Raw genomic sequence first — 484,123 nt, 5'->3', positions numbered from 1 at the left:
TGCTGCCCCCGTGACCCAACTCCGGATAAAGCGGAAGAAAATGGATGGATGGATGGATGGACCTTCAACTGCACCACAGACTAAAACAGTTAAATGTGGTATATTAAACATTAGGTCTCTCTCTTCTAAGTCCCTGTTAGTAAATGATATAATAATTGATCAACATGTTGATTTATTCTGCCTTACAGAAACCTGGTTACAGCAGGATGAATATGTTAGTTTAAATGAGTCAACACCCCCGAGTCACACTAACTGTCAAAATGCTCGAAGCACGGGCCGAGGGGGAGGATTAGCAGCAATCTTCCACTCCAGCTTATTAATTAATCAAACACCCAGACAGAGCTTTAATTCATTTGAAAGCTTGACTCTTAGTCTTGTCCATCCAAATTGGAAGTCCCAAAAACCAGTTTTATTTGTTGTTATCTATCGTCCACCTGGTCGTTACTGTGAGTTTCTCCTGTGAATTTTTCAGATCTTTTGTCTGACTAGTGCTTAGCTCAGATAAGATAATTATAGTGGGCGATTTTAACATCCACATAGATGCTGAGAATGACAGCCTCAACACTGCATTTAATCTATTATTAGACTCAATTGGCTTCGCTCAAAATGTAAATGAGTCCACCCACCACTTTAACCATACTTTAGATCTTGTTCTGACTTATGGTATGGAAATTGAAGACTTAACAGTATTCCCTGAAAAACCCCTTCTGTCTGATCATTTCTTAATAACATTTACATTTACTTTAATGGACTACCCAGCAGTGGGGAATAAGTTTCATTACAGTAGAAGTCTTTCGGAAAGCGCTGTAACTAGGTTTAAGGATATGATTCCTTCTTTGATATGTTCTCCAATGCCATATACCAACACAGTGCAGAGTAGCTACCTAAACTCTGTGAGTGAGATAGATTATCTCGTCAATAGTTTTACATCCTCATTGAGCACAACTTTGGATGCTGTAGCTCCTCTGAAAAAGAGAGCCTTAAATCAGAAGTGCCTGACTCCGTGGTATAACTCACAAACTCGCAGCTTAAAGCAGATAACCCGTAAGTTGGAGAGGAAATGGCGTCTCACTAATTTAGAAGATCTTCATTTAGCCTGGATAAAGGGTCTGTTGCTCTATAAAAAAGCCCTCTGTAAAGCTAGGACATCTTACTACTCATCACTAATTGAAGAAAATAAGAACAACCCCAGGTTTCTTTTCAGCACTGTAGCCAGGCTGACAAAGAGTCAGAGCTCTATTGAGCCGAGTATTCCTTTAACTTTAACTAGTAATGACTTCATGACTTTCTTTGCTAATAAAATTTTAACTATTAGAGAAAAAATTACTCATAACCATCCCAAAGACATATCATTATCTTTGGCTGCTTTCAGTAATGCTGGTATTTGGTTAGCTTCTTTCTCTCCGATTGTTCTGAGTTATTTTCATTAGTTACTTCCTCCAAACCATCAACATGTCTATTAGACCCCATTCCTACCAGGCTGCTCAAGGAAGCCCTACCATTAATTAATGCTTCGATCTTAAATATGATCAGTTTATCTTTATTAGTTGGCTATGTACCACAGGCTTTTAAGGTGGCAGTAATTAAACCATTACTTAAAAAGCCATCACTTGACCCAGCTATCTTAGCTAATTATAGGCCAATCTCCAACCTTCCTTTAATCTCAAAAATTCTTGAAAAGGTAGTTGTAAAACAGCTAACTGATCATCTGCAGAGGAATGGTCTATTTGAAGAGTTTCAGTCAGGTTTTAGAATTCATCATAGTACAGAAACAGCATTAGTGAAGGTTACAAATGATCTTCTTATGGCCTCAGACAGTGGACTCATCTCTGTGCTTGTCCTGTTAGACCTCAAGTGCTGCTTTGTACTGTTGACCATAAAATTTTATTACAGAGATTAGAGCATGCATAGGTATTAAAGGCACTGCGCTGCGGTGGTTTGAATCATATTTATCTAATAGATTACAATTTGTTCATGTAAATGGGGAATCTTCTTCACAGACTAAGGTTAATTATGGAGTTCCACAAGGTTCTGTGCTAGGACCAATTTTATTCACTGTATACATGCTTCCCTTAGGCAGTATTATTAGACAGCATGCTTAAATTTTCATTGTTACGCAGATGATACCCAGCTTATCTATCCATGAAGCCAGAGGACACACACCAATGAGCTGAAACTGCAGGATTGTCTTACAGACATAAAGACATGGATGACCTCTAATTTCTGCTTTTAAAAAAAGATAAAACTGAAGTTATTGTACTTGGCCCCACAAATCTTAGAACATGGTATCTAACCAGATCCTTACTCTGGATGGCATTACCCGGACCTCTAGTACTACTGTGAAAAATCTTGGAGTCATTTTTGATCAGGATATGTCCTTCAATGCGCATATTAAGCAATATGTAGGACTGCTTTTTTGCATTGTGCAATATCTCTAAAATTAGAAAGGTCTTGTCTCAGAGTGATGCTGAAAACTAATTCATGCTTATTTCCTCTAGGCTGGACTATTGTAATTCATTATTATCAGGTTGTCCTAAAAGTTCCTTGAAAAGCCTTCAGTTAATTCAAAATGCTGCAGCTGTACTGATGGGGACTAGAAGGAGAGAGCATATCTCACCCATATTGGCCTTCTTCCATTGGCTTCCTGTTAAGTCTAGAATAAAATTTAAAATTCTTCTTCTTACTTATAAGGTTAGAATAATCGGGTCCATCTTATATCTTTGGGACCTCATAGTACCATATCACCCCAATAGAGCGCTTCGCTCTCAGACTGCAGGCTTACTTGTAGTTCCTAGGATTTTTAAGAGTAGAATGGGAGGCAGAGCCTTCAGCTTTCAGGCTCCTCTCCTGTGGAACCAGCTCCCAATTAGGATCAGGGAGACAGACACCCTCTCTACTTTTAAGATTAGGCTTAAAACTTTCCTTTTTGCTAAAGCTTATAGTTAGGGCTGGATCAGGTGACCCTGAACCATCCCTTAGTTATGCTGCTATAGACTTAGACTGCTGGGGGGTTCCCATGATGCACTGAGTGTTTCTTTCTCTTTTTGCTCTGTATGCACCACTCTGCATTTAATCATTAGTGATTGATCTCTGCTCCCCTCCACAGCATGTCCTTTTCCTGAACCTCTCCCCTCAGCCCCAACCAGTCCCAGCAGAAGACTGCCCCTCCCTGAGCCTGGTTCTGCTGGAGGTTTCTTCCTGTTAAAAGGGAGTTTTTCCTTCCCACTGTCGCCAAGTGCTTGCTCACAGGGGGTCGTTTTGACCGTTGGGGTTTTTCTGTAATTATTGTATGGCTTTTGAAAGGTGCAGTTTTATCACACACACACACACACAAACAAAAAACCAACAAACCAATTTGGAAGGCTTTGCTTAGAACTTTTTCTTTTCTTGTCTTTTGCTCTACAAAATATCAAATTTTTTTTGGCCACTTGATATTGCATCAAACAAACAAACAAACAAACAAGCAAAAACACTCTGACAACTTTGTTCTGTTGCACATGAACATACTTACAGTGTGCTTCTTCTGGAAGTGCTTCAACACAAACAGTCCAAAAAATATCACTGTACAATGAAATGTACATCATCGGTCTCAGACACACGGAAACACGCCACAATGCCCGAAAACATTCATCGATGTAAACACGTATTTAACACAGTCTAAAGCCCCAGTCAGGCCCACCGTTGACCTTCGTCTCCATGGAAACAGGTTTCAGATCAGCGACTCGTCCCGTAAGCTTTGGCAGGAATCTTGGATTCTCTGTGTGCGAATCGACGGCAAGCTTTATGTTACATGTTGTAGCGGATGTTAGCTCAGTGCCATCACGGCAAAATATATTTTATACACATGGAAAGAAAAATTCACTCACTCATCGAGTGCTGACATATTCAGATGTGATGTAACCTAATGTGAGAAGGATATGAGCATATGTACTACCCTTGAGAAGATGGCGCCCAAGAACGCTGCCAGAGACACATGAGCAGATTATTTGTTAAAGTGTGCCAATGTTTTTTTTTTTTTTTACATTACTTTTATTGTTACTTGTCAAACTTCAAAATAAAGCGTTGAGTGGCCACCTGAAAGGAATGTCAAAATAATTTAAAAAATTGAAAAAGGACATTTCCAATGGCACCACTCATCAAAACAAGCAGAAAATATAATGCATTTTTCTGACTGACTGTAAAGTAATGACAAATAATTAAATACAAAACTACACACATATATTAATTATTTTATTATAAATATATTCATATTTTATATGGTTTAGATGCAAAATGCTGTAAGTCCATTTATCTGAAAAGGGGAAAAATGCAATTGAAAATGTGAATTCAGAGCAAAACACATTTACATAAATAAAATAAAAATTCTGGTTTCAAATGATTTAATATTTTGCACACTGACAGCAACTGAAGCAGTCAAGTGCACTTTGTGCTTTTGGACTTACAGTGCTCTGCATGTAAACTCATAATAAAATCGTGCAGAGATACATTTACACAATTGCAAAAATGATGTTGAATCTTTAGAAATCCCAGAATGTAGAAACCACCTCTTGTACCCATAGATTAGGTTCTCTTGTATGTTTCAGGGCAAAAAACAGCTGCGGGTAAAAGCTGTCCTATTTTGATCATTATCACCCACAACAGGATGAATATGTTTGTGATTATTAATGACGTGGGTGGGCACTACAGAAATGCTGCACCTCAGGGCTGCTTTTGGTTAACACAGTGGAAAGAATTATGGGTAAACTGATACCCTTATGGGTATCAGGTAAAAGCTGATTGGCTGATTTTACACTGCAGTCAGGATAGGTTTGAACCACAACAAATTGAAGGAAGTTGATATTTATGCCAAGCGTCAAGAAATGCTAATAAATTCAGCAAACAAAAATGTCAGCTAAATGATTTCTTTTAGATATCGGAGACAAAAGAGAATTTTGCACTTAGTAATGACTGTAAGTGAAAAATGAAAATGAATAAGCCACTTGCAGCTTTGCATCTTGTACTCTGTTATGCACAAACTGTGCCACATAACTGAGCGTGTTCATGTGCTGGCAATAAAACAAATATGTCTGCTATTTCAGACATTTAATTTTAGTACCACCAACGGTATTTAAGCAAACATGAAGAGTTAAGCTGTGTTCTGCCAGTGGAATGCACAGAGGCATTTGTTATTAACAAAACAAACACAATGTAAACTGTTAACTCTTTAAGTATACCTAATGTTTAGTTTTTTTTTATTTAAATTCTGTCTGTGAGGAGGCGGCGGCGTCTCAGCTGCTGAAACAGCAGTCTGTGAAGCACAGTAAATTAACACCCCAGATTCAGGCATGAAAAATACAGATGCAATCAGAACCTGCTAAATTTCCTTTTGGTCATAAATGTCATATATTAACATGTTTGCAGCCATAATTTTGCACACTCAGGTGGACACACATATGCATATTCATGAAATGTATGAGTGACATGAACAATACGCACTATTTTGCACATTAGGAAAATGCAATAGTCCGTGCACAGCATTGGTAAAGCAGCATGCACCTTTTAGTTTTATTTTTCTGTGAGAGCTGTGGTGTTTGTACTCATTTTTACACATGCCGACCTTACTGGCCTGTGCGCATTGGTGACGACCGCGTTGTGCAGCATTGCTGTAGCAAGCCCGACTTTAAGGTTCCTAAAATGTCTGTTCACAGCTGTGAAGTAACTTTGCATATTTAAATGTCACAATGCAATCAGCCTGCAGTCTTACAGCTCATGTCTGAAAAAGGGCTCCAAAAGAACAAAACAAAAAACAAACAAAAAACACAAGGTCAGAGAGCAACACAAACTGAGACACAACATGGATTTGGATTTTTTTTTTTTTTTGTAAAGGCTGGTGTTTTTTGTTCCTCATGACACTTGCATTGGTTCATAAATGTGGAAATGCACACAAGCTTCACATACTTTTCCCTTGTCCACTTTTTCAAATGGAGTCTGCTGAATGCAGCAGGAGGGAGAAGCTCAGCCTGTTTCATGCTCATTAATCTGCAGATAATTGCCAGAAGAGGTCACAAAAAACAGGCAGTGGGAGGAATATTTGTTGTGACTACAGATGAAGAACAAATGAAAAGAAAGGAGACTCAAAGTGGTTTTGTGTCTCAGAACAAACGTGTGTGGCCAAACAGAAAACTGTGTTGTTTTGTATCCTGACTGTGTGCATCTCTGTGGTTTTTAACCATTTTTTGTGACTTCTCCACAAATCAATCAGCCCTTTTCTCATCCTGATGAATTTATTCTCTCCATGTTTTCAGATGATACTGTCAACATTATTAATATTTTTGCTACAGCAGGTTGAATGTTTTATGAGCAAATAGCTGCTTGATTTATTTGACTGTTTCATTAATAAGTGTAATTTATCTGTTGAACAAAAAGATAAACTAAATTTTCTACCTGTTATTGTAATAAAGCCTCACATCTGGCAAGCTTTTTTTTTTTTTTGGTCAGATAAAATTATATGATAATGTCAACTCTGGGAAATTTGATGTTTTGTCCTGCCATTTTTTCAACTAAATCATGAATTGATAATGGACATATTTGTAGCTTCCAGCCCTGGGAATTACAGTTGTATGCAAAGGTTTGGGCACCCCTGATGATTTCCATGATTTTCCTTTGTAAATCATTGGTTGTGTGGATCAGAAATTTCAGTTAAATATATCATATATCAAATGAAGACACTGATATTTTAGAAGTGAAATGAAGTTTGTAGGATTTACAGAAAGTGTGCAATAATTATTTAAACAAAATTGGGTAGGTGCATAAATTTGGGCACCCATGTCAGTTTATTGATTTGAATACATTTAACACTAATTACTGGAACACGAAATTGGTTTGGTAAGCTCATTGAACCTGAATCCAATCATGAGAAAGTGTATTTAAGGTGGCCATTTGCAAATGTTTCTCTTCTTTGCATCTCTTCTAATGAGTGGCAACATGGGAGCCTCTTGAACAACTCTCAAAAGACCTGAAAACAAAGACTGTTCAACATCATGGTTTAGGGGAAGGATACAAAAGCTATCTCAGAGATTTCAGCTGTCAGTTTCCACTGTGAGGAACATAGTGAGGAAATGGAAGACTGCAGGCACAGTACTAGTTAAGGCCTGAAGTGACAGGCCAAGAAAAATCTCAGATAAGCTGAAGCGAAGGATGGTGAGAACAGTCATAGTCAACCCACAGACCTGCTCCAAAGACCTGCAACATGATCTTGCTGCAGATAGTGTCTCTGTGCATCATTCAACTATACAGCGCATTTTGCACAAGGAGATGCTGTATGATGCTGTAATGCAGAGGAAGCCTTTTTTGCATACACGCCACAAACACAGTCACTTGAGGTATGCTAAAGCACATTTGGACAAACCAGCTTAATTTTGGAATAAGGTGCTGTGGACTGATGAAACTAAAATTGAGTTATTTGGACATAACAAGGGGCGGTATGCATGGCTGAAAAAGAACACAGCATTCCAAGAAAAACACTTGCTACCTACAGTAAAATTTGGAGGTGGTTCCATCATGCTGTGCGGCTGTGTGGCCAGTGCAGATACTGGAATCTTGTTAAAGTTGAGGGTCACATGGATTCTAGTCAATATCAGCAGATTCTTGAGAAAAATGTTCATGAATCATTGACAAAGTTTAAGTTGCACCGGGGATGGATCATTCAACAACGACCCTAAATACTGCTCAAAATCTGCTAAGGCATTCATGCAGAGGAACAAGCACAATGTTCTGGAATGGCCATCTCAGTCCCCAAACCTGAATATCATTGAAAATCTGTGGTGTGATTTTAAGTGGACTGCCCATGCTTGGAAACCAACAAACATGAGATGTTTTGTAAAGAAAACTGATCCAAAATACCTTCAACCAGAATCCAGACTCTCATTGGTAGCTATAGGAAGTGTTTAGAGGCTGTTATTTCTTCTCAAATTTATGCACCTGCCTAATTTTGATTAAATAATTATTGCACACTTTCTGTAAATCCTATAAACTTCATTTCACTTCTCAAATATCACTGTGATTGTCTCCTATATGATATACACTCAACAAAAATATAAACGCAACACTTTTGGTTTTGCTCCCATTTTGTATGAGATGAACTCAAAGATCTAAAACTTTTTCCACTTACACAATATCACCATTTCCCTCAAATATTGTTCACAAACCAGTCTAAATCTGTGATAGTGAGCACTTCTCCTTTGCTGAGGTAATCCATCCCACCTCACAGGTGTGCCATATCAAGATGCTGATTAGACACCATGATTAGTGCACAGGTGTGCCTTAGACTGCCCACAATAAAAGGCCACTCTGAAAGGTGCAGTTTTATCACACAGCACAATGCCTCAGATGTCGCAAGATTTGAGGGAGCGTGCAATTGGCATGCTGACAGCAGGAATGTCAACCAGAGCTGTTGCTCGTGTATTGAATGTTCATTTCTCTACCATAAGCCGTCTCCAAAGGCGTTTCAGAGAATTTGGCAGTACATCCAACTAGCCTCACAACCGCAGACCAGCCCAGGACCTCCACATCCAGCATGTTCACCTCCAAGATCGTCTGAGACCAGCCACTCGGACAGCTGCTGAAACAATCAGTTTGCATAACCAAAGAATTTCTGCACAAACTGTCAGAAACCATCTCAGGGAAGCTCATCTGCATGCTCGTCGTCCTCATCGGGGTCTCGACCTGACTCCAGTTCGTCGTCGTAACCGACTTGAGTGGGCAAATGCTCACATTCACTGGCATTTGGCACGTTGGAGAGGTGTTCTCTTCACGGATGAATCCCGGTTCACACTGACCAGGGAAGATGGCAGACAGCGTGTGTGGCGTCGTGTGGGTGAGCGGTTTTCTGATGTCAATGTTGTGGATCGAGTGGCCCATGGTGGTGGTGGGGTTATGGTATGGGCAGGCGTCTGTTATGGACGAAGAACACAGGTGCATTTTATTGATGGCATTTTGAATGCACAGAGATACCGTGACGAGATCCTGAGGCCCATTGTTGTGCCATACATCCAAGAACATCACCTCATGTTGCAGCAGGATAATGCACGGCCCCATGTTGCAAGGATCTGTACACAATTCTTGGAAGCTGAAAATGTCCCAGTTCTTGCATGGCCGGCATACTCACCGGACATGTCACCCATTGAGCATGTTTGGGATGCTCTGGACCGGCGTATACGACAGCGTGTACCAGTTCCTTCCAATATCCAGCAACTTCGCACAGTTCAGTGCAGCTGCATCAATGAGGACAGCAAACATTGGGCCTCATTCACGAACTGTTCTTAAGAACAAATTTGTTCCTAAGTCCTGCTTACGAATTTTTTAGGAATATTGTGGCATTCATGAATGTTCTCCTATCCTTAGGAAATAACAAATCCTACGAAGACTCAGGACCACTCTTACGCACATTTCAGTGCTGACATGTCACATTGGTTGCATTGTGTTTATGTAAAGTTCACTAAAATACAATATTGCAGTGATATATCTGGGATATCTCTGTTCATTATTATATGTTATGTTTTGGTCATTTATATTTTTTAATAATGTACACTGTAAAAAGTGATAGCCACATTAACTTAAGTGAACTTATGTCTTCGCATTTACTCTACTTGTAATGGCAAGTTTATGATATAGCACTCAAGGTTATATGTTTTCAAAATCTGAACTTAAAGCTATCCATTGTCTTCACTAATTGCGAGATGAAACTAAGCTTATCTTTAAGGTGAGTTAACTGATATTTAGTTGCCAGTGAACTTCAGTTTTTACAGTGTACCAGCACTTTAACATTAATCAAGTGGAGTAGCAGCCACACGGGCGGGGAGGGTGGAAGCGTTGCCTTGGAGCTCAGGCCTGTATTCAGACACTCAGTAAATGGTACTCCTAAAAAGTAGGGTGGGGGAAAATTAAATATAAATGATTCACATTTTTCCCATAGCCTACCTGAGAGTGCCGTCTTCCCGATGACAGCCCTGATGCGCTGGTCCAATTCAGACAGCCTTTGGGTGCCTGGTGTTCCCCCTCTAGTCTGCTGCATCTCCCGTTGAGATTTTTAGATGTTTTTTGGTGTTGGATTTCAAATCGAATCATTTCTTTTTCACAGATTTCCTGCAGCAGTACCTCCACCTCTGAACTGTGATAGTTATTTTTGCTTTTTGCATTTTGTTTCCTCTTTATGAAATCTGTGTCTGCTCACGGCCATGCAGTTCCATGCCCTTTTATGGGAACTGAATTGCAATAGCAACAAAGGTATTCCTATTCTTCCTTTATTATCAAAAGCCACCCATAATGAGCGGATATTCCATCCAGGCACATTAATTTGACTATATTTTTACAGTTCGACCAATGGCATTCAAGACTCAGTGTCGATGTAACCTTTGAGATGATACTGAAGCTTGACCTCTGTCGCAATGTCCGTGATTTAAATGGGAGCTGTTGCTCTTTGACTTTGGAGTTCAAAAATGAATCGAAGGGAAACCTGAGAGATTTGAGCAAAATGACTATGAAAAATAGGGCAATTTCTTCAGGCAATGGAGATGTAGTGTTTGGCATTAAACAAAGAGCAAAAGTTTAAAAATCTCTTCAGATGTCTTTGTGGAAGATGTTCCAGTGTGGTCAAAGGTTTCTGGGTCTGTCTTTGATTTATGTCCAGATGAATTGGAGTTTGGCGGTAGTGATGTTCCCTTCATCTTGAACTGACCATACAATACACAAAGACATAAAATGGACAGATGCCCATTGTGTATTTTTCCTGTACTGTGTCAAATACACATCTTACACAAACCATTTTGTTCCCCGTAATGTAAAATAGACAGAAAATGGGCTAAAATATTTCGACAGGATAACCAATATGTTGAGCTGTCTGGTTCTGAGTAAGTCTAGGCTTCATCTTGTGAGATTTAATATCCCAAAGTGAGATGACCCACCCCTGCCAGATATAAACAGCTGAACTAAGCTTCTATTTAACATGATTAAATCTGCAACTTGAACTTCACTTGAAATTTCTGAAAATTAGACTTTTGTGCAACAAGGCAGATTCTTCTGATACATCAGGATGAGAAATTCCTAACAACTTCCAAACTGTTCAAATCTGTCACCCATACAGCAGGTTGGTATTAAAGATAATAAACCCTAAGTTTAAAATGTTAAAACCAATTTAAACAGGTGCATAAAGTGCCAAGTAAGTGCTTGTTTGTTGGGAAACACTATGAGCACATTTTGTTTGATGGTGGTTTAGTCCAATGTGAATGTTAGGGGTGTGAATCGGAGTTATTGCGCAATGGTTGGAGGGTTGGTTTGGGCCAGTATTAGTTTACGCTGCACCGCCAGCTGAGTGCATCTCCTGCCTGAGTGTTACAGGTCCAGTGGGTGGTCTAAAGTGTCGTTATTGTCCTCTGTCTCCGTGTTGGCCATCGGGTTGCGACTGATGACCAACTCCAGTCTGTCTCCAGCCTCCGTGATCAGAGGCACAGCCAGGCAGCAGTCAAAGTCCCTTGTCCTCACGTGGTTCACCTGAGCAAGGCAATACAGGATTACTGTGTTTATTTCAAGGCTGCACCAGAGTATAAGTCATATTTTTTTCCTGTATGTAGAATAACACCAGATTTGCATGGTGAAGCTCAGTGAAGCACATGTGCACACCACAGCGTGTAGTGTTACTTAACATAAGTAGTTTTAAATTCAAAATATGTATACAATGGACAACATATTGGATGTGGACAACAGAAATTATCCGATGGACACGGATGGAGAAATGAACAGGAGATTTTGTAGGAAGCCCTCAGCTTGTGGTGTGTACCATAGACTTTTACACGGATGGAGAAATGAACAGGAGATTTTGTAGGAAGCCCTCAGCTTGTGGTGTGTACCATAGACTTTTAAAGTCCAAAAATAAGCAAGGCAGACAAATAAACATGTGATGGAGAACACAATGGTTGTTAGTTGACCCAGATGAACACTAATGGCTGACCCACAGCATTGCAAATACTACAAAAAAACATGAGCCCATTGTGCATTTAGTGTGTGCATTGTTGCAGTGTGCTTTAATTAATGGAGTTCCTTTTGTTTAATGCACTGATTCCTCAGAAAGCACTATAAAATAGTTATTATTATTATTAATGAATGCATGGTTTTTTTACGTATGTGAGCACCACTGGAGAAAAACTTACAGGATCTCCCAAATTTGAAAAAACAAACAAACAAACAAAAAACAAAACTCCTGCAACACTGAAGAATTTCTGCATTTCTATAGTGCGTTTTCATCTCACAGGTGTTAAAAATGGTTGACACCTGTGACACTCATGACACAAATGAGACACTCACCTGTTTCCAATTAGGTGTTCTTTGAGCATTCATCAACTTTCCCAGTCTTTTGTTGCCCCGTCCCAACTTTTTGAAATGTGTTGCAGGCATCCATTTCAAAATGAGAAAATATTTGCACAAAAAGTCTATCAGTTTGAACATTAAATATCTTGTCTTTGTGGTATATTCAATTGAATATAGGTTGAAGAGGATTTGCAAATCATTGTATTCTGTTTTTATTTACATTTCACATAACGTCCCAACTTCATTGGAATTGGGGTTCCAGATTAAAGTGTCTTGTACAAGGATATAAATAGGTAGCAAGAGTAGGATTTGAAGCCAGGTCTACAATTTAGCAGGCTACCTCCTGAACATACTCCAGAAAGTATATGTTTTCAAGACATTACTGTCAAAATCAAACTTTATTGTTCACTCAAACACAAGTAACAACAAGTAATAAGAAGAATATAGTAAAAACAACACATGGTATCTGAGAACAAAACAGTGAACTCTCCCTTGGCCCTGGAGTCGTGGCAGGTAGCCCTTTCACAGAGGCTGGTACTGCACCAGGGTTTTTTAATTTGACCACTACTGTTGCCTCTTGATTGGTTTAGGAAGAATGGTGAATGTCTGTGACAGTACAGAGTACAATCTCAACCTGCTCCACATGGAAACTGATTTGAGGATCTTCTGATTGATGTGTAATAAATGAAATATATTGGATTTGGAAATGGAAATATGTATTCTCAGATAGTGGTCACCTGTTTTAAGCAGGCTTTTCTCAAGGACAGACCTCTAGCTTAATGGGGAAAAAACACTTCCATAAATCAATTCAATAAAATAACATTTTGGACATCTGAATGGCTGGTGATAGGATGTCTTCATGTTGATGCAGTGTGACATTAAATAACACTGTGAATGTGTCTGCTGTTGGTACCTGCAGGATGCGGTCGTACGGTCTGAGCCCAGCTCTGTCAGCTGGTCCATCAGGTCGGATCATGTTAACGTAAACTCCTTTCTCCAAGAAACCATCTGACACACTGAAACCAAAGTCATCGCTCTCTGGATCCTTTATAACTGTTACCTACAGTGGAGGAAATAAACAAAACAAAAACAAATGTGCTCCACTACCAACAACAACAAATTTCATATTACACCACAGTTTGTCCAAAGACTGAGGACATCAAAGCACACTGCATCTAGGACAGTCAACACTTATTTTCATTCAACAAACAGATTGCTGTATTTTCAGGAGTCATCATCATAGCAATCCCTCAGTGATGAGGAAGATTGTCTGTTCATATCGATTCTCAGATGGGATTGGGGGACATACAGGGTTGATCTAGAGCTTCCTGTGCCTGTGTTTACTTAATGTGGGAATGCTGTTGTACACTGACAAACACATGGTCCTTGACAGATCCTTAGCCTGGTCCATTGGCTAGGAAATCCCAGACAACTGGGGTCTGAGGACCTGCTGCAGCCTTCATCCACATTCACAGCTGTTGAGTTACATGCAATCACCTCCTCCACCTGATCCACTGTTGAGGATTTCTTATTTCAGCAGAGCCCCATTAGCCATCTCGTGTACATCATTCCTGCTGGGCCTTCAAGGCTACCATAGGGGGTTAGGGTTAGTGCACACAAGGTCCCCACTATATTTCAACTCAACAGGTAATCCCATACTCGAGCCGTTACCCCTGTGTGAGGACGTGGACAAGGGCTTGGATTTTGACACCCTTTTCAGGAAAAAGTAAGCTGCATTGAAGCGTTTCCCTGTGGGGGAGTTTAACAACTGGCAAGAACTCTGTTGCACATGTGCACACCACAGTATATGCTCTTACTTAACATAAGGACTTTTAAATTCCAAAAATAAGCATGACTGACAAATAAACAAGCATTGGACAACATATTGGCTATTATTTGACACAGGTGAACATGAATAGCTGATCCACTGTGTTAAAATACCACAGTAAAAATGTGAGTCCATTTAATTACTTTTTGAATCAACTTTTTCATTTGTGATTTTGGTGCATTGTTGTAGTGTGCACTTAACTCAGCCACATGGGGTGTGCAGCCAGTACATTCTGAGTGCCAGTCCCAAGCCCGGATAAATGAGTAGGGTTGTATCAGGAAGGGCATCTGGTGTAAAACAAGCAAACCCAACCATGTGTTGGGGAAGTGTCGTGACACGGACCCACAACAGGGGGCGTTAATGAAGGGACAATGGAATAGCCAAAAGGTAACAATTTAATGTTGTGAAGGTGCACAACGTGATACAGACAGATACAAGTATGTGTTATATCAATCCAACAAAAGGTGACGTGTGGCAGGCTCGAAGATAGGAGACGTCCGGTGAGAGAGAAGCCGGAACCCACACAAGCCTCACCACCAACGGACCTGAAGAACACCGGAGCCGCCAAGCCCTGCGCCCCAGGTGGCCACTGTCTTCAGCAGTCAGACCCGGTACTGCTGGCAGAAAACAGAAACAGTTCTGGATGAGTGTGAGTCAGCACACTCAGTAATCCCACAGTCTGTGTTCAGTTAAGGAGGGAGAACCTCCACCTCCAATCACACACTCGTGCAGCTCCTGAATTAACCACTTATCTGAGTGGGGTGTGAGGCGAAGCCCTCGCAGTCCACACCAAACGCCAACTCCGCAGATAAGGCACACCACAGGAAAACGGCTGCAAAAAGAGATCAGACTAATACTCAAAGTTTAAGTCAGCAGAGAAAATTACCTGTATGGTAGACGATTTCTCGGCGAGGAGGTGGAGTTGCAGTCCGGTCTTTATAGTGGTGGTGATGGGTGACAGCTGGTGTTGATTGATGACAGCTGTCACCTCCAGCGGCTCCGACGCCCTCTCGTGCTTGGAGCCCGCACTCCAAGCAGGGCGCCATCTGGTGGTGGTGGGCCAGCAGTACCTCCTCTTCAGCGGCCCACACAACAGGACCCCCCCTCAACGGGCGCCTCCTGGCGCCCGACCAGGTTTATCCGGGTGCCGGGCGTAGAAGTCGGCCAGGAGGGTCGGGTCCAGGATGAAGCTCCTTTTCACCCAGGAGCGTTCCTCGGGACCATACCCCTCCCAGTCCACCAGATACTGGAAGCCCCGACCCTTGCGACGGACGTCCAGAAGCCGACGCACGGTCCACGCCAGCTCCCCGTCGATGATCCGGGCAGGAGGTGGTGCAGGTCCAGGGGTGCAGAGTGGTGAGGTGTGGTATGGTTTGATCCGTGACACATGGAAAACAAGATGGATCCGCAGTGAAGCTGGCAGCCGTAGCTTCACTGCGGCCGGGCTGAGGACCTTGGTGATGGGAAAGGGTCCGATATATCTGTCCTTCAGCTTGTGTGATTCCACTTGAAGGGGGATGTCCTTCGTTGATAACCATACCTCCTGCCCAGGCTGGTATGCAGGGGCCAGGGAACGCCGGCGGTCTGCATGGGCCTTGGCCCTCGTCCGGGCCTTCAACAGGGCAGAACGGGCGGTCCGCCACACCCGGCGGCACCTCCTGAGGTGGCCTGGACTGAGGGCACACCGACCTCACCCTCCACAAGCGGGAACAATGGGGGCTGATACCCCAAACACACCTCGAACGGGGAGAGGCCGGTGGCAGATGACACTTGGCTGTTGTGGGCGTACTCGATCCAGGCCAGATGGGTACTCCAGGCCGTCGGGTGCGCGGAGGTAACGCAACGGAGGGCCTGCTCCAACTCCTGGTTGGCCCGCTCTGCCTGTCCGTTCGTCTGGGGGTGATACCCGGACGAGAGACTCACGGTGGCCCCCAGTTCCTTGCAAAAACTCCTCCAGACCTGAGAGGAGAACTGACGGCCACGGTCTGAGACGATGTCCGCTGGTATCCAATGCAGACGCACGACGTGGTGGACCAGGAGGTCTGCTGTCTCCTGGGCCGTAGGGAGCTTCGGGATGGCCACGAAGTGGGCCGCCTTGGAGAACCGGTCCACTATCGTCAAATTGGTGGTGTGGCCCTGGGACGGCGGGAGGCCCGTGACAAAGTCCAGGCCGATGTGGGACCAGGGGCGATGAGGCACCGGTAGGGGTCGGAGGAGTCCTGAGGTCCTCTTGTGGTCTGCTTTGCCCCTGGCGCAGGTGGTGCAGGCCTGGACGTAGTCCCGGCCGTCGGCTTCCATAGACGCCCACCAGAAGCGCTGCTGGACTACTGCCATGGTCCTACGCACTCCAGGATGACAGGAGAGTTTGGACCCATGGCAGAAGTCCAAAACTGCAGCTCTGGCCTCTGGTGGGACGTACAGCTTGTTCTTCGGGCCGGTCCCCGGGTCCGGGTTCTGTGCCAGGGCCTCCCGGATGGTCTTCTCCACATCCCAGGTGAGGGTGGCCACGACAGTGGACTCGGGGATGATGGTTTCTGGGGGGTCTGACAGCTCGGCCCTGACTTCCTCTTCATGCACCCGGGACAGTGCATCTGACCGTTGGTTCTTGGTCCCGGGGCGGTACGTAATCTGGAAGTCAAAGCGCCCGAAGAACAGTGACCAGCGGGCTTGCCTGGGGTTCAACCGCTTGGCGGTCCGGATGTACTCCAGGTTCCGATGGTCCGTGAAAACCGTGAAGGGCACCGTCGCTCCCTCCAACAGGTGTCTCCACTCTTCAAGAGCCTCCTTCACCGCCAAGAGTTCCCGATTGCCGACGTCATAATTCCTCTCAGCCGGGGTCAACCTGCGGGAAAAATAGGCACAAGGGTGGAGGACCTTATCGGACTCCCCGCTCTGGGACAGCACGGCTCCTATCCCTGAGTCAGAGGCATCCACTTCCACTGTGAACTGGCGAGTAGGATCGGGCTGCACCAGAACTGGCGCAGTCGAGAACCGGCGTTTCAACTCCCTAAACGCGGCTTCGCACCGATCCGACCAGGTGAAGGGGACTTTAGTGGAGGTCAGGGCTGTCAGGGGGCTAACTACCTGACTGTAGCCCTTAATGAACCTCCTGTAGAAATTTGCAAAGCCGAGGAACTGTTGCAGTTTCCTACGGCTTGTTGGGTGGGGCCAGTCTCTCACCACCGCAACCTTGGCCGGATCAGGGGCGACGGAGTTGGAGGAGATTATGAACCCCAGGAAGGACAAAGAAGTGCGGTGGAACTCGCACTTCTCACCCTTCACAAACAGCCGGTTCTCCAACAACCGCTGTAGGACCTGACGTACATGCTTGACATGAGTCTCAGGGTCCAGAGAAAAGATGAGGATGTCGTCTAGATACACGAAGACAAACCGGTGCAGGAAGTCCCACAAGACGTCATTAACCAAAGCTTGGAACATCGCGGGGGCGTCTGTGAGGCCGAACGGCATGACCAGGTACTCAAAGTGACCTAAGGGGGTGTTAAATGCCGTCTTCCATTCTTCTCCCTTCCGGATCCGAACCAGCTGGTACGCATTCCTAAGATCAAGTTTGGTAAATATTTGGGCTCCATGCAGGGGAGTGAACACTGAATCCAACAGAGGTAACGGGTATCGGTTGCGAACCGTAATGTCGTTCAGCCCTCTGTAATCGATGCATGGACGGAGTCCGCCGTCCTTTTTACCCACAAAAAAGAAACCAGCACCCATCGGGGAGGTGGAGTTCCGGATCAACCCGGCAGCTAACGAGTCCCGGATGTAGGTCTCCATTGATTCACGTTCCGGACGTGAGAGGTTGTACAGCCTGCTGGACGGGTACTCAGCGCCCGGAATCAAATCAATGGCACAATCGTACGGATGGTGAGGGGGCAGCGTGAGTGCCAGATCCTTGCTGAAGACGTCAGCAAGGTCATGGTACTCGGCTGGCACCGCCGCCAGATTGGGGGGGACTTTGACCTCCTCCTTAGCTATCTCACCGGGTGGAACCGAGGATCCTAAACACTCCCGGTGGCAGGTTTCGCTCCACTGCGTCACAACCCCAGACGGCCAATCAATCCGGGGATTGTGTTTCAACACCCATGGAAAACCCAAAATCACTCGGGAGGTAGAAGGTGTTACAAAAAACACTATCTCCTCCCTGTGATTCCCAGACACCACCAAAGTCACTGGCTGTGTCTGGTGTGTGATTAATGGAAGAAGAGTGCCATCTAGTGCTCGTACCTTCACAGGGGAAGGCAGAGCCACCAGAGGGAGCCCTACTTCCTTTGCCCATCTGCTGTCCAGCAGATTCCCTTCTGACCCCGTGTCTATAAGTGCTGGGGCGTGAAGGGTTAAATCCTCACAAAGGATTGTGACTGGGATTAGTGCTGATTTTCGGGGTTCCCCCGCGTGTGTGTTATGGCCCACCCTTAGCCCAGTTTCTAAGGACGGGCGTTGTAGTTTGACCGTTTGGGACAGTTCCTCTGTATATGACTGTTAGACCCACAGAAAAAACACTCCCCGCGGGCCTGCCTCCCTTGTCTGTCCTTTGATTTTATTTTGGCCCTGCTCGTGTCCATAGCTTCGTCAGCAGGGGGAGCTGTAGCTACACGGGGCCCTCTGGCTGTGGAGCGTGGGGACGACGGCATCCTTTCGGACCCGGAAGGAAGAGGGACGGCCCGTGCCCGGTCACGCCCCCCGCCCTGCTCCCGACGGTGTTCCTCTAACCGGTTGTCTAAGCGTATAACCAGGTCGACAAGCCCGTCAAAATCCCGCGGTTCCTCCTTAGCCAGCAGGTGCTCCTTCAGGACCGGAGACAGTCCGTTTATGAAGGCGGCGCGGAGTGCAACTGTATTCCAGCCGGACCTCGCAGCCGCGATGCGGAAGTCGACTGCATACTCGGCTGCACTCCGGCGCCCCTGTCGCATTGACAGTAGCATGCTCGAAGCAGTCTCGCCTCTGTTGGGATGATCAAAACCTGTTTCAACTCCCTTACAAACCCAGCGTATGACGTTAGGAGCCGTGAGTTCTGCTCCCAGAGCGCCGTAGCCCAGGCGCGTGCCTCTCCTCGAAGCAAATTGATGACATAAGCCACCCGGCTAGCGTCTGATGCGTACATGACGGGACGCTGTGCAAAGACGAGCGAGCACTGCATCAGGAAGTCAGCGCACGTCTCAACACAACCTCCGTACGGCTCCGGAGAGCTTATGTATGCTTCAGGGGATGGTGGGGGGGGGGGTCGTTGAACGACCAGTGGAACGTTTGTGTCTGACAAAGGATCAGCAGGAGGAGGTGCTGCAGCAGCGCCTTGATCGCGCGCCTCCACCCTGGCAGTGAGAGCCTCCATCCTCTGATTGAGGATAACGTTCTGCTCAGTGACCAGATCCAACCGAGCAGTGAAAGCGGTCAGTATTTGCTGCAGCTCCCCTAACACGCCTCCTGCTGGTGCCTGTGCACCTTGCTCTTCCATTGGCCGTTCAGGCTCGAGTTGACGCCCCTCGGGATCCATGACGCTGGCCGAGAAATCCTGTTGGGGAAGTGTCGTGACACGGACCCACAACAGGGGGCGTTAATGAAGGGACAATGGAATAGCCAAAAGGTAAAAATTTAATGTTGTGAAGGTGCACAACGTGATACAGACAGATACAAATATGTGTTATATCAATCCAACAAAAGGTGACGTGTGGCAGGCTCGAAGATAGGAGACGTCCGGTGAGAGAGAAGCCGGAACCCACACAAGCCTCACCACCAACGGACCTGAAGAACACCGGAGCCGCCAAGCCCTGCGCCCCAGGTGGCCACTGTCTTCAGCAGTCAGACCCGGTACTGCTGGCAGAAAACAGAAACAGTTCTGGATGAGTGTGAGTTCGCACACTCAGTAATCCCACAGTCTGTGTTCAGTTAAGGAGGGAGAACCTCCACCTCCAATCACACACTCGTGCAGCTCCTGAATTAACCACTTATCTGAGTGGGGTGTGAGGCGAAGCCATCGCAGTCCACACCAAACGCCAACTCCGCAGAGAAGGCACACCACAGGAAAACGGCTGCAAAAAGAGATCAGACTAATACTCAAAGTTTAAGTCAGCAGAGAAAATTACCTGTATGGTGGAGTTACAGTCCGGTCTTTATAGTGGTGGTGATGGGTGACAGCTGGTGTTGATTGATGACAGCTGTCACCTCCAGCGGCTCCGACGCCCTCTCGTGCTTGGAGCCCGCACTCCAAGCAGGGCGCCATCTGGTGGTGGTGAGCCAGCAGTACCTCCTCTTCAGCGGCCCACACAACACCATGCAGATTAAAAATCTAATTTCCATACCAGATCGACTGAGGCCCGGGTTAAAAACGACCACCACCAGTACCTACTGTATGCCCAGCAGGGTGCCAGCGGAACTTGTGCTACTGCTGGTAAAAGAAGAAGAAGAAGAGGAGAACATGTCTACAGACAGTGGAAGAAGAGGAAAACTAGAAGGGTGGAAATGAGAGTAGGGACTTTGAATGTTGGTAGCATGACTTGTAAAGGCAGAGAGCTGGCTGATATGAGGGAGAGGAGAAAGGTGCATAGGAAGATAAATGGTGTTGGAGTCAATTTAAAGGAAGCGTATGTTAAGAGTGTGTTGGAGGTTAAGCGAGTGTCTGACAGGATGATGAGTGTGAAGTTGGAAATTGAAGGGGTGATGATGAATATCATAAGTGCATATGCCCCACAGGTAGGTTGTGAGAGGAAAGAGAAAGAAGATTTCTGGAGTGAGTTAGATGAGGTGGTGGAGAGTGTGCTCGAGCATGAAAGAGTGGTGATGGGGCGGACTTCAATGGGCATGTTGGCGAAGGGAACAGAGGTGATAAGGAAGTAATGGGTAGATATGATATCAAGGACAGGAAGGTGGAAGGACAGATGATAGTTGATTTTGTAAAAAGGATGGAAATGGCTGTGGTGAACACCTACTTTAAGAAAAGGAAGGAGCACAGGGTGACATATAAGAGTGGAGGAAGGTGGTGGTGGGAGGAGAGAGTGTAGCTAGACAGCATAGGATGGTAGTTTGTAGGATGACGTTAGATGAAGAAGAAGAGGAGAGTGAGATACAAAGTATCAGATGGTGGAAGCTGAAGGAGGAAGATGTGTGAAATTCAGTGAGCAGGTGAGAGAGGCACTGGATGGAGGGGAAGCAATTTGGAAAAGTAGAAGAAGAATTTAAATTTAATTTAATTAGCTTATAATGCACCAAATCACAGCAAAGCCGTCTCAAGGTGCCTTACATGAAACAATTCAACATAAAATAATTAAAAATTTATAAAAAAAAATCAAATACATGATTAAAAACAGAAGTAAAAGAATAAAACAGATTAAAAAATGAAAACTATTCATAAGAAAGAGAATAAAAATAGGTTTTCAGTCTTGACTTAAAAATGTCCGCGAACTCCGACCGCCTCATGGTCGCAGGAAGACTGTTCCACAGGGTGGATGCACGATGCGAAAAGGCTCTTTGACCTGCTGACTTCTTCACCCTGGGAACACAGAGAAGTCCCACATCCTGTGACCGCAAAGCCCGGGCTGGCACATAAAATTCCACCATATCAGCCAGATAAGATGGTGCCAGTCCATGAACAGCCTTATAAGTCAATAACAAAACTTTAAAATCTGCTCACAGAGACACGGAGCCAGTGCAAAGATGCCAAAATGGGTGTGATATGTTCAGACCTTCTGCTACGTGTCAGAAGTCTGGCGGCAGCATTCTGAACCAGCTGAAGACCCTTGATGCTGGACTGCGGTAACCCTAAAAATAGAATATTACAATAATCTAGTCTAGAAGAAACAAAAGCATGAATCAAGGTCTCAGCATCAGCCATAGACAGGATGGGGCGGATCCTCACTATATTTCGCAGATGGAAAAAAGCAGTCCTAGTAACATCCCTGATGTGGAGGTCAAAAGACAATGTGGGATCAAAAATTACCCCAAGGTTCCTCGTTTTGTCCATATAATGTATGACACACGAACCCAGGCTGAGCGCCAGCTGGTCAAACTGATGCAGATGTCTCGCTGGACCAAGAACCATCATTTCAGTCTTATCAAAGTTTAAAAGTAGGGAGTTAATAAACATCCAACTTCTCACTGATAGAAGACAGACCTCCAGGGATTTTATGGGAGTGAGATTTCCCGCAGTTATCGGCATGTACAACTGTGTATCATCAGCGTAACAATGAAAGGCAATCCCAAAACTCTGCAGTATACGCCCAAGGGGTGCCACATACAGGGAGAAAAGCAAGGGGCCTAAAACGGTTCCCTGTGGAGCCCCAAATCTCATATCACCAAGGTCAGAGGTAGTGCCATTATACAAGACACAATGAGAACGACTGGACAGATATCATGTCAACCACGCAAGGGCACTTCCAGTAATCCCAAAAAGATTCTCCAACCTATCGAGCAAAATATGATGATCCATGGTATCAAACGCAGCACTGAGATCTAACAACACCAAAACCATAGTTCTGAGTTCACTGCTCGCAGAAGATCATTCACAACTTTAGTGAGTGCTGTCTCTGTGGAGTGATATTTCCTAAAAGTAGACTGCAGCAGCTCAAAAACATCATTCTCAGTGAGGTGGTCTACGGGCTGCCGTGAAACCACCTTTTCTAAAATTTTGGAACAAAATGATAGATTTGATATCGACAATGATTTCTTCTACATCCAAGCCTTGTCTGGGAGTTCGCATTATGGGTCCTAACACTTCGGATGCCTGGCATCCGCCGCACCTGACAATGACAAGGAGAAAGAGGATGGTGAAAAAGTTTTGGGATAGTCAGAGAGATGAAGAAAGTAGACAGGAGTAAAAGGAGATGCAGCATAAGGTGCAAAGACAAGTGACAAAACTAAGGAAAGGGCATTAGTGAGCTTTACAAGAAGTTGAACAGTAAGGAAGGAGAAAAGGACTTGTACCAACTGGCCAGACAAAGGGACAGAGCTGGAAAGAATGTGCAGTAGGATAGGGTGGGAAAAGATGTACATGGTAATGTACTGACAAGAGAGGAGAGTGTGTTCAGACAGCCCAGTCTCACATTTTTTTTTCTTGCTCCCGTCACGAAATGAGTCAAATTTTCATGACAGGGTTTTTTTAAACTCACTATTACTAACCCTACTCCTATCCCCAACCCTAACCCTTTTGGAAACCTACAGATAATTTTAAAATCCTGCCATGTGAACCAGGCTTAAGAAATGGTGGCACAAAAAAGAAAACATGGTCATGATTCTGCAACTGAATTAAGACCCAAAGTTAATCACATGACATTTGTACATTTGCCAAATGAACTGACCAAAAGCACTTATTTCTTTCTTCTGATCCAGTTTCATTAATATTACTAACGTGGTAAATATTAAACCATTACTTTTGAAAGGGTGGTATGACTGTTTCCGACTTGTCAACAGGAACTCTTTGAACTCACTTTGTGCAGCTCCAGAGGTGTTGGGGACAGAATTCCCTGCATTTCCTCTTTGATCCGACGAGATTCCCACGTCCTCTCTGATGCTCTCAGTGAGGCCTTGGGTTTGGGCTCCTGGTGCAGGACAGGGGATTGGGTCTCTTGGTGCATGTGGGCCCCCTGATGCAGGTGGAGGTCCTGGTGCAAATGTGACTCCGGGTGCAAGTGCGTCTCTGGAGGTAACAGTTTGGCTTTTAAATGGCATTTCAGACAAAAACACAACAGCAAATTGAAAGATTTCAGATCTGTACCCCAATCAAAAAGTTTTTGTCAGTTTAATGCTGGTAATTACACTTTTTTATGTACTATATGAGACTGTCTTTATGTGCCAGTATGTGTATCTAGGACTTATTTATGTTCATGTTGAATGGTTTACTGTGAAGGGCACATGCAATCTCACTGTAGTGACAATGAAGACATTTTATCTTATCCTAGCTTATCTTAATACAATTCATCAGATCTGCAAGTGTATCACCTTGGTGGAGAAGGGACTCTTCGTGGACGTTAGCCTCTTCATGCAGGTGGGCCCTGTGGAGGAGGTGGGCCCCCTGGGGAAGCAGGTTCCCCTGGTGAAGGAGAGAATTTCTCCGTAGTGGACTCATCCTGCTGTGGCTCAGTATAGGCTCACCCGGAGGTTTGTTCATACCAACTACACCCAGGGTGATGGACGTGCCAGTCATGATGGACGCCTGCAACACACACTACACATGCTTGTGACCAACAGAATTCTAAGAAAAACAATACTAACCATCTTTTGGGGTTGGCACGAAAACCTGAACCAGATTTATTTGTCCCACTTTGGGTTTAACGAGCAAATAGGCAAAGGTGAAAAGTATAAAGTAAGGCTGTCGACACTGGACAATGGCAAGAAGAAATAGAACCAAACCCACAGATACAACATCAAAACAGATGTTTGCACCAAAATCCTGTTTTAACCAACACATTCTCACTCCTAAGTCATTACATTTTGATGCATAACCGTTGATGTAATTGAAGGTCAATAGGTTTTGAGTTGGGTAGCCCCTTTATGCTATTTAGTGACACGCAGGTGTAACTGAGGCCAGTAGATGGTACTGTTTAGAAGTTAAGTAAAGTTCACTCAGGCCAAATGATGCTCGAGCTGCAATTAGGCGAGAGCCCATTTGTTTTAGCCTCATGGTTGGAGCGTCTGCCTCTCATCCTGGGGACCATGAGACCAAACCCACTGAGGGATGAAGTGACACAGGTTATACAAGGAAACGCTAAGTCCTAATGCTAACGCTCTCACTAAAGGGGTGAATGACCTTCTGCTTGCAATGGACTCAGACACCTCTACGGTTTTGGTGCTGTTAGATCTCAGTGCTGTGTTTGATACCGTGGATCATCATATTTTACTCGACAGACTGGAGAATCATTTTGGGATTACTGGGAGTGCCCTTGCATGGTTGACATCATACCTGGCCAGTCGTCCTCACTGTGTTTTGTACAATAACACTACCTCTAACCTTAGTAACATGAAATTTGGGGCTCTACAGGGATCCGTGTTAGGCCCCCTGCTTTCTCCCTTTATATAGCACCCCTTGGGCTCATATTGCGGCATGGGATTACATTTCACTGCTATACTGATGATGCTCAGTTATGCATACCGATAACTGCTGGTAATCTCATCCACATAAAATCCTTAGAAGATCGCCTTGCATCAGTGAGAAGTTGGATGTCTAGAAACTTCCTACTTTTAAACTCTGATAAGACTGAAATGATGGTTCTTGGTCCAGTGAGACATCGGTATCGATTTGGCCAGTTAACACCTAGGCTCATGGGTCATACATCACACTGACAAAGTGAGGAACCTTGGGGTAATTTTGGATCCTACATTGTCTTTTGGCCTCCACATTAGAAATATTACGAGGACGACTTTCTTCCACTTGTGAAATATAGCGACGATTCGTCCCATCCTGTTTATGGCTGATGCTGAGACCCTGATTCATGCATTCATACATTTGTCTCTTCTAGATTGGACTATTGCAATGTTCTATTTTCTGGTTTGCTGCAGCCCAGCATTAGGGATCTCCAACTGGTTCAAAATGCTGCTGCCAGACTTTTGACATGAAGCAGAAAGTCCACATTACATGCATTTTGGCATCTCTTCACTGGCTCTTCAGATTTTAAGGTTCTGCTACTAGCCTATAAAACTGTTCACGGACTGGCAGCGCCCTACCCAGCGGACCTAATTAAACCCTACATACCGGCCCGGGCTTTGCGTTTGCAGAATGCAGGACTACTTTGTGTCCCTAGGTTGAATAAAAAGTCTGCGGGTCACAGCTAGTTTTCTCTTATTGTACCCTTGTTCTGTGGAATGATCTCCCTGCATCAATAAAACTGTCAGATTCTGTAGAGACTTTCAAGGCCAGACTTAAGATGCACTTATTTTCCCTTTCGTATGGCTAGCATACTGGCATATTATGTTCAATTTTTCAATTCAACTCAATTTATTTTCATTTATATACTGCCAAATCTTAACAGAGTTGCCTCAAGGCGCTTCACACAAGTAAGATCTAACCTTACTAACCCACAGAGCAACAGTGGTAAGGAAAAACTCCCTTTGAAGAAGAAACCTCAAGCAGACCAGACTCAAAGGGGTGACCCTCTGCTTGAGCCATGCTACAGACACAAATTACAGAACAATTCACAAAACGAATATACAGGAAATGCTGTTGGTGCACAGGACAGGAGGGTCTTCAGCACAAATACAACTCCCATCTCTGGATGGAGCTGCACCTTAAACAGAGAGAAAAAAACAGAATCAGGCATCAGAAAGACAAGAAATACTGTATAATTTGCCAGCATTAAACAACAAGAAAAACAGAAGAAATACTAAGGTGATCGCCGGTCACTAGCCCTAAGCTTCAATAAAAGATCCAGTATTTAAGTAAAGTTTAGGCCGCGGCACGCTCCATTTCTTAATAAAATTAATTACAAGAATAAAAAGTGTAAAACAAATCTATACCAGTATGCTAGCCATACAAAAGGGAAAATAAGTGCATCTTAAGTCTGGACTTCAAAGTCTCCACAGAATCTGACTGTTTTATTGACACGGGGAGATCATTCCACAGAACAGGGGCACGATAAGAGAAAGCTCTATGACCAGCAGACGTCTTATTCACCCTAAGGACACAAAGTTGTCCTGCACCCTGAGAACGCAATGTTACTATCAGTGTTACTATGAATGTTACTATGCTTTTTAATCTTTCAATTCATTTTATTTTGTTTTCTGAGTTGTTTTGTGTGAAGCCTCTTGAGGCGACTCTGTTGTGATTTGGTGCTATATAAAATGAATAAAGTGAATTTAATTAACTCAAATACTAACCATAACCAAAACATTGATAAATGTTTGCTGATGACATGGTAGTTAGGCACGATAGTTCTGCAAGTTACTGCAGAGAAATTACACTACGGAATAGCAACGTGCTACCCCACGTGCAGTGGTAGGCACAGCTAACCAAAAAATTAGCTTTGATAACAGATAATCAACTAACTGAAAAGTTATCTTTTATAAAGCTAAACCGATAAACCACCCAAGAATTTATCGGAAGCTACAGCTAACCGATAACTTTCAGAATTGTCTCCAGTACACTTGCAGCTACTAACAAGCTGATTTTGAGTTTTAACACCACGATCGCTTGTGTTAGCATCAAAGATGACCACAGACCCAAACACTGAGTCAGCACTTCTGTTTCTGTGCGCCCTGCCCACTGCTGGAAGCTCCTGTTTACTACATAGCTTGTAGCAGCGAAGCAGTTGAGAGGCACAGCAAAGCTCAACTCTCTACTCAATAGCAGTGTCGCCATGAGGTGGAGGTCTTGGAAAATAAAGCCATGGTGACTTATGGTTTGATTTATAAATAAAATTAATACAGATAGAATAGCTGCAGCTGGTCTGCTCTGTGTAAGCCTGATCCCGTAAGCAGAGCAGGATCTGGTTAGTACTTGGATGGGAGACCTCTTTGGAACACCAGTGGCTGTGTGTGTTTCTCCAGGTAAAACTGGAGTTGCGTCAGGAAGGGCATCCAGCGTAAAACTTTGCCAATTACCAATGTGGATCTGGCTGTATCTGCTGTGGTGACCCCGAACAGAACTGGGAGCAGCCAAATGGAAAACAACAATGAATAGAATTAATGTCAATTCTGTCATTTGTACAAAGTTAAAATATAACACATATCTTTTAATTTTAAATAATAATAATTCTGAAGTTTTGTAACAAACCCAGACAGATGCCAAAGGGATTATGGGTAAATGAGCCTCCACTAACACTGATTGGTTGACTCATTCATTCTATGTAAAAGCCAACACATTAATGTGATGTGACATGTGTGTTGGTATTTAAATGTGCTTTTGTAAAATATGCCATTTTAATTATATGTTAAAAAAAAAAACAATTTGTAAAAGCCATAACTAAGTCAAGTTGTGATATGACAACCGTCTGATGTAACTGGGGTCAAAATGCATAGAACACTGCCATCTACTGCCACCCAGATGCTCAGACCCTTACCCATAATCCTTTGTGTACAGGGTTTTTTTTTTTTTTTTTTTAGCACCAGAGAGTTCTGTGGTTTAAACAACAGAATTCACAACCACAATTGTAAATAAACATTATACAACCAAAATATATATATTTTTTCTTTAGCTGCAGCAAGAGGCTGCAACAACTATCAGGCGCGCAAAGAATTATAATTTATGGGCTATCTCAATACTTAGGGCAAATACTGCCATGAGCACTACTGACCAGTAGATGGCAGAAGAGACCTTAGAACAAACAGGAAAATACTGGAGAAACAACCTGAGCTGCTTCTGACATTTAAAACAAACAAAATAACAAGTAACAATGTCTATAAACCCAGACAATATATCCATGAGAGGTTTAGGCACAATATACAAAGAGTTTAATGCTGTTGTCCATGTGGAGCCTGATCAGAGTGTCTTAAATGCATTTCTCCTGTCGTGACTGTACCGGGATTACCCATAATGCATTGGGCACAGCATGTCCACACTAAAACCTTCAAAATTAGTGCAGTACTTTAAAACTAAAACATATAGCTGATATTTTCACCTTATAAAACTTCAGAAGTGACGTTAATTTAAAAAACATGTCCAAAATTAGTTTTGTTAAAATTTTAACCATAAGTTAAAACTGTATCCCTCTGGATGACTTGAGTGATATTGCTGGTGAGTTGTTGTAGTGTTGAGAGGAATTATCTTGACCAGTTAGAGCAGTTTCTCCTGAAACCAGCTCTTCTCTGTTTACAGAGAACAGAGCGGTTATTCTGCTACAAAACCTTTAACAGTTCAGTGCTAAAATCTTTAATATCAGACTTAACAAAGGTTTTTAACTATTAATGCTTTATTCACTTGACTTGCAAAAACATATTAGCAATCTAAAAATTATCGGACCATAATTTATCGGAGGATAATTGGTCTGATGATGCTTTTCAAAGTTATCTGAAAAGCTAATCCGATAATGAAAACATTAGCTTTGATAATTAGTGGTTAGCGGAACTGTGCCCACCATTGCCCACGTGTACTAAACGACACGAAGAGGCCCCCTAACTCATCACGTACTGACACAAAGGGTCCACTGACAAAGCATACATATGTGATGAGTTGGGAATGAGAATGCGTAGGTTTGAACATGAGTAACATCATACTAAGAAACTTAAGATGCAGCATGGTTACTCTACATGTTGAAATTGAATGAAATCTGACCTCTATTTCTCTGAGCAGTTCTGACTGACCACAGGTCTCCAGGTCTTCCAAAGCCTGACACCAGAAACTGTCTTCAGGATCCAACAGAATGCCATCTGGTTGTTGACCAATAAATCTACACACAAACATATACACAAATGAAGTGACAGAGCTCAATGCTCAAACATCCATATTTTATAATATAAAATACGACAGGCAGTACCTTTGCACCGTACATCTGTCTGAATACAAATAACTATGTACTGAGATTATTATGGAAACTACAACTTTTATTTCAGAGCTGTAAAACGTTTCTATGCCCTAAAAACAAAGCTGGAGCCAGCGTGATGTGACAACTGTTATTGTGTGTGATTTCCTTGCATGTTCCTTAGGCATTAGTGGTCTACTGGAATCAATAAACCTAACGTGAACATCGTGCCAGTACAGGAAAAGACTATTTGCTCTGATTCAAACCAACACGAGCTGGATGCACATGAGTGTCAGGATTAATTCCCATCCCTCACCATGGTTACATAACTCCTCCCAATGTTGATATCGTGTTTGGACTCCTGACTCCTGACTCCACAGCAACAACACAAACACAAACTCTGCACATGAACCGGTCAAAGTGTTTGTGAATAAAGTTATTGGTTCTTGACTGGCACGTATAGTGCATCCGGAAAGTATTCACAGCACCTTTTCAACATTTTGTTATGTTACATCCTTATTCCAAAATGGAGTAAATTATTTTTTTCCTCAAAATTCTACTCACAACACCCCATAACGACAACATGAAAAATGTTGGGGGGTTTTTTGCAATTAAAAACAAAACAAAAACTAAGGAATCACGTGTACATAAGTATTCACACCCTTTGTTCAGTACTTTGTTGAGCTACCTTTGGCAGCATTTACAGCCTCAAGATTTCTTGAATATAATGCCACAAGCTTGGTGCACCTATATTTGGGCAGTTTTGTCCATTCCTGTTTGCAGCACCTCTCAAGCTCCATCAGGTTGAATGGGGAGCGTCGGTGCACAGCCATTTTCAGATCTCTCCAGAGATGTTCAATCAGATTCAGGTCTGGGCTCTGGCTGGGCCACTCAAGGACATTCACAGAGTTGTCCTGAAGCCACTCCTTTGATATCTTGGCTGTGTGTTTAGGGTTATTGTCCCGCTGAAATATGAACCGTCGCCCCGGTCTGAGGTCAAGAGCGCTCTGGAGCAGGTTTTCATCCAGGATGGCTCTGTACATTGCTGCATTCATCTTTCCCTCAATCCTGACTAATCTCCCAGTTCCTGCTGCTGAAAAAGATCCACACAGCATGATGCTGCCACCACCATGCTTCACTGTAGGGATGGTGCTTGGTTTCGTCCAAACATGACGCCTGGTCACTGTTGTCTCATCAGACCAGAGAATTTTGTTTCTCATGGCCTGAAAGTCCTTCATGTGCCTTTTACTAAGGAGTGGCTTCTGTCTGGCCACTCTATCATACAGGCCTGATTGGTGGATTGGTGCAGAGATGGTTGTTCTGGAATGTTCTCCTCTCTCCACAGAGGAATGTTGGAGCTCTGACAGAGTGGCCATCGGGTTCTTGGTCACTTCCCTGACTGAGGTACTTCTCCCTCAGTCGGTCAGTTTAGACAGTCGGCCAATGGTCCTGGTGGATCTGAACTTCCATTTACAGATGATGGAGGCCACTGTGCTCATTGGGACATTCAAAGAAGCATAAATGTTTCTGTACCCTTCCCCACATTTGTGTCTTGAGACAATCCTGTCTCAGAGGTCTACAGACAATTCCTTTGACTTCATGCTTGGTTTGTGCTCTGACATGCACTGTCCACTGTGGGACCTTATATGTAGACAGGTGTGTTTCTTTCCAAATCATGCCCAATCAACTGAATTTAGCCCAGTTGGACTCCAGTTAAGCTGTAGAAACATCTCAAGGATGATCAGTGGAAACAGAATACACAAGCTCAATTTTGAGCTTCATGACAAAGGTTGTGAATACTTATGTATGTGAAATTCCTTAGTTTATCATTTTTAATGAATTTGCAAAATCTAAAAAAAAATCACCTTGCCATTATGGGGTATTGTGTGTAGAATTTTGAGGGAAAAAAATAATTTCATTCATTTTGAAATAAGGCTGTACCCTAATGTGGAAAAAGTGAAGCGCTGGGAATACTTCCTGACTAAACTGTACAACCATGAGATGAAAATGACACAGTGACATAATGAGTTCCACCAGTACAAATAATGTTCAGCTCTTCATCCTGCAGCTCCTCTTGAGGGACACCAATGTGTTCCAAAGCCAGATGGGCTACATACTTGGACATGCCTTGAAAACCTCCAGAGGGAGGCACCCAGGAGACACGTGACTCAGATACCCAAAACCAGTTAGCTGACATTTTTTAACATTGAGTAGGAGCAGGAGCTCACCTCTGAGTTCTGACCCCAAAAGCAAGTCTGCAAATTTTCCAAAAGAAAATAATTTCAACCCCATATATCTGCATTCTTTTGGTCATGACCCAAATATCATGACCATATTTGAGGATTGGACCACTCTGGTGACAGCTTTCACCATCATGTCCCCATAAGAACAAGACAACTCAATGGAATGCACACCTACTGATGTCGGCCTCTGTTCCTGTACATTCAGAAAACACCTGCATTCTGTTTAAACTGAGTGTTGCAGATGAGAATAAATACCAATAATGGCTGTTTGAGACTATTTTGTACCTCTAAAATCACAACAAAGCCTCAGTTAGCTTTTCGAACATAAAGACCCTAGTGATAAAAATAAAGGACCAGAATTTTAAAATGAGCACAGCAGACTTTTAGTCCTCAATCTGTAACATGTAACTATTGGTTGCATAGTTAAATACTGTAGAAAAAAAATTCATATTCATAATACAATATTATTTTGAAAGTAAAGTTGGTTGGTTTCTTACCCTGGCGCTTTGTCCCAGTCATCCTCACTGAAGCCTCCGTCACTGAAGGGGTAGTTCTTTCGGCGTCCGGGAGGGGGTGTGGTGCTGTGCTGTTGCTTAGCACTACGCCACTCATGGGGGTGGAGGGCAATACCCGCGGCCTGGTGGCTGAAAGTACCTTTAACCCACAAACTGCATATCACCAAAAAGTCTATATTTCATCATCATTCAAGTTTTCTGAAGTTATAACCAATGAATTCCAAGAAGAGAGCGGCACAGTGCTGCAATGGTCACAAGAAGGTGTACGTCTTTAGTTGCACCAGGAAGAGCAAATTTTGCAAAATCAGATCCCTGAGAAAATGACATCACCCAAAAGATGCTCAGCTTTTACCTTGACTCCCATAGCCAGCGTCCACCCCCGAGCCATCCCATGACTCCAATGCCGAGTCCACACTTGGTATTGTGGTGGAGTAAAGCTCTGACAGCTTATTGGTCTGTTGGTTGTCTGTCAAATCATCTTCTTCAGGGTCACTGAGCTCATTCTCCGTGTTGTCCTCTGCCTCGGCCGCCTTCCTTTCCTCCACATCTGGAAAAGAAGACACTTCAGGTATCTTCTCTTTCAGTGATCAAATTACACACACACACACACACACACACACACACACACACACACACACACACACACACACACACACACACACACACACACACACACACACACACACACACACACACACACACACACACACACACACACACACACACACACACACACACACATATGTATACACATATTATAATAGCCAAGTGGCCTGTGTATGGCTTCAATCATGGAGAAACTGGGGAGAGCTGAAATTTTCCATTTGGTATGCTTATGTATTTTGGGTCAAGGATGAGCGCTGTGAAAACAGAAAGTTGATAGTACTAATCTTTTTGGAGAAATCAGTGATTTTATCGAACAACAATGAATAATGTGGACGTTGTGTTGCAATGCACCCTGGGAGTTCGGGGTTTTGGGATTTTATATGTTGTTATTGTGGTTCACGTTACTTTAACTCTGTTGTTAGTGGTACTGATGTATTATGTTTTTGTAATTCAATTGGTTTCGTCAGTTAAGTGTCATGTTGCCGTTACCATGAGTGAAAAGTGGAGTGCGTTTGTTGTCTTCCGCCACCGTCTCTGTTTGTGGGTGTGTAAAAATAAAAGCATGAATGCAGAAATGGTAAATGGACTGCATTTGTATCGCGCTTTTCCATCTGCATCAGATGCTCAAAGCACTTTACAATGCTGCCTCACATTCACCCCGATGTCAGCATGCTGCCATACAAGGTACTCACTACACAGCGGGAGCAACTAGGGGATTAAGGGCCCTTAGTGATTTTCCAGTCAGGCTGGGATTTGAACCGAGGATCCTCTGGTCTCAAGCCCAACGCTTAACCACTAGACCATCACCTCCCCATGCAAAAAGTCAAAAACCTCTGTGTGCGTGCGTATACCTTCAATCACAGACAAACTGTGGAAACTTGACATTTTCTGTTTGGTATGCTTATGTTTTTGGGTCAAGGATGAACGCCGCCAAAACGGAAAGTTGATAGGACTAATATTTTTTGGAGAAACTATGTATTTTAGCTAAAAACACTGAACAATGTCGTAGCTGCATTCTGGACTCACATGCCATTCCAGCAAGGAGTGGTAAATCATCTATTTATTAAAAGCGTGCATGCATGCGTGATTTTATTTAGTAAGTTCAATGTAAGTACATAATATAATTCTAAATACGTTAAAAATAAACAGATGACATAAGAAAGTGACAAAATTTATTTACATTGTAGTCCATTTAAAAATCAAATGGCAAATAGAAGTAATAATAAAATCAAATAATACTAATGCTGATGATGACAATAATAATAATAATAATAATAATAATGTGTATATGAGTATTTGATAACAAGAACCTAAACACTTTATAAATACATCAAGACAATAAATTAACATAAAACATATGTAATTAACAGGAAATAAAAGGGTTCCAACTCATTACAGAAACTTTCCATAATTCATAACCACCCTTGAAAAATGTCAGCTACCTATTTTATAAACAGTACCCAATCTATCTTTGGAAACCCTTTTCTAAATACTTTAGCCACTTAAATTAGGTTTGAGCCTTTCTGAATCAAAGATATAAAAAATAAGTGCAATGGTGGCCATTTTGGATGCCATCTTCGATTTTGAAAACATGGACCTATTCTAAAAATTTCAGCTTCTTCTGCCAAATTTCCATTTTTTATGCTGAAACTTTTGGACAACAAGGTCCATAAATGTGTCCTCGCTAAAGCACAACTGATCACTTTGAGAATTTGCTTTCAGAAAATCTGTCCCTTTAGAAAATCCTGAATGTTAAGAGTTTCCATGCTCACTGTCAAGTTGTTTCTTTATTTTGAGGGTGACGGTCTCTCCGGCCATCTGCAGCAGGTGGATAGCTTCGCTCAGCGGTTTGCCTTTCAGACTGACACTGTTGATGGCCAGGATTCGATCCCCGACATGTATTGCCCCTGTCCTGGACACACACATACGCACACATGCACACGGGAAAATATATGTAAATCAACCAACATACACTTCAGAAAAAATGAGGTGAAAATAAGTTTGCACAATCATTAGATTTCATTTTTTATGTCCCACCTGCAGTGGCGCTGGTACTATCTGGATTCAGTTCCTTATCAAACTGAGGTTATTTATAGAGTGCTTTTTGCCAGTAGCTCTGAGGTAAAGTGCTTTATGAACAACTGTTTTAGAAGAATCACTAACTTGGAGAAATGGGTCAGCGCGCACTGTGTCATTAAGCTCTCACTTTGTGACAGTTTCTGAAGGTTTAAACGAGCTACTGTGGATGGCGTGTTTGCAGTTCTTCCTCTTCCTGTGTGGCTGATGTGTCACAGCCACGCTCCCTGAGGTTGTTGTCTTCAGGGACACTTTGTTAGGTTGATGCTGATGGATTTTAAATTGGGAAAACTGTTATATCATCTTGAACAATATTTGAAGGAAATGGTGATATTGTGTATGTGTAAAAAGTTTAGATCTTTGAGTTCATCTCATACAAAATGGGAGCAAAACCAAAAGTGTTGCGTTTATATTTTTGTTGAGTGTATGTTTGTGAAATTATTTCACTGGTTACTCAGGCTGCAACTAATTATTTTTGATTAACCAATCAATTTTCTTGATTAAAACATTTCTGAAAACTTTTATTTTAGAGAATAAATGATGCAGAAAACCACTTTGGCTGTTGGAAATGATGTCATTATGTGGTTTGTCCAGCAGAGGGCACCCTAACACCACTATGTATAATTTTTACATGCACCGCTGGGACCCTATCACCCCTTGGTTACTTTGTCTAAAAAGATGGGTCCTGGGTGTACCCTGCCTCGCAGTCTATGACTACTGGGATAGGCTCCAGCCCCCCGCGACCCTTAATTGGACTAAGCAGTTGAAGATGAGTGTGTGTGTGTGTGTGTGTGTGTGTAAAGCGTCTCTCCCTCAACTTTATTTAAATTCTAGGTCTGTTAGTGAAGCTTAGGGCTCGTGGCCAGCGATCACCTTAGTATTTTCTCTGCATCCCTGTTGATTTAATGCTGATAAATTATACCTTAGGTGTAGTTTTCAGGCCGATTGATTCTGCTCTTTTTCTCTGTGTCCGAGGTGCAGATACCATCACATTGGATTGCAGGATTGATGGGTACAGACCACAGGGTGCTGGATTGACCATGAGACACCATGCCTGAAACTGATGCAGCACACTGCAGTCTGCATTTGGAACAGTCTTCTGCGGGAACAGACCCAATGATGGCACTGCTGAGACCTTCAGTAGATGCTGGCCTGGCACCCCAGGGCGCTGGACTGACCTCAGGATGTCCTGCCTGTTGCTCCAATGACTGACTACATGTGTTGGAAGCCCCACGTGTTGTGCAATTGGAGGCATTAAGATTAAAGATCCAAAGTGGACTGTTTTTCAGTTTCGGTTAAAAACGGTTTGTGTTGATCTGATTTTTTTTTCTGTTTCTTGTGTTTGTTTAAAAATCCTTGTAAAATTTGTAAAATCCTTCTAACTGGTAGAATGGCCTAAGCAGTGGGTCACCCCTCTGAGTATGGTCTGCTTGAGGTTTCTCCCTCATTATCATCAGAGGGAGTTTTTCCTCACCACTGTCACCTGAGTGCTTGCTCAAAGGATGAGTGGTAAGGTTAGACCTTACTTGTTTGCTTTGTTGCGATTTGCGCTATATAACCAAAATAAATTGAAATAAATTGAATTGAATGTTTAAACTGCAAAAACATCAAACCTCAATTACATTTTCTCTTTTCTTAAGGGCTTCATGAAATGTTGGGAATCATTGTCACTTTTAGGTATATATCAGCAGATATATTGGTGTCACAAACCTTTTATATTGGTATTAGCCACCCCCCCCAAAAAAAATCCATATCGGTCGAGCTCCACTTATTTGATCCATAAAATCTCAAACAATGGTGAATCATGTTGATCAGTATTATCCAAAGCCCAAAATGAAGCCATCAGTTAACCTCCCTGAGGAAACATGCCCTCTGGAGGAAGAAACCTCAAGCAGACCAGACTCAATAATTTAATGAGTTCATCCTCATAATAACGTAATCTGCTGATTTGTTTGATTCTTCCACAGAGTTTAATATGTCAAAGGGGCGAGACTTTCTGAGGAGATGTGCGTGCACATGCGTGTACCTCTCAGCCAGACCTCTCTTGGTGAGGCCTGATATGGTGATGGGGTCAAAAGGCTCCTCAGTGCCGGAGATGGTGATACCCAGAGGGCCTCCGTACCGCTTCAGCTCCACTGTGTAGATGATGCTGCCCGACGTCTCCTGCTCGTCTGACACAGACATGGACACGTTATTTTGACATTTCTGTGACACCATGTGATACACAGCTAACTGCTGCTTCACCGACAAAAACCCACACGTACAAATACATTAGAAAATGGGTCATGAAATGAAACTCATCTGAAAACCCCCACTAGTGTGGGAGACAGTTTACATGGTAACCACGAAGAAGGCTGCCTTGTCATCATCTAGCACAAGCACATAATCCCTGCATTTGTCAAACCAAACGATTAAAGCCTGTGGGTCATAATCCAGCAGCACTACACAAACCTGCATGTATGTGTGTGTTTGCATGTGTGAGGGTATGAGTCCATGTGTGTCTGCATGCACCTGTGTGCACATGTGATTGACTGCATGTGTGTGATCACGTACCTGTGTGTGTGTGTGTGAGTTTATATACATGTTTGCATGTGTATGGGCTGGTGCACATCCAAATGTGTGAATGTTTGTGTATAAGTTCATGTACGTATGCACAAACGTATTTGGGCACCTGTGTGCATATGTGCATGCATGCGTGTGCATATATGTGCATGTGTGTGTGTACACGTTTGGATATGTGTGTGGGACTGTGGGTGCACATGTTTATATGCATGTGTGTGCATGTTTCTATGCACGTGTGCATGTGTGTGCGTGCATGTTTTAAACTGCTTTATGGGGACAGTTCTGCTGGTCTTTAAGGTTTAGGTTTGACAGTTGTGTTGAGGCACATTGGTGATAAGAGTTCACTCACAAAAATAACAGCCATCACAGAGGCATTGTGCTGAAAGTGGTGATGTATTATTTTCTGGTCGAGGGCTGACGTTGCATCAAACTACTATTCAAACTGGTCATCTTTAGTAAAAGTAGCAATACCACAGTGTAGAATAATGCTGGTAGTGACGGAAAAGTACAAAAAATCTTAGCATCAAAATCTTCACCATATTTACAAAAGCCTGGATATGTACCCTGTACACAGCAAAGAGATGAATGAATGAGTCTATCTGGTACAGTCTAGTAGACCTGCCCAAAACCTGCTATTGTGTACTGGCAACATGAATTGAACAAGTAACTCACAACTACAGCTGTCAAATAAATGCAGTGGAGTAGAAATGTGCAATAGCAGGAAATAAAAATACTCAAGTAAAGTACAAGTACCTCAAGTTTGTACGTAAGCACAGTACTTGAGTACTTGAAATGTTAGTTATTATATACCACCACTCATTTGAAAAAAAAAAAAAACAGATAGAAATAGAACTGGTTGTATAAAATTATATATATATGTATATATAATTATTGTACTATGTGTTGACATAGACACACAGAATGGGACAATCTTTGCAACAGTTTCTTCAGCTTTCACATCAGGCATATTAAAAACCTTCAAACACCAGGGTTCTGTCAGTTTTAGACAACATCATCACCCAGTGGTCACACCCTGCCAGTGCATCTTTAAATCTTTAAATGTAGCACTTAGAGTAGCACACATGAATGAATGAATGATTTTATTCGGCACACACATACTTAACAATCTTGTGAAACAAAAACAAAAAACTCATAAACAATTTTCCAGTTTTGTGTAGCCGAAAGGGTGTAGGCAGAAGAAAACGCTTACAGACACCCACCCCTTTTACCATTTGCTATACACACACACACACACACACACACACACACACACACACACACACACACACACACACACACACACACACACACACACACACACACACACACGCATAACAATAGTGCACAATGCACAATCAAAAAAAGTAACAAACTCAGTTATGCTAATTCTTCATACTGTCACAAATAATCATATTGTTTTTATAAAGTCTTTTTAAGTCAATTAAAGTACCAGATAATTTGACGCTATCAGAACAGTTATTGCAAATTTTTACACCTTTTATGGAAACACAATAACACAATGACTTTTTACAGTAGTTCAAGTCTTTAATTTATCAAATACTAATGTTCCCTTCAGATTATAGCTGGACTCCTTCATTTTAAACAGATCCTGGACACGTTGAGGCAAAGGTTTATTTTTAACTTTATACATGATTTGTATCGTGATATAAACAACCAAGTCCCAGAATTTCAAAATGTGTAAACAGACAAATAGTGGGTTTGTTGGTTTACAATATGGTTTATTACTGATAACTCTTATAGCTTTCTTTTGTAATAAAAACTTTGGATTTGCATTTGTTTTGTATGTGTTTCCCCAAACCTCAATGCATTAGGTCATATATGGGACAAGTAATGAATGATATAACGTAACTAACGAAGGATGGGAGAGGAAATCTTGTGCTTTATACAGAATCACGATGGCTTTTGAGATTTTAGATTTAATATAATTAATATGAGTTTTCCAGCTTAATTTATCATCAATAAAAACGCCAAGAAATTTGGTTTTAGTTACAATTTTGATTTCAGCATCATTTTATACTAAATTTCTACTTAAATTCCTGTCCTTATTTCTGAATATAATACACTTTGTTTTACCAAGATGAATAGATCATTTGTTTGAATCAAACCATTGTTTGAAATTCAGTAGTTCCCTCTCCATCATGCCCAAGAGCTGTCACAAATGATTTGATGTTTGAAATTCAGTAGTTCCCTCAACATCATGTCCAAATGCTGTCCCAAATTTTCCCCACTACAAAACACAGTCATATCTTCTGTAAACAAAATACAACTCACAGACTTAGAAACCAAACCTATATCATTAATATATAACCGAAACAACAATGGCCCAAGGACTGAACCCTGAGGCACCCCACATGTAATCTTCAAAAATTCAGAGTTTATCCCACCAATATGGACACAGTGACACCTGTTGTGCAAATAGCTAGCTACCGAATCATGAGCTAATCCTCAAACACCATACTTCTGTAATTTATCCAATAGTAAAGTGTGATCTATAGTATCAAATGCTTTCTAACCTCTACAGTGTATTGCTTATTCTCAAATGTATTTGTAATTTGTTCAACAAAATCAATTAGAGCTAGTGAGGTAGTACAATTTTTTTCTAAATTCATACTGTTGTTCACTGAGTATATGATGTTTAGATATGAAATCGTTTAACCTCTTTACAAATATCTAGCAAGCAGCAAGCCCTGAAGTCCCCACGCCTCACGCTATCCATCCCCCTACCTGCTTGATGAGGATGCGGGGTCACCAGGTGGAGGTCACTGAGGGAAGCACCGAGATGCCACGCCCCTCTAATAACTAAAGCTGTGTTGATTTGCAGATGGAAACATTCACCTGAGTTGTCTTCATCTTTGCGAATCTTGAGTTTGACGAGTTCCTCGCATTGCTGGAGGATCTGCTCTGCATCCTCTCTGGAACAGTTCTCCAGTCGGATGTTATCGATGGCCAGCAGCTTATCGCCAGGCTCCAATGTTCCTGTTCTGATGGAAGGACACAAGGAGGCAGGAGGAGGAAAAGGTGAAGAAGGTAAGAACCAAAAGTTTGTAAGCAGTCGTATAATATGAGCAAAGCATCGCACAGCGGTGCTGTGCAAAGCTCACTCATGGTACAGGGCATCCTAAACAGGAAGTGCCAAAATTCAAGTCCACAGTAAAACAGGAAATGTTCAAATGTCAAACACTTCCTGGATTGACAGACAAGATCCCATGGAATCTCACGGGAACTCAGTGACAAGCTTACACTCAAACAGGAAGTGCAGAATTCTCAGTCACAGTGAAACAGGAAATGTTGAACACCTCCTGGCATGGGTGGAGCTAGAGTGGGGGCCGGGGTTTCACTGGACTCCCGTGAAATCTGATTGGACACAGATGATTGACATGTCACGGCACAACATGTCTGTTTGAAAGAGCTGCATTTTCAAATCAGTGAGTCACATTGACTGCTAGGTTCCTTCTGTCCAATAGTTTGTGCTGTGTACCACAAAAAGTTCTAATCCACCTTAGTAGAAAAAGAAAAATGTTTGCTTCAGATTTGAACTGAACACGTCATTTGAACTATGGACTTCTAATCACACCAAATTATACTGGTGACTAACGACTGTATTTTATGTCAGAAATGAGGTCCAGGCTGTTAAAAAGCAGCATTTCTCCTTTAATTCAGGTTGCCATGTCTGTCTGTTAGCTGTTTAAGAGTTCAAACATGTTTAAGGTAACAGACAGCAGCTGGTTCATGCTCAGTTGGCTTATTAGTGCAGCAGATAACTGAAACAATCCTTCAAATGGTGATACAAGCATCAAATTCAACACAAATACAGCTGGAGTAAAATTAATGGAGCAACTTTAACTTTTGACCCCTGTACAAACTGAAACTGACCTTTGTCACCATTCTTATCATTTATCATTCTCATCACTTATCATGTTTCCATACCTTGACTTGTCTAATTCTAAGTCTTATTCTCTATTTTTTGTTTTTCTTGTATTTAAAATGGCATAAACAAATTAAAATGTGTGAAATTTCAAGTGTTCCAATACATTTGGAGGGCACAGTATCCTAACCTTATGATGAGTGCAAAATGAGTGTGGTATTATTAGTGTTTTGTTTAAGAATGTTTAATATTCACTGTTGCTGCACTTTGCGTCAAATCATAGTCATATCATATATCATATTGATATGAAAATTCAGTAAGGTATATCTTTTTATTATACATTCCAAATCCAAGGTGGAACTCTACTAGTGTTTACTAAGGTACACCTAAATATCTTTAAAGAAAAAAAAAAAAGAGAGTAGAGCCACTTAGGTGCCTGGTCTTGAGAACCAGGGATAGTAGGTTGAAAAGCTTTTTTACCCCATGGGAACTCTCCCTACCCACCTAAACGGCTCAAGAATATGGACAGCATGTATATAAGTGACATTTACATGGCAATTTATATGACAATATTGAGATACGATAATTTGGCCATATTGTACAGCCCTACTGTCAACTAACTGAAAACTTTGAATATTAATTTACATTTAAATTAAAAAATGCTTAAAGTGGCAGGGGGTTAAGAGGGCTGTAATTAAGGGGGCAGAGCCCCTCCAGAAGCTGAAAGGCAAAATAAGGCAGGGGGTCTGGGGGGGTGGAGCCCCCCTCCAGAAGCTGAAAGGTTTTAGTCATGCTAATGCTCCCAAGAACAATTTTACTGAAAATGTCTGAAGGACCTAAATAACATGGTTAGATGGTGAGGAGCTTTTCCAGGCATGTGAGAGGCAAATAAAGAAAATTGCTTAAAAAGGTGGGGGGGGTGGGGTGGGGTGGGGGGGGGCAGAAGCTGAAAGGTTTTTGCTATGCTAATGCTCTGCTGAAGCATTTACTCAAAATAAAGTCTGATGGACCTAAATGACATGGTGAGATGCTGATGAGCATCACTCATTCATGTCCACAACGTATGCATATTAGTTGTAATAGTTGGAAATACAAATTTTGTCCCCTATTTCAATAAATCAGGCCAATTTTCTTTAATTTTGGAACTTGGGCCCAAAAATCATCATCTGATGACCACCCTAAGAATCAGAATGAAAGAACTGAGCCAAACTTAGCGGTCAGCCATGATGACAGTGGAAGGTGTACCTGTGTGCCATGCTGCCCTTCTTGATGTCAGAAATAATCAGCGGCTCTCCTGGCTTCTTATTGGCTGCGGGGAGAGATGACATCATCACAAGCAGCAGCAATAACGTCAACATTTTCACAAGTTCCTATTCGTCATAACGAGTCAACAGTCAGAAACCAGCTGATGGAGTGAGCATGTGACCAGCCTTTCTCTCGCGTGACACACATGCGAGAGATATTCTTTGATGAGAATGACCATTTTTAGTACTTTTTGATACCGAATCCAAAAATTCTGATTTTCTGTCTGATTTCAAAGTGATCTCCTGGTCTGACCCTGACAGTGTGACCCTGTGCCTACTGGACCCTGGACTGGCCTTTGGACCCTGGAATTGATGTTGTGGTTTCTGTCCCAGGGTACATGGACATTTCTGGCACCTGCTGACCAGACGGCCTGGAGGTCCCTGTAAATGCCCAGTGAAGACGCCTGTGGTCCTGGACCTGCCTGATGGCTGTTAGACCTTTTGATCCGAGCATGGCTGTTGTTTTGAATCATCAGATTGGGTGTGACGTCTCTAGTTTTCTGGATATATTCTATTATTGTTATGATCAAAGAAGAAGTAAGTCCTGAATACACCCTGAGGCCCTTTGGTGCCGACGCTTATCTTCAGATTCCATCGCATGAAGAAGATGTTAGTCTATGACCACCCCTGAACATGATGCCAGTCTGATACAGGTTACTTCCCCAGCAAAGGCTGGTAACCATTTACAGCTGGGAGTATAATGTCCAGGGCTCACATCTGTATAGGTGTCCAACAGGGGACAGACACATATAAGGTATATTACAGTAAAGTTACTTTTAGTATTAAAGTGGTGTGACAAAGTTAACATGTGTTTGAAATCAAATCAAATGTAACTTGTCCATTGAGTTTCATAAAATTTTCAAGTACATTTTCAAGTGTAATTTTTTTTAATTATTACTCCTCATTTATCGCAGTGGTGCATGAGTGCACACACAAACACACACACACACACACACACACACACACACACACACACACACACACACACACACACACACACACACACACACACACACACACACACACACACACACACACACACACACACACACACACACACACGCACTTAGTCACTCTTAGTCACTTGCTGCTTGGGGTTCGGTGTTGGTGACCCTGGACTCATCATCAGCTGCTGCTGGAGTTCGGTGTTAGTGACCCTGGACTCTTAGTCACTTGCTGCTTGGGGTTCAGTGTTGGTGACCCTGGACTCTTAGTCACTTGCTGCCCAGGGTTCTGTGTTGGTGATCCTAGACTCAGTCACTTGCTGCCCAGGGTTCTGTGTTGGTGACCCTGGACTCTTAGTCACTTGCTGCCCAGGGTTCTGTGTTGGTGATCCTAGACTCAGTCACTTGCTGCCCAGGGTTCTGTGTTGGTGACCCTGGACTCTTAGTCACTTGCTGCTTGGGGTTCGGTGTTGGTGACCCTGGACTCTTAGTCACTTGCTGCCCAGGGTTCTGTGTTGGTGATCCTAGACTCAGTCACTTGCTGCCCAGGGTTCTGTGTTGGTGACCCTGGACTCTTAGTCACTTGCTGCCCAGGGTTCTGTGTTGGTGATCCTAGACTCAGTCACTTGCTGCCCAGGGTTCTGTGTTGGTGACCCTGGACTCTTAGTCACTTGCTGCCCAGGGTTCTGTGTTGGTGATCCTAGACTCAGTCACTTGCTGCCCAGGGTTCTGTGTTGGTGACCCTGGACTCTTAGTCACTTGCTGCGTGGGGTTTGGTGTTGTTAATTGTGGTTACTTTCTACAATTCCAGTTAAACAGACACACCTGCACACAACTGTGTGTGAAGGATGTTACATGAATGTAGCTAAAGCAAATCTCTCTCTCTCTCTCTCTGATAGATATCAACAAATGTATGGGTGTGAAGTTAAATCTAGCTTAATATAAGGTTGTTTGTGAGCTTCTTTAATTTCCAAAACCCAGGTCTTTTGGGGTTTTGTAGCCACCTCCCAAAAACATCCAAACACCTACATACAACATCTAAGGTCAGAGGTAATCATTAGAAAAAGAGCGGTACTAAAACCTGAGGTCCTATAATGAGTCGAGTGACATTTACAAGAAGATGGCCTGATGATGAGGGTGGCATGGGGGCTTAGTGGTTACAAATGTTGCCTCATAGCAAAAAGGTCCTGGGTTTGTTTCAGACCTTCCTATGTGGACTTTGCATGTTACTGCTTCGTGTCACCCTAAATCAACTGAACAATGAAGTCTGACTCCAACCCGAATGTCACTTCGCCGTTTTCCCAAAGGCTACAGTTAGCCGGAGAGACACTCGGCCGCGTGCACGACTCGTGACATATAAACATTCTGCCTGGAGACCCTGAACACAAACAATAAATCAGGTGTGAAGTGTTTATACTGTGGGTCCTACCGCTGATGGTCAGGCCCAGCTCCACGCCTCTTTTCTTTGGCAGTTTGACGTGGAATGTCCCACTACTTGGCACCACCGATTCTGGAACACAAACACACAAAGACCATAAATGTAAAAAAAAAACAAACAAACAAAAAACTAGAAACAAGTCTTATTCTGCTTAACTTTTGAAATTAAAAGGCATTTTACTGTCCTCCTTATCTTTGAATAACTAAGGGACTTCAAATCCTCAGTTTGTCTCGTGTTTATTTAACATCAAAACTAAGAACCAAGAACTAAACACGAGTGGTATTTAGTCAGTCGATAATTAAATCAACTCAAGTCTAAGAGAATGTGCTGGTGAAGCTTGTGCAGGATGGCAACCATCCAAGGAGACAACAAGTAATTGGAACTGAATCGTATTAACAATAATCCTTGCAAGCACCTTCCCTGGCACACGGCAGTGTGACAGCCCTATAGTTGTTACAATTGATGTGATCACCCTTTCCTTTCTTGACTGGGACAACAAGTCCTTTCTTCCAGCCCATAGAGATGCCCATCTCCTAGACTGAAACAAAGACTCTTTGCAGTGGCAAGAGAGGAAAACCATCATCACCCACCTGGAGAATGCTGCAAAAACTGTCCTGCTCAAAATAAGCAAAAAAAAATAAATAAATAAATAAACAAAACTAAAAACAAAAACAAAAAACAAAAATCTGCCAATGAGGTAAGAAAAATTTACTTTGACTTCTCAAAACTAGCAAAAAGTGTAGGCACTGAATAATCAAAATGTGCCTTGCAACTAGACAAATTCTTATTTTAAGATTAGCCTCTGTCTGAAAATAAGGAAAACAGTCTTGTTCTTTTGCTTGGATTATTTGAAATTGCCTTTCCTTATACAGCTTGATAATAGCTGGAAAGACTTATTAAGAAAAAGTGAGATATGTTTTCTCAAAATAAGCCATTTTTTCTTACGTAAAAAATGTTTGACAAGATTATTTTTCTACTTAGACAAAAATTAAGCCAAATTTTCTTTTAAGTCTTTTATTAGTTTCTTCACCTCCGATGCCACAGATTCCTCTGAGCTTTCCCCGCCCTCAGCTGTTTCATGGCTTTTTGCGGTAATTATACCAATAAAAAAGTAGCACAGTAAGGAGAGCAAAACTGGTTCCCTCTAAAACTCAACACCAACCTGCTACATCAAATTCAACGTCCAGTGTGACCTTATTGGTCAATGCTGCGTCTCGCAGAAGCTGATTGGCCTCCTCCAGTGTTTCCGTCTTCTGTCGGTATCCCATTGATGGAGAGGAGACGGTCTCCCACCTGCAGCAGACCACACCTAAAATAAGAGACGATGCGGCAATTAGAAATCATGATCCCATTTACGGGAAGATCTGACAGAACAGAGTCTGGTGCTTTGTCATTCACCCACGTGTGACTGTTGAATTTTATTAAGTTAGTAAACAAGCAAGTTGTCCGTAAGGTCAGGGGCACAACTGTAAGTTGATTTTTGGCTGTCAGCCTGTCTTGATGCGAAATGTCCTCACGTCAAGCAACCCAGTCCAGTCGAAGATTCAAGCTTCTCTACTATATCAGCCTGTCAAGACCTTGCCACACATTTGAGCAGCTTTTGTCGCCACCTAGTAGGCAATGTGAGCATTTCAGGGCTTCTGGTACATTTCATAGTTGAAACCCAACATTCAGTAAAAAAGGTATTTGAAAATGTTAGAAATGCATGATTTTTTTTGACAGGAAGAGCTTTGACTTCCCAGTATTAATGGATACAAATTTTGATTTTGGAAGTTTTATGGTTCTTGAGTTTTTGGACATGGAAGATTTTACCATACGGAAGGACAGAAAGGTGGACAGAAGAACAGCAATTTCCCTTGACAAGCACAACTTATAGTTGTGAAAAAACAAGGTGCACAGTATGAATGTAGCCATTATATGATACCATATTTGGGTTATACTTAAGTTGCAGTTTTTTGTTTGTTTGTTTTTGGGTTGGGTTTTTTTTTTTTGGACTATTTTAGAGGTCCTGTAATTTATACACCAATGTGACTTACAATGTGTTTTAGATGTTTTTGTAATTTCTATCATGCTGTAAAGAATTATTTTCACTTTGAGGTTAAGGAACACCATTTTTTAAATGATGTCATAAAGACGCTTGAAGGTTGTTGGATGTAATTCAGCGGGTTCAGGTGAACACAGGAAGCTGTCCTTAGTGATTACAGGGAGTCGTAGAGTTTTAAAGTGTGTAAGTTGTGGTAATTCGGGCTGTTTATTTGGATCCACGATCTGAAGCGGAAAGAAGGTACTTATAGATTCTTGCGGCGTGGGCAAGGGGAAGCTGGCTAATTAGTGTTGTTAGTGTGGGTGCTAATGGAGGAGGGAAGTGCGGCCTCAGGGTGCAGAAACACAGCCAGCACTTAGAGAAGCTGTTAATACAGCGGAAACATCAATCAGCGCCGCACACAAACAGCCTCCATTCAGCGTCCATGCATGAACAAACGTGCACAGAGTTCAACGTGCACCCACACACACTCACATCATGTTTGTACGCCCACACTGAGATGATAATACACACTCGTACAAACCCACTCTTAAAAAAAACAGACAGCAAAAACAGGCTCATGATGCTCCTAATGCAGCATGTGCACAAGCGAACAACCTTTACACAAAACATGCAACACGTTATTCACAATGACACATGCCCACTGACACCTGAAACCATGTGACCAACAGAAAATCAGCGCTACAATTTGCTAAACCAACTGTGGAAATCTTATGTCTAGCCAAAGTGACAGGAAGTGTTAGAGGACAAGTTGGGACATGCCTATCTCGGCTTTCAGTGCTTACCAGTCGAGTGAGTATAAGAGAACTTGTGGAGAGCTGGACATGTCCCAACTTGTCCTCTAACATTCCGAAATGGAGGTGTTCCTTTGTCTCGCTTCCAAGGCGAATCGGTCGTGACGCGCGAAGCCTCCACACGGCTTTCCATGACAAAATCTCTTGTTAAAAGTGAAATCTGCCAGAAAATGGCTGATGTCCAGCTCTTGTGATAACCAGAGAAAGAGCACACGATGGTCTCATATCCACAGAGCCATCAGCTTAGAAATGATCCAGTGGTTTGTGCCGCGTCGTCGCAGCTCGGAGCGTGGCGCACCAACCGTCCTTAAAGGGGTCCTTAAAGCTGTAGTTAAAGTCCTTATTCTCTGTGAAGCCCGTAAAATTTTCATCGAAAGCCAGATAAATTTTATGAATGGTTTCCAGGTGCCAGTCTCTAACAGCTTCTGAAAAAAATTCTGATGGAAAAAAAGTCCTTTTCATTCCGTCATTTCCAGACAATGAAAATCCGACGAGGGGGCTGGACCACTCCTTCCACAAGACGTGCTCAAAGGCGAATGACGTCACCGACAGGCGTGGAAAAACCCACGCATGCGCACGAGGGTTCAAGCAAGTCTGACGTAAAAACATATGAATAAAATCCATATAGTTTTTGAAAAAAAATAAAAAAGACTGTTACTTTATGGACAGACCTCGTACTTTTGTCATTTTTGTTACATCAGGTCGTTTAATCAGCCATGTAATTGGTCTGTTTCATAATGGTTGGATTTCCACAGGAGTTCCAGAGAAGGTCTTGTGTCGTATATGACTTGGTTATGTCATTTGTTGTTGTTTCCATTTCAATAAACTTTTATGTAGCAGTGACTCAAGGGCAAGAGTGGAGCAAATCTGTCACAAACCCTCATCTTTAATCTCTTTATTCAATCTCTTAATATTACGAGAAACATTTTATCTTGATTATGACATCACAGATATGTGATGTCACAAATGTAGAAGGTTTTATCTTGACTATAATGTCACAAAGATCTGATAAGTATGAAAGTCAAAGGGTTTATCTGGAATATAATGTCACAAAGATCTGATAAGTATGAAAATCAAAGGGTTTATCTGGACTATAATGTCACAAAGATCTGATAAATATGAAAGTCAAAGGGTTTATCTGGACTATAATGTCACAAAGATCTGAGGAGTATGAAAGTCAAAGGTTTTTTTATTGATTATGATATCACAAAGACGTCCTGAGGCTGATGAGGAAGAGCAAAGTGGAGCAGAAGGAGTTGGTGGCTTCTATCGTGCCACCATTGAGAGTGTGATGACACACTGGGTCACAGTGTGGTTCGCCGGAAGTACAGACATGGACAGAAAGGCTCTGCAGCGAGTGATAAACACCACCCAAAAAAATCACTGGCTGCCCCCCCATCAGAGGAGATAGTCACCCCCCGCTGTCTCAAGCAATCCAGATCCATCCTCTCAGACCATTCTCACCCAGCACATCACCTGTTCAGCCTGCTCTCCTCAGGCAGGAGATACAGGTCAATCAGAGCCCAAACCTCCACGATTACAAACAGTTTCTTTCCCTGGGCTGTGAGAACATTAAACACTCATGTGCAATTACTCTATTATATGTGCAATAACTGAAATCCCATGGACAATACTCATACAAATATGTGCAATATGTGTAATCTAATTTTCTCTGTGCCTTATCTAGAATGTCTATCTTATTGTTTCAATAGCTTGTACATATCTTCACTTATTTGCATACTCACAGTTTTCACTGGTCCTGCTAAGTTAGTTATTTACGAGTCATAGGCGATAGCCTCTTTTTTGTCTTTTTCTTATTCTCAAACTCAGTTACAGAGGGCACCCGAATATTGTGTATGTGTACAATGACAAATAAAACTTCTATTCTACTATGTTCTATTATTCGTGCCTGAAATGTTCTTCACGCATGTTCTTTTTCAAACACCTTTGATTATTAAAAATTACAAGTTTAGTACACACACTGAACAACTGTTTGCATTTGCGTCCATGTTGATGTATTCCTTTATTTTTTTTCACTGAGTTTAATTTTTGGGAAAACACTGCCAGGCAAAACACGATTCGTTTAAATGGACTGTGTGTGAAGGTCGTTTTCTTAACCTCTCTGCTGAGCTGTCTGGCTCGATGAATCGGCGATGAGTGGTGGAGCAGAAAGGGTTCGGTGGCAAATATCCTCCCTGTAGTGGACACCCAAAGCCGTTGAGTGGATCACCGGACAGGACCACTCACAGGTTCTACGTGAAACCACCTGACCGCCTGGACCACTGAACTGGATGACAAAGACACTAAACAGAAATACAGAGGTTTAGCAAGGACAGGGCAGAATTGGCCAATACAATCTGTTTCCGGACCAGATCCAAACTTTTAAAGTGGTCCAGAATTTGGGTCCGGACTATAGCTTATTTGAGGTCAGAACTCAAGAAGGTCTGTAATGCATGGAGTATGTGAGACACTTAAGTTGTTTTTTTGTGTATAGTGGGGGGGTAGATCATGGCAGGGTAGAGCACTTATTGACAACAAAAACCTCAACAGACTGTGAAGCACAGGCGGCGCTGGCTGGAAGCCCCTCCATGTGTCTGGTAGAGTGAGCTTTTCACAGGGACACCGGATGGGAAGCCACTGCGGAGAGTGTGTGGGGGCGGAGTGAGCTAGTTGGTCACAGGAATCAACAGATGTAGCAATTGTGAGTCAGCCACAGGCACTACCTACCCCACCACCAGGTAGGTGAGACCCAACACACATAAAGCAAGTCACTCCCACATAGTCACCACATATAGGAAGAACGAAAGGTTTACAGGTGGCTAAGTCTGGCAGTGGAACAGCAAAATCATAAGGCTAGCTTAGTGCCATCACAAGGCCATTTCAAAAATATAATTTTAGCCACCTCGATCCATTCCATAACCAGTTTTAATGTGTGTTTGGGACCAGTGACCAACTGACACACCAACTTGTGTCCATATTTCAACTCTCCACATAAAAGGCTTGAGGTTTTGCCAAAAAACTGAGGTTTTCGTCCTTCAACATGCATCCACTTTGTGCAACACCAGTCCCACTGGCAGAAACAGACCCAGATGATGTTGGTCAAATCCACCAACTAACATCTGGCTACAGTGTTCTTATGGTTGAATGCCTTGTCTTTTATCTGCTCATTGTCAAAAAAACAACCTTTGCCTTTTCTCACCAAAAAATCCTCCCCCAATTAGTTTTTGGTTGTCCATGTGGTCACTTGTAAACTATTTTCAAGCTTGATGGTTGTCCATTTGGGAGCCAAGAGCTTCTTTCGTGGACAGCAGCTTCTTGGCATGGTGATGTCAAACTGGCTTTCACTGTTGATGGAAATACTGGTGCTCCAGCAGCTTCCAGGTCATGGCAGCCCTTTGCCTTGGTGGTTTCTGGATTGTTCCTGACCATCTAAAACAATTTCCTCTGAGTTGATGGGGACAGTTGGGGTCTCCTTCGAGAGTTTGGAAAAGTGGCTCCACATCACTATAACTAGTACTTATGTAAATTGTTTGAATGGATGATTTTGTAATTTGTATACAAATGGCTATACAATTGTATACAAATCCACAATCCTCTTTCTGATATCTGTACTGAAACTCTTCGGACCTTCCATTGCACTGGGTGTTGGTAAAGCCAATGACTAACAAACCCTTTTTTATGTTGTCACAGAGAAGCTACCAGCTATAGTCATCTATCATCACTACCAGAAACTTAAAAGAGTGTTGGGAAGTTAAGGTACTTTGGAATTTTCAGCATGACTGAATTATTGATACAAGGGGTGCACATACAACACCAAATCAGAAAACCTGTAAAATTAAAAATAATAATTCAACAGTGATTCTATATTTATTTTGATTTCTCTCATTTCAAATAGTATTGAAACCAAAATATTTTGTTTTATGGTAATCACCTTCATTTCATTTGTCATATACCATCCATTCCTGCATTTCAGGAATAAAATGCAGGAATGGATGTAGTTTTTAAATTAAAACTACATCCATTTTTTTTTTTTTTAAATTAAATTTAAATTTTGATTTTATTTTTTTTTTTAATTTTGCATTTTCCAAATCATCCCAACTTTTTGTGATTTGGAGTTCTACAGAAAAAGACAACTTACAGGAACTTTTGTGCTCTTTCTTCCTCTGCCGCCGTTTGAGCAGCGAGTTGCGGGGGCTCATGGAAACGGTCGGCCGGGGCAGCGTGCTGGAGCTTTGACTGCTGGGACCTGATGTCGTTGTGGAGCTCGGAGAGAAACTCGCCGACACCAGAGCTGCAGAGACGGACGAGAGAGAAAGACAACAAAAAAATGATGTGCTCGCTGTATTATTAATGCAATAAGGAAAAGATGAAAGAAATCAGGAGGAAGAGAAGAGAAAGAACTAATGACATCAAAAGTGAGGAAGTGAATGATTTAATCAAGAAAGACGAGTTAAGTGTACTTGAAAAGTTATATTTGTCTGATCGATCGACCAAAGCATTTCAACAAATTACTTTAATGAAGCAATCGGAGCAGTGTTTGTTTACCAACCATTTAAGAAGCTTTGTTTACCAGCGCTCTATAAATAAACAAATAAACTTGATTGTTATTACTGCTTTCCTATAAGATTTGCAGCCGCAAGTGCTTTATGTTGCGAAATAATCATTAAAACACAATCAGCAAAATTAACCCTGCCACCAAAACACTACTTTAATCATTAATGTAGCCGCCTGTTGTGAAAGTGTATGGACACGGACCCACAACAGGGGGCGCAAGTGAACGGACAATGGAATAAGTCAAACTCTAACAATTTAATGTTGTGAATGTGCACAACTGAAACAACAGACAACACAATTTGGTACAGCAGTCAATTAATCAAGGTGACATGTGGGCAGGCTCGAGGATAGAAGACACCTGTCCAGAGAAGAGCTGGATCCCCACACGCTTTCCACCACCAATGGATCTGGAGCGCCCCGGAGCAACCAAGCGTAGAGTCCCCAGGTGGCCACTACCTCCGGCTGTCAGATCGGGTACTGCTGGCAGAGAGAACAGACAAGTGATGGTGGGTGCGTGAATACCCAGCAAACAGTCTGAAGAGGGTGGGAAACACCTCCACCTCTTAATCACTACAGTCCAGAGATACGTGCAGATACTGCTATTATACTTAAATAGTCACCAATCCGAGGAGCGGAGTACGCCAACTCCCCAACACACGACTATTCCTCTCGTATAATCAGGTACGTCTGCAAAATCAACGTTAGACAACACCACAACAGAAGTAAAGACGTACAACTGTTGTGTCTTTCCCAGCCTGGGCTGTTTACCTAATGGTAGACGATTTCTCGGCAGTGAGGTGAAGATGCTGTCCAGCTTTTATGGCAAAGTGATTGTAGAGAAGATGAGTGACAGCTGGTGCTGTTGATGAGGGACAGCTGTCACTCCCGGTTGTTCCGGCGCCCTCTCGTGCCCGAGCCCGCACTTCAAGGCAGGGCGCCCTCTGGTGGTGGGCCAGCAGTACCTCCTCTTCAGCGGGCCACACAACAGGACCCTCAACGGGCGCCTCCTGGCGCCCGACCAGGTTTGTCGGGATGACGGCGGTAGAAGTTGGCCAGGAGGGCCGGGTCCAGGATGAAGCGCCTCTTCACCCAGGAGCGCTCTTCGGGTCCATAACCCTCCCAGTCCACCAGATACTGCAACCCCCGGCCCTTTCGATGGACGTCCAGGAGCCTGTGCACGGTCCAGGCAGGCTCCCCGTCAATAATCCGGGCAGGAGACGGTGCCGGTCCGGGGGTGCAGAGTGGTGAGGAGTGGTAGGGCTTGATGCGGGACACGTGGAAGACAGGGTGAATCCGCAGTGAAGCTGGAAGCCACTGCGGCTGGACTGAGGACTTTGAGAATGGGGAAAGGTCCAATGAATCTGTCCTTGAGTTTATGGGATTCCACTTGCAGGGGGATGTCCTTGGTGGATAGCCAAACCTCCTGCCCGGGCTGGTATGCAGGGGCCGGGGAACACCGGCGGTCTGCATGGGCATTGGCCCTCGTCTGGGCTTTCAGCAGGGCAGAGCGGGCAGTACGCCACACCCGACGGCACCTCCTGAGGTGGGCCTGGACAGAGGGCACCCCGACCTCTCCCTCCACCAGGGAAACAATGGGGGTTGGTATCCCAGACACACTTCAAACAGGGAGAGGCCAGTGGCAGATGAGATTTGGCTGTTATGAGCGTACTCCATCCAGGCCAGATGGTTACTCCAGGTCGGCGGGTGCGCGGAGGTCACGCAGCGGAGGGCCTGCTCCAAATCCTGGTTCACCTGCTCTGCCTGTCTGTTTGTCTGGGGATGGTACCTGGAAGAGAGGCTTACGGTGGCCCCCAGTTCCCTACAGAAACTCCTCCAGACTTGCGAGGAGAACTGGGGACCACGGTCTGAAACGATGTCGGATGGAATCCCATGCAGACGTACGACATGGTGGACCAGGAGGTCTGCGGTCTTCTGGGCCGTCGGGAGCTTTGGGAGGGCCACAAAGTGGGCCACCTTGGAGAACCGGTCCACTATCGTGAGGATGGTGGTCATGCCCTGGGACAGCGGGAGGCCCGTGACGAAGTCCAGGCCAATGTGGGACCAGGGGCGATGAGGCACAGGCAATGGATGGAGGAGTCCTTGTGTCTTCTGATGGTCCGCCTTGCCCCTGGCGCAGGTGGTACAGGCCTGGACATACTCCCGGACGTCGGGTTCCATCGACGCCCACCAGAAGCGCTGCCGGACCACTGCCACGGTTCTTCGCACCCCTGGGTGACAGGAGAGCTTGGAACCGTGACAGAAGTCCAGGACTGCAGCTCTGGCCTCTGGTGGGATGTAGAGTCTGTTCTTTGGGCCGGTCCCTGGGTCTGGATTCCGTGCCAGGGCCTCCCGGACGGTCTTCTCCACGTCCCAGGTGAGGGTGACCATGATAGTGGACTCGGGGATGATGGGATCCAGTGGATCTGACAGTCCAGTTTTGACCTCCTCTTCGTGGACCCGGGACAGGGCGTCAGATCGCTGGTTCTTGGTCCTGGGGCGGTAGGTGATCTGGAAGTCAAAACGCCCGAAGAACAGTGACCAGAGGGCTTGCCTGGGGTTCAGACGCTTGGCGGTCCGGATGTACTCCAGGTTCCGATGGTCCGTGAAAACTGTGAATGGTACCGCAGCTCCCTCCAACAGGTGTCTCCACTCCTTAAGAGCCTCTTTCACCGCTAGGAGTTCCCGATTGCCGACGTCATACTTCCGCTCTGCCAGGGTCAACCTGCGGGAAGAATAGGCACAAGGGTGGAGGACCTTATTGGACTCCCTGCTCTGGGACAGCACAGCTCCTATCCCTGAGTCAGAGGTATCCACTTCAACAACAAACTGGCGATTGGGATCGGGCTGCACCAGAACTGGTGCAGTCAAGAACCGGCGTTTCAACTCCTTAAACGCGGCGTTGCACCGATCCGACCAGGTGAAGGGGACTTTACTGGAGGTAAGGGCTGCCAGGGGGCTAACTACCTGACTGTAACCCTTAATGAACCTCCGGTAGAAATTTGCGAAGCCGAGGAACTGTTGTAGTTTAATACGGCTTGTTGGCTGGGGCCAATCTCTCACCGCCGCAACCTTGGCCGGATCAGGGGCGACGGAGTTGGAGGAGATTATGAACCCCAAGAAGGACAAAGAAGTGCGGTGGAACTCGCACTTCTCACCCTTCACAAACAGCCGGTTCTCCAACAACCGCTGTAGGACCTGACGTACATGCTGCACATGGGTCTCAGGATTCGGGGAGAAGATGAGGATGTCGTCCAGGTATACAAAGACGAACCGGTGCAGGAAGTCCCGCAAGACATCATTAACCAATGCTTGGAACGTCGCGGGCGCATTGGTGAGGCCGAACGGCATGACCAGGTACTCAAAATGACCTAACGGGGTGTTAAATGCCGTCTTCCACTCGTCTCCCTTCCGGATCCGAACCAGGTGGTACGCATTCCTAAGATCCAATTTCGCAAATATTTGGGCTCCATGCAAGGGTGTGAACACCGAATCCAACAGAGGTAACGGGTATCGTTGCGAAGCGTAATTTCGTTCAGCCCTCTGTAATCGATGCATGGACGGAGTCCGCCGTCTTTCTTGCCCACAAAAAAGAAACGTGCACCCATCGGGGAGGTGGAGTTCCGGATCAATCCGGCAGCTAAAGAGTCCCGGATGTAGGTCTCCATTGATTTGCGCTCTGGACGTGAGAGGTTGTACAGCCTGCTGGATGGGTACTCAACGCCCGGGATCAAATCAATGGCGCAATCGTATGGCCGGTGCGGGGGAAGAGTGAGTGCCAGATCTTTGCTGAAGACGTCAGCAAGATCGTGGTACTCCTCAGGCACCGCCGTCAGATTGGGGGGGACTTTGACCTCCTCATTAGCTGTCACACCGGGTGGAACCGAGGATCCTAAACATTCCCGGTGGCAGGTTTCGCTCCAATGTGTCACAACCCCAGACGGCCAATCTATCCGGGGATTGTGCTTCACCATCCATGGAAAACCCAAAATCACTCAGGAGGTAGAAGGTGTTACAAAAAAACCCGATCTCCTCCCTATGATTCCCAGACACAACCAATGTCACGGGCTGTGTCTGGTGTGTGATTAATGGGAGAAGGGAGAGCCACTGGAGGGAGCCCAACCTCCCTAGCCCATCTGCTATCCAGCAGATTCCCCTCCGACCCCGTGTCCACCAGTGCTGGGGTGTGAAGGGTTAGATCCCCACTCAGGATCGTCACTGGGATGCGTGCAGATTTGCGGGATTTTTCCTCGTGAATGTTATGGCCCACCCTTAGCCCAGTCTCTAAGGGCGGGCGTTGTAGTTTAACTGTTTGGGGCAGTGTTTCTGTATATGTTCACATGAGCCACAGTAAAAAACATTCCCCGCGGGCCAGCCTCCGTTGTCTGGTCATTAGATTTAACTTTGGCCCTGCTCGTGTCCATAGCTTCGTCAGCAGGGGGCGCTGTTGCCACACGGAGCTCTCCGGCTGTGGAGCGTGGGGATGCGGCACCCTTTCGGACCCGGAAGGAGAGGAACGGCTCGCGCCCGGCCATGTCCTTTGCCTCGCTCCCGACGATGTGCTTCCAACCGGTTGTCTAACCGTATGACCAGGTCGACAAGCCCGTCAAAATCCCGCGGCTCATCCTTAGCCAGCAAGTGCTCCTTCAGGACTGGAGACAGTCCGTTTACGAAGGCGGCGCGGAGTGCAACGTTATTCCAGCCGGACCTCACAGCCGCGATGCGGAAGTCGACTGCAAAAGTGGCTGCGCTCCGACGCCCCTGTCTCATTGACAGCAACACGTTTGAAGCGGTCTCGCCTCTATTGGGATGATCAAACACCTGTTTAAACTCCCTTACAAACCCAGTGTATGTGGTCAGGAGCCATGAATTTTGCTCCCAGAGCGCCGTAGCCAAGGCGCGTGCCTCTCCTCGAAGCAAGTTAATGACATAAGCTACCCGGCTAGCATCGGACGCGTACATGACGAGACGCTGTGCAAAGACGAGTGAGCACTGCATTAAGAAGTCCGCGCACGTCTCGACACAGGCTCCGTATGGTTCCGGGGGGCTTATATATGTTTCGGGGGGGGGGGGGGATCATTGAACCACCACTGGAATGTCTGTATCCAGTGCTCGGTCAGCAGGAGGAGGTGCTGCAGCGCGCTTCCACCTGGGCAGTGAGAGCCTCCATCCTCCGATTGAGAATAACATTCTGCTCGGTCACCAAGTCCAACCGAGCAGTGAAGGTGGTTAAGATTTGCTGTAGCTCACCTAACATGCCTCCTGCCGACGCCTGTGCACCCTGCGTTTCCATTGGTGGTTCACTCGATGGTTGACGCCCCTCGGGATCCATGACACTGGCCGAGAAATCCTGTTGTGAAAGTGTATGGACACGGACCCACAACAGGGGGCGCAAGTGAACGGACAATGGAATAAGTCAAACTCCAACAATTTAATGTTGTGAATGTGCACAACTGAAACAGACAACACAATTTGGTACAGCAGTCAATTAATCAAGGTGACGTGTGGGCAGGCTCGAGGATAGAAGACACCTGTCCAGAGAAGAGCCGGATCCCCACACGCTTTCCACCACCAATGGATCTGGAGCGCCCCGGAGCCACCAAGCGTAGAGTCCCCAGGTGGCCACTGCCTCCGGCTGTCAGATCGGGTCCTGCTGGCAGAGAGAACACACTAGTGATGGTGGGTGCGTGAATACCCAGCAAACAGTCTGAAGAGGGTGGGAAACACCTCCACCTCTTAATCACTACAGTCCAGAGATACGTGCAGATACTGCTATTATACTTAAATAGTCACCAATCCGAGGAGCGGAGTACGCCAACTCCCCAACACACGACTATTCCTCTCGTATAATCACACACACAGAAGTAAAGATGTACAACTGTTGTGTCTTTCCCAGCCTGAGCTGTTTACCTTAATGGTAGACGATTTCTCGGCAGTGAAGTGAAGATGCTGTCCGGCTTTTATGGCGAAGTGATTGTAGAGAAAATGAGTGACAGCTGGTGCTGTTGATGAGGGACAGCTGTCACTCCCGGTTGTTCCGGCGCCCTCTCGTGCCCGAAGCCCGCACTTCAGGCAGGGCGCCCTCTGGTGGTGGGCCAGCAGTACCTCCTCTTCAGCGGCCCATACAACAGCCGCCAACAACTTTTTCTACTTAAAGATGGAGCAGTGTAATGGTGTCCTGTGTAGAAGATGAAGCAATCTGTGTGGTGTAATCTGAGTTTTTCTCTTCATTGTTGGCATTGGCATAGAGGCTGCACATGCACATTTAGTGCATGTCAATGTTGCTGCATATCGCTGCCCCTCCCCACACCAATATTGTCTACAAATATAAATGGTTGATGTGGTGTTGGACATGTGTATGTGTGTTGTTTTTGTCGGAGATGCTGCTGCTTGACTGTGGCATCTAGTGACACTAAATAACCGGGCAGGTGATGGTCCAGAGGTTAAAGCCATGAGCTTAAGACCAGAGGATCTTTAGTTCAAAGTTCCCTGCCAGACCAGTCAATCACTAAGACCCTTTTGGTCCCCAAATTGTCCCCAATGTGCATTTGAGTGCCTTGCATGGCCACACTTTGACATTGGTGTGTGAGTGTATGGGTGAATGTATGGAATCATTGCAAAGCACTTTGAGGATGAAAGCATGACATAAATGCCGTTCATTCACCATTTAAATCATTTATACAACCTTTAAGAAAATAAATTAAACAACTGATGCCTCAACCACATTTTTTTTAATCGACCAAAAGTCTTTCAGGTTTTGTCGAGGTGTTATAAATTTCTGGTTTATATCTGATTACGAGTACAGTTTGTCCAAATTAGTGCACAGGAGTCTGATCATGAGATGATGATATACACAACTGTGCATCATCAGCATATAAAGCTGGTCTTCCACTGTCAATTTGTGGCTCAGATTGTCATCCCGATTCCAAAAACGAGGTAATCTGGTCCAATTGTCCACTACAGCTGTCTACACCTATCACCAGATTACAAGCAGCACTGAATGTAGCACGATGTGGCTCACAATGGTACTGTGCGCATATGCGCTAATGCATGTGGACAAGCTCCAGGGTACCCAGCCTAGCCATGCTAATCTGCCCACACTGCCCAAGTGCACAGTTACTGCACACCTCAGTGCATGATCACTGCCCACTCAAGTCAATGAAATCTCTCTGCCACAAAACAAAACAATCTGCATTATATTTTAATTTCAGCCTCTAATGTTAGCTTGGCATCAAAGTGGCTGTACAGTCAAATCCATGTTCAAACAGAAACAATTTATTTCATGATGTAGTAATGAAATAAAAAAAAAACAAAAAAACAAAGCCATCTGTAAAATCAAAGCATATTAGCCCCTATCTGCACAGACTACAATCCAATAGTTCACTTTTGTGGATCATGATGAGTCATGGCATCACAATAATTTTGAACATGTTTAAAATTTTTGGGATTTGTTGCAATGTTCTAAAATGCCACTATGAGCCTGTTGTTTGGTTGCTATAGTAACCAATCGGGTCCATCAATTTGGCATTGGGAGACTGGTTTAAATAAAAAGACACACAGTTTGAATATAAACCTGAACAAGCAGGAAGATCTACAGATTAAGAAATCCAAGGATTAGACCTTGTGTAACTAGATGACCTCACAGGCTTAAAATAGCCAATTAAAACACGATGACAGCAGCTTGTACTCAGTCATATGGGCAGCAGCAACTTACACTTGCAGTAGTCCAGGCTGTTGATGGTGTTGTTGTTCGAAGCTGTCCAGGACTTGTTGAGGGTGGAGTTTGTGTTGCAGAGAGTGGAGTTTGGAGGCTGACAGTAGTTCACACAGGGGTCCCAGGAGTGGGGGTGGTCCGACTTCTGAACCTTCACTGAAACATACAAATGTAAGAATAATTTAGGAGGACACTTTTTTAGGGGAGGTGATGGTCTAGCGTTTAATGCTTTGGGCTTGAGACCAGAGGATCCTCTGTTGAAAACCCAGCCTTACCGGAAAATCACTAAGGGCCCTTGGGCAAGGTTCTTAATCCACTAGTTGCTCCCGGTGTGTAGTGGGCGCCTTGCATGGCAGCAGCCTGACATCGGAGTGAATGTGAGGCATTGATGTGTAAAGCGCTTTGAGCGCCTGATGCAGATGGAAAAGCGCTATACAAATGCAGCCCATTTACTTTTGTGAATTAGTCCAGCATTAAACCCTAACTTAATTATAAAACTGTAAATCACTTTGGCTGTTCCCTTGTTTTCTCTTGGGATCAACACATCAGATTCAAGGTGGTTTGGCACAAGTCTTATGCAGGATGCCCTTTCTGACACAACTCCACATTACATGGAGAAATGTGGCAGGAGTGGGGTTTAAACCAGGAAACTTCCACACTGAAACCACTTGGCCACCACCCATGTTGTACTGAGTAGTAATTGATCTTTGAGGGAAACCGTTTTCTTTTTTAATTCTGAAATGTGAGCCAAGTTTCCAAACTGTGGTGTTGATTTATATTGAACATGTACATACTGTTGAGTCTAAAAGATAATCTTGTCAGGCTTACTGACAGGATTCAGATGATGATAAAACAGGGTGTAATAAAAGTTCAGGCAGAGTCCGGTACACAGGTAGGCAGGCAGAGGTAAACAATAGGATCCAAAGCATTAGGCAGAGACGAAGCAAAAAAACAACAACAACAACAACAAAAAAAAAAACAGGCAGGCAGGTCAAAAACATGGGCAGGCTTAACAAGGACAATATGCTCAGAAGAAAGGTGCTCAAAAGTGGCTCAAGGCTCAACAGTCTCCCAACTAGGTAAGGTGAAAGGTGTGGCTTAAACAGAGAGAGTGATCAGCAGGAAATGCAGGACAGGTGTGTGTGGAAAGATCTGGAAAGGGGTGTGGCAATCAGGAGAGAGGACCAAAGGGAAATGCCCATCTCCAAGTAGAAGACAGCAGACAAGAAAAGTCCATCCACCAAAACCCCAAGCACACATAACAGTGTCAGAAAAATGGCAGAAACAAAATAAAGAAAACCAAAAGACATTCCTTACACCCACCAATCATGACATCACCCCTCCCCCATGGCTGACTCCCATCGGCCCAGGCGCCCCGGGATGTGCGGCATGAAAGTCACCCATGTACGCTCTTCTGGGCCACAGCCCTCCCAGTCCACCAGGCACTGCACCCCTCCTGACCACAGCAGTGAGAAAAAAGAAGGCAATGAACTGAGAAAACAGGACTGCCATCCACAAATGGTGGGATGGTGGGAGCCTGGCCGGAGGACAAAGAGGACTGAACCTGGCTGGCTTAACCCGGCTGACATGGAAGGACGGATGTACTATAAGAGTCCTAGGCAGATGAAGACAAACTGCCAGATTGATGACCTTAGAGATGGGAAAACGTCCCATGAACCTAGAGGCTAGTTTGCAGACAGACCCACAAAGAGGCAAGTCCCGCGTCGAGAGCCACACTCTTTGACCAGGAGCATATGATGAGGCCGGGGTACGTTCACGGTCAGCTGCAGAATTGTAGGCTGAGGAGGACTTAAGCAGGGTCCAACAAGCCTGTTCCCAGGTCCTATGGCAACGCATGACCTGGGCCGAGGTGGATGGGACAGATGAGTTCAAGTCTCTGGAGGGGAAAAGAGAGGGGTGATAGCCATGGACAACCTGAGATGGAGAGTACCCAGTTGATTAGGAAGGCAAGGAATTATGCGCTAACTCCACCCAGTGAAGTTCTGGTCCTGATATTTAAGAACAAGCGAGATGTGCAGAGCTGCAGTAACTACAGAGGCATAAAGCTGCTCAGCCACAGCATGAAGTTATGGGAAAGTGTAGTGGAAGCTAGGCTAAGAAAACAGGTGAAGATCTATGAGCAGCAATATGGTTTCATGCAGAGAAAGAGCACTACAGATGCAATGTTTGCCCCGAGAGTGCTGATGGAGAAGTATAGAGCCAGAAGGAGTTACACTGTGTGTTTGTGGATTTAGAGAAAGCTTATGACAGGGTGTCAAGAGATGAGATGTGGTATTGTATGAGCAATTCTGGAATGGCAGAGAAGTATGTTAGGATGGTGCAGGATATGTACAAGGACAGCATGACAGTGGTGAGATGCACAGGCGGAATGTCAGATGCATTCAACGTGGGGGTGGAATTACACCAAGGATCAGCTGAGTACTTTCTGGTTTGCAGTGGTGATGGACAGTTTGATGGACAGGAGTCTCCATGGACTATAATGTTTGCAGATGACATTGTGATCTGTTTTGACAGTAGAGAGCAGACTTGCCTGGAGAGGTGGCGATATGCTGTGGAAAGAAGGGGAATGAAAGAAGAGAACATGCATGAATAAGAGGGAGCCCATTGTAATAGTGCAGCTACAAGGAATAGAGGTGATTTACATAGATGGGTTTAAATACTTGAGGTCAAGTGTTCAAATTAATGTAGAATGTGGTAGAGAGGTGGAGAGAAGAGAATGCAGACAGGGTGGAGTGGGTGGAGAAAGGTGGCAGGAGTGATTTGTGACCGAAGGATATCTCTAAGAGTGAAGGGGAAAGTTTACAATAAAGTAGTGAGACCAGCTATGTTGATGTCTTAGAGACGGTGACACTAACAAAAAGACAGGAGGCAGAGCTGAAGATGTTGCAATTTTCTTTGAAAGTGATGAGGATGGACAGGATTGGGTACTAACATATCAGAGACACCACAAGTAGGTCAGTTTGGAGAAAAAGTCAGAGAGGCGAGATTGAGATGATTTGAATATGTGCAGAGGAGGGACCCAGGGTAGATAAGGAGAAGGATGCTAAGGATGGAGCCACCAGGCAGGAGGAGAAAAGGGAGGCCAAAGACGAGGTTTATGACAGAGGAAGATGCAGAGGACAGGGTGAGATAGAAATGGATGCTCTACTGTGGTGCCCCCAATGGCAGCAGCCGTAAGAAGAAGAAGAAGTAGAAGATGTGGAAAAATCTCAGATTTTCATCTTGGAATGGAGGAAAATGATGAAAGCAGTGCAGCTCTAAGGTCTTTGTCTGTAAACCCGGCTCATCATGTTTGTTACACATGTTGAAGAGGAATATTTAATGTCAGTTTGACATTTCAAAGTTTCTGCAGTGCATAATTTGCTCGCAGGGAAGATTGAAAAGTCTTGTAAAAACAGTGAATGTACGATCCGCCAAGACGACCTCTATACACGCATGCAATGTCACACGATGAGATACAAAGATCCAGTTCTGATTGGACTTTAATCATGGTGCGTCTATACATAAATCAGAGGAAGGCTGAGGACCATCAGCGCCTTAATGTGCTGCGTTCACCTCCTCACTCACACAACCCTGATTAAAAACACCAAACTGTGTTTCTCACAGACAATCCACAGATATAAGAGACAAGATGGTGACCTTTACTGAGCCCATCAGCTGCTTCAGATTTGTAGCAACAGTCGCTTTCTTCAAGTGGAACAGAACAGCAGGAGATGCAAAAGACTGGAGGAGCTCAAGAGGGATCAGGAGAAACGAACGACACTTGTGGAATGTTGGCTTCTCACCATATGTTTTTGCATCCTGATGGTGTTGAGACCGTAGAACCACACCAGAGTCACAAGGAGTTTGTGTGTTCAGATGGTCCTGTTGCCGATTTTTGGTCCCAATTTGAGATGAGATTGGATTAGATGGAACTTTATTAATCCCCTGGGAAGACTCTGACAGGGAAATTGAGGTTTCAGCAGGATTGTACAGCAGCACAAGGGTAAGAAGCACACAGAGCATCAAAAGTGAAAGTTAAAAAACAAACCAAAACCCCCCTCAGATTTCAAATTTTAAAATAGATAAAATTCCTGTGACATACTATTTTGTATTTGATGACATACAAGTGTCAATGAGTATTGTATAATACACCCAAGTACATAAATGGACTGCATTTATATAGCGCTTTTCCATCAGCATCAGACACTCAAAGGGCTTTACAATAATGCCTCACATTCACCCCAATGTCAGGCTGCTGCCATACAAGGCAGTTCACTACACACTGGGAGCAACTAGGGGATTAAGGACCTTGCCCTAGGGCCCTGAGTGATTTTCCAGTCAGGCTGAGATTTGAACCAAGGATCCTCTAGTCTCAAGTCCAACGCTTAACCACTAGACCATCACCTCCCCTATGTGAGTACGTGATTCCCATTCCACCGGCGCATAGGCACGTTACTTCAGTGTTTTCCCACACTTTTCCAGAAAAATAAAATGTCTCTGTTTACATCTAAAAACTCTCTTCAGTAGGTCCTGATTACAGCACAGTGCACTTGAATGTGTACTTTCATCTACTTTTACACAGAAGTACCCTGGCTTTGCACCAGTTGTGAAAGTTATCACTCACTCACTTATGTTCAACTGCTTTACTGGGTTCGGGTCGTGGAGTTGTGAAAGTTATATGGAAAATAATTTAACGTAATGTCACAAATTTTTAAAACAGGTTTAAAAGTTTCCTGATTGCTCACAGTGTTCTACCATGCTGATTTACCATAGATTACACCCGAGTTCAGGCCCCTGATTGGATATCTGACAAACAGGCAGTGGTAGGCACAGTTCCGCTAATCCACGAACCACTAATTATCGAAGCTAAAGTTTTTTTAGCGGATTAGCATTCTACTTAGTGTCCCGAGGGTGAATAAAAATCTGTGGGTCACAGAGCAGGAATTGAAAAGCCATCTTGCATCACAACAGGCCATTTTCAGCCGGCCAAATAACACAAGTAAGGCTGCAACCATAGCTTCTTATCGTGTCAGCTGTGTTCTGGCAAAAAGAAAGAAATCTTTCAAGGATGGTGAGATTGTGAAAGAAGCGTTCATGAAAGCTGCAGATGCGCTGTTTGCCAATTTAAAAAATCAGAAGGAGATTGTGTCTGCTATTCAGAATGTGCAGCTCTCAAGAAATTCTGTTACACGAAGACGCGAGTTAATGGTGGAGGATATTGAACGGCAACTGAGGAATGATATTGAGGCATGCAAGTGTTTTTCTCTGCAATTCCTTGAATCCACTGATTCTGTGGACGTGGCTCAGCTATGTGTTTTTATTAGAGTGGTTTTTGACAACATGAATGTAAAACAAGAGCTGAAGAAGAGCCTTTGAAAGGGCACATGAGAGGCACAGATATTTTTCAAGTTTTTATGGAATTTGTTAATAAAAGCCAGCTGCCCCTCTACAAACTCATTTCCATAACCACTGATGGGGCTCTAGCGATGGTTGGACGTACTGCTGGGTTCATCGGATTGTGCAAACAGTGTGAATCTTTCCCAGACTTCCTGAATTACCATTGCATAATTCACCAGCAAGGGTTGTGCGGGACAATTTTAAATATGGAAGATGTTATGGATGTGGTCAACAAAACTGCTTGTTCTGTTCGAGCCAGGAGTCTGCAGAGGAGATTATTTTGTGCACAGTTGGAGGAGACAGGTGCAGAACACACAGATCTGCTGCTGCACACAGATGTTCCATGGCTCAGCCAAGGGAAATTTCTGGAACTTTTTTTTCAGTTGTTGCCTGAAATTAAAGAATTTCTGAAATGGTCAACTCATGCTGAATATGCACAGCTAGAAGACAGTTAGTGGCTCTTGGATTTAGTCTTTCTTACTGATCTGACTGACAAGCTCAATAGCTTGAATCTAGAACTGCAGGGTAAAGACAAGCACATCATCAACATAATCAGCTCCGTGAACACATTTAAAAGCAAGTTAGACTTGCTATCGAGTAGGTTGCAAAAGTGTGATCTACGGAACTTTCCACACATGGACGCAGAACTTAAGCATCAAGGCAAAGACTGCGCGGAGCTTGAGAGTGCATGTTATGCTGAGCAAGTGCAGAACATCTTGTCAGAATTTGATAGGCACTTTACTGATTTTGCTTCCATTGAGCCTGTTCTCAGTTTTCTCTGTTTTCCATTTGGGGAAAATATTGATGTGGACTGTCTAACATCCAAAACACAATCACTCTTCAACCTGGATAGCTGTGCTATTGAGAATGAGATCCTCACACTGGAAAATGACTGCTGCCCCCGCGACCCAACTCTGGATAAAGCGGAAGAAAATGGATGGATGGATGGATGGTTTTTCCATTGACTCTGTATTATTCTTTGATTTATCCATATTTGATTTACGGTAACATAATCCTTAAATTCTTAAAATTTACACACTGCTGAAATGTTTTTTAAGACTGGCAACTTTTTCTAATTCAACAGAAGCTTCTGCATCACTTTTTAAAAAAGTCAAACTGCCGGTCACTCTGGTACTGCCACATTCCGATCTAATGGCTGCACTTACATAAGAAAAGGTGACCGAATGAGTTGCCATTTGGCACCACCTTGGTCACGAAAGGAAGAAGTGCCATTTGGCACCACAACTTGGTTGTTACGTCCAATTTTGGAATCTAAAACAGAAAGAGAAGTAGCCCAACCTCAGACAAACTGCACAGAATTTGACTGCACTTTTTGGATCAACTTATCTGTGTGAATCTGCCTTTTCACACATGAAAATCATCAAGTCAAAATACAGATCCACCATGACAGATGACCACCTTGTGGCCTGCTTACAGCTGGCAGTCAGCTCCTACTCTCCGGATTAAGAGAAACTAGCTGCCTCCTCTCATTGCCAGAAGTCCCACTAAGGTAGGGAACAACTTTTCCAACCTGAATTAAGGATTGTATTATTCGAGTTGTTTGTTGTGTTGTTACAGGTCAGTCATAGGCCTGCTTTTGCTTATTCTTTGCACTAGCTACGCACATCTATTGCAGTAATGTATTATTACTGTTAAAACTTTATATTTGTGCCAGAAAATTGTGTAATTATATTGGTGCACAATAAATTGTGGCTATGCTATGGCGTTCAATATGGCTTGGTAGATCTCGATACACTGTCAACTTTAAAAGTAGATCTCGGTTCAAAAAAGGTTGGGTACCCCTGCTGTAGAGACTTTCAAGTACAGACTTAAGACGCACTTCTTTTCCCTTTCATATGGCTACCATACTGACATAGTACGTTTCTATGCTTTTTACTCTTTTAATTCATATTATTAGGAAATGGAACAGGCCGCGGCCTCAACTTTACCTAATTCTCGGTCTTTTAGTGAAGCTTAGGGCTAGTGGTCGACGATCACTTAGTATTTCTTCTGTATTTCTTGTTGCTTAATGCTGACAAATTAAACTGTATTTGTTATCTTTCTGATACTTGATTCTGCTTTTTTCTTTTCTCTCTCTTTGAGGTGCACAAAACCAACACACGTTTCAGTAACTTGAGTTTTATATACTGACCAACCACTGATGACAGGAAACTAATTTTCCCATAATGCATTGCGGCATGCGCATCTGTAAATGCGCAAACCTTTGAAATTAGTGCATTACTTTAGTTTTTAAAACTTTTTAACCATAAGTCAAAACTGTCTGCCTGTGCATGACTCCTGTGATAGCCTGCAAGACTGTATGGTGTGAAAATAAATTAGTTTTCTTTCTTTCTTTCTTTCTTTCTTTCTAGTCACAAGTTCTCTTTAGCTGAAAGAAACCTTATCTGAGACAGAAGCGGTGGCTCGTTGTTGTGTCAGTAGCTGCCAGTGTACTGGTGTCACTATTAAAAGTTATTGGTTTAGCTTTTAGCTGTAACTTCCGTTAAATTTTTTAGGGGTTTATCGGTTTAGTTTTATAAAAGTTAACTTTTCAGTTAGCAGATTAACAGTTATCGAAGTTAACTTCTTGGTTAGCTGTGCCCACCAAACAGGTATCAAAAATCAGCAATGGGATACCGTCCGAAGACCCCAATCAGACTGCAATCCGGCTCAAACAAAATTTGGCCCATATCTGGCTTGCCTAACTTTTTTTATGAATCTGAAGGCTGTAAACTGGATTTAAGATATATTGTTTTCTATTTCAGCAGGATTTGAGTGGGATTTGACTAAAGTCTGAATGCATATATGACTGGAATCCTGCTAGCTCGGAGATCATGACATCAAAATTCCTCACGTCGTCCGTGCACCCACAGCGTCATTTCCACTGTGGTGGCACTAAGTAAAGCAAACAATCTTTCTCTGTGGTGCCTTCTCACCAATAAAATTCACCAGGTGTGCCCTGACATGCAGATGCCCCCCCCCCCCACACACACATATACAATGCTTGAATTCAGCTCGAGCTGGCTTTAGTTTGGACATGTGTGTAGGATGATCCAGACTTGAAAAACGTGTCTGAATGGTAGAACGCAATCTGGATTAAATATGGCTCAAATTAGATTGCAAACCCCAGTCTGAATGGGGTCTAAGCTGCACTTGCATTCTAAAACAGAAACTCATTGAGTGGCAAGCTTGGTTTTTCCAAGCAAGGTGTCTCTACTATAGAGATGAATAAAGACTAGAAAGAACATCATCACTCAATGAAGAAGCCAGTAACAAGTAGCTTGGACGGCCATTTTGGAAGAGGGATTGAATGTAAACAAAGCAACATGCTCGCTGTTTACGCCACAACAGTAGCTGAAATGTTATGTGGCTATTTTATGTGTGATTAGGAGATAATTTTTTATGTTTAAAAATGTAAAAAATAACTGTGGATAAACAGCAGTTAACACAAAGATAACTCTGTGTCAGTTCTGTGAAAACCTATATATTAGTGATTTAAAAACTATAATTCCATTTGCACTGTATAAAAATTATATAACTAAGAGTAGAAAATAAATAATGAACAAATAATAAATACATATATTGCTGTCAGGTCAGTAGTGGGTAACAAAACTGTGGCAATCCCTCTCCCAAGAAGGCAGACAATATCATTGCAGAAAGGAACGCAATGTCCCCTCTAGTGTTTAGATATTTCTGTGGTCACTATATTCCCCAATATCTGAATTACCAAATAAGCTAAAGCTAATACAACCCCAGTTCCAATGAAGTTGGGACGTTGTGTAAAATGTAAATAATAACAGAATACAATGATTTGCAAAGCCTCTTCAACCTATATTCAATTGAATACATCACAAAGACAAGATATTTAATGTTCAACCTGATAAACTTTATTGTTTTGTGCAAATATTTGCTCATTTTTAAAAGGATGCCTGCAACACATTTCAAAAAAGTTGGGACGGGGCAACAAAAGACTGGGAAAGTTGATGAATGCTCAAAGAACACCTGTCTGGAAACAGGTGAGTGTCATGATTGGGTATAAAAGGAGCATACCCAAAAGGCTTAGCTGTTCACAAGCAAAGATGGGCTAACAGTTTAAGAACAATGTTTCTCAATGTTCAATTGCAAGGAATTTAGGGATTCCATCATCTACAGTCCATAATATAATCAGAAGATCTGGAAAAACCTGGAGAACTTTCTACACATAAGCGGCAAGGCTGAAAACCATCATTGAATGCTCGTTACCTTCGATCCCTCAGGTAGCACTGCATTAAAAACAGACATCATTGTGGAAAAGATCTTACCGTGTGGGCTCAGGAACACTTCAGAAATCCATTGTCAGTTAACACAGTTCATCGCTACATCTACAAGTGCAAATTAAAACTCTACCATTCAAAGTGAAAGCCACATCCAGAAATGCCGCTGCCTTCTCTGGGCCCGAGCTCATTTGAAACGGACAGACGCAAAGTGGAAAAGTGTGCTGTGGTCTGATGAGTCCACATTTCAAATTGTTTTTGGAAATCATGGATGTTGTGTCCTCCGGACAAAAATTGGAAAACCAGAGCAAAGTTCAAAAGCCAGCATCTGTGATGGTAGGGGGGTGGGTCAGTGCCCAACTTACACATCTGTGATGGCACCATCAATGCTGAAAGGTACATCCAGGTTTTGGAGCAACACATGCTGCCATCCAAGCAACATCTTTTTCAGGGACATGCCTGCTTATTTCAGCAAGACAATGCCAAACCACATTCTGCATATGTTACAACAGCATGGCTTCGTAGTAAAAGAGTGTGGGTACTAGACTGGCCTGCCTGCAGTCCAGACCTGTCGACCATTGAAAATGTGTGGCACATTATGAAGCACAAAATACGACAACGGAGACCCCGGACTGTTGAACACTGAAGTGTACATCAAGCAAGAATGGGAAAGAATTCTACCTACAAATCTTCAACAATGCTTATTGAGTGTTGTTAGAAGGAAGGGGATGTAACACAGTAGTAAATATACCACTGTCCCACTTTTTGAAACATGTTGCAGGCATCCATTTCAAATGAGTAAATATTTGCACAAAAACAATAAAGTTTATCAGTTTGAACATTAAATATCTTGTCTTTGTGGTGTACTCAATTGAACATAGGTTGAAGAGGATTTGCAAGTCATTGTATTCTGTTTTTTATTTACATTTTACACAACGTTCCAACTTCATTAGAACTGGGGTTGTAGGTTACACTTGGTTCGGATGTTTTATTAACACCTATTTTTGGAGACTGGGCAATGTTTTTTGTGATGGGCGGCTTAGGTGCAAGTATTAAATATAACAGATAATTTATTGTCTCAGTAACCATGAAGTCATAGTGGGGCAAACACCATCAAGTTATGATACCATCTATCAGTGCTAAAGGTGTGCTGGCCTGAAATACTACCTCCTCAACCCCACCACGAGTGAGACACTGTCTGAAGCCTGGGGATAGGCTCCGACCCCTCCTTGTTCCAACAGCAGGATTCAAGAGCTACGTACGCCTACACTGTGGAGACCAGGACCTCCGCCAAAGACCTTTCCCAGATGTGAAACGGAGGAGGACCTGATTAGTATTTGGCTCGGAGACCGCTTGGGAACAGGAGGAGCCTTGAGGAAGTTTTCCTATACAGAACTGGTGTTACATCGGGAAGAAAATCCACCAATAAAGATGTGCCGAATCTAAATATGGAGCTGTATTATCTGAAAGCAAAATAAATAAACATATAATGTTTTCCAAGCTGGCCTGAAATCCTCATGGAATCCCAGGAGGAGCTGGAGGTTGCAGCTTGGGAGAGAGTGACTTAGGCAACTTAACCTGATGATTCCATGCCCAGATCTGGATAAGAGATGGAGTGATTCAAGCCACTGTAATATATTTGCAATATATTTCCATATAATAATGTGCTAAGTGTATTTATATGATAATTTTTATAATGCTGTAAAATCTGCATAGGTATTTCTTCCAGACGGTATTTGTCCCTAATGGATGCATACAGAATATCTGAGCAACTTACAACCCATGGGGCTGGGTTCAGAAAGAACCCTGAAATGGGATGAGGAATGAAAAACACGCCATGAAGATCACAGAATCCCAGACAGGGAATGCAATAAAGAGGGAAAAATGTACAAAATAAAGAACTGACTGAGGATATTGTTTCATGGTACCTGTGTAACACTGATCCCAGTGCAAAACAACAAAACACAACTGCATCATTACTGTAACTGCGGGACAAAGAGAGAGAAGGTGTGTCTTCAAAGGAATGGGTGAAATTTCAACTACAGTTGGCTCAATGGCACCAGGGCCATCAAGCCTGTTTCATCCCGCCATGATTCCGTACTATAGGAGATGATAGAATACGAAAAATATGCACTGTGCATAGTCTCTCACTCACAGCCACAGAAGCCTATAACTCTTTCAGAGATGTCTGGGTGTCATGGTGGATTCCCTCACTAGTGTCCTTGCATGTTCACTGCCTATTGCAGACAAATTTACTTTACAGTACTTAATGAGACATGGAAAAGAAGCCTCAGACATATTCAATAACCTTAAAATGTTCATGTAGCCATCCCTTGACTCTATACATTCACAAAACAGAGGCAATAATAAGACTGCACGTGAAAACTAGAAGAATCAATTTGCAAGCTTCCTGTTAATCACAAATGTCAGGAAATGATTGGATTGTTTCACTAAATTATGTGCTCCAGTTTAATATTTTATTAACCAACTAACTACAGCCAGACTGAAATATTGGTTGGCCTGTAATATCGAGCAAAAGGAACATTTCCACAGATATCAGCAGCTGCGCTATTTTTGCAAATGTGAAAACTTTTATTTTACAGAATACACAATGTAGGCAAAACACTTTAGCTACTGGGAAAGTTGTCATTACATAGGTTGTCCAGCAAGGGGCATTCTGAAAGCACTGTTTATAATGGTGTAAAGCATGGCTGGGACCCCCATCACCACTGGGTCATATTAGCTACAAGAGACAGAGGCAAATTTTCTATTCAATTTATTTTCATTTATATAGGGCAAAATCACAACAGAGTTGCCTCAAGGCACTTCACACAAGTAAGATCTAATCTTACTAACCCCCAGAGCAGCAGTGGTAAGGAAAAACTCAATCTGAGGAAGAAACCTCAAGCAGACCAGACTCAAAGGGGTGACCCTCTGCTTGGACCATGCTACAGACATAAATTAAAGAACAATTCACAAAACAAATATACAGGAAATGCTGTTGGTGCACAGGACAGGAGGGTCTTCAGCACAAATACCACACCCATCTCTGGATAAAGCTGCACCTAAAACAGAGAAAAAACAGAATCAGGCATCAGAAAGACAAGAAATACAGTAGCCACTAGCCCTAAGCTTCACAAAAGACCCACAATTTAGGTAAAGTTGAGGCCGTGGCACGCTCCGTTTCCTAATAAAAATGAATTAAAAGAGTAAAAAGCATAGAACTATATTATGCCGATATGTTAGCCACACGAAAGGGAAAATAAGTGCATCTTAAGTCTGGACTTGAAAGTCTCCAGAGAATCTGACTGTTTTATTGATGCAGGGAGATCATTCCACAAAACAGGGCCACAATAAGATAAAGCTCTATGACCCACAGACTTCTTATTCACCTTAGGGACACAAAGTGGGCCTGCACCCTGAGAACGCAAAGCCCGGGCTGGTACGTAAGGTTTAATTAGGTCAGCTAGGTAGGGAGGTGCAAGTCCGTGAACAATTTTATAGACTAGTACCAGAACCTTAAAATCTAATCTCACTGGGACAGGAAGCCAGTGAAGGGATGCCAAAATGGGTGTAATGTGATCGAATTTTCTGCTTCGTGTCAAAAGTCTGGCTGCAGCAATTTGAACCAATTGGAGAGCCCTAATGCTGGACTGTGGTAAACCAGAAAATAGAACATTGCAGTAGTCCAATCTAGAAGAAATAAACACATGGATCAGGGTCTCAGCATTAGCCATAGACAGGATAGGACCAACCTTCGCTATATTTCGCAGGTGGAAGAAAGCAGTCCTCGTAATATTTCATATGTGGAGGTCAAAGGACAATGTTGGATCAAAAATTCCCCTGAGGTTTCTCACTTTGTCAGTGTGATGTATGACTCATGAGCCTAGGTGTTAAATGGCCAAATTGATACCGATGTCTCACTGGACCAAGAACCATCATTTCAGTCTTATCAGAGTTTAAAAGTAGGAAGTTTCTAGACATCCAACTTCTCACTGATGCAAGGCGATCTTCTAAGGATTTTATGTGGATGAGATTACCAGCAGTTATCGGTATGCATAACTGAGTATCATCAGTATAGCAGTGAAATGTAATCCCATGCCGCAATATGAGCCCAAGGGGTGCTATATAAAGGGAGAAAGCAGGGGGCCTAAGACTGACCCCTATGGTACCCCAAGTTTCATGTCACTAAGGTTAGTAGTAGTGTTACAGTACAAAACACAGTGAGAACGACCGGTAAAGTATGATGTCAATCATGCATGGGCACTCCCAGTAATCCCAAAATGATTTTCCAGCCTATCAAGTAGAATATGATGATCCACGGTATCAAACGCAGCACTGAGATCTAACGGCACAAGAACCATAGTGGTGTCCCAATCCATTGCAAGCAGAAAATCATTCACCACTTTAGTGAGAGCCGTCTCTGTGGAATGACATTTTCTAAAAGCAGATTGCAGTGGCTCAAAGAGATTATTCTCAGTAAGACAGTCCACAAGCTGCCGTGACACCACTTTTTCCAGACTTTTAGAGCAAACTGATAGATTTGATATCGGCCGATAGGTTTTCAATACACTATGGTCAAGATTAGGTTTCTTCTTCTTCTTTGTCTTTCAGCTGTTCCCGTTAGGGGTCGCCACAGCAGATCAATCGTTTCCATCTCACCCTGTCCTCTGTATCTTCCTCTGTCACACCAACCACCTGCATGTCCTCTCTCAGCACATCCATGAACCTCCTCTTTGGTCTCCCTCTTCTCCTCCTGCCTGGTGGATCCATCCTCAGCATCCTTCTCCCTATATACCCTGGGTCCCTCCTCTGCACATGTCCAAACCATCTCAATCTCGCCTTTCTGACTTTGTCTCCAAACCGTCCCACCTGAGCTGTCCCTCTGATATGTTCATACCTAATCTTGTCCATTCTTGTCACTCTTGTCACAAGATTAGGTTTCTTAAGTAATGGTTTAATAACTGCAGATTTGAAACATTTAGGAACAGATTCAGAAGTTAATGAGAGATTAATAATTTCCAGCACAGTCGGCCCCACAGTTGGTCCTTAAACAGTTTTGTTGATATAGGATCAAATAAACAGGTTGTGCTTTTTGTTGATGTTATGAATTTCATCAGCATGCGTACAGAGATACACTCAAATTCTATAAATATAGGCCATAAATAATGGCACCCACCTCAATAGTAGGGTGTAGTGGCTGGGTTAAAGCATCCTGGGATGTGTTTAACCTAATGTCTTCTATTTTATTCTCAAAGTAATCCAGGAAATCTTGTGCTGTAAAAGGACAGTGACTTACAGGTGGTTGTCCATGAATAAATGTTGCCACCGTGTTAAACAAGAATTTTGAGTTATGCTTGTTTTTGTTGATCAAATCAGAATAATAGGTCCGCTTTGTAGCCAGTAATGCATGCTTATCGTCTAAGATAGAGTCATGCCACGCAAGGTGGAATACTTCTAATTTTGAACTATGCCATTTCCATTCTACACCTCTAGCCTTATGCTTGAAGTCACGCAGGTAATCATTGAACCAAGGTGACTGTGTTTTGGGGGAGCACAGTTTTAACAAAGGTGGCACAATCATGTCGAGTGTAGTTTGAGGACTGAGTTTAAACTATCCACAAGACTGTCTACTGATTCAGTATCTGCCAAATGCAAAATGAAAAGCTGCCATTCAGTTTACACAGAGTGGGTCTCTACAACTAACTATTGCACCGTTTCATCTCAAGAGATAATTAAAGTCATCTTATTTTACCATAAACGTATTTTAACATATTAGGCAGACACAGAGAGAGAGAGGGAGGGAGACAGAGACACACAGAGAGAGAGAGGGAGGGAGACAGAGACACACAGAGAGAGAGAGGGAGAGAGAGACACAGAGAGAGGGTGAGAGAGAGACAGAGAGGGAAATATGAGTGAAAGGACTGATTTTTTTCTCATTTTCAAAGGACACTAAAACTGAATAGTGAAGGTCATAAAAGGAGGTGATACAAAAATAAGTGATGGAGGAGACGTGGAGGTGGGAGTGAGGAGACGAGGAGATCTGACTCGTCTCTTGACTCTTCTTGTCATTTCTTTCCTCCTTCATTCATCACTCGTCTTTTCAACTTTCTCTCTTCTTAACCTTTTCTTTGTTCAAACAAGGCTCTGACTCTACTTTCTGTAGTATGTGAGAAGTCATCATCCTCAACTTCTATTTGTGGATATGAAATGGTCGGAATGAGACGATATGCTCACAGTCAACGCACTGAACATTCTGATGCAGGTGTCGTGGCTTTGCTCTACCTTGTGTTGTGATTTTGACTCCTCCCACTCGCTCACCTCGGGACACGAAGTCACGATCTCCAGCATGGGAGACGGCCTCTCTAACGAGAAGGCTAAAACCCAGGCTTTGGCCTTGTGGCCAGAGATTTCTTTTAGCTGTTGGGGAGTGAGTTTTACTGACTACTATTGCACAGGGACTCCACACAGGCTTCATGATGCAAGATTCAAATACAAGAAACACATTGTGTGTCTGCAACTTTGTGTATTTATACATCTCCTAACCTGCTAACCTTAAGTCTTTGCCACCTAAGTGGTGGCCCTGCGAGTAGACAATGAGGCATTTCTAAGAGGAATCTGTGATAAGGTGACACACTTTCTGTGGTATAGTGACCCTCAACTTGCTTATAGGGGAAACAAAGCACTTTGTTTCTCCAAACCTAAACCTCATCCCACTGCAGTTATGGACCAAGATGGTTCAGTCCTGACAGATGCCCCTGATGTATTATGATATTGGACTGGATACTATGAGCAGTTGTAAAAGGCTGATCCAGGGTTCTTGTGGCTTATTCTCTAGTCAACTGCAAACCACCAAATCCAAGTAGATGACAAAATCCATGAAACAGCTGAAGGCAGACAAAGCTCCAGGGATCAGCGGCATCTGACCTGAGCTCCTCCAGGTGAGTGGAGATGCTCTTCTGGCACTGCAAACAATCTGGGAGATGGGTATCATCCCTATAATCAACACATGGTTTCAAGACCTGTTTTAAAACGTTGTTCCAGAGTCCAAAACAAAAGGAAGCCATGATGAACACCAGCACCTACAGTTGTGCTCAAACGTTTACATACCCTGGTAGAATTTTTGCTTTTTTGGCCATTTTAAGAGAATATGAATGACAACACAAAACTTTTTTTTCACTCATGGTTAGTGGTTAGGTGAAGCCATTTATTGTCAAACAACTGTGTTTCCTCTTTTTAAATCAAAATGACAAGAGAACTACCCAAATGACCCTGATCCAAAGTTTACATACCCCTGTTCTTAATACTGTGTATTGTTCCTTTAACATCAACAACAGCTTGGAGTCTTTTGTGGTAGTTTTGGACGAGGCTCTCTGATGGTAAAGCTGCCACTGAATATGTTTCGGACTTTATTTACATTAATTACAAAGAAATACAAACAGTATGGCACTTTATGGTAAATCTGCATGGAGTAGACAGTTCTCAAAAACTGCGTGACTGTGAAAGAAGGAGAAGAGTGAGGAAAGCCACCAAGACACCCAGGCAACCCAGGAGAAGTTATGGGCTTATGTGGCTGTGATTGGAGAAATTGTGCACAGTGCAAGCTTTGCATTTTGTATCACTACTCTTAGCTTCATAGTGGAGTAGAGCAGAGAAGGATTTTCTTTCACCAAAACAGATCAAATCCAGGCTTGCATCTCAGATATACCTTCTGGCAATTTGTAGCTAAACTTTCAGGTCTTCTTTTTAAGAAAATCCTCCTCTATACCACTTCATCATGAAGATGGATAACTGGTGATACAAAATGCAAAGCTTGCACTGTGCATAATTTCTCCAATCACAGCTACGTAAGCCTATAACTTCTCCTGGGTTTTCTGGGTGTCTTGGTGGCTTTCCTCACTCTTCTCCTTCTTGCACAGTCACTCAGTTTTTGAGAACTGTCTACTCCATGCAGATTTACCAAGGAGTGCCATATTGTTTGTATTTCTTTGTAATTGATGTAAATAAAGTCCGAAACATATTCAGTGGCAGCTTTACCATCAGAGAGCCTCGTCCACAACTACCACAAAAGACTCCAAGCTGTCGTTGATGGTAAAGGGGAAATACACAGTATTAAGAACAGGGGTATGTAAACTTTGGATCAGGTTCATTTGGGTAGTTCTCTTGTCATTTTGATTTAAAAAGAGGAAACAGTTGATTGACAATAAATGGTTTCACCCAACCACTAACCATGAGTGAAAAAAAGTTTTTGTGTTGTCATTCATATTCTCTTAAAAATGGCCAAGAAAGCTAAAATTCTGCCAGGGTATGTAAACCTTTGAGCACAACTGTACTTTGTGAGTGTGCATTAAACAATGACTACTGTATGTGCTCACAGTGCACACAGTCAAACTCAAGTTTAGCATGAGTACATCCAAATCAGGTTTAGGAACGGTTTGGAGTCTCTCACTAATAAGAGATGAACAGTCATCAGATTGTTGGGCCATTTCAAGTCCACTTTTATTTGCTCATTTTTGAATGAATTACATCTGCAGACAAAAGACGACAGCTGACATCAAGAGTTAAACCTGCATGTTAACATGTTAAACCAGCTGCATAACATTTGCAGTGTAAGACAATAAACAGTTTCCACGTATGTGTTAGTGGCGCCTTTGATGATGAGATTCAAAATGCAATACAGAGTTGTTTTTTTTATTGTGAAAAATTCCGAACAAATCAAAGGACATTTGTGTGTTATGGAAGCATTTAGTGAGTGTATGAATGTGAGTGTAATGGAAACTAATACAATCACACATCACGTATATTCACACTGCTTGCACGTGTCACTGTGAGGGTGCACACTTGTCATATTTAAACTCCTCCACGGTGAGCATTAACCTGGGATAATGAAGCAGCTGCTTTCCCCTGAAAATCCACTGGCACTAATTCTCCGGCTGATGGAAAGCTGCCGCATGGCTACGGAATGCTCCTTCAATTACTTGAAAACAAAGTTGTCATCGGAGCCAAAATGCTCCTCAGTCAGTGCTCAGTGAGACAGGGTGATCGACAGGAACACACAAGGAAGAGCAGGATATCTTTTCTCTCTGATCTCCTAAATAAATGGCAAATGGTAAATGGACTGCATTTCTATAGCACTTTTCCATCTGCATCACACGCTCAAAGCGCTTTACAAGTAATGCCTCACATTCATCCCAATGTGAGAGTGCTGCCATACAAGGTACTCACTACACACCGGAAGCAACTAGGGGATTCCATGCTAGGATTTGAACCAAGGATTCTCTGGTCTCCAGCCCAACACTTTAACCACTAGACCATCACCTCCCCATAAGAACTCAATGGATCTTGGTGGAATCAATGGAACCTCTGATTGTGGCACTTGAGAAGATGAGGGAGGAATTGAAATGTCTGCATTAGTGATTGTCCTGGATCAAGACCAAGATTCAGGTTTTCAGTGATTTCCTAGACTCGACCATCAGAAGTGCATCCGTGTATGGTGATAATTTTGAAGTTGTTGATCAGCTTTAAAAGTGCTCAAGGAGTCATGGGTCACTAGACATAAGTGTCTGGTGATGGTGATATCTTTGAAGAATAATGAAGGTCCAAGTCTTTCAAGCAGGGGCATTCAACTCATTCCAGAAAGGGCCGAGAGGGTGCATGTTTTCTTTGCACCCACCCACTCCACCAGGTGATTTCAGTGATTAACTGATTTTATATAACGACTGAGAAGATCCTTGTCATTTGATTGGTGCTTCTTATGTCACATGACAAGGATTATTCATCCCATTTGTGTTGCATTTCATTTAGTATGCAATTTGGTTCCATTTAGAGTGCAAATTTGGTTCCATACGTTTGGTACCATTGCACTCTGCACGCACACACACACACACACACACACACACACACACACACACACACACACACGCACACACACAACGCGCGCATGTACACAAAAGAAATCCACTGCACTGTCTGGAGGCTGTTAGCAGGAAGTTAGAATGAAAAGTTGGACTAATTTCTGACGTGATTTGTTTTTCTCGCTGCACTGAGGATGTACACAGTCTTTTTTTGTAGTACACGCGCGCACAATCGCCAACCCGGTTGTGTGAGCACGCGCACACACATGGGACAACGACACAAGTGAGATGGCGATTTCATTGAGCTAACTGATGGTGCTAGTTTTTGTAACACACACACACAAAAATCCACTCCGCTGTAAGCCATCTGGATGCATGAAGAGCTGTTCAGATGAAAAGCTGAAAAGCTGATGTGATTTTTGGCTGGACTGAGGGACTACACTAAGTCACTAAGTTTTTTTTAATGGAAGTCTGAAGTCAGTGCACAGCATCACTGGACTACACGTCACAATTTGGACTTTAGCAGCAGTGGCACACCAAAATGTAAGTTTCTTTTCTGTTGTTTATAAATGAATAAAATATCAAATGACAAGGATCTATTTTAGCTGTTATATTAAACAAAAAATGAATGTTTTTACATTCTCTCAATGGAACGAATATTTAATTTGGTGAAAGCTGGAACAAACCATTCAACTCAGCTTTGCCTCATTGAATGGTTTGTTCCAGCTTTCACCTCATGAAATATTCGTACCATTGAACTCATAAACATTCATTATTTGTATACCATCTGCTCAAAGTGATGTTGAAACCTGCACCCTCTTGGGGGTTTCTGGAATGACTTGAATACCTCTGCTTTAGAGTCCTGGCGCTTCCTGACTTATTCGATGGCTGTGAGACTTGGACTCTAACCCGTGAATTAAGGCAAAGACTAGATGTCTTTAGTACCAGAAGATCCTTGGGTTCCGCTGGAATGACTTTGTGTCAAATGAATGGTTACTTAGGGAGACTCAGATGAGAAGTGTCACATGCACTGTGAGAGACCATCAGCTACGACAAGTGGCCATGTGGTGTGTTTCTCTGTACATGACCCAGTATGTAGGTGTGTCCGTGTCGAGGACCTCAACTGAAAAAGGTCAGGATGCACCCATGGTTCCCCTGGCTGCGGCAGATATATAGTTTCTTAAGTATGGGGGGGGTTGGGGTTGGGGGGCTGGTTTGACATCCAGGGTGGTTCAGTGGTGTGGTAGACACAGTGATTGGCACCTGATCTCTGAATTCTTGTTTTTGACCTCGGTGGTAGTAACTCTGCAGCCACCAACCATCAGAATGTGTGGTACACGCATTATGAAATGGATGGGGTTAAAGCCATTTGGAGCCTCATCTTTGGAAAAGACAAAACCACAAGGCAGTGCCAAGTGTCTTGTTTCTGGAGCGTGGTGGCTGGTGCCATGATGAGAGATTGCCCACTGCATGGTGGTGTGGTACGCCAATTCAAATCTGAGTTACTGTTTTGGGTGGGGAGCAGAAACATCCTTATCCCTGAGCAAGGTTGACCATCTAACACATTATGGCATGACACAAATTGTAATACTGTATGAATCCTGACAAAGAAAATGGAAAACAGCCCAGTTTCTGGATGAGTTGACAGGGCAAAGGTAGCATCGTTTCATTTATTTACCTGAACATTTATTTTTGGTTGGCGAATAGAGATGATGATATAGAGTAACTTTGATTTCCAAGCCAGTTTAGGATACTCTGAAGAAGCTACTTGGATGAGCGGCGAAAGGTCTTGAAAACCAAAAGATGTCCAGTTGCTTTTGTCTAAATCTGTAGATTCATATTATTGCTGCATATAATAGGAGTGGTGGGCATTGGGGAGCATTGTCATGTTTACAGCAGTAATGGTTCTGTACACACAGTCTTATATTACATTATATTATACACCCTGTGAGTAGAGCTGGGTACCGAACTTTGGTTCTTTTGTGGCACCGACCGAAATGCTTTGGTAGTACCGAGTATCGAAACATGCCTCATCTTTCGGAGCCAAGTTTCGTACCCAGAGGTTAATCACGTGTGGTCATGAGTGGTCCGCAGCCATCCTGCTTTCAGCATTCAATTCCGCCTGTGGATGTTACGGAGCACGAGCAGCCTGATTCAAAATCTCAACCACAGGACCGCTTCAACTGCAACTTAATACGTGCATCGTTTTGAAGTTTGAAGCAATGAAGCACTGTTCCGACCCACTGCTTCGGATCTTTGTTTCGCTGCCTTTCAGAAATGGCAAATCCGCTTCTTAACCCCTCTCAGAGCCATTAAAATATGTCAATCGTGAGTTACTTTTGTGCGGATTAAAGTCACTAACTGGGAGTCCTGTCGTGTTCTGAGAAACAAAAAAGTTCCATTCAAACACCTCCAAAAGCTGCGCGGCTCTCTGCCAAGCGAGTCATGTTAGAAAGACAGAGTCCGGTCGGAATTAATAACTTCAAAGCAACTCACCATTTAAATCAAATGACACCTTTTTCCAAATGTTATAATACAAACAATAAACTGCAATTGATCAAAAGTTTTTTTTTGAGAAAATGAGATGTTCTGCACTGACGTGCAGGAGCTGAGCTCAGCTCAGATTCTATGGAGAGATATTCATGCCAAAATGTCTGAAAGGAAATGCTTATGACAAAAAATACAGAGTGTTTTCAAGTGTTCTTTTACACTGGAAGTTATTTGTTACTTATTTTTTCTGTAAGAAAACTGCTTTAAGTGGAAATTTACCAAAGCTGAAGAACAAAATTCAAGATTTGTACTATGTGTAATGTAATTTTCTTTTTGTTAGAATTGATCTTATAATCAATCAATCAATCAACTTTTTTCTTGTATAGCGCCAAATCACAACAAACAGTTGCCCCAATGCGCTCCACATTGCAAGGCAAGGCCATACAATAATTATGAAACACAGTCTACGTCTAAAGCAACATAACCAAGGGATGGTCCAGGGTCACCCGATCCAGCCCTAACTATAAGCCTTAGCGAAAAGGAAAGTTTTAAGCCTAATCTTAAAAGTAGAGAGGGTATCTGTCTCCCTGATCTGAATTGGGAGCTGGTTCCACAGGAGAGGAGCCTGAAAGCTGAAGGCTCTGCCTCCCATTCTACTCTTACAAACCCTAGGAACTACAAGTAGCCCGCAGTCTGAGAGCGAAGCGCTCTAATGGGGTATATGGTACTACGAGGTCCCTAAGATAAGATGGACCTGATTATTCAAAACCTTATAAGTAAGAAGAAGAATTTTAAATTCTATTCTAGCATTAACAGGAAGCCAATGAAGGGAGGCCAACACGGGTGAGATATGCTCTCTCCTGCTAGTCCCCGTCAGTACTCTAGCTGCAGCATTCTGAACCAACTGAAGGCTTTTTAGGGAACTTTTAGGACAACCTGATAATAATGAATTACAATAGTCCAGCCTAGAGGAAATAAATGCATGAATTAGTTTTTCAGCATCACTCTGAGACAAGACCTTTCTGATTTTAGAGATATTGCGTAAATGCAAAAAGGCAGTCCTACATATTTGTTTAATATGCGCTTTGAATGACATATCCTGATCAAAAATAACTCCAAGATTTCTCACAGTATTACAAGAGATCAGGGAAATGCCATCCAGAGTAACGATCTGGTTAGACACCATGCTTCTAAGATTTGTGGGGCCAAGTACAATAACTTCAGTTTTATCTGAGTTTAAAAGCAGGAAATTATAAAACTGGTATCAAAAAAAGCATCGCTCAGGAAGTGAAGGTATCGAAATTGGTATCAGTATCAAAAATGTTTGATTGATAAACATAATGCAGAACCATCTTTCCCAAGTGTGAGCTCCACTTGGAAACATTCAGCTGTAAGTCACTGGCAAGTTAACAACATGTCATGCTAAACTTAACTCAAGCTGACTAGTGTTTGACACAGTCAGTCAAACTATGATGAGTGCAAATGACACACAGGAGCCAGAAGACCATCCTACTTCTTTCAACTCTTTGGGAAAGTTTGAGGATCCCACTGAACGACAGCAGCAGTGGTGAGTGAGCGGTGTGGATCAGTCAAGCACAGGTGCCGGTGTTGCTCGACAGCTCAAAGGTATATGTGTGGAAGCATATCAAATACATCATTAACCGCATTAGATGTACCACTGTAATTAGGCAAAACAACAAACAAATGAAAATCCAACTTCTTAGCCCTGCTGCTCTTCCTACACTCTACAGCAGGGTACTCCAGGGCTGGACAACAGTGGACATGAAGGGCAAAGTCAGTGCAGGATTTTCTTTGGTCTAAAACAAACTACCAGCAGGCAGGACAAAGTGCAACTTGCACTCGTGTCTGTTCAAAATAAAAGACGATAAACTGAGATTATGCATGGTTTGTCGTTGCTTTTTCTCGTTGCACCAAACCATAAACTGAGCAGTGAGTGTATTCTGTAACACCCCTAGAACATTATAAAATCTGCCCTTTGAGTAGCTATCCTCCTTCAAAATGTACATCAAAAGGATTAAATCAGTAAAATCAAACAAACATCACACAATCAAACATTTTTCCAGCCATCAGGAAATGGATCTGAGGGTTTCTGCCTTCAACGATGAAAACACAACACTGGAATTTTCTGCAGTGATGAAGCTCCAGTGCAGCAGCAGCAGTTTGGCAGTCCGTCGACTGTATTACTGCATAGCAGCTGGCCAAGATAGATATTTAATTTTGGGGGGAAAGTGAGGGATTTTATGGCTATAAGCACTACTGAAAAAACTGACACACACACACACACACACACACACACACACACACACACACACACACACACACACACACACACACACACACACACACACACACACACACACACACACAGTCTGTGTGACAGACTCTGGATTTAAAAACCTACTTGACAGGCAAAAGCTCCAGTGACAAAAAGAGATTAATTCCACTCGTTATTAACTTTAACTTTAAGCCGCAAATGCAGAATTCTCTTCAGAGAGATCACGGTCAAATAAATTCTTTAAATGTGAGTAAATTAAAAGCTGCCCACCCGTGTCGTGCTGCTTCCCAGTTAGCCTTGTTTGGTGGGACGGGAGTATTTCCAGTTTGACCAGTTCTGTGGTACTGGCTAACAGCTGCATTGCTTCCAGAACTGTGCAGTGTTCTGTGGATGTCCCATCTATGGACAGCAGATGATCCCCAACGTGCAATGCTCCACATCTGGGAAAACACAAACAATGTTAAAGTACTTTTACGGTACAAATCTTTGGACACTAACAAAATTTTATTTATTTTTCTCTACCACAGCATATTAGAGTTGAAAGCAAATGAGGAATAGCAACACATAACGGAGACAACAACTTGAATTTAAGAGATGCTTCTCATGGCCATTTCTGTGTAGACCATGGTAACCTAGTGGTGGGTTTGTGACCTTGGACAAGACATTTAGTCTAGATTGTCTCAGTCCACCCAGCTGTAAATACTGTCTCAGCTGGGGAAGTAACCTGCGGCAGACTAGCGTCCCATCCAGGGGGAGCTGTACACTCTCATCCGCTTGACACTACAGAATCTGGAGATAATCACCGGCAGCAAGGGGCCTCGGGGTCTACAGTATATCTGACTACTTCATGGTACTACAAACTTGCTTGGCCCATGGAGGAAGTTTTTTCCTTGCACCTCTGCTCTTAAAATAAAGTTGCATGACTAAGTGACAGGATGTCGTTCTTCACACTCCACCTGTTCTTTTCACTGTGTTTCGGGCTTATTTCACTGCTGACACAAGTTCAAGTGCTTCATGCATTTTCAGAAGCAGCCTGGAGGCTCGTGCTGATTCCTGTCTGCTTATGTCTGTGGTCACCGAGATGCACAAACATGAACTGCTGCTTCATGGTAACACGTGCACCATTTATTCCAGATGAGGTCAGATTGGAGCGCGGTCCTCCACCAAAAACACCATAATCCGCACTACCTAATGAGGGCCTTACCAGTTTAAAATGACTTTTATGGTGGTTTCATACTGACCTTGTTTGGTCTGAAACAAAACAGCGGTGTGAAAGCTGTCTGGGACAACAATCCAGACAAAAAGAAAAGCAAAATCTGGTCCGGCCAAAGAGGTTAGGTTTAGGGGTACTCACTAAGGGGAAGGCTGGACAAAATTTCACAAAATTCACTGAATATTTTTTGAGAAAATCAGCAGAGGGCACTTTTCTTACCGTTCTCAGTGGGCACGTCAGCCTTTAGAATGACATCAGAATGTCAATGAAAACTTTTTGAAAGTTGTCAATGATTGAAGGAATCTATATAGTGGGGAAAATAAGTATTTGACCCCCTGTCAGTTTTGCAGGTTTTCCCACCTACAAAGAATGAAGAGGCTGTAATTTTTATCGTAGTACACTCAACTGTGAGACAGAATCTAAAAAAAAAAAAAAAAATCCAGAAAAATCAGATTGTATGATTTTTAAATAATTAATTTGCATTTATTGCATAAAATAAGTATTTGATCCCCTACCAACCAGCAAGAAGTCTGGGTCTCAAAGACCTGTTAATTTTTCTTAAGAAGCCCTCTTATTCTGCAACTCTTTACCTGTATTAATTGCACCTGTTTGAACTTGTTACCTGTATAAAAGACATCTGTTCACACACTCAATCAATCACACTCCAACCTGTCCACCATGGCCAAAACCAAAGAGCTGTCTAAGGACACCAGGGACAACACTGTAGACCTGCACGATGGACTACAGGACAATAGGCAAGCAGCTTGGTAGAAGACAACATCTGTTATGATTATTTATTAGAAAGTGGAAGAAACACAAGATGACTGTCAATCACCCTCGGTCTGGGATTCCATGCAAGATCTCACTTTGTGGGGTAGGGATGAGTCTGAGAAAGCTCAGAACTACAAAGGAGGACCTGGTCAATGACCTGAAGAGAGCTGGGACCACAGTCACAAAGATTACATTAGTAACACATGATGCTGTCATGGTTTAAAATCCTGCAGGGCAGCAATGTCCCCATGCTCAAGCCAGCACATGTCCAGGCCCATTTTAAGTTCACCAATGACCATCTGGATGATCCAGAGGAGGCATGGGAGAAGGTCATGTGGTCAGATGAGGCCAAAATAGAGCTTTTTGGAATCAACTCCACTTACCATGTTTAGAGGATGAGAACAACCCCAAGAAAACCATCCCAACCGTGAAGCATGGGGGTGGAAACATCATACTCTGGGGGTGCCCTTCTGCAATGGGGACAGGACGACTGCACCATACTGAAGGGAGGATGGATTGGGGCAAACAACCTCATTCCCTCAGTAAGAGCATTGAAAGATGGGTTATGGCTGGGTCTTCCAGCATGACAATGACCCCAAACACACAGCCAGTGCAACTAAAGAGGGGTTCTGTAAGAAGCATTTCAAGGTCCTGGAGTGGCCTGGCCAGTCTCCAGACCTGAGCTCAATATAAAATCTTTGGAGGGAGCTGAAACTCCAAACCTGAAAGATTTGGTGAAGATCTGTATGGAGGAGTGGACCAAAATCCCTGTTGCAGTGTGTGAAAACTTGGTCAAGAACTACAGGAAATGTGTGACCTCTGTAATGGCAGACAGATGTTTCTGTACCAATTGTTAAGCTCTGTTTTTCTAGGGGGTCAAATACTTATTTTATGCAATAAAATGCAAAGTAATTATTTAAAAATCATACAATGTGATTTTCTGGATTTTTTTTTAGATTCTGTCTCTCACCGTTGAAGTGTACCTACGATAAAAATTACAGACCTCTCCATTCTTTGTAGGTGGGAAAACCTGCAAAACTGACAGGGGGTCAAATAATTATTTTCCCCACTGTATGCAGATTTGTAGAAAAAGTAGTAATTTCCAGCAATAAATTGACAAGTGTCAATTTATCAAGTGTCAAGACAAGTGTCAATTTAATGATTTTTAAATCATTTTGGACCATTTTGGGAGCCCTGGGGGCTCTAAGGATGATTCAAAGACAATTACATTTTTTTTAATTTATTTTTGCCATTCGAAGAGTGTGAAAGCTTTTTTTCTTTTCCCTTCTTGGGGTCCCTGGGGAGTCCACACACATTCAATTAGGAATTCCAACTTACCAGCCAGTACCCCAAGGAATGTATGAACCAAATTTCATAAAAATTGAATGAACAAATATTCTGAAATAAGTAAAACAGTGTGTACCATGAGCAGACAGTCTGGCCAAGGATCATATGCACCATATGTCAGAAACATTCTTCAGACAATTAGTCAGAAAATCATTGGAGGCTGTATTGTCCGTCCCGTATCGCACACTGGGTGCCAACCTTGACAGTATTGGCATAGTATTCAAAGTCTGGAGGACTAATAAATAGAATTTGTGTTTGTTTACCTGTCCACCACACTGCCAGGTTTAACCCGGTCAATGACGATGACCTGCTTGTTTCGATGATTGGCGGACGTCAACGTGATACCCAGCATTGCTCCTGGCGATTTGGCAATTTCCACTAGTAGAGGACCAGAGGCATTTGTCACAGTGTCTGGTTGGTCAGAAACAGATTTAGTTTTAATCACGTGTCCCTATAAGATGTTTCTTTTGTTTAAGAGTGTATGAAAGAAAACCAAATTCATCTGGAATTTTATTGTACGTTTCTGTTCGGTGCAGGTTTGATTCATAAGCATGCGTATTGTCTCACCCACCCATGATAGTGACATCATACTCTATCTGGAACAGAGCTTCCTGTCCACACTGAGCCAACATGTTGAGGGCATCACTGTGGCTGGCGTTGTGCAGCGGTACACCATCTACACTGAGCAGGCGATCACCAGGGCGCAGCGTGCCTTCTCTGGACAATCAAAAACAAACATCACATGAAAATACTCATACAAGTACTCTGATCAGAGGCCTTGGTGGAAAACAGTTGAGATCCTCCTTTTGGTTCATAGTTGAGTTTTTGCCAAAAAGTGAACAATTCATGTTACATGGTGCCATGAGTGGTGAGAAATGGTGCTGTGAGATTGACAGGTTGATTGGAGCGGGGTCAGTAGTAATCTATGTGGGTGATGTGCTGCACTGTTTAGTGAAGACTGTGCTGAACTGGAAGATGAAAATCTGAGATAAGAATGAATATGTTTGCAAATGCTAAACATGATTCTGATACTTTGTTAATGACGACAGGATGTGATCAAGAACTAAAGCCACTAAACACAGTAACCTCCATAGGATGAGCACTTCCTAACATCCAGGACAACAGCATCAATGCCTCTGCTCCCTCAGGAGCATGCTGGGAAACATGATTAAGATGTCTCCTGGGCTTGTCTTTCTGTATTTCTGGGGATGTCCATTTGGGACAGTATACCAGACAGACCTAAGGAGTATCCTGTATGACTGAGAAAACATCTTGTGATCCCCCAGGAATGTAGGTTGGGACGACAGGGTGCTGGATGCCTTGCTTGGCCTGGCTGACTCTGTGCTGGTAGAAAATGAATTGATGGGGTCGGTAGAACCTTGGGTTTTGGTCATAAATGAGGACAAAATTGGAATGAGAAACATGGAAAGGTGGCAGATTCAGCAATGAGAAGGTTCCTTTGCTGCGTTTGTGGTGCAGATGGAGGTGATCTGAAAGTGAAGCACTATCTTCAGGATTCTTGCTGTTATTTATATCAGGGGTGGGGCAGCGTTGCACCATGAAGGGCCACAGTGCAGGGTTTCAGTGCACAGATGATTAATACTTTAATCTTAAGGGTAACAGCTAATCAGTAAAACTAACCTGCTGAGTTATAACTTGCTAAGAAACACTACACCATCTTCACCATCGTGAGACACTGTTGCTCTACAGGATGCTTACACTGACATATGTGCTGCGGTGGTTTGAATCATATTTATCTAACAGATTACAATTTGTTCATGTAAATGTATAACTCACAAACTCGTAGTTTAAAGCAGATAACCCGTAAGTTGGAGAGGAAATGGCATCTCACTGATTTAGAAGATCTTCACTTAGCCTGGAAAAAGAGTCTGTTGCTCTATAAAAAAAGCCCTCCCTAAAGCTAGGACATCTTCTACTCATCACTAATTGAAGAAAATAAGAACAACCCCAGGTTTCTTTTCAGCACTGTAGCCAGGCTGACAAAGAGTCAGAGCTCTATTGAGCTGAGTATTCCATTAACTTTAACTAGTAATGACTTCATGACTTTCTTTGCTAACAAAATTTTAACTATTAGAGAAAAAATTACTCATAACCATCCCAAAGACGTATCGTTATCTTTGGCTGCTTTCAGTGATGCCGGTATTTGGTTAGACTCTTTCTCTCCGATTGTTCTGTCTGAGTTATTTTCATTAGTTACTTCATCCAAACCATCAACATGTTTATTAGACCCCATTCCTACCAGGCTGCTCAAGGAAGCCCTACCATTATTTAATGCTTCGATCTTAAATATGATCAATCTATCTTTGTTAGTTGGCTATGTACCACAGGCTTTTAAGGTGGCAGTAATTAAACCATTACTTAAAAAGCCATCACTTGACCCAGCTATCTTAGCTAATTATAGGCCAATCTCCAACCTTCCTTTTCTCTCAAAAATTCTTGAAAGGGTAGTTGTAAAACAGCTAACTGATCATCTGCAGAGGAATTGTTATGTGTCGGACGCAGCTCGGAGAACCGACCAGCGTTTGAAGGACCCAGTATGAAATAAGCAGAGCACGGTACAAAGGCTAACTGAATTTAATACATAACAGTGATGTGATACAAAACAACAAAAGAATGTGCGGTCTGGCGTGGTGGTGATACGGTACGCTCCCAGCAGCGCTAACGGTCCGGAGCCAGAAGCCGTTCGGACCCAAGGACCCCGCCGACACCCCCCAGGTGGCCGCAACAAACCGAGTCTGTGAGAGAAGGAACCATTATGTGAGTCCACACTCTACACACAGAGAGACCACTCAAAGGTGTACATAAACAGCAAACACTTCCTGGCTTAATTACTAATCAGCTTCCCAACCTGCAGGCATGGAACATCCAGTTCACAAAACTCCACTGCAGTGGAAGCCGATACATGACTAACGTACAGCTCAATATAATAAGGTGTGAGGGACACCACATTTACTGACTGTATAAACGTTAGTCACAAAATCTAATGTACCTCAGGAAGTGTGCTGACGAGAGTGAGACCTCACCCCCTCCTCTTTCACAGACCGTGCATCAAACCCTGGACGTTCTCTGCATCCACTGATGATGAGATGGCTCCCGAGACGACGATCTCACCCGTCTGGTCACAAGGTGGAGTCTCTGGCAAATACACACTGTATACTCCAGTCTTAAATGCCACCATGTTCCAATCCATATAGATGCACCACAGCTGTGAGTCCTGACGAGCCGCAGGTGATCAGGGTGAGGTCCTGATAACCTCAGCAACACAGCCACTCAGTCCCAAATGCAAGCCACCTGGAAGGAAAAACAAAAGACAGAAACAAAAAGGCAGCCAGGCCCCCCAGCCATACAACAGGAATGGTCTATTTGAAGAGTTTCAGTCAGGTTTTAGAATTCATCATAGTACAGAAACAGCATTGGTGAAGGTTACAAATGATCTTCTTATGGCCTCGGACAGTGGACTCATCTCTGTGCTTGTTCTGTTAGACCTCAGTGCTGCTTTTGATACTGTTGACCATAAAATTTTATTACAGAGATTAGAGTATGCCATAGGTATTAAAGGCACTGCGCTGCGGTGGTTTGAATCATATTTGTCTAATAGATTACAACTTGTTCATGTAAATGGGGAATCTTCTTCACAGACTAAAGTTAATTATGGAGTTCCACAAGGTTCTGTGCTAGGACCAATTTTATTCACTTTATACATGCTTCCCTTAGGCAGTATTATTAGACGGTATTGCTTAAATTTTCATTGTTACGCAGATGATACCCGGCTTTATCTATCCATGAAGCCAGAGGACACACACCAATTAGCTAAACTGCAGGATTGTCTTACAGACATAAAGACATGGATGACCTCTAATTTCCTGCTTTTAAACTCAGATAAAACTGGTTTTACATAATTATTGTATGGCCTTGCCTTACAATATAAAGCGCCTTGGGGCAACTGTTTGTTGTGATTTGGCGCTATATAAAAAAATTGATTGATTGATTGATTGACAATTTGTTCATGTAAATGGGGAATCTTCTTCACAGACTAAGGTTAAGTCTGTTCCACAAGGTTCTGTGCTAGGACCAATTTTATTCACTTTATACATGCTTCCCTTAGGCAGTATTATTAGCTTTATCTATCCATGAAGCCAGAGGACACACACCAATTAGCTAAACTGCAGGATTGCCTTACACACATAAGGACATGGATGACCTCTAATTTCCTGCTTTTAAACTCAGATAAAACTGAAGTTATTGTACTTGGCCCCACAAATCTTAGAAACATGGTGTCTAACCAGATCCTTACTCTGGATGGCATTACCCTGACCTCTAGTAATACTGTGAGAAATCTTGTAGTCATTTTTGATCAGGATATGTCATTCAAAGCGCATATTAAACAAATATGTAAGACTGCTTTTTTGCATTTACGCAATATCTCTAAAATTAGAAAGGTCTTGTCTCAGAGTGATGCTGAAAAACTATTTCATGCATTTATTTCCTCTAGGCTGGACTATTGTAATTCATTATTATCAGGTTGTCCTAAAAGTTCCTTGAAAAGCCTTCATTTAATTCAAAATGCTGCAGCTAGAGTACTGACGGGGACTAGAAGGAGAGAGCATATCTCACCCATATTGTCCTCTCTTCATTGGCTTCCTGTTAATTCTAGAATAGAATTTAAAATTCTTCTTCTTACTTATAAGGTTTTGAATAGTCAGGTCCCTTCTTATCTCAGGGACCTCATAGTACCATATCACCCCAATAGAGCACTTCGCTCTCAGACTGCAGGCTTACTTGTAGTTCCTAGGGTTTGTAAGAGTAGAAATGGGAGGCAGAGCCTTCAGCTTCAGGCTCCTCTCCTGTGGAACCAGCTCCCAATTCGGATCAGGGAGACAGACACCCTCTCTACTTTTAAGTTTAGGCTTAAAACTTTCCTTTTTGCTAAAGCTTATAGTTAGGGCTGGATCAGGTGACCCTGAACCATCCCTTAGTTATGCTGCTATAGACTTAGACTGCTGGGGGGTTCCCATAATGCATTGAGTGTTTCTTTCTCTTTTGCTCTGTATGCACCACTCTGCATTTAATCATTAGTGATTGATCTCTGCTCCCCTCCACAGCATGTCTTTTTCCCGGTTCTCTCCCTCAGCCCCAACCAGTCCCAGCAGAAGACTGCCCCTCCCTGAGCCTGGTTCTGCTGGAGGTTTCTTCCTGTTAAAAGGGAGTTTTTCCTTCCCTCTGTTGCCAAGTGCTTGCTCAAAGGGGGTCGTTTTGACTGTTGGGGTTTTTCTGTAATTATTGTATGGCTTTGCCTTACAATATAAAGCGCCTTGGGACAACTGTTTGTTGTGATTTGGCGCTATATAAATAAAATTGATTTGATTTGATTTGACATATCACACACTGTGCATGTCATCACTTTGGTGTGTAAATACTTTTACTTAATTTAGTTGTAGTAGTTAATAGTTTAGTTAACAAATACAAATGTAGATCTTTTGTGAAGAAGGAAGTAGTAGTAGTATCATATTTTCTGGAGTGTAAGTTTATTTATTTGTTTTACTAGTTTAGGATTATCTTGTAATTTATACTCCAGTATGACTTACAATATATACCTCAAGATCATGCATTCATTATTAATTACAGTTATTATAATAATTATTTACACACGGCTGTCTCAGGAACTTTAAAAGTAGATCTCGGTTCAAAAAAGTTTGGGCACCCCTGACATAATTCTTCAAAGCTTATATAAAGTGAAATCTTGATCCAGAATGTGGACCCACAACACCTCCAAAATTTAATGAAGTTTTCCATGGCCTAATATCTATCTGTGGTGACGATTTCGTCAAAGTCTGTGCAGTAGTTTTGATGAAATCCTGCTAACAGACAGACAAATAAATAAATAAAAAACGCTAATGATTTTATTACATCCTTGGCAGAGGTAATAAATAAATACCTAAAATCATACACTCATTATCAGTGTTGCCACAGTTACTTTGAAAAAGTAATCCAATTACTGATTACTGATTACTCCTTGAAAAAGTAACTTAGTTACTTTACTGATTACTCAATTGTAAAAGTAACTAAGTTAGATTACTAGTTACTTTTTAAGTTACTTTTCCCAGCTGTCGACAACAACCCTCTGCCACCTCAACATGACAATGATACCTGTTTTGCCAAAATTCACTTTATAGTCACCCTTTCTTGACTTCAATGAAAATAAATACTTGTTTTATAAAAAGTAAAATAAAGACCTCTTTCTTGACCTCATATTTAACTGTTGACAGCACTGTAACAGTAAAACTTGCAATTTCGAACCTACATTTTTTATAAATGTAACTATTAAATTCTAACATTTTTCTAACATTTAAATTCTCTCTAAACATTTTACTTGTCGAAATTATTATTATTTTAAGCAATATTAGTAGTTGTAGTAAAAAACGGCTTCAAAACTGGACCTTTAATCTAGGGGTGTTGGGGGGGGCACATCCTTGCCCCACGCCCCCATTCCATCTGGATTCGCCCCTGCTTTGGCGTTTGAGCACAAAGAATGGATTACATTTATTTATGCAGAAAACATGACCAGATTTACAGGTAAGAAAGTTTTATTGCGTTTTCACATCATGTGGTCCTCAGAAAGAGAGTTTAGGTGCATTTGAGTGGAAAATAGTGTTAGTTGTTGACACGTCGCGGAGGCTCAGCTGTTTTTAATGACCAGATAAAGAGCGGCTCAGCTCAGAATTCTAAATAAAGGAGGAAAAAAAAGTATAAAAATGTCTTTGTAAAGCTCAGTGCAGTGTTGCTGATCACCGCGCTTTAATGAGTGAGGACGAGTCGAGCAGCTGCAAAAAAAAAAACGCGGATGAAAAGCTCACAGCTCACTTTAAGTGGGCAGTCAGTCGAACCCGACCCCCTGCCCACGGACCAAGTTTATATGCTGCTGTCGACCCACAATGAAAAATAATAATAACGCACAGTGACATGGAGAAGTAACTTTAATCTGATTACTGATTTGGAAAGATTAACGCGTTAGATTACTCGTTACTAAAAAAAGTGGTCAGATTAGAGTAACGCGTTACCGGCATCACTGCTCATTATTAATAACAATGATTACAATGACTATTTACGAGGGCTGTCAATAAAGTAACGGTCCTTTTTTTTTTTTTTTTCAAAAACTATATGGATTTCATTCATATGTTTTTACGTCAGATATGCTTGAACCTCGTGCGCATGCGTGAGTTTTCCATGCCTGTCGGTGACGTCATTCGCCTGTGAGCACTCCTTGTGGAGGAGTCGTCCAGCCCCTCGTCGGAATTCTTTGTCTGAGAAGTTGCTGAGAGACTGGCGCTTTGTTTGATCAAAATTTTTTCTAAACCTGTGAGACACATCGAAGTGGACACGGTTCGAAAAATTAAGCTGGTTTTCAGTGAAAATTTTAACGGCTGATGAGAGATTTTGAGGTGATTCTGTCGCTTTAAAGGACTTCCCACGATGCGAGACGTCGCTCAGCGCTCTCAGCCGCCGTCGTCAGCCGTTCAAGCTGAAAACCTCCACATTTCAGGCTCTATTGATCCAGGGACGTCGTGAGAGACAGAGAATTTTCAGAAGAAGTCGGTTTCAGCCCTTTTTCTGGATATTCCACTGTTAAAGGAGATTTTTTTAATGAAAGACGTGCGGACGGATCCGCGGCGTCGGGGACGCAGCCGACGCGGTGCGGCGGCACAGGAAAAACACCTCCGTGTTGATAACCATTTGTAAAATCCAGGCGGCTTTTGATGGCTTTCAGTGGAGTGAGTATATGAGAAATTGTTTAACAGGCAGGACATGTTCCAACTTGTCCTTAAGGCTTTCAACGGAGGTGTGAGCGTCGCGGCGGCTGCATCCTGACGCGCGGACCCGTCCGCACGTCTTTCATTAACAAATCTCCTTTAACAGTGGAATATCCGGATAAAATGCTGAAACCGACTTCTTCTGAAACTTCTCTGTTCTCTCACGACGTCCTGGATCAATAGAGCCTGAAATGTGGAGGTTTTCAGCTTGAACAGGCTGACGACGGCGGCTGAGAGCGCTGAGCGACGTCTCGCACCGTGGGAAGTCCTTAAAGCGACAGAATCACCTCAAAATCTCTCATCAGCCGTTAAAATTTTCACTGAAAACCAGCTTAATTTTTCGAACCGTGTCCACTTCGATGTGTCTCACAGGTTTAGAAAAAATTTTGATCAAACAAAGCGCCAGTGTCTCAGCAACTTCTCAGACAAAGGAATTCCGACGAGGGGCTGGACGACTCCTCCCACAAGGAGTGCTCATAGGCGAATGACGTCACCGACAGGCGTGGAAAAAACTCACGCATGCGCACGAGGGTTCAAGCATGTCTGACGTAAAAACATATGAATGAAATCCATATAGTTTTTGAAAAAAATAAAAAGGACCGTTACTTTATTGACAGCCCTCGTATATTGGGCTTTCCTCCAAATCAAAACTCTTCACAAAATATAAATCAAATCAAATCAAATCAATTTTATTTATATAGCGCCAAATCACAACAAACAGTTGCCCCAAGGCGCTTTATATTGTAAGGCAAAGCCATACAATAATTACAGAAAAACCCCAACGGTCAAAACGACCCCCTGTGAGCAAGCACGACAGTGGTTAGGAAAAACTCCCTTTTAACAGGAAGAAACCTCCAGCAGAACCAGGCTCAGGGAGGGGCAGTCTTCTGCTGGGACTGGTTGGGGCTGAGGGAAAGAACCAGGAAAAAGACATGCTGTGGAGGGGAGCAGAGATCAATCACTAATGATTAAATGCAGAGTGGTGTATACAGAGCAAAAAGAGAAAGAAACACTCAGTGCATCATGGGAACCCCCCAGCAGTCTAAGTCTATAGCAGCATAACTAAGGGATGGTTCAGGGTCACCTGATCCAGCCCTAACTATAAGCTTTAGCAAAAAGGAAAGTTTTAAGCCTAATCTTAAAAGTAGAGAGGGTGTCTGTCTCCCTGATCCGAATTGGGAGCTGGTTCCAGAGGAGAGGAGCCTGAAAGCTGAAGGCTCTGCCTCCCATTCTACTCTTACAAACCCTAGGAACTACAAGTAAGCCTGCAGTCTGAGAGAGATGCGCTCTATTGGGGTGATATGGTACTATGAGGTCCCTAAGATAAGATGGGACCTGATTATTCAAAACCTTATAAGTAAGAAGAAGAATTTTAAATTCTATTCTAGAATTAACAGGAAGCCAAAGAAGAGAGGCCAATATGGGTGAGATATGCTCTCTCCTTCTAGTCCCTGTCAGTACTCTAGCTGCAGCATTTTGAATTAACTGAAGGCTTTTCGGGGAACTTTTAAGACAACCTGATAATAATGAATTACAATAGTCCAGTCTAGAGGAAATAAATGCATGAATTAGTTTTTCAGCATCACTCTGAGACAAGACCTTTCTAATTTTAGAGATATTGCGCAAATGCAAAAAAGCAGACATGTTGATGGTTTGGAGGAAGTAACTAATGAAAATAACTCAGACAGAACAATCGGAGAGAAAGAGTCTAACCAAATACCGGCATCACTGAAAGCAGCCAAAGAGAACGATATGTCTTTGGGATGGTTATGAGTAATTTTTTCTCTAATAGTTAAATTTTATAGGCAAGGAAAGTCATGAAATCATTACTAGTTAAAGTTAAAGGAATACTCGGCTCAATAGAGCTCTGACTCTTTGTCAGCCTGGCTACAGTGCTGAAAAGAAACCTGGGGTTGTTCTTATTTTCTTCAATTAGTGATGAGTAGAAAGATGTCCTAGCTTTATGGAGGGCTTTTTTTTTTTATAGAGCAACAGACTCTTTTTCCAGGCTAAGTGAAGATCTTCTAAATTAGTGAGACGCCATTTCCTCTCCAGCTTACGGGTTATCTGCTTTAAGCTGCGAGTTTGTGAGTTATACCACGGAGTCAGGCACTTCTGATTTAAGGCTCTCTTTTTCAGAGGAGCTACAGCATCCAAAGTTGTCCTCAATGAGGATATAAAACTATTGATGAGATAATCTATCTCACTCACAGAGTTTAGGTAGCTACTCTGCCCTGTGTTGGTATATGGCACTGGAGAACATAAAGAAGGAATCATATCCTTAAACCTAGTTACAGCGCTTTCTGAAAGACTTCTACTGTAATCAAACTTATTCCCCACTGCTGGGTAGTCCATCAGAGTAAATGTAAATGTTATTAAGAAATGATCAGACAGAAGGGGGTTTTCAGGGAATACTGTTAAGTCTTCAATTTCCATACCATAAGTCAGAACAAGATCTAAGGTATGATTAAAGTGGTGGGTGGACTCATTTACATTTTGAGCAAAGCCAATCGAGTCTAACAATAGATTAAATGCAGTGTTGAGGCTGTCATTCTCAGCATCTGTGTGGATGTTAAAATCGCCCACTATAATTATCTTATCTGAGCTAAGCACTAAGTCAGACAAAAGGTCCGAAAATTCACAGAGAAACTCACAGTAATGACCAGGTAGATAACAACAAATAAAACTGGTTTTTGGGACTTCCAATTTGGATGGACAAGACTAAGAGACAAGCTTCAAATGAATTAAAGCTCTGTCTGGGTTTTTGATTAATTAATAAGCTGGAGTGGAAGATTGCTGCTAATCCTCCGCCTCGGCCCGTGCTACGAGCGTTCTGGCAGTTAGTGTGACTTGGGGGTGTTGACTCATTTAAACTAACATATTCATCCTGCTGTAACCAGGTTTCTGTAAGGCAGAATAAATCAATATGTTGATCAATTATTATATCATTTATACAAAACAATTATATTATGATAAAACAATGATATAATAAAAATATTATATCATATATTGGCCTCTCTTCATTGGCTTCCTGTTAATTCTAGAATAGAATTTAAAATTCTTCTTCTTACTTATAAGGTTTTGAATAATCAGGTCCAATCTTATCTTAGGGACCTCGTAGTACCATATCACCCCAATAGAGCGCTTCGCTCTCAGACTGCAGGCTTACTTGTAGTTCCTAGGGTTTGTAAGAGTAGAATGGGAGGCAGAGCCTTCAGCTTTCAGGCTCCTCTCCTGTGGAACCAGCTCCCAATTCAGATCAGGGAGACAGACACCCTCTCTACTTTTAAGATTAGGCTTAAAACTTTCCTTTTTGCTAAAGCTTATAGTTAGGGCTGGATCAGGTGACCCTGAACCATCCCTTAGTTATGCTGCTATAGACGTAGACTGCTGGGGGGTTCCCATGATGCACTGTTTCTTTCTCTTTTTGCTCTGTATGCACCACTCTGCATTTAATCATTAGTGATCGATCTCTGCTCCCTCCACAGCATGTCTTTTCCTGGTTCTCTCCCTCAGCCCCAACCAGTCCCAGCAGAAGACTGCCCCTCCCTGAGCCTGGTTCTGCTGGAGGTTTCTTCCTGTTAAAAGGGAGTTTTTCCTTCCCACTGTAGCCAAGTGCTTGCTCACAGGGGGTCATTTTGACCGTTGGGGTTTTACATAATTATTGTATGGCCTTGCCTTACAATATAAAGCGCCTTGGGGCAACTGTTTGTTGTGATTTGGCGCTATATAAAAAAAATTGATTGATTGATTGATATATACAAAACAATAAAACTACACAACAACAATCCACAGATATCAAGTTTCACTTTATATAGGATTTGAAAGATTATGTCAAAACTACTTCACAGATTCTCACATTTTCACCATGGGTACATATTAGGTCATGGAAGTCTCCATTAAATTTTGGAGGTGATCTGGATACGAATCCGGATTCTGGGTCAAGATTCACTTTATATAGGCTTTGAAGGATTATGTCAAAACTACTTCACAGATTCTCACCAAATTTTCACCATGGATACATATTAGGTCATGGAAGATTCCACTGAATGTTGGAGGTGATCCAGATCTGGATTCTGGATCAAGATTCACTTTATATAGGCTTTGAAGGATTTCTTCAAAACTACTTCACATATTCTCACCAAATTTGCACCACAGATAGATATTAGGGCATGGAAGACTCCACTGAATTTTGGGGTGATCCGGATCCGGATTGATGGACGTCAGAAATCTTTGATTGCTCTTGTTTCAAGTGAAAATTTCCCCTTGTTGGTTAGCTCAGATCCTTGTATCACCCTCATGGGCATTGAGAATGAAACCAGAACAAACATATAACAATACTGTGCGTCTGCACACTCCATCTCATGTCATTCCTTTTCATTTTGGGTAAGATTCTTACTTTTACACTCTGGAGGCTCCGCATTCTGGCAGCAGTCAGTGGCAATTTTGTTTCTGTAAGAAATGGAAATGCAGCCTTTTGATTTGTGCTGCATTTGAGCTACTCAGTGTGGTGGTCTGGGAATCAGTCTGGCTCCCGTTTTGTTTTTCTCCCCTCCTTCCTGTGTTTCCTGCCAGTGGAGCTGATCAGCACCAACACCTATGGCTGCGGCACACCAGCAACAAATTAGCGGCACCTACATAAGCCTCAGATGAAGTGAAGGACGCCACCAGATAATTCCATTTCATGGAGTGGTAACACTGGCCTCCAGTAGTTTTCCATGTCTTTTTGAAGGAATTCTTGACCTGTCAGCTTTTGTAGTGAATTCTAATTTTGGCCTTGTTTTGTGCAGCCCACAGCCACCACCAGTTCCACTGGAAAGCCTGGTTTTCCCGCTCCTGCAGCACATCCTCCAGTGTCTCCGTCTCCTTGTCTCCATCATTTGCAGTATCACTATTTGGTTGTCCAGCTGTATTAAAATAAACCGTTTTTCTTTAACACTTGTCTTGCAGCATCTTGAGTCCACTTCTAGTTCCTGGTATCACCACAACAGAATTACCTGGCCAACATGGACTCAACTGGGGCAGGCCTGATCCACCACACACTCTCCTCTCAGCTTACGTGGTCAACACAATCAACAGATCCAGGAACTTCGTGACAGCAACCAACATCTACAGTTGTATGTAAAAATTTGTGCACCCCTGATGATTTCTATGATTTTCTTTTATAAATCATTGGTTGTCTGGATCAGCAATTTCAGTTAAATATATCATATAGCAGACAAACACAGAAGTGAAATGAAGTTTCTAGTATTTACAGAAAGTGTGCAATCATTATTTAAACAAAATAGGGCAGGTGCATAAAATTGGGCACCCTTGTCATTTTAGTGATTTACATTACATTTAGCTCTAATTATTGAAACACAAAATTGGTTTGGTAAACTCATTGATCCTTGACCTCCTTACACAGGCAAATCCAATATTGAGAAAGGGAATTTAAGGTGACTAATTACAAATGTTTCCCCTCTTTGCATCTCTACTAAAGAGTGGCAACATGGGAGCCTCTAAACAACTCTCAAATGACCTGAAAACAAAGATAGTTCAAATCATGGTTTAGGGAAAGGATACAAAAAGGTTTATCAGAGATTTCAGCTGTCAATTTCCACTGTGTTTAAATAATTATTGCACAATTTCTGTAAATACTAGAAACTTCATTTCACTGCATCAAATTAGCAGCATCAACTTAAGCCTCAGCTGAACAGAAGGACCCCACCAGATAAAATTCTGTTCCATGAAGCGGTAATACTCGCCTTCCGTGTCTTGCAGTATCTTGAGTCAACTTCTAATTCCCGGTACCGCCATAACACTCAGCTGCAGCAAAGACCGAAGTATTTCTGAATTACTGCATAGTTACCTCACCCCGGAAGGTTATGTGTTCACTCATTTGATAAATGATTGGCTGTTTGATAGATGAATAAGGAAAAACCTTTTTGGCTGACTCACAGAAACAAACAGGAGGGGTCTTAATGGACACCGGGGCCCTGTCATTAGCAGCGAGTCTTCATACATCACATTAACTGAATAAGCCCAGACACATTCCACTGTGGCAACATCCCTGTATGAATAGACAAAATAATAAACCACTAATTACTATGTTCAAAAATGCCAACATGACCCAAACTACGTTGGTTCTCTTTTCCTCACCTGTATCTGTCAGAAACCAAAATCTTCAACATGCAGAGTTACTGATGGTCCTTCTGGGGACCCACTATCTCACTTCCTTACTGATCATGTGTGACTGACTCAGTGAGTCATCCATAATCAGTGAGTCAGTCACTTAGTCTGTTACAAACAGAGTCAGTCACTCACTGACTCAGTGATTATAACTGACTCACTGAATGACTGACTCTCTAAATGACTGACTCACTGAGTGACTGATTCACCAACTGATGCAGTCACTAACTCAGTGATTATCACTGATTCACAAGTGACTCACAGATTATAACTAACTCACCGACTCTGAATTACTAAGTCACTGTGACTGATTCACTCACTGACACACCTGCTAACTCACTGATTAGAACTGACTCACTGGCTATGACTAACTCGGTGAATGACTCACTCACTCACTCACTCACTGACTCACCAAGTGACTGACTTACTGACTTGTGAAATGAATTTTACACCAAGTGAATGATTCAACAATGGATTGATTCATTGATTGACTGACTGATTCTATACAATTATAGACTTTTGATGAGGTGTACCCGTGATTACGTGGACCTGGTCAGGATGGGGTTCACCGAGGCCTTGAGGTGAACCCCATCCTGACCAGGTCTGCGTAATCACGGGTACACCGAAATTAAAAGTCTATAACTGTTTTATTATATGGTAAACAAGAAAATTGGGAGTTTGTCAAACATACTAAAATTGAAAAATCAATCTCAAGTTTCAGCTCTTTATTATAAGAAAATTGGGAGTTTGTCAAACATACTAAAATTGAAAAATCAATCTCAAGTTTCAGCTCTTTATTATTACTGTCATACTGCACCAACAGGTCCAAAATACTTCATGAGCACAATCTCTAAAGGCCCTTTCACACCGGGGCTGCCTCGAGTTTCCTATGGTGTCATGACCATGCAGGAATGTCTGCGTCAGGTGCGCGCAGCAGGGGGCAGAGAGAGGGTGAGAACGCAGTCTGCAGGTTCTCTGCACAGAGGAATTAGAGTGCAGTTTGGCTGCAGACAGACTGTGCACTCTGATTTATCTTCTAGATTATATTTGTGCTGAGCTGCAGGTCTGCACTCTGAGTTCTGTTATAGTTTATCTTTCCTACTTTGACCGCGAGATGCGTGTGTGAGCTGCGCATGCTCGTGCGTGAACGAACCATCTGTGAGTAAATGTGGAGATGTCTGGAGTTATACTTGATGTGGACATGTCCTGTCTCTGGCAATAAGTTTGTGAGCAGGACTTTTATGGACTGTATTTAAACACATTTGTGAGAGAAGACTGACGAGCTGCTGCAGCCAGCAGCGTTTTTTTTTCTGTGCCCTTAGTTTTTACTGCATTGTGTACACGGCGTCGACATGACTCGAAGCGGGCCAAAGTAGGTGTTGTATCGCGTTATCTGATTGGTCGTTATTGATAGAATGCATCACTCCATTGGCTAGCACTACACTGTACGCGAGGTGTACTCGGCTGTACCAGCAGTGAACTCGGTTCCACCAGTGGTCAACTCGGCATGTGGTACAGCTCAGAAAGTGGCAAATGGGCCAATCAGAAGTTGGCAAAATCACATACCATATAATAAACCAAGTGATTGACTTCCCAACTGACCAATTCACCAATTGACTGACTGATGCAATCAGTCACTGACTGAAGGTTATGCCTATGCTTGCAATACTAATTGCAGAGAAATCGAGGGTAAAAATTGATTATGGGATGAGGAAGCACTAACTAAATATAGGTGATAATTCAGTTCATCCATCCATCCATCCATCTTCTACCGCTTAGTCCAATTAAGGGTCGCGGGGGGCTGGAGCCTATCCCAGCAGTCATAGGGCGTGAGGCGGGGTACACCCAGGACAGGACGCCAGTCTGTCGCAGGGCCACAAATAGACAAACAAACACAGACACACCCACACGCACACTTAAGGACAATTTTAAAGATTCCAATCCACCTAACCCGCATGTCTTTGGATGTGGGAGGAAACCAGAGCACCCGGAGGAAACCCACGCAACCACGGGGAGAACATGCAAACTCCACACAGAAAGGCCACGGGAACTGAACCCATGACCTTCTCGCTGTGAGGCAACAGTGCTAACCACTAAGCCACCATGCTGCCTAATTCAGTTCAATTCAATAAAAATAATATAGCGCTAAATCACAACAAAGCTACCTCAAGGCATTTCAAATGGGTATGGTCTAATCTTACCAACCAGGATTCTTGATCCAGGATCATTTCATGCCTGCTTTCTTCAACTTTGAGGAAAAGGGCACTGTTCTAATAGTTCATTGTTTTTTTTTTTTTTCAAAAACATATCAATTAATCTAAATCAACTGGGGAAAAAACAAAACAAAACAAAAAACAAAACAGGATCCCGGTCAAGTGAATTATAATTTACAAAAAAAACAAAAAAATAAATAATAATAAAAAAAAAAAAAAAAAAAAAAAAAAAATATATATATATATATATATATATATATATATATATATATATATATATATATATATATATATATCCACTGGCGCCCTCTCCGCGGTGCTGGTATAGCCTTTTGTGTAAAGGTTGCTTAGTCTCACCTATGTAGTGTTCGTTACAGTTTTCCTGACATCTGATAGAATACACTACATTGCTTTGTTTAGTGTTTTTTTAATATATATACGAGGGTAGGCTGAAAAGTTCTAAGGCTCACTATAATGCAGTTAATGCATTACTCCTTCATGGGGAGCCTTAGAACTTTTCAGCCTACCCTCGTATATATATATATTCCCTCAAATATTGTTCACAAACCAGTCTAAATCTGTGATAGTGAGCACTTCTCCTTTGCTGAGCTAATCCATCCCACCTCACAGGTGTGCCATATCAAGATGCTGATTAGACACCATGATTAGTGCACAGGTGTGCCTTAGACTGCCCACAATAAAAGGCCACTCTGAAAGGTGCAGTTTTATCACAGCACAATGCCACAGATGTCGCAAGATTTGAGGGAGCATGCAATTGGCATGCTGACAGCAGGAATGTCAACCAGAGCTGTTGCTCGTGTATTGAATGTTCATTTCTCTACCATAAGCCGTCTCCAAAGGTGTTTCAGAGAATTTGGCAGTACATCCAACCAGCCTCACAACCGCAGACCACGTGTAACCATACCAGCCCAGGACCTCCATATCCAGCACGTTCACCTCCAAGATCGTCTGAGACCAGCCACTCGGACAGCTGCTGAAACAATCGGTTTGCATAACCAAAGAATTTCTGCACAAACTGTCAGAAACCGTCTCAGGGAAGCTCATCTGCATGCTCGTCGTCCTCATCGGGGTCTTGACCTGACTCCAGTTCGTCGTCATAACCGACTTGAGTGGACAAATGCTCACATTCACTGGCGTTTGGCACGTTGGAGAGGTGTTCTCTTCACGGATGAATCCCGGTTCACACTGTCCAGGGCAGATGGCAGACAGCGTGTGTGGCGTCGTGTGGGTGAGCGGTTTTCTGATGTCAATGTTGTGGATCGAGTGGCCCATGGTGGCAGTGGGGTTATGGTATGGGCAGGCATCTGTTATGGATGAAGAACACAGGTGCATTTTATTGATGGCATTTTGAATGCACAGAGATACCGTGACGAGATCCTGAGGCCCATTGTTGTGCCATACATCCAAGAACATCACCTCATGTTGCAGCAGGATAATGCACGGCCCCATGTTGCAAGGATCTGTACACAATTCTTGGAAGCTGAAAATGTCCCAGTTCTTGCATGGCCGGCATACTCACCGGACATGTCACCCATTGAGCATGTTTGGGATGCTCTGGACCGGCGTATACGACAGCGTGTACCAGTTCCTGCAAATATCCAGCAACTTCGCACAGCCATTGAAGAGGAGTGGACCAACATTCCACAGGCCACAATTGACAACCTGATCAACTCTATGCGAAGGAGATGTGTTGCACTGCATGAGGCAAATGGTGGTCACATCAGATACTGACTGGTATCCCCCTCCCAATAAAACAAAACTGCACCTTTCAGAGTGGCCTTTTATTGTGGACAGTCTAAGGCACACCTGTGCACTAATCATGGTGTCTAATCACCTGTGAGATGGGATGGATTATCTCAGCAAAGGAGAAGTGCTCACTATCACAGATTTAGACTGGTTTGTGAACAATATTTGAGGGAAATGGTGATATTGTGTATGTGGAAAAAGTTTTAGATCTTTGAGTTCATCTCATACAAAATGGGAGCAAAACCAAAAGTGTTGCGTTTATATTTTTGTTGAGTGTAGTAGAAAAAGCTTGAATCTTCGACTGGACTGGGTTGCTTGACGCGAGGACGTTTCGCTTCAAATCACAGAAGCTTCCTCAGCTAAAATTCTTGCTCTGGTGGTTTGAATTCTGTCTTGACTCTTGTAGAGAAGAATAATCAAGAAGTCACAAAAGCTGGAGTTTTTAACCTAACCAGACCCCTCCTACCGAGAGGCAGACTGCTATAGGCCAGTGACTAAACAATAGCTCTAATTAGCACCTATTGTGCTCTAGTTAGCACCCTCCTAATGACAGGGCAGCTGTCCCTCCTAATGATGGGAGGGACCCTCTCCTGATGGCTCCCTTGACGACTCTGCTGATGATGTGAATGACTCATTATCATGAACAAAAGACTGAAACTGCTTTGACCTGAGTATCCCATTGTAAACAGGGGATAACGCGTGTCTCAGACCCCCTCCCCGGTTAAGGCTGGGTATCAAACGTTTCACAAAGAATGCCTCCTTGACCCCTCTCTCAAACCATTTCTTCTCTCTGGCTAATATTTTAACTTCCTTGTCCTCAAACGTGTGGTTAGTGTCTTTAAGGTGGAGATGAACTGAGGACTGAGGTCCACTGGTGCCCTCTCTGCTGGTATAGCCTTTTGTGTAAAGGTTGCTTAGTCTCACCTATGTAGTGTTCATTACAGTTTTCCTGACATCTGATAGAATACACTACATTGCTCTGTTTAGTGTTGTAGTGTATTCATTCACATGTAGTGTATGGACTTACAAAGGTTCAGTCTTTTAAAGTGTGCACTTAACCATAATTTTATATAAAAAAATGTAATTTTGTCAAACTGGAGTCAAGGTAAAATATTCTGCCACTGACTGATCAAAAACAAAATGACGCTTTAGTGAAGATTCTCATAATTACACGAGCAGAAAACAGATTTTTGTGGTTAACCCTCTGGGGTCCGAGGGGATTTTTTGGACAGTTCACTCGCCTGGCATAAATGTTTTATTTTTGCTGTTAACAGCTGTCCCTGCATCCCACAATCAATTCAATTTCAATTTATTTTCCTTTATATAGCACCAAATCACAACAGAGTTCAATCAAGTTTTATGTCTCTTTTTTTGAGTACAGCCTGTGCTTTCAGAATATATATGTTTTTGTTGTGTTTTATAAGTGTAATAAAGGTTTACAATCAAAAATAGGCAAGGAAAAAATAAAGCGAAAAATAATTTTTCACACACATTTATTCAAAACACACAGCAAACTATAATAAACAACTGTTTTGACACTTTATAAAGGTAATTTGAGGTCTTGTGTGAAAGACTGCACAACAGAAAGGTTCAAACAATAAACACAAATGCACAACTAGTAATGAAAACGATCTTTGGCTTTTCACGTGAGGTGAATTTGCCCTACAATTGGATTTTGGAAAACCTTGTGACGGTGAACCAATTCCGAGTGGACACTCACATTGCACACGTCATCACACAGCTTCTATGAGGAGTACAAAGCTGGCTGATATCTGGCTCGAAAGTCCATGGAGTTAACTTTTCAGCAAAAAAAAAAAAAGTAAGTTTCTATCTCATATCATTCAAAAGTTATTTAGATTGCAGTAAAGCTTGGTCGACCCCAGAGGGTTAAAATGTGACTAAATTGGGTCACATTTATTAAAATAACAGGTAAAATTTGTGTTTTTTACCCCACAAGTTCAGCATTGTCATGGTGACGGCTGTATACATACCACCCGATACTAATGCCAACATACGAGGGCTGTCAATAAAGTAACGGTCCTTTTTATTTTTTTCCAAAACTAAATGGATTTCATTCATATGTTTTTATGTCAGACATGCTTGAACCCTCGTGCGCATGCGTGAGTTTTTCCATGCCTGTCGGTGACGTCATTCGCCTGTGAGCACTCCTTGTGGGAGGAGTCATCCAGCCCCTCGTCGGAATTCCTTTGTCTGAGAAGTTGCTGAGAGACTGGCGCGTTGTTTGATCAAAATTTTTTCTAAACCTGTGAGACACATCGAAGTGGACATGGTTCGAAAAATTAAGCTGGTTTTCAGTGAAAATTTTAACGGCTGATGAGAGATTTTGAGGTGATTCTGTCGCTTTAAGGACTTTTCACGGTGCGAGACGTCGCTCAGCGCTCTCAGGCAGCGTCATCAGCCTGTTCAAGCTGAAAACCTCCACATTTCAGGCTCTATTGATCCAGGACGTCGTGAGAGAACAGAGAAGTTTCAGAAGAAGTCGGTTTCAGCATTTTATCCGGATATTCCACTGTTAAAGGAGATTTTTTTAATGAAAGACGTGCGGACGGGTCCGCGCGTCGGGACGCAGCCGACGCGGTGCAGCGGCACAGGAAAAACACCTCCGTGTTGATAACCATTTGTAAAATCCAGGCGGCTTTTGATGGCTTTCAGTGGAGTGAGTATATGAGAAATTGTTTAACAGGCAGGACATGTTCCAACTTGTCCTTAAGGCTTTCAACAGAGGTGTTTTTCCTGTGGCGGAGCGCTGCGGCGGCTGCGTCCCGACGCGCGGACCCGTCCACACGTCTTTCATTAAAAAAAATCTCCTTTAACAGTGGAATATCCGGATAAAATGCTGAAACCGACTTCTTCTGAAACTTCTCTGTTCTCTCACGACGTCCTGGATCAATAGAGCCTGAAATGTGGAGGTTTTCAGCTTGAACAGGCTGATGACGCCGCCTGAGAGCGCTGAGCGACGTCTCGCACCGTGAAAAGTCCTTAAAGCGACAGAATCACCTCAAAATCTCTCATCAGCCGTTAAAATTTTCACTGAAAACCAGCTTAATTTTTCGAACCGTGTCCACTTCGATGTGTCTCACAGGTTTAGAAAAAATTTTGATCAAACAACGCGCCAGTCTCTCAGCAACTTCTCAGACAAAGGAATTCCGACGAGGGGCTGGACGACTCCTCCCACAAGGAGTGCTCACAGGCGAATGACGTCACCGACAGGCGTGGAAAAACTCACGCATGCGCACGAGGGTTCAAGCATGTCTGACGTAAAAACATATGAATGAAATCCATTTAGTTTTTGAAAAAAATAAAAAGGACCGTTACTTTATTGACAGCCCTCGTATTTGTGAGCTGCACAGAGCAGTTAGTGCATACTCTCACGCGTGCCACGAGGTTATGGCAAGCTAAAAGTGGACGCTCTTGTTTTGGCTGAAGAACTATACAGTTTTTGTATATTCTGTGTTAGTGCACCCGCGCAGTCAACGTGCTTGAGGAATTCCTGTGCAAAAAGTAGTTCCCAAACAATGCTGTATTTGTGATGACAGTGCGTATTCATGGGTAAGAAAAACATAAGGCGTATATTTGGCACAAGAACTCATCTCGTGTGTTTTTACGCCTAAATGATCGTAAGTCAATATACTCACACTCATCCAGCAGCATCTTCTCATGTTGGCAAATTCAGAACTGGGTCGTGTAAAGAATAAATGTAAATATATGTTATTTTACTCATAATTAGCTTTGCATGCTAACAATGCTAAAAGTTACCAAACTGAATAAAAGGTTTTGTGTTCATAATTTTGTGAGGGCATATGTACTGGTGACCTCTGCGCTCAGGGTCATTATCAGATCAGTTTCCATCACATGTTGGACATTTATTCACATTTTTGTGCTCAGACCAAGGACATGTGAGAGTGGATATGCAAAAATCTTTTAATAATGCCACAAAACGGATACCCACAGCATTGTGCAGCAAATGAACACTCTTCTTTTCAAAAACAAAGTTTTTAAGCTTTCAGTCCAGAAATCCTTTTGGAAGGGGTATCTAGTCTCACATGTCCTTGGTCTAAGTGCAAAAATGTGAAAAAATGCATCGTCCAACGTTGTGATGGAAACTGATCTGATAATCAACCTAAGCGCAGAGGTCATCAGTACATACGCCCTCACATTGTCTTCGCGACAATGTATAACTCATTAATTAACGCAGATCAGTGTTAAGGAGTCACTCTCTTCAGCTTATTGTTACAGCTCTGTATGAGGAAAGGTCCATGAGTTCAGTTCACAGCGACGTTATTGTATTCCTCCAGACACTCTCAAGGTTGGCTCAGATAAGAAATAATACAGCCATTGTTTTCCCTCTGGGAGCAAAACTCTTTCACACCATCAAAGTATGAGATCATTCACATTTTACAGAATACAGCAAGCAGCAATTAATTTTGAACAGCACAATCATTCAACTGCACATTATTGATCAGCATAGTTCAAACATGAATGTAAACCATATAAACCATTTGATTATAAACAGAGGTAACAATATTATTTGCAGTACACATCTTGACCTCATGACCTTTGAACATGTCATGGAACATCATGTCAGGCATTAGTCATGAATTTATTTCAAATGGTCAATGCGTGACATGTTAAAACAGACATGTTACACCTTACTTCTAAGCATATCTTATTTTATGAAAACCGTAAACCAAAATGCTTTACTGATTTGAGAGTCAACACACCTGTCAGCAGTTCCACATGTTCAATATAATTCATCATAAGAACATATTTCAATCATTAATCAAACTGTATAATATTATATCGTTTCAAAACCATCATAAATCAATTGAACACCCATCAAAATACAGGCATACACATAAAACCCTTAAACACATTATGGCACAAGAATACACTCTATTCAACTTTATTCATTCCATACACAGCCCAGTGTCACCTTTTTTTTTCATGCTCCCGTGACAAAATGAGTCAAATTTTCGTGATGGGTTTTTTTTAAAACTCACTATTACTAACCCTGATTCTATCCCAACCCTAACCTTAACCTGATGCAGTACACATCATAGTGGGGGACATTAACCATGTACTGAAATGACATCAGTACTCTCCAATTTTTTTTACCAGCAAGTTAGATGTGCAACAAGGGGTGTAAACACACTGGACAAAGTCTATAGGAACATTCAAACTAGCTATAGAACCAGACATTTACCACATCTGGGTCTGTCAGAGGGAGGAGGAGCACTCCCTCAAATGTAAAGACTGTGAAAACATGGCCAGAGGGGGCACTACATCGGATGCAGGACGGCTCTGAGGGCACAGATTGGAGTGTGTTTGAACATCAGGACCTTGAGGAGTACACCACATCTGTTGACAAAAATCTACGGGTGCATCCTAATCAGAAACCCTGCATGACTAGGGAAGACTAGGTACTGCGGAGGCAATGTGATGTCGCTTTCAGGGCTGGTGATGGAGCACAGTGCAGTGTAGCCAGAGCCAACCTGTAGACAGGCATCAGAGAGGCCAAGATAGCATATAAAAGGAAGATTGAGGACCACTTCTACATCAACAACATGTGTCATGGGAATGCGTGGAAGGGAGAGTGTGGCGGGAGTCCAGCACCTCAGCAATTTTCAATTTCAATTTATTTTCATTTATATAGCACCAAATCACAACAGAGTTGCATCAAGGCGCTTCACACAAATAGGTCTAACCTCACTAACCCCCAGAGCAGCAGTGGTAAGGAAGAAACCTCAAGCAGACCGGACTCAAAGGGGTGACGCTCTGCTTGGGCCATGCTACAGACATAAATTACAGAACAATTTACAAAAACGAATATACAGGAAAGGCTCTTGATGCACAGGACAGGAGGGTCTCCAGCACAAATACCACAACCATCTCTGGATGGAGTTGCACCTTAAACAGAGAGAAAAAACAGAATCAGGGATCAGAAAGACAAAAAATACAGTATAATTTGCCAGCATTAAACAACAAGAAAAACAGGAAATACTAAAAGACCCAGAAATTAGGTAAAGTTGCCACTACAAGTCCAGAAAAAAAACCCATGATGACTGAGGGTGATGCTGAGCTAGTGGAGGAGCTGAACCACTTCTTCACATGCTTTGAGGTGAAAAGACCCGAGACAGCCACAGCGTGATCACTGAACTGCAACAGCCCTAGTTTCACGGTGCAGGAACATGAGGTGAGGTGTACAATGAAGGCGGTAAATCCCAGGAAGGTTGTAACATTGAGAACTGCATTGAGATGCTCTGATTGGGCTGCACTTTAACCGTTGCACAGGGACAACACCATTAACATCGCAACATAAAACTATTTTTATACTGTGCCTAAAACTCTTATGAATATATTCTCTGGGTTTATAGACGTTGTTATTGCGTTTGTTTTATGTAAACATGCAAGAATCACAGTCTGTCTCTCCATTATTTTCAATGGGAGCTGCTGTGAGCTACAATCGCTTCTTGATCATGTCGTTTTGGGACAAAGTGAAGTTTGCTCTTTAACGTCTTGATTATTGTTCTTTACAACACTGTCTTCTTTGTTCGAGACTTATATAATATGTCTGAATTTTGGTTTGCGTTTATTAAATTCCACGCAGATTAAACGTAGCAGACACGGATTTTTCGTTATAATTGTTTTAGGGTATCATGCATGCAGTCTCTTATTAACATGATGAAAAGCATACTTTATTTTTAATAAATTTGCAAAAGTCTAAAAAAAATTATTTCAAATTGTCATTATGGGAGATTGTGTGTAGAATTTTTAGGAAAAAAAATGAATTTCATCCATTTTGGAATAAGGCTGTAACAACATAAAACAAATGTGGAAAAAGTGAAGCGCTGTGAATACTTTCTGGATGCACCGTAAATAGGCTCTCACATTCACAGGAGACCAGAGAAGTGACGCCAACACCGGTGTGATGATCATCATTGAATAAAACTCTACGGCATGCTTATGACTCTTCTCCTGCGTTTGTTCAAAGCACTCTGCAAACATCCAACTGTCACTGTTATTATGCTTCTCTGCAGCTGCAGAAATGTGTCTGTCCAGAGTTCTTCGCATCGTCTGAAGAATTCCACAGGCGCATGCAGTTTTTGACTTTGATCTGCATGAGTAAAAGTGATTTAAACTTGGAGTGTGAGGCTCATAAAAATGGTGGTTGGCCTTTGCGCTGTTTGCAAAGCAGAGTCGCAGCAAACACATCACCAAAGATGAAGGTTTTAACCAAACAAAACACGCATAAAAATAGCAGAACGACAACTATAAGTCAGATGAGGCAGAACAAATTGCAAAGATCTCAGTGTAGCACTGAGACGAACTGAGAGGGCCATGGAAAGTGATCAGTAACAGGAACACAACAGAACCTTTCAAAATAAAAGAACAGGAAAACAAATCTGTATTTTCAGTCTTTATGTTGATAAAAATTGCTGCATGTGGAATGCATGTGGATTTACGTAGTGCAGTCATTGCTACCTGTCTGAAGGGCCTCCTGGTCTGACGTAGGTGACCACTAGAGGGCGTGACTTGTGCCAGTCTTCGTGAATACCGCCTGCAAGAAAGAGCAGGTAAGCGTGAATAGCTACAGAGATAAAAATAGAAAAAAAGGTCTTATTTATTATGAAAATAAGTGAAGTGTAAAAAAAATCATACTGAGCATTTTTAGTCAGATTATGTCATCGGAATAATAGTGTCAACAGGGATGATTTAATATAATACAGGAGTCATTTGTCCATTAAAGAGATTAAAATAATATTTCAAGATTCCTTGTGTTTGATTTGAGTCTGAGAAAATGTTCACATTTTAAAAAATGGAAATAAATCAGGGATGCTGGAAGTAGGGGTACTAAGAGGTGTACCGCACCCCTATTGGTGAGGCATCTGAAAGGTTTCTTCTGCTGATGAGTGTGGTATGCTTTCAGTATTAAAGATATAGCAACCAATTAAACTTTGAAAAAAATGTGAGATGTAGCATGAGATCAACACTTTAGTGGTCAGTCGTTTACCTGTCGACCTGCACTCCTACCTTCACTGGTTGACATGAATTTTGGGTTGTTAAGTCAAGTTATGTCAATTTTATTTGTCAATTCTGCAGTGCATACACAAACATATTGAGAATTTAAATTCCGTTATTCTCAGTCTCCCAGACAACACAGTAGAACATAAAATGAATATATAAATACGATAGACAGTAGAATGTGGTCAGTGAGGTACCTGGTGGTGGCAGTATGTCTTGTGCAAATTGAGCAGTGATTCAACATTGATGAGCTTATTCAAAATAATTTAAAGTGTGTGTCGTGCATCAGCAGTCCTTGGAGATATGTTCAGTGTTTGTGAGGTGGGGGTCAGGACTAAAAAGTCAGTGACTTGGGGGTGGGGGGGGGGGTCTGCTGCAACCAGAGGGGGGGCGGGTAACGATCAAAAGCACAAGGTTGTGGATATAAGCCCAGGATATGAGATTCATCCGCTGGGTATCTGGGCTTGCTCTCTAGGACAGGATGAGAAGGAGGAGGGACTCTGAGTAGAGCTGCTGCTTCTTTGCACCGAAAGAAGTCAGTTGAAGGGTGGTTCAGGCATCTGCTGCGGATACCCCCTAATCGTCTCCTGAGGGAGGTCTTCCGGTAACGTCCAACTAGGGAAGTCCCGGGACATACTGGAGGGGATTATATATTCCCTGCTGGACAAGGAATGTCTCGGGATCCCCCAGGAAGAGTTAAAGGACTTGGCCTAGGATAGGGAAGTGTGGGGTGAGCTGCTTAGTCTGCTGCAACGTGGACGCGGATAAGCAGCAGAAAATGAATGAATAAATGAGGCAGTGAATTAGTGATTTCAGGCCTGTTTGGCTCTGGTCAGCTGGTCTGGTTCCTCTCTCGGTCAGTGACCTGAATCTTGTTCATAAAGGGATGAGAGGCTGGTTCCACTGATTAAAACTTTGGTTATGTTTCAAAAACGGCTGCAGACATGCACAGGAGCTGAATACATTTGTAATTACAGTAGATTTTGTTTTGTGCTGGGTGAATGTGTTATGGTGGTGCTTACATGAATTGTGTGTGGCAGCATTTTAACCGAACCAGAGAGTAGCTGAGTGCAGAACAAAGACAAATGCACAAATTCCTGCTGCTTGGCTGCTTTTCTTTTGCAATGATTTCATGGGCTAAACAAATCCGACTCAAAGATAACTGTCATTTTATCAGCATGGTCTTTCATCTCCTCACAGCGTAGATGGTCTTCTGCTCAGAGCTGGAACATATTGCACAGTCTTTGTACTCTATCAGAGAAAACGTGTGCAGAGTCTGAGGGAAGAGGATTTTGCAACTCTTGCACACTTGTAAAAAATACATGTGAACACAAGCACAACAACAACAACAAAAAACATCTGCATAGACATGGTGCACACATTTTCACAGATGCATAAAGATTACCACTGTCTACCTCATGTGGTGCAAAAAAGTGCAAAATGCAGCACCAGTGCATCGCTGAGTAAGCATTTTATTTATTTATTTATTTATTTATTTAATGTATCTAGTCTGGGAGGTCCTACAACATTATACAATGGTACAACTTATACACTGAAAAATCATGTGGTTGTTAGTATTACAACTATGACTACTAGTTATTACTATAATTTATATCAGGCTTTCCCAGGAATAAACTCCAGTAATAAAAGAATAAATGTGTAGGTGAATAAAACCACATTACAACAATGCACTAAATTTCCAAATGAAAAAGCTGATAAAAACAAATATGACACAATGCTAAAATACCCTCGCTGTATGACCATTGTGTTCTTCATAATTTGCAGTTGTTTAATGAATTATTAAGATCCTATATTGTCTTACGTACAAGCCTCTCTATCAATCACTCACTCATCTTCATCCGCTAATCTGGGATCGGGTCGCGGGGGCAACATTTCCAGCATGGGACCCCAGACTTCCCTTTCCCGTGCCACAATGACCACCTCTGACTGGGGGATCACGAGGCGTTCCCAAGCCAGTGTGGACAGATAATCTCTCCACCTAGTCCTGCGTCTTCCCTGGGGTCTCCTCCCAGATGGACATGCCTGGAACACCTCTCTAGGGAGGCGCCCAGGAGGCATCCTTACCAGATGCCCGAACCACCTCAGCTGGCTCCTTTCAATGCAAAAGTGCAGCGACTCTACTCTGAGCTCCCTACGGATGACCAAGCTTCTCACCTTATCTCTAAGAGAGACACCAGCCACCCTCCTAAGGAGGCCCATTTTGGCTGCTTGTACCCACGATCTAGTTCTTTCGGTCATGACCCAACCCTCATGACCATAGGTGAGAGTAGGAACGAAGACTGACCAGAACATCGAGAGCTTTGCCTTTTGGCTCACCTCCCTTTTCATCACAACGGTACGCACCGCTGGACTGATAGTATTGTACACCGGCCATTTGCCCGCTGGCCTGATGGCCTACTGGCCTGCGGATTTTTTTTTTTTTAAATGAAGCATAATATATAATATAATAATAATTTAAAACATAACGCTATAGGTGGATACCGGTATATAAACCCTCCTATTGGTGCATAAACTGGTAGATCGGCCCTTTAGTCATGATTGATTGTGGCCTGGACCAATGAGGTGAGGGGCAGGCCAATTAGCCCTCCATCTCGAGCCTCAGTTGGGCTACACAGTGCGCCAGTGCCAGATAGAGTGATAACGAGCGATATGGATGGTGGAAAGAAGAGGAAAGGTGGCGCTGAAGAGCCAGGGATCAGAAGAGAGTAGCCCTTCAGGCAGATGCTGCAAAATGTCTTAAAATAACAGACATGCTTGCTTCGCGTGGATGCGGAGCATTCACATCTGCAGCAGCCTCAGCAAGTGGCGGAGAAGAAGTTCAACAGGTGGCTGAGGCGGGGACCACTATGGCCATGATGGTAAGTGAAGGTTAACTTCAGCTATTAATTGATGAACAGCAACCTAACTTGTTCATAAATCAGACATCTGTGTGTGAGAGAGACATTCTGATCTTCTGGTCTGAAGTAAAGTGCTGTCTAACTGGGTCGCTCAGATATGAATTAAGGTTGGATATTATTTTCGTTCGTGCTAACTCTGCCAGTCACGTAACCTAGCCTAGCAATGTAACCTGTGCAAATGGTGTGCATGGCTAGCTACCATGCTGCTGCCGCCAGGTTGTTTCTTTATTCTTTATTCTATTTGTGTGACGGTCGTGCGCAGCGTCGGTCATACGAAGTATGCTGTTATGCACAGTCTGCGGTGCAGTGGCATGGTATAACGGCATCCCTGTGGGCTTGCGTACAAGTACCTGCTGACCCTCTCCCTTACTCAGGTGGCCTGTGAACGAACCTTCTCAACGCTCAAGTTTATGGGCGTTTATGCTGATGGCCACTGAAAAGGACATTCTCATGTCTCTGGATATTGATGTGGTCATTGACAGAGTAGCTGAGAAGAGTGAGCTGATGAAAAAGCTGCTTTTGTAGCCTGATGAGGTAAAATAAGACACTGACTTAAAACGCTCATAATGTATCAGATCAGATTAAATGAAACTCCATCATTGCACAAAATACATTGCAAAGAAAACATTAAGCAGCATCTACCTTTAGTGCAAACGAGACCTTATATTAGAATCACTGTAATTTAGAATTAAAACATATTATGTCTGCACACACATTTACTGTGTCACTGTCTTAGAACGTTTTTCTAGAGTAGAAATGCAATTACTATGATCACCTGTGTCATTTTTCTCACCTTTCTATCTATCTTCTGTCTTTTCATTTTTTGAAGATTCCCATGTTTAAGGAGTTCTGAGTGTTGCTGCTGGGAAGAGGCAGGATGGGACAGAATCTCTCTCACTTGTTGTTGGTTTGTGTGTGCGTGTGTGTTTCAGGGTCCATTTTATCTCATTGGTCTGCATGTAAGTTACCAGTTCCTGTTGCATTTTAATGTTTGTTTTATTGATATTCATTTTCTTAATATATAATTGTGTATTTAATTTAGTATTTTATTTTGTACAAAGTAATTATTGATTCATTACAATAATAAATGATAATCATATCTACAGATCTCTGTTGAACTTCTATTATTATGTGAATCATCCCTTTTTATTTTATACTCTAAATTAAATGGATGAAACAAATCCTATTCTTTCCAAGTCCTGGCATAATTTCATATACCTAACATTTTACTTTAAATTGAGAGTCATTCTCTAAGTTGATTAGCAACACAAACTGGTAATAAAAGAAATCCTTGATGTTACTTGTAGCTTGTAGTGAGATAGACAACTGTCTTCATCTTGTGGCCTTTTTGTGTATTGCAGTTTCAAAAGTTCAACCTTTGTATCCAGTCATTGGTCCAGTCATCCAGTCATTTCTTGCTTTATATGGTAAATTGTATCACACAAGTAATGATATATTATTTATAGTATAGCCTACAGTATTTATATAACAAATGTTTTTATATAATTTCTATTTCTAAATTTAAGTAACAAGGCTGAATGAAATGACGGCTTATTATGTCTAAAAAGTAATGTGACCTACTGTCAATAGATCGTACTTTTGATAAGCCTATGATAACTGTATTTCGGGAGAACTTTTCATAATGCTTCTTATAGTGTTAAAATGTGTGTGTCTCCTGGTGCACATTGATTGGTTAAGGGACCAAAAAAAAAAAAACACGCTGTCACAGCAGGCTTAATTTTTTTCCCCTTCGATACCTGGTGGTGGCCTGGTCTTGGTTAAACATGCCCGGCCTGAAAAATTTCCCCAGTCCAGCCCTGACAGTACGGTAGAAAGAATGCAACACCTCTGCTGCACTGATTCTCCAGCCAATCTCACGATCCATTGTCCCTTCAGTCGTGACCCCAAGGTAGCTGAACTCCTTCACTTGGGGTAAGACTGCATTTCCTACCCGGAGTAGGCAATGCATTGGTTTCCTGTTGAGAACCATGTCATCAGATTTAGAGGTGGTGATACTCATCCCAGCCACTTCACACTCGGCTGCAAACCGATCCAGTGAGTGGTGGAGGTCACCGGCCGATGAAGCAAACAGGACCACATCTGCAAAAGGCAGTGATGGGACCCTGAACCCATCATACTGGAAGCCCTCCTCCCTCCAACTACACCTTGATATCCTGTCCATGAATATCAGAAACAGGATTGGTGACAAGGTGCAGCCCTGGCAGAGGCCAACCTCCACCAGAAATTAGTCCATCTTACTGTCAAGCACCCGAACATCACTTTGTGAGTACAGAGATTGGATGGCCCTGAGAAGGGACCCCCTCACTCCATACTCCCACAGCACCTCCCACAGTAACTCCTGGGGTACCCGATCATACACCTTCTCTAAGTCCACAAAACACATGTAGACTGGATGGGCATACTCCCAGGCACCCTCCATGATCCTTGTGAGAGTGAAAAGCTGGTTGGTTGTTCCACGACCAGGCAGAACCCACATTCCTCTTCCATCAGAGATTTGACTATCAGCCGAACCCTCCTTTCCAGCACCCTGGAGTAGACTTTAACAGGGAGGCTGAGTAGTGTGATGCCCCTGTAGCTGGCACACACTCTCTGGTCCCCCTTTTTAAATATGGGGAGCACTAACCCAGTTTGCCACTCCTTAGGTACTGTCCCAAACCTCAACCCAATGTTGAAGAGATGTCTCATCCAAGACAGTCCCTCCACACCCAGAGCCAATTGAGGTCAACAGAGTCCCATCCTTACTGTAGACAGCTTGGATGGTTCCCCGTTTTCCCCTCCGGAAATGCCTCATGGCCTGCAATAAGCACCATGGTGCCAACCGAAAGTTGTTACTCTGGACTCCACTCACACCCGCTGCTTTGCCTCCCTCACAGCAGAGGCTGCCGCCCTTCGGGGAGTTCGAGGGTTGCTGCCCATTGAGGCACCTAAGACCTTCAGGCCACAGCTCTGCACTGCAGCTTGAGCAATGGAAGCTTTGAACATTGTCCAATCTGGTTCAATGCCCCAAATCTCCACAGGGATGCTAGAAAAGCTCCTCCGGAGGTGTGAGTCGGAGATCTGTCAGACAGTGGGCTCCTTTAAACATTCCCAGTTCATCCACACTATCGGTTTGGGCTTACCAGATGTGACTGAAGTCTTCCCCCACCCTCTGATCCAACTCACCACCAGATGGTGATCAGTTTTTCTTTCAATTTATGTCCTTTATATAGCGCCAAAACACGACAGAGTTGCCTCAAGGCGCTTCACACAAGTAAGGTCTAACTTTACTAACCCCCAGAGCAGCAGTGGTAAGGAAAAACTCCCTCTGAGGAAGAAACTACAAGCAGACCAGACTCAAAGGGGTGACCCTCTACTTGGACCATGCTACAGACATAAATTACAGAATAATTCACAAAATGAATATCCAGGAAATGCTGTTGGTGCACAGAACAGGAGAGTCTCCAGCACAAATACCACACCCATCTCTGGATGGAGCTGCACCTTAAACAGAGAGAAAAAAAAACAAAATAAGGTATCAGAAAGACAAGAAATACAGTATAATTTGTCAGCATTAAACAACAAGAAAACAGGAAATACTAAGGTGATCGCCGGCCACTAGCCCTATGCTTCATTAAAAGACCCAGAATTTAGGTAAAGCTGAAGACACTCTGTTTCCTAATAAAATGAATTAAAAGAGTAAAAAGCGTAGAACTGTACTATGCCAGTATTCTGGTCATACGAAAGGGAAAATAAGTGCGTCTTAAGTCTGGACTGGAAAGTCTCCACAGAATCTGACTGTTTTATTGACACAGGGTGATCATTCCACAGAACAGGGGCATGATAAGAGAAAGCTGTGTGACTTGCAGATTTCTTACCCCCCCTTTGATACAAAGAAGTCCTGCACCACAAGAACGCAAAGCCCGGGCCGGTACGTAAGGTTTAATTAGGTCAGCTGGTAGGGAGGTGGCAGTCGGTGAACAATTTTATAGACAAGTAGCAGAACCTTAAAATCTGATCTCACTGGGACAGGAAGCCAGTGAAGGGATGCCAAAATGGGTGTAACGTGGTCAAACTTTCTGCTTTGTGTCAAAAGTCTGGCTGCAGTATTTTGAACCAAGTGGACACCCCTAATGCTGGACTGCGGTAAACCAGAAAATAGAACATTGCAGTAGTCCAAACTAGAAGAGATAAACGAATGGATCACGGTCTCAGCATCAGCCATAGACAGGATGGGACGAATCTTCGCGATATTTTGCAGGTGGAAGAAAACAGTCCTCGTAATATTTCTAATATGGAAGTCAAAGGACAATGTAGGATCAAAAATTACCCCAAGGTTCCTCACTTTGTCAGTGTGATGTATGGCACACAAGCCTAGGCTAAGCATTAACTGGCCAAATTGATACCGATGTCTCACTGGACCAAGAACCTTCATTTCAGTCTTATCAGAGTTTTAAAGTAGGAAGTTTCTAGACATCCAACTTCTCACTTTTGACAGCTCTGCCCCTCTCTTCACCTGAGTGTCCAGAACATGCGGCTTCAGATCAGATGATACGATCACAAAATCGATCATCGATCTTTGGCCTAGGGTGCTCTGGTACCATGTACACTTATGAGCATCCTTATGTTCGAACATGGTGTTCATTATGGACAGTCCGTGACTAGCACAGAAGTCCAATAACAAATGACCATTCGGGTTTACATCAAGGAGGCCGCTCCTCCCAATCACACCTCTCCAGGTGTCTCAGTCATTGCCCACATGTGCGCTGAAGTCCCCCAGCAGAACAATGGAGTCCCCCACAGGAGCCCCATACAGGACTCCTTTCAGGGAGTCCAAGAAGGCAGAATATTCCAAACTGCTGTTCAGTGCAAACGCACAAACAACAACAGTTTTACCCCCCACCACCCGAAGGCATAGGGAGGTGACCCTCTCATCTACCGGGGTAAACTCCAACGTAGCAGGCGCCTCACACCCTGTTCAACTCCAGAGAAGGATAAGGTCCAATCCCTATCAAGGAGAATGGTTCCGGAGCCGAGGCTGTGCATGGAGGTGAGGCCTATCAGAGTTAGCTGGTAATGCTCCACCTTCTGCACAAGCTCTGGCTCCTTCCCCCACAGCGAGGTGACATTCCACACCCCCAGAGCTAGCCCTCGACTTTCACTACCACCCATGGGACAGCACAACTGACACCAGCGGTTCCCCCTGCGGGTGGTGAGCCCACAGGGTGGAGATGGAAGGTCCATGTTGCCTTTTCAGGCTGTGCCCGACTGGGCTCCATGGCAAGATCAGCCACCAGGCACTCGCTGATGGGCCCTCCATCCAGGCCTGGCTCCAGATGGGCCCCGGGCTTCCTCCGGGCTGGGTCACATTTCCTTTGCTTTGTTTTGTCATGGTATCTTATGAACCATTCTTTGTCTGGCCTCTCGCCTAAGGCCAATTTTCCATGGGAGATCGTACCAGGAGCACAAAGGCTCCAGACAGCACAGCTCTTACGTTCATAGCGGCACACAAACCTCTCCACCACGATAAGGTGATGGTTCCCGGAGAGCTCTATCAATCAATCAATTCAATCAATCAAAAAAAACCTCCCAATATTTTCGTTTTAATGGCATCTGCAGGAGGCCTTGCATGAGAATTTACCTTGCATGAAGAGCGGGGATGCTGTGCAAATCAAGGAATATTTGTAGGTCACTCACTGTGCATTAGCAGGTATTAATGAGACAAATTTAACTCCATAGAAGTTAGCTTTGAGTTAGCGGACATTAACATGCACGCTACGTCCGCAAATTGTCTTGTAAATCAGTTCAGAAGTGTTAGGTTCCAAAATCAGCGCTTTTAGTTTTTGAAGTGTTTATTTCTCGCTAGCTTTAACATAATATATGAGAAAAGTGTTATTTCTAATGATACAACAAAGACATGCACATCCAAAACACATAAAAAGGCATGCAGGACCAAAAAACATACCAAAAATAAAAATACAAACCAAATGATCCGCACAGCCACAGCGCTCCAACACAAAAGAGGCTCCATTTAACAAAAAACGTAACATTTCGGGCACCAGCCCTTCATCAGACAACCTGCTCAATGTGGCACACCTGTTGCGGGAGTGCACATATGTGAGCCTTTGAGAAGAGCGGATGTTGTGTTGGGTGTTTGACTCCTGCCTATATTGAGCTGACAGAGGAGGATTACTCCCGCAACAGGTGTGCCACATTGAGCAGGTTGTCTGATGAAGGGCTGGTGCCCGAAATGTTACATGTTTTTTGTTAAATGGAGCCTCTTTTTGTGTTGTAGGGCTGTGGCTGTGCGGATCATTTGGTTTTTATTTTTATTAAAGGTGTTATTTCTCGCCAAAAACAAAGTGATGTTAGCAGCTAGCGAATTCAGGAAGTGACGTCAAAACCTCAAAAATCTACAAAATGTTCTGTAAATCCTTCCAGAGGTGTTATCAGGTTACACAAACAACGTTTTCAGTTTTGGAAGTGTTTATTTCTTGCTAGCTTTTACATAATATTTGAGAAAGGTGTTATTTGTAGCCAAAAACAAAGCAAAGTTAGCAGCTAGCGACACAAGAAAGTGACAGCACCATGCTAACGTCTGCATGATCATACCATAAAGTTAGGTACAGAATGTGACTTTTTACCCTCTGAAAATATACCTTGTTAGAACAGGTCAAAGTCAGCCATCTTTGAACTTGCCCCAGTCTGTGTCCCAAGAATGTTCCCTGTTCCCTGTGATTTGAAGCCTCTGGCAGTAATAGGATTGGATTTACGCTGAGCACAGACAGATGAACAGATGGAGAGACAGATGGACAGACCAATGGACTGATGGACGCAAAGCCTTTGCAATACCCGATGGCCATTTTTGATGGCCTCGGGTAAAAATCAAATGGACTCAAGTTTTTAATTGGCGTGTTTCCAATGCTATGGGGTAGCACAGCCCAGTCTCACATTTTTTTTCATGCTCCCGTCACGAAATGAGTCAAATTTTCGTGACAGGGTTTTTTTAACTCACTATTCCTAACCCTACTCCTACCCCCCACCCTAACCTTAACCATAACCTAATCTTACTCTTTCCCCCACCCTAACCATAACCACACCCGACGCCCCCATTTCACTTTTAATTTGTGCAGCCATCACGGAATGAATTAGAATGAATTCGTGCTGCCGTGATGAAAATGAGGCACACTTCGTCACAATATCACAAACCAACAGATCAATGTATATTTCATGCTGCTGAATCATGACATGCCGTGAGACCAGGTTGGGTAGCAATATGTGTTTATGTGCATAAAATAACTTCAAATATGTTGTCATTGCATGTTTTATTTGTCCATCTTGGTTATTTTTTTGGAATTTAAACATCCTTATACTACACACCGCAATCTGGGGTCTTCCTCCATAAATCCACTATTCACTTTTCCATCCTTGTCCTATGTGAAATAACATCAATGTGAAATAATATCAAAGTCAAAGTCAAACTCAGCTTTATTGTCAAATATGCTATACATGGTCGACATACAGCAGAGATGAAATTTCAGTCCTCTCAGACCCACGGTGCAGAGTATAGAATAAAAACTACTACTAAGCTAAGTAAAACATTTACCTTAAACATCACTGATTTACAAAATAAAAATAAAAATAATATAAAACAGTATAACCAGTGTAGGTCGTGTAAGTATGATGCTGTTGTGCAAATGGCAAAAGGGTACTATTGTAAACAGTATGACATTAAATACGATGCAATGGATAACAGTGTAATACAGTATAGGGGTGATTCTTTAACTATGGGCACTACTGGCCTTGTAAATGTAATTTCCACCACTCCATTGCCTTACAATATAAAGCGCCTTGGGGCAACTGTTTGTTGTGATTTGGCGCTATATACATGTGCTCTGATGTCACTGTTTATCTCCATAGAAACTACCCAAACAATCTTTCATACAAACTGTTTAAAGGGACATTACAGTGTTGTGGTGGAAATTATGGCAATAGTGTGGGACAACTACATTTTGTTTAAAAAAATCACAACAGTTGTATGACATTGAATACCCCAATTTGCAGGTGAGGCGGGTGTGGTAGATGTCCAGCAGAAAGGGGAGAGGAACACTGATGATCTTCCCAGCTGCTTTCACAGTGCGCTGCAGGGTTTTGCGGCAGGATACGGTGCAGGCACCGTACCACACAGTGATGCTGCTGGTCAGGATGCTCTCGATCGTACCCCTGTAGAAGGAGTACATGGTGGGGGTCGGGGCTCTTGCTTTCCTCAGTTTCCGCAGAGTCACTGTTGGGCTTTTTTGGCCAGATATGTGGTGTTGATGTTCCAGGACAGGTCTTGGGAAATGTGTACACCCAGGAACTTTGTGCTGCTCACCCACTCCACTTCAGCACCATTGATGGTTAGTGGAGCATGCTGAGCGGGCTCTCTCCTGAAGTCTACGGCAATCTCCTTCGTCTTCTCCACGTTCAGGTGGAGATTGTTGTCCGCGCACCACGTGGCCAGGCAGCTCATCTCACTCCTGTAGTTTGTCTCATCATTGTTGTTGATGAGACCCACCACAGTCATGTCGTCTGCGAACTTGATGAAGAGGTTGGAGCTGGATGTAGGTGTGCAGTCGTGGGTCAGCAGAGTGAAGAGGAGGGGGCTCAGCACACATCCTTGGGGGGCTCCTGTGTTCAGCGTGATGGTGCTGGAGGTGTAGCTGCTGACCTGAACTGCCCTGTGGTCTCCCCGTCAGAAAGTCCAGCAGCCAGTTGCACAGGGAGATGTTGAGTCCCAGCCGGACTAGTTTGTGGATGAGCCGATGGGGGATGATTGTATCGAATGCTGAGCTGAAGTGGATGCAACAGCATTCTGATGTGCAAGTCCTTGGTCTGCAGGTGAGTGAGGGCTGAGTGGAGGGTAGTCAGTCGAGTGGTTGGACCGATATGCAAACTGGTAGGGGTCCAGTGCGGGGGGGAGGGCAGATTTGATGTGGTCCATGACTAGCCGCTCGAAGCACTTCATAATGATGGGAGTGAGTGCGACCGGGCGGTAGTCATTGTAGCAGGAGGGAGACGACTTCTTCGGGACCGGGATGATGGTGGTGGCTTTGAGAAATGTCGGGACAACAGCTTGTCTCAGCAAGATGTTGAAGATGTCTGTGAAGACATCAGTGAGCTCCTCAGCACAGTCTCTCAAGACCCCACCAGGAATATCGTCGGGACCAGGGGCTTTCCTCGCGTTGATCCTCCTGAGCGTTCACCTCACGCTGTCTGAAGGTATTGACAGCACCTGGACGTCAGAAGGCGGAGGGATCTTCTGTGCTGGAATGTTGTCTGCCTCAAAGCGAGCAAAGAAGTTGTTCAGCTGATTCAGCAGAGAGGGGGAGTTGTTGCAGGTCTGCGGGGTGGGCTTATAGTCTGTGATGGTCTGAATACCCCACCATAGAGAACATCCATTATGTTGTCCAATGCACATTTATTTGTTCATGTTGCTTATTTTTGGAATTCAAAAGTCCTTTTATTAAGTAACAGTACATGCGGTGGTGTACATATGTGGTCATCACGGAGTTCCTATCCATTGTTAAACTTGTGAAACATGTTAAAAGGTGAGTTCCATATTAGGAAAAAAGGTTGAAGGTCTATTCCATTGTAACTTTGATTTCTGTGCAATTTTTATTTCTCCAGGAAAATATGGCACCAAGTATAATTGAGCTCATTTGTTAAATTTTGAAATTTTGAGCTGTGGTCATGTGACCTTATCCTTCCATTAATTCAGGCATTTGTGTGGAAGGTACGTCTCCATGAACCAGATGCACCTAGCGTGCCTGGTGTAGGAACTGCTAGTGGTCAATGAAGACATTCAGCAATTCTGAGAATGAATTCTCACACTTGGCTGCACCAAGTGCTAAATTCACACCTCACAGCAGACACTACACTTGGCAGGCTTCCAGGCTTACAAGATTTTGTGGCACCTTGTGACAGGAGTATTTGTGTTGTTCACATCTTCTTTGTCTGCTGCTATTTCACCACATTTATAGCAACAAGCCACATGCTGGTGAATTACAGATTGTAATCTCACTGGTTTATGACATACCATGTGATTAAATATGTGATTAAAATCAACCCGTTTGCACACTGCACACAACTCAGAATTTCATTCATTCCTCCTGTTGTGTCTGTCCATGTCTGTGTCTTATGTTTTGTCTGTTACTGGATTTGAGGTGTCCTTCTGTTTTGCACACCTCAGTTTTTCTTAAGCTCCACTTTAATTTTCAACCATTGTTCCTTTGGTTTGTATTCAGTCAGTTTTTGGTTCCCTTGTAGCTGGTAATTAGTTATGGATTGTAACTCACCCTCAAATCCATGACAAAATCCCAACAGACAATATCCCAGTGGACAGAATCCCAACCGCTTATTTCAAAAATGGACAAAATCCTAGTTTCATTCCAAAGTCCCCTCTCACTTGAACCTTAACGCTAACCCTACATTAATGTAGTACACTATCCCTAACAATATTATATTTTATATTTATTCATGAGCCTGGGATTTTGTCCACTTTTATCTTTGTGCTTTAAAGTTTCATTCTGTCTCTGTCCGTCCCTGTGTGTGTTTGTACAACCTCAATTCCAATGAAGTTGGGATGTTGTGTAAAATGTAAATAAAAACAGAATACACTGATTTGCAAATCCTCTTCACATTTCAAATTGTTTTTGGAAATCATGGATGTCGTGTCCTCCACAGCCCTGAACCCCATTTTCAAGATATGTATCTGCTGAAGAAGGTTGAGTTTTGTGTGTTGCCAACTGTAAATGTAAATTTGTAAATGTAAATTTGTTTGGTAGTAATCGGATTGTGTCCTTTAAGCTGAAGAGTCTGAAGTGGTTGAAAATGGGAGTGGGAATAGATAGTTTTTCCCCCCCACAACTTTTGAACTACATAATTTTATTTTTAGTTAAAGGGGTAGGCCTTAATAAGCTTTGCTTCTGCCTATACCCTTTCAGGCACATGGATGCATTGTAATCCATTTTCTTTCTTCATTGTAAGTTTTTTGTTGTTGTTTTGGACTGTGTGTGCTGAATAAATTCATTCATTCATTCATTCAAAAGAGTGCGGGTACTAGACTGGCCTGCCTACAGTCCAGACCTGACGCCCATTGAAAATGTGTGGTGCATTATGAAGCACAAAATACGACAATGGAGACCCCAGACTGTTGAACAACTGAAGTCGTACATCAAACAAGAATGGGAAGGAATTCCATCTACAAAGCTTCAATAATTAATTAAGGGCCTTTCACACTGAATGCGTCAGATGCATCAGAAGCATCAAAAATTGGTCTAAAAGGCATTATTTTCAATGAGACGCGTTGCTTTTTAGACGCGTCAGAAGCATTGCTAAAGCCGAGCTAAAACGACACTTCGGACGGGAGCGCGCGTTGCTGCTTGTCGGCAGGCTGACGCAGTCAAAGTTCAATCCAATCCAACTTTCGACGTGCTGAGCCATGATGTAGCTTTGCGCTGTCCAATAGGAACGGCGTGTTGCGCCAAAACATGGAAGACTAGTGGCAGTAACCACTGATCTGTACAGAAACAGAAACGTGTCACAGGACTGCTCATTTATAGAGCAGTTTTCTGAAGAAAAATCCTTGGAAATGCTTTTTTGTTGTTTGTTACCTCAGAATTTCTGATTACTGTTAAAAAAAGTTTAGAACACTTGCAATTAAAATAGCTAAATAAATGGTTCTTTAGAAACCTTTCATCTGTAAATTAAGACCACCTGTTATTTCAGATTAGATAATTTCTTGTTTAACATAAGGAACCTTGACATTTATTTTTAGACAAATAAAATAACATGGAAACTTGTACATTTTTAAAAGTCTGTTAGATTATTTATATCTCATTTCAACCAGAAAAACAGACACTGTAAATAAATACAAATGTTTATTATAAATGTAACAGGAAATAATGACTGCAGTGTGATTGTAAAGTAGGATTTCTGTGACATAAACCTCATGATGAATTTTTTAATGGCCATTTAAACTTGTAACTTCGCCAAAATATGTAATTGCCTTTAATGTTGTTATCAGGACAGAGTCATTTCTAAAATATGAATTTGAGCACAATAAGGGGCGAGCTTCTACCTGTGCAAATGTCTTTTGACTTTGATTCGTGGACATTTTTAATGATTCGTTCATTGATTGTTAAAATATAAAATGAAACAGCTTTAAAAAAAAAAATAGTTACTGTTGAAAGAGCCTTTTATTTAGAAGCAGGTGACGTTAGGCTGGATTCATCGGGACCAGATGAAGGTCTCTTCTGCAGCTTTGAACTCTGGTGGTGCTGCTGAAGACACTTTTGTCCTATTTTGAAGAGCAGAGATGTTTTCTTTTGACTGGACTTCATGGTGTTCAGCTCATCAATGGAAGTTTGGTTGTCTGCACAGCAAATGTTCCTGATTGGGACAAATAAAAATATTTCTTTAAATATAAGAAACACTAAAGAGTTTATACACTCAACAAAAATATAAACGCAACACTTTTGGTTTTGCTCCCATTTTGTATGAGATGAACTCAAAGATCTAAAACTTTTTCCACATACACAATATCACCATTTCCCTCAAATATTGTTCACAATCCAGTCGAAATCTGTGATAGTGAGCACTTCTCCTTTGCTGAGATAATCCATCCCACCTCACAGGTGTGCCATACCAAGATGCTGATTAGACACCATGATTAGTGCACAGGTGTGCCTTAGACTGCCCACAATAAAAGGCCACTCTGAAAGGTGCAGTTTTATCACACAGCACAATGCCACAGATGTTGCAAGATTTGAGGGAGCGTGCAATTGGCATGCTGACAGCAGGAATGTCAACCAGAGCTGTTGCTCATGTATTGAATGTTCATTTCTCTACCATAAGCCGTCTCCAAAGGCGTTTCAGAGAATTTGGCAGTACATCCAACCAGCCTCACAACCGCAGACCACGTGTAACCACACCAGCCCAGGACCTCCACATCCAGCATGTTCATCTTCAAGATCGTCTGAGACCAGCCACTCGGACAGCTGCTGAAACAATCGGTTTGCATAACCAAAGAATTTCTGCACAAACTGTCAGAAACCGTCTCAGGGAAGCTCATCTGCATGCTCGTCGTCCTCATCAGGGTCTCGACCTGGCTCCAGTTCGTCGTCGTAACCGACTTGAGTGGGCAAATGCTCACATTCGCTGGCATTTGGCACGTTGGAGAGGTGTTCTCTTCACGGATGATGTGAAGGAGATGTGTTGCACTGCATGAGGCAAATGGTGGTCACACCAGATACTGACTGGTATCCCCCCCCAATAAAACAAAACTGCACCTTTCAGAGTGGCCTTTTATTGTGGGCAGTCTAAGGCACACCTGTGCACTAATCATGGTGTCTAATCAGCATCTTGGTATGGCACACCTGTGAGGTGGGATGGATTATCTCAGCAAAGGAGAAGTGCTCACTATCACAGATTTAGACTAGTTTGTGAACAATATTTGAGGGAAATGGTGATATTGTGTATGTGGAAAAAGTTTTAGATCTTTGAGTTCATCTCATACAAAATGGGAGCAAAACCAAAAGTGTTGCGTTTATATTTTTGTTGAGTATATATAAAAAAAGAAAAAAGAGGCAAAAAACGATGGAAAAAAGGCCTGAAAAAAGTTATTTGAAGTTGAAATTTGTGGTCTCCGAAAAAAGCTGTAGCTTTATTTGGTCAAAATAAGAAAGACTGAACCATCTACAAATTAAAGCGTTCACTCAGATCAACTGTGCTAAAAAGCTAAGCTAGCTGATCAATAAACCTTCACAGCAGTGCAGAAACGTCACGTTTTACCTTTACGTTATTCTCACCTCAATAAAGCTGCAGAACTAACCTCCGTTGGGCAAACTGGGACTTCGCATATATCCAAAAAGTGGGAGATTTCGGACTGAGTGGGTTTGCTCCATCCCCCCAGCTGCCTGCCTCGGTCTGCCCAGGAATGATGCCTGAAGGCCGGCTTCTCCTTGCGGGTCGGCCCGCTGTCGCGGTTCGATCGATAACCCACCAAGTCGTCAGTCCTCCCTCAGTTGGCGTCACTCCGAAAAGTAGCTGAAAAAAGCTTCTCCCAGCAGGGTGATGGGAGAATCGTTCTACTGCTGTTTTTTTAAAGCTTTGTTGTGGTTCAGGCGACCCAAATTCAAGATGGCGATCGCTGAACTTTTTTCATGTTGTGGAAACAGCCAGAGTGTGACGTAGCCGCAATCTCCGTCCCCTTGCCGCTTCCGAAGCGATGTGTCTGACGTCACGATGCGTTGGAAACGCATCGGCCTGGTGTTATGACGCGTTGGGAAGCGTTAAAGCGTCGTGCTGACGCTTTCAATGTGAAAGGCCCTTAAGTGTCCTCAGTTCCCAAACGCTCATTGAGTGTCGATAGAAGGAAAGGTGATGTAACACAGTGGTAAACATACCACTGTTCCAGCTTTTTTGAAACCTGTTGTAGGCATCCATTTCAAAATGAGCAAATATTTCCACAAAAGCAATAAAGTTTATCAGTTTGAACATTAAATATCTTGTCTTTCTGGTGTATTCAATTGAATATAGGTTGAAGAGGATTTGCAAATCATTGTATTCTGTTTTTATTTACTTTTTACACAACATCCCAACTTCACTGGAATTGGGGTTGTAGACGGAGACATTCTGAACATGAACTTGAGAACAGGGCTTTGGTCTCCTTTCCTAAAACTGGACTAAGTCGTCACTGCAGCATGATTCAGTCTGTGCATCCAAAAACATCAACACAGCCAAAAATGGTGGAACACAAGCATTATTGATTATCGACAGACAGAAAGAAAGAGAGAGAGAGTTTGAAATAAAACAGCATGACATAAAACTGGACTAAACCATCTTTGCACCTGACTGTCGTACTTTGATGTGAAATACGGGAACTAAGCTACAGGTTTAAAAATGAAGATCTCTTTGGTTTTACCTCTCATGACGAAACCAAAGCTGCTCCCTTCTTTGTGCAAACAGATGTCGATTGTCTTTGATATAACCCCTGAGGTGCTGTCTGGTGCTTTTAAGAGAGAACAGGAGGAGAAGAAAAATCACTACGAGTGAAAGAAAAGACGGAAGCAAATGTATAGAATAATTTGCTGTTGTTGCAGCTCTAATCAGTCACACAGAAGATACATAATTACTCAGTTCAAGAAACAGGTACAAAATAAGCAAATGACATGAGAACAATAGCAACATCCCAGATGATGTCCAGTGTTTTAATTGAACCCCAAATCAGAAAAAAGTACGTGGAACATGCTAATAAAAATCCCACAAATGTTTCTGACTTCTGTTTCATTTCAGACAGTATGTTTCAAGATGTTTCATGTTTTGTGTGGTTATCTTCATTTCATTTGTTAATATTTGTTCCTCCATTTCAGGACTGCAACACTCCCCTCCCCCCAAAAAAAAAGCTGGGAAAGGGGGAAATTTAGGGTATGCAATAAGGTGTAAATAAATAAATATGTTACATCAAACAGGAGATTGTAATGATGATTTATGTAATTTATGTAAGGATGTCAGAGGATCTCCAGTTTGTGATTAAAGAAATGAAAAAAATTATGTTCTCCGAAAAAAGGTATATTAATTTAAATTTTTTAAGGAAATCTTTAGGAATTTCAGTGTGGAAAGGGCAAGGGGGAAAGCCTAAGATGAACAGCTGAAATCTCCAATCCCTCAGACAGCACTACATTAAGAACTGTCATTCATCAATAGCTGATATAACCACATGTGCAAGGGATTACTTTTGGAAATACCAACTTTTTTAGAATGGGTTGGAGGCCTGAAGTACAGGGATGACAATGCAGTCTCACACTCGGGTTTTAAGGCAAATGCTTCATTTTGACCGAATGCCAATATGCGATGAGTTGGGTTCCCCTGCTGCATCACTGTGACACAAAAGGAAACACTAAAGCCTAGTTTACACATAGACGGTTTTGTCGGCGGGCACCCCTAGTGCCGGCGTTAACAACAGCGTGTGATCCTTAAGACGGCCAAAAACTCTTCTGGGACGCTTCCGGGAGCTCTTACCGTCTATGTGTAAACGGGGCTTAAACCCAAACAATCCACTTAACCATGACCATAATCACAACCAAAGCATAGATGAATGTTTCCTGATGACGTGGAAGTGAAGTAGATAGTTCCGCACCATATCAGAGAAAAATGATGCAGAATTTTATATATATATATATATATATATATATATATATATATATATATATATATATATATATATAGTCAAGCATGTCCTGTGAGACTTCAACACGAAGTTGCTTTTGCTCCGCCGCCACTCTTTTCATGGCCAAATCTTCTATCACAATGGAATGTGCCGAAAAAGTGCTGATGTCCACCTCTTCCGCAATTTCTCAGACAGTCACACGACGGTCCCGCATCACCAAAGCATTCACTTTGGCAATAACCTGGTCATTTCAGCATGTTGATGGCCGACCGGAGCATTGCACGCTGTCCACCATTGTGCGGCCGTCTTTAAACCGGATGTACCACTCCTTAATCTGTGATGCACATAGCATCGTCACCGAACGCCATCTGAATCTTCCGAATGGTTTCCACCTGGCTGTTGCCCAGTTTCTGGCAAAATTTGATGCGGCGCTGCTCCAGTCGTTCCATCATTTTCTTTGCAATGAAAAACCAGAGAGAGCACTACACACGACCTCACACAAATGCTGCTTGCCAGCAACTGACGAAATCGACAGGTGTGAAAAAATTCACGCATGTGCACAAAGGTTCAAGGTTCAAGGTTAAGCAGGCTTAAAAAAAAATAATAATAAGGTCAGATACTTTTCTAACACACACACACACACACACACACACACACACACACACACACACACATATATACGAGGTCTGTTAGAAAAGTAACGGACCTTTTTATTTTTTTCAAAAACAATATGGATTTGAATCACGTGTGATTGCATCAACCAAGCTTGAACCTTCGTGTGCATGCGTGAGTTTTTTCACGCCTGTCGGTTGCGTCATTCGCCTGTGAGCACGCTTTGTGTGAGCAGTGGTCCACCCCTCTCGTTGGATTTTATTGCGAATAAATGTCTGAACGATTTGGAGCTTTGCTGCATCAAATGTTTCCTGAAACTGTGAGAGACCTCCAGGTGGACACCATTCGGAAAATTTAGATGGCTTTCAGTGATGATTTTATGGGGATTACACAGATTAAGGAGTGCTCCAGCCGGTTTAAAGACCGCCCACAGCGTCTGAGAGCACGGTGCGCTCCGAGAGCCGATTGACAGGCTGAAACCCCGCTGAAACAACCAGATCATTTCCAACATGAAGGCTTTGTTGATCTGGGACGTTGTCTGACTTTCACAAAAAAGGCAGAAGGCGTGGACATCAGCACGTTTTCGGCACATTCTACTGTTACAGGAGTTTTTTCATGAAAGAGAAGCGGAGGATTGCGCCACCGTGCCGCTCATGGCACGGGACAAAACCACCTCCGTGTTGGTCTCACAGGACGGCTTTCAGGTGGCTGTCAGATGGCTTCCGGTTGCTTTTCATTCGTGACTATCCGAGAAATTGAGCATGAGCTGGACATGCCCCAACATGTCCTGTGAGGCTTCATCACGGCGTTGCTTTGCGCCATGCGGCTCTTCCGCGACACGCGGAATTCCTCCGCTCCTCTTTCCATGACAAAATCTCCTGTAACAGTGGAATGTGCCGCAAAAGTGCTATGTCAAGCTCCCTTGCCATTCCTGTAGTAGTCACACGATGTCCCGGATCAACACAGCGTTCAGTTTAGAAATGATCTGGTCGTTCCAGCCTGTCGATGGCCGCTCGGTGCGCCCTCCGCCGTTGTGGGCCATCTTTAAAAAGGTTTTAACAGTCCTTAATCCGCATGACGCCGACAGAATCTTCACTGATATCCATCTGAATCTTTCGAATGGTTTCCAACTGGCTGTCTCTAACAGTTTCTGAAAAAAATTTCATGGAGCAAAGCGGCAGTCTCTCAGCGAGTTCTCAGACAAAAGAAATCCGACGAGGTGGGTGGACCAGTGCTCACTCAAAGCCTGCCCACAGGCAAATGACGCAACCGACAGGCGTGAAAAAAATCACGCATGCGCACGAAGGTTCAAGCTTGGCTGATGCAATCACACGTGATTCAAATCCATATAGTTTTTGAAGAAAATAAAATGGTCCATTACTTTTCTAACAGACCTCGTATATATATATATCTATATATATATAATTATATGTATATATATATATCTATATATATATATATATATATATATATATATATATTAGACCTCTACAAAATGTCAATTGTTACAAAATCTTTTGGGCCACATGTTGTTCTTGTTCCACGAATAAAATAAAAGATCTGTGCCAAATTTTACTGTAATCGGACATTGTTTAGGGGTCCCCCACAAAGCAACAATTTTCACCAAACAAGCAATGTAGTAATCCAATAATTCCAGTAATGTTCTCCTCTGGGTGACCAAACAACCACCACTTTTTGCGATTAGAAGCCATCACATGTACCTGTAAAAGAAAAATAATGGCATCAGAGTCTTATCCCATTAGGGTGGCGTTGCTTTGCAAACGGAGGAAGAGGAAGGAGTTCAAATTTGGTCTGCACCTATAAAACCCCAAGTGGTACAAAAACAACATGTGGCCTGAAGTCTCTCTCAACTTCTGTTTTTTCACCATATAACATGAACCTCCCTAATATATATATATATATATATATATATATATATATATATATATACACATATATACATATATATATATGGGGTGTGCAGCCAGTACATTCTGAGTGCCGGTCCCAAGACCGGATAAATGAGGAGGGCTGCGTCAGGAAGTGCATCCGGCGTAAAACAAGCCAACCCAACTATGCAGACCAAGAATTGAATTTCCATACCGGATCGGTCGCGGCCCGGGTTAACAACGTCCGCCACCGGTGCTGTTGCCCAACAGGGTGTCGGTGGAAATTGGGCTACTGCTGGGTGAAGACGACAAAGAAGAGGAGGAGAACATTTCCACAAACAGCGGGAGAAGAAGAAAACTGGAAGGGTGGAAATGAGAGTGGGGATTTTGAATGTTGGTAGTATGACTGGTAAAGGGAGAGAGCTGGCTGATATGATGGAGAGGAGAAAGGTAGACATATTGTGAGTGCAAGAGACCAAGTGGAAGGGAAGTAAGAGCAGTAGCATCGGCGGTCGGTACAAGTTGTTGTACCATGGTGAGGACAGGAAGATAAATGGTGTTGGGGTCATTTTAAAGGAAGAGTATGTTAAAAGTGTGTTGGAGGTCAAGCGAGTGTCTGACAGGGTGATGAGTGTGAAGTTGGAAATTGAAGGGTGATGATGATCATCAGTGCATATGCCCCACAGGTAGGTTGTGAGATGAAGGAGAAAGACGATTTCTGGAGTGTGTTAGATGAGGTGGTGGAGAGTGTGCCCAAGCATGAAAGAGTGGTGATATGAGCGGACTTCAATGGGCATGTTGGTGAAGGGAACAGAGGTGATGAGGAAGTAATGGGTAGATATGGTATCAAGGATAGGAATGGGAAAGGACAGATGGTAGTTGATTTTGCAAAAAGGATGGAAATGGCTGTGGTGAATACCTACTTTAAGAAAAGGGAGGAGCACAGGGTAACATATAAGAGTGGAGGAAGTGCACACAGGTGGACTACATTCCTTATAGGAGATGCAAGCTAAAAGAAATCAGAGACTGCAAGGTGGTGGCAGGAGAGAATGTCGTTAGACAGCATAGGATGGTGGTTGTAGGATGACTTTAGAGGTAAAGAAGAAGAAGAGAGTGAGAGCTCAACAAAGGATCAGATGGTGGAAGCTGAAGGAGGAAGACTGTTGTGTGAAATTTAGCGAGCAGGTGAGAGAAGCACTGGTTGGAGAGGAAGCAATTTTGGACAACTGGAAAAGTACTGCAGATGTGGTGAGGGAGACAGCTAGGGCAGTACTGGGTATGACATCTGGACAGTGGAAGGAAGACAAGGAGACTTGGTGGTGGAATGAAGAGGTCCAGGAAAGCATAAGGAGAAAGAGGTTGGCGAAAAAGTTTAGGGATAGTCGGAGAGATGAAGAAAGTAGACGGGAGTACAAGGAGATGTGGCGTAAGGTGAAAAGAGAAGTGGCAAAAGCAAGGGAAAAGGCATATTGTAAGCTGTACAAGAAGTTGAAAAGTAAGGAAGGAGAAAAGGACTTGTACCGATTGGCCAGACAAAGGGACAGAACTAGAATGGATGTGCAGCAGGTTGGGGTGGTAAAAGATGCACATGGTAATGTGCTGACAAGTGAGGAGTGTGTGCTGAGAAGAATATTTTGAAGAGCTGATGAATAAAGAAAATGAGCGAGAGAAAAGGCTGGATGATGTGGTGAGAGTAAATCAGGAAGTAAAGAGATTAGTAACGAAGAAGTGAGGGCTGCTATGAAGAGGATGAAGAGTGGAAAGGCAGTTGGTCCATATATATAAAATATGTATTTTCCATACTGTCACAGCTTCCTCTGATTTGGGGTTGTAAATAAGATCTTACAAACATTACTCTCACGCCGTTTGTTTTTTTTTTTAACTGAGCCACACTCCAGTCCACATGGTGGCAGTAATGCACCTATAGGCTGGTTTCCCAATTACCAATAATCAGAAAACAGCAGAAGCTACATGATCAGTGCTACTGACTGAAGTGGTCAGATGTGAGCACTTTTTCTTTCCCTGTGAGAAGGTCTGCGATTGAAACCCCATCATGCTTATTCCTTTTGTACATTAGGAGCTGCACCAGTCAGGGTATCTGTTGTCATGACTACTACAAATCTTGATGACGGTAATTTGGGAAAGCAGGATAATACCTGTGGGTGGTAGTTCATATTCCACCTCCAGCAGGACTCTCTCTCCCACGTTCTTCAGTAAACTGATGATCTCCTCATGGCGTAATTTGGTCAGATTGATGCCGTTCACTGACTTGATGTAGTCGCCCACGTTTAACTGGTCACTCCTGCACAAACACAAACAAACACACTAAAAGTCAGCTCCTCTGCACAGAGTCAGTTCTCGAGGCATTTTTTCTGATGTTTTTCTGTTCAGTCTACCTGGCTGCCAGCCCTCCAGGCCGTAGGTTCGATACCCGCGGTTTCCCATCCTTGTCAGTTCCTCCTGAGATGGTGAGACCAAGTGTGCTGCCTTCCTTCTTCACCAGTTCCACCATGGTCACCCCCCGCAGAGCTTCTACCCCAAAACACACACAAACATAAAGACACAACGAAAAACAAGATATCCAGACACACACACACACACACACACACACACACACACACACACACACACACACACACACACACACACACACACACACACACACACACACACACACGCATGACAGACAGAGTGAACAAGATACACACGCGCACACACCAAATGAACAAGATGTACACACATGCACACACCGAACAAACAAGATATACATACACACAATGAACGAACACGATACACACACAGAACAAACAACGTATACACACAAACGCACACACGCCAAACAAACAAGATACACACACTCACGTGCACACCAAACGAACAAGATACACATATGGCCCACAGAACGAACAAGATATATATACACACACACACCGACAAACAAGATACACACACACCGAACAAAAATGGTACCATGGTTAGCAGCTGCTCACTCTTTTTTCCTATCTTTTTAAATTGTTTGATTTAGTCTTTAAAAAGTAATCAAAAATGCCAAAACATCTATTTTGTGTCGCAAAAACTAGCATGTTAACATTACCAAGTTTACAGAATACACTGTTTCTTCACAAATTAAATTCAAAGTTCATGCTAACTCACCAATATAGCTGCAGTATGCTATGCTGGCTAGCTAGTTAGCAAATATCTCAGCCAGATTATAAATAAGATGATATTTGAATGGGATGTGACACCTTTTTTTAAATATGTTTTGCAAGGTTTTACATGTTGTTGAAGAACAATATAAAGTGACATAACATGACACAGTTAGCTTCAATGGCTGCTTCCGCCAATTTAAGATTTTATATGTTGTTGAAGAACCATATAAAGTCACATAACATGACACAGTTAGCTTCAACGGCTACTTCCGCCAATTTAAGATTTTATATGGTGTTGAAGATCAATATAAAGTCACATAACATGACAGCTGCTTCCGCCAATTTGGACACTGATCACTTTGATGTCAATAAGAAATTAATGAATTCATTAATCCTGCTAATAAACAAACAACCAAAATCAATCAAAGGATTGTGTAAATAAAGTTATATATATATATACACTCAACAAAAATATAAACGCAACACTTTTGGTTTTGCTCCCATTTTGTATGAGATGAACTCAAAGATCTAAAACTTTTTCCACATACACAATATCACCATTTCCCTCAAATATTGTTCACAAACCAGTCTAAATCTGTGATAGTGAGCACTTCTCCTTTGCTGAGATAATCCATCCCACCTCACAGGTGTGCCATACCAAGATGCTGATTAGACACCATGATTAGTGCACAGGTGTGCCTTAGACTGCCCACAATAAAAGGCCACTCTGAAAGGTGCAGTTTTGTTTTATTGGGGGGGGGGATACCAGTCAGTATCTGGTGTGACCACCATTTGCCTCATGCAGTGCAACACATCTCCTTCGCATAGAGTTGATCAGGTTGTCAATTGTGGCCTGTGGAATGTTGGTCCACTCCTCTTCAATGGCTGTGCGAAGTTGCTGGATATTGGCAGGAACTGGTACACGCTGTCGTATACGCCGGTCCAGAGCATCCCAAACATGCTCAATGGGTGACATGTCCGGTGAGTATGCCGGCCATGCAAGAACTGGGACATTTTCAGCTTCCAAGAATTGTGTACAGATCCTTGCAACATGGGGCCGTGCATTATCCTGCTGCAACATGAGGTGATGTTCTTGGATGTATGGCACAACAATGGGCCTCAGGATCTCGTCACGGTATCTCTGTGCATTCAAAATGCCATCAATAAAATGCACCTGTGTTCTTCGTCCATAACAGATGCCTGCCCATACCATAACCCCACCGCCACCATGGGCCACTCGATCCACAACATTGACATCAGAAAACCGCTCACCCACACGACGCCACACGCTGTCTGCCATCTGCCCTGGACAGTGTGAACCGGGATTCATCCGTGAAGAGAACACCTCTCCAACGTGCCAAACGCCAGCGAATGTGAGCATTTGCCCACTCAAGTCGGTTACGACGACGAACTGGAGTCAGGTCGAGACCCCAATGAGGACGACGAGCATGCAGATGAGCTTCCCTGAGACGGTTTCTGACAGTTTGTGCAGAAATTCTTTGGTTATGCAAACCGACTGTTTCAGCAGCTGTCCGAGTGGCTGGTCTCAGACGATCTTGGAGGTGAACATGCTGGATGTGGAGGTCCTGGGCTGGTGTGGTTACACGTGGTCTGTGGTTGTGAGGCTGGTTGGATGTACTGCCAAATTCTCTGAAACGCCTTTGGAGACGGCTTATGGTAGAGAAATGAACATTCAATACACGAGCAACAGCTCTGGTTGACATTCCTGCTGTCAGCATGCCAATTGCACGCTCCCTCAAATCTTGCGACATCTGTGGCATTGCGCTGTGTGATAAAACTGCACCTTTCAGAGTGGCCTTTTATTGTGGGCAGTCTAAGGCACACCTGTGCACTAATCATGGTGTCTAATCAGCATCTTGATATGGCACACCTGTGAGGTGGGATGGATTATCTCAGCAAAGGAGAAGTGCTCACTATCACAGATTTAGACTGGTTTGTGAACAATATTTGAGGGAAATGGTGATATTGTGTATGTGGAAAAAGTTTTAGATCTTTGAGTTCATCTCATACAAAATGGGAGCAAAACCAAAAGTGTTGCGTTTATATTTTTGTTGAGTGTATATATATATATATATATATATATATATATATATATATATATATATATATATATTATATATATTTATTTATTTTTTTAACAGCTCCATATGTTGTTGAAGGTTTGATGTTTTAACAAAAAGTAATTAGAAGTGGGGGGTCAAAAAAGGACTTTCTTAAAAAAAATCCAACATGACTTTACATGAGTTACTTCACAGGTCATCAACAACAAAATGTGATACATCCTTCACCATAAAAACACACACACACAAAAAGAACAAATATGAATAGAATAGAGCCTTTATTGTCATTGTACATGTATACATACAACAAAACTTGTCCTCTGCATTTAACTCATCCTAGTTAGACACAATCTAACCACAAAGAGCACTGGGCAGCCACAGTCCAGCGCCCGGGGACAAACTCCAGATATAGATGCTGCCTTGGTCAGGGGCAGAGAAAGCAAGACCCTAAATAGGCATGTTTTTGATTGTGGGAGGAAACCAGAGGGCCAGAGGAAACCCACACAGATGCGGGGAGACCATGCAAACTCCACACAAAAAGGCCAGGAATTGATCCCACGACCTTTTTGCTGTGAGCCACCAGTTGCTAACCACTTATCCACCGTGCCACTCATTAAAAACAAAAACAAAAAAGATCATTTATGCAATCTCATAAATATTGAAAATACTATTTCATAGCCACACATTGCACAAGTCCATAAAGTAGTGGAGCAGTGAGAGAGGTACTGCACAGCATCTGTGGTCCAGAGCTGTTGTGCTTAAAATATTAATAGACCCAGGCATAAAAGAGTTCTTAGACCTTTTCAGTCCACGGTTAGACTCTGTGTAATGTGCCTGCCAGAGGGTAAAAGCTCATACTCAGAGACAACATGGGGCAGGACGGGATTTTTATGCTGCTTCTCTGCTTGTAAATAGACTGTAGAGACAGCAGAAGACCCGGCACAGACCCAGAAGACCGGGGTCAAAGACTGCAACATCAATTTATCAGACACTTTGACTATAATTCCACCATCTGCTATTTAACACCAACATAAATAACAGCATATATAACACCAACATAAATAATTTTTATTTTTATGGGCTTCTGCTTTGTGTGCTGGAGTTTCAAAAGCAAAAACTAATGCATTATGTAATACAAAACATTGTGTTCCAATCAGTATTTTTACAGTCAAGACGAAATTTTTGTGTTCAACTTCAGACTGGTTCATGTTTTTTTTTTGTTTTGTTTTTTGTCCGAGATAGAGTTTAGGTGCATTTGTATGGAAAAAAGTGTTAGTTGTTCACGCACTGTGGATCAGCTGTTTTTAGTGAGGAGACACACAGAGCAGCTCAGAGTGTTAAATAAAGGGAAACAAAGAGTAAAAACATCTTTGTAAAGCTCAGTGCAGGTGTGCTGTCATCACCATCGCTTTAAGAGATGACAACTGTTTTTTTCAACTCAGAGCTGCTGCAGAAAACTGCGGATTAAAAGCTCGCAGTTCACTGAAAATGGATGAAGTGGGCAGTTCAGTCGAACCTCTGACCCCCTGCCCATGGGCCAGTTTCATGCTGCGATCGAACCGCAATGCAAAAATAACAGTAACACACAGTGACTTGGAGAAGTAACTTTAATCTGATTACTGATTTGGAAAGATTAACACGTTAAATTACTAGTTACTGAAAAAAGCGGCCAGGTTAGAGTAACATGTTACACATTACCGGTCTTGCCGACCGACTGGTCCCCCTAAAAATCAGTTCACCCTGCCTTCACTGCGCCTGCATCATCAGCTGGTTCACGGATTATCACCTCATTTCTGCTTCAAACTGCACTCCAGTCATCATCTATCTCAGCGACAGATATCTGAAGGTTTTGTACAACAATCATTTCCACATAAATTCATCATTATTTTATCATAAAAGACAGATGAAATGATCAGAGTGCCATGGCTACATGAGCTGCTAGCTGATGCGTTCACTGTGCATAGGTTATTTCAAAGTTTCACCTCGTTTCTGCTTAAAACTGACTTTAGAATTAGATTTAAGAGCTTTGACCTTGTCTTCTGATGGTTAATAATCACATTATTCCCTTTGATCGCTTTGGGTGAAGAGAGTCAGACTCAGACGAACAGCTGTGGTTCCAAATGATGCATGCACAGTGGAGGCAGGGCAGACCGATTTTGAGGGGGTGGGGGGGTGGGGGGGGGGGTGAGCATTCAGTCTGCGACACCGGCATCACTGTAGTTGTCTATAGACTGACTGTTTGCAAAGTTTTGTGAAAATACGCTCCAGTGACACCCCCATTTTGTTCTTTAAATAAACACTTTGTTCATTATTCTGGCTCTGACCACATAATTCCATTTTGAAAAATTGTATAAACATATTTCAGAATGTTGGCAACCTTTAAAAGATGAATATACGTATCATGGTTCCTGAAATGTTGGGTGTCACACTATCCTGCTCAGAAACCATCTCATCACCATTTTAGGTTCCAATCATCTTCTCATAATCTCGTTGCCACATTTTCTGCTCAGTATTATAGGTTAAAGTACGATGTAACTGCCAGAAGTGTGTATACCTGGTATACTGTGTCTTCTCGAGGCCACAGTGTTTTCTGGTCCAGAGAGGTCTTTTGTCTTTCCATACGGCCCATCATCTGCAGACGACAGAGACACGCAGTGGGGATTAGACAATATAATCAATAAATAACAACAGGTAATGCTTCCAGCAGTTGTTGGCATCAAGCTGTGCAGCTATGACAGGTCGTCACATCATTAGCCTGTATATGTTCACTTTATCAGGCAACGCATCAAGAATAAAACATGCAGTCCAAGTCTTAGCACAATTAACTTTTGTGATTGTTCCCTGCAGTTTACAATAAATAATCTAATCATGTTTTTGTTTTTTTTTGCTATTGCGCTTCATCCACTGAGTTGCCACAATGACTTCCTAGACCATAAGGTGTATGGTTTTGTTTTCTTACTACTTTTGGAAGAGTTCCTGTGACATATAGTTTGAAGTGACTTACAGTATATGTGAACAAATACTCCATTGTCATCTATGTCTACAAAACTGTGCAGCCTACACATGTGACAAGCTGCTTCTGTATACTGAATGAGGTTATGTGATTCACACTGCATAGCAGAAGGTGGCAGAAAAGCATCAGTAAGCTAGATGCCAACTGCCATATGTAAAAAAAGAACAATATCTGACAGACAGGCATTCTGTGCCTTAAACAGTGAGGAAATTTAAGAAATCATGCTCTCAAACTGAAAGACCATGCTCCGGCATTTAAAAAAGGAATATAACTTTCATACTACTTGGTACTCCACTTGTTTGGAATGTGAGAGACAAGAACAGCAACAGTAGGTTGGCAAGTCCAAGCTAACTTAAGTATTATCTTTTAAAAATGTTTTACAAAAGTGTTCAAACTTAAAATTCCATTTCATGATTACCTCATTTATGAATGTCTGTTCAGTGGTGACAAGAAGCAGTTTACTTCTATTTTGTGGCTCACACAGTAGCATTAATTTGCTTGTTAAGTTCTGCTCACTAATGCAGTGTTTGTATTTTGCTTCTTGCTGGATAAAACAGTCGCACCATGTTTCAGAAATAAATGTGACTTATACAGTAGTGTTCAGAATAATATTAGTGCTATGTGACTAAAAAGATTAATCCAGGTTTTGAGTATATTTCTTATTGTTACATGGGAAACAAGGTACCAGTAGATTCAGTAGATTCTCACAAATCCAACAAGACCAAGCATTCATGATATGCACACTCTTAAGGCTATGAAATTGGGCTATTAGTAAAAAAAAAAAGTAGAAAAGGAGGTGTTCACAATAATAAATAGTAGCATCTGCTGTTGATGCTACAAACTCAAAAACTATTATGTTCACACTGCTTTTTTTTAGCAATCCTGTGAATCACTAAACTAGTATTTAGTTGTATAACCACAGTTTTTCATAATTTCTTCACATCTGCGAGGCATTAATTTTGTTGGTTTGGAACCAAGATTTTGCTCATTTACTAGTGTGCTTGGGGTCATTGTCTTGTTGAAACAGCCTTTTCAAGGGCATGTCCTCTTCAGCATAAGGCAACATGACCTTTTCAAGTATTTTGTTGACATATCCAAACTGATCCATGATACCTGGTATGCGATATATAGGCCCAACACCATAGTAGGAGAAACATGCCCATATCATGATGCTTGCACCACCATGCTTCACTGTCTTCACTGTGAAATGTGGCTTGAATTCAGAGTTTGGGCGTTGTCTCACAAACTGTCTGCGGCCCTTGGACCCAAAAAAAACAAAACAGTTTTGCTCTCATCAGTCCACAAAATATTCCTCCATTTCTCTTTAGGCCAGTTGATGTGTTCTTTGGCAAATTGTATCCTCTTGTGCACATGTCTTTTATTTAACAGAGGGACTTTGCGGGGGATTCTTGCAAATAAATTAGCTTCACACAGGTGTCTTCTAACTGTCACAGCAGTTACAGGTACACAGAAAAAAGTGAAACATCAGTGCACTTGTTGTGGGCTGGGGTGTTTGGCTGGCTTTGTTTTTGTTTTCTGTTTCTCCCACAAGGTGGTATGCATTCAGGACTGAGTGGCTGAGCATTAGGACCTCACCCTGAACACCTGAGGCTTGTTTTCACGTGCAGGTCATCAGGACTCACAGCTGTGGTGTATTCTGTCTTGATCGGAGATTGCTGCATTTAAACCTTGAATGCACAGTGTGTGATTGCCAGAGACTCGACCTTGTGAGCAGACGTGTGAGATCGACGTCAGGAGAACAATCTCACCATTACGGACGCAGAGACCGCTCCAGGTTTGACGCCACAGTCTGTGAAGGAGGATTGGGTGAGGTCTCACGCTCTTCAGCACACTTCCTGAGGTAATTTGGTTTTGGTGACTTTTATGAAGTAATGACAGTGGATTTGGTGTCCCTCACACCTTGTGTTATTGAGCTGTCACGTTATGCTAATTGTCTAATCAGCTTCTGCTGCAGTGGAGATTTGAACTGAGTTGTTCCGTGCCTGCAGGGTGAGAAGCTGATATATATATTTAAGCCAGGAAGTGTTTGCTGATTGTGTGCACCTTTTGAGCTGTGTCTCTCTGGGTGGAGAGTGTTGGACTCACCTCATGTTTTATTTCTTCACAGACTCGGTTTGTCGTGGCCACCTGGGGGGTGTCGGCGGGGTCCCTGGGTCCAAACTGCTGTGGCTCCGGACCGTTTGCGTTGCTGAAAGCGCGCCGTGTTTTCACCTCACCAGACCGCGGACATTTTTGGGTGTTTATCACTGCACTCATTATGATTATTAAATTCTGTTATCTTTTGAACCATGCTCTGCTTATTTCATGCTGGGTCCTGTCAAACGTTGGGTCGGTGCTCCGACCGCGTCCGACACATAACAGCACTTCATTCAAAGTACTTATTTACATTGGTCTAATGGAAAATTGTGGTTTCCAGTTTAAATCTGCTGGAATCACTTTATCAAATCATAAATATACATTGTGAAAAACTAAAAAAAATTATCTGTAACAAATTATATCAATTTTTTTTAAGTTGATCCAAAGTATAATTTTTTTTTGTAACTACAGACTGTCTTTGATCATCCTGGAGCTGATCAATGGGTGAGCCTTTGCCATTCTTGTTATTCTTCTATCCGTTTTGATGGTTGTTTTCCATTTTCTTCCACGCGTCTCTGTTTTTTTTTTATTTTTTATCCATTTTAAAGCATTGGAGATCATTGTAGATGAACAGCCTATAATTTTTTGCACCTGCATATATGTTTTCCCCTCTCCAATCAACTTTTTAATCAAACTACGCTGTTCTTCTGAACAATGTCTTGAACGTCCCATTTTCCTCAGGCTTTCAAAGAGAAAAGCATGTTCAACAGGTGCTGGCTTCATCCTTAAATAGGGGACACTGTTGTGAAAGTGTTGGAACACGGACCCACAACAGGGGGCGCAATGAACGGACAATGGAGAAAGTAAATAACAAGATTTACTACTGAACAAGCAAGAGTAATACAACAAACACAATTTAGGGTCGAATCCGCTGGTGTCGTGTGGGCAGGCTCGAAGGTAGGAGACGTCCGTCTCAGTCGAACCGGAACCACCCAGATCTCCTCTGCCACCGAACCCTGGAAATACTGGAACCGCCAAGTCCCGACTTCCCAGGTGGCCACTGCCTCCGCTCGTCGGATCCGGTACTGCTGGCAGGAGAGAGCAACAACACACAGGAGTGGATGAACGCACCCAGTGACAGAGAGGGGAGAAGCCGCCTCCACCTCTTGACAAAGTTCAGCAGGAAGGTGAGTACTTATCCAAGGAATAAGGTTCTTAGTAGTCACCAGTCCTGAAAAACGGTTTTGACAGTCTTAGTTAATAATGCAAAGTATACCTGCAGAGAATACTACCTTGGTCTTAGGTGATATCTCGGCACTGAGGTGGAGACGCCGTCCTCCTGATATACCTCGGTGCTGAGTGGAAACAGCTGTGTTTGGTGATGGGTGACAGCTGTCACCCAGATTACTCCCATGATGCGGCAGCGCCCTCTGGTGCCTGGAGCCCGCACTCCAGGCAGGGCGCCCTCTGGTGGTGGTGGGCCAGCAGTACCTCCTCTTCAGCGGCCCACACAACAGACACCTGATTCACACCTGTTTGTTCCACAAAATTGACGAACTCACTGACTGAATGCCACACTACTATTATTGTGAACACCCCCTTTTCTACTTTTTTTTTTACTAATAACCCAATTTCATAGCCTTAAGAGTGTGCATATCATGAATGTTTGGTCTTGTTGGATTTGTGAGAATCTACTGAATCTACTGGTACCTTGTTTCCCATGTAACAGTAAGAAATATACTCAAAACCTGGATTAATCTTTTTAGTCACATAGCACTACCATTATTCTGAACACTACTGTACAGCTCCATGGAGTGGACATAGTGTGGATTTTCCCTTAAGGTGTTCCTCCATGAATCAAATTCCTCCAGGGAGGGGCACGGGGCCCCCAGATTGAAAGCGTCTGGCTGGGAGTTCTTCTGGAATCAATACCTTCAAAAGGAATCGCTGTTTTAAATCAAATGACACCTCTTTCCAAACGTTCTACAACAGACCAAACCATTTTTTCCCCAAAATGAGACGTCCTCCATTCTTTGTGAATTACACAGATCTTGACATTCAGCTGGCTGAAAGGAACCATCAACATTTACTTATTATTACAATTTTTATTCTTGTGTTTATTTCAAATTGAAAGATGCAAGAAAATCCATTGACAGTCCTGGTCTCTGAAACACAGGAAAAACAAAAAAAGAAACGCGCCCTCAAAGATGTTCTTCGAGGGCCCGGCCAGGCTTAAAACGGCAGCGGTGACTGATATCATTGGTGCTTCGCCACCTGGTGGTTAGTCTCCACACAAGTAGAAATCGCTGCATGCATATGTGGATCTTCCACAGCAGAAATGTAGCAAAAGTCAGTGTAAGAACACATCCAATCCAGTGGCCTGATTTTCACAGACACACGGTTACACACACACACAGATTTTTTTTTTTTTACACATTTGTGCATCTAGCTACACATTTGTGGATCGAAATGCACATTTGTGAATACTTTTGCTACAATAATGGCCTCATACTTTTTTATTGTATATCAAATAATGTCTGTGCAAAGGTTGGTGCCTTTACTATAAAGTGCACAGTTGTAACAATATTTTACACATATCTGTTCCACTAAATTGTTGCTAACTTAGTATTCAGTACTTGAGGCAAATTTGTTGTGATTTGGCGCTATAGAAATGAAATTGAAATTGTTCAGAATTATTTATTGCATATCAGTCAGATTAATTATAATTAAGATATAATTATGAGATATAATTAAAATAATATAATAATATAAGATATAATTTTTTGCACCTGCGTATAAGTTTTGCCCTCTCCAATCAACTTTTTAATCAAACTACGCTGTTCTTCTGAACAATGTCTTGAATGTCCCATTTTCCTCAGGCTTTCAAAGAGAAAAGCATGTTCAACAGGTGCTGGCTTCATCCTTAAATAGGGGGCACCTGATTCACACTTGTTTTTCCAACAAAACTGACGAACTCACTCACTGAATGCCACATTACTATTATTGTGAACACCCGCTTTTCTACTTTTTTTACTAATAGCCTGATTTCATAGCCTTAAGAGTGTGCATATCATGAATGTTTGGTCTTGTTGGATTTGTGAGAATCTACTGAATCTACTGGTACCTTGTTTCCCATGTAACAATAAGAAATATACTCCAAACCTGAATTAATCTTTTTAGTCACATAGCACTACTATTATTCTGAACATTACTGTATATGTGAACAAATGCTCCATTGTCATCTATGTCTATAAAACTGTGCAGCCTACACATGACAAGCTGCTTCTGTATACTGAATGAGGTCATGTGATTCACACTGCACAGCAGAAGGTGGCAGAAAAGCATCATTAAGCTAGATGCCAACTGCCATATGTAAAAAAAGAAGATCTGACAGACAGGCATTCTGTGTCTTAAACAGTGAGTAAATTTAAGAAATCATGCTCTCAAACTGAAAGACCGTGCTCCGGCATTTAAAAAGGGAATATAACTTTCATACTACTTGGCACTCCACTTGTTTGGAATGTGTGAGACAGCAACAGCAGGTTGGCAAGTCCAAGCTAACTTAAGTATTATCTTTTCCAAATGTTCAAACTTAAAATTACATTTCATGATTACCTCATTTATGAATGTCTGTTCAGTGGCAACAAGAAGCAGTCTACTTGTATTTTGTGGCTCACACAGTAGCATTAATATGCTTGTTAAGTTCTGCTCACTAATGCAGTGTTTGTATTTTGCTTCTTGCTGGATAAAACAGTTGCACCATGTTTCAAAAATAAATGTGACTTATAGATTGGTGCAACTCATATACTTTCTCCCCAACTTTACAACGCATTTTTGGAGAGATTCAACTAATACTCTGGTGCAATTTACATTTGGGAAAATATAGTTTATTCTCCAGTACAGCATGATTTCATAAAACAGATTTTGTGACCATTTGGAAAGTTCACCGTTTGGCCATTAGCATAAATTCATATGTCAAATTTGATCAACATTCATCTCAACCTGAGTTCTAATAACACTGCTCATATGAATATAATGATTAATGAATGGATATGTGCTAATTTGGGTGTTACATAATCACAATCATTATTAATACAGGATCAAACGACCAACAAATTCTTATGGTCAAAACAATAACTGGAGCACCTCTTCATTGTTCAAAACTTAACTATAAACTGTTAACGTTTGTCTTTTTCATTCCGCCATTTCCAGACAATGAAAATCCGACGAGGGGGCGGGACCACTCCTTCCCAAGGCGTGCTCACAGGCGAATGACGTCACCGACAGGCGTGGAAAAACTCACGCATGCGCACGAGGGTTCAAGCATGTCTGACGTAAAAACATATGAATGAAATCCATATAGTTTTTGAAAAAAATAAAAAGGACCGTTACTTTATTGACAGACCTCGTATTGTGGATTTAGCAGATATGTATTTGATTCTTTTTAACACCAGAAAGCCCTTTTGGGACTTTGGCATTTAATTTTTTCTGAGGTAAAAATTTGTGGAATTGGAAGGTAGTGTTGGCGGAGGTTTGCACTCTATGAGCATAGTGCTCTAATTGATTATGATTGTTTCATTATTGAAACAATCCACATAACTTCAGCATTATGAAACATTATTTATTATTATTGTTAGTATTATCATTGTTATTATTACTATTATTATTATCATTATTACTACACTGTCATGATGCAAAAACAAAGAATGCTATGTAGAATTTCTATTGCTTACAGCAATGTGGAATAACTTTGTACCTAATGGAGACAAATGAGATGAAGATTTTATTCTCATTTCATTACATTGTCAGAACATGATGCATCACACAGTGTCATTGTATAAAGTAATTTGCTAGTTTCCAACAGTCTCAGTTTATGAAACATTTTCCTCTAATAATCTCCAAATATGTCACAAGTTTGCAGTGGGAAAATATGCAGCACTTTCCCACTGGCAAAGCTTAGAAATGACTTATTTTCCCAGCAGTGACAGAGGAAAGGAGGCCATTGTTGGTCTGTTTCAAAGTTTCGCCATCGTCGGGGAGGTGTAATAGGTTTAAGAATTCATAAGTTGTGCATTCTGTTTAGCTTTAAACCACTTTCATAAGCTGTCTGGCACTCCGGCAGTGGGGCTGTCACCGGAATAATGGACCCCAGAGGCTGCACATCGACACAAACACCAGCACGAGATACACCAAATAACCACCGACACCCCAACACACGAACAACGTGCGATGAACATAGTCCACAAAGACACAAACACTTCAGATCACTCTGTCACCGTCGGGTCTCGTACGTGGATAAAGCAAACTGTCATTCACACTTTCCAACAAAGCCTGTGAAGAATCCGCTCTCCTTCTCTAAAAAAAAGTATTTATCTCAACAATAACGACCGATACAGTTCCTTTTATGGTCTCTTTCTTCCAGCTCAGTCTGATAAATTAGCAGCTCCCGGAGAACAATTGGAATGTGATGAGGCTAACGATGGCCGGCGCCGTCAGCAGCTGAACAGGTTGAGCTACAGATAAAGCACCAGCACAGATTTTCCTCCTCCACTGGAAGAGCTGGCAAAATGCTTACAGCATAAAAATCTTTTCAAGCAGAGATGATAAAGACTCCAGCAGGGTGGCATCTGGCACACGAGACGATTTCACTGGCAAGACCTCACAGACTTTTTGTTCAAAAGTTCAACTTCAATTCACAGTGACCTAAAATGACTGTTGTATGAACAAGATCAGTCTGAGAATGCAGACTCTCAACCCCGAACAGATTCTGATTGGAAAACATGACAGCATTGTATCCATATTAGTTACATGACAGACTGAAGACAAAATGTAAAAAATCTCCAAATAGGGAAGAATTGTATTTAAAATAATGTACACTACAGGATCAAGGTACTAATTCCCACCCCCCAAAAAAGTCCATAGCAAGGTATCTGACCTGAAGTAAAAACAAAGTAATATAGTCTAGGCCCACACCCTCTAGGCCAAGTCTTTGACAATCAAGGCCAAGGTTCTGAACCCTGAGGCCAAGGCTTTGACCATCAAGGCCAAGCCAAGACTCTGAAGCCCAATGCTGAGGCTATGACCTTCAAGGCCAAGGCTTTGACTGTCAAGGCCAATGCCAAGGTTTTCCAATCAAAGATGAGGCCAAGGCTTTGACATTCAAGACCAAATATATTACTCCTAAGGCCAAGGTTCTGAACCCCAATGTCAAGGCTTTAATGCCGAATCCAAGGCTTTCATTGTCAAGACCAAGGTAAAGGCCAAAGGTTAGACCATTAACCTGTTCATGCCCAGATTTTTTTATAAGTGGAAAAAGTTGCATTAGTACCTTGGAGATTTTTTTTATTGTGAGCCCAAAATGACAGTGATACACTTCGGCAACAATTGTTGCCAGTGGGGCAAAACACAGATAAAAGGTCGAGCCTTTGATATGCAAGGACAAGGCTTTTACCTTCAAGCCTTATGCACATAGGAGGTGTGTAGAGGCCCATAATAAGACTGTGCATTTAAGATTTTTTGACCACAGTTAATACAGGCAGTCACCTCGAATAAAAGCTGCTTAAATGACATGAGACTGTTTTATTTGTAACTGTATCAAAGTGACGCTGCTTCATTAAAGAAGAGACACACTACTGTTGAACAGTGCTCAATGGAAAAGAGAAATGCACTCAGCCTGTTCAGTCATTTGAATAAAGTGACAGTGATTCACACAAGTAGGCGCCACAATACGAGAACTGCTGAGATAAATACAGAAGCAGCTGCTTGTTCACAGCAACAACACAAAAACCCTCTCATGATGCCTCCAAACAGAAAAGGCATCAATTTATATTTACCGTCTGCACTTTGATCAAAGCGTGCTATGACAAGACCATATTGTGATGCAGGTTTTGTCTGAAATACAGCAGTTTGTGAAGAAAACTGTGATGTCATTCATTCATTTGTTCTTAGAATGTCATTATCTGCAGAAATCAGCCACAGTATGACATCATGAGACTGTCAGGGCAGGTCACGTCAGGTCTGGGAGCACGTGCTTATGCCACGTGTCACCACGTCCACTGCTCTACAGAGCCACCCCCACGCGCCCACCACTCTGCAGAGCTGCCCCCCGCATTAAACACTCTACAGAGCCGCACCCATGCATCCACCATTCTACAGAGCCGCCCCAATGCATCCACCACTCTGCAGAGGCGCCCCCACGCATCTACCACTCTGCAGAGCCACCCCCACGCATCTACCACTCTGCAGAGCTGCCCCACGCATCCGACACTCTACAGAGCCGCACGCATGCATCCACCACTCTGCAGAGCCGCTCCCACGCATCCACCGCTCTACAGAGCTGCCTTCATGCATCCACGACTCTACAGAGCCACTCCCATGTCATATAGGTAAATACGACCACCCAGACAGACAGTTGCTCCATCCCCCTATGATGAGCATAACCATCTATCTGTCACAGCCCAGTAAAACCTGGGTGTGTCCTTGGTCTTTTCCAGCCACTGAGATCCTCAACACTCCATCACCTGCACACTGGGTCACGCACAGAGCAACGTGCCACATGGCCAAAATGTGATAGCTGATGCTCCTTCAAAAGGCAAAAGATATGCCTCAACTTAGGCCCAATCCCAATATCAATTCCACCCCTACCTTAGCATCAAGACAAACAACCATACGGTAAGACAGGAAGCACCAGGACCCGAAACGACTTGGAATTTGTTCTCCTGTGAAGACCTCGGCATCACCAAACACCTCTGTCCAGCAACCTGGAGATCCTGTAAACTCTTTGCAGGTTTCTTTCAATCTCAAAAGCAAAAGACTTAGCACATTAATTAATTAGCACATTAATTAATTAGCCACTAATTACACTAAACAAAAAAATAAATGCAACACTTTTGGTTTTGCTCCCATTTTGTACGAGATGAACTCAAATATCTAAAACTTATTCCACATACACAATATCACCATTTCCCTCAAATATTGTTCACAAACCAGTCTAAATCTGTGATAGTGAGCACTTCTCCTTTGCTGAGATAATCCATCCCACCTCACAGGTGTGCCATACCAAGATGCTGATTAATCAATCAATTTCAATCAATTTTATTTGTATAGCACCAAATCACAACAAACAGTTGCCCCAAGGCGCTTTATATTGTAAGGCAAGGCCATACAATAATTACAGAAAAACCCCAACGGTCAAAATGACCCCCTGTGAGCAAGCATTTGGCGACAGTGGGAAGGAAAAACTCGCTTTTAACAGGAAGAAACCTCCAGCAGAACCAGGCTCAGGGAGGGGCAGTCTTCTGCTGGGACTGGTTGGGGCTGAGGGAGAGAACCAGGAAAAAGACATGCTGTGGAGGGGAGCAGAGATCGATCACTAATGATTAAATGCAGAGTGGTGCATACAGAGCAAAAAGAGAAAGAAACACTCAGTGCATCATGGGAACCCCCCAGCAGTCTAAGTCTATAGCAGCATAACTAAGGGATGGTTCAGGGTCACCTGATCCAGCCCTAACTATAAGCTTTAGCAAAAAGGAAAGTTTTAAGCCTAATATTAAAAGTAGAGAGGGTGTCTGTCTCACTGATCCGAATTGGGAGCTGGTTCCACAGGAGAGGAGCCTGAAAGCTGAAGGCTCTGCCTCCCATTCTACTCTTACAAACCCTAGGAACTACAAGTAAGCCTGCAGTCTGAGAGCGAAGCGCTCTATTGGGGTGATATGGTACTATGAGGTCCCTAAGATAAGATGGGACCTGATTATTCAAAACCTTATAAGTAAGAAGAAGAATTTTAAATTCTATTCTAGAATTAACAGGAAGCCAATGAAGAGAGGCCAATATGGGTGAGATATGCTCTCTCCTTCTAGTCCCCGTCAGTACTCTAGCTGCAGCATTTTGAATTAACTGAAGGCTTTTCAGGGAACTTTTAGGACAACCTGATAATAATGAATTACAAGGTTAGACACCATGTTTCTAAGATTTGTGGGGCCAAGTACAATAACATCAGTTTTATCTGTGTTTAAAAGCAGGAAATTAGAGGTCATCCATGTCTTTATGTCTGTAAGACAATCCTGCAGTTTAGCTAATTGGTGTGTGTCCTCTGGCTTCATGGATAGATAAAGCTGGGTATCATCTGCGTAACAATGAAAATTTAAGCAATGCCGTCTAATAATACTGCCTAAGGGAAACATGTATAAAGTGAATAAAACTGGTCCTAGCACAGAACCTTGTGGAACTCCATAATTAACCTTAGTCTGTGAAGAAGATTCCCCATTTACATGAACAAATTGTAATCTATTAGATAAATATGATTCAAACCACCGCAGCGCAGTGCCTTTAATACCTATGGCATGCTCTAATCTCTGTAATAAAATTTTATGGTCAACAGTATCAAAAGCAGCACTGAGGTCTAACAGAACAAGCACAGAGATGAGTCCACTGTCTGAGGCCATAAGAAGATTATTTGTAACCTTCACTAATGCTGTTTCTGTACTATGATGAATTCTAAAACCTGACTGAAACTCTTCAAATAGACCATTCCTCTGCAGATGATCAGTTAGCTGTTTTACAACTACCCTTTCAAGAATTTTTGAGAGAAAAGGAAGGTTGGAGATTGGCCTATAATTAGCTAAGATAGCTGGGTCACGTGATGGCTTTTTAAGTAATGGTGTAATTACTGCCACCTTAAAAGCCTGTGGTACATGGCCAACTAATAAAGATAGATTGATCATATTTAAGATCGAAGCATTAAATAATGGTAGGGCTTCCTTGAGCAGCCTGGTAGGAATAGGGTCTAATAGACATGTTGATGGTTTGGATGAAGTAACTAATGAAAATAACTCAGACAGAACAATCTGAGAGAAAGAGTCTAACCAAATACCTGTTGTGTGGGCCGCCAGAAGAGGAGGTACTGCTGGCCCACCACCAGAGGGCGCCCTGTCTGGAGTGCGGGCTCCAGGCACCAGAGGGCGCAGCCGCCTCACAGGAGCAGCCAGGGTGACAGCTGTCACGCATCACCTGCAACAGCTGTTACCAATCATCCGATCGGCAGGAGTATATCAGCAGGACGACGTCTCCACCTCTTTGCCGAGATATCGTTTCTACCGAGAAGGTAACGTACTCAGCTAACTGATTGACAGTGATCTTTGTGACTTGTGCATTACTCTGAGAGAACTTCCCAACGAGAGGTGGAGGTAGCTTACCTGTCGTTCGGATTCCTGGGTGCGAACGCGCCCTCCTTTAACTGTTCTTTATTCCTCGCCAGCAGTACCAGGTCCGACACGCGGAGGCAGTGGCCACCTGGGAGTTCGGGACTTGGCGGCTCCAGTATTCCCGGGGTCTGGTGGCGGAGGAAACCGTGTGGTTCCGGTTCTACTTTGGAGAGGCGTCTCCTATCTTCGAGCCTGCCCACACGACACCTGTGTGAATTTGACTTTGTCCTTTATTGTGATCTGTTGTCCTTGTTGTGCGTATTCACAACAGTAAAGTGTGTTATTTGACCTATTCCATTGTCCGTTCATTTGCGCCCCCTGTTGTGGGTCCGTGTACTTACACTTTCCCAACAATACCAGTATCACTGAAAGCAGCCAAAGATAACCATACGTCTTTGGAATGGTTATGAGTAATTTTTTTCTCTAATAGTTAAAATTTTATTAGCAAAGAAAGTCATGAAGTCATTACTAGTTAAAGTTAAAGGAATACTCGGCTCAATAGAGCTCTGACTCTTTGTCAGCCTGGCTACAGTGCTGAAAAGAAACCTGGGGTTGTTCTTATTTTCTTCAATTAGTGATGAGTAGTAAGATGTCCTAGCTTTACGGGGGGCTTTTTTTTATAGAGCAACAGACTCTTTTTCCAGGCTAAGTGAAGATCTTCTAAATTAGTGAGATGCCATTTCCTCTCCAACTTATGGGTTATCTGCTTTAAGCTGCGAGTTTGTGAGTTATACCACGGAGTCAGGCACTTCTGATTTAAAGCTCTCTTAGATTTAAAGCTCTGATTAGACACCATGATTAGTGCACAGGTGTGCCTTAGACTGTCCACAATAAAAGGCCACTCTGAAAGGTGCAGTTTTGTTTTATTGGGGGGGGGATACCAGTCAGTATCTGGTGTGACCACCATTTGCCTCATGCAGTGCAACACATCTCCTTCGCATAGAGTTGATCAGGTTGTCAATTGTGGCCTGTGGAATGTTGGTCCACTCCTCTTCAATGGCTGTGCAAAGTTGCTGGACATTGGCAGCAAGTGGTACACGCTGTCGTATACGCCGGTCCAGAGCATCCCAAACATGCTCAATGGGTGACATGTCCGGTGAGTATGCCGGCCATGCAAGAACTGGGACATTTTCAGCTTCCAAGAATTGTGTACAGATCCTTGCAACATGGGGCCGTGCATTATCCTGCTGCAACATGAGGTGATGTTCTTGGATGTATGGCACAACAATGGGCCTCAGGATCTTGTCATGGTATCTCTGTGCATTCAAAATGCCATCAATAAAATGCACCTGTGTTCTTCGTCCATAACAGACGCCTGCCCATACCATAACCCCACTGCCACCATGGGCCAATTGATCCACAACATTGACATCAGAAAACCGCTCACCCACACAACGCCACACACGCTGTCTGCCATCTGCCCTGGACAGTGTGAACCGGGATTCATCCGTGAAGAGAACACCTCTCCAACGTGCTAAACGCCAGCGAATGTGAGCATTTGCCCACTCAAGTCGGTTATGACGACGAACTGGAGTCAGGTCGAGACCCCGATGAGGACGACGAGCATGCAGATGAGCTTCCCTGAGACGGTGTCTGACAGTTTGTGCAGAAATTCTTTGGTTATGCAAACCGATTGTTTCAGCAGCTGTCCGAGTGGCTGGTCTCAGACGATCTTGGAGGTGAACATGCTGGATGTGGAGGTCCTGGGCTGGTGTGGTTACACGTGGTCTGCGGTTGTGAGGCTGGTTGGATTATACTGCCAAATTCTCTGAAACGCCTTTGGAGACAGCTTATGGTAGAGAAATGAACATTCAATACACGAGCAACAGCTCTGGTTGACATTCCTGCTGTCAGCATGCCAATTGCACACTCCCTCAAATCCTGCGACATCTGCGGCATTGTGCTGTGTGATAAAACTGCACCTTTCAGAGTGGCCTTTTATTGTGGGCAGTCTAAGGCACACCTGTGCACTAATCATGGTGTCTAATCAGCATCTTGATATGGCACACCTGTGAGGTGGGATGGATTATCTCAGCAAAGGAGAAGTGCTCACTATCACAGATTTAGACTGGTTTGTGAACAATATTTGAGGGAAATGGTGATATTGTGTATGTGGAAAAAGTTTTAGATCTATGAGTTCATCTCATACAAAATGGGAGCAAAACCAAAAGTGTTGCGTTTATATTTTTGTTGAATGTAGATTTGTCTGCATGGGTTCAGAGTGTGGGAGGAAACCAGTGTTTATGGACAGAACCCACACAGTCTCAACACGCAAGGTCCGCACAGCTGGGGTCAAACCACTGGTCCTCCCACCCAAACTGAGTGAGCAGATTGTTTTCATATGACGATGGAGACTTTGGAACATGTTAAAAAACACTTCAAGCTTGTGTGACACTCACAAACATACAACACACCAAGTTACTGAACATCAAACTGACTGTGTGTGGTCATTATGTGGCTGAAGGCAGAGAAGATGTGAAATTAACTATCGTCCTCGGCAACGCAGAGACAGTGGGCAAGGTGAGAGAAGACAACATCACTATCACCTACACTAGTGTTCAGAATAATAGTAGTACTATGTGACTAAAAAGATTAATCCAGGTTTTGAGTATATTTCTTATTGTTACATGGGAAACAAGATACCAGTAGATTCAGTAGATTCTCACAAATCCAACAAGACCAAGCATTCATGATATGCACACTCTTAAGGCTATGAAATTGGGCTATTAGTAAAAAAAAGTAGAAAAGGGGGTGTTCACAATAATAGGTCAGTGAGTTCGTCAATTTTGTGGAACAAACAGGTGTGAATCAGGTGTCCCCTATTTAAGGATGAAGCCAGCACCTGTTGAACATGCTTTTCTCTTTGAAAGCCTGAGGAAAATGGGACGTTCAAGACATTGTTCAGAAGAACAGCGTAGTTTGATTAAAAGTTGATTGGAGAGGGGAAAACTTATACACAGGTGCAAAAAATTATAGGCTGTTCATCTACAATGATCTCCAATGCTTTAAAATGGACAAAAAAAAAAACAGACGCGTGGATGAAAATGGAAAACAACCATCAAAGTGGATAGAAGAATAACCAGAATGGCAAAGGTTCACCCATTGATCAGCTCCAGGATGATCAAAGACAGTCTGGAGTTACCTGAAAGTGCTGTGACAGTTAGAAGACACCTGTATGAAGCTAATTTATTTGCAAGAATCCCCCGCAAAGTCCCTCTGTTAAATAAAAGACATGTGCAGAAGATGTTACAATTTGCCAAAGAACGCATCAACTGGCCTAAAGAGAAATGGAGGAATATTTTGTGGACTGATGAGCGTAAAATTGTTCTTTTTGGGTCCAAGGGCCGCAGACAGTTTGTGAGATGACCCCCAAACTCTGAATTCAAGCCACAGGTTCACAGTGAAGACAGTGAAGCATGGTGGTGCAAGCATCATGATATGGGCATGTTTCCCCTACTATGGTGTTGGGCCTATATATCGCATACCAGGTATCATGGATCAGTTTGGATATGTCAAAATACTTGAAGAGGTCATGTTGCCTTATGCTGAAGAGGACATGCTCTTGAAATAGGTGTTTCAACAAGACAATGACCCCAAGCACACTAGTAAACGAGCAAAATCTTGGTTCCAAACCAACAAAATTAATGCCTCACAGATGTGAAGAAATCATGAAAAATTGTGGTTATACAACTAAATACTAGTTTAGTGATTCACAGGATTGCTAAAAAAGCAGTTTGAACATAATAGTTTTGAGTTTGTAGCATCAACAGCAGATGCTACTATTATTGTGAACACCCCCTTTTCTACTTTTTTTTTACTAATAGCCCAATTTCATAGCCTTAAGAGTGTGCATATCATGAATGCTTGGTCTTGTTGGATTTGTGAGAATCTACTGAATCTACTGGTACCTTGTTTCCCATGTAACAATAAGAAATATACTCAAAACCTGGATTAATCTTTTTAGTCACATAGCACTACTATTGTTCTGAACACTACTGTACATGCAAAATACAAAAAGTCTTCAGAAATATGAAATGGAAAGAAAACACACACACACACACACACACACACACACACACACACTTTTTAAAATCAGTCACCCACACATATAGAGCAGCTTGCGCAGGACCAAGCAGTAATTAGGACACTTAATGGCTTCTGTGTTGTGGTTAATTGCAGCCTGTATGGTTTTGCTGGAGGTAGGTGGTGTGTGTGTGTGTGTGGGGGGGGGGGGGGGGGGGGGCGTGGCTGGGGGAGTGAGTGAGTGAGGGGTTTCGGAGAGGCGGTGTTACAGTTTAACTGTAATCATCGTGCTTTCTTCTTATACCCTCCATCACTTTTGTGTCACACAATGCTTCAGGTTCACTGACAATGAAACAAGTTTCAAAATATACTGAGCTGAAGGTGCCACTGACTGAAAGCCTTCAAACTAGAAACACTCTCCACGACCAACATTTTTAGATATCAACTGCTAACCATTGATCCTGATCACTTAACTTTTACCCCAATCTATGACGCTCAGTGGTGACCTTTCATCCTAATCTTAGATCCTGAATGGTGACTTTTGAATCTGAAATTTGTTCCTGACAAATGATCTTTGAGTGTGATCTCTCATTTGTGATTCTGATCTCTTTCCTGATCTTTTATGCTTTATCTTGATCATTATTCATGACCACTTAACATTGATCTTGATCTTTGATCATGAGAGGTGTCCTTTGATCCCAATCTTAGATCCTGAATGGTGACTTGATCCTGACGTTTGTTTCTGACAACTGATCTTTGACCCTGATCTCTCATCTGTGAGCCTGATTGATGACCTTTGATCCTGATCTTTGTTGTTGATCACTTAACTTTAATGTTGTTCTTAGATCCTGAGGGGTTACTTCTGTTCCTGATCATTCATGCTTGATCCAGTCTGTGGAACTTTGATCCTGATATTTCTTCCTGGTCACTTAACTTTGATCCTGATCTTAGATTGTGAGTGGCAACTTGTGTTCCTGATCATTCTTCATAGTCACTCATCTTTGATTCTGAATGGTGACCTGTAATCCCTCGCCATTGTTCCTGGCTATTTTGATCGTGATTTGTGTTCATGTGATGTGTTGCAGAATGGTTTCTAAAATGTGCTTCAGTCCAGCAAACAAAATGGAAAAAGACAGGTCGGGATTAAATGTTTGTTGCTGAAATCAATCAATCAATCAATCAGTCCTGCAGATTTAGTTGACTAAAACCTTATGATATTTATTAAACCACTAAAACTACTAAATTTAATGAATAAAACTAGACTACAACAAAAAATTCAGATGACAAAATCATGACTGAAACTAAACAAAAATATTCAGACATGACCACTGCAGGATGGTGTGGAGACGTTAATGCATTTTCTCTTTTCCACTGAACCACACTTGTTTTTAATCCATCATCAATCCAGCATCTACAAACCATCCAACAGGTGGCAGTCTCATCTATGTGATATTACACTGGCCAAACACAGTGGCCTGTTAGATTTGTCTGGTGCATTAAAGTTCACCACATCTGAAAGAGCATCGTGTTAAACTGGAGGGCACGGCGATCTATCAATTCACTCACTGCATCCCACAGGCTGCTGTACTGTGTGTACATGCCCGTGCACTCAGTACACACGCATGCCCGTGCACTCAGTACACACACATGCCCGTGCACTCAGTACACACACATGCCCGTGCACTCAGTACACACATGCCAGTGCAATCAGTACACACGCATGCCCGTGCACTCAGTACACACATGCCAGTGCAATCAGTACACACGCATGCCCGTGCACTCAGTACACACGCATGCCCGTGCACACAGTACAGCAGGTGTTGACGAAACAATCCTCCAACAGCCGCCTGACAGCGAATAACACGACTCTCCCTCTCCAACTGCGACACGCACGATATGTCATTAAATCTTCTCATAATAGGATGCAAACCTCTGTGGAAACAGGACAAACAAAAGGAAAGGCAGTTTTTGAAAATGAAAGAAATGTCTCAAAGCTGAAGAGAACAAGGTACGTGGAGACAACAGTTTGGCAGCTGCAGGAAAAATAAGACATCAAAACCTCCTTTGAAGTTACAGTTTAGCTTCTGTTTGCCAACAGTTTGATGTCGTGGATCCGACATGAAGCTCGCTTAACAAGTTTAAGAGGGGAGAGTGAGATGAACAATGAAAACAAGCGCTAAGTGGGTCACGTGGTCTGGTCCTCATCAGCTGCTGCATGCGCTGCTGTGCACCTGAGTTCTGTTCAGTGGGAGTTTCTAAAAATGTCAATGCCTGAATGAAAACAGACGGAAGCGCATGAATTGCACATCACTGTGTGCACATTTGCAGTCGTATCACCGTCACGCTCGTAATCATAGTAAGGATGCCCTCCTGGAGGATTACAATTTCAAAACGCTGAGCAGAACGCAGCTTGCAGTGCGCGCTGCAGAAGGAGGACACGTCACACGCATGGCTGAGGATGACATCCAACACGTTCGCTGCCTCCGCCGTCATAACCTCACATCAGGTCAGCGAAGCTCAAAGAATAAAGGAGGCTGCAGGCAGCAGATATTCCTTATTTGTCCGGCTTCACTGCGTTGTGCATTTCAAAGGATTAAGCAAATTTTATGCAAATATATTAACAGTCATGCTGCAACATCACATCCATTGAGCTCAGTCTGTAATTGTTGAAGATGGGTTGCACCCTGTTGAACTTAGCCACCTTTACAGTGACTGTAAAGTCTGTGAATGGCAGTCCCTGGAGCGGTCACTGCAAGTGAACTCTGAAGGCTTATTATTGTTGCTCGGTGATGCCTCCCTTTTCTGAAGTTTTCGGACCCTTTGCTCACAGTGGACATCCTCGATTTGCTTCACACCCTTCTTAATAGGTTGCCCACAATGTGAGCAGTCTGTGGATGCCTCTTCCCAGATCCACATGTCAGTGTGGGTAGGTGTCTTTGTAGTGTGAGAAATGCAGGGCCTTGTGACCACTTTCCATCTTCAAGTTGACCGTACATGAGATCCTTGGGCATAGGCCCAATTCCCATGTATTTTACATGTCCTAGCCACCATTGAATAGTGAAGATTGTTGTGGGCTTGGCCTTATGGAAGACATCTGTGTTGGAGATCTTGTCATACCATTTAATGGCCGATATTATTCTAAGTCATCTCACATGTAAAATATTGACCCTAGCCTCCTGGCATCTGTATGTTGTTCCATGTTTCACTTCCATAAAGGAGGATACTAAGGATGCAGTCTTGGCATACCTTCATCTTCAAGATCCTTTACACAATGATGTTGGTTTTTAATGTAACGCTGCCTGAGGAATCGAAGGTCATGGGCATTCAATGTTGGTTTTCTGCCTTGCTGCTAATGTGTAGAAAGTTCCCCAGATTCGCTGAATCTTCTGATTATATTACGGACCGCAGGTGATGGAATCCCTAAATTCCTTGCAATTGAATGTTGAGAAACATTGTTCTTAAACTGTTGGACTATTTTTTCATGCAGTTGTTCACAAAGTAGTGATCCTCGCCCAGTCTTTGCTTATGAATGGCTGAGACTTTTGGGGATGCTCCTTTTATACCCAATCATGACGCTCACAATTAGTGTCCTCAGTTCCCAAACAGTTATTGAGAGTTGTTAGAAAGAAAGTTGATGTAACACAGTGGTAAACATACCACTGTCCCAGCTTTTTAGAAATGTGTTGCAGGCATCCATTTCAAAATGAGCAAATAATTGCACAAAAATAAAGTTTATCAGTTTGAACATTAAATATCTTGTCTTTGTGGTGTATTCAATTGAATATAGGTTGAAGAGGATTTGCAAATCATTGTATTCTGTTTTTATTTACATGTTACACAACGTCCCAACTACATTAGAATTGGGGTTGTAATTCTTGTAGTGATTTCTGTGTCCAGTGTCAAGTTATTGCTTATGCTGGAGCCCAGATACTTGAAAGAGTCAACAGCTAGATGTGATCCACTGATGGCAATTAATCTGGGATATGGGGAATCCTGAGCCATGAGCTCAGTCTTCTCTATGTGGATTTTCATGGAAAACTCTCTGCAGGCACAGGTAAACCTGTCCATGAGTCACTGCATAGTTTTTTTGGTGTAGCTGACCAAAGCAGCATCGTCTGCAAACAGCAATTCCCGTAACAGGACACCGGTGATGTTTGTATTAGCACATATTAGCAGTTTGCCATCATATCACAAATCAATATTAAAACCATCTGTTGATGACTTGAAAGCAAGCATGAGGACAGCAGAGAAGAAGATGCCAAATACACTCAGTGCAAGGACACAGCCTTGTTTAATTCCACTGAGACTTGTGAAGGGCTCGAATGACTCTCCATCAAAACTAAAAGTGCCTATCATGTCTGAGCGGAAAGACTCAATAATATGAAGTAGAGTTCATCCAATCCTTTGCAAGATCTTGAATGAGGTGCTTCGGCTGACCAGATCAAAGGCCTTAGGCAGGGCAACCAATTACCATTAGACAGATCATGTCGATTGTTGACGGCTCGGATCATAAGCCACACTGAGAATCAGGGTAAATCCTGCTGGCTAATACTTGGAATCAGTTGACAACTTGGGCATAGACCAACAATGCTGAAGAGAAATGAATGCATGAATAAATAAATAAAAACAGTCAAGCTGCAACATCTACCCTACATGAAATATCCATGGAGTAAATATGAACTTCCACCATTAGGTACTCTTGAGTAATCAGGATGCACATTTATTCACAGCCCTACAGGTTAGGATGCATCAGGTCTAGGGATACAGGAGAAGTCAGCCTGATGTGAACTCGGCCTCAGGTGTGAACTGGACCTGTGGCTAACCCTACCTCTACCCCGAACCCTTCCCCTACTCCTAATCCTAACCCGAGTTGTTAACCCAAACCAAATTCTCCTGGGGATGAGTTCTCTTGTTACCAGGTCTCGTCCAGGAGCATGAGTGCCATGCATTGCCACATCAACCATGCTATGGAATCACCAAGCACCCAGGCTGATCTCCAATCCATCCCAACATCTCCAAACTAGCCATCTATCTACTTCAGCTATGTGAAACATGGGTGTCCCCTCTGTGTTCTCCAGCTGCCGGGGTCATCAACATGAAGGCACCTGCATGGCGCATTTACACGACAGATTGATATTAGGCCATGGAAGACTCCACTGAATTTTGGAGGTGATCTGGATCCAGATTCTGAATCAAGATTTCACTTTATATAGGCTTTGAAGGATTACGTCAAAACTACTTAACAAATTCTCACCAAATTTGCACCACAGATAGACATTAGGACATGGAAGACCAGTGAATTTTGGAGGTGATCCGAGGCCCTCAACATGAAGACATGCATGCTAGTTATGACCAGATAAACGCACCACATGGTGGCAAAAATGTCCTGGATGATCTTCCCTCACAGTGCAAATGATACTACTTATTTCAGTCTCCTGAAATAACTGCTCGTTCATCACAAAGTAATTCCAGTGATACTCAACAATCCCCCAAAAAGATGCAGTACCATCCACTTTCCAAGGCATCCAGTCTCACAACCATACAGGAAGACAGAAAACCAGGAAGCACCAAAATCCTAAAGCCTTGAACCTTCATACTCCTGCAAAGATATCATCATCACCAAATACATCCAGGTGCAGGTCTGATGGCCGAGTCCAAGACATGACCAGCCCCATCCGCTTCTTAAGTGCAACCTACAACGTCCATGAGGTCTCAGTGACTCACAAATGTTATTGTATCATCCCCTGACTTTCAAAAGAAAGCTGGCTTGAAAAAATGTTGATTTAATTGCCATATTAAAAGGGGGTACAAGGAATAGAAGTGGCTATTTTATGATTTCTATTAATTTTGAGATGAAATAGCATATATCAAACTATTTTACAGTAAAAAATGAACAAGATGAAAAGCGTGAACACTTTATCTGCACTTTTCTGAAGAAAAACACAGATATGAGTGTAAATAAGGAGAAAATTAGACCTCTCTTTAACCTGGCTGATCTCTAAAAGTGTCCTTGTAACTAGTGTTTGATCTGTATGAGAATGACGCTAAAGTCTTGTTATCTCCGTAAAATAAAAGCCGCTTCCTTCCACATTTATATGACGGTTATCAGTTTAGTCTCTGAGGCCTCTGCAGAGAACAGAGCTCCAAATATGCTCATTGTTGCATGAAATAAGATGGAGTTCACCTTATTATTACCCTGATGCATCGACAGTTCGCTAACAGAACCGCATATTATGAAAGAAGTCATTAAATCTTCGTGATAGCACCATGATTTCAAGCCGTGCCCAACAGTATGAACTGTTTCCTGAGGAGAGGTTTGAGAAAAGTTACCCGAAACAAAATCTGAACTGAATAAAAACAATGACAGACATCAGAGGCTGATGCACACACTGTCCGGGCTACACACCACTACATAAACACACAAATAAATATACCTATGTATGTAATGGCTTTTTGGACTATGTAGTATGACTTAATCTTGTGACATCTGTGTGACCTCTGTCATGCCAACCAATCACAAATATTTTGCTGATCAATATGCTTTAGATCAGGGGTGGCCAAGTTTTTCATTGGATTCAGGTGTGTTGAGCAGGGAGACAACTAAGAGTGTCAGGAATGTGGCTCTCAAGGACCGAACTTGGCCACCCCTGCTTTAGATCATTCAGCCAGGCTTTTTTGGTTGATGATTTACACACAAAAAAAGTGTTTTTCGGATCAACTTGTCAAGGTTTTGACATTGATCTTTGACAAAATGACTCCAAATGCTAATCACATCCAGATATCTATCCAGGTAATATTCCAACCAAGGTTGATCCATCTAGGCTTCTTGGTTGTTGAGATATACAAAATAAAGTTAGTTTTCTTGATCTTTGACCAAACTACTGTAAAATCACCATTAGAAGTCTATCCAAGTCACATTCCCACCAAATTTCAAGGAAATCCATCTGCCATTTTTGGATTAACTTGTCCACAAACACATGCCAGCAAAAACAATACCCATCAATCGCTGCATTGCTGAGTCAAGTCCAGTCTGGGAACACGCACTGCTGCTGTGCTTTGCCACATCCACAACACCACCCAACTGCCTTGGATCGTGGACAACCAGTCCATTCTCACATCTCTAAAGTAACCATGTGTCTGCTGCTGCCAGGTGAAATGTGGGCGACCCCCTGGCCTTCTCCAGCTGCTGGGTTCCTCAACACTCAGGCACCTGTGTGCTGGATTATGCACAGAGAAACATGACACGTGGCCAAAATGTAGCTGACACTCCCTCTCTTAGTAACCGCTTGCTTGATACATTCCAGCGGGACCTAAGGATCCTTCAAAGACAGACATCCAGTCATCACTTTAGGTCACTGGCTAGTTTCTATGTGTCCCAACCAAACAGCAAGACAGGTGGAACCAGGACCCTAAAGACTTGCACCTTTGCCTGACATGGACTTACCTGATGTTTTAAATTCACTTCCAAACAAGTGTAACTCATTTCTGCTCAATACACCAGTATGCAAGATTCCCAATGCAGGACTGTTGTTTTTGGGTTTTTCCCCACAGACACACTCCAAATAGCTAAAATGCCTGTGTTAATATCTCAAAAATGTCTTCTGTTGAAAAATCAGAAATGAGAGACTGCATTAATCGTTGTAGCCCTATTCACCGGCAGGGGGTGCACCACAAAATTTCAAATTTCAATAATTTCGTGGTACAGACTGAAACACTTCAATACTACTCCACACTGACAATTTACTTGTCATTTGATAAGAAATTTTGATATCCAAGCAGTAGATCTCAGGGTCTGTAAGACAATATGAGCGTGCTTAAATAAAAAAGTAAGGATGCTGGTGATTGACTGGCTATCGTATTGTTACACAAACACATCACACATATATGTAGTAAATATTTGGACACTTAAAGAACTGGATCACTTGTTATTTTTGAACTCTAATACTGTGGTGTCTTCAGGAGCTCCTGTGGTGCTTAGTTACATGTTTTTAGTCACTGAATCAGAATGATGAAGGTCATCATGGTGATTTCCAGTTTTTGCGTTTTTTTGGAAATGATGAAGTATGTTACTGCATTATGTATTACAACATACACAACGTCGTAATACATCGTCGTAATACGTCCAACGTCTGGCCTTTGGACATGCCAGATGTTGCCATTTTTGGAAACTCATGCACAGGTACATGATCACATGGAGGTCACGCTCAATCAGTCACACCACCAATGTTATTAATTTATTTTATGTTTGCCAGTGTTCAAGTTTGGTAAATAGATTTCTTATTTATACTGAGTAGAAAATGACAAATTCCTGAAATTTATAATTTGTGTTTTTATGTTAGGAACTTGCTTTGGACTCCACCCCCCCGCCCACACACACACACACACACACACACACACACACACACACACACACACACACACACACACACACACACACACACACACACACACACACACACACACACACACACACACAAATGAAGCAAATAAACAAACAAAAAAGAAAACAACAGGTTTGTACTGTAATATGTAATGTAATTTTTGTTAAACTACATAAAAAATACATGAGTATCAAAATGTATCATTTCAGAACTGGTATCAATGTTATGGTATTGGCACTGGTCCAGATATTGGAAATTTTTGAACGCTATCCATCTGTCGACCTGCATAATTATTACATCTGAAAGAGCATCTGGCACAAAACATCTGCCAAATCAACATGCGGACACACAGCAGATCCGCTGGGGTGACCATGAGCAAAAGAATCACACGCGCCCTCACCCACACCTTTACAACATGTCACAGCACCGTCTAGTGGTGATTGGATTGAACTACAAATACTTCAGTGGAACCAAGGCCATACATTCTCCGAGCAGACAAAACAATTTTTGCAAAAAAGAAAAAAAAAAGGTGTCAAATTTTCAAAACAAAAGCTTACACAATTTTTTTGGCAAGCAGGTGAATTCTGGGAATTGTAGTTCAGAACAAATACAACAACATCAGAAACAAACACTCTGCACTCACCTACAGCGTTTGCCCCAACATCCCTCCTCAAGCCGCAAAACATGACGGCAGACATGGAATTTTGTTTTCTTTCTTTTATTTTTTTCTTTATTAGTGCAGCATCCACACAGGAAAAGAAAGGCAGAAAGATGGAGTGAAGGAAAAAAGACGACAGAGAAAAAGGCAGAGGGAGAGATGCGGTCTGCAGAGCGCTCGGGGAACACTCGGGGATGATGAGAGATGACTGGTGCTTACGTTATGACCGCTCAACCCCCCAGAGAGAGAGAGAGGAAGAGAGAGAGAGGGATGAAGCAAAAAGAGTGTGAGTGAATGACAGAGGGATGAACTGAGAAGAGACTGATTCTAGACATCCTCCTCTTTTCTCCTCCTTCACATCCTCCTTTACATTTTATTGACAATCTTCTCTGCAGCAGCTTCAAACAGAATCAACGTTCAGCATCGCCTCCAACCACCGGCAAACAAAATGAAAAATAATTAATTTAATGTATTTTCCAAACTATAAGTCGCACCTTGCTTCTGTATTATCAGCTGTTTAATTTGTTAATTTGGGATTTTTCTGCATTGTACTTATATTATTGGCATTTATTCATTGCTATTGGAGTTTATTTTGTTAGTGCTTTGATTCCTGGTTAAGCTGCATAAAAATAGTTCTTTTTTTTATTATTATTCATAACAAATGTGACTATATATATATATATATATATATATATATATATATATATATATATATATATATATATAAAAGATGCACCAGGGTGTTGTGTGGGCCGCTGAAGAGGAGGTACTGCTGGCCCACCACCACCAGAGGGCGCCCTGCCTGGAGTGCGGGCTCCAGGCACCAGAGGGCGCCGCCGCCTCACGTGAGCAGCTACGGTGACAGCTGTCACCCATCACCTGAGACAGCTGACGGCAATCATCTGTGGGGTATATCAGCAGGACGGCACCTCCACCTCATTGCCGAGATATCGTTTCTACCTACGAGGTAACGTATCAAAGCTGACGGAGTGTATCCTTTTGGATTAGTGTATAGCTTGTGGATTACTGTTCCAACGAGAGGTGGAGGTAACTTCCCTGCTGTTCGGAGTCTTGGGTGCAAACGCGCCCCCATCTAACTGTTCTTTGTTCCTCGCCAGCAGTCCCCAGGTCCGACACGCGGAGGCAGTGGCCACCTGGGAGTTCGGGACTTGGCGGCTCCAGTATTTCCGGGGTCCTGTGGCGGAGGAAGCCGTGTGGTTCGGGTCTTACCTTGGAGAGGCGTCTCCTATCTTCGAGCCTGCCCACACGACACTTTTGTAAATTGACTGTTGTCCATTTCGTGATTGGTTGTATTCGTTGTGCACGTTCACAACAGTAAAGCCTTGTTATTTGACTTTCTCCATTGTCCGTTCATTTGCGCCCCCTGTTGTGGGTCCGTGTACTGACACTTTCCCAACACCAGGGTGTAAATTGCAGTACTGCCCAAACTAGCAAAGCAAAACAAAACATATCCTGGAAAATATGGTAATTGCCAAGAATAAGAAACTTCAAGTCACATCTTACTGTTTTCTGTCAGGTAATGTTACAGTCACCTCAAAACACCCATTTCACAGCAAACACAGACCTATCATTGAAGCATTCATATTCTATACCAGCTTAATCCAATTGTGTCATAGGACATGTGGTGGGGTACACCCTGGACAGGATGCCAGTCTGTCACAGGGCCACATATAGACAGACAAACACATTCACCCTCTCACTCACACCTATGGGCAATTTTGTATTTTCCAATTGATCTTACCTACATGTCCTTGGAAGTGAGAGGAGGCAGAGAGCACCTGGAAGGAACCCACACAAACAAGGAACATCTTGCCAACCTCACAAAGAAAAGACCAGGTGAGAAGACGTATCATTACTATTTTTACTTTTTTATGTTTCATTCATCATTCCTCTTCAACCACTTATCCAGAATTGGGTCGCGGGGTAACAGCTCCACAGGGGATCCCAGACTTCCCTTTTCCTGGCCATATTAGCCACCTCTAACTGGGGGATCCGAGGTGTTCCCGGGTGTGGAGATATGATCTCTCCACCTCTGCCTGAGTCTTCTCTTCCCAGATGGATGTGCCTGGAACACCTTTCTAGGGAGGCACCCAGGGGGCGTCCTTACCAGATGCCCGAACAACCTCAGGTGGCTCCTTTCAACTCGAAGGAGCAGCGGCTCTACTCCGAGCACCCCACGAATGAGCTTTACTTCACATTTGGCTCAGCTCCCTTTTTGTCACAACAGTACAGTTAAGCAAATGCAACACTGCCCACTGCTGTGTCGATTCTCCGTCCAGTCTCATGCTCCATTGTCCCCCTCACTCATGAACAACTCCCTGAGGTACTTGAACTCCTTCACTTGGGGCAAGGCCGCATTCCTTATCTGGAGTAGGCAATCCATTGGGTTCCTGCTGAGCACCATGGCCTCAGATTTAGAGTTGCTGATCCTCATCTCAGCTGCTTTACACTCGGCTGCAAACCGATTCAGTGAGTGTTGGAGGTCACTGGCTGATGAAGCCAACAGGACCACATCATCTGCAAAAAGCAGTGATGAGACCCTGAGCCCACCAAAGTGGAAACCTTCCTCCCCCCAACCACGCCTCGATGTCCTGTCCATGAATTTCACAAACAGGATTGGTGACAAGGTGCATCGCTGGTGGAGGCCAACCTCCACCAGAAACGAGTCCCACTTACTGCGGAGCACCCAAATACAGCTCTCGCTTTGTGAGTATAGAGATTGGATAGCCCTGAGAAGGGACCCCCCTCACTCCATACTCTCGCAGCACCTCCCACAGTATCTCCCGGGGTACCCGATCATACGCCTTCTCCAAGTCCACAAAATACATGGAGACTGGATGGGCATACTCCCAGGCACCCCCCCAGGATCCTTGTGAGAGTGAAGAGCTCGTCGGTTGTTCCACGACCAGGATGGAACCCGCATTATTCCTCTTCAATCAGAGGTTTGACTAACGGCCTCCTGTCCAGCACCCTGGAGTAGACTTTACCTGGGAGGCTGTGTAGTGTGATGCCACTGTAGTTGGCACACACTCTCTGGTCTCCCTTTGTAAACCCCAGTTTGCCGCTCCTTAGGCACTTTCCTAGACTTCAACACAATGTTGAAGAGATGTCTCATCCAAGACCATCCCTCCACACCCAGAGCCTTCAGCATTTCTGGACATATCTCATCAACCCCCGGGGCCTTGGTACTGTGGACTTCTTTGACTACGTCAGTGACTTCCACCAGGGAAATTGATGATAATCCTCCATCAGCTTCCAGCTCTGCCCCTACTATAGAGGGCGCTCCGGTCTGATGCAGGTGTTCCTCAAAGTGTTTCTTCCAGCGCCGGATTAAATCCTCAGTTGAAGTCAACAGAGTCCCATCCTTACTGTAGACAGTTTGGATGGTTCCCCATTTTCCCCTCCTGAGGTGCCTCACGGTCCGTCACAAGCACCTTGGTGCCTACCGAAAGTCATTCTCCATAGTTACTCCTAACTCCTCCCTCACCCGCTGTTTTGCCTCCCCCACAGCAGAGGCTGCCACCCTTCGGGCCTGTCGGTACCTTACAACTGCCTCCGGAGTCCTTGGAGATAACATATGACAGCCTCACATCGGGGTGAATGTGAGGCATTGATGTGGTAAAGCACTTTGAGCGTCTAATGCAGATGGAAAAGCGCTATTATATAAATGCAGTCCATTGAACCATATCCCGGAAGGACTCCTTCTTCAGCTGAACAGCTTCCTTGACCACCACTTTTTTAATGTTTCTTAAGAAAAAAAAAATCTAAAATTGCTTTCTACTTGCTGCCGCTAACCAGTGTTGAACATGTGTACCTTGTCTTCTTCTTCATCAAGTTGACTGGTGGCTGGAGGACTCAGTGGTGATTTAAGCCCATTCCATGCACAATATGGGCCAATTCACGCATATGATGCAAAGAGGCTGATTCTCAAAAATCTCCGTGAAACACCAGAGAAGGCTCACTACAGTCATCCAAATTTCCTTTCTTCAACACAGGCTGATGAAGCTCAGCAGGGGGCAGTATTGTACTAGTGGAGCTTGGTGTTTGGCAACAATCCACTGACTTGCTATAGGATGTAGTTCAACTGTTGTCAACGGAGGGTGGGTGCTTTGGTAGCACACGCCACGGAGTGGAAACTGATTGTTGACTCAACATTTGTGACGTCAGGTGATGCAGCCCCGACAAACTCGACATAAGGCTGTGATTGCATCAGTGGTGCATTGTTGAGTCAGGTTCTACATATTCCCTCATCTTTCTACATATCGGCAGGGGCAACATACTTACTGGAGCAGTAACATCGTGTTAGCGGAGGTGAAGTATTGGATATGAAGCTAAGCTACTGCCTGCATTTTAGCATGAACGTCAAAGATATTAACCCCTTAACGCCCGAATTTATATAGCTGTATATAAAAAAATGTTTTGTGTGTGTTTTTGCCTTTAAGTAGATGGTAAATAATGTTGAGATTATAATTTCACTTCTGCACAAAAACTAGATAGTAATATTGGGTATTCTGTGACTTTATGTTATAATGTTATAATAATAATGATGGTATGTTGCAAATTTGCGACAACGGGCATACAGGTCAATTTGGTAAGTTGCATATTTGAGTCAGAAATTGTAGCATATATGCGACGATGGGCGTTAAGGGGTTAAGCATGTTGAAATTTTTTCCAGGAACAGGATAAATGCCGCTGGGCTAATCATCAGAGTGTGAATGCATCATAAATGCTCTGTGGGTTTTATTTCATTGTTGTTTATATATTTTCTACAGTTAGCATGTTAAGCTGCAGTCACTCCGGCAGGAAAAACAGATGCTGTGACAAGGGGAGCTGCACCCCCAGCAGCACCCCACTGCCTCCTCTGCTGTTTTCAAGCACCCGTAAAAATGTGAGGTTGACACTAGGGAGAGCCCTAACATCGTCCCACAGCACCAACGCAAACACGTCCACTTGTCAGACGTAACTGCAGTTGTCTTTTTAAATTGTCTCTTGAGCACAGACATCGACCAGGTCCAATTATCTCAAAATTCAATTAATCGGACAATAACTGTCCATGATCTACCATTTGTTAAACCTCCATGCACATACAACAGTGACACGTGAACATATTCTTGATGCTTTCATGAGTAGAATGCACGTGTAAAACAGGCATTTTTTTCTCGTTTACTCGTGTGGTCCACGCTTCGCTTCTCCTCTTCTTCAAATGGCCAAACTCAACAAAGTGAGCCACAGAAGAACGTACACACTTGTACAGTAAATGCACGTGCCCGCGCGCACACACACACACACACACAATAACTCATGAAAGGCTGAAAACGCACACACAAACCCAATGTGTCTGCTGCACGGCTGATGGGGCGAGACACTAATATCTCAAGTTATTCCTCTCTCTCTCTTTTTTTCTTTCTCTCTCTCTCTCTCTCTCTTCATCATGATCACTTCATGGTGGAGGTTGCTTGCCGTGCGTTGCCTGACCTAGATTTATTCCAAACAGCTCAGCCTCACATCTTTACTTTAACAGAGGCTCTGAGTCACACAGCTGCATTGAATCCAACCGCAAATTACTCAGTCGGCGTCAGCAATGTGCACAATGCTGCCGCAGCCACCGCTGCCCACCGCTGCTGCCGCCAGAAGCCTTCTGTTTGTTTAGCATCAACAAAGTTACAGGTGCCACCAAACGACAGAGAACACAAGAGGTTCTGGGAGACATTCCAGTAATATTTTTAATGAGAGATGAGCACGGTATCTGAGTGGCACCACGTGTCAGAGTCCATAGGCATTCACGATTTCTTTGCCTCTGACAGTCTTGGTTTTTTGATGATGGGTCCAGGGTTTTGAAATAGTATTTAACTGTAATTCAATATTCTCCTGTTGCCATGGTGAATTGTCCTTGTTTGAATTTATTTGTTTATCATAGCAAGGCAACCATGGGTCCATAAAATATTCAGACATCGGCCCATTCCACTCTGTTTGTTACGCAAAAGGTTGCTAGGTGATTTTGATCTTGACTGATCAACGTCGCTGATGGCCCAGTCCCACGGCATCAACCACACTGCTGAATGAAGGGAAGAAAAAGTAAAAAAACTCACAAATCGTTGAGAAAAAGGTGGACGAAAGAGCTTTATCACCGAATAGACTGTGAATCAAGAGCGCAAAAGGAACAAAAGAGGACAAATGAAGCCAAAGATAACACTGATCTCCACGCTTTAAACGAAACGCGCCTGGAGCCAAGGCTTGAGCAGTGTGTGTCTGCATCCTGCTCTGTGTTCCAGCTGCAAAGAGAAGCTCATGATCTGACCCACCTGTGGAGATCTGTGCGCACATCGGAGGATCCACCTGCTCTGGTTCCTCGTCCAGAACAAAAGAAGGATCATCTCCTTCATCAGAATCCTCACTGTCTGACAACAAGCTAGTGCTACATCTTGCTCCAATAAAAAAAAAAAAACTCTAGTGTGCCATGGTGTTGATCTATCACTGTATTACGTTACTAAAAGCCATATATATTGTTTAAACAGAAACTGAATAATATAAGTGTAAAGATGATTGAATATATCAGAAGAGTAAAATTGATCAGTCCCGGTTGTGGTTATATCCATCAGCTGATCACTGATCCACAACGTGAATTCTGCCTTCCTGAACAGCTCTTTATATAATCTCTGAATCATCTACCTGTTGCCACTGTACAGAAGGGCTGGAACTGTCATTCCTACACTCCTATTGTTATATTAATTAAAAAATAATAAGCGCACACAGAGGTGATGACTGCTGATGCTGCGTTCAAGTACTGTTGGAATTACACAACTTTTTTGTTGTTTCAAATTCAGCAGTTGCTTGTGGCAGGAGTGTGGGTTTTCATTTTATTTTTGGTAAAATCATTGTATTCACACTAAAGATTAATTCTGGCCCAGATAAGGTGCCTAGCCCAGTGAAGCAGACATCCCACCAGATTAAAAAAAAAAAATCCAAGCAAACAGGCCGAGTTTGCCCTGTAATTTCTGATGGTACATGAGCGCAGCAGCAGCACTCAGAAATGGCTTCTGCACTGTATGAAAACATTCAGCTGGTCAAACGAAGTCAAATTAAACGCCGACAGTACAAAAACTAGCAAACGATAAAAAACCGTCAAGAACGACAGCAAAATGAAATATGGAAGAATTGAGGTTTTCGGGTGGCATTCGTTCAAATTTTTCAACAGTTTAAAAATCCTGACCAAGCGCCAACCGCAGGAACAAAGCTGCATGAAGGTTAAACGATGCCAACAAAAGTCACGAAAGTCCAGATTTCTTGTTTGGTTTGGGCTTCATTCCTCTTCATTAAGTGCCATGTGACTGGGCCTTAAGACGCTACAGTCTTTGATAAAAGCCATCAGTGGCATCAAAGATGGAACTGAGTCACATTAAAGCTGGCTTTAATCTTCCTCACTTAACTTTGAGCTTGAACGATTAATTCTTTTGTGATTTTAACATTAGGAGCTAATGTTTAGGAATTTGCAGGCATGCAAATATTAAGGAAGGAAGTAGGAAGGAAAGGGATCAAAGAAGGAATGAGGGATGTGTGTTCATGGGGGGTGTATTTGTTTTTTCGGTTGTGTATCCGTGTGTGTGTATGGGGGAGGTGTGCAGGGGGCATTGCCATCATTGCTGCTCAGCACGTGGCAGTAAAAGCTTGATATACACACACACACACACATACACACACAGGACGAGGTGATAGTCTAGCAATTAAGCGGTGGGCTTGAAACCAAACTATCCTTGGTACAAATCCCAGTCTGACCAGAAAATCACTAAGGGCCCTTGGCCAAGGTCCTTAATCCCCGAGTTGCTCCTGGTGTGTAGTGAGCACCTTGTATGGCAGCAGCCTGACACTGGGGTGAATGTTAGGCATTATTGTAAAGCGCTTTGAGTGTCTGATGCAGATGGAAATGACAACATATTTTATATATATATATATATATATTGGAAATCACATGTATATCAGTATTCACAGCCTTTGCTCAAGACTTTATTGATGCACCACTGTCTCATCAGACCAGAGAATTTTATTTCTCATGGTCTGAGAGTCCTTCAGGTGCCTTTTGTCAAACTCCAGGTGGGCTGTCATGTGCCTTTTACTAAGGAGTGGCTTCTGTCTGGCCACTCAACCATACAGGTCTGATCGGTGGATTGCTGCAGAGATGGTTGTCCTTCTGGAAAGTTCTGCTCTCTCTACAGAGGAATGCAGGAGCTCTGAAAGAGTGACCATCAGGTTTTTGATCACCTCCCTGACTCAGGCCCTTCTCCCCTGATCACTCAGTTAGCCGGGTAGCAGCTCTAGGAAGAGTCCTGGTGGATCCGAACTTCTTCCATTTACAGATGATGGAGGCCACTGTGCTCATTGGGACCTTCAAAAGCAGCAGAAATGTTTCTGTACCCTTCCCCAGAATTGTGCCTCAAGACAATCCTGTCTCAGAGGTCTACAGATGATTCCTTTGACTTCATGCTTGGTTTGTGCTCTGACATTCACTGTCAACTGTGAGACCTTATTTGTTGATAGGTGTGTGTCTTTCCAAATCATGTCCAATTAACTGTATTTACCCTAGGTGGACGCCCAATTAAGCTGTAGAAACATCTCAAGGATGATCAGAGGAAACAGGAGGCACCTGAGCTCAAATTTGAGCTTCCTGGCAAAGGCTGTGAAAACTTATGTACATGGGATTTCTTACTTTTTTGTTTGTTTATTTTTACCCGAGGCCAACATACAGGCATCGGGTATTGCGAAGACCTGGCGTCCGTTCATAAGTCCAGTTCTATTACTGCCACAGCCTTCAAATTCACAGGGAACATTCTTGGGACACAGACCTTGGACAAGTTCAAAGACAGCTAACCTTGACATATTTTAAGTGGTATTTTGAGAGGTTTAAAAACTCACATTCTGTGTGAACCTGTTCTGTTTAGTTTTTGAGTGGCGGGCGTGACAGCCAATCAGAGTAGAGCTGCACCGTGACATCAGTCGCTGGTCTCTCCAAACCCGCTTTGTTTTGTGTGTTTATATGCATGCTTCTCCTATATTATGTAAAAGGTTGCGAGAAATAAACACTTCTAAAACCGAAAACGCCATTTTTGGAACTGAGTAACACCTCTGAGCTTATTTTGTGGACGTTAGCTTGGTGATGTCACAGGCTATTAGTTTGTGTGTAAATATATCCTCTTTGTCATATATTATGTACAACCCCAGTTCCAATGACGGGACATTGTGTGAAATGTAAATAAAAACAGAATACTTCCTTCAGACAGACATGAGTGATCACACAACCATCACCATTCCTCAAGATGTTCTCCAATTTGACTTTCTCTAAATGCTCCTCTTGGTGGTCATTTCACACTGACATCTGTTTGTTGATGGCTGCTGTCCTGCTGCTGGTGTGTTCGCCGACTGTCCGCTGGCTGCCTACTCGCTCATCCACACGCACCGCTGACTAAATTTGGCTTCCAGTTCCATTTGAGATACATAATATCAGAAACAGCTAAGTTCTCGTAGCATGAGTAGAAGCAGTGCATTGAACACTCCGTGGAGCCACCATGGGTCTTGCATGGTAAAACTCTACCTCTTTAAACATCTATATTTGCCACTTCCAGGTAAAAACAAGCATGTGCCCTTCTTCACAAGGACTTGACATTTCAGCATTGAAGTATAAAACTGTATCAGAGAGCTACCATGCTGATGAACAGCACAGATTCATCGCCAAATCTGGTCTGTGTGAAGCTAAAGAACAAACTCAGATGAATCCTATCAGAAGATAAGTGAAGCATTTTCCAAAAAAGCCATTAAAACATCTTGGAGTTGTGTCTTGAGGTTCTGCTTTGCACAGGCTGATGCACACGCTGTTTCTACGTCACACGCGCAGCACTACTTCCATCATTTATACGCCAGTGTTGGTCTCAAGCTGCTGCACGACTCTTTTGTACAAGAGATATGTGTTCACCATATTTTAAGGGATTGTGACAGACTGTAGTTTTTTGAGCGGAACATGCTTGTTCCGCATCATCAGGTTTTCTTGTTTTTATAAATCTGTTTTTTTTTCCACTAATCCGATTAAAGATCACTAAATCTGACTGTGTGTGTGTGTGTGTCTAACACATGCATGCGTGCATGCACATCAGCAGCGCAGCCCACACTCTTTGTGTCTGCAATATATGTCGCACCGAGAATGTGCAAATCAGTGTGTAGAAGTGGGCCAGAGGAGCGTGCACGCATTGCACGTGCTGCATAAGTTAGTGTGGGTTTGTGCACAGCAGCGCTGATGTGAGCTTTCCCCAAGACGGAGAAGGAAAGAGTGAGGAAAAGAGAGAGAGAGAGAGAGAGAGAGAGAGAGAGAGAGAGAGAGATAAATCATGTCAGCTTGCTTCTCCACACGAGGCGTCCAGATCACATTTTCTGTTGCACATGGTCGCAGTTTGTCTCATCTCGTTTTTCCTCTCTGCGGGATCCAAGTACAAATCACTCCGAGGATTATGGGTAAGTACTTTGAAGTGGCAAATGATGGCCTCCTGTTGCTCAGCGCTGGAGATGCACGTACACACTCCAGCATCGTCACATGCAAATGGAACGACCTGCACATGAACTCACGCTCATGTGCACACGGCGACCAAGACCTCAGCTTCAGGGATCAAAGGACATCTCCAGCATTTATTCCAATGATGCTTCACTATGACCAGAGGTTCATGGAAAGTGTTGCTGCACCTTCCTCCTCTAGCACAAGTAAGTCTGGTCCATAAGTATTTGGACAGTGATTATTTTCTAGTTTTCCCTCTGTGCACCAACACAAACTCTTTCTACTACTCATGCTGTCATTAATATTCAGCTACACCAGCATTCTGGCAGAAAAAAAAATGTGAGATAAAATTTCAATAACAGGAAACAAGAAGAAAACAAGACAAGATAAAATAAATAAATTAAAAAAAAGAAAATACATGAAATTGTTAATCTAAGGGATGCTTCCAGAACATCAAGTCACAAAATGTCTCCCAAACATCTGAGGGGCAAACAGCCACCCTAAGGACAACAAAATGCCCAGCCAAAAAGTCCAGACCACCAGGAGCCCCGGGTTCCCAGGAGGCCCCCAGACCCAGACCCAGACCCCCCCCCACACACAGACACACACACACACACACACACACACACACAACACACACACCACACAACACACACACACACACACACCACACACACACACACACACACAACACACACACACAAATCACAAATCCCCAAATAACCCATCTGTCAAGAAAAAACACGTTTCCAATCTGGGTTGAATCGCTACTCTCGACCACTGAGAAAACAACACACACACACACACACACACAAAATGAGATTTCAAGATGAGACCTAAATCTCAGTGAAATTTTCTTTATTTCCAATATTTCTTACATTTATTTAGTATTTTCACACAAAATGCTTTTATTGTAAATAAATATCAATATTTAGTAGATTAATTAATTAGTTGCAGGACTAAATAAATAAATGAATAGAAAGACAGAAAGAATCGTGAGAAGGGGGAAATGCTTGTGTTTTCTTCTTCCTACGCCTTTTCAAACATTGTTTCATAGATGACATTTTTTCTTGTGGAACAATTGTAATAACAATAATACGAATTATTAGTATTATTACTGTTTTATTTTCTGTTTGACAAATTTCATTCATTCATTCATTCAGAAAGAAGGAATGAAAGAAAAAAGGGATGGATGGAATGAAAAAGGGAAGGAATAAATACATTTAAAAGGGTATAAAGAAGGCGGGAGTGAGGGGAAAAGAAGGGAGAATGGAAGGAAAGAATAATGAATAAAGGAAAGAAAATGGAAGGGAGGTAAAGGAGGAAATTCAAAAAGAACAGAAGGGAAGGGAGGCAAGAAAAAGAAAGAATACAGAAGAATGGAAGCAGAAATGAAAACAAGGTAGAAAAAAATGGAAGAAAACAAGGATTTAAAACAGGAGGCCTGATAATAAAGAAAGAAAGAAAAAAGAAAGAAAAAGAAAGAAAGAAAATGCAATTAGAAAGCAAAAATAAAACTAAATGAGGGATGTACAGAGACAACAATGAAAATAAAGAAGATAAAAACGATGCCAACTAAGAAGGAAGGAACGAAAACAGATAAGAACAGAATAACGAAAAGACAACGAAGAAAGGAAAGAATGTAAAAATGCACAGAAACAAGGGAGGAAAGAGACAAGGAAAAAGGAAGAAAAATGTAAAAGGGATTTAAAAAAAAAGGTTCCATGGTGAAAAAAGATCACAGGAACCCAAAAGAAAGAAAAGAATAAGAAATGAACTTGGAGATAAAATAAGATGAATACGAAATTGAAGTGCAAATCTGCAGGTTTGTGACATCACAGGCTGCAAATTGATGGAGTTTGAAATGCAAATTATACCAAATGTTTTTCCTGGTTTGGTGTGTCCCAGCTTTAACTCAGCCACATGGGGTGTGCAGCCAGTACATTCTGAGTGCCGGTCCCAAGCCCGGATAAATGAGGAGGGTTGCGTCAGGAGGGCATCCGGCGAAAACAAGCCAACCCACTATGCAGACTCAGAATCGAATTCCCATACCGGATTGGTCGCGGCCTGGGTTAACAACGTCCGCCACCGGTGCTATTGCCCAAAAGGGTGCCGGTGGAAATTGGGCTACTGCTGGGTGAAGACGACGAAGAAGAGGAGGAAAACGTTGCCACGAACAGCGGGAGAAGAAGAAAACTAGAAGGGTGGAAATGAGAGTGGGGACTTTGAATGTTGGTAGTATGACTGGTAAGGGAGAGAGCTGGCTGATATGATGGAGAGGAGAAAGGTAGACATATTGTGAGTGCAAGAGACCAAGTGGAAGGGAAGTAAGAGCAGGAGCATCGGCGGTGGGTACAAGTTGTTGTACCATGGTGAGGACAGGAAGAGAAATGGTGTTGGGGTCATTTTAAAGGAAGAGTATGTTAAAAGTGTGTTGGAGATTAAGCGAGTGTCTGACAGGGTGATGAGTGTGAAATTGGAAATTGAAGGGGTGATGATGAATATCATCAGTGCATATGCCCCACAGGTAGGTTGTGAGATGAAGGAGAAAGAAGATTTCTGGAGTGTGTTAGATGAGGTGGTGGAGAGTGTGCCCAAGCATGAAAGAGTGGTGATAGGAGCAGACTTCAATGGGCATGTTGGTGAAGGGAACAGAGGTGATGAGGAAGTAATGGGTAGATATGGTATCAAGGATAGGAATGGGGAAGGACAGATGGTAGTTGATTTTGCAAAAAGGATGGAAATGGCTGTGGTGAATACCTACTTTAAGAAAAGGGAGGAGCACAGGGTAACATAAGAGTGGAGGAAGGTGCACACAGGTGGACTACATTCTTTATAGGAATGCAAGCTAAAACAAATCACAGACTGTAAGGTGGTAGCAGGAGAGAGTGCCACTAGACAGCATAGGATGGTTGTTTGTAGGATGACTTTAGAGGTAAAGAAGAAGAAGAGAGTGAGAGCTCAACAAAGGATCAGATGGTGGAAGCTGAAAGAGGAAGACTGTTGTGTGAAATTTAGTGAGCAGGTGAGAGAAGCACTAGTTGGAGAGGAAGCAATTTTGGACAACTGGAAAAGTACTGCAGATGTGGTGAGGGAGACAGCTAGGGCAGTACTGGGTATGACATCTGGACAGTGGAAGGAAGACAAGGAGACTTGGTGGTGGAATGAAGAGGTCCAGGAAAGCATAAGGAGAAAGAGGTTGGCGAAAAAGTTTTGGATAGTCGGAGAGATGAAGAAAGTAGACAGGAGTACAAGGAGATGCGGCGTAAGGTGAGAAGAGAAGTGGCAAAAGCAAAGGAAAAGGCATATTGCTAGCTGTACAAGAAGTTGAATAGTAAGGAAGGAGAAAAGGACTTGTACCGATTGGCCAGACAAAGGGACAGAGCTGGAAAGGATGTGCAGCAGGTTAGGGTGGTAAAAGATGCACATGGTAATGTGCTGACAAGTGAGGAGTGTGTGCTGAGAAGGTGGAGGGAATATTTTGAAGAGTTGATGAATAAAGAAAATGAGAGAAAAGGCTGGATGATGTGGTGAGAGTAAATCAGGAAGTAAAAGAGATTAGCAAGGAAGAAGTGAGGGCTGCTATGAAGAGGATGAAGAGTGGAAAGGCAGTTGGTCCAGATGACATTCCAATGGAGGCATGGAAATGTCTAGGAGAGATGGCAGTAAGTTTCTAACCAGATTGTTTAATAAAATCTTGGAAAGTGAGAGGATGCCTGAGGAGTGGAGACGAAGTGTGCTGGTTCCTATTTTCAAGAACAAGGGTGTGCAGAGCTGCAGTAATATGGCACAACAATGGGCCTCAGGATCTTGTCATGGTATCTGTGCATTCAAAATGCCATCAATAAAATGCACCTGTGTTCTTCGTCCATAACAGACGCCTGCCCATACCATAACCCCACTGCCACCATGGGCCAATTGATCCACAACATTGACATCAGAAAACCGCTCACCCACACAACGCCACACACGCTGTCTGCCATCTGCCCTGGACAGTGTGAACCGGGATTCATCCGTGAAGAGAACACCTCTCCAACGTGCTAAACGCCAGCGAATGTGAGCATTTGCCCACTCAAGTCGGTTATGACGACGAACTGGAGTCAGGTCGAGACCCCGATGAGGACGACGAGCATGCAGATGAGCTTCCCTGAGACGGTGTCTGACAGTTTGTGCAGAAATTCTTTGGTTATGCAAACCGATTGTTTCAGCAGCTGTCCGAGTGGCTGGTCTCAGACGATCTTGGAGGTGAACATGCTGGATGTGGAGGTCCTGGGCTGGTGTGGTTACACGTGGTCTGCGGTTGTGAGGCTGGTTGGATTATACTGCCAAATTCTCTGAAACGCCTTTGGAGACAGCTTATGGTAGAGAAATGAACATTCAATACACGAGCAACAGCTCTGGTTGACATTCCTGCTGTCAGCATGCCAATTGCACACTCCCTCAAATCCTGCGACATCTGCGGCATTGTGCTGTGTGATAAAACTGCACCTTTCAGAGTGGCCTTTTATTGTGGGCAGTCTAAGGCACACCTGTGCACTAATCATGGTGTCTAATCAGCATCTTGATATGGCACACCTGGTGGGATGGATATCTCAGCAAAGGAGAAGTGCTCACTATCACAGATTTAGACTGGTTTGTGAACAATATTTGAGGGAAATGGTGATATTGTGTATGTGGAAAAAGTTTTAGATCTATGAGTTCATCTCATACAAAATGGGAGCAAAACCAAAAGTGTTGCGTTTATATTTTTGTTGAATGTAGATTTGTCTGCATGGGTTCAGAGTGTGGGAGGAAACCAGTGTTTATGGACAGAACCCACCAGTCTCAACACGCAAGGTCCGCACAGCTGGGGTCAAACCACTGGTCCCGCCACCCAAACGGTGAGGCAGATTGTTTCATATGAACGATGGAGACTTTGGAACAGGTTAAAAAAACACTTCAAGCTTGGTGTGACACTCACAAACAGACAACAGAAACCAATTACTGAACATCAAACTGACTGGGTGTGGTCATTAGGTGGCTGAAGGCAGAGAAGATGTGAAATTAACTATCGTCCTCGGCAACGCAGAGACAGTGGGGCAAGGTGAAGAGAAGACAACATCACTATCACCTACACTAGTGTTCAGAATCATAGTAGTACTAGTGACTAAACAGATTAATCCGGGTTTGAGTATATTTCTTATTGTTACATGGGAAACAAGATACCAGTAGATTCAGTAGATTCGCACAAATCCAACAAGACCAAGCATTCATGATATGCACACTCTTAAGGCTATGAAATTGGGCTATTAGGTAAAAAAAAGTAGAAAAGGGGGTGTTCACAATAATAGGGTCAGTGATTTCGTCAATTTGTGGAACAAACAGGTGTGAATCAGGTGTCCCCTATTTAGGATGAAGCCAGCACCTGTTGAACATGCTTTTCTCTTTAAAGCCTGAGGAAAATGGGACGTTCAGACATTGTTCAGAAGAACAGCGTAGTTTGATTAAAAAGTTGATTGGAGAGGGGAAAACTTATACACAGGTGCAAAAAATTATAGGCTGTTCATCTACAATGATCTCCAATGCTTTAAAATGGACAAAAAAAAAAAAACAGACGCGTGAGATGAAAATGGAAAACAACCATCAAAGTGGATAGAAGAATACCAGAATGGCAAAGGTTCACCCATTGATCAGCTCCAGGATGATCAAAGACAGTCTGGAGTTACCTGAAAGTGCTGTGACAGTTAGAAGACACCTGTATGAAGCTAATTTATTTGCAAGAATCCCCCGCAAAGTCCCTCTGTTAAATAAAAGACATGTGCAGAAGATGTTACAATTTGCCAAAGAACGCATCAACTGGCCTAAAGAGAAATGGAGGGAATATTTTGTGGACTGATGAGCGGAAAATTGTTCTTTTTGGGTCCAAGGGCCGCAGACAGTTTGTGAGATGACCCCCAAACTCTGAATTCAAGCCACAGGTTCACAGTGAAGACAGTGAAGCATGGTGGTGCAAGCATCATGATATGGGCATGTTTCCCCTACTATGGTGTTGGGCCTATATATCGCATACCAGGTATCATGGATCAGTTTGGATATGTCAAAATACTTGAGAGGTCATGTTGCCTTATGCTGAAGAGGACATGCTCTTGAAATAGGTGTTTCAACAAGACAATGACCCCAAGCACACTAGTAAACGAGCAAAATCTTGGTTCCAAACCAACAAAATTAATGCCTCACAGATGTGAAGAAATCATGAAAAAATTGTGGTTATACAACTAAATACTAGTTTAGTGATTCACAGGATTGCTAAAAAAGCAGTTTGAACATATAGGTTTTGAGTTTGTAACATCAACAGCAGATGCTACTATTATTGTGAACACCCCCTTTTCTACTTTTTTTTACTAATAGCCCATTTCATAGCCTTAAGAGTGTGCATATCATGAATGCTTGGTCTTGTTGATTTGTGAGAATCTACTGAATCTACTGGTACCTTGTTTCCCATGTAACAATAAGAAATATACTCAAAACCTGGATTAATCTTTTTAGTCACATAGCACTACTAATTGTTCTGAACACTACTGTACATGCAAAATACAAAAAGTCTTCAGAAATATGAAATGGAAAGAAAACACCACACCACACACACACACACACACACACTTTTTAAAATCAGTCACCCACACATATAGAGCAGCTTGCGCAGGACCAAGCAGTAATTAGGACACTTAATGGCTTCTGTGTGTGGGTTAATTGCAGCCTGTATGGTTTTGGCTGGAGGTAGGTGGTGTGTGTGTGTGTGTGGGGGGGGGGGGGGTGGGGGGGCGTGCTGGGGGAGTGAGTGAGTGAGGGGTTTCGGAGAGGCGGTGTTACAGTTTAACTGTAATCATCGGCTTTCTTCTTATACCCTCCATCACTTTTGTGTCACACAATGCTTCAGGTTCACTGACAATGAAACAAGTTTCAAAATATACTGAGCTGAAGGTGCCACTGACTGAAAGCCTTCAAACTAGAAACACTCTCCACGACCAACATTTTTAGATATCAAACTGCTAACCATTGATCCTGATCACTTAACTTTACCCCAATCTATGACGCTCAGTGGTGACCTTTCATCCTAATCTTAGATCCTGAATGGTGACTTTTGAATCTGAAATTTGTTCCTGACAAATGATCTTTGAGTGTGATCTCTCATTTGTGATTCTGATCTCTTTCCTGATCTTTTATGCTTTATCTTGATCATTATTCATGACCACTTAACATTGATCTTGATCTTTGATCATGAGAGGTGTCCTTTGATCCCAATCTTAGATCCTGAATGGTGACTTGATCCTGACGTTTGTTTCTGACAACTGATCTTTGACCCTGATCTCTCATCTGTGAGCCTGATTGATGACCTTTGATCCTGATCTTGTTGTTGATCACTTAACTTTAATGTTGTTCTTAGATCCTGAGGGGTTACTTTCTGTTCCTGATCATTCATGCTTGATCCAGTCTGTGGAACTTTGATCCTGATATTTCTTCCTGGTCACTTAACTTTGATCCTGATCTTAGATTGTGGAGTGGCAACTTGTGTTCCTGATCATTCTCATAGTCACTCATCTTTGATTCTGAATGGTGACCTGTAATCCCTCGCCATTGTTCCTGGCTATTTTGATCGTGATTTTGTGTTCATGTGATGTGTTGCAGAATGGTTTCTAAAATGTGCTTCAGTCCAGCAAACAAAAAGGGAAAAAGACAGGTCGGGATTAAATGTTTGTTGCTGAAATCAATCAATCATCAATCAGTCCTGCAGATTTAGTTGACTAAAACCTTATGATATTTATTAAACCACTAAAACTACTAAATTTAATGAATAAAACTAGACTACAACAAAAATTCAGATGACAAAATCATGACTGAAACTAAACAAAAATATTCAGACATGACCACTGCAGGATGGTGTGGAGACGTAATATGCATTTTCTCTTTTTCCACTGAACCACACTTGTTTTTAATCCATCATCAATCCAGCATCTACAAACCATCCAACAGGTGGCAGTCTCATCTATGTGATATTACACTGGCCAAACACAGTGGCCTGTTAGATTTGTCTGGTGCATTAAAGTTCACACACATCTGAAAGAGCATCGGTTTAAACTGGAGGGCACGGCTATCTATCAATTCACTCACTGCATCCCACAGGCTGCTGTACTGTGTGTACATGCCCGTGCACTCAGTACACACACGCATGCCCGTGCACTCAGTACACACACATGCCCGTGCACTCAGTACACACGCATGCCCGTGCACTCAGTACACACATGCCAGTGCAATCAGTACACACGCATGCCCGTGCACTCAGTACACACATGCCAGTGCAATCAGGTACACACGCATGCCCGTGCACTCAGTACACACGCATGCCCGTGCACACAGTACAGCAGGTGTTGACGAAACAATCCTCCAACAGCCGCCTGACAGCGAATAACACGACTCTCCCCTCTCCAACTGCGACACGCACGATATGTCATTAAATCTTCTCATAATAGGATGCAAACCTCTGTGGAAACAGGACAAACAAAAGGAAAGGCAGTTTTTGAAAATGAAAGAAATGTCTCAAAGCTGAAGAGAACAAGGTACGTGGAGACACAGTTTGGCAGCTGCAGGAAAAATAAGACATCAAAACCTCCTTTGAAGTTACAGTTTAGCTTCTGTTTGCCAACAGTTTGATGTCGTGGATCCGACATGAAGCTCGCTTAACAAGTTTTAAGAGGGGAGAGTGAGATGAACAATGAAAACAAGCGCTAAGTGGGTCACGTGGTCTGGTCCTCATCAGCTGCTGCATGCGCTGCTGTGCACCTGAGTTCTGTTCAGTGGGAGTTTCTAAAAATGTCAATGCCTGAATGAAAACAGACGGAAGCGCATGAATTGCACATCACTGTGTGCACATTTGCAGTCGTATCACCGTCACGCTCGTAATCATAGTAAGGATGCCCTCCTGGAGGATTACAATTTCAAAACGCTGAGCAGAACGCAGCTTGCAGTGCGCGCTGCAGAAGGAGGACACGTCACACGCATGGCTGAGGATGACATCCAACACGTTCGCATGCCTCCGCCGTCATAACCTCACATCAGGTCAGCGAAGCTCAAAGATAAAGGAGGCTGCAGGCAGCAATATTCCTTATTTGTCCGGCTTCACTGCGTTGTGCATTTCAAGGATTAAGCAAATTTTATGCAAATATATTAACAGTCATGCTGCAACATCACATCCATTGAGCTCAGTCGGTAATTGTTGAAGATGGTTGCACCCTGTTGAACTTAGCCACCTTACAGTGACTGTAAAGTCTGTGAATGGCAGTCCCTGGAGCGGTCACTGCAAGTGAACTCTGAAGGCTTATTATGTTTGCTCGGTGATGCCTCCCTTTTCTGAAGTTTTCGGACCCTTTGCTCACAGTGGACATCCTCGATTTGCTTCACACCCTTCTTAATAGGTTGCCCACAATGTGAGCAGTCTGTGGATGCCTCTTCCCAGATCCACATGTCAGTGTGGGTAGGTGTCTTTGTAGTGTGGAGAAATGCAGGGCCTTGTGACCACTTTCCATCTTCAAGTTGACCGTACATGAGATCCTTGGGCATAGGCCCAATTCCCATGTATTTTACATGTCCTAGCCACCATTGAATAGTGAAGATTGTTGTGGGCTTGGCCTTATGGAAGACATCTGTGTTGGAGATCTTGTCATACCATTTAATGGCCGTATTATTCTAAGTCATCTCACATGTAAAATATTGACCTAGCCTCCTGGCATCTGTATGTTGTTCCATGTTTCACTTCCATAAAGAGGATACTAAGGATGCAGTCTTGGCATACCTTCATCTTCAAGATCCTTTACACAATGATGTTGGTTTTAATGTAACGCTGCCTGAGGAATCGAAGGTCAGGGCATTCAATGTTGGTTTTCTGCCTTGCTGCTAAGTTGTAGAAAGTTCCCCAGATTCGCTGAATCTTCTGATTATATTACGGACCGCAGGTGATGGAATCCCTAAATTCCTTGCAATTGAATGTTGAGAAACATTGTTCTTAAACTGTTGGACTATTTTTTCATGCAGTTGTTCACAAAGTAGTGATCCTCGCCCAGTCTTTGCTTATGAATGGCTTGAGACTTTTGGGGATGCTCCTTTTATACCCAATCATGACGCTCACAAGTAGTGTCCTCAGTTCCCAAACAGTTATTGAGAGTTGTTAGAAAGAAAGTGATGTAACACAGTGGTAAACATACCACTGTCCCAGCTTTTTAGAATGTGTTGCAGGCATCCATTCAAAATGAGCAATAAGTGCACAAAAATAAAGTTTATCAGTTTGAACATTAAATATCTTGTCCTTTGTGGTGTATTCAATTGAATAGAGTTGAAGAGGATTTGCAAATCATTGTATTCTGTTTTTATTTACATGTTACACAACGTCCCAACTACATTAGAATTGGGGTTGTAATTCTTGTAGTGATTTCCTGTGTCCAGTGTCAAGTTATTGCTTATGCTGGAGCCCAGATACTTGAAAGAGTCAACAGCTAGATGTGATCCACTGATGGCAATTAATCTGGGATATGGGGAATCCTGAGCCATGAGCTCAGTCTTCTCTATGTGGATTTCATGGAAAACTCTCTGCAGGCACAGGTAAACCTGTCCATGAGTCACTGCATAGTTTTTTTGGTGTAGCTGACCAAAGCAGCATCGTCTGCAAACAGCAATTCCCGTAACAGGACACCGGTGATGTTTGTATTAGCACATATTAGCAGTTTGCCATCATATCACAAATCAATATTAAAACCATCTGTTGATGACTTGAAAGCAGCATGAGGACAGCAGAGAAGAAGATGCCAAATACACTCAGTGCAAGGACACAGCCTTGTTTAATTCCACTGAGACTTGTGAAGGGCTCGAATGACTCTCCATCAAAACTAAAAGTGCCTATCATGTCTGAGCGGAAAGACTCAATAATATGAAGTAGAGTTCATCCAATCCTTTGCAAGATCTTGAATGAGGTGCTTCGGCTGACCAGATCAAAGGCCTTAGGCAGGGCAACCAATTACCATTAGACAGATCATGTCGATTGTTGACGGCTCGGATCATAAGCCACACTGAGAATCAGGGTAAATCTGCTGGCTAATACTTGGAATCAGTTGACAACTTGGGCATAGACCAACAATGCTGAAGAGAAATGAATGCATGAATAAATAAATAAAAACAGTCAAGCTGCAACATCTACCCTACATGAAATATCCATGGAGTAAATATGAACTTCCACCATTAGGTACTCTTGAGTAATCAGGATGCACATTTATTCACAGCCCTACAGGTTAGGATGCATCAGGTCTAGGGATACAGGAGAAGTCAGCCTGATGTGAACTCGGCCTCAGGTGTGAACTGGACCTGTGGCTAACCCTACCTCTACCCCGAACCCTTCCCCTACTCCTAATCCTAACCCGAGTTGTTAACCCAAACCAAATTCTCCTGGGGATGAGTTCTCTTGTTACCAGGTCTCGTCCAGGAGCATGAGTGCCATGCATTGCCACATCAACCATGCTATGGAATCACCAAGCACCCGGCTGATCTCCAATCCATCCCAACATCTCCAAACTAGCCATCTATCTACTTCAGCTATGTGAAACATGGGTGTCCCCTCTGTGTTCTCCAGCTGCCGGGGTCATCAACATGAAAGGCACCTGCATGGCGCATTTACACGACAGATTGATATTAGGCCATGGAAGACTCCACTGAATTTGGAGGTGATCTGGATCCAGATTCTGAATCAAGATTTCACTTTATATAGGCTTTGAAGGATTACGTCAAAACTACTTAACAAATTCTCACCAAATTTGCACCACAGATAGACATTAGGACATGGAAGACCAGTGAATTTTGGAGGTGATCCGAGGCCCTCAACATGAAGACATGCATGCTAGTTATGACCAGATAAACGCACCACATGTGGCAAAAATGTCCTGGATGATCTTCCCTCACAGTGCAAATGATACTACTTATTTCAGTCTCCTGAAATAACTGCTCGTTCATCACAAAGTAATTCCAGTGATACTCAACAATCCCCCAAAAAGATGCAGTACCATCCACTTTCCAAGGCATCCAGTCTCACAACCATACAGGAAGACAGAAAACCAGGAAGCACCAAAATCCTAAAGCCTTGAACCTTCATACTCCTGCAAAGATATCATCATCACCAAATACATCCAGGTGCAGGTCTGATGGCCGAGTCCAAGACATGACCAGCCCCATCCGCTTCTTAAGTGCAACCTACAACGTCCATGAGGTCTCAGTGACTCACAAATGTTATTGTATCATCCCCTGACTTTCAAAAGAAAGCTGGCTTGAAAAAATGTTGATTTAATTGCCATATTAAAAGGGGGTACAAGGAATAGAAGTGGCTATTTTATGATTTCTATTAATTTTGAGATGAAATAGCATATATCAACTATTTTACAGTAAAAAATGAACAAGATGAAAAGCGTGAACACTTTATCTGCACTTTTCTGAAGAAAAACACAGATATGAGTGTAAATAGGAGAAAATTAGACCTCTCTTTAACCTGGCTGATCTCTAAAAGTGTCCTTGTAACTAGTGTTTGATCTGTATGAGAATGACGCTAAAGTCTTGTTATCTCCGTAAAATAAAGCCGCTTCCTTCCACATTTATATGACGGTTATCAGTTTAGTCTCTGAGGCCTCTGCAGAGAACAGAGCTCCAAATATGCTCATTGTTGCATGAAATAAGATGGAGTTCACCTTATTATTACCCCTGATGCATCGACAGTTCGCTAACAGAACCGCATATTATGAAAGAAGTCATTAAATCTTCGTGATAGCACCATGATTTCAAGCCGTGCCCAACAGTATGAACTGTTTCCTGAGGAGAGGTTTGAGAAAAGTTACCCGAAACAAAATCTGAACTGAATAAAAACAATGACAGACATCAGAGGCTGATGCACACACTGTCCGGGCTACACACCACTACATAAACACACAAATAAATATACCTATGTATGTAATGGCTTTTTGGACTATGTAGTATGACTTAATCTTGTGACATCTGTGTGACCTCTGTCATGCCAACCAATCACAAATATTTTGCTGATCAATATGCTTTAGATCAGGGGTGGCCAAGTTTTTCATTGGATTCAGGTGTGTTGGAGCAGGGAGACAACTAAGAGTGTCAGGAATGTGGCTCTCAAGGACCGAACTTGGCCACCCCTGCTTTAGATCATTCAGCCAGGCTTTTTTGGTTGATGATTTACACACAAAAAAAGTGTTTTTCGGATCAACTTGTCAAGGTTTTGACATTGATCTTTGACAAAATGACTCCAAATGCTAATCACATCCAGATATCTATCCAGGTAATATTCCAACCAAGGTTGATCCATCTAGGCTTCTTGGTTGTTGAGATATACAAAATAAAGTTAGTTTTCTTGATCTTTGACCAAACTACTGTAAAATCACCATTAGAAGTCTATCCAAGTCACATTCCCACCAAATTTCAAGGAAATCCATCTGCCATTTTTGGATTAACTTGTCCACAAACACATGCCAGCAAAAACAATACCCATCAATCGCTGCATTGCTGAGTCAAGTCCAGTCTGGGAACACGCACTGCTGCTGTGCTTTGCCACATCCACAACACCACCCAACTGCCTTGGATCGTGGACAACCAGTCCATTCTCACATCTCTAAAGTAACCATGTGTATGCTGCTGCCAGGTGAAATGTGGGCGACCCCCTGGCCTTCTCCAGCTGCTGGGTTCCTCAACACTCAGGCACCTGTGTGCTGGATTATGCACAGAGAAACATGACACGTGTGCCAAAATGTAGCTGACACTCCCTCTCTTAGTAACCGCTTGCTGATACATTCCAGCGGGACCTAAGGATCCTTCAAAGACGACATCCAGTCATCACTTTAGGTCACTGGCTAGTTCTATGTGTCCCCAACCAAACAGCAAGACAGGTGGAACCAGGACCCTAAAGACTTGCACCTTTGCCTGACATGGACTTACCTGATGTTTTAAAATTCACTTCCAAACAAGTGTAACTCATTTCTGCTCAATACACCAGTATGCAAGATTCCCAATGCAGGACTGTTGTTTTTGGGTTTTTCCCCACAGACACACTCCAAATAGCTAAAATGCCTGTGTTAATATCTCAAAAATGTCTTCTGTTGAAAAATCAGAAATGAGAGACTGCCATTAATCGTTGTAGCCCTATCACCGGCAGGGGGTGCACCACAAAATTTCAAATTTCAATAATTTCGTGGTACAGACTGAAACACTTCAATACTACTCCACACTGACAATTTACTTGTCATTTGATAAGAAATTTTGATATCCAAGCAGTAGATCTCAGGGTCTGTAAGACAATATGAGCGTGCTTAAATAAAAAAGTAAGGATGCTGGTGATTGACTGGCTATCGTATTGTTACACAAACACATCACACATATATGTAGTAAATATTTGGACACTTAAAGAACTGGGATCACTTGTTATTTTTGAAACTCTACTACTGTGTGTCTTCAGGAGCTCCTGTGGTGCTTAGTTACATGTTTTTAGTCACTGAATCAGAATGATGAAGGTCATCATGGTGATTTCCAGTTTTTGCGTTTTTTTGGAAATGATGAAGTATGTTACTGCATTATGTATTACAACATACACAACGTCGTAATACATCGTCGTAATACGTCCAACGTCTGGCCTTTGGACATGCCAGATGTTGCCATTTTTGGAAACTCATGCACAGGTACATGATCACATGGAGGTCACGCTCAATCAGTCACACCACCAATGTTATTAATTTATTTTATGTTTGCCAGTGTTCAAGTTTGTAAATAGATTTCTTATTTATACTGAGTAGAAAATGACAAATTCCTGAAATTTATAATTTGTGTTTTTATGTTAGGAACTTGCTTTGGACTCCCCCCCCCCGCCCACACACACACACACACCACACCACACACACACACACACACACACACACACACACACACACACACACACACACACACACACACACACACACACAAATGAAGCAAATAAACAAACAAAAAAGAAAACAACAGGTTTGTACTGTAATATGTAATGTAATTTTTGTTAAACTACATAAAAAATACATGAGTATCAAAAATGTATCATTTCAGAACTGGTATCAATGTTATGGTATTGGCACTGGTCCAGATATTGGAAATTTTTGAACGCTATCCATCTGTCGACCTGCATAATTATTACATCTGAAAGAGCATCTGGCACAAAACATCTGCCAAATCAACATGCGGACACACAGCAGATCCGCTGGGGTGACCATGAGCAAAAGAATCACACGCGCCCTCACCCACACCTTTACAACATGTCACAGCACCGTCTAGTGGTGATTGGATTGAACTACAAATACTTCAGTGGAACCAAGGCCATACATTCTCCGAGCAGACAAAACAATTTTTGCAAAAAAGAAAAAAAAAAGGTGTCAAATTTTCAAAACAAAAGCTTACACAATTTTTTTGGCAAGCAGGTGAATTCTGGGAATTGTAGTTCAGAACAAATACAACAACATCAGAAACAAACACTCTGCACTCACCTACAGCGTTTGCCCCAACATCCCTCCTCAAGCCGCAAAACATGACGGCAGACATGGAATTTTGTTTTCTTTCTTTTATTTTTTCTTTATTAGTGCAGCATCCACACAGGAAAAGAAAGGCAGAAAGATGGAGTGAAGGAAAAAAGACGACAGAGAAAAAGGCAGAGGGAGAGATGCGGTCTGCAGAGCGCTCGGGGAACACTCGGGGATGATGAGAGATGACTGGTGCTTACGTTATGACCGCTCAACCCCCCAGAGAGAGAGAGAGGAAGAGAGAGAGAGGGATGAAGCAAAAAGAGTGTGAGTGAATGACAGAGGGATGAACTGAGAAGAAGACTGATTCTAGACATCCTCCTCTTTCTCCTCCTTCACATCCTCCTTTACATTTTATTGACAATCTTCTCTGCAGCAGCTTCAAACAGAATCAACGTTCAGCATCGCCTCCAACCACCGGCAAACAAAATGAAAAATAATTAATTTAATGTATTTTCCAAACTATAAGTCGCACCTTGCTTCTGTATTATCAGCTGTTTAATTTGTTAATTTGGGATTTTTCTGCATTGTACTTATATTATTGGCATTTATTCATTTGCTATTGGAGTTTATTTTGTTTAGTGCTTTGATTCCTGGTTAAGCTGCATAAAAATAGTTCTTTTTTTTATTATTATTCATAACAAATGTGACATATATATATATATATATATATATATATATATATATATATATATATATATATATATATATATAAAAGATGCACCAGGGTGTTGTGTGGGCCGCTGAAGAGGAGGTACTGCTGGCCCACCACCACCAGAGGGCGCCCTGCCTGGAGTGCGGGCTCCAGGCACCAGAGGGCGCCGCCGCCTCACGTGAGCAGCTACGGTGACAGCTGTCACCCATCACCTGAGACAGCTGACGGCAATCATCTGTGGGGTATATCAGCAGGACGGCACCTCCACCTCATTGCCGAGATATCGTTTCTACCTACGAGGGTAACGTATCAAAGCTGACGGAGTGTATCCTTTTGGATTAGTGTATAGCTTGTGGATTACTGTTCCAACGAGAGGTGGAGGTAACTTCCCTGCTGTTCGGAGTCTTGGGTGCAAACGCGCCCCCATCTAACTGTTCTTTGTTCCTCGCCAGCAGTACCAGGTCCGACACGCGGAGGCAGTGGCCACCTGGGAGTTCGGGACTTGGCGGCTCCAGTATTTCCGGGGTCCTGTGGCGGAGGAAGCCGTGTGGTTCGGGTCTTACCTTGGAGAGGCGTCTCCTATCTTCGAGCCTGCCCACACGACACTTTTGTAAATTGACTGTTGTCCATTTCGTGATTGGTTGTATTCGTTGTGCACGTTCACAACAGTAAAGCCTTGTTATTTGACTTTCTCCATTGTCCGTTCATTTGCGCCCCCTGTTGTGGGTCCGTGTACTGACACTTTCCCAACACCAGGGTGTAAATTGCAGTACTGCCCAAACTAGCAAAGCAAAACAAAACATATCCTGGAAAATATGGTAATTGCCAAGAATAAGAAACTTCAAGTCACATCTTACTGTTTTCTGTCAGGTAATGTTACAGTCACCTCAAAACACCCATTTCACAGCAAACACAGACCTATCATTGAAGCATTCATATTCTATACCAGCTTAATCCAATTGTGTCATAGGACATGTGGTGGGGTACACCCTGGACAGGATGCCAGTCTGTCACAGGGCCACATATAGACAGACAAACACATTCACCCTCTCACTCACACCTATGGGCAATTTTGTATTTTCCAATTGATCTTACCTACATGTCCTTGGAAGTGAGAGGAGGCAGAGAGCACCTGGAAGGAACCCACACAAACAAGGAACATCTTGCCAACCTCACAAAGAAAAGACCAGGTGAGAAGACGTATCATTACTATTTTTACTTTTTTAATGTTTCATTCATCATTCCTCTTCAACCACTTATCCAGAATTGGGTCGCGGGGTAACAGCTCCAACAGGGGATCCCAGACTTCCCTTTTCCTGGCCATATTAGCCACCTCTAACTGGGGGATCCGAGGTGTTCCCGGGTGTGGAGATATGATCTCTCCACCTCTGCCTGAGTCTTCTCTTCCCAGATGGATGTGCCTGGAACACCTTTCTAGGGAGGCACCCAGGGGGCGTCCTTACCAGATGCCCGAACAACCTCAGGTGGCTCCTTTCAACTCGAAGGAGCAGCGGCTCTACTCCGAGCACCCCACGAATGAGCTTTACTTCACATTTTGGCTCAGCTCCCTTTTTGTCACAACAGTACAGTTAAGCAAATGCAACACTGCCCCTGCTGTGTCGATTCTCCGTCCAGTCTCATGCTCCATTGTCCCCCTCACTCATGAACAACTCCCTGAGGTACTTGAACTCCTTCACTTGGGGCAAGGCCGCATTCCTTATCTGGAGTAGGCAATCCATTGGGTTCCTGCTGAGCACCATGGCCTCAGATTTAGAGTTGCTGATCCTCATCTCAGCTGCTTTACACTCGGCTGCAAACCGATTCAGTGAGTGTTGGAGGTCACTGGCTGATGAAGCCAACAGGACCACATCATCTGCAAAAAGCAGTGATGAGACCCTGAGCCCACCAAACTGGAAGCCCTCCTCCCCCTGACGACGCCTCAATATCCTGTCCATGAATATCACAAACAGGATTGGTGACAAGGTGCAGCCCTGGTGGAGGCCAACCCCCACCAGAAACGAGTCCAACTTACTGCTGAGCACCCGAACACAGCTCTCACTTTGTGAGTACAGAGATTTGATGGCCCTGAGAAGGGACCCCCTCACTCCATACTCTCGCAGCACCTCCCACAGTATCTCCCGGGGTACCCGATCATACGCCTTCTCCAAGTCCACAAAATACATGGAGACTGGATGGGCATACTCCCAGGCACCCCCCCAGGATCCTTGTGAGAGTGAAGAGCTCGTCGGTTGTTCCACGACCAGGATGGAACCCGCATTATTCCTCTTCAATCAGAGGTTTGACTAACGGCCTCCTGTCCAGCACCCTGGAGTAGACTTTACCTGGGAGGCTGTGTAGTGTGATGCCACTGTAGTTGGCACACACTCTCTGGTCTCCCTTTGTAAACCCCAGTTTGCCGCTCCTTAGGCACTTTCCTAGACTTCAACACAATGTTGAAGAGATGTCTCATCCAAGACCATCCCTCCACACCCAGAGCCTTCAGCATTTCTGGACATATCTCATCAACCCCCGGGGCCTTGGTACTGTGGACTTCTTTGACTACGTCAGTGACTTCCACCAGGGAAATTGATGATAATCCTCCATCAGCTTCCAGCTCTGCCCCTACTATAGAGGGCGCTCCGGTCTGATGCAGGTGTTCCTCAAAGTGTTTCTTCCAGCGCCGGATTAAATCCTCAGTTGAAGTCAACAGAGTCCCATCCTTACTGTAGACAGTTTGGATGGTTCCCCATTTTCCCCTCCTGAGGTGCCTCACGGTCCGTCACAAGCACCTTGGTGCCTACCGAAAGTCATTCTCCATAGTTACTCCTAACTCCTCCCTCACCCGCTGTTTTGCCTCCCCCACAGCAGAGGCTGCCACCCTTCGGGCCTGTCGGTACCTTACAACTGCCTCCGGAGTCCTTGGAGATAACATATGACAGCCTCACATCGGGGTGAATGTGAGGCATTGATGTGTAAAGCACTTTGAGCGTCTAATGCAGATGGAAAAGCGCTATTATATAAATGCAGTCCATTGACCATATCCCGGAAGGACTCCTTCTTCAGCTGAACAGCTTCCTTGACCACCACTTTTTTAATGTTTCTTAAGAAAAAAAAAATCTAAAATTGCTTTCTACTTGCTGCCGCTAACCAGTGTTGAACATGTGTACCTTGTCTTCTTCTTCATCAAGTTGACTGGTGGCTGGAGGACTCAGTGGTGATTTAAGCCCATTCCATGCACAATATGGGCCAATTCACGCATATGATGCAAAGAGGCTGATTCTCAAAAATCTCCGTGAAACACCAGAGAAGGCTCACTACAGTCATCCAAATTTCCTTTCTTCAACACAGGCTGATGAAGCTCAGCAGGGGGCAGTATTGTACTAGTGGAGCTTGGTGTTTGGCAACAATCCACTGACTTGCTATAGGATGTAGTTCAACTGTTGTCAACGGAGGGTGGGTGCTTTGGTAGCACACGCCACGGAGTGGAAACTGATTGTTGACTCAACATTTGTGACGTCAGGTGATGCAGCCCCGACAAACTCGACATAAGGCTGTGATTGCATCAGTGGTGCATTGTTGAGTCAGGTTCTACATATTCCCTCATCTTTCTACATATCGGCAGGGGCAACATACTTACTGGAGCAGTAACATCGTGTTAGCGGAGGTGAAGTATTGGATATGAAGCTAAGCTACTGCCTGCATTTTAGCATGAACGTCAAAGATATTAACCCCTTAACGCCCGAATTTATATAGCTGTATATAAAAAAATGTTTTGTGTGTGTTTTTGCCTTTAAGTAGATGGTAAATAATGTTGAGATTATTAATTTCACTTCTGCACAAAAACTAGATAGTAATATTGGGTATTCTGTGACTTTATGTTATAATGTTATAATAATAATGATGGTATGTTGCAAATTTGCGACAACGGGCATACAGGTCAATTTGGTAAGTTGCATATTTGAGTCAGAAATTGTAGCATATATGCGACGATGGGCGTTAAGGGGTTAAGCATGTTGAAATTTTTTCCAGGAACAGGATAAATGCCGCTGGGCTAATCATCAGAGTGTGAATGCATCATAAATGCTCTGTGGGTTTTATTTCATTGTTGTTTATATATTTTCTACAGTTAGCATGTTAAGCTGCAGTCACTCCGGCAGGAAAAACAGATGCTGTGACAAGGGGAGCTGCACCCCCAGCAGCACCCCACTGCCTCCTCTGCTGTTTTCAAGCACCCGTAAAAATGTGAGTTGACACTAGGGAGAGCCCTAACATCGTCCCACAGCACCAACGCAAACACGTCCACTTGTCAGACGTAACTGCAGTTGTCTTTTTAAATTTGTCTCTTGAGCACAGACATCGACCAGGTCCAATTATCTCAAAATTCAATTAATCGGACAATAACTGTCCATGATCTACCCATTTTGTTAAACCTCCATGCACATAACACAGTGACACGTGAACAATATTCTTGATGCTTTCATGAGTAGAATGCACGTGTAAAACAGGCATTTTTTTCTCGTTTACTCGTGTGGTCCACGCTTCAGCTTCTCCTCTTCTTCAAATGGCCAAACTCAACAAAGTGAGCCACAGAAGAACGTACACACTTGTACAGTAAATGCACGTGCCCGCGCGCACACACACACACACACACAATAAACTCATGAAAGGCTGAAAACGCACACACAACCCAATGTGTCTGCTGCACGGCTGATGGGGCGAGACACTAATATCTCAAGTTATTCCTCTCTCTCTCTTTTTCTTTCTCTCTCTCTCTCTCTCTTCATCATGATCACTTCATGGTGGAGGTTGCTTGCCGTGCGTTGCCTGACCTAGATTTATTCCAAACAGCTCAGCCTCACATCTTTACTTTAACAGAGGCTCTGAGTCACACAGCTGCATTGAATCCAACCGCAAATTACTCAGTCGGCGTCAGCAATGTGCACAATGCTGCCGCAGCCACCGCTGCCACCGCTGCTGCCGCCAGAAGCCTTCTGTTTGTTTAGCATCAACAAAGTTACAGGTGCCACCAAACGACAGAGAACACAAGAGGTTCTGGGAGACATTCCAGTAATATTTTTAATGAGAGATGAGCACGGTATCTGAGTGGCACCACGTGTCAGAGTCCATAGGCATTCACGATTTCTTTGCCTCTGACAGTCTTGGTTTTTTGATGATGGGTCCAGGGTTTTGAAATAGTATTTAACTGTAATTCAATATTCTCCTGTTGCCATGGTGAATTGTCCTTGTTTGAATTTATTTGTTTATCATAGCAAGGCAACAATGGGTCCATAAATATTCAGACATCGGCCCATTCCACTCTGTTTGTTACGCAAAAGGTTGCTAGGTGATTTTGATCTTGACTGATCAACGTCGCTGATGGCCCAGTCCCACGGCACACCACGACTGCTGAATGAAGGGAAAAAAGTAAAAAACTCACAAATCGTTGAGAAAAGGTGGACGAAAGAGCTTTATCACCGAATAGACTGTGAATCAAGAGCGCAAAAGGAACAAAAGAGGAACAAAATGAAGCCAAAGATAACACTGATCTCCACGCTTTAAACGAAACGCGCCTGGAGCCAAGGCTGGAGCAGTGTGTGTCTGCATCCTGCTCTGTGTTCCAGCTGCAAAGAGAAGCTCATGATCTGACCCACTGTGGAGATCTGTGCGCACATCGGAGGATCCACCTGCTCTGGTTCCTCGTCCAGAACAAAAGAAGGATCATCTCCTTCATCAGAATCCTCACTGTCTGACAACAAGCTAGTGCTACATCTTGCTCCAATAAAAAAAAAAAAACTCTAGTGTGCCATGGTGTTGATCTATCACTGTATTACGTTACTAAGCCATATATATTGATTTAACAGAAAACTGAATAAATATAAGTGTAAAGATGATTGAATATATCAGAAGAGTAAATTGATCAGTCCCTGTGTGGTTATTTCCATCAGCTGATCACTGATCCACAACGTGAATTCTGCCTTCCTGAACAGCTCTTTATATAATCATCTGAATCATCTACCTGTTGCCACATGTACAGAAGGGCTGGACTGTCATTCCTACACTCATATTGTTATATTTAATTAAAAAATAATAAGCGCACACAGAAGGTGATGACTGCTGATGCTGCGTTCAAGTACTGTTGGAAATTACACAACTTTTTTGTTGTTTCAAATTCAGCAGTTGCTTGTGGCAGGAGTGTGGTTTTCATTTTATTTTTGGTAAAATTCATTGTATTCACACTAAAGATTAATTCTGGCCCATATAAGGTGCCTTAGCCCAGTGAAGCAGACATCCCCACCCAGATTAAAAAAAAAAATCCAAGCAAACAGGCCGAGTTTGCCCTGTAATTTCTGATGGTACATGAGCGCAGCAGCAGCACTCAGAAATGGCTTCTGCACTGTATGAAAACATTCAGCTGGTCAAACGAAGTCAAATTAAACGCTAACGTTACAAAAACTAAGCAAACGATAAAAAACCGTCAAGAACGACAGCAAAATGAAATATGGAAGAATTGAGGTTTTCGGTGGCATTCGTTCAAATTTTTCAACAGTTTAAAAATCCTGACCAAGCGCCAACCGCAGGAACAAAGCTGCATGAAGGTTAAACGATGCCAACAAAAGTCAACGAAAGTCCAGATTTCTTGTTTGGTTTGGGCTTCATTCCTCTTCATTAAGTGCCATGTGACTGGGCCTTAAGACGCTACAGTCTTTGATAAAAGCCATCAGTGGCATCAAAGATGGAACTGAGTCACATTAAAGCTGGCTTTAATCTTCCTCACTTAACTTTGAGCTTGAACGATTAATTCTTTTGTGATTTTAACATTAGGAGCTAATGTTTAGGAATTTGCAGGCATGCAAAATATTAAGGAAGGAAGTAGGAAGGAAAGGGATCAAAGAAGGAATGAGGGATGTGTGTTCATGGGGGGTGTATTTGTTTTTCGGGTTGTGTATCCGTGTGTGTGTATGGGGGAGGTGTGCAGGGGGCATTGCCATCATTGCTGCTCAGCAACGTGGCAGTAAAAGCTTGATATACACACACACACACACATACACACACAGGACGAGGTGATAGTCTAGCAATTAAGCGGTGGGCTTGAAACCAAACTATCCTTGGTACAAATCCCAGTCTGACCAGAAAATCACTAAGGGCCCTTGGCCAAGGTCCTTAATCCCCGAGTTGCTCCTGGTGTGTAGTGAGCACCTTGTATGGCAGCAGCCTGACACTGGGGTGAATGTTAGGCATTATTGTAAAGCGCTTTGAGTGTCTGATGCAGATGGAAATGACAACATATTTTATATATATATATATATTGGAAATCACATGTATATCAGTATTCACAGCCTTTGCTCAAGACTTTATTGATGCACCACTGTCTCATCAGACCAGAGAATTTTATTTCTCATGGTCTGAGAGTCCTTCAGGTGCCTTTGTCAAACTCCAGGTGGGCTGTCATGTGCCTTTTACTAAGGAGTGGCTTCTGTCTGGCCACTCAACCATACAGGTCTGATCGGTGGATTGCTGCAGAGATGGTTGTCCTTCTGGAAAGTTCTGCTCTCTCTACAGAGGAATGCAGGAGCTCTGAAAGAGTGACCATCAGGTTTTTGATCACCTCCCTGACTCAGGCCCTTCTCCCCTGATCACTCAGTTTAGCCGGGTAGCAGCTCTAGGAAGAGTCCTGGTGGATCCGAACTTCTTCCATTTACAGATGATGGAGGCCACTGTGCTCATTGGGACCTTCAAAGCAGCAGAAATGTTTCTGTACCCTTCCCCAGAATTGTGCCTCAAGACAATCCTGTCTCAGAGGTCTACAGATGATTCCTTTGACTTCATGCTTGGTTTGTGCTCTGACATTCACTGTCAACTGTGAGACCTTATTTGTTGATAGGTGTGTGTCTTTCCAAATCATGTCCAATTAACTGTATTTACCCTAGGTGGACGCCAATTAAGCTGTAGAAACATCTCAAGGATGATCAGAGGAAACAGGAGGCACCTGAGCTCAAATTTGAGCTTCCTGGCAAAGGCTGTGAAAACTTATGTACATGGGATTTCTTACTTTTTTGTTTGTTTATTTTTACCCGAGGCCAACATACAGGCATCGGGTATTGCGAAGACCTGGCGTCCGTTCATAAGTCCAGTTCTATTACTGCCACAGCCTTCAAATTCACAGGGAACATTCTTGGGACACAGACCTTGGACAAGTTCAAAGACAGCTAACCTTGACATATTTTAAGTGGTATTTTGAGAGGTTTAAAACTCACATTCTGTGTGAACCTGTTCTGTTTAGTTTTTGAGTGGCGGGCGTGACAGCCAATCAGAGTAGAGCTGCACCGTGACATCAGTCGCTGGTCTCTCCAAACCCGCTTTGTTTTGTGTGTTTATATGCATGCTTCTCCTATATTATGTAAAAGGTTGCGAGAAATAAACACTTCTAAAACCGAAAACGCCATTTTTGGAACTGAGTAACACCTCTGAGCTTATTTTGTGGACGTTAGCTTGGTGATGTCACAGGCTATTAGTTTGTGTGTAAATATATCCTCTTTGTCATATATTATGTACAACCCCAGTTCCAATGACGGGACATTGTGTGAAATGTAAATAAAAACAGAATACTTCCTTCAGACAGACATGAGTGATCACACAACCATCACCATTCCTCAAGATGTTCTCCAATTTGACTTTCTCTAAATGCTCCTCTTGGTGGTCATTTCACACTGACATCTGTTTGTTGATGGCTGCTGTCCTGCTGCTGGTGTGTTCGCCGACTGTCCGCTGGCTGCCTACTCGCTCATCCACACGCACCGCTGACTAAATTTGGCTTCCAGTTCCATTTGAGATACATAATATCAGAAACAGCTAAGTTCTCGGAGCATGAGTAGAAGCAGTGCATTGAACACTCCGTGGAGCCACCATGGGTCTTGCATGGTAAAACTCTACCTCTTTAAACATCTATATTTGCCACTTCCAGGTAAAAACAAGCATGTGCCCTTCTTCACAAGGACTTGACATTTCAGCATTGAAGTATAAAACTGTATCAGAGAGCTACCATGCTGATGAACAGCACAGATTCATCGCCAAATCTGGTCTGTGTGAAGCTAAAGAACAAACTCAGATGAATCCTATCAGAAGATAAAGTGAAGCATTTTCCAAAAAAGCCCATTAAAACATCTTGGAGTTGTGTCTTGAGGTTCTGCTTTGCACAGGCTGATGCACACGCTGTTTCTACGTCACACGCGCAGCACTACTTCCATCATTTATACGCCAGTGTTGGTCTCAAGCTGCTGCACGACTCTTTTGTACAAGAGATATGTGTTCACCATATTTTAAGGGATTGTGACAGACTGTAGTTTTTTTGAGCGGAACATGCTTGTTCCGCATCATCAGGTTTTCTTGTTTTTATAAATCTGTTTTTTTTCCACTAATCCGATTAAAGATCACTAAATCTGACTGTGTGTGTGTGTGTGTCTAACACATGCATGCGTGCATGCACATCAGCAGCGCAGCCCACACTCTTTGTGTCTGCAATATATGTCGCACCGAGAATGTGCAAATCAGTGTGTAGAAGTGGGCCAGAGGAGCGTGCACGCATTGCACGTGCTGCATAAGTTAGTGTGGGTTTGTGCACAGCAGCGCTGATGTGAGCTTTCCCCAAGACGGAGAAGGAAAGAGTGAGGAAATGAGAGAGAGAGAGAGAGAGAGAGAGAGAGAGAGAGAGAGAGAGATAAATCATGTCAGCTTGCTTCTCCACACGAGGCGTCCAGATCACATTTTCTGTTGCACATGGTCGCAGTTTGTCTCATCTCGTTTTTCTCTCTGCGGGATCCAAGTACAAATCACTCCGAGGATTATGGGTAAGTACTTTGAAGTGGCAAATGATGGCCTCCTGTTGCTCAGCGCTGGAGATGCACGTACACACTCCAGCATCGTCACATGCAAATGGAACGACCTGCACATGAACTCACGCTCATGTGCACACGGCGACCAAGACCTCAGCTTCAGGGATCAAAGGACATCTCCAGCATTTATTCCAATGATGCTTCACTATGACCAGAGGTTCATGGGAAAGTGTTGCTGCACCTTCCTCCTCTAGCACAAGTAAAGTCTGGTCCATAAGTATTTGGACAGTGATTATTTTCTAGTTTTCCCTCTGTGCACCAACACAAACTCTTTCTACTACTCATGCTGTCATTAATATTCAGCTACACCAGCATTCTGGCAGAAAAAAAATGTGAGATAAAATTTCAATAACAGGAAACAAGAAGAAAACAAGAAAAGATAAAATAAATAAATTAAAAAAAAAGAAAATACATGAAAATTGTTAATCTAAGGGATGCTTCCAGAACATCAAGTCACAAAATGTCTCCCAAACATCTGAGGGGCAAACAGCCACCCTAAGGACACAAAAATGCCCAGCCAAAAAGTCCAAGACCACCAGGAGCCCCGGGTTCCCAGGAGGCCCCCAGACCCAGACCCAGACCCCCCCCACACACAGACACACACACACACACACACACACACACACACACACACACACACACACACACACACACACACACACACACACACACACACACACACACACACACACACACACACAAATCACAAATCCCCAAATAACCCATCTGTCAAGAAAAACACGTTTCCAATCTGAGGTTGAATCGCTACTCTCGACCACTGAGAAAACAACACACACACACACACACACACAAAATGAGATTTCAAGATGAGACCTAAATCTCAGTGAAATTTTCTTTATTTCCAATATTTCTTACATTTATTTAGTATTTTTCACACAAAATGCTTTTATTGTAAATAAATATCAATATTTAGTAGATTAATTAATTAGTTGCAGGACTAAAATAAATAAATGAATAGAAAGACAGAAAGAATCGTGAGAAGGGGGAAATGCTTGTGTTTTCTTCTTCCTACGCCTTTTCAAACATTGTTTCATAGATGACATTTTTTCTTGTGAACAATTGTAATAACAATAATACGAATTATTAGTATTATTACTGTTTTATTTTTCTGTTTGACAAATTTCATTCATTCATTCATTCAGAAAGAAGGAATGAAAGAAAAAAGGGATGGATGGAATGAAAAAGGGAAGGAATAAATACATTTAAAAGGGTATAAAGAAGGCGGGAGTGAGGGGAAAAGAAGGGAGAATGGAAGGAAAGAATAATGAATAAAGGAAAGAAAATGGAAGGGAGGTAAAGGAGGAAATTCAAAAAGAACAGAAGGGAAGGGAGGCAAGAAAAAGAAAGAATACAGAAGAATGGAAGCAAGAAATGAAAACAAGGTAGAAAAAAATGGAAGAAAACAAGGATTTAAAACAGGAGGCCTGATAATAAAGAAAGAAAGAAAAAAGAAAGAAAAAAGAAAGAAAGAAAATGCAATTAAGAAAGCAAAAATAAAACTAAATGAGGGATGTACAGAGACAACAATGAAAATAAAGAAGATAAAAACGATGCCAACTAAGAAGGAAGGAACGAAAACAGATAAGAACAGAATAACGAAAAGACAACGAAGAAAGGAAAGAATGTAAAAATGCACAGAAACAAGGGAGGAAAGAGACAAGGAAAAAGGAAGAAAAATGTAAAAGGGATTTAAAAAAAAAAGGTTCCATGGTGAAAAAAGATCACAGGAACCCAAAAGAAAGAAAAGAATAAGAAATGAACTTGGAGATAAAATAAGATGAATACGAAATTGAAGTGCAAATCTGCAGGTTTGTGACATCACAGGCTGCAAATTGATGGAGTTTGAAATGCAAATTATACCAAATGTTTTTCCTGGGTTTGGTGTGTCCCAGCTTTAACTCAGCCACATGGGGTGTGCAGCCAGTACATTCTGAGTGCCGGTCCCAAGCCCGGATAAATGAGGAGGGTTGCGTCAGGAAGGGCATCCGGCGTAAAACAAGCCAACCCAACTATGCAGACTCAGAATCGAATTCCCATACCGGATTGGTCGCGGCCTGGGTTAACAACGTCCGCCACCGGTGCTATTGCCCAAAAGGGTGCCGGTGGAAATTGGGCTACTGCTGGGTGAAGACGACGAAGAAGAGGAGGAAAACGTTGCCACGAACAGCGGGAGAAGAAGAAAACTAGAAGGGTGGAAATGAGAGTGGGGACTTTGAATGTTGGTAGTATGACTGGTAAAGGGAGAGAGCTGGCTGATATGATGGAGAGGAGAAAGGTAGACATATTGTGAGTGCAAGAGACCAAGTGGAAGGGAAGTAAGAGCAGGAGCATCGGCGGTGGGTACAAGTTGTTGTACCATGGTGAGGACAGGAAGAGAAATGGTGTTGGGGTCATTTTAAAGGAAGAGTATGTTAAAAGTGTGTTGGAGATTAAGCGAGTGTCTGACAGGGTGATGAGTGTGAAATTGGAAATTGAAGGGGTGATGATGAATATCATCAGTGCATATGCCCCACAGGTAGGTTGTGAGATGAAGGAGAAAGAAGATTTCTGGAGTGTGTTAGATGAGGTGGTGGAGAGTGTGCCCAAGCATGAAAGAGTGGTGATAGGAGCAGACTTCAATGGGCATGTTGGTGAAGGGAACAGAGGTGATGAGGAAGTAATGGGTAGATATGGTATCAAGGATAGGAATGGGGAAGGACAGATGGTAGTTGATTTTGCAAAAAGGATGGAAATGGCTGTGGTGAATACCTACTTTAAGAAAAGGGAGGAGCACAGGGTAACATATAAGAGTGGAGGAAGGTGCACACAGGTGGACTACATTCTTTATAGGAGATGCAAGCTAAAACAAATCACAGACTGTAAGGTGGTAGCAGGAGAGAGTGCCACTAGACAGCATAGGATGGTTGTTTGTAGGATGACTTTAGAGGTAAAGAAGAAGAAGAGAGTGAGAGCTCAACAAAGGATCAGATGGTGGAAGCTGAAAGAGGAAGACTGTTGTGTGAAATTTAGTGAGCAGGTGAGAGAAGCACTAGTTGGAGAGGAAGCAATTTTGGACAACTGGAAAAGTACTGCAGATGTGGTGAGGGAGACAGCTAGGGCAGTACTGGGTATGACATCTGGACAGTGGAAGGAAGACAAGGAGACTTGGTGGTGGAATGAAGAGGTCCAGGAAAGCATAAGGAGAAAGAGGTTGGCGAAAAAGTTTTGGGATAGTCGGAGAGATGAAGAAAGTAGACAGGAGTACAAGGAGATGCGGCGTAAGGTGAGAAGAGAAGTGGCAAAAGCAAAGGAAAAGGCATATTGCTAGCTGTACAAGAAGTTGAATAGTAAGGAAGGAGAAAAGGACTTGTACCGATTGGCCAGACAAAGGGACAGAGCTGGAAAGGATGTGCAGCAGGTTAGGGTGGTAAAAGATGCACATGGTAATGTGCTGACAAGTGAGGAGTGTGTGCTGAGAAGGTGGAGGGAATATTTTGAAGAGTTGATGAATAAAGAAAATGAGCGAGAGAAAAGGCTGGATGATGTGGTGAGAGTAAATCAGGAAGTAAAAGAGATTAGCAAGGAAGAAGTGAGGGCTGCTATGAAGAGGATGAAGAGTGGAAAGGCAGTTGGTCCAGATGACATTCCAATGGAGGCATGGAAATGTCTAGGAGAGATGGCAGTAGAGTTTCTAACCAGATTGTTTAATAAAATCTTGGAAAGTGAGAGGATGCCTGAGGAGTGGAGACGAAGTGTGCTGGTTCCTATTTTCAAGAACAAGGGTGATGTGCAGAGCTGCAGTAACTACAGAGGCATAAAGCTGATCAGCCACAGCATGAAATTATGGGAAAGAGTAGTAGAAGCTAGGCTTAGAAAACAGGTGAAGATCTGTGAGCAGCAATATGGTTTCATGCTGAGAAAGAGCACTACAGATGCAATGTTTGCTCTGAGAATACTGTTGGAAAAGTACAGAGAAGGACAGAAAGAGTTACATTGTGTGTTTGTGGACTTAGAAAAAGCTTATGATAGGGTGCCAAGAGAAGAGTTGTGGCATTGTATGAGGAAGTCTGGAGTGACAGAGAAGTATGTTAGGGTAGTGCAGGACATGTACAAAAATAGTGTGACAGCGGTGAGATGCGCAGTCAGAATGACAGACTCATTCAAGGTGGAGATGGGATTACACCAAGGATCAGCTCTGAGTCCTTTCTTGTTTGCAGTGGTGATGGACAGGTTGACAGATGAGATCAGACAGGAGTCCCCATGGACTATGATGTTTGCAGATGACACTGTGATCTGTAGTGAGAGTAGAGAGCAAGTTGAGTCTAGTCTGGAGAAGTGGAGATATGCTTTGGAGAGAAGGGGAATGAAAGTCAGTAGAAGCAAGACTGAGTACATGTGTGTGAATGAGAGGGAGCCCAGTGGAATAGTGCAGTTACAAGGAGTAGAAGTGGTGAAAGTAGATGAGTTTAAATATTTGGGGTCAACTGTTCAAAGTAATGGAGAGTGTGGTAGAGAGGTGAAGAAGAGAGTGCAGGCAGGGTGGAGTGGGTGGAGAAAGGTGGCAGGAGTGATTTGTGACCGAAGAATATCAGCAAGAGTGAAGGGGAAAGTTTACAAAACAGTAGTGAGACCAGCTATGTTGTATGGTTTAGAGACAGTGGCACTAACAAAAAGGCAGGAGGCAGAGCTGGAGGTGGCAGAGCTGAAGATGTTGAGATTCTCTTTGGGAGTGACAAGAATGGACAAGATTAGGAATGAACATATCAGAGGGACAGCTCAGGTGGGACGGTTTGGAGACAAAGTCAGAGAGGCGAGATTGAGATGGTTTGGACATGTGCAGAGGAGGGACCCAGGGTATATAGGGAGAAGGATGCTGAGGATGGAGCCACCAGGCAGGAGGAGAAGAGGGAGACCAAAGAGGAGGTTCATGGATGTGCTGAGAGAGGACATGCAGGTGGTTGGTGTGACAGAGGAAGATACAGAGGACAGGGTGAGATGGAAACGATTGATCTGCTGTGGCGACCCCTAACGGGAACAGCCGAAAGACAAAGAAGAAGAAGAAGAAGAAGGTGTGTCCCAGCTTTGTGCTGTGACAGCGACTCCATCTTGAATTCACTCGTTCCTCCCTCTGTGCGGCCTCCTTTGTCTCCGCCACAGCACAGGAAAGTTTTCCTGATCTCATTAAAGACTATGTGCTCCAAGAAAATCCTGCAATACCCCAAAGCTACCTGTAGTGTGTGGTCATATCTCCTATTCTGAATCATGATGTCTGTTGGAATCAGCACAACCCGTTACACAATATTAAATTAGATATAAAAATTTCATGGATTTGTTCTTCATCAGGTTTCACACCGGGTCTGGATTTTCGACCTGTGTGCCAGTTTGGTTGTCATCCAGATTGCACAAAAACTACCAAGTGGTTTTCATGAAACCTGGTGGAAGGTGGAGTGGGGGTCAAAGAAAAATCCACCAAATTTTAGAGTGGCTTTGGATCAAAGTACAGATCCAGTAATTCCGGAAATATTTCACAGAATTATTTATGGTGACATCATCATTTATTTCCAACTTAGCACAAATTAGGGCTCGACATTGTTTTGCTAAATTTGATACGATACATTGGAAATCTGATACTTGATACATATCATGGTATCGATACATTTATGCTCTTAATACTGATTTTATTGAAATGCATTCATAAATAATAGTATGTGGTGTTAGTGCGTAACCCAGCTTTTTAATACTGCGTAAAGTGTGTTGTATTTGTAGTTTGCACATTTTCGTAATTGACATAACCTACGTGTGTGTTTAAGGAGATAATCATTTTCATACTTATGGCTTCCCAAATTGTAAGTGACCTGATTTTTAAAGCTTGAACCCCAAACAGACCCAGTTCTGCCCGAGCGTATACATAAAAACTGCTTTACATCCCACATTAGTTATGAATAAAAACTTAAATTAAGTAAACATATTTTTATATGGCTCACAAATTAAACTGCAGAAATGTAGTAAAATGTAGGCTGCATGTCATTATTAAACTCATACAAAATATTATTAATTATTTTTATTTGTAGTAGCAGTATATGAAAAAAATGTAGGAGGGTTAGTGTAAGTGGATAGTGCCCTTGGTTTCAGTGCAGAAGGTTCTTGGTTCAAACACCACCCCTGACACATTTCTCCATGTAATGTGGAGTTGTGTCAGCAAGGACATTGGCGTAAAACATGTACCAAAAATTGTGGCGGCCTGAGTGAAGTCAAGAGCAGTCCAAGGAACGTAATATATGAAAAAATGTCTTAAAAAGTGGACATTTAATCTAAAGATATTGTTGGGGGGGGCTGTTACGTCAGCTTTCTGTCTGGATGAGCCCTAACCTGAGCAGGAAGAATGAACTTTTGTATTTATGTGGAAAGTCTGACCTAATTGACAGATAAGAAGGTTTATTCTGTGCTTTTATCTCATGCTAGCCTCAGAAAGAGACCCTGTGTGTTTGGTTGTGGGAATAAAGTAAAGCATTTTTTTATTTTATTTTAACTGACTGCAGGCATGCTGCTGTTTTCTGTTTTGAGCTGCTGTTTTAGCTGTGCTAAAACAGCCAGAGGACATGCACTGACTTTGAAAGACAATAAAGCATAAATGTGTTTATAAAACTCAGCATGGATGTGCTGCTCTTGTTCACTGCATCGCCACCACTCCGGGAGACACAAGGAGTTGATGCAAAAATGCTTTTTCCAGTCAGAGCTGCTGCAGAAGGAGTGGACTAAGGGCTTGAAACATTCAGGGGAGGTGATAGTCTAGTGGTTAAGCGCTGGTCTTGAGACCAGAGGATCCTCGGTTCAAATCTCAGTCTGACTGGAAAATCAGTAAGGGCCACTGGGCAAGGTCCTTAATCCCATATTGCTCCCGGTGTGTAGTGGGCACCTTGTACAGCAGCAGCCTCACATTGGGGTGAATGTGAGGCATTGATGTGTAAAGCGCTTTGAGCATCTGTTGCAGATGGAAAAGCGCTATATAAATGCAGCCCGTTTACCATTTATCAAGCTCTGCTATATCGACAATATGGGGACGGGATTACCAGTACACACCTCGAATGTCTGATACTAGTACTTCTATAATACAAGCAAAGCGGCATGCAGCGGCGTGAAGCTAGCTCATGGTACACTGTGTCACAAACAGGAAGTGCCAAATTTTGAGTCCACAGTGAAACAGGAAATGTGAAATGTTGAACACTTCCTACAACACTTCCTGGATTGACAATAGCCGAGATCTGATGGAATCTCGTGAGAATTCAGTGGCAAGTTCACACTGAAACAGGAAGTGCCAAATTTTGAGCCCACAGTGAAACAGGAAATGTTAAATGCTGCCTGGTCGCTCTGCAGGCTTCCAGGGAGGTGGGTCAGGTGCTGGCCCGTGCTCCTTTCCGGCTCCACTCTCGCAGGGCATGGGTGTGCCTCCATGACGGGGCGGGGGGGGGGGGGGGGGGGTGCTGGGCAGCAGTTTGGTGTGGCTGGGAGGGTCCACAGTTGGTGCGGTTCTGGGGTGCCCCCTTTTGTGGGCCTATGCCGGTGCCCCGTGTGCTTCCCCCTGTTTGTGGGGTTGCTTCCTGTGCCTCCATATGTGGTGTGGAGGTGCATTTTGGCTCCACCTAGGCCATTCCCTGGCGGCTAGTCAGGCTGCCCCGGTGGCCCTGGTGGTGCCCTTCCTGGCCCCTGTGCTTTTTCTTGTTGTGTATATCTACATCTCGTTGTATATATATATATATATATATATATATATATATATATATATATATATATATATATATATATATATATATATATATATATATATATATATGTTTTTTCCAGTTATTTTAGATTAACAAAGCTAACAGACAGCAGATGGTTCATGCTCTGGTGGCTTATTAGTGCAGCAGATAAATGAAACAATCCTTCAAATGGCAATACAAGCATCAAATTCAGCACAAATGGACCTTAGACATTATAAATTTGAATAAAAATGACTAGCCACTTGAATTTTCAATAGGCAGCTAGGTAGGGGTCAACTGAAGAATTACACAGGGGTTGAAATTTAAAAATGCTCCAATCAAATTGAAACCTACACCATGTTACTTGTCTGATCATAAAGATTTCAAAACAATATAGTTTGGACTATCTATGAGTGAATGTTATGCAGTTATGGCTTAAAACCAGCAAGAATGGTGACAAAGGTCAAATTCAGTTTGTACGGGGTCAAAAGTTAAAGTGGCTCCAATTTTTGTATAAAGTGATGCAAATTATTGGTTGCGCTAATAGGATTAATAAATGGAATAGTTTTGACAGTGTTGAATGTTTGGTCTTGGTCCATTGGATTACACATGTGACATATGTTACCCTGTAACATGAACTAAGCATGACATATGGTGCAAACTGTTACTTTGATTAACTCAACCAATAATTTGCTGCTTAAAATAATTTGCTGTTTTGCTGAAGAAAACTGGCAATAAAACTGATTATTATTTACAGGTATTATCAAGTTTTAGAGATTTGCTTTCAGTTTGAGTTTGAGGAAGATAATTTTAGAAATTTTTATTCTTTGTATTTTTTTGTATTTCTTGTATTTGAAATGGCATAAACAAATTAAAATGTGTGAAATACCAAGTGTTGCAATACTTTTGGATGGCACAATATCCTAACCTTATGAGTGCAAAATTAGTGTGGTATTACAACCCCAATTCCAATGAACTTGGGATGTTGTGTAAAATGTAAATTAAAAACAGACTACAATAATTTGCAAATCCTCTTCAACCTATATTCAATTGAATACACCACAAAGACAAGATATTTAATGTTCAAACTGCTAAATTTTAAAAGCTGGGACAGTGGTATGTTTACCACTGTGTTACATCACCTTTCCTTCTAACAACACTCAATAAGTGTTTGAGAACTGAGGACACTAATTGTTGAAACTTTGTAGGTGGAATTCTTTCCCATTCTTGCTTGATGTACGACTTCAGTTGTTCAACGGTCCGGGGTCTCCGTTGTTGTATTTTGCGCTTTATAATGCGCCACACATTTTCAATGGGTGACAGGTCTGGACTGCAGGCAGGCCAGTCTAGTACCTGCACTCTTTTACTATGAAGCCATGCTGTTGTAACACATGCAGAATGTGGCTTGGCATTGTCTTGCTGAAATTATCAGGGACGTCCCTGATAAAGACGTTGCTTGGATGGCAGCATGTGTTGCTCCAAAACCTGGATGTACCTTTCAGCATTGATGGTGCCATCACAGATGTGTAAGTTGCCCATGCCATGGGCACTAACACACCCCCATACCATCACAGATGCTGGCTTTTGAACTTTGCACTGGTAACAATTAGGGATGTGCCGATACGATCACATGATTGGAAATCGGGCCCGATCACGTGGTTTCAGCATCAAAATCAGACGTTGCATCCCGAGCAGGAATCCAATATAGATTTTATCCTCATTATTTTGATCAGCACTATTTCAAGATCATTATTGCAGATTAATGGGCCTTTCACGTGTCGGAAGCGTCAGAGGCGGCAAGAATCGGTGTAAAAAGCATTATTTTCAATGAGACGCTTTGGTTTTTAGAGCATCGCGTCAAAAGCTTAGCTAAAGCCACACTTCTGACGAGAGCACGCATTGCTGCTTGTCGGCAGGCTGACGTGGTCAAAGTTCAACCCAATCTTTTTTTTTAATTGAACAAAAGAAAAAACAAGTTCAATCCAATCCAACTTTCGATGCTCTGAGCTGTGACGTAGCTTCACGCTGTCCAACAGGAACGATGCGTTGGTCCAAAACACGGAAGACTAGTGGCAGAAACCACAGATCTGTACAAAACGATTGGTTGTGAGTATTATACAGTAGAACAGCTGAATAGTGAAAAAATTGCAGAAGATACCCTGTCACTCATACATATAAACAGTCGAAGCTTGTATTGTAAAATGTCACAAATAAAAGATTATTTAAATCAGTTTAAAAATAGATTTAGTATTGTTGCAATCACTGAATCTTGGCTTAAAGATGATCTCATGGATGAAGTTCAAATGGAGGGATATGAGCTGTATTTTGTAAACAGAAGATATAAAAAAGGCGGTGGTATTGCTCTGTATACAAAAACAGATCTGATGTGTACAATTGTTGAAGAAATGACAATTATGAATGATGTCATAGAAATTGTAACAGTGGAACTTGTACATGAAACATCTAAGAATATTTTAGTTAGTTGTGTATACAGAGCACCAGATTCTTGTGTTGTGAAATTTACAGATAAAATAATTGAATTATTCCATCAAATTAAAAACAAAACGCTTTTTATGTGTGGGGACTTTAATATTAACATAGAAAGCTCCAGCTGCCAAAGATCAAGTGATTTTGTGAATACAATGTATAGTTTGGGATTATTCCCCTTGATAACAAAACCAACCAGAATTACATCGCAAAGTGCAACGGTAATTGATAATATATTTACAAACAGAACAGATGAAATTATCAAGAATGGGATCTTCAAGACAGATATTAGCGACCATTTACCAATTTTTTCAATATTTAAATATAAAAATAGGTACAACAAAAAAACTGATATAAACTTTAAAAGAGATAAGTCAGTAAAAGCCTTAGAGGCATTAAAATATGACCTTAAAAATCAAAACTGGGAAGAAGTTTATGTCAGTGATGTTAATGTAGCATATAACTCATTTATGAAAATATTGATGAAATCATACAATAAAAATTGTAAATTAATTGAAATTAGTAAGAAAAGAGTAAATAAACCATGGCTGACAAAGGGAATAAAAAATGCTTGTGCAAAGAAAAACTATTTATACAGGTGCTTTTTAAAATTGCAAACAAAGGAATCAGAACATGAATACAAAAAATATAAAAATAAACTATTAACAATAATTAGGAAACAAAAAAAAGATTATTACAGTGAAAAACTAAATAAGAGTAAAGATAATATGAGGGTAACATGGGGAATTATAAAAAGTGTGATTGATAGTGATGGAACGAAAGAAACTATTCCAAATTACTTTGTTAAGGAAAATAAAGAGATATATGATATAAAAGAAGTTGCAAATGGGTTTAATGATTATTTTTCAAATGTAGGGTCAAGTCTGGTGGGAAATAAACCAATAATAGAAGATAAATTATGTACATTGGTAAATACGGTCAATAGTATTTTCCTGGACAATGTGGAAAAAGATGAAATAAGAAATATTGTAAAAAACTGTGTAAGCAAAAGATCAACTGACCATGAAGATTTAGACATGATGACTGTAAAAAGTATAATAGAAATTGTTATTGAACCATTTACTTATATTTGTAATCTGTCTCTGTCAACTGGGGTTTTTCCAGATGAAATGAAAATTGCTAAGGTAGTCCCATTATATAAAAATGGAGACAAACATAATTTTTCTAATTACAGGCCAGTATCATTGCTTCCACAGTTTTCTAAAATTATGGAAAAAGTTTTTGTAACAAGATTGGATAAATTTATTGAGAAACATCATATTTTAAATAATGCTCAGTATGGATTCAGAACAAAACATTCGACAGCTATGGCAATTATGGAACTAATAGAGAAAATATCAACAACAATAGATAATAAGGATTATTTTGTAAGCATTTTTATTGACCTGAAAAAGGCTTTTGATGTTATAGACCACTCAAGATTGCTCCACAAGTTACAACAATATGGAATAAGAGGTGTTGCACATCAGTGGGTAAAAAGCTACTTAGAAAATAGAAAACAGTTTGTTCAGATAAATAATACCAAATCAGAATTGCGTAACATTATTTATGGAGTACCACAAGGATCGGTACTTGGACCCAAACTGTTTATTTTGTATATCAATGATTTTGTGAATGTATCCAATGTGCTTGGCAGCATTTTATTTGCTGATGATACAACGCTGTTTTACTCTGGATCAGATATACAGGAAGTAGCACAAGTGATAAATACAGAGTTGGAAAAAGTTAAACATTGGTTTGATATAAACAGATTGTCACTAAATATTAATAAGACAAATTTCATATTGTTTAATGATAGAGCGAAAGAAAATAATGTGTCATTACAAATAGATGGAATGGATATACAAAGGGTAAAAGAAATGAAATTTTTAGGAGTCATGATTGATGAAGATCTTACATGGAAGTCACACATAAATTACATAAAAGGAAAAATAGCGAAAGCCATTGCTGTTTTGCATAAAGTAAAATATTCATTAAATAGTTATGGTTTATTAACATTGTACAATTCATTGATTGTCCCATATTTAACTTACTGTGTAGAAATCTGGGGATCAACATATACAACCTATATACAACCTTTATTTATTTTGCAGAAAAGAGCTTTAAAAGTGATTAGTAACAGTGGTTTTAGAGATTCATCTAATCCATTGTTTATTAAGTATAGGGTACTTAAATTTCATGATTTAGTTGATTTGAAAATATTACAAACGATGTACCAAGTTAATAAAAATACTTTACCAACAAACATTCAAAATATGTTTGAAAAAAGAGTAAGTAGTTATAAATTGAAAGGAATAGAAGTCTTTAAAAAACGAAGATTTAGAACCAAAGTAAAGGAAAGGAGTATTGCAGTAAATGGTGTCAAATTATGGAACAATCTTAATAAAGAAATTAAAGAATTAAGGTCGCTTAAATTATTTAAAAAACATATTAAATTAGATGTATTAAGTAAGTATGAAACTATGAAGTAAGTCAGTGGGCTGCAAGAAAGTCAAAAAAAAAAAGTAAACTGTTAATAATGTTTGGAGTGTCTTAAGTTTAAATGTAACCTGTCAGTGATGTAATCTATTAATTAATGGTCATAATTATGAAATGGGTCAGTGGTATGTGACAAGTTAAAGAAATGCAATCTGTTAAATAATGTTGACTATGATGCTGTATATTGAAAGATTGTATTGTTAAAAGGGGCAGAAATCATAAGACTTGTTCTTCTTTCTGCTCCTTTTCATTCTGGTATTGTGGTGGTTTTGTTTTTTGCTTTTCTGTTTTTCTTTTAAATGAATGAAATAAATATTAAAGAAAAAGAAGAAAAAAGAAAAACACATCAGTGCAGAAACCACAGATCTGTACAAAACAGATTGGTGCAGAAACCACAGATCTGTACAAAACAGATCGATGCAGAAACCACTGATCTGCTCATTTATAGAGCAGTTTTCTGAAGAAAAATCCTTGGAAATGTTTTGTTGTTGTTTGTTACCTCAAAATTTCTGATTACCGTATAAAAAAAAGTTTAGAACACTTGTAATTAAAATAGCTAAATCAATAAATGGTTCTTTAGAAACCTTTCATCTGTAAATTAAAACCACCTGTTATTTCAGATTAGATAATTTCTTGTTTAACATAAGGAACCTTGGACATTTATTTTTAGACAAATAAAATAACATGGAAATTTGTACATTTTTTAAGTCTGGTAGGTTATTACAAGCTACCTCAAGGAGAAGTGCACTGTTTAAGTGATAAATAATAAAATAAGGTGATTAAAATGAAAATATTATATATTTAGCATTTGTTCATTGTTCATTCAGTTTTTTTAAAGTATCGAATCGGGACTTGGTATCAGCAGAAACTCAAAATCAGATGACTCGGAATCGCATCGGGGCCAAAAAACCTGATCGGGACATCCCTAGTAACAATCTGGATGGTCTTTTTCCTCTTTTGTCTGGAGGACACGACATCCATGATTTCCAAAAACAATTTGAAAAGTGGACTCATCAGACCACAGCACACTTTTCCACTGTGCGTCTGTCCATTTCAAATGGACAGTAAAGGTGATGTAACACAGTGGTAAACATACCACTGTCTCAGCTTTTTTGAAACGTGTTGCAGGCATCCATTTCAAAATTAGCAAATATTTGCACAAAAACAATAAAGTTTATCAGTTTGAACGTTAAATATCTTGTCTTTGTGGTGTATTCAATTGAATATAGGTTGTAGAGGATTTTCAAATCATTGTATTCCGGTTTTATTTACATTTTCCACAACGTCTCAACTTCATAGGAATTGGGGATGTACAAACACACACAGGGACGGACAGAGACAGAATGAAACAGCAAACCACAAGACAGAAGTGGACAAAATCCCAGGCTCATGAATAAATATAAATATAAAATATAACAGTGTTAGGGTTAGTGTACGACATTAAAGTAGGGTTAGCGTTAGGGTTCCAGTGAGATGGGACTTTGGACAATCTGGATGGTCTTTTTCTCTTTTGTCTGGAAGACACCACGTCCATGATTTCCAAAAACTATTTGAAATGTGGACTCATCAGACCACAGCGCACTTTTCCACTTTGCGTCTGTCCATTTCAAATGAGCTCGGACCGAGAGAAGGCAGCGGTGTTTCTGGATGTTGTTGATGTATGGCTTTAGCTTTGCATGGTAGAGTTTTAACTTGCACTTGTAGATGTAGCGACAAACTGAGCTAACTGACAATGGTTTTCTGAAGTGTTCCTGAGCCCACGCAGTAAGATCCTTTACACAAACATGTCGGTTTTTAATGCAGTGTCACCTAAGTTCTCCAGATTCTCTGAATCTTCTGATTATATTATGGACTGTAGATGATGGAATCCCTAAATTCCTTGCTATTGAATCTTGAGAAACATTGTTCTTAAACTAGACTATTTTTTCACGCACTTGTTCACAAAGTGGTGATCCTTGCCCCATCTTTGCTTGTGAACGCCTGAGCCTTTTGAGGATGCTCTTTTTATACCCAATCATGACACTCACAATTAGTGTCCTCAGTTCCCAAATGCTTATTGAGTGTTGTTAGAGGGAAAGGTGATGTAACACAGTGGTAAACATACCACTGTCCCAGCTTTTTTGAAATGTGTTGCAGGCATCCATTTCAAAATGAGCAAATATTTGCACAAAAAACAATACATTTTACCAGTTTGAACATTAAATGTCTTGTCTTTGTGGTGTATTCAACTGAATATAGGTTGAAGCGGATTTGCAAATCATTGTATTCTGTTTTTAATTTACATTTCACACAACGTCCCAACTTCAATGGAATTCGGGTTGTATTAATGTTTTGTTTAAGAATGTTTAATTTTCACTGTTGGTGTACTTTGTGTGAAATCATAGTCATACTTTGTTCTGATTGTTCTGTCTGAGTTATTTTCATTAGTTACTTCATCCAAACCATCAACATGTTTATTAGACCCCATTCCTACCAAGCTGCTCAAGGAAGCCCTACCATTATTTAATGCTTCGATCTTAAATATGATCAATCTATCTTTGTTAGTTGGTTATGTACCACAGGCTTTTAAGGTGGCAGTAATTAAACCATTACTTAAAAAGCCATCACTTGACCCAGCTATCTTAGCTAATTATAGGTCAATCTCCAACCTTCTTTTTCTCTCAAAAATTCTTGAAAGGGTAGTTGTAAAACAGCTAACTGATCATCTGCAGAGGAATGGTCTATTTGAAGAGTTTCAGTCAGGTTTTAGAATTCATCATAGTACAGAAACAGCATTAGTGAAGGTTACAAATGATCTTCTTATGGCCTCGGACAGTGGACTCATCTCTGTGCTTGTTCTGTTAGACCTCAGTGCTGCTTTTGATACTGTTGACCATAAAATTTTATTACAGAGATTAGAGCATGCCATAGGTATTAAAGGCACTGCGCTGCGGTGGTTTGAATCATATTTGTCTAATAGATTACAATTTGTTCATGTAAATGGGGAATCTTCTTCACAGACTAAAGTTAATTATGGAGTTCCACAAGGTTCTGTGCTAGGACCAATTTTATTCACTTTATACATGCTTCCCTTAGGCAGTATTATTAGACGGTATTGCTTAAATTTTCATTGTTACGCAGATGATACCCAGCTTTATCTATCCATGAAGCCAGAGGACACACACCAATTAGCTAAACTGCAGGATTGTCTTACAGACATAAAGACATGGATGACCTCTAATTTCCTGCTTTTAAACTCAGATAAAACTGAAGTTATTGTACTTGGCCCCACAAATCTTAGAAACATGGTGTCTAACCAGATCCTTACTCTGGATGGCATTACCCTGACCTCTAGTAATACTGTGAGAAATCTTGGAGTCATTTTTGATCAGGATATGTCATTCAAAGCGCATATTAAACAAATATGTAGGACTGCGTTTTTGCATTTACGCAATATCTCTAAAATCAGAAAGGTCTTGTCTCAGAGTGATGCTGAAAAACTAATTCATGCATTTATTTCCTCTAGGCTGGACTATTGTAATTCATTATTATCAGGTTGTCCTAAAAGTTCCCTAAAAAGCCTTCAGTTAATTCAAAATGCTGCAGCTAGAGTACTGACGGGGACTAGAAGGAGAGAGCATATCTCACCCATATTGGCCTCTCTTCATTGGCTTCCTGTTAATTCTAGAATAGAATTTAAAATTCTTCTTCTTACTTATAAGGTTTTGAATAATCAGGTCCCATCTTATCTTAGGGACCTCGTAGTACCATATCACCCCAATAGAGCGCTTCGCTCTCAGACTGCAGGCTTACTTGTAGTTCCTAGGGTTTGTAAGAGTAGAATAGGAGGCAGACCCTTCAGCTTTCAGGCTCCTCTCCTGTGGAACCAGCTCCCAATTCAGATCAGGGAGACAGACACCCTCTCTACTTTTAAGATTAGGCTTAAAACTTTCCTTTTTGCTAAAGCTTATAGTTAGGGCTGGATCAGGTGACCCTGAACCATCCCTTAGTTATGCTGCTATAGACGTAGACTGCTGGGGGGTTCCCATGATGCACTGTTTCTTTCTCTTTTTGCTCTGTATGCACCAATCTGCATTTAATCATTAGTGATCGATCTCTGCTCCCCTCCACAGCATGTCTTTTTCCTGGTTCTCTCCCTCAGCCCCAACCAGTCCCAGCAGAAGACTGCCCCTCCCTGAGCCTGGTTCTGCTGGAGGTTTCTTCCTGTTAAAAGGGAGTTTTTCCTTCCCACTGTAGCCAAGTGCTTGCTCACAGGGGGTCGTTTTGACCGTTGGGGTTTTACATAATTATTGTATGGCCTTGCCTTACAATATAAAGCGCCTTGGGGCAACTGTTTGTTGTGATTTGGCGCTATATAAAAAAAAAATTGATTGATTGATTGATACTGTATATCATACTGATGTGACATATAACTTTATCATTAACATATAACTAAATATGATAATTTGGCCATATTGTATAGCGTTACTGTCAACAAGCTGAAAACTTTGAATATTAATTTACATCTACATTAAAAAAATGCTTAAAGTGGTTGGGGGTTAAGAGGGCTTTCATGAGGGGGTCTGGTGGGTGGTGCCCCCCCAGAAGTTGAAAGGCAAAAAAGAAAAATACTTAAAAAGGTAGGGGCTACAGGGGAGAGTAGAGCTCCCCAGAAGCTGAAAAGTTTTAGCCATGCTAATGCTCCCCTGAAGCATTTGCTCAAAAAAAGTCTGAAGGACCTAAATGACATGGTGAGATGCTGAAGAGCTTCACTCATTCATGTCTGTGACATACATATTACTGCAATGTGGTATTGACCCAGAGCTCAAATCCAAATAAAACTTTGCATTTTCATTTGTGGAAGACGGCAAAGAATAGAGCTGTTTTGTCTGTGGTCAGTGCTGAAGTGTGGATTCATAGTTTTGTGTCATCCAATTTTGTGTCATGACACTATCAGGATTTGGCTCAAATTCAGGGATGATATGAGGCAGGTGCCAGGTGGAGGAGACGTTGACAGGCCAATTACTGCAGAAGTGGTGAGGGAAGGTGCTGTGAGTGACATCTGGACAGAGGAAGGAAGACAAGGGAACATGGCAGTGGAATGAGGAAGTACAAGACAAGGAAGCCGAGGTTGGTGGGGGGGGAGGGGAATGGGATAGTCAGAGAGACGAAGAAAGTAGACAGGAGAATAAAGAGGTATGCTGTAAGCTGAACAGTCAGGTGGCAAAAGTTAAGGAGGAGGCATGTCATGAGGTGTATGTGATGTTGAAGCTAAGGAAGGAGAAATGGACTTACACTAGTTGGCAAAACAGAGGGACTGAGCTGGATGTGCAGCAGGTTAGTGTGTTAAAGGAAGCAAATGGAAAAGTGAGAGAGGGTTTTGATATGGTGGAGGGTGTACTTTGAGGTGCTTATGAATGAAGAAAATGAGATGGAGAGAAAGCTGGATGATGTGGAAAGAATAAAACAGGAAGTGAAACAAATTAGTAAGGATGCGGAAAGGCAGCAGGTGGCTGGTACAGATAACATAAAGTGAAGTCCACCCCCGTTTCTACTTTTTTTTTTACTAATAGCCCAATTTCATAGCCTTAAGAGTGTGCATATCATGAATGCTTGGTCTTGTTGGATTTGTGAGAATCTACTGAATCTACTGGTACCTTGTTTCCCATGTAACAATAAGAAATATACTCAAAACCTGGATTAATCTTTTTAGTCACATAGCACTACTATTATTCTGAACACTACTGTATGAAGGAAATACAACTTCAAAATGAACAAAATCCGTACAAACAAGAAACAATTTTGCATTTCATTTTGTGGGGTAAGACTGTGGAACAGTATGAATGAGGAGTTAAAGCAGTGTCCAAACATTCAACAATTTAAAACAAAATATAAAGAATGTGTTTTCACGGGATACAGGAATGAAGTGGAGAGTGAGAATCACAAGGTTTTCACAGGAAACTTTTATTGATTTTATATATATATATATATATATATATATATATGTTTTATGGATTTATTTATGTTCATTGCTAGCTGGGTCTGTCTTTTCTGTTGTTTTGTTTTGTCTGGTTCTTTTTGTCTTTGTTTCTAAAATTGTACTGCATCATTTATTATTATTGTTACGATTATTATTGTTGTTGCTGTCTTTTTGTCTTTGTCTCTTTCTAAAATTGTATTGCATCATTTATTATTATTGTTACGATTATTATTGTTGTTGCTATTATTATTATCATCATGATTGTCAACAGTAGTATTTTTAAGGAAACAGTGATTGATATATAAATCATTATTCAGGAAGAAGGGTTGGGATTCGATACGTTTTGACGTCTTGTCACTCCTTGAACTAACTTTAATTTTACATTGTTGTTTTATTTTTTCTTTTGTTATGTTTAAATAAGTCTTCTTCGATTCAAATTCAATTCATAACATAACAAAATGGAATGTGACATTAATATAATTTTAATTGCTCAAACAGGAGCATTTTCTATGGAAAAACTGATTTTTGATAAGTCAGTGGTTTTGATGTCCAGCTTGTAAATGGTCGCCATCTTGAATTTTCAAGTGGCCAGTCGGCCAGATATGCGAAATAAAATAATGAGAATCATCATGCCAAATGTGGTGCTTGTACCACCAAATACAGAACGTTTCCATTGTCTGCTCCACTAATTTCAATTGCATTTTATTTTCATTTATATAGCGCCAAATCTTAACAGAGTTGCCTCAAGGCGCTTCACACAAGTAAGGTCTAACCTTACAAACCCCCAGAGCAACAGTGGTAAAGAAAAACTCCCTCTGAGGAAGAAACCTCAAGCAGGCCAGACTCAAAGGGGTGACTCTCTGCTTGGGCCATGCTACAGACACAAATTACAGAACAATTCACAGAAACAATTGACAAAACTAATATACCGGAAATGCTTTTGGAGCACAGGACAGGAGGGTTTCCAGCACAAATACAACTCCCATTTCTGGATGGAGCTGCACCTTAAACAGAGAGAAAAAAACAGAACCAGGCATAAGATAGACAAGAAATACAGTATAATTTGTCTGCATTAAACAACAAGAAAAAACAAAAAAAAACAAGAAATACTAAAGTGATCGCCGTCCACTAGCCCTAAGCTTCACTAAAAGACACAGTATTTAGGTAAAGTTGAGGCCGCGGCACACTCTGTTTCCTAATAAAATGAATTAAAAGAGTAACAAGCGTAAAACAAAACTATACCAGTATGCTAGCCATACGAAAGGGAAAATAAGTGCGCCTTAAGTCTGGACTTGAAAGTCTCCACAGAATCTGACTGTTTTATTGACGCAGGGAGATCATTCCACAGAACAGGGGCACGATAAGAGAAAGCTCTATGACCCGCAGACCTAGGGACACAAAGTAGTCCTGCACCCTGAGAACCCGGGCCGGTACGTAAGGTTTAATTAGGTCAGCTAGGTAGGGAGGTGCCAGTCCGGGAACAATTATATAGACTAGTAGCAGAAGCTTAAAATCTGATCTCACTGGGACAGGAAGCCAGTGAAGGGATGCCAAAATGGGTGTAATGTGGTCAAACTTTCTGCTTCATGTCAAAAGTCTGGCTGCAGGATTTTGAACCAATTGGAGACCCCTAATGCTGGACTGTGGTAAACCAGAAAATAGAACATTGCAGTAGTCCAGTCTAGAAGAGATACAGTTGTATCTAATTGTACAGTAAATCTGTCTGAAGTAGGCACTTCTCAAAATGTGAGTGACCGTACAAGAAGGAGATAAGTGAGGGAAGCCACCGAGACAACTCTGTGGATGAGATTGATGAAAATGTGTATAGTGCAACTCCTGTTTGTTGCATCTCCACTTACACAGCTTCATGATGGAGTGGAACAGAGAAAAAAAAAACAAATGTTCATCGACTGTCTGCCAGAAGGCATATGCAAAACTCAAGCATAGATCTGATCTGTTTTATTGCGTGAACATCCTGTGATCTGCTCCGAGAGTTTTCAGCCTGAAAGTGTCGACAAACGCAGTATTCCTTCCGTCTGACTTCAGGTGCTTCTTTACCAATGTCGGAAATCTGTCATCAAACCTCAGCATGTCGCGATTTACCGTTAACAAACGGGAACGCTCGTTTCTGCCATGTGACCCAAAGGTTGCGCAGATCTCATTTCATCTAGTCTTTCAGCGCTCTCATCCATGTTGTCTCTTTCTAAATATGACTCCCCCTTTTATCTCCCCGCTCGAACCCCTTTGCTCTGTCTCCTAACCCGGCTTTGACATAATGAGGCCAGCGTTCAAGAAGTGCCTCACTTCCTGAGTTGTCCTCTCTTTGGCTTTTGTTTGCTCTGTATGTGTGTGTGTGTGTGTGTGTGTGTGTGTGTGGGGGGGGTTATTGTTGTCACTGGCAGAAGAGTAAGGGAGCTGAAAAAGGCCAAACACTTTTTGAAAAGGTTTCATTGACGGGCTTCTCGAAGGCGTCAACCCGTCACTTATCTGCCTCCCAGCGGTGAATACAGCCGCTGCTCAACCCTGGCTTCATTCTGTACCCGTCACCTCTGCCTTCATTTCACTCTCTCCCTTCCTCCCTTTTCATGCTTGTTCTCCCTCTTTTCCACCACTTGTTTTGTTCTTTCATGTGCCCTCCAGGCTGCAGTACCTCTTGTGGCTTCTGGGACATTTCTTCCAGCTCCTAACTGTTCCACCTGTTTGCCTTCATCCTGTTTTTCCTTCTTAATAACTGATGCACATCAGAACCCGCGTACCTGATCTCCAAGATGGACTGCTGGGCAAACTGTCAGCTTTGAAACACGAGCTTTAAATGTAAACACACTCACAGACTGATGCAAAAACCACAGACTGTGTATATGCTGGGCTAAGCCTGCGTGACGGCACCCGGGCATTTACTATAGAGACCAGGTGTTGCCGACAGAACAGTTCCCCCTAAAAATCGGTCTGCCTTTTGCATCTGCACAGTCGTCATTAGCTGCAGTTCACGGATTAAAACCTCATTTCTGCTTCAAACTGCCTCGTGTCATCATCTATCTCAGCGACAGATATCTAAAGGTATTGTACAACAATCATTTCCACATAAATTCAGCATTATTTCATCATAAAAGACAGATGAAGTGATGAGAGCACCGCGGCTAAACAAGCTGCTAGCTGATGCGTTCACTGCGTGTTGGTCATTTCAAAGCGTCACAGAATGTCGCAGAGTTTCTCCTTAAAACTGCCTTGTTTCTGCAACACCAGAACAGACGATATGAAACTGTCTGGGCTTTGCCGTGTTGGCAGCAGCTGCCGCACTTATTTACGATGAACTCATTAATGCATAAAGGGGCGGAGGCATGATTGGCTCAGTGTGTGATGAAAAAAGCCTGAACACACACCTGTCTTTGAGTCTGAACAGTTAAGCTTACGGGCTAACCTTGGTTCAGGTGTTTGCTAAATCACATTTTTGAGGACTGCATGGTGGTTCTCAAAACAATTTACTTTGTTGTGGACATTAAAAATTAGGAGCCGCTTATTTTCTCAGTAATCATGCATTAACAGAACTTAACGCCATAATCTTACAACATGAATAAATAAGAAAGAACAGTAATCTACATCATTTCATCACTTCCTGGTGTATGTCTAGGGGGATGCTAAATCAGCTCTTTATAACAGGAATTAAGTTTAATAAATTGTGGTGTTTTATTATTTTTTTTTTTGGTCCGCTGCTGTGTGCGTGACTTTCCATGTGCTCGCACTGTGTTCATGTGCGTGAACACGAGCATGCACAATACCATCACCGACCGTGTGTCCCTCCCAACAGCAGGTGGGATGTTTCATGGTTCTCCATTTCGCTTTTGGTTTGCAGATTTTCTTCCAGTTTCTGCGTCTTTGGTGTTATGTGTGAAGGGGCCATAACCAATGTCATCAGTATGTTTAACAATAAGGGTGATGTCTTTACTCACTGTTTGCGGTCATTTTAATAGACTGTTTTATTGACCCCTAATTGTCCCTTAATCGCAGTCAGTGGGTATAGAAGACGGGTGGATAGATGGAGGTTTTATAGACCTTTTGGTGAGAAACCTTGTGTCACATAAATCACTGTAAACTATCTGGATCTTGTTCCTCATACTGGACATTTGTGTTGATCAGTTGACAATAATGATGTTGTCCATCACTTGTTTATTTGTTCATCTTTATTATTTTTTGTCCTATTAAAGTCCAGATGTTGAACACGGCCTCCTGTAAAAATCCACTGTTTACTTACTCTGAATCCACGTCCATCTGATGTTTTCTGATGTTCAAAATGCTGCAAACATCCAGGATGTTGTCCATCATGTTTATTTGTTCATTTTCCTTATTCTTGGAATTTAAGTCACCCCAGGAGAAGCACTGTGCTGAAAAGTGCGACTTATACACAGGAAAATAAGGTAAATAGCTGTTTCTGTCCACATTTTTCATAAAACTCCAGCCACTGTAAATAGAGTCAGTGTTATACGGTGTAGTGACACTGCGATGATCTGTTAGGATGTTTCACCACGCAACAAGCCAGATTACTCCAGGTGTTTGAAATAAAATACCACAAAATGGCAGGTACAGCCTCCACAACAGCTGGTATCGAGTGGACACTGAGCTAAAGCTGCTATGACAGTCTGGATTGGCTCAGGCCCCTGTACAGTTGTCATGGAGGAGGAAACTATCTACAGAGACCAAAACTGTTTTTTTTTTTGTTTTTTTGTTTTTTTTTTTGTGCCAGGCTGTAATCATGTTTATTTCTACTCTAAAGTTGTACATTTTAACATGTACTCCTATGGGAATGTGCTCGCTTTTGGTCCCAGCCTCAAGCTGTTAGTCAAGGAACTGCAACTTTTTCTTCTTCTGGCTTCATCTCATACTATCGAAGTTTACTGCTTGGTAAAAACACCACTTTGTAAATATTCTACTTTAGATAGTGTGCCAAAACTTTCACATAGATGACATGTGACAAAGCAGGATCAAGGAAGATGTTGAAGTGTATGGGATTAAAAGAGACTCCCTTTTGCCACCACAACAGCCATGGCCTGTGGAGGTACATACTCCACAAGACCTCTGAAGGGATCATGTTGTATCTGACACCAAGACATTAGACACTGGATCAAGCTTCACACACCAGCTTTGGCTCTCCACACTCATAGTGAGCCTGAGTTTCTGGACCAAGGTTAAACCTGAAAGAAGCAGTGTGAGACATTTTCCTTCTCTGCCTGCACAGAGGACAGCAGCTGTCAGGTTTGTTATCTGTCAACAGCAACAGCAATTCTGATACGAGTGCAACTCAAGACAGTAAAAAACTGAACTCAGTGTCAGCGCAATGTTATAAAACTTTAAGAGCCAATATTTTTAAAGTTCAGGCAGGTTTACATTAGGGTGTGATTCAAGCTGACTTGGATTTCAACAAAACTTGGCTCAGAGATGGAATGAACGAAAAAAAAAAGGGGGTATCAAACCAGTATAAGTGGAGCCCCCATGTTAGATGTTAGTTTATCCACTCCTGCAAATTTCATTAAAAAAAGGCTGATGGCACGGGCAACCAAGTGGCGCTAAACTTCCTCAAATTTGGGCAAGGCAAGTACTTTGGCACCCCCGGAGGCCAGCACCATCAAGACCACGAAGCCTCCGCTCCTCTTTCCATGACAAAAACTTCTGTAACAGTGGAATGTGCCGTTCATTTCCAAACTGGACGCTGTGTTGTATTTTTTTCCATTTTCTTTTAATTGCTGTTTATGCACCAATTACGTCTTACAGAAGTATTTTTTCCTTTTCATTTTATCGCTGTTCATGCACCAATGACACCAGATCAAATTCCTTGTATGTGAGAACTTACTTGGCGGTAAATCTGATTCTGAAGGTGTCCAACAGTACAGGGTTGTCACTGTTGCACTTATGTTGTTTCAAAACTCTCCACACTTTCACTACTGGGGAAAGGTCAGGACTGTAAGCAGACCAATCCAGTATCCGTCCCCTCCTCCTCAGCAACCATGCCTTTGTGACGTGTGCAGAATGTAGTTTTGCATTGTCTTCTTAAAGACTGCATGGACAGCCCTAGAAAAGATGTTGTCTCGAAGACAGTATCTCTTCTCAGTGTACTTCTCTGTATTAATGCTGCCATTAGAGTGTAAATTACCTGTGAAAAGGCCACTGACATAGCCCCAGAACATGAGAGACCCTGGTTTTGGGACTTCTGCTAATAAGAGTCTGGATGGTCCTTTTTGTCTTTAGTGTGGCACACACAGTCTTCATTTATTCCAAAAAAAAGAGAAAAAAAAAGAAAAGAAATGGTCTAGAATAATGATTCATCTGACCACATTTACAATGTGTGATCACCCCAGAGAAGTGAATGGCACTAAGGCTTCTTTTTTGCATGGTAAAATTTTGAGTGGCATTTCTGAATGTAAATCTTAATTGTAGTGTTTGACAAAGGTTTCCCAAAATAATCCCTTGCCCATGTGATTATATCAGTTATTGATGGATGTCTGTTATAGATGTTCAGTTTAGGCTTGCACCCTCGGCCTTTATATGCTGAAATTCTTCCAGATTCCATGAATCATTCAATGATAATGTGGAATGGAAGGAGAAAAATAAGCAAATTCATTCAAATCTTTCTTTGAGGAACATCGATTTTAAATATTTCTGTAATTTTCTGACTTTTCTTGACAAACTGGAGATCCTCTGCACATCTTTGCTCCTCAAAAACTCAGCCTTTCAAGGATACTGCTTTTGCACAAACTCATGATTACAATCACCTGTTGAAATGACACATTATTATTATTTTTAACCTCCTTACTAAGTTGCGCTGTCTCAACTTTTTTGTGTGTATATGTGTGTTGCAGGTCTTACATCCAGGAATGGATGGATATTAACGGATGAAAAGCAGTTGAACACACAAAACATGAAATATCTTTGGGTTCATATTGTCTGTAATGAAATAGAAGTTAGTGATTTTCGAATTTCTTTTCTAATTTGGGTTTATGCGCTAAACATTATACTCGTTCTACAACTATAAGGAACCAATTCATTTTGTAGATGTTCTTCTGTGGTATAGTTGCAGGATACAATTTGCATTATTTTTAGGAGCTTTTACTCTTGAATTTCCAATTTGCACCAATGATGTTGTACCCACGAACAGCGTTAAACCATTTATCAAGTCCAGGAGCCTGAATCAAGCAGTTCTAGATCCGTGAGAAAACAACAGACCTGACGCTGCTCACGAGGTCTGCTTCCATTCCTACCAAACATCCTGGTGCATCCATATTAAATTCAACACAAAGTTTTCTTCTTTTCATGTACTTTTCAGTTTTGTGTAAAAGCTCGGGTCCCCGCTGGGATTCAGGTGGACTTAAAATCTGACAGGTTTGTTCTCATTTATTTATTTATCCACATTTTTTCTTCCAGACTGTTTGACAAATTTTTGCTCCATGTTCACTGTAATCTGATCAAAACTAGATTTTATTTTATGGTCTATCTAAGTTGGCTCGTCAATCCCTCTTTGTCCCTTTGCCTTCATCATCCCTCTGGCACTCGTCACCCTTCTTCTCTCTTCATCCTTCTCTCTGTCCTGTCACTTTTCTTCTTCACACGTTATACACTCCTCTTCCTCCATGTCGGCTTTAATTTCTTCAACTCTTAATTCAGGCATAACGTCCTTCTCATCTTTTCTGTTAACATATGACTTTCTCATCCTTCTCTCTCTTATATCCTGATGTTCTTCTCTTTCGTCCACCTCATCTTAATAATATGAGAATAAATCAAGTACATGAGACTAAGCTGCTGGGTGTTATTGTAGATTCAAATTTATCATGGAAAAATCATATAAATAATATTTTCGTAAAAATGGGCAGGAGTATATAGATTAGACATGCAAGGTTTTTAAGTTGTCCAACACTGAATTATGCCATTAAAGCATTATTATTAGTATATCTGGACTATTGCCGGCAGCATGGTCAAATGCCTCCGGAGAAATGATACAGTAGTGTTCAGAATAATAGTAGTGCTATGTGACTAAAAAGATTAATCCAGGTTTTGAGTATATTTCTTATTGTTACATGGGAAACAAGATACCAGTAGATTCAGTAGATTCTCAAAAATCCAACAAGACCAAGCATTCATGATATGCACACTCTTAAGGCTATGAAAGTGGGCTATTAGTAAAAAAAAAGTAGAAAAGGGGGTGTTCACAATAATAGTAGTGTGGCATTCAGTCAGTGAGTTTGTCAATTTTGTGGAACAAACAGGTGTGAATTAGGTGTCCCCTATTTAAGGATGAAGCCAGCACCTGTTGAACATGCTTTTCTCTTTGAAAGCCTGAGGAAAATGGGACGTTCAAGACATTGTTCAGAAGAACAGCGTAGTTTGATTAAAAAGTTGATTGGAGAGGGGGAAACTTATACGCAGGTGCAAAAAACTATTCATCTACAATGATCTCCAATGCTTTAAAATGGACAAAAAAAAAACAGAGACGCATGGAAGAAAACAACCATCAAAATGGATTGAAGAATAACCAGAATGGCAAAGGCTCACCCATTGATCAGCTCCAGGATGATCAAAGACAGTCTGGAGTTACCTGTAAGTGCTGTGACAGTTAGAAGACACCTGTGTGAAGCTAATTTATTTGCAAAAATCCCCCACAAAGTCCCTCTGTTAAATAAAAGACGTGCAGAAGAGGTTACAATTTGCCAAAGAACACATCAACTGGCCTAAAGAGAAATGGAGGAATATTTTGTGGACTGATGAGAGTAAAATTGTTCTTTTTGGGTCCAAGGGCCGCAGACAGTTTGTGAGACGACCCCCAAACTCTGAATTCAAGCCACAGTTCACAGTGAAGACAGTGAAACATGGTGGTGCAAGCATCATGATATGGGCATGTTTCTCCTACTATGGTGTTGGGCCTATATATCGCATACCAGGTATCATGGATCAGTTTGGATATGTCAAAATACTTGAAGAGGTCATGTTGCCTTATGCTGAAGAGGACATGCCCTTGAAATGGGTGTTTCAACAAGACAATGACCCCAAGCATGATAGTAAACAAGCAAATTCTTGGTTCCAAACCAACAAAATTAATGCCTTGCAGATGTGATGAAATCATGAAAAACTGTGGTTATACAACTAAATACTAGTTTAGTGATTCTTCAGGATTGCTAAAAAAGCAGTTTGAACATAATAGCTTTGAGTTTGTAGCGTCAACAGCAGATGTGAACACCCCCTTTTCTACTTTTTTTTACTAATAGCCCACTTTCATAGCCTTAAGAGTGTGCATATCATGAATGCATGGTCTTGTTGGATTTGTGAGAATCTACTGAATCTACTGGTACCTTGTTTCCCATGTAACAATAAGAAATATACTCAAAACCTGGATTAATCTTTTTAGTCACATAGCACTACTATTATTCTGAACACTACTGTACATAAATGACAGATTATTCAAAATAGGGCTGCTCATATAGCACTTAAGTGCAGTTATAGGACTAACATCATTACAATGCATAAAAATTTAAAGTGGCTGTTAGTTAAAGACTTTTATATTCACGGATTATTTTTACCAGAAAGATTATACAAGTTACTGTTATATGGCTGGGGGGGCCTGGCTGCCGGTTTGTTTCTGTTTTTTGGTTTTCCTCCCAGGTGGCGTGCGTTTGGGACTGAGTGGCTGTGTTGCTGAGGCTGTCAGGACCTCACCCTGATCACCTGCGACTCGTCAGGACTCACAGCTGTGGTGCATCTGGATGGATTGGAACATGTTGGCATTTAAGACTGGAGTGCACAGTGTGTATTTGCCAGAGACTCGACCTTGTGACCAGACGGGTGAGATCGTCGTCTTGGGAGCCATCTCATCAGCAGCGGATGCTGAGAACGTCCAGGTTTGATGCACAGTCTGTGAAAGAGGAGGGGGTGAGGTCTCACGCTCGTCAGCACACTTCCTGAGGTACGTTAGATTTTGTGACTAACAGTTATACAGTCAGTAAATGTGGTGTCCCTCACACCTTATTGTATTGAGCTGTTTGTTAGTCATGTATCAGCTTTCACTGCAGTGGAGTTTTGGGAGCTGGATGTTCCATGCCTGCAGGTTGGGAAGCTGATCAGTAATCAAGCCAGGAAGTGTTTGCTGTTTGTACACCTTTAAGTGTTCTGTGTGTAGAGTGTGGACTCACATAATGGTTCCTTCTTTCACAGACTCGGTTGTTGCGGCCACCTGGGGGGTGTCGGCGGGGTCCTTGGGTCCGAAACAACTTCTGGCTCCGGACCGTTAGCGCTGCTGGGAGCGCACCACGCCAGGCCGCACCTTCTGTTATTATATTATCACTGTTATGTATTAAATTCAGTTAGCCTTTGAACCGTGCTCTGCTTATTTCATACTGGGTCCTTCAAACGCTGGTCGGTTCTCCGAGCTGCGTCCGACACATAACAGTTACCTTGTATTTTGTTTAGGAATTTTTCTTTCAGTTCAGAAAATCATAGATACATAACTAGACATGCCATGGTGGGAAACTTGACGCTACCCGTGGCCAGGACTAATGCCATAAAAAACACTGTCATATTCAGCGGTATGAAGGAATGGAATTTGTTACCTGACTGCATTAAACTCATTTCAAATGAATGTTTTTTTTTTAAGGCGCGTCTAATGGGCCTTTCACATTGAAAGCGTCAGAGCGACGCTTCAAAGCTTCAAAAACGTGTTGTGACATCAACGCTTCGATTCGGAAGCGGCAAGGGGGTGGAGATTGCTACGTTACACTTTGGCTGTTTCCACAATATGAAACAAGTTCAGCGATCGCCATCTTGAATTTGGGTCGCCTGAACCACAAAAAAGCTTTAAAAAACAGCAGTAGAACGATTCTCCCATCACCCTGCTGGGAGAAGCTTTTTTCAGCTACTTTTCGGAGTGACGCCAACCGAGGGAGGACTGACGACGTGGTAGGATATCGATCGAACCGCGACAGTGGGCTGACCCGCACGGAGAAGCCGGCCTTCAGGCATCATTCCTGGGCAGACCGAGGCAGGCAGCCGGGGGGATGGAGCAAACCTACTCAGTCCGAAATCTCCCACTTTTTGGATATATGCGAAGTCCCAGTTTGCCCAACAGAGGTTAGTTCTGCAGCTTTATGATGGTGAGAATAAAATAAAAGTAAAACGTGACCTTTACTGAACTGCTGTGAAGGTTTATTGATTAGCTAACGTGAGCTTAGGCCTTTAGCACAGTTGATCTGAGTGAACGCTTTAATTTGTAAATGGTTCAGTCTTTTTTTATTTTTACCAAATAAAGCTACAGCTGTTTTCAGAGACCACAAAAGCTCAACTTTATATAACTTTTTTTACGTGCATTTTTTCCATCATTTTTTTTTCCGTTTTTTTTTTCTTTTTTTTTTATATATATAAACTGTTTAGTGTTTCTTTATATTTAAAGAAATATTTTTATTTGTCCCAATCAGGAACATTTGCTGTGTAGACAACCAAACTTCCATTGATGAACTGAACACCACGAAGTCCAGTTGAAAGAAAACATCTTTGCTCTTCAAAAGTCAATTGTCTTCTGGGGGCCAGAGCAGGCGACATTGAAGGAAATTTGAAACTGCTGGCTAAGGCTAAGCGTAAATTTGGTAAGATTGTAATTCACGTCGGCAGTAATGACACCCGGTTACGCCAATCGGAGGTCACTAAAATTAACACTGAATCAGTGTGTAACTTTGCAAAAACAATGTCGGACTCTGTAGTTTTCTCTGGGCCCCTCCCCAATCGGACCGGGAGTGACATGTTTAGCTGCATGTTCTCCTTGAATTGCTGGCTGTCTGAGTGGTGTCCAAAAAATGAGGTGGGCTTCATAGATAATTGGCAAAGCTTCTGGGGAAAACCTGGTCTTGTTAGGAGAGATGGCATCCATCTCACTTTGGATGGAGCAGCTCTCATTTCTAGAAATCTGGCCAATTTTCTTAAATCCTCCAAACCGTGACTATCCAGGGTTGGGACCAGGAAGCAGAGTTGTAGTCTTACACACCTCTCTGCAGCTTCTCTCCCCCTGCCATCCCCTCATTACCCCATCCCCGTAGAGACGGTGCCTGCTCCCAGACCACCAATAACCAGCAAAAATCTATTTAAACATAAAAATTCAAAAAGAAAAAATAATATAGCACCTTCAACTGCACCACAGACTAAAACAGTTAAATGTGGTCTATTAAACATTAGATCTCTCTCTTCTAAGTCCCTGTTAGTAAATGATATAATAATTGATCAACATATTGATTTATTCTGCCTAACAGAAACCTGGTTACAGCAGGATGAATATGTTAGTTTAAATGAGTCAACACCCCCGAGTCACACTAACTGCCAGAATGCTTGTAGCACGGGCCGAGGCGGAGGATTAGCAGCAATCTTCCATTCCAGCTTATTAATTAATCAAAAACCCAGACATAGCTTTAATTCATTTGAAAGCTTGACTCTTAGTCTTGTCCATCCAAATTGGAAGTCCCAAAAAACAGTTTTATTTGTTATTATCTATCGTCCACCTGGTCGTTACTGTGAGTTTCTCTGTGAATTTTCAGACCTTTTGTCTGACTTAGTGCTTAGCTCAGATAAGATAATTATAGTGGGCGATTTTAACATCCACACAGATGCTGAGAATGACAGCCTCAACACTGCATTTAATCTATTAGTAGACTCAATTGGCTTTGCTCAAAATGGAAATGAGTCCACCCACCACTTTAATCATATCTTAGATCTTGTTCTGACTTATGGTATGGAAATTGAAGACTTAACAGTATTCCCTGAAAACTCCCTTCTGTCTAATCAGTTTTTAATAACATTTACATTTACTCTGATGTTTCATTACACTAGAAGTCTTTCAGAAAGCGCTGTAACTAGGTTTAAGGATATGATTCCTTCTTTATGTTCTCTAATGCCATATACCAACACAGTGCAGAGTAGCTACCTAAACTCTGTAAGTGAGATAGAGTATCTTGTCAATAGTTTTACATCCTCATTGAAGACAACTTTGGATGCTGTATCTCCTCTGAAAAAGAGAGCTTTAAATCAGAAGTGCCTGACTCTGTGGTATAACTCACAAACTCGCAGCTTAAAGCAGATAACCTGTAAGTTGGAGAGGAAATGGCATCTCACTAATTTAGAAGATCTTCACTTAGCCTGGAAAAAGAGTCTGTTGCTCTATAAAAAAAAAGCCCTCCGTAAAGCTAGGACATCTTACTACTCATCACTAATTGAAGAAAATAAGAACAACCCCAGGTTTCTTTTCAGCACTGTAGCCAGGCTGACAAAGAGTCAGAGCTCTATTGAGCCGAGTATTCCTTTAACTTTAACTAGTAATGACTTCATGACTTTCTTTGCTAATAAAATTTTAATTATTAGAGAAAAAATTACTCATAACCATCCCAAAGACGTATCATTATCTTTGGCTGCTTTCAGTGATGCCGGTATTTGGTTAGACTCTTTCTCTCAGATTGTTCTGTCTGAGTTATTTTCATTAGTTACTTCATCCAAACCATCAACATGTCTATTAGACCCCATTCCTACCAGGCTGCTCAAGGAAGCCCTACCATTATTTAATGCTTCGATCTTAAATATGATCAATCTATCTTTATTAGTTGGCTATGTACCACAGGCTTTTAAGGTGGCAGTAATTAAACCATTACTTAAAAAGCCATCACTTGACCCAGCTATCTTAGCTAATTATAGGCCAATCTCCAACCTTCCTTTTCTCTCAAAAATTCTTGAAAGGGTAGTTGTAAAACAGCTAACTGATCATCTGCAGAGGAATGGTCTATTTGAAGAGTTTCAGTCAGGTTTTAGAATTCATCATAGTACAGAAACAGCATTAGTGAAGGTTACAAATGATCTTCTTATGGCCTCAGACAGTGGACTCATCTCTGTGCTTGTTCTGTTAGACCTCAGTGCTGCTTTTGATACTGTTGACCATAAAATTTTATTACAGAGATTAGAGCATGCCATAGGTATTTAAAGGCACTGCGCTGCGGTGGTTTGAATCATATTTATCTAATAGATTACAATTTGTTCATGTAAATGGGGAATCTTCTTCACAGACTAAGGTTAATTATGGAGTTCCACAAGGTTCTGTGCTAGGACCAATTTTATTCACTTTATACATGCTTCCCTTAGGCAGTATTATTAGACGGCATTGCTTAAATTTTCATTGTTACGCAGATGATACACAGCTTTATCTATCCATGAAGCCAGAGGACACACACCAATTAGCTAAACTGCAGGATTGTCTTACAGACATAAAGACATGGATGACCTCTAATTTCCTGCTTATAACTCAGATAAAACTGAAGTTATTGTACTTCGCCCCACAAATCTTAGAAACATGGTGTCTAACCAGATCCTTACTCTGGATGGCATTACCCTGACCTCTAGTAATACTGTGAGAAATCTTGGAGTCATTTTTGATCAGGATATGTCATTCAATGCGCATATTAAACAAATATGTAGGACTGCTTTTTTGCATTTACGCAATATCTCTAAAATTAGAAAGGTCTTGTCTCAGAGTGATGCTGAAAAACTAATTCATGCATTTATTTCCTCTAGGCTGGACTATTGTAATTCATTATTATCAGGTTGTCCTAAAAGTTCCCTGAAAAGCCTTCACTTAATTCAAAATGCTGCAGCTAGAGTACTAACGGGGACTAGAAGGAGAGAGCATATCTCACCCATATTGGCCTCTCTTCATTGGCTTCCTGTTAATTCTAGAATAGAATTTAAAATTCTTCTTCTTACTTATAAGGTTTTGAATAATCAGGTCCCATCTTATCTTAGGGACCTCATAGTACCATATCACCCCAATAGAGCGCTTTGCTCTCAGACTGCAGACTTACTTGTAGTTCCTAGGGTTTGTAAGAGTAGAATGGGAGGCAGAGCCTTCAGCTTTCAGGCTCCTCTCCTGTGGAACCAGCTCCCAATTCAGATCAGGGAGACAGACACCCTCTCTACTTTTAAGATTAGGCTTAAAACTTTCCTTTTTGCTAAAGCTTATAGTTAGGGCTGGATCAGGTGACCCTGAACATCCCTTAGTTATGCTGCTATAGACTTAGACTGCTGGGGGGTTCCCATGATGCACTGAGTGTTTCTTTCTCTTTTTGCTCTGTATGCACCACTCTGCATTTAATCATTAGTGATTGATCTCTGCTCCCCTCCACAGCATGTCTTTTTCCTGGTTCTCTCCCTCAGCCCCAACCAGTCCCAGCAGAGGACTGCCCCTCCCTGAGCCTGGTTCTGCTGGAGGTTTCTTCCTGTTAAAAGGGAGTTTTTCCTTCCCACTGTCGCCAAGTGCTTGCTCACAGGGGGTCGTTTTGACCGTTGGGGTTTTTACGTAATTATTGTATGGCCTTGCCTTACAATATAAAGCGCCTTGGGGCAACTGTTTGTTGTGATTTGGTGCTATATAAATAAAATTGATTGATTGATTGATTCAAAATAGGACAAAAGTGTCTTCAGCAACACCACCAGAGTTCAAAGCTGCAGAAGAGACCTTCATCTGGTCCCGAGAATCCAGCATAACATCACCTGCTTCTAAATAAAAGGCTCTTTAACAGCAACTTTTTTATTATTTTTTAAAAAGCTGTTTCATTTTATATTTTAACAATAAATGAACGGATCATTAAAAATGTCCACGAATCAAAGTCAAAAGACATTTGCACAGGTAGAAGCTCTCCACTTATTGTGCTCAAATTCATATTTTAGAAATGACTCTGTCCTGATAACAACATTAAAGGCAATTACATATTTTGGTGAAATTACAAGATGAAATGACCAATAGAAATTTCATCGTGGGGTTTATGTCACAGAAATCCTACTTTACAATCACACTGCAGTCATTGTTAAATTATTTCCTGTTTCATTTATAATAAACATTTGTATTTATTTACAGTGTCTGTTTTTCTCGTTGAAATGAGATATAAATAATCTACCAGACTTAAAAAATGTACAAATTTCCATGTTATTTTGTCTAAAAATAAATGTCCGAGGTTCCTTATGTTAAAAAAGAAATTATCTAATCTGAAATAACAGGTGGTTTTAATTTACAGATGAAAGGTTTCTAAAGAACCATTTATTGATTTATTTAGCTATTTTAATTACACGTGTTCTAAACTTTTTTTTAACAGTAATCAGAAATTCTGAGGTAACAAACAACAACAAAAAACATTTCCAAGGATTTTTCTTCAGAAAACTGTTCTATAAATGAGCAGTCCTGTGACACGTTTCTGTTTTGTACAGATCAGTGGTTTCTGCCACTCGTCTTCTGTGTTTTGGCCCGACACGTCGTTCCTATTGGACAGTGTGAAGCTACGTCACAGCTCAGCGCATCGAAAGTTGGATCGGATTGAACTTTGACAACATCAGCCTGCTCGGCTTTTGACGTGAAGCAACGCGTCTCATTGAAAATAATGCTTTTTAGACCGATTTTTGACACTTCTGACACTTTTAGTGTGAACGGCCCATAAGGCTGCATCTGTTGGTATGATAAGCATTCTGGGTTTGACCTTTAAACACATATAGAAATGTTTTTTGTGTATATAGACTGACCATGTGTGATGATTCATTTAATTTGATTGGCATTTGTTTTATTTTTTCTTCCTCTTTTATTTGTCTTTTTTTTTTTTGTCTTTTTATATATATTTTTGAATGTATTTTGATTTGTGTTTGTAAACTTGTGTGGACCCCAGGAAGAGTAGCTGCAGCGAATGGAGATCCAAATAAATAAACAAATAAACAAAAATCTTAATCGACTCTCTCCCTCTACGTCATGTCATCATTTGTCTCTGCCTTATTAACATCTGTCCTTTTCTTGTTTCCCTCTATTCATGTCTTCTGTCACTTCTGTTGTCTTTCCTTGTGTTTCCATCACATGTATCCTTTTTTGTCTTTCCGATTCTGTCTCTCCATCTCTCTCTCTCTCCATCTCCCCCCACTGGTGGTATAAATAGGGCTCCTAATAAACTGCTAATTAATCTCTGGTGAGAAAATCAAAGAAAACACATCTGCATTGCTGAGAGGAGTGAAGGAAAGAGGGAGCGAGGAAAAGAGGGGAGCAGACAGGAAGAGAGCGGGATGGAGAGAAGAAATGCAGATTGGCAGACGTAAAGAAAAAACAAATGCAAAGAGGCTTCAGACGTTTTGTGTGAAAGCCTTGAAAAACTGATTGGATAGATACGTGCAGGATAACACTTCAATTATCACTGGCGGTTACTGCAATCAGGTACTAGTTACTGAGTAAAGTACTAGTTCCAGCGGTGCAAACATTCCTCATATACTGCGCATTTTAAAATATATTCCAACTCTACCAACATCAGCATACTGTTTTATCACAGTACATCATTTTTAACAATTAAATTTTCTTCAAACATTTTTAAAATAATACTCTTTAGTGAAGTGGCCCACTTTGAAATTTAATATTCTTCTGCTGCCCACAAAACCTTTCATCACAATTCTGACTGACAATTATTTACACATACTACATTTTATGTTCAAGTCCAGATAAATGAATAATGACACACAATTTAAATCTCATGTCTTTGTTGTAGTAAGTTAAAAAAAAAAAGGGGAGCCATATTAAGCTTTATGATAAAAGTCTATTCCAGCGCTCACAGGGCGTGAGGCGGGGCACACCCTGGACAGGACGCCACTCTGTCACAGGGTCACATATAGACACACACCTACAGACACCTATGGTCAATTTAAAGTTTCCATTCCATCTAACCTGCACATCGTTGTGGTCAGTTTCATTATCATGCTGCATTCACATTTTGGCGGCATTCAGCTGACGGTAAACCAAAAAGAATATCACGGAAAATTCAGTTATGTTGAAAGATGGGCAGAGAGGGATTCAATGTTTAAGTGTAGAGACACTCACCTTCATAACCAGCTCAGTCTAATTATTTTTCATGATGTCTTCATGAAATGTGTCACATTTTGGTGACGTGGTCAAGTTTCAGTCACTGTTTTTGACATTACGCTCTCCCCAATCCTAGCCCCAACTATAAACCTCATGCACCCCCCACCCCCCCACCTCACGCCAAATTTCTTATTACACCAAAATGTAATACGTCGTGATGGTATCACAAAATAATAGATTAAATCACGTTGTGTGATGCCATTTTATTTTATGGATTTATTTATGCTTAATGTTAGTTGGGTCTATCTTTTCTGTTTTGTTTTTTTCTAAAATTGTATTGTATCATTGTATTGTTGTTATTGTTACTATTATTATTGTTGTTGTTGCTGTTAGTATTATTATCATGATTGCTAACAGTAGTATTTTTAAGAAAACAGGGACTGATATATAAAATCATCAAACAGGAAGAAGGGCTGAGATTCAATAAGTTTTGACTTCTTCTCACTCCTTTTTGATCTAACTTTAATTTAGCGTTGTCTGTGGTTTTATTTTTTCTTTTGTTATGTTCAAAATAAATCTTCCTCAATTCAAATTCAATTTTACTTTGTCTGTTGTTGTTTTATTTTTTCTTTCATTATGTTCAAAATAAAACCTTTAAATCAAATTATTAAATTGTGTGAGACTGGGTTGTTATATCAGATAACCAGGAACTGTTTCTATGAATATAATCTGTGTACAAAAAGGTTAACTTTTAAAGCAACAATCAGAGTGAGAGCTTCATGGTCCAATCCAATGCTGTGTACAACCTTACAATGCCGTACATGGTTCCAGTAAGTTACTGTTCCTGTAATTAACACTGCAAGATTGCTCCACCTCATGTCATCATCCCTCAGACGGCAATTCTAGCATAACAATCAATTTCCTCCATCAACATGTGAATGCAGCACAAACTGCATAATGAGTGAATGAAAAGTGCTTATTAGTGAAGTGGTTTAACTGAAAAGTATCCCAAATACATGTGTTGTGGTCAAACCAGTAAAGTGTAGATGAAAGAACATAGGCAACACAGGGACAATGTGATAAAAACCCCTTAATGCCTGAATTTATATAGCTGTATATAAAAAAAAATGTTTTGTGTGTGTTTGTGCCTTTAAGTAGATGGTAAATAATGTTGAGATTATTAATTTCACTTTTGCACAAAAAATAAACAGTAATTTTGGTATTAATTTATGTTATAATGTTATAATAATAATACTGGTATGTTGCAAATATGCGACAACAGGCATACTTGTCAATTTGGTATGTTGCATATTTGAGTCAAATATTGTAGCATGTATGCGACAATAGGCATTAAGGGGTTAAAACTCAGAAATGGATAAGTCAGTGAATACCTCGACGAGTTCAGTGAAACTAATTACTAACGAATGTAACGCCCCGAGGCCTGTTGGTGCTGGTGGATGAGAGTCTACGACTCCCCCTGGTGACTGTAGTCAGTTTGGCTGATATTTTGTCAAACACACACAGACACACAAACTGATAACCAGCAAAATTTGCTCAACTTTAGACCTGAAAAAAATGATTTTTAAAGTGTGTGTGTGTGTGTGTTTGGGTTCACATGGATTAAAAAATAAATAAATTAAACCACATTAATGCAACACACTGAAAAAATGATGATAATGAGTATTGCTGATAATGAGTATTGCTGATAGATAAAAAGGGTCCTACACGTGGAACATCTCTGAAAAAGTAACAGCTCAGTGTCAGTGTAATATAGAGTTGGATTCCCTCAGGTGACTTCAAACGAGCTTCACTCCAAAAACCTCCAGAATGTTCAAGCTTCATTTTCAACTGTGTAGCGATTCAGAGGAGGAAAACCGTGAAAGTCATGAAAGTGAAGTGGGGGGCAGAGAAAATCATGCATGTGAAGAGAAACTGATGATGGAGCTCATTCCTCCAGGAAACCGAGAGTCAGACACAGAAGCCTTGACGTATGTGACAGCGGACCTTCACCTGAGACACCCAGAAAATCATCAGCAGAAAATCACTAAAAATCATCATTATAATAGTGATAATTATCACCTCAATCTGCTGTTCTTTGGATGTCTGAGTAAAAAAAGGTCTCAACAACTGCCATATTTTTTTAGAGTACAGGTTGTGGGTTATTTACTAGATTGTGAAGTCCTGCAATTTATATTCCGATGCAACCTGTATACAGAAAAATCAGGCATTTGTTATTATTATTAATAACAACAACTACTACTACTGTATTTATATCTATTTTCCCAGGAGTCAAAGCACTAAACAAACTAAACTCTAATAATAGAGTAAATACCAATAATAAAAGTATATATGACAATACACAAAGATAGCGGCGGCTGCCAGTGGCACCCTGAGCCTTCATGGTAGTGAATTCCCAAGGTGAGAGAATTCCTGGGATGTTAGCAAGATCTTTTAGCCACACTCATGAGAAAATCTGCAAATTTGACGAGGTAACAGTGGGGTCAGAATGAGGTAATGAGGTAACAATGAGGCAATGCTAAATGCTCATCAGGACGTGCTGAAAAGTTAACATAGCGTAACGTGCTTTTATCCTAAAAGTTCTTTAGTCAGTGTCACTTTTGAGGCAGAGAGGAGCTGCAGCCCCAACAGCACCCCCTGATCCCCTCTGCCCTTGAAGGCAAACATTAGCTCGGAAATCAGGGTCCAATCAGACACCAAACGTGCGGGGTCCCTCTGCACGGGTAAAAAAGGACAAAAACCTCTTCAGTCTTCACAGCATATATAAGGCTGTTCGGAGTTTGTGCTGGAGTTGGCGTGAAGTTATAAAATGTGTGTCTCTATGGAATGGGCACACACCCCGAGGACTTGTGTTTTTGGTGGTCATAGAGCTAATGTGCAGAACAACCATCAGCTGCCTGCAGAGACGAGATGCTGATTTCAAAGCCACTATCACTTAGTTATTCCCCAAGGTTCCCAGCATTAATAGGTTTTATGCCACTTCAGAGGAAAACCTGCAGGTTTTGGAATTAAGTTTCAGAGGGAGACCGAGGACACGGCGGGGGGGGACCCGGATGGGACACCAGTCCAGGGACAGCTGGGTGGACTGGGACTTTGCAGATGAAGTGTCTTGTCCAAACAGAAAGGGACTGTCTGTGTCCTTAACCCTGAACCCTGAGTGTCTCGCATCATTCAAATAATAAGCGAAGTGTGCAACGCATCTGCGCATGTGTGGGTCAAACGGGGGCAAAAACACCAACGACCAAACTCACACCGCTCCCACTGAATTTCGTATACAGTAGCATTAGCGGACTCTAAAAGTTAAGGCTTACAGGGATTGTTTCAAAGGCTTTAAGTCTTAATGACAGGTGCGCATTGTCCTGTTTTCAAATGCTTGAATGGAATTTTGCTAAAGCTTATAGTTAGGGCTGGATCAGGTGACCCTGAACCATCCCTTAGTTATGCTGCTATAGACGTAGACTGCTGGGGGGTTCCCATGATGCACTGTTTCTTTTTCTTTTTGCTCTGTATGCACCACTCTGCATTTAATCATTAGTGATCGATCTCTGCTCCCCTCCACAGCATGTCTTTTTCCTGGTTCTCTCCCTCAGCCCCAACCAGTCCCAGCAGAAGACTGCCCCTCCCTGAGCCTGGTTCTGCTGGAGGTTTCTTCCTGTTAAAAGGGAGTTTTTCCTTCCCACTGTAGCCAAGTGCTTGCTCACAGGGGGTCGTTTTGACCGTTGGGGTTTTACATAATTATTGTATGGCCTTGCCTTACAATATAAAGCGCCTTGGGGCAACTGTTTGTTGTGATTTGGCGCTATATAAAAAAAAATTGATTGATTGATTGATTGATTGAATTCATAGGCTTGAAAGTTGGCTGAAAACACACGATTGCAAAGCTCCGCCGAGTCCACACAAAGATGGAAAGAAGAAGAAATGTGGTTGTAAACCTCCGTTCATTCTACACAATTTCCCCACAGAAAAGATCCAGACGTAAAAGACAGACTAAAATTGTAAGTTTCTTGCACACATTTATTTTGTCAATATCCTGAAACTGTGCCGAATTATAATGTGGTTGACGCTGTTTTCGTGCATCGGCTTATGACTGTAATGTCGCGCCATGAATGACGTGGCGCGTAATATTGACATGTTCTATAAACAAACTGCATGCATGCACACCACATTATGTTTGTCAACTTATCAAAACAAACGTGACACCAAAGAAGTTATGTGTGAGACCCACCTTCCTTGTAGTCACTATGAAGCCGGCGGAGTAGCGATTTCGCATCCCTGCTTAGCAAATATTCTGCAGTATCCACAGTTTCAGACCCTGGACTTCGTCTAACCATCCGTCAGTTGCCTTCAAGGGGTCAGAAATTTGTTTGTCTCCAACTATCAACAAGGACTGGTCATTTTCGACAGCAGCTCTCTACTTCCTTTGTTGGCACCAACGGTAGTTTCTGTACCGATGCAGCGTATGCAAAGGCAGCCAGCTCTTCTTTCCATTTCTGTCCACTGCCGTACATAGTCCTGGTTGTAACAGGCAATCCACGGAGCTTACAAAAACGCTTTAAATCGTCAACTTTCCAGCGGTTGAAATGATCCAAATCACAGAACTCACTGCTTTCCGCCGTCATAGCTTGTGGATTGGTAGTTGAAAAATTTAGCCTACCCATAATGCACCGCGCGGTCCGAGATGTGCACTTCGCTTATTCTGCTATAATGCGTGGTATGATGGGTTTTTCTATCATCAACATGTGAATGCAGCACTTATAACTTCTTATTTTTCTCTCATTCATTTTTTCAGGACTGAAAGTATTTTTTTAAAATCAGCTGATTTAATTTCATTCTTGCTTCATGACGTCGTCACTCAGTAATAATGACCTCTCTGAGTGCGCTGCTAGTTCGGGTTGAGCAATAACAGTTGCTGGAAGCTGCAACTAGGAGACGATAGAGATAATTTACAGTGTGTGCACGTGTCCCACGTGCCTCGTCCAATATAACTTTTCTTCATCCAATATTTCTCTATGTTGGACTCCTTACCATCCATTATTTTTATGATATATAAAATAGTGGTACTACATTTTGTTGTTTTTTATTTTCTAAAAATAGCACAAAAGCAGGGACAGCACAGTGGCTTAGTGGTTAGCACTGTTGCCTCACAGTGAGAAAATCATAGGTTCAATTCCCGCCTGTGGCCTTCCTGTGTAGAGTTTGAGTGTGCGTGGGTTTCCTCCGGGTGCTCCGGTTTCCTCCCACATCCAAAGACATGCAGGTTAGGTGGATTGGAATCTTTAAATTGCCCATAGATTTGCAAGTGGGTGTGAATGTGTTTGTTTGTCTGTTTGTGGCCCTGCGACAGACTGGTGTCCTGTCCTGAGTGTACCCCGCCTCGCACTCTATGACTGCTGGGATAGGCTCCAGTGTGTGTGAGTGTGTGTGTGTGTGTGAGAGTACAAAAGCAGATTGAATTATGCAGGCGGTTTCCAAAGTCAAAATGTGCACGTCATATGAGAAGCGGGTTTCATTTCAGAACAGGTTACATGATGAGATATTACATTATATTATAAAATATTCTTTTAATATCTAGAGGCAGCTAGATGGTGGAGTACTGTAACCAAAGGTTAACGACAACACTTGTTTTAGTATTACTCAACAACCAAGAAGCCAAGCTAGGTGATCTAAAACATATATTGATCAGCAAAATATGACTAGAGCTCTTGGCAAAATTCTACTGTACCTTCATTAATGGTAAATGTCCACCAGGTGGAGATATTACTCCATTTCGAGAACTTTTGGACACAACGACAAACCTATTGCTTATAGTAGCAGATTGATTGGTTTCAAAAAGTCCATAATGATCCCACAGGAGTCACATGATGAAGTCAAACAGTCAAAACAACAAAAAAACCATTACAGACATGTATAGTTACTTGTACATTTATATCGTGGTGTGTCATATGCGTAGGAGTTCCAACATCTAATGACGTTCATTAGAAATTATTTTTACTCATCTGGAGGAGCTGTGACACTTTCAGAAGGAAACCTGTGATAGAACCAGCCATTTAGTGGAGAACAGAGACATCTGTGAGGAGGAAGTCCTGTGAGACTTAGACTGTTATTGCAGTGTTAATCCCCGTGTGGGGTGCAGTGCACTGTGACAGGCCGATAGGCAGCGTTTTGCCCCCCTTTTCCTCCTTTTCCGCTGCGTCTCCAGCCTTCACTTCAAAGCAATAGATCCCCAAATTCATAAATAAGTCAGCAAAAAGGGGGCGAGGGAAAACTAGAACATCTCTGTCTCCAATGACTACAGACAGAGAGCTAGCCGTGATCTGCACACAGGAAACCCAGTGAGGTTCAATCGCCACAAAGACACCGTGAAAAAATAGTGACACGGAAACATCCTGGCTAAAGATGCAGAACAACGGAACAGCAAAGAGGAGCCAGAGGAAGATAAGATGAAGTCCTTTGATTTCAAGAGGGATGGACACTGACTGACTTGAAAATGAGTGTGAGCATGTTTTTGAGCAAGTCACCATTTGCTCCGTCTGTGCAGGTCATAAAGACTTAATGGAATCATGTGTGAATCCTCAACCTGTCGGAGATTGAAATGAAGTACGAGTTCAAATTAATACTATGGCAGTAAAATAATGTCAAATGATCTCAGCTTGGATCGAAAATAAGCATGTTGCATGTAAAAAGTGATTGCAAAAATTCAGATTCAAAAATATGAAAAAATAAAATAAATCAAGTAGACATTTGGGCAATCAAGTAAAGATTTACCAAAAAAAAAAATATTAGTAGAATAAATGTTGACTTGAATTTTTACAAACTGGGTTCGCACAATTTTTTAAAATAAGGTAACCAGGAGGTTAAAGAGGAGGGGAATACACACCGAGTTGCCTTTGAGCAACGTCCGTGTTCCGCAAGTTAGTCCTGGTGCAGACAAGCACCGATATCGGCATGTGAGCGGGTGTGAGCTGATCGTGTGAGCTGATATTGGCGTGTGAGCAGATGTGAGTTGAGCTGATATCGGCATGTGAGCTGATATGCGCGTGTGAGCAGGTGTGAGGCGATGTCGGCATACGAGCTGATATCGGCGTGTGAGCAGGTTTGAGCTGATGTCGGCGTGCGAGCTGATATCGGCGTGTGAGCAGGTTTGAGCTGATGTCGGCGTGCAAGCTGATATCGGCGTGTGAGCTGATGTCGGCGTGGGAGCTGATGTCGGCGTGTGAGCAGGTTTGAGCTGATGTCGGCGTGGGAGCTGATATCGGCGTGTGAGCAGGTTTGAGCTGATGTCGGCGTGCGAGCTGATATCGGCGTGTGAGCAGGTTTGAGCTGATGTCGGCGTGGGAGCTGATATCGGCGTGTGAGCAGGTGTGAGCTGATGTCGGCGTGCGAGCTGATATCGGCGTGTGAGCAGGTGTGAGCTGATGTCGGCGTGCGAGCTGATATCGGCGTGTGAGCAGGTGTGAGCTGATGTCGGCGTGCGAGCAGGTGTGAGCTGATATCGGCGTGTGAGCAGGTGTGAGCTGATGCCGGCGTGTGAGCAGGTGTGAGCTGATATCGGCGTGTGAGCAGGTGTGAGCTGATGTCAGCGTGCGAGCTGATATCGGCGTGTGAGCAGGTGTGAGCTGATGTCGGCGTGCGAGCTGATATCGGCGTGTGAGCAGGTGTGAGCTGATGTCGGCGTGCGAGCAGGTGTGAGCCGATATCGGCGTGCGAGCTGATATCGGCGTGTGAGCAGGTGTGACCTGATGTCGGCGTGCGAGCAGGTGTGAGCTGATATCGGCATGTGAGCGGGTGAAAGTGAAGCTTCAGTTTGAAGCACTGAGGTTCTGCCGCTGATGGAAAAGCATTGTAGGAACGCGACTGGATTTGAGCAGAGTAGTCCAGGCTGTACGAATCAAGTCAACTTTGAAAGCAGATGCTGGCATCCACCAGACCACGGAGCCATTTTCGGTTCTGGATAGCAACCAGACAACTGGTCCATTTCTGCTTCCAGAAGGTAACCATCCATCTGCTGCAGGCAGGTGAAAGGTGGATAAGTCCTGCACTGTCTCCAGGTGTGAGAGCCCTCAACACTGAAGCTCATGAACAGACAAACATGCCGCATGGCCAAAACGTCGTCCCCTCACGGTGTGAGTGATAACTGTCATCAGAGTACTGTACTCGTTTTACTAGGTCCTGTGACTTATACACTGATGCAACGTATAATTCCAAATAAATAAATAAAATAATAAATCATGCATTTGCTAATAATAATTTTATATGGGACTTTATCGGCAATCAAAGCACAGAAACACTCAATAAAATAATAAATGCCAATAATAAAAAGTACACAACAACATGCAAAAAAACTAAAAAAAAAAGGTGCAACTTGTATTTCTGGAAAATACAATATGTACGCAACGTGAAATTTCAGATCTGGATTTGAGGTTTTAAACTCAGAGTATATTAGAAATTTATCTCATTGGGGCACCGTTTGAACTCCGTATATGTGGCTTTGGCTTTTCAATTTCAGGTTAGAACTGACTTAGATGCATCAACCCCCCCCCCCCCCCCCCCCAAAAAAAAACACAAAATATCATTCTTAAATACTCACAAACCCTGAAAACAGAGAAAAACAGCAGTTAAACAAACAAACAAACAGATAGTAAGCTGTGACATTAAATGCCTCATTAAAAATCTCACACACTCACTCACTCACCTCCGGTTTTAGTATGATTTTCAGGTCATGAAAATTAATCTTAAGATTGCAGCTTTTGAAGGGATTCTTTAACCCACCGAACAAATATGTGATTTTGTACAAAAACAGTTGTTGTTGTTGTGATGCTCAACAACACAAAGAGTGAGACGTGTTTGAAAGGAAAATATTTAGCCGTCTGCATCCCGCTAAAGCATGAACGTCACCACAAATCAATCAAAAAGCTGATCGATGACAGCAGAAGAAAAGTAGCCTGAAGCAGTTTGAGAAGAACCAGGATACAGAAATATCAGAAGAACCGAGAATCAATGAGAGAAAATATCAAAAACAAATACCTTTTTGCAGCAGCCTTCGTTTCAATATCGCCTGAAGAAAAAGCATTTTCCCCCGTCTGAGCTTCCAGACTGGATGAGTAAATTTCTCCTCACAGAAGAACGGAGGAGATAGAAGTTCTGGCTGAACCCCCCCCCTGCTCGCCCACTCTCTCTCTCTCTCTCTCTCTCTCTTTCTCTCTCTGAGGGCCCCCTCCCTCCTGACACCAGCTGAAGTGCAGGCGATGTCCGGACTTGTATCGTGGGTCAGAAGAACGCACGACACAACAATCTGTCCCAGTAATCAACATTAATCAGGTTTGTTCTCAGGCTGCAGCTTCCAGCTGATATCTTCTGTCATTTCACGTGTCCTCCTCATCCTCCTCCTCCTCCTTCTCTCCTTTATGCACTAATTTAATTACAGCTTCCTCGCTCTTTCTCTCAGTCTCAGTTTCTATCCTGATTATGCACAAAAATTGTAGCTCAAAGCCTTCGGGACTTCTGATGCCCTACTTTTTTTCTTCTTCAGAGTCTCTGTGTTGAGCGGCGGGGAAGTGCAGCAGGTACTCTGTGTTTGTGTGTGTGTGTGTGCGTGTGTGTGCCTGAGCGAGCAGAGACAGAGCAAGTGTACCCAGAAGATGAAAGCGTCAAACTGGTTCATGACGTATTTCTCGGCTCTGCTGTCAGTTGGTGATCACAAGGTGACGAACACTGCTTGAGGCGTCATGAAATCAAGAAAAACTCTTTCTTCCCATGACCAAATCCATCAGATCCATCAATCCTGCTTATTCCCAGTGTGCCAGGACCATATCCCAGCATGCACTGCAGAAAAATCAGACATGCCAGTGAGGTCACTGTTGGAGGGTGAAGGCGACAGTCACGCCACAGGAATCCCCCCCCCCCCCCCCCCCCCCCGCTCACTGGGAGAGCAGTCCATCGGGGGGATATTAGAGATGTTGGTGTGTCCGTGCGTCCATCTGGAGCTAGATGTCACAAAGCCCTCAGTGGATTCCCGGCGGTGTTCGTGCTGAACCCCAACCATATGCTTGTCACATCAAAATTCAGACAGATGTCTCTGACAATTTTATGGACAGAAAATGCAATTTCTCAGCATAGGTTTGGAGAATTTCCTTCAGGTCTGACATGCTGCTGGGCGTCTGACCCTGCTGTGCAGACATCATGACAGAAACCACTTCAAAGTGGCCATAACACCAAATTATTACACCCATAAAATATTTAAATTTCAGACCGTCAATTTTGATGTGGACATTTATCACCAAGTTGTCTCCATGAATTCTCGGCCTTTGAGTTGGAGCGATGCCTTAGAAGAACGAATGGAGTCATGAGATCAGTGGACAGAGGTGTGCTCAGCCAATCAGGAACAAGCCAAGTCCCAACCTCCAGCTGTTAAAAATGAGGCACACTGAGAAGATGGAAAAAGTTGCAGTTACTTCAAAAAGCTGACTTCATACTAAACAAAATGGTGCCAAATGAGCCATTTGGCACCATTTTTGTTTGGTGTGTTGAGGCTGGTTCCAGAAATGTGCAGATTGCCATAGAAGCCCATGTTAAAATGTCCAAATTTTGAGCAGAAAAACTGTTACCAGCCATGTTCTTTGTAGCTAGTTTCCACCTCCATGACAGCTGTGTACACCAGGGGAATCCTTTTATATAACGCCTTAGTGTAAGATGTTTTAAGCCATAAAGTTATACATAATTAGGGGCGTGGTCCCTTTGAGTGACACCTAGTGTAGCACCGCTGAGCAGAGCTCTGACTCAGAGCTGCACTAGCTGCAGCTGCTAGCGGTTGTGGAGGATGGTGTCTCTCTCGTCTGAGAATTTTATTTCAAATATATGTGTTAACACAGCTTGTTGTGTGGTGAAATGTCTGAATGGATCATGTAAGAAGTCTGTGCTCCAGTATTTTCATCAAGTGAATTTTTTGTTTCATTTAGAGGCATTAGCAACCTGTGACAGACTGGTGTCCTGTCCAAGGTGTACCCCAATTCACACCCTATGACTGCTGGGATCGGCCCTAGCACCCCCCAACCCGTAAGTGGAGTAAGCGGGTATAGAAAATGAATGACTGAATGAATAGAGGCATTAGGGCTTTTAGTGTCTGTCAGTAGCGTGATGACATTAGGTCCAGGTAATCCATGATTACATGATATTTTTAATGCCCACATCAAAGCCACCCATTAAGAAAACCACTGCCCACTTCCCCAAAATATGATTAATAAAACACCTGATCTTAGGTTAGCCTGTTAGTAGTTAGCTTGGTAATTCTGAGATGCAGGCATGTTCAGGCTTCACCTGTACCGCCCAGGTGATGCAGGGTCTTACCCACATGCCACCTCTTTACCCATTTAAACACTGGCCTTGATGTAGGCGGAATAAGCACCGTCAATGTGATGATGCCCAGAGTAATAAATTTTACGGCTTCAAAACGGCTCTTCTGGGTCTCTATAGAGAACCTGCGAGTGACCTACCTAGGGTTTGTCCAGTATAGATACAGCTTGGGGAGCAAGCAGACACCTGAGTCAGCTGTTGCCAGAGCAGGGAGAGATGGAAAATGTGCAGGTTTGGGGGTCCCCAAGGACCAGTTTTGGGAAGCACTGCATTAGACAGAGAACTTTGTGTCCTGACCTCCAAGTTGACAAACCGTGTAACGCCACAGTCACAGCAGAAAATGGAAAAGCAGGGCAACGCTGAGAACAAGCATTTCCTGTCACTGTCAATGGCATAACACGAAGGCTTAAAGAAAAAAATTCACCAGGATTCTGTAACACATGGAAGATTTGCAGCACTCAGCTCCCAGAACTGTCACAGAGAAAAGTTTTTGGACTTTCTCATGTCTACAAATCAGCAGTGACAATATGAGGTGAGAAGATAAACTCAGAAAGATTACATTATATAGATATCATCAGCATTGCAAAATGATAGAGAGGAAATGATTTTTAGTCAATAGAATGCAAACTGAAGTCATCTACTAACCTCAAAACAATGGAATGTGAGAATTTTGAAGGAAAAAAAAAGCCCGACCAACATAGAATTTTTGTGGCCTGATACTGATACCAATAATAGGGGGTAAAGCATCCAATTTCAATTTATTTCATTTTATATAACACCAAATCACAACAAAGTTGCCTCAAGGTACTTCACACAAGTAAGGTCAAACCTTACCAACCCCCAGAGCAACAACACAGGCAACAGTGGTAAGGAAAAACTCCCTCTGAGGAAGAAACCTCAAGCAGACCAGACTCAAAGGGGTGACCCTCTGCTTGGGCTATGCTACTGACATAAATACCATAAAAGTATGAAAATATACAAAAGTGTTTATTTATGGCTGACCTTTACAGAATATAACATTGCCTTCACTCAGATGAGCAGATGTTGCTATGTCGCATTGCTCAGCATTCAATCTCAAGCTTGTCAATTTGGTCCTGCCTGGCTAGTTGCATACCGACCACTTGTCTCTTGTGGCTGTAAAATGACCACTTTGAAAACAAACAACAGCTCATCACTTTGCCTTCGTCTCTTGTGGCAAATTTTACCAAGTGGTGATGGAAATGACCCCTGCTGGACAAACTATGTTGTGACACAACTTCCAACAGCCAACGTGTTTTTCCTGCATTGTTCATTTGGTAAAATACAAATCTTCATATGTGCAAAAATAACATTGTTGTGAAAAGTTAATATCAACAGATATCATCTGCCTACTGCTATATTGGCCAGACACTAGGTGAGACATAAGAAATATGTAGATTTTACCTTTTATTTATTTATTTTTACAACTGGATAAAAAAAATCAAAATTCCACCTCTATTAGTTTGTGGCCCAGTGGGCCTTGTTTGTGTGGTAGAACATTCAAATGGATCCAATCTGCACCCTGGGAGGAGGAGCGATTTGAAGTAAAGGTTGGGAAATGACGATGGAGAATCTACCATAAGATTCACAAATGACCTTTGATCAGCAGAACTTGACAAATAATCTGAATGATATGCAATAAATAATTCTGAACAATTTCAATTTCATTTCTATAGCGCCAAATCACAACAAATTTGCCTCAAGTACTGAATACTAAGTTAGCAACAATTTAGTGGAACAGATATGTGTAAAATATTGTTACAACTGTGCATTTTATAGTAAAGGTACCAACGTTTGCACAGACATTATTTGATATACAATAAAAAAGTATGAGGCCATTATTGTAGCAAAAGTATTCTCAAATGTGCACTTCGATCCACAAATGTGTAGCTAGATGCATAAATGTGTAAAAACAAAACTGTGTGTGTGTAACCGTGTGTCTGTGAAAATCAGGCCACTGGATTGGACGTGTTCTTACACTGACTTTTGCTACACTTCTGCTGTGGAAGATCCACATATGCATGCAGCGATTTCTACTTGTGTGGAGACTAACCACCAGGTGGCGAAGCACCAATGATATCAGTCACTGCTGCAGTTTTAAGCCTGGCCGGGCCCTCGAAGAACATCTTTGAAGGCCTGTTTGTTTTTTTGTTTTTCCTGTGTTTCAGAGACCAGGACCATCAATGGATTTTCTTGCATCTTTTAATTTGCAATAAACACAAGAATAAAAATTGTAATAATAAGTAAATGTTGATGGTTCCTTTCAGCCAGCTGAATGTCAAGATCTGTGTAATTCACAAAGAATGGAGGACGTCTCATTTTGGGGAAAAAAATGGTTTGGTCTGTTGTAGAACGCTTGGAAAGAGGTGTCATTTGATTTAAAAAATTTGTTTTGAAGGTATTGATTCCAGAAGAACTCCCACCCAGACGCTTTCAATCTGGGGGCCCCGTGCCCCTCCCTGGAGGAATTTGATTCATGGAGGAACACCTTAAGGGAAAATCCACACTATGTCCACTCCATGGAGCTGTACAGTAGTGTTCAGAATAATAGTAGTGCTATGTGACTAAAAAGATTAATCCAGGTTTTGAGTATATTTCTTACTGTTACATGGGAAACAAGGTACCAGTAGATTCAGTAGAGTCTCACAAATCCAACAAGACCAAGCATTCATGATATGCACACTCTTAAGGCTATGAAATTGGGCTATTAGTAAAAAAGTAGAAAAGAGGGTGTTCACAATAATAGTAGTGTGGCATTCAGTCAGTGAGTTCGGCAATTTTGTGGAACAAACAGGTATGAATCAGGTGTCCCCTATTAAAGGATTTAGCCAGCACCTGTTGAACATGCTTTTCTCTTTGAAAGCCTGAGGAAAATGGGACGTTCAAGACATTGTTCAGAAGAACAGTGTAGTTTGATTAAAAAGTTGATTGGAGAGGGGAAAACTTATACGCAGGTGCAAAAAATTATAGGCTGTTCATCTACAATGATCTCCAAAGCTTTAAAATGGACAAATAAACAGAGACGCATGGAAGAAAATGGAAAACAACCATCAAAATGGATAGAAGAATAACCAGAATGGCAAAGGCTCACCCATTGATCAGCTCCAGGATGATCAAAGACAGTCTGGAGTTACCTGTAAGTGCTGTGACAGTTAGAAGACACCTGTGTGAAGCTAATTTATTTGCAAGAATCCCCCGCAAAGTCCCTCTGTTAAATAAAAGACGTGCAGAAGAGGTTACAATTTGCCAAAGAACACATCAACTGGCCTAAAGAGAAATGGAGGAATATTTTGTGGACTGATGAGAGTAAAACTGTTCTTTTTGGGTCCAAGGGCCGCAGACAGTTTGTGAGACGACCCCCAAACTCTGAATTCAAGCAACAGTTCACAGTGAAGCATGGTGGTGCAAGCATCAAGATATGGGCATGTTTCTCCTACTATCGTGTTGGGCCTATATATCGCATACCAGGTATCATGGATCAATTTGGATATGTCAAAATACTTGACGAGATCATGTTGCCTTATGCTGAAGAGGACATGCCCTTGAAATGGGTGTTTCGACAACACAATGACCCCAAGCACACTAGTAAACGAGCAAAATCTTGGCTCCAAACCAACAAAATGAATGCCTCGCAGATGTGAAGAAATCATGAAAAACTGTGGTTATACAACTAAATACTAGTTTTTGTGATTCACAGGATTGCTAAAAAAGCAGTTTGAACATAATAGTTTTGAGTCTGTAGCGTCAACAGCAGATGCTACTATTATTGTGAACACCCCCTTTTCTACTTTTTTTACTAAAAGCCCAATTTCATAGCCTTAAGAGTGTACATATCATGAATGCTTGGTCTTGTTGGATTTGTGAGAATCTACTGAATCTACTGGTACTGCAGCAGGTTAGTGTGTTAAAGGAAGCAAATGGAAAAGTGAGAGAGGGTTTTGATATGGTGGAGGGTGTACTTTGAGGTGCTTATGAATGAAGAAAATGAGATGGAGAGAAAGCTGGATGATGTGGAGAGAATAAAACAGGAAATGAAACAAATTAGTAAGGATGCGGAAAGGCAGCAGGTGGCTGGTACAGATAACATAAAGTGAAGTCCACCCCCGTTTCTACTTTTTTTTTTACTAATAGCCCAATTTCATAGCCTTAAGAGTGTGCATATCATGAATGCTTGGTCTTGTTGGATTTGTGAGAATCTACTGAATCTACTGGTACCTTGTTTCCCATGTAACAATAAGAAATATACTCAAAACCTGGATTAATCTTTTTAGTCACATAGCACTACTATTATTCTGAACACTACTGTATATAAGAACTAGAGAGTGCAGTCCCACTGCTGAAAACTAAACGAAAACGTTCCTTCATGGACAGCGACATGGCGTCTCCTTACCGGGCAAAATATTGATGCAGTACCCGGATGTTAATGCATTTTCAATGGAGACCCGTGACTGAACACTCTCAGAAAAATGTTTGCAAAATATGTGTTAAAATGCCATTTTGACCAAGATATCGAGCCAGTAAAATTAAATTACATTAAATTATGTCAGGAAAGTATTACTCTTTCTCGGACACACACACATTCCCAAATATTAGTGTTGAAAATTCGGATCTGCGCAACTACGCTGCTGGGCTGAGCTGCTGCTGTGTTCAACACAGTGCGGCTCCTAAAACCATTACAATACATGTATACATATATTATATTTTTACACAATTATCCTTTAGTGACTGAGTTTCATTCATGTAGTCAGTGGTGTGGGTACACATCTCTATGTGTGGGTGTGACTGTGAGCAGCACAGCGCGGGTCATTATAATCTCATTATTTTAAGGTGCAAATTAAAAAAAAAATCCCCAGTCTTGTCGAACAATTTTAATCACTAGCGACAAGTATTTTAACTAGACATTGGTCTAGCAGTGGAAAATATCAACTAGACATAAGTGAAGAGTTAATGGTCCGTGTCATTGGGCGACACGGGTAGGGCAGGAAACATACAGCTGTTTATCATCCAAATATCATGGACAAAGTGACAAGAATAACCAAAACTACTTACTTATGGAAGGAAATATTGTCTCCCTTGTTCCTCCGTTTGTGGCTTTGCCAACATGCACAGCTTTCCAGCATATTCCACCTGTTTCTTGACAAGACTAAGTGAACGTCTATGCACGCAAATCACTAACTTGCCCGGAATTAAAATGGCGCTCACGCCCCCTTGTCGGCACACTGCTCAGTGCGACTACGCTGTCTAGTTCTTATATACAGCTCCATGGTCCAATCACAGTGTACTATCATCGGCTAACCTTAGCCCACTGCTGGCCCCCCTCCAGGCTTCCAGCTCTCGTAATTATGAGATCAGGATTGTTTTGTTTTTTAATCCAGTGAATGCAATTGACTTCCATAGGATACAGTACTATTTGTGTTAACATTTTCTTATTATTACCATTTTTATTCTTGTGTTTATTTAAAATTAAAAGATTCAAGAAGATCCATTCATGGTTCTGGTCTCCGAAACACAGGAAAAACAAAAAATGAAACATGACCTCAAAGATGTTCTTCGAGGGCCCGGCCAGGCTTAAAATGGCAGCGGTGACTGATATCATTGGTGCTTGTGCCCCTTGGTGGTCAGTCTTCACACATGTACAAATCGTGCACGCATTTGTGGATCTTTCACAGCAGAAGTGTACCAAAAGTCCCATGTAACAACACATCCAATCGAGTGACCCGATTTTCACAGACACACGGTACACATGCAGATTTGTTTTACACAACTGTGCATCTGGTTACACATTTGTGGAACGAAATACAAGTTTGCAAATAGTTTTGCTACAATAATGGTCCCATAAAAAGGAGGTACCTAAATAAATGAATAAATAAACATGAGCATACCATGACAAGCACATGCAAAATAAATAAATAAATAAATATAAATCTATGCACACTACTAGTCAAACATTTGGACAAACTTTCCCTTTCAATTGAATGTAAAATGGATATATTTTTATGGCAGTGACCTGCTTTATTTTTTTTGGATGTAGAAATTTATAGCCATTGTGGTGTTTGGACAACATGCTCCCATCTTCGCCGAGGCTCATGAGCTTTTGGTTATTGACTGCAGTGACTGCATGGGCACAGACTGCTGTGCCCGTGTTTGTGTGGGTTCCTTTAGGGAGCTCCACCTTCCTCTAGTCTACATCATCCTGTCGGGCCTCGCAGAGCCTCGTTCAGCCTGATGAACTCCGATCGAACGCACCCTGCAGTTGGGAACTCTCCATGTCGGGTCAGGTTGATTAAAGCAAATGGAGCATCGGCAGGAGCTCATCATGCACGGGTTCATGCATGCGCGCACACACAGTTCTAGTTCATGCCGACAGATCAGAGCACGTCCTTGTGCACATGCACTCACAGGCTTAGTGTTATTGGACCATCAGGAGCCGAGTTCTAATCGAATTGGACAAGTGAGACCGGAGTTACAATTTAATTAGGCAACTTCTTGTTAACATCGAGTGTAGACCAGAACCCAGAACAGGGATGTTCAAAGTCTGGTTCAGGACACAGTTAAGGGTTCAAAAAACCTGGTTTGGTCAGGAAATGTTTTTTTAGCTTAATGTGAGACTAAAATGATTCAAGCATGATAGGTTTTTTTTCTGAATCTGAACAGATTCAGATTTAAGGTGGAAGAGGGTTAAACCGGATGTGAGCCAGATTCACAGAGATCTGAACGCAAATGTGGCTTGAATCTGGCTAGCTCGGGATTTATGCCAAATTCTGACGTTAACTTAGCCCAAACTTTGTGTAAAGTTTTGTTTGTCTTTGTTAGTAGCTGGCAGTGGCCACGAAAGAATCTGGAGACCAGGAAAAGAAGTTGGGCACAGTGTACTGTGTCGGAATCAGACCGTATTCAAGGACATCGCTGTCGCACGAGTAACACATGGGTACAAGTAGGGGGCAAGCCAGTGTCGTGGCAAGACAAAGAACCTCAAGGCCACGTACCAACACGTGACGGATTACACAAGAGGCAGAAGAATTTGGCTTGAGCTGGATTGAGTTTAGACGCATGTGTAGGATGAGCTGGATCTGATAACAGGTCTGAACTCTGTCCGACTAGAAAGCAATCTGGACTCAATCTGACTCAGAGCTCAGCCTTTCAGCATCATAACTTCCTGCTCCTCTGAGCACGTCATACACACTTCTGTTCAGCAGCATTTCCTCTTCTTGGTTCAGTTCATAATTCTCTGCTAATTATATAAAAACTCAGTCAATTATTTTCATTATTTTACTTAATTTGTTGCTGGTCAATAACAGGGCAGCCATTGACATGTTCGCACTATATTCATGATAATCTGGCAACGTTCTCTGGGGACATTCTGAATGTTCTTCTTTGTTTATTGTTCTTTACTGTAATGATACTGACACATTGCTCATTCATTTTTGCAATAGGTACATTATGCAATATAACAGCATGTGAGTATTATTATTATTATCCAATGTGATTTTAAGCATAAACAGTTTGGTATCATAGGCAGTAGCACTGCACCTTTATACACATTACTGTTTTTTTTTAAAAGAAGACTAAACATTAATGAATAGATCATAGCAGATTTGACAACATTTTTATAATGATAACGTAGGCTTCCGTATGTTAGCTAGTCTTTTTCCCCCTCCCATCACTGATACATATCTGTCAATAGCTGTTATTTGTAGTTAAAACTGGAGCTGTGAAATGCTGCTTTGGACAAGAAAGGGATTTTATCCGCTGCACAAAATGCAACGCACACACTGGAGGACGACAAGAAGCTGGCGGTGTGTTTGGCTCCGTGCCCATAGGAGGAAAGTCCCGCAAACCGCGACTTCCTGCAGGTGGTACGCTGCACACAGGACATTTTCATCAATCAATCAATCAATCAATTTTATTTATATAGCGCCAAATCACAACAAACAGTTGCCCCAAGGCGCTTTATATTGTAAGGCAAGGCCATACAATAATTACGTAAAAACCCCAACGGTCAAAATGACCCCCTGTGAGCAAGCACTTGGCGACGGTGGGAAGGAAAAACTCCCTTTTAACAGGAAGAAACCTCCAGCAGAACCAGGCTCAGGGAGGGGCAGTCCTCTGCTGGGACTGGTTGGGGCTGAGGGAGAGAACCAGGAAAAAGACATGCTGTGGAGGGGAGCAGAGATCAATCACTAATGATTAAATGCAGAGTGGTGCATACAGAGCAAAAGAGGAAAGAAACACTCAGTGCATCATGGGAACCCCCCAGCAGTCTAAGTCTATAGCAGCATAACTAAGGGATGTTCAGGGTCACCTGATCCAGCCCTAACTATAAGCTTTAGCAAAAAGGAAAGTTTTAAGCCTAATCTTAAAAGTAGAGAGGGTGTCTGTCTCCCTGATCTGAATTGGGAGCTGGTTCCACAGGAGAGGAGCCTGAAAGCTGAAGGCTCTGCCTCCCATTCTACTCTTACAAACCCTAGGAACTACAAGTAAGTCTGCAGTCTGAGAGCAAAGCGCTCTATTGGGGTGATATGGTACTATGAGGTCCCTAAGATAAGATGGGACCTGATTATTCAAAACCTTATAAGTAAGAAGAAGAATTTTAAATTCTATTCTAGAATTAACAGGAAGCCAATGAAGAGAGGCCAATATGGGTGAGATATGCTCTCTCCTTCTAGTCTCCGTTAGTACTCTAGCTGCAGCATTTTGAATTAAGTGACGGCTTTTCAGGGAACTTTTAGGACAACCTGATAATAATGAATTACAATAGTCCAGCCTAGAGGAAATAAATGCATGAATTAGTTTTTCAGCATCACTCTGAGACAAGACCTTTCTAATTTTAGAGATATTGCGTAAATGCAAAAAAGCAGTCCTACATATTTGTTTAATATGCGCATTGAATGACATATCCTGATCAAAAATGACTCCAAGATTTCTCACAGTATTACTAGAGACCAGGGTAATGCCATCCAGAGTAAGGATCTGGTTAGACACCATGTTTCTAAGATTTGTGGGGCCAAGTACAATAACTTCAGTTTTATCTGAGTTTAAAAGCAGGAAATTAGAGGTCATCCATGTCTTTATGTCTGTAAGACAATCCTGCAGTTTAGCTAATTGGTGTGTGTCCTCTGGCTTCATGGATAGACAAAGCTGGGTATCATCTGCGTAACATGAAAATTTAAGCAATGCCGTCTAATAATACTGCCTAAGGGAAGCATGTATAAAGTGAATAAAATTGGTCCTAGCACAGAACCTTGTGGAACTCCATAATTAACCTTAGTCTGTGAAGAAGATTCCCCATTTACATGAACAAATTATAATCTATTAGATAAATATGATTCAAACCACCGCAGCACAGTGCCTTTAATACCTATGGCATGCTCTAATCTCTGTAATAAAATTTTATGGTCAACAGTATCAAAAGCAGCACTGAGGTCTAACAGAACAAGCACAGAGATGAGTCCACTGTCTGAGGCCATAAGAAGATCATTTGTAACCTTCACTAATGCTGTTTCTGTACTATGATGAATTCTAAAACCTGACTGAAACTCTTCAAATAGACCATTCCTCTGCAAGTGATCAGTTAGCTGTTTTACAACTACCCTTTCAAGAATTTTTGAGAGAAAAGGAAGGTTGGAGATTGGCCTATAATTAGCTAAGATAGCTGGGTCAAGTGATGGCTTTTTAAGTAATGGTTTAATTACTGCCACCTTAAAAGCCTGTGGTACATAGCCAACTAATAAAGATAGATTGATCATATTAAGATCGAAGCATTAAATAATGGTAGGGCTTCCTTGAGCAGCCTGGTAGGAATGGGGTCTAATAGACATGTTGATGGTTTGGATGAAGTAACTAATGAAAATAACTCAGACAGAACAATCGGAGAGAAAGAGTCTAACCAAATACCGGCATCACTGAAAGCAGCCAAAGATAACGATACGTCTTTGGGATGGTTATGAGTAATTTTTTCTGTAATAGTTAAAATTTTATTAGCAAAGAAAGTCATGAAGTCATTACTAGTTAAAGTTAAAGGAATACTCGGCTCAATAGAGCTCTGACTCTGTCAGCCTGGCTACAGTGCTGAAAAGAAACCTGGGGTTGTTCTTATTTTCTTCAATTAGTGATGAGTAGTAAGATGTCCTAGCTTTACGGAGGGCTTTTTTTTATAGAGCAACAGACTCTTTTTCCAGGCTAAGTGAAGATCTTCTAAATTAGTGAGATGCCATTTCAGGATCAGGATGAAAGATGAGGCTCACTGCACTATGCCTCAACAAACCACTGAATAAAGGTATCGATATGCGGCCGCTTTTATCAATGTCATATCAGGAAACGTTTGCGAGTGAATATGGTGATTCTGTTTTCTTTGAGAATCATTCATGTGCAAACGGTGCATCATTATGGTGTCGGCATGGCGATGTAGCACAAGAGGCTATTCTGTGCCCCCTAAGTGCACAGAATAATGTTAACATAAAATACATAATCTCAATTATTTTTTAAATTTGGAAATAACCTGGAAAAATACACAAGTCTGAAAACTGAAAAAATATCCACATTGTGAGTGAGTGTGTGTGTGTTTTTAATGTGCACAGCATCTGTAATTTGTACACTTGCCTAATGAAGAGATACGTAAACATCTGTGTTGATGTCAGAGAAGCTGTGCTGCACTTAATAAGCATCCTGAATGCACACACACAGCATCCTACTGGACTGAATTTAGATCAACACACACGGACTTGCACATGTGCGGCATATGCATGGGTTAAAAAACAAAACGCACACATTTGTGTTTATGTCTTTGTGATTTTATCCAAACGCGCCTCAGACCGACAGCGAAGAAGAAAAACTCCTGAACACGAGGTTCTACACCTGTGTTTGCTGAGGATTTGTTCAGATCTTCAGATTTAAAAACAAACAGGGCAGACAGTAAAATACCAGGCGACGTTTGGAGAAGGTTCTTTTAAAAGTACATGTTGTGGATAAACAAAAAACAAAACAATAGATGTAATACAAACTTTTGCTGGAGGTGATTATTTGTTTAACTAAAGTGCACAAGAGGAAGAAAAATAAAAAGTGCAAAAACAGTAACAACATTTCTCCCATCCAATTTATGGGAAGCTTGCATAAATAGAAGCATCAGTGTTTTTGAAAAGTGTCCTGTGATGAATTTGTTCTGCCAATTCTCCCAACCACCTGCAGGTTTTTATGTACCACCACAGGGGGTGTACTATTTGATTTTGTCTGAATTTTCGTACGTTTGCCAACGGGTGTATCTCCAGCTCCGCCTCCTTTGTAACCCGTGGTGTATTCAGGGAAAAAAAAAAAAAACTTTTGGATTACCACAAAGTATTAATAATTATAAACCCTGAAAGACGACTGCATCCTGCTGATCTTACTCCTTCTGTGATCGCACACAGGAGCCATACAGATTATCATTTTTCACATGACTTAACATGTAATCTTATCATCTCCTTTCGATACATCCAAGTCCTACAAATTCCACATCACGGTTGGTAAATGTCCACTATAGCCGCCATCTCATCTTGTTTGTGTTGCTTGATTCTTTTGTGTGTCCGTCCACGTACTATAAGCAGGTAACATCGTTAATATGAACCACCAGAGCCGCCATCACCTGCCGTCACTTGCGTTCGGACTTGTCGTGGTCACACTTCTCCAAACTCAGGCACACTCATGCGGCTTTCACTGCGAGACTCAGCGGCTCCCGGTGTAGTTTTGTTACTGCAGGGAACACAGTAACACAGCAAGACTTATTTTCAGCTGTGGGACCGTCGTTAGCATGGCACTGCAAAGCGAAAACCATGACTGCTACCACAAGGGTGTGGATCTGCTAAAAACTAAAACAAAAAAAGTGGATGTCTGAAGATGTAATACATTCTGGCCTGATGCTATTCTATATTCGGTAGTTGCGGCATCTCCCAAAGTGGCAATAAAAAAGCAAAAGCTGAATTTCAGTCATATCAATTCCACCATAACGTCATGTCAAAAAGCTACGCTTACATGATGTCACGGTAGACTATTACTGCAGTGATGCTGATTGGTCGAAATCTAACTCTGTGGAACATGCCGCACAGTTCACTGGCATAATTGTGGCAGGACGCCCTTCACATGCACACTCAGATATACACAGATCCATGGATTCTCATGCCTGCAACTTCAAAACCAATGTATGACATTTGCAGTACCACAAGCAGCCACTAGTTATGAGTCAAACACGTGGGGCCTGGGATCAGGTTGCGAGGACATGAGGAGGATAAGTGACACTAGAGCTGTTTCATACCTGAGAGCACTCTAAATGTCATCAAGAGGTGTTACAGTGGATGATGATGATGATGATGATGATGAAGACGATAAAGAAAATGAAGAAGAAGTAGGAGTAGTAGTAGTAAGGCCTATATAGGCCTTGGGACCTGTTGGTGCCAGTCTTCTGGATTCTGTAGAGTGAAGTGGATGAAAGCAAACCAGTCTCACGTTTTTTTTTTTTTTTTCGTGCTAATGTGACAAAATGAGTCAAATTTTCATGTCAGGTTTTTTTTTCTCCTAACCCTACTCCTACCCCCGACTCTAACCTTAACCTAATCGTACTCCTTCCCCCCACCCTAACCATAACCACCCCGACCTCCCCACTTCACTTTTAATTTCGTGCAGCCGTCACGGAATAAATTAGAATGAATTTGTGCTGCCGTGACAAAAATGAGTCACTTTTCGTCACAATATCATGAACCAATAGATTAATGTATATTTCATGCTGCTGAATCACGACATGCCGTGAGACCAGGTTGATGAAAGTTCATCCTGATGGAAATTCTTGGCTCAGAAAGCTGCCTGTAGTGGCCCTGAGAGGCATTTGATTGAGGAATCTGTGATCAGGTGAAATACCACCTGTGGTCTAGTGACTCTCAACCTGCTTACAAAGGAATTAAAGTACTTTGCTCCTCCAAACCTAAACCTCATCCCACTGCAGTTCTGATGGGAAACTGTTCAGTCGTGTCAGATGTGTGTGCTGTATTGTCATGTTAGGCCAGTGACATTGAGCAGTTGTATAAGGTCGATAGCTCTCCTGGGATGTCACACAACTCCAGTGCCAGGGTTCTTGTGGCTGATTCTCCAGTCAACTGCAAACCACCAAACATTGGTGACATTGCACAGGCTCAGACAGAGCTGAGGGCAGGGAAAGGTACAGGGATCTGCAGCATTGGAGCCAAGTTCCTCATGGAGGGTGGACATGACTGTAAAACAGTCTTTGTTTTAATTTGGGACGTGGGTTTGATCAACACTGGTTTGATCACACAGAGTGCAGCAAAGATAAGGAAGCCTCGTATAGTTTGGAGTGAAGCTGTGCTGCTCGTAGCTGCTTCAGAAATAAAACAGAATGTATGTCCAGATAAAGCTGTGCTCATCGTCATTTTTTTATTCCAGTGCTTCGACGTGACTTTGGAGGCACATTAAAACCCTGGAAATATCAATAAAGAACTTTATAGCCTCTAAGCTGTGAATCAGTAAAATGTGCACACGGAGTAACTCTGTGTGTGTGTGTGTCCTCAGTGATCCTCTGCTCACAGACACTTTTCTCAGCTTTTACAAGCAGCATCAAGTGACTCATATCTGCTTCCCCAAAAAATGTCTCGTAACGAGAGCAGAACCTCCGCTCGGAATTTAAACTCAAACGGCTTCAAAACAAGAGTCACTGGCTGCAAAATGATCTCACTTACTCTAAAGTGCAATCAGAGTAATTAAAGAATCATTGGGATTATTATTGGACTGAACATTTGCTCATTTACTAATGATTATAGCTCTTAATCTCTTCATTCTTGGACGCTATTTCTTCTTTCTCATCACATCTTTCTAGAGAGTCATTTTCCAGAACCCACTGTGGTTAAAAACAGATGACTTTTTGTTTCCCCCTCTCTGTGTTCAGGGTCCTAACAAATATCTTAGTGTGTGTGTTGTTAGGCACCATTTTTGCTGTTGTAAAATCATAAAAACCCGCAGTTACATCAACTGCCGTAAAACCGTCTTCACACTGATCTCAAACTATCTGCTGAGTTGTGAACCTGCCTCCCACACAGACACGCAAAAACATGACTCAGGATTTCCATTTAACACATATATGTAGCCCCAACTCAAATAAAGCGCATCCATGCAAGAAAATGTAATTTCATGTAGTTGGCACCACATATATTTATTCGATGGAAACCCTGCTCAAAATTGAATTGACTTCATCCATTCAGTTTGAGCGCACATGCATGCAAACATGCACAGTAAGAATCATGAAAAAAAAAAAAACAATGTTTCACAATGCTCAAAATTAGTGAAATGAACAAACAAACAACAACAAAAATCAGATTTGCTGGTGTTTCTGCATGAAACAGGTTTGTCACTCGAGGACTCATCTGTGCTCGTTTCAAACTAAATCAGAGCCTGATTCAGTGGCGGATGGGGGGGGGGTTGCAGCTCCCCAGCACTGAGCCGCTGACCATAAATTGGCATAAAATATATGAAAGGTTTTGCATAAAGAAAGACTGACTGATGAACACTCCTTCATGTAGAAATATTTTCCAGTGTTGTAGATTAAAAATGTTGACGAGTGTCAATATTTAACTCCATAGATTTTTCCGTACCTCCATCCATTCATTCTACATTTTATCACATTAACCATATTTACTTATATTCTAATAATTTTGTTCAGTTTATTAATTTCACTCAACAAACAACAACAACAAAAATAATATTAATAATAATAACAAAATATAATAATAATAATAATAATAATAATAGTAATAATGTGTTTTATTTATAGGCACCTTTCTCAAAACTTGAGGACACCACACAGGAAAAAACAAACAAAACAAATAAAAAACAATGAATTAACAAATTTGAAATAATACACGAAAAGTAAAAACAGATTAAGATTAGGCCATGCAAGTGGTCAGACAGAGAAAGCTGTCTGAAACAGATGGGGTTTGAGTGTGGGTTTGAAAAGTGGGAGAGACATTATAATTTTCTTAAAAAGAAGACCTGAAAGTTCAGCTACAATTTACCTGAAGGTACATCTGAGATGCAAGCCTAGATCTGATGTTTTGGTGAAAGAAACCCCTCCTCTGTTCCCATCCATCATGAAGCTGTATAACTGGAGATACAAAATACAAAACATGCACTGTGCACAATTTAACCAATCACAGCAAGAGAAGCCTATAACTTCTTATGGGTTGTCTGGGTGTCTTGGTGGCTTTCCTCACTCTTCTCCTTCTTGCACAGTCACTCAGTTTTTGAGAACTGTCTACTCCACACAGATTTACCATGGAGTGTCATATTGTTTGTATTTCTTCATAACTGATGTAAATAAAGTTCAAGACATATTCAGTGACTTGGAAATGTTCATGTATCCATCCCCTGACTTGTCTGAAGAAAAGTGGCAATAAAACTGATTATTTACGGGTATTATAACAAAGAGGCCCATTACTTATGCAACCCATCATCTTGGCTTTTTTTTATTTTTTTTTATTAATTTATATAAAGTTCTAAAGATTTGCTTTCACTTTGAGTTTAAGGATGATCATTTTAGAAATTTTTATTTTTGGTATTTTTTGTATTTGAAATGGCATAAACAAATTGAAGTGTGTGAAATACCAAGGGTTCCAATACTTTTGGAGGCCACTGTAGGTGGAAGTATGCAGACTGGGTGATGTTACTCATGTGGGATTGGAAACACAGACTACTGTGGAGGACGACCCTCAGAGTCTTAACCTGTGGGGACGGGGAGAGAGAGAAGTTGTCAATAAGTAGACAGAGATGATTTGGTCCCAATGAGGAGAACCTCTTTTTTATGGCTGTTTAATTTGAGGAGAACCAGACTGGGACTGTGTGAGTTGAGCTTTAACAAACACAAACTGTCCACACTTACACCTGTTTTGTCTGGTGTCCAAAGCCAAAGCTGTGAGACTGGGGGACTCAAGGTTTGTAGGGTATGAGCTCTGACTTAGGAATATTTGTCCAAAACTGCTCTTCCTCTTGGGGCCAACGGAGCATGGTGTCTCCAGGAGGGGGTCTTTATTTTTTTATTTCTGGGCTTCAGCTTTGTTTTTTCTGTCTTTTGTCTGTTTTGCTTTTTGTCGTATTTTATTGCTTTTTATCTTTTTTCTTTTAGTCTTTTGTCTTTTTGTTTGTTTTGCTATTTGTCCTTTTTCTTTTGGACTTTTGTCCTTTTGCTTTTTGTCTATTTTTTGCCATTTGTCTCTTTTTTTTGGGTCTTTGGTCTTACTGCTTTTTGTCTGTTTCTTTTTGCTATTTGTCTTTTTTCTTTTGGCCTTTTGGCCATCTTTTTTGTCCTCTTGAGATATATCTTGTGATCCAGGAAGACAACAATTAATATTTAAGAATAACATTTAAAAATGACTATGAATTAACCAAAACCTGCCATTAAATATATAAATTATTAATGAGCATGGCACCTATTTTGTGTGCAAATTGTCTCCTGCATCTGTTTGCAGAGGCAGAGGTTTAGATGTAATGCTTTGCACAAGGGCAACTGGATGGCAATCGTCTGAAAACGAGACGCATCAAAGTTTTGAACATCCTCAGGATGGTGTGATGCTTGCACTCATCAGCAGAGGGCAGTGACGGCACAGAGAGAGGAAGAAGAGAGGAAGGAAAGGATGTCAAAGGAAAACAGACAATGAGAAATAATGAACAGAGGGAGAGATGATGGACAGTGAAAAATGAAAAAGATGATGCTAAATGTGTAGGACAGAAGAGGTGAAGAATGAGAACAGAAGGAGATGACTGATATATCTGTCTATCTATAGATCCTTCTGCTCATGTTGATAAAATTAAACATTCCACCTTTAAAAATATTCTGAAGAATTTATTGAAACATAAATAAATAAACAGACAAAAAAACATGCAGCATCCCATGTAAGAAGGAGGCAAATGAGGGGAGCCACCAAAGCATCATGATAACTGATGAAGTTCTAAGTGTTGTGGTTTGCCCCTGGTCCTGCTTGGTCTGCTGGCTGCCTTTGTCTCTGTATTTTCAGGTGAAGCTGAGGTGGAGCTGCTGGATGAATTTGCTGGTGTTTGGTCGGTCTGCTGTGGGTGACGTTAGGGCTCTGCTTCTGGCTGTCAAGCTACACTTGGGCTCCGCCCCATCTGTCAAATCAGCACGTGGAATTGACAGAGCGGCGTCTCATGGCTGATCGACATTATCACTGAGTGGGTGCTCACAGCTGATGCTCATCCCGTCTCATCACCGCTCCTGGTTTAACCCCGAACCCATGACAGGTTCGGGGCCAGAATCTTTTGCTACGACAGCTACAACTGCTTACATCTGCTGCTGTCCTCCTGAAGAATTTCCGCGTTCCTCTGGGTTGAAACCAGGTTGCCACAAGTTCCCAGCTGTGCCACGCCATTGCTCTCAGCTGATAACCTGGTCTTATGTTTTGTCTTAGTGTTCTTTGTTTTGCGTCCCGCCGCCATGGATGAAGCTCTCTGAGTTTTTCCGCTGTGAGCCTCCGAGCTCAAACTTTTCCTGCTGTGTTTTTCCGGACTGGAGTCTTCGAGCTTTTACGTTCTGTCATAACTCCTCCGCTGTGGGCTCCCAGGTTCACAAAAGTATTTGCTCGTGTTTTTTTTTTTTTTTTTCCACTGCCGCTTCCATGTGCAGTATGTAACTCGTCGTGTTTTTTTCTCCCGGGGTTTTCCAGGTTTTAGAGAGCACTTGTTGAGTAGAGCTCCTAGGCCCTGGACTTAATTAATGGTGAGTTCCCTGTTAAGCACTCAGGCCTAATTAAGCCTTTATTTCCTCTGCGAATTTTTCTGGTTCAGATATAACTGTCTGTGTATTTCTTTGAGCTTTTGGATTGCAATGTTTAAGTTATCAATCAGTGTTCTTTTGCTGTGTGAGTTCCTGCTGTAAACATGACTTTTGTATTTAAAGTGGGTCATTCGTGCTTAGTCTAGTACACATGTCTAGTACATATGAAAAATTGACAATAAAAACGACTTTGACTTTGACTTTTCCTTGCAACTGAACATTGAGAAACATTGTTCTTAACCCTGTGGGGCCGACGCCATTGTATACGATGGCTGAGACCAAGCTTTTCTAAATTCTAAATAACTTTTTAATAATATGAGATAGAAGCTTACTTTTTTTTGCTGAAAAGTTAACTCCGCAGACTTTCAAGCCAGCCATCGGCCATCTTTGTACTCCTCGTAGTGTGATGACGTGCGCAATGTGAGTGTCCATTTGGAATTGGTTCACCGTCACATTTTGTTTTCCAAAATCCAATTGTAGGGCAGATTTACCTCACGTGATACACCAAAGATCGTTTTTAGGAGTGATATGTTACTAGTTGGCCCATTTGAATAGCCCCCTGGCTGCTTGCTCCAATGCGGCCTGTGCCATTACGCACAGCGATCAGTGAAAATGAGGAGATGAAGCAGGGCCTCTGATGACAATCTCACGCGCTCAAACACAAAGTGTGTGAGTTTTAAAGATGCTCCACTCCTCATTACCTGTGAATGTTATTGAATAAACCAGTGGCAAGCTCTCTTGCTCCGGCATAAAACACTGTTTACCATATCAATGGAGCAAGGGGGGAGGAGCCACTCCTCAGAGTGTAAATGGGCCAAAGTGTCAAAGCTGCTTTCAAAGCAAGACAGAACACTCCAAAACACAGTAGAAGTAGAAGTTTGTGATGTGACTTTTGTGTAATAGCAGACAGAAATTGCTCTGAGATGAAGACAAACAAAACGCATAGACAATTTTTATATACTGTTCAAAATGTGCATTTGTGTTTATTGCTTGAACCTTTTTGTTGTACAGTCTTTCACACAAGAGCCCAAATTACCTTTATAAAGTTTCAAAACAGTTGTTTATTATAGTTTGCTGTATGTTTTGAATAAATGTGTGTGGAAAATTATTTTCCGCTTTACTTTTCTTTTCTTATTTCTGATTGTAAACCTTTATTACACTTATAAAACACAAATATAGCATATATATTCTGAAAGTACAGGTTGTCCTGAAAAAAAGACAGAAAACTTGATTGTGGGATGCAGGGAGAGCTGTTAACAGCAATAATAAAACATTTATGTCAGGCGAGTGAACTGTCCAAAAATTGCCCACGGACCCCTGTTGGACTATTTTTTCATGCAGTTGTTCACAAAGTGGTGATTCTCTCCCCACCTTTGCTTGTGAACAGCTGAGATGAAAACTTCCTTTTCTATACATCATCTCATTTCTCTCTCCTTTTTTAAAAATATATTTATCTCCTTATTGATTTTAGGCATTTTACACTCCTGTTGTAAGACAGGGACTGTAGCGCAGTGGTAAAGTTTCCGTATGTTAATCAGAGCTTTTATAAATTGCTGGTTCCTTTGTGTGGCATTTATTTTTTATTCAACCAGGGTTATTTAACTGCAGGGTTCTGTATTGGGTCCCCTTTTATTCATTATTTATATCAACCCAGTGATTTTCACTAATTATACACCAATATCTAATCTATCAGTGTCCGGTGATTGTAATAATTATTTATATACCCGCTGGACATAATGAGAATGCACTGCTTCATTCATGTCATTTCATGACTGTACGTCTGTGACCATGGGTCATATACAGAGGACCATACTTGTATTGTCCACTTGATAAGAGGGATTAAATATTGGACATTGTGGTGTTTATTTTATGGTGTGTAGGGTTTTTTTTTATCTCCACAGCTGCAGCGCGATGTGGTTCCACATGTTCCAGCTGCTTGCACTGTGTTTGTGCATGTGCACGAGTGTGCACGAAACTGTCGCAGCAGGATCATTCACGCCTGCCCGACTGTGTGTCCCTCCCGATGTCGGCTCGATGGTTTCGTGGTTCGCTCATTTGGGCTGTTTTGCTGTGATTCACCCTGATTCCTACTTATTCGTCCTATGTGTGAAGGGGCCCTTAGAGATTTGAATGTTTCAGTATCTCACCAGTTTCAGTCAAAACTGACTTTTGACAAAAAAAAAAAAAAAAAAAATCACATATGTCAAAATAAATAAAAAAAATAAATAAAATTTGAATTGAAAATTATGTGGCAAATGATGGCAGGAAAGCAAAGTGTGTCTAAGATTATGTCATTTTATATTTGCAAATTTTACTTTTCCATGATGGTAAATGCGCCCCAGCATTTGTTGTTGTTGTTTTCGAAACACTTGGCCTTCATTTTACACAGCTGGCATGTTAAACTGATCCTATTAAGCCCCTTCTTACCATATTCTACTATAGATATTATAGAATCCAAAGTGTGCCAAATGACTGCGTTTAACGTTGATGGAACGGGCTGAATGTGTAGCTGCTCCATGCTAATGAGCGGAGCTAACATGCTAACTTGGTGCAAAATGTTGTACAGAAGCTGATACAGATGTGCAACAGCAACTCTACATTCACAGGAGTGAGGCGAAACTGAATTCAAACACAGACAATATTTTTCAACATTTTGAATTGATTGTGAATCATTAAAGATAAGAATCGCGATTCTGATGTAATTTGCACCCCCCATCACCCCTACTATTGGTTGTCGAGATACAGCAGAAAATGTGCTTTTGAATCATGTTTTTAGTGACCTTGAATTTGTACGATCTCTAAAAGTTAATCATCTCGAGATATCTGCAAAGACTGGAGACATTCCATCCACCTGTTTTTTTTTATCTTGTTCACAGACAACACACACACACACACACACACACACACACACACACACACACACACACACACACACACACACACACACACACACACACACACACACACACACACAGAGGACCAATTACAATTCCCACTTGTGCCGCTTTGCTCAGTAACAGTAAGCACTGGGATGCCAACGAATGAACTGTGGGGATTCCAGTTGTTCTACTTTAACATCACAGGAATGTTTAAATTGTCCTAAACCTTCAGACATAATTAGGCATCAGTCAGTCCAAAGTTTTAACGTGGATCGGGCTGTTTGTGGGGAGGCGTGGAGCACACTTCAATTAGTTCGGGTGTCCATGTGAGACGAGACTCTGAGCTGCTTCATGAGTCTGAATCAAATGAAGACAAATTCAATTTAGTGCAAGTCCCAGTGAAAGAACTCAACAGATTCATCAAACACCACACATGCAGATTAGCAGCAACATTTGGATCTGGAAGGAGGTTTATTTGGTTCCTTTAATTAACTTTACCAAAGATAAAGTGACTTCACAAGTGTATTTATACTTTTTGTGTTTCAGTACTGAAGATGAAAATGAAAGTTAGCCCACCAGACAGTTGGCAACATGGTGACGTAGTGTTTAGCACTGTTGCCTCACAGCAAAAAGGTCATGGGATCGATTCCCACCTGTAGCTGTTCTATGTGGAGTTTGTATGTTCTCCCGTGTTTGCGTGGGCTTCTTCCGGGTGCTCTGGTTTCCTCTCACATTTAAAGACAAGCAGGTTAGGTGAATTGGAAACTTTATAATTGTCCAGGTCTCCCTTGCAAAAGAGATCTCAATCTCAATGGCACTAACCTGGTTAAAGGTTAAATAAAATTTTAAAAAATTAAAATACCCTGCATACTCTGCACACTCAGATTAATGATACAAAGTCATGTCAACAGTGGCCAACGAAGCGCCAAAGAGACCTGGAACTAAATCCAGTAAAGACATTCAGTTCTTACCATACATTACCAGTTAGCATCCAACTCCCTCAACCACACAGTAAAGCACCTGTCACACAGTGCTGGATCAAGGAAACACATAAGGAACTGATACAAATTTTTGATATCACTTTGTGTTCATTTTTGTCCTGAAAAGTCCTTTTCTCATTGGCTAAACGTGTTCCTTGTCAGCTGATGTCCGCTGAGTCCATTGAAAAGTTTTGTGCATGTTCAAAACTTCGGACATTCAACGGAGATCTTTCCCAGGGGTTTGTTCATAGTTTTGTCCTGTTCTTGCTTGTTACTTATGATACTCATGCATTCATATCCTGTGGTTGTCCAATGCTTCAGATTGGGCTTCTGATTGGCCAAAGCTATGGCGCGAGATGTGAATTCAGCACCAGGGAGAGGTGCTGAATGTTGACACAGCAACAAGTAGCAAAGTGGTTCATTTAACCATGTCATTGGCTGTCCTTGTTGTTGCAGTCACAATGAATGCTGCCACAGAGGAGAAGAACCTGTCAGTGTACAAACATAGTGAGGAGGTATGACATCATGATCCCTGAGCGAGCTGGATTATAGCCACATTTGCGTTCACACCTTTGGTGAATCCCGCTCAAATCCAGCTCCCTCCTGCGCACATACAAATTTTAATATACAAAGCCTGAATTTTTTGTTTTGTTTTTTGATGTCCTAAAAAAATGTAAAATCTAAAAGATGTAAAAGCTCAAGGAGGCAAACACTTTTTCACACCACTGAATCTGTGTAGAAACCATGAAAATCATTCTGCTCAATGCGGCTCTTTGTATTGTCAGTGGAACTGTGACATCATCCATCCATCAGACCCCCAAATTCACTGGAGACAGATGGATTAAGTGGTGCTTGCCCACCGGACAAATTATTTAAATCTATTACTATTCAGTTTAATCAATCTGTAAAAGTGTGACAACACCTTAAGACGAGAAGCACCAGGACCCTAAATACTGCAAATGCACCAGTATCATCAAACTCTTACCGATGAACACATAAGATCTTCCCAGGTGCCTGTGCAAATAGAACAATTGTGCCAAAATCTTACAAAGCTGTTTGATGTTGGTTATTGCCAGACAATAACTAAATTAAAGTGCCCTCAACATTATGAAGACATGATGCCTGAACATGATCGTTAGCATTTCTCTTCAGTCAAAAAACAAACATGATGATTGTCCATCAAATGGATGTGAAGCCGACATTTGCTCTGATACATTTTAATGTGTGGCCCGTCACCTTGCGCATCTGACTTTTGATCTCTGACCTCATGTACACCCGGTCCGAGGTGCTGCACATGTCACAGGTCCAGTCACATAAAGAAGCAGTACAGCTGTGGTCAGTGTGCATGAGGGCTGAAAAAAATAAACCGTGCAAAAGCTGAAGTGATATGAGTGTGGAGGAGGTGTGAGGTTATAGGAAGAAGGCAGTGAGGTAACAAAGAGCTTACACACAGTCTATAAAAAGGACTGCGGCAAACATAATGACTCCAAAAAAACATTAACTCCACTGAACAATAAAACAGAAGAGTCACAGTTATAACAAAGTTAAAAACCACACACACACACACACACACACACACACACACACACACACACACACACACACACACACACACACACACACACACACACACACACACACAGGAGTAGCGAAAATAAACTGTGCCTGCATTAATGGCAAATGCCCACCAGGTGGAGACATTGCTCCATTTCAAGAACCTTGGAGCACAATAAAGACCAACCTCTTGCTTATAGCAGAAGAAATACATACGAGGTCTGTCCAAAAAGTATTGTACCTTTTTATTTTTTTCAAACACTATATGGATTTGAATCATGTGTGATTACATCAGCCAAGCTTGAACCTTTGTGCGCATGCATGAGTTTTTCCATGCCTGTTGGTTGCGTCATTCGCCTGTGGGCAGGCTTTGAGTGAGCACTGGTCCACCCCTCCCGTCGGATTTCTTTTGTCTGAGAACTTGCTGAGAGACTGCCGCTTTGCTCCATGAAATTTTTTTCAGAAACAGAGACAGGCAGTTGGAAACCATTCAATAGATTCAGTTGGATATCAGTGAAGATTCTGTCGGCGTCACGCGGATTATGGACTGTTTAAAGACGGCTCACAGCGGCGGAGGGCATGCGGCGCACCGAGTGGCCATCGACAGGCTGAAACGACCAGATCGTTTCTAAACTGAACGCTGTGTTGATCCGGGACATCGTGTGACTACCACAGAAATGGCAACAGAGCTGGACATAGAACTTTTGTGGTACATTCCACTGTTACAGGAGATTTTGTAATGAAAGACGTGCGGAGGATTTCGCGCGTCGGCACGAAGCAGCTCAGGAAGCGCAGCAAAAAAACACCTCCATCTTGGAAGTCTCACAGGACATATTGGGGCATGTCCAGCTGTTACACAATTTCTCGGATACTCGCTCGACTGAAAGCCGTCGAAAGCCGTCTGAATCTTCTGAATGGTTTCCAATACGGAGGTGTTTTTTTTTTTGCTGTGCGTCCTGAGCTGCTTTGTGCCGACGCGCGAAATCCTCCGCACGTCTTTCATTACAAAATCTCCTGTAACAGTGGAATGTACCACAAAAGTTCTATGTCCAGCTCTGTTGCCATTTCTGTGGTAGTCACACGATGTCCCGGATCAACACAGCGTTCAGTTTAGAAACGATCTGGTCGTTTCAGCCTGTTGATGGCCGCTCGGTGCGCCACGCGCCCTCCGCCGCTGTGGGCCATCTTTAAAAAGGTTTTAACAGTCCATAATCCGCGTGACGCGGACAGAATCTTCACCGATATCCAACTAAATCTATCGAATGGTTTCCAACTGCCTGTCTCTAACAGTTTCTGAAAAAAATTTCACAGAGCAAAACGGCAGTCTCTCAGCAAGTTCTCAGACAAAAGAAATCCGACGGGAGGTGTGGACCAGTGCTCACTCAAACCCTGCCCACAGGCGAATGACGTAACCGACAGGCGTGGAAAAACTCACGCATGCGCACGAAGGTTCAAGCTTGGCTGATGTAATCACACGTGATTCAAATCCATATAGTTTTTGAAAAAAATAAAAAGGTCCGTTACTTTTTGGACAGACCTCATACATACCTACACACACACACACACACACACGGCTGAGTAATAATTGCAGCCCCAAACGTTTGTGCGGAGTGCACATGCACCACGCACACACACCTCCTGTGCACTCGTGCGCACGTGTGCATGAGGAACACAGCGCTCCGGTCCCGTGTTTGCCATCCAGACATTTGGAGATTGGGTAGTCTGCAACACCTTTTATGGCCATCTTAGAGCGGTCTGTGTCGTCTACAGCTCCCTGTTGTACTTACAGCATACTGTTGTACCCGGGGCAGAGATCAAGCAGGAATCAACACAGTCCAGCATTCACCAGCAGCCAGCAAGTGCTTTGAATTGATATCTTGCATGATGTCCAACTGCACCACAAACATTGTCTCCACATAGATCACTAGGTTCACACCATGTTGTCTTATTACATTTGAATTTTTGCACTTTTGTTCTCAAAATAAAGTCAATTAGAAAGTTTCACTGCTACAATTTAAAATTTGCTATTTATTATGAGAATTACACTGGCCTTCTGTTGCTGATTTTTGACAGCTGAATGTGTACTCTTTTTTGAAAAAGAAAAAAAGAAAAGAAAAAAAAAACAATCTGATACTCAGTTGTGGCATGAAAACACTGTGTAACACAATTTTTGTTCCTGGCTTCTAAGTGTTATATTTCAACTGCTTATGTCTAAAGTCTATGGAAAAATGACTACATTCAGCACAAACTTTGATTTTATTTTTTTTAACGTTATAGAAAGTTCTAAAAGTTTCTTGAAATTTCTAGATAATTCTGGAAACTTCTAGAAAATTCTGGACAGTTCTAGCAGTTAAGGAATATTATAGAAGACTACTCAGTAGTAGTGAAGGTGAATCAAGAATATTCTTGAAAACAGACAAATTTCAAAATATCATTGTCCTGATCACAGAGGCAAAGTTTCTGTGGAATAACAGCTATTTTCTATTTATTTAAGGCATAACAGGTTAGGAAAACACACTGTGTACCCAGGAACAAAACAAAAAAATAAAAATTTGTTACATAGTGAAATGTGTGCAATCTGCAGTAATAGTGGTGTTGTAGAATGCTGTGACCAATCTGGAAGTTTACATACTGTACACACACACACACACACACACACACACACACACACACACACACACACACACACACACACACACACACACACACACACACACACACACACACACACACACAGGATTGCTCCATTTCAAGAAGCATGGAGCACAATAAAGACCAACCCCCTGCTTATAGCAGTAGAAATACATACATACATACACACACACACACATATACTTGTATATATATATATATATATATATATATATATATATATATATATATATATATATATATATATATATATATATATATACAAGGTCTATTAGATAAGAAACCGACACTTTTATTTTTATTTTTAACTATATGGATTTGAATGACGTGCGATTACACCAATCATGCTTGAACCCTCGTGCGCATGCGTGAGTTTTTTCACGCATGTCGGTGATGTCATTTCCCTGTGGGCAGGCCTTGAGTGAGATGTGGACCCGCCCTCTCGGCTGAATTCCTTTGTTTCACACGCTGCTCGAGACGGCGCGCGTTGCTTTATCAAAATTTTTTCTGGACCTGTGAGGAATATCCGAGTGGACACTATTCGAGAAATTAAGCTGGTTTTCGGTGAAAAGTTTAACGGCTGATGAGAGATTATGGGGTGTTTCTGTCGCTGTAAGGACTTCCCACGGAGTGGGACGTCGCGCAGCGCTTCCAGGCGCCATCGTCGGCCTGTTTCGACCTGAAAACATCCTAATTTAAGGCTTAATTCACCCAGGACGTCGTGAGAGAACAGAGAAGATTCAGAAGAGGTGGGCATGAGGACTTTATTCGGACAATCCACTGTTTAAGGACATTTTGTAATGAAAGATGTACGCGCAAATTCGCCAAGTCGTTTCCGTGACGACTCGGCGAATCTGTGTGCGCCGCGACAGGAAAACACCTCCGTGTTGAAAACCATTTGTAAAATTCAGGCGGCTTTTGATGGCTTTCAACAAGTGAGTAACTGAGAAATTGTTTAACAGCTTGGGCATGTTCCAACTTGCCCGTTAAGGTTTCCAACGGAGGTGTTTTTCCTGTCGCGACCCCCCGCGGTCGGGTCCGACCCGACATGCGCCCGCACGTTCTTTCATTACAAAATGTCCGTTAACAATGGAATGTCCGAATAAACTCCTCATGCTGACTTCTTCTGAAAGTTCTCTGTTCTCTGACGACTTACTGGGTCAACAGAGCCACAAGGTTCTGTGCTAGGACCAATTTTATTCACTTTATACATGCTTCCCTTAGGCAGTATTATTAGACGGTATTGCTTAAATTTTCATTGTTACGCAGATTGTTATATGGCTGGGGGGGCCTGGCTGCCGGTTTGTTTGTCTTTTTGTTTTCCTCCCAGGTGGCGTGCATTTGGGACTGAGTGGCTGTGTTGCTGAGGCTGTCAGGACCTCACCCTGATCACCTGCGACTCGTCAGGACTCACAGCTGAGGTGCATCTGGATGGATTGGAGCATGTTGGCATTTAAGACTGGAGTGCACAGTGTGTATTTGCCAGAGACTCGACCTTGTGACCAGACGGGTGAGATCGTCGTCTTGGGAGCCATCTCATCAGCAGCGGACGCTGAGAATGTCCAGGTTTGATGCACGGTCTGTGAAAGAGGAGGGGGTGAGGTCTCACGCTCGTCAGCACACTTCCTGAGGTACGTTGGATTTTGTGACTAACAGTTATACAGTCAGTAAATGTGGTGTCCCTCACACCTTATTGTATTGAGCTGTATGTTAGTCATGTATCAGCTTCCACTGCGGTGGAGTTTTGTGAACGGGATGTTCCATGCCTGCAGGTTGGGAAGCTGATCAGTAATCAAGCCAGGAAGTGTTTGCTGTTTGTACACCTTTAAGTGTTCTGTGTGTAAAGTGTGGACTCACATAATGGTTCCTTCTTTCACAGACTCGGTTGTTGCGGCCACCTGGGGGGTGTCGGCGGGGTCCTTGGGTCCGAAACAGCTTCTGGCTCCGGACCGTTAGCGCTGCTGGGAGCGCACCACGCCAGGCCGCACCTTTCTGTTATTACATTTTCACTGTTATGTATTAAATTCAGTTAGCCTTTGTACCGTGCTCTGCTTATTTCATACTGGGTCCTTCAAACGCTGGTCGGTTCTCCGAGCTGCGTCCGACACATAACAGTAGTCTCTGGCCAAACATCACGGACCCAGCGGTAGCAGAGACGGTAACGCGCCGGGAAGGCGGCAGCAGACGTTCAGTGGTTATCCGGATCAGTTGCGGGGCTCTCCGCCCGGAAGGTGCGTGTTTGAAACCCATTACTGGATACTAATTTGTGCTCTCTTGCAGCCGTGTTCCTGTGTTGTGCCTTATCCGTGGGTCGTGGTGGAGTGTGACTGGCGACGGCTTCGCGTCACACTCCGACCGGATAAGAGGTGTAAACGGGAGCTGCAAGAGTGCGTTTGTAATGGGTTCACGCGCACGGCGGAGCTCTGTTAGCACGGGTCGCTGGGCTTCCTGTGTTACAGTCATAGCCCCGTTTCCCCGGAGAAAGGTAACTACTGCGTCTGTTGTATCAGCTCCGGCGTTATTTAGTTGAGCACATTTTGGTTGTGTGTTGCACTCAGCTGCGCACACAAAAGCAGCTCGTTTGTTTTTTTCTGTCGCCCAAGGGGTTTTTTCATTTTTAGCACTCTGGTTCCCCCTTGTGGTGACTGAAGCACGTTACCGTCAAGCTCTTGAGTAGGAACAGGTGTGTTCCATTTGGTTGAGCTTGACGGTATAACTCACTGATTTGTTTTGTGTTAGTTCATTTTGTGTGGGTGTTTTTTGAGTTGGTTTTTGTGTGGGCTTTTCTTTTTTGTTGTCCACTATTTGTCTGGGGGTGTGACCCTGTAGCCTTTGCAAAAAACAAAAAAAACACAAAGAGAACGGGGACCCAAACAACTGTGTGTTGGTCTGTTTTTTTTTTTTTTCCTTTGTTTCTTTTTGTTTCACATCCCCAGGGTTGGATGGTACGGTCCCCTGGGGGGTGATGGGGTGGTCTTTGGGTTGTTTTTTCTCTTTGTTTTTTGTTATGCCCTCTCTTCTCCTCTGACTCCAGCCGGGTGTGCCGTAGTGTCGGCATTGCTGGAGGGGTGCAGTTAGGTTGTGCTGGGCGTTTCCCAGGTAGCCTCTGCACCTGGGAGGAGGGGGGGGGGGGGGGGGGGGGGGGGTTGGGGTTTTTTTTTGTTTTCCCTCCCCCAGTTTCCGCCCTCAGGGTTTGACTGTGGTGTCCTCTGGGGGAAAACGGGCGTTGGGTCCATCTAGCCGTGGACGGCCGGGGCTGGGTCCATTAGTCATGCGGGGAGGCGTCTCCTGGGGTTGACGAGTGGTCCTCTGGGGGGCGCTGGTGGTCCCCGTGGTTGACGTTGGATCCCAGAGGGACCTCGGCCGTGGTTATTACTCCTGGAGCTGGCGGGTGGCCCTCTGGGGGGTGTTGGTCCCTACGTGTCGTTTGGGGGGGAGGAGGGGGGGGTATTTTGGCATTTGTTTGTGTGCTTAAATTTGGATTGTTTTTCTTTTCTCCCCTTCCCTGGGGTTTGATGGGACGGTCCCCTGGGGCGGGGGGGATGTTTTGGTTGTTTTGTTTTCTGACTAATCACACATGTTTGGTTAAAGGCTGACCGCACAGGTGTAGGAACTCCTGGCCACACCTGTGCTGAGACTGTCAAACAAGGGCAAAGATGCAGCCAGTTCAACCAGTCTGTTGGAGGACGAACGCAGACGCGGTTTCCAGCCATGGTCCCTGGAGGGGGGGTGTTTCTCCTGGGCCAGGTGTGTGTGGTCGCCGGGAGGCTTCCCGTGAGGGTGGGGTACTGTTATATGGCTGGGGGGGCCTGGCTGCCGGTTTGTTTGTCTTTTTGTTTTCCTCCCAGGTGGCGTGCATTTGGGACTGAGTGGCTGTGTTGCTGAGGCTGTCAGGACCTCACCCTGATCACCTGCGACTCGTCAGGACTCACAGCTGAGGTGCATCTGGATGGATTGGAGCATGTTGGCATTTAAGACTGGAGTGCACAGTGTGTATTTGCCAGAGACTCGACCTTGTGACCAGACGGGTGAGATCGTCGTCTTGGGAGCCATCTCATCAGCAGCGGACGCTGAGAATGTCCAGGTTTGATGCACGGTCTGTGAAAGAGGAGGGGGTGAGGTCTCACGCTCGTCAGCACACTTCCTGAGGTACGTTGGATTTTGTGACTAACAGTTATACAGTCAGTAAATGTGGTGTCCCTCACACCTTATTGTATTGAGCTGTATGTTAGTCATGTATCAGCTTCCACTGCGGTGGAGTTTTGTGAACGGGATGTTCCATGCCTGCAGGTTGGGAAGCTGATCAGTAATCAAGCCAGGAAGTGTTTGCTGTTTGTACACCTTTAAGTGTTCTGTGTGTAGAGTGTGGACTCACATAATGGTTCCTTCTTTCACAGACTCGGTTGTTGCGGCCACCTGGGGGGTGTCGGCGGGGTCCTTGGGTCCGAAACAGCTTCTGGCTCCGGACCGTTAGCGCTGCTGGGAGCGCACCACGCCAGGCCGCACCTTTCTGTTATTACATTTTCACTGTTATGTATTAAATTCAGTTAGCCTTTGTACCGTGCTCTGCTTATTTCATACTGGGTCCTTCAAACGCTGGTCGGTTCTCCGAGCTGCGTCCGACACATAACACAGATGATACCCAGCTTTATCTATCCATGAAGCCGGAGGACACACACCAATTAGCTAAACTGCAGGATTGTCTTACAGACATAAAGACATGGATGACCTCTAATTTCCTGCTTTTAAACTCAGATAAAACTGAAGTTATTGTACTTGGCCCCACAAATCTTAGAAACATGGTGTCTAACCAGATCCTTACTCTGGATGGCATTACCCTGACCTCTAGTAATACTGTGAGAAATCTTGGAGTCATTTTTGATCAGGATATGTCATTCAAAGCGCATATTAAACAAATATGTAGGACTGCTTTTTTGCATTTACACAATATCTCTAAAATCAGAAAGGTCTTGTCTCAGAGTGATGCTGAAAAACTAATTCATGCATTTATTTCCTCTAGGCTGGACTATTGTAATTCATTATTATCAGGTTGTCCTAAAAGTTCCCTAAAAAGCCTTCAGTTAATTCAAAATGCTGCAGCTAGAGTACTGACGGGGACTAGAAGGAGAGAGCATATCTCACCCATATTGGCCTCTCTTCATTGGCTTCCTGTTAATTCTAGAATAGAATTTAAAATTCTTCTTCTTACTTATAAGGTTTTGAATAATCAGGTCCCATCTTATCTTAGGGACCTCGTAGTACCATATCACCCCAATAGAGCGCTTCGCTCTCAGACTGCAGGCTTACTTGTAGTTCCTAGGGTTTGTAAGAGTAGAATGGGAGGCAGAGCCTTCAGCTTTCAGGCTCCTCTCCTGTGGAACCAGCTCCCAATTCGGATCAGGGAGACAGACACCCTCTCTACTTTTAAGATTAGGCTTAAAACTTTCCTTTTTGCTAAAGCTTATAGTTAGGGCTGGATCAGGTGACCCTGAACCATCCCTTAGTTATGCTGCTATAGACGTAGACTGCTGGGGGGTTCCCATGATGCACTGTTTCTTTCTCTTTTTGCTCTGTATGCACCACTCTGCATTTAATCATTAGTGATCGATCTCTGCTCCCCTCCACAGCATGTCTTTTTCCTGGTTCTCTCCCTCAGCCCCAACCAGTCCCAGCAGAAGACTGCCCCTCCCTGAGCCTGGTTCTGCTGGAGGTTTCTTCCTGTTAAAAGGGAGTTTTTCCTTCCCACTGTAGCCAAGTGCTTGCTCACAGGGGGTCGTTTTGACCATTGGGGTTTTACATAATTATTGTATGGCCTTGCCTTACAATATAAAGTGCCTTGGGGCAACTGTTTGTTGTGATTTGGCGCTATATAAAAAAAAATTGATTGATTGATTGATTGTGTTTCTTCCACTTTCTAATAAATAATCATAACAGTTGTTGTCTTCTACCAAGCTGCTTGCCTGTTGTCCTGTAGTCCATCCCAGTCTTGTCCAGGTCTACAGTTTTGTCCCTGGTGCCCTTAGACAGCTCTTTGGTCTTGGCTATGGTGGACAGGTTGGAGTGTGATTAATTAAGTGTGTGAACAGGTGTCGTTTATACAGGTAACAAGTTCAAATAGGTGCAATTAATACAGGTAAAGAGTGCAGAATAAGAGGGCTTCTTAAAGGAAAAATTAACAGATCTGTGTGAGCCAGAATTCTTGCTGGTTGGTAGGCGTTGAAATACTTATTTGCAGCAGTAACATACAAATAAATTATTAAAAAATCATACATTGTGATTTCCGGATTTTTTTTTTTTTTTAGATTATGTCTCTCACAGTGGACATGCACCTAAAATGAAAATTTCAGACCCCTCCAAGATTTCTAAGTGGGAGAACTTGCAAAATCACAGGGTGTTCAAATAAATATATATATATATATATATATATATATATATATATATATATATATATATATATATATATAGCGCTGGGATACCAATTAAACAAGTGCAAATTATAAAGAACACTATGCTCATACATCTGATGGTATTTTAGGGTGGGATTATTTTTTTCTTATACAGAATGCCACAGTTGGCAGCATGATGGATTAGTGGTTAGCACTTTTGCCGCACAGCAAGAAGGTCATGGGATCAATTCCCACCTGTGGTCTTTCTGTGTTGCGTTTGCATGTTCTCCCTGTGTTTGTGTGGGTTCTGTCCGGGTTCTGCTTCCTCCCACATCCAAAAACCTGCAGGTTATGTGGATTAGATTGTCTGAAGGTGTGCATGCAGGTGTGAATGTGTTTGTTTGTCTATATGTGGCCCTGCAACAGACTGGCGTCCTGTCCAGGGTGAACCCTGTCTCAGGCCCTATGACTGCTGGGATAGGCTCCAGCCCCCGTGACCCTTAATTGGAGTAAGAAACTGAAAACAAGTGAGTAAAATTCACAATGAAGCTTTTATTTGATAAAATTGTGGGTATAGTTATCACCAGCATAAAAGTAAATTTAATTTGTGCAGCTGTGACATTTAGTGTCCAAAATAAAGTAAAATAACAGCATTTGTTACAAGTATTTAAAAATTGCAGGTTTTTCAAAACAACAACATATTTATAGGAAATTATCACAATTCTCTCAGATAAAATGTTTGAGTCTCTTCTATGTTAGCTCGTCTCTTAGCAACATTTTCAAATGTCACATGGTTATTTTTTAGGCAACGTGTAAAATTAAAAGGTGTTCAGTCAACAAAAGTATTTTTAAGTACTTTATAAATCTCATTGCTCACAATGGAGGCACTCAGTCAGCTCATGCTAAGATTAGCCTGTTATGCTAGCGGGTTTTCATGCAAATATTACCCCATTTGCATTGCTAACCAGCTCACCTTAGCATATATGTTTTATTATCAAGTCCATTGTTCACAGTGGAGGCACTCAGTCAACTCATGCTAACATTAGCCTCTTATCCTAGTGATTTTCATGCCAACCTTAACCCTTTAGCATTACTAACTAGCTAGAGTTAGCATGTATGCATTTGTTATAAATCCCATTGCTCACAAGGAAGGCACGCACTCTGCTCATGCTAACATTAGCCTGTTATGCTAATGAGTTTTCCTGTTAAAATTAGTCAGGTCAGATCACTAACTAGCTACCATTAGCATGTATATATTTATTGTAATATGACTTTCTAAGGAAAGACAAATGGTCAACATATTATAGCCAAATTTATTAGCTGTAATGATAAAGTACATTTTACTCATGGGCTCATACTTGATAAAAACTGTGACTAAAGAAACCTACAAATAATAGCAATTGTTATTCAGGAGATGTTACATCCTCTACACATTTAATTCAATTTTTTAAAAGATATATTTTAAGTATTTTTATTGTGGGAAATTTCAGACAGAGTGGATTCATCCACATGGACGGTCCTAGTGGTTATAATTCAGTCCAATACTTTAGTGAACTGACACTGTAAAAATAATTGAAGCAAGGCTTTTGAAAACATTTGAAAACAAAAACTGTGATGACAAAACATTTTTTTGTTTTGTTTTGTAATTTAGAAGGCTATCACAGTGCATAGCTCTGTAAAAATGTAGCACGTCTTTCATTGCACTGAATTATGGGGGCGCTATTTGTAATTGTAAATGACCGTGAGGCAGGATTAATGAAATATTAGCTCAAAAGGATCCTGGATCCTCATCACCCTCAAATTTAGACAACCCAGGTCTAATCTCACCAATAAACTTCAATTAAATTTGAGATATTCTGTTTACAGGCAAAACAACAAACAAACAAAGCCCATGTTAGCTCTGTTGTTGTCCCAGTTAGCAACAAATGGCTGTGTTCCAAAAACGTTAAACATGAACTTTGATTTACACAAATGCATTAGTTTTATTTTTTAACTGTACTGTATTTGGCACCAGCAGCCATCGAACAGTCAATATTTGACCATCAGCCTTGATCTCTCAAAACGCAAAGAATAGATTCCGATTCATTTTGTAGCAAGGTGATTCTTCCCATCGATCTCCTACTTTAACATCAGAAAATATGGTGTTTTCCTAACAATTCTAAATTCAGAATTACAAACTTGTATAATTTTTATAGAATTACCAAACAAACATTAATTTTCACTGTATCTTGGAGGCCCTTCATTAAAAACTAATGAAAGTTGGCCCTCGGATAGATACAGTAGAAGGAAATATTACCATGGCAACAGTGACCTGATTTGCATATTAATTAAGTCACAGAGTCAGTGAGTGTAAAATCCTATTTTGGCTCATAGAGATTTTCAAAATTGAACTCCGCACACAACTGTTCAACAGAGCCTATAACTGACACTGCTAGAGGACAGATCACGAAATTTACAGTTTTTTCATAGCATCTTGTTTAGACTGTCAGTAGCCACTAGGGGGCGATAATGATGGTTTTGCATCAATTTAGCTGACTTAGCTGCTGCTGGTGAACAAGCGTTTAAGGAATAACACTACAAAAAGTACAGATTTTTTTTTTTTGAAGCAGTGAAACTTGATTATCAGCCTGGTTTTAATTTAATAAATCACATGCTGCCGTTAAATGTTCTCATTTTCCTCAACAAAGCCCAGAAAGCTGAAGACAAATGAATAAATTCCCACAGAGGTGTTGCAAAGATGCAGAGATGAGTTGCGGCTTACAAAAGAAATCCTTGTGAATCAGAGTGCAAGTAGACAGAAAAATGCAAAGCTGCAGCTTCCTTATTAGACTCATAACATTAATCCACCTCAGCGACTACACGCCGTCCCCTCCGGCTCTCCTTCAGAGAGCCAGACGCCACGCTTCCTCTGGAGCTCAGTGGGTAGAACAAAGTACCAACAGCGGCTGAGTTAGGGGTTCAATTCCCACTGGAGAGTCACAAGTTAAACAAGGCAAAGAGCTTGCGGTGCAAACACTCACACAGCAACTCGTACAGCTGAAATAAACAATTTACTTCAACAAAAAGGTCAATGGACGGAAAGAAAAAAATAAATGTTTTCAATACATTTGCATGACACAGCATTTATCAGAAATTCAAGCAGGAAAATATCACCAAACTGACACACCAACTGTCCAAACTGCTTTTTGGACATGTTTGTTTGTCTTTTAAATGTGTTATATATTTATTTTTTGCATGTTTTTGGTAACAGTTTTTTTTTTTTTTTACATGCTTTTCTTTTTCCTATGCTGTTGACTTTTTGTTTTGTTCTCTCTCTCTCTCTCTCTCTCTCTCTCTCTCTCTCTCTCTCTCTCTCTCTCTCTCTCTCTCTCTCTCTCTCTCTCTCTCTCTCTCTCTCTCTATATATATATATATATGTGTGTGTGTGTGTGTGTGTGTGTGTGTGTGAGAGTGACATACCTCCCCACAAATACAGTAATACAAAGTCTTGGTGGATCAGCCAAGTACACACTGATGCTAAATATGAACGAAATTGGTCAACAGGTTCTTGAGATATCGTGCTAACAAGCAAAAAATGGACAGGCAGATGGACAGATGGATGGACATGCTGACTGCTACTCATACCAAAAGGTATATTGTTAACCCTCTGGGGTCCGAGGGCATTTTTTGGACAGTTCACTCGCCTGGCATAAATGTATTATTATTGCTGTTAAAAGCTCACCCTGCATCCCACAATCAAGTGGTATGTCTCTTTTTTTGAGGACAACCTGTACTTTCAGAATATATATATGCGATAGTGGTGTTTTATAAGTGTAATAAAGGTTTACAATCAGAAATAAGAAAGGAAAAAATAAAACGGGAAATAATTTTCACACACATTTATTCAAAACACACAGCAAACTATGATAAACAACTATTTTGGCACTTTATAAAGGTAGTTTGGGGTCATGTTCAAAAGAATATACAAAATAAATGTTCTAACAATAAACTCAAATGCACATTTTGAACAATATATACAAAATGGTCTACGCATTTTGTTTGTCTTTATGCCACATCTCAAAGCAATTTCTTTCTGCTATTACACAAAGGCTTACAACACAAACTTTTTACTTCCATGGAGTTAATTCCCTCTTGGAATTTGGTCCTGCACTGTAAACAACCTATTTTCACAGTTTGAGGCCCTGTTCCATTCATATGCACAATGCTGTGCTTTTACATACTTTTATACTTTACATACTTTATATATATATATATATATATATATATATATATATATATATATATATATATATATATATATACACACACACACGAGGCCTATTAGAAACGTATCCGACCTTATTATTTTTTTCAAAAGCCATATGGATTTGAATCACGTGTGATTGCGTCAGACAAGCTCGAACGCTCGTGCGCATGCATTTTTCCACGCCTGTCGGTTGCGTCATTCGCCTGTGAAAATGTTACGGGCTTGGTAGAGAATAAGGAGTGTTACTGTCGCTTTAAGGACGTCCCCCAGCGGCTGTGGGGCGTGCCGCGCTCTGAAGCCGCCATCGACAGGCTGAACGACCATTTTCATTTCTAAACGGATGGCTGTCTGGATCCATGACCATCGTGTGCCATTTCTCTGGTTATCACAAGAGCTGGACATCAACTATTTTCCGACAGATTTCACTTTTAACAAGAGATTTTGTCATGGAAAGCCGAGTGGAGGCTTTGCGCGTCATGATGGATTCGCTACTGGAGCGTGACAAAACCACCTCCATTTTGGTCTCACAGGACGGCTTTGAGATGGCGTTCAGACAGCTGTCGGTGGTTTTTCCATCGAGTGATTATCCGAGAAATTGTGGATGTGCCTGGACATGCCAGAACATGTCCCGTGAGGCTTCATCACGGCGTTGCTGTGCACCATGCGGCACCGCCGCGACGCGCGAAGCCTCCGCTCCTCTTTCCATGACAAAAACTCCTGTAACAGTGGAATGTGCCATTCACTTCCAAACTGGATGCTGTGTTTTATCCGGGACGTCGTCTGACTAGCAAAGGAATTGTGAAAAGACGTGGACATCAGCACTTTTTCGGCACATTGAGACAGACATGCGGAGGAATTCCGCACGTCGCAGTGGTGCCGCATGGCACACAGCAATGCCGTGATGAAGCCTCATGGGACATGTTCTGGCATGTCCAGGCACATCCACAATTTCTCGGATAATCACTCGATGGAAAAACCACCGACAGAACAAAACGAACGCCATCTCAAAGCCGTCCTGTGAGACCAAAACGGAGGTGGTTTTGTCTCGCTCCAGTAGCGAATCCATCGTGAAAAGTGAAATCTGCCGGAAAATGGTTGATGTCCAGCTCTTGTGATAACCAGAGAAATGGCACACGATGGTCACGGATCCAGACAGCACATCCGTTTAGAAATGAAATGGTCGTTCAGCCTGTCGATGGCGTCTTCGGAGCGCGGCGCGCCCCACAGTCGCTGGGGGCCATCCTTAAAGTAACACTCCTTATTCTCTACCAAGCCCGTAACATTTTCACTGAAAGCCAGATAAATTTTTCTAATGGTTTCCAGCTGCTGTCTCTAACAGTTTCTGAAAAAATTCTGATGGAAAAAAGCCCAAATCATTCCGCCATTTCCTGACAATGAAAATCCGACGAGGGAGCTAGACCACTCCTCACTCAAAGCCTGCTCACAGGGGAATGACGCAACCGACAGGCATGGAAAAACTCACGCATGCGCACGAGGGTTCAAGCTTGTCTGACGCAATCACACGTGATTCAAATCCATATGGTTTTTGAAAAAAATAATAAGGTCGGATACTTTTCTAATAGACCTCGTATATATACACATATACATATTCTATTTCTACCTCATTTTCTTATTTTATTGTATTGTTCTTGTAGTATTATAAATACTGCTTATCCTTGCACATGCTGTTTGATGCACATTTTCCTCTACTCACACCCATCTTGTGTGTTTTTTAAGAGCTGATGTAACATGTGAATTTCTCCACTGTGAGATCAATAAAATCTTCTTATCTTACTCATGGAGCCAGCAGACAGAGGGCTATTCAAACAGCATTCGCATGCCAAAGAGTAACACATTGCTGCTCCTAACAATCTTTGGCCTACCATGTGAGACTGCGCTGCCTTACGATTGGATATTGGTAAACCATGTGACGGTGAACCAGTTCCTGATTGGACACTCACACTGCGCACGTCATCACACAGCTTCTGTGAGGAGTACAAACATGGTGGATGGCTGGCTCGACAGGCTGCGGAGTTTACTTTTCAGCAATAAAAAAGGTTTCTATCTCATATCATTAAAATGTTAATTATAACTGAGTAAAACCTGTACCCCCAGAGGGTTAATGTGTTTTCATCTTTTAATTAATTTCTGATATTTTGACAATATATGTCTGATGAGAGTAGTCATGAAGGTAACACATTACAATACAAGCTGCAAAAATAAGCATTAAGTAACAGTGAAATATGACTTCACTGTATTTAATAACCATTGTTAATTCAGGTATTAATTTACACATTATTTTTTAATAAGTTATAAAGATACGTATCACCATTAATAAATGATTGACAAACACATTAGTTATGTCTTAATTCACCGATAGTTCAGGCTTAATACTGTGTTAGCTAGTGTCAATTAATGGAACATTAAACATTGGAAGACATTACAATAATAGGTGATGATGCATCGCCAGAAAATCAGTCTGTTTTTTCATCAGACCTCATTCCACCCCTAAACATAAACTTATATTCATTAGTTCATTTTGCCATAATATTTTTCTGTTACAGTCTTTTGCACCTCAGGCCCACCGTATATTGTGACAATTCTACTTGTGATGCATGTACATTGCATGCACAGTGGAAGTGAAGCGTGCACAGACTCTGAGTGATGTGATTCGCCGTCATGCTGAAGCCACAGAAAGCGAAGTGTAGCCGCAGCAACAAACAACAAAGCAAGAAGATGTTGGGAGATTGTGTTTTAATTTTAGATCAGGGCTCAGCGCCCGCTCAGCACCTCGGCCTCAGCTTACATGACAGTTCATTAAGATGACTGACAACTGCTGCCTCGAAGACTTTACCTGGAAAGAACAGAACTTATTCACAACTGAGAAGGGTTTCCACGCAACCCAGCTGCAACCAATCACATGTCCTCACCTACGTTTCTGCAGGATTATGTTTATTTTGTCAGAATATAAGGCAGGTTAGAAATGAGGGGGAAGTACATTTACAGTGAGTAACACGGCGACACGCACTAGCTTTCTGGCTATTTCACCTGAGATTGTTGTGACATATCAGGAGTCTAATCCTGAGCGTGGAGCTTCATCACACACTGAGTGGCCGTTAATAACAAAAAGAATGATCAAGAATGAGTGCATCCTGTGAACCTTCAATAGCATAAAATTAGCTTCTTTTTTAAACCAAACATTGAGAATTCGCTTTGTGTTTTGGTTAATTTTAACATGAATGTTCTTGGAAAAGGGATTTACTTAAAACACAATATTCATCCCCTTTTTTGGCTCCAATCTGTGTTGTTGTACAGTTTTAGCAGCTATGATTCAGCTCAGGGAACGTCGGTTCTCCAGTCGACTTTGACATAACGGTGGAGTTGGGGCATATCATCGGCCTGTTACACATAAACACAAACATTAAAAAGATGCTGTGAAAGAAACTGATTCAGAACACTGTTCCAGCAAGAGGTTCGTGTTTCAGAGTTCAACTCCAGAAACTTTGTCTCGTTGTCTGTGCCTCTTTATCCAACACCAGGACCGGTGCAGATGACATGAAAATATTCTGCCATTTTTAGATGCTGCATGGCTTTATGCACAGGGTATCCAGCAGGTTTTGCTCAGTGAAAAAGAATTTATACATGAAGTCAGATCCACACATACCGGGACAGTGAAAGAGCATCATTACAGGTTAGTCCATGGGCAAAGCAGGTTTTCAGTGCCACTTAAGTGTATTAAACATTTACAATCCAGCTTCAGTGTATCATGACCTACACAAATGTATGGTGGCCATCCCAGGGCAGTGGTGTTGTGGTTGGGTTGTAATGTCACCCAAAATGCAGAAAACCAGCAGGATATATCAGTGTTCTTTAATCAAAGCCAGTTTCAGACCAAGGCCATATACAGGTGCTCCCCGTTCAAAGCACAAAATCCAAATATCAAATGGCAGGGTCAAAGTTCACAAAAGAAAATACAGGTTTAAACCTACACTCTCATGAGCGCCACTAACTTAGCTTATGACAACCTAAAAGTGGACGCTCTCGTTTTGGCTGAACAACTGTTCAGTTTCTGTATATTCTTTGTTAGTACTCATCCGCGGCTGACGTGCTTGATGAATTCCTACGCAAAAGTAGTTCCCAGATAATTGTGATATATTCCTGTGAGATAATGAGTATATCCAGTGGTGGACACAGTTCCGCTAATCTGCTAACCGCTAATTATCAAAGCTAATATTTTCATTATCGAATTGGCTTTTCAGATAATTTTGAAAACAATTAGCAGACTAATTATCTTCTGATAAATTTTAGTACAACAATTTTTAGACCACTAACATGTTTTTGCAGGCGTAGTGAATAAAGCTGAACAGTTACAAACATTTATGAAGTCTCATATCAAAGGCTTGAGTACCTACCTGTTAAATGTTTTGTAGTAGATGTACAGTTCTATCCTCTGCAAACAGACAATAGCTAGTTCCAGAAAAACTGCTCTATCCTCTGCAGACAAAGGAGAACTGGTCTCAGAGAAGAAAAAGCAACCATACTAATTGGCTCCATACTAATTTGCTGGCAATATCATCCAAGTCATCCAGAGGCATACCGTTTTAACTTATGGTTAAAATTTTAACCAAACTAATTTCGGACAAGTTATTTAAATTAACGTCATGTCTGAAGTTTTATAAAGTGAAAATATCAGATATATGTTTTAGTTTTAAAGTAATGCACTAATTTTGAAGGTTTTAGTGTGGACATGGTGTCTCCACACAGTGCATTATGGGTAAAAGTTCACAACAGAAGAAATGCATTTGAGATGCTCTGATCAGGCTCCACATGGACAACAGCATTAAACCCTTGTACATTGTGCCTAAAACTCTTGTGAATATACGAGGTCTGTCCAAAAAGTATCGTACCTTTTTATTTTTTTCAAAAACTATATGGATTTGAATCACGTGTGATTACATCAGCCAAGCTTGAACCTTCGTGCGCATGCGTGAGTTTTTCCACGCTTGTCGGTTACGTCATTCGCCTGTGGGCAGGCTTTGAGTGAGCACTGGTCCACCCCTCCCGTCGGATTTCTTTTGTCTGACAACTTGCTGAGAGACTGACGCTTTGCTCCATGAAATTTTTTTCAGAAACTGTTAGAGACAGGCAGTTGGAAACCATTCGATAGATTCAGTTGGATATCGGTGAAGATTCTGTCCGTGTCACGCGGATTATGGACTGTTAAAACCTTTTTAAAGACGGCCCACAGCGGCAGAGGGCGTACGGCGCGCCGAGCGGCCATTCGACAGGCTGGATCGACCAGATCATTTCTAAACTGAAGGCTGTGTTGATCCGGGATATCGTGTGACTACCACAGAAATGGCAACAGAGCTGGACATAGCACTTTTGCGGCACATTCCACTGTTACAGGAGATTTTGTAATGAAAGACGTGGAGGATTTCGCGCGTCGGCACGAAGCAGCTCAGGACACGCAGCAAAAAAAAAAACACCTCCGTGTTGGAAACCATTCAGAAGATTCAGACGGCTTTCGATGGCTTTCAGTCGAGTGAGTATCCGAGAAATTGTGTAACAGCTGGACATGCCCCAACATGTCCTGTGAGACTTCCAAGATGGAGGTGTTTTTTGCTGCGCGTCCTGAGCTGCTTCGTGCTGACGCACGAAATCCTCCACACGTCTTTCATTACAAAATCTCCTGTAACAGTGGAATGTGCCACAAAAGTGCTATGTCCAGCTCTGTTGCCATTTCTGTGGTAGTCACATGATGTCCCGGATCAACACAGTGTTCAGTTTAGAAATGATCTGGTCAATCCAGCCTGTCGAATGGCCGCTCGGCGCGCCGTGCGCCCTCCGCCGCAGTGGGCCATCTTTAAAAAGGTTTTAACAGTCCATAATCCGCGTGACGCCGACAGAATCTTCACCAATATCCAACTGAATCTATCGAATGGTTTCCAACTGTCTCTAACAGTTTCTGAAAAAAATTTCATGGAGCAATGCGGCAGTCTCTCAGCAAGTTCTCAGACAAAAGAAATCCGACGGGAGGGGTGGACCAGTGCTCACTCAAAGCCTGCCCACAGGCGAATGACGCAACTGACAGGCGTGGAAAAACCCACACATGCGCACGAAGGTTCAAGGTTGGCTGATGTAATCACACATGATTCAAATCCATCTAGTTTTTGAAAAAAATAAAAGGTACAATACTTTTTGACCAGACCTCGTATTTATAGGGTTTATAGACGTTGTTATTGTGTTTGTTTTATGTAAAAATGCCAGAAGAAGCTCAGGTTGCTTCTCCATTATTTTCAATTGGAATCATTGTGAGCTGCAATCGCTTCCTGTTTGCTATTTAACATCCTTCTTATTTCAAACACTGTCTGTCATCTTTGTTCCAGAGTAATATATATAAGATGTCTGAAATTCAGTTTGCGTTTATTAATTTCCATGCAGCTTAAACGTAGCAGACACAGATTATTTATTTGGAATATTTGTTTTGGCAAGTTTTCATGGCCTCTACTACCATCTACTGGCCAATAGTGTTCATGGCAGTAGCCACCCTAAATATTGAGATATCTCATAATCCTTTGCATGCCAGAGAGTTGTTGCAGCCTCTTGCTGCAGCTGATGAATGTACATTTTGGTTGTATAATGTTAATTTACAATTGTCGTCATGTTTTCTCTCTGTGCTGTTTAAACCACAGCAACTCACTGATGTGCAAAGGATTATGGGTTATGGTCTGAGAGTGTTCTATTTATTTTGACCCCGGTTATGTCAGACGGTTGTCTAATCACAACTTGACTTTTGGCTTTTACAAATGGCTTTTTTTTTTTACAAATAAAAAAATGGCATATTTTACAAAAACACATTTATATGTAAACACCAGCACACACCTCACATTAATGTGTTGGTTAATGTGAGGTGTGTGAGTCACTGATTGGTTAGAATGAATAATGCATTTCCAATGCGTTGTGAAGTCAGACGCTTCGCTTCGGAAGCGGCAAGGGGGCGGAGATTGCTACGTCACACTCTGGCTGTTTCCACAACCTGAAAAAATGAATGAATGAGTCACGGATTGGTTGACGCATTCATTCAGAATGAATGCGTCAACCAATCAGTGTTAGTCGATGCTCATTTTACCCATAATCCCTTTGGCATCTGTCTGTGTTTGTTACAAAACATCAGAATTAGTGCATTATTTAAAATTAAAAGATATGTGTTGTATTTTATTTTTGGACAAATGACAGAATTGACATATTGTAGTTATTCTATATGGATTAATTTGCTTTATAAATCAAAACCATAAGTCAAAACTGCTTTATTTTCCAAGACCTCTGCCTCACTGTGGCACTGCTATATGCTGTTAAAGAATAATGACATATTTGTGTGGAGAGTTGAGCTTAGCTCTTCTCAACTGTTTCACTGCTGTAAAATATGTAGTAAACAGGAGCTTCCAGCAGCGGGCAGAGCACACAAAGACATAAGTGCTGACTCATTGTTTGGGTTTGTGGGCACCTTTGACACTACCAGAAGTGATTGTGGTGATAAAACTCAAAATCAGCTTGTTAGTAGTTGCAAGTGTACCGGAAACGGTAGTGACAGTTATCGGTTAGCTGTAGCTTCCGACAATTTTTTGTGTGGTTTATCAGTTTAGCTTCATAAAAGATAACTTTTCAGTTAGCTGATTAGCTGTTATCGAAGTTTTTGGTTAGTTGTGCAGACCACTGAGTATATCTTATCTAAATTAATTTAAAAATTTACCAGTAATACAATTATGAAGATAACTGAAGTTTTAAGAGTGGCCCTAATAATTATTTAAGAAACTTAAAGTTTATGAGCAACTTCACCTGTTATGGGCCTTTCACATTGAACACGTCAGACCAATACGTCAATGCTTTTCAATGCATCGGATGCATTTCTAACGTATTGTGACATCAGACGCTTCGCTTCGGAAGTGGCAAGGGGGCGGAGATTGTTACGTCACACTCTGGCTGTTTCCACAACCTGAAAAAATGAATGAATGAGTCACGGATTGGTTGACGCATTCATTCAGAATGAATGCGTCAACCAATCAGTGTTAGTCGATGCTCATTTTACCCATAATCCCTTTGGCATCTGTCTGTGTTTGTTACAAAACATCAGAATTAGTGCATTATTTAAAATTAAAAGATATGTGTTGTATTTTATTTTTGGACAAATGACAGAATTGACATATTGTAGTTATTCTATATGGATTAATTTGCTTTATAAATCAAAACCATTAGTCAAAACTGCTTTATTTTCCAAGACCTCTGCCTCACTGTGGCACTGCTATATGCTGTTAAAGAATAATGACATATTTGTGTGGAGAGTTGAGCTTAGCTCTTCTCAACTGTTTCACTGCTGTAAAATATGTAGTAAACAGGAGCTTCCAGCAGCGGGCAGAGCACACAAAGACATAAGTGCTGACTCATTGTTTGGGTTTGTGGGCACTTTTGACACTACCAGAAGTGATTGTGGTGATAAAACTCAAAATCAGCTTGTTAGTAGTTGCAAGTGTACCGGAAACGGTAGTGACAGTTATCGGTTAGCTGTAGCTTCCGACAATTTTTTGTGTGGTTTATCAGTTTAGCTTCATAAAAGATAACTTTTCAGTTAGCTGATTAGCTGTTATCGAAGTTTTTGGTTAGTTGTGCAGACCACTGAGTATATCTTATCTAAATTAATTTTAAAATTTACCAGTAATACAATTACGAAGATAACTGAAGTTTTAAGAGTGGCCCTAATAATTATTTAAGAAACTTAAAGTTTATGAGCAACTTCACCTGTTATGGGCCTTTCACATTGAACACGTCAGACCAATACGTCAATGCTTTTCAATGCATCGGATGCATTTCTAACGCATTGTGACATCAGACGCTTCGCTTCGGAAGTGGCAAGGGGGCGGAGATTGTTACGTCACACTCTGGCTGTTTCCACAACCTGAAAAAAGCTGAGCGATCACCATCTTGAATTTGCGTCGCCTGAACCACAAAAAAGCTTTAAAAAACAGCAGAACGATTCTCCCTTCACCCTGCTGGGAGAAGCTTTTTTCAGCTACTTTTCGGAGTGACGCCGCCCGAGGGAGGACTGACGACTTGGTGGGATATCTATCGAACCGTGACAGTGGGCCGACCCGCACGGAGAAGCCGGCCTTCAGGTATCATTCCTGGGCAGACCGAGGCAGGCAGCCAGGGGGATGGAGCAAACCCACTCAGTCCGAAATCTCCCACTTTATATGCGAAGACCCAGTTTACCCAACAGAGTTTAGTTTTGCAGCTTTATTGAGGTAAGGATAATATTAAAATAAAATGTGATGTTTACTGAACTGCTGTGAAGGTTTAATGATCGGCTAACGTTAGCTTAGCCTTTTAGCACAGTTGATCTGAGTAAAGGCTTTAATTTGTAAATGGGTTCAGTCTTTTTTATTTTCACCAAATAAAGCTACAGCTTTTTTCGAGCACCACAAAAGCTCAACTTTAAATAACTTTTTTTTTCGGGTGTTTTTTTTTTCTTTATATATATATATATATATATATATATATATATATATATATATATATATATATATATATATATATACACTCAACAAAAATATAAACGCAACACTTTTGGTTTCGCTCCCATTTTGTATGAGATGAACTCAAAGATCTAAAACTTTTTCCACATACACAATATCACCATTTCCCTCAAATACTGTTCACAAGCCAGTCTAAATATGTGATAGTGAGCACTTCTCCTTTGCTGAGATAATCCATCCCACCTCACAGGTGTGCCATATCAAGATGCTGATTAGACACCATGATTAGTGCACAGGTGTGGCTTAGACTGTCCACAATAAAAGGCCACTCTGAAAGGTGCAGTTTTGTTTTATTGGGGGGGGGGGGGGGGATACCAGTCAGTATCTGGTGTGACCACCATTTGCCTCATGCAGTGCAACACATCTCCTTCGCATAGAGTTGATCAGGTTGTCAATTGTGGCCTGTGGAATGTTGGTCCACTCCTCTTCAATGGCTGTGCGAAGTTGCTGGATATTGGCAGGAACTGGTACACGCTGTCGTATACGCCGGTCCAGAGCATCCCAAACATGCTCAATGGGTGACATGTCCGGTGAGTATGCCGCCCATGCAAGAACTGGGACATTTTCAGCTTCCAATAATCGTGTACAGATCCTTGCAACATGGGGACGTGCATTATCCTGCTGCAACATGATGTTCTTGGATGTACGGCACAACAATGGGCCTCAGGATCTCGTCACGGTATCTCGGTGCATTCAAAATGCCATCAATAAAATGCACCTGTGTTCTTCGTCCATAACAGATGCCTGCCCATACCATAACCCCACCGCCACCATGGGCCACTTGATCCACAACATTGACATCAGAAAACTGCTCACCCACACCATGCCACACACGCTGTCTGCCATCTGCCCTGAACAGTGTGAACTGGGATTCATCCGTGAAGAGAATACCTCTCCAACGTGCCAAATGCCAGCGAATGTGAGCATTTGCCCACTCAAGTCGGTTACGACGACGAACTGGAGTCAGGTCGAGACCCCGATGAGGACGACGAGCACGCAGATGAGCTTCCCTGAGACGGTTTCTGACAGTTTGTGCAGAAATTCTTTGGTTATGCAAACCGATTGTTTCAGCAGCTGTCCGAGTGGCTGGTCTCAGACGATCTTGGAGGTGAACATGCTGGATGTGGAGGTCCTGGGCTGGTGTGGTTACACGTAGTCTGCGGTTGTGAGGCTGGTTGGATGTACTGCCAAATTCTCTGAAACGCCTTTGGAGACGGCTTATGGTAGAGAAATGAACATTCAATACATGAGCAACAGCTCTGGTTGACATTCCTGCTGTCAGCATGCCAATTGCACGCTCCCTCAAATCTTGCAACATCTGTGGCATTGTGCTGTGTGATAAAACTGCACCTTTCAGAGTGGCCTTTTACTGTGGGCAGTCTAAGGCACACCTGTGCACTAATCATGGTGTCTAATCAGCATCTTGATATGGCACACCTGTAAGGTGGGATGGATTATCTCAGCAAAGGAAAAGTGCTCACTATCACAGATTTAGACTGGTTTATGAACAATATTTGAGAGAAATGGTGATATTGTGTATGTGGAAAAAGATTTAGATCTTTGAGTTCATCTCATACAAAATGGGAGCAAAACCAAAAGTGTTGCGTTTATATTTTTGTTGAGTGTATATATATATATATAGTGCTTAATTTGTAAAGTGGGAGGTCCCGGAGCGCAGAGGATGGGTGGCTCCGGTGCAGAAAAAAAAAGGGGGGGGGGCTTGCGAACAATGCTGTGCGCCACACCGAAAATAAACTGGGCATGTATTGTAGGCCTAATAACACTAGTCACACCAAATCCGGATAGAGTACAAATTCCTGTTTAATGATGTACAGTGGTCCCTCGTTTATCGCAGGAGTTACGTTCGCCGCGTTCACACCGGGCGCGATGCGAGCGACTGCAGCCACAGGTTGCCATGTAATCCCTATGTAAGGACGCGTTTTGACGCCAAACCGCGCGACGCGAGTGAAGCAACGCGAGTGAAGCGATTTTGAGAGTTTTGCGCGTTTGTAGCGCAATATTGCGTCGCGTCACGCCGTGTTGCCCTCCTCCCCAAGTTGAAAAATCTGAACTTTTTCATCTCGTCGCGCCGCGATGACCAATCAGGGACTGAATATGTAGTGATGTGGAGATGTCTGGAGTTTGACTGAAGATGTGAACATGTCCTGTATCTGGTAGCAGCCTGTGAGCAGGACTTATATCTCTTTTGTCCTTTATTTCACAATTATGAGAGAGTTTTTGGAGTGAGCAGCAGCCCCTCAGCAGGGGGAGCGGAGTTTTTCTTTTTATTTTACTGCGCGCGTGAGGGAATCATCCATAGAGATTATTTAACTTATTAACTACACAGATGTATAATAAAGCAAATGGTGACTGGTTTCTAAAGACAATCATGACAGTTTTTTTGGGAAAGAGCGAGGAGCAGTCTCACAGCAAGCAGCGGAGTTTCGTTCTTTTTTTTTTACGTGCGTGCGCGAGCGAATCGTCTGTGTGGAGAATATTTTATTAATTAACTACACAGCTGTATAATAAAACAAATGGTGACTGGTTTCTAAACACAATTATGACAGAGTTTTTTGGGGGAAGAGTGAGCTGCAGCAAGCAGCGGAATTTCTATTTTTTTTTTTATTGTTTACATGTGCACGCATGAACAGGACAGTTGATCCTCAAACTGGGTCCCACAGAGGCGGAAGGACCGCTGAAAGCGGCCGTCATCCAGATGCAGCTCCTGCAGCAAATAATGATACTCTCTGTATTTGGAGCTTTTCACAACAACTCGCTCCGTGTGATCAAGGTCCGTCATGATGACTTGACGCCGAGCGGAATGGAAGCTCCTCCTATTTGATGATGCACCGGGGCGAATTTTCGCAGCGAAAGTCCACCCAAGCAGAGCGACACACCGGGGAAAGGAGGCGCGTCCGTCGCCACGCGACCCCCGCGAATTTGTAGCGTCTGATCGCGCCCGGTGTGAACGCGGCATTAAATCCGCGAAGTAGCGCTATTTTTTACACTTATTATAGATGTTTTAAGGCTGTCAAACCCCTCACTACACACTTTTCTCAAACAGGCATTAACATTTTCTCACTTTTCTCTCTTGTGTAAACACTCTCTTTTTTCTTCTGTGTGAGAAGATTATAAACAGACACAAGCAGAACACAATGCACGGCTCTCCCCTCGCTCACTGCTTCCGGAGGCGGATGCGGGACCCGCAAAGAATCCAAGTCCTCTCTCGGTGGCCACGGAGCTCTGCGGCTATGGTCAACATCTGGATCAAAACAGCGAGCGTAGCCTCTGGACCTGTGGCCAGATTTGGCGCAATTCCGCACAGCAGACGGGACAGCGGCGGTATGAGCGGCAGTGAGAGCAATCGTGATGATTTTTTAAAATATTTTGTTAGTCAAGAGAGGTGGCGGATCACGGATCCAGTATAAATAGCTGGCGGAGCCAACGTCAGAGGTTCCGGAGCGCGCTCCGGCTTGCTTCCCCTCAATTTAAGCCCTGTATATATATATATATATATATATATATATATATATATATATATATATATATATATATATATATATATATATATATATATATATATATAAACTGTTTAGTGTTTCTTTATATTTAAAGAAATATTTTTATTTGTCCCAATCAGGAACATTTGCTGTGCAGACAACCAAAGTTCCATTGATCAGCTGTACACCACAAAGTCCAGTCGAAAGAAAACATCTCTGCTTTTCAAAATCAATCAATTCAATCAATTTTTTTATATAGCGCCAAATCACAACAAACAGTTGCCCCAAGGCGCTTTATATTGTAAGGCAAGGCCATACAATAATTATGTAAAACCCCAACGGTCAAAACGACCCCCTGTGAGCAAGCACTTGGCTACAGTGGGAAGGAAAAACTCCCTTTTAACAGGAAGAAACCTCCAGCAGAACCAGGCTCAGGGAGGGGCAGTCTTCTGCTGGGACTGGTTGGGGCTGAGGGAGAGAACCAGGAAAAAGACATGCTGTGGAGGGGAGCAGAGATCGATCACTAATGATTAAATGCAGAGTGGTGCATACAGAGCAAAAAGAGAAAGAAACAGTGCATCATGGGAACCCCCCAGCAGTCTACGTCTATAGCAGCATAACTAAGGGATGGTTCAGGGTCACCTGATCCAGCCCTAACTATAAGCTTTAGCAAAAAGGAAAGTTTTAAGCCTAATCTTAAAAGTAGAGAGGGTGTCTGTCTCCCTGATCTGAATTGGGAGCTGGTTCCACAGGAGAGGAGCCTGAAAGCTGAAGGCTCTGCCTCCCATTCTACTCTTACAAACCCTAGGAACTACAAGTAAGCCTGCAGTCTGAGAGCGAAGCGCTCTATTGGGGTGATATGGTACTACGAGGTCCCTAAGAGAAGATGGGACCTGATTATTCAAAACCTTATAAGTAAGAAGAAGAATTTTAAATTCTATTCTAGAATTAACAGGAAGCCAATGAAGAGAGGCCAATATGGGTGAGATATGCTCTCTCCTTCCAGTCCCCGTCAGTACTCTAGCTGCAGCATTTTGAATTAACTGAAGGCTTTTTAGGGAACTTTTAGGACAACCTGATAATAATGAATTACAATAGTCCAGCCTAGAGGAAATAAATGCATGAATTAGTTTTTCAGCATCACTCTGAGACAAGACCTTTCTAATTTTAGAGATATTGCGTAAATGCAAAAAAGCAGTCCTACATATTTGTTTAATATGCGCTTTGAATGACATATCCTGATCAAAAATGACTCCAAGATTTCTCACAGTATTACTAGAGGTCAGGGTAATGCCATCCAGAGTAAGGATCTGGTTAGACACCATGTTTCTAAGATTTGTGGGGCCAAGTACAATAACTTCAGTTTTATCTGAGTTTAAAAGCAGGAAATTAGAGGTCATCCATGTCTTTATGTCTGTAAGACAATCCTGCAGTTTAGCTAATTGGTGTGTGTCCTCTGGCTTCATGGATAGATAAAGCTGGGTATCATCTGCGTAACAATGAAAATTTAAGCAATACCGTCTAATAATACTGCCTAAGGGAAGCATATATAAAGTGAATAAAATTGGTCCTAGCACAGAACCTTGTGGAACTCCATAATTAACTTTAGTCTGTGAAGAAGATTCCCCATTTACATGAACAAATTGTAATCTATTAGACAAATATGATTCAAACCACCGCAGCGCAGTGCCTTTAATACCTATGGCATGCTCTAATCTCTGTAATAAAATTTTATGGTCAACAGTATCAAAAGCAGCACTGAGGTCTAACAGAACAAGCACAGAGATGAGTCCACTGTCCGAGGCCATAAGAAGATCATTTGTAACCTTCACTAATGCTGTTTCTGTACTATGATGAATTCTAAAACCTGACTGAAACTCTTCAAATAGACCATTCCTCTGCAGATGATCAGTTAGCTGTTTTACAACTACCCTTTCAAGAATTTTTGAGAGAAAAGGAAGGTTGGAGATTGGCCTATAATTAGCTAAGATAGCTGGGTCAAGTGATGGCTTTTTAAGTAATGGTTTAATTACTGCCACCTTAAAAGCCTGTGGTACACAGCCAACTAACAAAGATAGATTGATCATATTTAAGATCGAAGCATTAAATAATGGTAGGGCTTCCTTGAGCAGCCTGGTAGGAATGGGGTCTAATAAACATGTTGATGGTTTGGATGAAGTAACTAATGAAAATAACTCAGACAGAACAATCGGAGAGAAAGAGTCTAACCAAATACCGGCATCACTGAAAGCAGCCAAAGATAACGATACGTCTTTGGGATGGTTATGAGTAATTTTTTCTCTAATAGTTAACATTTTGTTAGCAAAGAAAGTCACGAAGTCATTACTAGTTAAAGTTAATGGAATACTCAGCTCAATAGAGCTCTGACTCTTTGTCAGCCTGGCTACAGTGCTGAAAAGAAACCTGGGGTTGTTCTTATTTTCTTCAATTAGTGATGAGTAGAAAGATGTCCTAGCTTTACGGAGGGCTTTTTTATAGGACAAAATAGGACAAAAGTGTCATCAGCAACACCACCAGAGTTCAAAGCTGCAGAAGAGACCTTCATCTGGTCCCGAGATTCCAGCATAACATCACCTGCTTCTCAAGTTGAAATGACAACAAAAAAATTCATCGTGAGGTTTATGTCACAGAAATCCTACTTTATAATCACACTGCAGTCATTGTTAAATTATTTCCTGTTGCATTTATAATAAACATTTGTATTTATTTACAGTGTCTGTTTTTCTGGTTGAAATGAGATAAAAATAATCTACCAGGCTTAAAAAAATGTACAAATTTCCATGTTATTTTATTTGTCTAAAAATAAATGTCCGAGGTTCCTTATGTTAAACAAGAAATGATCTAATCTGAAATAACAGGTGGTTTTCATTTACAGATGAAAGGTTTCTAAAGAACCAATTATTGATTTAGCTAAATGTAACAGGGCAAATACCCCAGTTTAGAAGCCTCCGGTCCAAGGGGAGTAATCTCTATTAAACAACAACTTCAAACATTTAAGAAAAAAATGGAAAATGTTATTAACAATAAAAGAGAGAGAGAAAAAAGAAAAAAATAAAATTCAAAAGATAACACAAAAAACCCAATACTAAAAATTCTTATCTAAAAAGTCCATTTAAAACAGTCCAGAATACAACCGCAAAGCCGGTCAGATGTGGGCATGGTTCCCTCTCAGCCACAACCTGGGCAGACAAACAGGAACGTCAGGAAACAGGAAGACAGAGATAACGTGACTTCCACAATGAGGGCAAAATATGCCCAACATTCAGAGAGGAGAGGCACTTAGCTGAGAGGAGGGGGATTATCACCCCCCCCCCCCATCCACTGTTCCAACGGCGCACACCCGCTCTCTCTCTCTCTCCCGCTCATCTGCGCTCTCTCTGCACTCCCAAACTCCCAGGGGAAAAGGGGGTGGGCTGCATAATGGCCAAACTGTGAATGGATTGGTCGACGACCGGTAAGAAACTCAGGGTCGTCACTTAAGGCAGGATTACTGCTTAACTTCACAGCAATCACGCCAAATGCTAGCAACAAATAGCACAAAGTCCAGCCAGATAAAGCATTAAAGAGGCACTTAGCTGAGTGGAGGGGGATTGGCAAACGCTCCCCCTCCACCGTTCCCAAGACGTGTCCTATCGCGTGTTCCAGCGGTGTCCAACCGCGCGCGCTCAATCCGGTCCATTATCCTTCCGCCCTCGTGCCGCTCGGCGCCTGAAGACTCGCCACCTCACTGCTGCTCCTCCACACTCTCTCTCCCCTGCCCCACACACACCTATCCCTAATATCCCATTTGTGTTGCATTGCATTGCATTTAGAGTGCAATTTGGTTCCATTAGGGTGAATATTTGGTTCCATACGTTTGGTACCATTGCACTCTGCGCACACACACACACACACACACACACACACACACACACACACACACACACACACACACACACACACACACACACACACACAACATGCGTGCACACACACAACACGCACGTGCGCACACACACACACAAAACGAATCCACTGCGCTGTAAGCCATCTGGAGGCAGAGCTGTTAGGAGGAAGTTAGAATGAAAAGCTGGACTAATTTCTGCTGGGATTTTTTTCACTGCACTGAGGATGTACACAAAGTTGGTGTACAGCATTGCGGACGACATTGTCAGAATTATTTATTTAATGTTTGTGTTGAATTGTTGATGTCAGATGTAATTTTTCACTGGAGTGAGGATCGTACACAAACTCTTTCTCTTTTTTTTCTGGAAGTACACAAAGTCAGTGCAGTGGCACACCAAAATGGAAGTCCCTATTCTGTTGTTTACAAATTAATATAATATCAAATAACATCTATTTTAGCCGTTATATAAAACAAATAATGAATGTTTTTACATCCTTTCAATGGAATGAATATTTAATTCGGTGAAAGCTGGAACATACGTTCTATTTTTTATGTTCTATATTTATGAACTATAAATAAACAAAGGCAAGAGAAGCTCACAAATGCAACAGTGAAATGGATTGTTACAGAATGCAGGCTGATTAATGTTGTGGAAGATGTCGGTCTGAGAGACATTCTGAGAATCGCAACAAATGACGGCACGTATGAGATTCCCTCATGACGTGCCATAAAGAAGAGGACTGCAAAAGCCACAACTTTACAACGTGCACCCGCTGTTGCTCTCACTGGGGACTACTGGACATCACTGGGTAACCATAATTTATTTTTATTTAACTGCAACTGGATGAACAAAATGCTGTCGTTGAGTGTTTGCAGAACAAACGTTATGGCACTTTCGTTCATATGGCGTTTAAAATAAAATTGTGCTAAACACTACTTTTGAATTCATTTTGGATTTTGTGTATAACAATGCGATTAATCATGGAAATCAAGCAATTAATCGAGATTAAAATTTTTAATCTTTGCCCAGGTCTATTATATATACTAGCTGAGTTACCCAGGTCTGCCAATCCGGATCCAAAATTCAGTTGAGTCTTCCATGTCCTAATATCTATCTGTTGAATTCTCTTATTTGTCAGTTTTTCATTATTGTTGAGTCTGTTTGCCGAATAAATTCATTCAATTCATTCATTCATTCATTCTGTCTGTGGTGCAAATTTGGTGAGAATTTTCAAAATAATCGTTCAAATCCTATACAAAGTGAAATCTTGATCCAAAATCTGGATCCAGATCACCTCCAAAATTCAGGGGAGTCTTCTGTGTCCAAATATGTATCTGTTTTGCAAATTTAGTGAGAATCAGTGAAGTAGTTTTGACGTAATCCTTCAAAGCTTATATGAAGTGAATCTTGATCCAGAATCCAGATCTGGGTCTGACAAAGTCAAAGATCAGCAGCATAGAGCCAGACGTCAACGTCACAGACACAGATCAGCACCACAGACAGAGTCACCAATTAGCAACACCAGCGGAACCAGAGATCAGCACCAAGGACAGAGTTGAAAGTGGCAGAGAATCTCTTCCACTCCACGTTCTCACGCCTGTTGGATTTGAACCTGGACACACTGCTGAATGCTGGGAAATCAAAACCTTTTTTTTTCCCATGCACACATTTCAGAGACTTTGCTCAGGGGAAGTGACAGTCAAACACCACACAGTTTCCACGCTGGAGCTCAAGAAATGGAACTAACCCAGTAAAATCTGGTTAGACACAGTACAAGTTGGTGTTTCCTCCAGGGGTAAAAACACAATCAGACCCAGAGACTCTCACCTGATGACCAAAAAAAAAAAAAAAAAAAGAAAAGAAAAAAAACTGCAGACGAGAGAAAGATTCACTGTAAATCTCTATTTCACCACGGGCTAACTCAGGAAAACTCAATGAACTGTAATGTGATGACAGGTCAGGACTTATTCCAAATAAATAAATAAATGTCAACAATTCCACCATTACACTAAAATGTATCAGGTTTGTGCCCCGGCTGAGGTCAGTAATGAATTGGACTGATGCAGCTTAGAGGTTAGTCCTATGCAACAGATCCACCTGTTGAATGCAAATCAATAGTTGTTCATCAAACATAAGCAAGACAGGACATGAAAAAGCAGACTGAGGCAGAGTCATCACTGGCAGGTGAACAAAAAAATCTCACAATGTGTGATCAGATTGAGAAGACAATCAAAAATAAAAAACACACTGACAACAAAACCAAACTTAGAGGTTCAGGTCAAGTCTGGGGCAATTCACCAAACCGTGAAGGCAACCCAGGGTCCTGGATGGCAACCACCCAGGCAGACTACAATCTACCCCCACCTGTGGAAAGTCAGCATCTATCTTCTGCAGTCAGGTGAATCAGAAACAGGCAAAACTCAGGCAGCGATAAGGAAATTTTAAAAAAGTGTGGCTCACGAGAATCAGCAATCTGATTTCAAAGAATTCAAAAAGGAGACAGCACAGGCAGTTGATGCACAATGCAAATTCAAGACAAGAAATCACACCAGAGTGCACACACCAATGCACACACACCTGTGCGCACACACCCGTGGACACACAAATCTAAAAAAAAATGACATCAGTGACATTTTTCTGTTTACTCATTTCTTTTTATTTTGAAATGCTTTTTTTTTTTTTTTTTTTTTTTAGGTTTTCTTGGTTATTTTTTAATTGCTCACATAAGGCTCCCATAGAGTCCTATTATTTAGTGTGTCACATTTTCCTCCCTTTTACTCTAAACACTGTTTGAAAAGTTCACAGGAACCTTTAAAATCAGCTTCCCTCCACAAACTGGCAGCAGATAACTCTTCCTATGTAATTATCATTATGAGCCAACACATTCACATAATGTGTAATTAAATGTTGCAGTGACCCTGGAAGGTTGATTTTGATGCACGCACACTTTGAAAGCACCACGTTTGTGAATCCTGTAAACGTCTTATCTAATGCACCCAGCAGCACTCACGCTCTGCTGGACTGTGAGCACCTCCTGCTCTGTGCACAATCCTGCAAAGTGATGTTCTCCACACGAGCCACCTCAGCCTTTTTGTAAAAATGAATTTCACCCGAGGAGAGTTTGCTGAGCTGGCCTACTCGGTTTGATTGCCTTCACATTCACACAGTCACTCTTCCTTATGAGGAGACACCTTAAAATACAACAGCTACTCTGCATCTCAAGGTAATGACAGAGCGCCAAATGCACTATGGGTAGAAGTGTCATACCTCCCAAAAAGAAAGTGAGCAGCTTAAACCGTGACAGGATGCACCATTAAACCTCTGGTGCTAGTCATTTTAGGTTGATTAAGTTACAGATTGAAGATCAGCAGGGAAAAAGGGACTTCAGACATTCAGGATGTTTTTTGTTACAGTGGCGGGACAGCAGGGGTGGGGGCTGAAGACACACATCCCTTGAACACGCTCACGAGCTGGCTATTACAGAAAAAAAAAAACTCCTCCTTCAGACATGTAATTATTATTCTAACTCCGGTGTATAATTATGTGGTGTTACACCGGTGGAACGCACGCGGGAATCAAAGGGCATTTATAGATAAGATGTTGTTACAGTTCTGTTGTGATGAGTTTTTCTTTTGTGTGTTTTTTCATGTTTATAACAGCAACAACTGCCTACATGATGCATGCATTAAATTATTACCTTGAAAGAATAATGGCCTCATAATGAGACATAATCTGGGTTCATTTCAGTATTAAAAATAACATGTATATTCTTGTATTCAGAGTATGTTTCTGCTTAGAATGAAATTCATACCAACACCTTAAGCTAATAAAATAATGAAGAAAAAATGATAGTAAATGGTAGTCATAGTCGGCCTGTACAGTCCATCAGGAAATGTAACTGATGATATGAACGCTCAGATATTCTAAATGGTAAATGGACTGCATTTATATAGCGCTTTTCCATCTGCATCAGACGCTCAAAGCGCTTTACATTTATGCCTCACATTCACACCGATGTCAGGGTGCTGCCATACAAGGCGCTCACTACACACCGGGAGCAATAGGGGATTAAAGGCCCTATTAATCGTGGTATTTGTCTAAACAATGCCTTGCTATGTAAGAGGCTATATTAAATTATGATAATATATACCTGCTTTCATCCAAATCTGTATGGTCAGGAGGGTCTATAACGCCAGAATATAGAAACATGGTAGATGGGACAAAATGCAGAGAACACTGCCATCTACTGGATGGCAGTGTGAGTGGTGCCCAGTTATATCACACGGTTGTAGAGTTGAATCATGACTTAAACAGAATTTTCAGTTTTGCAAATGCCTTTTTTACAAATGAAAAAAATATTACATATTTTACAAATACGCATTTATTTGTAAAAACCAACACACAAGTGACTGTAACATGTGTTGGTTTTTACATCAACCAATCAGTGATGAGGGAAGGCTCATTTTACCCATAATGCATTTTGGCATTCAGAATTAGTGCATTATTTTAAAATTAAAAGATGTGCGTTATATTTTCACTTTGTAAAAATGCCAGAGTTGATATTGATGTAGATATTCTACCTGGATTAATTTGACTTCTAAATCAAAACCATAAGGTAAACATGCTTTCCTTCTCAGGGCTTCTGCCTCACGGCTGGACCACTGTGTGCTGTAAATGGAAATTTATTTATTTTTTTTTTTTTTGCAGCCTGGCAGCCAGGTCCCTTCTACTGGGGTAGAGTTGAGCTCAGCTCCTCTCAGCTGCTTGACTGCTGCAAAATATGTAGACAGAAACCAACGTATATGATTTTAGGGTTTACAAATGGTTTTCACCATTACTAACTATGAAAATGATAGCAGACTAAATTAGCGGAACTAAATTTAGTGGAAGCTAACTGGTCCGCTGATGGTTTTTGAAGTTATCTGAAAAGCTAATCCTCTAAGAAAAAAGTTAGCTTTGGTAATTTGCAGTTAGCGGATTAGCAGAACTGTGCCCACCACTGGAACAAATGTCCCTAAATGACTACATTTTACATTGGACATCAGTTGATCAACACAGGATAAAAGTGAAAAATCACCCTCCTTGCAAAATTCACAACCATCTTATTGTGGACAACTCAACAGAAAACTATGTGCGCAGTGGCATTTTGTCTGTAAAGGCTGATCAATTTCAATCAATTTTGTTTATATAGCGCCAAATCACAACAAACAGTTGCCCCAAGGCGCTTTATATTGTAAGGCAAGGCCATACAATAATTACGTAAAAACCCCAACGGTCAAAACGACCTCCCTGTGAGCAAGCACTTGGCGACAGTGGGAAGGGAAAACTCCCTTTTAACAGGAAGAAACCTCCAGCAGAACCAGGCTCAGGGAGGGGCAGTCTTCTGCTGGGACTGTTTGGGGCTGAGGGAGAGAACCAGGAAAAAGACATGCTGTGGAGGGGAGCAGAGATCAATCACTAATGATTAAATGCAGAGTGGTGCATACAGAGCAAAAGAGAAAGAAACACTCAGTGCATCATGGGAACCCCCCAGCAGTCTAAGTCTATAGCAGCATAACTAAGGGATGGTTCAGGGTCACCTGATCCAGCCCTAACTATAAGATTTAGCAAAAAGGAAAGTTTTAAGCCTAATCTTAAAAGTAGAGAGGGTGTCTGTCTCCCTGATCCGAATTGGGAGCTGGTTCCACAGGAGAGGAGCCTGAAAGCTGAAGGCTCTGCCTCCCATTCTACTCTTACAAACCCTAGGAACTACAAGTAAGCCTGCAGTCTGAGAGCGAAGTGCTCTATTGGGGTGATATGGTACTATGAGGTCCCTAAGATAATATGGGACCTGATTATTCAAAACCTTATAAGTAAGAAGAAGAATTTTAAATTCTATTCTAGAATTAACAGGAAGCTAATGAAGAGAGGCCAATATGGGTGAGATATGCTCTCTCCTTCTAGTCCCCACTAGTATTCTAGCTGCAGCATTTTGAATTAACTGAAGGCTTTTCAGGGAACTTTTAGGACAACCTGATAATAATGAATTACAATAGTCCAGCCTAGAGGAAATAAATGCATGAATTAGTTTTTCAGCATCACTCTGAGACAAGACCTTTCTAATTTTAGAGATATTGCGTGAATGCAAAAAAGCAGTCCTACATATTTGTTTAATATGGGTTTTGAATGACATATCCTGATCAAAAATGACTCCAAGATTTCTCACAGTATTACTAGAGGTCAGGGTAATGCCATCCAGAGTAAGGATCTGGTTAGACACCATGTTTCTAAGATTTGTGGGGCCAAGTACAATAACTTCAGTTTTATCTGAGTTTAAAAGCAGGAAATTAGAGGTCATCCATGTCTTTATGTCTGTAAGACAATCCTGCAGTTTAGCTAATTGGTGTGTGTCCTCTGGCTTCATGGATAGATAAAGCTGGGTATCATCTGCGTAACAATGAAAATTTAAGCAATGCCGTCTAATAATACTGCCTAAGGGAAGCATGTATAAAGTGAATAAAATTGGTCCTAGCACAGAATCTTGTGGAACTCCATAATTAACCTTAGTCTGTGAAGAAGATTCCCCATTTACATGAACAAATTGTAATCTATTAGATAAATATGATTCAAACCACCGCAGCGCAGTGCCTTTAATACCTATGGCATGCTCTAATCTCTGTAATAAAATTTTATGGTCAACAGTATCAAAAGCAGCACTGAGGTCTAACAGAACAAGCACAGAGATGAGTCCACTGTCTGAGGCCATAAGAAGATCATTTGTAACCTTCACTAATGCTGTTTCTGTACTATGATGAATTCTAAAACCTGACTGAAACTCTTCAAATAGACCATTCCTCTGCAGATGATCAGTTAGCTGTTTTACAACTACCCTTTCAAGAATTTTTGAGAGAAAAGGAAGGTGGAGATTGGTCTATACTTAGCTAAGATAGCTGGGTCAAGTGATGGCTTTTTAAGTAATGGTTTAATTACTGCCACCTTAAAAGCCTGTGGTACATAGCCAACTAATAAAGATAGATTGATCATATTTAAGATCGAAGCATTAAATAATGGTAGGGCTTCCTTGAGCAGCCTGGTAGGAATGGGGTCTAATAAACATGTTGATGGTTTGGATGAAGTAACTAATGAAAATAACTCAGACAGAACAATCTGAGAGAAAGAGTCTAACCAAATACCGGCATCACTGAAAGCAGCCAAAGATAACGATACGTCTTTGGGATAGTTATGAGTAATTTTTTCTCTAATAGTTAAAATTTTATTAGCAAAAAAAGTCATGAAGTCATTACTAGTTAAAGTTAAAGGAATACTCGGCTCAATAGAGCTCTGACTCTGTCAGCCTGGCTACAGTGCTGAAAAGAATCCTGGGGTTGTTCTTATTTTCTTCAATTAGTGATGAGTAGTAAGATGTCCTAGCTTTACGGAGGGCTTTTTTATAGAGTAACATACTCTTTTTCCAGGCTAAGTGAAGATCTTCTAAATTAGTGAGACGCCATTTCCTCTCCAACTTAGGGGTTATCTGCTTTAAGCTGCGAGTTTGTGAGTTATACCACGGAGTCAGGCACTTCTGATTTAAAGCTCTCTTTTTCAGAGGAGCTACAGCATCCAAAGATACTCTATCTCACTTACAGAGTTTAGGTAGCTACTCTGCACTGTGTTGGTATATGGCATTAGAGAACATAAAGAAGGAATCATATCCTTAAACCTAGTTACAGCGCTTTCTGAAAGACTTCTAGTGTAATGAAACTTATTCCCCACTGCTGGGTAGTCCATCAGAGTAAATGTAAATGTTATTAAGAAATGATCAGATAGAAGGGAGTTTTCAGGGAATACTGTTAAGTCTTCAATTTCCATACCATAAGTCAGAACAAGATCTAAGATATGATTAAAGTGGTGGGTGGATTCATTTACATTTTGAGCAAAGCCAATTGAGTCTAATAATAGATTAAATGCAGTGTTGAGGCTGTCATTCTCAGCATCTGTGTGGATGTTAAAATCGCCCACTATAATTATCTTATCTGAGCTAAGCACTAAGTCAGACAAAAGGTCTGAAAATTCACAGAGAAACTCACAGTAACGACCAGGAGGATGATAGATAACAACAAATAAAACTGGTTTTTGGGACTTCCAATTTGGATGGACAAGACTAAGAGTCAAGCTTTCAAATGAATTAAAGCTCTGTCTGGGTTTTTGATTAATTAATAAGCTGGAGTGGAAGATTGCTGCTAATCCTCCCCCTCGGCCCGTGCTACGAGCATTCTGACAGTTAGTGTGACTCGGGGGTGTTGACTCATTTAAACTAACATATTCATCCTGCTGTAACCAGGTTTCTGTTAGGCAGAATAAATCAATATGTTGATCAATTATTATATCATTTACCAACAGGGACTTAGAAGAGAGAGACCTAATGTTTAATAGACCACATTTAACTGTTTTAGTCTGTGGTGCAGTTGAAGGTGCTATATTATTTTTTCTTTTTGAATTTTTATGCTTAAATAGATTTTTGCTGGTTGTTGGTGGTCTGGGAGCAGGCACCGTCTCTACGGGGATGGGGTAATGAGGGGATGGCAGGGGGAGAGAAGCTGCAGAGAGGTGTGTAAGACTACAACTCTGCTTCCTGGTGCCAACCCTGGATAGTCACGGTTTGGAGGATTTAAGAAAATTGGCCAGATTTCTAGAAATGAGAGCTGCTCCATCCAAAGTGGGATGGATGCCGTCTCTCCTAACAAGACCAGGTTTTCCCCAGAAGCTTTGCCAATTATCTATGAAGCCCACCTCATTTTTTGGACACCACTCAGACAGCCAGCAATTCAAGGAGAACATGCGGCTAAACATGTCACTCCCGGTCCGATTGGGGAGGGGCCCAGCGAAAATTACAGAGTCCGACATTGTTTTTGCAAAGTTACACACCGATTTAATGTTAATTTTAGTGACCTCCGATTGGCGTAACCGGGTGTCATTACTGCCGACGTGAATTACAATCTTACCAAATTTACGCTTAGCCTTAGCCAGCAGTTTCAAATTTCCTTCAATGTCGCCTGCTCTGGCCCCCGGAAGACAATTGACTATGGTTGCTGGTGTCGCTAACTTCACATTTCTCAGAATAGAGTCGCCAATAACCAGAGTTTGATCCTCGGCGGGTGTGTCGTCGAGTGGGGAAAAACGGATAGAAATGTGAACGGGTTGGCGGTGTACACGGGGCTTCTGTTTAGAACTACGCTTCCTCCTCACAGTCACCCAGTCAGCCTGCTTGGGATCTGCCAGGGGGGAACTAACGGCGGCTAAGCTACCTTGGTCCGCACCGACTACAGGGGCCTGGCTAGCTGTAGAATTTTCCACGGTGCGGAGCCGAACCTCCAATTCGCCCAGCCTGGCCTCCAAAGCTACGAATAAGCTACACTTATTACAAGTACCATTACTGCTAAAGGAGGCCGAGGAATAACTAAACATTTCACACCCAGAGCAGAAAAGTGTGGGAGAGACAGGAGAAGCCGCCATGCTAAATCGGCTAAGAGCTAGTAGCTACGCTAACCTAGCGGATTCCTAAAAACACGCAAAGTGAATAATTTAGAGGTGATTCAGCAGAAGGAGTGCTTTAGTTAAGGCACGTAAAGATTACACTGGGAAACAAATCGTAATCTAGATAACTAGATCAATCTAACTGCGCAGATTAAACAGCTAACAGATACAGAAAAACACCGCTGTGCTCCGGAACAGGAAGTGATACAATACCGCAGTGAGAGCCAACCACCAGTAGAGAACAACTGTGAAAGAAATGTGAACAGGTTGGCGGTGTACATGGGGCTTCTGTTTAGGGCTACGCTTCCTCCTCACAGTCACCCAGTCAGCCTGCTTTCCTGGCTGCTCGGGATCTGCCAGAAGGAATCTAACGGCGGCTAAGCTACCTTGGTCCGCACCGACTACAGGGGCCTGGCTAGCTGTAGAATTTTCCACGGTGTGGAGCCGAGTCTCCAATTCGCCCAGCCTGGCCTCCAAAGCTACGAATAAGCTACACTTATTACAAGTACCATTACTGCTAAAGGAGGCCGAGGAATAACAAAACATTTCACACCCAGAGCAGAAAAGTGCAGGAGAGACAGGAGAAGCCGTCATGCTAAACCGGCTAAGAGCTAGTAGCTGCGCTAAGCTAGCGGATTCCTAAAAACACACAAAGTGAATAATGTGTAAATAATTTAGAGGTGATTCAGCAGAGGGAGTGCTTTAGTTAAGGCACGTGAAGATTACACTGTGAAACAAATCGTTATCTAGGTAACTAGATCAATCTAACTGCGCAAATTAACAGCTAACAGATACAGCAAAACACCGCTGTGCTCCGGAACAGGAAGTGATACAATACCAACCACCAGTAGAGGCAAGCACTATGATGCTGATGCTGACATAACCACACTAAATTCAAGAAGAGGCAAGCGTGACTTCTCCAGCATCTTCTCCAAGGATGCAGATGGGGTGTCTATGAAACAAATCCCAGTCGACAGGTTGGGAGCCTGATCCTCTGAGCAGGTAACTCAGTGGGACAAACTGAATGAACAAATATATATATATATATATACTCAACAAAAATATAAACGCAACACTTTTGGTTTTGCTCCCATTTTGTATGAGATGAACTCAAAGATCTAAAACTTTTTCCACATATACAATATCACCATTTCTCTCAAATACTGTGCACAAACCAGTCTAAATCTGTGATAGTGAGCACTTCTCCTTTGCTGAGATAATCCATCCCACCTCACAGGTGTGCTATATCAAGATGCTGATTAGACACCATGATTAGTGCACAGGTGTGCCTTAGACTGCCCACAATAAAAGGCCACTCTGAAAGGTGCAGTTTTATCACACAGCACAATGCCACAGATGTCGCAAGATTTGAGGGAGCGTGCAATTGGCATGCTGACAGCAGGAATGTCAACCAGAACTGTTGCTCGTGTATTGAATGTTCATTTCTCTACCATAAGCCGTCTCCAAAGGCGTTTCAGAGAATTTGGCAGTACATCCAACCAGCCTCACAACCGCAGACCACGTGTAACCACACCAGCCCAGGACCTCCACATCCAGCATGTTCACCTCCAAGATCGTCTGAGACCAGCCACTCGGACAGCTGCTGGAACAATCGGTTTGCATAACCAAAGAATTTCTGCACAAACTGTCAGAAACTGTCTCAGGGAAGCTCATCTGCATGCTCGTCGTCCTCATCGGGGTCTCGACCTGACTCCAGTTCGTCGTCGTAACCGATTTGAGTGGGCAAATGCTCACATTCGCTGCTGTTTGGCACTTTGGAGAGGTGTTCTCTTCAAGGATGATGCGAAGGAGATGTGTTGCACTGCATGAGGCAAATGGTGGTCACACCAGATACTGACTGGTATCCCCCCCCAATAAAACAAAACTGCACCTTTCAGAGTGGCCTTTTATTGTGGGCAGTCTAAGGCACACCTGTGCACTAATCATGGTGTCTAATCAGCATCTTGATATGGCACACCTGTGAGGTGGGATGGATTATCTCAGCAAAGGAGAAGTGCTCACTATCACAGATTTAGACTGGTTTGTGAACAATATTTGAGGGAAATGGTGATATTGTGTATGTGGAAAAAGTTTTAGATATTTGAGTTCATCTCATACAAAATGGGAGCAAAACCAAAAGTGTTGCGTTTATATTTTTGTTGAGTGTATATGCTGAAACACATTTCTGTAGTTTTTGGTGTATCCTCTCATCTGTTCTCTTTATTGTTGATTTATTGATTCACCAGCGGCAGGGCTCAGCCACTCCAGTGCACGCACACACACACACACACACACACACACACACACACACACACACACACACACACTCAACTGTACAAGTGTTTTTCGCAATGACCATATGATTGTAGCTTGAAATTTTTGAAGTTGAAAGGGATTCAGTTTTCAGATTAAGCTGGAAGAGAATTAATGCAAATTAGGTGATATGTTGAATATCTGAAGCTCAGTAAGTGCACATTTTAACAGAGACCACGTGTGCAATTTATTTATTGCTTTAGTTCTGTAGTTTTATTTAAACTGGTGGCCACCTCTTGGTCACACTCACTAATCAGACAATAAGAAGTGCACATGATTCTGTCATATCCATGAAACTTCAGATACAGTGCCTCCAGAAAGTATTCACAGCACTTCAATTTTCCACATTTTGTTATGTTACCCTACAGCCTTATTCTAGAACAAATGAAATTCATTCTTTTCTCAAAATTCTACACACAATACTCCATGATGACAATGTGGAAAAAAGCTGTTTTGAGATTTTTGCAAATTTCTTAAAAAACAAACAAACAAACAAAAACTAAGAAATCACATGAACATAAGTATTCACAGGCTTTGCCATGAAGGTCAGAATTGAGCTCAGGTGCATCCTGTTTCGACTGATCATCCTTCAGCTGTTTCTACAGCTTAATTGGAGTCCACCTGAGGTAAATTTAGTTGATTGGACATGATTTGGAAACATATGTCTACATATAAGATCCCACAGTTGACAGTGCATGTCAGAGCACAAACCAAGCCTCATCACATGAGACTCACCTCACTGGCATGGACATAGTGTCAATCCGGGTTCTGTCGTCACCACCCTGTAGCCTGGTAGCACACAGCCAAACAGTTCTATTCAGTATAAGATTTAATTGCAGTAAATAGAAACTTGAGATTTCATACTGAAACATACACGAGTTCTATCCAAGTGCAGGACCTGTCCATTGCAGTAGAGGCCATAGCTGTATCAACAGTTACATCCTGTTTCTCAGTGCTCTCTGGAGTAAACAACAGACCAATACCAACCCTAACCCCGAGCATAGGGGAAGAAAATCTCTCTCCCCACAGGTGTAAAGCAGGCAAGCATTCAGACAAATAAATACCCTCTGGCCACCCTGTAGGACATGATGGGCACCGAGGGAAGGTTTGAACCCCGTATCTATTGTCTGGATATTCTTAAGAATTTATAGTTCATTGCTCTACAAAAGTTTTTTTTTTTGCATTGCTGGTGGCATAAAATAGTCTTAAAATGAAATATTATTTATCACAGTTAATTCTGGGATGCTCTGCAATAGACAGAGGGTTGACACAGCCTTTCTCCCTGTGGCCACTGGAATAGGAGCTAGACTCTACGACACTTACCAGGACTAAACTTTCCCAGCAAATATATTACTAATGACTCTGTCACAATAGACTATATCACCCAACAGGAATAGTTCTTGTGGCAGAGACATTGCCCACACTGGTCCAGATGCCGCCCACATTCAATAGTCCTGGTTGACATTTGATAGTGTCCCCATTTTATACAAATCATCATAAGGTGAAAGAATGCATTAATAATTGCAATATGCAACTGTCTCATATGATACAAACAGAACACTCTGAGTCTTGGCGGCTAAAAGTGATTCACTTTGAGTAAAAAGCCATTTTGTCCTTTAAACTGCAGCTTAAACGTTGTTGGTTGGACGCCATGCAGAGAAGCCGAATGCTGATTTCACTCATTAGCAGATCATCAGTCTGTATGAACTTTTAAGTGATGACTTTGGTTTGACTGCTTCACTCAGACAGATGTGTTTTCCATCATTTCATGAAAGTAATCACTGTTTTCATGACGCAGACACATGGTCTTAAACTACGAAGGCTCAAAAGGTTGCTTGTTTTCATTTCATCTGAGGTCAACACCAGCTGATCTCCAGATGACAGTCCAGATAAACTTTATTTGTTCCCACCAGGAAACAAAAGAAAAACAAGTAAACATAGAACAAAAAGCTAGATACGAGATACAGTTCAAGATTAAAGCAAATAATTCATGAAAAACTAAAACAAAAGGTCATAAAAGTGAAAGCAGATGCACTTTGGAGCTGCTGCATGAAAGGTGCAACTACACTGTTAAATAATCAAATAGAAAACAGAGTAGGACCATATGTTCACTGGCAGTGTTAATTTAACACTGATGATTTTACAGTGCACACTTTAAAGGGGAACAGAAACACTTTTTGAGAATTTGTTTGTGCATTCGTTGATAAAAATTGTTATTCATACACTTGCAGAATGTTTGAGCGCAGTGCATATAATATTATTTGAATCAAATTTGCTGATAAATTGACATGTAAATGGCCACTGGATGAAGTCAGTGGAGGCCACTTCCGGTTGACGTCACTGGTTGGGGTCTCCTCTGCTGGGGACGAGTGCAGTTTACTGAGCTCGCTTATTGAAGTTATGTTAGTCTCGTCAAGAAACAGGTGGAATATGCCAGAAAGCTGCACATGTTGGCAAAGCCACAAACAGAGGTACAAGAGAGACAATATTTCCTTCCATAAGTAAGTGGTTTTGGTTATTTTTGTCAATTTGTCCGTGACATTTGGTTGACAAACAGGTGTATGTTTCCTGCCCATGCCTTTGTCGTCCGAGGACACGGACCACACTTATACACAGAGATGTGCACACACACCACTGACTTCATGAATGAAACACGATCAATAAAGGATAATTGTGTAAAAATATTATATATATATATATATATATAATTGTTTCATGAGCACCTTTACGGCAATGGATTTAGGAGCTGTGCTGTGCTGAAAATAGCTGCAGCAGCTTGGTTCAGCTCAGCAGCGCAGCTTAACACTAATATTTCAGAATGTGTAGGTGCCAGAGTAAGTTTAATACTTTCCTGACACGATTTAATGTTAATTACTTTTACTGGCTCGATATCCAGGTCAGAATGGCATTTTAACATGTATTTTGCAAGTGTTTTTCTGTGTGTTTTCAGTCGCGAATCCCCATTCAAAATGCATTAACATCCAGAAACTTCGTCAATATTTTGCGCAGTTAGGAGGAGTCATGTCGCTGTCCATGAAGGGACGTTTGCGTTTAGTGGGCAGCATTGGGAGTGTGGACTCTGGTAGTCATATATAACCTCTTTGTTGGTGCCTTTGGCAGGGAATCTCAGAACGAGGCTCATCTTTCCCCCAACCAGCGACGTCACCCGCCTGACCTGCATAAATGGCGGCAGCCGGTCGATGTCAAAGCCTCTCATACCACGACTAAAACAAAGTTTTCTGTAGAGGTTTTATGGTCTTTACTGTTTCTTGAACAATCAAAAGAACACATTTTTTTGTGTTTATTCATGCTATAAATAATCCGTGGGCATTTCTGTTCCCCTTGAAAGTCCTGATGTGTCAGATGATAAATGTTTAGCACGTGTCAGCCGACATGGGGAGAGTCGCTTATATTTGTTGTGTAGGTATGCAGCTTAAAGCTGCAGAAACACACAAATGCATTTGTTATTTTGTCATAACTACAAAACCCGTTACAAAATCTGGCATCGTGAAATTGCATGTACATGCATGAGCTTGCCGTGCACTCCCATCATTAGCTATGAATGGATGCAAGCTTTCCCCCAAAATAATGATTTGCATGTAAAACCTCTGTGACCTGTTTCCTCACACAGCTCATGTACGACACAACACAGCACACAACTAAAAAAAGTGAAGCAGAAGCATGATTTCACCAAATGTGAAATTGTGACAGTCACCTGATTGATGGAGAAAAGAAACAGCTTTTATGTGGCGAGATCACAAACAACAGAAAAGCTCCAGCGATGGAAAAAATAACGAAGGTGATCAACTTGAACAAAACATGTGGCTGCTATTGTTCAGAGGACTGACAAGCAGTCCTGCAATGATTCACAAATGCACATAAAATTCATTGGCTCATAACTGCCCAACTGTGGTCCAAATAGTAAAATAATTATTAAATAAAAAAGAGATTAACTGAATGTGAAAAACTTGCAGGCCCATAGTATGGCTGTAAGAGGACAGAAAGAAGGTGGATTCTAACTACACAAGTCAGAGAATTTAACAAACATCTGGTGAAAATGTCGTGTCAATAGCACCTTTAGAAATATATTTACTGAGAAAAATGGTGACGCGTTCAATACTTATTTTATCTGCTGTATAAATAAGGTGTTTTCCTTGACCTTTGACCAAACAACACTAAAATCTAAGCACCTCAGGATATCTATCAAAGTAATAGTCACACTAAGTTTGAAGGAAATTCATGCAGCCATTTTTGAGTTATGCACAGACACATAGGAGTGAAAACAACACTCTGCTAACCGACGAGCAGGGGAACAACTGCCAGAACATATACCAGTATTGTTGGGAAAACAGCTGAGCTAGATGTCCATGAAAAAAAAGCAAACAGGACAAAGTCTGGGCAAAGCCGGGAAAACTCAAGTCAGCAAAGCCAGGACTGGAGTCCAGATCAGCGGTGGGCAGTCGTGTGCCATGAAGGGCCAAGCCACAGCAGGTGTGTTCATCCAGTAGGGAGAGGAGGAGTGCAGAGCGACTCCAACTAGAAATGAACTGCCAGGACGTGGAAATAGATGTCAAAGTGAAATCACAAAACAAAATATTCAATAAAATGCTCCTCAGCGAAGACCAAACAAAGCCTTATTTGATGGCATTTCAATGCAAACATTATATGAGGAGAGACAAAATAGTCCATCTCCAAGGAAACAACACAGTGCCTGAGGGAAATGACAGGTTTAGATGTCCTAATCAGTTTTTCTCATGTTGTTGTCTTTTGGGCATCCATAGAACAAATAACAAAACATTTCATCATCAGCTCACAGGAAAACAATGTGCCTCGTCTCCTGACATCACACAGCCAAACAAGTCACAAGGCTATCAATCAGGTTCTGCTGATGCTTTGCAGCATTGACATACTGGTTTTGGTCCCTTATTGTGTTAATTTGTTGTCTCTACAAGTCTAATCAAGTACTCTGTCTTTACAGTTTTAGCACTTTACAAATCAAGTCTGGGAGCACACAGTGGTGACACGCTTCACCATGTCCGCGATACCATGGAACCGCCTTGGGTCCTGGACAGCAGCCACCAAAGCAACAACTGGTCATTCGCCATCGCTCTAAAGTAAGCATCTATCTGCAGGAGCGCCGTGAAGGCTGGACGTGTTCTTGGACTTCTCCAAGTCAAGGATCCTCTGAAGAGACCTGGTACCAAAGACATCCAATCACCATGTTGTGTCCCTGGTTAGTGTCCAAGTCTGACAACCACACCAACGCAGTCTCACATTAAACTTGTCACATTTTGACTGAACATGAGCGTGTGATGAGTTGGATCGACCTTCTGCAGCATCATGTGAGGCACAAGAACACACGAACCACAACCTTAACTATTCCCAGTCCATAAATCAATGATCCCTGATGATACAGAAGTGAAACGTGTCAAAATAACATGTTTCCCTGTGTGTCACTGAATGTCACAGACCAAGCATAAAAGTGTGATGAGTTGGGAGAGAGCATGTGTAGACCACACACACACACACACACACTAAGACAAGTCACACCAGGACACAGACAGTTTACAATTCGTTTTATTTTATTACGGATATGATGGTGATCTCGGGGTGATTTTGGCCAATAGAGATGGACGAGACAGCCGCAGCGTGCACGGCTCCAAGAGTGACACCTGCAAAATGAAGATCAGTCAGACGAGGAGGATGAGGTGACCACAGTGATCCTCCAATAAGTGCATAAAAGAGACAAACCAGACACTTTGACGAGTGACCAGCACACGAGCTGAAGGAGTACCTGAAGTACATTAAGTGCCACACAAATCTTTGTGTGAGGTCATTGTTCTAGAACACATTCAACCCCATCCACGTGCGGTAAAACAGGCCTCAGGCTACAAGAATGTGAGCGTGAGATGTGCAGCGGAGAGACAACTGAAGCACCGCACGATCCACAACAGAGGCAAGGAGGATTATCACAGTCATGTGACACTTCCAGAACTTTTCAAAGAGTTCTTGACTGTAACCATGTAACCATAGAACAAAGGCATCAGCGGAGCCAGAACTCACAAACTGAGCACATCCAACCAATGTATCCAAAAAGTGTAAATCCAGTAAACTGGGACAGAAGTCGACATCAAACACTCGCTTCATCCAGAAAAAAAACAAAAAAACACACACATCAGAGCAGAAGCACATTCTAAACACAGAGTGTGAGTGTGTGTGTGTATCATTGTAAAGACACAAACTGCAGCCTGAGAAAGTGAAGGACAGAAGACAGCAGGACACACACACACACACGTACCCTTGATCCGCCGTCTGATGACCCCTAAGCGGCACTTGAGTGACATCGAAAACATCCCCTTGCTTTCTCTCTCTCTCCTTCTTCTCCACAGTTCTTTCCATTCCCTCCTCCTCCTCAGTCAGACATAGTATGAGCCGAACAAAGGATGGAGAAAGAGAGAGCGAGAGAGAGAGAGAGAGAGAGAGAGCGAGAAAGAGGACTTGCTCTTCTCTCTTTCCACTCTTCACCATGTGACTGACCAACACTCTGATACATCTCTCTCACTCCCTCTCTCCCTCTCTTTCTCATGGAGCGTGGGATGAATTATTACATTCTCATACCTCTTTCTCTCTTATTTTGACTCACATTTTTGCTTCATATAAATGTTTGTGTGTGTGTATATATATATATATATATATATATATATATATATATATATATATATATATATATATATATATATATATATATATATATATATATAGTGCATTTCAGTTTTTTTTTTCACTTTTTCAGTCCTGCATTTCTATTGGATGAGAGAGATGTCTTTATTTCAGTTTCCAAGGTTCCACATGGAACCATGTGGGTTCTCACAGGTCCCATTTTGGAGCATCTTCACATCCTGAGTGTTATTCCATCCACCACCTCATGGAACTGACCCAGGTCCCAACTGCCGATCCCTCAGGCGGTCCATCCCCGTCTCCCTGATGGTAACCATGTATCTGCTGCAGCCTGGTGATACGTGGGCGTCTCTTTGGCTTCGTTGGCCAGTTTCTAGAAGGATTACTCAAAAACATATTTTTTCTTTTTACTGCAACTGGTGAGAGCATTTACTCTAATATTTATTTAAAAATACATCTTGGATGTGAAAAAGAGATGTATAAAGGGATAAATCTCACGAATGTCAAACCTTTTAGAAATAAATTGTGAGATGGACCACAGACATTTTAAAAAAAGATGTGCAAGTAAGTTCCTTTGGCTTGCGCCAATTTTCGCTCGAGAGTTGTGACAGCAGATCCCAGATGGATCTGCTTGTTGATTTGGCACAAGTTTTACACCGGATGCCCTTCCTGGTGCTATGCCACATTACCCAGCCATTATGTTTTTGGTGAGTTCTGTGGAAGCTGCACTGGACCGTTGTGATGAAGAAAGACCTGAGCCAGAAGGCATGGCTCTTGATCTATGCTCCAATTGTCACCGATTGCAGACACAAGTGTTAGAATAGAAGTTCCTCTGCTGGGTATCTGGGCTTGCATTCAAGAACAGGCTGAGAACCTTGACTATCTGGGAGGGACTTATTTACATTCAAAGGAGGCAGTTGAGGTTGTTCAGGCATCCGGTGAAGATAGCACCTGGTCGCCTCTCTATGGAAGCATTCCAGGTATATCCCACTGGAAGGAGGCCCCAGGAAAACCCAGGACATAGTGGGATGAGCTGCTTGGTCTGCTGCCACCGTGACATGAACAAGTGGTAGAAGATGAATGAATGACTGAGGGTAAAGATAGTGGGGCCAAAGCCTAAAGACAGACTGTCTGATGAAGTATGGACAGAGAATAATTTGGGAACTGTCCAAGGAGACACCTGCATCACATTGAAATCATTGTTGCTTATCTTTAAAACCAAAAAAAAAAACCTTCACCCTTCCATATGAACATCTTATTCATGTCTTCCCAACATCATCTATACTCTGGTTATGAGTGACTCTGCTGTTTCCATCTCAGAGCAGCACAAAGTCTCAGAATCTTCTCTTCAGTGGAGGCTCTATGTTGGAACGCCACAATGCCACTCAGTGCACGAAGACCCTCATCATTTTTACAAAAACGCAATTGTTTCATGCGCACCTTTACGACTAATGTGCACATTGGAAGAAAATAAATCATGCACTGCATGCGGGGTCCTCAACTGTTACATCCTGGATGAGCCAACAACACTGCACGTCTCCATTCTCCAGAGACAACACCCTTGGTGCTCACTGTTGGTTTGTTAGTTTATGAAAACGATGCTACAATTGGTACCCCCCACCCTCGCTAAAGCGTGCCACCCTCTGATGGAAAACAGAGGCAACCAGGGGGCATCCTCACCAGATGCTGAACCGACTCAGCTGGCTCCTGCCATTGAGAAGAAGCAGTGGCTCTACTCTGAATCCCTCCCAGGAAAAAAAAAAAAGTAAAAACAATTTCCTAAAATTGCAGTTGTGAGTTGTTTATGTTCTTCACAGTAAACACATCACAGTGGATCATCCACTTCCATGGTCCTGATATTGAAAATTTCCCCTAAAGCTCTGCCTGCTTCTGCCAAACAACAGGTGGAGCATCATATTGTGAAACCTGCCAATTCTAGAGGGGAGATTTCTTGTGTTCCTGCTCCATCAGGTCCTTCTTCCATTAGTAGTTATTCATTGTACCCCCACCCTCCCAAAATCTCCTGCTTTGCCAGTTTTTTGTACAATTTCTTTTTGTGTTTGTCTCTCACAAAATGAAGTTTGGCACTGATCCAACCTTTAACAATGAATAAAATGATCAGTGTGACATTCGCCTTCACTGTGGTCATTCATACGGCGCGTCCATCAGCGTGATGAACAAAATGAACCATCAGACTTCTGAATCATGAACCGCTGTATTGGAAATGGGAGAGAAAGATGAATTGAACCAAGAGCAGGATGTCCAAATGAACCAAATCAACCAAAACCACACAACATCACGTCAGTTCTTCTGGAAGCTGGAGGGAAAGTTTGATCTACAACCTGACGAACCTCTTGAATGAACAGACGTTGTTGGTGTCCATTCAGCTGCTCCCATTTTATTTGGGGTCGCCACAGCGGATACAGCCAGATCCGCATTAGTATTTGGCACAGGTTTTACGCCAGATGACCTTCCTGACGCAACTCCAGTGTCACCTGGAGAAACACACACAGGTGAAGAGGTCTCCCATCCAAGTACTAACCAGATCCTGCACTGCTTAGCTTCTGAGATCTGATAGGATCAGGCTGACACAGAGCAGACCGGCTGCTTGAATGAACAGATGTTAAAGAGTCCATATTCCTCAAAGACGAGTGCATCACTGACTTTTTAACCTGTGGATCAAAATCACTGTGTGCAGGAATGAAGAATGAAAAAAGATCAAAGCAGCAACATAGCAAGATGAGAAAAAAAGTGTGAGGAGGAGGAAGAGGTGTGCCAAAAGAGAGAGAGAGGAGAGAGACACCAGGGAGGTAAAGATGGAGAAATCAAGAGTGAAAAGAAAAGCAGCAAGAGAGAAAAATCTAGGAACCATAAAGTGTGGAAGAGGGAGACAAAAACAATGACAGAGGGAACAAAGCATGAGGACGAGGAAGGAAAAGAGAAAGCTGAGGAGATGAAAGAAGAGGCAAGGAAACAAAAGCAGTTTAGTTTCAGTGAGACGAGAGGAGATTATAGGAGCAGCTGAAAGGAGGACAGATGAGGGGAGGCTTAGAGAGAGATGACAGGTAATGAAAGAGTGTAGAGGAAGAAAAGAAGCCAGGCACAAGTGGAAAACCTTTCACGTCTGACAAGAAATGCTTACATCAAACATGCCATCACTTTCGTTGCTGTGCAGCATGCGGACTAACAGTTGAAGGGGCTGGCTCAGCGTTTGGACCTCCACCTTCGTAGCCACAGTGTAATCACCTGTGACCAATTTCTGATTCTGTTTCACACTTGCAGGACAAAAGCAAAAAGCTTTTCTGCCAGATGCAGTTGTCCTCTAAATCACAAGAGCACCTGCTCATGGTCAAGTCCTGTGCTGTGCCTTTCTTTAAAAAGAATAACGTGTGCCTTACATAAGTGGAATCACAACTCTCGTGCACGTTGCTCGCCTGCACGTGTAACGCACTGGCTGAGTGTTTTACAATGACGTCCATATTAAAACTTTATTAGTGATGTTTAAACTTTATTGCTTTGTTTTTGAGGAATATCATTTTAAAAAAGTTTATCCATGAATGCGACCGTTGCAATATTTGCTCAAAATGCCAACAAATTCACTCTTGCAAACTACTTTTTCTTACATTGTTGACACATTTGAGATAGAAATCATCCAGCCCAATACATTTTCCCCTCATAAACAGGTTTATATCAACTTTGCACCAGTTTTAACAGTTAGTTCATGGTAGATGTAGCACATGGAAAGCAGTCACGATATTATATCCCCTGCTGGCCATACGGCACGAAGGGGGTTACAGAATAGTGCTCTGTATGTCCATGTATGTGAGCGTGTTCATCACACTTTCTTGTGCATGTGATAAATTGAGTAATATTTATTTGAATCTCACCAAATTTAAAATCTTTTAAATGAGCTGGTCTTGGATACATTCCACCTTGACCATGACTTTACTGCAACAAGGGCCTTTAAGGGCCTCCAGGAATGTTTTGGTTCTGAGCTCCATACCATCTACACACTCATTTTCTGAAATTGCGTATTGCAGTTAAGGGTCATGGGGGGCTTGGACCTGTCCCAGCAGTATCTCCATACCCCTTACCTAAGTATATGAGGATATTACTAGTTGTTGTTCAATATGAGCACAATGTGAAATACACAGGTGCTACCCCACCCCTGGGATCCGCTGAGGGGGACCACAATATGGGTGTTCCTAAATTAATAAAAGTTACACTGAAAACAGCAATAAATAAATAAATAAATAAATAAATAAAAACTTTTTTCTACAACTCGTATTTGTGTCGATATTCCAACCTCCTAACTTCAGTACAAGCCCTAGAGTTCTTGGCAAAATTCTATTATACCTGCAAGAAATGTCCACTGTTGCTCCATTTCCAAACCTGTTGTTTGGAGTAGTACACAGTAAATTTTGCCGAGTAAAATTTACTCTGCTGTGATAACATTTGGTCCCAGTCCAAACAAATACTCTATCACAGTGCTAAATCAACTCTATCACAGTGTAAAATCAACTCTTACTGGTGTAGAAACACTTGATCTGACTAGATGGTAGAGCTGATTTCACGCTATAATAGAGTGTATTTTACTGTCTATAGTCTGGGACCAAATGTTATCCCGGCAGAGAATATTTTACTCAGCAAAATTTACTGTGTAGATATGGACTAATCCCTATTTGGGCCAGGCATGATCAAATGTCAAGGAACACATTACCAGTGGGGGATTCTTAGCACATGACTGTGCCTCTGCAAATTTATATTACCAGCAATACACAAATTAAATCACACCATACAATTGGTTGACATAAACACAGTTTGAGTTTTTGTTGTTTTTTTTTTCTTTTTTAACTGAGCTACAGGCGGCATAATGACAACCATCGAAACAATTACTTTGAAAAAACTGCTTTGTTAATAAAGACACATTTGTCCAGTGTGATTCAAACACTCGGGGGCTTGATTGCTGACAATGTTTGAACATCATTAACATTACAAAAAGTGACGTAAACATCAACTTGCTAACTTGCTTGTTTGAGAAATAATATAATAATAATAGTAATAATAATATTGCACGCACACACAGGCTTCAAAACAAGAACGAATGCATCAGAAGAAATGAAACAAAGCTGAGCACAGAAAAGATGAAAATTATTGGGTTAATACAGTCTGCAATGAAACAAAAGTCAATTTAAGAGTCAATGCATTTATGTATTTTTTTTAAAAAACTTTTAATCATTTATTTTTTGCATTTTTCACATGGTCCCAACTTTCCATATTTTGGGGTTGTACATCCTTCCAGCTGACTTGGAGTCTTGTGATTATGCAGAAAGTAACTAAATAACCCCAGAAATTTGTATAAAATTGTCTCAAATGTATTCACTTTATTATGCTTTCTGAATAACAATGAAACCAGCTCGCCACACTTTTTCAAATGCTCTTCCTACAGGTTAGACAAAAAATTAACTTAGGAGGGTTTTTTTTAAATAATCACATCACAGATGTTACCACAAAATTCAAATGTAATTTTCCTGCATGCTCTCAGAGCTGTGCTCAGTACAGTTGCGTGTCCAGTGGACGTGACATGCAGTTTGTGGACGTCCTGGAGAATACAGCTGGAACATGTCCTGGCTTTTATTAGATGCCGGCATTTGTGGGTTCAGCAGTTATTAACAACTGCACTGCTGCTTTACTGTACGCTTTATTCACCATCCACACATGCAGAGTGCAGATGTGCAGAGCAGCAAGTGTTCACTTAATTTCTCTAAAGCCAAGAGATAAAACACAGCATAAAAACAGATACACATAAAACCAGAGCTCAGCAGCCCTGAGTGACTCTCCAATCCACATACAACAAGTAAAACCAGCATCAACTTTACAGACAATCTGAAGTTGTTATGAAGAGAAACTCTGATTTCCAGACATGTTGGAACAGATGTTGGAACAGACTTTCAGCTGTCTGTCTGTGTGTGTCTACACCATACCACTAATACCCCCATCACACATAAGCCAGAATCACGCAGAATGGCATCAGAATGACGAATCGTGCACATCCAAAAAGTGTCGGTTTCAGTTCCAAAACGTTCTGACACAGTTGGTCAAAATCAGCCGGCGGCCCTGAGTGTGATGTACAGTACATGTTCAAAACTGTCCAGGTGCCGTCGAGATGGGACACCTATCCGACGGCAGTTCATGTGCAGTCTGAGGACCATCTGACTGTCATTTACACATGGCGGCAAAACAGGATCTGAAATGATTTGAGTGCATACAGGGGAACCTTGAGATGGATCTGTCACGGCAACGCCGGCCAGTATGACCTGCACATACCACGTACAATAATGTCTACCATCTACCTGTTGCCTACATGTGCTTTCGATGCCATCGTGCAGGTGTGGACGAGGTAATCCGGATATGTTCTAACACTGCTGAACACGCCTCTTTTCCTCCTGACTGCGTCAGATTATGGCAATATTTGCCATGTCAGGCTGGTTCCTGCACATTCTTGGTATGTGTGACGGGAGTTTAAAGGTAACAGCTGGATTTTGACAAAACCCCTGTAAGAACATGGTCCTTCAATCTGGCAACACATGGTCAAACTGTGTTGTTGTTCCTCATGTGACTTGTGATGATGTCATAAAGAACAAGATGGGCCACACAAACCTCTTTGTTTTTGTTCACACAGCTGTGAGCTCTGTCATTCACAGGGGGACACATCCCGTTTGATGCAACTTTTAGGTCGGTGGAGCAGCTCATGTGGGTGACACAAATTACAAAATAATCCACAAAACAAATATACAGGAAATGTTGCCAGTGCACAGGATGGAGGGCCTGAGAAACAGACACCACACCCATCTCTGGACGGAGCCACAGCTCTAACAGAGAAAAAACAGAATCAGGTATCAGAAAGACAACAAATACAGTATAATTTGTAATCATTAAGCAACAAGAAATCAGAATAAATACTAATGTGATCGCCAGCCACAAGCCCTAAGCTTCAATAAAAGACCCAGAATTTAGGGAAAGTTGAGGCTGCGGCACACTCCGTTTCCTAATAAAATGAATTTAAAAGAGTAAAAAGCATAGTAACATACTATGCCAGTATGCTAACCATAAGAAAGGGAAAATAAGTGTGTCTTAAGTCTGGACTTGAAAGTCTCCACAGAATCTGACTGTTTTATTGATGTAGGGAGATCATTCCACAGAACAGGGGCACAATAAGATAGAAGAGCTTAAATAAATAAATAAATAAATCACAGCATTGTTCGCAGCAATGTCATAAAGGTGTTAGGTGTTTGTTTATTCTTTTGAAGCTAAGGATTCTGCTGTTCTAGTTGTTTGTGTTCTGTCAGTAAATAAATAAATAAATAAATAAATAAATAAAGCAAACAAATTTATTTTGGTCTTTTCCAAGATGTACCATATTTTTCAGAGAACAAGTCGCACCTTTTTTCTATCTCATCAGCTCTTCAATTGGGGATTTTTTGTGTGTGTTGTTTTTGGGTACTTTTTTTAATTACCATTTATTCTTCTATAATTTGTTTTTTTATATGGGTATCACACACACATATATACATATACATATATATACACACACACACACACATATATATATATATATATATATATATATATATATATATATACATATACATATATATATATATATATATATATATATATATATATATATATATATATATATATATATATAGATATATATATATATATATATATATATATATATATATATAAAAGCATGCAACAAACATGTTTGTTTCTTCCAATACTGTTTAGATATTTATGGAGTATGTTCATGTCCGACTTGGTTTTTCTAATCGTGCTTTTGGCTTTCTGGTTTTTAACAAATGTGATATGCCATCCGGACCAGTTGTCACAGTAACAGTCTGATATGGTAAAATATCACCAGAAATCAGCCAATCAGACTGCACATAGTGTTGTAGCCATATAATAATGGAGTTGATTTTTTTTCGTGCTTTGACTCTTAACGTGGGTAGCTCAGTGGATAAGGAGTTGACCTGCTGATATATAGCCCTGGGTTCAAATCCCACTCATGCTTTCTGTTTTTGGACGTGGACAAGACACTTAATCTACATCATCTCAGTCTATTCAGCTGTAAATGTGTATCACCTCAGCTGGGGAAGAAACCTGCGTTAGATTGGTGCTCCATCCTGGGGGGAGTCATAGACTCTTGTAAGCTTGACTCTACAGAACCCGGAGATAAGCAACAGCACCAACGGGTTTCTACATGGGACTTACTTCTTTGGTTTATGGGAAAGGTGATTACTAAGATTATTATTAATAACAATAATGAACACAAGATTTTTCAATATACAAGTCACAGGACCTCCCAAAGTAATAAAAACAAAAAATATGCAACTTATGTTCCAGACAATATGTCAATCGCACTAAGAAGGGCCATCAAATAGCTGGATAGATTTCTAAGGCCACACAATCAGTGGATGACACTCATTACAAACGAGCTGCTGATTAAAAGTATTCTATGATTTGATTCTGTCTCACTTCTCGCTGCACAGCTGCTTTACGCTCCAAAAGACCAAACATTTGAGTAATGTTCCTAATTTGTTTGCAGGTCATGAGCTAAACCCAGACAGGAATACAAAAAACGTGACGTGCCGTCAGCTGACTTCTTCAAAACACCTGAAAAGCTGCAGTCTACCTGCACAGAGGAATGCTCGGAAGTTAAAGGTGGCAAATAACACTAAAATGGGATTTGCTCAATCCAGATGTTACAGGAAATTATCCACTTCTATTGTGCAAACAATTAAATTGGGAGGCACTACTTCACATTATGCATGTCTAGGAGTTATTAAGTTGTGACCTATATTCCAACTACCGTGCTCATGACCTTGAGTCTCGCCCTGAAGCTAATGCATATTAACTTGGAAATTTTGCTGCCATCTCTGCAAAATATCAACAGCTATGAGAAAACAAAGAAGATTAATCAGATTCACATGAATCATGACGTTCATGTGCTAGGGACCGCAACACATCTAGCAGATTGGGCTCTCCATGCTGCAAAAAGTCAGCGGTTTGATCCCTCCCTGTTGACGATCTGTGTGTTTAGATTTTAGACCAATTCATTTTAATCATTTCGCAGGAGAATAGACAAGTTCAATATAAACAGTTTATAGTGATGTAATGTCGCTGTCATGCCAATGACCTGTCAAATAAGCTGCTGATATGAGACGGGCTGTAAAAACCTGAAAGTGATCTGGTCAACTGCCCCTGACTAACTGAATTTACTTTAACCCATATGTGAAAATGTCCAGGGATGGAACCGAGGGCCCACCAGTCAAAAAAATAAATGATGCGAAGAAAAAAGATAAAAGGAAAAAAATAAAATGAAACTTTTTAAGTTTGATAATCTAATGTCACAGTTTCTCCATCATTATCTTCTACTGAAAAAAAGCTGAACATATCACAAGGTGTTGAACAATAAGACGTAACTGTTACAATGTATCATCTCTCTGTATTATAGATTAAACTGTTTTTGGAGATTTCTGGACAATCTATCAAGAATTCACTGGTGATTATGAAAGATGGTTCACAATAAAAATGAATATTTTGTAAATTTGACTTTTTAATGTTAGAATTCAAGAAAACGTATTCCTAGTATAGATTTTTTTTTTTCATATCAGTGCTTGCTCACAGGGGGTCGTTTTGACCGTTGGGGTTTTTCTGTAATTATTGTATGGCTTTTGCCTTACAATATAAAGTGCCTTGGGGCAACTGTTTGTTGTGATTTGGTGCAATATAAATAAAATTGATTTGATTTGATTTTGATATCAGTGACAATATTACCCAATTACAATAAATCAGACACCCCACCCCCACCCCAAACCACCGTAAAATTCTGGATCCACCCCTGATTTCATGTCCATGCATACAGCTTAAAAAAATTTAATATACATTTTGTTAAGCTTTTCTTTGTGCGAGAAAAAAAAAAGTTTTTCCTTCTTTTTGTGCTTACTCTCACATTTAGCTCCTCTTCATCTTTGTCCTTCCTCTTCAGTTTTGGCAGGAATGGAATCGGAGTGAGTGTCAGAGTAAGAGGCTTAGTTTTCACAGCAACACAAAAAAACAAGCGCGCACATGCCAAAGCCAGCAAAGCCAGCACAAACAAAGTGTGTGTTCAGTATGTATTTTTTCTCTTTGTGGTTGAGCGCTCTCAGTGTGCAGTGGTGCATGCGTGTGTGTGTGTCTTCTTCTTTGTCTTTCGGCTGTTCCCGTTAGGGGTTGCCACAGCAGATTAATCGTTTCCATCTCACCCTGTCCTCTGTATCTTCCTCTGTCACACCAACCACCTGCATGTCCTCCCTCAGCACATCCATGAACCTCCTCTTTGGTCTCCCTCTTCTCCTCCTGCCTGGTGGCTCCATCCTCAGCATCCTTCTCCCTATATACCCTGGGTCCCTCCTCTGCACATGTCCAAACCATCTCAATCTCGCCTCTCTGACTTTGTCTCCAAACCGTCCCACCTGAGCTGTCCCTCTGATATGTTCATTCCTAATCTTGTCCATTCTTGTCACTCCCCAAAGAGAATCTCAACATCTTCAGCTCTGCCACCTCCAGCTCTGCCTCCTGTCTTTTTGTTAGTGCCACTGTCTCTAAACCATACAACATAGCTGGTCTCACTACTGTTTTGTAAACTTTCCCCTTCACTCTTGCTGATATTCTTCGGTCACAAATCACTCCTGCCACCTTTCTCCACCCACTCCACCCTGCCTGCACTCTCTTCTTCACCTCTCTACCACACTCTCCATTACTTGAACAGTTGACCCCAAATATTTAAACTCATCTACTTTCACCACTTCTACTCCTTGTAACGGCACTATTCCACTGGGCTCCCTCTCATTTACACACATGTACTCAGTCTTGCTTCTACTGACTTTCATTCCCCTTCTCTCCAAAGCATATCTCCACTTCTCCAGACTAGACTCAACTTGCTCTCTACTCTCACTACAGATCACAATGTCATCTGCAAACATCATAGTCCATGGGGACTCCTGTCTGATCTCATCTGTCAACCTGTCCATCACCACTGCAAACGAGAAAGGACTCAGAGCTGATCCTTGGTGTAATCCCACCTCCACCTTGAATGAGTCTGTCATTCTGACTGCGCATCTCACCGCTGTCACACTATTTTTGTACATGTCCTGCACTACCCTAACATACTTCTCTGCCACTCCAGACTTCCTCATACAATGCCACAACTCTTCTCTTGGCACCCTATCATAAGCTTTTTCTAAGTCCACAAACACACAATGTAACTCTTTCTGTCCTTCTCTGTACTTTTCCAACAGTATTCTCAGAGCAAACACTGCATCTGTAGTGCTTTTTCTCCTCATGAAACCATATTGCTGCTCACAGATCTTCACCTGTTTTCTAAGCCTAGCTTCTACTACTCTTTCCCATAACTTCATGCTGTGGCTGATCAGCTTTATGCCTCTGTAGTTACTGCAGCTCTGCACATCACCCTTGTTCTTGAAAATAGGAACCAGCACACTTCGTCTCCACTCCTCAGGCATCCTCTCACTTTCCAAGATTTTATTAAACAATCTGGTTAGAAACTCTACTGCCATCTCTCCTAGACATTTCCATGCCTCTATTGGAATGTCATCTGGACCAACTGCTTTTCCACTCTTCATCCTCTTCATAGCAGCCCTCACTTCTTCCTTGCTAATCTCTTTTACTTCCTGATTTACTCTCACCACATCATCCAGCCTTTTCTCTCGCTCATTTTCTTATTCATCAGCTCTTCAAATATTCCCTCCACCTTCTCAGCACACACTCCTCACTTGTCAGCACATTACCATGTGCATCTTTTACCACCCTAACCTGCTGCACATCCTTTCCAGCTCTGTCCCTTTGTCTGGCCAATCGGTACAAGTCCTTTTCTCCTTCCTTACTATTCAACTTCTTGTACAGCTCGCAATATGCCTTTTCCTTTGCTTTGCCACTTCTCTTCTCACCTTACGCCGCATCTCCTTGTACTTCCTGTCTACTTTCTTCATCTCTCCGACTATCCCAAAAACTTTTTTGCCAACCTCTTTCTCCTTATGCTTTCCTGGACCTCTTCATTCCACCACCAAGTCTCCTTGTCTTCCTTCCACTGTCCAGATGTCATACCCAGTACTGCCCTAGCTGTCTCCCTCACCACATCTGCAGTACTTTTCCAGTTGTCCAAAATTGCTTCCTCTCCAACCAGTGCTTCTCTCACCTGCTCGCTAAATTTCACACAACAGTCTTCCTCCTTCAGCTTCCACCATCTGATCCTTTGTTGAGCTCTCACTCTCTTCTTCTTCTTTACCTCTAAAGTCATCCTACAAACAACCATCCTACAACCCCTGGCAAAAAATTATGGAATCACCGGCCTCGGAGGATGTTCATTCAGTTGTTTAATTTTGTAGAAAAAAAGCAGATCACAGACATGACACAAAACTAAAGTCATTTCAAATGGCAACTTTCTGGCTTTAAGAAACACTATAAGAAATCAAGAAAAAAAGATTGTGGCAGTCAGTAACGGTTACTTTTTTAGACCAAGCAGAGGAAAAAATATGGAATCACTCAATTCTGAGGAAAAAAATTATGGAATCACCCTGTAAATTTTCATCCCCAAAACTAACACCTGCATCATATCAGATCTGCTCGTTAGTCTGCATCTAAAAAGGAGTGATCACACCTTGGAGAGCTGTTGCACCAAGCGGACTGACATGAGTCATGGCTCCAACACGAGAGATGTCAATTGAAACAAAGGAGAGGATTATCAAACTCTTAAAAGAGAGTAAATCATCACGCAATGTTGCAAAAGATGTTGGTTGTTCACAGTCAGCTGTGTCTAAACTCTGGACCAAATACAAACAACATGGGAAGGTTGTTAAAGGCAAACATACTGGTAGACCAAGGAAGACAAAGCGTCAAGACAGAAAACTTAAAGCAATATGTCTCAAAAATCGAAAAATGTACAACAAAACAAATGAGGAACGAATGGGAGGAAACTGGAGTCAACGTCTGTGACCGAACTGTAAGAAACCGCCTAAAGGAAATGGAAATTTACATACAGAAAAGCTAAATGAAAGGCATCATTAACACCTAAACAGAAAAAAACAAGGTTACAATGGGCTAAGGAAAAGCAATTGTGGACTGTGGATGACTGGATGAAAGTCATATTCAGTGATGAATCTCAAATCTGCATTGGGCAAGGTGATGATGCTGGAACTTTTGTTTGGCGCCGTTCCAATGAGATTTATAAAGATGACTGCCTGAAGAGAACATGTAAATTTCCACAGTCATTGATGATATGGGGCTGCATGTCAGGTAAAGGCACTGGGGAGATGGCTGTCATTATGCACAAGTTTATGTTGATATTTTGGACAATTGAAAGGATGTTTGGGGGTGATGAAATCATTTTTCAAGATGATAATGCATCTTGCCATAGAGCAAAAACTGCAAAAACATTCCTTGCAAAAAGACACATAGGGTCAATGTCATGGCATAGGGTCAATGTCAATGAGCAGATCTGATTTGATGCAGGTGTTAATTTGGGGAATGAAAATTTACAGGGTGATTCCATAATTTTTTCCTCAGAATTGAGTGATTCCATATTTTTTTCCTCTGCTTGGTCTAAAAAAGTAACCGTTACTGACTGCCACAATCTTTTTTTCTTGATTTCTTATAGTGTTTCTTAAAGCCAGAAAGTTGCCATTTGAAATGACTTTAGTTTTGTGTCATGTCTGTGATCTGTTTTTTTTCTACAAAATTAAACAACTGAATGAACATCCTCTGAGGTCGGTGATTCCATAATTTTTGCCAGGGGTTGTATGCTGTCTAACGGCACTCTCTCCTGCCACCACCTTGCAGTCTCTGATTTCTTTTAGCTTGCATCTCCTATAAAGAATGTAGTCCACCTGTGTGCACCTTCCTCCACTCTTATATGTTACCCTGTGCTCCTCACTTTTCTTAAAGTAGGTATTCACCACAGCCATTTCCATCCTTTTTGCAAAATCAACTACCATATGCATATGCACTGATGATATTCATCATCACCCCTTCAATTTCCAACTTCACACTCATCACCCTGTCAGACATTCGCTTAACCTCCAACACACTTTTAACATACTCTTCCTTTAAAATGACCCCAACACCATTTCTCTTCCTGTCCTCACCATGGTACAACAAATTGTACCCACCGCCGATGCTCCTGCTCTTACTTCCCTTCCACTTGGTCTCTTGCACACACAATATGTCTACCTTTCTCCTCTCCATCATATCAGCCAGCTCTCTCCCTTTACCAGTCATAGTACCAACATTCAAAGTCCCCACTCTCATTTCCACCCTTCTAGTTTTCTTCTTCTCCCGCTGTTCATGGCAACGTTTTCCTCCTCTTCTTCGTCGTCTTCGCCCAGCAGTAGCCCAATTTCCATCGGCACCCTGTTGGGCAACAGCACCGGTGGCGGACGTTGTTAACCCGGGCCGCGACCGATCCGGTATGGGAATTCGATTCTGAGTCTGCATAGTTGTGTTGGCTTGTTTTACGCCGGATGCCCTTCCTGACGCAACCCTCCTCATTTATCCGGGCTTGGGACCGGCATTCAGAATGTACTGGCTGCACACCCCATGTGGCTGAGTTCAGTGTGTGTCAGTATTTATTTCTGTGCATCAGCGTACGAGTATGAGTTTGTGTGTGCATGCACATGTGCACATTTGCGTTGAATCTAGGGCACATCTCTTCACTGAAACGGCATCACATTAAAATTTAGATAAGAATAATAATAAAAAAGAGCTCAATAGCAGAGAGCAGTGACTTACTGATTATTAATGATTTTGTGACAGAGTTAGAGATTTGTAGCCACTCTCATGTATTTTACCTTAATTTCTTTGTGAAATAACTTGTGTATCGTGAATAAAGAGTGGGTGTTTGAGACGGTAACGCTGTTGGTGTCTGATGACTCTGGTTTGTGGACCAAAGTAGCGCACTGTAATGTTTAATTATGTAATCTGCAGCTCTTCTGTTCCAGATACATAAAAATGTTGCTGTAGTTCCCACGCTGACCAACAGTGGTCAGTAAAAGCACTGAAAGCTGTTGTGTTACTTTGGCAGAGTGAAAATGATCAAGAATTCACTTTGCAGGAAAATCTGACATTTAATGTATTTAAATAATTTTTCTGTCCTTTCTGTCTCCTCTTTCTTGCTCTCCTTTGAATCCAGTTAAATTTAAGTCTTGATTATACTTTCAGTTCAGCAGCCAACAGGATTTATACTCAACAAAAATATAAAGGCAACACTTTTGATTTTGCTCCCATTTTGTATGAGATGAACTCAAAGATCTAAAACTTTTTCCACATACACAATATCACCATTTCCCTCAAATATTGTTCACAAACCAGTCTAATCTGTGATAGTGAGCACTTCTCCTTTGCTGAGATAATCCATCCCACCTCACAGGTGTGCCATATCAAGATGCTGATTAGACACCATGATTAGTGCACAGGTGTGCCTTAGACTGTCCACAATAAAAGGCCACTCTGAAAGGTGCAGTTTTGTTTTATTGGGGGGGGATACCAGTCAGTATCTGGTGTGACCACCATTTGCCTCATACAGTGCAACACATCTCCTTCGCATAGAGTTGATCAGGTTGTCAATTGTGGCCTGTGGAATGTTGGTCCACTCCTCTTCAATGGCTGTGCGAAGTTGCTGGATATTGGCAGGAACTAGTACACACTGTCGTATACGCCGGTCCAGAGCATCCCAAACATGCTCAATGGGTGACATGTCTGGTGAGTATGCCGGCCATGCAAGAACTGGGACATTTTCAGCTTCCAAGAATTGTGTACAGACCCTTGCAACATGGGGCCGTGCATTATCCTGCTGCAACATGAGGTGATGTTCTTGGATATATGGCACAACAATGGGCCTCAGGATCTCGTCACGGTATCTCTGTGCATTCAAAATGCCATCAATAAAATGCACCTGTGTTTTTCGTCCATAACAGACGCCTGCCCATACCATAACCCCACCGCCACCATGGGCCACTCGATCCACAACACTGACATCAGAAATCCGCTCACCCACACAACGCCACACACGCTGTCTGCCATCTGCCCTGGACAGTGTGAACCGGGATTCATCCGTGAAGAGAACACCTCTCCAACGTGCCAAACACCAGCGAATGTGAGCATTTGCCCACTCAAGTCGGTTACGACGACGAACTGGAGTCAGGTCGAGACCCCGATGAGGACGACGAGCATGCAGATGAGCCTTCCTGAGATGGTTTCTGACAGTTTGTGCAGAAATTCTATGGTTATGCAAACCGATTGTTTCAGCAGCTGTCCGAGTGGCTGGTCTCAGACGATCTTGGAGGTGAACATGCTGGATGTGGAGGTCCTGGGCTGGTGTGGTTACACGTGGTCTGCGGCTGTGAGGGCTGGTTGGATGTACTGCCAAATTCTCTGAAACGCCTTTGGAGACAGCTTATGGTAGAGAAATGAACATTCAATACACGAGCAACAGCTCTGGTTGACATTCCTGCTGTCAGCAATGCCAATTGCAACGCTCCCTCAATCTTGCGACACCTGTGGCATTGTGCTGTGTGATAAAACATGCACCTTTCAGAGTGGCCTTTTATTGTGGGCAGTCTAAGGCACACCTGTGCACTAATCATGGTGTCTAATCAGCATCTTGATATGGCACACCTGTGAGGTGGGATGGATTATCTCAGCAAAGGAGAAGTGCTCACTATCACAGATTTAGACTGGTTTGTGAACAATATTTGAGGGAAATGGTGATACTGTGTATGTGTAAAAAGTTTTAGATCTTTGAGTTCATCTCATACAAAATGGGAGCAAAACCAAAAGTGTTGCGTTTATATTTTGTTGAGTGTATTTTCCACAATATAAGTCACAGTTTGTTTGTTTTTAACTTGTTTGAGAGGTCCTGCTACTGGATTCTCCAATATTAGCACTACCAGCTGATTACACAATAAAATATTACAACCCCAATTCCAATGAAGTTGGCACGCTCATCATTCATCTTCAACCGCTTTTCCGGGTTCGGGTCGCGGGGACCACAGCTCCAGCAGGGGATCCCAGACTTCCCTTTCCCGTGCCATGTTGACCACCTCTGACTGGTGGATCCCGAGGCGTTCCCAGGCCAGTGTGGAGATATAATCACTCCACCTAGCCCTGGGTCTTCCCAGATGGACGTGCCTGGAACACCTCCCTTGGAAGGCGCCCAGGAGGCATCCTTACTAGATGCCCAAACCACCTCAGCTGGCTCCTTTCAACATGAAGGAGCAGCGACTCTACTCCGAGCCTCCCACGGATGACCGAACTTCTCACCCTATCTCTAAGGGAGACACCAGCCATCCTCCTGAGGAAGCCCAGTTCGGCCGCTTGTACCCGCGATCGAGTTCTTTTGGTCATGACCCAATACTCATGACCATAGGTGAGAGTACGAACGAAGACTGACCAGTAGATCGAGAGCTACGCCTTTTGGGTCAGCTTCCTTTTCGTCACAACAGTACGGTAGAGCGAATGCAATACTGCCACTGCTGCGCCAATTCTCCAGCCAATCTCGGTTGGGACGTTGTGTGAAATGTAAATAAAAACAGAATACAATGATTTGCAAATCCTCTTCAACCTATATTCAATTGAATACACCACAAAGAAAAGATATTTAATGTTCAAACTGATAAACCTTTTATGTTTTTGTGCAAATATTTGCTCATTTTGAAATGGATGCCTGCAACACATTTAAAAAAAGCTGGGACATCACCTTTCCTTCTAACAACACTCAATAAGTGTCATAATGCGCCACACATTTTCAAGGGGCGACAGGTCTGGACTGTAGGCAGGCTAGCCTCAGCCCAGTCTCACTTTTTTTTTATTTCGTGCTCCTGTCACAAAATGATTGAATTTTTGTGATTTTTTTTAACTCACTATTACTAACCCTACTCCTACCCCCAACAATAACCATAACCACCCCGACCCCCGCTTCATTGTTAATTTCGTGAAGCCATCATGGAATATATCAGAATGAATTTGTGCTGCTGTGACAAAAGTGAGGCGCTTTTTTGTGACAATATCACTAACCAATAGATTAATGTATATTTCGTGCTGCTAAATCATGATATGCCGTGAGACTGTGTTGCCAGTCTAGTACCTGCACTCTTTTACTACGAAGCCACGCTGTTGTAACACGTGCAGAATGTGGCTCGGCATTGTCTTGCTGAAATAAGCAGGGACGTCCATGAAAAAGACGCTGCTTGGATGACAGCAGGTTTGGTTGTCCATTCGGCTGCTCCCGTTTTGTGTTCGGGGTCACCACAGCGGATACAACCAGATCCGCATTGATATTTGTCACAGGTTTTACTCCTGATGCCCTTCCTGACGCAACTCCAGTATTACCTGGAGAAACACACACAGCCGCTGGTGTTCCAAAGAGGTCTCCCATCGAAGTACTAACCAGGTCCCACACTGCTTAGCTTCTGAGATCTGACGGGATCAGGCTTACACAGAGCAGCAGGTGTTGCTCCAAAACCTGGATGTACCTTTCAGCATTGATGGTGCCATCACAGATGTGTAAGTTGCCCTAACACACCCCCATACCATCACAGAGGCTGGCTTTTGAACTGTGCACTGGTAACAGTCTGGATGGTCTTTTTCCTCTTTTGTCTGGAGGACACGACATCCATGATTTCCAAAAACAATTTGAAATGTGGACTCATTAGACCACAGCACACTTTTCCACTTTGCGTCTGTCCATTTCAAATGAGCTCGGGTGGCGGCATTTCTGGATGTTGTTGATGTATGGCTTTGGCTTTGCATGGTAGAGTTTTAACTTGCACTTGTAGATGTAGCGACGAAATGTGTTAACTGACAATGGTTTTCTGAAGTGTTCCTGAGCCCACACGGTAAGATCCTTTACACAATGATGTCGGTTTTTAATACAGTGCTGCCTGAGGGATCGAAGGTCACGGCATTCAATGTTGGTTTTCGGCCTTGCTGCTTATGTGTAGAAAGTTCTCCAGATTCTCTGAATCTTCTGATTATATTATGGACTGTAGATGATGGAATGCCTAAATTCCTTGCAATTGAACATTGAGAAACATTGTTCTTAAACTGATGGACTATTTTTTCATGCAGTTGTTCACAAAGTGGTGATCCTCACCCCATCTTTGCTTGCGAATGGCTGAGCATTCTGGTGGTGCTCCTTTTATAGACAATCGTGACACTCATCTGTTTCCAGTTAACCTGTTCACCTGTGGAATGTTCCAAACAGGTGTTCTTTGAGCATTCATCAACTTTCCCTATCTTTTGTTGCCACTGTCCCAGCTTTTTGGAAACGTGTTGCAGGCATCCATTTCAAAATGAGCAAATATTTGCACAAAAACATAAAGGTTTATCAGTTTGAACATTAAATATCTTGTCTTTGTGGTGTATTCAGTTGAATATAGGTTGAAGAGGATTTGCAAATCATTTCATTCTATATTTACACATTTCACAAAATGTCCCAACTTCATTGGAACTGGGTTGTAAAGGAATTGCAGCAACAAGTCGAAAGAGAGGAGATGGACTGCACAAAACACAATTTATTAAAGTGGACACAAAAACATTCCATTAGCAGGCATCCAGGTGAAACCAGGAGCAGCCGTCCTGTGAATTTAACTCATTTCAGCTGCACCTTGTTGTTTTAAAGCTGAAGGCTGCAGGTGAGAGCTGGACTGTCAACTGACTTAGTTTGAATCTTCTGATTCAAACTATTTTCTCCACAACACCCTCATGACTGAACTCCAAACAATCTGTCTGCCGCTGTCATATTTCACATTTCCTTCAAAAGTGAACAACACCCGAACAGATTATCTTCTCGATCATGAGGAGGGAGGGACAAATTCACCAGGATACCTGCAGAGCAAAGCTTTGAACAGGTTTGTGGAACAAAAACAGGAACTTTATATTTTTTTTAATTTTCTGGAACAGAACCATTTATTTAAAATGATGGTAACTAGTTAATGTTTTTTTTTTTTAATTCTTGAAAAGATTTCTGTTTACAATGTTCCAGTGAGGACGTCAGAGTCCATTAATGCTCCACACCAAACGAGTTGGTGGCGGTAACGCACCATGTTGGTTCGCAAACTGCCAATACCCTCTAAAGAAGTAGAAAAACAAGAAGACCTGATGACGATCACTTCTGCCTGTCATACATTTTCGATGTAAATGGGGAATCTTCTTCACAGACTAAAGTTAATTATGGAGTTCCACAAGGTTCTGTGCTAGGACCAATTTTATTCACTTTATACATGCTTCCCTTAGGCAGTATTATTAGACGGTATTGCTTAAGTTTTCATTGTTACGCAGATGATACCCAGCTTTATCTATCCATGAAGCCAGAGGACACACACCAATTAGCTAAACTGCAGGATTGTCTTACAGACATAAAGACATGGATGACCTCTAATTTCCTGCTTTTAAACTCAGATAAAACTGAAGTTATTGTACTTGGCCCCACAAATCTTAGAAACATGGTGTCTAACCAGATCCTTACTCTGGATGGCATTACCCTGACCTCTAGTAATACTGTGAGAAATCTTGGAGTCATTTTTGATCAGGATATGTCATTCAAAGCGCATATTAAACAAATATGTAGGACTGCTTTTTTGCATTTACGCAATATCTCTAAAATCAGAAAGGTCTTGTCTCAGAGTGATGCTGAAAAACTAATTCATGCATTTATTTCCTCTAGGCTGGACTATTGTAATTCATTATTATCAGGTTGTCCTAAAAGTTCCCTAAAAAGCCTTCAGTTAATTCAAAATGCTGCAGCTAGAGTACTGACGGGGACTAGAAGGAGAGAGCATATCTCACCCATATTGGCCTCTCTTCATTGGCTTCCTGTTAATTCTAGAATAGAATTTAAAATTCTTCTTCTTACTTATAAGGTTTTGAATAATCAGGTCCCATCTTATCTTAGGGACCTCGTAGTACCATATCACCCCAATAGAGCGCTTCGCTCTCAGACTGCAGGCTTACTTGTAGTTCCTAGGGTTTGTAAGAGTAGAATGGGAGGCAGAGCCTTCAGCTTTCAGGCTCCTCTCCTGTGGAACCAGCTCCCAATTCAGATCAGGGAGACAGACACCCTCTCTACTTTTAAGATTAGGCTTAAAACTTTCCTTTTTGCTAAAGCTTATAGTTAGGGCTGGATCAGGTGACCCTGAACCATCCCTTAGTTATGCTGCTATAGACATAGACTGCTGGGGGGTTCCCATGATGCACTGTTTCTTTCTCTTTTTGCTCTGTATGCACCACTCTGCATTTAATCATTAGTGATCGATCTCTGCTCCTCTCCACAGCATGTCTTTTTCCTGGTTCTCTCCCTCAGCCCCAACCAGTCCCAGCAGAAGACTGCCCCTCCCTGAGCCTGGTTCTGCTGGAGGTTTCTTCCTGTTAAAAGGGAGTTTTCCTTCCCACTGTAGCCAAGTGCTTGCTCACAGGGGGTCGTTTTGACCGTTGGGGTTTTACATAATTATTGTATGGCCTTGCCTTACAATATAAAGTGCCTTGGGGCAACTGTTTGTTGTGATTTGGCGCTATATAAAAAAATTGATTGATTGATTGATGTGGCTGACGGGACAAAGTGCTGGCATCCTGTGTTTTACGCTGAGAAATGCGCCCGGAGCAGACAAACATTGAGGGACTTCTTTAAAAACACTGCATTTATTTGGGTTATTATGTTTGGGTTTTTTTTGTCTTGTTGGATCAAATGTAGTTTCATCACACACAGAACACTGAAGATACATCAGATGGCTGAACACTGGCAGGAATATATTTAAACTTATAACTTATTTTTCTTGTTGTTGACGAGACAAAGCGCTGTTGTCTCATGTTTCACACTGAGAAACATGCCCGGAGCAGACAAACACTGAGGGACCTTTGTCACAAACACGCTGTATCACTTTAAATCTAATATAAAGCTGACCGTGCGTGCATGTGTGTGTTTGCTATGCACAGTCACAGTAATTAAGCAATCCGCACCAAACCCTTAGGTTGAAAGTGTACGTGCAGGAACACACACACACACACACACACACACACACACACACACACACACACACACACACACACACACACACACACACACACACACACACACACACGGTCAGGCTTAGATATTAGATCACGATCCGCTCACTGCAGCCCATATTTTCACAGTTCACGTGGTACTCAGGCCAGGTTGCAAGTATCATATTTTACTTACTACGTAGTAGCAGCTGGCTGGGGTGCACTTTAATTACAATCTGAATGGGCCAGCGCGTGCAAGTTAAGGTGTGTGTTTTTTCACTTTAAATGTACCTGCTGTGTACAGCTGCCAGAGCGTTGCAGTGATATGACATGTTGTCACCTTTTTATCATCATTCACTTGAGTCTCATGAATGTCACAAGTTGCTCTATGAAAATTAATGATGGCAATGTACACACACACAATGCAACTTACTGCACCTGAACTAAAGTGACATGAAATATACAATGACATGGCTAAAATTCATCTCTATTACCCGTGTGTAGAACAAGTATCTCAGCTAGTACACAATAAGTCTATTTCACCTTATCAGCGCAGATCCTCTTTCTCTTAAAAGGCTTTATTTTACTCAGTGTCCCGTTTTGAAAGGTTCTAGCTTCTGCTGCCTCCTACAGTACACTCTACTGTCTTCTCACTCAACAATAATAATAACAATAACACCACCACCAGTGGTGTAGCAACCTCAGCACAGGCCCCAGTGCAAGATATACTGATGGGCCCTACGTGCATTCACGCACATGCACACGGCCACCCACACTATGAGGGCTATACAGATTTTTACCAACAATGTGTTGAATTTTACAATCAAATAAATGCCTTGGGTTATTAGAGGTCAATAATCTAGATTTAACACTCAACTCTGAATCACATGTGCACAACAGTCTGCAGGTCAGCATCCCTCATCATTGCATCAGACAGCAGGGGAGGAGCTGTCTAATTCATGGCGGTGCTGAAATGATTACAAAATCATTTTTCTTGTAAAGTCAAGAGTGCACCCCAACATGATAAACCTCAAGGCAAGAAGAGATGATAATAAAATGAAGCCTATAACATGACAAGACAGAAGAGAGATATTATTGTTTTTTTTTCTTTGTTTTTTTTAAAGATCTTCCAACCAAGCAGCTTGACACTTCCACAAATCTGATCCCCACACTGGCACATAATCTGGCGTGCCAGTGAGTAAACCCATTGTAAACTATTATAATCTGTGCATGGTGCAGTGTGCCAGTGCGCAAAGAAAATTTTGAAATGTTCAAAACATCTGGCACTGTTGTGTGGGCCGCTGAAGAGGAGGTACTGCTGGCCCACCACCACCAGAGGGCGCCCTGCTTGGAGTGCGGGCTCCAAGCACGAGAGGGCGCCAGACCCAGAAGAAGTGACAGCTGTCACTCATCCTCTGCACCAGCTGTCACTCGTTCATCATCACCACCATAAAAGCCGGACTGCAACTCCACCTCCCCGCCGAGAAATCGACTACCATTACCAAGGTAATTTCTCTGTGAACTTAAGACTGTATATCTGTCTAAACTGTTCTTTGCAGCCGTTTTCCTGTCGGTGAGACTCGTCTGTGGAGGTGGCGTTTGAGGTGTTCAGCGACAGCTTCGCAACACCTCCCACCCAGATAAGTGCTCAAACAGGAGCTGCACGAGTGTGTGCTTGGAGGTGGAGGCGCTTCCTCCCTCGTTAACTGTGGATTTACTGAGTGTGCAGACTCACACTCACTCATCACATTTCTGCTTTCTGCCAGCAGTACCAAGGTCGACAGCCGAAGACAGAGGCCACCTGGGGACTCGGGACTTGGCGGCTCCGGTGTTCTTCAGACCGTTGGTGGTGGAAGCCGTGTGGGACGCAGCTTCTCTCTCGTCGGGGGTCTTCTATCTTCGAGCCTGCCCACACGTCACCTGGTGTTAAATTGACTGTGCAGATTATAGTACGTTTCGTTGTGTATTATCGCAACATTAAATTGTTACCTTTTTGGCTTATTCATTGTCCGTTCATTTGCGCCCCCTGTTGTGGGTCCGTGCTACGACACCTTCCCAACAGGATTTCTCGGCCATTGTCATGGATTCCGAGGGGCGTCAACCCGAGCTTGAACGGCCAATGGAAGAGCCAGGAGCGCAGGCGTCAGCGGGAGGCGTGTTGAGTGAGCTGCAGCAGATCTTAACCGCCTTCACGGCTCGGTTAGGTTTAGTGACCGAGCAGAATGTCCTCCTTCATCGGAGGGTGGAGGCTCTCACCACCAGGGTGGAAGCGTGCGACCAGGGCGCTGCTGCAGCCACTCCTCTGGCTGGTCCTGGGCCTGTATCAGACGTTCCACTGGTCGTTCAACGAACCCCCCCCACCGTCCCCTGAAGCATACATAAGCCCTCTGGAACCGTACGGGGGCTGTGTCGAGACGTGCGCGGACTTCCTCATGCAGTGTTCGCTCATCTTTTCACAGCGCCCTGTCATGTACGCATCAGACGCTAGCCGGGTGGCTTATGTTATTAATTTGCTTCGAGGAGAGGCACGCGCATGGGCTACGGCGCTTTGGGAGCAGAATTCACGGCTCCTAACGTCTTATGCTGGGTTTGTACGGGAGTTCAAACAAGTGTTTGATCATCCCAACAGAGGCGAGACCGCTTCGAACGTGCTGCTGTCGATGAGACAGGGGCGCCGTAGCGCAGCCGAGTATGCAGTCGACTTCCGCATCGCGGCAGCGAGGTCCGGCTGGAATAACGTTGCGCTCCGCGCCGCCTTTGTAAACGGACTGTCCCCGGTCCTTAAGGAGCACCTACTGGCTAAGGAGGAACCGCGGGATTTTGACGGGCTTGTCGATTTAGTTATACGCTTAGACAACCGTTTAAACGAGCATCGTCGGGAGCAGGCCGGGGGGCGTGACCGGGCACGAGCCGTCCCTCCCCCTTCCGGTTCCGACAAGGTGACATCGTCCCCACGCTTCACTGCCAGAGAGCTCCGTGTGGCTACAGCTCCCCCTGCTGAGGAGGCTATGGACACGAGCAGGGCCAAATTAAGATCAAATATCAGACAAAGGAGGCTGGCCTGCGGGGAGTGTTTTGTCTGCGGCTCTTGTGAGCACATGCAGAAGGACTGCCCCAAACGGTCAAACTACAATGCCTGTCCTTAGAAACTTGGCTAAGGGTGGGCCATAACACGCACGCGGGAAAACCCCGCAAATCTGCACGAATCCCAGTAACAATTTTTTGTGGGGATTTAACCCTTCACTCCCCAGCACTGGTAGACACGGGGTCTGAAGGGAATCTGCTGGACAGCAGATGGGTAAAGGAAGTAGGGCTCCCTCTGGTGGCTCTGCCGACACCATTGCGGGTGCGAGCACTAGATGGCACCCTGCTTCCATTAATCACACATCAGACACAACCAGTGACTTTGGTTGTGTCTGGGAATCACAGGGAGGAGATAGTGTTCCATGTAACACCTTCTACCTCCCGAGTGATTTTGGGCTTTCCATGGATGGTGAAGCACAATCCCCGGATAGATTGGCCGTCCGGGATTGTCACGCAGTGGAGCGAAACCTGCCACCGGGAGTGTTTAGGATCCTCGGTCCCTCCCGGCACTACGGCTAATGAGGAGGTCAAAGTCCCCCCCAATCTATCGGCGGTGCCAAAGGAGTACCATGATCTTGCTGACGTTTTCAGCAAGGATCTGGCGCTCACTCTTCCCCCGCACCGACCGTATGATTATGCCATCGATTTGGTCCCGGGCGCTGAGTACCCGTCCAGTAGGTTGTACAACCTCTCACGTCCGGAACGCGAATCAATGGAGACCTACATCCGGGACTCCTTAGCTGCCGGGCTGATCCGGAACTCCACCTCCCCGATGGGTGCTGGTTTCTTTTTTGTGGGTAAAAAAGACGGCGGACTCCGTCCATGCATTGATTACAGAGGGCTGAACGAGATCACGGTTCGCAACCGATATCCATTACCTCTGTTGGATTCAGTGTTCACGCCCCTGCATGGAGCCCAAATTTTCACTAAATTGGATCTTAGAAACGCGTACCACCTGGTTCGGATCCGGAAGGGAGACGAATGGAAGACGGCATTCAACACCCCGTTAGGTCATTTTGAGTACCTGGTCATGCCGTTCGGCCTCACTAACGCCCCCGCGACGTTCCAAGCTTTGGTAAATGACGTCTTGCGGGACTTCCTGCATCGGTTCGTCTTCGTATATCTGGACGATATACTCATCTTTTCCCCGGACCCTGAGACCCATGTCCAGCATGTACGTCAGGTCCTACAGCGGTTGTTGGAGAACCGGCTGTTTGTGAAGGGCGAGAAGTGCGAGTTCCACCGCACTTCTTTGTCCTTCCTGGGGTTCATCATCTCCTCCAACTCGGTCGCCCCTGATCCGGCTAAGGTTGCGGCAGTGAGAGATTGGCCCCAACCAACAAGCCGCAGGAAACTACAGCAGTTCCTAGGCTTTGCAAATTTCTACAGGAGGTTCATTAAAGGTTACAGTCAGGTAGTTAGCCCCCTGACTGCCCTGACCTCCACCAAGGTCCCCTTCGCCTGGTCGGATCGGTGCGAAGCCGCGTTCCAGGAGTTGAAACGCCGGTTCTCGACTGCACCAGTTCTGGTGCAGCCTGATCCTGATCGCCAGTACATAGTAGAAGTGGACGCCTCTGACTCAGGGATAGGAGCCGTGCTGTCCCAGAGCGTGGAGGATGATAAGGTTCTCCATCCTTGTGCCTTTTATTCCCGGAGGTTGACCCCCGCTGAACGGAACTATGACGTCGGCAATCGGGAACTTCTTGCGGTGAAGGAGGCTCTTGAAGAGTGGAGACACCTGCTGGAGGGGGCATCGTTGCCCTTCACGGTTTTCACGGACCATCGGAACCTGGAGTACATCCGGACCGCCAAGCGGCTGAACCCCAGGCAAGCCTGCTGGTCTCTGTTCTTCGGGCGCTTTGACTTCCAGATCACGTATCGCCCCGGGACCAAGAACCAAAAACCAGATGCATTGTCCCGGGTGCACGAAGAAGAAGCCAAAGCGGGGCTGTCGAGCCCCACCGAGACCATCATCCCCGAGTCCACTGTCGTGGCCACCCTCACCTGGGACGTGGAGAAGACCGTCCGGGAGGCCCTGACAAGGAGCCCGGACCCGGGGACTGGCCCCAAGAACCGACTGTACGTCCCACCAGAGGCAAGAGCTGCCGTATTGGACTTCTGTCACGGGTCCAAGCTGTCCTGTCATCCCGGAGTGCGTAGGACCGTGGCAGTAGTCCAGCAACGCTTCTGGTGGGCGTCCCTGGAAACCGACGTCCGGGACTACGTCCAGGCCTGTACCATCTGCGCCAGGGGCAAGGCAGACCATTGGAGGACGACGGGCCTCCTCCAACCCCTGCCAGTGCCTCATCGCCCCTGGTCTCACATCGGCCTGGATTTCATCACGGGCCTCCCACCGTCCCAGGGCAACACCGTGATTCTCACGATAGTGGACCGGTTCTCCAAGGCGGCCCACTTCGTGGCCCTCCCGAAGCTCCCGACGGCCCAGGAGACGGCAGACCTCCTGGTCCACCACGTCTTGCGGCTGCATGGGATACCATCGGACGTTGTATCAGATCGTGGTCCCCAGTTCTCTTCACAGGTGTGGAAGAGTTTCTGCAAGGAGCTGGGGGCCACCGTGAGTCTCTCGTCCGGGTACCACCCCCAGACCAACGGCCAGGCAGAGCGGGCCAACCAGGAGTTGGAGCAGGCCCTTCGGTGTGTCACCTCCGCGCATCCGGCGGCCTGGAGTCACCATCTGGCCTGGATCGAGTATGCCCACAACAGCCAAGTTTCGTCTGCTACCGGCCATCTCCCCTTTTGAGGCATGTTTTGGGGTACCATCCCCCATTGTTCCCACTGGTGGAGGGAGAGGTCGGTGTGCCCTCGGATCCAGGCCCACCTCAGGAGGTGCCGCCGGGTGTGGCGGACCGCCCGCTCTGCCTATTACAGGCCCGGACGAGGGCTAAGACCCATGCGGACCGCCGACGTTCCCCGGCCCCCACATACCGGCCCGGGCAGGGAGGTGTGGCTTTCAACAAAGGACATCCCCTTTGTGTGGACTCCCCTAAGTTAAAGGACAGGTACATTGGACCATTTCACATCCTCACGATCATCACCCCGGCCGCAGTGAAGCTCCGACTCCCGGCTTCACTGCGGATCCACCCTGTATTCCACGTGTCCCGCATCAAGCCATACCGCACCTCGCCCCTCTGTGCACCTGGACCTACGCCGCCTCCTGCCCGGCTCATCGACGGAGAGCCTGCTTGGACGGTCCGCAGGCTCCTGGACGTCCGTCGTAAGGGCCGGGGGTTCCAATACCTGGTGGACTGGGAGGGGTATGGACCTGAAGAACGCTCCTGGGTGAAGAGGAGCTTCATCCTGGACCCGGCCCTCCTGGCCGAGTTCTACACAAGACACCCGGACAAGCCTGGTCGGGCGCCAGGAGGCGCCCGTTGAGGGGGGGGTCCTGTTGTGTGGGCCGCTGAAGAGGAGGTACTGCTGGCCCACCACCAGCAGAGGGCGCCCTGCTTGGAGTGCGGGCTCCAAGCACGAGAGGGCGCCAGACCCAGAAGAAGTGACAGCTGTCACTCATCCTCTGCACCAGCTGTCACTCGTTCATCATCACCACCATAAAAGTCGGACTGCAACTCCACCTCCCCGCCGAGAAATCGACTACCATTACCAAGGTAATTTCTCTGTGAACTTAAGACTATATATCTGTCTAAACTCTTCTTTGCAGCCGTTTTCCTGTCGGTGAGACTCGTCTGTGGAGGTGGCGTTTGAGGTGTTCAGCGACGGCTTCGCAACACCTCCCACCCAGATAAGTGCTCAAACAGGAGCTACACGAGTGTGTGCTTGGAGGTGGAGGCGCTTCCTCCCTCGTTAACTGTGGATTTACTGAGTGTGCGGACTCACACTCACTCATCACATTTCTGCTTTCTGCCAGCAGTACCAGGGTCGACAGCCGAAGACAGAGGCCACCTGGGGACTCGGGATTTGACGGCTCCGGTGTTCTTCAGACCGTTGGTGGTGGAAGCCGTGTGGGACGCAGCTTCTCTCTCGTCGGGGGTCTTCTATCTTCAAGCCTGCCCACACGTCACCTGGTGTTAAATTGACTGTGCAGATTATAGTACGTTTCATTGTGTATTATCGCAACATTAAATTGTTACCTTTTTGGCTTATTCATTGTCCGTTCATTTGCGCCCCCTGTTGTGGGTCCGTGCTACGACACCTTCCCAACAGGCACGCATTAATTTTATGAACTTGTCATGAACATTGCACAACATATTCAAAAACACTGCGTGTCACTAAGTGTCGTTGCGCGCAGGGCATTTGAACTTGAAGGTGAGATAATGACGAGATGTTACATCGAGAATAAACACAACTTTACAGATAGATTATCTAACTCATAAGAAGGAATGAAAATGCAACCAAATGTGTTCTCCACCGCACGACGTGCACAAGATAACCTGTAGCTTGCAGCTGTAGATAATTTCTCTGTGTTTGTGGAAGCGATGACAGAATGGTTTCATCAGCCAAGTTCTGACAGCAAATGTGTAATTGGCTATGAAATGATTTGTGGTGTCTAGCGGGACACGATGAATTGCACGGCAGTGCAGGAATCAAATTCATGAAAGTGTCAAGTTCCCTGAAAAACACGGACCCCAGTGAAACTGGTGCACAGTGATGATCAGGTTGGGAAGGGGTGTGACAACCCACCACAGTCAGATTACTATAAATTCTCTGAAAAATATTTGGCTCAGTGGAAGGGCATCTTGTGAGCTTTGCACTGGGGCAAAATCCTCTATAACTGTCAAATTTAGTCAGCTTTGCTCTCTTCTTATTGTTTTCTTTTATTACTGCTGGATTTATTTTTGTAGGAAAATATTTTTCCGCAAGGTCTTTAGTGACATCTTATGAAATACCTCAACAGACATTACGTTATCCTTTTAATTGAGTATTCTTTAGTGTAAATTTAGCCTATTATTCATAAAAAAAAACAAAAAAACATTCGACTTTGGAATATATTGCACTTAACTATTTCACCAACTGGGAAACCATGACAGAGATGTATGTGCATTATGTGCACTTTTACACAGGCTGTGCACACTGCGTGTCACTGTGACAATGCAAATTAGTGCAGACAAATTCACAGGCCCCTGTGTGTGTGTGTGTGTGTGTGTGTGTGTGTGTGTGTATATATATATATATATATATATATATATATATATATATATATATACTCAACAATATAAACGCAACACTTTTGGTTTTGCTCCCATTTTGTATGAGATGAACTCAAAGATCTAAAACTTTTTCCACATACACAATATCACCATTTCCCTCAAATATTGTTCACAAACCAGTCTAAATCTGTGATAGCACTTCTCCTTTGCTGAGATAATCCATCCCACCTCACAGGTGTGCCATATCAAGATGGTGATTAGACACCATGATTAGTGCACAGGTGTGCCTTAGACTGCCCACAATAAAAGGCCACTCTGAAAGGTGCAGTTTTGTTTTATTGGGGCGGGATAACAGTCAGTATCTGGTGTGAACACATCATTTGCCTCATGCAGTGCAACACATCTCCTTGCGCATAGAGTTGATCAGGTTGTCAAATGTGGCCTGTGGAATGTTGGTCCACTTCCTCTTCAATGACTGTGCGAAGTTGCTGGATATTGGCAGGAACTGGTACACGCTGTCGTATACGTCGGTCCAGAGCATCCCAAACATGCTCAATGGGTGACATGTCCGGTGAGTATGCCGGCCATGCAAGAACTGGGACATTTTCAGCTTCCAAGAATTGTGTACAGATCCTTGCAACATAATATTTGAGGGAAATGGTGATATTGTGTATGTGGAAAAAGTTTTAGATCTTTGAGTTCATCTCATACAAAATGGGAGCAAAACCAAAAGTGTTGCATTTATATTTTTGTTGAGTGTATATATATAAATAAATAACAGAAAAAAATTGAATCCATTTTCTGGTAATCCTGGCTTTGTAAACAAGCCACTGATGGCAAAAGCCCAATAAACAGCAGCAGCATAGATCCAAAGGCAAACAGAGGAGGACAAACTCACCTACCAGCTACAGCGCACAACAAATATTAACACAGCCTGATAGAAAAACAGATATGCAGGAAATGCATCTGAGTAAGCGAACACACATATATAGATAAAAGAGTTAACTTCCATTTTCTTTTCATCATTTTATAATTTCTTTTCATTTCCATTTTCCCAAACTCCACTTCTCACTGGGAAACTAACGAATGACCACGGCTCAAATCAATGACGTCTACTACTAATAATACAACTAATACAACCCCTGGCAAAAATTATGGAATCACCGGCCTCGGAAGATGTTCATTCAGTTGTTTAATTTTGTACAAAAAAAGCAGATCACAGACATGACACAAAACTAAAGTCATTTCAAATGGCAACTTTCTGGCTTTAAGAAACACTATAAGAAATCAAGAAAAAAAGATTGTGGCAGTCAGTAACGGTTACTTTTTTAGACCAAGCAGAGGAAAAAAATATGGAATCACTCAATTCTGAGGAAAAAATTATGGAATCACCCTGTAAATTTTCATCCCCCAAATTAACACCTGCATCAAATCAGATCTGCTCATTGACATTGACCCTATGCCATGACATTGACCCTATGTGTCTTTTTGCAAGGAATGTTTTTGCAGTTTTTGCTCTATGGCAAGATGCATTATCATCTTGAAAAATGATTTCATCATCCCCAAACATCCTTTCAATTGTCCAAAATATCAACATAAACTTGTGCTTTTATTAATGATGTAATGACAGCCATCTCCCCAGTGCCTTTACCTGACATGCAGCCCCATATCATCAATGACTGTGGAAATTTACATGTTCTCTTCAGGCAGTCATCTTTATAAATTTCATTGGAACGGCACCAAACAAAAGTTCCAGCATCATCACCTTGCCCATGCAGATTCGAGATTCATCACTGAATATGACTTTCATCCAGTCATCCACAGTCCACAAGTGCTTTTCCTTAGCCCATTGTAACCTTGTTTTTTCTGTTTAGGTGTTAATGATGCCTTTCGTTTAGCTTTTCTGTATGTAAATCCCATTTCCTTTAGGCGGTTTCTTACAGTTCGGTCACAGACGTTGACTCCAGTTTCCTCCCATTCGTTCCTCATTTGTTTTGTTGTACATTTTTCGATTTTTGAGACATATTGCTTTAAGTTTTCTGTCTTGACGCTTTGATGTCTTCCTTGGTCTACCAGTATGTTTGCCTTTAACAACCTTCCCATATTGTTTGTATTTGGTCCAGAGTTTAGACACAGCTGACTGTGAACAACCAACATCTTTTGCAACACTGCGTGATGATTTACTCTCTTTAAGAGTTTGATAATCCTCTCCTTTGTTTCACTTGACATCTCTCGTGTTGGAGCCATGATTCATGTCAGTCCACTTGGTGCAACAGCTCTCCAAGGTGTGTTCACGTACCCTTTTTAGATGCAGACTAACGAGCAGATCTGATATGATGCAGGTGTTAGTTTTGGGGATGAAAATTTACAGGGTGATTCCATAATTTTTTCCTCAGAATTGAGTGATTCCATATTTTTTTCCTCTGCTTGGTCTAAAAAAGTAACCATTACTGACTGCCACAATCTTTTTTTCTTGATTTCTTATAGTGTTTCTTAAAGCCAGAAAGTTGCCATTTGAAATGACTTTAGTTTTGTGTCATGTCTGTGATCTGCTTTTTTCTACAAAATTAAACACTGAATGAACATCCTCCGAGGCCGGTGATTCCATAATTTTTGCCAGGGGTTGTATGATGTGTCCAAGTGTTCTTGAGCAAGGGACTGCTCGCACTGAAGACTAAAGCAAATAGAACAGCGTCGGTTTAAGTCCAGATGAGGCATGAGATGTTTTAAAAACTAAAATGATGAAAAAACTAACAGCAGCTTGTCAAGAAGTGTTTCTGCTCTACACCAAGACAACCGTGTTGGAAAACGAATGCATGAAGAGGAATCCAGGAAAGAATTGTTGGAGGATGTAGAAAGTTGAATATACTGTCCACCACACTGCAGTATGTGAAGACAATAATGGTCATGCCACTGATTAAGAACACAGTTTTATGCTATCTATGTTTGTTCAACATTGACAAGATAGTCAAAAATATGGTGCAGACTGATAGAATGCAAAATGACTGCAGTGGATATTTACGATGCAAATAAGAAGGCTTTTGTTAACATTGTCTGGAAGTGACATTGAGCTGGCCTGGAAAATAAATAAATAAATAAATAAAATAACACAGTGGAAACGTGTGTTGCACTCAGACAAAACAGTATGCCAGATACATTTTTTTTTGAAGAAATGGAGGCTGTGACCCAGACCAAAGAAAAAAAGATCATCCACAATATTCTGAGCACAGAGTCCAAAAGCCACAGTCCGTCATGGTATAGGGTTGTGCCAGTTCCCTTGGCAAAGGTAATTTACACTTCAGTGATGGCAGCATTAATGCAGAAAACCACAATGGGAGTAACAAATGCTTCCTCCAAGAGGACATCTTTCCCAGGGCTGTCCATGCATTTTTCAACAAGACAATGCAAAACCACATTCTGCACACATGACAAAGACATGGCTGCAGAAGAAGAGAGTCGGGTACTGGACTGACCTGCCCGCAATTCTGACCTGTCACCAACAGAGAATATGTGGAGAATTTTACAATGAAAAATGCAATAGTGGTGACCCCGTACGGTTGGACACCTGAAGACGTGTTTGCAGGAATGAAAGGCAGCTAGCTACACAGTAACTCCCACAGAGAGCAAAAACACAAAGCTTTTTTTTTTTTTTTTGCTTTGCCAGTTATTACTGTGGCATCTGAGGTGCTAATCAGTCCACTAACCTCTATGAATAATGAATGACCTGTTGGTCTTTGATCCACAACCCAAAGATATGACTGATGTCAAAGGCTTGAGTCTACCCCGCAAACCTGAACTGGAATACATTTGTTTAGAAAATGGATGGTATAAAAACAAAAAATAAAAATTGGCTCATAATTTGATTTTATTTGACATTCTCTCCCTCTTTCTTGTCTTATTTATTTCTTTATTTTTGTAATTTTTTCTTTGCATCCTGTCCTCCACCCTCTTTTTGTCTGCAGGGTCTCTGTTCTTCTTTCATCCTCTGATGCCTTCATCTCTGCATTATTTCCATATTCATCCTTCTTCTCATATACTTTATATTTGTATTTCCTGTTTAAACCACTGATGCAGTCTAAAGCAACAGCGCCCACTGCTGGTTCAATCTCACACTGCAACAACTACAACAACCCAACACCACCACTGTGTCGACTGAAATCATGACTGTAGCTGCTCTGTTGTTCCCATGGCAACTGCTGCACAACAACACAATTTTTCACTTCAGCACAAAATCTAAAACCTAAGACTGTTGTCCTGCGCTGTGGCTCTGTGCACAGATTTACTGCACCGTGACTTTTCGCTCTTTGCAATAAACATTTCTAAACCAAAAAGTTCAGAAGACACACACACACACATTTTTTTTTTGTCAATACACAAGTAGACTGACCTGCCACAGACATTTTTAACTGAAAATATTTAAAATGAAAACGTCTGTCTCAGGTTTGGTTATTTTGGGCAAAATTCTTGGGGGGAAAAAAATCTGAGAAATATGAATGTACACTTAAACATCTACACTGAATAACATTAAATTGTTACATGTTCTTTAGCACATTTTCAGTCACCGGTCACTTTATTAGGTACACCTTGGTAGTACTGGGTTAGACCCCTTTCGCCTTCAGAACTGCCTTAATTCTTCATGGCAAACATTCAACCAGGTGTTGGAAACGTTCCTCAGAGATGTTGGTCCATATTGACATGATGGCATCATGCATTTGCCTGTTCAACCAGTCTGCCCATCATCCGCTGACCTCTGACATCAACAAGGCACTTTTGTCCACACAGCTGCTGCTTACTGGATATCTTCTCTTTTTTTGGACTTTTCTCTGTAAACCTAGAGATGGTTGTGTGTGAAAATCCCAGTAAACCAGCCCGTCTGGCACCAACAACCATGCCATGTTCAAAGTCACTTAAATTAGTCCATGGGCCAAGCAGGTTTTCGGTACCACTTAAGGGGAAAAAACAACACTTAGAATCCAGCCTCAGTGTATCATGGCCTAAACAAAAATGTATGATAGCCATCCCAGGGTGGTAGCTGTAGCCAGGTAGGGGTCAATGAAGACTTACACAGAGGTCAAACTTTAAAAATGCTCCAATCATGTTGCAAATTATATCACATTACTTGCCTGATCATAACGATTCCAAAAAGATATAATTTGGACAATTTATGATGGAATGTTCTGGAGTTATGGGGTCAAAACAACAAAAATGGTGACAAAGGTCAATTTCAGTTTGTACAGGGGTCAAATATTAAAGCTGAATTAAAATTAAAGTTTATTTGTAGTGTTTGCAGCCACAAAGCTGATATATAGGTGTGATGTGGCTTATAATACTTAACACACACCCCCACACTCACTCCCCCCCCTCCATTTTTTTGTTATTCCTCCGCTGTACTATTTTTGGAGTAGTTTTTGTTGTGTTTTTATTTTTATTTTTTTCATGTGCAAATAGAGTAAAAGAAAAAAAAAAAAGGCTCTAAATGACCAAATAATGAAAATATTCAGTATAGGTCCAGAAAACACACGGATAAATTCATGTGGCTTTTTCAAAATCCAAGATGGTGTCAAAAATGGCCACCGTTTCAGGTTTTTACCTTTTTTGAGTCTTAAAAGGTCAAGAATATGATTTAGGTATCTAAATATATGTATGAAGTACATTCAAAAACTATCCAAGCTTTGACTGAAAAAAAAATAAATACAATTACTCACCTGGGGGTCTGATCCTAACTCCTTTCAAAACAGTCTCCTTTAGACTGCACACACTTCACCCAGCAGTAACTCCATTTTTGGAAGCATTTGTGAAAGGCCTCTTTTGGGATGGTGTCCAGCCACCGACGTGTTCCACAGAATGTCTTCTCATGACTCAAAAAAGAGTCCCCTTTCCCTTTTAGTGTTATTTTGACCATGAGGAACAGCCAAAATTCAGAGGTAGCCATGTCAGGAGAATAGGGAGCCTGACTAATCACAAGAGTGTTGAATCAGCTGAGCAGAATGGGCAGGTGCATTGTGATGATTGAGCTGCCAACTTTTCATTGCCCACGAATTCAGCTGTTTGCAGTGCACAGTATCACGAAGGTGAAGTAGGACCTCCCGATAATGCTCTTTATTAACGCACTGCATCTGGAAAGTATTCACAACGCTACACTTTTTCAACGTTTTGTTACAGCCTTATTTCAAAATGGATGATTTTTTTTTTTCCTCAAAATTCTACACCCACTTACCCCAAATGACAATGTGAAAAAAGGGGTTTTGTTTTGGCAAATTTCTTAACAATAATATTAAAAAAAAACTAATAAATTCCATGTACAACCCCAATTCTGCTGAAGTTCGGACATTGTGTGAAATGTAAATTAAAAACAGAATACATTGATTTGCAAATCCTCTTCAAACTATATTCAATTGAATACACCACAAAGACAAAATATTTAATGTTCAAACTGATAGACTTTTTTGTTTTTGTGCAAATATTTGCTCATTTTGAAATGGATGCCTGCAACACATTTCAAAAAAGCTGGGACAGAGGAAACAACAAAAGACTGAGAAAGTTGATGAATGCTCAAAGAACACCTGTTTGGAACATTCTACAGGTGAACAGGTTAATTGGAAAGAGGTGAGTGTCATGATTGGGTATAAAAGGAGCATCCCCAAAAGGCTCAGCCGTTCACAAGCAAAGATGCGGCGAGGATCACCACTTTGCAAGAATTTAAGGATTCCATTATCTACAGTCCATAATACAGTTGTATGCAAATGTTTGGGCACCCCTGATAATTTTCATGATTTTACTTTATAAATCATTGGTTGTCTGGATCAAAAATGGCAGTTATATATATATCATATAGCAGACAAACACACTGATATTTGAGAAGTGAAATGAACTTTCTAGTATTTACAGAAAGTGTGGCCATTTGCAAATGTCTCTTTGCATCTCTTCTAATGACTGGCAATATGGGAGCCTCTAAACAACTCTCAAATGACCTGAAAACAAATATTGTTCAACACCATGGTTTAGGGGAAGGATACAAAAAGCTATCTCAGAGATTTCAGCTGTCAGTTTCCACTGTGAGGAACGTAGTAAGGAAATGGAAGACCATTGGCACAGCACTAGTTAAGGCCTGAAGTGGCAGGCCAAGAAAAATCTCAGATAAGCTGAAGCAAAGGATGGTGAGAACAGTGATCGTCAACCCACAGACCTGCTCCAAAGGCCTACAACATGATCTTGCTGCAGATAGTGTCTCTGTGCATTCTTCAACTATACAGCGCACTTTGCACAAAGAGATGCTGTATGATGCTGTAATGCAGAGGAAGCCTTTTCTGCATACAAGCCACAAACACAGTCACTTGAGGTATGCTAAAGCACATTTGGACAAGCCAGCTTCATTTTGGAATAAGGTGCTGTGGGCTGATGAAACTAAAATTGAGTTATCTGGACATAACAAGGGGCAGTATGCATGGCTGAAAAAGAACACAGCATTCCAAGAAAAACGCTTGCTACCTACAGTAAAATTTGGGGGTAGTTCCATCATGCTGTGGGGCTGTGTGGCGAGTGCAGGTACTGGGAATTTTGTTAAAGTTGAGGGTCACATGGATTCCAGTCAATATCAGCAGATTCTTGAGAACAATGTTCATAAATCAGTGACAAAGTTGAAGTTGCGCCAGGGCTGGATCTTTCAACAAGACAACGACCCTAAACACTGCTCAAACTCTACTATGGCATTCATGCAGAGGAACAAGTAAAACTTTCTGGAATGGCCATCTCAGTCCCCAGACCTGAATGTTATTCAAAATCTGTGGTGTGATTTTAAGTGGGCTGTCCATGCTCGGAAACCAACAAACTTGAGATATTTTATAAAGAAAAATGGTTCAAAATACCTTCAATCAGAATCCAGACTCTCACTGGAAGGTATAGGAAGCATTTAGAGGCTGTTATTTCTGCAAAAGGAGGATCTATGAAATATTGATGTCATTTTTTTCTGTTAGGGTGCCCAAATTTATGCAACTGCCTAATTTTGTTTAAAGAATTATTGCACACTTTCTGTAAATCCTATAAACTTTATTTCACTTCTCAAATATCACTGTGTTTGTCTGCTATAACATATATATATATAACTGAAATTGCTGATGGAAATCATCAGGAATGTCCAAACTTTTACATACAACTGTATAATCAGAAGATTCAGAGAATCTGGAGAATTTTCTACACGTAAGCGGCAAGGCCAAAAACCAACATTGAATGCCCGTGACCTTCGATCCCTCAGGCGGCACTGAATTAAAAACCGACATCATTGTGTAAAGGATCTTACCACGTGGGCTCAGTAACACTTCAGAAAACCATTGTCAGTTACACAGTTTATTGCTACATCTACAACTCCTGGCAAAAATTATGGAATCACCGGCCTCGGAGGATGTTCATTCAGTTGTTTAATTTTGTAGAAAAAAAGCAGATCACAGACATGACACAAAACTAAAGTCATTTCAAATGGCAACTTTCTGGCTTTAAGAAACACATGCTGCCATCCAAGCAACATCTTTTTCAGGGACGTCCCTGCTTATTTCAGCAAGACAATGCCAAGCCACATTCTGCACGTGTTACAACAGCATGGCTTCGTAGTAAAAGAGTGCGGGTACTAGACTGGCCTGCCTGCAGCCCAGACCTGTCGCCCATTGAAAATGTGTGGCACATTATGAAGCGCAAAATACGACAATGTAGACAGACCCCTGTTGAACAATTGAAGTCGCACATCAAGCAAGAATGGGAAAGAATTCCACCTCCAAAGCTTCAACAATTAGTGTCCTCAATTCCCAAACACTTATTGAGTGTTGTTAGAAGGAAAGGTGATGTAACACAGTGGTAAACATATCACTGTCCCAGCTTTTTTGAAACATGTTGCAGGCATCCATTTCAAAATGAGCAAATATTTGCAGAAAAACAATAAAGTTTATCAGTTTGAACATTAAATATCTCGTCTTTGTGGTGTATTCAGTTGAATATAGGTTGAAGAGGATTTGCAAATCATTGTATTCTGTTTTTATTTACATTCACACAACGTCCCAACTTCATTGGAATTGGGGTTGTACATAAGTATTCACAGCATTTTCAATAAAGTTCAAAATTGAGCTCCTCTTTCCACTAATCGTCCTTCAGATGTTTCTACAACTTAATTGAAGTCCATCGGGGGTAAATTCAGTTGATTGGAAATGATCTGTAAAGAGACACACACCTGTCTACATATAAGGTCCCACAGTTGACAGTGCATGTCAGCTGTGGTTCTTAAAAACGAAGCATGAAGACAAAGTAATTGTCTCTAGACCTCTGAACAGGATTGTCTCGAGGCACAAATCTGTGCCTCGGGACAAATACATACTTATTTACATTATGCTCATGGCATCATTGCCAAAACCTTGTGGAATCATAGTTTCCGCTTAAGTATCACCAAGAATTTGGCCAAAATTTGATGCAATAACTTTGCTCAAGTTGTTCAAGCATGTTATAGCAAATAAGAATCTGACAGGTGCTCAGTACACATGTTCACTGTCTGCTTGCGACTGATTTGCTCTACGGGTGAGAAGAAATTCATATAATGTGAATTTCTCCTCTGTGAGATCAGTAAAGTTTATCTTTATCTTTAAGCATAAGAAAGTTCCTATTCCTCACTGTAAAATGACAACTCACACTTTATTTGCTTCTGTGAAATAAACTCGTTATACGATTATCTTGAGGTACTCCTGAGATAATATTCATATTTTAATATTTTCAATCGAGATAAAACAGTGCCGTGAATTCTCATACTTATGTCACCTTATGCAAAATCATTACAGCAGCCTAAAACATTTGGTTGTCGATTAGATAAAGAAGAAAGTCCCAAAAGGCCTTCCATAAATAAACCTTCTCAGCTGTCATCTTCAACTTGACAAATATCAGTGTCAAATTAATAAAAAAATAATAATAAGTGAAATCTGACTGAAAGAAGAAATAACCTAAAGGGGAAACCCCTGGCAATAATTATGGAATCACCAGCACTGGAGGATGTTCATTCAGTTGTTTAATTTTGTAGAAAAAAAGCAGATCACAGACATGACACAAAACTAAAGTCATTTCAAATGGCAACTTTCTGGCTTTAAGAAACACTATAAGAAATCAGGAAAAAAATTGTGGCAGTCAGTAACAGTTACTTTTTTAGACCAAGCAGAGGGGAAAAAATATGGAATCACTCAATTCTGAGGAATAAATTATGGAATCACCCTGTAAATTTTCATCCCCAAAACTAACACCTGCATCAAATCAGATCTGCTCGTTAGTCTGCATCTAAAAAGGAGTGATCACACCTTGGAGAGCTGTTGCACCAAGTGGACTGACATGAATCATGGCTCCAACACGAGAGATGTCAATTGAAGCAAAGGAGAGGATTGTCAAACTCTTAAAAGAGGGTAAATCATCACACAATGTTGCAAAAGATGTTGGTTGTTCACAGTCAGCTGTGTCTAAACTCTGGACCAAATACAAACAACATGGGAAGGTTGTTAAAGGCAAACATACTGGTAGACCAAGGAAGACGTCAAAGCGTCAAGACAGAAAACTTAAAGCAATATGTCTCAAAAATCGAAAATGCACAACAAAACAAATGAGGAACGAATGGGAGGAAACTGGAGTCAACGTCTGTGACCGAACCTTAAGAAACCACCTAAAGGAAATGGGATTTACATACAGAAAAGCTAAACGAAAGCCACCATTAACACCTAAACAGAAAAAAACAAGGTTACAATGGGCTAAGGAAAAGCAGTCGTGGACTGTGGATGACTGGATGAAAGTCATATTCAGTGATGAATCTCGAATCTGCATTGGGCAAGATGATGATGCTGGAACTTTTGTTTGGTGCCGTTCCAATGAGATTTATAAAGATGACTGTCTGAAGAGAACATGTAAATTTCCACAGTCATTGATGATATGGGGCTGCATGTCAGGTAAAGGCACTGGGGAGATGGCTGTCATTACATCATCAATAAATGCACAAGTTTACGTTGATATTTTGGACTCTTTTCTTTTCTTATGTTTGGGGATGATGAAATCATTTTTCAAGATGATAATGCATCTTGCCATAGAGCAAAAATTGTGAAAACATTCCTTGCAAAAAGACACATAGGGTCAATGTCATGGCCTGCAAATAGTCCGGATCTTAATCCAATTGAAAATCTTTGGTGGAAGTAAAGCTGATCTGGCAACAGCAATCAGAGAAAGTTGGAGCCAAATTGATGAAGAGTACTGTTTGTCACTCATTAAGTCCATGCCTCAGAGTCTGCAAGCTGTTATAAAAGCCAGAGGTGGTGCAACAAAATACTAGTGATGTGTTGGAGTGTTCTTTTGTTTTCATGATTCCATAATTTATTCCTCAGAATTGAGGGAGTCCATTTTTTTTTTCCCTCTGCTTGGTCTACAAAAGTAACCGTTACTGACTGCTACAATTTTTTTTTTTCCTGATTTCTTATAGTGTTTCTTAAAGCCAGAAAGTTGCCATTTGAAATGACTTTAGTTTTGTGTCATGTCTGTGATCTGCTTTTGTTCTACAAAATTAAACAACTGAATGAACATCTTCCGAGGCCGATGATTCCATAATTTTTGCCAGGGGTAAGCAAAATTGCTTTCAGCCACTTTGGATTCCAGTGTGGCCACCATCTTAATTTTCAAAATTTCTAATGTTTGAAACCTCTAGATAGTAACTATTACTCATGCCTTAATACATTTAGACAGTGGTGGGCACAGATAACCAAAAAATTAACTTAGATAACAGATAATCAGATAACTGAAAAGTTATCTTTGATAAAGATAAACCGATAAACCACCCAAAAATGTATCAGAAGTTACAGATAACCGATAATTCCCAGTATTGTCTCTGGTACATTTGCAACTACTAACAAGCTGAATTTGAGTTTTTAACACCACGATCGCTTTTGGAAGCATCAAAAGCGACAACAGACCCAAACAATGAGCCCGCACTTCTATGTTTGAACATCCAGGCCCCTGCTGGAAGCTCTTGTTTACTACACAACTTCCAGCATAGAAGCAAGCTGAAAGCAGCCACAAAGCCAGCTCTCTACCAATCACAACACCCTGGTCAGGCTGAGGTCTTGGAAAATAAAGTCATGCTGACTTATGGTTTGGTGTGAATACTGATAGAATAACTCCATTAATGTCAATTCTGTCATTTGTACAAAGTTAAAATATATATCTTTTAATGTTTGCAGAGGGTGGAACTATACATCTTTTACGTAACTTTTAACAGGTAGGTGCTCAACTGATTTTAAATTTTAAAAATGTTTGCCGCTGTTCAGCTTTGTTTACTACATTATCGTTCTAAATGTTATCAGACAAAAATTTACCGGAAGATAATTAGTCCGATAATGGTTTTTAAAGTTATCTAAAAAGATAATCCGATAATGAAAACATTATCTTCGATAATTATCTGTTATCGGATTATCGGAACTGTGCCCACCATTGCATTTAGACACTTAAATTAGGTTTTCAACCTTTCAATATTCCAACCAATGGAAAAATAAGTGAAATGGCAGCTGTTTGGACACCATCTTGGATTTTGAAAAAGCCATAAGGAGGATTTTCAAGGACTTTTAGTGTGTGATCTACACATTTCTCTGGACCTGTGCTGAAAATTTCAGCTGGTGTGCTTTTTTCTGTTTTTTTTTTTTTTTTAATTTAATACATGGATTTCTGCATAAAAGACAAAGGAGAGCTGTTTATGTTTGAAACTTACAAAAAAGTACAGAAAACAAGATGAAGAAAATGAGACACTGTTCGAGACAGATTTCTTTAAATTTAACAGGAAAAAATAGCGAACAGTCCAACTCACATTTAAGCATAAATATTTGTAAGTTTTGAAATTTTCATACAAATATTTTCATGGACGTCCTGTGAGAATCTGGGCTATTTGAGCATTCCCCATCCAAACCATATCTTTGATGGAGAAAAAGATGAAGAAAAAAGTGAGGTTCTAAGCTTCTCCCCTCCAGCACTCCTCTGATCAGAAGTCTCTTTTATTCTTCCTGTCACGCTCCTCTCCTCCACTTCAGCCCTATATTCTTTATTTATACACTGCCATGTGGTCTGTAAAAAAAAAAAAAAATGACACCGACTCTTGTGAAAGGCCTGACAGAAACACATTAACCAGATAATGGTTCCTTTATTCATTTATTTAAGAGCTGTCAGTTTTTGGTATTTTTAGTCGGAATGTGGTAACACTTTGTGAGAGGATGAAACAACAATTTAGGACTATTGTGTTAACTTCACTCATATAGTGACAGAAAATTGTATCTTGATTGAAATGAACATATACAATGTGAATTAAAACTAAGAACATGATTTCAATTTCAATTTATTTTCATTTATATAGCGCCAAATCACAACAAAGTTACCTCAAGGCGCTTCACACAAGTAAGGTAAAACCTTGCCAAACCCCAGAGCAAGAACACAGGTGACAGTGGTAAGGAAAAACCCCCTCTGATCAATTAATCAATCAATCAAGTTTATTTCTAGAGCCCTTTACAACACTCAAAGTGACCAAAGTGCTTTACAACTAAATTTAAAAACAAAACATGGTAAAAACAAATATCCAACAGTAAAACCATTACAAAAACAATTCAATAAAATATGCATAAAAACATTTAATACCATAAAATAAAGCACCATCATGCTACTGAGTGTTAAAAGCCAGCCTGAACAAATACGTCTTGAGCCTGGACTTAAAAAGCTGTAAGTCAGAGATGATTCTCATTTCAGGGGGCAATTTATTCCAAAGTTTGGGCCCAGCAACAGAGAAGGCCCGATCACCCCAGCGTTTAGACCTGGACCTGGGCACTTCCAGTAAAAACTGATTTACAGACTTCACAGACCTGTTTGAGACACGAGGATGCAAAAGTTCAGTCAAATAAGGAGGGGCCAGGCCATTAAGGGCTTTAAAGACAAACATCAAAATTTGAAAATCAACTCTAAAAGAGACTGGAAGCCAGTGCAAATTAAAAAGAACTGGGGTGATGTGCTGACGTCTTGATATGTTTGTTAAAAATCGGGCTGCAGCATTTTGCACCAGCTGGAGACGACCCAGAGATGTCTGAGGAACTCCAACATAAAGGGCATTACAATAGTCAATTCTAGAGCTGATAAACGCGTGGATAGTTTTTTCAAGGTCAGTGTGGTTTAAAATGGTTTAACCTTAGATAAAAGATGCAACTGATAAAAACTTGTTCTTACCACGCTGTCAATTTGTTTGTCAAATCTAAAAGAATTGTCAAATACCACCCCAAGATTTCTTACTATAGGTTTCAAAGACGCAGACAACAAACCAGAACCTAGAAGAGCAGGGTCACCAAACAAAATGTAATCAGTTTTGTCCTCGTTCAAATGAAGAAAATTTTGCTGTAGCCACAGCTTTATATCAGCCATGCAGTCTGACAAACGTCTGATAGCGTCATTTGTATTTGAAGACACTGGCAGATAAATCTGCAGGTCATCTGCATAGCAATGAAAAGACATGATATGTCTCTCCATAATGGAGCCCAGTGGTAACATATAAAGACAAAACAAAATGGGACCCAAAATGGAACCCTGGGGTACTCCACAAGACAAGGTTGCAGCAGAGGAGGACAAGTCACCTATCATGACAGAAAATGTTCTGTTCATTAGATAGGAACTAAACCACTTTAATGCTGTGCCACAAATGCCAACATGGTGCTTTAAACGAGACAAGAGGATCCTGTGATCAACAGTATCAAATGCTGCTGTCAAGTCAAGAAGCACTAAAAGAACTGGACATTTAGCATCAAGCGACAGAGCCACATCATTGTGGACTTTGAGGAGTGCAGATTCTGTGCTGTCCCTTGTTCTGAACCCTGACTGAAATTTTTCAAGAATAAAATTACTATCTAAGAACACTTGTAACTGTTTAAAAATAACTTTTTCATTAATTTTTGAAATAAAAGACAAATTTGACACAGGTCTAAAATTAGAGAGAACAGAAGTGTCAAGGCGTGGTTTTTTAAGCAATGGTCTCACCACAGCATGTTTGAAAGCGTCAGGGAAGCATCCTGAACTTAAAGACATGTTAATTAAAATCAAGAGGGAAGGACCAACAGTGGTGAACACGTCTTTCAGTAATTTAGCAGGAAGAAAATCTAAAGGGCAGTTAGTGACCCTCATGCATTTAACAGTGTCAGTGAGGGATGTCAAAGTGATGGGATCAAAACACTGCAGAGTGCGCAGTAGTAACAGACTCCTCCAGATTGATACTGCAGCTTCTCAGTGCTCTCACTGATGTCACTTTATCCACAAAAAAATGTAAGAAGTCCTCACAGGTAGAAACAGTGGCATTTTCAAAATGAGGGGTGCAGGGGTTCACAACCGAATTAATTGTGTTGAACAACACGCGAGGGCTATGTCCATTTGTGGAAATAATGTCAGACAGATACTGGGACTTAGCTTCCTTCACTGCCCTCTGATACTGAGCAAGATTGTCCTTAAGAATGTCCAATGACACATGTAGTCTGTCCTTCTTCCAGCGACGTTCAGCCTGTCTGCAGTGCTGCCTGAGTGCACGAGTAGTGACATTTAGCCAGGGGTCAGCCCTTGGTTTAGAAGACCTGCACCTAAAAGGTGCGATTTTGTCAAGGATCCCAGTACAGGTGGAATGGAAAGATGATAAAAGGCTATCTGGACCTTGAGGGAGAGACTCTTCATAATAGGTAGGAATCTCCATATTCACAAAAAGCAGTTGCAAATTCCCCAGCAGTTGAACAACTTATAATCCTGCGGCAAGAAGGTGGGGCGGGAGGCTTACTGACTGGTGGAGGAGCAAGAACGTCAAAAATAATTGGCAAATGATCTGAAATGGGAGTGTCTGATATTTCTGTAAGAGACACTGTGAGCCCATGAGTGATAATCAAGTCCAGAGTGTGTCCAGCATTGTGAGTTGGTTTATCCACAATCTGAGTTAAATCAAAAGATGTCAGAAGACGTTTAAAGTCAGTGGCCACCTGATCGGACTGGCAACAAATGTGGATATTAAAATCTCCACAGAGTAGAATGTGATCATATTTGGGGGCCAACTCAGCTAAGAACTCAGAGAACTCCTGAATAAAGTCCTTATTATATTTAGGTGGATGATAGACCACAGCACATAATATTGGACAAGAAAAATCCATCAGGAACAGCTGTACTTCAAAAGAGGAATAATTATTTGCATGTAAAGACTTGCATGCAAATTTATCCTTGAAGACGGAGGCAACTCCGCCTCCCCGACCACCCGCACGAGGCGAACAGAGGAAAAGAGAAGTGAGGGGGGAGGGAGCTCCGTGAAGGCGCTGTAGTCACCTGGTTTAGTCCACGTTTCAGTCAACATGAGGATCTGATGATTTGAGGAAGAAACCTCAAGCAGACCAGACTCAAAGGGGTAACCCTCTGCTTTGGCCATGCTACCGACACAATTGACAAAACAATTTAAAAAATGAATGCAGCAACAAATGCAACAATGTTGAAGCAGTGACACATCTAAAAGTTGTAGGACACCGGCCCTCGAGACCGGAGTTGAATACCCCTGGTATAGAACCTAACATTACGGGGCAGAGAACTGTGAGGCATTTAGAATCAACCAAACAGAACACAGAGTTTGAGTTTATGAGATAAATATTAAGACATTAAGGACTGGACAGAGGAGGCTGTGCTTTGCCTGCAGGACTGCTACGACTGCACTGATTGGGACATGTTCAAAGAAGCTTGCAGTGACAATCTTGATGAACTTGCTGACGTAGTTTCTTCGTATGCCACTTTTTGCAGGGATATGATCATTCCCTGTAGGTGTGTGAAAATATTTCCCAATAATAAGCCATGGTTCACGAGGTCAGTTAAGGCTTGTATACAGGCTAAGAGACTTGCTTTTAAACATGGATCAGCCTCTGAGCGGCATACAGCCACTAAGGAGGTGAAAATTGGGATTTTAAAAGCAAAACAGGACTATAAAATGAAGCTGGAAAATAAGATGGCGATGAATAATCTTGGATCTGCTTGGTCAACCATGAAAGCCATTGCAGGCCTCCAACACTCTAAAGCCAGCAGGACCATCTCTTTTGATGGCTTCCAGTCTAATTCTGAATTTGCAAATGCTCTTAACTGTTTTTATACACGTTTTGATGTTTTTCATTTTAGTCAGGAAATACAGGAAGTGAGTCATAAAGTGTGTGACAATCAGCACTTTTTTAATTCCCAGAAGGATGTTGAAAAATCCTTCTGTTCACTCAAACCAAGGAAAAGCTGTGGTTCTGATAATATTTGTGGCCGTTTGCTGAAATCATGTGGGAAAGAGCTGAGCTCTATTTTTCAGTACATTTTTAATCAGTCTTTAAAGATGCAGCACGTACCAAGAGTCTGGAAGGATGCTGTTATTATCCCTGTGCCAAAAATCAGTTCTCCCAAGACCCTCAATGATTTCAGACCAATCGTACTAACATCGATTGTCATGAAATTTATTTACTTTTATTTATTGACTTTTCATCTGCTTTTAACACAATCCAGCCCCATGTGTTAGCCTTGAGGCTTTTAGATCATTTTAAAGTAAGTAACAATCTTGTGGGCTGGATTTTGAATTTTTTAACTGGCAGGACACAGAGAGTGAGAGTGAACGGAACTGTTTTGGATCAGGTTATATCCTCCACTGGTTCCCCACAAGGATGTGTCTCCACTTTTGTTCATCCTCTATACAAACATGTGCCGTAGCAGCAGAGAGGATAAAACGATTTTAAAGTATGCAGATGATACAGTTATTGTCAGCCTGCTGAAAGACAATGATAGGAGTCACGGCCCAGTTGTCACTGATTTTCATGACTGGTGCAGTAAGTCTTTTCTTGAGATGAACATCTCTAAAACTAAAGACATGATTATTGACTTTTGGAAAAATAGTGCTCCTAGTCAAGAGGCAACAGTTTTAAAAGGTCAGACAGTGGAGTGTGTCAGCACATAGAAATATCTTGGAACTGTCATTGATGACAAACTGAATTTTTTTTCCAATTATTTTTAATGATTTTTCCATTTGAGGGAAGGGTACAGAAAAAAGAAACAAGGATGTTCTGACATCAACCAGTGGACGTAATCACAATGTGATTAACATTTTGAAGTTCCCCTTCCCTGACATGCAATAGCCCTCTCACTCTTACTCATTCATACCACAAGAGACGGAACGTACAAACACGGGGGGGTGGAATAATAACTAATACTTAGAATTTAAAAGGGGAGGGGACGTCAACAACTCAGTGTTTCATTGGTTTTCAGCATCAATATGCAAGGTATCTATATAGTGTAGAAAGGGCTGCCAGGTTTTATGAAAGGCCTGTATAGAGCCCTTAAGGGAGAATCTAATCCTCTCAAGTCTCACACATTTTAAAATTTCTTCAATCCATCTATTATGTGTGGGTGGAGATGAGTGATTCCATTTAAGCAGTATAAGCTTCCTTGCCAGCAAAGTGGTGAAAGCAATAATGTATTGTGATGATTTGGACCAGCCAGAGGTTGGGGGCAATCCAAAAACAAGGGGGTCAGGGTTCATTGTGCAGCGAAGGACCTTTCCTAGTGTAATGAAGATGGCACGCCAAAAGTCATTAAGTCTGGGGCAGGACCAAAACATGTGCATGTGGTCGGCTGGAGACAGTTGACACCTGTAGCAAGAGTCAACTCTGTCTGGGTAAATTTTAGCTAATCTTGCATTAGTGAAATGGCTCCTGTGTAAGATCTTGCACTGTAAAAGTTTGTGCCTAGCGCATATAGAGGAGGTGTGGACTAGACTAAGTATGCAATCCCATTGTTTGTCAGAGATTGTGATCCTGAGGTCCTGGTCCCAGACAGCCCTCAGGGAGTTCAGGGAGGTTGGGTTTATTTTAAAAATTGTATCATATAAGACTGACGTTAGGGATTTTTGTGTTGTTTTGATTAAGAGAAGTGAATCGATCAAGGTTTCTGGGGGGCAATTGGGAAAGTGAGGGAACTGATTTTGCACAAAATGACGAATCTAGAAGAAACGGAATAAATGAGACTGAGGGAGAGTGAATTTTTTTGATAAGTCTGTAAAAGAGGGAAAAACACCGTCAACGTAGAGGTCATCAATAGTTTGCAGACCCTTGTTTGACCAGGATTTAAAGGCTGCGTCAGAGCAGGATGGAAGAAATGAAGTGTTTTGGTAAACAGGAGCTAATTTAGATGAGGAGTGTAGGCCAAATTGTCTCCTAAATTGATTCCAAATTTTTAAGGTCTCCGAAACAATGGGGTTTTGTGCTATACGTTTGGTTGGTAGGGGTAGCTGTGAGCAGACTACTGACCATAAAGCGACAGGTGTGGACGCTAGCTCCATGCTGGCCCATAGTGGGTGATTATTGGGAGCAATCTTAACATTCCAGAAGAGGATTTTATTAATATTACTAGCCCAGTAGTATCGGCAGAAGTCAGGCATGGCTAGCCCTCCAAGAGATTTGGGAAGTTGGAGAGCTGATCTCTTAATGCAAGCTTGTTTGTTGCACCATAAGGAATTAATCAACTGATCAAATGTGGAAAAAAAGATTTGCGGATAAACACTGGTATGTGTTCAAAAATATAGAGAAAGCGTGGAAGTATTGTCATCTTGACCAGACTGATACGGCCCAGAAGTGACAGAGGTAGAGTGGACCATCTAGTTAAATCTGATTTACATCACTCCAACAGCGTATTTAAGTTTTTTGCAAATAAATCAGGGAGTGATTTTGTTATGATGATGCCAAGGTATTTTAGACCTTGGGTTGCTTTTCTAAAGGAGAAAAGAGTGGAGGGGAGAGTCTCTGCTGAAGAAATAATTGGAAGATAGTCGCTTTTAGGCAGGTTAATTTTATAGCCAGATAATCCCCTGAATTGTTCTAAGATATCCAGAATAGCTGGAAGGGATGAGGTTGGGTTACTGACGTAAAGCAAGAGGTCATCTGCATAGAGAAACTTTGTGGGTAAGGCCAAATCGGGATATCCCTTCAAACTTCCTATCGTTACGTAGCCACAAGGCTAATGGTTCAACAGCAAGAGCAAATAAGGATGGAGAGAGAGGGCATCCCTGACGAATGCCCCGGGATAACAAAAAAGGTTTAGATTTTATGCCATTAATATTGACACTAGCTACTGGGGAGGTATAAAGAAGTTTAATCCATGATATAAAGTTGGAGTCGAAACCAAATTTGTTTAAAGTGAAGAACAGGTAGCTCCACTCTACACAGTCAAATGCCTTCTCAGCGTCTAATGACAGGATGATCTCAGCTGGGATAGAGTCTGAAGAGGAGCAGATAATGTTTAATAATCTTCTTGTCAGGTTTTAGCCCTGGACCTGCCCCAAATCTGGTTTTGTCCCCCAGTCTCTGTCTGTTTCCCTCTCTTTGTCCTTCTGTCTGACCCTGAATGTTTATTTTCTGTTTCTTCCACTTTGGTCTTGGTTTTATGATCTGTTACACTTCAGCCACGTTAAGTTCTGTTCTAGTTTAGTCTCTGCTTTTTATTTAGTCATACTGTGTTATCACATTAGGTTTTGAGGATTATCTGTTACACTTCAGTCACTTATTGAGTTCTGTTCTAGTTTAGTCTTCATCCTTTACTTTCTGGTTATTCAGTCACTGTCTTGAGCACATTTGTAAATCAGGGTTTTCTGTACACTCCTGCCACATGTTGAGTTCTCATCTAGTTTAGATCCAGCCTTTAATTTTCTGTTCTGTTTCTGCCTTTGTTTATTCTGTTACCACATTTGTATTCTAGGTATCATTATTTCCTAATTGTTTAACATTTGTTCTGTCACTGTCATATTCCTGTTTTTTCTGCTTTTGTCTGACACGCCCACCTGTCACTCCACTCGTCTCACTCAGCCACGCCTTCTTTCCTGCACCTGCATCTCATCACGCCTTGACTATCCTCTGCTTTTAAACCCCTTGTCTTCCACAGCTCACTGCTAGTTCGTTGTGCATTCTGCCTCGTTCCAAGCCACCTGTATCCTGTTATATTCTGTGTTTTTGCCGTTCTCGACCTCTGCTTGTCCTTGACCACGTTTCTGCCTGAGCCTGTTAACCTGCTTCTCTGTGCCTGAACCCTGCTTGTTTTTTGACTACGTTTTTGCCTCCTCTGACACACCTGTTTGCTCATGCTGGAACTCTGCTTGTCACTGACCACGCCGCCGCCTCAACACTGTCTGTACTGCCGCCTGCCTGCTTGTGACCCTGTGTATTGACCTGAGCCTGTTTTTTGGATAAAGCCTTTTTCTTAACCCACATCTGAGTCATGCATTTGTGTCCATCCGCCCGCTGTGCCTCGCCACCTCAGTCCCTGACAGTACGAACTAGCCATAACCTGGACACAGCTGACTCAGAGCCTGCCATGCCGGTGAGCAGTTACTCACCTGATGTCACAGCTGAAGACCTTGTCCTCATCAAGGACATTTTTTCAGAAATCGACTTCTGTTTTGGCTGTTTTCGCGCCTGCTTCACACCCAAGAAGAGGTTTGATTATCTAAATCAAGCCCTGGACCTCGTAGAGGCTGACACCTGGCTGTAAGAATATTTTCCAGCCTTAGAAGATTTGGACGAATTATTCACTGCGGAAAGTCTCCCAGCCTGGATCAAACACCCTGAGCTGCACCTGCCACCCAGCCCCACGCTTGCTGACAGTGAATCAGAGTGGAGCAACATGGAAGATGACGCTTCATCTGAAACAGAGGGCCGTGCCCTCCAAGTTACAGCCACAGCATTTTTCAAAATCCAAGATTTATTTCTTGAATATTGGGACAGTCCAGGTCGGCAGAGCAAAAAACATATTTTTTCAGCGCTGGATCAGATTCTGCAAGCTCAGCCTGATTTGACGACTTCTTATCCTGACCTGGCTTGAATAAAGATGTGGTTTAAGCAGGGTCGAGTCCCCCCTTACATTGAGGACCCCATGGACTTCCTGTTTGAATCTGATCTGTATGATGCCTGTTCGGACGCACCTCCTTCAATCACCCTGTCTGACGCTGCAGTCTCGTTCCCGCGGTATCCCACAGCAGCACAGTGTCACCCCTCAGAGCTGTCAACGTCATGCCAGTCACCTGTACCAGCTCCAAGGCGCCTCTCAGCACAACCTGTGGCCACGCCGCGATCACCATCGGTCCCCATGCCTCGTAAATACAAAGCGCCTCTGCTGCGACCCTCAGCCTCCGCCGCCATGCCGTCTACGGAAGCCGGAGCTCACTTGTTGCCTGAACTCTCTGACACAGTCACACCTCTGTGGCCATCGGACCCACTCACACCTCCCGAATCGCTATCAGAGCCATCAGGAAAAGCCACGTCACTCCAGCTCCTCACTGCTTGTGCGCCTGCAAGCTTCGCGGCAAGCGTTTCACCACAACGTCCAGCTCCCTTGGAATCGGCAATCACAGCTCCACCGGCCGAATCATCTGAGCTAAGGGATCAGTCAGCAGAGCACACGCCATCTGATTCCTCTCTGGCACCTGCAGTGACGTCATCAGTGCTCACGCCACCGGAACAAGTGGAGCAGCTCACATCCATGGCTCCTCAAGAAGAAGAGATCTTGTCACCGCAGCTCAGCGCCGCACACTACACCATCGGATTCCTCTTTGGCACCAGCAGTGATGTCATCCACGCTCTCCTCTCTGCAACAAGTGGAGCTGCGCATGTCCTTCAGGCTTCCAACAGCTCCTTTGGAGAGATGCTTAGCACCATCTCTTAAACTCACAGCTAGTCCTGGATCTCCCGAGGTTCCTGCCCGCATTCAATCAGCTGAGATTTCTCCAGAGACGACCATCAGACACGCAGCTCTCTGGACGGTTAGTGTGACATTATTTTGTATATTGATTGTTTTTCTGGCTCCTCCCCCAGCTGTTGTGTTTTTTGGAAAAACTGTTTCATGTCTCCTATTCCAGCCCAATTCTCCTTCTGTTTAAACGTAATGCCAATGTTCTGACGTCCATAGATCATTTAGTAAGTTATGAGATTGTCTTTTTCTGGTTGGGTTTATGTTTTGGTCCTCACTATTTTGTTTGGTTAGTTTCTTTCCCATGTCCAATTTAAAGGTCTCCATTTTGGATAGCTTCCTGGGCTTATTTAATTTGTTTTCATCTTTTTTGCCTTCTATTACAAAGTGTTTTTCCTCATTTAGTCCTTTTTCTGGTTTGATTGGTTCCTGTATCTCAGTTCAGTGGGTTAATGACTTTTTGTCCTTTTGGATTAAGCAGTTTCATTTTTCGCGTGCATCTTCAGTTTGCCCCGCTCGCAGTCTATTTGGTTATTTTTCTGTTGTTGACTGGCCCCTGATATTATTTTGGTGGTTTATTCATCTTTTGCTTTCCTTTTTTACAGGATTTAATGTCTTATGTCTTTCCTTTTTTGTCTTACCCTCTGGCGGTTCTCATAGCTCTGTGCTTAGACAGATGGTTAAATCGTGTTCTCTTTGTTGGGTTTTCCATTTTTTTGTATTCATTATTTAAGCAGTCATTTCATGGTAGCTCTGTTGTTGCAATAATTACATTTCTTGGTTCCATTAGCATTTCACTTTGTGTTTTTCGTTGGTTCTATGTTTCAATTAAGCACATTTATTTCATACTACTCCAAAAGTTTCATGTCAAAGTCCTTTTTTTTTTCCTCTGAAGATACTTCGTTGTTTTTTCAGGTTTTTGTTTTTTTTGTATAAAACTCTTTGCTTCCCCATACCTCCTTTAAGTTACGTAGCATGACTAGAACTCATAGCATTTCTTTTTGGGGATGTTCTCGTTCTGTTTGCTCCATGATTAGGTGGTATGGTGCCACTCAGTGGAATAATTTTTGCACGTGTCTTCGTTTATTTCTTTTTTTATTGGCTTTTAGAATTTTGTGGCTCTTGTGTTTTGAAATAACTTGGTTAGTGTTTTCTGTGTCATTCGTTAGCTCCTCTTTATTTCAATGGTTTACTTGTTTTGTACTCTTATTTATTCTCTTGTCTTGCCAGTTCCCTCATTTTTGGTTCGAAGCAGGTTCACTGTGCTCATGGCCCCGCTAAGTTGCTTAACTCCTCCGGCTTGGATTGTTCTCATAAAGCCTTGAGCCGTTCTACGACTGATTCTAGTACCCTGGGTTGCCCCGCTCCGGTTCCCGTCTGTCCTCCCGGTAGGCCCCTTGACTCAATTTTTGGCTATTACCGACCACATGGTCACCCCCCAGAATTTGCCGCCGCTCACCTGCCTGATACCCTGGCTGACCCCTGCATGCTTCTCCGTCGCCCGTCTGTAAGTCCTTTTTTGTTACGCCGGCCACTTGTGTCCTCTCCCCTGGGCTGTGGGTGGGTTCTGTGGGTCCCTGCTGGGTCTCTGGGGTCTCGTTTCCCTCCTCCGATCCCCCTCCTGCCCACCCGTAGTCGTCTGTGTCTGTGGTTGCCTCTCTCTGGGTCATGGGGGGTGTTTTGGTCAGCTGCCGGGGTCAGCTGCTTTGGGTGGGGGGTACTGTCAGGTTTTAGTCCTGGACCTGCCCCGAATCTGGTTTTGTCCCCCAGTCTGTCTGTTTCCCTCTCTTTGTCCTTCTGTCTGACCCTGAATGTTTATTTTCTGTTTCTTCCACTTTGGTCTTGGTTTTATGATCTGTTACACTTCAGCCACATTAAGTTCTGTTCTAGTTTAGTCTCTGCTTTTTATTTAGTCATACTGTGTTATCACATTAGGTTTTGAGGATTATCTGTTACACTTCAGCCACTTATTGAGTTCTGTTCTAGTTTAGTCTTCATCCTTTACTTTCTGGTTATTCAGTCACTGTCTTGAGCACATTTGTAAATCAGGGTTTTCTGTACACTCCTGCCACATGTTGAGTTCTCATCTAGTTTAGAGCCAGCCTTTAATTTTCTGTTCTGTTTGTCTTTGTTTATTCTGTTACCACATTTGTATTCTAGGTATCATTATTTCCTAATTGTTTAACATTTGTTCTGTCACTGTCATATTCCTCTTTTTTTCTGCTTTTGTCTGACACGCCCACCTGTCACTCCACTCGTCTCACTCAGCCACGCCTTCTTTCCTGCACCTGCATCTCATCACGCCCTTGACTATCCTCTGCTTTTAAACCCCTTGTCTTCCACAGCTCACTGCTAGTTTGTTGTGCATTCTGCCTCGTTCCAAGCCACCTGTATCCTGTTATATTCTGTGTTTTTGCCGTTCTCGACCTCTGCTTGTCCTTGACCACGTTTCTGCCTGAGCCTGTTAACCTGCTTCTCTGTGCCTGAACCCTGCTTGTTTTTTGACTACATTTTTGCCTCCTCTAATACACTTGTTTGCTCATGCTGGAACTCCGCTTGTCACTCACCACGCCGCCGCCTCAACACTGTCTGTACTGCCGCCTGCCTGCTTGTGACCCTGTGTATCGACCTGAGCCTGTTTTTTGGATAAAGCCTTTTTCTTAGCCCACATCTGAGTCATGCATTTGTGTCCATCCGCCCGCTGTGCCTCGCCACCTCAGTCCCTGACACTTCTGGTGTTGTGAAAAGACTGTCATCCTGGAATGAAGCCAGTCTGGTCCTGGTTAATTAGTGTCGGTGTGACCTTCTGGAGTCGAGTGGACAGCACTTGAGAAAGAATTTTTAAGTCAACGCTGAGAAGAGAAATGGGTCTATAACTGTTACAATGGAGGGGATGTTTGTCTTTCTTATCAGTCTGGCCCAGGGGATTTTGAGCTTTGTAGAGAACTGATGGCCTCTTGGACCGCTGCAACTGTTATGAGGGCTCCTAGATTATGAAAGACATCGTTGTCTACTTGAGGGTATGTTAAGCAGTCGAGAGTTAGGCTCCGACCAGTTGCGGGAGGGGGTTTCGGAGGAGTAATAACAAGAAAAAAATATTACAGATTTCCACAGGATCTGTTGTAACCAACCCAGACGAAGATGCTATTCTGGGTATAAGTTTAGAGGTACTTGAAGCTCGGGCTTGGTATGCCAGTAGTTTGCTGGGTTTATCACCTTGTTCAAAGAAACGTTGCTTTGTTTGTAATAGCTGGGTCACGACTTTACTAGTTGATAACAAGTCATATTGGGACTGTAGTTGTAATCTATTTTTGTATAACAATGATGAAGGACTAGTGGCATATTTAGTGTCTAAAATGTAGATTTCATCTAATAGTTCTGTTAATCTGGAAAGTTCAGTTTTTTTAAAATGGGAAACAAATGAAATAATTTGTCCATGTAAATAGGCCTTGAACAAATCCCACAGTATATCACTGATATCTGGCCTGTCATTAGTTTCAAAGAAGAAATTTATTTCCTTGGTGAGGAAATCTTTAAAATTAGCTTCTGCAAGCAACTGAGAGTTAAATCTCCAAAATTTGTGGGCCGGTCTACAGGGGGAAAAAGTGTCAACTGTTGTGGGGGCATGGTCAGAGATGACAATACTGTGATATTCACAGGCAACAGTACTGTGCAGTAGTTTATTATCCAATAAGAAAAAAATCTATTCGCAAGAAGCTATGGTGGACGTGGGAGAAGGAAAACTCTTTGTTAACAGGAAATCTGGTTCTCCAGGGGTCAGTTAATCCCAGGTGGTCTGCGTGAAACTTCAAGATAGCGGCCGATTTTGTTAGGGTAGTGTTTTGTTGATGACCTATCAAGTGTAGTGTCCTGTACTAGATTGAAATCACCTCCAATAATAAGATGGTCTGCAATGTTAGGGAGGGAAGAGAAAAATTGATATAAATTTGTCATCATCCCATGTGGGGGCATACACTAAGGCCAGGACCACAGGAGTATTCTGTAATTTGCCTGAGAGTATAATGAAGCGCCCATTAGGGTCGCTTATAGTATCAGAGGGTTCAAAGGTAATATCCCTACGTATAACAATTGCTGTGACCCTTACCCTTGCAGTGAACCCTGAGTGGAAGAGGTGACCCATCCAAGTCCTTTTTAAATGGGAAATTTCAGAGTTACAAAGATGGGTTTCTTGTAAGAAGCACAGATCACCCCCCAAGATGTTGAAGGTGTGATATTACCTTGTTGGCCTTGACAACATTATTCATTCCTTTCACATTCCACGATATGAAACGGAGATTCCTACCAGACATCAGAATGGACTGTCAAGAGGGCTGGTTGACTGAGCTGTGTGGGGAAGCGGAGACAATGGGGGAAGCACAAGGAGAGACAACACATGTATACCACATACACACACCTACGTATATCACATTTAACACAAAGCAAATCCCTAAGGAAAATAAACTTCTGTATCAACAAGATACTAACTTCCTATTTATCCATCCATCTATTTTCCTCCGCTTTATCCAGAGTCGGGTCGCAGGGGCAGCAGCTCAAGCAAAGCCGCCCAGACCTCCCGATCCACACACACCTCCCCCAGCTCCTCCGGGGGAACCCCAAGGCGTTCTCAAGCCAGCCGAGAGATGTAGTCCCTCCAGCGTGTCCTGGGTCTTCCCCGGGGCCTCCTTCCCAATGGGACGTGCCCGGAACACCTCTCCAGCGAGGCATCCAGGGGGCATCTGGAAAAGATGCCCGAGCCACCTCAACTGACTCCTTTTGACGTGGAGGAGCAGCGGCTCGACTCCGAGCTCCTCCCGAGTGACCGAGCTAATCACCCTATCTGTAAGGGAGCGCCCAGCCACCCTGCAGAGGAAACTCATGTCGGTCGCTTGTACTCACAATCTCGTTCTTTCGGTCATAAGCCAAATCTCATGACCATAGGTGAGGATCGGAACGTAGATCGATCGGTAAATCGAGAGCTTTGCCCCGCTCTCTCTTCACCACGACGGTCCGATACAGCGACCGCATCACTGCAAATGCTGCACCGATCCGTCTATCGATCTCACGCTCCATCCATCCCTCACTCGTGAACAAGACCCCAAGATACTTAAACTCCTCCACTTGAGGCAAGGACACCCTACCGACCTGAAGAGGGCAAAGCACCTTTTTCCGGGTGAGAACCATGGCCTTGGATTTGGAGGTGCTGATTTTCATCCCGGACGCTTCACACTCAGCTGCAAACTGCCCCAGTGCACACTGAAGGTCCTGATTTGATGAAGCCAACAGAACCACATCGTCCGCAAACAGCAGAGATGAGATTCTGTGGTTCTCAAACCAGACCCCCTCTACATCCTGGCTGCGACTAGAAATTCTGTCCATAAAAATAATGAACAGAACAGGTGACAAAGGGCAGCACTGGCGGAGGCCAACGTGCACTGGAAACAGGTTTGACTTACTACCGGCAATGCGAACCAAGCTCCTGCTGCGGTCGTACAGGGGCCGGATAGCCCTTAGCAAATGACCCTGGACCCCATACTCCCGGAGCACTCCCCATAGGGTGCCCCGAGGGACACATCTCGAACGCCTTCTCCAGATCCACAAAACACATGTGGACTGGTTGGGCGAACTCCCATGAACCCTCGAGCACCCGATGGAGAGTGTAGAGCTGGTCCAGTGTGCCGTGACCAGGACGAAAACCACACTGCTTCTCCTGAATCCGAGGTTCGACCATCGTTCGAATTCTCCTCTCCAGTACTCTGGAACAGACCTTACCGGGGAGGCTGAGGAGTGTGATCCCCCTATAGTTGGAACACACCCTCCGGTCCCCCTTCTTCAACAGAGGGACCACCACCCGGTCTGCCAATCCAGAGGCACTGTCCCTGATCGCCATGTGAAGTTGCAGAGGCATGTCAGCCAAGACAGTCCCACAACATCCAGAGACTTAAGGTACTCAGGATGGATTTCATCCACCCTAGGAGCCTTGCCACCAAGGAGCTTTCTAACCACCTTGGTGACTTCGGCCTGGGTAATGGATGAGTCCACCTCTGAGTCCCCAGTCTCTGCTTCCTCTTCGGAAGACATGACGATGGGATTGAGGAGATCCTCGTAAGTACTCATTCCACCACCCAACAACATCCCCAGTCAGGGTCTCCTCCTCTAGCTGCCACCTTATCGTGGTGGGGGAGTTTGCGTACCCAGATGATCCTAGGCGCTATGTTGTCAGGGGCTTTCTGCTCTCTGTAGGGTCTCCCAAGGCAAACAGGTCCTAGGTGATGGGTCAGACTAAGGGCAGTTCAGAACCTCCATGACCAGTAAAAAATTAAGGACCGAGACGTCGCCCGGTATGGCGGAGCCGGGGTCCCACCCTGGAGCTGGGCCTGGGGTTGGGGCTCGCGCGCGAGTGCCTGGTGGTCGGGCCTTAGCCCATGGGGCCCAGCTGGGCTCAGCCGGAAAGAGCGACGTGGGCCCGCCCTCCTGTGGGTTCACTACCTGCAGAGGGGGCCATGGGGGTCGGGTGCAGAGAGGATTGGGTGGCGGTCGAGGGCGGGTGGCCCGGCGGCCCGGTCTGTGCTCACAGCCCCTGGCTGTTGGGACGTGGAATGTCACCTAGCTAGGGGGGAAGGAGCCTGAGCTTGTGCGGGAGGTTGAGAGATACCGACTAGAGATAGTCAGGCTCACCTCCACGCACAGCTTGGGCTCTGGTACTCAACTCCTGGAGAGGGGCTGGATGCTTCCTATTTATCCTACTCCAACGTATTCCAGCTCCCACTATGTGGAAAGTAAAATAAAAGAATGAATTAACCCCTTGAACAAAGCACAACAGCTGTTCAGCAAATGGTGTAAAATGAAATAAATCCAGGAGCAGTAAGGATCCCATCTTGTAAGTGCTAAATAATGTAGTGTCCAAAATATAGTCCTGTTTTAAAAAGAGTAACAAAAATTCGTAAGATACTTAAATAAAAATATAATACATGACTTAGAAAAATTGTCATGTCACAGTATTTGTTATATAACTGCCTCAAGTGTCTGTGTGGTGCTGGGAACCATTAAGTAACACCGGGATCCCCCCTGAAATTGGGAACTTCGAGGTGAACAGTCTCTGAGGTGCATTTTTTTTTTCCTCCCAAGAATCCCTTTGAATGCGTGTGAACAACCCACAAAATGTGAGGCACAGAGAAAGAGAAAAGAAAAAAATATATAATATAAAATAAATGCATAAAAATAATCCCTGCTCCATACAAAATTAAACAAGTGCTTCACATAGCTGTAAATGAGTAATGAGTAAAACAAATGTTGGACATCCTGGACCGGCTTGGACAGTACAACACATTAATGTATCGGCGCGGATCCTGTTAAGTGTGCATGGTGGACAGGTAGTCTTTGGCATCCTCCACGGAAGACAGGCGCAGTCTCTCCCCTCTCTCCGTGGTTATCATCAGCCTGGCCTGCATGATGTCTCGATATGCAACCCATTGTTCCATGACTTCGGGAGTGTAGTCCTCGTGAAGGACAATGGGTTTACCTGAGATATAGCATATCAGATCTTCTTTTCCGAGCCTCTCGGATGACTTTTTCTTTGGTTTGAAAGTTGTGAAACCTGATAACAGGCCTTGGCTTTTCACCTGGTTTAGGTTTAGCAGCCAAAGAGCGGTGAGCATGATCCAAAACAGGGGGAGTTGGGAGAGTATCTTTGCCCAGAAGCTCATGTAGGAAGGAGGCGAAAAAAGCGGTTGGTTGGTGGCCTTCAATTAACTCTGGTAGCCCCAGAACACGGATGTTATCGCGGTGGCTACGCACTTCCAGGTCTGCAGCTTTAGCCTTTAGCTTAGCATTACTAGCGGTTAGCTCCGCACAGGTAGCCTCCAGTGAATCCAGACGGTCACTCACCGAGTTTGCGTTGGATTCCAGGGATGAAATGTGCTGTCCCTGGGTGCTCAGAGTGGTCTGCACAATATCAAGTTTTGACTCTAGTGCAGAGATAGTTGTTTTAAACTCTGCGGCCAAGGCAGTCTTGTGCTCCTCCAGCAGCTTGGTTAGCATGGCCATATTTACGTCATTATCCATCATGCTATCTTTCGTCGGAAAGTCTCTCTTCAATTGTTGTTTTGCTGCTCTGGAAGTCATCTCATGTCAAAGTTGCAATGGATGTTGTAGTACAGCCCGATGTGACGGGGTAATTCTAAGGTTATACTGCAAGAAGTTCGGGAGCTGGAGAAAACACGTCTACTCCTCACCCGCCATTACCGAAAGTGACAAACTGAACTTTGAGGCAAACTGTGATGCTGTGTACAAAAAGGGACGCCAGCACCTCTGTTGTTTGAGGAAACTGTCCACTTTTAACACTGACAGAACCATGCTGACCTTGTTTTATCGTGCTTTTATAGAATCAGTTTTATCCTTCTGTCTTGTTTCATGGTTTGGAAGTGTGTCCCTCAAAAACAAAAAGTTGTCTAAAGCAAATTGTGAAATGGTCGAGCAAGCTGATTGGAGAGGCTCAGCTTCAGCCAGAATCCCTGTATATCAAACAGGTACAGAGGATAGCTGGTTCAATTTTGAGAGATGACTCTCACCTTCTTCATAGTGAGTTTCAGCTGCTCCTCTCAGGTCGGAGGTTCAGGGTACCAGCTTGTAAAACTAAACGCTACAAAAACAGTTTTGTACCAGCAGCCATCAGTGCTGTAAACAAGTAACAGAAACTTAAATATAACTTTTGTATGTATTTTTTGTATAGTCTTTTACCTTGTTTTTATGAACAGCTTATTTTTATTTATTAGTTTTTTTTATCCTTTTGGCTCGGTATGATATGTTTTTAGACTTTTTATCGATTGATGTTTTAACTCATCTTGCTTTTATTCTATTTTGGGGCTGTCCTTGTGGTTCTTTTAGCTTTTTAGCACTGTTGTTGCATTGTCTTGTTCTGTGTTTTGCTGTATGTTTACCAAACCAGATGACTCACTCACTGTAAACTAATTTTACCCAAGGGTATAATAATAAACTAACCCTTAAAGTAAATTTATTGATTTTAAAAGTCTGTGAGGTCTTTGTGGCTATCCCTCAGTGGTGAAAAAGATGGCCTCTTGATCATTTCTGTGGAGATGACTGAACAGGCCTAGTCTTGATGTATGTGCAGTTTCTTACAGGCGTTGCACGTGATTGCTTCGGGAAGCTTCTGCCGGTCAGGATTTTGCTCTCTCTCCACTCCCGTGTGGATCATTGGTCGCCAGCTGGCTCTGCTCATCACCTTTTCTTCTCAGGCTTTCCTGTTGATGGAGCAGCTCTTGAGGCTGTGCTTCAGGAGGTCCTTGTAGCATTTCTTCTGCCTTCCTTTGGTCCATTTGCAGTTGCTCAGCTGGGAGTACATAATCTACTTGGGAAGTCAGCAACCATCATCCTCACAACGTGACCCACCCAACCAAAACTGGTTCAACGTGATAAGACACCCGATGCTCTGGAGCTTGGTTTCAGCCAGGACGCTGATATTGGTACAGTAGTCTTCCCACCTGATGTGGAGGATACACCTCAGGCAGTGTTGGTGGCTCAGATCTCAGGGTTGGTGTGATGTTGGCTTTGATGACACAGTATGTCCAGCTCATGTGACTGGTCTCTTACACGTTAAGGATTAGATGTTTACCTCTGTAGGGACACTCCACACATTTCGTTAGTGATAAGAAACTGTTTACTGAGAATGTTTGTTTTTACTTTGGCCAGTTTCTTGACATTATATCACCTATCAGCCTGTGTTTGAATCAATGCTGCACCTATTAAATTAATGTTTGTCTGGAGTGACAAGATAAACCCCAAAACATCTAAAAACAGAACCAAGGTTGAAAAACATCAGATTTCCTATTCCAGCTGAGACTCAAGAGCAGCCGATTTATCAAGGCTGAAGTTGTTTACAGATGAGTCAAACTGACTCAAACATACACTGAAACTTAACGGTGCAGCTCTCCAAAATAAATAAACATATATAGTTTGAAAAAAAAACAAAAAAACAAATAAATCAAATAAAACCTGTGAATGTGTAAGTGGCGAAGCACAAACGTCTTTCCTGTGACGGCACCAGCAGATGTGAAGGCTCCAACACAACACATGATGTTGTTCCTCATGCTCCAAATAGCATCAAGGAGAAGGAGACAGCCACAGAGGGAAAGGTTTTTTTTTTTTTTATTATTATATCCCAGCGAAACAGGAGTCTCTTTGATGCTGCTCTTTCCACAAGATCAAAGTTTAAACAGAAAGTGGAAGCCATCGCTTTCCGTCTCCTCCATCACGATGCTGATCTGCTCCTCTCAATATTCTGTTTGAGTGCAGAGAGGGCTCCTCTGTGTGTGTGTTTACTGGTAAAATCATGTAAACAGGTGTAAGCGCGCATTCCCATGAAGCTTCACTTTGCCCTCTGCATTGAACCCATCCTGATTACAAGCTGAGGACGGTTCGGTATCGGGGAACAAACTCCACATCTGCAAACGCTGCCTTGCTGAAAGGCAGTGGAAGTCAACACAACAAGCACTTCTGGGTTATTTCATTTAAACTCTGTTGTGGTGACGTGAAAAAAACTCCCTGTCCAAATACTTATGGGCCCAGGTGCAGGTACGACTGTGTACAGGATGACCAGTATAAAACCAAAGCTTTACTCTGATCTTGCTGTTTGACAGTCGGCTGTAAAACATTCATGTTCCTCCAGCGTTTTTTCCCTTTCCAGAAGTTTGTGTGTTTGTTTAGGACGATGTGGATGGCGGAGACAGTAGAAATATCTGCCTGTGTGAAAAACACTGCAATAAAGCAAATATTTTGACAGAGTTACAAAAAAGCAATATGTGCTTCAAGAGTGTGCTACAATAAACTGTGAAACTGGGGGAAAAAAATATAATATATATATATATATATAGTCACTCAGGTTTTGAAAACTGCTTTCTCCAGACACATTTAGCATACAGAAATATACTGTTTGTATTTCTTAAAAACAGTGACTTCAGAGTGTTCATGTGTCCATCTTGTGACTTCTCAAAGCAAACTGGTTGCAAAAGTTATGATTGAATGTAAAGTCAAAGTGCAACAGTAATTGTGAAACATATTTTATGTCTATTTTTGTGTATTAAAACATTTATTGTTGTTTATCAAAAATATCAAATATTCCATTAAATATTAATTATATTAAGTTGGTTCATTTCACGACCCCGTCCCGGATAAGTGGTTGAAGATGAGTGTGCGACTGAGTGAAATTGGTTCATCTGCATTCATTTGACACCATATTTAACTAAAATATGTACTTAAAATGGAAGTGCCAACAATTCTGACCACAAAGACAAAATGAGAATCTCACATGCAGACAGTGTTTGAGAGAACAGAGTGCTCGCATTACCTGTCTACACAGGTGCAGTGATGAATGCTGCCCCCTGCAGGAAGTCCATCTCCAGCAGGCATTACTTCACATCATCACAACAAAAAAAAGTGGGAAAGCATTTCATATTTTCCCATGCAGTAAATTAATAAATACAATTAAACAATAATAATAATAATAATAATAATAAGGTATAGAAAATTAATAAAATAAAAATAAGTCATAAAAATAGTAAACTAAATAAGTAATTGATTAAAGTGTACTACTCCACTTTTTTTTTGCTGATCCTGGTTCACAGATCTGGCAACTTGCTTCCAACGGACTGTGTGCTAAACAGAAGGCCTTGTAATCAGGTTGTATTTGTTTCTTCTATTTCTGTTTAAAATTTCTTTTAGTTTTTAAGTGCATCTACAATAAGTGAATCTTATTTAACTAAATTTCTCCCGTTGTGAATCTTAGGAGTGGCTAGCATTTCGGTAGCAGTTAGCTTGCGTTAGCTAGGCCGGCTTTCGTTTTTTTGATCATTTCTTTGACTATAGTCTAATACTTCTGTTAATTTTTCAGTGTAACTGCAGTGAATAGTAGCTCATTTTTCTATTCCTGTGTGAATCGTAGGAGTGGTTAGTCCACTGCTTTACACTTTAATCCTGTGCAATGCTGGCAGAGAGGGTGGCTCTCTTAGAGAGCCGTGTCCGTAAGATAGAACAGCTTCTTAGTTCAGTGGAGTTAGATGTTACAGGCACTCCAGACAAGGTTAGTGTTGGGCCGGCAAGCATGCCTATTAGCATTAGCCTAGAATCACCAGCTGTGGATGACGTCTTTTGGACTGTGGTTTGGCGTAGGAAGTCACATAGGACTTGGTGCCCGGTTGTGTTACCACTATTACACTGGCCACTGCGAACTGTGAACGTTTTCTCTCTTGGATGTGCCTGTTAGTCCTTTGAACCCAAGGGTGAATTCCACTCCTATTTCCAGGCCAAACGCCGGACTTTACTGATAGGGGATCTCAAGGTGCTGACTAGGGATGGGTATTGATAAGATTTTATCGATATCGATGCCATTATCGATTCTGCTTATCGATCCGATTCCTGTCGATTCCCTTATCGATACCTCGTGAATTTGGTACTAAAAGTAGGCTTTACAGGTTTTCTATGTATTTCCTTGAGTCTTAAAGTAAATAAATATGAAATTAGTCACTGTATCCTTGATCTCTGGACATAAATACAAATAAACAAAACTGTGTTTCGCTTTGAAGTTATTAATTCAGACTGAATTCTATCGTTCTATCTTGACTTGTCAGAGAGCCGCGCAACGTTTGGAGCTGTGTGAACAGAACGGAGGACGATTCTCGTTTCTTTCTCGCAACGAGACAGGACTCCCAGTTAGTAACTTTAATCTGCACAAAAGTGAATCACAACTCATATTCAGGGATGAAAGTGGTGAAAAACAAAAATAGCTGAAACCCAAAATTACCCCCCAACACCACGTGCACGAAAATGTTTCAATTCTAGAAGCTCTGAAATGCAATCTGGGACTATTCCAGACGATAAACTGGAGTGAGTGCAGCATCCATTTAGGTGAGAAAAAAAAATACAACTTTCCTTATTCAAATTCATTCCAGTAGTATTCTGCTCTTACAAGGATGCAGCAGTATTCTAGTTTGGCAGATAGTTCTGGAGGAAGTCACTGAAGAAATTAACAAACTGAAAATATGGTTTGACCGAAACAAACTGTCATTAAACTTAAATAAGACAGGGATGAAATGGAGGTGTGAGAGTCACTAGGTGTTCACAGGAAACATATATTTCTGTATGTATTTATTTATGTATTTATTTATGTTCATTGTTAGTTGCTATTATATATTTTCTGTTGTGTTTCTATTCAGGTTCTTTTTGTCTCTTTCTCTAAAATTGTATATAATAATCATTAGATAATTAATATATAAGCAAAAATAAATTTAAGGAATATTACAATTTGAAAACAAATGCACCCGAATGTGATGACGGCTGCAATTGCTAAATGCTAACTTTTAACATTGAAAATGCCATAGACATGCTAACGCGTTAGCATCGCTCCCGTTTTTAAGTTATAAAATACATCTATCAACTGTTGCAGAAGACCATAACAGGTCGGTTTAACATGCACTCAACAAAAATATAAACGCAACACTTTTGGTTTTGCTCCCATTTTGTATGAGATGAACTCAAAGATCTAAAACTTTTTCCACATACACAATATCACCATTTCCCTCAAATATTGTTCACAAACCAGTCTAAATCTGTGATAGTGAGCACTTCTCCTTTGCTGAGATAATCCATCCCACCTCACAGGTGTGCCATATCAAGATGCTGATTAGACACCATGATTAGTGCACAGGTGTGCCTTAGACTGTCCACAATAAAAGGCCACTCTGAAAGGTGCAGTTTTGTTTTATTGGGGGGGGATACCAGTCAGTATCTGGTGTGACCACCATTTGCCTCATGCAGTGCAACACATCTCCTTCGCATCATCCGTGAAGAGAACACCTCTCCAACGTGCCAAACGCCAGCGAATGTGAGCATTTGCCCACTCAAGTTGGTTACGACGATGAACTGGAGTCAGGTCGAGACCCTGATGAGGACGACGAGCATGCAGATGAGCTTCCCTGAGACGGTTTCTGACAGTTTGTGCAGAAATTCTTTGGTTATGCAAACCGATTGTTCCAGCAGCTGTCCGAGTGGCTGGTCTCAGACGATCTTGGAGGTGAACATGCTGGATGTGGAGGCCTGGCTGTGTGGTTACACGTGGTCTGCGGTTGTGAGGCTGGTTGGATGTACTGCCAAATTCTCTGAAACGCCTTTGGAGATGGCTTATGGTAGAGAAATGAACATTCAATACACGAGCAACAGCTCTGGTTGACATTCCTGCTGTCAGCATGCCAATTGCACGCTCCCTCAAATCTTGCGACATCTGTGGCATTGTGCTGTGTGATAAAACTGCACCTTTCAGAGTGGCCTTTTATTGTGGGCAGTCTAAGGCACACCTGTGCACTAATCATGGTGTCTAATCAGCATCTTGGTATGGCACACCTGTGAGGTGGGATGGATTATCTCAGCAAAGGAGAAGTGCTCACTATCACAGATTTCGACTGGTTTGTGAACAATATTTGAGGGAAATGGTGATATTGTGTATATGGAAAAAGTTTTAGATCTTTGAGTTCATCTCATACAAAATGGGAGCAAAACCAAAAGTGTTGCGTTTATATTTTTGTTGATTATATATATATATATATATATATATATATATATATATATATATATATATATATATATTATATTATATTATATTTCCTTCATATATTCATATATTATATATCATAATATATTCATATACATTCATATATTTCATTCATGAAGTCAGTGGTGTGGGTACACATCTCTATGTGTAGGTGTGACTGTGAGCGGCACAGCGCGGGTCATTATAATGTCATTATTTTAAGGTGCAAATTAAACAAATCCCCAGTCTTGTCGAACAATGTTTATCACTAACGACAAGTATTTTAACTAGACATTGGTCTAGCAGTGAAAAATATCAACTAGACATAAGTGTTAATGGTCCGTGTCATCGGGAGACACAGGTACGGCAGGAAACATACAGCTGTTTATCATCCAAATATCACAGACAAAGTGACAAGAATAACCAAAACCACTTACTTATGGAAGGAAATATTGTCTTCCTTGTTCCTCCGGAATTAAAAACTTGCCTGGAATTAAAATGGCGACCACGCCTCCTTACTGACAGTATTTACTTAATGGTTTTCATTATGCTTTTGTTCTTATTTTGAAAGTTCAATAAGTGGACTGATATGTTAAACATGGTGCAAATTTACTGAACAAGTAGTAGACTTTTTTGTTTTGTTTTGTATATTGTTCTGCAAGCCACTTTTAATTACAAATTCATCCGCACACGCCTGAGTTTTCATTATCCTTCATTTGTTTGGCATTTTTTGTTGACAATTTAGCAGGTGAACACTGGGTGTGTTTAAAACAATATTGTGGGTGTTCTTAATTCATAATATGAAGTAAAACAGAGCATACCATGTAAAAGAAACAGTTTTATTTTTGCTTAATAAACTGTACTATGTCAAGACTATTTATATTTAGTTTCTTTTGTCTGTATTAGCATATTTGAAATTGGAGTAATCCAGAAGTAATTGAAAGTAATCAAATGACATAACTTTAATATTATGGTACTTGGATTACGTTACTGACTACATTTTTCAACAGGTAACTAGTAACTGTATCGGAATACATTTTTAAAGTAACCCTCCCAACCCAGTGTGTGTGTATATACGAGGTCTGTGATAAAAGTAACGGACCTTATTATTTTTTTCAAAAACCATATGGATTTGAATCACGTGTGATTACATCAGACATGCTTGAACCCTCGTGGGCATGCGAGAGTTTTTTCACGCCTGTCGGTTACGACATTCGCCTGTGGGCAGTCTTTGAGTGAGGAGTGGCTCACCCTCTTGTCGTTTTTTCATTGTTTAGGAATGGCTCAGAGACTGCTGCTTTGTTTGATAAATTTTTTTTCAAAAGCTGTAAGACACAACTGAGTGGACACCATTCGATAAATTCAGCTGGTTTTCGGTAAAAATTTTAACGGTTGATGAGAGATTTTGGTCTGGTAGTGTCGCCGTAAGGACGGCCCACAGCACCTGACAGCGATCTGCGCTTCGAGGCGGCAGCGTCTCGCCGTTTCAAGTTGAAAACATCCACATTTCAGGCTCTGTTGACCCAGTAAGTCGTCAGAGAACAGAGAACTTTCAGAAGAAGTTGGCATGAGGAGTTTATTCGGACATTCCATTGTTAACGGACATTTTGTAATGAAAGAACGTGCGGGCAGAGTCACATGTCGGGCCGGACCCGATCGCGGGGGGTCACGACAGGAAAAACACCTCCGTTGGAAACCTTAACGGGCAAGCTGGAACATGCCCAAGCTGTTAAACAATTTCTCAGTTACTCACTTGTTGAAAGCCATCAAAAGCCGCCTGAATTTTACAAATGGTTTTCAACATGGAGGTGTTTTTCCTGTCGCGGCGCACACAGATTCGCCGAGTCGTCACGGAAACAACTCTGCGAATTTGCGCGCACGTCTTTCATTACAAAATGTCCTTAAACAGTGGAATGTCCGCATAAAGTCCTCATGCCAGCCTGTTCTGAATCTTCTCTGTTCTCTCACGACGTCCTGGGTGAATTAAGCCTTAAATTAGAATGTTTTCAGGTTGAAACAGGCCGATGACAGTGCCTGGAAGCGCTGCGCGATGTCCCGCTCCGTGGGAAGTCCTTACACCGACAGAAACACCCCATAATCTCTCATCAGCCGTTAAACTTTTCACCGAAAACCAGCTTAATTTCTCGAATAGTGTCCACTCGGATATCCCTCACAGGTCCAGAAAAAATGTTGATAAAGCAACGCACGCCGTCTGCAGCAGCTATTCAGACAAAGAGATTCCGACGGGCGGGGTGGAGCACTCCTCACTCAAGGCCTGCCCACAGGCGAATGTCGTCACCGACGCGTGAAAAAACTCACGCATGACGTAAAAACATATGAATCAAATCCATTTATTTTTTGAAAAAAAAAAGGACCGCTTTTTTCACCACAGACCTCGTGTGTGTGTATATATATATATATATATATATATATATATATATATATATATATATATATATATGTTTGTGTGCATGCATGTATATATTTCTTATTTTTTTAGTATAAGGGGTGGGTATTCATAAGCTTTGTTTCTGCCCTCACCCTTTCGGCCACAAGGGATCTTTGTAAAGTTGCTTTGTTATGAGTTTTTTTTTTTTAATTGTGTGCCGAATAAACTCATTCATTCATTCATTCATTCAAATACCCCTATAAGATGCTGTTGCTCACGCATGAGATCCTAGCTGGAATTGCCTCAAACTACTTGGTTGAACCCCTTTCATCCATACAGTGCTTTTGATCTACATGTCCTGGACCTCTCCTGAGACCTTTATACACCACCATCAAAGTTGCAGCTTGGAATGATATATCTTTCATTTGTGCTGCCCAACCTTCACCCCTTCTTAATCTCTATACCATATTCAATGTATCATCATGTTAGTTTTACTTCAAGAAATGTAGAAATGTATACCACAGGTTGTACCAAGGAGACTCCATATTGCAAAGCTTTTTATTCAAATTCACATAACCAGTAACAACTGTATATCTAACAGGAAACATGCATATTATTTAAAAATAGCAGTTCTAGGTGTCTTTGTCACATGCCAACATTGTAAACTTATTCAGACGACGTAAAGTTTTCCTAAAAATATACTTGAACATTATTCATACATTCATTCATTTGTGGTGGTTTATCGGGGTCACAGGGGCAGTGGAAGAAGCAGCTCATCAAACACTTCCCCTATCTCCAGGGCAAGTTCTCTCACACCTGGGGGATTCTGGAGCATCCCCAAGACAGATGGGGGATATAATCCCTCCAGTATGTCTTGCGGCCTCCATCCAGTTGGACATCTCTGGAAAATCTCCCTCGGGGAATCCTCACCAGATGTCCAAACCACCTCAGCTAGGTCCTTTCAATGTGAAGAAACAGAGGGTCTACTCCAAGTTTGTCACGGTGCCCCTGATTAGAAGCCCAGACAACTGACAGAGGAACCTCATTCTGCTGCTTGTATCTGTAAGGTTCGTTCAGTTCAGACCCAAAGCTCACGACCATAGGCCAGTAAACTGACCGATAAGAGTCTCACCTTCTGTCTCAGCTCTTTCTTCACCCCCACGGGTTGGTACAGCATCTGCAGAACTTTAATTTGTATATCGAGCTCACGCTCATGCTTTTAACCTCTTAAGAGTTCAGTTCTGGAGTTGAAGACTGTTTATTCAAAATAACTAGACAGATGTGGAAGGAGTGGTTTCCCTAAGCACCAGGCCAACAAGCTAATACAAACAACAACACAACAATGTGAAAAGTCCAATATATTAGACAGACTGGGTTAATAGGAGAAAAACAGGCCAAAACCATTTGGGGATGAAAACTAGCAATTCACTAAAAACAAAACCACTCTGCTCTCTGGATGCTCCAAAAGTCAGAAGCTTAAGAGGATTAGTGCGAATTCAAAGTCTTTTTTAAAATGTTACACTGTATATCTGCTAACAAAAGCAGTAATGCGCCCCCCCCCCCCCCCCACGCCTAACACATTAAATTAAGCAAAACTAAACCAGAAGCAGTAAATTGAAAAAATAATACATAAATGAGACTGTATTTTGAAAATAATGGTTCAGCAAAATCCAGATCTAGTAGATATTTGGTCTGTAACATAGTGGGTCACGTATGTATGAAGAAGTAAGTCTTATATAAACCGAAGTGTTTACCTCAGGATTCCATAGTGTTGAGTGGATGAGAGTCTATGACTCCCCCAAGGACAGGACGGCAGTCCAATGCAGGTTACTTCCCCAGTTGAGGCCTGTACCCGTTTACAGCTGGATGGACTAAGACCATGTCAATTAAGTGTCTTGTCCAAGGACAGGATTTGAAACCAGGTCTAAATATTGGTAGAACGGCTAATATTGTCCTCGGCTACCTGCTCTACATCCGGACTTCAGAGATAAATTATGTAAAGTCTTCATACATTATTATTCACACTGAATTCTAACATGCCTAATATAACAACAAACAGTCAATAAATGAACCAATGGGTTCATAATTTTCATGATTTATAGCAAAAAACTAAATCAGTTTTTTGTGAATGTCGATGATTAAGTTATATGAAAACATTTCTTTGTGTTTTCTCATTTCAGAAAAATTCACGATTCACAGATCAAACCTGATTTCCAATCAACAAATGGCAAATGTGCCTCACACAAATAAATAAGCTTCAGAAATGTGATTCAGGCAGAAGAGCAGCAAGATGATAAATGACATGAAGCCACAGTCAGCGATGACAGGTTAGAGGAGGCATCAACCACCACACACTGCTGGGGGGGGGGGGGTTGAGAGGAAAAAAGAAAACTGAGCACAAAGGTCACAGCGACAGAAGAGGACTGAGGGCGGAGAGATGAGAAACCTACAGAAAAAAGGGGATTTAACTCCTAATTTAGCTTCTAAATGTGTCTCGTGATCACACAAAAACACAGCAAACATCTTGATATCTACAGATGAACACCCAGCACGATTTTCAAATTTTAAAACCACATTTGAGCACCTTGGATCCCTCAGCTTATTCTGGATGTACATATTTTCAGATCCACATTGGGATTTGACAGATGTTTCACACCAGGTGGCCTTCCAGATGCTACTTCTACATATAGAACCACACTGGTATCTCCGGGTGTTCCCAAGCCACATGCTGATCAGGAACAAACCTGCTTCATCTGAGCGATCTCACAGGATCCCGTGAGCTCAGTGTGGAAAGCATCCAGCATTATGGTTAAGTATCTGCTCACTGTTTAAAAAAAACTGCTTTGCTTTGGAAAATCAGATTTAAATATCCTCCCAAAGAAATCTGAAGGTTCTGAAGGTTGGAGAACTCTGCTGGAATGGTCTCAGGTTTGCATATTATTTGTGGCTCTAGAAGTTCAAATGTCTTCTTCAGAACATAACCTCCAGCCATATTGTTCAACTACGCACAAAGTCACTGGTTCACTTGCTGATGATGGCCCATAATTCTGATGATGACGGTCCCTCTTTCTGTGCAATGAGTCCTATCCTGGAGCGAGAGACTCTGAGACATCTGTTGCAAGGGGGAGGCTGTTTCCAGTGTCAGGAGGAGGTTGCTTTTGCTGCTTTTTTCCTCCTCTATCGTTGCCGCCCTTTGGGTCTTGAAGTGTCATACTCCTTGATCTATGGCCTGCCTCCAGGTGGTGCTGTCTGCTGCCAAGGTCTCAAGTTGGGGTGAGAGCATCTGGAATCCAGAGAGCCATCCTTTGACCTCCACATTCACAAAAACTTGCTGCCCCATGTGAAGTTTTTCAAAGATCTTTGGGTAGAAGACTGACAAGTATTTTGTAACAACAAGAACATGATTCATGATATAAGTCATAAGTGGAAGATCTCCATACAGCAGCTGATTTCCATTTCAATACTCACCGACAAGTATTGAAAATGAGATTCCTTTATAGCGTATCTGGACTCCTCATTTCAGACATGTTGAAGAAAACTGATATCCAGAAGGAGCTCAGTGTAGAATCACTGGCTGAGTTTCCATTAAAGATTTGTGCAAAAGCGATATTTTCAAAATGTTGATAAAAGAGAAAGTTTCAAAATGACAGCATTTCTATTGAGTGATGGGATGTGACTACTGGGTTTTACTCTCTCATGAGAACGGGGATCCTATGAGAACAGTCATCCTGTAGGAACAGTCATGTTATGACAATGGTCATCCTACGAGAGCAGTCCTGACTACGAGAACGGTGGTCCTCTTAGAATGGTCATCCTACGGGAACGGTCATCCTACGAGAACAGTCCTCCTGTGAGACTGGTCATCCTATGAGAATGGTGTTCCAACAAGAACGATGATCCTACAAGAATGGTCCCCCTACAAGAACGGGTCCTCCAATGACAGCAGTCATCCTTCTGACACTCTCACCAGCAGTGTCATTCCAATAGTAATGGCAATGAAATGGTAAGTTAAATTTACAATTTTAATTTTTAATTCTGTGTTACCATAACATCATCTCTTATAATGTTGAACAAGCTCTCCATCTCTTATTTCTCCCACACATACCGTGTCATGTATTTTAGAAAGTCATGTGATGCTTTCTGTACATCATCATCACCTTTAATGGCAAAAAGTGTTTCCTTTTCAATTTTTTGAAATAAGACTTTTTCCAAATCATCTGAAAAACCACCTCATGAGTGCAAAAACTTTTTTTACATTATTCATGAGTTTTTTCAAAACACATGTTTTCATTAAGCACATTTTCTCTTCGCTACTTCAATTTGTACAGTTTGGGGGGAGATCTGACATCTGTCACAAATGTTGGTGCTTTTTTGCAAGTTCTAATACATCTCTGCTAGATTTACATACACATTTTGTTATATTAATTTCTGTTTATGTGACTCCATCAGGTGGTTTATTTGTGTTTTTTAAACTCAGGCAGTAAAAGTGTATCTGTGCATTACGAAAAGGATTTTTTACTGGAGTGGAATCAGTGACTCTCACTCAGGGAGAAATATATGCTTTTAAAAAATAAGCAGAAACAGAGTTTGTAATCTTTTTTGTTTGTTTTGTTTTTTTTTGCAGTGAAAGTGAAATGTTTATGAAATGAAAACCTTTAGAGGCCGTGAGTCCCCATAATCACCACAAACCCTGATCTGGCATCAAAAATGATGGCTTTCAGGCTCGTCGAAAAATTCAAGCAGCCATTCCCTCAGAGGGGAGACTTCCTGACTGTCTACAGAAATATTTTAGAAATATTTTCTAGAAGGTGTTTTTTTTTATTGTTAACAACACAAACATTTTGACTGTGAAAGTCTGAAGTGAATTTCAGTTAATGCCGTGAAATTCTTGCTTGAGCAACCCGCAAGTTTAACTTTGGTGATTTTGACAAACATCCAATCCCATGTGTTCTTGACCTTTGGGGGGAGGAATGTAAACAGTGTCGAATACTGAGGCAGCTACGGCAAAAACCTACCCTGCTGCATAATAACACAAGACGTAAGCCCTATACAGGTCCTGAGGTCCACTGGGATGATGGATAGCCCAGGCTACCAGTCTAGGTCTTCAATTTGATTCTGCAGTGTTCCTAACTCTTGGCCAAATAAAGGGAGGGGCCCATTTGACTGCTCATTCTGTGTCTCATGACCTATTAGTCAACTGCAGCACGTGCTGGATTGTGCTCAGTGAAATGTACCACACCTCCATATTCCCTCACAGGAAGTGATACTCCTCATCTGAGTCTCCCTAATTAACTGGTAGATTGACACATCATTCCAGCAGTACCCAAAGACCCACCAAATTGACAGACTACCAAAGACATCAAGTTGTCATTTTAGGTCACTGGTTAGGGTCCAAGTCTCACAACCTTACAGGAGAACAAGAAGTAACAGGACTCTGAAGACTTTGACCTCTTCCTGGGTGTTTGTCAGTCTCAAAGGCCTAGGACATGAATGTGACTGCTGAGATAAGTGAATGTCTCTACAAGCTCAACACTTTCCCCCGCACACAGATACACTTCTGATGGCTGATCCAGGAAGTGTGAAAGCCTGAAATTCAGTCAACTGACTCCACAAAGATCACAGACAGCATCGTCTGTGAAGGCAAGTTCAGGAAACCTTTTTTCACTTTGGATAACATGTTATAAAGATAATAACTGATAAAATCATAACTTACTAGAGAATAAATTGGTCCATAAAGCAGATCAGTCAAGGTAACAGATGTAAATGCAGCTCCCATATTAAGTTAACCATAATACATGGATGAAATTTAGAAAGTACTTCTTAGTAATGGTTCAGTTTCCTGGAGGTGTTTCAGTGCAAGAACAGAGATGCAAAATGTTGAAGATGCAAACATTTTGACTTAACTGGATGACCTCTCATTTTGGATGATGTTTGAATTCAAACTGTCAAATGTCCTTTCCTAACTGCAACTTACAGGAAAACATCATGAGATCAAGGAGTCATGTGAAGGAGAATTTATGAGGACTTAGGAACAGAAAATCATGGGGCAAAGACAATCTTACTGCTCTTAGCCTACACCACGTAACTACAGCTTAGTCTCTCATGATTGTTTTTTCATGATCCCATCACAAAGTGAGTTACATTTTCATGCCACGTTTTTTTTTATATTACTATTTCTAATCCTACCCCTAATCCTAAATCCCACTGACCCCCCCCCCCCCCCCCACCCCGTACTAACTATAACGAAAATGTAGTGCAATTTGTGACAGGATCACGAAACAATAGATCAGTTCAGTTTTCATGATGCCATCACAAACTGGTGTGAGATGTGGTTGCGTAACTCCCGTCACCTTGATCATTTCAAAATTGTAGTGTGACATTTATCAGGTAGGAAATCACAAACACAAATTGAATATACTCTGTTGCACATCCGGGGCCAGTGCTGGCTGGTGTGAAGACAGTCAAGCCGGGGTGGATTGTTTAAGTAGCGCACCGTTTAATTTGATTCGATTTTCTTACATTGGAGCCAGTATTTCAGTTCAACAGCAAATAACACTTTCAGATATACACTGTATTTCTCTGGTGTAACAAGACACCCGCCGTATATTTTCACTCAAGGGAGACACTTGACGTGGAAACAAACCCAAAGTTGCCGCGATCCATAGAATTTCTAAATGTTCAAAACATTCTCAACTCATGATATGAAATGGAAAATTCTCAATAAGTCATGATAACTTGTTCACTTGTGATCGGTTCTTCTAGAACTTCTGGAGTTAACACTCGTCACTCAAACCTGTCGGGTGTTTTCCATCTTACTTTCAGGGTCTTGTTGAAATCAAATCAAATCAATTTTATTTATATAGCGCCAAATCACAACAAACAGTTGCGCTTTATACTGTAAGGCAAGGCCAATACAATAATTACGGAAAAACCCCAACGGTCAAAACGACCCCCTGTGAGCAAGCACTTGGTGACAGTGGGGAAGGAAAAACTCCCTTTTAACAGGAAGAAACCTCCAGCAGAACCAGGCTCAGGGAGGGGCAGTCTTCTGCTGGGACTGGTTGGGGCTGAGGGAGAGAACCAGGAAAAAGGACATGCTGTGGAGGGGAGCAGAGATCAATCACTAATGATAAATGCAGAGTGGTGCATACAGAGCAAAAAGAGAAAGGAAACAGTGCATCATGGGACCCCCCAGCAGTCTAAGTCTATAGCAGCATAACTAAGGGATGGTTCAGGGTCACCTGATCCAGCCCTAACTATAAGCTTTAGCAAAAAGGAAAGTTTTAAGCCTAATCTTAAAAGCAGAGAGGGTGTCTGTCTCCCTGATCTGAATTGGGAGCTGGTTCCACAGGAGAGGAGCCTGAAAGCTGAAGGCTCTGCCTCCCATTCTACTCTTACAAACCCTAGGAACTACAAGTAAGCCTGCAGTCTGAGAGCGAAGCGCTCTATTGGGGTGATATGTTACTATGAGGTCCCTAAGATAAGATGGGACCTGATTATTCAAAACCTTATAAGTAAGAAGAAGAATGTTAAATTCTATTCTAGAATTAACAGGAAGCCAATGAAGAGAGGCCAATATGGGTGAGATATGCTCTCTCCTTCTAGTCCCTGTCAGTACTCTAGCTGCAGCATTTTGAATTAACTGAAGGCTTTTCAGGGAACTTTTAGGACAACCTGATAATAATGAATTACAATAGTCCAGCCTAGAGGAAATAAATGCATGAATTAGTTTTTCAGCATCACTCTGAGACAAGACCTTTCTAATTTTAGAGATATTGCGCAAATGCAAGAAGAAGAACAAAAAAAAAAGAACAAGAACAATGGCTCAGTCGTGTCATTACCACTTCCTCGATTGTGTTACCTTTCCGTTTCCACACTCTGTTGAATTTGGTGATAACTCCTCCCCTTTATGTCTCTGCCCCACCTTCTCTAATAAATAATTTTCTCCCAGATTTGACATTTGCCTCTTTTTGCTGACACTAATCTGTGCATCAATACTTCCTTTGTTCAAACCCTATGTTGTCAGAGCATCAGGCTGCTCATACCACAAACACAATCAGCTGTTTCATATTCAGATTCTGGTTTCTGAGCTCCAAAAGTACAAATAATTAGGAAGTCACTGCATCACTAAAGCACAAGCTGCTTCTTCCTATGATTGTGGAAGGTGGCAACCAGCATTAAGGTGCAATACCACCACGGACTGTTTTGGAGGGTGGACCAGGCAATTCCAAGAAAATGACTGCCATTTCTTTCTTTTCAATTAATAGTGCTTGAAAAATGTGTTCATTGCTTCATTACTGCCATCATCTGGCCATGTGGCTCAGCAATCACATGGACAGCCGCAAAGCGGAAAGAGGCAGTTGCAATGAATGACCATGTGTTCGTCACAAACCCTTAATTGGAGTAAGGTGGGTATTGAAAATGAATGGATGGATGGTGAGTTGGTCTCAGAGGTGAAAACTATCAGTGATGGCTTATCCAAATGATGGAAGGCAGACGATGTGCACTATTTTGGGGAATAAACTGTGATAAATATTCTTTATTCATTCATTTATTTCTATACCTGCTTATTCCAAGTAAGGGTCACCAGGGTGAGGTGGGGTGGGGGTGTCCTGAACCTTCCTGCGTGGAGTTTTCTCTCCGGCTTCATCCCACTTCCAAAGAGATGTAGTTTATGTGAACTCGTGACTCCGACTGTCGGTGCGAATGTGTTTGTTTGTGTATGCGTGATTGTGCGTCACCTGGTGGCCTGTCCAAGGTGAACCCCACCTCTCATGCAGTGATTGGTGGGATGGGCTCTGGCCCCTTGTAACCTTTAAGTGGATAAGGAGGTTTAGAAAATGAATGAATGTGTTTGACATTTGCTTCCTGTACAGCTTTGATGCCATGATGTCCCTTTTTACCTCACGATGAATTGTGACGGCAGCAAGCAGAAGTCGCTGTGCAATAATAAACTTCACTCCTTAATAGCTAATAGGACTCTCTGGACACAGGGCCAGAGCCAGGGTTTTAACCTCCTAGTTAGAGCATGCACCTCCTATGCCAGAGATCGTGAGTTCACATTCCGAGAGGAGTGAGTGGGAGGAGTCACAGCTACACAATGCAGAAGAGCAAGCACAGCCGTTTTTTTTAATCACAATGGTTGGATGTCGTATGGATTGCTTTGTGAAAATGTAATACTGTATGACACCATATCAAAAGCCATATCAAAAGTGGAACCGAGATAATTTATGTAACCTCAGACACACTCAGTTTTCATCACTTTGCAGCCGCAAATGAATGAATACAGAAGAAATGTTCAAATCGTTATCGTTGCATGAAATAATAATAATAATAATAATAATAATAATAATAATAATAAGTCATTTAATTTGTAAAGCACTTTGCATTAAAAGGCAAATCTCAAAGAGCTACAAAACAAATTTGAAAAGAACTCATAAAACATACATAAAAAACATACAATAAAGAAACTAGCAGTCCCATCAACTGGCTTTTACTGAACAGAAAAGTCTGCTTGAAATATCAGTATGAGATATCATAAAGCCATAAAGTATGTGTTGAAATCGTAATGACTACTGCAAAATCATAGTGGTTGGCACCTCTGCTGTCCATCTGTGACAATACTTCAAATTTAAAAACACACATTCTCACACTTGGTGGAAATCAGAAAGAAGCCATTCCGTGCTACTGGGCACAGTAAACCCTCCAGGATCCAATATTTTCTGCTTTTTGAGGTATTTACATAAAATGGTAATACAATTACAGAAAACATCAATAAATAAAGAATGAATTTGACATATAAGCTTCCTTCCTTCCTTCCATTTACATTACTTTTTTATGTTGGACTAGCCCAAATTTTTTATTCATTCTTTATTCATTTCTGTCACTGATTATTCACTTCAGACCGAGAGAATAATTAATGCAAAGGGGTTGTGATCGTTTGAAATTGATAAAAACTTACTGTACATTAGCTATCAGAAACAACAAGACAGTGCACGTCTGCACCAAACTTCATGTAGCACTTATGTTGTAGCTTGTCAACATTACACAGAATATACTGTATTGTACTGTAGGGGTCCGTCACCAACACAGCCGGATGCTGTCTTTTCTTCAAAATCAATGGATATTTGTGAGTGAAACCCTGCTGTGAGTCCACAGCTGCACTGTAAATCCACTTAAGGAAAAAAAAAACTATTTTCCACATCTAATTACTTTTATGAAAGACTGAATTAAAACTAAAGTGTTTCCAGTTAAAAGGGTTCTCCTTCCCTTCCTGGTGAGATTTCAAGCATTTCTTCTCGTTCTGCAAGTAAAAATGAGGAATTTCTCACAGAAACTCAGTGGTGTTTGTATTGCTGGTGACTTCAACCAAGCCTGTTTAAAGACTGCACTCCCTACGTTTGTCCAGTAGGTGAAGTGTGCCACCAGAGAGGAACATACTTTGGACCATGTTTACTCAAACATAAAACATGCATATGAAGTCACTCCCCTCCCCCATCTCGCTGGATCAGACCATCTCTGCCTGTCCCTCACCCCCACCTACACCCCCCTGCTGAGGTGAACAAAGCCTCAACGAAAGACAATCCAAACCTGGCCTGAGGGAGCACTCTCCCTGCTACAGGACTGCTTCTCACGAACTATATGGGATTTATTTTCCAGCCACAACCTGCAGGAGTACACTGACACCGTACTCTCTTACATTAAGAACTGTGTTGACAGTTTCACCATCAACAAAAGGGTCAGGGTTTTTCTGAACCAGAAGCCTGGATGAACAGCGTAGTGCAGTCCCTATTAAAAGCCGCAACACTGCCTTTAAATCAGGGGACAGGGCCCGTACAGCGCGGCCAGGTCCAATCTGAAAAGAGGCATCAGGGAGGCCAAGGCTGCCTACAAGAAAAAGACAGAGGACCACTTTGCTGTGAATAATCCAGAAGGATGTTGCAGGGAATAAATCATATAACCAACTCAGAAGCAGCAACCCAGGAAATGCTAGGTCTGACGCCTCGCTGGCAGAGGAGCTGAACCGCTTCTTTGCCCGCTTTGAATCAGACAGACCAGCAGCAACTCCACACCCACCACCCTCCAGCACTGGCACACTAACACTTCAGGAACATGAAGTGAGAAGTGTGCTTAAAGCGGTGAACCCCAGGAAGGCGGCCGGCCCCGATGGTGTACCTGGCAAGGTACTCAAAGCGTGCGCTGACCAACTGGCTGGAGTTTTCACCCGCATCTTTAACCTGTTCTTGTTGCAGACCATCATCCCACTCTGCCTCAAATCTTCCATCATCATCCCAGTCCCAAAGAAGTCAGCGTGGAGAGCATAAATGACTACAGGCCTGTGGCACTTACGCCTGTGGTCATGAAGTGCTTTGAAAGACTGGTCTCTCAGCACATCAGGGGAGGCACAGAGAACGAAAAAGAAAAAAAAAAATATAATATAAAATAAATGCATAAAAATAATCCCTGCTCCATACAAAATTAAACAAGTGCTTCACATAGCTGTAAATGAGTAATGAGTAAAACAAATGTTGGACATCCTGGACCGGCTTGGACAGTACAACACATTAATGTATCGGCGCGGATCCTGTTAAGTGTGCATGGTGGACAGGTAGTCTTTGGCATCCTCCACGGAAGACAGGCGCAGTCTCTCCCCTCTCTGTGGTTATCATCAGCCTGGCCTGCATGATGTCTCGATATGCAACCCATTGTTCCATGACTTCGGGAGTGTAGTCCTCGTGAAGGACAATGGGTTTACTGAGATATAGCATATCAGATCTTCTTTTCCGAGCCTCTCGGATGACTTTTCTTTGGTTTGAAAGTTGTGAAACCTGATAACAGGCCTTGGCTTTTCACCTGGTTTAGGTTTAGCAGCCAAAGAGCGGTGAGCATGATCCAAAACAGGGGGAGTTGGGAGAGTATCTTTGCCCAGAAGCTCATGTAGGAAGGAGGCGAAAAAAGCGGTTGGTTGGTGGCCTTCAATTAACTCTGGTAGCCCCAGAACACGGATGTTATCGCGGTGGCTACGCACTTCCAGGTCTGCAGCTTTAGCCTTTAGCTTAGCATTACTAGCGGTTAGCTCCGCACAGGTAGCCTCCAGTGAATCCAGACGGTCACTCACCGAGTTTGCGTTGGATTCCAGGGATGAAATGTGCTGTCCCTGGGTGCTCAGAGTGGTCTGCACAATATCAAGTTTTGACTCTAGTGCAGAGATAGTTGTTTTAAACTCTGCGGCCAAGGCAGTCTTGTGCTCCTCCAGCAGCTTGGTTAGCATGGCCATATTTACGTCATTATCCATCATGCTATCTTTCGTCGGAAAGTCTCTCTTCAATTGTTGTTTTGCTGCTCTGGAAGTCATCTCATGTCAAAGTTGCAATGGATGTTGTAGTACAGCCCGATGTGACGGGGTAATTCTAAGGTTATACTGCAAGAAGTTCGGGAGCTGGAGAAAACACGTCTACTCCTCACCCGCCATTACCAAAAGTGACAAACTGAACTTTGAGGCAAACTGTGATGCTGTGTACAAAAAGGGACGCCAGCACCTCTGTTGTTTGAGGAAACTGTCCACTTTAACACTGACAGAACCATGCTGACCTTGTTTTATCGTGCTTTTATAGAATCAGTTTTATCCTTCTGTCTTGTTTCATGGTTTGGAAGTGTGTCCCTCAAAAACAAAAAGTTGTCTAAAGCAAATTGTGAAATGGTCGAGCAAGCTGATTGGAGAGGCTCAGCTTCAGCCAGAATCCCTGTATATCAAACAGGTACAGAGGATAGCTGGTTCAATTTTGAGAGATGACTCTCACCTTCTTCATAGTGAGTTTCAGCTGCTCCTCTCAGGTCGGAGGTTCAGGGTACCAGCTTGTAAAACTAAACGCTACAAAAAGTTTTGTACCAGCAGCCATCAGTGCTGTAAACAAGTAACAGAAACTTAAATATAACTTTTGTATGTATTTTTTGTATAGTCTTTTACCTTGTTTTTATGAACAGCTTATTTTTATTTATTAGTTTTTTTTATCCTTTTGGCTCGGTATGATATGTTTTTAGACTTTTTATCGATTGATGTTTTAACTCATCTTGCTTTTATTCTATTTTGGGGCGTCCTTGTGGTTCTTTTAGCTTTTTAGCACTGTTGTTGCATTGTCTTGTTCTGTGTTTTGCTGTATGTTTACCAAACCAGATGACTCACTCACTGTAAACTAATTTTACCCAAGGGTATAATAATAAACTAACCCTTAAAGTAAATTTATTGATTTTAAAAGTCTGTGAGGTCTTTGTGGCTATCCCTCAGTGGTGAAAAAGATGGCCTCTTGATCATTTCTGTGGAGATGACTGAACAGGCCTAGTCTTGATGTATGTGCAGTTTCTTACAGGCGTTGCACGTGATTGCTTCGGGAAGCTTCTGCCGGTCAGGATTTTGCTCTCTCTCCACTCCCGTGTGGATCATTGGTCGCCAGCTGGCTCTGCTCATCACCTTTTCTTCTCAGGCTTTCCTGTTGATGGAGCAGCTCTTGAGGCTGTGCTTCAGGAGGTCCTTGTAGCATTTCTTCTGCCTTCCTTTGGTCCATTTGCAGTTGCTCAGCTGGGAGTACATAATCTACTTGGGAAGTCAGCAACCATCATCCTCACAACGTGACCCACCCAACCAAAACTGGTTCAACGTGATAAGACACCCGATGCTCTGGAGCTTGGTTTCAGCCAGGACGCTGATATTGGTACAGTAGTCTTCCCACCTGATGTGGAGGATACACCTCAGGCAGTGTTGGTGGCTCAGATCTCAGGGTTGGTGTGATGTTGGCTTTGATGACACAGTATGTCCAGCTCATGTGACTGGTCTCTTACACGTTAAGGATTAGATGTTTACCTCTGTAGGGACACTCCACACATTTCGTTAGTGATAAGAAACTGTTTACTGAGAATGTTTGTTTTTACTTTGGCCAGTTTCTTGACATTATATCACCTATCAGCCTGTGTTTGAATCAATGCTGCACCTATTAAATTAATGTTTGTCTGGAGTGACAAGAAAACCCCAAAACATCTAAAAACAGAACCAAGGTTGAAAAACATCAGATTTCCTATTCCAGCTGAGACTCAAGAGCAGCCGATTTATCAAGGCTGAAGTTGTTTACAGATGAGTCAAACTGACTCAAACATACACTGAAACTTAACGGTGCAGCTCTCCAAAATAAATAAACATATATAGTTTGAAAAAAAAAAAACAAAAACAATACAAATAAACCTGTGAATGTGTAAGTGGCGAAGCACAAACGTCTTTCCTGTGACGGCACCAGCAGATGTGAAGGCTCACCACACACATGATGTTGTTCCTCATGCTCCAAATAGCATCAAGGAGAAGGAGACAGCCACAGAGGGAAAGGTTTTTTTTTTTTTTTATTATTATATCCCAGCGAAACAGGAGTCTCTTTGATGCTGCTCTTTCCACAAGATCAAAGTTTAAACAGAAAGTGGAAGCCATCGCTTTCCGTCTCCTCCATCACGATGCTGATCTGCTCCTCTCAATATTCTGTTTGAGTGCAGAGAGGGCTCCTCTGTGTGTGTGTTTACTGGTAAAATCATGTAAACAGGTGTAAGCGCGCATTCCCATGAAGCTTCACTTTGCCCTCTGCATTGAACCCATCCTGATTACAAGCTGAGGACGGTTCGGTATCGGGGAACAAACTCCACATCTGCAAACGCTGCCTTGCTGAAAGGCAGTGGAAGTCAACACAACAAGCACTTCTGGGTTATTTCATTTAAACTCTGTTGTGGTGACGTGAAAAAAACTCCCTGTCCAAATACTTATGGGCCCAGGTGCAGGTACGACTGTGTACAGGATGACCAGTATAAAACCAAAGCTTTACTCTGATCTTGCTGTTTGACAGTCGGCTGTAAAACATTCATGTTCCTCCAGCGTTTTTTCCCTTTCCAGAGTTTGTGTGTTTGTTTAGGACGATGTGGATGGCGGAGACAGTAGAAATATCTGCCTGTGTGAAAAACACTGCAATAAAGCAAATATTTTGACAGAGTTACAAAAAAGCAATATGTGCTTCAAGAGTGTGCTACAATAAACTGTGAAACTGGGGGAAAAAAATATAATATATATATATATATAGTCACTCAGGTTTTGAAAACTGCTTTCTCCAGACACATTTAGCATACAGAAATATACTGTTTGTATTTCTTAAAAACAGTGACTTCAGAGTGTTCATGTGTCCATCTTGTGACTTCTCAAAGCAAACTGGTTGCAAAAGTTATGATTGAATGTAAAGTCAAAGTGCAACAGTAATTGTGAAACATATTTTATGTCTATTTTTGTGTATTAAAACATTTATTGTTGTTTATCAAAAATATCAAATATTCCATTAAATATTAATTATATTAAGTTGGTTCATTTCACGACCCCGTCCCGGATAAGTGGTTGAAGATGAGTGTGCGACTGAGTGAAATTGGTTCATCTGCATTCATTTGACACCATATTTAACTAAAATATGTACTTAAAATGGAAGTGCCAACAATTCTGACCACAAAGACAAAATGAGAATCTCACATGCAGACAGTGTTTGAGAGAACAGAGTGCTCGCATTACCTGTCTACACAGGTGCAGTGATGAATGCTGCCCCCTGCAGGAAGTCCCTCAGCAGGCATTACTTCACATCATCACAACAAAAAAAGTGGGAAAGCATTTCATATTTTCCCATGCAGTAAATTAATAAATACAATTAAACAATAATAATAATAATAATAATAATAAGGTATAGAAAATTAATAAAATAAAAATAAGTCATAAAAATAGTAAACTAAATAAGTAATTGATTAAAGTGTACTACTCCACTTTTTTTTTGCTGATCCTGGTTCACAGATCTGGCAACTTGCTTCCAACGGACTGTGTGCTAAACAGAAGGCCTTGTAATCAGGTTGTATTTGTTTCTTCTATTTCTGTTTAAAATTTCTTTTAGTTTTTAAGTGCATCTACAATAAGTGAATCTTATTTAACTAAATTTCTCCCGTTGTGAATCTTAGGAGTGGCTAGCATTTCGGTAGCAGTTAGCTTGCGTTAGCTAGGCCGGCTTTCGTTTTTTTGATCATTTCTTTGACTATAGTCTAATACTTCTGTTAATTTTTCAGTGTAACTGCAGTGAATAGTAGCTCATTTTTCTATTCCTGTGTGAATCGTAGGAGTGGTTAGTCCACTGCTTTACACTTTAATCCTGTGCAATGCTGGCAGAGAGGGTGGCTCTCTTAGAGAGCCGTGTCCGTAAGATAGAACAGCTTCTTAGTTCAGTGGAGTTAGATGTTACAGGCACTCCAGACAAGGTTAGTGTTGGGCCGGCAAGCATGCCTATTAGCATTAGCCTAGAATCACCAGCTGTGGATGACGTCTTTTGGACTGTGGTTTGGCGTAGGAAGTCACATAGGACTTGGTGCCCATAGTTGATGGTTACCACGATTACACTGGCCACTGCGAACTGTGAACGTTTTCTCTCTTGGATGTGCCTGTTCGTCCTTTGAACCCAAGGTGAATTCCACTCCTATTTCCAGGCCAAACGCCGGACTTTACTGATAGGGATCTCAAGGTGCTGACTAGGATGGGTATTGATAAGATTTTATCGATATCGATGCCATTATCGATTCTGCTTATCGATCCGATTCCTGTCGTTCCCTTATCGATCCTCGTGAAATTTGGTACTAAAGTAGGCTTTACAGGTTTTCTAGTATTTCCTTGAGTCTTAAAGTAATAAAATATGAAATTAATCACTGTATCCTTGATCTCTGGACATAAATACAAATAAACAAACTGTGTTTCGCTTTGAAGTTATTAATTCAGACTGAATTCTATCGTTCTATCTTGCACTTGTCAGAGAGCCGCGCAACGTTTGGAGCTGTGTGAACAGAACGGAGGACGATTTTCTCGGGTCTTTTCTTCTCGCAACGGAACGCAGGACTCCCAGTAGTTAACTTTAATCTGCACAAAAGTGAATCACAAACTCATATTCAGGGATGAAAGTGGTGAAAAACAAAAATAGCTGAAACCCAAATTACCCCCCAACACCACGTGCACGAAAATGTTCAATTCTAGAAGCTCTGAAATTGCAATCTGGGACTATTCCAGACGATAAACTGGAGTGAGTGCAGCATCCATTTAGGTGAGAAAAAAAATACAACTTTCCTTATTCAAATTCATTCCAGTAGTATTCTGCTCTTACAAGGATGCAGGCAGTATTCTAGTTTGGCAGATAGTGCTGGAGGAAGTCACTGAAGAAATTAACAAACTGAAAATATGGTTTGACCGAAACAAACTGTCAATTAAACTTAAATAAGACAGGGATGAAATGGAGGTGGTGTGAGTCACTAGGTGTTTCACAGGAAACATATATTTCTGTATGTATTTATTTATGTATTTATTTATGTTTCATTGTTAGTTGCTATTATATATTTTCTGTTGTGTTTCTATTCAGGTTCTTTTTGTCCTCTTCTCTAAAATTGTATATAATAATCATTAGATAATTAATATATAAGCAAAATAAATTTAAGGAATATTACAATTGAAAACAAATGCACCCGAATGTTGAATGACGGCTGCAATTGCTAAATGCTAACTTTTAACATTGAAAATGCCATAGACATGCTAACCGCGTTAGCATCGCTCCCGTTTTTAATGTTATAAATACATCTATCAAACTGTTGCAGAAGACCATAACAGGTCGGTTTAACATGCACTCAACAAAAAGATAAACGCAACACTTTGGTTTGCTCCCATTTTGTATGAGATGAACTCAAAGATCTAAAACTTTTTCCACATACACAATATCACCATTTCCCTCAAATATTGTTCACAAACCGTCTAAATCTGTGATAGTGAGCACTTCTCCTTTGCTGAGATAATCCATCCCAACCTCACAGGGTGCCATATCAAGATGCTGATTAGACACCATGAGTAGTGCACAGGTGTGCCTTAGACGGTCCACAATAAAAGGCCACTCTGAAAGGTGCAGTTTTGTTTTATTGGGGGGGGGATACCAGTCAGTATCTGGTGTGACCACCATTTGCCTCATGCAGTGCAACACATCTCCTTCGCAGCATCCGTGAAGAGAACACCTCTCCACCGTGCCAAACGCCAGCGAATGTGAGCATTTGCCACTCAAGTTGGTTACGACGATGAACTGGAGTCCAGGTCGAGACCCTGATGAGGACGACGAGCATGCAGATTGAGCTTCCCTGAGACCGGTTTCTGACAGTTTGTGCAGAATTCTTTGGTTATGCAAACCGATTGTTTCCAGCAGCTGTCCGAGTGGCTGGTCTCAGACGATCTTGGAGGTGAACATGCTGGGCTGGTGTGGTTACACGTGGTCTGCGGTTGTGAGGCTGGTTGGATTGTACTGCCCAAATTCTCTGAAACGCCTTGGAGATGGCTTATGGTAGAGAAATGACATCAATACACGAGCAACAGCTCTGGTTGACATTCCTGCTGTCAGCATGCCAATTGCACGCTCCTCAAATCTTGCGACATCTGTGGCATTGTGCTGTGTGATAAACTGCACCTTTCAGAGTGGCCTTTTATTGGGGCAGTCTAAGGCACACCTGTGCACTAATCATGGTGTCTAATCAGATCTTGGTATGGCACACCTGTGAGGTGGGATGGATTATCTCAGCAAGGAGAAGTGCTCACTATCACAGATTTCGACTGGTTTGTGAACAATATTGAGGGAAATGGTGATTGTGTATATGAAAAAGTTTTAGATCTTTGAGTTCATCTCATACAAAATGGGAGCAAAACCAAAAGTGTTGCGTTTATATTTTGTGATTATATATATATATATATATATATATATATATATATATATATATATATATTATATTATATTATATTTCCTTCATATATTCATATATTATATCATAATATATTCATATACATTCATATATTTCATTCATGAAGTCAGTGGTGTGGGTACACATCTCTATGTGTAGGTGTGACTGTGAGCGGCACAGCGCGGGTCATTATAATGTCATTATTTTAAGGTGCAAATTAAACAAATCCCCAGTCTTGTCGAACAATGTTTATCACTAACGACAAGTATTTTAACTAGACATTGGTCTAGCAGTGAAAATATCACTAGACATAAGTGTTAATGGTCCGTGTCATCGGGAGACACAGGTACGGCAGGAAAACATACAGCTGTTTATCATCCAAATATCACAGACAAAGTGACAAGAATAACCAAAACCACTTACTTATGGAAGGAAATATTGTCTTCCTTGTTCCTCCGGAATTAAAACTTGCCTGGAATTAAAATGGCGACCACGCCTCCTTACTGACAGTATTTACTTAATGGTTTTCATTATGCTTTTGTTCTTATTTTGAAAGTTCAATAAGTGGACTGATATGTTAAACATGGTGCAAATTTACTGAACAAGTAGTAGACTTTTTTGTTTGTTTTGTATATTGTTCTGCAAGCCACTTTTAATTACAAATTCATCCGCACACGCCTGAGTTTTCATTATCCTTCATTTGTTTGGCATTTTTTGTTGACAATTTAGCAGGTGAACACGGGTGTGTTTAAAACAATATTGTGGTGTTCTTAATTCATAATATGAAGTAAAACAGAGCATACCATGTAAAAGAAACAGTTTTATTTTTGCTTAATAAACTGTACTATGTCAAGACTATTTATATTTAGTTTCTTTTGTCTGTATTAGCATATTTGAAATTGGAGTAATCCAGAAGTAATTGAAAGTAATCAAATGACATAACTTTAATATTATGGTACTGGATTACGTTACTGACTACATTTTTCAACAGGTAACTAGTAACTGTATCGGAATACATTTTTAAAGTAACCCTCCCAACCCAGTGTGTGTGTATATACGAGGTCTGTGATAAAAGTAACGGACCTTATTATTTTTTTCAAAAACCATATGGATTGAATCACGTGTGATTACATCAGACATGCTTGAACCCTCGTGGGCATGCGAGAGTTTTTTCACGCCTGTCGGTTACGACATTCGCCTGTGGGCAGTCTTTGAGTGAGGAGTGGCTCACCCTCTTGTCGTTTTTTCATTGTTTAGGAATGGCTCAGAGACTGCTGCTTTGTTTGATAAATTTTTTTTCAAAAGCTGTAAGACACAACTGAGTGGACACCATTCGATAAATTCAGCTGGTTTCGGTAAAAATTTTAACGGTTGATGAGAGATTTTGGTCTGGTAGTGTCGCCGTAAGGACGGCCCACAGCACCTGACAGCGATCTGCGCTTCGAGGCGGCAGCGTCTCGCCGTTCAAGTTGAAAACATCCACATTCAGGCTCTGTTTGACCCAGTAAGTCGTCAGAGAACAGAGAACTTTCAGAAGAAGTTGGCATGAGGAGTTTATTCGGACATTCCATTGTTAACGGACATTTGTAATGAAAGAACGTGCGGGCAGAGTCACATGTCGGGCCGGACCCGATCGCGGGGGGTCACGACAGGAAAAACACCTCCGTTGGAAACCTTAACGGGCAAGCTGGAACATGCCCAAGCTGTTAACAATTTCTCAGTTACTCACTTGTTGAAAGCCATCAAAAGCCGCCTGAATTTTACAAATGGTTTTCAACATGGAGGTGTTTTTCCTGTCGCGGCGCACACAGATTCGCCGAGTCGTCACGGAAACAACTCTGGCGAATTTGCGCGCACGTCTTTCATTACAAAATGTCCTTAAACAGTGGAATGTCCGCATAAAGTCCTCATGCCAGCCTGTTCTGAATCTTCTCTGTTCTCTCACGACGTCCTGGGTGAATTAAGCCTTAAATTAGAATGTTTTCAGGTTGAAACAGGCCGATGACAGTGCCTGGAAGCGCTGCGCGATGTCCCGCTCCGTGGGAAGTCCTTACACCGACAGAAACACCCCCATAATCTCTCATCAGCCGTTAAACTTTTCACCGAAAACCAGCTTAATTTCTCGAATAGTGTCCACTCGGATATCCCTCACAGGTCCAGAAAAAATGTTGATAAAGCAACGCACGCCGTCTGCAGCAGCTATTCAGACAAAGAGATTCCGACGGGCGGGGTGGAGCACTCCTCACTCAAGGCCTGCCCACAGGCGAATGTCGTCACCGACGCGTGAAAAAACTCACGCATGACGTAAAAACATATGAATCAAATCCATTTATTTTTGAAAAAAAAAAGGACCGCTTTTTTCACCACAGACCTCGTGTGTGTGTATATATATATATATATATATATATATATATATATATATATATATATATATATATGTTTGTGTGCATGCATGTATATATTTCTTATTTTTTTAGTATAAGGGGTGGGTATCATAAGCTTTGTTTCTGCCTCACCCTTTCGGCCACAAGGGATCTTGTAAAGTTGCTTTGTTATGAGTTTTTTTTTTTTAATTGTGTGCCGAATAAACTCATTCATTCATTCATTCATTCAAATACCCCTATAAGATGCTGTTGCTCACGCATGAGATCCTAGCTGGAATTGCCTCAAACTACTTGGTTGAACCCCTTTCATCCATACAGTGCTTTTGATCTACATGTCCTGGACCTCTCCTGAGACCTTTATACACCACCATCAAAGTTGCAGCTTGGAATGATATATCTTTCATTTGTGCTGCCCAACCTTCACCCCTTCTTAATCTCTATACCATATTCAATGCATCATCATGTTAGTTTTACTTCAAGAAATGTAGAAATGTATACCACAGGTTGTACCAAGGAGACTCCATATTGCAAAGCTTTTTATTCAAATTCACATAACCAGTAACAACTGTATATCTAACAGGAAACATGCATATTATTTAAAAATAGCAGTTCTAGGTGTCTTTGTCACATGCCAACATTGTAAACTTATTCAGACGACGTAAAGTTTTCCTAAAAATATACTTGAACATTATTCATACATTCATTCATTTGTGGTGGTTTATCGGGGTCACAGGGGCAGTGGAAGAAGCAGCTCATCAAACACTTCCCCTATCTCCAGGGCAAGTTCTCTCACACCTGGGGGATTCTGGAGCATCCCCAAGACAGATGGGGGATATAATCCCTCCAGTATGTCTTGCGGCCTCCATCCAGTTGGACATCTCTGGAAAATCTCCCTCGGGGAATCCTCACCAGATGTCCAAACCACCTCAGCTAGGTCCTTTCAATGTGAAGAAACAGAGGGTCTACTCAAGTTTGTCACGGTGCCCCTGATTAGAAGCCCAGACAACTGACAGAGGAACCTCATTCTGCTGCTTGTATCTGTAAGGTTCGTTCAGTTCAGACCCAAAGCTCACGACCATAGGCCAGTAAACTGACCGATAAGAGTCTCACCTTCTGTCTCAGCTCTTTCTTCACCCCCACGGGTTGGTACAGCATCTGCAGAACTTTAATTTGTATATCGAGCTCACGCTCATTGCTTTTAACCTCTTAAGAGTTCAGTTCTGGAGTTGAAGACTGTTTATTCAAAATAACTAGACAGATGTGGAAGGAGTGGTTTCCCTAAGCACCAGGCCAACAAGCTAATACAAACAACAACACAACAATGTGAAAAGTCCAATATATTAGACAGACTGGGTTAATAGGAGAAAAACAGGCCAAAACCATTTGGGGATGAAAACTAGCAATTCACTAAAAACAAAACCACTCTGCTCTCTGGATGCTCCAAAAGTCAGAAGCTTAAGAGGATTAGTGCGAATTCAAAGTCTTTTTTAAAATGTTACACTGTATATCTGCTAACAAAAGCAGTAATGCGCCCCCCCCCCCCCCCCCACGCCTAACACATTAAATTAAGCAAAACTAAACCAGAAGCAGTAAATTGAAAAAATAATACATAATGAGACTGTATTTTGAAAATAATGGTTCAGCAAAATCCAGATCTAGTAGATATTTGGTCTGTAACATAGTGGGTCACGTATGTATGAAGAAGTAAGTCTTATATAAACCGAAGTGTTTACCTCAGGATTCCATAGTGTTGAGTGGATGAGAGTCTATGACTCCCCCAAGGACAGGACGGCAGTCCAATGCAGGTTACTTCCCCAGTTGAGGCCTGTACCCGTTTACAGCTGGATGGACTAAGACCATGTCAATTAAGTGTCTTGTCCAAGGACAGGATTTGAAACCAGGTCTAAATATTGGTAGAACGGCTAATATTGTCCTCGGCTACCTGCTCTACATCCGGACTTCAGAGATAAATTATGTAAAGTCTTCATACATTATTATTCACACTGAATTCTAACATGCCTAATATAACAACAAACAGTCAATAAATGAACCAATGGGTTCATAATTTTCATGATTTATAGCAAAAAACTAAATCAGTTTTTGTGAATGTCGATGATTAAGTTATATGAAAACATTTCTTTGTGTTTTCTCATTTCAGAAAAATTCACGATTCACAGATCAAACCTGATTTCCAATCAACAAATGGCAAATGTGCCTCACACAAATAAATAAGCTTCAGAAATGTGATTCAGGCAGAAGAGCAGCAAGATGATAAATGACATGAAGCCACAGTCAGCGATGACAGGTTAGAGGAGGCATCAACCACCACACACTGCTGGGGGGGGGGGGTTGAGAGGAAAAAAGAAAACTGAGCACAAAGGTCACAGCGACAGAAGAGGACTGAGGGCGGAGAGATGAGAAACCTACAGAAAAAGGGGATTTAACTCCTAATTTAGCTTCTAAATGTGTCTCGTGATCACACAAAAACACAGCAAACATCTTGATATCTACAGATGAACACCCAGCACGATTTTCAAATTTTAAAACCACATTTGAGCACCTTGGATCCCTCAGCTTATTCTGGATGTACATATTTTCAGATCCACATTGGGATTTGACAGATGTTTCACACCAGGTGGCCTTCCAGATGCTACTTCTACATATAGAACCACACTGGTATCTCCGGGTGTTCCCAAGCCACATGCTGATCAGGAACAAACCTGCTTCATCTGAGCGATCTCACAGGATCCCGTGAGCTCAGTGTGGAAAGCATCCAGCATTATGGTTAAGTATCTGCTCACTGTTTAAAAAAAACTGCTTTGCTTTGGAAAATCAGATTTAAATATCCTCCCAAAGAAATCTGAAGGTTCTGAAGGTTGGAGAACTCTGCTGGAATGGTCTCAGGTTTGCATATTATTTGTGGCTCTAGAAGTTCAAATGTCTTCTTCAGAACATAACCTCCAGCCATATTGTTCAACTACGCACAAAGTCACTGGTTCACTTGCTGATGATGGCCCATAATTCTGATGATGACGGTCCCTCTTTCTGTGCAATGAGTCCTATCCTGGAGCGAGAGACTCTGAGACATCTGTTGCAAGGGGGAGGCTGTTTCCAGTGTCAGGAGGAGGTTGCTTTTGCTGCTTTTTTCCTCCTCTATCGTTGCCGCCCTTTGGGTCTTGAAGTGTCATACTCCTTGATCTATGGCCTGCCTCCAGGTGGTGCTGTCTGCTGCCAAGGTCTCAAGTTGGGGTGAGAGCATCTGGAATCCAGAGAGCCATCCTTTGACCTCCACATTCACAAAAACTTGCTGCCCCATGTGAAGTTTTTCAAAGATCTTTGGGTAGAAGACTGACAAGTATTTTGTAACAACAAGAACATGATTCATGATATAAGTCATAAGTGGAAGATCTCCATACAGCAGCTGATTTCCATTTCAATACTCACCGACAAGTATTGAAAATGAGATTCCTTTATAGCGTATCTGGACTCCTCATTTCAGACATGTTGAAGAAAACTGATATCCAGAAGGAGCTCAGTGTAGAATCACTGGCTGAGTTTCCATTAAAGATTTGTGCAAAAGCGATATTTTCAAAATGTTGATAAAAGAGAAAGTTTCAAAAATGACAGCATTTCTATTGAGTGATGGGATGTGACTACTGGGTTTTACTCTCTCATGAGAACGGGGATCCTATGAGAACAGTCATCCTGTAGGAACAGTCATGTTATGACAATGGTCATCCTACGAGAGCAGTCCTGACTACGAGAACGGTGGTCCTCTTAGAATGGTCATCCTACGGGAACGGTCATCCTACGAGAACAGTCCTCCTGTGAGACTGGTCATCCTATGAGAATGGTGTTCCAACAAGAACGATGATCCTACAAGAATGGTCCCCCTACAAGAACGGGTCCTCCAATGACAGCAGTCATCCTTCTGACACTCTCACCAGCAGTGTCATTCCAATAGTAATGGCAATGAAATGGTAAGTTAAATTTACAATTTTAATTTTTAATTCTGTGTTACCATAACATCATCTCTTATAATGTTGAACAAGCTCTCCATCTCTTATTTCTCCCACACATACCGTGTCATGTATTTTAGAAAGTCATGTGATGCTTTCTGTACATCATCATCACCTTTAATGGCAAAAAGTGTTTCCTTTCAATTTTTTGAAATAAGACTTTTTCCAAATCATCTGAAAAACCACCTCATGAGTGCAAAAACTTTTTTTACATTATTCATGAGTTTTTTCAAAACACATGTTTTCATTAAGCACATTTTCTCTTCGCTACTTCAATTTGTACAGTTTGGGGGGAGATCTGACATCTGTCACAAATGTTGGTGCTTTTTTGCAAGTTCTAATACATCTCTGCTAGATTTACATACACATTTTGTTATATTAATTTCTGTTTATGTGACTCCATCAGGTGGTTTATTTGTGTTTTTTAAACTCAGGCAGTAAAAGTGTATCTGTGCATTACGAAAAGGATTTTTTACTGGAGTGGAATCAGTGACTCTCACTCAGGGAGAAATATATGCTTTTAAAAAATAAGCAGAAACAGAGTTTGTAATCTTTTTTTGTTTGTTTTGTTTTTTTTTGCAGTGAAAGTGAAATGTTTATGAAATGAAAACCTTTAGAGGCCGTGAGTCCCCATAATCACCACAAACCCTGATCTGGCATCAAAAATGATGGCTTTCAGGCTCGTCGAAAAATTCAAGCAGCCATTCCCTCAGAGGGGAGACTTCCTGACTGTCTACAGAAATATTTTAGAAATATTTTCTAGAAGGTGTTTTTTTTTATTGTTAACAACACAAACATTTTGACTGTGAAAGTCTGAAGTGAATTTCAGTTAATGCCGTGAAATTCTTGCTTGAGCAACCCGCAAGTTTAACTTTGGTGATTTTGACAAACATCCAATCCCATGTGTTCTTGACCTTTGGGGGGAGGAATGTAAACAGTGTCGAATACTGAGGCAGCTACGGCAAAAACCTACCCTGCTGCATAATAACACAAGACGTAAGCCCTATACAGGTCCTGAGGTCCACTGGGATGATGGATAGCCCAGGCTACCAGTCTAGGTCTTCAATTTGATTCTGCAGTGTTCCTAACTCTTGGCCAAATAAAGGGAGGGGCCCATTTGACTGCTCATTCTGTGTCTCATGACCTATTAGTCAACTGCAGCACGTGCTGGATTGTGCTCAGTGAAATGTACCACACCTCCATATTCCCTCACAGGAAGTGATACTCCTCATCTGAGTCTCCCTAATTAACTGGTAGATTGACACATCATTCCAGCAGTACCCAAAGACCCACCAAATTGACAGACTACCAAAGACATCAAGTTGTCATTTTAGGTCACTGGTTAGGGTCCAAGTCTCACAACCTTACAGGAGAACAAGAAGTAACAGGACTCTGAAGACTTTGACCTCTTCCTGGGTGTTTGTCAGTCTCAAAGGCCTAGGACATGAATGTGACTGCTGAGATAAGTGAATGTCTCTACAAGCTCAACACTTTCCCCCGCACACAGATACACTTCTGATGGCTGATCCAGGAAGTGTGAAAGCCTGAAATTCAGTCAACTGACTCCACAAAGATCACAGACAGCATCGTCTGTGAAGGCAAGTTCAGGAAACCTTTTTTCACTTTGGATAACATGTTATAAAGATAATAACTGATAAAATCATAACTTACTAGAGAATAAATTGGTCCATAAAGCAGATCAGTCAAGGTAACAGATGTAAATGCAGCTCCCATATTAAGTTAACCATAATACATGGATGAAATTTAGAAAGTACTTCTTAGTAATGGTTCAGTTTCCTGGAGGTGTTTCAGTGCAAGAACAGAGATGCAAAATGTTGAAGATGCAAACATTTTGACTTAACTGGATGACCTCTCATTTTGGATGATGTTTGAATTCAAACTGTCAAATGTCCTTTCCTAACTGCAACTTACAGGAAAACATCATGAGATCAAGGAGTCATGTGAAGGAGAATTTATGAGGACTTAGGAACAGAAAATCATGGGGCAAAGACAATCTTACTGCTCTTAGCCTACACCACGTAACTACAGCTTAGTCTCTCATGATTGTTTTTTCATGATCCCATCACAAAGTGAGTTACATTTTCATGCCACGTTTTTTTTTATATTACTATTTCTAATCCTACCCCTAATCCTAAATCCCACTGACCCCCCCCCCCCCCCACCCCGTACTAACTATAACGAAAATGTAGTGCAATTTGTGACAGGATCACGAAACAATAGATCAGTTCAGTTTTCATGATGCCATCACAAACTGGTGTGAGATGTGGTTGCGTAACTCCCGTCACCTTGATCATTTCAAAATTGTAGTGTGACATTTATCAGGTAGGAAATCACAAACACAAATTGAATATACTCTGTTGCACATCCGGGGCCAGTGCTGGCTGGTGTGAAGACAGTCAAGCCGGGGTGGATTGTTTAAGTAGCGCACCGTTTAATTTGATTCGATTTTCTTACATTGGAGCCAGTATTTCAGTTCAACAGCAAATAACACTTTCAGATATACACTGTATTTCTCTGGTGTAACAAGACACCCGCCGTATATTTTCACTCAAGGGAGACACTTGACGTGGAAACAAACCCAAAGTTGCCGCGATCCATAGAATTTCTAAATGTTCAAAACATTCTCAACTCATGATATGAAATGGAAAATTCTCAATAAGTCATGATAACTTGTTCACTTGTGATCGGTTCTTCTAGAACTTCTGGAGTTAACACTCGTCACTCAAACCTGTCGGGTGTTTCCATCTTACTTTCAGGGTCTTGTTGAAATCAAATCAAATCAATTTTATTTATATAGCGCCAAATCACAACAAACAGTTGCGCTTTATACTGTAAGGCAAGGCCATACAATAATTACGGAAAAACCCCAACGGTCAAAACGACCCCCTGTGAGCAAGCACTTGGTGACAGTGGGAAGGAAAAACTCCCTTTTAACAGGAAGAAACCTCCAGCAGAACCAGGCTCAGGGAGGGGCAGTCTTCTGCTGGGACTGGTTGGGGCTGAGGGAGAGAACCAGGAAAAAGACATGCTGTGGAGGGGAGCAGAGATCAATCACTAATGATTAAATGCAGAGTGGTGCATACAGAGCAAAAAGAGAAAGAAACAGTGCATCATGGGAACCCCCCAGCAGTCTAAGTCTATAGCAGCATAACTAAGGGATGGTTCAGGGTCACCTGATCCAGCCCTAACTATAAGCTTTAGCAAAAAGGAAAGTTTTAAGCCTAATCTTAAAAGCAGAGAGGGTGTCTGTCTCCCTGATCTGAATTGGGAGCTGGTTCCACAGGAGAGGAGCCTGAAAGCTGAAGGCTCTGCCTCCCATTCTACTCTTACAAACCCTAGGAACTACAAGTAAGCCTGCAGTCTGAGAGCGAAGCGCTCTATTGGGGTGATATGTTACTATGAGGTCCCTAAGATAAGATGGGACCTGATTATTCAAAACCTTATAAGTAAGAAGAAGAATGTTAAATTCTATTCTAGAATTAACAGGAAGCCAATGAAGAGAGGCCAATATGGGTGAGATATGCTCTCTCCTTCTAGTCCCTGTCAGTACTCTAGCTGCAGCATTTTGAATTAACTGAAGGCTTTTCAGGGAACTTTTAGGACAACCTGATAATAATGAATTACAATAGTCCAGCCTAGAGGAAATAAATGCATGAATTAGTTTTTCAGCATCACTCTGAGACAAGACCTTTCTAATTTTAGAGATATTGCGCAAATGCAAGAAAGAAGAACAAAAAAAAAAGAACAAGAACAATGGCTCAGTCGTGTCATTACCACTTCCTCGATTGTGTTACCTTTCCGTTTCCACACTCTGTTGAATTTGGTGATAACTCCTCCCCTTTATGTCTCTGCCCCACCTTCTCTAATAAATAATTTTCTCCCAGATTTGACATTTGCCTCTTTTTGCTGACACTAATCTGTGCATCAATACTTCCTTTGTTCAAACCCTATGTTGTCAGAGCATCAGGCTGCTCATACCACAAACACAATCAGCTGTTTCATATTCAGATTCTGGTTTCTGAGCTCCAAAAGTACAAATAATTAGGAAGTCACTGCATCACTAAAGCACAAGCTGCTTCTTCCTATGATTGTGGAAGGTGGCAACCAGCATTAAGGTGCAATACCACCACTGACTGTTTTGGAGGGTGGACCAGGCAATTCCAAGAAAATGACTGCCATTTTCTTCTTTTCAATTAATAGTGCTTGAAAAATGTGTTCATTGCTTCATTACTGCCATCATCTGGCCATGTGGCTCAGCAATCACATGGACAGCCGCAAAGCGGAAAGAGGCAGTTGCAATGAATGACCATGTGTTCGTCACAACCCTTAATTGGAGTAAGTGGGTATTGAAAATGAATGGATGGATGGATGAGTTGGTCTCAGAGGTGAAAACTATCAGTGATGGCTTATCCAAATGATGGAAGGCAGACGGATGTGCACTATTTTGGGGAATAAACTGTGATAAAATATTCTTTATTCATTCATTTATTTTCTATACCTGCTTATTCCAATTAAGGGTCACCAGGGTGAGGTGGGGTGGGGGTGTCCTGAACCTTCCTGCGTGGAGTTTTCTCTCCGGCTTCATCCCACTTCCAAAGAGATGTAGTTTATGTGAACTCGTGACTCCGACTGTCGGTGCGAATGTGTTTGTTTGTGTATGCGTGATTGTGCGTCACCTGGTGGCCTGTCCAAGGTGAACCCCACCTCTCATGCAGTGATTGGTGGGATGGGCTCTGGCCCCTTGTAACCTTTAAGTGGAATAAGGAGGTTTAGAAAATGAATGAATGTGTTTGACATTTGCTTCCTGTACAGCTTTGATGCCATGATGTCCCTTTTTACCTCACGATGAATTGTGACGGCAGCAAGCAGAAGTCGCTGTGCAATAATAAACTTCACTCCTTAATAGCTAATAGGACTCTCTGGACACAGGGCCAGAGCCAGGGTTTTAACCTCCTAGTTAGAGCATGCACCTCCTATGCCAGAGATCGTGAGTTCACATTCCGAGAGGAGTGAGTGGGAGGAGTCACAGCTACACAATGCAGAAGAGCAAGCACAGCCGTTTTTTTTAATCACAATGGTTGGATGTCGTATGGATTGCTTTGTGAAAATGTAATACTGTATGACACCATATCAAAAGCCATATCAAAAGTGGAACCGAGATAATTTATGTAACCTCAGACACACTCAGTTTCATCACTTTGCAGCCGCAAATGAATGAATACAGAAGAAATGTTCAAATCGTTATCGTTGCATGAAATAATAATAATAATAATAATAATAATAATAATAATAATAATAAGTCATTTAATTTGTAAAGCACTTTGCATTAAAAGGCAAATCTCAAAGAGCTACAAAACAAATTTGAAAAGAACTCATAAAACATACATAAAAAACATACAATAAAAGAAACTAGCAGTCCCATCAACTGGCTTTTACTGAACAGAAAAGTCTGCTTGAAATATCAGTATGAGATATCATAAAGCCATAAAGTATGTGTTGAAATCGTAATGACTACTGCAAAATCATAGTGGTTGGCACCTCTGCTGTCCATCTGTGACAATACTTTCAAATTTAAAACACACATTCATCACACTTGGTGGAAAATCAGAAAGAAGCCATTCCGTGCTACTGGGCACAGTAAACCCTCCAGGATCCAATATTTTCTGCTTTTTGAGGTATTTACATAAAATGGTAATACAATTACAGAAAACATCAATAAATAAAGAATGAATTTGACATATAAGCTTCCTTCCTTCCTTCCATTTACATTACTTTTTTATGTTGGACTAGCCCAAATTTTTTATTCATTCTTTATTCATTTCTGTCACTGATTTTCACTTCATACCAGAAATAATTAATGCAAAGGGGTTTGTGATCGTTTTGAAATTGATAAAAACTTACTGTACATTAGTCTATCAGAAACAAACAAGACAGGTGCACGTCTGCACCAAACATTCATGTAGCACTTATGTTTGTAGCTTTGTCAACATTACACAGAATATACTGTATTTGTACTGTAGGGGCCGTCACCAACACAGCCGGATGCTGTCTTTCTTCAAAATCAATGGATATTTGTGAGTGAAACCCTGCTGTGAGTCCACAGCTGCACTGTAAATCCACTTAAGGAAAAAAAAAACTATTTTCCACATCTAATTACTTTTATGAAAGACTGAATTAAAACTAAAGTGTTTCCAGTTAAAAGGGTTCTCCTTCCCTTCCTGGTGAGATTTCAAGCATTTCTTCTCGTTCTGCAAGTAAAAATGAGGAATTTCTCACAGAAACTCAGTGGTGTTTGTATTGTTGCTGGTGACTTCAACCAAGCCTGTTTAAAGACTGCACTCCCTACGTTTGTCCAGTAGGTGAAGTGTGCCACCAGAGAGGAACATACTTTGGACCATGTTTACTCAAACATAAAACATGCATATGAAGTCACTCCCCTCCCCCATCTCGCTGGATCAGACCATCTCTGCCTGTCCCTCACCCCCACCTACACCCCCCTGCTGAGGTGAACAAAGCCTCAACGAAAGACAATCCAAACCTGGCCTGAGGGAGCACTCTCCCTGCTACAGGACTGCTTCTCACGAACTATATGGGATTTATTTTCCAGCCACAACCTGCAGGAGTACACTGACACCGTACTCTCTTACATTAAGAACTGTGTTGACAGTTTCACCATCAACAAAAGGGTCAGGGTTTTTCTGAACCAGAAGCCCTGGATGAACAGCGTAGTGCAGTCCCTATTAAAAAGCCGCAACACTGCCTTTAAATCAGGGGACAGGGCCCCGTACAGCGCGGCCAGGTCCAATCTGAAAAGAGGCATCAGGGAGGCCAAGGCTGCCTACAAGAAAAAGACAGAGGACCACTTTGCTGTGAATAATCCCAGAAGGATGTTGCAGGGAATAAATCATATAACCAACTACAGAAGCAGCAACCCAGGAAATGCTAGGTCTGACGCCTCGCTGGCAGAGGAGCTGAACCGCTTCTTTGCCCGCTTTGAATCAGACAGACCAGCAGCAACTCCACACCCACCACCCTCCAGCACTGGCACACTAACACTTCAGGAACATGAAGTGAGAAGTGTGCTTAAAGCGGTGAACCCCAGGAAGGCGGCCGGCCCCGATGGTGTACCTGGCAAGGTACTCAAAGCGTGCGCTGACCAACTGGCTGGAGTTTTCACCCGCATCTTTAACCTGTTCTTGTTGCAGACCATCATCCCACTCTGCCTCAAATCTTCCATCATCATCCCAGTCCCAAAGAAGTCAGCAGTGGAGAGCATAAATGACTACAGGCCTGTGGCACTTACGCCTGTGGTCATGAAGTGCTTTGAAAGACTGGTCTCTCAGCACATCAGGGCCTGTCTGCCTCCCACTCTGGACCCCCACCAGTTTGGACGCTATCACCCCAGTGCTCCACACCGTGCTGAGCCACCTGGAGCACCAGGGGAGCTACTGTATGTGAGGATGCTCTTCCTGGACTTCAGTTCAGCCTTCAACCACATCGTTCCAGAGATCCTGGTCCAGAAACTGATGCATCTGGGCATCTCCACCCCCATCTGCCAGTGGATGAAGGACGTCCTCACAAACTGCCCACAGTCCGTGAAACTTGGCCCCCACCTTTCCTCCACCATCACACTCAGCACCAGCTCCCCTCAAGACTGTGTACTGAGCCCCCTCCTGTTCACCCTTTACACACACGACTGCTCTCCGACCCATCCCACAAACACCATCATAAAGTTTGTGGATGATACCACCGTGGTTGGGCTTATCTCGGGGGGGACGAGTCCAATTACAGAGATGAGGTCAATCGACTGACAGCGTGGTGTTCAGCTAACAACCTGGCGCTGAACACCACAAAAACAAAAGAAAGAATCCTGGACTTCAGGAAGGGCAGGGCGAACCCAGCCCCGCTCTACATCCATGGGGACTATGTGGAAAGGGTCAGCTCCATCAGGTTCCTGGGACTGCAGCTCTCTGACAGCCTCTCCTGGACTGCCAACACCACAGTGGTGGTGAAGAAAGCCCAGCAGCGACTCCACGTCCTGAGGGTGCTCAGGAGGAACAATCTGGAGGAGACATTGCTGGTGTTGTTCTACAGAGCCACCATAGAGAGCATCCTGATGTACTGCATCACAGCGTGGTACGGGGGGTGCACAGCAGCAGACAGGAGAGCACTGCAGAGGGTGATCAAAACGTCTCAGAGGATCACTGGCTGCTCTCTGCCCAGCCTGGAGGACATTACCAGCTCTTGCTACCTCAGCAGAGCTGCCAGCATCAGCAAAGACACATCCCACCCCAGCAACCACCTGTTTGACCTACTACCCTCCAGCCGACGGTATAGGTCAATCAAAACTAGTACAAACAGACTCAGGGACAGCTTTCTCCCCAGAGCGATCACTGCACTGAACAATAACAAACCACTTTAATCTGCACTTCTCAAGTTTCTTGTGCAATATCTGTAAACCATGTGCAATATTTCCCGTGCAGTATTATCCCACAGTTGTGTATAATTCTCGTTTTACATTTTACTTGGTCCACATTTTATTTTATTTAGTTGTACATATACTTTGAATAATGTATTGTTAAATTTTATTATCTTCTATTTGGTTAACAATTACTCGCACCTCAGAAAAGCACCTTTTTGGAGTTGCACTCAAATCTTGTTGCAATGCAAATTACAATGACAATAAAGGCGAATCTGATTCTGATTCTGCAGTCAGTCTGATGAAAGGAGTGAGGAAGAGCATTGAGCTGTGCATGGCCTCCAGGATTGTCTGGGAGTCAAAGATCCTTCTGATGAGAGATCCATTTTCCAGATGAGAATTTGTAGTTGCAGGAAGTGTTCAAATGAAGTCTTTGTGATGTTCCATCACTGATCTATTCATACAAAGTGATTAAATGTATGCTTAGATGCACTGGCATGGCCAAAAGAAGAAGAAAAAACACACAAAATGGAAAATTAGATCAGTTACTGATCTATGCTCCTGTGTGGTGTGATGTTTTCTTATAAAACAGTAACTTTCCACGTGGAGGTTGTGATCAGTCCAACTGCAGTCAGTCGGAGCTTCTGTACTTACCCATCTGGAACTGGTTTCTAATGCCGTATTTCATTACCTGCCCTGTTTAGTGGTTTCCCTGATGTGCTCTTACAGGCAGATTCAATTATCATCTTCCTCTCTGTTGCTTTTTTCATGCAGCTCGTTCTGAACGCTGTTCAGCCTCTTCAGTCTTTATCAACAACTTTCAATAGATGTTTTTCCTCCATCTGTGGAGCTTTTGATGTAATTCCACTAATTTGTTCTACTTAAAAGTCTTTCAGCCACTTCAACAGCTGTAAATAAGCCAGGAAGCGGACACAATGACAGCGAGTGGATGCTGAACGCAACCTGCCTGCATCATTATTTTTCCAGATGATACAATGTTTAGAATGTCAACAGACTCATAAATGAGAGCTGGTTGTGCAGCGAGTGCAGTTTATCAGGAAAGCAGACAAATATCCACATGCATTTGTTCGTCTGGGTAACAAGAATATTCTGTCCCGACTCTGAGTCATCATGTCTCTGGGCAACTCGCTGTATGCATGAGATTTTTTAATACGCACACAAAGTACACAACCAAATCACACACATACGTACACTCAGCAATGCTCCGTGCACTCAGTGATACCAAAAACCTGAAAAGAAATACTTGTTAAACATGCCTGAAATGAGTTCTAGGGTTCAAAGCCCACCTGTCAATCAATCACTTTGGACATGTGTATTTGTATCAGGAAGGTCAGGAAAAAGTCTTGCAGCGTTGTTCCATACAACGAGACTGCAATGTCTCTGGCTGAAGCCGTGACTCCCAGGATCGCGAATAGCTTCATACTCGTATCATATGAATGCTGCGTTCAAGACAGCTCAGAGAAACCAAGTTGGAAATTTCCAGACATTACATTGACTTGAACATATTCAAGTTTTGTTGCCTTTACAATAAACACACAAGTTGTTATCAAATTGTGTTTGAGAAATTGTGTTCTTTTTTTCACTACATCAGACAACCTATGGGCCCTTTCACATGATTATTTACAAATCAGGGTGACATAGCGGAACAGCTCGTATGAGTGAACCACACAAACATCGAGTCGACGGGCAGGTGTACATGATCCTGATGCGACGGTGTCATGCACTCGAGAACACAGTGTGAGCAGCTGCGCAATGTGTAACCATGTCGCGCAGCTGCTGTGAAAAAAATTAAAAAATACATGCTGCCATGGTTTTGTGCATGCAGGAACACACTGCGCGATGTATAACCATATCACGCAGCTGCTGTGAAAAAAATAAAATAAAATAAAAACATGGCACCCACAGGATTCAAACCTGCACTTTCCAATAGCGCTCATTGCCAGTCCACTGAGCTACCATCACTGTCCTGTAAAAGGTCCAGCAAAATGCCTGATATCAAGGACAGTGATGTATTAAAAAAAATAAAACCACACACCATATTAAAACATTGCATTTTATTGAATCCCTCTTATCAAGTGGGCAATACAAGTATGATCCATCTGTTCCTCTGTAGATGACCGATAGACGCACAGTCATGAAATGAGAAGCAGTTCACTCTTATCATGTCCACATCTACTGGCGACATGTCCAGCTGGCGTCTTGTGCACAAATACTTGTAGCAACAGGTGTACAACATGTTGGAAGCAGCTACGATTTTACACGTATTGCATACAATTCCTGCTTCATGCGCACTTCATGTGCAATTCGACCAAATTTGCACTATGTGAGAAGGGGCCCTAACAAATAGACTTTTTGTTTTGTTTTTTGCTGTCCTTGTCATGATCTGCCCTGTGTCTGGGTTTTCATCTTGGTTTTGTCTCTTGTCTGTGTCCATGTCCCCAACCTTCGATCCTCTGTCTTTGACTGGTTTTATTTTGCGTTTTTACTACTGTAGTCACTGCTTGTAATTTTGGTTTGTTATACTTTTGCTACATTAGTTCCATTTTAATTTCGGCTCCAGCCTTTAATTCTCTTGTTGATCACTTTTCAGTTCTCACCTTTGTTTTCCTGGTTTTGTTTCTTTGTTCCTTCCATGTGTAGATTTTTTTGCATTATGTTTGGGTCGACTCACCTTCCAGTTTATCTGTGTCTGCTTAGTGTTTACTTTACTGCACTCTCTTGCACCTGTTCGCTTCTCCTTTGTCTCTTTCTTCCACGCCATTTCCAGAACTTTCTCACACTTCCTTTCCTTCCTTTCTCATTTCCTTAATCACATCCTGTTATTTAAGCCTTGCATGTTTCTTTATTCTTGGCTAGTTTGTTGCATTTATGCCTCGTGCTATAGCCGTCCTTCCAGCCTTTTTTCTATCTCTCGTTTGTCCCTGATCATCTGTTCAGCGGTTGTTGACCTTGCTTGTTTTTTGACTCTGATTTTGCCTCAGGTCTGACAACATTGTTACTCTGTGCCTCTGAATCCAGCTTATTCTTGACTATGCTTCAGCCTCATGTCTGCCGATTACCTGGCACGGTGACTTACTGGTTAGCACTGGTGGCTCACAGCAAGAAAGTTGTGGGATCAATTCCCGGCCCTTCTGTGTGGAGTTTGCATGTTCTCCCTGTGTCTGTTTGGGTTTCCTCTGGGCACTCCGGTTTCCTCCCACAATCAAAAACATGCTAATTTAGGGTCTGCTCTTTTCTCTGCCCCTGACCAAGGCAGCGTTTACATCTGGAGTTGGTCCCTGGGTGCTGGACTGTCGCTGCCCACTGCTCCTAGTGGTTAGATTGTGTCTAACTGTAATTAGGATGGTTAAATGCAGAGGATAAGTTTCGTTGTATGTTTATATGTGCAATGACAATAATGTTTCTATTCTATTCTGCCATGCTATTGATTACCTGTGTACTGTACCTGTTTTTTCAACATAAAGCCTTTTTATTACTCCACCTCCCGAGTGTGGGAGTCTGCATTTTGTTTGTTCCATGCCATGAACCCTGACACTCCTTACATTAAGTACAGGGCATAATATACCTTAGTTATGTCACTGAATGGATTTTTGTTTTGCACTCCTTCCTGTGGTGTCAAAAATGGTAAAGTGTATTTTCCTGGGTATCATATTTGAAATTCTACTATCGTGACACCCCTACACAGCAGATCAATGGTTTCCATCTCACCCTGTCCACTGTATCTTCCTCTGTCTCACCAACCACCTGCATGTCCTCCCTCAGCACATCCATAAACCTCCTCTTTGGCCTCCCTCTTCTCCTCCTGCCTGGTGGTTCCATCCTCAGCATCCTACTCCCTATATACCCCATGTCCCTCCAAACCATATGACAAGGCTACAAACCCCTGCTAGGGTAAAACTGAACACTGAACATCCCAAATAATGAAAGTCAGGATTCTGACTTTATCATAGATTTGTGATGTCATAAATTGTGAATGCAAAAGCATGAGTTAAAGTCTCACAAAGTGGAGAAAGCGATCAAGTCAGGTCTGGATCAAGTCAGGTCTGGTCGTGCCACAAGTCACTGCATTTACCACACTACAGAACCGCCTTGCATCCTGGATAGCAACCAGCCAGCCAGATAACAGCTCAATCCCCACATTAAAATAGCCATCTATATGCTGCAGCCAGTGATATGTGGGCGCGTCTTTGGGCGTTTCCTAAATACAACATCCCCACAGGTATGTGAACCACACGGCCAAAATGTTGTAGCTGAAATTCTGTCACAGTGAGAGTGGTGCTCACGTGGATGGCCAAAAAATTTAATTGATTTATGAACCACTAACTGTTGTAAGAAAACAAACAGACAGGGGTGATTGCGTAACCCTGCTCTGGTGTTGGGACAAGTTAATGACGCCAAAACATCCGGGTGCTCAAGAAGAATTTGGCAAATGCTGCTAATTATATGCCCTGATCACACGTCTGGTTTGCTGTTGAAAATGATCATTTGAGTCAATGAAGCAGGTTCCAGATTCAAATTGGCCTTGTGTGGAAATAACACAGAGGCTTTGAGGTGTTTCAGTTCCACCATTACATCAACACAAAGCCTGAAAGACTGTTTCTCACACTACACACACACACACACACACACACACACACACACACACACACACACACACACACACACACACACACACACACACACACACACACACACACACACCTGCTCCTTAATATTCATAGATGGATGTTCTTTTTACCTTCAAACAAAATGGTCAAAACAGGTAAGATAAAGATTTCTTTTTTTAACCATCAACTGACTGAAATATTCGCTTCTCTGTTTGAGTCAAGTGAATTTCACAAATTACCGGCGGTCTTATGGGGATGACTTTGCTGTAATTATATCCCTGATGTTCTTTAGAACAGCCCGTCATTTAACATAGCTGTTTTATTGCAGTCACGGTGCTCATCATCACAGCTGGTAGTTTTGCACAGATGGAGGAACTTTGAAGAGATAGTCATCTTTTAGGAAAAAGAAGATATGAGCTCGAAAAATAAGGTCTATGTTTTCTCTTTCCTGTAATTACCTCTGCTAAGGAGGTTGAGTTTTTATTGTTTTCTGTCTGTCTGCCAGTGGGATATCTCAAAAGTATGAACAGATTTCAATGGAATCTGCCCCAAAACTCCATTTTGGATCAAAGAACATTCGATGAAATTTGAGGCATCTTTGGGTAAAGGGGTGAATCTTGGCTTTAATCACAGTGCCTAAAGATATCTGTCTGACAGACACAGACACACAAACAGAGACAGACACACAGAGACAAACACACAAACAGAGACAGACACGCAAACAGAGACAGACACACAGAGACAAACACACAAACAGAGACAGACACGCAAACAGAGGGAAATGTATAATGTCTGTGGCTGGTTCAAAAATGAGTGATCATGATGAAGGATCAGGATCAAGGATCAAAGCTCAGGATCGCATACCAGAATCAAAGATAAACAATCAGACTCAAAGGTTTCAGATCAACATCAAACCTCCATAGCTCCGTCTAAAGCTTAGGGTCATGTATCAGTGTCAAAACATAGCGTTTGGAATCAAGAAAAGTGTCCATAGAAACCATGCAAACAGAACTGCTGGATGTGTTACAACATCAACGGATTCTGGATCAAAGATATCCTGCTAACACACACACACACACACACACACACACACACACACACACACACACACACACACACACACACACACACACACACACAGATGTACAACAATGAAAGCATAACCTGTGGGGTCAGGTACAAAAAATCAAAGTTTGTGGATCAAAGATGAGCAATCAATCTCAAAGATCAGTAACAAACTTCAGTAGTCCAGCTCAAAGCATATGATCAGGTATCAGTATCAAAAGACAGTGATCAGAATCAAACAAAGTGTCAACAGAAACCATGCAAGCAGACCTGTTAGATATGTTACAACATCAAAAGATTCTGGGTCAAAGATATCCTCCTAAAAGATACACAGGCATGCAACAATCAAAGCATAACACATGGGGCCAGGTACAAAAATAAAAGTTTGTGGATCAAAGATGAGCAATCAGAATAAAATCCATCTCAAAGCTTAGATCAGGTATTAGTATCAAAAGACAGTGATCAGAATCAAAGAAATTGTCAACAGAAACCATACAAACAGAACTGCTTGACCTTATTGTAACATCACAGTACTCCGGATCAAAGGTATACTGATGACAGACACACAGGCAGACAGACAGATGACGATGAGAGTGGCCAAGTTCAATCATCAAAATCTGTGGATCAAAGATGAGCGATTTGGATGATCAAAAGTCAGGATCAAACTTCAGCAATTCAGCTAAAAGCTTAGCAATAGAAACCATGCAAACAGAACTGCTGGACCTGATTACAACATCAAAATTCTCAGGCTCAAAGACATGTTGCTAACAGACAGACAGACATATTGATAACAGTGAAAGTGTAACTTCTGTGGCCAGGTGAATCAATGATGAGTGATCGGGATTAAAGATAAGAATAAACCTTCAGTAATTACAATCAAAGCTCAGGATCACAAATCACAACCAAAAGTTAACAATAAGCATCAAAGATTGGGACCAAAGTTCAATAGTTCTTTTGAAGCTGATGATTAAGTATCAGTGTCAAAGGTTAGTGATCAGGATCAAACAAGCCATCAATAGTTAGGGTTAGGGACCTGATTACAACATCAAAGTATTCTGGATCAAAGCTATCCTACAGACAGACACACAGGATGATGAAAATGAAAATACATCAAAGTCTGTGAATCGAAGATGACCGATGACAATCAAACTTCAGAATCAAAGGTCAGCAATCAGCATCAAAGCTCAGGATCAAATTTCAAAAGCTCAACTCAACTTTAGGATTATGTACCAACATCAAAGGTTAGGGATCAGGATCAAAGAAATGTCAACAGAAATCATGCAAACAGAACTGTTGGATCCCGGGTGATCTGTGCACTTTGAGTGTGCTTCTCGTTCATTGGTTCCCCAGTAGTGCAAATAATCCAATGTCCCAGAACGTGTCTATTACAGTATTACATCACAGGAAGTGGGCGATTTGTCACCACGTGTCAGCTGTCAGGGCCAGGATGCTTAGAGATGTTCAGGGGGTGTTACCTGTCCCAGGGCAGAATCCTCTTCAGGCACGATCATGCTCGTACTCACCCTGGTTCCTCTCTGTTGGGGTATCGAACACGACCTGAAACAATCTACAAGATCTGACCAACTAGACTAAAGGTAACGATTACCAATTCAGAAATGTATGATTTTTACCCGAGGTCATCAAATATGGCCATCAGTAAAATTGCGGCGGCTTTGCGTCCGTCTGTCCATCCGTTCGTCTGTCTGTGCTCAGCATAAATCCCCTACACAGCAGATCAATGGTTTCCATCTCACCCTGTTCTCTATATCTTCCTCTGTCACACCAACCACCTGCATGTCCTCCCTCAGCACATCCATAAACCTCCTCTTTGGACTCCCTCTTCTCCTCCTGCCTGGTGGCTCCATCCTCAGCATCCTTCTCCCTATATAACCTCGGTCCCTCCTCTGCACATGTCCAAACCATCTCAATCTCACCTCTCTGACTTTGTCTCCAAACCGTCCCACCTGAGCTGTCCCTCTGATATGTTCATTCTTGTGACTCCCAAAGAGAATCTCAACATCTTCAGCTCTGCCACCTCCAACTCTGCCTCCTGTCTTTTTGTTAGTGCCACCGTCTCTAAGCCGTAAAACATAGCTGGTCTCACTACTGTCTTGTAAACTTTCCCCTTCACTCTTGCTGATATTCTTCGGTCACAAATCACTCATGCCACATTTCTCCACCCACTCCACCCTGCCTGAACTCTCTTCTTCACCTCTCTCCTACACTCATTGCATTACTTTGAACAGTTGACCCCAAATTTTTAAACTCATCTACTTTCGCCACTTCTACTCCTTGTAACTGCACTATTCCACTGGGCTCCCTACCATTCACGCGTATGTACTCAGTCTTGCTTCTACTGACTTTCATTCCCCTTCTCTCCAAAGCATATCTCCACCTCTCCAGACTAGACTCAACTTGCTCTCTACATTCACTACAGATCACAATGTCATCTGCAAACATCATAGTCCATGGGGACTCCTGTCTGATCTCATTCATCAACCTGTCCATCACCACTGCAAACAAGAAAGGGCTCAGAGCTGATCCTTGGTGTAATCCCACCTCCACCTTGAATGAGTGTGTCATTCCGACCGCACATCTCACCACTGTCACACTATTCTTGTACATGTCCTGCACTACCCTAACATACTTCTCTGCCACTCCAGACTTCCTCATACCTTACCACAGCTCTTCTCTTGGCACCCTATCATAAGCTTTTTCTAAGCCCACAAACACACAATGTAACTCTTTCTGGCCTTCTCTGTACTTCTCCAACAGTATTCTCAGAGCAAACATTGCATCTGTAGTGCTCTTTCTTGGCATGAAAATATATTTCTGCGCACAGATGTTCACCTATTTTCTAAGCCTAGCTTCTACTACTCTTTCCCATAACTTCATGCTGTGGCTGATCAACTTTATACCTCTGTAGTTACTGCAGCTCTGCACATCACCCTTGTTCTTGAAAATAGGAACCAGCACACTTCGTCTCCACTCCTCAGGCATCATCTCACTTTCCAAGATTTTATTAAACAATCTGGTTAGAAACTCTACTGCCATCTCTCCTAGTCATTTCCATGCCTCCACTGGAATGTCATCTGGTCCAACTGCCTTTCCACTCTTCATCCTCTTCATAGCAGCCCTCACTTCTTCCTTACTAATCGCTTGTACTTCCTGATTTACTCTCACCACATCATCCAGCCTTTTCTCTCACTCATTTTCTTTATTCATCAGCTCTTCAAAATATTCCCTCCACCTTCTCAGCACACACTCCTCACTTGTCAACACATTACCATGTGCATCTTTTACCACCCTAACCTGCTGCACATCCTTGCCAGCTCTGTCCCTTTGTCTGGCCAATCGGTACAAGTCCATTTCTCACTCACTCTCACTCACTCATCTTCAACCGCTTAGTCCAATTAAGGGTCATGGGGGACTGGAGCCAATCCCAGCAGTCATAGAGCGTGAGGCGGGGTATACCCAGGACAGGACGCCAGTCTGTCACAGGGCCACAAACAGACAAACAAACACAGACACACCCACATGCACACCTACGGACAATTTAAAGATTCCAATCCACCTAATCCGCATGTTTTTGGATGTGGGAGGAAACCGGAGCACCCGGAGGAAACCCACACAAACACAGGGAGAACATGCAAACTCTACACAGAAAGGCCACAGGCGGGAATTGAACCCATGACCTTCTGGCTGTGAGGCAACAATGCTAACCACTAAGCCACCATGCTGCCAGTCCTTTTCTCCTTCCTTACTATTCAACCTCTTGTACAGCTCGCAATATGCTTTTTCCTTCGCTTTTGCCACTTCTATTTTCACCTTACGCCGCATCTCCTTGTACTCCTGTCTACTTTCTTCATCTCTCTGACTATCCCAAAACTTTTTCACCAACCTCTTTCTCCTTATGCTTTCCTGGACCTCTTCATTCCACCACCAAGTCTCCTTGTCTTCCTTCCACTGTCCAGATGTCATACCCAGTACTGTCCTAGCTGTCTCCCTCACCACATCTGCATTTTAGGGTATTTCAGCATTAAAATACCCTAAATAAATGATACCTTAAATGATATAATAAATGAAATGATAAATTAAATTTAAATGATATTAAATGATATAATAAATGATACCTTAAATTAATAAATGATACCTAAATGATACCTTCAGCATTTCAGGTCAGTGAAATTGGTTTTATTGAAATAATCTTGCCTGCTGATCACCAAATAGCATCTGAGTCAATTAATCAGGTTTGTGCAAATCAGTTAATTAAATCTGAGTAATGCAGCTCCAAAGGAAACAGCATTTCTGGCTGCAGTAACTACTCAAGAAACTGAAATTTTTTTTAAGGAATTCAGGAACTCTTTATCATCATTTAACACTAAACATGCTCCTCCTAAAGAGGTCCTCTCCTGTGATGCAAGAACTACTAATAGAACGTGCGTGATATATAAGCAGCTGCTATCAGTTCAGATGTAAGAAGTAAATACTGACTAACTGCAACAACGACACAAGATTTCAACATCAAAGAGCAGCATCATTGTTCACTGAGGATGGAAAAAAATGACAAGAGTCCAGACTGGCAAGAAGGTGCAAACCCTTCAAACAGTTTACCCAGAAGGAAGAACATACCAAAATACTGCTGACTTCTTATTTATTCCCTCAGCATGTCTCCTTTAAAACACTAATAGGCCCAGAGAGAACATATTAGTCTGCAGTGAAAATCCCCCCAAAGTTTAGTGTAACCTGGGTGACAAATCCTGTCATTTTTATTTTGCGTATTTCCCATATTACTTGTACTTTACATGCTGGCTCTTGTGTAACTACGTCACACGGTCATGTGACCTAGCGCAGCCAATTGTGTTGGCATAAAGAGATGAAAGTGACTTGCTTCTGTTAGGAGCGTGAGGGGTGCGTGCATTGCGGGTAGGCTGCAGGAGCTTTCTATCATTGCCGTCGATCTGAAACAACTGCCCGTAGAATGTTGACAATCTATGGAATCAGCCAGGTTTAATGGCGAGCTAATGAGCCTAAACAGCTGTCTGGGACTTCCAGAAGATCTCCCTGAATTTAAGTGAACTGAATCTCCTGCCTTGGTCTGGTAGGAGGTGCCATTGTGCAGCCGCCTTTTCCTTCTTTTTGTTTGCCCCTCTGCAACTCTTAATCACGGCCCAAATATACACATCTTTGTTGGACTAAAACTTTGCCCAATATTTGGACCACTTCTCCTTCTGGTTCGCGTGAGGCCGTTGAACTGTGGTGCCTTTGTGCAAAATTGAAACACATTGACTGGAACTTGCGGTCGCAAGATATCGCGCTGGATTTTTTGTTGTTGAATTCTTACATTTGGACTGTGAACTGTTGAATTGTGACTACTCGTGACTTTACTATTTTTATGGTGTTTATGGAATGGCCATTCGCATATGTGTTGTATGTTAAATTGTTTGTCCTTCACAATATATGGTACCACTCACACCAAAAGATAATTCGTGGTTCAGTTTTTTGTTCTCCTCTCCTAGAGCCGTTCTTAGTTCTTCTGATCTCGATTATCAATTAGATTTATTAGTACTGAAACTGTGCTATTTCTGAGTAACACCCCATGGTTTACAAAATGTGGCAAGCCAGCCAGCAGTGGAGGAAAAAAAACTGAACATATTTTTTCTTGTGTGATATACATATTTTTTTTTTATGGTGAGAAACATGGATACATTCGAGAAACGTGGCATTAAAATCCCTAATGCAGTTTTAATACAGAACGCAACTAAAACCGAAACAGATGAAGAAGTTATTGAGTTTTTAGGATGGTCCGGGTCAATTTCTAAATCTGAACACATCAATGAACCTAAATCCACTTTTTGTGGTGCAGTCGTAGTTGAATTTGGGGTCCGGCGCTGCAATGGTTGCCTTGCGTCCGCTTTTCCCGTATACATTTGCTTGTGCAAATGTGAAAGTTACATATGATATTCTAGACTTGTCTACGGTTTGCGCGGATGAAGTGGGGAAAACCAACACTGAAAATTACTTGTCCGAGTTACAGAATGTTGCTAAATTGACTGGGCAAGATTTTGCAGTTGTTTTAAAGGGGGTGATGTCTCTGCTTGGTCGGACAGTTACCGAGCTCCACCCCACTGCTCCAGTGGAAAAGCCTCTGCCGGAAGACAATGAAGAGTTGACTGCTGATCTCAACGCTACAGCTCATCTGATTGAGACGCCGCCAGTCATTCAGCCGAACTCCATTGCCCAACATGCCAGAAGATCCTCTCTTCCAGTCCTGTTGAATGGTAATTTAAATCCACCAGAAGTGCAGCGTTACATTGTTGAACATATTGGTAAGAATGATGATGGGGCCGTCAACCTGTCAGTACAGCATCTGAGAGCCTTCTCCGAGAGAATGCCCAGACCACACACAGAGTCTGACTACGATGCCTGGTGTTCCGGAGTAGAGCTGCTAATGAAAGGTCCTGCTGTGTCCGATCTGCAGCGCTCACGAAAGATCTTCAATAGCTTGTTACCGCCTGCCGCTGATGTGGTGAAACACCTAAAGCCTGACGCACCGCCAGCATTGTATCTTCAGACTCTTGACTCAGCGTACGGCACGGTACAGGATGGCGATGAGCTATACGTTAAATTTATGGATACATTCCAGGATGCTGGAAAGAAACCATCAAACTATTTCCAACATCTGCAGATGGTGTTAAACCAGATTGTGAAGCGAGGTGGAGTTGCAAATAAGGACTTTGATCGACAGCTATTGACCCAATTTTGCTGTGGCTGTTGTGATAATTCACTCAACACAGAATTACAACTTAAGCAACGAAAGCACAACAACAACAAAACAACATCTCGGCTCCTCACGCCCTAGAGTTGCAGCCCATGCACAATATGTCCACACCAGCAGTGCAGAGAAAGGGGAGATTACTGCTTTCATCAATGTTACGCAGCAACTAGCTCAACAGATGGCCGAAATTCAAAAGCAGCTAGCAACATTAACTGCTGCCCAGGCAAGCTCCAGTCAGTCTGCTGCTCTTAAGCTCACACCTGGCAGTAAGTTGGGTGAGGGGCAGAGGGCGAGCAAGCCATCAAAGAACCCGTCCTCTGTTCCCAAGCCAGGCTACTGCTATCGGTGTGGTGAAGATGGCCATATCAAGCCTAACTGTAATAACCCCCCAAACTCTGCACTTGTTTCTGCCAAGAAGAAACAGTTTGCAGAAAAATAACAAAAATGGCAGAAATCAAACACTTCCAGAAGTAATTTAAACTAGAAGCAGTTCCAGTTGTGGGACAAACTGGAACTGTTGCGGACCCACATTGTCCCAACAAGAATTGTGTCACATGTCAAGAAGTAACTCAGACTACATCCACTGTTCCATCCAGATTACTCAAAGGCTTGGTTGGACCTCGCTTCACTGCAAATGTTAAACTTGCTGGTGAGGAATGCAGTTGTCTTTTGGACACAGGATCGCAAGTAACCACAATTCCAGTATCATTTTACAATCAGCACTATGCAACCCAACCATTGAAATCTCTTAACGACTTACTGCAAGTTGAAGGAGCTGCAGGGCAAGCTGTCCCTTACCTTGGATATGTAGAGATGATGGTCACATTTCCAAAGGAGGTTATGGGAGCTGATTTTGACGTTGCAACACTGGTGCTTGTCGTCCCTGACATCTAAACCAAGCAGTTCCCAGTGTTGATTGGCATGAACACCCTGGAGGCGCTGTATAGCCAGTACATGGGGAGTGAGCACTCCAATTTTCTGCCAATTGCCAATGGCTACAGGGCAGTCCTCAAATTACTGCAACTGCGCCAGCAACAGCAAGGCACCCAGGAAGTTGTGAGATCAGCCAGCAAGACTCCAATCCTCATCCCTGCTGGCTGTACTACAGTCGTTGATGGGTTGTTGCATCCCAACATGCCAACTTCTGGCCAGTGGGCGCTTGTGGAGCATCCAGCATCACCACTGCCAGGTGGGCTGTGAGTTAAGAACTCTTTAATTATGCTCCCAAGCCAACCCCACAAGAAGATACCTGTCCTTCTCAGTAATGAGTCAGACCAAGATGTGACAGTTCAACCCCTCTCCATCATTGCAGAACTTGCAGTGTCACCGCAGGTCTTTTCGCACAGTGTGAAATCCTGTTCATTAAATTCTGGTAATGCTCTGACACTGAATTTTGGTGACTCGCCCATTCCTCCTGAGTGGAAGGCAAGGATCACGGAGAAACCCAGTCAGATTCCTGAAGTCTTTTTGTTTAACGATATGGATTTTGGATGCACTAACAAGGTGAAACATCACATTAAACTGAGCGACGAAACTCCATTCAAACAGAGAGCCAGACCTATCCATCCTCAAGACATTGAGGCTGTCTGACAACATCTAAGGGACCTATTGGAGGGTGGTGTCATTCATGAATCTGAGTCACCCTTTTCATCACCTATTGTCATAGTCAAGAAAAAGAATGGAGACATACGTCTGTGCATTGATTACTATAAGTTGAACCATCAGAGAATTAAAGACGCCTATCCTTTGCCCAATCTGGAGGAGTCACTTTCAGCATTGACCGGTTCCAAATGGTTCAGTGTACTTGATCTAAAATCTGGGTACTACCAAATTGAAATGAATGAAGCCAACAAAGCAGAAACAGCCTTTATGACGCCCATTGGATTCTGGGAATTTAACTGCATGCCTCAAGGGGTAACAAACACCCCATCGACATTTCAGAAATTAATGGAGGATGGGGGACCTCCATTTAAAAGAAGTGCTGGTCTTTCTTGATGATCTTATTGTGTTTTCGGATACATTTGAAGAACATGAGCGAAGACTATTGTGGGTGTTCTGTCACTTGAAGGAATATGAATTGAAGCTCTCTCCAGAGAAATGTAAATTATTTCAGGCATCCGTTAAGTATCTGGGACACATTATGACAGAGAGAGGGGTCGAACCTGATGCAGATAAAATCTGTGCTTTAAAATCCTGGCCAATTCCGAGAGCTTTAAAGGAATTGAAATCATTCTTAGGATTTGCTGGCTACTATCGGAGGTTTATAAAGGGTTACTCGACCATCACCAAGCCCCTTAATGACTTGACACGTGGCTATGGGCCTACCTCCAAGTCTCAGAAGAAGACCAGTCCAATTAAGTTCCAGGACATAAAACAGCCATTTGGGGAGAGATGGACACCTAGTTGCCAGCTGGCTTTTGAAACACTCATTGACAAACTAACCACTTCACCTTTCCTTGGCTTCGCAGACCCGAAATTGCCGTACCTTCTACACACCGATGCTAGCACAATTGGGCTCGGCGCAGCTTTGACCCAGGAGCAGGATGGACAGATGAGGGTAACTGCTTATGCCAGCTGCGGTCTATCTGCAAGTGAGTCGAGGTATCCTGCTCACAAATTAGAATTCCTTGCACTAAAGTGGAGTGTGTGTGAAAAGTTCCACGACTATCTTTCTGGGGCTAACTTTGTGGTAGTGACAGACAACAATCCGCACACTTACCTTTTAACATCTGCAAAGTCAGATGCCGCCAGCCATAGATGGTTAGCTGCCCTGTCCACCTACACTTTTAAGTTGCAATATTGAGTGGGTAAACAGAACCTTGACGCAGATGCTTTATCCCGCCTACCTCACCCCCATCTTGCTGACTTGTCCATACAGAGAGACCAAGATCTGATCCACAAATTCAAACAAGAACATGACATGGAATCTGACGAAGTCCAAGAGCTTGATCTTGACACTGTGTCTGCCATCTGCCGCCGCAGCCTTGTTACCAGTCAGCCTGTCTATTTGAATTCCATTACCTTGGCTGAGGCTCTGAGTATGTCACCAAAAGCCATACCAGACTGTTACAGCAGTGAAGACCAGCATGGACTGCCAGTTATTCCTTTCCTGTCACATTTGGACCTTAAGGAAATGCAGCGCGCTGATCCAGTCATCTGAGAGGTCATTTACCAGATGGAGACTGGAGAGAAAGTTCCCCTAAGGGCAAGGCAGGAACTCCTGGACCTTGTATTGTTGTTCAGGCAGCTGAATCGTCTTGAGTTACAAGAGGATATGTTGTATCAAAGGAGGCAGGATGGAGAGCACGTCTCATTCCAGCTGGTATTACCTGAGGAGCGGCGGTCAACTGTCCTTAAAAGCCTGCATGATGATATGGGCCATATGGGCATTGAGCGGACCTTAGACCTCGTGCATTCCCGGTTCTTTTGGCCCCACATGGCAGCAGATGTAGAGATAAAAGTCAAAACCTATGATCGTTGTGTGAGACGTAAAGCACTCCCAGAGTGATCTGCACCCCTTGTGAATATCACAACTACCCGTCCTCTGGATTTACTCTGCATGGACTATTTGTCACTCGAGCCTGATCAGAGTAATACAAAAGACATCCTTGTTTTCACCGAGAGGACCAGTCTATTTCGCACTTCCAGTATGTGAAGAAATTGCGGTCCAGACTGCAAGAGAGTTTTCAGCTTGCTATGAATAATGTGCAAAGGTTGGGGAAAGGAATAAAGCTTGGTTCGATCAACGAGTCATTCCATCAAGTCTGGAGGAGGGAGATAGAGTTTTGGTGCGCAATGTCAGACATCGTGGGAAGCACAAGTTGAAGATAAATGGGAGAAAGGTGTGTATGTCATTGTGAAATATGCTGGTGACCTACCAGTGTACACGGTACGGCCTGAGGACAGCCCAGATGGACCAAGTCGTACATTACACCGAGACCTACTGCTTCCCTGTCCCTTCCTTCCAGCAAGTGCCGATCCAGAACTGTTGCCGGCTACACAATCTTGCCATCCTTGTACAAGGAGCCAGAGGCCAACCGGTGTCGAGGACATTGTCGATCTGGATGGGGAGGAGGATGGATGGAGTCCTCTGCGAGTCCGAATCCAGCCAACAACTTTCCAATTTGAGACCTTGCATGCTGCTGAACCTGTTTTTCCATCTGCTGATTCACCTGAGACCTCAGAGAGCCCTGTAAATTCTGTTACTGAACCTGATAAGGATCACTTATCTGCCGATGGGGAGTCCGCTGCAGAATCCGAAGCTTCTTTACCTGTGGAGGTAGATCTTGAGCCTGGTGAAACAGAACCAGAGTCTAAAGAACTGTCACTTACCTATACCTCTGAAGACTCATAAGATATACAAGAAATGCTATTGGTGCACAGGACAGGAGGATCGCCAACACGAATACAACTCCCATCTCTGGATGGAGCTGCACCTTAAACAGAGAGAAAAAACAGAATCAGGCATCAGAAAGACAAAAAATACTGGATAATTTGCCAGCATTAAACAACAAGAAAAACAGAGAAATACTAAGGTGATCGCCGGCCACTAGCCCTAAACTTCAATAAAAGACCCAGAATTTAGGTAAAGTTGAAGCCGCAGCCTGCTCCAATTACTAATAAATGAATTAAAAGAGTAAAAAGCGTAAAACAAAACCCTTTCCCTTTCATATGCTAGCCATATGAAAGGGAAAATAAGTGTGTCTTAAGTCTGGACTTGAAAATCTCCACAGAATCTGACTGTTTTATTGACGCAGGGAGATCATTCCACAGAACAGGGGCACGATAAGAGAAAGCTCTGTGACCCGCAGACTTGTTATTCACCTTAGGGACACAAAGTAGTCCTGCACCCTGAGAACGTAAAGCCCGGGCCGGTACGTAAGGTTTAATTAGGTCAGCTAGGTAGGGAAGTGCCAGTCCATGAATAATTTTATAGGTTAGTAGCAGAACCTTAAAATCTGATCTCACTGGGACAGGAAGCCAGTGAAGGGATGCCAAAATGGGTGTAATGTGGTCATACTTTCTACTTCATGTCAAAAGTTTGGCTGCAGCATTTCGAACCAATTGGAGAGCCCTAATGCTAGACTGCGGTAAACCAGAAAATAGAACATTGCAGTAGTCCAATCTAGAAGAGATAAATGCATGGATCAGGGTCTCAGTATCAGCCATAGACAGGATGGGACGAATCTGTTAAGGATTTTATATATATATATATATATATGTTATCACTGTTAAACATTTGTAGCTTTGTCTTCTTTCTCATGAGAACGGTGTTGTGCTGTTTTGCACTTCACCCTGAGAACGTACGTGTTATTCAACCTTGTTTTAGCTTTGTCTTCTTTCTCATGAGAACGGAGATGTGCTGTTTTGCACCTGTCTTAATGCAATCCTGAGAATTCAATTTTGTTTTAGCACTCTGGGGTCAATCTGAACTGGGAATGAAGGACTGGATGTACTTATTGTTATAACATAACTTTGTTTTCGTAGCCGCTAACGACTGGGAGTAAAAGAACTGAAGGTTGAATTTTGACTGATTGTGATGCTTAGTGTTCCAGGCAGATGCAAAACAGCTGATAACTGCAACAGACGAACGAGATGTGCTGACCTGAAGTGTTCTTCCTTACAGCTGCACTTGACGTATGCGTTTATGTTATGGGAAGAAACTTGTCTTGCGTCATTACCCCCACCCTTAGGACAAGTTTCTTGTTTATGTGATGAGGGCGTCTCTTAATAAAAAGAGCGGAAAAGCAGGCCAGACTTTAGTGTAGCCTTGGTGTACAGCCTGGCCGCACTCCGCGCGTAATATTTGACTTTCTGTCTCACTGGTGTTTCTTGACTCTGTTTGTCTTGTTAAAGGTTTAAAAATGTTTGGAGGAGAAAATACCCAACATTGACTGGGGGCTACGTCCGGGATCTCAACAATACCGGAGGTGTCCAGCGGAGGTCGTCAAGTCCAGACGTAAATCCTTGGCCAAGGTCTGATCGATTGATCGTGTCTGCAATTGTCGACCACCGTTGGCATCGTCTGGTTGACGAGATTTTCCCGAAGAAGACAGACAGGAAGTCGAGTCAGTGAGTAGAATTTCTTTGTAAATAGTACTGAGTGAGTGGTGATCAGATCACATAAACAGTTAAATTCCGCAAGCGATGATACAGAATCGTCTGTTAATGCAAAGCAGTTAAACTCTGTAAGGAGGGCGGACTCCTCTACGGTTGCGAGGGACGCAAGTAGTTAAATTCCGGAAGGAGGATACGGACTCCTCTGTTTATATACGCGTACCGGTAGGGGATAAAAGTGATCACATAAAACAGTTAAACTCCGTAAGCGATGATACAGAATCGTCTGTTAATGCAAAGCAGTTAAACTCTGTAAGGAGGGCGGACTCCTCTACGGTTGCGAGGGACGCAAGTAGTTAAATTCCGGAAGGAGGATACGGACTCCTCTGTTTATATACGCGTACCGGTAGGGGATAAAAGTGATCACATAAAACAGTTAAACTCCGTAAGCGATGATACAGAATCGTCTGTTAATGCAAAGCAGTTAAACTCTGTAAGGAGGGCGGACTCCTCTACGGTTGCGAGGGACGCAAGTAGTTAAATTCCGGAAGGAGGATACGGACTCCTCTGTTTTAATACGTAAAGGAAATCCCGGGTAGAAATACGTGCACTGTAAAAAGTAGTTAAATTTGGCAGGGACGGCGGAGTCCCCTAATGCAGGACATTAGTTAAATTTCACAGGAGGGTGAGCTCCCCTGGCATAAGAATACGCGTACGATTATTAGGAGTGTTTCTATGTGTAAATAGTGTTTTGCGCAAGTGTAAATAACTGTGTGAAAACTGTGTGTGTGTAATACTTTGGACAACGTTAGTGACAACCGTGCGTGTGGAAGCAGAGGCAAGTGATTCCGCTTCCTACGGGGAGGTGAAAGGAATCAACCACACGACGGCAAATTAATTGTCACGTCCAAAGAAAGTGTGAAAACTTCAGATTTAGAACACCCTAGGTGTGCCCCCGTCTGAAGTCCAAATTATAACAAGGGATAATAAAAATGGGGGGTAAGACGTCTATAAATAAGGAAAATTTATCAACTGACGACTGGAAATTTATGGAAGCAAAAAATCCAAAAACAACAAAAAATTGGAGACCTGGATTAATAAACATGACTTTGACGGACGACTGAACCTGATCAGTATACAGAAGCTGAAGAAGGAGTTAGAACAGCAACATAAAGGTGATGAGAAAAAGATGCAGAAAGTAGGGGCAGATTTAGTGGCATTTTGGGAGGAAGAAGCAGAGAACAGACAGAAGGGAGCAGAGAAGCGACGATTAGAGAAAGCAAGAAAAAAGAAAGCTGTAGGTAAGGCAGAAGAAGATGTGATAATTCAGCACAGAGAACCAGAACAGCCTCAACAACCACCGCCGGCTGGACCGTCGGTGGCAAAGAGACCTTTATCTCCTCTACCAGAGGATGACGATGTATTGCCACCACAGTATGATTTGGCAGTAAAACCTAAGGTAAAAAGAGAAAAACCAGAAAAACCACAAACACGCAGTCAAGCAAAAGTGCCTACAGCCCCTCCCATGGTGGAACATAGTGATCAGGGAGGTGCCTATCCTATGATAGAAGTACCAAATCCTCGTGCAGAAACAGCAGGACAGCTACCAACCATGCTCGTTTATCGGACATGGAATGCTGATGATATCAAAGCAGCAGTCGACATGATACCATCGCCACATGTCGACATTGAGGGATTTATGCAGGATATAGAAAACATTAGAACATCTTACCACCTTAATGGACCTGAAGTCCAACAGGTGTGGATGAAAGCATGTGGCCCTAAATGGAGTCAGGTACGTGGAGACTGGAATCCTGCAGATCAACAAGGCGTACCACTGACACATGATGATCTAGTCTTGAAAACAAGAGTGGAAGCTACGATTACACGTGCAAAAGGAGTGTTAGGACCAAAGATAAATTATACTGAAATTACCAGGACAACTCAGAAAGAAGGAGAACCATGGATAGAGTTTAGATGCAGATTTGAGTGTATTTAGAGTCCATAGTGGCATATTGCCAGGAACACCAGTGTATGAAAACAAATTGAAAAATATTTCACCTGTGAAGCTGATAATGACCGATTTGATTCATGATGGCAACTCAACAGCTGTCATAACAGTAACAGGTGCCACTGAAGATGTTTTAAAATTGAGATTCACAGGTATGCCATTACATGTGTCACTTTGTAAACCATATTTGACAGAATGGCAAGAATTGGGACTGACAGTCATAACAGCTTTGTCAGCCACTGATTGGAGCAGAGTTGGACCACGAACGGAGTTCAGTCCATCAACTAAATTGTATAAAGTGCCAGTTAATGTCTCATTGGTGCTGACAGCTGGAACACAGATTGATGTGTCCACTTCACAATCCTGAGTGTTTCAGTTGAGTCCTGAAGAGGACGATCTTCTCTCTTCTGTACCATCAGGATTGTGGACAACAGGTCCTTCAGACGTAGGACTGATAAAAAAATGCACAACCTGTAGTTATAAGACCAAAAACAGAATACAGACCATGTGTAAGACAGTATCCATTGAAACCTGATGCAATTGAAGGAATCAGGCCAGTAATAGAGAATTTATTAACAGCAGGAGTAATAGTGCCATGTCCAGATTCACCATGTAACACACCCATATTTCCTGTAAAAAAAGGCTCCGCCCTCAGTGGGATGGAGAATGATTCAAGATCTGCAGGCAGTAAATGCTGCTGTAGTAAAAAGAGCTCCATGTGTACCAGATCCGCACACACTGTTAAGCTCATTGAGATTAAATTCTAGTTGTTTTTCTGTAATAGATATCAGTAATGCATTTTTTTTTTTCCGTACCAGTACACCCAGATAGTCAATTCTGGTTTGCTTTTACCTTTAAAGGACAACGATATACATTCACCAGATTACCACAGGGTTACGCAGAGAGCCCAACTATTTATTCTCAAGTCATGTCAGCATGTTTAGCTAATTTCGTTCCACCGGCAGATAGCCAACTATTAGTGTATGTTGATGACATTTGATTGCCTCTGACACACGAGAAAACTGCATAACTGACACAGTAGCATTATTATGTTTCTTATTTGATAATGGCCACAAAGTGAGTAAAAACAAAGTTCAGTTGTGTAGGGATAAAGTAAAATATTTAGGACATGAATTATCAGCCACAGGGCGCACAATCCTGTCTGACAGGAAGGAAGCAATTTTGCACGCTCCAAAACCACAAACCAAAAAGCAGATGATGTCATTTTTTGGACTGACTAATTACTGCAGGGCATGGATTCCCTGCTATGCAGAATTGACTAGTCCACTTTCTGATTTGATGTACAAGGATGATATTTCAATGTCAACCGTGTTGGAATGGAACAAAGATGCTGAGGAAGCTTTGTAACAGTAAAACAAACAGTGTCATCCACAGTTTTGGCACTACCAGATTATAGTAAACCATTCATTCAAACAGTTGATTGTAAGAATAAGTTCATGACTAGTGTTTTGGTTCAAGTGTATGGCTCAAAATTGAGGCCAGTTGCCTACTACTCATCTAAATTGGATGCAGTAGCAAGTGCTCTACCACCATGTGTACAGGCTGTTGTTGCAGCCTCTATGGCTGTTCAAAGTAGCAGTAATGTTGTTCTATTCCATCAGTTGACACTGAAAGTTCCACATGCAGTCTCTGCACTTCTGTTGCAGACAAACATGAGCCTTTTGTCCCCAGCAAGACATCTTTCGTGTATGTCCTTGCTATTATCACAACCACATCTTACGGTAGAGCGATGTACAACATTGAATCCATCCACATTGATACCCTTACCTGAGGATGGTGAGCCGCACAATTGTCTTGATGTAGCTACGGTCTGTACGAAAGCACGTCCAGACCTCCAGGACACACCCATCCCAAACAGTACAATTGTGTATGTGGATGGTTCTTCCACTAAAAACGCTTATGGACAAACACAATCTGGATATGCTGTTGTCACAAATTCAGAAGTATTGGATTCTGCTTCATTGCCATCCTCATTTTCAGCACAAGCAGCTGAATTAGTTGCTTTAACTGCAGCTTGCTATCTGTTTAAAGGTACGGCTGTATCAATTTATACAGACAGCCAGTACGCTTTCAGTACGCTGTGAAATTGCCTAACCAAATTGCTATATGCAAATGTGCGGCTCACACCAAAGGCTCTGACAGTGTTTCAAAAGGAAATGACGTTGCTGACAAAACCGCAAAGGCGGCAACAGCTCTTTCTATTTTTCTCCTATATGACACCCCTCCGGATATGACCACAAAAGAAACCCATATTGCCAAAAAAAAATATGTTTAAATGGGCAGCTATTATGAGCCATGGCGTGACGCATGTCTCATCAGGGGGTATGATATCGCAATTGCAATCTATTTTTTGTCTTTATGGGTTCGATGCATATGCAAAACAGCATTGTAGAGCATGCATGACATGTGCAAAACACAACTCACAAGGCAATTTGAGACCCCAAAGAGGTAAATTTCCAACACCACAATATCCCTTTCAAGTGATTCATATGGATTATATACAGCTGAGTAAACATGAAGGGAAGGAATTTTGTTTAGTCATAATTGATGCCTTCTCAAAATGGGTAGAATTGTTCCCTACAAAACATGCAGATGCACTTACAGTGGCTAAGGCATTGTGCAAAGACATCATTCCATGATTTGGAATACCAGAAACAGTCTATTCAGATAATGGAGCGCATTTTGTTAATACAATAGTGCAATACGTAGGAGAAGCGCTACAGGTCAATCTCAAAACTCATTGCGCTTATCATCCACACAGTGCCGGATTAGTGGAAAGGACAAAGGGCACAATAAAAATAAGATTAAGGAAATGTATAGAAGAGACAAAACGAACCTGGATTGAATGTTGGACCTAGTAAAATTGTATATGAGAATAACACCAACACCATCAGGGTTAACACCATTTGAGATACTTTATGGACGACCATATCGTCTACCAATTTTGACATGGATACTAAAACAGCAGATGAGGAACAAACATTAGCAAATTTTATGAAAAAGACATTAACACAGAAAGAGATAACTTAAACACATTTACTGCCGAATAATTTTGATCTTCCACAGGACGGCCTTCCAGTAGTCTAGCCAGGAGACTGGGTGTTCATCAGAGTGATTAAGAGGAAGAACTGGTCCAGTCCTCGTTGGGAAGGTCTATACCGAGTGCTGTTAACAACACCAACTGCAGTAAAGATAGCGGAGAGATCAACGTGGATACATCACTGTAAGATACAGCGTGTGTTGGCGGCCTCCACAGTGTAAGGGGAAGTCTGGCTACAAAGGGAGTCTATTTAATTAGCAATAGATTGTCTCAATGCCAGTGAAGCAGGGAGATCCTTGCACTATTAGGTGAGGTGGTTAACAACACTGTATCCTAGCAATCATGACTGAACTACAGCAGACCCCGGAGCGGCGTGCTCAGCGCCGCCGCTGCCGGACTGTTGGTAGGGCAGCCGGTTGTGTTGTGATCTTAGTGTGTTTCGTGCTCCTCGGATTCCTGGCCTGGTGGTTGACCCAAGAATTGCAGCTCACTGTGGACCGAGCCAGAGAACAACGCAAGCAACATCAGAAGAGGTTTATTCATAATGTGAACGAGACAGATGGACACCCTCATATATACCATACTAATATGTGGTACAGATATGTTCATTTATTGGCTATGGAATTACGTTACTAATTATTATGTTTGTTCGCAAATACCTATATCCTCAACACACCCAGCTCTGACGGCTAAACCGTACCCTGCTAGGGTGACAGAATGTCTTATCATACGGATGCATAATCAAACTGTATTTCGGGGGCAGCAGTTCTCAGCAAATCTGATAAGATGTAACACCACTTGCCTCAGTGCAACCACTTATATGATAGGGATTTCAACAGAGGACGTACAAGCGTGCCCAAGTGCTGCTCCATTGACTAGACTGAAGGGAAACGCAAAAATATCATCACGTTAAATTGTCATCACAACGGCCATTCCCAATTTGCTTTTACGGGACAGGGAATAAAAATGTAGGTAAAATTAAGAAACGTCTGTGTACCCAAACGTATGTTTTATCAAATAATTTAAGCCTAACCAAAACATAATATGTGGATGGTACTTATCTTCATCACATTGGACGGGGATGTAATTATACAGGCTCCTGTCCATGGGGAACGGATGAATCATGTGCTTATGTTAGTAAGTTTTGCTACCACCTGTAAATGGTACTCCGGTGTATGATGACATCTATTGGCTTTATGGTTCCAGACTGTACATGAGTCTCCCACCAAATTGGGGTGGTGTGTGTGCACCTACCCAGGTGACTGACCATACATATGTGGTAAGACCTCCACAGAGAAGAATGGCAGCACCAGACGGAGGAGATTGATATACCCAGATGTGTTACCACATAATCACATGTGGGGCTCGGATGTACTAAAGGACCAAAAAATTGTGGTCTGTAGGAGATAAAATAGCACATTCATTGTTCCCCTGGATAGGAGTGGGAAAAAATTCATTAATGATTGAAACTCTGAATTATTGATTGGGTCTGTTCATGAATGTAACAAAAAAAATAGTAGCAGCTCAAAACACTGAAATAGATGCTTTACGTACCATGGTGATGCAAAATCGCATGGTTTTAGACTTGCTTACTGGTTCACAGGGAGGAGTTTGTGTTCTGCTGAACACAACATGCTGTACTTTCATCCCAGACTCCATTCATTCAGTGGATATGCAGGACGCATTGGAGGAGCTGAATGAACTTCGTGATGCAATGCATAAAGACACCCTAGCCGTGAACCGGTGGAATCCCTGGTCCTGGTTGACTTCAGGACCATGTTGGCAGTTACTATTGAAAATGGTGTCAAATACATTTGTACAGCGTAATCTGGCCTTCCAACAAACTATGCCAAAATATCAAGCATTGAAACAGTCAGACCTTAGTGGAGAAAACTGTAATGACTGTACTGAGAATTATGATGATATTGAAAAGCTCACAACTCCAGTTCAAGCTTGAACTGTTGACGTGATGAGTTAACACACTCTTAGCCTATGAAGCTTTAGCTGAAAAAGTAATAAGACAAGTGGTGTAGTCGAATAATACAGAAAAACGGTTCATTTATACCAGTCGGTAGGAGTGATGTATGGTGGTGGTGTGGTGATAACAGAATCTTTGATAGACTGCCACGAAATGTGTCAGGTTATTGTGCATTAATATCATTATTGTTACCCATGACCCCTGAAGACGTTACGACATATGCAGCCTCTTATTCCTGAGGATTGGCAGAAAGGCATAGCCAGACATAGAGTAAAAAGAGATTGGAAAGGAGTAGGAAATCCAACATATATTGACGCAATAGGAGTCCCCAGAGGAGTGCCTGACGAGTATAAACTGGTTGATCAAATAGCAGCTGGATTCAAATCTTCCATCTGTTGGTGGTGTTCAATTAATAAAAACGTGGACAGAATAAACTAAGTTAATAAACTAACTAACTAAGCTGGGTGATGCCTGCTATACGTTTAACAGGTGATAAACAGGTGGGAAATGTTAAGGATTTTATATATATATATATATATATATATGTTATCACTGTTAAACATTTGTAGCTTTGTCTTCTTTCTCATGAGAACGGTGTTGTGCTGTTTTGCACTTCACCCTGAGAACGTACGTGTTATTCAACCTTGTTTTAGCTTTGTCTTCTTTCTCATGAGAACGGAGATGTGCTGTTTTGCACCTGTCTTAATGCAATCCTGAGAATTCAAATTTGTTTTAGCACTCTGGGGTCAATCTGAACTGGGAATGAAGGACTGGATGTACTTATTGTTATAACATAACTTTGTTTTCGTAGCCGCTAACGACTGGGAGTAAAAGAACTGAAGGTTGAATTTTGACTGATTGTGATGCTTAGTGTTCCAGGCAGATGCAAAACAGCTGATAACTGCAACAGACGAACGAGATGTGCTGACCTGAAGTGTTCTTCCTTACAGCTGCACTTGACGTATGCGTTTATGTTATGGGAAGAAACTTGTCTTGCGTCATTACCCCCACCCTTAGGACAAGTTTCTTGTTTATGTGATGAGGGCGTCTCTTAATAAAAAGAGCGGAAAAGCAGGCCAGACTTTAGTGTAGCCTTGGTGTACAGCCTGGCCGCACTCCGCGCGTAATATTTGACTTTCTGTCTCACTGGTGTTTCTTGACTCTGTTTGTCTTGTTAAAGGTTTAAAAATGTTTGGAGGAGAAAATACCCAACAGAATCTTCGCTATATTTCGCAGGTGGAAGAAAGCAGTCCTAGTAATATTTCTAATGTGGAGGCCAAAGGACAACGAAGGATCAAAAATTACCCCAAGGTTCCTCACTTTGTCAATGTGATGTATGACACACGAGTCAAGGCTGAGCGTTAACTGGTCAAATTGATGCCGATGTCTCACTGGACCAAGAACCATCATTGCAGTCTTATCAGAGTTTAAAAGTAGAAAGTTTCTAGACATCCAACTTCTCACTGATGCAAGGCAATCTTCTAAGGATTTTATGTGAACGAGATTACCAGCAGTTATCGGCATGTATAACTGAGTATCATCTGCATAGCAGTAAAAAGGTAATCCCAAAATGCCACAATATGTGCCCAAGGCACATTCACCACTTTAGTGAGAGCCGTCTCTGTGGAACAATATTTTCTAAAAGTAGACTGCAGTGGATCAAAGAGATTATTCTCAGTAAGATAGTCTACGAGCTGCCATGACAATACTTTTTCCAGAATTTTAGAGAAAAATGATAGATTTCATATCAGCCGATAGTTTGTCAATACACTAGGGTCAAGATAAGGTTTCTTAAGTAATGGTTTAATCACTGCAGATTTGAAACATTTAGGAACAGATCCAGAAGTTAAAGAAAGATTAATAATTTCCAGCACAGTCGGCCCAAGAGTGGGCCACAGGTCCTTAAACAGTTTTGTTGGTATAGGATCAAATAAACAGGTTGTGCTTTTTGTTGACATTACAAGTTTTGTCAACATGCCGAGTGAGATACTATCAAATTCTGTAAATCTAGGTAATAGCACGGTGTAGTGGCTGGATTAAGGCATGCTGGGATATGTTTAACCTGATGTCTTCTATTTTCTTCCCAAAGTAATCCAGGAAATCTTGTGCTGTAAAAAGAGAGTGAACTACAGGTGGTTGTCCATGTATAAGTGTTGCCACCGTGTCGAACAAGAACTTTGAGTTATGCTTGTTTTTGTTGATCAAATCAGAGTAGTAGGTCCGCTTTGTAGCCAATAATGCATGTGTATAGTCTAAGATAGCATCACGCCACGCAAGGTGAAATACTTCTAATTTTGAACGACGCCATTTCCGTTCTAGACCTCTTGCTTTATGCTTGAGGTCACGCAGATAATCATTGAACCAAGGTGACTGTGATTTGGGGGAGTGTGGTTTTAACACAGGTGGTGCAATCAGGTCGAGTGTAGTTTTGAGCACTGAGTTTAAACTATCCACAAGTCTTTCTACTGACTGGGTATTTGTCAAATGTGAAGCTAAGACATCAGGCAGTCTAGCTTCGAGTTCAGTCTTACTTGAGGAGTTGATGCATCGCCGTAATGATATATAAGGTTGTTGTTCCACTAAACACGGCAGCGAAACTGTAAACTTAATAAGTGAGTGATCAGACACCACTGATGTAACAGGCATGATGTCAGTATTCGTGACAGCAATACCACGTGCGAGAACCAGATCCAGGGTATTTCCACTAATGTGCCTCGAATCCCGAATGCATTGCCGAAATCCTAATGCATCCATAATTTCCATAAATGATTTGCAGAGGGGATCAGAAGGCTTATTTATATGAATGTTAAAGTCACCAATGATCAGAATGTTATCTACACTAGTTGACAAGTTAGAGATGAATGCACCAAATTCATCAAAGAATTCAGAATATGGGCCAGGAGGCCTATACACAGTGACAAAGTAATATGACTGATTTTTATTCTTCTGACCTTGGCAATGTGTAATATCCTGAGCAGAGCGGAGAATCAGATGCTCAAACGAGTGATATTTGTAACCCCCAACAGCTAATAAGCTAAACCTAGATTTATAAATAAGAGCAACACCCCTGCCTTGCTTCGCATCACGAGGGACGTGACTAAATGTATATGCTGGTGGGCAGGCCTCATTTAAGGGGAGGACAGCTGTAGGTTTAAGCCAGGTTTCACATAGCCCAATCATATCTAAGTGATGATCAATAATTAGATCATTGATCAACAATGATTTTGAGGACAGTGATCTTATGTTAATGAGACCCAGTTTAAGGACATCAGTGGGGTTGACAGTTGAACTGTTTGGGTTTAGGGGTAGTTCCAGAGTAGCATATATAAGATGCCTAGAAGTAGGTTTAGGTTTGAGACATTCCACGCGCGTTGTACGTAGCAGACACGAAATCTTTGGTATTGCTGGAACAACCATTGGGCCATCCTCAATTTCAACATCATCCAATATAGTAATGGGTATTAAGTTTGGAAAGCATATCCCTCTATGATTTTTATGGACCCGACTATGGAAGCAGGCCACAGTCTCAACTTGTTGAAATTCCCTCCCTGGCAAATAAACTGCACTATCACCATAGTGGATTTTCTGCACTAAATTCCATGCTAAGCTAATGGATTCCACACCCACATTTGTCATAAGCCTTGCAGGGTCTCTAATCACCTACTCCGTGGCCTGCTGTAGATTCCTAATGTTACCCTCCATGTAGAGCTCCATCTGTGTTCACAGACAAGATGGCTGCACCTTCCCCAGTAGGGCAGAGGCCGTCCGGCATCAACAAGCTACGGCGGCCCCAGAACGAAGGCCAGTTATCAATAAAGCTAAAGCCTTGCTGTCTACAAAACTGCGCCAGCCACCTATTTAATGATGTCAGCCTGCTAAACGCCTCATCAGTACCCCGGGAGGGGAGGGGACCAGAGACTATTAATCGATGCTGACACATCTTTCTGGCAAGGTCACAAGTCCTCTCTATGTCCATTTTTGTGACCTCTGAGTGCTTCATCCTGATATCATTGGTGCCAACCTGAATAACTATGTGACTATATCTCATGTCATGTTCCTTCGTCTGTCTTCCCTTCTGCAGCGTTAGCACCCTAAGATGAGATGCAATGTCGGGAGCTCTGGCCCCAGGAATACATTTAACATCAGCCGGTATCTGTAACCTGACTTTGCAGGTGATAGAATCCCCTATCACTAACGTCCGGTGTTTCGGCCTGGAGACAGGAGTGGAAGTCACTTGTGGGCTCAGAGAATTCACATCAGGCAAATCCAAGGGGAAGAACCGATTCACAGTTCGCACTGGCGAGTGTGATCGGGGTGCCACAACCAGGCACCAAGCCCTATGGGGCTTCCTCCGCCTAGCCACAGTCCGAAAGCCGTCCTCCACAGCCGGCATTTCTAAGCTGATGCTAATGGGCTCGCTAGCCGGCCCAACACTAACCTCATCTGGAGTGCCCGTAACATCTAACTCCACTGAGCTAAGAAGCTGCTCTAACTTACGGACACAACTCTCTAAGACAGCCACCCTATCTTCCAACATCACGCAGGATTTACAGAGGGTGTAAAGTAGAATTAGTAGTGTACTTTGTGCACTAAGAAATTAAAGAATGTAGCCAAGCAAACACGAGCTAACCAATAATGGATAAGCTAACCACTCCTAAGTCTCACACAGACGCAAATAAATGAATTAAAATTCACAGCAGTTACACTGAAAAACTAACAGAAGTATTAAACAGGTAAAAAAGCAGCAGCTATAAAATACACTAAACAGTTAATTAACTAACAGGAGTGTAAAAAAAATGAAATGAAAAAATGATGACGGGGGTCCGAAATAGCTAATGCAAGCTAACCGCTAGCGAAAATGCTAGCCGCTCCTGAGATTTTACACAGGAGTAAAATAATTACTTAAAATTCAGAGCAGTTCGACTGAAAAATGAACAGAAGTATTAAACGGGTAAAAAAGAAACAGCTATAAAAAATAACAACGGAGAGGGGAGGAGTCGACCTAGCTAGCGAAAGCTAGCCGCTAGCGAATGCTAACGAGTCACAACAGGACTGTTGTTAAATAACGTTCAGAGTAGATACAATTAATAACCAGAAGAGTGCTAAACAGAAATAAAAGAAGCGTATACAACCGTGTGAAGTTCAGAGTGGGGTCACAGCAACAAACAACTTGAGTTGCATGTTAATTCCTCTCCAAATGTTAGCATATGGAGAGGACTTAACATGCTTTGCAAAGGGGAGGCAGCAGAAACAAAAATCTCTGGGCCTGCCAGTGTTAAGCAGCGATTTAATTCTAACATACGTAAATAACCTCCATCGAGTAACATGGGGCTTTCCTGCCACTTAGAATGCCATTTTTACCTGAAGCCAAAATATGGCCATTGGGTATTGGGTATTGTTGTCGGTACATGACTCTCTGTCTCAGCTAACAATGCTATCTGCTTAGCAGTTTGCGCAGCCGGTGTTCTGTCGAATTGTGCCTCTTGTCGCATAAATTGACAGTTCCGCATCCCGACAGTATTGCATGGAGGGCTTGTCCTCTCGACAGGAATGACATCTCATCAGAACACTGGTCAGGGTGTGGAGTAATACATCTAAATGTGAAACGGTCAAATATTTTGCCACCATTACCCCGGTATTATACAGTCTGAAATCTCACACGATTAACCAATCAGATTTGCAGAACAAAATGTAACTGGATCAGAATTCGGTTTATAAGCACCCAGAGGACGACAGCAACAGTGATCTTCTCAACATCATCTCCACGGTTCACCAGAAAGCCCCTGTCAGTCAGCCACATTACTCCTCCTCTGGACGCCTAGAACCAGTTTCTTTAAATTGAAGAAGCTGACAACAGATCCATTTGCTTTTTGGAGCAATTTTAGGTTTTGACCAATGTACAAACTGAAATTGACCTTTGTCACTAAGTTGGTTGTTTTTACCCCATAACTCCATAACAATCAGTCATCGATATCCTACACCTTTAGGAATCTTATGGTCAGAGGTGTCAAATCCAGCTTCAGAAAGTAAAAACCCTCCCATGTGTTGCTTCTACCTGTGCACCTAAAACAGGTGATCTCAATAATTAGCTCATCCACCTGCCTGAACAGCTGAACTAATTACAATCAGCTGGTTTATTGGGAAAATGGAACAAATATGTGGCTGGACTTTTACTTTCTGGAGCGGGATTTGACACCTCTGCTTACGGTATTAATATTTTTAATATGATTTGAATAATTTTAAAAGTTGACCACTCTGTAACCCTTCACTGACCCCAGCCTGGCTCTCCCTGCCACCCTGAGATGCTTATCATATATTTATTGGCGAGCAAAAGGCCAGTTCAGACATTTTGCCTCCATTTAATAATAGTTACCAACCTATCTGACGAAAATGTGGTGGAAAAACTGAGTGGATCATGCAGCATGGGTCATCTCAAGATCAAATCAGAGATCAAGGTCAAGTCAGAGATCACTAAAATCTGTTAATGAGCGTATTTGAAGAACAAAGTGAGATACTGAACCACAGTTTTCTGCATAGACACCAGCTCACCTCCCCTTAACAAGTGCATCATACGCCGAAATCCATGAAGTCACGTTGTGACATCAAGCGAGGTGGAATTCTTCACTGAGGCACTGTGATCACCTGGATGGATTGCTGATGTTGTTGTGCTGGGGAGATAATAAATCTCCTCTGTGATTTTCATGGTGGAAGTAGAGAGCAGTCAACTGTCACTGCAGCTCTCTCGGGCGCGCTGAACGTTTCAGATCTCTTAGTGAGGATACGTTGGATAAAAGCACGGAGTTAGAAGGAGATGTTCCTGCATTGTGCTGAGGTGGGATGCTGGGATGTTTGCCTGGATATGCATCTGTTCAAAGTGACCTTACCCCCCCTGCAGTCTCACGGTTGCCTCTCTGATGCTGTTTGAAGTCTGGCTGCTGCATTTTCCTCCAAGTGACTAGAAGGACTCTTAAGAGGAGCATGCTCACACTTCCTGTCTTACGTGTGTATTTAACACCCCAAGTCACTCGTCCCATTATTCACCATCAAAGCAGGTTAAGAAAGAAAAGCAGAATCTATGCAAAAACACTTTCATCCTCTTTGAAAAACATGAGCTACCTAACGAAGTGTAGCATCAACTCCAAACCCACTCACAGCCAATTAAACAGCAGTGCTGAATAATTAAATCAACCGAACAGCAACGCAGCTAATAAACAGTTGAGGAAAGTGGAAACTTCGGTGTCCCTGCAGAGTAAAATGTCTCCGATAATCTTAGCACTCAAAGTTTCTGTCAGTCTCACGTGCATTTGCACTGCAAAATAGTTTATGAAAAATACGCCAATAAAGAGAGAAAAAGTTGATGTATGCAGCAAAATCAAAGAGCTCAGACATGAATAATGCACATCTTTGTGATCATTGTGTCGCAGGTTCAGATGTCACGACTTATGAAACTTTGTCTGAACCGCTACTGGAGTTTTCTCCAAACCGTTAAACCTGCGGGCTGTTTGCTTCGGGGTCATAACGACGCGCTCCATAAATCACAGCACCACAGTCGTCGGGTCATTAAGTCTTCCATAAAATGTTCTAGCATACACGGCGTCGCCTGACCGAAGGCTAACCACCAAGATCACGACCCAAAGATGATGCAAGAAACACATGTGCTGGGAAATTTTAAAATGCATGCTTATGAGCGTGCATGCTGTGCACCAACAACACGCCAACACACAATGCTAGAGCTCACAAACTAAAAAAATAATAATGTCACACCTTCCATATTCATATGATTCCTCTTCAAATATTAATCAAATGGTTTCCAGAAGAGACAAAGATTTTTTTCAACATGATTTGACTCAATTGGCTCACGAGTTTATCCACAAACAAACAAATAAATCCAGTTCATCCAGATTATTTCCCCAATTATGCATCTGAAGAAAATGATGACAGACTGTCAATAAAGTTCTTCACCAACAGCTGGAAATGTTCTAACAGTCATTTTTGTAGCATTGACACTGTTGAGGAAATACACTTTTACGGATGTAAATATTTTTGGTCTTTAAAAAGCTTTATGACAACATGCAAATATTTTGAATGTGTCTTAATCTGGTAATTTTTTTTCTCAGTAGCCATGCAGTTTGGCAGAATGTCGTGTTTTTAGTGAATCCCAGCGTCTTCATCAACTTTTTTTCCCCTCAAAATTCAATAAGTAAGCTCTTGCAGTTTCTACCTTTTTCCACTTTGGGTCACTACAGCAGATCCTACGTGCATCTGCAGGTTGATTTTTGCAAATGGGCAATTCTATGGTAACGGAATTACAACAGCAGCAAAATCTGGACATACGGCATCTAACCATGACAGATTAGCTCAGATTATAATTCCGTTACCGTAGAATTGCCCAAATATTTTGTAGCAGATGTCCTTCCTAACACCATCCTACATTGCATGGAAAATGGGCAAGGGTGGTCTTGAACCTGGAGCATTCTGCTCTGGAAACAAGTGCACAAACCACTCAGCCACCACGCTGGATTTGCCTCAAAATTTCAAAATTCCGTGAGGAAGAATTGTGACCAGTGCTTAGATGAATCAAAGTAAACCATCAGACTCTGAAGGACAAGAAACATTATGGGTGAATATGATCATTTTCATCACAGACCTGTGAGCTGTGCTTAAATGAAGCAAACAAAACTATCAATGAAAATCTATCAAGAACTGAAGGAGAAGCTATGAATGCTGGGCGCACGGACGGGAGGCAGGCGCTTTGCCACGTTAGCTCATTGGACCTTTAGTCCAGTGATAGAGTCCCATCCTGTCCAGCGTGTACCCTGCCTCATGCTTGGTGCCTGCTGGGACAGGCTCCAGCCCCACGTGACATTAATTGGAATAATCAGGTGCAGAAAATGAATGAATAAATTTCCACAAAATATGTTGCTTTCTCATAGTTTACATATTTTCATGGGGCCACAAATTAGACCTCAAACTCTGACCGATCCTAACTAAACTTCTTCCCATCCATATGGCCATTGCTGTTGTTTGTCCCTTAGCTGCCCCCAATTGTTCAGGGACTCCACAGCTGATCCAGTACATAGCTGCATTGGGATTTGGCACAAGTTTTACCCTGGGTGACCTTCTTGGCACAGCCCCATCCATAGTCAAATTCAGCAATTTTTAACATACCTCACTAACATACATGCAAACATTGTGATATAGAAATTACAACGTACGCCTCTGGTGCCACACAACATACACCGTGCAGGATATTTGGTGTCTGCAAAGACAAATAACAAAATAAATAATTTGAAAAAACTCAGCATCAAAAGAAACGTTGTCAAAATTATAATGTACAAAAAACAAGGTTTATATTGTTATTTTCATAGTGTGCATGTGCACGTGCTGTGCATGCACATACATTCCGCACACTGACTTTATACAGTGATGCAATTACTGTGACAGATTTTAAACAGCTTTAAACCAGAGGTTGAATTTTTTTTCTTTAATCTTTATATTAAACCAAGTTAAACTGGTTAGTTGTTTTGGAATTGGTTCTAAACCACTGATAAAATGTCTCAAAAAACTTCATTAATGTGGTGAAAGTGGTTTTAAACAAGATCTCATTTGTTTTGGAATTGGTTTTAAGAAGCTCTAAACCAGGTGTAAACTGTCTTCAAATGTATTTAATGTTGATAATCAGAGATATTCTGATTTAAATATGATAAACTCTGATATAAAATGGTGGTTAAATTGGTTCTAAGCAGCTCTAAACCAGCTGAAAAACATAGCCTAAATTTGAAATAAGTGGCAACATTTAACTCTCCAGTTGTTAATCAGATATGAATTCAAGTGCCATTAAACCGCTTTGGAGTAGCAGCTGTGTCGCTCCATGTGACCCTGATCCCGTTATCCTGGTTAGTTCTGGGCTGGGAGCTCACTTGGGAAGACCAGGAGCTGTGGCTGTTTCTCCATATAGAACTGGAGTTGAGTCACGAAAGCCATTCAGTGTAAAATGTGTGCCAAAACGTCAATGTGGACGTGTAGCAGATCTGGTGATCCTGAGCATCCAGGGTCACAGCTCTGATCTGACGACACACAGTTTTAACATGGACTGGTCTTGGCTCTAGTCCCATCTCACCTAAAGCACTCTGAAGGGATTTAAACTTCCAAGAAACTGTAATCGATATTTTTTAATCACTCAGTTGGTCTTCAAACAAATAACGATGAAATGGAGTGTTTGCGTGACCCTGGGACCTCACCACTCATGCACAGGCTGAAGCGGCAGAGATCATCACACAGCGTGTCCGGGCTGTCCAGCTGTCCCGGTCCTCCTGCTCGCCCCCCTCCTCCTTCTCTCCTCCGCTTCCTTGGTGACATCCTCTTCACCATCTTCATCACTCGCTCCACTTTGTCCATCTGTGCAGATGCTGGACCTGCTGCTTCTCACTCTCTATCTTCTTCTCTTGCTTTCCTCCTTCTTTTGTTCTTGGTAACTTTAATCACTCCTTCCTCACTCAGTCATCATTTCTCCCTCGCTTTCTGTCCTTCCAACATTATGAATCTTGCTTTCTCAATAATCTTCCTCCTTCAGTTCCTCCTCCTCAGTGTTGGTTTCTTCTTTTCCCTTCACCTCTGGTCTTTTGTTCCTGTCCGATTCAGCACTTCATCTCTGAGGTTTGGACCGCCGCAGACCTCGCTCCCTGACTCCTTCCTTTCTTCTGGTGTCTTTCTCTCTCCCTCCTCTTCTTCAGCTTAAATTGAACCAAATGAGTGAAGCACCGAGTCTCTGAGGGAGCAGAAGAGAACGGGCGAGGCAGCACTTCCCCCTCCTCTCTCTCTCTCTCATGCTCTGTCTCTTCATTTCACCACCCAACCTCCAAACTGACGGGGAAAAAAATGATGCAACATTTTTGAAAAAGACTCAGCGTGGTGCTGTGTTTTTGTCTTTCTGCAGTTCCACGCTTCATTATCTCTCTCTCTCTCTCTCTCTCTCTGTCTCTCTCTCTCTCCGTTCACTTTCTCATTCTGTCAGAGATATTCTCTCTTTCCACGACAGCTGCTGCAGAAAACTTCTTCAATCAATCCACATTTCCCTCTCTCCCACTGTGCTTCCTTCCCTCCTTCCTCTCTTAGTCACTCTGTCTTTGCTTCCTACACTTCCTTTACTCCATCCCCGTCCTCTCCTCAAGGTGTCAGCAGGGTTACTTTAAATCTTTTGCCCCTAGGATTTAAGTTGAAGACCTCTTCACCAATTAGAAAGTACTCCAACGTGATCAAACAGTCTGTCCTTAACCCAGGCAGGGGCGCTGTTTCACCAAAGTGCAACCCCAATTTAGAAAAAGTTGGGACATACAGGAAATGCAAACACCTCAGTGATCCTTAAACTTAAGCCCCAGTCACACATAGCAAGAATGTGCAGGAACCAGGCCGACACTGCAGATATTGCTATAATCAGACGCAGTCTGGAGGGAAAGAGGCGTGGTCAGCCACACCTCGTCCACACCTACACAATGGCATGTAGACAACAGGTAGATGACACAGACTGCTGTCAGACGGCCATAAAAGGCGATGCAGACTGCCCGATGTCCAAACGTCTGCATGGCAAACACCGGACCGGAGTGGGAGGGAGCGCTGTGTTCCTCCCTTTGCACAGTCCGTGCCAGTACTGGACACTGGAGTACAACCAGCGTATGGACCGGACCCACGCCATATGTGTCCAAGCCAGCATGGTGCGCTCACTCACTCAGTCATGCAATCACATCTATGCTCGTCCTCTCCTTCACAGCACTACTGACCTCACATGCATGTGCGTGTGTGGAGCTGGACTGATGACATGATCCCTGTGTGTGTGTGTGTGTGTGTATACATAACGGCTGAATGAGCAGCTATGCGTGTGTGCGCGTGCTGTTGCCAGCTACTGGACACTGCTGGCAGTGAGCCATGCTGTGCCATGCATCAGACGCAGCCTTTCTAGGGAAATTTCATTTCTTATTTTGTGTTTTTGCTCACTTCAGCAGCACAACGCAACTCTGTACACCGCGATGGTTGGATTATAACATGGGATTGATTATTTTTGGTTGATTCCAGCACACAGCAGCTGGGTGAGAGGATTTTAACCACAGGCTGTGGTCCCGGTTCCACATCCACCCTGTGCTGTGAAACACTCCTGGGCCACTGCTGGAGGTGAGATTCATGTTTATTAATGTTGTTATGGCTTGGCAAAATAGTTACACATCATATCTCCTATAGAGTTAGAAGGTGATCAAGTAACAATATGTATATTACAGTGGTGAGATCTGGTTCAGCTCTGATGCGTGCAGTGACGCGTTACTGCACATGAGATCATGGAGAGACGCACCTGCCCACGGTATATACATACGAGGTCTATTAGAAAAGTATCCGACCTTATTATTTTTTTCAAAAACCATATGGATTTGAATCACGTATGATTGCATCAGACAAGCTTGAACCCTCGTACGCATGCGTGAGTTTTTCCCACGCCTGTCGGTTGCGTCATTCACCTGTGAGCAGGCTTTGAGTGAGGAGTGGTCCAGCCCCCTCGTCGGATTTTCATTGTCAGGAAATGGCGGAATGATTTAGGCTTTTTTTTCCATCAGAATTTTTTCAGAAACTGTTAGAGACTGGCAGCTGGAAACCATTAGAAAAATTTATCTGGCTTTCAGTGAAAATGTTACGGGCTTGGTAGAGAATAAGGAGTGTTACTGTCGCTTTAAGGACGGCCCCCAATGGCTGTGGGGCGCGCCGCGCTCCGAAGCCGCCATCGACAGGCTGAATGACCATTTCATTTCTAAACGGATGGCTGTCTGGATCCGTGACCATCATGTGCCATTTCTCTGGTTATCACAAGAGCTGGACATCAACCATTTTCCGGCAGATTTCACTTTTAACATGAGATTTTGTCATGGAAAGCCGAGCGGAGGCTTCGCGCATCACGATGGATTCGCTACTGGAGCGAGACGAAACCACCTCCATTTTGGTCTCACAGGACGGCTTTGAGATGGCGTTCAGACAGCTGTCGGTGGTTTTTCCATCGAGTGATTATCCGAGAAATTGTGGATGTGCGTGGACATGCCAGAACATGTCCCATGAGGCTTCATCACGGCGTTGCTGTGCGCCATGCGGCACCGCCGCGACGCGCAGAATTCCTCCGTACGTCTATCTCAATGTGCCGAAAAAGTGCTGATGTCCACATCTTTTCACAATTCCTGTGCTAGTCAGACGACGTCCCGGATAAAACACAGCGTCCAGTTTGGAAATGAACGGCACATTCCACTGTTACAGGAGTTTTTGTCATGGAAAGAGGAGCGGAGGCGTCGTGCGTCATTGTTGACCATTTTTTGTTTCAAAACTCTCCACACATTCTCCATTGTGGATAGGTCAGGATTGCAGGCAGGCCCTGTCCAGCACACATACCTCTTCCTCAGCAGCCACGTCTTTCTAATGTGTGCAGATTGTGGTTTTTACATTGTTTTGTTGAAATTGGGCTATTAGTAAAAAGTAGAAAAGGGGGTGTTCACAATAATAGTAGTGTGGCAATTCAGTCAGTGAGTTTGTCAGTTTTGTGGAACCAAACAGGTGTGTATCAGGTGTCCCCTATGTACGGATGAAGCCAGCACCTGTTGAACATGCTTTTCTCTTTGAAAGCCTGAGGAAAATGGGACGTTCAAGACATTGTTCAGAAGAACAGCGCAGTTTAATTAAAAAGTTGATTGGAAAGGGGAAAACTTATACGCAGGTGCAAAAAATTATAGGCTGTTCATCTACAATGATCTCCAATGCTTTAAAATGGACAAAAAAAAGCAGAGACGCGTGGAAGAAAACGGAAAACAACCATCAAAACGGATAGAAGAATAACCAGAATGGCAAAGGCTCACCCATTGATCAGCTCCAGGATGATCAAAGACAGTCTGGAGTTACCTGTAAGTGCTGTGACAGTTAGAAGACGCCTGCATGAAGCTAATTTATTTGCAAGAATCCCCTGCAAAGTCCCTCTGTTAAATAAAAGACGTGCAGAAGAGGTTACAATTTGTCAAAGAACACATCAACTGGCCTAAAGAGAAATGGAGGAATATTTTGTGGACTGATGAGAGTAAAATTGTTCTTTTTGGGTCCAAGGGCCGCAGACAGTTTGTGAGACGACCCCCAAACTCTGAATTCAAGCCACAGTTCACAGTGAAGACAGTGAAGCATGGTGGTGCAAGCATCATGATATGGGCATGTTTCTCCTACTATGGTGTTGGGCCTATATATTGCATACCAGGTATCATGGATCAGTCTGGATATGTCAAAATACTTGAAGAGGTCATGTTGCCTTATGCTGAAGAGGACATGCCCTTGAAATGGGTGTTTCAACAAGACAATGACCCCAAGCACACTAGTAAATGAGCAAAATCTTGGTTCCAAACCAACAAAATTAATGCCTCACAGATGTGAAGAAATCATGAAAAACTGTGGTTATACAACTAAATACTAGTTTAGTGATTCACAGGATTGCTAAAAAAGCAGTTTGAACATAACAGTTTTGAGTTTGTAGCGTCAACAGCAGATGCTACTATTATTGTGAACACCCCCTTTTCTACTTTTTTTACTAATAGTCCAATTTCATAGCCTTAAGAGTGTGCATATCATGAATGCTTGGTGTTGCTGGACTTGTGAGAATCTACTGAATCTACTGGTACCTTGTTTCCCATGTAACAATAAGAAATATACTCAAAACCTGGATGAATCTTTTTAGTCACATAGCACTGGCTCCTTTGTTGCACAGTGAAGTTTGAAGTGACAGTTGTGCAGGTAACTCAATATTGTAGAGCTTGATAAAGCCATCCTTTAACCAGAAAGTTATATCAGCCTATAAATGTTAATTTAAGATATTTTAGTTACATTTAAAGCCCAATTTTGGAATAAACCCACATAATGCTCTTTAACATGTTATTGGTCCACAGACACACTGCTCTCGCTCTCTCTCGCTCTCCCTCCTTCTTTCCTTCCATGTCTTCTGCATTCATGACCTCACACAGCTCCTGCCCCATACGTTCTCTTCCTCCCCACCCAGCTTCTCCCATCCATCTCGTCTGACCCTCTTGCCTCTCTCCCCTCCCTCGTTTCTCTCCATTCCTCGCTCTTTTTTTGTACTCATTTGTTCTTTAATCTCTGTTTCGTGCCTTTCCATAATCAGATCACCATCTCTTGTAGAAAGAGGCACACAAAGAATACAACACCCTAACTGTCGGTTTTAGAATACAGACACAAAACTGGTCTGAAAACTCTGTTTTCTTATTTATTTGTTTACAGTCAGTTTAACATTTGCTTATTTTAATGTAGACTGTAAAAAAAAAAAAATAATAATCAAAAGGTCTGTTGCTTTTCACGGGGAAAAGTAAACCTGGCTAATTCTGTAAAAACAAACAAACAAACGAAACAGTAAAAATATGCAAATACCTTTCCAAAAAAAAAAAAAAACACTGCAAATTTTACAGACAAACCATTTGATTTACAAAAAAGATTCAATAAAATAACAAAAGTGTCAGGGTTTGAGTTTTGGTTCTGGTTATCCGGTTTTATTTTTGTAGTCTGTTTTCTTCTGTTTCATTGGGTTTCTGTGTGTTTATTTTGTTGTGGAGTTTTTCTGCTTGGGTCTGTCTGTCGCTGTCTCTCGTCTTTCTCTTGGTGCTTGGTGGTGGGTGTTTCCCTCTCTCTGGTGCCTTCCATGCACACCTGTTCTTGATTTGCTGCTCGTCACCTGGGGTTATATAAGCTCACTGGGTGTGTTAGTCCTTCGCCAGATTGTTGTGCCTTGTGCCACTTTCCAGCTCTATTCCTACATTCCTTTGTCCTGCCTGCCTCATAGTGTGTTCCTGACCTCCTGCCTGTTGCAACGACCACATCTTAAGCCTGATGATTTTTGTATTTCTGCTTGTTCTGGACTGCCTACTTGTGTACCAACCTCTGTAATCCTTCCAAGTAAAACCTTTATACACCATACAACCAGAGCTGTTTGTTTGAGCTGTGCATTTGTGTCCTACAATTCCTGGACCAACCAGCCTGATAAAAAGGAGAATAGAAATTGAATGGGATTTGGTGTACAAAATGCATTTAATATTTATGTATTTATTTATTTATAAGGTACACATATTGGTAAGCTAATTAATGTCACTATATGAGGCACAAAACATGAGCAAACTCTTTCTTTAAACCACTGAACAGACAATATGTGAGGTGAAAGTGCAATGCAAATAAATGTTTGAACACTCTTTTGTAGTATATTTGTAAAACATAATAAATTCACTGTAAGCTTTCAGTCATCCAGCCACCCCGCATGATTTTCTCTGAGACAGCTTGTTACGTATGACACAACTGGGTTTGAAACACGTGCTGAAAGTAGTTTCCACCTCTCTCATTTACTTCAAACAAAACTGGCAGTTTAATGTTGTGTTTCTCATTTCCACTGTAATGAAAATTTGTCATCGTGAAATGTGATTTTTCAGTATATACGTTACACCAGACTGTAAGTCAATGGACCTCTCAAACTAGTAAAAAAAAAACTTGACTTGACCACTCCTCTTTTGTGTCCTGTTTAATGGTCAACTCAGCTGTTTGGTAGAGCATATTGATATCTACTACATTCTTCTGAAAAATGTAAGGATATTAAAGTTTAATGTGCACTATTATGTGCACGTGCAGGGTATGAATCTCCACGCCGATGGTTTTGATTTCCACTGCAATCGTACCACAATCCTAAAAGTTACTGGAAGGGTTTAAGAGACAGACATCCTCCAAGTTGAGGCGCACAACCTGACTTTGATACATTTCATGTGTTTCTCCTCATTAAACATTAGTACCAGATGAAGACAGGTAAAATGCATCTCAAATGATCCATCCTCAGACTATCGACCCCCCTCAGTTCATGCAGAGTTGAAATGATGAGGATGTTCATTACCAAACCCAAACAGCACACCTGCTGAATTTTTAAAATCAGTTTAAAGCTGTGTGCAGCTGTATCAGTGTCGTTGTGTAAAAAAACCCTCATTTGTTCCTGTAAACTTCATTTCAACTTAATAACGTCACAGAACATCATATAATGTTCTTAAAAAAATCGAGACATGAACTCTTTACGATAGTTGAGTTTTTACATTAATTACAAAAACACATCTGCACAAATGACTAAAAACAGAAATGTGTTAAAGCAAATTCTGCCTTCAGCGAGTGATAAAAATTACTGAACACAGCAAAAATATCTCATAGTAGAAAGGAAAATTATTTTCCAATTTAATTCAACACTTAACAACACTTAATGACAGCAGTCGTAAATGTTTATGACATTGACATAATGTTTATGACACCTTCATGACTGTGTCATATAACAGTTATTACAGTGTCATGTCACTATTATGACGATACCTTCAAGTAAAGTGTTACCAATTATTGCTTGATCACATTTAATTCTGTTGGACAGATGACGTGGAATTGTTTCACCATGACAACATATGAAACATGAATCTCACCTCCAGGGGCATGTCACAGTGGAGTGCGTCAGGAGCCAGGACCACGACCATATTTGCAACTGTATAACAGCATGAACATCCGCAAATCATCAGACACAACAGGGTTATTCCCATTCTAATCCAATTCCATTGTTTGCATGATTTATTTTTCTGTAGGTAATTCAGTTGGTGAGGCTTACCATGAGGCAGCGTCGCTGCATCAGCGGTCAGGGCGCGGAGTAATCCATCAAATGTGAAATGGCAATTCTGTATCAGAATCCACATCAGTACTTTAGTATGGTAGCTTAAATTCACCCATTTCGGCGGTGGCGCCGATACGCAACTTTCTCTCGCTCTCAGCTAACAGCACCTTTATGACATCTGCGTAGCAGCACATGCAGCCGATCTTATGTCGAATTGTGTGTCTCATCGCATACATCGACAGTTCCACGTCCCGACAATATTGCATTGTGCATGCATGCACATGCGCAGTTGTGCAGAGGGCTGGCCTATCAACAGGAATGAGATCTCTTCAGAACACCGGTCAGGGTGCGAAGTAATACATGTAAATGTGAAATGGTGTAATATTTGCCACCGTTACCCCAATATTATACGATCTGAAATCTCACACGATTAAAAAATCAGATTTGTGGAAAAAATGTAATTGGATCAGAATTTGCATTATATCTCAATCAAAAGTGTCTAAGTCACTCTCATTTGTGACAATGAGGTGCAAACTGGCACTCTTAGTGAATAGTGTCAGGTTTTTGGACTGTTGGGTGGTTATGTTTTAGGTTATTGTCTTGTTTGGGTTGTTTTTGTGTTCACTCCGTCTCTTGCTCTGTCTTTCTGCTTGGGTTTTGTCCGCCCTACTTTTTTCTTGTCTCTCTCTTTACTCTTGGTGGTGGGTGTCTCTCTCTGTCTGGCCACACCATGGTTCTGGGAGTTTCTCCACACACCTGTTCTTGATTTGCAGTTAATCACCTGGGTGCTTTATAAGCCTCACAGGTTGCCTTTGTCCCTCGCCAGATTGATGTGCCCAGGGCCTCTTTCCAGCTCAGTTCTTGTATTTTTTGCGTTGCTCTGATTGCCTCATTGTGTTTTTTGACTACCTGCTTGTGTACCTTGACCACGCCTTTTGCCTGATGCTTCTGATACTGTTGCTCTGTCTTGACTGCCTGTGTACCAACCCCAGCCTGTTAACTTAGTAAACGCTTTTACTCCACTGAGCTGTGTACCTGCATTCTGCATTTGCATCGAGCCTGCTTTGACTGTCGACCCTGATAAACAGACTATTTTTGATTCGCATCTGATCCGTATTGCGGATTAAACAGATATTTGATTTTTTTTTAACATTGAAAAGCCGTTTTGATCTATATTTTGTATTATATTTTATCTTACAAAAAGCCACTTCCAACAGGACTTTGACCTTGAAAATGTTTTCCAAGGTAAAAATTTGTGGAACCGGAAACAAGCTATGGTGGAGGTTTACACTCTACAAGCGCGGTGCTCCAGTGTAACAAAGAGGAAGCCAATTACCATATTTTCCAGAGCATAAGTTGCACCAGAGTATAAATTGTGTTTATCACTTCATGCAAGAAGAAGCTAAATGGATTAAATTGCTGTCTTTTTCATTTATAAGGCGGAGCTCAGCTGACGAGCTAATTAATGTCACTATAAGGGCACAAAATGAGAGTAAACTGGTGTGAAAAAACTCACACATGCGCACGAAGGTTCAAGTTTGGCTGATGCAAGCGCACATGATTCAAATCCATATAGGTTTTGAAAAAAAAATAAAAAGGTCCGTTACTTTTTGGACAGACCTCGTATATAGTCATATAAACTTGTAATTTCGTCAAAATATGTAATTGCCTTTAATGTTGTTATCAGGACAGAGTCATTTCTAAAATATGAATGTGAGCACAATAAGTGGAGAGCTTCTACCTGTGGAAATGTCTTTTGACTTTGATTCATGGACATTTTTAATGATCCGTTCATTTATTGTTAAAATATAACATGAAACAGCTTTTTAAAAAAAATAATAAAATAGTTGCTGTTGAAAGAGCCTTTTATTTAGAAGCAAGTGATGCTTTGAACTCTGGTGGTGTTGCTGAAGTAAGTAAGTAAGTAAATTTCATTTATATAGCACCTTTCACAGACAAGAGCCACAAGGTGCTTCACAACATAAAAGCAGAGTACACCACACAAAACATCAGACAATGGCCGAGACATAAAAACATAAAACATAACATAGGATAACAGAGCAGCCTAAAAGCTAAGCAAACGCTTGAGTAAAAAAGAAAGTCTTAAGTTGGCTTTTAAAAGTATCGACAGAGTCCAGTGAGCGCAGAGAGAGCGGGAGAACATTCCAAAGCCTGGGAGCAACAGCCTGGAAGGATCGCTCTCCTCTGGTTGCAAAATGGGTGCGAGGAACCATCAACAGATTTTGGTCCACAGATCTCAAAGCCCTGGCAGGGGCATAAGTCTGGATAAGGTCACAGATACAGGGAGGTGCCTGGCCATGTAGAGCTCTAAAAGTTAAAACCAAAATTTTAAAATTGATCCTGAAGGACACTGGCAGCCAATGAAGCTCCTTTAAAATTGGGGAAATATGAGTCCTTCTGTTAGCTTGTGTCAGAATTCTTGCTGCAGAGTTCTGTACCAACTGCAGTCGACGCAACTCCTCCTTGTTTAGACATGAAAACAAACTGTTACAATAGTCTAAACGTGTTGACACAAAAGCATGAATAATAAGCTCTAAATCATTTCGAGACACCATTTTCCGAGCTTAGAGATGTTTCTTAATTGAAAGAAGCAATTCCTCGTCAGCTGAAGGAGTTGCTGAAGACACTTTTGTCCTATTTTGAAGAGATGTTTTCTTTTGACTGGACTTCATGGTGTTCAGCTCATCAATGGAAGTTTGGTTGTCTGCACAGCAAATGTTCCTGATTGCGACAAATAAAAATATTTCTTTAAATATAAAGAAATACTAAACAGTTTATATATAAAAAAGGGGGAAAAAATGGCAAAAAAAACGCCCCCCAAAAAAATAAGTTATTTAAAGTTGAGCTTTTGTGATGTCTGAAAAAAGCCGTAGCTTTATTTGGTAAAAATAAGAAAGACTGAACCATCTACAAATTAAAGCGTTCACTCAGATCAACTGTGCTAAAAAGCTAAGCTAACGTTAGCTGATCAATAAACCTTCACAGCAGTGCAGAAACATCACGTTTTACTTTTATTTTATTCTCATCTCGATAAAGCTGCAGAACTAACCTCCGTTGGGCAAACTGGGACTTCGCATATATCCAAAAAGTGGGAGATTTCGGACTGAGTAGGTTTGCTCCATCCCCCCGGCTGCCTGCTTCAGTCTGCCCAGGAATGATGCCTGAAGGCCGGCTTCTCCGTGCTGGTCGTCAGTCCTCCCTCGGTCGGCGTCACTCCGAAAAGTATCTGAAAAAAGCTTCTCCCAGCAGGGTGATGGGAGAATCATTCTACTGCTGTTTTTTTAAAGCTTTTTTGTGGTTCAGGCGACCCAAATTCAAGACAGCGATCGCTGAACTTTTTTCAGGTTGTGGAAACAGCCAGAGTGTGACCGCAATCTCTGCCCCCTTGCCGCTTCCGAAGCGGCGCGTCTGACGTCACGACACATTGGAAACACACCGGCCTGGCGTTACGATGCGTTGGGAAGCGTTAAAGCATCGTGCTGAAGCTTGCAGTGTGAAAGGCCCTTGACACTGCTTGAATAAATCGAGCTTGCCCTCTGCCGCACTGACAAGCACAACCCTCAACCTACCAAATCGCTTGTACACAGACACACGCCATATCCGTTTGTTTTAAAATTAATTACTTTAGTTATTTAATTTGGTTTATTTGTTAAATATGTGATATTATTGAATAACTAATATTTTGCTATATTTTCCAGTATTTCTTTTACTTTCTTTTTTATTTTTATTTTTTGATAACTCTAACAACCGAGGGGGCGAGGTTGATGACGTGAGGGGGCGTCGCCCCCAAACGCCCCCTCGTGGCGCCGGGTCCGTCTCTGTGATGAGATGCGCCTCACCCAGTGCACCCTGGGATATGCTGCAAGCTCGTTTGATCCTAAAATACTTCATGGAAATAGATCGATAACTTCTGCACGATGACAAGCTAACATCTGTAAAACCAATTAGTGTTTAAATCAGAAAACACAGATTTTGATTTCCAAGCCGCCAGGCGGGAGGCAGGACTTTGTGTGCTGGCAGGACTTTCTTCTTCTGCTTTGTGCGTCTGGGTAATTCTACAGCAACGGAATAACAATGGGAGCAAATTTTTTAAATGGAAGTTAAAATATTTCCATTGTAATTCCGTTACTGTAGAATTAGTGGTGTGTCTGCTCACTACCTGAGCTCCACGTCAGAAAAGGAGGTCAGACATGATGAGCAGTGAAGTAACTCACAGACTATCGACCTTCAGAGCTTTATGGAGTCTGCAGAAGCCACAACAAAAATAGACTCGAGTCCGAACTCGGTTTTGTCAGCAGTTTCCAGGTTCCACATTATTTCTGATGGACTTCTGCAGAGCATCAAATCCACCAGACGGAAGCTCAGAGGACTGAGACACACATCGTATCCAGATGGTTATGAGATCAGAGCAGCATCCATCACCTGAGTGAGGTTATTTGTGCAAAGTGGCACGGCCTGCTGCACCAGCACTACATTAGATCCAAGAAAAGACCTTTTTTTTTTTCTTAACAGGGTTATTTTTTATGGTATGTGATTATCTCATCCCTCACTTGTCCATCAATCTCTCTCCCACTCGCTCCCTTGTTCTTTGTGTTCCTGCCCACAGACGCTTTGTCATTTAATGATCTAATAATTGTACCCTAAAACTACAAGGCGGTATTGTTTAGTGAAGTGGTGAAGTGACGGGCGAACGTGGCACCGCACACCTTATGTAAACGTATGTGACATTTCCGGAGGTGGATTTACAAAGACAAATATCTGCAAAGCTAATTAATGTCAGATGTCGTTCCTGCAGTCAGCGTGTTGGCAGCAGACTTTTAATGAGAATGTCACCTCGCAGGCTGATTCTGAGTCATCACACACACACACACACACACAATCTAATGTTCATGCATGTCAAGATTCTCAGGATAAACACTGCTCAAGTTTAAACCAGGAATTAAGAACTTATTAGAGCATGTAATGTCGTGGAGTTTTCAGAACAGAGTACTTGGCCACCAGACTAAATTCAATTAAATTCAATTTACTTAATTTATACATTGCCAAATCACAACAAAGCTACCTCAAGGCACTTTACACGAGCAAGGTCTAACCTTATCAACCTCGAGAGCAAACACAAGGAAAAACTCCCTCTGATGCTATTGAAGAGGAAACCTAAAGCAGACCAGACTAAAGGTCAGACTAAGGTATTTTATGCCTGGTTCACACGGCAAGATTTTAAAATTGTCTGTAGGTTTTCAATACCTCAGAGAGCACACACATGGCAAAACAGATATGACATACAGACATTCCCAGGACAGGAAATCTCACTAAACCTCTCGAGATTAAACGTGATTTCGGGGTAACCAATCATGGTAGATGAGGAAGAAGCAATAGCCATAGTTTGTGGACTGTTTCTGAGAACAAATGATACAAAAAGAAAAATAAAAGGCGTAGGTTAAAGAAGTGGAAACAGCATGACCACCTGACCTTCTGGTGCACCATGACACCTGTTTTGATTTTGGATTCCCCTCCGTGCATCCGTAGCCTCACTTTCCAGTGATGAAAGTCTTCCAGAAATTCCCAGAAATCTGGGTTATTACTCACGTGGTGAACATTTCTGGGTTATTTTTGGTGACACACATCAGAATACATTCATTCAATTCCATTCAGTTCCACACTCTAACAATGGGTGGTAGTAATGCGCTGTGTTGGTTTGCAAACTGCCAATAATCTTCACAGAAGAAGAAAGGTTATTTAATTTTTGAAAGTTTGTTAAGTCGTATTTTTGGTTCTCCTAACGGTTTATTTGTTGTGGACATTAAAAGTTATGAGCTGCGTATTTCTTCCAGTAATAATACATTCAGTGGATCTAACAGGTGTCGCTTCCAGCTGCTACAAAATGCTCACACTGTTAGCATTCAGACAAGAGTTTAACTCTTACTCTCAGTCTGCGAGTCAAAACCACATGATTAATGAGTTTGAGCAACAGACAAAAATTTGTCTGAGGTGACTAACTTAAAATGATAACTGACGTTGATGCTCTGCTGAAGTTTATCAGCTGTTAGCCTTTTAGCAGGAGGAAGTTAAATCAATCACTGTTGAGCTGAATGAGCATTTTATATTTGTAAATTGTTTGACCTATTTTTGTTTTTACCAAATAAAGCTACAGATGGTTGCCCAGTTCCGGATCACCTTTTTTAAAGTCCCGCTATACGGAGCCATAATGCAACTGAATGTCCTTTATTGTGTATTGTTTTATTGGGTATTTGGATGTTATTTAGCTGAAAAAGTCTGGGTGGAGTAGCGCTTCTACTTAAAGTGTGAAGCCACATTATGTGTGGCGCAAACATTTGCTAGAAACGGATCACTTTTGCCAGTTCCAGATCACGACACTCTGCGTCACTTTGGGTTCATTCCTGGCATCTGGCTGGAGCCCTTCTAATGCAGAATGATACACACTGTGCCCGAGAATGTGTTTTGAACACAAAATGATAGAAATAATACTTATTAAATGAGAATTTACTTAGTTTCGAAAGGCGCCGTTATACGTTTTTACGAGCAAAAAATGAAGTGTGGAGGTGAGATTTCTCCCGAATTAAAAAGTAAAAGCCCCCACATTCATGTCCATCCGTGATGTCGAGATGACCCCCAAAGTCCACATGACTCACAACTACAGACACGAGGCTGCTGCTTCAGTGATCCGCAACTGGCAAATTTTCGCGTCAGAGATAAATGCGTGCAGCAATTAAACAGCAAGACATAACACACTGACATTTTCTACCCAAGTAAGTAAATATTTTCCCACTCTAGAACCAAAAACACCGAACGGCTAACTCACCTTTGCTACGTTTTAGAGATCATTACTTTAAAACTTGCAGGAATGAGTGAGTCAGAAAAAGCGCGCACACCGCAAACACCGGGATGTTTTGATTCCTCTGCTGGTCACAAGGATGGCTGGATCCGGTCGAGCTTATGGTCGTTTGTAGACAAAACATCAATCTTTCCATTGGTACCAAGTATTAGCTTATTCGTGCTGATTACGAGAAACAGCGGCGCAAAAACGACAGCAGTGATCCAGAACTGGCAATGATCCGGAACTGGGCAAGTGACTGTACTGAATTTTTTTTAATTGTTACTGCCATAACTGCAAGAAAAGTCTCAACTTTAAATAACAGATTTTTACTTTTTTTCTTTTTATTATAAGTACAATACAATAACCAAAATACGCACAATACAAGTTGTGTGAAAAGACTGGGGTGGAAAACTTGACCTGACCCAACAAAAAAAATGCATGTTTTTTTTTTTTTTTTGGTGAGTAAATAGACCTGAAAATGCACCAGAATGGATCTGAGATTTCAAAATTTTCTGTGGGAGAACCCCCAGAACCCCCGCCAGGGGCTTCAGGTTGTTGGCCATTGTCAAAAATTTTCTTTTTTTTCTTCCATGGCCCACTTTCATCACTGCTTTCTGACTGGCTACATGTCACATTCAACAGGCTGCATGCTCATTTGTGCTCAGGGGGGACACCCCACACACTGCGATATTGGGCCAAGACAATCCAACATGTCAAATATTCACGATCTGAGGTCTGAGCGGTCCGACACCCTTCCAAGCAGACTAGAGCGCTCTGAACACACCACACACAGCAGGAATATCTGATAAGCACTATGTAACAAATTTTTATTTTTGTTTTGTTCCTGGGTACACAGTGTGTTTTCCTAACCTGTTACGCCTTAAATAAATAGAAAATAGCTGTTATTCCACAGAAACTTTGCTTCTGTGATCAGGACAATGATATTTTGAAATTTGTCTGTTTTCAAGAATATTCTCAATTCGCGTTCACTACTACTGAGTAGTCTTCTAGAATATTCTTTAACTGCTAGAACTGTCCAAAATTTTCTCGAAGTTTCCAGAATTATCTAGAAATTTCAAGAAACGTTTAGAACTTTCTAGAACGTAAAAAAAAAAATAAATAAAATCAAAGTTTGTGCTGAATGTAGTCATTTTTTCCATAGACTTTAGACATAAGCAGTTGAAATATAACACTTAGAAACCAGGAACAAAAATTGTGTTACACAGTGTTATCTTTAGAGCATCACGATAGTCGGGGCGTCCTTAAGATTGCTGGAAGGGGAGGACTGATCCGAAATCAGCATAATTATCTTGCAGTGTGAACCAGGCATTAGCTGTGCTCACTTATCCAAAAAAAAAAAAAAAAAATCACCTTAAAATGTTCAGAGTCAGAGAAAAATCAAAGTCCCAGAGCAACACTTTTATTTGCCGGCAAAGGAAGCAAATTCACAGAATCATCAAGAAACACCGGAACAGGTTTGAAACACAACGGTTTGCCTTAAATGGGTCAGTTTCTTGGTCTTTCTAAATTTAGCAAAACTTACTGATTTTATAGCACAGCCTCTTTTCAATCTCAGTCGAAAACAATGAAATGCCATCAGTTTGGAAAACAGCTTTTGTTACTCCTTCATTAAAAGGAGGTGATCCAGCAGTTTTAACTAACTACAGGTCAACATCAAATTTGTGTGTTTTTATCAAAAATCCTTTGTGAACAATTTAAATAGTTTTATACTTAAATGAGCTTCTCTCAAAACTACAATCAGGCTTTAGGAAATGCATTGCACCATTACTGCAGCCAAAAAGTGATTCATGAACAGGGTTGGGTAGGATTACTTTGAAATGTAATCCAAAAGTAATCAGAACAAGTAATCCAAATGTATGTACATACATACATGTAATCCACATGTATTCTTTCAAAGTAATTCTACCCAACCTTGTTAATGATATACTTGTTGCTCTTGATGGAAAGCAGCACTGTGCTTTGCTTTCTATTGATTTGTCAAAAGGCTTTTGACGCCGTGGACCATGCTTTGGACTGTCAGATCATGTATCATGGTTCACACATTATTTAAGTGACAGGACTCAGTGTATTAAGTGTGATGGTCTGTGTTCTGAATTTATGGGTGTCCACAAGGGAATGCTTCAGGGTTCAATATTGGGCCCCCTCTTCTTCATTATGTACATTAATGAATTAGGATGTTAACCCCCAAAACGTGAATCAGTTGCAAATCGTGACTTATCCGCAAACGGTGAATTGCAAAACATGAATACTGACAATGTCAGAAGGATCGTGAGGCCCTGCTGTCATGGTCTGTATTCATACTGAAAATCAAGATCAAACGAGTAGGTTTTATTACAATAGCAGTCTAAAATTGTGTATTTTATCATTATGCAGCAGGTTAGCACAGACTATAGTTGGATTTTAACGCATGTTATGGGAGCTACTGGGCAAAAGGACACAATAAAAATAAAACGAAAAATACCAAATATTACAAATTACAGCCAAAAAAATGAGTAGGGAGAAAAATATTCCAAAACATGGTCACAGAAGATACAAAATGTGGAATAAATTCATGATCAAAGACAAATGATGTAGAAAGATCGCGCATCGACAAAACACAAACATTGTGTAAATACACACACGACACCGCTGCTTGTGACTGACGTGACGTGCACATGATGCAGGTCGTGTGTTTCAGAGGTAAATCATAAGCATCCAACATGTTCTGTAATTGGGTCATGACCAGTTGAGCTCACAGATTAAAATATTCCAATTTGTAACATCAACCTCTTTATTAAGTAGTGGCATCCTGTTTCTGTGCACATTAAAGTTTACTCTGGAGTTAAACATGCAGTTTCTGGTGACACTGTCACAGTATTTTGGAGCTGGAGCAGCTCTTGTGGAACAATGGAGGACTCTACTGCATCACAGATAATGAGCTCCAGACACATTACAAAACGAGGAGGGAGATGAGACAGAGGAGGAGGAACAGCAGAGATATAAAACCAGGAGAGAAAGTGAAGGTAAAAGAGAAAATCAAACAGAGGGGAAGAGGGCAAATTATATGGAAGAACTGCAGAGTAATCACTTTCTCTCCACCACACGCTCACTCGCTCACTCACACTTCCTCTGGGTTCTGAACACAAATCATAAATCTGGACTATATTATCTTAATAGTACACATTCAAACCAAAATATAATATGAAAACCACACAAAAAACAGTGATGTTCAAACCAGACGGAGTGCCATAAAATCTTAATTAAGGGCCCCTTCACACATTTCAGTTTAATTTAAATTTATTTTCATTTATATCACACCAACAAAGTGAACATCAAATAACAAAGTTGACAAAGTCTATAACAAAGTCTAACCTTACTAACCCCTAGCACACAGGCAACAGTGGTAAGAAAAAACTCCCTTTGAGGAAGAAACCTCAAGCAGACCAGACTCAAAGGGGTGACCCTTTGCTTGGGCCATGCTGGCAACACAACTTACAAAACAGTTCACAAAATGAATATACAGGAAATGTTGCCGGTGCACAGGATATGAGGGTTACAGAAACAGAGACCACACCCATCTCTGGATGGAGCTGCACCTCAAACAAAGAGAAAAAACAGAATCAGGCATCACAAAGACAACAAACACAGTATAGTTTGTCAGCATTAAGCAACAAGAAAAACAGAAGAAATACTAAGGTGATCGCCGGCACAAGGCCTAAGCTTGACTAAAACACACAGACTTTAGATAAAGTTGAAGCCGCGCCCCCTCCGTTTCCTAATAAAATTCATTTAAAGAGTAAAAAGCATAGTAACATACTATGCTAGTATGCTAGCCATATGAAAGGGAAAATAAGTGCGTCTTACGTCTGGACTTGAAAGTCTCTACAGAATCTGACTGTTTTATTGACACAGGGAGATCATTCCACAGAACAGGGGCAAGATAAGAGAATGCTTTTACTTTTTATTCACCTTAGAGACAGTAAGTAGTCCTGCACCCTGACAATGCAAAGCCCGGGCTGGTACGTAGGGTTTAATTAGGTCAGCTAAATAGGGAGGTGCCAGTCCGTGAACAGTTTTATAGGCTAGTAGCAGAACCTTAAAATCTGATCTCACTTGGACAGGAAGCTAGTGAAGAGACGCCAAAATGGCTGTAATGTGGTCAAACTTTCTGCTTCCTGTCAAAAGTCTGACTGCAGCATTTTGAACCAATTGGAGAGCCCTAATACTGGACTGCAGTAAACCAAAAAATAGAACATTGCAGTAGTCCAATCTAGAAGAGATAAACGCATGAATCAGAGTCTCAGCGTCAGCCATTGACAGGATGGGACAAATCTTCGCTATATTTTGCAGGTGGAAGAAAGCAGTCCTCGTAATATCTCTAATGTGGAGGTCACACAAACATAACACGAAAGATGGAGAAACCGGAAGACAATCTGCAAACCACAAACTAAATGGGGAACCATGAAACATTCATGAGGAACGCACGTTCAGACAGGCATGCACAAAAC

The 484,123-nt window shown here is 42.2% G+C and overlaps 1 protein-coding gene and 1 long non-coding RNA gene across 2 annotated transcripts; both read right to left on the bottom strand.

Moving 5' to 3' along the window:
* Window positions 1-11,247: 11,247 nt before the first annotated feature.
* On the bottom strand, window positions 11,248-465,640 carry grip2b (glutamate receptor interacting protein 2b). The gene is given in 27 exon segments (XM_034165962.1): window positions 11,248-11,526; window positions 13,253-13,399; window positions 23,596-23,804; window positions 24,107-24,320; window positions 29,370-29,484; window positions 32,297-32,453; window positions 32,667-32,861; window positions 34,693-34,832; window positions 37,023-37,167; window positions 40,415-40,560; window positions 42,690-42,753; window positions 45,122-45,202; window positions 46,293-46,374; window positions 46,376-46,439; window positions 50,087-50,212; window positions 50,214-50,271; window positions 52,107-52,259; window positions 60,234-60,389; window positions 84,797-84,966; window positions 88,121-88,268; window positions 88,429-88,574; window positions 113,341-113,416; window positions 131,761-131,847; window positions 137,663-137,808; window positions 137,903-138,038; window positions 143,291-143,368; window positions 465,315-465,640. Coding segments are annotated over 27 exon segments (3,555 nt in total). The 5' UTR covers window positions 465,472-465,640; the 3' UTR covers window positions 11,248-11,367.
* Window positions 275,925-292,449, bottom strand: LOC117506463. The gene is made up of 3 exons (XR_004559478.1): window positions 292,439-292,449; window positions 286,460-286,466; window positions 275,925-276,042 (listed from the first exon to the last, which is right to left on the bottom strand). It is a non-coding gene; the product is annotated as an uncharacterized LOC117506463 (long non-coding RNA).
* Window positions 465,641-484,123: the final 18,483 nt, after the last annotated feature.

Source organism: Thalassophryne amazonica, chromosome 3, assembly GCF_902500255.1.
Source record: "Thalassophryne amazonica chromosome 3, fThaAma1.1, whole genome shotgun sequence".
Classification (NCBI taxonomy): Eukaryota; Metazoa; Chordata; class Actinopteri; order Batrachoidiformes; family Batrachoididae; genus Thalassophryne; species Thalassophryne amazonica.
The sequence above is the reverse complement of the archived record's forward strand: the minus strand, read 5'-3'. Positions and strand labels throughout refer to the sequence as shown.